Source organism: Homo sapiens, chromosome 1, assembly GCF_000001405.40.
Source record: "Homo sapiens chromosome 1, GRCh38.p14 Primary Assembly".
Classification (NCBI taxonomy): domain Eukaryota; kingdom Metazoa; phylum Chordata; class Mammalia; order Primates; family Hominidae; genus Homo; species Homo sapiens.
Window position 1 is genome coordinate 219,968,379 of NC_000001.11, and position 547,245 is coordinate 220,515,623.

General features: G+C 39.9%; 4 protein-coding genes, 4 long non-coding RNA genes, 6 other non-coding genes and 8 pseudogenes across 33 annotated transcripts, besides 24 other annotated features; 7 read left to right on the forward strand and 15 right to left on the reverse strand.

Annotated features, from left to right (window-relative positions):
• Window positions 1-221: 221 nt before the first annotated feature.
• Window positions 222-78,127, reverse strand: EPRS1 (glutamyl-prolyl-tRNA synthetase 1). The gene is made up of 32 exons (NM_004446.3): window positions 77,965-78,127; window positions 71,807-71,891; window positions 66,536-66,635; window positions 65,124-65,280; window positions 64,009-64,148; window positions 62,008-62,102; window positions 56,754-56,880; window positions 55,886-56,078; window positions 53,969-54,140; window positions 51,610-51,843; window positions 50,617-50,701; window positions 50,071-50,130; window positions 42,568-42,678; window positions 38,824-38,960; window positions 37,728-37,935; window positions 36,870-36,982; window positions 32,760-32,877; window positions 28,605-28,964; window positions 20,212-20,445; window positions 18,764-19,026; window positions 15,828-15,879; window positions 14,811-15,020; window positions 14,394-14,466; window positions 13,000-13,079; window positions 12,378-12,479; window positions 11,707-11,862; window positions 11,040-11,237; window positions 10,168-10,341; window positions 4,860-5,020; window positions 3,691-3,769; window positions 680-744; window positions 222-578 (listed from the first exon to the last, which is right to left on the reverse strand). The coding sequence occupies exons 1-32, from the start codon at window positions 78,008-78,010 to the stop codon at window positions 428-430; spliced, it is 4,539 nt and encodes a 1,512-aa protein (NP_004437.2). The 5' UTR covers window positions 78,011-78,127; the 3' UTR covers window positions 222-427.
• On the reverse strand, window positions 19,133-19,236 carry LOC124904819 (small nucleolar RNA U13). Its single transcript, XR_007067415.1, has one exon. It is a non-coding gene; the product is annotated as a small nucleolar RNA U13 (small nucleolar RNA).
• Window positions 47,886-48,055: an enhancer, noted in NCBI's record as "experimental_4879 CRE fragment used in MPRA reporter constructs". NCBI's record gives its function as "activates a minimal promoter by MPRAs in K562 erythroleukemia cells, with activity observed for the introgressed 1:220189691 variant allele {active_cell/tissue: K562}" and the evidence as "EXISTENCE:reporter gene assay evidence [ECO:0000049][PMID:34662402]".
• Window positions 58,353-58,854: an enhancer, noted in NCBI's record as "H3K4me1 hESC enhancer chr1:220200073-220200574 (GRCh37/hg19 assembly coordinates)". NCBI's record gives its function as "activates a minimal SCP1, AML or CMV promoter by ChIP-STARR-seq in primed H9 embryonic stem cells {active_cell/tissue: H9 hESC(primed)}" and the evidence as "EXISTENCE:reporter gene assay evidence [ECO:0000049][PMID:30033119]".
• Window positions 77,280-77,837: an enhancer, noted in NCBI's record as "H3K27ac hESC enhancer chr1:220219000-220219557 (GRCh37/hg19 assembly coordinates)". NCBI's record gives its function as "activates a minimal SCP1, AML or CMV promoter by ChIP-STARR-seq in primed H9 embryonic stem cells {active_cell/tissue: H9 hESC(primed)}" and the evidence as "EXISTENCE:reporter gene assay evidence [ECO:0000049][PMID:30033119]".
• Window positions 77,879-78,208: an enhancer, noted in NCBI's record as "active region_2551". NCBI's record gives its function as "activates an Ori minimal core promoter by ATAC-STARR-seq in GM12878 lymphoblastoid cells {active_cell/tissue: GM12878}" and the evidence as "EXISTENCE:reporter gene assay evidence [ECO:0000049][PMID:35858748]".
• Window positions 78,269-78,338: an enhancer, noted in NCBI's record as "active region_2552". NCBI's record gives its function as "activates an Ori minimal core promoter by ATAC-STARR-seq in GM12878 lymphoblastoid cells {active_cell/tissue: GM12878}" and the evidence as "EXISTENCE:reporter gene assay evidence [ECO:0000049][PMID:35858748]".
• Window positions 89,104-121,410, reverse strand: BPNT1 (3'(2'), 5'-bisphosphate nucleotidase 1). Of its 18 annotated transcripts, none has more exons than XM_005272998.4 (10): window positions 121,308-121,410; window positions 111,349-111,476; window positions 105,589-105,693; window positions 104,472-104,579; window positions 101,006-101,054; window positions 98,924-99,015; window positions 97,695-97,739; window positions 94,379-94,576; window positions 91,308-91,413; window positions 89,104-90,614 (listed from the first exon to the last, which is right to left on the reverse strand). In XM_005272998.4, the coding sequence occupies exons 2-10, from the start codon at window positions 111,466-111,468 to the stop codon at window positions 90,466-90,468; spliced, it is 972 nt and encodes a 323-aa protein (XP_005273055.1). In that variant the 5' UTR covers window positions 111,469-111,476; window positions 121,308-121,410; the 3' UTR covers window positions 89,104-90,465. The 18 variants fall into 18 exon arrangements, with proteins under 18 accessions (XP_005273055.1, XP_005273056.1, XP_011507365.1 ...); XM_005272999.6 differs by having other exon boundaries at window positions 121,266-121,410; XM_011509063.3 differs by lacking the exon at window positions 111,349-111,476.
• Window positions 91,414-91,583: an enhancer, noted in NCBI's record as "experimental_4904 CRE fragment used in MPRA reporter constructs". NCBI's record gives its function as "activates a minimal promoter by MPRAs in K562 erythroleukemia cells, with activity observed for both the introgressed and non-introgressed 1:220233219 variant alleles {active_cell/tissue: K562}" and the evidence as "EXISTENCE:reporter gene assay evidence [ECO:0000049][PMID:34662402]".
• Window positions 118,059-118,178: an enhancer, noted in NCBI's record as "active region_2553". NCBI's record gives its function as "activates an Ori minimal core promoter by ATAC-STARR-seq in GM12878 lymphoblastoid cells {active_cell/tissue: GM12878}" and the evidence as "EXISTENCE:reporter gene assay evidence [ECO:0000049][PMID:35858748]".
• Window positions 121,521-121,710: an enhancer, noted in NCBI's record as "active region_2554". NCBI's record gives its function as "activates an Ori minimal core promoter by ATAC-STARR-seq in GM12878 lymphoblastoid cells {active_cell/tissue: GM12878}" and the evidence as "EXISTENCE:reporter gene assay evidence [ECO:0000049][PMID:35858748]".
• Window positions 125,544-125,623: a silencer, noted in NCBI's record as "silent region_1822". NCBI's record gives its function as "represses an Ori minimal core promoter by ATAC-STARR-seq in GM12878 lymphoblastoid cells {active_cell/tissue: GM12878}" and the evidence as "EXISTENCE:reporter gene assay evidence [ECO:0000049][PMID:35858748]".
• Window positions 125,644-125,973: a silencer, noted in NCBI's record as "silent region_1823". NCBI's record gives its function as "represses an Ori minimal core promoter by ATAC-STARR-seq in GM12878 lymphoblastoid cells {active_cell/tissue: GM12878}" and the evidence as "EXISTENCE:reporter gene assay evidence [ECO:0000049][PMID:35858748]".
• IARS2 (isoleucyl-tRNA synthetase 2, mitochondrial) lies at window positions 125,754-179,663 on the forward strand. The gene is made up of 23 exons (NM_018060.4): window positions 125,754-126,105; window positions 127,726-127,848; window positions 132,112-132,271; window positions 133,751-133,899; window positions 133,985-134,034; window positions 134,117-134,226; window positions 134,309-134,399; window positions 135,069-135,184; window positions 137,513-137,682; window positions 138,683-138,773; window positions 142,408-142,559; window positions 145,936-146,096; window positions 156,859-156,961; window positions 158,372-158,465; window positions 166,024-166,132; window positions 168,431-168,533; window positions 169,540-169,665; window positions 170,630-170,761; window positions 171,805-171,911; window positions 173,425-173,570; window positions 174,566-174,756; window positions 177,131-177,275; window positions 179,115-179,663. Exons 1-23 carry the CDS (start codon window positions 125,839-125,841, stop codon window positions 179,255-179,257), a joined length of 3,039 nt encoding a protein of 1,012 aa, NP_060530.3. The 5' UTR covers window positions 125,754-125,838; the 3' UTR covers window positions 179,258-179,663.
• Window positions 125,983-126,482: an enhancer, noted in NCBI's record as "H3K27ac hESC enhancer chr1:220267703-220268202 (GRCh37/hg19 assembly coordinates)". NCBI's record gives its function as "activates a minimal SCP1, AML or CMV promoter by ChIP-STARR-seq in naive H9 embryonic stem cells {active_cell/tissue: H9 hESC(naive)}" and the evidence as "EXISTENCE:reporter gene assay evidence [ECO:0000049][PMID:30033119]".
• Window positions 143,199-144,214, reverse strand: LOC105373475 (uncharacterized). Its single transcript, XR_922613.3, has 2 exons — window positions 144,063-144,214; window positions 143,199-143,742 (listed from the first exon to the last, which is right to left on the reverse strand). It is a non-coding gene; the product is annotated as an uncharacterized LOC105373475 (long non-coding RNA).
• Window positions 146,295-146,464: an enhancer, noted in NCBI's record as "experimental_4917 CRE fragment used in MPRA reporter constructs". NCBI's record gives its function as "activates a minimal promoter by MPRAs in K562 erythroleukemia cells, with activity observed for the non-introgressed 1:220288100 variant allele {active_cell/tissue: K562}" and the evidence as "EXISTENCE:reporter gene assay evidence [ECO:0000049][PMID:34662402]".
• On the reverse strand, window positions 149,364-150,735 carry LOC124904515 (uncharacterized). The gene is made up of 2 exons (XR_007066883.1): window positions 150,607-150,735; window positions 149,364-149,505 (listed from the first exon to the last, which is right to left on the reverse strand). It is a non-coding gene; the product is annotated as an uncharacterized LOC124904515 (long non-coding RNA).
• On the reverse strand, window positions 149,475-149,584 carry MIR215 (microRNA 215). The gene has a single exon (NR_029628.1). It is a non-coding gene; the product is annotated as a microRNA 215 (primary transcript).
• On the reverse strand, window positions 149,779-149,863 carry MIR194-1 (microRNA 194-1). The gene has a single exon (NR_029711.1). It is a non-coding gene; the product is annotated as a microRNA 194-1 (primary transcript).
• Window positions 168,786-168,888, forward strand: LOC124904824 (small nucleolar RNA U13). Its single transcript, XR_007067420.1, has one exon. It is a non-coding gene; the product is annotated as a small nucleolar RNA U13 (small nucleolar RNA).
• Window positions 175,540-175,998, reverse strand: RPS15AP12 (ribosomal protein S15a pseudogene 12; annotated as a pseudogene).
• Window positions 179,915-304,075, reverse strand: RAB3GAP2 (RAB3 GTPase activating non-catalytic protein subunit 2). The gene is made up of 35 exons (NM_012414.4): window positions 303,845-304,075; window positions 264,421-264,485; window positions 245,478-245,601; window positions 244,509-244,590; window positions 242,577-242,624; window positions 242,423-242,498; window positions 242,010-242,111; window positions 237,529-237,628; window positions 233,898-233,996; window positions 227,872-228,020; window positions 226,920-226,999; window positions 226,700-226,789; window positions 224,862-225,001; window positions 222,690-222,906; window positions 221,999-222,142; window positions 221,686-221,768; window positions 221,325-221,389; window positions 217,273-217,363; window positions 215,658-215,785; window positions 214,340-214,553; window positions 213,879-213,976; window positions 204,259-204,364; window positions 203,511-203,671; window positions 202,514-202,742; window positions 199,124-199,297; window positions 198,915-199,021; window positions 196,355-196,421; window positions 193,820-193,890; window positions 191,008-191,043; window positions 189,424-189,498; window positions 188,892-189,110; window positions 185,590-185,679; window positions 184,807-185,028; window positions 183,228-183,386; window positions 179,915-183,028 (listed from the first exon to the last, which is right to left on the reverse strand). Exons 1-35 carry the CDS (start codon window positions 303,957-303,959, stop codon window positions 182,873-182,875), a joined length of 4,182 nt encoding a protein of 1,393 aa, NP_036546.2. The 5' UTR covers window positions 303,960-304,075; the 3' UTR covers window positions 179,915-182,872.
• Window positions 185,886-186,086: a silencer, noted in NCBI's record as "peak705 fragment used in MPRA reporter construct". NCBI's record gives its function as "represses an SCP1 promoter by STARR-seq MPRAs in K562 erythroleukemia cells {active_cell/tissue: K562}" and the evidence as "EXISTENCE:reporter gene assay evidence [ECO:0000049][PMID:32103011]".
• Window positions 232,160-232,241, reverse strand: MIR664A (microRNA 664a). The gene has a single exon (NR_031705.1). It is a non-coding gene; the product is annotated as a microRNA 664a (primary transcript).
• Window positions 232,168-232,298, reverse strand: SNORA36B (small nucleolar RNA, H/ACA box 36B). Its single transcript, NR_002994.2, has one exon. It is a non-coding gene; the product is annotated as a small nucleolar RNA, H/ACA box 36B (small nucleolar RNA).
• On the forward strand, window positions 239,270-239,904 carry SNX2P1 (sorting nexin 2 pseudogene 1; annotated as a pseudogene).
• Window positions 251,493-251,572: a silencer, noted in NCBI's record as "silent region_1824". NCBI's record gives its function as "represses an Ori minimal core promoter by ATAC-STARR-seq in GM12878 lymphoblastoid cells {active_cell/tissue: GM12878}" and the evidence as "EXISTENCE:reporter gene assay evidence [ECO:0000049][PMID:35858748]".
• Window positions 251,723-251,772: an enhancer, noted in NCBI's record as "active region_2555". NCBI's record gives its function as "activates an Ori minimal core promoter by ATAC-STARR-seq in GM12878 lymphoblastoid cells {active_cell/tissue: GM12878}" and the evidence as "EXISTENCE:reporter gene assay evidence [ECO:0000049][PMID:35858748]".
• Window positions 252,133-252,202: an enhancer, noted in NCBI's record as "active region_2556". NCBI's record gives its function as "activates an Ori minimal core promoter by ATAC-STARR-seq in GM12878 lymphoblastoid cells {active_cell/tissue: GM12878}" and the evidence as "EXISTENCE:reporter gene assay evidence [ECO:0000049][PMID:35858748]".
• Window positions 281,195-281,395: a silencer, noted in NCBI's record as "peak706 fragment used in MPRA reporter construct". NCBI's record gives its function as "represses an SCP1 promoter by STARR-seq MPRAs in K562 erythroleukemia cells {active_cell/tissue: K562}" and the evidence as "EXISTENCE:reporter gene assay evidence [ECO:0000049][PMID:32103011]".
• Window positions 285,257-286,363, forward strand: MORF4L1P1 (mortality factor 4 like 1 pseudogene 1; annotated as a pseudogene).
• Window positions 297,801-299,337, reverse strand: AURKAP1 (aurora kinase A pseudogene 1; annotated as a pseudogene). The gene has a single exon (NR_001587.1). The product of NR_001587.1 is annotated as an aurora kinase A pseudogene 1 (transcript).
• Window positions 298,888-300,087: an enhancer, noted in NCBI's record as "MED14-independent group 3 enhancer chr1:220440608-220441807 (GRCh37/hg19 assembly coordinates)". NCBI's record gives its function as "activates an origin of replication core promoter dependent on BRD2, BRD4, P300/CBP and CDK7 cofactors, and independent of MED14, by STARR-seq in HCT116 cells {active_cell/tissue: HCT116}" and the evidence as "EXISTENCE:reporter gene assay evidence [ECO:0000049][PMID:35650434]".
• Window positions 302,169-302,670: an enhancer, noted in NCBI's record as "H3K4me1 hESC enhancer chr1:220443889-220444390 (GRCh37/hg19 assembly coordinates)". NCBI's record gives its function as "activates a minimal SCP1, AML or CMV promoter by ChIP-STARR-seq in naive H9 embryonic stem cells {active_cell/tissue: H9 hESC(naive)}" and the evidence as "EXISTENCE:reporter gene assay evidence [ECO:0000049][PMID:30033119]".
• On the reverse strand, window positions 345,331-347,352 carry XRCC6P3 (X-ray repair cross complementing 6 pseudogene 3; annotated as a pseudogene).
• On the reverse strand, window positions 348,217-349,301 carry RPLP0P5 (ribosomal protein lateral stalk subunit P0 pseudogene 5; annotated as a pseudogene).
• Window positions 367,513-368,712: an enhancer, noted in NCBI's record as "MED14-independent group 3 enhancer chr1:220509233-220510432 (GRCh37/hg19 assembly coordinates)". NCBI's record gives its function as "activates an origin of replication core promoter dependent on BRD2, BRD4, P300/CBP and CDK7 cofactors, and independent of MED14, by STARR-seq in HCT116 cells {active_cell/tissue: HCT116}" and the evidence as "EXISTENCE:reporter gene assay evidence [ECO:0000049][PMID:35650434]".
• Window positions 368,115-368,622: an enhancer, noted in NCBI's record as "NANOG-H3K27ac-H3K4me1 hESC enhancer chr1:220509835-220510342 (GRCh37/hg19 assembly coordinates)". NCBI's record gives its function as "activates a minimal SCP1, AML or CMV promoter by ChIP-STARR-seq in primed H9 embryonic stem cells {active_cell/tissue: H9 hESC(primed)}" and the evidence as "EXISTENCE:reporter gene assay evidence [ECO:0000049][PMID:30033119]".
• Window positions 370,146-370,653: an enhancer, noted in NCBI's record as "OCT4-NANOG-H3K27ac-H3K4me1 hESC enhancer chr1:220511866-220512373 (GRCh37/hg19 assembly coordinates)". NCBI's record gives its function as "activates a minimal SCP1, AML or CMV promoter by ChIP-STARR-seq in naive H9 embryonic stem cells {active_cell/tissue: H9 hESC(naive)}" and the evidence as "EXISTENCE:reporter gene assay evidence [ECO:0000049][PMID:30033119]".
• Window positions 370,654-371,160: an enhancer, noted in NCBI's record as "OCT4-NANOG-H3K27ac hESC enhancer chr1:220512374-220512880 (GRCh37/hg19 assembly coordinates)". NCBI's record gives its function as "activates a minimal SCP1, AML or CMV promoter by ChIP-STARR-seq in naive H9 embryonic stem cells {active_cell/tissue: H9 hESC(naive)}" and the evidence as "EXISTENCE:reporter gene assay evidence [ECO:0000049][PMID:30033119]".
• Window positions 376,487-376,536: an enhancer, noted in NCBI's record as "active region_2557". NCBI's record gives its function as "activates an Ori minimal core promoter by ATAC-STARR-seq in GM12878 lymphoblastoid cells {active_cell/tissue: GM12878}" and the evidence as "EXISTENCE:reporter gene assay evidence [ECO:0000049][PMID:35858748]".
• RPL7AP81 (ribosomal protein L7a pseudogene 81) lies at window positions 480,138-480,475 on the forward strand (annotated as a pseudogene).
• PRELID3BP1 (PRELI domain containing 3B pseudogene 1) lies at window positions 499,521-500,084 on the forward strand (annotated as a pseudogene).
• Window positions 514,787-519,180, reverse strand: LINC02779 (long intergenic non-protein coding RNA 2779). The gene is made up of 3 exons (NR_185879.1): window positions 518,897-519,180; window positions 518,613-518,805; window positions 514,787-517,062 (listed from the first exon to the last, which is right to left on the reverse strand). It is a non-coding gene; the product is annotated as a long intergenic non-protein coding RNA 2779 (long non-coding RNA).
• A 179-nt stretch (window positions 519,181-519,359) lies between these two features.
• LOC105372928 (uncharacterized) lies at window positions 519,360-526,128 on the forward strand. 2 transcript variants are annotated; one of them, XR_922615.1, is made up of 4 exons: window positions 519,360-519,557; window positions 519,859-519,915; window positions 523,856-524,260; window positions 526,088-526,128. It is a non-coding gene; the product is annotated as an uncharacterized LOC105372928 (long non-coding RNA). The 2 variants fall into 2 exon arrangements; XR_001737822.1 differs by having other exon boundaries at window positions 519,360-519,915.
• The last annotated feature ends 21,117 nt before the right edge of the window (window positions 526,129-547,245 follow it).

The window sequence follows — 547,245 nt, forward strand, 5'->3', positions numbered from 1 at the left end:
GATTTAGGACAATTTCAGATTCTGTATTAGGAGCTATGGAAAGAAAGTGCTTCGAGACCTATCAGTGTAGGGTATAACTGGCGGTTCAGGGTCTGAGACATGTTGGGAGTGCTTAGATCAATAACAGATATCTGGCTTTCAATTGTCTTCATCTCTTTGTAGAAATTTCCTCATAGTACATAATGCACATTTTTCAGAAACAAATGAATACAAAAACCATATTAGTTCATGATATTTATTACTGGAGTTGTTTACAGAAAAGTCTTTTATCCACTGTTAACTTAGGCATAAGAATAATTGTCCTGTGTGACTTCATTTTAGAACTTTTACTTTTTAAAAAATCATAAAACGGTCTGTATCTGAGAAGATACTAATATCAATGCTTTAAAAAGTGAGAGGAGTTGAAGAGGGGGCTTTCGTTCATCCCTCAGTAGCTGCGACCAAATAAGGTGTAGTACTTGGCAGGGTTCTTGCCACAGACACATTTGGCTCCAGGCTGCAGTTCACAGAGTGGTTTGAAGGGGATGCAAAGGCTTTTAGCTCCCATGGATGGAGCACCAGGTTCAAGATCTTGATCCCTGAAATTAATAACAAATAAGAATTCCACTCATTTATGCTGCAAATTGCTATTCCTTTCCATTGCAATTTTTCAAAAGTTTTGCCAGTTAATTAGGTTTACCTGGCAGTGGTCTTTTTGATCCAGTCCTCACAGTCAATTTCCCCACAGAATGGAATCTGAACAATCTAATTAAGAAAAGGAAAAGTAATCAGTATTTATAACTCCTTCAATTCTATTCTGCAGAAGGAACATTTGAGTTCTATATTAAACTGGCAAGCAAAAAGGATAGGTCTCCCAACCTTTTTTCAGGCTATGATACCTTTGCAAACCTACTAGGAACTTTGCTCAGTTATAAAAGATAGGAAAGAATGTTTTTCCACTATCCAAAACCTACGCTCACAGCACATCAAGACACAACAAAGACATCTTTGCAGTACCCTCAAATCTCCCATAAACTGGCTAAAACACAGTGGCTGAAAAGAAGTTGAACTCCAGTTATATCTCCCTCATTTCAAACCTGGACTACACCTGCTCTACCTATCTAAATAGTTATCAGGAGGAGAAAAGGAACATCAAAAATAGCAAACTGATTTTTAATGTGTTGTTAACAGCAACAATTAACAATCACGCAAATTTCACTTTATGCCACAATGTTCCTAACATGTTATATAGGTAAGTGGATCATTTTTAAAGTCCTAAAATCATTTTGTGTAAGGAAAAAAAAAAAAACCTTTCAATTTTTCATTCTTAGACTACATAAAACAAAGGCCGAATCAAGATACTTAGGATTTTATTTTAATTTTGAAATTTGCCATGTGTTTGAAAATCTCTAGCTCTGGGTTTTCTTTTAATAAATTGTGGATGTCAGACTAGACAAGCATTAAAAAAAAATTTTTTTTTTGAGACACAGTCTTACTCTGTCACCCAGGATGGAGTACAGTGGCACTATCTTGGCTCATTGCAACCTCTGCCTCTTGGGTTCAAGCAATTCTCGTGCCCCAGCCTCCTAGTGTAGCTGGAATTACAGGCGTGTGCCACCATGCCCAGCTAATTTGTGTAATTTTAGTAGAGACGGGGTTTCGCCATGTTGGCCAGGCTGGTCTCAAACTCCTGGCCTCAAGCAGTCCACCCACCTCGGCCTCCCAAAGTGCTGGGATTACAGGTGTGAGCCACCGGGCCCAGCCAACAAGTATTAAAATTTCTCCCAGTTGTGAATGCTAATTTTTAAAGCATGTCTACTTCAAAATGAGGTTTGTCTTCAATAACAATTATGTAGTAGCCCTATAAAATATTCCTGGAGAGTTAATGAGGGGAATAGCAAAGTTGTGAATAATCTCCACATATTAGAAATACAGTGTAAAGCAGCTGAAAATCTAGAGATCTATGAAGGTGGAGACCCAAGAGACATTGGCAGTAACAGCAACATGCTTCCAGCTTCTTCAGCAGCTTCTCATCAACTGCTCTCAGCCACAGAAAATCGTAAATAAAGTGAAAGAAAAAACACAGTGCTACAGATGGCTACCCACTGTCTAGCCTTCTATTAAAAGTAGGAAGTTTAAGGCCAGGTGCAGTGGCTCACGCCTGTAATCCCAGCACTTTGGGAGGCCACGGCAGGTGGGTCACCTGAGGTCAGAGTTTAAGACCAGCCTGGCCAAAATGGCAAAACCCCATCTCTACTAAAAATACAAAAATTAGCTGCGTGTCATGGCAGGCGCCTGTAATCCCAGCCACGTGGAAGGCTGAGGCAGGAGAATCGCTTGAACTCGGGAGGCAGAGGTTGCAGTGAGCCGAGATCACGGCACTGTACTCCAGCCTGGGCAACAAAGCAAGACCCTGTACCAAAAAAAAAAAAAAGCAGGAAGTTTGAGTCAAGTGAAAAACTACAGAAACCAGAAAGGTGAAAAATTACAAAAGCAATAACCCAATAAGGATAGAAGGCTAAACACTGAAGAATTATAGATCTAAAGAGGATTTTGATATTATCTATTTTGTACTCATTTTACAGAATAGTAAAATGAAAGCCAGAGAGATTAATTTTCCCAGCTCAAGAAATAAGAGACATATTAATACGTTATGACCATAAAAATTAAAGCTTTACATAAATTCATGCTCATTCTCAGCATGAATTTAAAACACAAAAAAAGATACAGAGGAAAATGCATTAAACCTAGTCAGAAGAGTGATCTAAATTCTGTATAGTTTGGGGTATTCATTTAAGACACTGGCCCATGGTTTTCTCACTTGTAACCTGAGGACACAGGATTGGTTGTATATTCAAACATGTATACCAGAATACTAAAGTCCATAAGTGATTCATTCCAATAATTAAATAACTTTGCAAATCTGAAATTCTTCTTTATGAAACTTTAAAGTTTCAGCTCGAAACAACTGCATATACCCAATATATAAAATCAATTAAATCTTAAAGAGCCATTAACTACCTAATTAGGAAAGCCTATGGAGTTCTAAGGAGCCAGGTAGCCCCTCATTATGAAAAACAGGCTTAGAATAAGCAACACTTTTCTTCTCATTATTCAGAAAGTTCAATCAATTGAGAGCTGAGTATGTACAGTCAGGGAATGGAAAGAAACTGACTTTTCACCTTGTTTTAGGCAGCCGCATATGACAGCTCTAAAGCTAGAACAATGGTTACTTTAGGAACTTACCAGAAACTGAAATAACACAGATTTTCAATAAAGAAAAAAGGAGACATACAGAATTAATGTTCTTTAGAAAGTAGCATATCAAACATGGGGAAAAAAAAACTTACATAATCAGTTCACAAGTATTACCCCCAAAATGGTATAATGTTGTAATGCTTTAGAAAAGCCAGTAGAAAACAAAGACTATATATATATACATATACACACACACTATATTTATATATGACATATATAAATATAAAACAAAGACTATATATTTAGATTATATATTTATATGACATATAAATGTAAAACAAAGACTATATAATTAGATTATATATTTATACGTACATATAAATGTTGAGTAATGTACTATCTTTTTATGTGATTGGCTTAAAAAGGTATTAATACCATGCATAAATTCAATGAGCCTTAAAATACAATTTACTTAAATATTCTTATACTGAAAAGTTTTCCAAACTCTCTGACCTTTCCAGAATCTAGTATCTTCTGAAAGTCTTCCATTGTATTAGCCACAACCATATGAGTCTTAAGGTCTTCAGAAGCCCTACCAAACAAAATTAGAAAACAATACATAATTGTTCTCACAAATATGACAAAGTTTTATGAAACACATAAGCACAATTTAATGAAAAGACAACCTGGGAGTGAGAAGGACTCAATTTGAATCTCAAGTCTATCACTCATAGTGACCATCAGTATATCAGAGTTACCTTATCATTGCACTATTGTGAGCCTTAAATGCATGGGAAATGTGTTAAGCACACAACAGGTGATCATAACTTTTGTTACTGCTGTTAAATCTCTAATGACCATCATTCTTTTCCTGGCATTAACACATTACCTATGGGAGTCTATGTTATTTTTTAAACCTCCCTGGTCTTAAATATTTCCAGATTCAGAGGAATATATATATATCTTTTATCAATATATAAGTGCCCTTATATAAGATGCAGGCATTACCCTCTCCCAAACTGCACCTCCATCCTCAGTGGTAGTGGGCTTTCCTCTCTGCTTTCTGCTCCAGGTAGGCAGAGAAAGAAAACAGGGTGCCACGCTAAGCCACTAATCTTCTGGTGCCTCTGCCTTGACTACCTTGAGATCTATGATTCTAAATGACTCTCTCCATAGGTGAGGGCGGCCCTAAGGCCTTCCTCTATCCCTCATTCCCAACCCCAGTCAGGAGGTTCTCAGCCTTGGCTATATTATAATCCCCTGGGGGAGCTTTTAACAGTATAGTTTCCAGGCCCTCTCCAGTCCAATTAAATTAGTATCTCTAGGAAGGCACTGGTATTTACTAAAGCTTCCCAGGTGCTGCCAATGTGTACCCAGCAGATGACAGTCAATGCCTGAAGCCCTCACATTTATATCTCATAAAAGCCTAGATTTAAATTAACCCAAATTAGTCCAGGGGACAGAAACTTCATTGTTGCAAACCTAGTAGGAAGCAGGTGGCACTTAGAAAAATAACCATAATACAAGTAAAAAACCCAGAGAGTGGCAAATTAAGTAGCATGGGGGTTCAGAGGGAGGGAACAATTGCTTCCAATTGGGGCAACCCCAAAAATTCCTTGGTAAAGATCTCAAAGGTGGTGGAAGATCTGGAGAGAGAGACATAAGCAATTTTAAGAAACTACCTTGTGAAAAGGGTGACCTGGATGTCTTCCAAAATAGCTTGAAGTTTAGTCTCTGCCTCATTTTCAGCAACTGTCAGCTTTTCTCCAGTATCTCGTCTGACGGCTACAAACTGACAGCTCTTCATATCACGTGGCCCAACTTCAAGTCTAATGGGAACTCCCTATAAGATAAAAAAGGCAGTTAAAATGATATATGAATGTCTCCAGTTGAATATACAGATGTAATTCATGGCTTTAGCTACCATAAATTATAAAAAACCCAAAAAACAAAGGCAAAGCCAAAAAAAACAAGAGAAAAAAAAAAAACAGGTAATACTGCTGAGATACTGTAGAAACCTATTCCAGTAAGAAGGCATAAACCTAAAAAAAAAATCTACTGCCCCAGAAGTTCTTCATGGAGAAACAGAGTAGTTTCTAGACCAGCATTCCCAACTTTTCTCACAAAATAGCATCCAGAAAACGTATTTGCATAGGAATGGGGTTAAACGAAGACTTTTTGAGGCTACAAGCCACTGAGGGGATCAGTAACATGACACATTTTTGACTCATTCCTGATACAGTGGTATTCTCTGGTTGAAAAGTCCTCATTCTGGGTACTCTTATCTTTAGCATGCATTATGATTATAAGGATTGTTAAAGCACAGATTTTGGGGTCCTGCCTCCAGAGTCTTTTATTAGAGTAGGTTGGGGATGCGACCTGAGAATTTGTTTTTTTTTGTTTGTTTGAAGACAGAGTCTCACTGTTGACCAGACTGGAGTGCAGTGGCATGATCTTGGCTCACTACAACCTCCGCCTCCCAAGATCAATTGATTCTCATGCCTCAGCCTCCCGAGTAGCTGGGATTACAGGCACCTACCACCATGCCTGGCTAATTTTTGTATTTTTAGTAGACATGGGGTTTCACCACATTGACCAGGCTGGTGTCGAACACCTGGCCTCAACTGATCTGCCGGCCTCAGCCTCTCAAATTGCTGGGATTATAGACGTGAGCCACCGTACTTGGCCAAGAGTTTGTATTTCTAACAAGTTTCCAAGTGATGCTGACACTGCTGGTCCTAGGACCACAGTTTAAGAACCACTCCCCTATACTCTTTGGTTTTTCCAAAGCAACTTAAGGACAGACTATATGCAAGTTTACGACTTGGGAATGTTCAATCTTGTGAATGTGTATCCCGTAAGGGGATTAAAATCCTTAAGGCTTAGGGAAAAACCACATTTTTAGGGCCCAGAACCTTATCTGATACATAGTAGATTTTAAGTAATTTTTTTGAATGAATAATCCTCTAAAATTAACTTGGGATTTTCCTGAGTTACATGCTTCCATATACAATTTAGATGACAGGTGGTCACCCCAAAAATGCCATAGGAAAAATTTTAAATATTACTCTAGAAGTCCTTATTTACCCCTAGGGAAGACTTATTTTACAAAATGATATTTAAAAAAAAACCACAATGGAACCAACTGTTGTATGCTAAATATTACATTATTTTATTGCTTTAGTTATTTATCCAATGTATTATACTGGATGTATTACATGCATTTGTAAGATACAGTGCTAAGTGCAATGAGATTTACAAGATGAATAAGAAATACATCTTGTCCTCTAGAAGCTTCATGCTTTGTAGGGTAAATAAGGCACACATATAAACAACAAAAATTAATACAGAAAGTTAGCAGTGAGAGAATATTCCTCAGCTGGAAGAGAGAAGAAAAGTTACTGGAGAAGGTAAAAATTAATAAGTAAATTATTCGTCCGAATTAAAAAACATTCTATAAAAAACTGACCTATAGTTACAAAAATGCCTATGTCATAAATGATAATGAAAGTCTGAGGAACTACTTCTGATTAAAGAAAACTAAAAGGCATGATGGCAAAATGCAATAGGACTGGATCCTACACTGAAAAAGGAGAGGGCCACTGGTAGCCCACAGCAGGGTGTCTGAGCCTCAGTTAGGCAAGAGGGCATCTGCACATGAGAACAGCTTTGCATAGAGTGACAGAGCCCACGAGGGATAAGGAGCCCATTCACGCAGAGGAGGGGGTGGCAATGGCAACGAGAGATTGGTGGCATACAGGGTGACTAATCTAATAAATTCATGTACTAAGGATAATTTGAGCTAGGCTTTTCATTGTCAGAAAAGGGAATTACAAGCACAAAATGGAGAAAAACTAGAATGCATCCTGCGGTGGTTTTTGTTGTTGTTGTTTTTCTTGAGATGGAGTTTCGCTCTTGTCACCCAGGCAGGAGTGCAATGGTGCAATCTGGGCTCACTGCAACCTCCGCCTCCCAGGTTCAAGCGATTCTCCTGCCTCAGCCTCCTGAGTAGCTGGGACTACAGGCACCCACCACAAAGCCCATCTAATTTTTCTATTTTTAGCAGAGACAGGGTTTCACCATGTTGGACAGGCTGGTGGCGAAATCCTGACCTCAGACGATCCACCTGCCTCAGCCTCCCAAGGTGCTGGGATTATAGGCATGAGCCACCACGCCAGGTCCACCCTATGGTTTTTTATTGGAATTTAAAGTATAGATATAAACTCTTGGTTTTCAACATACATAAATAGATATGGAAATATGGTGGTAAAAGTGTACACATATCTGTATGTGTGTATGGATATCTACATATATATACATATTCAGTAGCTCCATCTACTGAGAAGGCCCGGGAGAAGTGATAGCTCAAAAGCAATGAGCATACCCAGCACTAAATACCATTCTCCACTCAAAAGAACCAGAGCTTCTTAGAGATATGGCTAATTCCTGGGCCAGGGTAGAAAAAGTACAAGATAAGCCTACAACATCTTGTGCCAAGCAGCAAGGAAGTGCTTAAAGAATGATGGAGAATGCCAAAAGGACACAAAAGCCAGCTTTAAGGGATCCTAATGGTCAAGCCGAAGACACTTTGAGCATCAAAACAAATAACGTCAGTAACAGATTCTATAACCCAGTGCTTAATACTGGAAACCATGGATCCATAAAATATGAATTAGCTAATAGAAAGGCTAATAAAAAATGTGCTGTGTCAAGATCACGATAATCAAAGAAAACCTGAGAAATTACTGCAGACTGAAAGAGACTAAAGATACATAATAACTACATGCAACACATAATTCTGAACTAGGTCATTCTGCTATAAAGAAACACTAGTCAGACAGCTCCTGAAAGCTGAATGGGGGTCTAGAATTAGACTATTGTAATGTATGAACACTACTATACTAACTTGTATTGTATTATGTAGGAGAATATGTTGGTTGTACTATGTTGCTTGTGCTGTGATTATGTAGGAGAGTATGTTTGCAGGGTGATGGAGCATCAGGTTAGCATCTTATTTTCAAATGATTCAAGCAGGAAAATTTAATTATTTGTATTGGACTTGCTTTGTTATAAGTTGGTGACTGTTGCATGATAAAAAAATTTTACAACCCAGGTAGAAGAAATAGCACAAGTAAAGACACAGAGGTGGAAAAACAGGCTGTCTGTGAAGAAGAGAGAAAACGGCATATGAAAGGGGATAATGAAAAGTGAAAGTTGGAAAGGTAATCTGAAGCCAAATCATGGAGGAGGCAAATATTTTGTTGACAGTTTTTTTCTAAAACTAGTTACAAATTTAACTTTAAAAGATTCGTGTTTTGTTTCTATAGCAACACAGAATTATCTTACTCTTTCCACATAGTAAAAAGAAAAGTAGTTAATTCACTCAGATTATTTTCCCCTTTATACTTTCATAATATAGGAAGGGGTACCAAAGAAGAATTACAGGAGTTGCTGGGTTCTGGCCTCACAATCAAACAATATTATAGCTCATTTATTAATCTGAATAAGTTTCAAAATGCGCGTACACATCGCTCACACACTTTGGTCAATCGCTGTCAAATAAATATAAATCCAGATCTCCTAAAATATTTTTTCTTAGAAATTCTTTGACTAAATGGAATTAAAATGGCATTAAAAAGTATAACTAATACCTTCACTAGATAGTGAACTCTCTTTCTCAATGTTCTTTAACTTGAGGCGTCAAGTTTAGAACTTAGGTGCTTTATTTTCTTTCCTGAGGAATACAGACAACGAAGCTGTAGAAGACCCAACTCATACTAAGAATACCTCCCCAGCATAGTATAGGCTCACTAGAGTACTAAAAGAAGAGTGACAAAGACAAAGCCAAGTCAGTCTAAGGATGAGAAATGAATAAAAGAGGAAAGGGTACAAAGAATTCAGGAATGAACGTGGATGGTTTTTTCTTTTTAATCCCGCTAGTAGCCAGCAGTAAATTTCTCCTTTAACATTTTATAGCCCAGGTTAAGTAGAAATTAGTTTAGAGAAACTGCTACTGGCATCACACAATAGCTATTTATAAGTAAGCAAAAAGGAGTGCAATTAAAAAGGAAATGACATGGAAAAAAAATCATGTTTAGAAAAGCATATAAAGAAGCTGGTATATTACATAAAAGGGAAACAATTATCAATATAATTACCATTCCTCAGCACAGGAAATTTACCTCAGGGGCAATGTGAAACAAATAAGATGATAAATATTAGCAACTTTGGGAACCCTAGATGTATAAATACCTAAAAATCCCAATATTGCTGAGCTTCCATAGTTTGAAAGCATGCAGCTGCAATCTCAATACATTCTCTCATACTGTCACCTATAATATCAATTTATATAGTCTCGATTCCTAATTTCTAGATCCAGTAAGATTCCCTCTTTCAGCATAAGAAAAAAATGTTGTAAGTTTATAAATCAGAATTAAGGCCACAGATAATCTATTAATGACAATGTGCAATACATGAAAGTTATATTACAAACAATAAAGCAGAATTTAGACTGGCTTTAATAAACAAAATAAAAATCAACAAACTGGTATGAAACAATGTGGTGTGAAAACTCAAGAATAAAATTAATCTCAGATGTTTCACTATTAGCTATAACAAACACAGCTAAGTGATGTCCATGTACTGTTATTCTGGTGGTCTATGTAAATAACTTATTTATTTTATGAATTCCTGGCATAAACATTTTAGTATACTAGTTACGTGAGGGTAATCATAAACAAGCGCTCGAGATCGTTTTTATTCTAACATAATAAAAATAAGCTTCCACAAAAACTATTTTAAATTTAGGTATCACTATTGCAAAGCTATGAACTGTGTCAGTGCTCAACAGTTTAAGTGAAGAAGAAGAAAACTCACAACTATCAAAATAGAGGAAAGTAATGAGAAACCTCGTTTTATAAAAACATGCAGAGGAAAATCTAAACTCAAATTGCAGATGTTGGGGGTAAAAGATAAAGCTTAGGAATTTACCTTGAGCTCCCAGTGATTGAATTTCCAACCTGGAGAATAATTATCTCGTAAATCAGCTCTAACGCGGATGTTAACACTGAGTAATCGCCTTCGATAATCATTGCATTTTGCAATCAGCGCTTCTTTGTCTTCTTCAGAAAGTGCATTGGTAATGCCACAAGGAATAATCACCACCTAGAATCAGCACAATGTCCCAAATGTATGCAAAGAAACAGATATAGAAGTAATGAGCTCTCAGAAGTCGAAACCTACCAGTGGCTATATTATTAACACGAATCAGCTGTGTGATTTCTAATCTTATATATAATGTCTACTAATTACCTGCAAATCACTTACCCGTGCTAAATGCATTTTCATCTGACCCACTATATTTCACTTAATCTATTTTTCATATGTGTGTGTATATATATATATATATATTTTTTTTTCCCCCCCAGCCTCCCAAGTAGCTGGGACTATCAGTGCATGCCACCACACCTGGCTAATTTTTTGTAGACTAGATTTTGCCATGTTGCCCAGGCTTAGTCTCAAACTCCTGGGCTCAAGCAATCTGCCCGCCTTGGCGTCCCACAGTGCTGGGATTACAGGCGTGAGCCTGCATGCCCAGCTCATTTAACATACTATAAACCGTTTTTAAAAAATGACTTCTAAAAATGTTTATATAAGTAGCTTAAAAATTAAAAGAGTAAGAAACAATAAATAAATAATACACACAGTCACAAAACACTAGGGTCCAGACTGCATTCCACGTTGTTTTTATTATCAGAGAAATCTGCCTGAATGATATTCAGAAAATCACCCTTTCAAATTTCCTTTAGTAAATATGGCTTGTATTTTATAAAATGAGTGATAAACAGGAATATTTTCCTTACCTGAACACATGCTACACGGGGTGGTAATACTAAACCCATGTTGTCCCCATGAACCATGGTCATAACACCAATAGTTCGAGTTGTCAGGCCCCAGGAGTTTTGATAGGCAAATTGCTTCTCTCCTGGTATCTTTGGATCTTCAAAAACGATTTCAAACATTTTGGAAAAATTCTGCCCTAAATGATGTGATGTTCCTCCCTAAAATAGAGAGAGAAAAATAAGCTTCATTTTTAATAACCTATTATGCCCTTGAAAATGATTACTATAAGATCACATGCTTTAAAATGGCACTACACTTTTTTTCTCCCTTTTTTTACATTAAATAAGGTTTTTAATTATAAGCATAATTACCATAATAAGAGATTAAGATTAGTCAAAAAATACTATTTACAAGCATTTTGCTCTGGGCAGCCCCTTTTATAGCAGTAATTTTACCTACAACAGTTAAAAAGGAATTCATATTTTAGTAGTAATTCAGGATACATACTATGACTTAACGAACCATGGAGACAGAGGAATGGGATAGATTTGTTTGAAATTATTATACGAAAGTACATGAAACACTTATTTTTTAAGAGTCTACTTCTGTGATGACAGAAGAAATTATTGGATCTGTCCATGGACTGTGCTTACAGTGACCTACGAATCCTGTGTGGCAGTTTGATACCTGGATAGCTCTTCCACTAGCAGATATAAATGCTTCTATTGTAGTTGTATAGTCTCCTCCTGCAAATTTTTCCTTTTCCGTCTTTCTTCCTTTAACAACAGGAATTGCCAGGAGTTCTTCATATACCTGAGCATATAAGTCAAGTATCTGCAAGACCTGTAACATTTTAAATGTAAATGTGTTCAAATTTAGGGTACATTTATTCATTAAGATCTATAAAACTGCACTACTTAAGACTAATTGTGTGGGAAAAGCAATCTGAACAATAAAAACCTCTTTTTATGAAAAGGTTAAAGCAGCCAGTGTGAACTTATTAAGAAAGATATTCAATGAAGCAATGTAAAAAGAAGTCAAATAACTTTTTAAAATGTATATATGTTTAGAATATAAGAGAAAATAAATGTTAAGAAAGATATACAGTATCAAAATGCAAATTTCCTGAAAAATAATTTTTTCTACACATTAAAGTCCAGAAGTATTTTCACCTAAAAATTTAAAAGAGCCTATTTCCTTAATAATAACATTCCAATAAGCAGTTACTTAAATCCATGAACATTTGAATTAATTTGATTTTGCTTTTAACAGGTGTTACATACATTTTAAATAACAAAATTGCAGAACCTGAACAAAAATAATGGAACATAGTTAATATGGAAAATAACTTTTTATACCTCTTCCGCTGCCTCTTCCATGGTAGCAAAAGCACTGTGCCCTTCCTGCCAAAGAAATTCACGAGTACGTAGGAAAGGCTGAGGATGCTTGAATTCCCAACGCTGGAAGAGGCAAGAAAACAATTTAGTCATTATAAAGAGCTTTTCAATTTTTTTTTTTTGGAGACAGGGTCTTGCTCTGTCCCCCAGGCTGGAGTGCAGTGGTGCAATCATGACTCACTGAAACCTCTGCCTCCCAGGCTCAAATGATCCTTCTACCTTAGCCTCCCAAGTAGCTGGGCTACAGGTGCACGCCAATGCAGCTGGCTAATTTTTGCATTTTTAGTAGAGATGTGGTTTTGCCATGTTGCCCAGGCTGGTCTCAAAATCCTGGGCTCAAGTGATCTGTCGGCTCGACCTCCCAAAGTGCTGGGATTATAAGCATGAGCTGCCACGCCCAGCCACTTTCCAATTTTTATTACCATTTTATATAATAAGTAATCAAAAATTACAATTTATCTTAAATACTTCAAAAACAGTTCCATACTCCCAATCCTTTGAAAATAAAAACAAAATGTGCTTTAAAAAAAAAAAAAAAAAGAACATGAATAATAATAGAATACAAGAGGGGGTGAATACCTACCACCACATTGCACCACTGATTGAGCTTGATGGGCAGGTCTCTGTGTGACTGTACCCATTTTGCATATGCAGGATACATTACTGAAAGACACGGGAAAATAGAGACAGTCATTTAAGGCTTTATTTCTCCTTTAGGGATGTAACAGCTAAACCAGCAAGATAATTAATAGGAATTAAAATGTAATAAATAAATTTGAAAAATAAAATGTATGTTTGTGTAAATATATTTCCAATGTTTATAATAAGTGAATAGTATTATCTATTTCATGAAGTGTATTACTCAAGGATACAAATCTAAACTTGATCATATTTTACATTCTTCACAGATTTTACATTCTTCACATAACAGTTAATGTACTTCGACGGTTTTCACATTTTGTTTTTAAAAACACAAATAAAGGTCATGTTCTATGTTAAGTTCTCTGCATTCATTGACCTGTTCAATTCTCACATTCAACCCACAAGAAGGTATCATAACTCAGTTTTAAAGACGTGGAAAGCTGAGTTTATAGAAGCTAAACAATTTGCTGAATCCAGCAGTTATGTATGAGAAGCAGAATTAATTTATATCTGATGCATCTACTCAGAGTATGAAAGCTCTTGCAATGAAGTGCAAAGTGAAGATACCTGTCTTAGAATAGCCTGCTCATGATCTATAATTAGTAAACCAAAACAAACAAAACTTTGCCAAATAGTCTGAGAGAAAAAAACTGGTATCACAATATTAATAATGTATTATACAAAAGTATCACTAGAAATATCAATAAGAACAGACAATCCTGAACTCTACAGATGAATGATCACTTTGAAAGACACTGTAAAGCCCAAAACCTCAAATTTTCCAACAGCATTTCCATTTACCATACGTAATTTCAGAAAAATCATTTAATCTTTCAGAGACTTTTCTTTACCTGCAAAATGGAAATCACAGTAACTTTCCCTGCCTTCCTCACAACACTGTTGTAAGAATAACACGAGATGACGTAAAAGTACTTAGCAACCTATGAACACCCTACATGAATGCAAACCTAAATGTATTATTAAAATTTAAAAATAATTATGGCATAAAAATTGCATTTGCAATATTATAATCAATTCCAACAATAAAAATTATTCTAAGAATAAAACTCCTTGAAAAGTCCTAAAAATTTACAGCATAAAAATGAGTATTTAAATTAAAAATCCTATAATTTAATGATAAGGAGCTCTACAATGAATATTAGAGAATAAAACTCTAGACAACTTAAGTTTGCATTCAATCTTCATCAACATTCATGAAATGTTATATCGTCAACAGAGATTATAGCTATCACAAAGCAAAAGCTGAGACTCAACTTTAGAGGCTGTCTCTAACGTTCAGTGAGCATTCTCTTGCACTCCAATGCCTATTCTCACCTGTTTCACTAGTAGGACGAATGGCAATTGGTTCTGCCAGCTCGGTTTTGCCAGATCTTGTAACCCAAGCAACCTAGTAAGAAAAAATCATTTTTCATACTTTTTTTTCAATAGCATTTTGGAGCAACAGTACAAATGCAGGCAAATTTCCTCTGTTTTAATTTTTGCTATATCAATTTAGGCAAGTTAAAATAGTCGCTGCTGTTCACTGTGAGGAAAGGTACGCACTTACTGACCTTCTAAATATTAAAAGTCAGTTAATTAATGTAACAAAATCATTACTTGCTATAAAGGTAGAAACAGAACTTTTTAATAAAAATGGCTTTATATTTTTCAAAATTGGTTGTTAAAAGTTGAAAATATATTTTCCAGTTTGTCAGAGAACATTGCAAAAAATAAAAAAGCAAGCTCACTTACCTCTGGGGCAAAGTCAGCAACATGAGTCTTCTCTTTCTCTAATGCACTTTGAGACACAAACATGGGGAAGTAGCAGTTTTCAACACCAAGTTTCTTGATCTCAGCATCAAAAAAGTCCTTGATGGCTTCCCAAATGGCATAGGCCCAGGGACGAAGAATATAACAGCCACTTATGTCATGGTATTCAATCATTTCTGACTTTGTGATGACCTTTTTAAAAGAAAAATAGTCTTTAAAGCTTACATTGAACCAAAATTCTAGTATAAGTGGCAAGAGTATGATAACCAAAATTCAAATCTGGAGGCTTCTACTGTTGATAACATCCCCTTAATGTGGGAGGTCATAATGGAAGTAAAACAGACCTGACTATACTGAAAAACAACATATAACAGGGTTCCAAACTCTCCATAAAACTTGAATTCCACCGGGCATTGTGGCTTAGGCCTGCAATCCCAGGACTTTGGGACGCCGAGGTGGGTGGATTGCTTGAGGTCAGGAGTTCGAGACCAGCCTGACCAATATGGTGAAACCCAGTCTCTACTAAAACTACAAAAATTAGCCGGGCGTGGTAGCGTGTGCCTGTAGTCCCAGGTACTCGGGAGGCTGAGGCAGGAGAATTGCTTGAACCCAGGAGGCGGAGGTTGCAGTGAGCCAAGATCGCACCACTGCACACCAGCCTAGGCAACAGACTGATACTCCCGTCTCAAAAAAAAAAAAAAAAAACTTGAATTCCAATCCTGCCTCTGCTATTGACTATATCTTTGTGGCTTTGAATTAATCCCTTTATCTCACCTAAAAAAAAAAAATCAATCACTATCTCATGGTACTGCTTTTCAATTCAAGACTTTATGTTAACATGTTGAAAAATAATGTCATGTTAAATGACTACACTGTGTATTATTAAAGGCATTATACAACATTATTACTATTGCCTTTGTGCCCATATTTTAGAATCTGAACATAAAAAGCAGCCATTGACAGACTTAAAACATAAAAATCAACTGAATGCATACTCACCTGAGAATACCAATCAGCAAGATTTTCTTCTTTTTTTGCCTCAAGACCCAACCTGCAGATGTGAAAAGTAAAAGATAAATATCTTCATTCAGCAACTGCTTTAGGTTGAATAAAAATAAACCTCTAAAGTTCAAAATAGATTAGTCTTTCTTCAGTATGAGTTATTTCTGTATTTGTAACTCTTCTATATTCATTCCCAAGATAACGTTGTTGTTTTCTTGTTTTGTTTTTGAGACAGGGTCTTACTCTGTCACCCAGGCTGGAGCGCAATGGTGTGATCCTGTCTCACTGCAACCTCGGACTCCTCAGCTCAAGAGATTCTCTCACCTCAGCCTCCCCAGTAGCTAGGACTACAGGTGCATACAACATCTGGCTTATTTTTTTATTTTTATTTTTTGGTAGAGGCAGGGTCTCGCTATGTTGCCCAGGCCAGTCTTGAACTCCTGGCCTCATGCAATCCTCCTGTTCTGGCCTCCCAGAGTGCTGGGATTACAGGCATGAGCCACCATGCCTAGCCCCTAAGATAATGTTTTTAACCTAAAAAAACAGTAGAAATGCTGGGCACAGTGGCTCACGCCTGTAATCCCACCACTTTAGGAGGCCAAGGCAGGCAGATCACCTGAGGTCAGGAGTTTGAGACCAGCCTGACCAACATGGAGAAACCCTGTCTCTACTAAAAACAAAATGAGCCAGGCGTGGTGGCGCATGCTTGTAATCCCAGCTACTCGGGAGGCTGAGGCAGGAGAATGAATCGCTTGAACCTGGGAGGTAAAGGCTGCAGTGAGCCGAGATTGCGCCATTGCACTCCAGCCTGGGCAACAAAAGTGAAACTCCGTCTCAAAAGAAAAAAAAAAAAAAAAGAAAGAAACAAAAACAGCAGAGACATCTCTTAAAAAGTTGAGAGATATTGTCCACAAAATCTAGGAAAGCCAAATGTAACAAAAGCTATGATTCTATGCAGACATCTCTTTTACAAGGTTCTTTTTAAGGCAATGTATTTGTAATAGAGACACAGCCTGTTCACACCTATTCTCCCACTAAAAAAGAAGAATCTTATGCCAGTTAAAATTATAGTAAGATCACTGTTTCACTGAAAGTAACACCTAAAAAGTAATAAAAACAATGGCTATAAATACACACACATATGTGTGTGTACTGATGTGTGCATATTAGCCAAATTTATGTAAGTTTTTCTTTTTCTTTTTTTGAAACAGTCTCACCCCATCGCCCAGGCTGGAGTGCACTGGTGCAATCTAGACTCACTGCAACCTCCACCTCCCAGGTTTAAGCGATTCTCGTGCCTCAGCCCCCCTCCCCCACCCAAGTAGCTGGGATTACAGGTGTGTGCCACCATTCCTGGTTAATTTTTTTGTATTTTTAGTAGAGGCGGAGCTTTGACATGTTGGCCAGGCTGGTCTCAAACTCCTGACCTCAAGCGATCCACCCATCCCAGCCTCCCAAAGTGCTGGCATTACAGGTGTGAACCACCACGCCTGGCCTCAAGTTTTTCTTTTAACTAGAATAAAAGTTGCAGAGATAGATGCTTGTAAAATAAACTAGGTCTCCAATAAAAAAACTATTTCAGACAATAATCATTTTCTTGAAATATCAACAATTATTCAGGATAGAGATGGTCTCTTTTTGGAGTTTAAAAACAAGGTTTTACTGGCTAAAAATTTTAATGTATTTGCATTTGCATTCTCCATTGTTTCACTATGACATACCTCAACAAAATAACTCTGTGAAACCTAGCACTTTCACAGGCACTAAGAAAGTAAAAGGTGAGAAGTTCTACATTCTCTTCTACCCTGCTATAACTCTGGTTATTCAGTTTAATAGTCAAAAGGAAAAATAACTGTTGCATTCTCTTGTTTAAAGAGACATTGTGTATATGACATGAGAGCTAAGAGGCAGCAAAATTTGATACTCAGCTAAACAAATGTAAAACCAAAGTATCTCAGTAACAGCTTTTTCTTCTTATTAAGTAAGCCATTAAGGGAAACCCATCACAAAGTTCACTGTAATTGTGGAAACAGATAAAAAATTACAATTATGCGTCACTTAATGACATGAATACATTTTCAGAAATACGCTGTTAGGTGATTTCATCATTGTGCAAACATCATAGCTTGTACTTACACAAACCTAGATGATATACATATATTTTTATATGGAAAACCAAATATCCCAGCAACATTACTGAATATCAATAATTTCCCCCACTTGATCTGCGATGCCAATATCAAGTGCCATATATCAGGTTTCCATACATGCTCCATTATAATCTTATGGACCAATGTCATATATGTAGTCCACTGTTGACTGACACATCATTATGTGGTGTATGACCGTACATTATTTATACAGATTGGAAGATCCTTAAAGAGCCCTCTATCCAACCATTTTGTCTTTAGTCAGTTTTGTCTTATATTTAAACTATCAATTTTTAAATTGAGAATGAAGCTCTCACTTAGTCCCCACAAAAGATCTTCATCTGAAAAAAATCTGCTTAAGGTGCAAAACAATGTGTATAATTAGGCTACCAATCATGTTTAAAAAGGAGGAGAGAAAATATGTATGTGTGTGTGTGTGTGTGTGTGTATCTGTATTTACTTGAATAATAAATGAAAATCGCTCAACAGATACAGAAGAAACTGTTAACAGTGGCTACTGACTGATTACGGTGGTGGGGAAAACCGGAAAGATGGGAAACATGCACAGGAACTTCTTACATTCTGAGATTCTTGAACCAAACAAACGTGTTACCTATTTTTAAAACTAAATGGAAAATCAATAAATGCTATCTGCTGACATTGTAGCTTTAGCGTTCTCTAACTTAATGTGATGGTTAAACCAGTCAAAATTTGTTTTAAAAACTATTAAGAATTGAATTAATTCACTGCTTTGCTTCAAATGAAGTTTCTGCGATTCATTACCTGGTCTGTTTCTTAGGCCCCTGCCCTTCTCCTGCTCCACTTGATGAGAGCCCACCTCCTTGGTTTTTAGAAGGGTCTTTCCTTTGGCCATCATTTTGTTTCTGAGGCTTATTCTGCTTTTCAGATTTATTTTCTTTTTCTTTCTTCTTCTTATCTTTGTCCTCAGCTCCAGTGGCCGACACAGGCTTATACTCTACTCCTATCAAAGACTTGTACTGTGCCTTTAGCTGAAGGAGTTCTTGAACAGCTATATCTACTTGATCCTTTAGTTTAACAAAAGAGGAAAAAGAGAAGACAGTATTTAACTCAAGTCATTGTCTAAGCACACTTAAACAAATACAATGCTCAAAGCTTTCTTTTTTCCGCCAATATCACACGGGGAATGTGCCCAGGTGGTGATAAGGTTTGAGGGAGGCATATCTCACATATGAGTGTGAAAACCCAACCATCACACTTAGGAACTACAAAAGGATCTGTCCAAAGTTTAAAAGTAGATCTGCAAACACAATTAAAGACAGGGGTTTGGGGACAGAGGGGTTTGGGGTAGGTGTTACACCAACTATTGAAATTATAAAGATTATGATAAACAGGGATAGAATTGTGCAAAACTGTGACTGGAAAACAGCACAGTCTATAACTGCATTATCCAAATAGTAGTCATGTGGCTGAATTTAATTTAAAGTAAATAAAATTAAAAATTCACTTCCTCAGTCACCACAATCACATTTCAAATGCTCAATAGCCACATGTGGCTAATGACTACTGTATTAGACAATATTGTTATAGCATATTTCCATCACTGCAGAAAGTTCTACTAGAAAGCACTGGTATCTAACATGTATTCCATAGGAATCTAAGTTAAGAGCCATTAAATTACATAAGTTGAACATTTCACAATTATAAAGATGAGATAATGGTTATCAAGTTCTAATAAAGTTAAATTTCAAAACTACAACTGTCTTCCACTCATGTGAATCTGTACAGAAAAACCTACTCCTAAAAAGATAACAGAATTCACACTTAAAGAACTAGCACAAACTACTAAGAGCTCAAAATAAAACCTACTATTTCAGTTTGACAGAGCTTTAGGAGAAAGAATGAAAAACAAGGTAAATATTAAGGGCCTTCAATGGGGTGAGCACTGTGCTAGGGTCTAGGTCACTATTCTGGATCTTACAGGTTGGAGGGAAACAAACAATTTAACAATTAAAATACAGTCTGTTTAAGTACTATGTCAGTGATGGGCGGTGTCATATGAAAACATCCAATCAAATCTAGTTGGCGTAAGAAACAATCAACAAAGTTTCTCTAAAAGGCAAGGTAAGAGAATTAAGAACTGAAATATGAGTAGAAGTTAGCCAGATTTGATGGGGCACAAAACACTTGAGGCAAAGACAATACCCTGAAACATAAAAAACAAAAGCATATAAACAAAATAACACACTAACCTTAGGGGCTTTTTCAGTTTTAAGTTTCCGAACTACTTCCCCTTGAGAAGCTACTTTGTCAAAAAGTACTTTCGCTTCTGGTGTTTCTAAACCAGCAGGTTCAGAATTTCTGGTTGGGCTTGAATCCGAACTTTGAGATAATGGGGGCTGACCAGGTATGTACTCCTTCCCAGTTTTTTCTTTATACTGAGCCTTCAGGGACAGTAAGCATTCTACAGCTTCATTTATTTTAGCCTAAAATAAAAGAGAGAAAGAGATATTTATAAAACTTTGGAAATTTCTGGAAATTTCAATGCCATTTAAAAATCTTTAATTATCAGCAAATCATTCCCATAAGTTAATCATGGGGAAACCTATGTTAAATCATCAGCCTACAATAAGTGATAAAGCTAAATTAAAAACATAAATTATATATAAGCTGAATAAACAAAAATACAATTCAACATACAACAGTGTAACTTTCTATTTTACTTAAGTAAACAGACAAATAATAGAACATCTAAGTAAACTGTCAGTGTCAAGACCTAGGTCTATAAATAGTGAAGTCAGAATTTACAAAATCAGAACAAAGATCAGATCAATGGCTTTGCCTATACAAACCTTACTTTCCACAGCTTATTAAACAGAAATTAAATACAACTTTGGGGAAAAAAAGGAAGTTTGGGTCCAACTAATGAATAGTTATATCAATTTTAAAAACTGACAATGAGATGAGAAAGCATGTTGAAGTTTTTAGACACTTACCTATATATTTTAATCTGATACTTCAACATAATAATAAAAAAGAATGATATACTCAGCCCCACCGAGACACTTGTGACTCTCTAGCAGAGAATGATAGCAACACAGGCAAAGGGCCCAAGCTGGACACCTTACCTGAAATGGTGCTACTATCTCACCACAAACCAGTGTACCACTGGGAACTTGGAGGTATCAATCAAAATAGATAGGAAAAGTGTCTCCAAATCACCCTATCCAATTTTTACTGCTACATTCGAATAATGCTCCAGATAGCTAAATGAAACCAGGCAGAAGCCATGAAGAATACTCAAATGGGCATCAGAGGAATGCAGGATACCAATGGTATACCTTCACAAAATTTGCATCTATGAGGCAGCAAAGCACATTTCCTTGTCCAGCTACTTTATAACGTTTTCTGCCTATTAGAGTGTCATACCAGGTACCACACAAAGGTAGTAAAATTAAGAGAAAATGTACAAAGAGAAGATGAGAGTAGATTGTCTGATTTGTACTCCTGTTGTGTCTCTTGTTTATTCTGTTTTTAGGAAAGAGTTTTCACAGCAGAAACTACTTTATCTCAAGAAAAACGGCCAAGTTAATCAGACATATGAGAATCAAGGGGGGAAAAAAGGGAAATTTCCACCAGCTAAAATAAAAATGGAAAAGAAGGAACTTCCCTGCAACTATTTCTAGAAAAATGACTATTTGATGACTATTTGAAAGAAGCTCCATTTTACACTATAAGCAGGTATTCATTAGAGCTTAAAGTCAGATGGCACACTTTTCACACGGAAAAAAAAAAAAAAAACCCCGTTCGCCAAGATTATAATTTGAAACGTTATAAAGGAGAAAATTAAGGTGAGCAAACCACTCTGTTATTCAATGAGATACTCTTAATAAAGCTATGTATTCATATATTTCCCCTCCCATTAGGAAATGGAATATTCTAGATAACTAAGTAAATTACTCAGGTTATTCTTCCAAAAAGAGTAAAATTATACTAATCACCACTATGCAATCTTCCCTGATGATTTAGAAGGTACCTAAAGATTCTTGAGAGAATTTGAATTATAATATGAAAAGTATCATTATCATTTTATGGTATATTTAGTCTGTGCCAGACACTACACTAAGTGCTTTACGTGGTATCTTATTTAACTCTCAAAACAACCCTTAGAGAAGTTGTCAAGTTTAGAAAGATTAAGTTCCTTCCCCAGAGTTACACAATAAGTAGTAGAGCTAGTATTTGAATCCCGAGTTTATTCCAGAGGCTGTGATCTTGACCACTACGGTTTGCTAAGGATTACAGAAAACAAAGATCTAAATGTGCATTTTAATCCTAGTAACATGCTAGGAAAACTGCTTTTCGAAAGAGATGTTTGACTATTACTTTGAATTTATCTCTTAGAATACACAATGAAGAACAAATGGATGGAGAACAAATTATCTCTTAATATACTAGTTTTCTGGATCAAAAGGCATTTACAAAGAGGAATTGGGTGGTATACTATGATTTAGTACAATATCATACAACAGCAGAAGCTGAGAGAGCATTGCTAGTAGATTTTAAGTTGTTAGTGGACAAAGACTGTTTTAAACTTACCTAACATATACCAATACAAACAGAAAAGGTTTTCAGCAAATAATTGCTGATGTGGATTAATGAGAAAAGAAACAACCTATACAAAAGACTTTGGTAAAGGTTTAAGATGGGAATTGGAAATAAGTAAAAGTGATGCTAATGTTATGACTAAAAACTGGAAAGTTAAATAAAATGGAGAAAATGGACAATTTTTTTTTATTACATTCTGATTACATTCAGAATGAGTACTCAAACAGCTATTTTTTCAGCAGCCACTAGATGGAAACATTTCTCCATGGGGAAAGGAGTGACCTTAAAAAAAAAAAAAAAAAAAAACCTGGAACATTATCCATTTGAAATACTAGAACCTTTCAAAATAGCCTGGATATCTCGATTCTAAATGAAAAAACTTTTTTCAAAAAATACTTTTTTCAAACTTGTTTTTTCCAATTTTATTACCACTCACCTTTGCTCCTTACTAGCATATCTAAGAGAACTATATCTACACACGTTGGTAATGATGACTCCTGAAAGCAGAGATTCTCACTTGGTTGGGAGGGGGATGAATGAAAGGTAATCAGAACAGAAAATCCTTCCAACTGAGTGAGGGAAGAGAGTGATGATGCTTGTATTATATTTTTTAAAGTCTGCTAGGAGACTAAGTAAACTAGAAGTTCACAGGTTGCAAAGAGAGGCATTTTAAGAAAATAATTAACCAGTTGTGCATAGCTTAAATACCTACACCTGTAAGGAATAACCGATTACTGAAACCTGATTCTAGGAGCCAATACAGCACAGGGTAGAGCCGAGATCCTGACATCAAACCTAAATTAGAACACAACACCTGTTCTCCTGCTTATCAACTGGGCTGATTCGTTTACCTAAATCACAATTTACCTGCTATTTTTCTCTGATACAAATCAATTAACACAAATTCTGAAGATTTTCCAGAAGATCCCCAAGCTGATGTAAGTCTTGTGAAGTATCCTGAACCATAATCTGATGTAAGATGTATTTATATTTGTTTAGATCAAAATCAATTTTGCATTAAGTACTAAATAGATATAGCTGGAATTCACTACACACATCCCAAATAAGAATTACAAACAACATCAAGAAAAAGATAGGCTTTTTTCTTGTTTCCTTCCCTGCAACATTTATCTTTTGGCCTGAGACATCTTAAAGCTATCTGGGGTGAGAGTGCAGGGTGGCGGCTTCCTAGAACAACCTGCTTAATGGACAAAAGGGTACAGGGATGTATGTCCTTTCCTGATAAACTGTGGTTTGGGTTTTAAAAAACAATAACATTGGTGTAAAAAATAAAAGAGCAAAGATTGGCAAGATGAATTATTGGGGACATAAAATACAAGGTGCCGTGAATTAAAATGCTGCAACTACAGAAGCAAATGGTGATTCAACTCCCCTCCACATAGACTGGGTATGGCATAGAGAGAGAACATTAGTGACAAAACAATTGTGAATTATTTTTATTTAATAATCATTTTATTTTGTTGTTACTTGATTTTTAAACAACTGTTAACTACAATGGTTCTCAAAACTCTTTCTTCCATGGAGGGATCAGCAAACTTTTTCTATAAAGGGCTATATAATAAATATTTTAGACTATGTGAGTCTTGGTTGCAACTATTCAACTCTAACTGTAGCATGAAAGCAGCCATAGACGATATGTACACCATGAGTGTGGCTGTATTCCAATAAAACTTCATTTACAGGCCGGGTGTAGTGGCTCACGCCTGTAATCCCAGCACTTTGGGAGGCCGAGGCGGGTGGATCACCTGAGGTCAGGAGTTCGAGACCAGCCTAACATGGTAAAACCCTGTCTCTACTAAAAACAAAATACAAAATTAGCCAGGTGTCGTGGCACGCGCCTGTAATCCCAGCTACTTGGGAGGCTGAGGCAGGAGAATTGCTTGAACCCAGGAGGCGGAGGCGCCAAGATCTCACCATTGCACTCCAGCCTGGGTGACAGAGCAAGACTCCGTCTCAAAAAAAAAATTCATTTACAAAGAACAGGCGTACGGCCAGGCCCAGCAGCTCACATCAGTAATCCCAACACTTTGAGAGGTCAAGGAGGGCGGACAGCTTGAGTATAGAAGTTCAAGACCAGCCTTGTTAACACAGTGAAACCCCGTCTCTATGAGCAATACAAAAATTAGCCAGGCATACTGGCATGTGCCTGTACTTCCAGCTACTTAGGAGACTGAGATGAGAGGATTGCTTGGGAGGTCGAGGCTGCAGTGAACCATGATCAAGCCACTGCACTCCAGCCTGGGCAACAGAGCAAGACCCTGTCTCAAAAAAAAAAAAATTGTTTTAAAGTGCTTTAGTTTTTAAAGTAACTTAGTATTCAGTGTTATTATATCTTTGGTGTATTCTCTGTTATGCACCTCACACTACACCAACTTGATCCATTATTTTATGCAGCAACCTACTGAGCAGGAGAAAAAGAATAAGAGGAGCAAAAGATGGTAGACTTGATGGACTTCAAGTTTTTATTACTTGCCCGTCTTTTTGCTTATACTTTGCCTTTACACTTAAAAGTTCTTTCATAGAAGCATCTATCTGATCCTGAAGCAGGAAAGAGAAGATTAAAAACAAAACAAAAAACAGAGCAAGAAAAGTCTAGTTGAAGCTGGTAACCTAAAACTTCAGCTGGTCACCTTCCTTACCATTTAACATGACATAGTAAAATAACCACCTTTGTAGAAAACTGAATAGTTAAGAAGCTTAGGCAAATTATTAATGTAAAACAAGCACAGACTTGCTAAATAATGATAAGCTAGTAAAACTATAACTCTCTAGCGCTTTCAATGGAGTACCCCACTGTCACCACCTCTCAAGGTAAATAACATGGGAATCGGTCAATATTTTAATCTAGGCTTTGCAAATTTCAGGAAGTTACTTTCATATTCAGTTTCTCCTCTGTTGCTATAACAAGCAAATAGAAAAAGTAGCATTCTTTGAATATTTTTGTACATGGCTCTTGGGAGGACTAAAAAGTGTATAGTACACAGTGCCAGATGCAGGCTAAATGCGTTCCATTCCTAGTAACTGGGTTCGTTCTTTAGAAGAGAAGAAACATTTACTACTATTAGCATTCGGAGAAAAAATATACGGAGTACAGCAGGTCCTTGAATAACATTGTTTTGTTTGATGTCATTTCATCATAACGTTTTAGAGAAAAAAAACATGATCCCCAGCCGAAGCCACTGTCTGTGTGGAGCATGTGCATTCTCCCCATGTCTGTGTGAGTTTTCTCTGGGAACTCCAGTTTCATTCCACATCCCAAAGCTGCACACATTAGGTGAACTGGTGAGTCTAAATGCTCCCGGTCTGAGTGTCAGTGTGTGTGAGTGTGCCCTGCAATGGAATGATGTCTTATCCAGGGCTGGTTCCTGCCTTGAGCCCTGAGCTACAAGGATGGGCTCTGGCCACCCAAAACCCTGAACTAGAATAAATGGGTAAATAATTATCTTGTCTTTATTCATCTTTCTTAAATGTATATACAGCTCACATTTGTTTCAATTAGAAGTGTTTGGGTCTTTATTAGAGGTCTGTGTAATGCAAAAATAATAATTTTAAAAAGAAAAGACAAAATATTAAAAAAGAAAAAGAAAAAATGAAGACAACAACAACAATAAAAAAACACAAGAAGTTTGTGTAATGCGATGTTTTTGAGATCAGAAATATGCCGTGGTAACTTCTTCTTTTTTTTTTTTTTTTTTTTTTTTTTTTTTGAGATAGAGTCTTGCTGTTGCCCAGGCTGGAGTACAGTGGCACAATATCTCAGCTCACTCCAAGCTTTCCCTCCTGGGTTCATGCCATTCTCCTGCCTCAGCCTCCCAAGTAGCTGGGACTACAGGCACCCGCCACCACACCCAGCTAATTTTTTGCATTTTTAGTAGAGACAGGGTTTCACTGTGTTAGCAAGGATGGTCTCGATCTCCTGACCTTATGATCTGCCCACCTCGGCCTCCCAAAGTGCTGGGATTACAGGCATGAGCCACCGCACCTGGCCTACTTAATTTCTTGTTTATCTCAATTAGCCTATTGTTGTTATGCACCATTTTGCTTAAAGTCTCAGTTTCCAAGAACCTATGAACAATATTAAGACTTACTATATTTTGAAACACAGACATGGTATACAGTAGGCATTCAATAAATGTAAGTCAGACTAAACTGAAGTCAGATTTATTTCAGTATCACATTAGTATTAAAATACCTAATAAAAGTACCTGCCCAATTACCAAAGAAATTTAGATCTTTTTACCTTAAGCTGACTTTTCATAACCTCAACAGTGATATTTTATGAAAGCATGATGTAACCCATTAACCCAAAAGGATGGGTGATGGATTCATAGTTGACTGTCACTCCAAGTACAACGGTTGCTTCTGTTACTATTCCACCCATAATTAAGCTGACCAAAAATTGGCACAGAATCTCAATATATTCTACTTATACAATGAATAAATTTGAAGACCAAAGCCCTTCCCTCCAAATTACACCTAAAAAGGAGTACATATTTAGTGTCCAACAGATACAGTGCAAAATGCTCCCAACCTCCCCATGAGGTAAGAAACATCTGGAATTTATATCCTAAACTCATACATCCAGCAGCATTTATTCCTTGAAGCAAAGCTGTTTTAGATAATCATGGTTCTGCGGGATCTCAACAGGCTATTTAGGCTGCTGCAAAAGTAACTGTGGTTTTTGCCATTAAAAGTAATGGTAAGAACCGCAATTACTTTTGCACTGACCTAATAAAGGATTTCTCAACAGTTCACAATGGAGAGACAGAAAAATATTAACTCCTGGGGCAAGACCTCAAAATATGAGGTCAAATATTCATGAATCAAAGTATCTTAGGTGGCAGTGTTTCATGTCAGATGCCAGCAACTTGTTGATAAGGTGAAGAACTTACTGAATTCTCCAGCCTGAGCCTAGGACCCTGACAGGACAACAGATCTGACATTTTAGAACAAATCCCCTTCCCGCCACACAAGTCAAGCCTAGTGGTGTACCATACCTCTCTGTGTATGTGCCACAGCCTAAATTCTACAATTTCTGGCAGCTCATCAGGGGCTGAATTGTTTTTCGTTGCAGTACTATTTATCTGATCATGTCTTAAACTATGCTGCTGTTTGAGGAGAACTACATACCTTCATTATTAAATACGATCTTTCACAGTCTATACAGATGCCATTCCCTTTGTCTCTTACCTACATCAAGTAAGCCCATTTCACACTAGGTGCCACACCTACTTGGCTAAATGTTTTGCCTAAGGACATACTGAAACAAGAATATAATTTATACTTCAGTCAAAATGTCATATAATTTGAAGGCTCTGCTATGAAAAGCTGGAGATAATCACAGGTCAAAAACCTCTTGACAATCCATTTGTTATTCCTTGAATACACCTTGTACCTGCTGACCTCTACCTCTGCTGGTACTGTCCTCTACACCAGGAGTTCTCAAAGCATGGTCCCTGGGACAGTAGCATCTGCATCACCTGAGAAACATTTTAGAAATGCGTATTCTCCACGTGCTCTGAATCTACTGCAGAAGAAAGTCAAAGGGCAGGGCCTAGCAATCCATGTTTTACCAAGCCAGTAATTCTGGTGCACAGTAAAGCTTGAGAACCATGGTTCCACACTTAAAGAGTGCCTTGTTGTGATCTTTGTTCCCCCATAATGGCTGCTTCTACTTCAGGATGATTTTAAATATCCTTTATAAATGGTTTCCACCTTTGTTGCCACTTAAGAACACAAACCCTTTACATAGCAACTTATACATATCACAAAGGATTACAGTCACATCACATAAGAGTACACTGAGTCTGTATGTTTCCTTCCCCAGTAAGTCACCCCTCCACTAGATTATGAGCTTCTTATATATATTTTCAGAGCTTGGCACATAGCAGGTATCAATCAATGTTGATTATTACATCAAAATATGAGCAGTCGATGTTTTATAAGAAGATGAGACTACTCTAAGCAGTTTGAATTCACACACTGAAAATGTGGTCTTGACTTTCTCTAACATACTGACCTTAGGGGATTTTTCAGCTTTTAGCTTACGAACCACCTCCCCTTGTGCAGCAACTTCATCATACAGAGATTTACTTTCCAGAATACTTGCTGAGGAATTAGAAGAAATATTCTGTCCTATTTCAGCAGGAGGGTTTCCAGGTTTATATTCCTGGCCAGTTTTCTCCTTATATTCAGCTTTCAAAGACAAAAGCTGTTTTACAGCTGCATCTACATCTTCCTTTGGTGCTTTCTTGGCTTTTAATTCACGAACCACATCTCCTTGAACAGCCACTCTATTGTAAAGGACCAAGGAATCCTCAGATGTAGTACAATTATTATTCAGAGAAGGTGTTGGTCTTTCCTTAAAAGGAGCAGAGGTCTACCAAGAGAGAAAACCAAAAGTAAAATAATTAATTCATATTAAATGTTTTCCCACAAAATTATTTCAAACTGATTGTTTTATAATGTTTCCAATTAAAAACAGAAACTTTAAACTTCAATCCCTTAAAAAGCTTAAATGAATAATCTCCTAAGTATTTATCCTAATGAAAAATGACAGGCGTAAACAAAGATAGAGGTACCTACATACTCACTGAAGCATTTTTACTATAGTAAAAACCTGAAAATACCCTAAATCTTTGTCATTAGGGGACTAAAGAAATTATAACATATCCATCAAGTTTGAGAATAAATCACTGCTCTACCACATACTCACTGTGCAACTTTGAGTTATTTTAAGCTGTTTCCTTACTATAAAAGGGGGATAACCATACTTAACCCATCAAGTTGATGGGAAAATAAAAAGTAATCTGTGTAAAGCCCTTAGTCACAAAGGCTGAGAAAAAGTGAATATCAATAAGCATTAGGTATCACTATTAATTTTTTTAGAGATGAAATACATCTAGATTGTTGATAAGGCAAGAGCTCCATCAAACTCTGTGATATAATTGTAACTCATTGTTGTGGAACAGTTTCATTTGTGTAAAATTATAAATTTACAGGTATCTATTTGTGTATAAAATCTAGAGCTATGTTCACTAAAATCAACCCTGAAGAGTGAATAAAGATACTATTTTTATTCATGCTTTCTGCTGCCTAGACTGCATTCTTCCCTACTGAAACCCTTCTAACATTAAAACCCAGCTCACATTATACCTTTCTTTCAGCTTTTTTCTTTTAAATGATCTGCCACTTAATTTTTCAGAATAATCTTATCCATATTCACAGTCTTATGTACAAATTCCAAAAATTTTCATCTCTATTCCAGAATTCTGTCCTGATCCCAGACCCAGCATTTTCAATGTCTTCAAGACATCTTTACCTAGACACTTAACAGGCATCTCAAGCTGTATCAGAGTTGCATTTTACACAGGCGTTAGGCTCTCAAAGTGGGCATGTCAGTAAAAAAAACCCATCGCTCAAAATTCCTTCCCCATAATTCCTTAAATCACTCATATTTATTTTTAGTGAGATTCTATATGTACACTCAAACACTAATATGCATATATAAATGCATATACATTAAATAAATAATACAATTCATGTAGCCACCCTATATCAAAAATATATATTTGTTCAGCTACATTTTTTTTTTTTTTGAGACAGTGTCTTGCTCTGCCGCCAGGCTGGAGTCCAGTGGTGTGATCTCAGCTCACTGAAACCTCCGCCTCCCGGGTTCAAGTGATTACTGTTCCTCAACCTCCCAAGTAGCTGGGATTACAGGCCTGCACCACCACACCCAGCTAATTTTTACATTTTTAGTACAGACAGGGTTTCACCATGTTGGCCAGGATGGTCTCAATCTCCTGGCCTCGTGATCTGTCCACCTCGGCCTCCCAAAGTGCTGGGATTACAAGCTTAAGCCACTGCGCCTGGCCTGTTCTGCTACATTTAATTTGCAACATAAATCATCTCATTCATGGTTAGTAAACAGGGGAACATATGAGTGTAACACCAAAAAAAAAAAAAAAAAAATCACACTGCCTTGTGTGTGATTTTTTCCCTGTGTATTCCAGTTTTATGTCAAATAAAGAAGCATGCAGGAACAAGCTTTTCATAATTAAAGAGAAAACTTTAGAAATACATTGACAATCTGAAGAAAAACCCAAAAACCTTTCATATAAGTGCCTTCCTTTAATGAGGATGATGCTTAAAAAACATTTTTTACCATAACATTAAGCCCTGGATGAGAATTTAATTTTGATAGTATCAGCCTCTATTGGAGAAAAATATCCTCAAAGATCTACACATCACAGGGAAAAGCATTATTATCCTTCAGGTTTAAAGCTGCAAAGGATCTCTGACTGCAAAGTTGGGTATAAGTGGCAGTCAACTGTACCTGAATATTGAATTTCTATTCAAAAGTGTGCAGGTTTCAAAGCATGTCCACAAATTTTTTGACTTTCCTCCCACCAAGAAGGGGGATCTCTGTGCCCTTTCCTGAATCTGAGAAAGCTTGTTACTGATTTGACCAACAGAGTACAGCAGAAATGATGTTATGTGAGACTTACAAGTCTAAATCCTAAAATGCAATGCTACTCCCACCTCATCTACTGGACACTCACTTTTGGAGGCCTTAAATGATAGTTAAGAAGTCTTATTACCCTGCCACTGTCATGCTAGAGAGGCCACTTGCAGCTATTGCAGTCAACTATTCCACCTGAGCTCCCAGCCAACACCAATATCAACTTGGCATCCAGGTGAGGAAACAATTTTAGAATCCAGCCCAGGCCAGGTGCAGTGGATCATGCCTATAATCCCAGTACTTTGGGAGGCCGAGGTGGGCAGATCACCTGAGGTAAGGAGTTCAAGACCAGTCTGGCCAACATGGCGAAACCCCATCTCTACTAAAAATATAAAAAAATTAGCTGGGCATGGTGGTGCGTGACTTTAGTCCCAGCTACTTGGGAGGCTGAGGCAAGAAAATCGCTTGAAGCCAGGAGGTGGAGGTTACACTGAGCCAAGATCATACCACTGCACTCCAGCCTGGGCAACAGAGCAATACTCTGTCTCAAATAAAATAAAATAAAAATAGAATACAGCCCAGTTGAGTCTTTGATGACTGCTACCCAGCCACCATCTGACTGAAACCACATGGGATACATAGGTTTTTAGTGGTTTGCCTCAACTCTGTTTTTCTTGAAAAATCGGCTGTTATTTTCGGTATGTGATTTTGCAGAACATGAAGTTTTTCAAGAACACATACTAACTTATAGCATAACACCAGTTATCTTTCTAGGATATGTAAAAAATGATAGGCACAGATGGGAACTGGAACCAATGAGGGAAAAGCAACCAAATTTCCCATCTCATGCTTACTCCATGAGTTATTGAATAATATATAGTAGCAATTTTCAAGGTGTGGTCCACAGACCCCAAGGGGTATATAAAACCCTTTTAAAGGGGATCTGCAAAGTCACAGCTATTTTCACTATATTACGATGTATTTTGTCTTTTTCGCTCTCATTCTCTCATGACTGTTTGTACAGGTTTTTAGAAGCTATTAAGTCAGATATTAAAGAGATCTGTAAAAATTTAAAACCATACCGCTCTTTTAACTAAAATTTTTATTTTGGAAAATTTTTTTTAATAAAAACTTTTCGTATGTTAACATGTAACTGGATTTATTATTTTTACATGAATTAAATCCTTTTAAAACTTCTCAATTTTTAGTATGATAAATGCTGATAAATATAACCCACATAAGCAAATCATTCTTAAGAGTATAAGGGGTCTGGCCAGGCACGGTGACTCATGCCTATAATCCCAGCACTCTGGGAGGCCGAGGTGGGAGTTTCACCTGAGGTCAGGAGTTCAAGACCAGCCAGGCCAACATGGCAAAAGCCTGTCTCTACTAAAAATACAAAAATTAGCCGGGCGTCATGGTGCACGCTTGTAATCCCAACTGCTCAGGAGGCTGAGGCATGAGAATTGCTTGAACCCGGGAGGCGGAGGTTGCAGTGAGCCCAGATCGCGCCACAGCACTCCAGCCTTGGGTGAGAGTGAGATTTTAAAATCTTACATGAAAGGATAACAACAAAATGCAAAGAGCAAGACTTAACTGTCTTCTTCAGTCTCCACAGTAAGAAAGATAATCATCTGTAAAGAAATATATTCTAAACCCTGGGATAGAAAGACCATTTATTTTTATACACATATCCGTAAAAGTCATTACCTCATTTTTTGTGGCTTCTACTTTGGTCTTTTCCTTTGACCCTGATGTTGGCATTTCCTTTGTGTGCCCATCAGGAATGTATATCAAAACACACGGGGCTTCCTTGCAACTATATGGGCTAAAAAGAAAATAAAGGGACAAAATAGTTTATTTGAACAAAATTATCTGAACAGCAATAAACACTGAATTCCTAGATAAATTCAATGGCACTAAGTTAATGCTTTTCTTTCTTTTTTTCTTTCCTTTTTGAGACAGTCTCACTCTGTCGCCCAGGCTGGAATGTAGTGATGTGATCTAAGCTCACTGCAGCTTCCACCTCCTGCGTTCAAGTGATTCTCCTGCCTCAGCCTGTAAGTAGCTGGGATTACCAGCCACATGCCACCACACTAATTTTTGTATTTTTAGTAGAGCCTGGTCTTGAACTCCTAACCTCAAGTGATCCGGCCACCTCAGCCTCCCAAAGTGCTGGGATAACAGGTGTGAGCCACTGCACCTGTCCAGTTAATGCTTTTTGAAGTATAAAATAGTCCATTGTCTTACTATTCAAATCAGAGGCTCTTCAGAATAGTTTTACAAACAACAAATGCATAAATAAAAATTGACAGTCTTGGCCGGGCGCAGTGGCTCACCCCTATAATACTGGCACTTTGAGAGGCCAAGGCGGGTGGATTGCCTGAGTTCAGGAGTTCAAAACCAGCCTGGGCAACACGGTGAAACCCCATCGCTACTAAAATACAAAAAATTAGCCAGGCGTGGCGGCGGGTGCCTGTAGTCCCAGCTACTCCAGAGGCTGAGGCAGGAGAATCACTTGAACCTGGGAGACAGAAGTTGCAGTGAGCCAAGATCACACCACTGCACTCCAGCCTGCGTGACAGAGTGAGATTCTGTCTCCAAAGAAAAAAAAAAAATTGGTCAGCCGTGGTGGCTCATGACTCTAATCCCAGCACTTTGGGAGGCCAAGGCAGGTGGATTACCTGAGGTCAAGAGTTCGAGACTAGCCTGGCCAACATGGTGAAACCTGTCTCTACTTAAAAAATACAAAAATTTAGCCAGGTATGGTGGCGGGCGCCTGTAATCCCAGCTACTTTGGAGGCTGGGGCAGGAGAATCGCTTGAACCCAGGAGATGGAGATTGCAATGAGCTGAGACTGCATCATTGCACTCCAGCCTGGGCAACAGGAGAGAAACTCTGCCTCAATGGAAAAAAAAAAAGAAAAAAAATTGACAGTCCTTATTACAAACTTCCAATCTATGAACTTTCGTCCATATGAACAAACTATGTCCAGGGCAAAATTATATCTGCTATGCCTGCCACTAGAAAGGGCGTTAGTGAATGTTAATGATACTCTTGACTTCAAGAAAATTTGTCTACATACCACACCTAATCTGCTTATAAGCAGAAAAATTTCTGTAAAACATTTATTTATTTTAAAATATTTAAGGGTGGGTATGGTGGCTCACATCTGTAATCCCAGCACTTCGGGGGGCCATGGCAGGTGGATCTCTTGAGCCGAGGAGTTCAAGACTAGCCTGGGAAACATGGTGAAACCCTGTCTCTACAAAAAATACACAAACTAGATAGGTGTGGTGGCACATATCTGTAGCCCCAGCTACTCAGGAGACTGAGGTGGGAGGATCACCTGAGCCTGGGGAGGTCAAGCCGCTGCACTCAAGTCTGGGTGAGAGTGAGACCCTGTCTCTTAAAAAAATAATAATTTATAAGAATTTCTCAATTTCAAAGGGTATAGTAATTAGCAATAATCTATTGCCACTTTTTGGCAATTATGAATAATGCAGCTGTAAACATTCATGTACACATTTTTGTGTGAACATGTTATTTTTCTTTGGCAAATACGCAGGAATGGAATTGATGGATCAAATGGTAACTCCGTGTTTAATTTTTGGAGGAATCATCCAACTGTTTTTCCAAAGTGGCTGAACCATTCTACAACCCTACCAGCAATACATATGGGTTCCAATTTCTCCACATTTCTAACCCTTGTTATTGTCTTTTTTTATTTCAGCCATCCTAGTGGTATGCAATGATATTTCATTGTCATTTTCATCTGAATTTCCCTAACAACTAATGATGCTGAGCATCTTTTCATGTGCTTACATTTGTACATCTGCTTGAAGAAATGTCTACTTAAATCCATTGTTAATTGGGTTCTCTTCTGGATACAAGTCCTTTAAGAGACATATGTGCAAATATTTTCTCCCATTCTGTGACTTATCTTTTCACTTTCTTTGAAACACAATATATGTTAATCTTGATGAAGTCCAATTTATTTTTTTTCTTTGGTTGATTGTGATTTAGGTGTTATATCCAAAACAGCATTGCCAAGGTTACAAAGATTTACATTCACGTTTTCTTCTAAGAGTTTTATAGTTTTTAGCTCTTACATTTAGGTCTTTGATAAATGTTGAGTTAATTTTTGTATATGATATGAGAAAGTGCCCAACTTCACTCTTTCATGTGTAGCTATTCAGTTCTTCTAGCACTATTTGTTGAAAAGTTCAAAAACTTTCTAAGAATAAAATGAGAACCTACTCTGTTATTTTAGTTGGTGGTACCACCACCATTACTAAATACTTAAGGAGGGCTTAGCAACTATTAGGCACTATGCTACACTGTATGCATGCGTGAGCTTATGTGACTAAAGGAAATGTGATATTAAAATGAATAAGGTTACTCATATGACGAAAAAGCCACAAGGCCATTCCAGGAAAAGGCATCAAGTGCTTTTGAAAAGCCCCAGGCAATTTGGTACATATGTTAAAAAGAAGGGATCAGGGCGAGAAAACTCCAACACCTATGGCTCAAGAGACGCCGTAACATGAAAAATCTTGCATATCAAACTCAAAAGTTTAGCCTTTACTCTGAAACTAACAACAATGTTTGTTTGTTTTTGAGAGAGTCTTGCTCTGTCACCAAGGCTGGAGTGTGGTGGTGCAATTATAGGTCACTGTAACCTTGAACTTGTGGGCTCAAGCAATCCTGCCGCCTCACCTGCTTGAGCAGTGAGGATTACAGGTGTGTACCACCATGCCTGGTTAATTCTTTATTTATAATTTTTTGTAGAGATGGGGTCTCACTATGTTGCCCAGGCTGGTCTTGAACTCCTGGCCTCAAGTAATCCTCTTGCCTCAGCCTTGCAAAGTGCTGGGATTATAGGCATAAGTCATAGTGGCTGCCCTACTAATAGAGATTTTTTAACAGTAGAGAAATGTGATAAAACTGTTACTCTTAAATTTTCAGACTGGTGGGCATGTGAAAACTGAACAGAAAAAGGATGAAATTGGAGGCAAGGAGATACCTGAGAGCCTGTTTTGGCAATCAAGGAAGCAATGTTATAGCCTGAAATAAGGCAGAGCAGTGGATCCACAGAGATGGACCAGATGGGCAACACAAACGACAGAGTTTGCTGAGTGAAAAAAGGGATGAAGGGGAAGCATAAGTCAAAGATGACACCTAGATCCTGGAATTTTGAACACGTTGAGTTTGAAATGCTTGAAAGAATCTATTCACAGATATCTAAAGCAGTTAGATTCACAAGACTAAATCTCAGGAGAGGCGTTTTGACTACACAGTTACAGAGATATCACTTAAAAAAATAGCAGAGACAAACAGAAAAGAAAAAAAAGGGACAAAAATTTACATAGAGTTCTCCTTCTAATAATCCTATTACTTCATGGTTAAAAAAAAAAATACAAATACTGGTTATTTCTTCCCTCTAAATGTATGCTGTTTGTACCATTTATCTAGTGAAAATACACTACAAAGAAAAAGATAATGGTAATAATTTTCACCCAAAGATAGGTAATATACAGACTGAAATTTTGTTCTTTATACTTGGGCTACAGGAAAGTTAATTATAAGAGGTTTAATTTCAGAAATGAATAATTTATTAATGTTCAATGTGCGTGTTGTTTCAAAGATCACTTGTTAAAATAAATTACTTGTCTAAAATGTTAAATATAAAATAAAACTGAGAGACTGAGAAAGAAAACTGTTAGGTACGTTATTTTAGTGAAAGTTCAATTTCTAAAATATTACTCACTATAACAACTTTAAGCATTTTCATTTAGACGTTCAGTTACATTTACTTACCTAACAGGTTCATAAGGTTGATCACATATGAAGAATCCTCTTCTCTGGAGTTGTATAATATCTCCTTTTTTCAAATCCTTAAGGCAGGGATCCCCTAGCATTAGCTCTTCATGCTGTAAAGATGATATAAACCAAAGTACACTTTCTCAAAATCATAGTAGTAAAATAACTCTAAAATGCAAGCAGTTTCCACTAACTAAAATACTCCCATTTTAAACAGATATGTTAAAAAGTTCACTACTTGAGGACACACAATGAAACGGTGAAGTGTTAAATGACAATTCAATTTATCACATTTTTAAAAGTTAACATTCATAAACTGGCCTCAAAAAACCTTTTAAATAACTTGATTAGCATTCCAGAAGAAATAATTTCCCTGCTATAAATATGAAATATGATGCAAGAAGCATGTAATAGACTTAGGTGAAAGGCATGCTGGCGTAAGGCTTAAATACGAGGGTCAGATTTGAATCCCAACTCTACTATTTACTGTTTGTCCTCAGGTAAGTTACTCAACTTCACTGTGTTTCACTTCCTATCATCTATAAAATGGAAACATTACTTACATCGTTTTTTTTTTTGTTTTTTTTTTTGTTTTTTTTTGTAGAGACGGGGTTTCACCATGTTGCCCAGGCTGGTCTTGAACTCCTGAGCTCAAGCGATCCACCCATCTTGGCTTCCCAAAGAGCTAGGATTACAGGCATGAGCCACCATGCTCGGCCAACTTACATCATTTGATTTAAATAAAATTCTACACATCTTATCCATTTTATCTGAGGATCCGAAATATATAAAATTAATTTTTTTAATTCTAAAGGAAAATTTAAAAGGTGAAATATGGTTTCTTTGGAAGGTTACCTTACTGTTCTTGTTGACATACTGCTTAAAGTCCTCGTCTTTTCCTAGCACTGGCTTTGTGATCAAGTGCTCATAAGTGACACAGATTACTGGAATAGGAAGAGCATGTGTAGTCTCTGCAAGCCAAGTGACCTTAGTGGTTTTCTTGTAGTCTTTGTTTTCCAAATTCAACTTTGCATCAAGAGATATGATTTTTCCATCTGCATTTCTAGATATAAGATTAAAAGTATTCAAAGAAATATTAACCACAGCTGCCATAAATTCATTATTTTGTTCTATAATAATTTTATATTATTATAAAATAATTTATTGTTTTATTTTGTAATAAATGGATAAGAAATTTTCTTTGGAAAAATTCCAAATCAAACATTTATTTGAGCTTCTAACATGCCAGACATATATTGGTTAATAAATACAACATAATCACTGACATCGAGATACTAATAATCAACTAGAGAACAGATTCACATACAATTGATGAGGAACATGTATATATTTATTAACTTAAAGTCACCTGCATCAAGCATTATAAAATTTGAATTACTATGTTTAAAAACATTTGGCAGTTACTTGCAATCATATGTAATAACTACGCAATTAAGATTTCAGAGTTTGCATAAATCAGTCTTAAGCATACTATGTTTCATTTATAGAATCTGAAGATCATATTCCTAAGTGTAGCACACTATAGTAACTAGAAAGTCAAATTAATTATTAACCAATCAGTTTTAAAGTAAATTTTAGTAAAAAGATTATGTTATACATATAAATTCTGTCTAAAAGATCCCCATGTCATGCAACTGTATAGAGTCCCTTTTTATCATGTAATTTCTCATTAAAGCATTACAACTATTTTTTATATCCAGATGTAGTAATTTTCAACACCACAAATAAAAGACATCTTGATAGCCTGTTAGTAAACTGAAAGATATATGGAAAAAAATTTAACTTGTGTCCAGAATTTGCAGTAGCTATGTCTGGGCAGATTTACTAGTCAGCAACATGTATGGGTCTGAATTTGGTAATGTTTAATAAGTAAACACAAATAAAATACTTTTCTCCTATGTTTATTTGAAAACAAACAAAAAGTTCTTACTTGTGTATTTTTGTAATGTTGAGGTTGCCCCAATTTATAAATGTAACCATCTCACCCTCCGAAAAAGTCTCTGCATCAGCACCTTCAATGAAAACTTTGGGACTATACCACACAGGCTTCAAGCCAACCTCAGGATTCTGATTGATAAAGAAAAGCAGAGTGTCTGTTGAAACAACAACTTATTGAACCCAGTATGCAAATTTATACATTCATTCTATTCTTTAACCATACAAAAGTCTTCTGTGTTACTAAACTGTTAGCAGTTCATTGCTGTATTAGGAAGAAAATGCTTTACTCTTTCTCCATCTATGTATTTTAACATAAACATATTCCCAATTCTGTTCTTAGCATTTAAACAATACATACTCGGCCTCAATAGAAATCAATAGTTTGAATTCCAGCTCTGTGACATCAGATCAGCAACCTGACCACTAATGTTAATGGAATTAGATGAGGTAGCTTGCCCCTAAGATTACTTCCAGCCTACAAGACTCATTGATTTCACAGCTAAGACAGTATACTTTATCATTTAGTATCTCTTCAACTAGAATCTGTTTCCTATCCTTAGAATCCCACTGCTTCGCCGGGCATGGTGGCTCACACCTGTAATCCCAGCACTTTGGGTGGCCACTGCTTCGCTGGGCATGGTGGCTTACGCCTGTAATCCCAGCTGAGGTGAGCAGATCACGAGGTCAGGAGATCGAGATCATCCTGGCTAACACGGTGAAACCCCGTCTCTACTAAAAATACAGAAAGTTAACTGGGCGTGGTGGCATGCACCTGTAGTCCCAGCTACTTGGGAGGCTGAGGCAGGAGAATCACTTGAACCTGGGAGGCAGAGGCTGCAGTGAGCCGAGATTGCATCACGGCACTCCAGCCTGGGCAACAGAGCGAGACTCCGTCACCAAAAAAAAAAAAAAAAAAAAAAAAAAAAGATAAAAGAATCTCACTGCTTCTGCAGCAAAGGAGAAAATAAGTCATTCTTGAGCAGTGGCTATGGGACATTATAGGACAACAGATGCCACCTTAGCAGGAAATTATGGACCTTTCAGATTTTAGAAGACAAACTTTAAAGAAAGTATTATCTATATAGATATAGATAAGTAAATTTTCTGCCTTTCTAGTGTGTATGATATGGAAAGAAAAAGAGATGCGGAGAATAAAAAGAACGCCATAATTTCAGTTTTTATTTGGCAGAATTAAAAAAAAAAAGTAAGAAGATCTTTTGAAATAAACATTAACCAGCATGTGTTTAACAACTGTTCAATGAACTCACCAATGCATTTCAGAAAAATCAGTATGTTTTAACAACAGATAACATACTAAGCTCAGAATAGAATACTGACAGGCTAAATAAAAAATACTTTGCGACGGAAATGTTATAATGAAAATTCCACAGAGCAAACTGAGTAATCCAGTCACAATTTAAGAGTGTGCTTCCTTAACAATTAGTTCTTATTTTTAACAATGAGCAGTACTTAGTAATTTAATTTTTTAAATTTTATTTGAGGTAGGGCTTTGATCAGTCACCCAGGCTGGAGTGCAGTGGTATAGTCACAGCTCGCTGCAGCCTTGAACTCCTGAGCTCAAGTGATCCACCTACCTCTGAGATTATAAGCATGAACCATAATGCCTGGTTAATTTTTTTATTTTTCGTAGAGACAGAGTCTTGCTATGTTGACCAGGCTGGTCTTGAACTCCTGGCCTCAAATGATCTTCCCACCTCCACCTCTCAAAGTGCTAGGATTACAGGCATAAGCCACCAACCTAGCAATTTAATCTAAACTATCAGACCACAACTGTCATTTTAAAAAATAAGCACCCTTCAAAACTTTTATTCTCAAGATTCAAATTTTAAAATATTCAATATGCTTCAGATTTATACTAACTGTATGGTAGGTGATATGGCAGGTCAGATACTACTACTTACCTGGTCAAAACAATCAGATATAAAGAAAGACAAAGCCAAACCAATCAACTAAACGCGCACCCCAAATCTTATTAGGATTCAAATCTTTAAAATTAAAAAGTAGATAATGACATACATGGGAAGACAATCATATAAAGCTACAATTTAGAATATGTATAGCTCTTTGCAATGCACATCATCTTATATGTGAGTTAGTCTACGAACACAGTTATAAGCTTGGCTACTAGTATATGCGTTAGTCTGTGAACGTAATTTTCAGTATATAATAAAGTTATTTATAGACAACTTGTAAAGCTGAAATAAAACAACTCTTTTACCAGCCTGGGCAACATGGTGAAACCCTGCCTCTATAAATACCAGCCTTGGCAACATGGTCTAAACCTGTCTCTACAAAAAAGTACAAAAATGAGCCAGATATGGTGGCATGAACCTGTAGTCCCAGGTATTCAGGATGCTGAGGTGGAAGGATCACTTGAGACCAAGATAGAGGATGCAGTGAGCTGAGATCAGGCCACTGCACTCCAGCCTGAGCACCAGAGCAAGGCCCATTTCAAAATTAAGAAAAAAAAAAAATCTTGTTTTGCTTCAAAATTGTCAACTAAGCAGTCATAAGGATCTGGGATGACCACAGCTTAACAAAAAAGTACTCTATGGTACTTGTATTTAAGATTTCTATTCAGGGCTGGGCACAGTGGCTCATGCCTATAATCCCAGTATTTTGGGAGGATGAGGCAAGCAGATCATTTGAGGCCAGGAGTTCAAGACCAGCCTGGCCGCCAACATGGCAAAACCCCATCTCTACTAAAAATACAAACATTGCTGGGTGTAGTGGCGCACATCTGTAATCCAAGCTACTCAGGAGGCTAAGGCATGAGAATCACTTGAAGCCGGGAGGCAGAAGTTGCAGTGAGCCAGAATCATGCCACTGCACTCCAACCTGGGCCACAAAGCGCAACTGTCTCAAAAAAAAAAAAAAAAAAAATTCTATTCAGAATTTAGATGGACCCTTCACTTATACTTTCCAAACAGAGGAAATGACAGTGTAAGAGACTCTGAAGTCAAGCTGTGATTCAACAGTAGTAGGTCTAATGTTTTGGCTTAAAGACAAAGGTGACAGGGAATACCCTAGTTAATAGAGAATGCACTTCAGATTCCATATAAAGATAGGAGCTTGAATTATAACTCATCTTTCAGGATTACTCTAGGAAGAGATAAATTCTTATTACACACTAATATGCTAACTCTACACAATAAAAAATAAGCACCAACTGAGCATAACAGTTCTGTGTGATGTACTATGGATTGTTACTAAAATAAACTTTTTTAAGGCAAAAAATCCAAAAAAGATTTACTTCGATTAGTATCAAATCCTGACAATGTTGAATAGAAAATCATCTCAGCCTGGCGCAGTGGCTCACGCCTGTAATTCCAGCACTTTGGGAGGCCGACGCAGGCAGATCACGAGGTCAGGAGATTGAGACCAACCTGGCCAACATGGTGAAACCCCATCTCCACTAAAAATACGAAAATTAGCTAGGCGTAGTGGGGGGCACCTGTAATTCCAGCTACTCAGGAGGCTGAGGCAGGAGAATGGCGTGAACCCGGGAGGCAGGGGTTGCAGTGAGCCGAGATCGCCCCACTGCACTCCAGCCTGGAGACATAGCAAGACTACGTCTCAAAAAAAAAAAAAAAAAGAAAGAAAGAAAGAAAATCATCTCAAAATCATGCCACTGCCATGAAAGCACATTTTCCTTTTTATTTCCTGCTCCTTCTTTTAACAGAGAGAAACACATTGGTGAAACTGTAAGAGTGACCTTTGGGTGTTTGGCTACTTCTTTCATCTCCTCCTGAGCTTCAGGTACATTCACTGGGATCACTTCTTTCTTCAGTAATGCAACATATCGTGGAGCCACTGGGTCAATAACCTGCAACAAATACATCCTCATGTTAAAACACTGCGATATCTTATAGAGCGCCATAAGCAAAATAAATAATAGCACAGGAATACTAACTGGCTTTCTTGTTACTGCATTTACTAATTTTTTTTCAACTGTTAACTCTTTTCTGATATTTACCATTAAGCAGAAAAAAGAGAACAACTGTAAACCAAGACTACATGAAGGATTTAGACTTCTTTCACAAGAATAGCTACTGGCAGGTGAAAAGAAACCAATTAAAGCATAATATTAGAGTTATTTTGAAAATAATTTTAAAATCTGGTATTAGAAGGCAAGGAAAAGTTTTCCAGTGGGGTTATATCTTAATCCTAAAGGTAAATGTGATATTCAATTTTATAGTTTGGACAAGCCCATTTTAAGAGAATATGGATATTTTTGTTTCAGTATTGTTTTCTTTAATCAGTGTTAGGGTAACACATCACCATCAAAAGCAGAATAGCATTCGGTCACTATAATAAGGCAATTCTATAGATTAAAAGTATAAATGACATTTCTACTGGTTTACATGCTATATGTAGAGGCCAGTATATATAGACCAGTATATTCTCAGTATATTCCCAGTACCTAGCTAGGGTCTGTCTCATATAGGTAATCAATAAATATTTGCAGATTGCCTCAATAAATGGTCATACACATTATGCTCTAACCTATTCTACTTCCAAATCATCAGTAGCATCCCCTTCTGGAGCTGATGTATTTTTCTCACTTCACTGTTCAGTGTAAAATTAGTCATGATGACCAATCACAAGAGCAATGTTTAGACACTATATATAAAGCACATGTGAGAAAAATGTAGATGAAAGCAGAGTCAAACAGCTAAGTAATGGAAGTTATTTTTTCTCATTAGAAGAATGCAGAAAACAGTGGTATAATTAAATTTGTTTTTATTTTTCCATTGTTGCCATTATTGGGTTGGTTTTTTTTGTCAGTGTTGAAGGTAGTTTTCAGCTTCTAAAAAGAATGATATCGTGGAAATTCTGAATGAACTCAGAGAGGAAGCCATCCTCAGAGAGGTCATTCACGCAAAGTTTGAAAAGCTATTTAACTTCTCCTCATCTGCTAATCCTCATCTGCTTATATTTCATGCTAATACTAAATCAGTACCAGCCTTTTTCAAGTTTACTGTTTCATTCCTTCCTTGAGGCTTAAAGTTCATTCTTACTAGCTAAGGATTTCTCCTTTCAGCTTCTACTGGGCTGGAATAATCAAAGATTTAATTCGTGACTGACTACTCAGTTCAGTATTTAAGTCAGTAAGACATAATTTCTTTAAAAAAACTAAAACTAGACAACCCCGCCTAAGAAACTTAGTTCATTGCAGCTGTTTCCTCCGCTGCCAAAAGGAGCAGGATGTTTCCTATACTTGACTAATTTTAATCACCACTTGGGGCAGTTGTTAGCACAGATTCTGAGACAACTTGGTCTGAAGTAAATTTCAGAAATCTAATTTTTAACAAGCATTCCATAGGATGGTTAGGATCAGGCATATTTGGGAAACTTGGATTCAAAGACTTAAAAGGTATTTTTAGCTCTAAAAATATGCAATTCTAAAAGTCTCTGGATCAGTGGTTTTCAAATTACTCCAAAGAGTCCTAAATATTTCAAAGAGGTGCCCTGGTAGCACTAAGTGGAGGTGGAAGGACCAGAGGGCCTCCAGATCCCCTTCATATACTTCAACCAGAACAGCTAAGTTTTTGTTTTATTTATTGGGGTTTAATTCTGGTAGCACTAAGTGAAGGGGGAAGGACCAGAGGGCCTCCAGATCCCCTTCACATACTTCAACCAGAACAGCTATGTTTTTGTTTTATTTATTGGGGTTTAATTTTCAAGAAAACTTTCACTGGAAGGAAGTCTCCTGATTTGTGGAGTGGGGAGAGAAGTCTCTACATACTTTATTAGCTGAGAACAGATGCAAGGGGTTGAGATGAGAGTTGGGAAAAATTATATTATACTACTGAAATACATACATTTTAAAACTAAAGCAGTCAATAAGGGTTCATAGAGATTGACAACAGCTCTAAAATGAACATCTTAAACCTGTGACTCTTCTGCCTTGACTGAAAAGTTAAAATCTTAACACTTAAATAAAAGCTAGAAGAAAACTAGTGAGGTTAATGCAAAGTAAGCTCTTGAAATGTCTCCTACCACTATCAAGGAAAAAACTATTTATAGATATATTCCATTTAACTATGATACAGAAAAATAAAGTACTAGTTTCCTATCAAGATGAAAACTCAGGCTGAGAAAACAAGGATCACGGTATTGTCGAAGGGATATTGAGATAACTAATCACCCCACATCTCTTTCCCCTTCATCCATTTCTCCCTTCTTTTCTTTACCACGTACAATTCACTCCTAAAATAAGGCTCTTTCTCCAAAGAATCATGCAAATAAATCTAGCTTATTTTTTTTAAAACAGAACCTGCTTTGAAAAAAAAAATGCTAAGTTAGTGAAGAGTAGGAGAATGTCCAAAGAATGATGATTCAGCTCTGCCAGTAACACTTACTTCACAACTCCACGGCGCTAAATTTAGTTCACTGATGCTTCACTTAAATCTTACCTGCAGAGCTTGAGAAGAAAGACAGAGCAAGCTAGAAAACAACAAAGCAGTAATTAGAGATTGAGAGTGCCATGAACTCTAAATAAGAGGGGTATGTACCTCAAGAGTTGAAGGGAATGGGTTTCAGTGTATGAAGACATCATGAAGGCCAGCAATAGAAACAAAAAGTAATGATCACAATGATTTCCTTTTTACTACCAGTTGACTAAAAACAATGCTATGTTTTAAAGACGGTGTTTAATGATTAAAGATCTCACAGGATTTAGGAGAAAAAAGGCAGACTGAAAATACTCATCAACTTTCACTCTTTCCCAACCCCCAACTTAAAAGAAATGAAAGGTTTTGTTTTGTTTAAAGGAACAAATCCAGAAGGATTAATATAATAAAAGAAGAGAAGGCTGGGCACAGTGGCTCACGCCTGTAATCCCAGCACTTTGGTAGGCCGAAGTGGGCGGATCACCTGAGGTCAGGAGTTCGGGACCAGCCTGGCCAACATGGTGAAACCCTGTCTATACTAAAAATACAAAAATTAGCTGGGCGTGGTGGCAGGCACATGTAATCCCAGCTACTCGGGAGGCTGAAGCAGGAGAATTGCTTGAACCCAGGAGGCAGAGGTTGCAGTGAGCCGAGATCACGCCACTGCACGGTAGCCTGGGTGACAGAGCGAGACTCCATCTCAAAAAAAAACAAAAAAGATAACAGCAACAAAATTCTGGAAGCTGAAAAACATAGAAGCATCCCCTCCCCACTCCATATAACCAGGCAACTGCCTCTCCCCTACCTTGACAAAAGACTGGAAGTTTACTCTGTGAATAAGAGGGTATCTAGATTCTGGCAGATACCAGAAAGAGCCAAAGGAAAGGGTACTGCACGAGAGACAATGGGAATAAGTGAATGTATGATAGTAGATTTATAAAACCCTCAGCAGTCTTCCCCCATTTGGCTCCAAAGCCTGGCAGCCAGGTCTTCACACTTCAGGAAGGCGATTCAATGAAGCCCCTCTGGGAAAACTGCCTAATCCTTGAGAAAAGATATAAAATTACTGACATGGAATTTCTCCAACAAACTAGCCCAGCCAGATCATTGTACAGTGAAGCTCAGTTGAAAGCCCAACTCTCATTCTTCAGGCTTCCAATCACTCTTTATTTCCCCACATTAAACATAAGCAGATAACCAAGGCTCTAACCAGACATCTGAGAAATATCTTTAACGTGAAAGAAACCAAAATAAACAAATTGGGGAGAAGAGACACTACTCTGCAGAAAACCCTACTATTAATACCATGAAACAAGAATAGAGAGTTATTTTGAAAATTCAGAGAACAAGAGAAACACTGGAACTATAGTAGCATAAATAAAATTCAACAGAAAGGTGGGAAGATAAAAATTAAGTAGATCTGTGATAAACTAAAAGACAAGAAGGAAAATAAGACAGAACACGAAACAAGAGTACCAGTCCAAGAGGCCCAACATCTTCCCAAGAAGAGTTCCAGGAGAAGAAATACACAATAGAGAAGAAAGAAAAAGAATTCAAAGCCGGGCACAGTGGCACACACCTGTAATCCCAGCACTTTGGGAGGCTGAGGCGGGTGGATCAAGAGGTCAGGAGTTCAAGACCAGCTTGGCCAAGATGATGAAACCCTGCCTCTACTAAAGCTACAAAACTTAGCCAGGTGCAGTGGCAGAAGCCTGTAATCCCAGCTACTCAGGAGGCTGAGGCAATAGAATTGCTTGAACCCAGGCAGCAGAGGTTGCAGTGAGCCGAGATCGTGCCACTGCATTCCAGCCTGGGCGACAGAGTGAGACTCCGTCTCAGAAAAAAATAAAACAAAACAAAAGAGAAAAGACAAGACAAGAGAAAGAAAATAAAAGATGGAAAGGGAAAGGGAAAGGGAAAGGGAGAGAATTCAAGAAAATTTCCCAGAACTGAAGGAATGAGTTTCTAGACTGGAAGTCACATGTTCTTCCAATGATGCGGATGAAAACAGACCCTCACCATGGCCTATCATCATGAAATTTCAGACTAAAAACACAGGTCAGATACAAGGTTTCAAAATTTTCTTCATCCCATCCTCCCCTTGTCAGGGAGCTGGACTGAGTCTCCAAAGAATGACGTATTACCTTCAGGAAAGCAAGAAGGTAATATAAAAAAAAAAAAAAGAAGATCCAAGAATGGGGCAATGTTCTGTAATGTCCATTACAGAATAAAAGCAAAGGGAATCCCTAGGAAGATGCTGAAGAGACCTAGGAAGATAGCTATGCTTCAGAAACCAATGGGCCATGAATCCAAATCAGGTTACAGAGCAGCACAGAAGGCTCTGGCAAATGTCTCCAAAATGAAACTGAAAGTATACCTAAGGCATCTGAATATCTTGGTGGGAAATTTGCACATCTTGTGGAGACAGAAAAGTATGCAGGGGGGCTTGGTGGCTCACACCTGTAATCCCAGAACTCCGGGAGGCTGAGGTGGGCGGATCACGAGGTCGGGAGTTCGAGACCAGCCTGGCCAACATGGCAAAACCCCGTCTCCACTAAAAATACAAAAATTAGCTGGGTGTGGTGGTGGGTGCCTGTAATCCCAGCTACTCGGGAGGCTAAGGCAGGAGAATCATTTGAACCCGGGAGGTGGAGGTTGCAGTGAGCCCAGATTGTGCCATTGCACTCCAGCCTAAGTAACAGGGTGAGATTCCGCTACAAAAAGAAAAAGAAAAAAGAAAAAAAGAGTACGCAGGGGTGGGGAGAGGAAAAAAAAAAAATTAATTTTCTTTTTTTTTTCTTTTGAGACAGAGTCTCACCCTGTCACCCAGGCTGGATTGCAGTGGTGTGATCAGGACTCACTGCGGCCTTGACCTCCTGGGCTCAAGTGATCCTCCCACCTCAGCCTCCCAAGTAGCTAGAACTACAAGCATGCACGACCAGGCCTAGCTAATTTTTTTTTTTTTTTTTTTTTTGGAGAGATGGGGTATCACTATGTTGTCTAGGCTGGTCTCAAAATCCCAGGCTCAGGCGATCCTCCTACCTTGGCCTTCTGAACTGCTGGGAGTAGAGGCATGAGAACCTGGCTTTTTTTTTTTTTTTTAACAGAAAAACAAAAACAAAAACAAAAAATAAGCAAATGAGAGGGAGAGACAAAGCAAGACAATCAACTACAAGCAAACCAAAAAGTTAGGAGAAAAAGTAAAAGGTCAAATTATTTATCTTCCATCACGGGAAGTCAACTAATATGTCTAAACATAGCTAAAAAAGTAGTAACACATATATTTCATTCAGCAATATAAGCAACAGGCCGGACACAGTGGCTCACGCCTGTAATCACAGCACTTTGGGAGGCAGAGGTGGGCGGATCACAAGTTCAGGGGTTTGAGACCAGCCTGGCGAACACAGTAAAACCCCATCTCTACTAAAAATACAAAAATTAGCCAGGCATGGTGGCACATGCCTGTAGTCCCAGCTACTCAAGAGGCTGAGGCAGGAGAATCGCTTGAACCCGGGAGGCAGAGGTTGCAGTGAGCCTAGACTGTGCCATTGCACTCCACCGTGGGCGACAGCAAGACTCTATCTCAAAAAAAAGAAATATAAGTAATAAATACCAAAAGAACTATCTAGAAGAGATGAAAGTGCTTTCTCCAGGGAGACTATGAAAGTAGATAGAGAGAGGAATGTGTTGTTCATCTTAACAGACCCTACAGAACTATTTGACTATAGTAAAATATATTTCAGATATCTGAAGTGTCCATGTTTAACTTTATTAAAACTTAAAATCAGTAAAAATTGTATTGTTAATGAAAAGTACACCAGTGTTAACTTTGCCAGCAAATTCTACTCATATTTATTATTAGTAACTGCAGCAACAGCAAGAACCAATTAACAATTCCTTTATGTATCAAAAACTAAACACGAAAGACCAAAATAAAACAAATTCAAGACACATGCGAAACAAGCAACTATATCTTGAGGCAAGACATCAGCACCATCAAGCAGCAATCCCAAATAAGAATTTACAGAACACAATCACAGAAACCATAATTTAAAACATGGCATTTGAATGATTTGCCTTATTATAGTGTCCAAGCATCTGCTTTCCAATTAGTAATTAACAATGTCAATAGGCAATGTTCCTCATTTGACTTTCAGTTAAGAAACAGTTAAAAAAAAAAAAGCTGGATTCAGTAAGACAAAGGAACTGTAATTAATGAAACTTTAATACAACTCAATGAAATACATACTTTTAGAATTCTATGTCCTCTCAGCACACAAGGGAATGGGGTAGAATAGAGTTATCCCAATATTCCCCTTGGCACTAAGAAAACCAGAGGACATGGTTTTTAACACTAGGAATAATGCATTTTCAATGCGTTTGTATAAGCAAGTCTTTTATATAAATGTGATTGTGCTTCAAAGCCATATAACATCTCAGGTTTTAACATGTAATATGCTAAAAGCTATGTTTAAGGCAAATAAAAGCATTAAGTAATACCTTCTTACAGAGAGCTCGCAGCTTGAAAGCAGAAAAATGAAATGCAGAGTGTTCATAAAAAATTTAAGGAAAAAAATATTACTGTTCCCCATAATTCCAAGTTTGTTTGTTTCAATCATTGTTACTTATTTGGAATAGTTAATAGGCTTAATTAATGCTCTTCGTGTATTTAAAAAAGGAAAACATTCCATTTTCCTGAAAGTCTGCAAAATGTTAATATTCTTCACAAACTTTTCTCTACCATGAGCACAGTAATGACTTCTACTTGTACATTATTTGGGACTTAAGCATGAGAAAAGAAGGCAGAGAGTTAACATACATACCTTTTTGTTAAACGCCCAGATTTTGTCCCACTCCATGTTCACGACTGAACGTGAGGAGCCCTAAAAAACAATAACAACATGATTTTAAGGGCAAGCAGTATTAATTAGAACTTTGCCTTTATTTCATGCTAAGCATGTTTAGAAAAAAAAAAAAAACTCGATAAATACTTTCAAGTTTACTTCTAGTGAAATATAAAACTCAGTGTATACAAACTAATTTGGTTACCCTTAACAGTTCACTGTAAAGGTTCAGTCTACAGACTGCTCACAGTCAAGTCATATAATTCACTGCTAAAAATACTTCAGCTGCCTTTCTCCAAATCTAGCTTAGGAGTTTAGGACATTTTCAATTTTTCACTATTATAAGCAGTGATAAACTTTAAAAAAAAAAAAGTTTGTTTTAAAAAAAAAAAAAAAATCTGCCCTTGGATCATAAGGCACAAACAAGGAATAGAAAGAACAACAGAGATAATAAAGAGTAAAGGGACAGTAATAGAAGTACCTGAAATTTCAAACAGACAAGCTGGAAAAGAAACTGTAACGCACCTGAGCAGCAATAAACTGTTTCAGTCCTTCAACTGTCATCCCTCTTCTCAGTACACCACGAACCGTAGGAAATCTTGGGTCATCCCTGGAAATATGTAAATTTTAAGTACCAAGGAAATTTTGTAATGTGTAGATGTGGAGAGTAGAAGATACTTAATCAATAATAAATCATATTCAGCTTGTTAAACATTTGTCTAAGAGCTAGTTATACTAATTAGGTAGTATGCAATACTAGTGAGCCCAAATTCAAGGAACAGGATAACTGCTGACCTGTCAAATACTGCAGTAAAATAAATGCACTACTGGAAACAGTAGAAGCACATTTGAAAAAAAAGACACAATGGTGACATTTTCAAATATGGAAATCCCATGCATTCATACATTTTTATTTATCAAACATTTTCAAGGTCCCTATTCCACATAGGACCATGAGAATCAGAAAAAAGATGGTATCCTGTCATTCACATATGAATATACTTTATAAAGCCCTTTGGAATAAAACAAAAATATATGTAGGAAATTAATATTCTGCAGGGATCTGCAAACCTCAGTAAGTATGCAGTAATACCCTTTTCATGGAGCTCAAGATAAACTTTTACATCTTCACTTCGATTCAAGGGTATTTTAACCTTCTTGGGACCTAGCCAAAAAGAAAAACCTCAGCCTCAGCAGAGAGTAGAGATCAGTAACCAAATATACCAAGAACCAGAAAGTCAAAACTGTTCTTCTATTAAATGCTAAGACCTGCAGAGGATGTGCCCTCATGTGTGTTTTTCATTCCATGATCCCCAGTGGGCACTCCATTATTTGTGGCATTAAAACAAGAAGGGGAAGCCCTAATGCACTGGCTGAGAAGAAGATAAGAATCAGGAATTCTATAGGCCTACCCATTCCCCCTCCTCCCAATCACCTTCCCTATCTCTCAAGCAGTTTAAAAATCACTGATCTACTATGTCCTTACTTCTTGTCAATTCTAAGTAACATTAAACATACCATCCATCTACTAGTCCTTCATTGACAAACCATGTGAGTTTTCTTTTGGATAGCACTGTGTTGTTGAGATTTAGCCGACTATATTCCCAAATATATGGTTTTCTTATGCCTAAAGCTTCAATAATCCAGTAAAACTGCTCATCTCTGTCATGGTATTCTGTTGTTCTCAGGGCATGTGTAACACCTTCGATGCTGTCAACTATGGGGCAGGCAAAATCATATGTTGGATAAACACTAGAAAAAAAGAAAATAAAATAAACAAAACATTTTACCCTTTCCCTCTTAGATTAAGCATTATAAACAACAATACTAATTTAAAATGTAATTCTTTACAAGTTAAGAGATTCTTAAAAACCAAAAGGTTTTATGACTTAATACTCAAAGTGTATCAAAACATTATCAGCCTTTGAGAACAATGAGTCAGTTGTCAACTTAGCAGTCAAACAAAAAAGCAAATTTGCAATCTAATACAAAATTAGGTATTGGCTTGGCAAATTGTATAATCATAATATTTCTGTAATGGCCAATGTATAACATAGTAGGAAGCAATAAATAATACATGTAATAATTTTAAGGAAATTTAGCTTTTGAACATCTTTTTTTTTGAGACGGAGTCTCACTCTGTTCTGAGTAATCCCTTACTCAAGTAAATCCCTAAAAGTCTTAAAAGTACTCAAACACACTCAAAAACAGTGCTCCATTCACTGTGTAAAAAAAAAAAACCGACAGAAGACCAGAAAATCATTAGGTCAAAATTACATTTAAGATGAAATAGTCTAAAAAACAGTTTCTGACTAAGATAATGTATACAATTTACATGCAGTATCAATTTGAATTTATATATATATATATATATATATATATATATATATATATATATATATTAGTGCATTATGCTTTCTTTCTTTTTTTTTGGAGACAGTCTCGCTCTTTTACCCAGGCTAGAGTGCACCGGTGCGATCTCAGCTCAGTGCAACCTCCGCCTCCTGGGTTCAAGTGATTCTCAGCCTCCCAGGTATAGATGGGATTACAGGCATGCGCCACCATGCCCCGCTAATTTTTGTATTTGTTTTAAAGTAGAGATGGGGTTTCACTATGTTGGCCAGGCTGGTCTCAAACTCCTGGCCTCAAGTGATCCACCCACCAAGGCCTCCCAAAGTGCTGGTATTACAGGCATGAGCCACTACACCCAACCAATGCTTTCCTTTTTGTTTGTCTAGAGACAGGGTTTCACTCTGTTGCTCAGGCTGGAGTGAAGTGGCATGATCACAACTCACTGTAACCTTGAACTCCTGGACTGAAGCAATCTTCTTGCCTCAGTCTTCCAAGCAGCTAGAACTACTGAAGCGTGCCACCATACCTGGCTAGTTTTTTTTTTTAATTTATTTTTTGGTAGAGACAGGTTCTTGCTATGTTTCCCACGCTGGTTTCAAACTCCTAGCCTCAAGAGAGCTTCCTGCCTCAGACTCCCAAAGTGTTGGCATTACAGGCATGAGCCACTGTGCCCAGCCATTATACATTCTAACTTTTAAGATACAACTTGATTAAGATGCTACTGCATTATGCTTTGCAATTATTTGACACTGAAAATGTGTATCCAAAGTCACTTTTCCAAATGTATTGAAAGGATTTGCTTAGTAAAACAAGGAGTAATCCTGAGAAAAATGATATGTATGCACATATAATCACATGTGTATTTGTCTATATATGGACAGACATGTCAGCACCCATGAGTTTAAAGTAAGTCACATCAGCTAACCAAGTAATCATTTACATTTACCATTCTCTTCAGAAATTTTAATTCAGCATTTATGTGTAGTACGCTTCTTCAAAGTATTAAAAAATATTTTTTATGATTTATTTTATAAAGTAGGGTTTTTTTTTTTGGAAAAGGTCCATTTAAAACAAAGATTCGTTAACCTACAAATCCACATTGAAAACTAATCTAAACACATGTTACTCTCCTGTATTGTTCATATTTCTGGAAGTTTTCAATACTATTACTTTTAGGAATCAATTTGTGCAAAGTAGACTCAAAGTTTATTACAGGAAGCAAAGTATCTTCACCTAAAGATGTACATCACAGTATACCTAATCAATACAAAAAAAGCAACTCTAGGCAGACTCAGGACTTTCATAGATGGAAGTGATCTTAGAAATAATGTGGTAGAACCTTAATTGACAGGTGAGTAAACGGCCCGTGAAAGGCTACATGCCTTTACAGAAGGCCACCAGCCAGTGAACCCATGGATGAACAAAAGGCCAGGTTTCTTGACTATTTTGCTTGTACTCCATGTTTAAAGAAGATCAAAACAAAAGCACAGATGGCTACCTAGCATATTGAAGGAGATATACTTACTTGTATTTATTTCCAGTTCTTGGATGTGGTTGAATTTTGCAGCGATAAAGGGTTGGATCTCTCATGCATCCATTGTTACTACTCATGTCAATTTTTGCTCGCAAACAACAGGACTGACCAAACTGGCTCCCTTTTTTCATTTCTTCCCACATTTGTAGATTCTTCTCAATAGCTATAAAATGATAATTACATTACGGTTCACTAATCTGGTTAAATTCAAATTATTCTCATAGTGCTATAATTTGATATAAATTTTCATGTTCTTGTTTTATAACCACCCTGTGTTAGTTTAAAAACACTGTAATATTTCCAGTATCCAGTACCAAGAGCAAATGCGTCATTTTTTAATTAAAGAAGTTTCACAATACATTTAGCAAATACAAATACGTTTTAGAAAAGGTAACATCAATACATTCCACTCATGTGGTATCAATTAAGCATAAGAAAAAGTACAAGGCCTGAAGGCTCCGCTCACCTAGTGTTTCCCTTCCCATCATGGCACAACGGGCCAGCCCCTTCTCTTCTCATCTCCCTGAAATTTAACATTCTGCCTTTAAAGCAGAAGCATTCTTATTTTGCCACCTCATGCCTAAGGGACAGAATGGTTTGGTCCGGCCCTAAGGTCCCACAGGCATTGGCACTACAGACCGTGCCTATCTAAAGAACACAGCTCAGGTTGAGAGTCTGAGCTCATGGGCTCCCTGAAAGCCCCTTCATCATCCCAATGAGAAGCAGGATACTCTTGGATCCAAGAAAATAAGAGGTGATAGAAAACAGTGACACAGGAAAGAAAAGAGTTTAATACCAGAAAAAAGGACTCTACATTCCAAGTGGCTATGGCTCCCTCTATATCACAATATCTAGCAAAAACCTGCCCTGTATGCATACAAACTGTTAAACAATAATTTTCTGTGGAAGCTACTAGAAATGTAAGACACTTGCCCTCAAATAATCAAGATAGGTCTAAAAGTCCATTGGTTAGCCACCTCTGAAAATGTAGAAAACCTTTTCAAAATAAAAAAGACTCATTATAACTATTTTAATTTACTAATACTTCCCAAATGTGGCACTCCAGGTTTAATTATAGTGAAGTTCTGACAACATAATTACAGAATGAAAATCACCCAATTTAGAAGTTCAGGAGAGAAGCCATGAATAAGAAAGATATGCTCTTCAGTCAAGTGATATTTCAGAGATACAGGTTAGTACTGAGCTTGTACTATATATTATATTCATATTTACCCACATGCCAAAAGGAAGACTTGGGTGACAACATTATCATCAAACATTGTATTATAGAAAGGCTAAGTATTTAAAGTAAGAAAACTGTAAAATGTTGCAGAAGGAATCCTTCAAATTGAATGAATACAATGCAAAAGACTACACATAATAAGTGAGATACTAAGGGCATATTCACATGCAGTTGTGATGTTAATAAAATAACAAGAACATAAAGATAGAGGAAGAAAAAAGATTTCTAAGACAAATGAGTCATATACCCAAATGTATTTAAACTAGCAGCTTTTGCCAGATACGGTGGCTCATGCCTGTAATCCCGGCACTTTGGGAGGCCAAGGCAGGCAGATCACAAGGTCAGGAATTCGAGACCAGCTTGGCCAATATGGTGAAACCCCGTCTCTACTAAAAATACAAAAATTAGCAAGGTGTGGTGGTGCACGCCTGTCATCCCAGCTACTTGGGAGGCTGAGGCAGAAGAATCACTTGAACCTGGGAGGCGGAGGTTGCAGTGAGCCGAGATCGCGCCATTGTACTCCAGCCCAGGCAACAGAGCGAGACTCCTTCTCAAAACAAACAAACAAACAAAAAAACTAGCAGCTTTCACAAAAAAGAAATCACGTTCTACTAAAGAAGCACAATATAAGAATATCAATTAAAATATAAAACAATGTGGCTTACGGTTTTTTCTATGTTTAGAGTCTATCCTCTGCTCACGTTCTGCTTTCATCTGTTCAGCAGGAGTATCATCCACATAAGCCTTCCCTTCTTGAATTAGCTTCTCTGCATACTTCATTATAGTTTCAAAATGATCCGAAGTATAAGTAAATTGATCTGGTTTGATATGCAACATTGCAACATCTTCCAAGATAACCTGTAGTAAGAAACCAAAATAACCATCAGTATATCTTTTGCATTTTTTCGTGCATTTTCAACCCTTGATACTGCATTTAAGCAAATGTAACATAGACCATCAGTCTTATTTAGCCTGAAAATGGTTGTGGAAGTTACATGATATTAGATCAAAAAAGAAAAAACAGATAGATACTCATTATATTAGCCTCCAAATTTCCAGCTGAGAAAGCTGATCTCACGATGGAGTTTTCCATTTACTTTGGAAAAGCTGGTCATTACTGGGAGAACTGACAATCATTTGCCCTCTCTTTGAATACACTGCCATACTTCTGAATAAAGATAAGAGGCTAGGAAACCTTCACATTTTCCAATACCTACTTAGTGTTTATTTCATTCATAAACTTAAGATTATATGACCAAAAAACCTGCCTCCAGTGACCATTTAATAAATTGGTATTATAGGAAAACATATCATTCAGGTAAACTCTATAACTGGGGAAAGGAAAAATAACTCTTAAGTTTTTTGGTATGGGAGCTCGACATTTCTTGGCTTAGGTCTCAGATATGGAATATATAGATAGGGAAAAAAGCAGCTATGAGAACAAAATTTATTTTCATACCATGAAGGTATTAGGTAATCCTGTAACTTTAATTCACTTTTCTGGCAAAGGGTCATCACTACACTTTTAATTACCTTCTCAAAATCTTCCTTTTCTTTTTCAGGATTTGTGTCATCAAATCTCATGATCAGTTTCCCTTTAAAGTTAACCTGGTAGTGCTGGTTCAGAAGAGCAGCTTTTGCATGCCCAATGTGTAAGTAACTAAAACAAAAACATTTCACAAAGAAACTCATTAACATGTTTTAACTAAATACTTAAACTTAACCTTTTTGAGGAGATGAGAACTAAACAAAAGTCCTTCTAATTGGTACCCAAGTCATATTTTATTTTCTAACAAAAAGTACTGTGATAGAAAATCTGACCCTGACAGGAAAAAAAAAAAAGACTATACCATATATAAAACAATTATAAGAAACAACTTCAAATGTAAAATCTCACAGAGGGGACAAGGTATTTACAAACATTGCAACCTTAAGGAGATTCTCCTTTTTCTTTTTATCAAAAAGAATGATCATTTAATTAAAGTAAAGCTGCTTCAAAATTGTTTCCAACGCTACCTTCCACTGTTTGTCTTTAATAAGACCTACTACTACTGAGAACTGGGTGCCCACCTATGCCACTGGAGAGAAGCTCTTCTGAGACTGTCACTGTGATGACTAAATGAAAAGAGCACATGACAATTAGTAAAAGCCGCTTTACTTCTCTAGGCTTTGGTTTTCTCAGATGCCAAAATAAAAGTTTTTTTTTTTTTTTTTGAGACGGAATCTCGCTCTGTCGCCCAGGCTGGAGTGCAGTGGCACGTTCTCAGCTCACTGCAACCTCCACCTCCTGGGTTCAAGCGATTCTCCTGCCTCAGCCCCCCAAATAGCTGGGACTACAGGCACGCGCCACCATGCCCAGCTAATTTTTGTATTTTTAGTAGAAACGAGGTTTCACCATGTTGGCCAGGATGGTCTCGATCTCTTGACCTCGTGATCCGCCTGCCTTGGCCTCCCAAAGTGCTGGGATTACAGGCGTGAGCCACCGCACCCAGCCAAAAGATTATTTTTTAACTTTAATTTTTTAACTTCTATTTTAGGTTCAGGGGTACATGTGAAGTTTTGTTATATAGGTAAACTCATGTCACGGAGATTAAAAATAAAAGAATTTTAACTAAATAATCCCAAAGGTCTCATCAGCACCAACACTCAATGAATCAGAATCTACAAAAACACTGTTCTGCTGTTCCTGTGAGCAGCTGACAATTGTAAGGAAGAATACAGATCAGAGACACTGTTGATAATATCACACATCAACACCCTCCTTCTATCAAGTACATGAGTAAAAGAAAATATGTTACACCACTATGTTGAAATACAGTTGATTGGGCTGACAAGGCATGAAGCAAGGAAGTTTAATCAGCTTTCACCAACTTGTATTAGTTTCAAATTATAATGATGGCAGCAGTGGTACAGTTTTTTTTGTTGTTGTTGTTTTGTTTGTTTTTTTTTTGAGACGGACTCTCGCTCTGTCGCCCAGGCTGGAGTGCAGTGGCGTGATCTCAGCTCACTGCAAGTTCTGCCTCTCAGGTTCACACCATTCTCCTACCTCAGCCTCCCAAGTAGCTGATACTACAGGTGCCTGCCACCATGCCCGGCTAATTTTTTGTATTTTTAGTAGAGACGGGGTTTCACTGTGTTAGCCAGGATGGTCTCGATCTCCTGACCTTGTGACCCGCCTGCCTCGGCCAGCAGTTGTACAGTTTTAAGATAGTTACCTGGTTTCCCACACAGGTTTGATCTCAGTTGATATCCATATGGGAGGGGGAAAAGTTTATGAAATTATATTATTTTATAAAATAAAATAATATAAAAATTCATAAAAGTTTATGAATTTACATTATTTTCAAATCAATCAAGTTTTTAAAAGTCATTAGCATCCCAGATCAATGATTCAACTTTAAGAAGGGCTTGGGCCGGGCACAGTGGCTCATGCCTGTAATCCCAGCACTTTGGGAGGCGGAGGCGGGCAGATCACGAGGTCAGGAGTTCAACACCAGCCTGGCCAACATGGTGAAACCCCGTCTCTACTAAAAATACAAAAATTGGCCAGGCACGGTGGCTCACGTCTGTAATCCCATCACTTTGGGAGGTCGAGGCAGGTGGATCACGAGGTCAGGAGATCAAGACCATCCTGGCTAACACAGTGAAACCCCGTCTCTACTAAAAAAAATACAAAAAAATTAGCCGAGAGTGGTGGCAGGCACCTGTAGTCCCAGCTACCTGGGAGGCTGAGGCAGGAGAATGGCGTGAACCCGGGAGGTGGAGCTTGCAGTGAGCCAAGATCGTGCCACTGCACTCCAGCCCGGGCGACAGAGCAAGACTCCATCTCAAAAAAAAAAAAAAATTATCTGGGCGTGGTGGTGGGCGCCTGTAATCCCAACTACTCGGGAGGATGAGGCAGGAGAATTGCTTGAACCTGGGAGATGGAGGTTGCAGTGAGCCAAGATCGCGCCACTGCACGCCAGCCTGGACAACAGTGCGAGGCTATGTCAAAAAAAAAAAAAAAAAAAAGGAGGGTTTATATACAAAGACTAATGCAAACAACTACAATGCAACATATTTAGGGCTATTCAAAACTTTATACATATAATAAAGGGCTGTACGCCGGGTGCAGTGGCTCATGCCTGTAATCCCGACACTATGGGAGGCCAAGGCAGGCGGATCACCTGAGGTCGCGAGTTCAAGACCAGGCTGACCAACATGGCGGAACTCTGTCTCTACTAAAAATACAAAAAATTAATTAATTAATTAATTAAAAATTTTTTAAAAAAAGGGCTGTATGTGATATCCCAGATGAAATCTTAGATCAGAAAAGAGATACTAGGGAAAAACTAACAAAATCCCAAAAAAGGATGGAGTTTAATAACATATTAATATTAGTTCATTAGTTGTGACAAATGTACCATAATAATGTAAAATGTTAATGTTAGGAAAAACTGGGTGCAGGGTACATGGAAACTTTCTGTACTATTTTTGCAACTTTGTGTAAATCTAAAACTATTCTAAAATTAAAAATTTATTAAAAATAAAACTAAATGAAGGGCCATAAGTTCCCAGGAAGAAAAATATTGTGGTGTACTTTTAACTTGAGGGCGTTGCACCCAATAACATGTTATAACCATTGTCAAGAAAAGATTAACAATTAGTACCTATTATTTTACAGTTAATGTGCTTGGCTTTAAAATACAGAAATTAATTTAAGAAAGGTGATGAGATCAAAACATTATTTCAAAAATGTTATTTCTAAATCTGCAGGTCTAACAATTCCAAACCTCAAGAAAGCTAAGAGGACTATAAGTCACAAGACAACTAAAATCATCAGTTAAAGAGTGACTCTATATCAGAATCGCTAAAACACACACACACGCGCACACACACACACACACAAAAGAATCATGCTGCATGAGTTAGAACTGATGCTGAATTGGGCTTCTGCCATATGTTAACAGATACATGTAGTACAATTTTTAATTATATGGATTCTAGAGCCAGATGGTAGAGGTTTGAGCTTGGCAAGTTACTACAACATATGAATCTGTTTCCGAAACCATTTGTAAAACAGAGATAACAACAGTGCCTCCTCAGAAGGCTGTTGGGATTAATAAGTTACTATAAGTAAAGCATGTGGTAGCACCTGTACATAATAGGTGCTATGTATATGTTAGCTAAGAATAAGAATAAAAGACTAAGCCAAGCCTTCTGGCCTTTCATTTAAGACACAGAAAAGAAAAAATGAAAAAATAGTAATTAAAGAAAAACTCTTTAACAGTACAAGAAGAGATGATGAAAACTATGCATAGTAAAAAAAACTAAATACTGATTTATATTCCTGACCCCAAAACTGTCTCATGAGCGTAGTCTCTGACATAATTTACAACAGGTAAATATATATTATACTGTAAATATACAAACATGGGGAACTCACTATTCCCAGAAGTGACAGTGACGCAAAATATGAAAAGATTTAAAAAAGACAAATGTTCAAGTGGCGCAGCTAAAAATGGCCACTGCCAAAAAAAGGTGGCTTTTAGACGATCAAGGTCACTATCCAACAGGACAATCATGACCTCTCATACCAAGTGCACAGTAGCAGAATACTAGATGGTAGGAACCCAAGATGTCTATAGATATTAAACCATGTAAGGTAAGTATTATTTATGCCTGAATCCACTTAGTCAATTACCAATCAACCATTTAACGATCAAGTCTGTGAATTTTCCACAGTCATCACTTCTGTTTCATCTCCTTCTATCTACCCTTTATTTCACCTCCTGAATCAGCAAACATAGAAAAGCAGAGACAAAATGTGAAATTCTAAAAGCAATTTTACTGTTAATGATGCTTATGAAATAGTTTGTGAAGAAGTATTAAATACATCGCTAAAAGAAAATTGTTTCTGTATCTTCCAGTTTCTACTGTGTACTATAGAAAGGTGAGAACTTCATTATGGTGATAGAATACAAAATCTGAAAAAATTAAATTTGGAAATCTTAAATTTGGAAAAAATAATCACCTCAATTACAAAACATGGCAGAACATTTTCCTAATGGTTAATTTTCTAAGTGAGGCTAACTGCTTTAATAAGAGGTATTTTATTATATTAACATCATTGGAAGGACGCTATTATAAAGCTTGTCCAGTATACTTCAAATAGGATGACAGGTGTGCAAAGACAAAGACTTCCTTCTCAGCCTTGGGGAATGGTGGGCAAGGGCTGAAGCAGCCCCAGCCTGGTGATCACCATACAGAACAGTCTTTTTCTCTAATGAGCTATTCAAATACTACTTTCCATGGGTGCCAAGAGATGAAGGGGTTGGGAAACCTAATGGAAAGAAAGGAATAGGAACAGGCTTTTCAGGACTCCCCTTCACTTGGGGAAAAAAAATAACTTAAAGACCAATACTATTATAACTTCAACTGCTAATTAAAAGGATTGCTCAGGGTACAAATACAAATCCAATTAAATGAAAGCCCAAAAATCTAAAAATAAAAATGAAATTTAAGGTTTCTTATTTTTGGATATTTTGTTAATTACATAATTAAAGTTCTGTCAGGATAAAACTAAAATGTCTCTTTTACTAAGTTGACAAACTAAAACTACAAATTAAATCAACATTAACTATTAATAACATAAAAACTGTTAAAACGTTTAGAATTTTAACTCTCACAATTAAAATCTTATGTTCTTCTATATTATTAACCTATTAATACTTTAAGTATTTAATCACTGTTTTAAAGCTTTCCCACTAAATATATTCAATTATAAATGTGAGTTACATTTTCTTACCCACTGGCCTCTGGAGGAAATCTGACGGTAACCTTTCCCATCTCCGCACCTGGAAGCTCAACAAATTTCCCAACATCTTGCTTTTTCTCAGGTGCCTGAAAAACACAACCACCATCACAACAAAAAGTCTTATGGTTAAATGTCTAAGAACACACTCATTCAACAAATGTGCCAGGCACTACACACACTGGTTATGAAAAATATGATGACTAGAACATCATCCCTACACTTGAGGGTACAAAATCTGGTTAAGAATATAAATAAAACCAAATACCAGTAATACAGATATGTTCAGGGTGCTGTTAGGGCACTCAGTTGAAATTAATCAGCAATACCTAGGTTTATCAGGAAAAGCTTAAAAGCAGTTAAGAACCAAGCTGGACCTCGAAGATAAGTAGAAATGTATCAGATGGAGTATATGGGATGCTAGGCACGGTGGTTCATGCCTGTAATCCCAGCACTTTGGGAGGCCGAGGATGGCAGATCACTTGAGGTCAGAAGTTTGAGACCAGACTGGCTAACATGGTGAAACCCCATCTCTACTAAAAATGCAAAAATTAGCTGGGCCTGGCGGCGTGCACCTGTAGTCCCAGCTACTCAGGAAGCTGAGGCAGGAGAATCGCTTGAACCTGGGAGACGGAGGCTGCAGTGAGCCGAGATCATGCCACTGCACTCCAGCCTGGGTGACGAGCAAAACTCTGTCTCAAAAAAAAAAAAAAAAGTATATGGGGTATTCATTCTAAGTAAATAAATAACAGAGTAGGTAAGGCACAAAGGCAGGAAAAAGTAGTGCAATGTCCATGAAAAGTTAGGAATGCATATTGGGTGGGTAGGGAAGGAAGCCGAAATAGATTAAGTCAAAAACACAGAGGACCTTTTAAGTTTGGCTTTTAAGTTTTAGGCAATGAGGAGTCAGTCCTCAGGGATAATAGGACCGTGGATTTGTGTTTTCTAAAGTGATACCCTGAACTAGAGAAAGATGAGACAAAAGGAAGTTTAGTTATGAGATTATGGTATTAAACCAAGCAAGGAAAAATTAGGCCTCAACAAAGTGCAGTAGCACTGAAGATGGACAGAAAACAAATCTACACACATGAGAAGTCATAACAGGACTCGTTGAGTAAATGTGAAAAACAGTGAAGGATGAGTAAAGATTTGTAGCCAAAACAACTGAGTGGACTGGGCTATCTTTATCCAAGTAGACAGTAGTTTTCAAATTTTACATTAGAAAACCTTAATTAAATCAAAACTTTACAACACATTCCTAAAGTGTAAAACAGATCAAAGTGGAGCAACTCTGGTAGAGAAAAGGAGCTTTTGTACTGTACACTATGTCACATTTTCCTACAGAACCAATGAAAAAGTGCTGCAGAATCCCAGGACTTGATGCTCAATGGTTCAAAAACCAGGAGATTCAGAAGAAAGAAAAAATTGCAAAGGTGTAAAATTAATGAGGTTTTATTTATATGGAGTTTGGATTGCCTAAGGGACATACACTGGATGATCAAAATATTTAGCTATATAATTATAAAGATTAGGGCTTTATATAGATGAACAATTAAATGTGAAACCAAGACTTAAAAATGTCAGATTCTTGCAAGAAGATCCTTTTAAATTTATTAAAAGAAAATAAACTTTATGAGTAGGAATAATTGTCTTTTCAGACCTAGGGCCTCAGACAGACTGAAATGTCATCTTTTTTTTTTTGAGATAGAGTCTCGCTCTGTTGCCCAGGCAGGAGTGCAGTGGCGCGATCTCGGCTCACTGCAAGCTCCGCCTCCCAGGTTCACACCATTCTCCTGCCTCAGCCTCCCGAGTAGCTGGGACTACAGGCGCCCACCATCACGCCCGGCTAATTTTTTTTTTTTTTTTGTATATTTTTAGCAGAGATGCGGTTTCACCGTGTTATTCAGGATGGTCTCAATCTCCTGACCTTGTGATCCGCCCGCCTCAGCCTCCCAAAGTGTTTTTTTTTTTAAAAAAAAAGAAAAAAAGGCTTACCACTCGAGCTTTGGTTGTTGAAACATCCCACTTGGTACCTACTGACTGGAAGGCCTGCTGGGCTTCAAGAAAGCCAAACCAACGTTTTACATGAACTGGAGCTTTCTTCTGTTTCAACTGTTCTTGCCAGGCAGCATTTCCTATGAGCAAAGATAATTTTAAACTATTCAATAAATCTGCAGCTTCAAAAGCAAAGTTCCAGTTGTGACTAATTGAAGTAATTGAGATGGCTTAAAGTTGTGCTTCTAAAGAAAATGAAATGTTAAATATCTGGATATACACTGAACTGTTTTCTAAAACAGTTAGCTCTCTGTGTCCATGGGTTCCATAACCGTAGATACAACCAACTGAAGACGAAAAATATGCAAAGCTGGGCATGCTGGTTTCTTGGGACCTGGTGAGGGTGGATGATTACAAAGCAGCATGAGGAACTTTTGGGGGTGGTGGATATATTTATTATCTTGATTGTAACCATAGTTCCACAGCTGTGTGTGTGTGTGTATGTATATATACACACACATATATATGTCAAAATTTATCAAAATATACATTTTTAAATAAGTGTGATTTTCTGTATGTCAATTATACCTCAAGAAAGTTGTTTTTGAAAAAACTGTCTTTCCAAGTTGGAAAAAGCATATTCTTACTTGTTCCAAACTAGTTGTAGAAGAAGGAAGTGACCTCCAAGAAAAACCACAACTCCACATCATCCCACTACTCCCTAACCTCCCAGTCACACACTCACTGAGCAATAATGGCTTTTTTCAAGTCAGAGACAAGTGTCTGGAGTAAAATAATAGCTGAAGTAGGAGAGGTGCTAACATAAATGGGATGGGGACTTCTTTATCAGGAATAAGATCAGCTCCAAAGGCAAGAAGGAAGTTGGGGTTGTGAGACAGACGACGGGACGGCAGAAAAACACAGGGAATTCCCGTAGCTGGATAGGAATAAAACAGCCAGGGAGGTCATTCCCCTGTAATAAAGTCCTAAGTTACTGTCTAAACATATATATACACACACATATACATACATGCATACACACAGAAATATATATAATTTTTATCCAGCAAAATATTAAACGATTAAAACAGAGGATTATTAAGAATTATTGATACCTTTTAGGGTGGCCCAAACACATAAATCTGCTAAACTCAAGGAGTTTCCAACTAAGTATGTTCTCAGAGACAGGCAATGATTGAGTTCATTAATTGTAGAAGTAAAGGAATCACATGAAGATAATTTTGTAGCACTGAACTCCAACCAGTGATCAATCTGTCAACATAAAAGACAGAAAAGAAATGCATTCCAACATTTCAACTTATAAAAAGAAAGACCATAAAAAAATTCTAGTTAACTAGAGCAACAGTACACTCTTACTATGCTTTTCCTTTCTCAAATTATACAATTTATCATTATGTGGACTAAATTCTGATTGCCTAAAATCTAAAATAGAACTTAAATAAATGCCACATTTATTTTGCTATGCTTTCTGCTTTTTTTTTTTTTTACAGGAGTGTGGCGGGGCACTTCAGGAAAGAACAGGAAAATAAGAATTTGAGAATTGGTGGCAGAAATAAGCCAACCTGAATGAACCGAAGGGATGGTACCTAGCCAAACAGATTCATTTACTTGAAAAATTTAAAAGTTAGTACTTAGAAACCATTCTGTGTACTTTGAATTTTATGAGATTTAGGAAGGTTAGAGCAGAATACAAACAGGAAAAAAAGCAGCATCTAAAAAGCAGTACTGTCATCTACTGCATAATGACATTTCGGTCAATGACAGACTGCATATATGACAATGGTCCCATAAGATTATAGTTTTATCTATGTTGTCTATGTTTAGATACACAAATACGTATTGTGTTACAATTACCTACTGTATTGAGTATTGTAACTTGCCAGTATAGGTTTGTAGTCTAGAAGGAATAGGCTACACTGTATAGCCTAGGTGGGTAGTAGGCTATCCCCTTTAGGTTTTTGTAGGTACACTCTATGATGTTGACAGAATGATGAAACTGCCTAATAACACATTTCTCAGAACGCATCCCATTGTTAAGAGGCACATGATTGTATATAAAGCTAATTTACTACTGAAATAATTAATTAAACAAGGCATACACTTAGAAAGAAAAGAAAATGGGATCCAAACTATGCGTGTTACCCTGTTCAAACTTAACTTTTCTAGGCCTGCTGCCTTATCCGTAAAGTAAGAAAGTTGGATGAGATGATCTATACAGCCCCATCTGGCTATGAAATGCTAGGAATCTGTGAAGGCCAAGATGGCACTAAATGCTCCCAAAAGTACAGCTGGTAGGGGACTAAAGGTTCAAACTTAGGAATTACAAAAAAAGAATTTTTTTGTGACAAAAAAACAAGATGAGCATTCTGTACCTTGGTCTATATAATTAACACTCTGTTAATATCCTTAAGTAGAATAGTTCATAAGCCAACAATAAATGATGAGGTTCCCATAAAAAAACAGAAGCATAAGACAAAACACACACAACAAAATGTTCATTGCTTACCTCAGTATGTTCCATCAGATTAGAGCCATATAACCCAGCTGTAGTTGCAACTCTAGCCAAGTAGCGAAGTATAGAATTCACATCTGTGAATATCACATTTCTAGAATATAAGCACGAGATAAAATATTACTGCTGCTCTAGCAAATCAGTAAGTCATGAGACTTATGAAGAAATGTAAAAATGGAAACTTTATTATATTTACCATGTATTTTCTACTATAGTAAAAAATAGATCTGTTAATTGTTTGTTTGTTTCAGATGCAGTTTCACTCTTGTTGCCCAAGCTGGAGTGCAATGGTGTGATCTTGGTTCACTGCAACCTCTGCCTCCAGGGTTCAAGCAATTCTCCTGCCTCAGCCTCCCAAGTAGCTGTGATTATAGGTGGCTGCCACCACGACAGGCTAATTTTTTGTATTTTTAGTAGAGACGGGGTTTCACAATGTTGGCCAGGCTGGTCTCGAGTTCCTGACCTCAGGTGATCCACCTGCCTCAGCCTCCCAAAGTGCTGGGATTAGAGGCATGAGCCACCACGCCCAGTCTGCTAATTTGTTCTTTACATGTCTATTCAGAGGTGCAAATATGAAAATATAACTGGGATGTTGAGAATAACAGTGATTTAATATAAATCAAGGCTGGCCAAGTGTGGTGACTCACACCTGTAATCCCAGTACTTTGGGAGGCCAAGACGGGCAGATCACTTGAGGTCAGGAGTTTGAGACCAGCCTGGCTAATATGGTAAAACCCCGTCTCTACTAAAAACACAAAAATTAGCTAGGCATAGTGGCATGCACCTGTGCTCCCAGCTACTCAGAAGGCTGAGGCACAAGAATCGCTTGAACTCACAGTGAGCTGAGATCACACCACTGTACTTCAGCTTGGGTGACAGAGAGAGACCCTGTCTCAAAAAAAATAAATAAATAAAATAAATCAAGGCAAAGGAGCCAAGAATCTATTGCTAATAAAGAGGCTACGAAGGCAGATCAAACCTCATCCAAACCCATCACAAGCCAGGTGTGGTGGCTCATGCCTGTAATCCCGGCACTTCGGGAGGCCGAGGTGGACAGATCACTTGAGGTCAGGAGCTTGAGACCAGCCTGGCCAACATGGTGAAACCCCGTCTCTTCTACAAATATAAAAATTAGCCGGGTGTGGTGGTGGGCACTTATAATCCCAGCTACTCAGGAGGCTGAGGCAGGAGAACTGCTTGAACCCGGGAAGTGGAGGTTGCAGTGAGCCAAGATCGTGCCACTGCACTCCAGCCTGGGCAGCGGAGCAAGACTCCACCTCACAACAAAAAACAAAAAACCACACACTGTTGGTGGGAGTGTAAATTAGTCAAACCACTGTAAAAAGCAGTATGGCATTTTCTCAAAGAGCTAAAAACAGAACTACGATTCAACCCAGCAATCCCATTACTGGCTATACACTCAGAGGAATATAGTTCATTCTACCATAAAGACACATGCATGGAAATGTTCACTGCAGCGCTATTCACAATAACAAAGACATGGAATCCACCTAAATGCCCATCAGTGACACACTGGATAAAGAAAATGTGGTACATATATACCACAGAATACTATGCAGCCATAAAAAAAAAAAAAGATCATGTCTTTTGCAGCAACATGGACGGCACTGGAGGCCATTATATTTAGCAAACTGACACAGGAACAGAAAACCAAATACTGCATTCTCTCACTTATAAGTGGGAGCTTAACGACGAGAACACATGAACACAAAAAAGGGAACAACAGACACTGGGGCTTGAGGGTGGATGTTGGGAGGAGGGAGAAGAGCAGAAGAAATAACTATTGGATGGCTTAGTACCTGGGTGACAAAATAATATGTACAGCAAACCCCATGACACAAGTTTATCTACATAACAAACCTGCACATGTACCACTGAACCTAAAATAAAAGTTCATAAAAGAATAAATTCATTTTTAGCAATGAAACAAAAATACTGCAATCATAAAACAAGATACTAAAAAAAGAGTATCCAGAATGTAAAAAAAACAGAACACTCAGATACTAAAAACATAATAGCCAAAATTAAAAACCTCAATAGAAAAATGGGATAATAAAGTTGAGAAGTTGAGGAACTTTCCAGAAAGTAAAGGAAAAAAAAAAAATGGGCCAGGCATGTTGGTACACACCTGTAGTCCCAGCTACTCAGGGGGCTGAAGCAGGTGTATCGCTAAGCCCAGGAGTTGGATGCTGTAGTGTGCTATAATTGCACCTGTGACTATCCATTGCACTCCAGCCTGGACAGCATACTGAGACCTCCATCTCTAAAAATAAAAATAAAGAGGCCAGGCGTGGTGGCTCACGCCTGTGATCCCAGCACTTTGGGAGGCCGAGGTGGGCGGATCACCTGAGGTCAGGAGTTCCAGACCAGCCTGGACAACATAGTGAAATCCCATCTCTACTAAAAATACAAAAATTAGCCAGGCATGGTGGCACATGCCTGTAATCCCAGCTACTTAGGAGGCTGAGGCAGGAGAATCGCTTAAACCTGGGAGGCGGAGGTTGCAGTGAGCCTGGATTGTGCCACTGTACTCCAGCCTGGGCAACACAGCAAGACTCCATCTCCAAAAAAAAAAAAAAAAAAAATAGAAAGATGGAAAATGGAGGTGACAACTTAGAAAAATAAAGGACTAATCCCAACATCCACATAAAGAACCAAAAATAGAGAGAAAAACATTTTTCAAAGAAAAAATGTTTTCAATTTCCAAAAGCAGGATTTCCAAGTTTCCACAATGAAAGAGGCAACCAAATGCCCAGCAGAACAGATGAAAAATAGACCCAAACTAAAGCATATTATTGTAAAATTTGAGAATACTGACTCCTAAGGGAAGATTCCTCCAAACTTCCTGAAGTCACATAGAAAAGTTCAGAAATCAGAAAGTTTCAGAAGAAAATTACAAAGCAAACAAACACCAATTACTCCATGGAAAACTAACAGTTTTACATGAAAAGCAATTATACTATGTGGCTCAGTAGTAAATAAAACTTACACGGTCATTATAATGTAAATACAGAATGGTAATCAAATGACAATTATGGTACAACTACACTGGGAGAAAGGGGGAGATAGAGAGCAGAAGTTTATGAGTATGGGGTGACTGTGTGTATGTAGTGGCAACAGGGGAAAGTGTTTCAGCTTTATCTTTTTTTTTTTTTTTTTGAGATGGAGTTTCACTATTGTTGCCCAGGCTAGAGTGCAATGGCACAATCTCAGCTCACTGCAACCTCCACCTCCCGGGTTCAAGCGATTCTCCTGCCTCAGCCTCCTGAGTAGCTGGGATTACAGGCATGCACAACCATGCCCGGCAAGTTTTGTATTTTTAGTAGAGATGGGGTTTCTCCATGTTGGTCAGGCTGGTCTCGAACTCCTGACCTCAGGTGATCTGTCTGCCTTGGCCTCCCAAAGTGCTGGGATTAAAGGCCTAAGCCACCACACCCAGCTCAGTTTATCTTTTTTTTTTTTTTTTTTGAGACAGGGTCTCCCTCTGTCATCCATGCTGGAGTGCAGTGGTGCGATCCTGGCTCTACTGCAACCTCCGTCTCGTGGGCTCAGGTGATCATCCTGCCTCAGCCTCCCAAGTAGCTGGGAGTACACCCAGCTAATTTTTCCTCTTTTTTTTGTAGAGACAGGATTTTACTATGTTGCCCAGGCTGGTCTCAAACTGCTGAGCTCAAGCAATCCACTCGCCCGGCCTCCCAAAGTGCTAGGATTACAGGCTTGAGCCACTGCGCCTGGCCACATACCCTGTTTCATAGGGGAGCAGAAAGATAGGGAATGCAGATAATTCTTTTGAGCAAAGTAAATCATCAGAATAAATGGACCAGGAAGTGGGCGCAGGGAGGTGAGGGAGCAACATTAAAGGAAGATAAGAAACAGAGCGGCACAGGAACAAAGACTGTCTTATTACACGTGTAAAGTCACCTAGGTAATATCTTGAAGCTGCCCTCAGAAGAGCAGGTGAAGTCTGTCTGAGCTGGGATTGACTGACCTTTCCAGATTATTTGATGAGATCCACAAGGAGGGGACTTAAGTCAACTGCATTTCTTTTGGAAAGATGCTTTCTTGGCCAGATGAGGAAATTCTAGAAAGTCCCTCTCTATATGATGGGGGAAGTGGGCATGTTGGGTTGTGAAAGGAAACAAGGTTACAGGTACCCTGATTCTGAGGTAGCTTCTAAGGCCTCTCAGCATGTCAAAGCGCCAGTCTTTGGGGTATTGCTTTCTGAAGCAACATTCCCCTGTCTGAAACTTCCCTAGAAGTTTCAGTTAAAAGCTGAGTTGGTGGTTGTACAGGAAAAAATCAACAGCTGGGTGCCAAGGGATCCCATTAAACCAGTCACTCATTTCTGGGAGTAGGCCAGTCCAATTAAATAACCCTGCCTCATTTCAGGAGCTGGTGTTGCAGATGGGCTCTCAAAGCTAGACCTCTAGTTCCTTTTAAACAGACTACATGGGGAATCAGTTTGCTGAAAAATTTAAGTCTCTAGATTCAATTCTTTTAGAATAAAGAAAAGTATACTTCTTTCTAGGGACAATCTACTTAATTAGTAAGTAAAACAAGCATACAACATTTAATGCTGATTTTTTTTTTTTTTTTGAGACAGAGTCTAACTCTGTCACCCAGGCTGGAGTGCAGTGGCGCGTTCTCGGTTTACTGCAACCTCCGCCTCCCAGGTTCAAGCAATTCTCCTGCCTCAGCCTCCCAGGTAGCTGGGATTACAAGCATGTGCCACAACACCTGGATAATTTTTTGTATTTTTAGTAGAGACAGGGTTTCACTGTGTTACCCAGGATGGTCTCGATCTCCTGACCTCATGATCCGCCTGCCTCAGCCTCCCAAAGTGCCGGGATTACAGGTGTGAGCCACCGCGCCCGGCGATGCCGAATATTTCTTTAAATGCCATTCAGAGGCCAAACGTGGTGGCTCACGTCTTTAACCCTAGTGCTTTGGGATGCTGAGGCCGGAGGATGGCTTGAGGCCAGGGGTTCGAAACTGGGCTGGGCAACACAGTGATACCCCATCTCTACAAAAAACATTTTTTAATTAGCCAGGTGTGGAGGCATGTGCCTGCAGTCCTAGCTACTCGGGAGGCTGGGATGGCAGGATCCTGAGTCCACGAGTTCTAGGTACAGTGAGCTATGATCATGCCAGCCTGGGCAAAAGAGGGAGACTCTGTCTCTAAAAAAACTCTAAAAAAAAGAAAAAGCCAATCAGTACTGAAAATAAAAAGATGAAAACACTTACTCAGAAACATGAAGAATATTCTCTTTCCCTTCTTCAACGGAAATGCTGACATCGTCTTTCACGTGTTCTACTGCCAGCAAAGCTCCTATAAATAATATGAAAAGATTTTTTATCTTTAAAAGCAATGCAGTATTTATAACTTGAATCATAAAGCAATCAGGATGAGTCAACAAACCAATATTAAGTCCTACAAGGAGTGAACTTTTTTCTCAGTAGTCTGTAGACAGAAAATGTAGTCTTTTGTCTCAGAGCAGCAACAAATCAGAATCCAGAATCCATTCACTAGCATATCCAACTGGTTTTGAATTTGTTCAGCTTTCAGTTAGAGACACTGAAATTAATCTGCTTCTCCCTTCGGAGACAAAAAGAAATTAGTATAGTGCCAGCCAGGCATGGTGGCTCATGCCTATAATCCCAGCACTTTGGGAGGCCAAGGCAGGCGGATCACCTGAGGACAGGAGTTCAAGACCAGCCTGACCGACATGGAGAAACCCCGTCTCTACTAAAAATACAAAATTAGCCGGTCATGGTGGCGCATGCCTGTAACCCCAGCTACTCGGGAGGCTGAGGCAGGAGAATCGCTTGAACCTGGGAGGTGGAGGTTGTGGTGAGCCGAGATTGAGCCATTGCACTCCAGCCTAGGTGACAAGAGCAAAACTGCGTCTTAAAAAAAAAAAAAATAGTATAGTGCCTTATATAAAAGCTTTTGTTAATATGTTGACCTTGGATTTTTAAAAAACTAAAAAAAAAAAAAGAAAAAAGCTATCGTTAATAGTATTTGAGTGACTATTATATCTTAGTCACTATGCCAAATGCTTTACAGTTAGAATTTTTCATCTTTGGGGTAACCTGTAGAGTTAGATTCAAAGGACATGATATCTCAAGCCTATAATCCCAGCACTTTGGGAGGCTGAGGTGGGAGGACTGCTTGAACCCACAAGTTCAAGACCAGCCTGGGCAACATAGTGAGACCCCGTCTCTACAAAAAAATACAAAAATTAGCTAGGCATAGTGGTACACACCTGTGGTCCCAGCTACCCAGGGGGCTGAGGTGGCAGGACTGCTTGAGCCTGGGAAGTCATGGCCGCAGTGAGCCCTGATTGCACCACTGCGTTCCTGCCTGAATGACACAGCGAAACTGTCTCAAAAAAAAAAAAATGAGAGATACTTTCATCCCCATTTTACAGAATAGGAAAGTAACGCTTAAAGGAGTTAAATAACCAGCCTAATGTCCTTGACAAAATATATAGCAGTCAGGATCTGAATGCAAGCCTCATGTAGTCCACAGCTCAAACTCTAAAACAGTGTAAAATGGCCTCTTGACACTTAATTGATTCATTAATCCTCTGTCCCTTAATTTGATTAAGATAGACAGGCCAGGCGCAGTGGTTCACGCCTATAATCCCAGCACTTTGGGAGGCTGAGGTGGGTGGATCACCTGAGGTCGGGAGTTCGAGACCAGCCTGACCAACATGGAGAAACCCCATCTCCACTAAAAATACAAAATTAGCCAGGTGTGGTGGCACATGCCTGTAATCCCAGCTACTCAGGAGGCTGAGGCAGGAGAATCACTTGAACCTGGGAGGCGGAGATTGTGGCAAGCCAAGATTGCACTATTGCACTCCAGCCTGGGCAACAAGAGTGAAATTCTGTCTGAAAAAAAAGATGGACAACTAGCACCCAGATACTGGTTTATAAACACCATGTTCCACTGGAAACAGGGCTGTGGCAAGGAAGGTGCAAAATAAACCTGAAAAATCTTATTGTGTTAGAAAGCAAAGGAGTACTCAAAGATAGAGAACATATATGTCGAAAGGACATAGAGTCTCTACTAAAAATACTAAAAATTAGCTGGGCGTGGCAGCACAGGCCTGTAGTCCCAGCTACTTGGGAGGCTGAGGCAGGAGGACCACTTGAACCTAGGAGGCGGAGGTTGCAGTGAGCCGAGATCACGCCACTGCACTCCAGCCTAGGTGGCAGAGCAAGACTCCGTCCCCAAAAAAAAAAAAAAAAAAAGGCCACATGCAATGGCTCATACCTGTAATCCTAGTACTTTGGGAGACTGAGGCAGGCGGATTGCCTGAGCTCAGGAGTTCGAGACCAGCCTGGACAACATGGTGAAACCCCATCTCTGCTAAAATACAAAAAATTAGCCAGGCGTGGTGGCATGTGCCTGTAGTCCCAGCTACTTGGGAGGCTGAGGCAGGAGAATTGCTCGAACCTGGGAGGTGGAGGTTTGCAGTGAGCCAAGATCGTACCACTGCAGTCCAGCCTGAGCAACAAGAATGAAACCCCATCTCCCAAAAAAAAAAAAAGAAAAAAGAAAGAAAGGACAGAGTCCAGGTTGGAGGGGCTTCCACTGGCAAATCAGGGTAATGACATCGAAATAAATGAGATCAATTTTAGCACACCCATACAATGAAATTTTATCCAGCAAATAAAAAAATGAACTACTGGCCGGGCGTGGTGGCTCATGCCTGTAATCCCAGCACTTTGGGAGGCTGAGGGGGGCGGATCATGAGGTCAAGAGATCGAGACCATCCTGGACAACATGGTGAAACTCCGTCTCTACTAAAAATACAAAAAATTAGCTGGGCGTGGTGGCATGCGCCTATAGTCCCAGCTACTCGGGAGGCTGAGGCAGGAGGATCACATGAAACTGGGAGGCAGAGGTTTCAGTGAGCCAAGATCGCACCACTGCACTCCAGCCTGGTGACAGGGTGAGACTCCATCTCAAAAAACAAACAAACAAAAAACAACATCAACAACAACAAAAGTAAACTACTGTCATAGACAAAAAGATATATGAATTTCAGAAGTATTATCCTAGGCACATATGAGAATATAAGAATATATATAATATGATTCAATGTATATGAAATTATAGAAAAAGCAAAAAAGTGACAAAAAGAAGATGAGTCGCTATTAGGTGCTAGGAGTAGGGAAAGGAATGACTGCAAAGGGGCGTGAGAGGACTTTCTGAAGTAATGGAAATACTCTACATGATGACTGTGGTGTAGATTACACACTTGTCACATTTGTCACATTGTACACATTTGTCAATCACTTAAAATTGGTGAACAATTGTATACAAGTTATAATTCAATAAAACTAATTTTTAAAAACAAAATAATTTTAAATAGAAAATGAAAATAATACAAATTGTAACTTCTTGAGTATTTTTGCTATGATTTTTTTAAATGGGAAAAAGAGAAAGCTCTCCTCACAGAAAAATGCCAACTAATACATACAGAAGGAATGGTAGAATGGGAAAGTCACTATCTCGCAAACATCATAAAATCATAAAAATCAAGTTAGGCAGGAAGTATCAATGGATACTGAAACTAGTGGGTGAAGATCTGATGCAAAGTGGAACATTTACATGATTCCAATGCATCTGCCCATTAAAATTAAGGTTAGAATAATCAGTAATGGGAAAATTAAATTCATGCACCAACTGATGGGCTGCAATGAAGAACAAGGAATAACTACGCTATTCCTGCCAAAAACAAAGAGCCTGAATCTAGACACCAGGAAATATCAGACAACTTAAACAGAGGATATTCTTCAAGTTAAGTGGCCTGTTATCTTCAGAAAGGTCAAAGCTATGAAAGCCAAGGGAAGACTAGGAAACCATTCCAGACTGAAAGAAACTGGAGAGAGGTGACAATCAGATGCAAACAAAGCATAATACGGGATTTTGATCTCAACACTATGGAGGGTCTGGTTGTAACAAATAATGATAGAACAAGGATGGGGTCTGTGCATTAGATGGAAGCATTGTATCCAAGTGTATTTCCTGATTTGGGTGCTTGTGTGAGATCACCTGGAGTTTCCAAGTTTGTTGGGGATGTACACTGGAGTTATGCTGAGATACTGAAGCCTCATATCTACAGTATGCTCTTGGGTGGTATGGGGGAAAAAGGTCTTTATTTTAAGTTTGAAATTAACATTAAATATATAACATGATGAATGCATACAAAATAGGAAAATTCTAGCAATGCAACTATTATTTTAAAATGTTTCATCTAATTATATTACTTAAAGATAAAATGTAATTGAATTAAACTGGGAATAATTAAATCAAAAATTAAAAAGGGAGAGGAGCAATTAGAAAAATGATATATTTGATAACTGGCATACAGTTCAAAATGACAAGAGTTTCACAGAATACTGGCAGAATTCTGAGTTCTGTAATACACTACAGAAACAGGCCACCTTCAGGGTGATTTTCTAAGTAACAAAAAATGTATCAGGAGGCTGGGCATGGTGGCTCACACCTGTGGTCCTGGCACTTTGGGAGGCCAAGGCGGGCGGACTGCTTGAGGTCAGGAGTTTGAGACCAGCCTGGCCAACATGGCAAAATGCTGTGTCTACTAAAAAATACAAAAATTAGGCGGGCATGGTGGTGCGCACCTCTAAGCGCAACTACTCGTGTGGCTGAGAACAAGAATTGCTTGATCCTGGGAGGCAGAGGTTGCAATGAGCTCGGTCTCCAAAAAAAAAAAAAAAAAAAAAAAAAAAAAAAACAGTATCAGGAGCTTTAACTATAGTCTCACTTAACTCTGGCAACCAATCCTATCTGGAAGACATTATTCTCCCTTTCTTAAAACAAGGAAACTATGGGAGAAGCTAAATAAGGAACTTGTCAAGGTTTCACAACTAGTAAGTGGCAGCCAGGATTGGACTCAGGTCTGCAGAAACCAAATGTCTTTGCTCTCAATCATGAAGGCACTCTAATGCCTTTCCAGCTCAGGAATCAAACCCATTCCTTTTAGAGTTCATTGATTTGTTGTGCGGTTAGTCCATTACTGCAACCAATATGCCAAAACATTACCATCTTTTAAATGTTTAAAATGGCTATTAAGTTGTGTTTTTGTTCAACAACCTTAAAACATCACCAAAGTTGAGAATATAATGAATAATTTCATCAGCCCCACGTGGTCAACTGTATATAAAGGTATGGGCTTCTTCAACATTAGAAAGTACTGTGTGTGTATTATCATACATATGCATTAACAAATATTAGGTCAGGCTGGGTACTGTGGCTCACGCCTGTAATCCTAGTACTTTGGGAGGCCAAGTCAGGATGGCTTGAGCCCAGGAGTTTGAGACCTGCCTGGGCAACACAGTGAAACGCCATCTTTCCAAAAAAGACACAAACACAAAATTAGCCAGGCATGGTGGCACGCGCCTGTAGTCCCAGCTACTAAGGAGGCTGAGGTGGGAGGATCATCTGAGCCCGGAAGTTCGATGCTGCAGTGAGCCTTGAAAGCGCCACTGCACTCCAGCCTGGACGATAGAGCAAGACCCTGACTCTCAAAAGAAAAAAAAAAATCGGCAAACTACTTAAATTCTTCTGTGTAATTTCCCAAAGTAATGAAAAAGCAGAAATTCTAAGCAATCTACCAACAATAATCTTGGTCATGTCGAAAAAATAATTCCAAACAGAACTTAAGATGTGTCAGTAAGGTGACAGATCCAATGTTTACTCTGAAATTTACTACACATCCACAGGGTGCAGTAAAAGCAACCGCATCAGTCTACAGTGTACCTGGGTGTTTTCCCCAATTACCCTACCACATTTAATTAAAAATAAATGCAGCCTCAGTTGAAATCCTAAATGCTAATATGCTCGTCTGGGTTATTTCTTCTGAACTCGATAAAACGTAAGGAAAATTTGACTCAAGTGAACTGAGGATTTCTCCTGAGAGGAGGGACAGGACAGGAAAGGAGGTAAGAAAAGGAGTTGGGGGAAAAATGCTAAAAGAGAAGCGACGACTATTGGATTTTAAGTTTTAAAATCTTATTTCCACGAGCAACTCTCGCTCTCCGGGGGAAAAAGGGAGAGGTGAGTTGACTGGGAGTTCATCCCTCTGAGAAAAAGATCCGAAGCGGAGTCTCGTGTTGTCTAGCCCGGGCTCACACTGCGCCTCCCTCCATGCCCGGGAAAACCATCTTCAGGAGCAGATGCACCTGCCGGGGACACGGGGCGAGGGGTGCGGAGCCTCCTCCACGTACAATTCTGGGGCGAGGGGCAGGTCCAACATCCCAGATGGTGACCACCACTGCGCAAAGCCGGGGCGCAGCGACCTTCCACGCCCTGCACCCTCCCTGGCTGATGCAACCCACACAGGTCATTGGTCTCGGCCCCTTACCTAGCGGAGGGTCTCCTGAATTCACGGTCAGAGAGAGCGTCGCCATCTCCACCAGTCCGCTGGTCCACCTGTCAGTACGCCTGGCTCGTGCCAGAACTACGGAGGACCCCGCGAAAGGAAGAAGATGCAACGTGTGCGCGTACCCGACGCCGCCGCAGCCTTCGCTCCGCCCCTGCGCCGCAGCTACTGCCGACACCGCGCACGCCGCGGTGCGACATCGTCGCGCGCCGTCTTCGTCCCCGCCCGCAGGTTCCAGAGCCTGCTACCCCTCCTCTTGGCCGCCAGGGTTAGAACGGCCTGCGTGGCCTTTCGTGCTGCGGTGGGAAAGACGCTGAAGTGGACGGGACTTTACGACACTTCGTCAAGTCAGCAGGTCGTAAAACAGCAGGTTGTAAAACCATCTTTAAGATGGGATAGGCGTTTATGTGAAGCACGAAACAAAAGCATGCACTGTCTTTATGTAAAAAGAAAAGTCCTGGAAGCATACACACGATAGCCATGATTACGTTGGGAATGGGAGAAGTTTTTCTCGTTGTTTATTTTATACATTCCCCCCCGTTTTTTTTTTTCCAAAACAAGAACGTATTTTCAAGAGTTATTTGCGTGTTGAAAATAATGGTTAAAGGAAATATAAAAGACTCTTTAAAAATCACTGCAGGCCGGGCGTGGTGGCTCACGCCTGTAATCTCAGCACTTTAGAAGGTGTAGGCGGGCGGATCACCTGAGGTCAGGAGTTCGAGACCAGTCTGGCCAGCATGGTGAAACCCCATCTCTACTAAAAATACAAAAATTAGCCTGGCATGGTGGTGGGCCCCTGTAATCCCAGCTACTTGGGAGGCTGAGGCAGGAGAATCGCTTGAACCTGGGAGGTGGAGGTTGCAGTGAGCCGAGATCGTGCTACTGCATCCAGCCTGGGCGACAGAGTGAGACTCCTTCTCGAAAAGAAAAAAAAAAAAAATCACAGCAGAGGCCGGGCGCGGTGGCTCAGGCCTGTAATCCCAGCACTTTGGGAGGCCGGAGGCGAGCGGATCTCGAGGTCAGGAGTTGGAGACCAGCTTCACCAACATGGTGAAACTGTAGAGACGGGGGTCTCTACTAAAAGTACAAAAATTAGCCGGGAATGGTAGCGCGCACCTTTAATCCTAGCTACTTGGGGAGCTGAGGCAGGAGAATCGCTTGAACCCGGGAGGAGGAGGTTGCGGTGAGCCGAGATCGCGGCACTGCACTCCAGCCTGGGCGACAGACTGAGACCCCGTTTCAAAACAAACAAAAAATCACTGCAGATAGGCGCAGTGGCGCGCTCCTGTAGTCTCAGCTATTAAGAAGGCTGAGGCAGGATCGCCTGAGCCCAGGAAGATGAGGCTGTAGTGGCCTCGCCGTGGACTTGCCTGTGAGTAGCCACTACCCTCCAGCCTGGCCGACACAGGGAGAGACCTGATCTAAAAAACAAAACAAAAAAACCCTCCGATGCCGCCCCCAATCATGGAGTCCACAGGTGTTTTTTTCAGCGTCTCATCTGATTCTCCCTTTCAAATCCTTTGTGACGGACGTGCATGCATGAGCTCCAGAGATACTCCAAGGTGTATACACACATTCGTGTGTGTGAGCTGCACCCATATTTCAAGGGCTGGTGTTAAAGTACGGGGACCCGGGATGGATTCCAAGAACCATCTCAACCACATCCTCGCCTACACTTTTTCTTAACCTCCCCAAGACATCCTTGTTTTCATTAGGGAGGGCCCCTTAGATTACATCTCCCATGAGACTTGAGGCCAGGCGCGGTGGCTCATGCCTGTAATCCCAGCACTTTGGGAAGCTGAGGCGGGCGGATCACCTAAGGTCGAGAGTTTGAGACCAGCCAAGCCAACATGGAGAAACCCCATCTCTAGTAAAAATACAAAAAAATAGCTGGGTGTGGTGGTGCATGCCTGTAATCCCAGCTACTCGGGAGGCTGACGCCAGAGAATCGCTTGAACCTGGGAGGCAGAGGTTTCGGTGAGCTGACATCACGCCATTGCACTCCAGCCTGGGTAACAGGAGCAAAACTTCATCTCAATAAAAAAAAAAAAAAAAAAAAAGAAGCCTACTTTCAGGATAGTGGGACTTATAGCAGAAAGTCTTAGGTCTTAGAGTTACCATCTTGTTGGATGCTTTTACTAGTTCCAATCATTTTTTAGTTATGTTGGATTTTCTAGGTAAATATCATTTTCTTCCTATCCAAAATTTACATGACCTATATCTTATCTCTTTCATTGGCTAGAACTTCCAGAATGATGTTAAATGGGAGCAATAATAGTGTCGAATAAGAGAGTATTTGCTTTGTTCCTGACTTTAGTGGGAATGCCGCTAATGTTGCATTATCAAGAATAGTGTCTGTGGCCGGGCACGGTGGCTCGCACCCGTAATCCCAGCACTTGGGAGGCCGAGGTGGGTGGATCACCTAAGTAGAGGACTTCGAGACCAGCCTGATCAACATGGTGAAACCCTGTCTCTACTAAAAATACAAAATTAGCTGGGCGTGGTGGTGCATGCCTGTAATCCCAGCTACTCAGGAGGCTGAGGCAGGAGAATCGCATGAACCTGGGAGCTGGAGGTTGCAGTGAGCAGAGATCATGCCACTGTACTCCAGCCCGGGGCAACAAGAGCAAAAAGTCCGTCTCAAAAAAAAAAATGTTAAAGAATAGTGTCTGTAAGCCAGGTGTAATGGCTCATACCTGTAATCCCAACACTTTGGGAGGCTGAGGTAGGCAGAACACCTGAGGTCCGGAGTTCGAGACTAGCCTGGTGAATATGGTGAAACCGCGTCATTTTACTAAAAATACAAAATTAGCCTGGAGTAGTGGTGCATGCCTGTAGTCCCAGCTACTTGGCAGTCTGAGGCAGGAGAATCACTGGAACCCAGGAGGCAGAGGTTGCAGTGAGCCTAGATGGCACCATTGCACTCCAGCCTGGGCAATAAGAGCAAAACTTTGTCTCAAAAAAAAAAAAAAAAGAATAGTGTCTGCTAGGTTGGCTGCAATGGCTCTTGCTGGTAATGTCAGCACTTTGGCAGGCCCAGATGGGAGGATCACCTGAGACCAGGAGTTTGAAGGTACAGTGAGCTATGATCGCGCCACCGCACTATAGCCTGGATGACAGAACAAGACCCTTTCCCTGAAAATAAAAATAAAAAAAGAATAGTGTTTGCCGCTGGTTTCTTATATATTCTTAGGTTAACAGGGTTTTTTTTTTTCTTTTTGAGACAGAGTTTCGCTCTCGTTGCCCAGGCTAGAGTGCAACGGCATGATATTGGCTCACTGTAGCCTCCGACACCTGGGTTCAAGTGATTCTCCTGCCTCAGCCTCCAAAGTAGCTGGGATTACAGGCACCTGCCACCACGCCCAGCTAATTTTTGTATTTTTAGCAGAGATGGGGTTTCATCATGTTGGCTAGGCTTATCTCGAACTCCTGACCTGAGGTGGTCTGCCCGCCTCGGCCTCCAAAGTGCTGGGATTACAGGCCTGAGCCACCGTGCCCAGCCCTGGATTCTTTTTAAAATCAAGAATGGGTATTGGATTTTCACTCCTTATTATTGTGTACATAAACAGGAGATACAGAGATGAAAGGTGAAGTCCCTGTCCTCAAGAAGCCTTTTTTTTTTTTTTGAGATAGAGTCTCATTTTGTTGCCCAGGCTAGAGTGCACTGGCATGATCTGGGCTCACTGCAACCTCCGCCTCCCTGGTTCAAGCAATTCTCTTGCCTTTGCCTCCTGAGTAGCTGGGATTACAGGTGTGTGCCACCATGCCCAGCTAATTTTTGTATTTTTAGTAGAGACGGGATTTCACCATGTTGCCCAGGCTGGTCTCAAACTCCCAACCTCAGGTGTTCTACCTGCCTCAGCCTCCCAAAGTGCTGGGATTCTGTGCTGGGATTACAGGTGTGAACCACCACGCCCAAACTTTTTTTTTTTTTTTTTTAGACAGAGCAGGCTGTAGTCCAGTGGCACGATTATAGCTCACTGCAGTCTCAATCTCCTGGGCTCAAGCGATCTTCCCACCTCAGCCCCCCAAGTAGCTAGAACTACAGGCATGCTCACCATGCCTAGCTAATTTTTTATTTTCTGTAGGTATGGGGTCTGTGTTGCCCAGGTTGGTCTTGAACTCCTGGACTCAAGCAATACTCCTCCCTCAACTGCTCAAAGTAGTGGGATTACAGGCATGAGCCACCGTGCCTGACCAAGAAGGCTACAGACTTTGGGAGGCCGAGGTGGGTGGATCACCTGAGGTTGGGAGTTGGAGACCAGCCTGGCCAACATGGTGAAATCCTGTCTCTACTAAAAATAGAAAAATTAGCCTGGCGGGCATGGTGGCACACACCTGTAATTCCAGCTACTGGGGAGGCTGAGGCAGGAGAATCGCTTGAACTCAGGAGGTGGAGGTTGCAGTGAGCTGAGATTGCGCCACTGCACTCCAGCCTGGGCAACAGAGCAAGACTGTGTCTAAAAAACAAAACAAAACAAAACAAAAACACAAGGTAAATAAAAATTGCTACACAGTGAGATATATGTAGCAATAGAAATATGTTCATATTAAAAACATTTTGGGGCCGGGGTGCAGTAACTCACACCTGTAATCCCAGCACTTTGGAAGGCTGAGGCGGGTGGGTCACTTGAGGTCAGGAGTTTGAGACCAGCCTGGCTAATATGGTGAAACCCCATCTCTACAAAAAATACAAAAATTAGCTGGGCTTGGTGGCACATGCCTGTAATCCCAGCTACTCTGGAGGCTGAGGCAGGAGAATTGCTTGAGCCCAGGAGGCAGAGGTTGCAGTGAGCCGATATCGCATCACTACACTCCAGCCTGGGTGACAGAGTGAGATGTGAGACTCTGTCTAAAAAAAAAAAAAAATTGAAATGAGAGTAAAAATAATAAACTTTGCAGAAAGTACAAAGATAGCTCAGAAGATGGAAGATGATTATCCATGTTGAGTGAGGAAGGAAAGACAGAATGGTAAAGGAAAGCTTTGGCTAAAAGATGGCATATTTGGCTGGGCACAGTAATATACCTGTAATCCTGTATGCCTGTAATTACACCTGTAATCCTAGCACTGTGGGAAACCGAGGTGGGAGGATCACTTGAGGCCAGAAGTTTGAGATCAGCCTAGGTAACATAGCAAGGCCCTGTCTCCACAAAGAAAAAAAAAAAATTAGTTGGGTGTGGTGGTTTATGCCTGTAGTCCCAGCTACGTGGGAGATTGAGGCAGGAGGGTCACTTGAGTCCACTTGAGGAGTTTAAGGTTGCAGTGAGCTATGATCATGCCATTGTATTCAATCCTTGGCAACAGAGCAAGACCCTGTCCCCCCCCTCAAAAAAAGTATATTTAAGGAGTGGGGGAAAAAAGGGGGTAAAAGAAGAATATGAGCTAAAACCTGAAGTCATGAAGCTGTGTGTACTTGGAAAACTCTGACCAGTTCGTTATTGCCAGAATATAAAATCTTTTGGAAGTAAGGGACTAAAAGGCTGGAATGTAGGCAGACTAAATTAGGAAGAGTTCTATATATCATGCTGAGGAGCAAGATTTTATCTTATGATAGAAAGTCGGTGAAAAGTTTTAGGCAGGAGCAGGAGATGTGATTAGGATCATATTTTACAAGGATGACTTCGACAATAATATAGGAGATGACTTGGAGTGCGCAGAACTGGCATTAGGGAAACCAGTTAAGATGTTATTACAACAGTCCATATGAGAGAAAATAAAAGATGATGGCCTGAACTAAGGCAGTGGAATAAGATCTGAGAATAGAGAACAAGTTTCAGATATATTTAGGAGGTAAAATCAGTAATGACAGACGAGATGTTTGGGGAGGTGATGGTGAAAGAAGCAATTTTTTAATTTTTTTTCTTTTTGATACAGTCTCCCTCTGTCACCCAGGCTGAAGTGCAGAGGCACAATCTCAGCTCGCTGCAACCTCCACCTCCCAGGTTCAAGCACTTCTCATCCCTCAGCCTCCCAAGTAGCTGGGAGTACAGGCGTGTGCCACCACATCCAGCTAATTTTTCTGTATTTTTGGTAGAGATGGGGTTTCGCCATGTTGGCCAAGCTGGTCTCAAACTCTTGGCCTCAAGTGATCTGCCATCCTCAGCCTCCCAAATTGCTGGGATTACACTGCACCCGGCCGAGAAGCAAATTTGCCTAGGTTTATTCCTAGATTTCAGCTGGATAAATGGGTGGATGGTTATGTCATTATCAAAGGAGGGAAGACAAGAGAGGAAACAGAGTTGGCAAATTATTTGGTTCTAGACTGATTTTTTGAGATGTCTGTAAGATATGTAGGTGAAAATATCCTTTACAAATTGCAGATTTGTATAATATTTGTATTATATTTGTATAATTTGTATAATATATAATTTGTATATATTTGTATAATATTTGTAATATATTTGTATAATAATATAATAAAATCTGGGGCTCAGTTGAAATGTTTTGCTGAAGGTGTGAGTAGTTATTAAAATGGATGAGATAAGCCTGGAGAAGAAGATACAGAGCTATGCTATACAGTGTGGTAGGCACTAGACACATACGACCATTTTCTTTTTTCTTTTTCTTTTTTTTTGAGATGGAGTCTCACTCTGTCGCCCAGGCTGGAGTGCAGTGGCGCAATCCCAGCACACTGCAACCTCCGCCTCCCGGGTTCAAGCGATTCTCCTGCCTCAGCCTTCTTAGTAGCTGGGATTAAAGGCACATAGCACCACGCCCAGCTAATTTTTGTATTTTAGTAGAGACAGGATTTCACCATGTTGGCCAGGCTGGTCTTGAACTCCTGACCTCAGGTGATCCACCTGCCTTGGCCTCCCAAAGTGCTGGGATTACAGGCGTGAGCCACCATGCCTGGCCTCATTTTATTTTTTCTAACAGCGTCATTGAGATATAATTCACATACCATAAAATTCACCTATTTAAAGTGTATAATTCAGAGTTCAATCATCACCACAATTACTTCTAGAACATTTTATCATCCCCTAAAGAAACTTTGTACCCTTTGGCAGTCACTTCCCATTTCCCCTCAATCCTTGAAATATTTTTTAAAAATGTTTAAGGATGTAGATGACTTGACCCCTACCTGCATCCCCAATCTCATTTCTTTTTTATAATTTTTAATACCCAAGTTCTGCCTCAGGATCTATCCCAACCTCATTTTATAACACTCTGCCCCTTGTTCATTTTACTTCAGCCACTGTGGCTTCCTTTAAGTTCTTTTTCTTTGTCTTCTCAGAGATGTTGTTTGCTTGCTATATACACTAGAAATCTCAGCTCTTAGTGTGCCTGACCAGACATCATCTCCACGGAAAACATACTCCTATTTTTATGTACAGAAGATCCTCTTTCAACCCTCCAACCCTACCCCAGTTGCTTTCTAGCTCATCTTCCTGATTTCATTTATAGCATTTACCACAATCTAAAATTTTATTTACTTATTATCTGTCTTGTTTCACAAGAACACATGCTCAACAAAGGAACAGACTTATGGTCACTGTTACATCCACTGTTGAATGTTCAGTACCTGGCTGGGCAAGGTGGATCACACCTGTAATCCCAGCACTTTGGGAGGCCGAGGCGGGTGGATCACCTGAGGTCAGGAGTTCGAGACCAGCCTGGCCAACATGGTGAAACCCCAACTCTACTAAAAATTCAAAAAATTAGCCAGGCGTTGTGGCGGGCACCTGTAATCCCAGCTACTTGGGAGGCTGAGGCAGGAGAATCGCTTGAACCTGGGAGGCAGAAGTTGCAGTGAGCCTGGGCAACAAGAATGAAACTCTGTCTCAAAAAAAAAAAAAAGAAAGAATGTTCAGTACCTATGTTCAGTGCCTAACACATAGTAGGTGCTCAATAAATATTTGTTCAATGAATGGAGGCCATGCTAAGAGAAAAGATAGTGTTTTAGGGGAACTTTAAATGGTTGAGCATGGCTACAGTATAGGTTAGGGTCAGAGTTGATGCTGGAGAAGGAAGAAGCCATTAAGAGCTTCATATATCATTATAAGGAGTTTGCATTTTATCCTGAAGGCAAAGGAAAGCCATAAAATATTTTGAGTAAGGGGAATGGCATTACATTTGATTTTAAAAAATCACTTTGGGCCCGGTGTGGTAACTCACGCTTGTAAAATCACAGCGTTTTGGGAAGCTGAGGTGGGCGAATCCCTTGAGACCAGGATTTTGAGACCAGCTTGTGCAACATGGTGAAACCCCATCTCTACAAAAAATATACAAAAATGAGTCAGGCGTTTTTTTTTTTTTTTTTTTTTTGAGATGGAGTCTTTCTTTGTCACCCAGGTTGGAGTGCAGTGGCATGATCTTGGCTCACTGCAACCTCCATCTCCTGGGTTCATGCAATTCTCCTGCCTCAGCCTCCCAAGTAGCTGGGATTACAGGCATGTGCCACCATGCCTGGCTAATTTTTGTATTTTTAGGAGAGACAGGGTTTCACCATATTGGTCAGGCTGGTCTTGAACTCCTGACCTCAAGTGATCCACCCACCTCAGCCTCCCAAAGTGCTGGGATTACAGGCGTGAGACACCACGCCCGGCTTAGCCAGGCGTTACTGTGCAAACCTGTAGTCTCAGCTACTTGGGGGGGCTGAGGCAGGAGAATTGCTTAAGCCCAGGAGGTCAAGGCTGCAGTGAGCTATAAGCACACCACTGCACTCCAGCCTGGGTGACAGAGCGAGACCCTGTCTCAAAAACAAAACAAAACAAAAAAATCACTCTGGAGATGACGTGATAAATGGATGAGAGAGAGATAGATGGGTTACAGTGTAGGCAGAAAGATTAGTCAAGACACTGCAGGGATCTAGGGAAGAAATAACGGGGTATAAGGGTATAAACTAATGTAATTAATGTAGAGTCAAGAGTAATGGAGAGAGGATTTAGACTCCTACATATCTCACTTACATAAATTGGGTTTTCGTATAGGAACCTGAAGAAAATACCTTCAAAGTTATTTTCGGCCGGGTGTGGTGGCTCACACCTGTAATCCCAGCACTTTGGGAGGCTGAGGAAGGTGGATCACCTGAGGTCAGGAGTTCAAGACCAGCCTGGCCAACATGGTGAAACCCCTGTCTCTACTAAAGATACAAAAAATTAGCCAGGTGTGGTGGTGTGCCCCTGCTACTCGGGAGGCTGAAGCAGGAGAACCACTTGAACCCGGGAGGCAGAGGTTGTAGTGAGCTGAAATCATGCCATTGCACTCCAGCCTGGGTGACAGAGTGAGACTCCATCTCAAAAAAAAAAAAAAAAAAAAAAAAGTTATTATCTTAGGGCTGGGCGCAGTGGCTCACACCTATAATCCCAACACTTTGGGAGGCCAAGGCAGGCGGATCACCTGAGGTCAGGAGTTCGAGACCAGCCTGGCCAACATGGTGAAACCCCATCTTTACTAAAAATACAAAAATTACCTGGGCGTGGTGGCACATGCCTGTAATCCCAGCTACTCAGGAGGCTGAGGCAGGAGAATCGCTTGAACCCGTGAGGCGGAGGCTGCAGTGAGCCAAGATTGCGCCCCTGCACTCCAGCCTGGCGACAGAGCGAGACTCCGTCTCAAGAAATATATAAATAAATAAAAATAAAGTTATTCTCTTGTTACACTTAGATTTTTTAAAAATTAGGTTTAGTCCACTATTTACAGATAGAGAACTCCATTCGTAGAGGGAAGCAGGTGGATTCAGGTGATGATTTTCTAACTTGGCCAATTATCAAGATCACCTCATGGGTTTGTAAAATAATTTCTGGAGGGGTCGGGGCAAGAGTGAAGAACTGTTTAGACATAATCATTCAGACATCTCTGTAAGGCATCTAGGTAGGTTTTGGGGTATATAGATCTAGAGTTTGAGAGTTCTAAGCTAAAGATTTTGGATTAATGAGCAAAAGCGCCACAAAAGTCACACAGGTGGATTAGATCCTCTGGTGAGAAAGGAGAGAAAGCATAGTCCAGGTGCAGTGGCTCACACCTATAATCCCAGCACATTGGGAGACAGAGGCAGGAGGATTGCTTGAGGCTAGGAGTTCAAGACCAGCCTGGGCTGTATAGCAAGACCCCATCTCTACCAAAAAAAGAAAAAAAAGAAAGGAGAGAGACTAGAACAGAATCTTGGTAAACAGTGACATTTAAGGGAAGGAAGACAAAGAGAAAGCAATAAAGGAGACTGAGTAGGAGTGGCTAGGTGAAAAAAGAAAGCCAGGACAATGAGAAGAGACTTACAGGAGGGAGGGCTCAAAGGTGTCAAGACCACAGAGACCTCTTCCTGCTAGATTATGACACTTCTATAAAATAATACTATATTACCTTATCTAGTGAGTCCTAGAGTTAAATGATTATCAGTCCCTGAATTTCTTAAAATATACAGAAGCAGGCTGAGCGTGGTGGCTCACATTTGTAATCCCAGGACTTTGGGAGGCCAAGGTGGGCAGATTATGAGGTCAGAAGATCGAGACCATCCTGGCTAACACAGCGAAACCCCGTCTCTACTAAAAATACAAAAAATTAGCCAGGGGTGGTGGCATGTGCCTGTAGTCCCAGCTACTCAGGAGGCTGAGGCAGGAGAATCGCTTGAGCCCGGGAGGTGGAGGTTGCAGTGAGCCGAGATTGCACCACTGCACTCTGGCCTGGGTGACAGAGAGTGACTCTGTCTCAAAATAAATAAATAAATAAGTAAATAAACACACACACACACACACACACACACACACACACACAAGCAAAATCGTTGGGATAAACCCTGTGAATTTTTATTTTTATTGTTTGAGACAGAGTCTCGCTTTGTTGCCCAGGCTGGAGTGCAGTGGCACGATCTCAGCTCACTGCAACCTCTGCCTCCCAGGTTCAAGTGATCCTCCTGCCTCAGCCCCCTGGTAGCTGGGATTACAGGCACACACCACCATGCCCGGCTAATTTTCGTATTTTTAGGAGAGACAGGGTTTCGCCATGTTGGCCAGGCTGGTCTCGAACTCCTGACCTCAGGCGATCCACCCGCCTCGGCCTCCCAAAGTGCTGTGATTACAGGCATGAGCCACTGCGCCTGGCCTGTGAATCTGCATTTTAAAAGAATCTTCCTAGGTGATTCTGATATGCAGTTGAGTTTGGGAACTGTTAATTTAAACCACTTGTTGATTTGAAAACAGATAATTTTAATTAAAAGCAATGGACAGAGACCTAAAAATAAAAATCTAGGTATATTAGCAGAATAATTTTAATAGTTTATGTTATAATCTCTCATTGGAAGGAATAGAAGCAAGTACTTAGCTTTCCACAATTAAGCCTTATAATGATGCCACAAGAATAAACTAATCCCCAAAGTCGAGAATGTATAATTTTCAAACACTTTTTTAAAAAGCTGGTGAATAACAAAGAGCTAGGATTAAATAATTTATTTAAAAAAAACTTTTCTCATAAATCTGTTTCATAAGCATATATAATAACATCATATATATTCTTAATTGGAGTAGAAACGTTTTTAAAATTACTGTGAAAAACAAGAGTGAGATTCCAGAAAAAATTGTGCCCTAAAGAAATCTGGTTTAGGCCAGGTGCGGTGGCTCACACCTGTAATCCCAGCACTTTGGGAGTCCGAGGCAGACAGATCACGATGTCAGGAGATCAAGACCATCCTGGCTAACACGGTGAAACACCTTCTCTACTAAAAATACAAAAAATTAGCCAGGCGTGGTGGCGGTGCCTGCAGTCCCAGCTACTCGGGAGGCTGAGGCAGGAGAATGGCATGAACCCGGGAGGCGGAGCTTGCAGTGAGCCGAGATCACGCCACTACATTCTAGCCTAGGCTACAGAGCGAGACTCCGTCTCAGGAAAAAAAAAGAGAAATCTGGTTTAGAAGATAGGAATGTTCATTGAACATTGACCTGAACTGTCAATTGGAACTAAAGCTTTTTCTCATTTCTCCACCTAAATACAGGAAAACAAATATAACATATTGAGTTTATAAGTTCTCCAGACGTCAAAATTGGTCTGGTTGATTAATCAAGTTAAATTATTTAATTCTATTTTCTATTCCTAAATATAATAACTAAATATAAATCACTGCTCAACAATGAATAAAGGTGGAACTCTAATTCTACCCAATTAATCTTAAAATGTATTATTTTGAGAACCAAGTCTTTCTCCTAGCTAAGTAAATGAAACTTTAAGTACTTTTTGGGTTTTTGTTTTTTTTTTTTCTGAGACAGGGCTTAACTCCTGTCACTCAGGCTGGAGTGCAGTGGCACGATCTCAGCTCACTGCAACCTCTGCCTTCCGGGCTCAAGAGATTCTTCTGCTTCAGCCTCTCAAGTAGCTGGGATGACAGGCGCATGACAGGATGCCCAGTTAATTTGTATTTTTGTAGAGATGGGGTCTCACGATATTGCCCAGGCTGGTCTCAAACTCCTGAGCTCAAGTGATCCACCTGCCTCGGCCTCCCAAAGTGCTGGGATTACAGGCATGAGCCACCGCGCCCGGCCAAATGAAACTTTCCTTTAAGGAACAAGTGCATTTTTAATAGATTCTGGAACTCGGCTTGCATAGTAGTCATAATTCCTCAGTGTGGCCAGGACTCCTGCAGAGTTCATATGCTTCACATCCTTGTGGTACTGAAGAACATTCCCATGGATATCGGTTAACTTGCCTATAGAAAAACATCAATCAATCAATCAAGTTAGTGGCTAATTGGATTGTGGTTTTTCTAGTTATTTTTAAGTGCCTTTTGCTTCCTTATCCAATAGTAGCCAATAAATTCTGGATGAAATAATGAGTGTCCATAAAGGTTAAGTTTTAATTCACTTGAAATTTAAGACTACAGAACAATTTTAACTAACTAAAGGATATAAAATTATTTTTTCTCTGATTAATATTAATTTTATTTAGCATTTTCTTTTCTTTTTTTTTTTTTTTTTTTTTTTTGAGATGGAGTCTTGCCCAGGCTGGAGTGCAATGGCACAATCTCAGTTACTACAACCTCGGTTCACTACAAGCCCAGGAGTTCAAGGGTGCAGTGAGCCATGATTGCACCACTGCATTCCAGCCTAGACAATAGCGACCCTGTGTCAAAAAAAAAAAAAGGCTATAAATAAGGGCTAAATTAAATTAACTGTATGCAGATCAAAGTTCAAAAAAAGAGACGATAACTAAAGTAAAACTTGCTGAAAATCTGCTCTCTCATCCATCTATCATATGAGGGGTTTGGACTGGATAATCTCTAAGCTGCCTTCTAGCTTTTATATCGTAACAGTCTAAGTAAAATAATATTACTGAGATATTATGTCTTAGCATGATATAATTGTAGAAAAACTATGAATTTCCTCAAATAAAACAGACTAACCTCCCACAGCATGTAAAATAACTTCTGGAGCACAAGTATCCCACTTCTTACAACCAGGACTTGCAAATACATAAGCAGAGGCTTTGCCTTCAATCAGCTGAATAATCTGTAAGGGTAAAAATAAGAATTATCCTTTGATAATAGAAAGAATAATTGAAAGTCATGAAAAGATTGAGGTACAGATAAGAAAAACTGCTTGTTTCTATCAAGGACATTTAATCAGTTCCTCTGTTAAATTTAGTTAAAGCTTTTAGCAGGTTTAAATTATACCAGTATTATGAAGAAATACATAGAATAAATGCATAATAATATAGTGATATGAAGGAAAAATAATGGTCAAAAAAGCTACAAAGAGGATATCTGAACTGTCTCCATATTCCAAGTTACATAAAGTAACATGTTCCTTTTATTCACGTTGTTTTTCTTTTTTAGTGTAAAAGCAATATACATTTACAGCAGAATTAATTCAAGTTTTTTCAACATCTAAAAAATTGACCATTTATTAGAGGGCTGCGCATGGTGGCTCACTCCTGTAATGCCAGCACTTTGGGAGGCTGAGACAGGTGGATCACTTGCAGCCAGGAGTTTGAGACCAGCGTGGCCAACATAGCAAAACCCATCTCTACTAAAAATACAAAAAATTAGCTGGGTGTTGTGTTGCATGTCTGTAATCCTAGCTACTTGGGAGGCTGAGGCACGAGAATCGTTTGAACCTGGGAGGTGGAGGTTGTAGTGAGCCAAGACTGCACCACTTCACTCCAGCCTGGGCGACAGAGCGAGACTCTGTCTCAAACAAACAAAAGCACTCCCCTCAAAAAAAAACCCTGACCATTATTAAATAAAGGACAGAGAAGTATCAAGCAGTACCATAATGTATAAATTGTAATAGATCCTAACAGATGTGCAATGTGACTAGTCTAACAAATACTTTCATAAGTCTTGGGATCACACGTATTGCCATTTCACTACCAAAATACAAACTTTTTTTTTTAAAAATATTTGAAGAGATTTATTCTAAGCCCAATATGAGTGACCATGGCCCATGACACAGCCCTCAGGAAGTCCTGAGAACATGTGCCCAAGGCAGTGGGGAGCAGCTTGGTTGTATGTATTTTAGAGAGGCATGAGACATCAATCAAATACATTTAAGAAATACATTGATTTGGTCCAGAAAGGTGGAACAACTCAAAGCGGTGGGGGCGGGGAGGCTTCCAGGATATAGGTGAATTTAAGTATTTTCTGATTGACAATTGATTGGGTTTGTCTAAAGACCTGGGATCTATAGAAAGAGAATGTTCAGATTAAGATAAAGATTGTTGAGACCAAAATTCCTTTGAAGTCTTATAGTGGCTGTCCTTAGATACAATAGGTGACAAATGTTTCCTAATCAGATTTTAGTTAATCTGTTTAGGATTTGGAGGGTCTGAAAGAAAAAGAGCTAGCTATGTTAATAGAGATGCTTTACAGATGCAGATTTTTCCCCACAAAGAACAGCTTTGCAGCGCCACAAAATACAAACTTTTATAGAGTCATCCTAACAATTCCTCTAATACTGACACACAACTGAGATCACTGCTAGAACTTGCATGACTCTAAATGGTAACCTGCTATCAAACTTTCATTAGTCAATTGACTTTTTTTGGTTATAGTGTAAAATAATTATTATTATAAAACTCAGACTCTTCTAGAAATACAAAAATTAGCCAGGTGTGGTGGCAGGCGCCTGTAATCCCAGCTACTCAGGAAGCTGAGGCAGGAGAATCGCTTGAACCCGGGAGGTGGAGGTTGCAGTGAGCCGAGATTGTGCCATTGCACTCCAGCCTGGGCAACAGAGTAAGACTCCGTCTCAAAAAAAAAAAAAAAACAAAAAACTATTCAGAAGATACATAAGTAGGACCAGAGTGATAGGCTGTGAGGAAGGAAGGAGTCTAGGATGACTTTCAGGTGTTTGGCTGGATCAGTTAGAAAAATGGTGGTGCCATTAGTGGGATAGTAAAACAGGGAGAGAAACACATCCAGAGGTGGGTAGAAAGAGGATGAACTCAAATTGGACACGCTAAATTTGAGATACCTGAGGGATGTCATCATAATGATATCTAGGGGACAATCAGATGAGAAGAGATCAGGGCTAGGGATGTAGATCAAATTGTGTCCCATTTCATAATTCTCTCAGCAGGTTGGAAACCTGGATGAAAGAATGGGGGAAATAGATAGGAAGTGGGCAGGCAGGCCAGATCTTAGAGTCTGTAGAAGGGCTAGGAAATAATCTAAGAGGGTCCTTGGGAAAATAAGGTCTTTGGCAAGAAGCATGGAGTCATCCTGATGACTTTCATTAACATTGAACTCTCTCAGATAAAAAAAAAAAAAACTTGATTCTTAAATTTATTTTTAAAATTTAAATGCTGCTGAAATGTACAAATTATAGTCTTTACTCCCATCTCTTTAAACGCTTATTTCTTTTTTTTTTATTATTATACTTTAAGTTTTAGGGTACATGTGCACAATGTGCAGGTTAGTTACATATGTATACATGTGCCATGCTGGTGTGCTGCACCCATTAACTCGTCATCTAGCATTAGGTATATCTCCCAATGCTATCCCTCCCCCCTCCCCCCACCCCACAACAGTCCCCAGAGTGTGACATTCCCCTTCCTGTGTCCATGTGTTCTCATTGTTCAATTCCCATTTATGAGTGAGAACATGCGGTGTTTGGTTTTTTGTCCTTGCGATAGTTTACTGAGAATGATGATTTCCAATTTCATCCACGTCCTTACAAAGGACATGAACTCATCATTTTTTATGGCTGCATAGTATTCCATGGTGTATATGTGCCACATTTTCTTAATCCAGTCTATCATTGTTGGACATTTGGGTTGGTTCCAAGTCTTTGCTATTGTGAATAGTGCCACAATAAACATACGTGTGCATGTGTCTTTATAGCAGCATGATTTATAGTCCTTTGGGTATATACCCAGTAATGGGATGGCTAAACTCTTATTTCATGTTTTTAGAAGTTGAGTATTTCAATGATTCACTTGCACTTCAGAGCAGATGACAGACATTTTTCATACCTTATTTCCTGCTCCTCCTACTCGCAGCACAGCATCGGGGTTCATAGCAGCAACACAGTCAGTAACCAACTTGTTGCTATGGGATCGAGTAGTTGTGATAATGTGTTTCCCAGCAGGGACTTCTTTCAGCTGAAACCCAAAGGCGCCTAAACCTAAAACTCCCCAGATTGTCCTCCCCAACACAGCATCTGGTCCTGCCTGTGTAAACGAGTGAAACAACAAGACTTGTGGTTATTTGGAGAAGAACGTTAGCCCATAAATGGAATATTCAGTTATATTAGCATCATGATTTAAAAAATAAAAACATGATAGCCGGGCGCGGTGGCTCATGCCTGTAATCCCAGCACTTTGGGAGGCCGAGGCGGGCGGATCACGAGGTCAGGATATCTAAACCATCCTGGCTAACACGGTGAAACCCCGTCTCTAATAAAAATACAAAAAATTAGCCGGGCATGGTGGTGGGTGCCTGTAGTCCCAGCTACTTGGGAGGCTGAGGCAGGAGAATGGCGTGAACCTGGGAGGTGGAGGTTGCAGTGAGCCAAGATCACGCCACTACACTCCAGTCTGGGCGACAGGGCAAGACTCCGTCTCAAAAAACATGATAATGTTATAAAGTACAAGAACAATATCACTGGCAAAGAACTTCTCCTGAGAGAATCTGCTGATTATTATCATTACTGTTCTGGTTAACAGTTTCAAAGAACTTTTGGTTATTCCCTGGAATCCTTATAAACTGATTTCTGTTTATAATGTGCTGAAACATCATAAACTGATTACTGTTTCTCTGAATTATCTAATGATCTCTTTGTTGTATTTGAAAATGGCCATTTTCAGAAGGTACTAAGATCCCCAGGAAATGAAATACCATGTATTGATAACTACTTTTCATTATCCAAGAAATATTAAAAATCATGTTGCTACAGGAATAGGTAATGATGACAATGTATTTGGCTGCTATGGAGATAGGGCAACTGAATAGGCCAATACAATATTGAAGAGTAGCCATGGATAATGGGATCAGAGTTAAGATTTTGCTGACAATTTTAACAGCAAAATGACAATGATAATGCAATCTTAGAATCTATATTTTCCTTTGCAGAACTCAATTTCAACTACATTGTTATAACTATACACTTGATATAGAAAAAAAATCTGTATTTCATGGAAAGTAAAACTGATACATAAAATGATTGATGCAAAGTCATCAAAATACAATTATATTAATATAGTAGACATATATTATAGAGATATACATATTGTACTGAACACCAAACATGTACCAGGCACCATTCTAAGTGCTTTACATGTATTATCTCTCTTTCAATCCTCAAAGCACCCCCATGAAGTAGGTATTCTCATCCTTAATTTAAAGATTAGAAAAATGAAATGTGGAACCATTAAGTAACCTGACTAAAGGTTCTAAGAAGTTCACAACCAAAGATTGGCTCATCTGTCTTCAAAGATGATATTCTTAAACACTAAATTAGACTGCCTATGTTTACCTGTCAAATGTTTTCACACACATCATCTTATTTGTCCTAGAGCAGTACCCTGGGTGTTGTTATTGTGAAATATACTTAGGTCGCAGGTTGGGTTCCCTGGGAAGCAGACTCTGAGGCAGGTGGTATGTTTGTTAGGAAGTGCGCTTGGTATCAACACCTGTGGAAGGAGGAGGAGGGTGTGGGCAGAGGGAAGAAATAAGCTGTGATGCAGGTACAGCAAGAGCTGACCCTACGGGGAGCTGTTCCTATGCGGGGAGTCTGGAGCTACAATAGCCTTTCAGGGTAGTCCCAAATTGGGATGAGATGTCAGGTCTTTAAACTCCTGCAATAATCAGTCACTGGAAATGGACTGCATTGGGAAGAGGGGTGGTCCTAGGTGAGACAGCTCTCCATTGGTAGGGCAATCCCAGAAGAGTCTGATGGCATATGGGGCAACAAAGGAGCCAAAGAACAAGCACTGGGTACTCAGTATATGTTAATGTGCTTCCTCTGTTCCCATCTGAGTTTACACTACAGGAGAGGCTTGGAATCTAAGGAAGCTATTTATTTTTTTATTTTTATTTTTTTGAGACAGAGTCTTACTGTGTCGCCCAGGCTGGAGTGCAGTGGTGCGATCTCGGCTCACTGCAAACTCTGCCTCCTGGGTTCAAGCAATTCTCTTGCCTCAGCCTCCTGAGTAGCTGGGATTATAGGTGCATGCCACCATGTCCGGCTAATTTTGTATTTTTTTAGTAGAGACAGGGGTTTCACCATGTTGGTCAGGCTGGCCTCGAACTCCTGACCTTGTGATCCACCTGCCTTGGCCTCCCAAAGTGCTGGGATTACAGGCGTGAGCCACCACGCCCAACCAAGAAACCTATTTATTAATGCAGTTCTCCAGTTATTCTGGAAAAAAATAAAGGAAAGAAAACAGTGGACACGAATATTTTGGGCCCTACAAGGTCATATTGCCTCTGTAAATGAACATCTAGGCAAAAAGGATGGGATCAAGGACTCTGGTGTCTTGGTGTGGTAAATGCAATCCCATGATGCAGCTGGCTTGCCTTCTTCTGTGCTCCTGACTCTCAGGCTCTGGCATTGTCTCTCTCTTTCAAAGGCTCCACACCAATTTTGGGAGGGTAATAAAGGCGAAAATTTTCTGACAATTAAGCTTCAATGGTTAAGAAACTGGCTTCAGTATGAAGATAGACTGAGTTTCTTCATGCTATTTCCTTTAAGTGTCTACTAGTTTCAGTATATGTTGGAAGCAATAATAAAGTTTGAATTGCTAAGTCTTTTCTCTGGCTCAGGAGGGCAATATAAAGTAATACAGTAGCAAGGTTTGGATTTGAGTTTGAATCTCAGTTCTGCCATTTACCAGCTGGGTGACCACAGGAAAGTTAATTGCCTCAGTTTCCTCTTTAAAATGGGGATAATAGTTTATTTAAAGGGCTGTGGTTAGTATTCAATGAAAGGATACATTTGAAACCCTTGAACCTGGCAGCATACAGTAAACTCTTAATAAATTTTAGCTATTATGGTGATGATGATTATTATTTAAAATTGAATCTTTAGCCTGAATACCACCAACACAGCTGAGCAACTTTTCTACTTCCATTTGTGGTAATGAATTTTAAGGCATAAGCAAGAGAAGCAAGAGAAAGGATAAACAGAGTGTCCAGAAGGGAAGTGGTACAGAGAGAGGTAATGAAGAGAAGCAGAACTGGAGAAAATGAACTGGTATGTGGGATGTACAATGACCACCTGGGGTACCACAAGTTGCCTGCTTCTTTTCTACCTACTAGTGGAGCCAAAACCCTAGCTATTTTTCTCACCTTTGCTTCATTCCTGTGTTCCCTTAACTGCTGTTTTTCATTGTTCTGTGGAAAATGAATACAATTTTTCTAATCTCAGAAAGAAGTGGTGAAAATTATTAACTCCTAAGCACTTAGATTTTTTCTTGATGAAAGGTACCGTGCATTACAATGCTTTATATGAATTAAATGCCCCTTTTGAAAGTAATAGTATTAACTTAAAGTTTACATAAAAACCACAAACTTATGTCTGTATATAACAGTATCAACATTAAAATCATATTTAAAGAATTAATAGACACAAGCAATTTAACCCCAGAGACTTTCTCAATAACATATAACTCTTTTGGTAAATCCTAAGAAACACGATTCTTAATATAATTTATAATCATACAAACAGCAGGAAAAAACAAATTTATATTAGAAATAAAGCTTAACCTTGCTTTTAACTCAGAGTGGAAATTCAGAAGTAGTATTGCCCACTCTGATTACTTTGTTTCTCTAAAGTTCTATCAAGGTCACATTAATATAAATACCTTAACTACTTTATCTCAACAATTTCCTATACAATTTAATGCAATTTAATGGTAAATTCTTGCTTTGAAATTACACTAGTCCCTTGCTTCTATGGAAGGCAATTTATCTGATGTATAATAGAAAATCAAAGCAGATTAGAAGAGACAAGAAAAAAGAATGCAAGAGCATAGTACGTTCTGTTACCAACACTGACTGTAACTTAGGCGCTACACAGCGTTACCTGGAAAACAACAGGCCTAGCATCTTTTCTTAGTTGAAATGGTTCATTTCTTGAATGTGCTTCAGGAACCAATCATAAATCAGGTGTCTTGATGCCCAAGCTAATCAAGAACCCTATCAGTAATTCTCTCAACATTTATATTTGAATCATAAGGAATAAATTAAAAAATATATAATGCATTTAGTGGGTCTGTGTACATACACATGCATATATATACATACCCAGTACCAATGCCCCCAGCGATTTTGATTCAGTAGGTCTGGGGTATGGCCTGGGAATCCGTATTTTTAAAGGTTTCTCATCAGTTAATAGCATAGCTAAAAAAAAAGTTAAAAATAAATAAATAAATAAATAAAATTTAAAAAATGAAAAGTTCCCCAGATGATTGCATATGCAACCAAGCTAAAAACCACTTGCTTAGGTAACATAAAGAATCAGATAACACTATAATTATTTATCTAATGAAATTACTTTGTATCATTTATAGTAATACCTCATAGTTGTAATATGGCTGGTTAATAACTCCTGCTATGGCTTTTCCTTCATAAGCAATTCCAATAAGAACTGTTACATTGTCAAGAAGACCTGCAAAGAAGAAATAAATATCAGTTATATAACTTGCTCATATTATGACTCATCATTACTACATCAATTGCTCCAAGTTAGTTTTGCAGTTAAGGTATGGAATTTGCAATGATTCATCCGTGATCAATCCTATTTATAGTGAAAGGCATAAATGATAAGCTGGCCAGAAACAGCCATAGGATCTATGGCCACTTAATTGAATTGGCTATCATGGTCTCATTAGTACAATGTGTAAACCAACTAAATAAAGCAGCCATAATTTTGCAGCCATCATCATCAGATTCCTCTGTGCCTCTTCCACCATCATCCAACTCATCCTTACCTGCCGAATCACTTTATATTCCTGGATTACACTCTAGACTTGTATTTCAAGCCTTTAAAACAGAGTTTCTCAAAGGGAGGCCCAAGGACTATCAAGCAGCATTAGAATTAACTGATGTACTTTTTATAATACAGATCTTCTCAGGCTCCTTCCCAGAACTAGTGAATCAAAATCTGAGAGTGGGGGACAAGACCTAAATAAGCTTTCTAGGTGCTTTTATACACATTAAAGTTGTCTAGAGCTTCCTTATTTCACAATGGGTTCTACAGATGTTTTCAGCACACACACATACATACACATGTATACACACACTGTGATTCACCCATTATAGCGATGTCTCATTCAAGAACAGTAAAATAGTTTTTTTCTAGTAATTATGATAAATTTTTTAAGCCATGTCCTGAGAGCCAATACAAGAAAATTTATGTAGACCTTAATTTAATTTTATCATCATCATCATCATTATTATTCTTATTTTCTTTTTTTGAAACAGAGTCTTGCTCTGTCACCCAGGCTGGAGTGCAGTGGCATGATCTCAGCTCACTGCAACCTCTGTCTTCTGGATTCAAGCAATTCTCCTGCCTCAGCCCCACAAGTAGCTGGGATTACAGACGTGTGCCACCAGGCCCAGCTAATTTTTGTATTTTTAGGAGAGAAGGTGTTTCACCATGTTGGCCAGGCTGGTCTTGAACTTCCGACCTAATTATCTGCCCACCTCGGCCTCCCAAAGTGCTGGGATTACAGGCATAAGCCACCACGCCTGGCCTAGATCTTAAGTTTAAAAATAAAACTCTAAGCTTAAAACCTAAAACCTACCAGGTGCGGTGGCTCACACCTGTAATCCCAGCACTTTGGGAGGCCCAGGTGAGTGGATCACCTGAGGTCAGGAGTTCAAGACCAGCCTGACCAACATGGTGAAACCCCATCTCTCCTAAAAATACAAAAATTAGCTGGGCGTGGTGGCAGGTGCCTGTAATCCCCGCTACTTGGGAGGTGAGGCAGGAGAACAGCTTGAACCTGGGAGGCAGAGGTTGCAGTGAGCCGAGATGGTGCCACTGCACTCTAGCCTGGGCAATGAGCAAGACTGTCTAATAGAAAAAACAAAACCTAAAACTCTGGCTCTGAGCTTGTTCATTCCTACATTTATATGGCCAATTTTATTTTAATTTGTTGCTCTCTAATTGTTCTCATCTTAGATAAGGAGAAATATTGTACTGTGTTTCAAAACCCACCTTTAGAAGGTGAGGCTATGAAATGTGAAAGCAGTTCACAGATTAGGGGAGAGTGAATGGGGAGGGCATGGGATGGTGGTGGTGGCAGAGCAAGAGCTACACAGTTGTACTCGTTATCGTTTTTCTACCCCAATAAAGCTGGGTTCAGTATAGTCATTTTGGTAACACTGGTTTAATATGTTATTCTCATCTGGGAGACATTAGAAGTGTGGGGCTGGTGGAGTATGTGGGGGGTGGTATTTGAAGGAGATGAATTTTATTCTCCTGTCTTAACAATCAACGATGTATGATAACCATGAGCACAAATATAGCTTTAGGGGTAAACATAACACATGATAGTAGCTTTCCATACAACATACAAAATATCAAATATTTACAACTAACATCATATCCTTGTCCCACTACTGTCAAATATGAATACAAAAGAGATATCAACCTTCGGTATATTCCTTGGTTCCATCCAGAGGATCAACCCAGACCACGAGCTAAAATTAAAAAGAGAGAAGGAAAATATCTAAATCAAGCACACAAAATTCTAAAAATAGATTTAAATAGATTAAAATTACTCTTTTTTTCCTGTTTGAAATTGTATTATGGATGGCTTAAATTAATGTCATCTGTTTTGAGATAGTACAAAAAGCTTATTCTTTTGTAATCATGGAAAAAGTCCATTTGAATAAGAAAAAAGTCTGATTTAAGAATTTTCAGGCCAAGCACGGTGGCTCACACCTGTAATCCCGCACTTTGAGAGGCCGAGGCGGGTGGATCACCTGAAGTCAGGAGTTCGAGACCAGCCCGGCCAAAGTGGTGAAACCCCATCTCTACTAAAAATACAAAAATTAGCCGGGCGTGGTGGTGGGTGGCTGTAATCCCAGCTACTCAGTAGGCTGAGGCAGGAGAATCACTTGAACTCAGGAGGCGGAGGTAGCAGTGAGCAGAGATCGTGCCATTGCACTCCAGCCTGGATGACAAGAGCAAAACTCCATCTCAAAAAAAAAAAATACAAAAAAATGATTTTCAACATGAAATGCTTAACTGATAAAAGTTTGTTGTCATTTGAACACTAAGCACAATGAATATACTGATCTCTAGATCATGGTACAGGAAAAACTTGTAAAGTGGCAAAAAAATGTTTTGAACAAGCACAGTTGCTACTCATTTTTATATATAAGTGCTGATTTTAAAAAAACAAGTCTGATTATCTTAAGGACACAGTCCATACAATCCAAAGAAAAATGAATAATAAAACTGGCAGCAGATTTAAAAGGAAAATTCCTTCTGTTTAGGACATTTAATATGATTCAGGATATGCTGCCTTTAACCACTACAATGATAACATTATGTGAATTTCTGAGTGAGGGCATGTTTCTGATGGAGAACACCATGTCTCACTTTCTTTTCTTTTTTGCTTTTTTTGAGACAGAGTCTCACTCTGTCACCCAGGCTGGAGTGCAGTGGCGCGATCTCGGCTCACTGCAACCTCTGCCTCCCGGGTTCATGCCATTCTCCTGCCTCAGCCTCCCAAGTAGCTGGGACTACAGGCGCCTGCCACCACACCCAGCTAATTTTTTGTATTTTTAGTAGAGATAGGGTTTCACCGTGTTAGCGGATTCAGGCGATTCTCCTGCCTCAGCCTCCCAAGTAGCTAGGACTACAGGCGCGCACCACCATGCCCAGCTAATTTTTTTGTATTTTTAGTAGAGATGGGGTTTCACCATGTTGGCCAGAATGGTCTTGATCTCTTGACCTCGTGATCCGCCTACCTCAGCCTCCCAAAGTGCTGGGATTACAGGCTTGAGCCACCTTACCTGGCCCCAGCACCATCTCTTAAAGAGATTATTTTTTCCCCAGTTGAATGGCCCTGGCACACTTGTGAAAAATCAGCAGGCCATAGATGTATAGGTTTCACGCTGGTCATGGTGGCTCACGCCTATAATCCCAGCACTTTGGGAGGCTGAGGCGGGCAGATCACCTGAGGTCGAGAGTTCAAGACCAGCCTGACCAACATGGAGAATCCCCGTCTCTTCTAAAAATACAAAATTAGCTGGGCGTGGTGGCACATGCCTGTAATCCCAGTTACTCAGGAGGCTGAGGCAGGAGAATTGCTTGAACCTGGGAGGCGGAGGTTGGTCTCGATCTCCTGACCTCGTGATCCGCCTGCCTCGGCCTCCTAAAGTGCTGAGATTACAGGCGTGAGCCACCATGCCCAGCCCCACCATGTCTCATTTTCTTTGTTTCCTCCATACCACAGAGCAAAGTGTCTTATTCATAGTAAGTCTCCAATGAATATGCCTTAAATAATTAAAAATTGGAAAACTAAAGACATTATGGTGGCTATCTGAAGTCACAGGTTTAACTTAAGCAACTATAAAAAGCAAGCAGGATGACATTTATGTTCTTCTAAAAATATAAGGTAGCAACCTGTTTCATAGCCTTCTATCCCCAATTACCAATGAATGTTTTACTAGCAAATCTACTACATATCTACTAAATAACAAATTAGATTTTCTTCCTAAAAGTATTTATTTATTTATTTAATGAGACAGGGTCTCACTCTGCTGTCCAGGCTGTAAGGTACATGTAAAACTGCACAAGGTAGGAACAAAGTAGGACAACTTACACTTCCCAATTGCAAAACTTAATGCAAAGCAAGAAAGTGTGGTACTGGCATAAGGATAGACATATAGACCAATAGAATATAACTGAGAGTCCATAATGAAACCCATACATCTATTTCTTTTCTTTTTTCTTCTTTTTGAGACTAAGTTTTGCTCTTGTCACCCAGACTGGAGTGCAATGGCGCAATCTCGGCTCACTGTAACCTCCGCCTCCCAGGTTCAAGCAATTCTCCTGCCTCAGCCTCCTGAGTAACTGGGATTACAGGCATGTGCCACCACGCCCAGCTAATTTTGTATTTTTAGAAGAGACGGGGATTCTCCATGTTGGTCAGGCTGGTCTTGAACTCTCGACCTCAGGTGATCTGCCCGCCTCAGCCTCCCAAAGTGCTGGGATTATAGGCGTGAGCCACCATGGCCAGCGTGAAACCTATACATCTATGGCCTGCTGATTTTTCACAAGTGTGCCAGGGCCATTCAACTGGGGAAAAAATAATCTCTTTAAGAGATGGTGCTGGGGCCAGGTAAGGTGGCTCAAGCCTGTAATCCCAGCACTTTGGGAGGCTGAGGTAGGCGGATCACGAGGTCAAGAGATCAAGACCATTCTGGCCAACATGGTGAAACCCCATCTCTACTAAAAATACAAAAAAATTAGCTGGGCATGGTGGTGCGCGCCTGTAGTCCTAGCTACTTGGGAGGCTGAGGCAGGAGAATCGCCTGAACCCAGGAGGTGGAGGTTGTGGTGAGCCAAGATCGCGGCCCTGTACTCCAGCCTGGTGACAGAGCGAGACTCCGTCTCAGAAAAAAAAAAAAGAGATGGTGCTGGTTGCAGCCTCAACCTCCATGGGCTCAGGTGATCCTCCCATCTCAACCTCCCAAGTAGCTGAGACTATAAGTGTGCACCACCATACCTGGCTAATTTTTGTATTTTTTGTTGAGACAGAGTTTCACCATGTTGCCGAGTCTGGTCTCGAACTCCTAGACTCAAGCAATCCAACCACCTCGGCCTCCCAGAGTGCTGGGATTACAGGTGTGAGCCACCATGCCTGTCCCTAAAAGTATTTTAAATAACGGTTTTAGAGTGCAAAGGAAACCCATAGGATGAGAAACTGAACTCTAAATCCATATGGTTGCCTGATACTTCCATGTTGGCTCTGAAAGATATCAAGTTTCTGGTTGCCCCTATTTTATAACTACCAATTTTTCATCTTACATGCAAATATTATTTCCTTTACTATGGCAAAAAGCCCAGGTTAATAGAGAGTTGAGTATAAATATGGGTCATACATCTTCTTCTTTAATAGCACTGTACTGCGATGGGCATGGTTGCTTCAGTATTTCTTCCCACTGACTGTCTTCAATCAGCTCTTGATCCACTTCCTCAGAAGGCAGATCCTAAAGCAGAGATAACCCTAATGGTTACTGAAGCTGTTTAGTGTTTACAGAGTATGCTTTGTCTCATTAACAGAAGAAATGCAGCATCACAGTTTTCACTAGTTCTTCTGGTTTACCATTTATATTTAGAGCTTTTAAAGCAAACCTTAAAAATTTGCAAAAACAACCATATGTGGCTCATCAAAATTGACTAAATGGTTCCAGTGTCATTATACTGAAGAGAGTTTAAAAAGAAAAGAATTTTTAAGTATTATACACTCATTTAAACAAGTGTCTCTGACAGCAGATAGTTCCCTTGTATTACATGAGATGTCAGTTCCCTCACTTTCTTTTTTTATTTTTTTTTTTTGAGACGGAGTCTTGCTCTGTTGCCCAGGCTGGAGTGCAGGGACACCATCTCAGCTCACTGCAACCTCCCCATCCTGGGGTCAAGCAGTTCTCCTTCCTCAGCCTCCTGAGTAGCTGGGATTACAGGCATTCACCACCAAGCCTGGCTAATTTTTGTATTTTTAGTAGAGACAGGGTTCAGTTTCACCATGTTGGTCAGGCTGGTCTTGAACTCCTGACCTCGTGATTCGCCCGCCTCAGCCTCCCAAAGTGCTGGTATTACAGGCGTGAGCCACTGCGCCTGGCCTAATTCCCTCATTTTCAAAGTGTTATAGTCTTTGGATAAGTATGCAAATAAGCCTAATTTTAAAAACAAACAACAACGAAACCCATTTTATTCCAAAGTTCTAGATCTCTGCCCATCTTACAGTTTGTATGCTGGGTATAACAGTAACCATATCTTCTATGGTCAATAATTAAGACAACTGGCTTAGAAATAGACCAAAATGTCTTAAAATCAGATATTTTCCCCAAGTCCAAGGAATACAATAATTACTTTTGTGTTTAAAACAATAAATATAATGCTTAAAATCATAATAGTGGTATATAAATCATTAAAGTGTCAGTTATAAATCCATTTGGTAAACAGAGATTTTAAAAAAATGTCTCTGATGACGCTTACCTCTTCCCCTATAATTGTGAGTTTGGGGAATTTCCGGGCCAATGAAGAACATATGCTCATCTGTGCCAATCGGTCAGCTTTGGTCTGCAGGTCTGTTGCACAGGTCTGTAATAAAGAATGCAAATTTTAGCAGAGCTAATGAAAAATAAGTTGTCCTCTGATTCCTTGTGCATGAGTGCCTACATAATTTAGATTACACTGTCAGTTTTTAGAGTCATAGAACTTAACACCAAATGAGTTAACTGGTTTCTTGCCTTGGTTTTTCTCAAAGGATTAATAGTGGGTAAAGTTTGGAAAGGAGCTTTTAAATAATCCAGAACATTTTCTTCCCTAGTTTAGAAATTCCTTATCTCTAGACATCAACCTTTTGCTTAAATAGGTTAAGAGATAGGAAATGTATAACTTTTCAAGGCAAAGTTAATAGTTATTAGAAAAGTGTTCCGTGGATCTTTCTATAACTTCCACACTAATCCTAATCATAATAATTCAACAGGTCCTCAAGTTGATTCACAGGTACAGAGTAAGAAATCCTATTTGTTTTTTTTTTTGAGACAGAGTCTTGCTCTGTCACTGGGCTGGAGTACGGTGGCACGATCTTAGCTCACTGCAAACTCTGCCTCCTGGGTTCAAGCAATTCCCCTGCCTCAGCCTCCCAAGTAGCTGGGACTACAGGCACGTGCCACCATGCCCGGCTAATTTTTTGTATCTTAGTAGAGACAGGGATTCACCATGTTGGCCAGGATGGTCTTGATCTCCTGATCTTGTGATCCACCCGCCTTGACCTCCCAAAATGCTGAGATTACAGGCATGAGCCACCATGCCCGGCCTAAGAAATCCTGTTTCTAAAAATCTAAAAAACACGAATATGAACTGCTGTAATATTTAACATATAGCTCACCTATGGCACCCTCACTCAATCAATATGTCAGATACTCATGCTAGTGAAAGAGAAAAGTTTTGCAAGTGACAACCACAACCTCCTTTGTTAGTTTGCTTTCAGAGCCTTATGATATGTTGCAATTTATATATGCCTGGTTAAGTAGATTTACAGATTATATCATCTTAGTAGAATTTGTTTGTTTGTTTGTTTGTTTTGAGACGGAGTCTCACTCTGTCGCCTAGGCTGGAGTGCAGTGGCGCGATCTCAGCTCACTGCAACCTTTGCCTCTCTGCTTCAAGCAATTCTCCTGCCTCAGCCTCCTGAGTAGCTGGGACTGCAGGTGTCCCCCACCATGCCTGGCTAATTTTTGTATTTTTAGTAGAGATGGGGTTTCACCATATTGGCCAGGCTGGTCTCAAACTCCTGACCTCATGATCCGCCCACCTCGGGCTCCCAAAGTGCTGGGATTACAGGTGTGAGCCAGTGCACCCAGCCTCATCTTAGTAGAATTTTAACAATACTTTGCAATGAGATAAGAAGTCATTATGAAAAGCAACTGTTTTATGCCTCACTGAGATTTGCTGTATATCTCAATGCAAAGTACTATTCTGCTAGAATGTAAGCTCCACAAAAGGATTTTATTCCCTAAAGAACTGTGCCTAGCACACAGTAGGTGCTCTATAAGTATCTTTTGAATGAACCTACTCAAAAGAATTGTTGAGTTTGAAGATTAGTTAAATACCAATCAAGTTTGTAGACCACTGCGGTAGAGAAAAAAAAGACACATTGAAAGCCATTCCACTATGTGAGGAAATCAATTTTCTTTTCCTCGCTAAGATAAATATTTCCTATTCTATCAACATAGTTCCAGACATCATCATTGGAACCTTGTGTGATAAACTGATTTTGCTGTTTTTTTAAAAATAAGGTATCAACGGAAGGATATAAAGTACTAGAAATGCCTGAGCACTACAGAAGACAATGAGAATGTTACCTTTTTTCCCGACTTAGCATTACATCTCTGTTCCTTTTTAGCTACCTGGGTTTCAAAATTGTATGTCTAATATAACCTCAACATAAGATCAACTTAAAATAAGTGATGTTAAGGAAAAGGATCTGAAAGGAAATAATTCAAAATATTGGCAATGGTGGCATGATGGATGATTTTTGTTTATTTTGGCATTTTTCTCCATTTCCTACTTTTCATAATAAAAAAAACTTTATAAAAAATGAGATTAGGGGCTGGGCGCAGTGGCTCATGCCTGTAATCCGAGCACTTTGGGAGGCCGAGGCAGGTAGATCACAAGGTCAGGAGTTCGAGACCAGCCTGACCAACATGGAGAAACCCTGCCTCTACTAAAAATACAAAATTAGCCCAGGCGTGGTGGCTCATGCCTGTAATCCCAGCATTTTGGGAGGCTGAGGTGGGCGGATGCCGAGGTCAGGAGTTTGAGACCATCTGGCTAACATGGTGGAACCCTATCTCTACTAAAAATACAAAAAAATTAGCTGGGTGTGGTGGCGGGCGCCTGTAGTCCCAGCTACTCGGGAGGCTGAGGCAGGAAAACGGCATGAACCTGGGAGGCAGAGCTTGTAGTGAGCCAAGATCATGCCACTGTACTCCAGCCTGGGTGACAGAGCAAGACTCCATCTCAAAAAAAAAAAAAAAAAAGGCAAAAAAATACAAAATTAGCTGGATGTGGTGGCACATGCCTGTAATCCCAGCTACCCAGGAGGCTGAGGCAGGAGAATCGCTTGAACCTGGGAGGCAGAGGCTGCGGTGAGCTGAGATAACGCCATTGCACTCCAGCCTGGGCAACAAGAGTGAAACTCCTTCTTAAAAAAAAAAATAAATTAATAATAATAATAATAATAATAATAATAATAGTAGTAGCCCTCTGAAAGCAGCAGTATTATTTCGTTGGTTATTACCAAGCATGTCTGTAGTCAACTAAAATCTCTTTTTCAAACAAATTTGAATCAGATTTATCTTACATAACTTGAACATGAATACAGCGCTTTATATTATTCCTGTTATATCCTGTTGGATTTGGTCCACTTTTCTCAGAGGTTGCAACTATTTTGAATACTTATTCTGTGATCAAATGCATGAACTAGCCCGCTCAGCTTTCTCTTATTGACAAATTTGATAAGCATGTTTTCTATATCATCTTCCACTTCAGCTAACACATTCCATATTTTTTAAAACTGTATGTTATTTAATGATTAAAGAGAACAGTACAATGTCAGGAGCAGAGTCCTGTGATCAGCCAACAGTGATCCTTTTCCAGGATGAAAATGACTCATGAATTTAAATTTGTGGATAATGTTATTCATCCAGTTATGAATGCACCTAATCATGGCTCAGGATGGGAGATGTTGTCTATATAACTAAAAATAACTTGAATATTTTCTTAAATAGAAAATGACAGACTATAAAAAATGTTTTGCTTAAATCAAGATACCCTCTATTTCCTCTATGAGCAGGCCCATAAATCTATCAAAAAAGGAAATGAGATTTATTTCATTTGTTCTTATGAATTTTTTTTTTTAATATTATTTATTTATTTTAGAGACAGGGTTTTACTCTGTTGCCCAGGCTGGAGTACAGTGGTGGGATCACAGGTCACTGCAGCCTCAAACTCCTGGGCTCAAGCAATTATCCCACTTCAGCTTCCCAAGCTAGGACTACAAGCATGTCCCACCATGTCAGATGGGGTCTTGCTATGTTGCCCAGGCTGATTTTTACATTAACTTTTTAAAAGCAATTACATTGAATGTTTTACATTCAACTTTTGAACGTGAGTTCAAAAAGTGAACTCACGTCAACTTTTTTCTAAGTTGTTTTTTACTCATATATCTCATTTTTTCTTATGGTAACAACCCTAGATAGATATATCACTCATAAGTGAGTGACTTAACTCACTCTATTTTAAATCGTTAAAGTGCTAATGATAAATCATATCCTATTAATGTTCTCACTTGGAAGAAATTACAATACACTTTTCCTTAAAGGCTATAATAAAGAAAGATTTAGGCGAAGTGTAATGGCTCATACCTGTACTCACACCCATAATCTCAGCACCTTGGGAGTCTAAGGTGGGTGGATCACTTGAAGCCAGGAGTTTGAGACCAGCCTGGGCAATATACTGAAACCCCATCTCCACAAAATAAAAACATTAGCTAGGTGTCGTGGCGCTTGCCTGTAGTCCTAACTACTCAGGAGGCTAAGCCAAGAGGGTCCTTTGAGCCCAGAGCTTGAGGCTGCAACAAGCTATCAGTAGGACTGTGCCACTGCACTCCAGCATTGGGCAACAATGTGAGTGAGACCTTGTCTCTTTAAAAAAAAAAAAAAAAAAAGATTATAATAAAGAATTTAAGGATTAAAAGTCAATATATGAAAACTTACGTGTAAAATTTGTAATGTGAAGTAATTACCAAATCCCAAGGAAGATTTATATATATATAATATATATAACATATAATATATAATTAATAATAATTTATAATAACAAATATAACTATTAATTATATAGAATTATTATAATTATATATAAATAATAATTTATAATAATAAATAATAATTATATATAATAATTATACTTATATATAAATAATAAATAATTTATAATAAATAATAATTTATAATAAATTTTATATAATATAATTATATATAATTATATTACATTATATATATTATAATTATATATAAATATAATATATATTATATATGTATATAATAACACACATATATATATATATTTTTTTGAGATGTAGTCTTGCTTTTGTTGCCCAGGCTGGAGTGCAATGGTGTGATCTCAGCTCACTGCAACCTCGCTCTCCCAGATTCAAGTAATTCTCCTGCCTCAGCCTCCTGAGTAGCTGTGAGTATAGGTGTGCACCACCATGCCCAGCTAATTTTTGTATTTTTAGTGGAGATGGGGTTTCATCATGTTGGTCAGACTGGTCTTGAACTCCTGACCTCGTGATCTGCCCGCCTTGGCCTCCCAAAGTGCTAGGATTAAGGCGTGAGCCACCGCACCCGGTCAGAAGATTGTGCTTTAAACTGGAACACAAACATGGTGGTATTTCTTTTAAGAATTGACTATCACTATAAACTTTCTGATAATCTATTTAAGTTTGTAATTACTATACTGGGAAAAACACGCTTGCTTTGAGTTTCTTTTCCATGAGGAAGAAAAGAATGTATCACTTTGATTATAACAAATATTTATGTAAATGCCAGATTTTACCGAACATGTTGAGTTCACTAAGGATTGCATGGCACTGCATGTAATAGATTACTCTAGGATTTGAAGCTCGGTTACAATGCCTTGGGGATAGATATGGTTCAGAAGACTCAGACATATAAATAAAGATCTTGGACGTAGAAAGTCTGGAGTCTTTTTTTTTTTTCTTTTTTTGAGATGGAGTCTCGCCCTGTTGCCCAGGCTGGAGTGCAATGGCGCAATCTCGGCTCACTGCAACCTCTGCCTCCCGGGTTCAAGCGATTCTCCTGCCTCAGCCTCCCAAGTAGCTGGGATTACAGGCGCTCGCCACCACGCCTGGCTAATTTTTTGTATCTTTAGTAGAGATGGGATTTCACCATGTTGGCCAGGCTGGTCTCAAACTCCTGACCTCATCATCCGCCTGCCTCGGTCTCCCAAAGTACTGGGATTACAGGCATGAGCCACCACGCCCGGCCTTGGAATCATTTTCAAAGCAGAGATGGAACCCTTTAGAACCAAGCGTCTTGCAGTCTCCCTAAGGGAGCCATCAATTATTTTAACTGATAAAGTCTGTCCACATTTTTATATCATTTAGCTAAACCTCAAGAACAAAAATCAAGTTGGTATGAAATGATATGAGAGTTTGAGTACCTTCTCCACAATACCCAGGTCTCCTTCAGCAATAACACGTCTGACTATCATTCCTGCCTTTTGAGCAATAGAATATGCGGAGGCTACCAACCGCATCAACACAGTGTTACTGGAAGCCATGGTACACTCTAAAAAGAGATCAAGAAAAATGTCTTGTTAGTTTCAAAGCCAACTACTGGTTTTATTTATTTAAATCCAACTCAACACATATTAATTGAGTGCTAACTTGGGATTGCTCCCATTAACTGAGTAAATTCTTTAATATATATTTACTAAAAGAGACTTCGAAAAAACTCGATTTGGGCATTAACTCTCTCAATAAATTCTGTATTTTTTATGTCTCTCTGCAGATGAGACATGTCAAAGCATAGGAGAAACTGGCCCAGGATGCTGAGCATGTGAAAAAGTTTGTGTATGAGGTCGTGGGTGATGTGTAAAGTATGTGGAAGGTGCTTTGTAGGCTAAAAATATGAGATGTAAGATTTGTGTTTGAGGAGCTAATATTTTGGTGAGTTGTAGATAAAATAAGGTAACCTAACGTCTATAACATAAAACTAGGCAGCGCCAAAAGAGGTATGAATAGTATAAGGGATGTAGGTGTGTAGGGTGTAATTAAAAAGGGAGGGTGTATTAGTCCATTTTCATACAGCTATAAAGAATGACCCAAGACTGGGTAATTTATTATTTCCAGTGGCAAGAACCGCAATTACTTCTGCACCAACCTAATATAAAGGAAAGAGGTTGAATTGACTCACAGTTCAGCATGGGTGGGGAGGCCTAAGGAAACTTAACAATCATGGCAGAAGACAAAGGGGGAAGCAAGACACCTTCTTCACAAGGTGGCAGGAAGAAGAGCCAAGCGAAGCGGGAGAGTCCCTTAAAAACCATTAGATCTCATGAGAACTTACTCACTATCACTGCCCCCATGATTCAGTTACCTCCACCTGGTCTCTCCCTTGACACATGGGGATTATGAGGATTACAATTTAAGATGAGATTTGGGTGGGGAAACAAAGCCTCACCACATCAGAGGGATTGCATATAACTACAATTATTTTCTGAAAATCAATGAATATTCTCTGCTATTATTTACCTCCATCTTCGTCAGTAGCCAGATAAAGAGAACAAGCAACCTAACAAATTATAATGAAGACCAGTCACTTGGAAAAGTAAGGAGTGTCAGAAGTCTCTAGCGCCAATGAAATAAACGGAAAAAACAGCCTTTAGAATCAAGTACGTTGCCTTTTCCTTTTTTTGAGACGGAGTCTCGCTCTGTCGCCCAGGATGGATTGCAGTGGCGCCATCTTGGCTCACTGCAACCTCTGCCTCAGCCTCCCAAGTAGCTGGGATTACAGGCGCCCACCACCATGCTCGGCTAATTTTTATTTTTAGTGGACACGGGGTTGCATCATCTTGGCCAGGCTGGTTTTGAACTCCTGACCTCGTGATCCCCCCCCTTGGCCTCCCAAGTGCTGGGATTACAGGCGTGAGCCACTGTATCTGGCCTGTACATTCCTTTGAACATATGAATTCAGGCCGGGCACGGTGACTAACGCCTGTAATCCCAGGATTTTGGGAGGCCGAGATGGGCAGCTCACCTGAGGTCAGGAGTTTGAGACCAGCCTGACCAACATGGTGAAACCTCGTCTCTACTAAAAATACAAAAATTAGCTGGGCATGGTGTTGCACACCTGTAATCCCAGCTACTCGGGAGGCTAAGGCAGGAGAATCGCTTGAACCTGGGACGCAGAGGCTGCAGTGAGCAGAGATCGCACCACTGCACTCTAGCCTGGGCGATAGAGCGAGAGTCCGTCTCAAAAAAAAAAAAGAAAATATGAATTCAAATCCCGAAATTTTCGTGACTGTCCTGGATGTACCACCCACATTCCCTTCAGAACTGAAGAGCTTATTTCCCCACTTGCTGAGACAGCTGTCAAAAGATGGCTTTCAGCTGCCATCTTTCTTTGGGAGTATATCTGCTGAGAAGGATCACTTCACCTGAAACGTCACAATAGGGAGATTTAAAGGCCATTTCCTACCCCAAGTGGGCTACCACCCCAGCACTGAAGGGCCATCTAGCTTCCAGAATACCCTATGGGGTCAACTGAGGCCTTAGCTGAGACTGCATCACAGCCCAAGATACCTTCTCCAACTTTCTTCCCTTCCTCCCCTTCCCTTCCACAAATGATTCCGAAAGCACTCCCTAATAAACCTCTTCCACTTTATCTCTGTCTTAGAGTTTTATGGGGAATTAACCTGTGACAAAAACTTCCCACCTCTAAATCAAATCAACATTATTTCATCGCAATAAGGGAACACATGATTGTTCCAAGGACAATATATATATATATATATATATAGAGAGAGAGAGAGAGAGAGAGAGAGAGAGAGAGAGTGTATATATATATAAAATATATATGATATATATGTATTTTATATATATTTTATATTTTTTATATATATATATATTTTGAGACAGAGTCTTGCTCTGTCGCCCAGGCTGGAGTGCAGTGGCGCAATCTCAGCTCACTGCAAACTCTGCCTCCTGGGTTCAAGCAATTCTCCTGCCTCAGCCTCGTGAGTAGCTGGGATTATAGGTGCCTGCTACCACACTCGGCTAATTTTTGTATTTTTAGTAGAGACGGGGTTTCACCATGTTGGCCAGGCTGGTTTCGAATTCCTGACCTCAAGTGATCCACCCACCTTGGCCTCCCAAAGTGCTGGGATTACATGCCTGAGCCACCACGCTCAGCCCTGGGACTATAGAGAACATTATAAACCTCCATTCAGCAATAGTCATTGTTCTACCATGACTTTCTGACTGAATATTTGATTTGATGTTTTAACCCCTTTAACATCTTTTTTCTTTTTTTTTTCTGAGACGTAGTCTCACTCTGTCACCCAGGCTGGAGTGCAGTGGCACAATCTTGGCTCGCTGCAACCTCTGTCTCCCAGGCTCAAGTGATTCTTGTGCTTCAGCCTCCCGAGTAGCTGAGATCACAGGCAACTGACACCACGCCCAGCTAATTTTTGTATTGTTAGTAGAGACGGGGATTCACCATGTTGGCCAGGCTGGTCTTGTACTCCTGACCTCAGAAGATCCACCTGCCCAGCCTCCTTTACATCTTGTTTCTATCATCCACACTCTATTGACAGGAATTATGAACCTAACTGGAACAATAAGTGAAGTGTTTGAAACTCTTCAAAAGGAAGATGGAATTGAAATTTATGGCCGGGCACAGTGGCTCACGCCTGTAATCCCAGCACTTTGGGAGGCCGAGGTGGGCAGATCACTAGGTCAGGAGTTCGAGACCAGCCAGACTAACATGGTGAAACCCCGTGTCTACTAAAAATACAAAAATTAGCCGGGCGTGGTGGCATGCACCTGTAATCCCAGCTACTCAGGAGGCTGAGGCAGGAGAATCACATGAACCCAGGAGGTGTAGATTGCAGTGGGCCGAGATCGTGCCAGTGCACTCCAGCCTGGGCGACAGAGCAAGACTCCATCTCAAAAAAAAAAAAAAGAAATTTATGTAAGGTAATGAATACCGTACTGTGACCAATAGCTGTCTGGAAATTAAGATGAAAATTAAACGGGTTTCTCTTTTTTTTTTTTGAGATGGAGTCTCGCTCTATCGCCCAGGCTGGCGCGATCTCGGCTCACTACAAACTCCGTCTCCCGGGTTCACACCATTATCCTGCTTCAGCCTCCCGAGTAGCTGGGACTACAGGCACCCGCCACTGCGCCCGGCTAATTTTTTGTAGTTTTAGTACAGATGGGGTTTCACCATGTTAGCCAGGATGGTCTCGATCTAACCTCATGATCCACTCGCCTCGGCCTCGCAAAGTGCTGGGATTACAGGTGTGAGCCACCGCGCCCGGCCAATAAAACGGGTTTCTAAGTGCAGCTGACACTTGAACAACACGGCCTCGAACTGCACCGGTCCACTTTGTGGATTTTTTCCAACCAAATGCGGATAGAAAAGGTATGTAAAATCTGTAGACAGGAAAGCCTGACTTTTTAAAATATATTTTTATTTTAGTTTCAAGAGAGTTTGTGATCTGTTAAAACTGAGTTTTCATCTATGAGTGTTTTGCAGGGCCAACTGTGGGACTTGAGTATGTGCAGATTTAAGTATTCTCAGGGGTTCCTGGAATCAACCTCCCTCATATACGGAGGGATAACTATATATAATGTGTTTGTTTTATGATATCATAATCAAGCTAGATTAATTTTCTTGGCATACTAGGAGTTACATGTGGAATAAACCAGTTACAATTACTACTAATTCAGGAGCACTTCAGATAGAAAACAGAGAAATAGGGCGGGGCGCAGTGGCTCACGCATGTAATCCCAGCACTATGGGAGGCCGAGGTGGGTGGATCACGAGGTCAGGAGATCGAGACCATCCTGGCTAACACAGTGAAACCCAGTCTCTACTAAAAATACAAAAAATTAGTCGGGCGTGGTGGTGGGCACCTGTAGTCCCAGCTACTCGGGAGGCTGAGGCAGGAGAATGGCATGAACCCGGGAGGTGGAGGTTGCAGTGAGCTGAGATTGCGGCCACTACACTCCACCCTGGGCAACATAGCGAGGCTCTGTCTCAAAAAAAAAAAGAAAAAGAAAAAGAAAAGGAAACAGAAATAATTTAGTAAACACTTTGTTGGTCTTATTTCTATTCCTTTATATCCATATCCAGACATATATCTGATTTATTATGCACTGGAAATGTGGTCTTTGGGCAACTGATTTGTTCTACCCAGCTGTCTTGACCATATTTTAATTATGTGTTCGTATGCTCCTTCAATTCCCATGTTATATAAGAATTCTTTTGTAATAGGAAGATCACCTTCCCTCACTGTATGGTGTTGTTATAACTTTTCATAGATATCATTTACCTTTGAACCAGTTAAGCAACCATTTGACCCTTGTCAGGCTTCATAAATGACTCAACTACTTCCCCTTGTATTTGCCAAGTCCATGGTGTTTTCTTCCATGGAAAAACTTTCAGGCATTGTCTGTCTACTAATTTCCTCACAAAATGATATTATATTTATTAACCACCAGTTAAAGCTAACATCAGCTTATAAAACATAAGAATGGGAAAAATAAGAAATAGAAGACAATAAAAATGGGAAAAATAGTGTTGATGTAAAGCACACAATGATTTATAAAGAGATTCCACAAATCACTTTTAATTGGCAGATAGGGAAATATTTTTACCATTCTTCTTTGAAGTACTTCTCTGGTCCAAACTGAATTAGTAATGAAATAGTACTATGCCCTAGCCTTAATCGTTTTCTTAACTATTTTTTAAACAGATGAATACAATGTTGGTTCTTGGTTAAAAAAAAAAAAAGAAAAAATACATAGTCATATTATCAAAACAAAAAATCTATACAAGAGGTCCCTTTTAGCCTTTTTCATTATGCTCCCTCCTATACTACAGTGAGATTTACCTTTTGATGATACAGGTAGATTAAGAGCAAGGCCCAAACTAGCTACAGGCAAGTTAACTTTCTTAAAGCAGTTCAAATAACACCATTGTACTTCTTTCTCTACCAGTTTTACATCTTCTGGGCCTTAAAACACTCTTGTGAAGGTGTCTTTCTGAAAGCCTAATCTAAAACAGCACAGTGCTTAAGGGCACAGGCTCTGCAGCCCACTACCTGTGTTCAAATCCTGGCTCAGCTGTGGACCTTGAGAAAACCACTTAAATTCTCTGTGCCCCAATCTGTAAAATGGAGACAATAGTACTCATAGTATAGGGCTGCTGTAATTATTAAATGAGTAACACGTGTAAAGAAAGCGCTTTACCTGGCACAAGGTAAACACCAAATAATACTGGCTAACCATTATTATGATTGTCCTTATTTCGGTTATTTTGCAGGGACATTAGGGCAGTGTTAAGGGCAAAAAGTTCCTGTAGTTTCTCCAACAGTATTCTGACCTTGAGAATACAAAATGATAATCAACATGACCCTCAATCAGAGTATAGTTCAGGCTTTTCTTCATAACATTCTGAGCTTTAGGCTTGGAGAGTAGACAAGAAAAAAAGCTGTATAACACTTAAGGCCATCAACCTAATACCTATCCTTGAGAAGTCTTTACAACTGCCAAAGGGCTAGTTCAGAAGGATGGAAAAAAACAACAGGAATCAAACATTAGTTTCTTCTCATATAACGATTGTGACCATATGAGGATTAGGATCTAAAAATGATGAGTTCCAAGTCAAAATACTAAAATTATTTATATTTTGGAACTTGGCCTGATGATAATGTTCAAGGTCATCTGAAAAAATTAAAATGTAAGCATAATGGAGCAAATTCTGGAAAAAGAACTATGAACAGAGGTACTCCCCTTATCAATTATCAAAATATGATAAAATATGATTTAATCAACATATGATATAAAAGTTTGGCTAGTGAGACAAACTAAGGAAATAAATTGCAGAAATAGAACCGAACACACTAAAGGTAGTGTTTCAAATCATGGGGGAAATTCAATTTTGCATAAATGGCAGGGCAGTCGCTAAACTTTTAAATACTTTTTCTTTTTTTTGATATGTAGTCTCGCTCTGTCGCCCAGGCTAAAGTGCGGTGGCCTGATATCGGCTCACTGCAACTTCCGCCCCCTAGAGTTCAAGCGATTCTCCTGCCTCATATGGCTGAGTAGCTGGAACTACAGGCACGCATCACCACGCCTGGCTAATTTTTTTATATTTTTAGTAGAGATGGGGTTTCACCACATTGGCCAGGCTGGTCTCGAACACCTGACCTCAAGTGATCCACCCTCCTCGGCCTCCCAAGGTGCTGGGATTACAGGCATGAGCCACCATGCCTGGTCTGAGTTGCTAAAGTTTTTCTGAGACAGAGTCTCACTCTGTTGTCCAGGCTGGAGTGCAGTGGCGAGATCACGGCTCACTGCAACCTCCGCCTCCCGGGTTCAGCCGATTCTCCTGCCTCAGCCTCTTGAGTAGCTGGGACTACAGGCACAAGCCACCATGCCAGGCTAATTTTTGTACTGTTAATAGAGATGGGGTTTCACCATGTTGGCCAGGCTAGTCTTGAACTCCTGACCTTGTGATCCGCCTGCCTCCCAAAGTGCTGAGATTACAGGTGTGAGCCACTCCGCCCGGCCTGAGTTGCTAAACTTAAAAAAAAAAAAAAATGAGCCGGGCATATTGGCGGGCGCCTGTAACCCCAACTTCTTGGGAGGCTGAGGCAGGAGAATTGCTCGAACTTGGGAGGCGGAGGTTGCAGTGAGCCGAGATGGTGCCACTGCACTCCAGCCTGGGCGACAGAGCAAGACTCCGTCTCAAAAAAAAAAAAAAAAAAAGTTGAGTCCTTTTTGCATTCTTTTGATATTTTGATATAAATACATTTTGATATAAATACATTTCAATGCATGGTTTATAAAAGTAAAAAAAGAAACCATAAAAGCATGGAAATAAAAATTATAAACTTCATAAGCTTGGTAAATGCCCTTTAAGCATAAAACCAAGAATCCATAAAATATTCTATTGATAAATTTGACTCTATAAAACTAAGAGTTGCTGGGCGCGGTGGCCTGTAATCCCAGCACTTCGGGAGGCCAAGTCGGGCGGATGACGAGGTCAGGAGTTCAAGACCAGCCTGACCAACTTGGTGAAACCCTGTCTCTACTAAAAATACAAAAATTAGCCGGGCTTGGTGGCACGCGCCTGTAATCCCAGCTACTCAGGAGGCTGAGGCAGGAGAATTGCTTGAACCTGGGAGGTAGAAGTTGCAGTGAGCTGAGATCATTTGCACCATTGCACTCCAGCCTGGGTGACAGAGCGAGATTCCGTCTCAAAATCAATCAATCAATAAATAAAAATAAAATTAAAACTTCTACATGGCCAAAATACCATAAACTAAATAAACAGGTACTTGACAAAATGAGAAAAAAATATTGTATCACATACCAGACAAATGACTTAATTTGTAAAAGATCAGTATATAAAAGCTGAATAATCCAATAGAAAAATGAGCAAATAAACAAGAACGGGCAACACCTACAAAGAGAAAAGCACTGGCCATTAAATACATAAATACTCAGCTTCACTAATTATGAAAGAAATGCAAACTAAAACAATGAGAAATGATTATTTTATTTTTAATTAATTAATTAATTTATTTATTTTTTGAGACAGAGTTTTTGCTCTTGTTGCCCAGGCTGGAGTGCAATGGCGAGATCTTGGCTCACCGCAACCTCTGCCTCCCGGGTTTAAGCGATTCTCCTGCCTCAGCCTCCCGAGTAGCTGGGATTACAGGCAAGCATCTCCACACCTGGCTAATTTTGTATTTTTAGTAGAGACAGGGTTTCTCCATGTTGGTCAGGCTGGTCTCGAACTTCCGACCTCATGGCCTGCCTAAGCCTCCCAAAGTGCTAGGATTACAGGCGTGAGCCACCGCGCCGGGCCATGATTGTTTATTTTTAAGATTGGCATAGAAAAGAAAATTTGGCAGGGCACGGTGGCTCACACCTGTAATCCCAGCACTTTGGGAGGCCAAGGCAGGTGAATCACCTGAAGTTAGGAGTTCAAGACTAGCCTGGCCAACATGGTGAAACCCCATCTCTACTAAAAATACAAAAATTAACCAGGCATAGTAATACAAAAATTACTCAGGAGGCTGAGGCAGGAAAATTGCTTGAACATAGGAGGCAGAGGTTGTGGTGAGCCGAGATCGCGCCACTGCAGTCCAGCCTGGGCGACAGAGACTCCGACTCAAAAAAAAAAAAAAAAAAAAAAATTGTCGCTGAATGCAGTGGCTCACACCCGTAATCCTAGAACTTTTTGGGAGGCCAAGGCTGGTGTATTGCTTGAGCTCAGGAGTTCGAGACCAGCCTGGGCAACATGGCAAAACCTCGTCTCTACAAAAAAATGCAAAAATTAGATGGTGTGGTGGCACATGCCTGTAGTCCCAGCTGCTCGGGAGGCTGAGGTGGGAGAATCACCAGACCCTGGGAGGTCAAGGTTGCAGTGAGACATAATGGCACCACTGTACTCCAGCCTGGGGGACAGAGCTAGAACCTGTCTTAAAAAAAAAAAAAAAAGAAAGAAAGAAAGGCTGGGCGCGGTGGCTCACGCCTGTAATCCCAGCACTTTGGGAGGCCGAGACGGGCAGATCACGAGGTCAGGAGATCGAAACCATCCTGACTAACACGGTGAAACCCCGTCTCTACTAAAAATACAAAAAAAATTAGCCAGGCTTGGTGGTGGGCGCCTGTAGTCCCAGCTACTCGGGAGGCTGAGGCAGGAGAATGGCGTGAACCTGGGAGGTGGAGCTTGCAGTGAGCCGAGATTGCACCACTGCACTCAAGCCTGGGCGACAGAGCGAGACTCCGTCTCGAAAAAAAAAAAAAAAAAAAAAAAAGAAGGAGGAGGAAGGAGGAGGAAGAAGAAGAAGAAAAAAGAAGAAAGAAGAAGAGTTTGTCCTTTGTCCAGTTTGCAAGGGTGTGAGGGAACATGTTCCTGAGCATTGTTGGCAAAGCGGTGAACCCTCTTAGGAGAGTTTTGAGAACCTTAATAAAAGTATAAAGTACGTATCTTTTGAACCAACAATTATATTTACAGAGAAATCCAAATAAATCACGCAAACCTATAAATATGTAGAAATGGCAGTTGGAAGAATATTTGCTGTTTAAAGAAATTTAATTTTAGGTACCAAGCAGTTTCTAAATTTGGGTGCATCAACAAACTCAATGTCTAGGTTTGTCTTGTTTCTACAGTATATGGCTATAAAAACCTTCCGGATCACGAAAATAAAAGCACAGATAAACAATTAAAATATCGACACTCAAGAGTCCAAGTCGGAAGTTAGAATATCTGGAGAAGCAATCTGATTCACATAAACCTTTTTCGTTTTATTTTTTTAACATAAATCCTATCTACCTGGCTCTTGCCCTGACCGGCCGGAGAGAAACGGTGACAAACCTGGAACAACGTTGGACCAAAGACACTTCAGGAGGAGCAAAAGCGCGTTATCGTAGACCCAGGTCCCTCGTTGTGTCCAGTACCGAGCTTTGGCACTGTCAATAAGTCTTTTGAGAAGGATGGCATCCCTACCTCAGCTACTGAGCATGCGGGAAACTGCGCGCAAGCGCACAACAGCGATTTCACACTGCCTCTTTAGACTCCTGATCCGCGGGAAAATTCCACTTGTCCGTGTTTTCTCCAAGCTCTCCGTAGGTGCAAGTCACCTGTTGCATTAAATAAAAGCGAAAGATGTGTCAACTTTCAAAGATTGGCTAAAAAAAGAAAAAGAAGAAGGAAAGAACACATTAAGCCAGCAACAGTGTGTTGAAACAAAAAAAAGATTGGTTTTGGTTTCAGCTGTCTTCCAGCCCACTTCGTAGAGTTCACTGTTTTAAAATGTTCTTTGTATTAGTGATACCACTCTGCGGCTATTTAACTTCGAACCCCTAGCGGTCCGTGGACAGGCTTCAGCAGGTCCACCACACACACCTCCACCTCCCACTCCCCACGCAATAACACAGCAACTTTATGCAGAATTGTGTCAAAGATGCTTGCTTACCTTTTTTTTTTTTTTTTTTTTTTTTTTTTTAAGCGATAGATAGCTTGCTCTGTCGCCCAGAGTCGATTACGGCTCACTGCTGCCTTCCCACTTCTAGGCTCAAGCCATCCTCCCGCCTCAGCCTTCCGTGTAGCTGGGACTACTGGTGGAGGTGCGCGCCACCACACCCAGCTAATTAAAATATTTTTTGTGTACAGATGGGATCTTTTACTGGGGGGCGTGGTTGGGGAAGGGGGCAGTGTCTCATCCTGTCGCCCAGGCTGGAGTGCAGTGGCGCAGTCTAGGTTCACTACAACCTCCTCCTCCTGGGTTCAAGCGATCCTTCCTCCTTAGCCTCCCAAGTAGCTAGGACTACAGGCGCGCCACCACGCCGGGCTAATTTTGTTTGTTTTTTAAGTAGAGACGGGGTTTCATCATATTGGCCAGGCTGGTCTTGAACTCCTGACCCCAGGTGATCTGCTCACCTCGGCCTCCCAAAGTGCTGGGATTACAGGTGTGAGCCACTGCGCCCAGCTTAAAAAGGCTTTTACGTCTTCATTTGATTTTCACAATAACTCTGTGAGTTAAGTAGACCCTTTTTGGGAAGTGGAAAAATATACATAACTTAAATTATATTACTTTAACCATATATATATATATATATATATATATATATATATATATACACACACACACACACACACATATATACATATATATATTTTTTGAGACGGCGTCTTACTCTGTCGCCCAGGCTGGAGTGCAATGGCTTGATCTCGGCTCACTGCAACCTCTGCCTCCCAGGGTTCAAGCTATTCTCCTGCTTCAGCCTCCTGAGTAACTGGGACTACAGGCGCACACCACCCAGCCCAGCTAGTTTTTGCATTTTTTTTTTTTTTAGTAAAGACGGGGTTTCACCATGTTGGCCAGGCTGGTCTCGAACTCCTGACCTCATGATCCGCCCGCCTCGGCCTCCCAAAGTGCTGAGATTACAGGCATGAGCCACTGCACCTGGCCATACTTTGGTTTTTATAATTAAATTGTATAATTACATGACAAGTACAAATGGCTTAAATAAAGACAAACATAATGCAAGGTAAGCTCAACAAGTGAGAATAGAAATCTGCAGTCATCCTAAAGAGTAGCCATCTCCCAAGTGTTCATTGTATCCTCTCATAGGTTTTACGAGAAAACGGCATAGTTGAATTCAGCAAGTTATGTAGAGGTTGGTTAGGAGAGTTTCTATGTAAATATATCTTTGTGCTCCTGGAAGACTATAGCTGTGATAGATCCCAGATGTGAAACCGTGGGTCAAAGATGAAGTGCATTTTATTTTATTTTTTGGAGATGGAGTCTCGCTCTGTCGCCCAGGCTGGTGTGCAGTGGCCTGATTTCTCACTGCAACCTGTGCCTCCTGAGTTCAAGCGATTCTTCTGCCTCAGCCTCCAGAGTAGCTGGGATTACAGGCGCCTGCCACCACTCCCGGCTAATTTTTTGTATTTTTAGTAGAGACGGGATTTCACCATGTTGGCCAGGTTGGCCAGGCTGGTCTCGAACTCCTGAACTCAGGTGATCCACTTGCCTCAGCCTCCCAAAGTGCTGTGGTTACAGGCGTGAGCCACCGCGCCCAGCTGAAGCGCATTTTAAATGGTGATGGATATTGCTAAATTGCCATTCGGAAATCTCCTGCCTCAGCTTCCCAAGTAGCTGGGACTACAAGCATGCGCCATCACACCCGGCTAATTTTGTATTTTTAGTAGAGATGGGGTTTCTCCATGTTGGTCAGGCTGGTCTTGAACTCCCGACCTCTGGTGATCCACCCACCTTGGCCTCCCGAAGTGCTGGGATTATAGGCATGAGCCACCGCACCTGGCCGACAGTACCTATTTAACACTACCATCAGCAGTCCACTTTCACACATTCTCCCAAGCCCTGTTATCAAACTTCTTTATTTTTGCTTTAATCTGCTGGAAAGAAAATGGTATTTTAACTGTCTATTCCCATGACTCCTAAAGTTGAGGATCTTTTTATGTTTATTAGCTGTTTCCACTTCTGTGTCTCTGAGTTGACTGTTCATTTCTTTTGCTTTATTATTATTATTTTGAGACAGGCTCTCACTGTGTTGCCCAGGCAGGAGTGTAGTGGTGTAATCATGGCCCACTTGCAGCCTTGACTTCCTGGGCTAAAGCGATCCTCCCACCACAGCCTCCAAAGCAGCTGGGACCACAAGCACATGCCACTACATCCAGCTAATTTTAAAAATTATTTCAGAGATAGGGGTCTCCCTATGTTGCCCAGGGTTGTCTCAAACTCCTGGGCTCAAGTGATATTTCCACTTCAGCCTCCTAAGGTGCTGGGATTATAGGCATGAGCTACTGTGTCCAGCTTCTTTTATCCTTTTTTTTTTTTAAATTGGGTTGTTTACATTTGTTTTTTTGATCTGTAGCAGCTCTTTATGCATTTTGTGTATTATTATTTTTTAATGTGTAGCAAATGTTTTCTTCCACAGTATAGTGTAGGAAAGACAACATAACATGGTGGCTATGCACACACACTGGAATCTAACTGCCTGGGTTTGAATTCCAGCTGTGCTACTTAGTTGTATCATCTTGAGCAAGTTACATAATTCTATGTGCCTCAGTTTCCTTAGCTGTGAAATGGAAATACTCATAGTTCCTATCTCACAGGTTTTTTTGGTATGCTGTGTCTTCACCTCATCTGGTTTTGAAGATTAAGTGAATTAATTCAGGTACAGAGCTGGAGTCATTGATTGGTGAAAGGCTGACATTGAGTGCTTTCTGTTTGTCACTTGGTTTCTCACTTTCCGGTATCTTTTTTTGGTATATATATGTTTTCATACTTGTAGAAAATCTGTCCTTCTTATTTATGTGAACCAAATGTTCTGGATGTTGTGTTTTATGATTAGGAAGGCTATTCCCAAGTTGTATACTCAACAATGAAATGGTAACAATTGTGAACTATTATGAACTGGACAACCAAATAGAGCAGAATCTGTCAGAAACAGGAGCAGAAGTTGCTATATATACCATACTATTCTATGAGTGGGATATAACAGGGATTTCAGAGAATCTTAAAAAAAGGTTAGATTGTTTTATAATATTGTTAAAATCTATGGGAAGTCATTGATTTGGACTGAGCTCCTGCACTAGGCTGTTTACTTGTAAGGTCTGCGTTCCAGGAAATCAGGAGAGATGATAGCCAAATCCATTAAGCCAAATGGCGTCTGCTTTTCGTTCCCTGTTTCTGCCTTCTTCAACCTTTTCTGCCTATAAACCTCACCCTGCCCCCACAGCTCATCAGAGATCCTTTCTATTTTGTAGAAAGGTTTAGGAATATTTAATAATAGCCAATTAGATCTTTAAAACTCGATTTGCTGAAATTTTATTATTTTACAATATTTTCACTGAACTTGTGCTGCCCACAGTCGTAGTCATTACCCAAGTGTGCCTGTTGAGGCCTTGCCATGAGTTTAGCCCAGATTGAGATGTGCAGTATGTGCAAAGTACATGTCAAATTTCAAAGGCTTCGTATGAAGAGAATATGTAAAATATCTTACTTTTTATTGGCTACATGTTAAAGTGATACAATCATAGCTATGTTGTGTTAAAGTAAAAAAAAAAAAATATATATATATATATATTTAAAAAGCAGGGCACAGCGATTGGACTATGAGCCCCACCTTTCCCCGCCCCCGTGAATCTGAGCCCGCCCCCCGGCGGCTGCAGGGAGGACCCGGAGGTGGCTCAGCCTCCGCGGACTCCGGGAAGGCGGTGCCCACCGCCCCGCCCCCACTACCCGCCGCTCCCTCCCCGCCCCTTCCGCTCCCGGAGCGCGTGCGCCCTCTTACTCGGCTCCCCTTGGTTTCCTGGGGTCCTGCCCCTTCAAGCTGGGGCGGGAGCGGAGGACCCCGCTCTCAGGGGTTGCCGGACCATGCGTTGGGGGCTGCGCCCTCGCGGGCCGGGCGCGGCCGCCCTGGCCACTGCCCGAAGTTTGTGGGGGACGCCCCGCCTTCCCTGCAGCCCGGGATGGCAAGGGGCGACGAAGAGGCTTCTGGTGCGGTCGGTCTCCGGGGCCAGTAACCACCAGCCGAACTCGAATAGTGGCAGATACCGGGACACGGTGCTGCTGCCGCAGACGAGCTTCCCCATGAAGCTGCTGGGCCGCCAGCAGCCGGACACGGAGCTGGAGATCCAGCAGGTACGGGCCCCGCCTCGGCGCGGGGCCTCCAGAGAGGCCCGATCCGGCCGCGGGCACCGGGCGCTCGCAGGCGCCACACCTCTAGGCTCCACGCCGGTGCGGGTGGGCGGGGGTGTGACCAGATTGGTGGAATTCGTCTGCTTCGCACAGATTTTGTGGGCTGAAAACCTAAGTGAAGAAATCTCTAGATGAGCCCCTCCTTTGTACCAGGTTCTGGAGCGGGACATTAAGGGGTCACTAGCGATGCCCAGTTACCAGCATGTATCGCACGTATGTCCCATGTCTACCGTAGGCAAAACAGATAGACTTTGGGCACTTTTCCAATGCCTTGTAAAAAGTAAATTCACATGTCCACATGTAAATAAAAACCCAGGCTGGGCGCAGTGGCTCACGCCTGTAATCCCAGAACTTTGAAAGGCCAAGGCGGGAGAATCGCTTGAGCCAAGAGTTCGAGACCATATTGGCTAGTCACCCCCACCCCCCCGTCCTTAAAAAAAACCTTAAAAACCTCAATTATGATGAATGAAGGGGAAGTTGAAGCCCACTTCTTGGATCTTTTAGATCCCTAGTTGGAATTATGACTCGTTTGAAGTCGCCCAGGCTGGAGTGCAATGGCGCGATCTCAGCTCACTACAACTTCCGCCTCCCAGGCTCAGGCAATTCTCCTGCCTTAGCCTCCCCAGTTGCTGGGATTACAGGTGCGCACCACCACGCCCGGCTAATTTTTATATTTTTAGTAGAGATGGAGTTTCACCATGTTGGCCAGGGTGGTCTCTAACTCCTGACCTCAAGTGATCTTCCCGCCTCGGCCTCCCAAAGTGCTGGGATTACAGGCCTGAGCCACTACGCCCAGCCTAGTCTGAACTTTCTAAGAGCAGAGATTCCTCTTTAGCTTCTGTAATTCTAGTCTTTAAAAATCCCTGATATTCTTGGAATATTGGTTAAGTAAATATACTTAGCCTAAATATTCTGACAGTTATAAGAGTTCATCTAATTTTTTAAAGGTTTTTTAGTCAATACCTTCTGTATGCCAGAAAGAGTGACAGTTTCAAATGTTTCCTCGTTTAATCTTCACACCAGCCCTGTAAGATGGATATTAACACTTTTTTTTTTCAGATAAGAAAGCAGGCCCGTAAGTGCACAGTAACCTGGACAAAATCATACAGCAAGTGAGGGAAGGGAAGTGACTTAGACTGCCATGCATGTTGTTCCCAGATTTGGGGAATGGCAAGCATTGCCGCCAAAGAATAGCAAGAATATGTGTGTCGGGAATCTGCAGGTCCTTCAACATGTCGGGGGTGAGGAGTGAAGCATGGGGAGTGATGAAAGAATGCCCGAGAACTTAGTGGCACTAAACCTTTGTAGGGTGCTGCATATCATATAAAGAGTTTAGACTTCAATCTGAGGTGTATGGGGACATTACTGAAAGATTTTAAGAGATGCGTACTTTGACACGCATTTCAGAAACCTCACCTTGTATTTCAGAGTTGAGTAGATTGGAATGGAATAGATTGGAATGTAATTGGAATGGAAATAAGCAAGTGTTGGCTGTTATTTATGGTTAGACTCAGGAGTATGTATTTATATGATGTTTAGATATCTTTTTTTTTTTTAAAACAGAAATGTGGATTTTCAGAACTTTATTCATGGCAAAGAGAAAGAAAAGTAAAGACAGAATTTTGCCTTCATGATGGACCTCCTTATGCAAACGGTGACCCTCATGTTGGACATGCTTTAAATAAGGTAACTATAATTTAGGTTATGACACTTGAAAGAAAGTGTTTATGTAAATACTCTTTATAAATGTGTATTCTAATTATATGATAATTATGTAAATTTAGATTTGCACATAAAACTAAAACATTTTCATAGAAAGCAATATACAATTTTAGTACTGCATAAAAAAAATTGCTGCTATTTGCTTTGAGCTTAACGTTATATTAGTAAACATCATCTTATTCAGTGCATAATTATCGGGCGAGGCATTGTTCTAGAATCTGGGAATAGCAGTGGACAAAAAAAAGGTATGTCTTGGCCGGGCAGTATGGCTCATGCCTGTAATCAGTGCTTGGCCCACAGATATCAATAATTCATTATTTTTAAAATGCTTAGTAGAATTTCATTGAGAGAATATGTTAATACTACAATCTGTTCACTCATTTTTCAGTTCTTTATTTTTTGTAGATTTCAGTGGAAATTTTGGGGAGGAAGTGGGCTTAGGCATCTGTAGTTTCAAAACCAGGAATTTGGTCACTGAATGGGTCAATAGTGCTATTAAAGAGACCAGGCGCAGTGGCTCACGCCTGTAATCCCAGCCCTTTGGGAGGCCGAGGCAAGCGGATCACGAGGTCAGGAGATCGAGACCATCCTGGCTAACACGGTGAAACCCCGTCTCTACTAAAAATACAAAAAATTAGCCACGCATGGTGGCGGGAGCCTATAGTCCCAGCTACTCGGGAGGCTGAGGCAGGAGAATGCCGTGAACCCGGGAGGCGGAGCTTGCAGTGAGCCGAGATCGCGCCACTGCACTCCAGCCTGGGCAACAGAGCAAGATTCCGTCTCAAAAAAAAAAAAAAATCATGTTTTGTGATATAAATACAGAATAAAACTCTATTATTTCAAACCCTTTTGCAAGGAATGGAAGAGCCAACATTAACTGGATTAAGCAAAGAGAGAGAATTTACTGGCTTTTTTACTGTAGAGTCCAGATAGTTTTAGCCACCTGCATAGCTGGATCAGGAATTCACATAAAATTAAGAATTGGTTTCTGTCTCTCACTCTTTGCTACTTTAGTGACTGCCCCACCCCAGACCCCCAGCACATTTCCCAGTAGTTTCAGGCTTACATAATTCCACCTTCTCTTTCCCAACAGTTCTTTTTTCTTTTTTTTTTTTTTTTGAGACAGAGTCTTGTACTGTCGCCCGGACTGGAGTGCAGTGGTGCAATCTTGGCTCACTGCAATCTCCGCTTCCCGGGTTCAAGCGATTCTCCTGCCTCAGCCTCCCAAGTAGATGGGACTACAGGCGCCTGCCACCACGCCCGGCTAATTTTTTGTATTTTTAGTAGAGAGGGGGTTTCACTGTGTTAGCCAGGATGGTCTCGATCTCCTGACCTCGTGATCTGCCCGCCTCTGCCTCCCAAAGTGCTGGGATTACAGGCGTGAGCCACCACGTCTGGCCCCCAATAATTCTTATAAAAGTCCTGGAATTGAATCTCATTGGCCTGATTTGGGTCGCACATCTATTTCTGAATCAGTCATTGCAGACTTGGGGATAGAATATGTTAATGGCTACAGTGGATCACGTGTTCACTCTTGGAGCTGCAGCAGAGGGAGCCAGCTCCATGTGGATTGAGGACAAAGGAATAATTCCATAAAAAACAGTGGCATCTTTTGTTGTTGTTGTTCTTTGAGACAGAGTCTCACGCTGTCACCCAGGCTGGAGTGCAGTGGCGCAGTCTCGGCTCACTGCAAGCTCCGTCTCCCGGGTTCACGCCATTCTCCTGCCTCAGTCTCCCGAGTAGCTGGGACCACAGGTGCCTGCCACCATGCCCAGCTAATTTTTTGTATTATTAGTATTATTTTTTAGTAGAGACGTGGTTTCACCATGTTAGCCAGGATGGTCTCCATCTCCTGACCTCATGATCCACCCGCCTCGGCCTCCCAAAGTGCTGGGATTACAGGCGTGAGCCACTGCACCCGGCCAAAACAGTGGCATCTTACAAAACTATCTCTCACATGAAGAGAAACCTTCTTGAAGCCCTTAGCAAAGAGCATGGGCACTTTGGAACTAGGGAAGGACCAATTCTTGCTCTTCCTCACACATGCTAATTATAGTCTTGCTTGCTTTCTCCTCTTCCTAGAATGCATCACCAGAATATTCACATGGATCACCTCCTCATTTCTTTCAGATTCTGTTCAAATGTCATCTTACCAGGCTCTCTTGACTTCCCTCTAAAATGGTACCACCCCCAGCCCCTAAATGTCATTTTCTAACCCTATAATTTGCTTTTTTCTCCATAGTGTGTGATATGTTGGTATATATTCTGTGTTCCTCCATGAGAAAAAAGACCTTGTCGTTTTTGTTTACTACTATATTCTAGGTTCCTAGAAAAATTCTTGACATACAGTAGGCATTCAGATATTTATCCCTCAAACAAAGCAATGCATGAATATTAGAAAAATGAAAGGAACAGAGATAAATGACTCTTAAAAGTATGGAGGAACTTTTTTTGGGGAGAAGGAGGGTGGTGTTTGATACTGAGGAGTTAGTAAAATATTCCTATGATATTGCTACTATTCTTTTCACTAGAGGCTTCATATATTATATTTTATTATTACATTTAAGAATCCTTATTAGGTACACTGTTAATTATTAGTTCCAGTGATTGATTTCATCCTGTTCATATGACTGAAAGCAACACTATTCAGTAGAAATACAATGCAAGCGGCTGGGCGTGGTGGGTCTGGCCTGTAATCCCAGCACTTTGGGAGGCTGAGGCGGGCAGATCATCAGGTCAGGAGTTCGAGACCAGCCTGACCAACATGGTAAAACCCCCTCTCTACTGAAAATACAAAAAAATTAGCTGGGCATGGTGGCATGTGCCTGTAATCCAGCTACTTAGGAGGCTGAGGCAGGAGAATCACTTGAACCTGGGAGGCAGAGGTTGCAGTGAGCCGAGATTGTACCACTGTTCTCCAGCTTGGGCGACAGAGCGAGACTCCGTCTCAAAAAAAAAAAAAAAAAAAAGAAATAAATATAATGCAAGCTATAAATTTGTGCCACATAGGTAAGTTAAAATTTTTCTAGTGGCCCCAGAAAATAATGAAAAGAAACAAGTGAAATTAATTTTAATATTACATTTAACTCAACATATCTAAAGTATCATTTCAACATACAGTCGATGTAAAACATTTTTGAGATATATCACATTTTCGTAAAACATGTTTGAAATCAGGTATATATTTTATAATTTACATTACATCTGAATTCGGACTAGCACCAAAAATCACATGTGGCCAGTGGCTACTATATAAGATACCATTGTTTAGAGCATATATGCATCCATGTATTCATGTATTTGATAAATATTTATAGACTAGTGCCAGAAACCATTCGAAAGGCTGGAATTCATAGGTGAAGAGGACAGATGGGCTCTCTGATTTCATGGAGTTTATGTTTTACAGGGAAGAGACAAAAAAATAAGTAAACAATTTCCAAAGAGTTAAGTAGAAAGGAGGTTATTTATATGATGATTGATTTAAATAATATACCCAGAGTAAAGTGAACCAATCTTAAGTATGTATAGCTAGATGAATTTTTTTTAATGTGACAACCACTCAGATCACAAGGCTCCTTCCTGTTCATTAGTAAACAGTTTGAAATTAGAGTTTTTAAAGGGGGGAAGGGATGGGAGGAGAATATAATAATATCTTTTCTACTTTTGATAGGCATGGAAAGGAGGAAATTGTTTTCTGGACTACTGGGCTAGTGGTCAGAGCACTGTTTCCTCTTGGGAAGAAGGAAATTGAGCTTGGAGCCAAATCTATCCTTTGCCTTTGATTCCTCCATTCAACTATAGTAATATATTTTTTAAAAGGCTCTGCTGCCCTCTGGTATCTAAAATGAATTTAAAAAGGTAAATTGGTTCTAGAACTATACCTAATGAAGAGGTCTACTGTTTTAGTAAGGGTTTGTCAATGACAGAGTTAACCACAATATTCCATTCTCTGAGTACACTGTAAGTTCTGCAATGGTTTGATGATATTTCTTAGCTCAATATAAATAATATTAGACTATTTGTGTCAATAGTTTTTTTATGAGTTAATTTATACGTTTCCTTTCAAATTGCAGTTTTAAAAATGGTATTAAGTTTAAAAAAAAGAACATAAATTGTAGGCCAAATATTTTATGTATGAATGCTAATTATCATTTTATCTTTGCAGATTTTGAAATACATGGCCAAATATTTTATGTATGAATGATAATTATCATTTTATCTTTGCAGATTTTGAAAGACATAGCCAATCGATTCCATATGATGAATGGCTCCAAAATACATTTTGTGCCCGGCTGGGATTGTCATGGGTTGCCCATTGAAATAAAAGTATTATCAGAACTTGGTAGAGAAGCTCAGAATCTTTCAGCTATGGAAATTAGAAAGAAAGGTAAATAATCTGTATTTCTGTTTTAAAATGATATTTGTAAACACTCAGGTCCTTGAAATAGTCAGAACTTTACCAAAGGAACCTTTTGTTTGGGTTTCGTTTGCTTATAATAAGATCTATTGGAAACGCCTTTCTGTCACAGAAAATTCAGATTTTATTTCATTGATTTTTGTAAGAACTTATGTTTGGATATTGAAGGAAAGACTTTGTGAGCATTTCTGATTGCATTCTCAGTTTCTTAATGTTCATATTTTAAAAAACTATTTTTTGGTAAATTCTTTTTTCTGCTTTCCTCAAGGGGGCTTGTTGACTGATTTTAGGTGTTAAGCCAAAATTCAATTCTAAAATACATATATTTTACATTAATCTTTTATTTGATCCTTTTTCTTCAGTCGACTGGGCCAAGGGAGGATTCTCTTTTTCTTATATGTTATACTATTGTACATTTGGATGTAACTGTGAAGATTTTTTTACTTCCTTGTGAAACCTATTATCATTGGCTTAGATTTGATATTCTGATTAATTTTTTGTGTATAATGAAATGAAAATTGTTATCTGACCTTTTCTTAAATTAAGAAACAATAAGGAATAATTTTTCCAGTTTATTTGTCCTAAATATGAGGTCATTGTATAAAGTCTGGAAAATACAGAAGACAGTAATAAAATTTTAACTTTTGCAATTCCAGTTAATTTTAGAATTTGTTGTAGGTATCTTCTGAACACTGTTGACCTTCAAATTATTTTTCTATTAAAAAATTTTTATAGGCTGGGCACAGTGGCTCATGCCTGTAATCCTAGCACTTTGGGAGGCTGAGGGAGGTGGATCGATCACCTAAGGTCAGGAGTTTGAGACCAGCCTGGCCAACATGGCAAAACCCCGTATCTACTAAAAATACCAAATAATTAGCCAGGTATGGTGGCTCACGCCTGTAGTCCCAGATACTTGGGAGGCTGAGGCACGAGAATTGCTTGAACCTGTGTGGCAGAGGTTACAGTGAGCTGAGATCCGCCACTGCATGCCAACCTGGGCAACAGAGCAAGACTCCATCTCAAAAAAAAAAAATTTTGTGCTCGGGCGCCGTGGCTCACGCCTGTAATCCCAGCACTTTGGGAGGCTGAGGCGGGTAGATCACGAGGTCAGGAGATCCAGACCATCCTGGCTGACACAGTGAAACCCCGTCTCTACTAAAACTACAAAAAAATTAGCCGGGCGTGGTGGCGGGCGCCTGTAGTCCCAGCTACTCAGGAGGCTGAGGCAGGAGAATGGCGTGAACCCGGGAGGCAGAGGCTTGCAGTGAGCCGAGATCATGCCACTCGCGCCACTGCACTCTAGCCTGGGTGACAGCGAGACTGTGTCTCAAAAAAAATTTGCATTCTAAACTGTCTGTAGCATTTGCATTTAGAGAGATACATGCTAAACCATGTTTAAGAATTCGAATTCATTGGTTTTTTAAAATCTTTTTTTCGTCTTTTTTTTAGCTAGATCATTTGCTAAAGCAGCCATTGAGAAACAGAAATCAGCATTTATTCGTTGGGGAATAATGGCAGATTGGAATAATTGCTACTATACATTTGATGGGAAGTATGAAGCCAAACAGTTGAGAACTTTTTACCAAATGTATGATAAGGTAAAGAAGTATTTTTTCTCTTTGAGTAGGTTTTAGTATGCGTTACAAGATTCTACTTTTAACATCATATTTTTGTCTTTTATAGGGCTTGGTTTATCGATCTTACAAACCTGTGTTTTGGTCTCCGTCATCTAGGTATATATGCATTTTTCGGTAATTAAAAGGGAGAAATTTGTGAGGCTTCCAAGTATTTATGTTTAATATTTTTAACCCTTAGGACTGCATTGGCTGAAGCAGAACTTGAATATAATCCTGAGCATGTCAGTCGTTCAATATATGTAAAATTTCCTCTCTTAAAGCCTTCTCCAAAATTGGCATCTCTTATAGGTAAGATTTATTCATAGCTTGAGTGTACCAAAGTTATAGAATTATCCCATTTGCTAACATATTTACAATTGTATTTTCACAGATGGTTCATCTCCTGTTAGTATTTTGGTCTGGACCACACAACCTTGGACGATTCCAGCCAATGAAGCTGTTTGCTATATGCCTGAATCAAAGTGGGTATATTATTGCATTTTTTGTTTTATACACAAATAGAATGTATTCCATTATTAACATTATTTTGAATTTATTTTATCCTGTTTATTATTGTAAAATTTAATGAATTATAACTTAGTTATTATGTTCATATAGATTTTATTAACCTTTAGGTGATCCTTTTTATGACCTTATCCAGCTTTTCGGGAAAATGAAATAGAAGTATAAGTTACAAAGTGTTTTGAAAATAGTACAGTTTGATCTTGAAGTCAGTTTTTTCTTTTTTCTTTTTTTTTTTGGAGACCGAGTTTTGCCTTTTGTTGCCCAGGCTGGAGTACAGTGGCATGATCTTGGCTCACCACAACCTCCACCTCCCGGGTTCAAGCAATTTTCCTGCCTCAGCCTCCCGAGTAGCTGGGATTATGGGATTACAGGCATGCGCCACCACGCCAGGCTAATTTTGTATTTTTAGTAGAGATGGGGTTTCTCTATGTTGGTGAGGCTGGTTGCAAACTCCCAACCTCAGGTGATCCACCTGCCTTGGCCTCCCAAAGTGCTGGGATTATAGACATGAGCCACCGCGCTGGCCTGAAGTCAGTTTTTTCTAAAATGATTATTTAAAAATTAAAATGATATCTGTGGCTTTTCTTGTTTCATTATTAGTAATTTCTCCTAAAATTTTATGTTAGGTATGCTGTTGTGAAATGTTCTAAGTCTGGAGACCTCTACGTACTGGCGGCAGATAAAGTAGCATCTGTTGCTTCTACTTTGGAAACAACATTTGAGACTATTTCAACACTTTCAGGTGAAGATTTTTAGATATCTGACAACATAGTCATCAAAGTATTGGGCTGACTTGAATTTACTACTTTGCTGAACTGCATATTTTGAATTGAAACAGATATGGCCTCTACCTTTCTAGAATACATTTTACATTGATTACACTAAAGGAGAATATACATTAAGCATGATAGGAGTATAGAAAAATATGAATATTGATAAATGTACAACAGGTAAAACTAATTTCTGGCAATATCCAGTAGTTACTTGGTAAAATTTTATGCAAAATTAATTTTTAAAATTGTTTTTATCTGTTTTAATAAAAGTAGCAAGAAAGGAAATGCATATACTTATTTTTCGATACATAATTTTAATAAAGGATTGAATAAGTTCTGAAAATTATTCAGAAAGCAGTTCTTCTATCAAAGGAATTTTATTTTATTTTATTTTTTAAAGAGACAGGGTCTCATGCTGTTGCCCACTGCTGGAATGCAGTGGTCCAGTCAGCTCATTGCAGCCTCAAACTCCCGGGCTCAAGCAATCCTCCTGCCCTGGCCACCCAAGTAGCTGGGACTATAGGCACATGCCACTGCACCCGGCTAATTTTGAAAAAATATTTTACAGAGATGAATTCTTGTTGTGTAGCCCAGACTGGTCTGGAATTCCTGGGCTCAAGTGATCTGCCTGCCTTGGCCTGCCAAAGTGCTGGGATTAAAGGCGTAAGCCACTGTGCCTAGCCCAAAATAATTCTTTGTGAGCTATAATTTGGGACTTTTGAGGTAGTGACTGCTTTGAAATATAATTATGGAAGTCTAGGGAAGTTTAAAATTAGCTTTTTGTTGTTGTTGTTCTTCATTTTGTTTTGAGACGTGGTCTTGCTCTGTTGCCCAGGCTGGAGTGCAGTGGTGCCATCTTGGCTCACTGCAGCCTCTGGATCCTAGGCTCAAGTGATCTTCCTGCCTCAGCCTCTTGAGTAGCTGGGACTACAAGTGTGTGCCACCATGCTGGACTAATTTTTAATTTTTTTGGTAGAGATGAGGTCTTGCTACATTGCCCAGGCTGGTCTTGAACTCCTGGCCTCAAGTGATCCTCCTGCTTTGGTCTTCCAAAGTGCTGGGATTATGGGCATGAGCCACTGTGCCTGGACTAAAATTCTATTTTATTTTATTTTATTTTTAAAGAGATGAGGTCTCACTATGTTGCCCAGGCAGATCTTGAACTCCTGAGCTCAAGTGTTCCTCCTGCCTCTGCCTCCCAAAGTGGTAGGATTATAGACGTGAGCCACCATGCCTGGGCTAAAATTATCTTTGATCCTTAGGTATGATATATCTTTTAATTTCTTGCTAAAAAATCTATCACATGAATAAAGATACAAAAACTGCCTAGAAAGACTGCCTAGCTAAATAGGAAAGCCCTCTAAATTAATCAGTTCAGATACAAGCCAATGAGAAGTTTAAACAACCTTAACAAAAATAAAAAGATTTTTATGTCAGAGGCAGGAAAGGAGCTTAAGAATTTTGAAGACCATTTGGTCCTCTTTGGTGCAATAGGGTAATAAAAATAAAAACCAAGATAATAATTTACTTCACACCCTCTCTCACTGTGTTGCCCAGGCTTGTTTCAAACTCCTGGGCTCAAGCAATCTTCCTGCCACAGCCTCCCAAAGTGCTGCAATTACAGACATGAGCTACTGCACCCAGCCCCCTGCTCTTTTATAAATGCAGAGGATATTAAAGACTTCATTGTCAAGTTATACATTATCATAGAAGCTAAAAATCACAAGATTTTTGAAAGTGTTAAGGTTGAATTTAAAGATCTTTTGTCTAGATAGCATAATTGTTTCAAATTCTTACTATCAGATAATTATTGAGTTGCTATTTGAGTCACCATATTGTGGAGGAGTATATATATTATCCCTGTCAAAATAAGCTGGTGTCACGTAGCTACTACTTATTAAAGTAGTAGGAATGTTGAAGAGCTAAAAATGAAGTAATTTGTATGGGGTAGGTTTTCTTTCCGGAAAAAAATGAATTATTTCTTATCAATTACTTAGAGATCATTTTGGGAGGGTGGTGAGGGAGAATATTAAGTGGTAGATGCAGTAAGTATCAAAACACTTAAACTACATTAACTCTGTTTATTCTCACAGAAACCCTCTGAGGTGGGAACCATAATTATCTGCATTTTATAGATTATAGAAGGTCACAGAACAAGTTAAAGGGGAAGCTGGAATTTAAGCCTAGCCAGTATTGTTCTAGATTCTGCACATTTAACCTGATACTCTATTGCTAAGCTTAAGGAGATAGATTTGCCATATAAAATGATTCTTAATAGTGGTTTTCTTTCCCCACAGGTGTAGATTTGGAAAATGGTACTTGCAGTCATCCATTAATTCCTGATAAAGCCTCTCCTCTTTTACCTGCAAATCATGTGACCATGGCAAAAGGAACGGGATTGGTTCACACAGCCCCAGCTCATGGTATGGAAGACTACGGTGTAGCGTCTCAGCACAACCTGCCCATGGTACTGTTCCTCTTTTATCATTTTTAATTATTCATCTTAATAAAAGGAAATGATAAATTCTAACCAACATCTTCATTTTTTAAAAATGATGACTTTTGTCATCATAATTGTGAAATGCTCAGGTTTGTGTAGTACTCTAAAGTTTCATTAATTCGTACTAATTGAAAAAGATTTCCCAGAATTAATAGAAAATTAGCACTTTAGAATTGAAGAATATATATCATGGGGCACTTTTAAAATACTTTTTTTCTAGTATCAAGTCACATAGACAAATTACTTTTATTCCCTGAAAAAGCCTGTTTGTTTTAGCTAAACAGTCCTTTCTACATTTACTTTACATACTTCAGTTACTTAGCAAGTATTTCCGTTTAGTTAAAAGGTGAGTCAGAAAGGGAACAACTGTGTATATAGGCATAGATTTGGAAACAATAGAGACCACTCAAAGATGTTTTAATATATTTTGTTACTTTTGTTATTAAAGTTTATGGATATGCTTCAATAACACATTTTGGCTTTGGTGATTTAAATGTATAAAATTCACAAATTCCTATTTCCTTTTCTTTTCTTTTCTTTTTTTTTTTTTTTGAGAGGGAGTCTTGCTCTGTCGCCCAGGCTGGAGTGCAGTGGTGTGGTATGATCTCGGCTCACTGCAACCTCTACCTCCAGGGTTCAAGCGATTCTCCTGCCTCAGCCTCCCGAGTAGCTGGGACTACAGGTGCACACCACCATGCCTGGCTAATTTTTGTATTTTTAGTGGAAGTGGGTTTCACCATGTTGGCCAGGCTAGTCTCAAATTCCTGACCTCAAGTGATCTGCCCACCTCGACCTCCCAAAGTGCTGGGATTATAGGCCTGAGTGCCGCGCCCGGCCAAGTACCTAGAATTTCAATGTAGAAAAAGACCAGGCTATACTGAGATGTTTTTATATATATTGTTTTGCCAGATATTGTCATAAGAGAAAATGTCTTGATATTTTAATTGTTCAAAATGATACTTTATAGGATTGTCTAGTGGACGAAGATGGAGTTTTCACAGATGTTGCAGGTCCTGAACTTCAAAACAAGGCTGTCCTTGAAGAGGGAACTGATGTGGGTGAGCATCATATCTGTTGATATCATACATGTTTTCTGAAAAGTAGGTAGCAGTAACCTTTGCTACCTATTTTCCCTCCTTATACTTTAACAGAAACAAAAAAATAAATTATGTCTTGTTTTGCCATATGTTTTAAAATGGAGTTTGGGACTTTTTCATCTTTTGCTTTGAAGCTGCTTTATTTAAGCAAGTCAGGGCAGTCAACAGGGAGTGAAGTTATTTTAGGGCTATGGAGATAATAATCAGCAGTATTACTTTTGTGGAAGGATACAATCAAGATCAGGGCTGGATGTTGACTGTAAATTACACATTCCCTACTCACTTTTTAACCCTTGTAAATAACTGACCTATATGGCATGATTTATGTATTAGAATCTTGGGAATCCTCCAGCCTTGAATTGTCTTTCTGTCTTCCTTTACAGATTCAGAGACCAAGTGCTATGAAAACCTTTCTTTGCCCACACTAAGACTAAGGCTATTTAGACCTGATATATTACTTTTCTAGGGCTACTGTAAAAAATCACCGTAAACTTGGTAGTTTGAAACAACAGAAATTTATTCTCTCAAGTGCTGGAAGCTAGAAGTCTAAATTCATCGTACTGGCAGGACCATGTTTTCCTGAAGGTTTTATGGGAGAATCCTTACTTGCCTCTTTCTAGCTTTTGGTGGCTCCTGGAAATCCTTGGCATTCCTTGGTTTATAACTGCGTTACTCCACTCTCTGCCTGTCTTGTCACATGGCCTTCTTTAGATCTTACTTGTTTTTTCGAGACAATCTCACTTTCTCACTCAGGTTGATGTGCAGTGGCATGCTTTCAGCTCACTGCCACCTCTGTGTCCTGGGTTCAAGTGATTCTTGTGCCTTAGCCTCCTGAGCAGATGGGATTACAGGCATACACCACCACACCCAGCTAATTTTTTTTTTTTTGAGACACAGTCTCACTCTGTTGCCCAGGCTGGAGTGCAGTGGTGTGATCTCAGCTCACTGCAACCTCTGCCTCCTGGGTTCAAGCAATTCTCTTGCCTCAGCCTCCCAAGTAGCTGGGATTACAGGATACACACCACTACTCCTGGCTAATTTTTGTATTTTTAGTAGAGATGGGGTTTCACCATGTTGGCCAGGCTGGTCTTGAACTCCTGACCTCAGGTGATCTGCCCACCTTAGCCTCCCAAAGTGCTGGAATTACAGGCGTGAGCCCTCACTGTGTCAGGCCATAATTTTTTTATTTTTTATTTTATTTTTATTTTTTTTTTAAGACGGAGTCTCGCTCTGTTGCCCAGGCTGGAGTACAGTGGCACGATCTTGGCTCACTGCAAGCTCTGCCTCCTGGGTTCATGGGTTCTCCTGCCTCAGTCTCTCGAGTAGCTGGGACTACAGGCGCCTGCCACCATGCCCAGCTAATTTTTTGTATTTTTAGTAGAGATGGGGTTTCACCATATTAGCCAGGACGGTCTCGATCTCCTGACCTCGTGATCCACCTGCCTTGGCCTCCCAAAATGCTGGGTTTACAGGCATGAGCCACCGCACCCGGCCTATTTTTTATTTTTAATAGAGACAGGGTTTCACCATGTTGGCCAGGCTGGTCTCAAACTCCCAGCCCCAAGTGATCCACCTGCCTAGGCCTCCCAAAGTGTTGGGATTATAGGTGTGAGCCACCGTACCCAGCCACCTTCTTTAGGTCTTAAATGTCTCTCTGTGAATCCTCTTTTTTTTTTTTTTTTTTTTTTTTTTATTGGAGGGACTGGTTCTTTATTTCAAAAAGACACTTGTCAATATTCAGTATCAAAGCAGGTGGACTATTGATTTCTGTTTCTCCCAATCGGCCCCAAAGAGACTATATCAAAGGACAGTACGTTTTAAGCCAGTATGCTGCAGGATGTACACCTGACAGACTTTACAGAAACCTTATCGGAAAGTGGGGATTGGGTAGGGAAAGAAACTTTAAAAGATCAGCAAACTGCCAGCCCGGCCAGGCACGGTGGCTCACCCCTGTAATCCCAGCGCTTTGGGAGGCTGAAGCGGACATATCACGAGGTCAGGAGTTCGAGACCTGCCTGGCCAACATGGTGAAACCCTGTGTCTACTAAAAATACAAAAAATTAGCCAGGTGTGGTGGTAGGTGCCTGTAATCCCAGCTACTCTGGAGGGTGAGGCAGGAGAATCACTTGAACCTGGGAGGCAGAGGTTGCAGTGAGCTGAGACTGCACCACTGCACTCCATCCTGGGCAACAGAGCGAGAGTCCATCTCAAAAAAAAAAAAAAAATCTGCCAGCTCACAGACTGTAGAGGGCTGTCACAGTCAAACTGGGTGGCCAGGGTGCCACCCAAAGAAGCAAAGTTTCAAAATAATACAAAAATTTAAAAAAGTTTTGTACATAAGCTATTTAAGATTTCTCTAGCATTAACTGATATTAAGCACAATGAGATGGCACTTTTAGAGACAGCAGCTTCAAACCCAGAAAAGGGTAATGAGATGAGTTTCACATGGCTGAATCAGTGGCAAAAACATAATCTTCTTTCTATCCTCCTCTAAGAACACCAGTGCTCCCTAATGCAGTGTGACCTCATCTAAACTTGATTACATCTGCAGAGGCCTGATTCCCAAGTAAGGTCACATTCACTAGTGCTGGGGGTTAGATCTTCTTGGGGACACAGTTCAACCCACTACACCTGGTTTCCTCCAGATTACCTGGAGACCATTTTAAGATTCATGGCATGAAAGATTATGGATCTAAACTTCAAATGTAGAATTCTAGATATAATCTGTTCATCTTTTCTTTGACGTGAAAAGAGGTAGAAGTGGCATAATTTGGAGTCTGATTAAGATTTTACAGTCCGTGCTTTTTTTTGCCAGGAGAATCCCAGAGCACGCCTTTGATACCTGGAAGGTGACTACTCTTTTTTATTTTATTTTTTTTTGTGAGACAGAGTCTCGCTTTGTTGCCCAGGCTGGAGTGCAGTGGCACAATCTCGGTTCACTACAGCCTCCGCTTTAGCTTAGGTTCAAATGATTCTCCCACCTCAGCCTCCCAAGTAGCTGGGATTACAGGCTCACACCACTGTGCCCTGCTAATTTTTTTGTATTTTTAATAGAGATGGGGTTTCACCATGCAGGCCAGGCTGGTCTTGAATTCCTGACCTCAAGTGATCCTCTCGTCTCTGCCTCCCAAACTGTTGGGATTACAGGCGTGAGCAACCACGCCCAGCCAAGTTGACTACTCTTTTATTTTTTGAGACGGAGTCTCGCTCTGTCACCCAGGCTGGAGTGCAGTGGCACGATCTCGGCTCACTGCAACCTCTGCCTCCCAGGTTCAAGCGATTCTCCTGCCTCAGCCTCCTGAGTAGCTGGGATTATGGGCACACACCACCATGCCCGGCTGATTTTTGCATTTTTAGTAGAGACGAGGTTTCACCATGTTGGTCAGGCTGGTCTCGAACTCCTGACCTCGTGATTTGCCTGCCTCAGCCTCGCAAAGTGCTGGGATTACAGGTGTGAGCCACTGTGGCTGGCAAGGTGACTACTCTTATTGCCACCTGTTGCTGCAGATTTAGTATTTTCTGGAAGTTTAGAGCATTTTTAGGATTTTCACAGTACTTTTTAATTATGTCTAATTTGGTGTTTTTTTTTTTAAAGTTATAAAGATGCTTCAGACTGCAAAGAATTTGTTGAAAGAGGAGAAATTGGTGCATAGCTATCCGTATGACTGGAGGACCAAGAAACCTGTGGTTATTCGTGCCAGCAAGCAGTGGTTTATAAACATCACGGATATTAAGACTGCAGCCAAGGTATAAAAAGCATCCTGTTTTAACAGGTCGGGCATATCATTCCCTCAGTATAAAGGGGCTGCATGTGAGGTTGAGGTGGGGTTTCAGGAGTAATAGGGATTGCTGCTATTATGATTTAGTTTCATAACATTGTAGAATTTTAGATCTGGAAGGACCTTGGACTTCCATTTTTTCATTATACATGTGTGAGAAATGAGGCATAAAGAGGTTGAGTGATTTGTCCACATCACACTGTTAGTAGATAGACTTTCTTGCCCAGTGTAGTCAAAGTTGCATAGAATTTGGACAGAACTGTGTTACCTAGTTTAACCTCCCACTGCCTCTGTTTCCTCATCTATATAAAGTGGTAATAATGCGTATCTCATGGAGTAAGGAAATTCGAGTTTCCAGAATATGGTCTGATACATAATAAGCAGTCAGTAAAACTTTTTTAAACCCTTTGCTTCCTTAAGATTGAAATTACAATCAATTAAAAAAGTTACTGTTCTGCTTACAAAGGAAGCATATTAAAAAGAAAAACTAACAATATGAAAAATATACAAAGTTGTTGCTTTGGAGCTAACAAATACTTATAATTGGTATTTAAATACTTAATATATATTTGAGCCCTTTCATTTAATATGTATCTTTCTATATGGGTATATATATATATATATATATATGTGTGTGTGTGTGTGTGTGTGTGTGTAAACATCTCTCACAACTTGATTCTATTTAATGAAAGAGCTTAAATATATATGTGTTAACCAGGTTGAATATATAGATATTTTGCTTTACAGTTTGAAAGATACTACTGTATTTAGCTGGTTCATTTATTGGCCTGGCAATTTGGGGTCCTTGCCAAAGCTTTTTATAGCAGTTTATACTTTCTATACTTGTGTAATGTGGACAACTATAATATATAGTGCATTTTGGTTTTTTCTTCATTTAAAGCCTCTCTTCCTTATTTGTCAATGTTAAAATTTGTAAATTGCAGCTCTGCACCGATTTTTGGTTGTAGAACATCTAAGTCTGACGCAATATATTTAAGCCAAGTTTTTTTTTTAACTTTTTTGTAAAGTTAAAAATTGTTCTTTGTAGAAGTAGTGAGAATAGGATAATGTATTGTCGTATTCCCATCACTCAGTTTCAACAATAATCAACTTTTGGTTAATTTTGTTTTTATCTACACCCCTCCGACCACCTACTTTTTTTTTTTTTTTTTTTTTGAGACGGAGTCTCGCTCTGTCGCCCAGGTCGGACTGCGGACTGCAGTGGCGCAATCTCGGCTCACTGCAAGCTCCGCTTCCCGGGTTCACGCCATTCTCCTGCCTCAGCCTCCCGAGTAGCTGGGACTACAGGCGCCCGCCACCGCGCCCGGCTAATTTTTTGTATTTTTAGTAGAGACGGGGTTTCACCTTGTTAGCCAGGATGGTCTCGATCTCCTGACCTCATGATCCACCCGCCTCGGCCTCCCAAAGTGCTGGGATTACAGGCGTGAGCCACCGCGCCCGGCCCGACCACCTACTTTTTACCCCTTAACAATTGGATTATTTTAAAGCAAATTCCAGGCACTATTTCTTCCATATTATATATTGTCCCGGCGATATTTTAGCACATATATTTGAAAGATAAGCTCTTTTTTTTTTTTTTTTTTTTTGAAACAGGGTCTTGCTCTGTCACCCAGGCTGGAGTGCAGTGGTGTGATCTCAGCTCACTGCAACCTCCACCTCCTGGACTCAACCTATCCTCCCACGTCAGCCTCCTGAGTAACTGGGACTACAGGCCTGTGCCACCACATCTGGCTAATTTTTGTATTTTTTCTAGAGATAGGGTTTTGTCAAGTTGCCCCGGTTGGTGTCGAACTCCTGAGCTCAAGCAGTCTGCCTGCTTCGGCCTCTCAGAGTGCTGTAATTACAGGTGTCAGCCAAAGATAAACTCTGTATTTATTTATTTATTTTCTTGAGATGGAGTTTCACTCTTGTTGCCCAGGCTGGAGTGCAGTGATGTGATCTTGGCTCACAGCAGCCTCCACCTCCTGGGTTCAAGCAATTCCCTGCCTAAGCCTTCTGATTAGCTGGAATTATAGGCATGCACCACCATGCCCGGCTAATTTTTTTGTATTTTTGGTAGAGACGGAGTTTCTCCATGTTGGCCAGGCTGGTCTTGAACTCCTGAGCTCGGGTGATCCGCCCTCCTCAGCCTCCCAAAGTGCTGGGATTACAGACGTGAGCCACCATGCTCGGCCAAACTCTTTAAAGCATAATTCCCATGCCATTATCACCACCTTTAAAAAGTAATAGTTATTCCTTAGCAAAATCAAATATCTATTCAATATTCACATTTCTTAGACTTTTAAACCAAGTATGGTATTAATCAAATTGATTTGTAGAGATTTTGCCATTCTGCCAATAGGTGGTGCTACAGAGAGCTTTGTGGGAGGGGACTTCTGGTAGTTACGGTGAGTGAGGAAACCATTTAAACCTTCTTTGAAAATGTAAAAATGCTTTTATTAATGGATAGAAAGATTTTTTAAAATGAAGTTAACATTTTGACCTTTTTGGAGACTATTAGTAAACATTTTTGCTATACAGTTAATCTTTTGCTAGTTGACAAATTAAATCAAATGGTAGCAGTTTTCAACCTTATTTTGGGAATGGAGGAAGGGAGCTTTCTTGAGAGGAAGTAACTGTTAGCCATTTGTCGATAGATATATATATATAGAGAGAGAGAGAGATTTATTTTAGAGACAGGCTCTTGCTCTGTCGCCCAGGTTGGAGTGCACTGCCATGCTCATAGCTCACTGCAACCTTGAACTCTTGGGCTCAAGTGATCCTCCCACCTCAGCCTACCAAAATGCTGGGATTACAGGTTTGAACCACATACTTGGGCTTATTTTGAGAAAGTGTTTTCTGTGTTGTAAACTATATTATGTAAAATTAGGTATATCGCAATCTTTTTTTGGCAGTCTACGATAGTAATTTATTTTTTAAGCATTTTAAAAAATGGTGGAAATCAAGTTTGAATTGATTTTAACTATAGTTTAGTGAAGTATAATAGTTCTATGAAAGCTTTTATTACCAGTTTTGATCTAGGGTTGGTGTAAATTAGAAATTGGTATGAAATCTTTTGTAACATTGTTAAAAAATGCAACAATGCTCCTGATATTATCACTGCTCCCGATATTATTTATTAAGTTCTTCGCGGCTCCATTTTTACTTTGCCTTATTTGCTCTGAAATCTTTTAGTTCTTTAGTTGTTTTTTTGAGGGGAGGGTAAGGGAGGTATGTGAATGGCTACAAACATCCAAAAGAAACAAATGCATTTGGAAAATTGACTGTTCTAGAATACTTGTTCTGCTTTCTCTCACAAGACTTGATTTATGAATTAATTGCAGGAATTGTTAAAAAAGGTGAAATTTATTCCTGGATCAGCACTGAATGGCATGGTTGAAATGATGGACAGGCGGCCATATTGGTGTATATCAAGGCAAAGAGTTTGGGGTGTTCCAATTCCTGTGTTTCATCATAAGACCAAGGATGAATACTTGATCAACAGGTAGAATGCTTTCTAAAATTTTTTAGTGTTTTAAAGTGAAATATTTTTTCTTCAAAAATTGAAAAATAATGTGGATGATTAAGAACCGTTTATATATGTTAAATAAAATATGCTAAAATAGTCTTTTGGGGGACTAAAATATAAGTTCAAAACAATTCTATCATACAGTTAAAATATTAACTAGATTTTCTTAAATATTGATACTTAGAAGTAAAGTCTCTGACTTTTTTTCTATGAGAATTTATTGGGCTGTATTAAGGTATCATGGATCCAAAGATGGACAGTGTTTAGCAGGGGAGCCTGAAATGTATTTTTTCTAAAGGAATGAAGAGAATCACTCTCACATTCTGAGTCTGCTTTCCTTTTCAGTGGAAATGGGATTATGTAATTGTGTAGATACTTAAAATTTAAGAAATTGTAGTTAAATGCACATGATTACACTGATGATTATATTCCCAGTTTTTCCCTTTTTTTTTTTTTGAGTTGGAAAGGTAATAGATGGACATAGTGAACAATTCATAGTAGAAAAGCTTGTACACTGAAAAGTAGGCTTTTTCCTACTCCAGGTATCCAGAACCTTTTTTTGAGGCAGTCATTGTTTACAGCTGTTTCTGAATCTTTCCAGAAAAAATGAATTCTTCTGTCAGCACATACATATGTTTATACAAAAGAGAGTATCTCTATCTTCTGCTCTGTGCCTAGATTTTTTTCACTTTATGTGTTATGATTTATTCCAAATCACTACACATAGATCAGCCTCATTCTTAAGCTTTATTAAAGCATACTTTACATACTATAAAATTCATGGCCAGGTGCGGTGGCTCACGCCTGTAATCCCAGCCCTTTGGGAGGCCGAGGCTGGTGTATCATGAGGTCAGGAGTTCAAGACCAGCCTGGCCAAGATGGTGAAACTCCATCTCTACCGAAAATACAAAAATTAGCCAGGCATGGTGGCGCGGGCCTGTAATCTCAGCTACTCCGAAGGCTCAGGCAGAGAACTGCTTGAACCTGGGAGGCAGAGGTTGCAGTGAGCCAAGATCGTGCCACTGGACTCCAGCCTGGGTGACAGAGTGAGACTCTATCTCAAAAAAATTAAAAAAGAAAAATTCATTTATTATAAGTGATTTATAGTAAATTTGTTAAGTTTTACAGCCACTATCATAATTGTGTCTTAGAATAATTCTTTTATCCCGAACAGCTCCCTTTTGTGCTTTTCGAAAGAGAAGTTGCTTGGAAATCTGTGAGCTTTGGAGAATGGCAACTGAATTTGAACCCAGGCTTTGCCATTCACTGTGTGTGAGACTGAGGAATTTACTTAGCCTCTGGCTCCTCTATAAAATAGGAAAAGCAATGGTTGCAGGTAGACTGTTATGAATACTAAATAATAAATGCAAACTACTTGGTGTAAAGCACAGTATTCCATAGATGATGAGCTATTCATGTATTCACTTAAGAAACATTGTTATGTGGGCACAGTGGCTCATGCCTGTAATCCCAGCACTTTGGGAGGCCAAGGCGGCAGGATTGCTTGAAGCCAGCTGTTCAAGATTACAGTGAGACCCCATCTCTACAGAAAAATTTAAAAATTAGCTGGTGTGGTAGTGTGGGCCTGTAGTCCCAGCGACTTGGGAGGCTAAGGCGAGAGGATCGCTCAAGTCCAGGAGTTTGAGGTTATAGTGAGCTATGATCATGCCAATGCACTCCAGCCTGGATGACAGAGCAAGACACTGTCTCTTCAGAACGAAACAAAACAGAACACATTGTCAAGCACTTAGTACGTGTCAGTGCTAGGAACTGCTAGTTGCTACAGTGAACAAGACTGACATGGCCCCTGTTTTTAATGAGATAATAGTCTAGCTAGTTTATCTTCTAGTAATATTAGGGAGGCTTTGAGTGTTGTTGCTGTTTTTCACAGATGTGGAGAGGGGAATGTTAATTCTTCCTTTTAGGAACACATTCCAGATTTTCATTTTCTTTGAGCAATTTTTTTTAATTTGGTGAATGGAATTTTTTCTAAATTATGCTATTAAGAAGTTTAAACTTTTAAGTAGACTTGAGGAGTAAGAGTATGTTTTAGGAAAAGAAAGTAGAGGCTAGAGACTGGAAAGTCATTGGAAAGCTATTTCAATATTATTATAAGTTGGATCTGAGGTAAGACTTTAGGAATAATCTAAATATTGTTGCTGTGGTGTTCTTACAGAGCTTGGTCAGATGTAAACTACTAATATCTTAATACTTACATTAAGAATTAATGTAAATTCTGTCCAGTTCAGATTATTTTATTTTATTTTTGATACAGTCTCACTCTGTCACCCAGGCTGGAGTGCAGTGATGTGATCTTGGCTCACTACAACCTCCACCTCCCAGGTTCAAGTGATTCTCCCTCCTCAGCCTCCTGAGTAGCTGGGACTACAGGCACGCGCCACTGACTTGGCTAATTCTTGTATTTTTAGTAGAGATGGGCTCTTGCCACGTTGACGAGGCTGGTCTCGAACTCCTGGCCACAAAGGATCCATCCACCTCTGCCTCCCAGAGTGCTGAGATTACAGGCATGAGCTACCATGCCCAGCCTCAGACTTAGTTTAAAAGAAAAAGAATTAAAGTGATTATACCTGAGACGAGTTTCCACAAACATTTGTTTAAAATTTCACACTGGAAAGTTTTTTTTTTTTTTGGAAAGTTTTATAAGCCATGTCATTGTCTCCTCTTCTTTTTTTTTTTTTTTTTTTTTTTTGAGATGGAGTTTCACTCTTGTTTCCTAGGCTGGAGTGTAGTGGCACGATCTCAGCTCACTGCAATCTCCGCCTCCCAGGTTCAAGTGATTCTCCTGCCTCAGCCTCCTGAGTAGTTGGGATTAGAGGCATGTGCCACCACGCCCGGCTAATTTTATATATATATATTTTTTAGTAGAGACGGGGTTTCTCCATGTTGGTCAGGCTGGTCTCAAACTCCCGACCTCAAGTGATCCGCCCGCCTCAGCCTCCCAAAGTGCTGGGATTACAGGCGTGAGCCACTGTGCCCGGCTACTCTTCTTTTCACTATTTAGAGAGCAAGATGTCTAGGGAATTTCACTGAAGTGATTGAGGTGGGTGGGGATTCCTTGGTGGAATAGCCCTCTGGACTCTGAGGTGGATCATATGTATGTATTAGTAAATATAGCAAACTGGTTTAATTGATACATCCTGATAATTAAATGGTACATAGGTTGACTGGTCAGTAAGTTAGGTTAAATAAATATGAGCTTTGTCAGAAAAACACAAGTTTTCATTAGGTATATTTATGTTTTATTTACTCAATACATTTACATGGTAGTGTTACAGATTATCTTCTGTGTACCTGCCATTGCGTTGGTTGCGTGGTGTTAGTCGATTTCTGATATTGAAGTAGCACAGTCATACAGAATATTGGCCTAAAGAAATGACAGACAAACTCAGCTATATTGTCTGTCAATTCATAGGTCATTTTCCTGTATACCATTTCTGAATGATGACTTTAATCCTCTTCCATTATTGGATCTTTTTGGTGTTACAAAACTTGAATTTAAGAAAATTGATATTAATTCTTAATCATTTGTTAATTTTATAAAACAGGCTGAAAATCTTTTTTTCTGCTGGAATCAAATGAGAGTCCAAGTGACCACAATTTTCTGTCTTTCTTTATTATACCTTTATATTGTAGCAAGTTGGTAACCATCAAAAGTAACAGCATCTCCACTGGAAATTGGTACACAGTCCACATGGAGTTGCTGTTACACTTGATAACACCATTAAACATATAAGGAGATTCCTTTTGCTCATCATGGGAGCTGTACGATATCTCTAAGTATACTTGTTTCACAGAAGAAAGTCTCGATTTATTCATGTTCTAAATAAGTTTAGGGACTGGTAGATTTGAAACGCTGATGTTTTATTTTGATTTGAATTAATAGTGTCATTTGCATTTTAGATCATATTTGTATTTTATCAAGAAATAATTCCATTTCTGACTTTACTGTCATTGGTCATTTTTTGAATCTGTGAGATAATGCCATTAGAATTTGGGTTGAAATCTGTTACTAGTCAATAAAAACAGAAGAAATAATTTTTAGCATAAAAAAGATAAAATGTAGAAACACTGGCTACCTGGGAAGGAAAAGAAGTTGGTTAAATTTCTTTCATCATTTCAAACAGTTATAATCACTTTCATGCTATTAATGCTATAGTTAACATAGTGAAACTTAGCCCCTAACTTCTGGAAATTATGAGAAATTTAGTAAAAATAGCCAAGGAATTTCCAATATAATTTGAGTGTTAACTTTAGCTACCTCAAATTTTTTCTCAGTTAACAATAATAAACCTTTTGTTCAAAAAATTTATGTTCATTAAATAAAGAAAAATTTCTTCAAAATGGTTTTCTGTCAGCTTTAAAACATAAATCTAGGATTAAACTAAAAATAGAATTTCCCCTTCCAAATTTCACATTGTTCTAGAATTAAATTTAGTAAACAAATGTGAAACATTTAGCCTCTTACCTCATTCTTCTTCCAGTAAGTTACAGAAGAAAAGTTGTCTTAATAATCTTCAATATTTTTGCTTATAAAGGCAAAACACAGAAGACAGTGGGATGACAGCAGTCGTTTCTTTGTTGCTTTAGTAATCTTAATGCTGCTTAATGTCCATAACACGCTAAATAAGCCTCATTCCGGTTGATATCGAAGTTCAGAATGATTGGCTGATGTCATAGTTGCTCATGCTACCTAGTGGATTTTCACTGATTGAAACCTAAGAAGGGACACGTAATGCATGTGTTGAGATAAGGCCTTTGAGTAAAGTACAAGGTTTTATGATGGATTTATTGCTTTATGAAGTAAAGCATTAAGATGGAAGCATATAGATTACATACTGGTAAGTGGTTTCACCCACTTTTATCAGCAGTCGTTTATACTGATCTTTGGGTTATAGGTTAACTATGAGTTTGTGTTAAGTATACAATGTTAAAGAAATGAAGGTAGAATTCTTAAATTTCAGACAAATTAGGAATTTTCCTGCATTTTTTTCTGAAGAATATTAAATATCACAAGGAAATAGTTAGAAAATTGTTTAAAAATTTTTTTAGGAAACAGAAAATTATTTAAGAAATCTTTTAAGTATTATCTTGGTTTCATTATAAAAAAATTCCACTTCTAAGTATTTACCCAAAGGAAATAGGACTAATACCTCTTGTGTGAGGATATGTATATAAGATGTCCAATACAGTTGTTTATAAAGGAACATAATGATATACAAAAGAAGATGTAATTTAATTAGTTATAGAAGAATGAATATGTACCTGTTAAAAATGTCAGCTTAGCTCTTAATGGTTGCCTAGTTCCTTGTGTATGAAAATCAAATGAACATAACTTATCCAGTGTTTGGATTTTGTTAGATGTTTGTCACATCTCTATAATGAGTGTCTTTTGAGCACTTGTTCACAGTTAACTTTATATACTTTTTTCAAATTATCTTTTTAGATTTTGTTTGAACATTAAGTTTATCTTTGTTTTTATCATCATTATACCTAGCTCAAGTTTGTGGGTTATATGTCTGTTTATTTTTATTGCAATTTTTGTTTTCAAAGCTCTCTGTCACACTTTTTTTTTTTTTTTTGAGTTGGAGTCTTGCTCTTGTTCCCCAGGCTGGAGTGCAATGGTGGGATCTTGGCTAACTGCAACCTCTGCCTCCCAGCTTCAAGCGATTCTCCTTCTTCAGCCTCCCAAGTAGCTGGGATTACAGGCTTGCGCCACTATGCCTGGCTGATTTTTGTATATTTAGTAGAGATGGGGTTTCTTCATGTAGGTCAGGCTGGTCTCGAACTCCCCACCTCAGGTGATCCGCCCGCCTCGGCCTCCCAGAGTGCTGGGATTATAGGCGTGAACCACCGCGCCCGGCCTTTTTTTTTTTTGAGATGGAGTCTCACTCTGTTGCCAGGCTGGAGTGCAGTGGTGCAATCTCGGCTCACTGCATCTTCTGCCTCCTGGGTTCAAGTGATCCTCCTGCCTCAGCACCCCCCAAGTAGCTGAGACTATAGTCACGCACCACCATACCTGGGTAATTTTTGTATTTTTGTAGAGACCGGGTTTTGCCATGTTGCCCAGGCTGGTCTTGAAGTCCTTAGCTCAAATGATCCACCTATCTCAGCCTTCCAAAGTGCTAGGATTACAGGTGTGAGCCACCGTGCCCGCCCAAAATTAATTTATTCAATTGACAAAAATTGCTTATATTATGTACAACATGTTTTGAAATATGTATGCATTGTGGAATGGCTAAATCTAGCTAATTAACATGTATTTGTTGGGTTTTTCTTTACTCTCTTATTTTAAAATTAACTTTATTGTTTTAAAAATACAAATAATTTATCTAGAATCTCATAATAGAACCGAATTATAGAACATAATGCTTACTAAAGTGCATTTAGTAGACTTTATTTAGAACATGATGTTTTCATAATTCACAATATAAAGTAAGGAAGGAAGTCTTGCTCTCTAAATATTAGTGAGACTTGCTCTCTTAATGAGATAAAGCTTCTTCCCTTAAAAATGTTTCATGTTTCTTTTGGATACATTGAACAAATTTTTCTTTTGTTCTGATTCATATACTTATGTAACAAGGAAAAAAATCTGAAGTATGTTGTTTTATTTACAGTAGCCTTTTTGAAATTGGATTTTTAAAAATAATTGCAGGATTGCTTTTCATTGATGTAGCTAATGTGTAGTTACGTTGTTTCTCGTAAGTGTAATTAGGTAAGCTAAAAGAAAAACAAAAAACCTTTCCTCCTCACTAAGAGACTTTTGTCAGTTTTTTTAAAAAGTTTTTTAAATTTGCAAATAAAGTATGTATAAAACACAAAATTACATTTCTTATATTAAAATATGCGCTATATCTAAATTACTAATATTGTTATAAAAATGTAGCAATTAAAATGAATTTTAGACTAGAGGTGTCTGACTAAACTTGGTGGGATTTTACGGTTGCTTTAATAACATGCCAACAGCAAAACTGGAATCTTTCTTTCTTAATGCTTTTAGTTATATGCTCAGTAGGTTACTTGAATGTAGTTAAATAACATTTAAAATGTCATTGAATTTTCTGATATTTAGGAATATGAAAAAGAACTTATTTTTATTTTTTTTAAAATAGATGTGGGGTCTTTACTATGTTGCCCAGGCTGGTCTTGAACTCTTGGGCTCAAGTGATCCTCCTGCCTTGGCCTCCCAAAGTGCTAGGATTATAGTCATGAGCCACCGTGCCAGGCCAAGAATATGAAAAAGAGCTTAGTTTTATTAAAGTTGAATTTAGGATTCTAAAATATGGATGTGGAGCTGAGTGTGGTGGCTCACAACCCATAATCTCAGCATTTTGGGAGGCTAAGGCTGGAGGATTGCATGAGGCCAGGCATTTGAGACCAGCCTGAGCAACAAAGCGAGATTCCCATCTCTAGAGGGGGGGAAAGAAAGCAGGGCATGTTGGCATGGGCCTGTAGTCCCAGCTACTCAGGAGGCTGAGGCGGGAGGATTACTTGACGCAGGAGTTCAAGGCTTCAAGTGAGCTATGATCATGCCACTGCAATCCAGCTTGGGCCACAGAGTAACACCTTGTCTCAAAAAAATTAATTAATTAAAATAAAATAAAATGGATATGTTTCATCTATAGTCATAACGTTACTCACTTTCTTTAGTTATTAGGACTTTTTCTTTTAAGAATAAAAATTTTCGCCTAGTCTTCGTCACTTTTTCCGATGTTTATAGAAACTGAAACTCAAAAAATAGTATGATTTATTCCTGTCATTTTCCAGTTAAGTCCAGTTAGAGTCTGGTCTTTGGACTTAGTGCTTGCTGTGTCAACACACTAATCTCCTGAGACTGCCTAGTTCCTCACTTCATCTCTGATACGTAGTCTTCACTCTATGCCTGGGTAAAAGAGCCTTTCTGCCATTGCTTAGCAAACTCCAGAGAGTAAGAGTGTGAATTCAGTTACAGTGTTGTCTTTATAGATGAGTTAGAGAGGCAGAATAAAGAAGTAAAAACAGCACACCAAACTATGTATGATTTAGGAAACACAAATTCAAGCCCTGGTTTTAACTGTTACTTGCTTAGCTTCATAATTTAAGGAACCCTAAGGTGCAGAACAAATCATTTCTCAAGACCCACTGTGTATTTCTGTGAATCCAATTAGCAAGTGCTTGTAAAGTGCTTCGAAAAAGATATGTGGTGTACGTATATACATAGTTTTGTATACATACAAATACTCTTTATCTTTTATACATACAAATACATAAAATACTCTTTATCCTAACATTTCTACCGTATTTGCTAAATTAATATGAAATTTGAGACATTTACTTTTACTTCGATATTATTTTTATGTCTTTTTCCAATACATTTAAAGCTGTTTTACTGTTTTATTTTACTCTTTACCTAAACTTGCCAGTCTAATGATAACATTGTAAAAAAAAAAAGGCAAAATGACACCCATTTTTAGAATTATTCTTTTTTAATGAGAATTTCATTAGTATGAACAGTGTTATCAATTGTAATTGTGCGTATGTGTCCATGTAAATGTACTTTACTAGTATCTCTCTTTTATGGTTGTAATCTTTTTGTTTTTTTTTTCTTTTGGTCTTTAGATTTATTCAGATTTTTCTATTATACCATATTCATATTTTCTTAACTGAAAATGTTCTGGACAAACTATATAAAATAGTAATATGTAACTAAATACTATTGTCATATAACTAGGTAGTTATTACATAAGGTTTTTATGGTCTGATAACATAAAAGTTTATCTTTACTGTTAAAGTCCATCTAAAATGATTCACTGTCTTAGAAACATGCATTTATGCCCATTTTCCTTTCTCATTATAAGTTCTTCAAAGTACATGATGGTAACATTATACTTTTAAAATCTATCCTTCATAGAATACCAACTTACTGATATCCAGCTTTTATAAGGTATTTCAAATTTAAATTTGTAGAGCATATTTATTTATTTATTATTTTTTTTGAGACGGAGTCTCCCTCTGTCACCCAGGCTGGAGTGCAGTGGCGCGATCTCAGCTCACTGCAAGCTCTGCCTCCCGGGTTCACGCCATTCTCCTGCCTCAGCCTCCCAGGTAGCTGGGACTACAGGCGCCCGCCACCATGCCCGGCTAATTTTTTTGTATTTTTTTTAGTAGAGATGGGGTTTCACCGTGTTAGCCAGGATGGTCTCGATCTCCTGAGCTCGTGATCCGCCCGCCTCAGCCTCCCAAAGTGCTGGGATTACAGGCGTGAGCCACTGCTCCTGGCCTGTAGAGCATATTTAATTTATACTCATTTGATTTTGCTTTCCACAACAATTTTTGGTAAACACTTCATTTATCTGTGAATTATCAGGCCCAGACCTGACGTCAAATAATCAGTTTGAATAATGCTTACATAGTATTTATTCAAATGTGCCAGGTATTGTTCTATGTGTTTTATATTTATTAACTCAGTTAATATTCATAGGAAGTCTCTTCATGATGCTGTTACTATTTGTGTTTTACAAATGAGGAAACAGGCACAGAAATGTTAAGTGCCTTGCCTGGGTTCAAGTGGTGGAGCCAGAAATTAAGCTAAAGCCCCCTGCTGGCAGGATCCATGCTCTTGGCCATTATATGTACTGTGACTAAATGAAAAGCAACTAGAGGAAGCTGTAATAGCAACAAAGCTACAATAATAAATTCAATATTCTAATAAATCAAAAATATTTTATTTTTGTGAGAAACTATAGTATGAATTTTTTTCCCTGAGTTTAATTTTTAAATAATTTATTACTGTATATCTTCCTAAAGATACGACCAGTTCTGTTATTTATTTGATAGGGGTTGATTGGCTTTCTGTCATGTGTTAGGTGCTGTACTAAGTTTTACATGTATAGTCTCATTTAGTTTGTAGTTGTTCTGAGGGAAGTGTCTAGGATTACTACAATGTTAAGTTTCACCAGGGGAGGGATCTTGTGTATTTTGCCAACTGCTGTATCTCTAGTGCCTGTGCCCAGGACACAGGAGGTGTTCAATAGTTTCTGAACAATGAATTAGATTGTTCTTAACAGAAGGGAAAGCTAGGTCTTAAAGAAGTTTTAGTACTTGTGCATGGTCATATAAATACAAAGTGACAGTCAGAATATAAGCCTGGATATCTGTCATCACAGTCTCTGCTCTAATATGGCATTGCATCTTGTGCAGATGCCTGTAAGCAGGGAGGGAGTCCTGGAAAGTTTTCAAGCAGAGAATTCGTGTGATAAAAGCAGTTTAGGAATGCATCTATTTCAAGGTCTGTTTTGTAAAGTAAAGGGATGAGGGTAGGAGGAAGTACTCTCAGACCATTGATTGCATCAGTTTAGTTTTGAGGGAATGAGGTTGGACTGATACAGTGTCAGTGGGAACCACTGTAATCTTTCAAAGGTAGAACTGAGAGAATGTGTTGGTTTAATTTAGGCAGAAATCAGAAGAGGGAAGATAATTAGAAGGCTTTGAGTATAAGTACCTGGATAGAAAATAGATGAGTAAGAAATAGGTAAATCAGTAACGGAAACAGATGTTTTTTCTTTTTAAGGATATGTATAATCAATTTTTTATTTATATTGAATTTAAAATGATAGCAGCTTTTTCTTCAAACTAAGGTTTGAGGAAAAAGGAAAATAAATCACTATTTCTTAATTTTAAAATGTTTGTTATTCATCACAATAGTTAATTGAATAATTCTGCCATGTCCCCCCTGAAATAGCCAAACCACTGAGCATATTGTTAAACTAGTGGAACAACACGGCAGTGATATCTGGTGGACTCTTCCCCCTGAACAACTTCTTCCAAAAGAAGTCTTATCTGAGGTAAATTTCTGTTTGTATTTAACAGCCTTTGTATGTATTACAGGACTTAATGACAACATGAGAAATTCTTGAGAGTTAAAAAATTATCTTATGTAAAGTTAACAAATTTATTTACTGTAAATTAGAAGCTAATGCAGTGTGAAAGTAGACATTTTGTTTAACTATAGAAGTGTAGTATTTAAGGCTGGGCGTGATGGCTCACACCTGTAATCCTAGCACTTTGAAAGGCTGAGGCAGACAGATAGCTTGAGTCCATGAGTTTGAGACCAGCCTGGGCAATATGGCAAAACCCTGTCTCTACAAAAAAATATAAAAATTAGCTGAGCATTGTGGCATGCGCCTGTAGTCCCAGCTACTTGGGAGGTTGAGGGGGGAGGATGGCTTGAGCCTGGAAGACAGGTTGCAGCGAGCCAAGATTGCACCACTACACTGCAGCCTGGGTGACAGAGTGAGAGCCCATCCCTGCAAAACAAAGTGTATTATTAGGTCGGGCGCAGTGGTGCACACCTGTAATCCCAGCACTTTGGGAGGCCGAGGCGGGCAGATCACAAGGTCAGGAGATCGAGACCATCCTGGCTAATACAGTGAAACCCTGCCTCTACTAAAAATACAAAAAAATTAGCTGGGTGCGATGGTGGGCGCCTGTAGTCCCAGCTACTCGGGAGACTGAGGCAGGAGAATGGCCTGAACCCGGGAGGCGGAGCTTGCAGTGAGCCGAGATCGCACCACTGCACTCTAGCCTGGGCAACAGAGTGAAACTCTGTCTCAAAAAAAAAAAAAAAAAGAAAAAGAAAAAGCCACGCAACATACCTTTAGTCCCAGCTACTCAGGAGGCCGAGGCAGGAGAATCACTTGAACCCAGGAGACGGAGGTTGCAGTGAGCCGAGATCGCGCCATTGCACTCCAGGCTGGGCAACAGAGTAAGACTCTGTCTCAAAAACAAAACAAATCAAAAAGTGTAGTATTTAATAAAGTAGTGGAATGTGAGGGTCAATTGTTATCTCATTGAGGGCCAGGATTGATTGATGTTGACTGATTTGGTTGACTAAGCTCATGTAATTTACTGTTAGAGAACAGTGCCTAATGGTACATCAGGCCTTTGTAGGATCTGTAGTAGAGTTAGCTGATTGTATCACACATTAAAATATCCAAATTTAAAGTTAATTTCAAGGAAATAAAAACCAATTCATATTACATTGGTAAATATGTAATTCAGTGGCCACAGATACTTTTAAATGTGAATGGAGGGAGTTGAAGTTAACTGTGAAATGCTTAAAAATACTGTAAATTTCATCTAAAAATGTGAACTTCATGGTTGCATTTCATTTTCTGAAGACTTTTGGGGTACAGTATTTGTTGTCTATATTGTGATCTTTGTGTACCTGACATGCTTTTGCATTATCTTACTAGGTTGGTGGCCCTGATGCCTTGGAATATGTGCCAGGTCAGGATATTTTGGACATCTGGTTTGATAGCGGAACTTCATGGTCTTATGTTCTTCCAGGTAATTCTTAAAAATAGATATATGCCGATCAAGAAGTTTTGAAAATATGGAATTGGTATTTAGAAGGGATCTATAATCAAACTCTTTTTCTGTGTGTGCTTTATTTAGAGATCTGCTATATTTTAGACCTCGAAAGACCCTTAGAGTTTACTTAATCCAATGATTTCTAAACCTTTTTCTGTTTTTCTAGATGAAATTTCATTTAGAATTTATAATACAGAAAATAGTTAAACATGGGAATATTTTTCCTCCTTTCAACCAGTTCATTCTCCTTGGCCACTTGGCAACCCCAAGGCACCCAGTTTTGTAAAACAAAGTTTGGAAGTCACTGAAATAGTCTGACCCCATAATTTTTCAGAAGAGAAAATGAAATTGACTTAGAGCCAAATTAGGTGATGGTCACATAGCTTAGTAGTGTCAAACTAGAACGCAAGTACCCTGATTTTCAGTTCTCATCTTCTATACTACATTGCTTTTTGTGGCTTTTTCTCCTCTCTGTACAAACAGCTGACTAACTTTATACTTACAGATAATTAGCGAATGTTTTTGACTGATTGGATAAAGAGAAAGGAGAGACGTTGGGCAGGAATTAGAAAGGAGTAGTAGGAGAAGGCACATATTAGAGGATGTGTTTAGATGCTTGAGAAGAAATATTTTTAAGGCAACTAAGTGAAAAGATAGAGTTCAAATGAAGAACAAGGCTTGTTATCACTGTGAAGTTGGAGACAGGGATGAGATGTCACGGAGGCAGTGATGGATCACACAGTTCCTCACACTCCTACTAAGGGCCAGCTTTGGCCTGAGAGACCCTGTTTGCTTTCTGGAGTAAGGGTATGTGGGAAAAGTAGCTTGTCTATGAATCACACAATAGGATTCCTAGTAGGTGGATCTATTTCCTTCATTTAAGCCTTTCTTTCAGCTTAGGAAGTTTGAAAAACAAAATGCATATAAATTCATGTTTACTCTCTATTACAAGTAAAATGTGCGTAATAATAATGGCCAAATATAAGTTACATATTTTTATAATTTTTTTGTAGTGATTTTCAGAATTATTATTTCATAATTTTTCTCCCAGCATATTCGAGAGAAAATACTGCAAGTTTAGGTACTTGGTTTCCCTAAATTACAGTCATGTGTTATATAATGACACTCCAGTCAGTAGCAGACTGCATATATGATGATGGCCCCACAAGATGATAATACATCTGACTCCTGAACAACAGGGTTCTGACTGCACAGGTCTACTTATATGCAATTTTTTTCAATGAAATGCAGATGGAAAATATAGTATTCTCAGGATTTGAAACCCACATATAGAAAGGGAGGGCCGACTTTTCATATATGCAGTTTCAGCAGGGCCAACTGTGGGACTTGAGTATTCACAGATTTTGGTACATATGGGGGTGGGGGGCTGGGGGGTTGGTGGGTCCTAGAACCAATCCTCTGCATATATCAAGGGATGACTACTGTATTTTTACTGTACCTTTTCTGTGTTTAGATATGTTCAGATACACAAATACATACCATGTGCTGACATTGCCTGCAGTATTCAGTATAGTAACATGCTGTGCAGGTTTGTAGCCTAGAAGCAAAAACACTATGCCATGTTGGCTAGGTGTAGAGTAGGCTCTCCCATTGAGGTTTGTGTAAGTACACTCTATGATGTTCACACAGTGATGAAATCACCTAAGGACACATTTCTCAGAGCATATCTCTATTAAGCAATGCATGACTATGTATTGAAAATGCAGGTCAATACCACTACTTAAGGTAGTAGGAAGAAGAGTTTCCTGCTGGCACATTTTGGGCAGCATTCTGAATTTCAGAAAAGAGTATGCCAATTGTGAAACAGTGAGGTATAGTGTATTTCAAAGTGTATTCACTGCTTTAGGCTTTGTGAGAATTAATGCTGCTACCATTGTTGCTTTTCAGTTTCTGAAATGGTTTTACAGTGCAGTTAAGTGCACGTTATATTTGGCGCTGTCAAGTGGGTTAAAATCCATGAAAACTGGCATTAAAATCTATCTGATAGAGTTTAGTCATAATATTTCTAGAGTGTGATTTTTTTTTTTTTTCGAGACAGTGTCTCACTCTGTTGCCCAGGATGGAGTGCAGTGGTGCGATCTCAGCTTGAGTTCAAGTGACTCTCCTGCCTCTGCCTCCTGAGTAGCTGGGATTACAGGCATGTGCCACCATGCCCAGCTAATTTTTGTGTTTTTAGTAGAGAAGGGGTTTCACCGTGTTGGCCAGGCTGGTCTCAAACTCCTGGCCTCAAGTGATCCATCTGCCTCAGCTCCCAAAGTGCTGGGATTACAGACGTGAGCCACCGCACCCGTCCAGAGTGTGATATTCTTAACCAAATGATTTTCACTGCAACAGAAAAATTTTAAATTAATTCATAATAATTGTACATATTATTGAGTACGTGTAGTGTTTTGATAGGTGCATTTAATATGTAATGATCAAATGAGGGTATTTAAGATATCTATCATCTCAAACATTTACCATTTCTTTGTGGTGGGAACATTTTATATCTTCTCTTCTAGTTATTTTGAAATATGCAATAAATGGTTACTATATTTACCCTACTGTATTAAACACTAGAATTTATCCCGTATATGTAACTCCTTTTCTATCCTCATTGACCAAACTCTCTTCATCCCTCCCTCTCACCCTTCCCAGCCTCTGGTAACTGTCATTCTACTTTCTACCTCCATAAGATCAACTTTTTTAGCTCCCACATATGAGTGAAAATATGGAGTATTTGTCTTTCTATGCTTGGCTTATTTCATTTACCATCATGACCTCCAGTTCCATCCATGTTGCTGCTGATGACAGAATTTCATTCTTTTTTATGGCTGAATAGTATTCCATTGTGTATATTTATCACATTTTCTTTATCCATTCATCTTTGATGGATAGTTAGACTGGTTCCATATCTTGGCTATTGTGAGTAGTGTTGTAATAAACATGGAGATGCAGGTATCCTGTGGATATGCTGATTTTATTTCCTTTGCATAAATACCTAGTAGTGGGATTGCTGGCTTATATGGTAGTTCTGTTTTTAGTTTTTTGAAAAGAAACCTCCATAATGTTTTTTATAATGACTGTACTAATTTACATTCCCACCAACAGTGTATAATAGTTCCATTCTCTCCACATCCTTGCCATCATTTGTTACTTTCTTTTTGATAATAGCCATTCTGGGCTAACTGGGGTAAGATGATATATCACTGTGGTTTTGATTTGCACTTCCCTGATGATTAGTGATGTTGAACATTTTTTCATATACCTGTTGTCCATTCATATGACATCCTTTGAGAAATGTCTGTTCAGACCCTTTGCCCACTTTGTAATGAGGTTTTTTTTGTTGTTTCTTGTTTTTGCTGTTTCTTTATTTGAATTCCTTTATAATCTGAATATCAGTTTCTTGTCAGACAAATAGTTTGCAAAGATTTTCTTCCATTCCACAGGTTGTCTCTTCACTGTGTTGTTTCCTTTGTGTGCTGCAGCTTTTTCTTAATATAGTTCCATTTGTCTATTTTCGCTCCTTTACTTGTGCTTTTGAAGTCTTAGCCATAACATTTTTGCCTAGACCGATGTCCTGGAGGATTTCTCCTGTGTTTTCCTCTAGTAGTTTCATAGTTGGGGGCCTTAGATTTAAGTCTCTCTTTTGAGTTGATTTTTGTATATGGTGAGAGGTAGGGGTCTATTTTCTTTCTTTCTTTTTTTGAGACAGAGTCTCGCTCTGTCGCCCAGGCTGGAGTGCAGTGGCACGATCTTGGCTCACTGCAAGCTCCGCCTCCTGGGTTCACGCCATTCTCCTGCCCCAGCCTCCCGAGTAGCTGGGACTACAGGCACCTGCCACCACGCCTGGCTAATTTTTTGTATTTTTAGTAGGGACGGGGTTTCACCATGTTAGCCAGGATGGGGTAGGGGTTTATTTTCATTCTTCTGCACATGGATAGCCAGTTTTTCCAGCACCATTTCTTAAAGAGGGTGTCCTTTTCCCACTGTATGTTCCTGGTGCCTTTGTTGGAAATCAGTTGGCAATAAACTGGTAGATTTATTTCTGGGTTCTCTATTCTGTCCCATTGGTCTAAGTGTCTGTTTTTATACCAACACCATGCGTTTTTACTGTAACTTTGCAGTATATTTTGAAGTTGGGCAGTGTGATGCCTCCAGCTTTGTGCTTTTTGCTCAGTATTGCTTTGACTATTTGGGAGGCTTTTGTGTTTCCTTATGAATTTTAGGATGAATTTTCCATATGAATTTTTCTGTTTCTGTGAAGAATATCATTGGTATTTTGCATGGAATTGCATTGAATCTTTATTTATTTATTTATTTATTTGAGACAGAGTCTCGCTGTGTCGCCCAGGCTGGAGTGCAGTGGCACAGTCTCGGCTCACTGCAACCTCCGCCTCCCGAGTTCTAGTGATTCTCCTGCCTGAGCCTCCAGAGTAGCTGGGATTATAGTCATGTGCCACCACACTCGGTTAATTTTAATTAATTAATTAATTTTTTTGAGATGGAGTTTCACTCTTATTGCCCAGGCTGGAGTGCAATGGCGTGACCTGGGCTCACTGCAACCTCCACCTCTCGGGTTCAAGCGATTCTCCTGCCTCAGCTTCCCAAGTAGCTGTGACTACAGGCATGAGCCATCACGCCCAGCAAATTTTGTATTTTTAGTAGAGACGGGGTTTCTCCATGTTGGTCAGGCTGGACTCAGAACTCCCCACCTCAGGCGATCTGTCCGCCTAAGCCTCCCAAAGTGCTGGGATTACAGGCGTGAGCCACTCTGCCCAGCAATTTTTATATTTTTAATAGAGATGGGGTTTCACCATGTTGGCCAGGCTGGTCTCGAACTCCTGACCTCAAGGGATCAGCGCTGCTCAGCCTCCCAAAGTGCTGGGATTACAGGCATGAGCCACGATGCCTGGCCACGTTGAATTTTTTTTTTTTTTTTTTTTTTGAGATGGAGTCTCACTCTGTTGCCTAGGCTGGAGTGCAATGGCACGATCTCAGCTCACTGCAACCCCCGCCTCCTAGGTTCAAGCAATTCTCCTGCCTCAGCCTCCCGAGTAGCTGCGACTACAGGCATCCACCACCATGCCTGGCTAATTTTTTGTATTTTTAGTAGAGACGGGTTTCACCATGTTAGCCAGGATGGTCTCGATCTCCTGACCTCATGATCCACCTGCCTTGGCCTCCCAAAGTGTTGGTATTACAGGCATGAGCTACCGCAAGTGGCCTGTTGAGGATTTTTGTGTCTTTGTTCAACAGAGATACTGGCCTGTAGTTTTCTTTTTTGTTGTGTCTTTGCCTGGTTTTGGTATCAGGGTAATGCTGGCTTTGTACAGTGATTTAAGAAGAGTTTCCTCCTCTTCGATGCTCTGGAGTAGTTTGAGCAGAATTGTTGTTCTTTATATATTTGGTAGAATTCAGCAGTAAAGCCATCTGGTCCTAGACTTTTCTTTGTTGGGAGATTTTTTGTTACTTATTCAGTCCGGTTACTCCTTACTGTTCTATTTCTTCCCGGTTTAATCTTGGTAGGTTGTATGTGTCCAGGGGTTTATCCATTTCCTCCAGGTTTTCCTATGTGTTAGTGTACATTTGTTTATAGTAGTCTGTGATGATCCTTTGTATTTCTCTGTTGTCTGTTGTATGTCACCTTTCTCTCTCTTTTTTTTTTTTTTTTTTGAGATGGAGTCTTGCTCTGTTGCCCAGACTGGAGTGCAGTGGCCTGATCTCATCTCACTGCAAACTCCACCTCCCAGGTTCAAGCAGTTCTCTGCCTCATTCCTCCCAAGTAGCTGGGGTTACAGGTGCCCGCCACCATGCCTGGCTAATGTTTGCGTTTTTAGTAGAGATGGGGTTTCACCATCTTGGCCAGGCTGGTCTTGAACTCCTGACCTCGTGATCCACCCGCCTTTGCCTCCCAAAGTTCTGGGATTTTACAGGCGTGAGCCACCGCACCCAGCCCCATGTCTCCTTTTTCATTTCTGATTTTGTTTATTTGGATCTTCTTTTCTATTTTCTTAGTCTAGCTAAAGATTTGTTTTCACTGCATATGCATTTACCTTCTTACATTATCTCAGACTTTCCTGGCTGCACAGACTAGATTAAACTCTTTATTTTCCCCTTGGTAACACCCATCACAGTTATTTCTTTTCTTTTTTTTTTTTGAGACAGATTCTTACTCTGTCGCCCAGGCTAGAGTGCAGTGGCACAATCTCTGCCCACTGTAACCTCCACCTCCCAGGTTCAAGTGATTCTCCTGCTTCAGCCTCCCAAGTAGCTGGGATTACAGGCGCCCACCACCGTGCCCAGATAATTTTCGTGTTTTTAGAGATGGGGTTTCGCCATGTTGGTCAACCTGGTCTCGAACTCCTGACCTCAGGATTTGCCAGCCTCCACCTCTCAAAGGGCTGGGGTTACAGGCACGAGACACTGCACCCGGCCCCATCACAGTTATTTCTTGCTTAACATAAAATCTACCCTACTAGGTGTCAGCTCCAAGAAGGCAGAGTCCAGATTTCCCCAGGGTCTAACACAATGCCTGCTATATAACAAGTGCTCAGTAATATTGGTGCAATTGAATTGGTTTGATTCAGTTATTTAAATTTTGTTTCCCCACCTCCACTCAGTTAATCTTTCTTACATGAAGATTACAACACTAAATTTTCAGTCTTAGGACATAAGGACAAATCATAATTTTACAAATAAAAGGGATTATGGGGGCTTTGAGAGTTGTGAGTTTAGATTTAAAATATAGATGTAATCTTTATCAACGACCTCATGTTACTTTTTTTTGAAAACCCTTTTATTTTGAAAAGTCATAAAGTATCATGAAGAATTACAGCATGCTCTTCATCTAGATTTCCCAACGTTAACATTAACATTTTGCTACAGTTGCTTTATATATCCTATGTATATATATGTAGAGGAAAAGATGCATCTTTTATCTCAATATTTTAGTATATATTTCCCCAAAACATGGATAGTCTCTTAACATAACCAACACAGATATCAAAATTAGGGAATTAACATTGATTCCATACTGTTAACTGTCTATAGAACTTATTCCTAGGTGGAAAGAGGAAAAAAAAAAAAGGACCCAAGATCTAATCTGAGATCACATGTCACATTTAACTGTCATGTCTCTCTAGTTCTTGTTCTGTGTCTTTCATGACATTTCATGACATTGCTTGACATTCATGCAGTACAGGTTTATTTTGTAGATGGTCTCTCTGGGTTTGTGGGATGCATTGTCATGATTAGATCCACGTTATGCATTTTAGGTAGGAATATCACAGAAAGGATACTGTGTTTATTTCAGTACATCATTTCAGAAGTCACGTGATACATCTCTGTCCCATTACTACTGGTGATGTGTAACTTTGGTCACTTTCTTGGTTAAGGTGGCATCTGTCAGTTTTCTCTATTGTAAAGTTACTTCCCTTCCTCCCCACTAATTGTTATTAATAAGTATCTTCTTTTTCTATTTTAATTAACTTAAATTTCTGGGTTTTTTTTTCTTTTAATACTTAATTTTGAGGTCCTGACCAAAGAGCAGATTTGTACTTGGAAGGAAAAGACCAGCTCGGGGGTTGGTTTCAGTCATCCTTATTAACAAGTGTGGCAGCAAGGAAGAGAGCACCTTATAAGTAAGTATTTATGCCTGAACCAACCTGCTGAGTACCTGCCAGTGTGTGAAGCACTATGCTGAGTACTACAGAGATGATAAGGCACCACTCTTGATTGCTTACAGTGTCCTGTAAGAATTTGAAGTAAAAAAAGAGAAAGGAAAAAGGAGACAACACCAAGGTGTCTTGTGAGTGTGATGCAGATCATAACTCTTTGAAGAAAAAGTCAGCATTGACTGGAGTAGTTGGGGGAACTTATGTAGTTCTTTGTTGTTGTTGTTTTTTTTTTTTTTTTTGAAAAAGGATCGCATTCAGTCACCCAGGCTGGAGTGCAATGGTGTGGTCAGAGCTCGCTGCAGCCTCCGTCTCCTTGGCTCAAGCAATCCTCCTGCTTCAGCCTCCTGAGTAGCTGGGATTACAGACATGCACCACCACACCTGGCTAATTTTTAATTTTTTTTTAGAGGTGCGTTCTCCTCCCATTGCCCATGCTGGTCCCAAACTCCTGGCCTGAAGCAGTCCTCCTGCCTTGGCCTCCCAAAGTGGTAGGATTATAGGCGTGAGCCACCATGCCTGGCCTAGAACTAGATCTTGATCTATGGTAAAACTTGACTAGGAGGAATGTAGGGAAGGATATTCAAGGTTGAGAGAAGACAGCCTGAGTGCAGATGTCCTTTATATTTGTAATATCCACAGTGGCTAGTGAACTGAAACATTGCTTTCATGAATTTTATTAAATTAGGTATTCTCATTTAGTACACATAATTACTTTTTCAAACGTGTGGGTGAAAGTACTAATCAGAAAGATTCCTAAATAGCTTAGCTTAAGATTGTGGCTCTCTTAGGATAAAAACCCATCCCAGAACATTTCACATGTTTCTTTTTTTTTTGAGATGGAGTCTTGTTCTATTGCCTAGGCTGGAGTGCAGTGGTGCGATCTTGGCTCACTGCAGCCTCTGTCTCCCGGGTTCAAGCGATTCTCCTGCCTCAGCCTCTCGAGTAGCTGGAATTACGGAGCATGCCACCATGCCCGGCTAATTTTTGTACTTTTAATAGAGACGGGATTTCACCATGTTGGTGAGGCTGGTCTCAAACTCCTGCTCTCAAGGGATTCACCCTCCTGAGCCTCCCAAAGTGCTGGGATTACAGGCGTGAGCCCCCACGCCTGGCCCTTTTACATGTTTTTGTTTCTTAACATGCGTTTTAAAGACCAGTAAAAGGGCAGATCCTATTTTTTTCAAATTGTCTTTTGAAAATAATTTTGAGATGATAATCTGCTCTTTTTAAGACATACTTTTTCCTGGTTTTATTTTTTCATTTAAAATTTTTTTTTTTTTTTTTTTTTAGTGAGTTATATAGTTTTTCCGCTATCACCACAAGAGGTTTTATAACATTTCCAACACACTAAAAAGTTTTCTCATGCCCATTTGTGACTAATCTCCACTCCCACCCCAGGGCCCCTGGCAACCACTGATCTCCTTGCTGTCTCTGTAGTTTGCTCTTTCTAACCTGGTTAGTTTTAATGATAAAATCAGTACATAGCAGAAGCTCAGAAAATAATCTGTTTAGTGATGAAAATATCTAAAGTTTTCCTTTGTGTAAGTCGAGAGTTAACTGTTTGACTATTGTGATACATGAGCTAAGAATGACTTTTTTTGTTTGAGATGGAGTCTTACTCTGTCTCCCAGGCTGGAGTGCAGTGGAACGATCTCAGCTCACTGCAATCTCCGCCTCTTGGGTTCAAGTGATTCTCATGCCTCAGCCTCCCAAGTATCTGGGACTACTGGCACACACCACTATACCCAGCTAATTTTTGTATTTTTAGTGGAGACAGGGTTTCACCATGTTGGCCAGGCTGGCCTCGAGCTCCTGGCCTCAAGTGATCTGCCTGCCTTGGCCTCCCAGAGTGTTGGGATTACAGGCGTGAGCCACTGCACCCAGCCGAATTTGACTTTTAAGGAAAGGTTTCGGCCGGGCAGGGTGGCTCATACCTGTAATTCCAGCACTTTGGGAGGCCGAGTTAGGTGGATCCCCTGAGGTCAGGCGTAGGTAGGAGAATCCCTTGAACCTGGAAGGCAGAGGTTGCAGTGAGCCGACATCATGCCACTGCACTGCAGCCTGGGCAACAAGAGTGAGACTCCATCTCAAAAAAAAAAAAAAAAAAAAGAGAAGAAAAGAAAAGAAAAGGTTTTATTCATAATCAGTCAAGAAAAATCATATTTTTGTGTCAAACTTAGATACTCTTTTTAAGCTGTACCTAATCTTCAAAAAGATAATTATAATTGTGTTTATCATTAAAATAGCTGATTTGTCCCTTTAGGACAGTGATTGTTCATGGATTTACCCTTGGAGAAAAGGGAGAAAAGATGTCCAAGTCTCTTGGGAATGTCATTCATCCTGATGTTGTCGTTAATGGAGGACAAGTAGGTGATTCTCTAAAATGTATTTTATTTTCGTTTTAAGGATCTTAAATTGGCAGCCAAAGCCCTTAATATAGTTACTTCAATGTAAAAATAAAAACTATCTTTTATACTCTCAAATAACACATGATTGTAATGAAGAAGGCAGAGGCTGGGATTGTGGTCCTTTTAACTTATTTCAGGCCTGACTCTCCAGTTAGGTCCCAAACCACGCTGTTTCTTTTTTAATTGTCTGAGAGCCTTTAAAATGTGTAGATCCTTTTGTGATTCGTAAGCGTGATGATTGGGTTTTCGCACTATTGTGTGAGGTGTGCCTCCCTCAAACCTTGTTACAGTGTTGGCACATTGCTGTCTGAAGTGAAAAAAGAATATGTAAAGTGTGATTGTGTAGTTAAATGGAAATGATGAAAAATGAGATTGCAACTTCAAAATGCGCATTTCATTATTATATTGTTGAAAATTATACACTTTAAAGCAGGTCCTAAATGTACATCAAATCTGAGGTTGCTGATAATTTGGGGGGGTTTTTGGAGCTGCTTTTGTGAATTAAATCATTTGTCTGTTTTTTTCTATTTTTTAACTCCTGTAGCTTTTTACTGCCCGCCTAACATCCTGTAACCGTTCATTGTTTTGTGTACAGAGTTGCTAGGAAATAGTGAAAGGAAAAGCAGTCCTTCCTCTTCCCCTCCCTTATTATAGAGACCTCCCTGGCACTGCTGTGTGTCTAACCACCAGCTGTAATAGAGGAAACAGACATGACCAGGGAAGAGATTAGGTATGAGCATTTGTGCATTGAACAAGATTGCAGAGCACGCTCTTTCTTTTTCCAGTTTTGTTTTTAGATACAGTCTAATTTGAGATTGTTAGCCCGCATTTCATTACAGTGCTAGTATAGTTTGTACTTACATTGTGCTCAAAAATATCTGAATAGGAGCTTTACCTAAAACATTTGTTCGGCTAATTGGAATTGAAAGCCATTGTGTTTATATATTTTTTTCTCAATGAAAAGGATCAAAGCAAAGAGCCTCCGTATGGTGCTGATGTCCTTCGCTGGTGGGTAGCTGATTCCAATGTCTTCACCGAAGTTGCAATTGGCCCATCCGTGCTCAATGCTGCCAGAGATGATATTAGCAAGGTTAGAACTATTATTCTTCCTATTTCTAAAGGACAAGTTTGTCAAATCATTGTTTTAAAAAATGAGACACATTTTGTTTGGAACTGAAAAAAACTGAATGAAAACGAGTTCTTCATTTATTGTGAGATTTTAAGAATCTCCTGTGTTGGCCAGGCATGGTGGCTCATGCCTGTAATCCCAGCACTTTTGGAGGCAGAGGCAGGTGGATCACGAGGTCAGGAGTTCGAGACTAGCCTGGCCAACATAGTGAAACCCTGTCTCTACTAAAAATACAAAAATTAGCTGGGCATGGTGGCATGCACCTGTAGTCCCAGCTGTTCGGGAGGCTGAGGCAGGAGAATCACTTGAACGCAGGAGGCGGAGGTTGCAGTGAGCCGAGATCGCGCCACTGGACTCCAGCCTGGCGACAGAGCAAGACCTTGTCTCAAAAAAAACAAAAAACTCCTGTGTAAATTTATTTGTTTCAAAACATTGGTAGTAATACCAGTAATTTTATATAATTTGTATATAATATCCTTTATATTTTATTAATATATAAAATGTAATATAGCATAGTATAGATTATATTAATTTTGTATACTTTTATGTACTCAATAACCTTTCACATTTTTCCATGTATCTTTATTTCATTGTGAAGCAAGTGAAATAACATTATTCTGACCCACACACATGAATAAACTGGGCTACTGAAAGGTGATTTGCCCCAACGTAATAAAGAAATATAATGAAAATTCAGTCGTTAGGCGTAAAATCCAGTGGTTGTTCCTATAACTGGGCTATTGGAATAAGAGTTTGTTGTGTACTTTTTGTTTTTTATTTTTTTACATTTGTAGTCTTATTTGGAATGATAATAAAAATACCCCACTAAGAAAATGACAAGAGTTAGTAATAAAATAACTTTTCAGTGAAAATTGAAGGCACCATTAGATTTTTTTAACTGCATATTTTTTCTTCCTATGAATAGCTTAGGAATACACTTCGCTTTCTTTTGGGAAATGTGGCTGATTTCAACCCAGAAACAGATTCCATCCCTGTAAACGATATGTATGTCATAGACCAGTACATGCTACACTTACTGCAGGATTTGGCAAACAAGGTAAATGTAAATTAATAAACTTTTGGAAACTAGAAATATCAGCACTATTGTAGGTTAAAATTTTAGTTTTATCTGAGTGGAACAGACCTTGCTGGAAATAGTAACTATAGCACTCTTGAAGAGAAATATGTCCAGACTTCCCCTCGGACCAGATTTTTCTCTCATGATTAGCTCTATTTTTCCAACAAGAAGGAATAAAGTGGAGTTATACTTTATCTGCACATGTGCTCCTCATAATAAAGTACAGAAATAACCAAAATGGACTATCCTATTTGTCTCATAAGATACTTACTCATTTTCATATAGACTTAAATAATTTCTGTTTTCTGGCTGGGTGTGGAAACTCACACCTATAAATCCTACTACTTTGGGAGGCCGAGGTGGGAGGATTGCTTGAGGCCAGGTGTTCAAGACCAGCCTGGGCAACAGAGCAGGAACCTATCTCTAGAAAAATTTTAAAAATTAGCCAGGCGTGTTAGCCAGTGCATGTAGTCCCAGCTCCTTGGGAGGCTGAGGCAGGAGAATCGCTTGAGCCCATGGTTTTGAGGCTGCAGTGAGCTGTGATTGTGCCACTGCACTCCAGCCTGGTTGACAGAGTGAGACCCTGTCTTAAAAAAAAAAAATTGTGTTTTCTCATAATTGGAAATGTGTTTGCATTAGTGTACCCTTAAGTCAGAGGTGTACATACCAATTTTGCCCAAATCAAAAATAAATGAGGCATAAATGAAGGAACACTAATGAATTGTTGGTGACGTCCACTGTTTGCTGTTGTTAAAATGGTGTGATTTTGTTATTTACAATCTCATTCTTTCCTTAATTAATGTCCTTTCGTAGTTCTCAGAGTAAAATAGTATTTTCTGAGTGTAGTCAAATGTGTTATCCAGAAATGACATTTGGAAGATTCCCAGGAGTTCTTGCATATTGCCTGTTTTGTATTTGTCTCATTGAAACATATTTTTGAAAGGAGCATATTTTGCTTGTGATGACTTACATTTTCATTTGCCTGTCTCAGCTTCCAAATTTATTTTGGCTTTGTTCCCTAGATTACCGAATTATACAAACAATATGATTTTGGAAAAGTTGTTCGGCTGTTACGGACGTTTTATACCAGAGAGCTCTCTAACTTTTATTTCAGTATAATCAAAGATAGGTATGTATGACTAAATATTAAAATGCTTAACAATGGCCAGGTGTGGTGACTCACGCCTGTAATCCCAGCACTTTGGGAGGCCGAGGCGGGTGGATGACATGAGGCCAGGAGTTCGAGACCAGTATGGCAAAATACAAAAATTAGCCGGGCATGGTGGCACATGCCTGTAATCCGAGTCACTCAGGAGACTGAGGCACGAGAATCGCTTGAACTTGGGAGGCGGAGGTTGCAATGAGCAGAGATTGTGCTGCTGCACTCCAGCCTGGGTGACAGAGCAAGATCTCGTCTCAAAAAATAACAACAACAAAACCTCAACAAGTATTTTTTGAGTGTCTACTTGTGTTTGGCAACCGTCAGGGATACAGTGATGAGCAAGATGGGCAGTGTTGTGCAGTTATTAAGATTGGGTTCCGGGCCAGGCGTGGTGCCTCACGCCTGTAATCCCAGCACTTTGGGAGGCCGAGGCGGGCGGATCACGAGGTCAGGAGATCGAGACCATCCTGGCTAACACAGTGAAACCCCGTCTCTACTAAAAATACAAAAAATTAGCTGGGCGTGGTGGCGGGTGCCTGTAGTTCCAGCTACTTGGGAGGCTGAGGCAGGAGAATGGCGTGAACCCGGGAGGCAGAGCTTGCAGTGAGCCGAGATCGTGACACTGCACTTCAGCCTGGGCGACAGAGCAAGACTCCGTCTCAAAAAAAAAAAAAAAAAAAGATTGGGTTCCGGAGTCAAGTCTGAGTATAAAGGTTTGACCTCCCGCTTACTAGCTTTCTGATTTGGGGCAACTTATTCTGTAATCTGTTTCTTCATCTGTAAAATGGGTATAATAATACTTACCTCGTGATTGAGAAGGAAAAGCAATAATGTGCTTAAAGCTGTGCTTGATAAAGTGTTCAAAAAATCATCACTACTAATATCAGACGATGAACATAATGCTTGTTCTCAGGAGTTCTCAAATCCTGAGGGGAAGAGAGAGATATATATGTGCAATTATATGGTAACAGTGTATAATATTAGCAGTATCCTTGTAGAAGAGGCCTTGATGCCAAGTCTTCATCTGTTGCTCCAGTGTGCAGGTGACGGTCCTACCTTCATGGTAATGAGTCCAGTCTGAGGCGTTATCCTCAGCCTGTCAGCACCCCAAGGACCTTGCACATAGGGATTATAACTCCTACTCCTTCCCTTAAAACACTAATAACATTGGAGTGGGTGGGAGCCACATGTTAAATACCATCAACTAACTTATTCATAGTCCTTTAATACAGTAGTCTAGACTCTAGTTGTCATCCACCTGAGAAACAGAATGAGATAGCGTAGCCATGAGTGCTTTCAAGGAGGTGGGTACACCTGGACGGAGTAAAATTGTAGGAGAGTGTATTGTATTCTTTAAGTAGAAGATGATTAGAGCCATAGGATTAGCCACTAGGAATAAACTCAACCTGAGGCAGGTCCCATCTAGGTGACCATAATGTATAAAGTATTGTCAACTGCTGAATAAGTTGTTCTTGTTCAGGCTCTATTGTGAAAAGGAAAATGACCCCAAACGACGCTCTTGTCAGACTGCATTAGTTGAAATTTTGGATGTAATAGTTCGTTCTTTTGCTCCCATTCTTCCTCACCTGGCTGAAGAGGTGTTCCAGCACATACCTTATATTAAAGGTAAGGAATACTTCATTTATTCTCTTAATGAGAAATATCCCTGATCAAGGTGCAACTTCTACTTCTATCTGCTTCATAAAAGGGGCACTTATCCATTTACAGTGACTGCTGTGTGACACAGTGTGTCTTGGTCATGTATTTGTTTCTGCACCTATTTGTAGAGGAGTAGGGTAAATTTCAGAATTCTGTGCTTTCTGAAATGTATTAGCAGCTTGACAGTGTCGAGAAATCACCTTTTTTCTTAAATACCTTTATAACTGTTCTGAAATGGCTGGCATGGTGGCTCACACCTGTAATCCCAGCACTTTGGGAGGCCGAGGTGGGCAGATCACTTGAGGTCAGGAGTTCAAAATTAGCCAGGCCAACATGGCGAAACCCCATCTCTACTAAAAATATAAAAATTAGTGGGGCATGGTGGTGGCGGGTGCCTGTAGTCCCAGCTACTTGGGAGGCTAAGGCAGGAGAATTGCTTGAACTCGGGAGGTGGAAGTTGCAGTGAGCCAAGATCATGCCACTGTACTTCAGCCTGGGTGACAGAGCAAGACTGTCAAAAAAAATGTTCTGAAATATATTTTAGGTTGTATTAAAACAAAATATAGTGCTTTTAGTGAGTTTTATGTTAGTTGTTTTCTTCTGATTGTATTAAGTTTATAAAAATTAGAAACTATAGAAGTGTAGGAAGAGGGGGAAGTCACTTATAATGTTACTCCTGATAGCTGTTAATATTGGGATATTTCTATTTATTTTTTTCTAAGCATCCTTTTTTTCTTTGAGATCTTATTATATATTTTCTCTTTTGTTTAAATATAACAAAGATTTTCCAATGCTGATATAAATGTTTTGTAAATAATTAGGATGGATCCATAATATTTCATCACTTGATTACCATAAATAACAATTCTTATTTCCCATTAATGGTAACTATTTAATGGTTAGAGCTTCATATACAGTTTAGGATGTTTGTAAAGCAGTTTACTATTTTTGTTCTTCTGAAGAGCCCAAGAGTGTTTTCCGTACTGGGTGGATTAGTACTAGTTCTATCTGGAAAAAGCCCGGGTTGGAAGAAGCTGTGGAGAGTGCGTGTGCAATGCGAGACTCATTTCTTGGAAGCATCCCTGGCAAAAATGCAGCTGAGTACAAGGTTATCACTGTGATAGAACCTGGACTGCTTTTTGAGATAATAGAGGTATGCAGCAATATGTACCTTTTGAAATGGTGTTAGTATCATAGAGCTTTGCCTGAAATTTGCTTTTAAAATGTGTCTAAATTAATCAAATAACATTGGGTTATGTGTAACTTTACTATGCAATTATTCTATTATGTTCCTTTTCACATACTTTTTCACTTTTAAATATCTTTTAATAAATTAAGCAAAGTCATGCACATTTAAAAAAAAGTGTCTAAATTAAAAAAAAATTAATTTAGAAATTAGGGTTTCCGTCTTCTAATCCTGATATCATCACTGATTCTTTTGTTTCCTATTTCACCATATTCTTTTCCATGTCTTGTAAAACGTGTTCTGTGCATGTAACACATACATATTACTGTGTAGGGATAGGGAAGGAATAGATAAAGTTCTGTTTCAAACAAAAGGCCTCAGGACTATTTAGAAGACAGGGGACATATAAATTGATCGCGATCGTCTTTGAATGTATAAAAAATGGGAGTTTTGTATTAAGGGTCAGGTTTCCTGAGAATTTCATCCATCTGGACCAGATTCAAAACAAACCCAAAAAGAGTTTCCATTTTTATTTTGTGAAATCTGGAGAAAATTCATTTTCTCCAGCAAGTTACCACATATATTTCAAAGCATTTATCCTATTTTTATTTCTAGAAGGGCCATCAGAATTTTATTCTTGGGATTTTTAGGGGTTGATTGGCCAGATTGGCTTATAGCTTAACATAATGATGTGATTTTTCTCCAGTCTAAATGCTTAAGAAGAGAATTGGCAATGAATATAATTTTTTTTCCACGGGGCATTTTATTTGTAAATATATGTATTACATCCCTAGAAAAAGAATCCCAGGATTTTCCCTCCTGTGTGTTTTCATCTTGCTTCTTCATGGTCCATGATGCCAGCTGAGGTTGTCAGTACAATGAAACCAAACTGGCGGGATGGAAGCAGATTATTTTGCCATTTTTCTAGATCTTTGCTTTGCACATCAAATCTGGGGCTGATGTCTCCACACTTGTTTAGCCTGCCTGTGAGGTTCACAACAATTTTCCCAGCTCTGTGACCATCAGTGATTTCAAATTTGCCAATGTAACCATGCTTCATCATCACGGTGAGAAACAGGATGATGACTTTGGAGCACGGCCTAATAAGCACCTGGCTTTTGCCTCTCTTTTTGGCATTGTTGATGCTCTTGAGAGCATCAGCCAGGACATTCATGCGCACCATTGTGGTGGTGCAGAAAGACGGTGGAAGAGCTATTTTTTAAAAGTTTTATTAGTGTCAGTTTTCTAAAAAACATCCATCTTATTTTGTATGGTAAGCTCAATTTAAATTTTTAATGATGTAATTAGCAAGATTAAGATTTGAGCTTGAAATAGCTAGTAGGTATAATAGATGAGATTTTCCCATTTTAAAATTTAAAACTTGGGAAGCTGTTCATTTTACAAGTGAGGAAGTGAGGACTGCTGAAGCTGTGACCTAGACAGGGTAACACAGCCTAGTCCTGGCCTTTTTTCCTACATACTGTGTTTCCTTTGTCTTCAGTCTTTCTAAGTAATGAACTGAAAAGAAGAACAGCTTGTTTGGATCAATTTTATTGGAAAAAATACTTTGGGATTTTCAAAAACATGAATGTATTTTCCTTAGGAATCATACCAAGTAGCTGTAAGATGGAGTCCTGGTTCTATCCATTACTAATTGCATAAACTTGTTAAAACCAAATTAATCTCTTTGAGTCTCTTATTTCTCATGGGCTTTAATTTTTAAAGGAATGTCTATGTTGGTTAGCTTACAAACTCACTTTGAAGATCAAAATTACAGAGAAAAATGTGTTCATCAGACAAATTCAGTCTACTTCATAAGTGTTCTGCGTATTGTTCAGATTGCCACTATCAGTATACATTACTAAAAGCTGGTACCTGTTGAGATAGTATTTTAGCCCCTCACCCAATGATACATGAAAAAAAAAAAAAAAGGCTTTGAGGCTGACAGACCTGGGCTTGACCTGCAGTTCCACCACGTATGGGTTGAGAATCTTGGGCAAGTTAACCTCTCTTTGCTTGTTTCTTCATTTGTAAAGTGAGGATAATAAACACCATATAGGTTTTTTTTGTGTGTATGTATGTGACAATTAGAAGTAAGAGACATCTTAGGATCTAGCAAAGTGAAGTGCCTGGCATTCTCAATAAATACTGTTGATGGAAATATTTAGTTAAAACCTTTTATGCTAATTAGGATTGATACATTTAGTGATGTTTGCTCAGGATGCAATGGTATACCAGAAGGTTCCTCTCTAAACGTGAGATTTTATAGTGTTTCTTTTTATAACCTCAGTTTATGGTACAAATTTAACATAAACTGTAACTTTCACATGCTTCCTTCCAGATGCTGCAGTCTGAAGAGACTTCCAGCACCTCTCAGTTGAATGAATTAATGATGGCTTCTGAGTCAACTTTACTGGCTCAGGAACCACGAGAGATGACTGCAGATGTAATCGAGCTTAAAGGGAAATTCCTCATCAACTTAGAAGGTAAGAAGGAGATGAAAGTAACAAGTAACATCTGGAGAATTGAATAATTATAGGTCATCTCCAACTTTCCAGTGGACTGGGTTTATTCTAAAGGTAGATATATACTTGGAATACATCTTTCTATGGAAATAATAAAAACAATTGCCAAGTTTCTAAGCCCGCTCTTAAAACTATCTTACCTGATGATCTTGGGAACTGAGGGCTAGGGACAGAAGAGGGAGAGAGATTTTCTTTCTGTCCTTTGAATAAATAATGGTCACTGTATATGAAGTTTATGTTAGGCTGACTTGCTCCCATTCCTCTTTTGTGTCCCCCTGCTTTGATACTTAGTACCCCAGTACTGGCCCAGTCCTGCCCACTGTTCCCCAGTATTGATTCTAAAATTTCCTATTATGTATACCCCGGATTAAAATATTTAGCCATTCTTGTGAGGGGTTAAGGAGGAAGTTTTATTGAGCTCATTCTAACAATGGTATCTCATAAGCAAGCATTTTGTCGATATTTGTTTTATAGAAGATTTTAAAAGTCAGTCTGGTTCATCTTCATTGGTAGCGGTAGAGTTGCATTAATAAAGAAAAATAGGCTGGGCACGGTGGCTCATGCCTGTAATCCCAGCATTTTGGGAGGCCGAGGCGGGCGGATCGTGAGGTCAGGAGATTGAGACCATCCTGGCTAACACAGTGAAACCCCGAATCTACTAAAAATACAAAAAAAATTAGCCAGGCGTGGCGGCGTGTGCCTGTAGTCCCATCTGCTGGGGAGGCTGGGGTGGGAGAATGGCGTGAACCCCGGAGGCGGAGCTTGCAGTGAGCTGAGATCACACCACTGCACTCCAGCCTGGGCGACAGAGCGAGACTCCGTCTCAAAAAAAAAAAAAAAAAAAAAAGCAGGTATCTTATGCTGCTTGTGTTTTTCATAGCTTTTGGGTACCAGGAGATGGGAAGCTAACTTACAGGCATCAGTTCAAATTTGGGCTTGGCAGCATAGACCGTGTAGTAAAAGTTCTGGCTTAATTTACTTTGTGTAATTTTTTCTTTCGGACGGAATTTCGCTTGTCACCCAGGCTGGAGTGCAATGGCGCAATCTTGGTTTACCGCAACCTCCGCCTCCCAGATTCAAGCAATTCTCTTGCCTCAGCCTCCCAAGTGGCTGGGATTACAGGCGCCTGCCACCACACCCGGCCAATTTTTGTATTTTTAGTAGAGATGGGGTTTCACCATGTTGGCCAGGCTGGTCTTGAACTCCTGACCTCAGGTGATCCACCCGCCTCGGCATCCCAAAATGCTGGGATTACAGGCTTGAGCCACCATGCCCGGCCATGTAATGTTCACATACTCTTTGTACAATGACTAGAAAATAACTTAGTTTTATATTTTTATCAATCTGAGGTCTAAGAGTATTAATTGTGGAGATATTTTTGGTTCCTTTTGTCCCACGAGATATTTTGAGTGAGGACACTGTAGTTGTCACTATAATTTGACTTTTAAAAATTCTTAGTCAAGTATGTAGCTGGAGAGGCAGTGTCATTCATCAGAACTATACCCAAATTTAACAGCTAGAAAGTCTGCTCTGCCTGAGTAGATGTAGAACTCGGTGACTTGGGAGATGTCAGTTAATCTCAGAGTCACGGGGTCTCTAATTCCTCAGCTCCCTTCAGGTGTTGAGTTGTATGATCCCATTATCTTGGCTATATATGTAATGGGACAAATGGGGAAGTGTCTGACAAGCTTTACCAAGGCAGGACAAAAGACTGAAAAAGAAGCCTCTGCTAAACCAATTAAGAAACAGTGTTACAAGTTGAATGCCTATCAGAAATACTCTTCATGTATTTTTTTATAGGTGGTGATATTCGTGAAGAGTCTTCCTATAAAGTAATTGTCATGCCGACTACGAAAGAAAAATGCCCCCGTTGTTGGAAGTATACAGCGGAGTCTTCAGATACACTGTGTCCTCGATGTGCAGAAGTTGTCAGTGGAAAATAGTATTAACAGCTCACTCGAGCAAGAACCCTCCTGACAGTACTGGCTAGAAGTTTGGATGGATTATTTACAATATAGGAAAGAAAGCCAAGATTTAGGTAATGAGTGGATGAGTAAATGGTGGAGGATGGGAGTCAAAATCAGAATTATAGAAGAAGTATTTCCTGTAACTATAGAAAGAATTATGTATATATACATGCAGAAATATATATGTGTGTGTGTATCTGTGGATGGATATATGTATATCTCTTCCTATATATATCCATAGTGGACTTATTCAGAACATAGATATGTATTCAGCTTGTCTTCAAATACGGCCAAGCAGAAAATGTTTTATATTTTATAAATCATCTTTTGACTCTGTATTTAAATTCTATGATACTGAAAATAAAGGCATTCTGGAAAAATACTGACTGATTTTGGTGCAGAAGTTTTGAGTATCAAGTAAAAGAAGTATAGTTTTGAAAGGGAATGGCGGAGGCCTGTTTCCCTTAAGAGGTGAAGGGTCATTTCATTCTTCCCATTAGTGAACATCAGCCTTTTCAGAATAGCTAGTTTTTGGGGTTGGATCAGAAAGAATATAATCACCAAATTTGTTACTCAAGAAAGGAAGAAATCTCTTAATAGTTAGTTATACTTATGAATGTTTAGGAAACAACATGAAAGCTGAAAATTTATTTCACTAATATACATAAGAAGTTCACAACAATGAACAGACAGAAAATAGCAGTATATACAGAATTTCACTACTTACAGTACATTACAATAGAGAAAGCATTTTATAAACAGTTCAGTATTGGATTAAAATCTTTTAAGGATGGCTAATTCTATTCAGCAGGAATCTAACTTCTAGACACCCAGCAAACCCATTCCTATCAGGGTGAGAGAGGGCTTTTGCTGTTGCTATAGTGTACTGTAAAAATATTTGTTCCTTATAAATGAAGTGGACCACAGCAACTTCTAAATGAACATTATATTCAGTGTAAGTCTCATATTATTAAATTTCAGATTTTTGACTTTTTAGATCGCAATTGTTTTTAAAAAGCAATTTAAATGTAACAGTGTTTACTTTGACCATAGATGAAGTTTTATAATAAAAGTAAAACTTTTTTTTTCTGTTTGCAAAAGTATGAAGCATTAAGAAGCATGGTGCTATATATCTCTTTATCTACATTTACCCTGGCCCCTCTAGTTCTGCATCTAAACAGAACCTGTAATGTAGAAGTTATGATTATTTGAACACTTTTTGTTTTCCTTCAGCATTATACAATATAATTTAATAAGATACAAATGCATATTTAATGTTTGTTAATGAAGAAAGTTGTGTGAGGGTGGGCATATATCTAGGAAAACACTACTGGTTACTGGCTTCTCATCAATAACTACAAAGTACCACATACCTTTGTTTCAGAAACCACCCATTCTACATTAAAATCTAATTCCTTTATCATCTATGGCTCTTTGTTATTATAGAATGTCTACATAGGTATTTATTTGCCTTTCTTCCTATCAATCAGATTTATTTATTTTAAAAGCCCTTGATAAGTAGTAAAATATTTAACTGCTTTTCTTAACCATACAAGTCAGAATTAGATTTTAAAATTCTATGAAAAATTTTAGGATAACAAATCTAACTAGAGACTTAATGATTTGTGTTAGGATTCTGTGAGCCATACTTCAGCTTATTATTGTTCTCAGCAATCCCCAGATTTGATTGTCTGTTCTACCAGAGTAAGCTTAACCAGTTTTATTATCTAAAATGCTTAATAAGTGCCCCCTCCCCGCCAAGTGATGATGGAATTGAGGATTTATTCTTTAAAAATACCTATAACTCCAAGTTTCTTTGACTAGCCTCCTTAAGTTCATACTACTACTTTCAGCGTACTTGGAAAAATCACAGGAAGAACTAATCTCTTAGAAAACATATAACAAGTGACTGTTAACACAGAGCCAGATATGTTTACAAGAATTCTAGGATGTGTGTGGCTGGGGCAGCGGAGACCCAAGCAGAGGCTGGGAGGTTGGACTAGCCCTTTCCAGTGCTGCTACTCTGTAAAATGTATGTCTCAATCAGACTCACAGGCCCCCATCCCAAATACTCAAGACATCTTAACCATTTATCTTGTAAGATTTCAAGTTTGATAGTTACTTAACAGTAATTACTAAATTTTAGCCAGTTAAATTCTTGTTTGGATGTGCTCTTTTAGCTCAAAAAACAGATTTGTTTTTCTTTTTATATCCCTGAAGGACATACTCCTCAACTTTGCATGATTACTATAGTTGGCTTCTTAAGGGGAAGTGAAGAAACAAACTTCTGTATCACAATGACTTACTATGAATAATAATTGTGATCCATGACAGATACCCATAATTACACTGTATGGCTACATTCTAAAAATATACCACAATAAATACTTGGTATTTGTAGAGCTCAAAGCACTCTTTTACAGAGTTTTGGTTAGTTTGGTTTTTTCTTTTTTTTTTTTTTTTCGAGACAGGGTCTTGCTATATTGCCCAGAATGGCCTCAAACTCCTGGGCTCAAGCGATCCTCCTCCAGCCTCCCGAGTAGCTATAGTTTGGTTTTAATCAGTAAATATTTATTTAGCACTTGGACTGCTCTAGGCACTATAGGGTACAAAATTAGTTGTATTTTATCCTCTCATCCCAGCTGTGAGGTAGGTTTGCTAAAGCTGTAATACCACTAAGCAGTTTTTTCAATACTGTTCCCAAGGACAGATAATATTAGCAAATCCCAGAAGCATTTCTAAACACTTGTAGGAAAAATAAAGTCGGACTTAAAATTTTTAGTATCTTTGCCTTTTTTTTTTTTTTTTTTTTACATAAGTTTTACAAGATAATACATTTTTACAGTGACCTGATGTGGATACAACTTTGCAACTTGGCAAAAAGCAAATCTTAACTTACATTATAATTAATTTGCTGCATTTTACACATCTCTGATTCTCAATTTTGGCAAGTACAACAGGTTAAGGGTTCTATTTAGTGTCCCCTTCTGATGAATATGATGATCTTGAACCCATTCTTCCTCCTCAAGCACGGTCATCCTCCTCTGATGGCAACAGCAGAACCTCTGGGAAAGGAACCTTTCGGTATCCAGAACTCCCAGGTGGCAGCCCAGTGTGGGATTTGGAGCATGACAACAAAGGCATTTTCTCAACATTTACTAAAGGAGAGTGGGGTGTTCTATACGCTACTGATGGGGACTGTACATGAACACATTTAAATTGAATTACAACAACATTTTAGATAGGAAATATAGAATCTTATAAGAACATAATCTAAATTATAACCAATTTTAAATAGCAAAGTTTAACAATAAAGCTACTTAAGTGTTTGAATTAGAAATAAACAGTAAAACATCTGTATTAATTATAACAGAGTTGACATTTGTTTATATTTTATCTTCAGTATTAACCAAAGGAGTGGAATTTAGCCAGGGTTGCACTTTTTAAAAGTTGTATATACTTTTATTTATTTTACAAAAGGAAAAAAAAAGACATACTTTTCCCATAAAATTCCAGGTCTTACTATGTAAAATAACCATGCACTACTTCATGTTATAATCATAATTTTAGACTATTTCCAGTAGGTAAGTGTCATAAAGAAGGAAGAGATATGGCTTCCACAGCTTCAATGAGGTGTAAGGCTAGACCATATTGCCCATGTTTTTCTGGTAAAAGCTCAATTACTTTATTTACTAGTTTAGCTGTTGTTGCAATTGGCACTTCAGTGTTTTGAAGGTCCTGGGGGTCCTGCAAATGGGACACAAAAATAACCTATTATAGACAACTAAACAATAATTGTTATTGACTTAAGAGTTATTACATAAAAATGCTTTTCTTTGTAACTAGGTGAATTAAACTTGTCAAATTTTCTTCATAACTGTTATTAACCAGGCACTCAAGAAAACATCCAATGACCTTTTGCCTGATCTCGTTCTATTGTACTGACCATTGCTTTCAGCCAAGTACACAGTGTGGGTGGAAGTCTGGCAAGCAGCTCCATTCCTTCTTTTGTCTGGGTGTGGAGAAGCGCATGAGCCAGCCTTTGCCCCGTGAGCACCAGCAGCTGAGAGGCAAGGACCTCTTTGTCATGAACCTGTAGAATGGCCTGAAGATAGGAACATGGAGAAATAATACAGTCAGAGTGAGCAGATTTGTTTATTCTATAGGAAAGGGGTTGCCAGTGAAGAGATTCTAGTTGATTTTTGAACTGTGGCCATTTATCTTTTGATTGTATACAACCAAAGATAAATCCAAATCAAACTTAGCATTTAAACCCAAATTTCTGTTCCTTGGTTAATTTTTTTTTCTCTCATCACCTAATCTTTCAATTCAATGTGGCTACTCAGTGTGCTGTTTTCAAACTTTTGGCAAATAAAAGGAGTTTCATGTCATGTCTATTTGAAACCCTCTAATGGCTTTTTTTTGTTGTTTTTTGAGATGGAGTCTCACTCTGCCACCCAAGCTGGAGTGCAGTGGTGCAATCTCAGCTTACTGCAGCCTCCACCTCCTGGGTTCAAGCGATTCTCCTGCTTCAGCCTCCCAAGTAGCTGGGATTACAGGCACATGCCACCACGCCCAGCTAATTTTTTGTATTTTCAGTAGAGACAGGGTTTCACCATGTTGCCCAGGCTGGTCTTGAACTCCTGACCTCAAGTGATCCACCCACCTTGGCCTCCCAAAGTGCTAGGATTACAGGCGTGAGCCACCACGCCCAGCCCCTCTAATGGCTTCTGAATACACTTAGAATAACCATGGGCTCCGAGACCTAGGATAGGGCCATGGCCCGGGCCAGCCTCCCTGCCTCATGCCATACTTCTTTATTCCTTGCTTACTATGTTTGGTCAGCCATACTGGCCTTTCTAGTCCTGGACCTAGTCATTCTAGTCCCCACCTCAGGGCCTTTGTAATTCTTGTCTCAAGCACTGTTCCCCCAGTTTCTGAGTAGCTGGCTGCTGCTTCTCCTTGGGGGCTCGGTTCAAATGTCACCTTCTCTGACCACTCTACTGTAGTGGCTCCTGTTTATTCATATGATCCTGTTTCTTTCTTTTTCAATTTAAAAATAAATATTTTTTTCCTTTTTAGAGACGGGGTCTCGCTATATTGCCCAGATTGGTCTCGAGCTTCTGGGCTCAAGTGATCTGCCACCTGAGCCTTCCAAAGTGCTGGGATTACACGTGTGAGCCACGACACCCGGCCCTCTTTATTTTCTTCATAGCACCTATCATTCAATGCAAAATTTAGCATGCTTTTCTGCTCCTACCAGCAGACTATCAAGTCCATGATGAAGGAACCTTGTCTGTTTTGTTTACTGCTATATCCCTGTGCGTAGGGCAGGCCTGGCACACTGTAGGAATTATTTGATTATAATTTTATGTTTTAAAAAATATTCTATTGTTCTATTTTTATACCTAGATGTTCTAATAAAAGGAAGAGCAAAAGGCTTCATTGGAAACTTAACTGATTCTTTATTCCAACTATCAATTTTATAACTTGAGCCCAATTAACATTCAAAGGGTCATGATTACCTCTTCTCCTAAGTGGTCAACTCCATAGTTGTATAGTTCCCCCACATAATGCCTTCTAACAACATCTTCACTAACTTGAAGGTGATGGGCTAAATCCACAGCTAGAGCTGGCCAATCTTGGTCTTTCCCAAAAGGAGTGGGTGTGGCCTCTTCTGTGGGATCTTTGACCTTTGTGGCTGAATGTTGGGCCTGGACAGCTGCACTGACAACTTTCAATAAGAACTTGAAAATGGAGAAAGAGATAGAGCAATGCATTGTTACTGTTTCATTTTAAAATACCTAAACCAAGTATTGTTAGCTTTTCTGTCACTTATAGTGGCTTTTCCATTAAATTGTTTAGTTATCAAAAAAGGAACACATCATTTAAACAACTAGCTCTCAAGAATACTTTGAAATTGGTCTTTTTTAAATATTATTATTATTTTTTATTATTATACTTTAAGTTCTAGGGTACATGTGCACAACGTGTAGGTTTGTTACATATGTATACATGTGCCATGTTGGTGTGCTGCACCCCTTAAGTCATCATTTACATTAGGTATATCTCCTAATGCTATCCCTCCCCCTTCCCCCCACCCCACGACAGGCCCTGGTGTGTGATGTTCCCCACCCTGTGTCCAAGTGTTCTCATTGTTCAACTCCCACCTATGAGTGAGAACATGTGCTGTTTGGTTTTCTGTCCTTGCGATAGAAAGTAGTCATTCTTTTCAAAAGCCAGCTAGATTTTTCCCTTATGTTTTTTTTTCCAAGAAACAAAAACAAAATCCAATAGCTATAATTTACCTGTTGTCGTACAGAAATAAAATTTGGATCCATTTCCCCACTAGGTAATAACTGAATTGAAGTTAGGTCTTTGAAAAATGCATTTTTTCCCTAAAAAGAAAGAGAGCAAGAAAACTGATGAGTGTGGATTATTAAGGGGGGAGAGGGAGAAAGATTTGTTTAAAACTTAATAATAACTTATGGTTGATTTTTATTTCTCCTTGAACAGTAAGATTTTAGAATAATTTTTATAACAATTATCTAGTATATAGTAGACAGCCTTTAAGATGAAACCCAGTGATCCCCTCCTCCTGGTATTCGTGTTTCCTATAGTCTCCTCTCCTTGCATGGAGGCTGATGACTTGCTTCTAGCAACAGAAGCAGGTAGAGGTGATACATGTTACTTCCAAGACCACGTTCCAAAAGACTGCTTCTTCTGCCTTGAGGCACTCATATTCACTCTCACTTGTTCTGCAGGAAGCCAGGTTCCGTGTTGTGAGCTGCTGTATGGAGAGGCACATGTGGCATAACTGAATCTTGCCAACAATTGTGCTTAGAAGTGAATCACCCTGTCCCCATCCCAGTTGAGCTTTCAGATGCAGCACCTTAACTACAGCCTCATGAGAGACTAAGCCAGAGGCACCTAGATAAGGAGAACACAGATTACTGACCCACAACAACTGTGAGATAATAAATATTTGTTATTTTCAGCCAAGTTTTGGGATGATTTACTCCGCAGTAATAGCTAAGTAATACATATATGTACCCTGAATCCTTTTTTTTTTTTTTTTTGAGACAGAGTCTCACTCTGTTGCCTAGGCTGGAGTACAGTGGTGTGATCTCAGCTCACTGCAGCCTCCACCTTCCTGGTTCAAGCGATTCTCCCACCTCAGCCTCCCAAGTAGCTGGGACTACAGGCGTGTACTACCACGCCAAGGCTAATTTTTTTGTATTTTTAGTAGAGACGGGGTTTTCACCATATTGGCCAGGCAGGTCTCAAACTCCTGACCTCAGGTGATCTGCCCGCCTCAGCCTCCCAAAGTGCTGGGATTACAGGCATGAGCCACCGCGCCCAGCCTCTGAATCCTTTTAAAAACACTTGTTGAATTGTTTAAAAACACCTTATTTAAAAGAACAGATGTGTGTCTAAAGAGTAAAAACAGAATATCAGGAAACAGGATTTTAGAAGTTCCTTGGAAGGAAATGTAATACAGAGCAAAGAACATTGGCCTTTAAGTTGAAAGACCTGGGTCTAGTCCAAGGCTCACCACTTCCATCCAGGTTGCCTTGGGTAAATGACCCACAATCTTGGGTTACCGTTTCTTCTTCTGCAAGCAGGTCATCCTAGGTATCTTCCAATGTGCCTTCCATACCTAATCATCTGTGATTCTAGGTCATCTGTTGTGACTGCCAAGTAGATTAAAGCTACTCATCCTTTAGTGATAAGAAAAACCGGACTTACAGGGCAACCCATGACATTTTGGACATCACTGAGAGAAGTATTTAAAGATTTAGCATACACTCACAATCTGTTACTCGATAGTTCCCACCTGGTGGTCCTAGCTATAGCATCTATAATAGCACCACTTATTATTTACTACATTCCAGATGCTGCTAAGTACTTCATGTTGAATACAAGGAACCCTTACAACAACCATGAGGCTGGCACTGCTACTTTCTGAATGAGAAAACTGAGAGTAAGAAAATCTAAATAATTCTAGTTAGCAAATGGTAGCACCGGGATTGTTTTCACTAGCCACTCAACCATACTAGCTCTCTGCAGATGAGTGTCACCCAGCTGTCTCAGGTAGTCTTGGCATGACATGGGTTGAAACTAAACATTATTGTGCTAATCCAATTCTGGATGTGTTCTGGTTTCACAAAGGCCTTTTCTGATGGGAATACTGAGCTAGGCACTTTATTTTGGTATTTCTTTCTCTTTTTTAACTTTTAAGTACTCTTATCGCTTATATTCTCAAAGATATACTAACTCATTCAAAATCTATACTTTTTTTTTTTTTTGAGACAGAGTCTCACTCTGTGGCCCAGGCTGAAGTGCAGTGGTGTGATCTTGGCTCACTGCAACCTCTGCCTCCCAGGTTCAAGCGATTATCCTGCCTCAGCCTCCCAAGTAGCTGGGAGTACAGGCACACACCACCATGCCTGGCTAGTTTTTGTGTTTTTACTAGTGACAGGGTTTCACCATGTTGGCCAGGCTGGTCTCAAACTCCTGACCTCAAGTGATCTGCCCACCTTGTCTTCCCAAAGTGCTGGGATTACAGGTGTGAGCCACCATGACTGTCCGGGAGTCTCTCATTTAAGGGTGAAATAATAAACCCACTTTCCCACAAGCCTAAGCTGTGTTCTCTAACCCAGCTTCTATCAGTAAAAAGCTAAGTAATAATGTTGACGTTTTTGTCTCCAACAGTTTGTCCTGTCTCTCAAAATTTGACACCTGCGTGGGGAAGGAAAGGATTTTACTATCCACTGCAGCTAAACTGTGAAGGTTACAATAGAATATGTAAAAACATATTCTACTCACAAATTTGGACTTGATCCTGCAGAGGAGCCAAAAAAAATCTTAGGTATAGAACTAATACAATTAAACCTGTCTCTTAGGAAGACAGCTCTTGCAGCATGGGACTGGAGAGAGAGAAACTGGAGGCAGCGTGATTAAGAAAGGGCTGTTGTAATAGCCGAGGGAAAGATGATTATGCCTGAACTAGGGTTATAGTCATGGAGAGAAACGGACAGGCATGATCTATGGCAGAATTTACAAGAATGAATTTACAATGAAGAAAATTGGCTTGAAGTAAGGAATTGGTGAGATAACTTCAAAGTTTCTAGTTTTTGCCAGGGCAAAAATGATGACATCGTTAATAAAATAACCAAGTCAGGGAATTCAGAAGGAACAGCAAATTTAGGTTAGGGGCAGGATGTGGGTATTGGTTTGCAGATATATTTTAGATATGAGGTGTCTGAAGTCCTATAAGACACTCAAAGAGAGAAGTTCAAAAGAAATGAATGCCTCAAACTCTAGGGATTGGTCAGGCCTAGAGATATATAAGAGGGAGAAAATGAGTCTGTCCAGGAATAATATGGAGAATGAGAAGAGCAGACAGCTGAGAGGGCAAAACTCCAAGGGGAGCAGTACAGAAGGTAAATAAAAAGAACGGAATCAAGCAGGGAATGAGGGAGTTGGAACCTCACACCAAATTATACCAGTCACAAAAGTACTGGACAGCTTCTATTAAATATGAAAATCCATGTGTCTGCTAAGCCTGCAACTCCAAAATAGCTCTGAAATCCTGTGAGGTACTTACCTTACTGTCAAAAAGTGAAAGTGGCTTCACGGTCTTCAGAGAAAACCTCATGACTGCATACAAGATGGAGCACAGGATGGAGTGGTGCTCCACCAGTGGGTAGTGGATGTGCTTCTGTTCAAGGGCCAGTTCCACTATGGAGATTGGTCCTTCCACGGAGAGCCACGCATCCTCAGTATCCAGCACAGGCACCTGTATTTCATCCCTGCTAACATCTGCCTAAGGGTTTTGAGAATGGAGGACTGTGTTCAGTAATGGAAAAATAATAGCTTACAAATATCCCAATGAGTTTATTAGCAGCAAAGTGCAAATTCATATTGCACACTGTCCCAAATTGTAATAAAAAAACACAAAGTCTAATTTCAATAAGAATTTAATAAGAAAACATCACTACCTTCTGGGCTCAAGTCAAAATTTAGAAATGAATGAATGAAAAACAACCTCATTAAAATAGTCATTTATTAAATGCAATGGTTTGCAGAATATGTAATATCTTAGGAGCAGTTCAGAATGAAAAATACACCTCTTTTACCTCCATTAAGATCTGAAGAAGATCCAAACAGGAGCCGAGGAAAGATGTCATTGCTGTGTCACTCATTCCCACATCCTGTTTTTTAAAAAGGAACGTAATTAGGCCCTGCAGGAAAACTGCTATAGTTACTGTCAGCCAAACAAGAACCAGGATACAATACACTGGTTCAGCTGACTTTCCACACTGAATAGACAGGCAAGAATTTGAAAGTCAAGGCATTAGCATATTTAAGTTCCTTCTTTTAGATTTACTGTCAACCAATTTTAAAGTCAAGCTTTACAAAGTGGTATAAATATTGACTTTTAAAAAGTAGTGTTCTTTGTGTATTGTAAAGAAACAGCCTCATTAGTTACTATAGATGGTGGCACTTCTGAGCTCACTGTTCAGCTTGCTAAGGCATCTGGTAGCCAAATAATCGTGGTAGATGGAAGATACACACATGAGAATCTAACCTGAAAAGCTCCAAGAAAACAGCCTGGTCTGCTTTCAGAGCGTCTTTTAGAGACTGAACCCGACCCTCTGAGCAAAACTAGAATCCTCAAGCTTGAGAACTAAATACCAGATTGATGCTGTGAGCAACAGACGATTCTCAATGACTCCTTTAAAGGGCTTGTCCAAGGGACCACTGCATTTGTGTATAATCTTTTTTTTTTTTTGAGACAGAGTTTCATTCTTGTTGCCCAGGCTGGAGTACAGTGGCACGATCTCGGCTCACTGCAACCTCCACCTCCCAGGTTCAAGCGATTATCCTGCCTCAGCCTCCTGAGTAGCTGGGATTACAGGCGCCCACCACCATGCCTGGCTAGTTTTTCTATTTTTAGTAGAGATGGGGTTTCACCTTGTTGGTCAGGCTGGTCTCAAACTCCTGACCTCAGGTGATCCACCAGCCTCGCCTTTCCAAAGTGCTAGGATTACAGGCGTGAGCCACCGCGCCCTGCCATATAATCTTTTTAAAACCAACAATCTTATAATTTCCTCACATCCCCAAAGCAAATAATTCAGTGTTTGTGGGTACATGCACACACACATGCATGCACACACACGTACACACTCTAGTCATACAACCATTCTCAAGAACACATCAGAAAAAGTCTTCAACAATGGAAGCTAGTACTATTAATTTCTTGGGTCAAATACAAGTCCCATATCCATGGATTAGAATATTAGTTAAGACTAATGTTGTATTTGTATACTTATGTTATTATATATATCATATATATAGGTAGATCAAATTAACTACTTCATTTGAACCTGCTTCAATTTGATGTTGGATGCTTCCATTATAAATGTCTAATCGGAATATGCAGCAATGGTAGCATGTTAACCTGTTCACAGTTCAAAGCTGAACAACATCTTATAAAAACCTAGTTTAATATGCTATCTAACAATCTGGAAAAGTAAATTAAAACTGGCCATAGTTCATGACCAGTTTCCTTAATGCAGTATTCTCTTTTCATTTTTCTTATCTCCTTCTGATACGTCATCACAATGATAAAAGGCAAAGTTCACCTATACAGTTAATAAAGTACTACATAAAAGTGTGGAATTAACAACCATAATTCTAGCTATGGGAGATTCACTTACCCTTCGGCATAACCTATCTTTTGGTGATTTTCCAACCTAAAATAAAAAGATAAAATGTTGTAACATTTAATAATTTAAATAAAAAGACATTACTATGGCACAAATAATAAAAAGTAACCGAATTTAAAAACCGTAAATGGCGCTATAAGTAAATGTGACAGCCTCATTAATTAGCTGTTGGCTCTACCAACAGTAGATGCAATTAAATTGGTGGTGAAACTTAATCTCACACTGGGCTCAAGAATAATCCTTTTCAAATATAAATTACATATTTCTGAACTATTAAATAAGTAAAAACTCTAAAAATCTGTACAGTCAAATAACTGTGTTGCCTAAAAACCCAGAGCCTGGGCCGGGTGTGGTAGTTCATGCCTGTAATCCTAGCACTCGGGAGGCCAAGGTGGGCCGACCACTTGAGGTCAGGAGTTTGAGACCAGCCTCGCCAACATGGTGAAACCCCATCTCTACTAAAAATACAAAAATTAGCTGGGCGTGGTGGCATGCACCTGTAGTCCTAGCTACTCGGGAGGCTGAGGCAGGGGAATCACTTGAACTCAGGAGGTAGAGGTTGCGGTGAGCCAAGATTGTGCCACTGCACTCCAGCCCGGGCAACAGAGTGAGACTCCATCCCACTCCTACCAAAGAAAAACTAAAAAAAAAACCCAGAGCCTAATTCAGGGCTACTAATCAAGAACACCTAAGAATTCAGCTTGTTGATAAAGGCACAATTGTTTGAAATAGAAAGAAAGGAAAACCACTCTAAAGCACATGGGAGTTATATTCCTAGCCCAGAAAAATTTCCTTACGCAATAAGTACTTATTAAGATTTTACTGTATATGTCTACAGTGTAATAAGTGGGAGGCAAAAGTTCTGCCCTCAGAAATACTACTTGATAAGAGAGGAAACTCACAGGAGACATTGGAGAAAAATGTCACCTCACTACCACTTGCTGGGATTACTGCAACAGCCTTGGAACAACCAAGATCAGCTGACCCCAGTCCCAAGATATTTTGTCTGTTGCCAGAATCATCTTTTTAAACACAAATTTGAATATATAATTCCTCTGCTTAAAACTGCCCCAGTGTCTTCAATATAAAATAATAGCTACCATTTACTGAGCCCTTACCACATGTGCCAGACCCTGTGCTAAGCTTACACATACTACTAGAAAATCCAAATTCACAGCCTGCACAGGAATGTCTTCATCTTAGCTTTTCTTTTCTTCTAATATAGCCTATGTTCCAGCCATCCTAAGCTACTTCTAGTTCTCTGAATCCAACAAGTTGCCTCATATCTCCAGGACTGCTGGGATATACTTTCCTCTCACCTACTTTTTACTGGTATATATATAGGCATCCACCAAAATTTAAGTCAGAAGCCTTCCCCTTGTTTTGTTATTTATTTCCTCCTCTTCTGAGCTCCAAACACTCCCTATTGTCTGTTTACCTGGTGTTCAAACTGTGAGCTCTTTGAGGGCCAGGACCATAACTTCCATTGGTTCAACCACAGAACCTAGCATAGTCTTGGCACATGAGAGATAACACATTATAATAAAGACTTATCCAATCACAAATTTCCTACTTCCTGGTTTAGGACTGTTTTTGCCCCAAAGTAGTGAAGATCAAAAGTGATTGTGGATGTGAGAATGCTGTGAAACTACAAATTGTAACACACATAAATTACATTTTACTGTTATTCTCTCGAAAGACGAGGGGGTAAGAGGTGAAGTTGAATAGGAGAACAACATCATAAAGGCCAAAAGATGCAAGTTCCAAGAAAGAAGCTATTCAGTCAAGGAAGATGAGCACAGAGGAAAGAATGGTTAGATTTAACCAGAAAAATGTTATCAATAACATCAAAGAGAGTAATTTCAAGGGGAGCAGTGGCCTAAAGTTGGGTCTTGGCTGTGGTGCTATTCATGATGCAGGAATGACTGTGACTATACATTTAAAAGAATATGTTATCTTTACAGTGGTAATTCTCTTAGCATCCACTCATCTGATGCTACACTAATCTACATTGTTGAGTGGCCTGTAAAACACACTAACTAGTGTCCCTGGCCACTCAGCTGGAGGCTAGGCTGGTACTGTCGGCATGCTAGCAGCTTCTGCTCCCACCAGTTGAGTTCTATGCTTATATGTTATGCTTGTTCCCAAAGCTACTCATGCTGGTTGTAGATGTCACTGTAATTATGTAATTTAATTCCATAACTGATGAAATATGAATGAGAAAAAAGGGGGAGTTATTTCCATGAATGCTATGTTGAATGCTTTGCAAAGATTTATAGAGGAGAATAACTCCTAGGTCTTTTGGATTAGATACAGAGGGAACAACTATAAAAATTATAGAAATCTAAAGGTTTTGGACTCAGATTACACAACAACTTTAAAAAAATAAGATCTAGCCATGATAGGCAATACATTATGGGTGAGGTTTACACAAGAAAACCAAAGGAGAATGCAATCAACTCCATTCAAAGAAAATATCTTGGCCTTACATCAAAGATTGGTAAGTGTAAATTTGTACACTTTAATTTAAAATAAAATGCAAATCCTTGCTTGAATCAACTACCAGTCCTAATCTCTTTAGTTAAGAGGCTTTTATAATATATTAGTCTCTTTATGAGGATTTAGAGTCCTTCTTTATGTCATTAAAATGCCAGTACTGGGCATTACATTTAACTGAGTATGAGTAAAATCTAATTATCAAATTAAAAAATAGTCTAACAAAGCCTAATGTGAACAATCTTTCTAATATTAGTCAAATAAGAGAATCAAATAAATAAGAAGTCAATACATGAAACTACCTTACCTTATCCATTAAGTATGTAGCAGCAGAAAATCTTTTAACTAAGAACGTATTCCACATCATCAGTGCAATGCCTAGATAGCAAGTAAAAGTAGTAAATAGAATGCTTATATAGTCTCACTTTTATTACACATAAATTACTCTTTCTTAAGCTTATTAAACTATATAGACTATTTTGATTTCATTTTTTATATCTCATGTAATATTTATAAAGTTCATGAAATCTTTAATTTCATTTAAAATCTGATTTAATAAAAATCAGAACTAGGCTGTATAAGAGTATGTCTAAATTGCCACTAAGCATGAAGAAAAGAGTCACATCATTAGTTATGAGAGAAATACAATGTCACAGTGAGACAGCATTACATAACCACCAAAAAGGCTAAGAACAATTTTTAAATTATAATACCAAGTATTAGTGAGGATATGGAACAAATGGAACACTCATGCATTACTGGTGGTATAATAATTTGGTAAAACCACAGGGAAAACTGCTGGGTGGTAGCTACTGAAGCTAAACATGTGTCTGCTCTATCACCCGACAATTCTGCTGGGTATATACACTAGAGAAATGAATACAGAACATATGTATGAGATTGTTGGGAACAGTTTTATTCCCAACAGCCAAACACTAGAAACAATCCCAATGTCTGCCAATTGATTTTTTTCACATATAACTGCAAACTAAAGTATGTAGTTATATAAAAAAGTATTAAAAACAAAATATATAAAAAACAAACAAACAAACAAACCAGGCTGGGCAACATGGCCAGAACCCATCCCTATGAAAAAATGTTTAAAAAATTAGGCATGGTGGCACATGGCTATAGTCGCACTCGGAGGCTGAGGTGATAGCATAGCTTGAGCTCAGGAGTTCAAGATTATTGTGAGCTATGTGTGCCACTATACTCCAACTGGGGTAACAAAGCAAGACCCTGTCACTACTCATTGAGCTGTGGCATTAACATTAAATTTCTGAAACAGTTGTCAATTAGGCAATGTAAACATGGCATTTCACATGCTATTATTACTACCCTTGTAGCTGAGTCTGTCTATGAGTAAGGCCCATCACAGGCTATGAGAAGCCAGGAACCCTACTCGATGGGTAAAGGTACAAATATGTAAAGGCCTGACTTGAAGAAATACTAGTCTGAAGTCAGTTAGTAACTTAATTTTTTTTTTTTTTTTTTGAGACGGAGTCTCTCTCTCCCAGGCTGGAGTGCAGTGGAGTGATCTCTGCTCACTGCAAGCTCCGCCTCCTGGGTTCAGGCCATTCTCCTGCCTCAGCCTCCCGAGTAGCTGGGACTACAGGCACCTGCCACCATGCCCGGCTAATTTTTTATATTTTTAGTAGAGACAGGGTTTCACCATGTTAGCCAGGATGGTCTCGATCTCCTGACCTCGTGATCCGCCCGCCTCGGCCTCCCAAAGTGTTGGGATTACAGGTGTGAGCCACTGCGTCCGGCAGTAACTTAATTTTATCAATAAAGATAGAATAATCTAAACATGATATTTTCTAAATCAGTCAAGGTAAATATATAAATACATACATATATATATATATATATATATATATATAGGATGAAGGTAAGATCTAAGAGATGAATAAGTAATTTTCAAGTTCTCTTCAAGTAAAATGGGATATTTTACAATTTCTGCAACTGGATTTCATGTCACCTGCAAGCATGTGATAGAGGTGAAAAATACATAGCTTCTCTAGAATTTATTACAGAGACATAAGGTGATATCTCCTCTTACCCAGCCTAACACCAAGTCTCATCATTTACTAAGGTTACTAACTAGCTTAGTGCTGATATCCTCAATTCCTATAATGAAACCCATCTATCTATTAAATGGAATCTGTTTACAAGTTCAATATTTTTTCAAGGAGGCATCAGTAGTTGCCAAGGCAGCTAATGGAGAATATTCACATCCATTATAAGACGCACAAGATAGTTGCTACAGTCTAATCTTATTAGGCTTTTGGCTACCAAGATTTTTTATTAAGAATTGCAGTCCTGAGAAATCCATCCCTCTTTCCTTCACTATCTGTGAAGGGTGTAATGAAGGCAGCTGTTCTGCATCTATCATTGATTCCCTCTTTCCTTGGAAAGCTAGATACAGAACAGCTGCCTTCATTACACTCAGGGATAGTAGTCAGCTGCTTGGGGAACAGAAGTGGTGATTACTATCAGTTGTTTTGCCCCTTTATAAATAGCACTTTTCCAAGTAGTTAAAATGGCCAGTACTGTTTTTTTTTTGTTTTGTTTTTTGTTTTGTTTTTTTTTTTTTTTTTTTAGAGACAGGGTCTCACTCTGTCACCCAGGCTGGATGCAGTGGTGTGATCATAGCTCACTGCAGCCTTGAACTACTGGGCTCAAGAGACCCTTGCACCTCAGCCAATACACAGTAATATGTTAGGCTGCAGGATAATCAAATAAAAATTTAATAGGTTGTAAATCTTTAAATTCACATCCTGTTAAATCAGGAAGCCTCTTTTAGATCAAACAGTGATGTTTCTAACATCTGTTTACTTACCATTTTGAACATGTGCATTAAATATTTGCTTCAAGTGTTCTATTGACCTAACAAAAAAACGTGCTTCCTTACATACAGGGAGAAAAAAACGAGAAAGAAAAAGAGGTATCATTTAATAGGTTTTACCATTATCAATGGAGACTTCTTACATAAATTTCTGCATAAAACCACCTAAGAATGTTGCAATAATAACATGAAATTATTGGATAAGAAATAACTTTTGATAAACTGTCCCTCTTCAACTCACATTACCTATACAATAATTAATTCCCAGAAGCTCCTCGGTCATATGGGCTAACATCTGGATTCAAATTTGCTGTGGTTTGAACATCATAGCAATATTCTCTCCAATAAATACTTGAATTTCATACAGATTTAAAAACAATAAGCTTACTTTTGTAGATACTATTCATTCATTCATCATTCAACAAATATTTATTGAGTATCTAGTATGCACCAAGCCCTATTTGAAGCACGATGGATTCCATAATGAACAAAACAGACCCCAAGTCTTGCCTTCACTGAGTTTAAATTCTAGTGAGGGACCTATATAATAAACATGATAAGTTAATATATTATATTTAGTATGTTAATGGTAAGTGCCAAAGAGAAAAACATTAAAGCAGGAAGGAAATATGAAATATTAGATGGGATGTTTGAAATTCAACTCTTTCTAATCAAAGAAGTTTACATATTAAAACTCAAATACAGTATACAACACTGATTAAATAATTTAGATATCTGCTAAATAATTTTGTAGCTTGTACATCATCATCAAACATATCATCATTGCCAATACACACTGTGTTGAAATTTCTCTGAAGGTAATTTTATTGTTTTGAGCCTTATAAAATTGTGTGTGTCAAATGGTGGAGCTGAGACTGGTTGGATGGGGCAAGATGAATATTTAATGGGAAAAACAAACAAGTAAAACAACAACTTCTTTTAAATGTAAGCAACATTAATGATACTGATAACACTAGTCAAAATGTTAGGCACTATGCATTCATTTTCTCAAAATATGCAATAACCTTTTGAGATAACTACTATTACAGCCCTCATTTTAGGAGAACATTGAAACGAAGAGTTCAGAAACCGTGTGCTATGAGGATTACAAGCTCTATGCAGCAACCATGGGGCTTGACGTCAGCTTTGTCTATGTCCCCTCTGCAAGCTGCCTTTGGTTTATAAACAAATACTACAAAGCAGAATTTTCTTCTTAAATGCCACTTTTTTAGACTTGAATTTGAAATTAATTCAGATTTTAGAAATTATTATTTTCTCATTCTAGACATAACATTCCTTTTTAATAAAATGGAAAAGTAACACATTTAAGTAGAGAGCCTAAATATGATCGCCATTCAGGCTGTAGTCAACTGAAGAGGGTGATTTGAAGGGCATTAAGAGGATTCCTCTGTCCTAAAATCATTTTTTGGTCAAGGTTTAATTGATCAAAGACTATTCCTTTATTTAAATCACTTACTTTCATAATGTCTTCCTTTAATATATAAGTGATTACACAGTTTTTTGGAGGAAGGAAGAGTATCGTTTCCATTAATATATTAGCATGAATTAGTTCATCTGTGAGAGTTCTCTACAATAGTGCAACCTCATATAAGGAAGATAAAGTTAAGAATTTTGATTTGAGAGGAATAATTTACCAGGGAACTGACTAAGGAGGTCTAAGTGAAGGACTGATTGGCAAAGGGGAATATTTACAATATGTTTTTATATCTTATTTGATCATGGCACCTTCATTTTAAAAAGGAGGTGGAAGGAGGTAGAAAATAACAGGCCAGAGATTCAGTGGCCCTCTTGAGCCAGAAGCTTGTCAGCAATTCAGCTGGGATCCAAATCACTGCCTTCTGCCTCCAGGCTTGGGGTCTTCCCCATATGCTGCTTCCAGACTGTGAATGTCCTGGTAGAAACAGTGGCTACCGAAAGCAATAGAAAATGAAGCCTGAGCAGAGAGCTGAGAGGGCAGCAAGGCTAACCTTGGACTACAGTCAACCCTGGTCACGATCTGCCTCTTTGTTCTTCTGAGGCATACAGAAGTAACAGACAAATACATATTTGAACAATCAGACACTAGGTTGATCTCAGGACCTTCACTCTTGACTTTTATCACGATGACTATAATATTAAGAATATTGTGTTCGGTTGGGGCCATTTCATGCAGGAATTCAGAAGGAAATAAACAATATACTTGTCACAACCTAACTAGGGAGTAGAGCAAAGCACACTGGTTTTAGATAAAGAGAACCATATGCTTAAATCCTGACACTTACTTAGCTGTGTGTCTGCAGGGAAGAAACTTAACTTCTCTGAGCCCTAGTATTTTCTTTAGAGTGGGGATACTGACAGTATCTATACTTCACAGGTTTACTGGGAGGATTGTAAGAGGAAATATGTGAAAAAGGTCTACCCTAGTTAGTACAGAGGCATTACAACGGGGAAAAAGCCAGTGTTTATAATAAGCTATTTAATTAGACGGTCCCCATATATGAATAGCATGAACACAGAAGCAGAAATAACATGAAAGAGGTAACGAGAATCTTACCTCTGGATCTTTATTCCACTGAACAACGTACTCCCAGCAGCAATGTGCATGCAAGACATCGAGCTCAAGGCTACAAGGAAACTGCTCATAGGCTAAATGCAGTAAGTCTGAAAGTCAGAAGAAAGCAGTGATGTTATTTTTTTCCTTAATGAACACTTGGCCACATCTTTCCAATTTGGATTTCATATTTCTCATTATTTGTGTATCACCTGGTATGGCTCCTAAGTCCATCTCCATCTCTGATACCTCAAGGAAACTTCTGTTAACACCTTCTTTGGGTTCATCTGGGTTTTCTGCATCTCTTTCTTCATTAGCCAGTTTTAATACTTCAGGGCTGAAGTCCTGTTTAAATATCCACTTGGCTACACTGTCTGCAATGCCACCTATAGTTTGGAGACAAGAAAGAAAATAAAAATTTACAACACACAGGGCAGTGTTTGCCAATGGGAGCCAATTTCCTTACGAAGAGATCTAAGTGCCACATTCATTTCTCAGCCTGAAGCTGACCCGAAAAAGCCATGAGATTTACAGCAGTGTTCCTACCTACCACGCAACTTGTGAGGGCAACAAGTGGGATATTTACGATGTCAGGGCATCCTTATACTCTCAGAAAATATTAGATAAATATAAATGCACATGCATATGTCTATAAACCATATGCTTTCTAAGTTCAAAATACACTTTACCAGAGACAAAAAAAATTAATATATACTTAAAACACTTTTACTTAAATTATAAATGAAAATAGATTGGTTAGTATGACATTTGTCTAGGCTCCTAAGGCCAATATAATATTACTTTTTTGTTTGTTTGTTTTTGAGACAGAGTCATGCTTTGTTGCTTAGGCTGGAGTGTAGTGGTGCGATCTCAGCTCACTGCAACCTCCGCCTCCCAGGTTCAAGTGATTTTCCTGCCTCAGCCTCCCGAGCAACTGAGATTACAGGCGCCCACCACACCCAGGTAATTTTTTTATATTTTTAGTAGAGATGGGGTTTCGCCATGTTGGCGAGGCTGGTCTCGAACTCCTGACCTCAGGTGATCTGCCTGCCTCAGCCCCCCAAAGTGCTAGGATTACAGGTGTGAGCCACTGTGCCCAGTAAATATTCCTTTTTTTTTTTTTTTGAGACAGAGTTTCGCTCTTGTTGTCCAGGCTGGGGTGCAATGGTGCAATCTTGGCTCACTGCACCCTCTGCCTCCCAGGTACAAGGGATTATCCTGTCTCAGGCTCCCAAGTAGCTTGGATTACATGCATGTGCCACCATGCCCGGCTAAATTTTTGTATTTAGTAGAGACAGGGTTTCACCATGTTAGTCAGGCTGGTCGCAAACTCTTGACATCAGGTGATCCACCTGCCTCAGCGTCCCAAAATGCTGGGATTACAGGCATGTGCCACCATGCCCAGCCCTATTACTTTTAATAATCAACAAATTTGCCTATATGAAATATTTATGGGCCTAATTTAGCTATAGCTAATCAACAGCATTATATCATGTCTCAGTCATCAATATAGTACAAAAAATTGTAAACACGCTGAAAAACGTTCCAGATATTTAACGAGTCCTGTTTATTATCGAAAACAAATTATACTCTATTGTTTACCAAAACTTTCTCAGTCTTTCCTCATCTTTTGATTCAAATAAAAACCTTTCCACAAAAAGAATGCTTCACAGTAAATTCACAATTATCAGTGAAAATAAATGTGAGCAGTGTGCTGGGTGATCTAATTTCTTATGTTTGGCTTCTAAATCATTGGAAAATTCTCATTCCAGAATTAAGCCCCTGATTCCATTGCTTAGGTTAATATTCAAATGGCATCCTTACCCTTTCACTAGGTGGCAACATGAAGTGTGGTGAGTTTACAATAAGAAAAAGTTCACAAGTTTTATAAAGAATGAGAAAAGAAGTAAACTAAAAATCTATAAACATGTGGGTATTTATAAACCTCATATACAGTCCTTCCAGTATCAAATGCCTAAAAGAGCTGCTGATAAAAAGTGTGAGCCCCCAAAGACAACTAAAAATGTAAGATGTTTATGTTCCTGCAAGATATAAGCACAGGAACCCAAATGATTCCAGGACAGTAGAAAGTGATGCTTCACAACAGAGGAATAACGTTCTGTGGATATTAGGAGGAAGAAGAGAAAATTTGCAGTTAGTGAATCATGAAAGGTTTCCTGGAGGAGAAGCATTTGAGCTGGACCTTGAAAGATAAGTAAGATTTCGATATCCATGAGTGAGAGAGGCAGGGAAAGGGAAGAGGATAGGTCCAGATCTAAGACGGGAAGCACACGGATGCTTCATTTTAACTAAAATCTAGGAAGCAAATGAGAAAGAAATAGAAAAATCAGTTGGATTCAAAGTCAAAAGTTATTGGAGAGCAAGCTTAAGAGTTTATGCTTTGTTCAGGCAATTCTTGAACTTACTAGTCTCATGATCCCCTTAAAATTACTGGCAACCCCACAGAACTTTGGTTTATGAGTTATGGCTGTCAATCTTTATGGTACTAAAAATTAAAACTGATAAATTAAAAAATATTTTATTAGTCCATTTTGAAATGAAAATAAACTGATTACATGCTAATATTTTATGAAAATAATTACATTTGACCCAGCAATCCCATTACTGGGTATATACCCGAAGGATTATAAATCATTCTTCTATAAAGACACATGCACACATATGTTTACTGCAGCACTATTCATAATAGCAAAGACTTGGAACCAACCCAAATGCCCATCAATGATAGACTGGATAAAGAAAATGTGGCACAGATACACAAAGGAATACTATGCAGCCATAAAAAAGATGAGTTCATGTCCTTTGCAGAGACATAGATGAAGCTGGAAACCGTCATTCTCAGCAAACTAACACAGGAACAGAAAACCAAACACCGCATGTTCTCACTCATAAGTGGGAGTTGAAAATGAGAACACATGGACACAGGGAGGGGAACATCACATACCAGGGCCTGTGGGGGATTGCGGGGCTAGGGAAGGGATAGCATTAGGAGAAATACCTAATGTCGATGATGGGTTGATGGGTGCAGCAAACCACCATGGCACGTGTATACCTATGTAACAAACCTGCACGTTCTGCATATGTATCCCATAACTTAAAGTATAATAATAAAAAAGTAGTTATATTTCCCAATGCAAAAAAAAAAAGGATATTTGGTGAGAAATATGGCACTACTTTACATATTTGCAAATCTCTGTAATGCCTGGTTTATATCTGGATTCTCCAATCAGTTTTGCCATTCAATCTATTGTGCTCTGTGTTTTGGTTGAAGTATAAGAGGAAAATCTGGTCTCATATAGACATGTAGGTGAAAAAAGGAGGACTCCTGAGGTCCTCTGACCACTCTTTGAGAATCACTGCCAATTTTCTTAGGCAGAGGGAAGCACCTAGCAGTTCCTGAGCGTGGAACTGACCAAATGAGACTTTAGAGAAAATTAATTTAAAGGTAGTATATAGAAGGTTATTGTTATTTTTAAATCTGAGTGTATTTTTCTTTCTCTATTCTTTCCGTCATTTCTATTAAAAGAAACCCTCGTAACATAAAAAAATGGATGCAAATGCTCAAATAAACTTCAGCTTACCTTTTCCTCCTTCTAATAACTTTTTAACAGAAAGCCTTGGAAGTGGCTCAGCCTGCAGTGATGACACTTTGGAGGTCTGAGTGTTCCCTTTGCTGTGAAGCAGAGTCTGAAGTATGAGACAATCCTCCAGCTGTTTCAGAAGGAGTTTCCAGTACTCAGTGTCAAGAGAAAGTGCCTCCCAGGAATCAGTGAGGGCCTCTGAATCAGCACCCAAAACTGTTTGGGAAAACTAATAAAAAATGCACTGGTGATTCTTTGCCAAAGATTCTGAATCAATATTAACTTGAATGAGCTTTTAACTTGAAAGCTGATGGATACTGAGGATACATCACAAAGCAACACATACATGCTATTTCACAAATATTACTACTTGGCTGGATGAAACATGAGGGTCAGGAGTAGATTGGAGACTCATGGGCAAGGATGGTGAGTTCAGATATTTATAAGGAGTCCTGCACTAATGGCCCTGACTCAACCAGTATACATTTCAGAGTTTTCTGGGCCATCTTTGGCAAGGGCCAAGTTTTGTCTATCAGTACCATCAAAATACTTATATTTCTTCAGAATGCACTCTTCAACCTAAAAAACAATCTGAAATTTCATCTCTCTCCATCATAATGAACATTTCAAGCAGGCAATATTAAATTTAGCCTATAAACAACAGTGGCTGACAATGTTAAGTGAATCTCCACAGACCTATTTAGGTGTCTCATCCAAATTAACGTTAACACCCCCTGGAAAAAATTATTTGATCCACCATGAGCTGTAAAGGAAATGTGAGTCCTCAAGAGATGAGAAAAAAACACAGTAGGACACTGCCATGTGACAACTGCTAAATTCAAGTATCCACGGCATCATTCTCAATAAAGAAATTAAGGGGAGCACCTCTCATCCCTCTCCCCGCTCCAAAAAACCCCCCGAAAAACCCCAGAAAAGGAAAGCATCCCCTTAGCCTACTGGATGTGTACAGATCAAAGCCATACCTTTACCCACTTACTTTTTTCTCTGTCATGTTGTTTGATATCTGTGCAGCAACAGAATGCCCAACATGCGCAGACAACAGAGCGGCTCCATTGTTCTCAGACTGAATACAGGCTGTGCGCATCTGCTGCCACCATGGGGACACAGACTGAGAATCCCAGGTCTCATCGATGGCCACTATAGGGATAGGAGAAAACAGAAAAATAAACTCTTACCCTGTCAATTTTTTGGACTAACCATTTATGTTAAACATAATGTTAAAACTAAGTTACCTACTGATGTGTTTTTGTATTTCTCAATGAAGTGGAAGTCTAACAATCTATTTTATTCAGAACATTTATATTCCATTTATTTATGATCTTTTAGTCATCTTTGTTCTGAATCAATATAAATCCTTATTTGGAATATTTCATCATTACTGAAAACTGTTGAATATTTTAACAGATTAATATTCTGATAATCATACAAAAAATAACAAGAAAAACATTGCCTTCCCCGAAGACCATTCCATTTGCCTTACTGAGTTAAGATGTATTGTTCAAATCATGTTATTTTTTTATGATGATACAAAATATAAAATTTCATAAATTAAAGCATAAGTCAAATGCATTAAGAGTATTCTATTAATACATAAAAGAATCTCTACGGTGAAATGTTTTGTACACTACAGACTCCTTTTGTTAAGGGATCCTATCCACTCTCCCATCTTTTTGTGACATTTCAAACACGAAACTTTGTTGACGAGAGCAACAAACTTTGTTTACCTTTCATCTTGCTCAGGAGGGACAGCATGGTATGAAGACAGCAGATTGACTGTGGTTTATCCAAAATATCCTTTTCCTTTGAAAGCCAAACACTCAGGAGCAGAGACTGAAATCAAATTTAAATCTTTTTCAGTCTAAAAAAAAATTTAGCATAGACAAAATCTTACACTTTCCTAGACAGCAGATGCATGCATATGGATGATGCAGCTTCTTGAGGTGAAAAAATTAGTGGTTGCTTGCTGTATCATGTAATCTGAGAGGGAATATGAGGTACCTTGTCTACCTAGGAGATTCTCTATAACCTGTTGTATATTTAAACTTCACTGTTTCCAAACCTTCTTTGGGTTAAGCATTGCCTTCCAATCCAAATCTCTATTAAGGAGCATATTACCAGACAGGAGTTACTACTACGTGAGCATAGATCTGCTGTTGATGAACGAGGTGCCACTTGGCTGTAGGTTTTGACTGGAGAGAGAGGTAGGATCTGTAGCTGTGGATCTTAGCCTTGCCTTGGCTGTACAAAGGTATTGCAGACGTGGCAGTGAGGAGCAAGTACATAAAAGTATCAAACTCCAATTTTTAAATCACTAATAAGTTATGAAAAAACAGACTTTAAACCAAAAAACTTAAGTCAACATAAGTGACTTTTAAAATGGCTGTAAACCAGCATACCTACTTGAAGCTGAAATTTTTTTAAGATTTATAAAATTGGTTCACAGATAATTCTGGGATAATGAAGTTTAATGAAATGGTGTTACATCTGTAAGTACTGGTATCTCTGAAAGGCCTTGATTAATTATAATACTGCAATACTTTTATGTGAAAAATAGCTCTAAGTTAAAAGACTGACTGTTAGTTTAAATGAATTATTTCAAATAGTTTTCAAAAATTAAGGAGGGTAAAGAGTTGAAGGAGAAGAAGCACATGAAAGAAGTGAATTTATGAGGACGACTTAGGGCCAGGAGCTGTGATAAGTACGTGACATGCACATCACCTCCTTTTATCCTAATAACTTCTGTGGCAGGGATGATGATCCAGATTTCAGAAATGATGAAATAAGCTCATACGGGAAAGCTAACATGTCCAGCACTACAGTTAATGAGTTAGAACTAAAATTGACACACCTGTAATCCCAGCACTTTGGGAGGCCGAGGCGGGCGGATCACGAGGTCAGGAGATTGAGACCATCCTGGCTAACGTGGTGAAACCCCATCTCTACTAAAAATACAAAAAATTAGCTGGGCGGGGTGGCAGGTGCCTATAGTCCCAGCTACTTGGGAGGCTGAGGCAGGAGAATCACTTGAACCCAGGAGGCGGAGGTTGCAGTGAGCTGAGATCATGCCACTGAACTCTGGCCTGGGCTACAGAGCGAGACTCTGTCTCAAAAAAAAAAAAAAAAAAAGAAAAGAAAAGAACTAAAATTGGATCCATGTTTATCAGATCTCAAATAAATTTAAAAAAAAGAACTAAAATTTGAAAATAAACCTGCCTGATTCTATTAATAACATGCGTATTTTCTCTTCTCCCCCTTTAAAAATGTTCACATGTGTATGAGGATATATACATGTACATATAAATTTATATATGCACTTAATTTTTACACTTACGAAACCACACATATATACACACACACACATACACGCACACTCTTTAATGCCTTCTATTTTTTTTCCTTTTTTGGTCTAATTTCCCTTCCAAGGGCCTCCTCATACCAGCTCCCTTTTTACCTCATCCCATATAGACACCCTTTAAAAAACTTTTTGTGGGTACATAGTAGGTAGGTGTATATTTGTATGTGGTACTTGATATGTTTTGATACAGGCATGCAACATGAAATAAGCACATCATGAAGAATGGAGTGTCCATCCCATCAAGCATTTACCCATTGAGTTGCAAACAATCCAATTACATTCTTTAAGCTATTTTAAGATGCACAGTTATTATTGACTATAGTCACCCTGTTGTGCTATCAAATAGAAGGTCTTATTCTATTTTTTGTACCCATTAGAAACCTTTTTTAAAAAACAAATATATCTTCCATGCTCATAAATAATGACAATGTTAACAACAATAAATGCTAATGGCTACATAAAGGTTACTATGCTCCAAGCCATTAACAGCTTTATATGTATAGATACATATATCGTACTTTTGAGGGAGGATAAGGGGGAGTCACTGTCACAACAATGGGATCATAATTACACCATGTTCCTTCCACTTGCAACCCAATATCCTGTTTAACCAACAAAATTCAGAATGACCTTAGTTTATTTATCAGGGGAATTTCCTCTCTTCTAGACTTCCCCTTAACCTCCATAACCTGATGCTTTTCACCACTAGGTAGGCTGAAAAAATTGGTTGCCTATACAGTTAACAAAGACATTCTATACTCAATCAAAAATAACTCTGTCTCGCTGTTTTATGTGCATGTATACTGGGAAGCAAATCAAAAAGAAATGTTGGGGGAGAGCAGAATTTATCTTATATTTTAGGCTCACTGTTAAATTGCCACTAGATTCACTTTGATAAATTTTACATACAAAATGTCTGACCTGGGCCTGTTATTAAAGTGCATCAGATTTCTTTTCTTTTCTTTTCTTTTTTTTTTGAGACAGAGTCTCACTCTGTTATTTAGGTTGGAGTGCAGTGGCGCGATCTTGGCTCACGACAGCCTCCGCCTCCCAGGTTCAAAGTGCCTCAGCCTCTCAAGTAGCTTGGACTACAGGCGCGAGCCACCATGCCCGGCTAATTTTTGTATTTTTAGGTAGAGACGGGTTTCACTATGTTGGCCAGGCTGGTCTCGAACTCCTGACCTCGTGATTCGCCCGCCTTGGCCTCCCAAAGTGCTGGGATTACAGGCGTGAGCCACTGCGCCCGGCCGGAATACCAGATTTCTAAACATACCTATAGATTTAATGTCTCTTAAAGCTTGGTTCATTTCCCCATCAACAACAAAGTTTCAAAATGCTCATCAAAATTGGCAGCCAGAAGTTTATTTTATATTAAGGCAGCCAAAAAAATTAAATGCCATGCCTTGGACCTCTCTTCACACTATGAATTCCACTTTTCTCTCCAACCAACCTCTCCTCTACCCACCATCACTTGTAATAAAATTCTGAAACAAACAAAAAACCTGCTCTGCTTAACTTTGCTTCTTATTTCTCCCTAGGTTACCTCCTTCTATTTCCCACCCTACAGGTAGTCTCTGTTTATAACCTAGAGTGTGTTTTTCCTGTTTTCTATAAACATTAAAACTTCCAAACAGTCAAGCTTTTGTTTGTATATAGGAGATCAGTATAAAATAGAGGATGCCAAAGAAACTATCAGAACATAATCATATAATTGTAGAATCACTTATAAGCAATATAGATATTTTAAATTGCAGGAAACATTAAGATGAAAGAAGAAAAATAAAGAAGTGAATACAGAGATAAATTAAGTTACCACATAGAAACACATATATGGACACATATAACAGGAGAAGAGTCTAGTGTATAAAGGTAACTACCTCCATAACTAGTAAATACAAAATAAGATATTCTAACAGTCACAACAAAGAATGCCACATTACATTATTCATAATATATTTATATTATGAATTCACATATTAAAATATTAACTGTTATCTCACATATAAATATGTTATATATTGACATATAACCAGATGATGTCTAAATAATAGATTTTGAGTAACAGAAACCTTGAGGTCACCAAGATGGCGGAATAGAAGGCAACCTACTTATATTCTCTCACAATAAGGTGGTTGATCTGTCCCCCTGAACTGACTTCCAGATTGAAGCCCAGAAACAGCCCAGTCCCCACAAGGGGCTTGGCTACTTCCCTGTTTGCCCATGATCCTGCCACCAAAACCATTTGCCATGGGGTCCAGAAAGAACTGTACACACTAGTGTTTTGGCAGAAAGGCTAGTCTGCCCGCTAGCACTGGTCTCAGCAGTGGGCTGGAAAGTAGCCTTGTGGTGCTGCTCTCACCTTCCTTAGCTGAGGTCCCAGCTCAGAGTTGCTTGCATAAGGACCCAGAGGCAGACTCACCCATATCTCTCAGCCCAGGACTCAGAGCCTCCCTGACAGGCTCACCAACCTCTATCTCACAGCAGATCCCCCTCAGGGCCCCCTCACTGCAGCTGGAGAACTATCCTATCTGTGCAGGAACTTGCTGAAGACACATGCCTCTCTGAGCCAACATGAGACACACCAGCCTCCATTCCCACAGCTGATCCCAAGAGGGCCCAGTCTCAGCTCAAGCCCCTCCTGTTGCAGTTGAGGAATTACCTCACTTGTGCAGGAACCTGCTGGGCGACACATAACCATCTGAGCCAACAAAACAGGCCCCCCAGCCTCCTTTTCACACAGATCCTAAAGAGGTCCAGTCTCACTTCTACCCCCTCTAACTGCAGCTGGGGACCCATCCACCTGTGCAGACACCTGCTGGGATGCATACCTGTCGGGGCCACCAGGACAGACTTCTGGACCCAGGTCCCTGGCCAGTATTCCCAAATAGCCTCAGTACCCTCCTTGGGTCTTCCCCCAGTCCATGAAGGATAGAAAGCCACATAAACTTCAGAGCTCTTGAGAGACCTGCAGCAAGCCTGGGCTTAGAGTGATGTCAAGTGTTGCAGTGGTCACAAGCTCAGGGAACATGAAAGTCAGTCAGCTTAGAATCCCTGGAAGGCCCTCTGAGGAAGGTCAAGTACAAACAAAGCCAGACTGTGAAGACTAAAGTACATACCTAATATATCAATGCACAATACCATCGTACTACCACAAGCATCGAGAACATTCAGGGAAACACGACCTCACCAAATGGACAAAGAAAGGCACCAGAGACAGAATCTAAAGTGAGGGAGATGTGTGATCTCTCAGACAAAGAATTCAAAATGGAAGCTCAACAAACTTTAAGAAAACCCACACAATCTATTCAAAAATTTATCAGAGAAATTTTTAAAAGGTTGAAATACTAATGAAAAAAATCAAATAGAAACCTCGGAGCTGAAAAATAAATAAAATTAAAAATGCAATATAGAGCATCAATAGCAGAATTGATCAAACAGAAGAAAGAATCAGTGAATTCGTTGATAGACTATTTAAAAATACATAGTCAGAGGAGAAGAAAGAAATGAAATGAATGAAAAGGAATGAACAAGGTCTATAGGATCTATAAAACAACATCAAAAGAGCAAATATTGGGGTTACTGGAGTTAAAGAGAGAACTGAGAAAGACAAAGGAGTAGAACGTTTACTCAAATAAGTAATAACAGAAAACTTTCCAAACCAGAATATACAGGTACAGGAAGGTCAAGGGTCACCAATCCGAGTTAACTCAGACAAGAATACTCCAATTTACAAACTCATAAGGGTCAAAGACAAAGAGAGAATTTAGAAAACAGCAGGAGAATAGAAGCAAATAACATATAAGATAGATCCAATATGCTTGGTAGCAGATTTCTCAGCAGAAACCTTACAGGCCAAGAGGGAGTGGGGCAGTATGTTCAGAGTGTTAAAGGAAAAAAACTGCCACCTAAAAATACTGTACGTGGCAAAGTTATTCCTTAGAAATGAAAAAGGGAAATAAAAGATTTCCCGAGACAAACGAAAGCTGAGGGAATTTACTGCTATCAGACCTATCCTATAAGAAATGTGTGATTTCTTAGACACTAAAGGGAGTTCTCCAAACTGAAAGAAAATGATGCTAATGTGATTGTCATACTAATATTCTAATCACGGTGCTTAAACCACATATATCTTTAGTAAGAAGACTAAAAGAAAAAACTATCAAAAAACTGACAATTTGTTAAGAGACAATAACATAAAATGATGACATCAAAAATGCTAAAATGGGGGGAGAAGAGAGTTAATGCGTATAGGTTTTCTTTTTATGGTTTGTTGGTTTTGCTGTTTTGTGATCAAAGTTAAGCTGGTATCAGTTTTAAATACTTGTTGTAACTAGATTTTTTTTGTAAGCCTCATGGTAATCACAGTGCAAAGCCTACAATAGATACACAAAAATCAAAAGTAGCGAATTGAAACATACTACAAGAGAAAATCACTTAACTATAAAAAAAAAGACAGAAAAAAGAGAGGAGTTACACAGCAACTAATAAACAAGTAACAAAATGGCAGTAGTAGGACCTTACCAATCAATAATAACACTGAATGTAAGTGGGCTAAATTCTCCAATTAAAAGACACAGAGTGAGCTGGGCACAGTGATATGCACCTATAGTCCTGGCTGACTGGAAGGCTGAGAGGAGATAATAGCTTAGGCCCAGGAATAATAATAATAAAAAAAAGACATAGAGTGACTCAACAACATAAAAGTGTATACTGCATACAAGAAACTCACTTCACCTATAAAGGCTAACATAGACTGAAAGTGAGGGAATGGAAAAAGATATTCCATAAAAATGAAAACCAAAAAAGAGCAGGAGAAGCTGTACCTATATCAGACAGAATAGACTTTAAGTTGAAAATTATAAAAAGAGACAAAGGGGAGGCTGAGGCAGGAGAATAACTTGAACCTGGGAGGTAGAGGTTGCAGTGAGCCGAGATCATGACACTGCACTCCCGCCTGGGCGACAGTGAGACTGTCTCAAAAAAAAAAAAAAAAAAAAAAAGAAGACAAAGATGGTAATTATACAATGAAAAAAGAGTCAATTCAGCAAGAGGATCTAACAATAGTAAGTATATATGCACCCAACAATGGAGCACTCAAATATATAAAGCAAATATTAATAGATCTAAAGGGAGAGACAGACTTCAATACAGTAATAACAGAGGTCTTCAACCTCACTTTCAGGAATGGACAGATCTTCCAGGTAGAACATCAATAAAGAAAGATCAGAGTTAAACTACATACTAGACCATATGGACCTAATAGACATTTATAGAACATTTCACTTGCTGCTGCAGAATACACATTCTTTTCATCAGCACATAAAACATTCTCCAGGACAGACCATATGTTAGCCACAAAACAATTCTCAACAAATTTTAAAAAGTCAAAATCATGTGAAGTATTTATCTGACAACAGAATAAAAGTAGAGATCAGTAACAAGAGGAACTTTGGAAACTGCACAAATACAGATATTAAACGACATGCTACTGAACAACCAATGAGGCAAGGAAGCAACTAAAAATAAAATTTAAAAATTTCTTGAAAAAATAAAAATGGAAATACAACATACTAGAACAATGGGATGCAGCAAAAGGAGTGCTAAGAGGGAAGTCGGCCGGGTGCGGTGGCTCACGCCTGTAATCCCAGCACTTTGGGAGGCCGAGACAGGCAGATCACGAGGTCAAGAGATCGAGACCATCCTGGCCAACATTGTGAAACCCCGTCTCTACTAAAAATACAAAAATTAGCTGGGTGTGGTGGCGCATGCCTGTAGTCCCAGCTACTCAGGAGGCTGAGGCAGGAGAATCGCTTGAACCCAGGAGGCGGAAGTTGCAGTGAGCCGAGATCGCACCACTGCACTCCAGCCTGGTGACAGAGTGAGACTACGTCTCAAAAAAAAAGAAAAGAGGGAAGTCTATAGTAATAAACACCTCAATAAAAAGACTCCAAATAAACAATCTAACAATGCACCTCAAGAAACTAGAAAAGCAAGAACCAACCTAAAAATTAGTAAAAGAAGTAATAAAGATCAAGCAGAAATAAATGAAATTGAGAATAAAAAAATTACACAAGATCAACAAAAAAAGTTGTTTTTATTAAAAAAGATAAACAAAATCAACAAACCTTTAGTTAGACTAAGAAGCAAAGAGAAAAGACTCAAATAAATAAAATCAGAGACAAAAAAGAAAACATTACAATTGATACCATAGAAATACAAAGGATCATTAGAGACTATTATGAACAGCTTTATGCCAACAGCAGTAGAGAAACAGAAAACCTCAACAAACCAGTAATGGGTAACGAGATGGAAGCAGTCATAAAAAGTCTCCCATCACAGAAAAGCCCAGATCTGATGAATTTCCTGCTGAATTCTTTCAAACATTCAAAGAAGAACTAATATCAATTATACTCAAACTATTTCACAACATTGGAGAGGAGGGAATACTTCCAAACTCATTCTATGAGGCCAACATTACCCAGATACCAAAACCAGACACATACATAATAAAAACAACACATTAAACCATCAACAAGCTCACAGAGGTAGGATGCCCAAATCCTGGCCAAAATATAACATGTAAATGGGGGTGTGTGAAAGAGTATGCAGTTGGCCCTCTGTATCCATGCATTCCACATCTGTGGATTTAATCAACTGTGAGTCAAAAATATTCAGAAAAAAAAAGATGGACGGTTCCATCTATACTGAACATGTACAGGCTTTTTTCTTGTCATTATTCCCTCAACGGTACAGTTTTAACAATTTACACATTTACATTGCAGAAAGTATTATAAGTAACCTAGATATGATTTAAGGTATACAGGAGATGTGCATAGGTTACATGCAAATACCACACCATTTTAACTTTTTTGCTTTTTAGAGACAGGGTCTCACTCTATCACCTAGGCTGGAGTGCAGAGGTGCAATCAGCACATCCTTGATCTCCCTGATTCAAGGGATCCTCATGCCTCAGCCTCTTGAGTAGCTGGGAATACAGGGACATGCCACCATGCCTGGCTAATTTTTTATTACACCATTTTTTATCAGGACCTTCTGTATCCATGGTTTTGGTAATGGAGGGGGAGGTTCCTGGAACCAATCTTCCATGGGTGCTGAGGGACAACTGTGTATGCATGCATGTGTAGGGGATAGGTAATAACAAAGAAGAACAAGGAAGATGGGGTAACTTTCCTTGTTTTTTTCAGAAAGGGTAAAAATTTAGTGTTGTATTTCCTCCTTGGATGATTCTTTTGTTTTATATTTGTTATATTAGAGATTACATTATAATATATATTCAAAGTCTGAAAATGTTTGGTAACAATTCCACATTGCTTTATGGGAAGCTTATTTTGTTTTTAAGATATTTTTCATTGTAACATGACAGTTTTTTACTGATGATCCAATTCCACTGTAAATGCACGCATATAGATGGGTGCACACAGATTCTAAACTTATTTTAGGCCAACTATACGATATGCTTGTTAACATTTACAGAAAATTGGCCAGGCATGGTGGTTCTTGTCTGTAATCCAAAAGCTTTGAGCGGTCATGCGGGGAGGATTGCTTCAGGCCAGGAGTTTGAGACAAGCTGGGCAACATAGCGAGACCCCCATCTCCACAAAAGTAAAAAAAAAAATTGCCCAGTAGTCTCAGCTACTCAGGAGGCTGAGATGGGAGGATGGCTTGAGCCCAGGAGGTTGGGGCCACAGTGAGCGATGATCACACCACTATACTCCAGCCTGGGTGACAGAGCAAGACTCTCTCTCTCTCTCAAAGTAAAAGAAAAAAAAAATTACAGGGTATAAGAAAAATAAATAATATTACTTCTATTAAATATGGTGATTAAAATTTTCTTTGATCATTTTTAGAAAGTTTTCATGGACATTCTGTGATATCCTAAAAGACAATAGTTAAAAAAAAAAAGAAGACTGACACTTCTGGGTGACATTCACAAGGAAGAACAGCATCCAGCAACCAAAAAAACCTTACCAACAACAGCTGAGGGCTAAGACCAGCCGACTCCAAAGTGTGACACATATCCTCAGTGGAGCTTTCTCCATGCAAACACTTCCAAAAAAAGAAACTACCTGGTAGAAGAAAAACAAAGCACATTAATCAATGACTACTTACCATTTGGACTAACAATCTTATTGAATCACAATCTGGAATTCCAGAGAAACAAAACATTATGAAGGAAGAGAAATTAATTGTTCAATTTGCTTGATTTATTAAAGCAGAAAGCAAATCATGATCCAATATTGTCTCTTTAGTATACTCATTAATACAACCTGTTGACCAGAGTATCTTTTGTTGGCCAAAAAATACAGTACATTAAATCCTTTCATTATTTAAATTTCAAAACAAATGGAATCTCTGAGATGCTATATGTTCCTACCATGTTTTCTTCTAAAAGAAGAGGCATACAAAGACCAGTGTATTATTTTACCTACCTAAAGCCACATATTCCTCTTCACTTATTTTCTTTATGTTGAGCACATCCTTTTCATATTCTAAATATTCCAAGAATGTTTTTACAGGCAACACACCATCTTTATCATCAGAAAATCGAACATTTGTCCTGGTGTTCTCTTGCTTATATTTCTCTAGTAATGCCTGGAGCTTAAGCAGTTCTTTTTCATCAAGCCTTAGTAACAGAGCCAAGTCCTTTAAAACAGAAAACAAAACAAAACAACATTCCACATCTATCACCCACATTATCTGAACTGAAATTCAAGGCTGTAAGCAAAAGTCGACTTTTTAATTAATATAATACCTATCATGTATTCTGCTTAAAACTTTACTTACAAATCACGTTTCATGAGTAGGAAGTTATTTAAATAAAGTAAACTATAATTTTGAAACACTGCATGTTTGGTACCAAACCAAACATGGTACTAGAGGTAGGTACTAAAAGAAATGGTATTAAAAGTACCATTTTAGGATATTTCTTGAGGGTACTTTATTATCTTCTAGAATGTTAGCATTTTTTTTTTTTTTTTGAGACAGGGTCTCACTTTGTTACCCAGGCTAGAGTGCCTTGGCACAATCATGGTTCACTGCAGCCTTGACTTCTTGGGCTCAAGCAATCCTCCTGCCTCAGCCACCTGAGTAGCCGGGACCACAAGTGTGCACCACCACATCCAGCTAATTAAAAATTTTTTTTTTTGTAGAGGCAGGGTCCCACTATGTTGCCCAGGCTGCTCTCGAACTCCTGGGCTCAAGTGATCCTCGCACCTCAGCTTCCCAAAGTGTTAAGGTTACAGGTGCAAGCCACTATGCCTTGGCAAATGCTAGAATTTTAATAAACATGTATTACTGTATAATCAGAAAAAAATTTAAAAGGGTGTCAAACGCAACTCTTACTATTCTGAGGAAACTAAATATTGAACTTAAATGCTTAATTATAAAGCAGCGTAAACACTATAAAATAAAAACATAGAAAAATATTCTCATTGTATCTACATATAAGTCCTGTATGTGGCTCTCAGGGATACAACCTGCTAGGCTTTCAAACTATTTTTATATACTATATGTACAAAAACATATCATGGCTGGGCATAGTGGCTTATGCCTATAATCTCAGCACTTGTATAAATAATATAAATATAGCAGCAAAGCACAGAGAGCTAGCAGGGGGCTTGGTAAGGAAAATATACCTTTAAAGCTTTAAAAAAAATTCTTAATTTTCTACTTCTTTACTACTAATTTTAAAAAGTAAAACTAATCAAAGAGATTATTTTATATAATATAAAATGTGGGATTACTCACATTATCAGAGAATGGTGTGTCTAAATGAAAATCAAGGGAATTTAATTGACTGACAGACTCATAGAGTTGCAGCAGTTTTAGTTTATTGGCACAAAACTGTAGCAATCCTTCATCAACAGACTCAAGTTCTAAAAGGCAGAAGGAAAAGTATATATAAGAGATATATTTAACAGACTCATAAACAGGCTTTGCTTTCATTAAATCTCTCAATATTATGTAATTCCCTGATGCTCTGATGTATTAAATACTGAGATGCTTAAGCTATACCAGGTTTTGAAAGCAAAAATAATTTTTCTGTCATGACAAAATGTCTAACTTTTTAAATAAAATAAGATGCTCTAAAAGTAGGGAGATAAAAAAGGAAGCGGAAATATCTTCATCTAATACTTAAAATTTAAAGAAATTATCTGGAAATACCTTTGAAAATATTTTCCCTGACTACATAATTCATATACTGTATGAATATTTATATCTAATATAAAAGAAATATTTATTCTTTAAAAAGGGAGACACTGATAATCCCCTCAAAATCTTATTTGAAATACAGTATCATGGAATATTGTTCAAGTTCTTATAGCCATAATAAAACTGACCACACAAAATGATTAAAGTTTTTAGGAATCTTATGTTTATGTAGAACTTGAAACTGATGATTTTATGGAATTCCAACAATGGTGTTTGGTTTACTACCAGGCCAGTGGAAGATAACTTTTCATTTAATAAATTTTGGGATGTTGTGAATGCCTTGAGGGGTGGGAGGGCTTTGTAAGTATACCACGCTTTTTAAAAGAGGGATTTATTTCTGACAAGTGGTGTATGCTAAAGGAGTTCACTATTTGCCAATGTCAGTTTTATGTATCTGTTAAAAAAAAAAGGTTGAAAAAGAGTCTCAAAATTAGCATGTTTGAAGTCCTGAAAGAACAAATTATAATTTGTGTATTAAGCCACTTTAAGCTGTCTTACACACAACTAAAACACAAAGCTGGTTTTACATAATTAATATGACAAACAAAAGTCACAACTAGATGACATCAGTCCACTGCACACAATTTAACTGATGTTAGGAATTCAGAATAAAGTGAATTTTTACTAGTTCAGTTGGATGGAATATGGTGTTACAACCCCACAGTTTCAAGTTTCAAGTGTAATCCTTTTTCAGACAAATACATTTTGACGGACTGATGGATTTTAAAGAACAATGTGATAGTACAGACAAATTTTGAATATCAAAAAATGACCAGAAAATTCAGAAATAATAATCTGATTGTTGATTGTGATTCTGGAAGTCCTTAACTCTGTTCACGAGGGAAACTGATACACTGATAGAACATTAATACAAAGCTATATCAGAATAACCACTTATCATTCTATCCTGACATCTTTCCTCACAATTAAAAACAACTTCCCAATAACAGTCAATACATTCAAAGACAGCTTAGATGAAGATCAACTACATATATTAAATAGGGAATAAATAAGATTCTTAATTTCTTATATCTATATTACTTCCACATTAAAGTAACATGATGGTATCACAAAGTCAATAGCTTTCTATAATCAGAGTTACAAAATTTGAGTTAAGAACATAACCTCCAATCAGTACAAACCCTATTACCTTGACTTTTTAAAGTGTCCATTAAAGTCTGAGTGATGTTTCTAAGGCAAGAAAATGGTAAACGTTCACTTGCCAAAATGCTTTCCAAAGCCTAGGAGAAAGATATTGAACAGTTCTAGTAATTATAAGGCAGTGATTTTGTTTTTTAAATCTTATATTTATGCCCAAACTTTCACTACCCCAAATTTCAAAGGGAAGCTCTATATTTAAGATGTTTTAGTGTACATATATTAAATCTCAAGTTGCGTTGTTAAGTAATATACAATCAACTTCATGTCATGCCAAATATGACATAAATGACAAAAATCCAGGCTGAGAATAAAACAACTAGAAGGCAACTGCTACTTAACAGAATAGCCAAATCAAAACAGAAACAAAGATAAAGCTATTTACCAATAAGAAGAGTTTGAATATGCCTATACTATATAGGCATAAACGAAAAGCAGAGGTTATTGTCATGTCAATAACAAAAGCTGCCAAAAACTTAGTTATACCTTAATTATTGCATTTGTGCATGGCAGGCAGAATCTATAGGCCCTGCTAGATGAATACAGTACCCACCCTTCCCTACCTCCCTCTCCCCACCCCCATAGATATTTAAGATTCTTCATAACCAGTCCCAAAATATCTCTTCATGCCTAAAGTAGCAACTATCAGAAGTTAAAGGTCATATTTATCCTTTCATATTAGCACATTAAGTTGGGTTTTAATTAATGAGATTAAATAGTTCAAAAAGTAGGCTGAGAATGTGGGATAAGACAAATATCCGATCATAACACAATAACCTCTGCGTGTTTGTGGAGGAGAAATGGGCTTAGAGGGTGGCTCAAGATGTTGGTCAGGCCTATAATGAAGTAACTACCAGGAAACAATAAAGAAAGTGACTGTAAGAGGCCAGAACCCAGGACAAGCATAACCTGCTCCAGTTCTGCCTATGATTACCCAGGCTAGCAGCTAGCTTGTTTTCTTCCCCATTATTCAACAGTCTCCCAAAGCCTGAACTGGTTTCTTCCTTCCCTTTAGTCAGTCCTAGAAGACCTATAACTTTTGTTACTGGGTTTTCTAGCATTCTTTATAAAATTCACAGCTTCATACATGATTCAGAAGTACCATTAAAAAAAAGAAAATCAAGAAGACATTTTGCATTATGCTGGTTTCCCAATTTTGTTGTTCTATGATTTAGGATAAGAAGAAAGATGGCATAAAAATGAGAAGAACCGTGTGGGTTATGACCCTTTCTACTACAGATTTCTCAATATGCCTCTCTAGATGCCCACTTTGTCATCATCATGTCATCTCTAATAACAGAGACTTTACCCTGAGCAAAATGAGAGCCAATTAGCATTGTCAGTAGAATGGAAGACACAATTAAAAGTCACAAAGGCTTTTCTGTTCTACAATAACTCAATAAAGTGTTTTAAAAACGGACTGCAACAGAAATCACTATTCACTAAATTCTCCCATGTATCACTATTCACTGAATTCTCCCATGTATGTAGCTATAAAATAATAAGAAATATACATATTGGTCTATGGCCCCAGTACCTGACACAGAGTTCCTATAATTTCTTGAACAATGGGGGTGCTAGGAGTTTCTTTTGTTCTAGTGTTTGGTCTCTGTCCTAGTTCATCAGTCAGAGCTCTTAATCCCTTTGTAGACAGAGGTGCTAGGAGAACCTTTTGTTCTAACATTTGGTCTTTGACCCCCCATTTCTGATGGGGAGCTTCTAAGACCTCTGTAATTTCCTGGGTGATAGAAGCTTCTTTTTTTCTAATGAGGCCACTCATGGCAGGCTCCTGGAGAGCTTCAGAATAAGGGGGTGGTTACCAGTGGAACCAACCATGTATTTGAGGATTGAAACTTTTAGCCCAACCCCTGACCTCTGGGGAGCCAAGAGGAGCTGGAAGACTGAGTTGATCACCAATGGCCAATGATGTAATCAATCATGCTTATATAATGAAGCTTCCATCAACACCCAAAAGGACAAGGGTTGGAAGAGCTTCTGGATAGCTGAACGTGTAGAGGTTCCTGAATAGTGGCTTGCCAGGAGAGGGAATGGAAGCTCTGCAACCCTTCCCATATGATTTACTCTATGCACCTCTTCCACTTGGCTGTTGATCTCTACCCTCTGTAATATCCTTTATAATAAATGGGTAAACGTTCAAGTAAAACGTTTCCCTGAGTTCTGTGAGCTGGTCTAGCAAATTCATCAACCGCAAAGAGGGGGTCATAGTAACCCTAATTTATAGCTAGACAGTCAGAAATATAGCTGACAACCAACTACTTGTGACTGGTACCTGAAGTAGGTAGAAGTCTTGTGGGACTGAGCTCTTAACCTGTCGTGATGATCTCATGCTATCTCCAGGTAGATGGTGTCAGAATCGAACTGAATTAGAGAATAACCAGCTGGTGTTAGCTGGAGAATCTGCCAAAGAAATTGACTGGTGTGTGGGAAAAAAAAAAAAAACCCTACATCTAGTGGCAGAAGTGTCGAGTGACTGTGTAAGAGAAAAGAAAAAACCTGTGATACAGTTTTTTCTTACATTTTCACAGTAGCATTATTTTAGATGCTGTGAATTATAAAAATCAAGTATTTGGTAAGGTTCCTACTTGAAGGAGCTTAAAAGACCTAAAGAAAAAAAAGTCGGGGAAGCTATGATTAACATACATGAAATAATTAGAAAATAAGTAGTCATTAACTATCCAGTTTTGATTGAAAGTAGAGTAGGAGTTCAGAGTTATCCATGGGGATCGAAGCATTATGTAAGAATTTGTGGAGTTAGGACTTGAATAGCATTATGAGGGGTTTGGATAGGAGGAGTGGGAGTAAAAGAAATCACCAGTGGTGACCATATTATAACCACGAGCCTGGCAAAAAGTAAAGGTCTGGCAATACCATGGAATATTGAGGCTGTGGAGTAACAGGGACTCATACAGAACAGGTGGGAATATAAATTAGTACAACTATTTTGGGAAACAATTTGCCATCAACTAGTACAGTTGAAGAAGCTCACACCCTAGCAATTCCACTCTTAGGTATAAACGCCAGAGAGACTCTTGCATATGTGAATGAGGAAATATGTACATGGATAAGCATAGCATCATTTGTAATGTCAAAAATCTGGAAACAACCTAACCGTTCACTGACAGGAGTGTAAATAAATTCTAGTCAGTGAGCAGAATTTGTATGGCATAGTAAATGAATCAATTATAACTATAACTACATACACCAATATGAATGACACAGAAACATAATCCTGAAGGAAAAACTAAAGTCACAGAAGACATAGGGCATGACTGCATTTATATAAAGTTTGAAAAGGCAGGAAATGCATCAACAGGTTTCAAAGGAGCCACACAGGAATGACGTAACTATAAAGTAAAGAAAAAGAAAGAACCACAAAATTCTAAATTACAGTTACCTTAGGGATGGGAGAAGGGAATGGGACTGAGGGGGGACACTCAGGGCTCTTTAGAGTTCCTGGTAAGATTTTATTTCCTAAGGTAGGTGGTCATACACACATATTTACTATTTTATATATATAATATATATAATGTAGGGATGTGTAGGTATGTGTATATAAAACACACTCAGATGTATGGCAACCCAGGCTGGAGTACAATGGTGCAATCTCAGCTCACTGCAACCTCCGCCTCCCAGGTTCAAATGATTCTCCTGCCTCAGCTCCTGAGTAGCTGGGATTACAGGCGCCCGCCAATACTGACCCAACTAATTTTTTTGTATTTTTAGTAGAGACGGGGTTTCACCATGTTGGCCAGGCTGGTCTCGAACTACTGACCTCATGATCCCCCTGCCTCGGCCTCCCAAAGTGCTAGGATTACAGTTACAGGCATGAATATTAATTTTTTTTTTTTTTTTTAAAGAGACAACAGGAACTTCTATCTGAAAATAAAGAAAGGGATAAACAATAAAAATGTGAAAAGAAGACTTCAGCCTCTCATGTTTGGGGGAAATAGGAAAATAAAGATTTTCTTAAGAAGGATGTATTATAGCTACTAGCAGGAAAGTTCGTGTATTATATACACTTACTTGTTTTTTGGTTGCAGGGTATTTAATATCAAGAATTAATTCCTTTATTTCTGTTTCAACCAAATCTATAAAGAAAAAAATAATCAAAGTAAAATTTTAATTTTTATAACAGTGAAACATTATTCTGAAAGAAAATGAACATATCTGTACTATCAGTGAGTCTAAAGGATTTTTGGGTTCTCTCACATTAATGTTTTCTTGTTATGAATTATAACACCCTCTAGATGGCACACTTCAGCCTTACAGAGCAATTCCAATAAGCTCATCCATGCATTATTTTGATTGCTCCATTCAGAATATTTTATTGATTTAAAAGATGATAGAACAATATGCTTTATTATTTGTATGAGAGAATACCTACCAAGATTGGGAGATTTTGTTTTCAGTAAGGCTGCTAGTTTCTTCACTAGGTGCATATCCTTGGCTCGTTCACTCTTCTTATCACTAAACCAATAAATATAACAAATTATTACAGAATGTGAAATTATTTTCTTTCTAATTCTGACACACTCCAACTTTTTTTTCCTTTATATATTTCCTATTTAACTTTAAAGATATCAGTCTAAAGACAAAGGAAACAACAAAATAGCAACTACAAAAGAGAGTACAACAAACCTAGGAACTAGGAAAAGTTAGCAGAGGAGCGTCAATCAGCAACACTGGACACACCTTACCTCAGTGCTAAATGGAAGGGAACGTTCACTGTTTTCACACTTCCAGACACTGGATCAACCAGACAGATCTGATAAGTCTGTGGCTGCCAACTCTGACTGGTAACATTATTTAAACCCATTATTTTATAGCCAGGATACAGCAGCCTAAAGAAATCACATACCAATATGGTAAAAATATTAGAACAAGGAGAAATGCCAAAAGGTGCTTTTATTATAGCTAGGAAACCCAACATTATTATCAATTTAGGAGCATTAATAAGGCAACTAAATACTGATAGCAAGTACATAAGTAAAGCAGGGCTCAACCAGCAGAGTTCTGCCTTGTTGAAAGATTCTAAAAAATTAAATGAACACAATCAGGCCCCTGTTTCAATGGCAAACAAAGCATTCACCTCACTTATGACTAGGGCAAAAGGAACCTTTCCTTTTGAGCCTTCCCAGCATAAGTAAGGGACAAACATTAGCAACAAGCTAACTTTAATTCAGCAGTCTATCATGGCATTTTTAATTTTTTTTTTTTGTTATTAAATACTTAAGTACATGCCAGGCACTCACAGGAAAAACCACAATAAAGAATATTGTAATTCTCAAACTTGTAATCTAATAAGCAGCTTTAGTAAAGCTTTATTTTAATAAAAGCATTCCTATATTTCATTTTGTAACCAGCACAATGCCAGCATTTGCAGCTTACCTGCAGTGCTTCCCCACATTGAAAGCTCCTACTCTAGGTCCCTGCTGTGTGCTCCACACTTCTAAAATTCCCCTTCTTGGCGCATAGATCACAAGGAATTGAGCTACTCGACTTGGACCCTGAGAATTTCCAAAGGGGGAAAAATCTGCCTTTTCTGGCACTCTTTCATGGAGGTCCTCTACAGTTTGAATCCATCCAATTTGTGCGTCGCGGTACCCTTAGAGACAGAGGTAAAGGGAAGTTAATTACTTAATCTAGGTTCCATAGTAGCCTCCTGAAGTACTCTGGAATAGTGGGGGTGGGGGTGGGGGTGGGGTAAGAAAAGCTATAAAAGTATATTTTTTATTATGGAATATCTTAAATAAAAAATGATAATAAATAATAACCAGTCTATCACCCAGCCTTATCAAATCTTACTATTTTGCTATATTTACTTCTGACCACTTTTTCTCTTTAAAAAGAAAATATTGGCTGGGCACAGTGGGTCATGCCTGTAATTCCAGCACTTTGGGAAGCTGAGGCGGGTGGATCACCTGAGGTCAGGAGTTCGAGACCAGCCTGACCAACGTGGTAAGACCCTGTCTCTACTAAATACAAAAAATTAGCTAGGCATGGCGGCGCATGCCTGTAATCCCAGCTACTTGGGAGGCTGAGGCAGGAGAATCAGTTGAACCCAGGAGGTGGAGGTTGCAGTGAGCCCAGATCGCACCATTGAACTCCAGCCTGGGCAACAAGAGCGAAACTCTCTAAAAAAAAAAAAAAGAGAAAAGATTATAGATATAATTGAAGCCACCTGATTACCCCTCCTGCTCTCATTCCCTTCCCTTCCCACACAAGCCTTTTGGTGACATGCAGATAGAAAATATGGGTTACAGGACGATGGGAGGAAGCTCTTGCATGGGAGACGTAGCTGATGCTATTTTCCATTTTAGGGTGGTCCCTCACATAGGCAATTGATCCTTCTTTCCAAGGACACAATGGAAAGAAAAACTGGCTGTACTAGCTGCAGACAGGCAATGATGCAAGGAATAAGATTGCCATAGTGGATTTGGAGCAGTCAGTACAGCTTCGTCTTCGTATTTTAGAAAAGTCTTGCTGAGAACATACCTTTGATATTGTTTCAGAAGACAAACACCAAGGAGAAATGATGTATCTGCAGTATTAAAACTATTTCTACAGATACTGAGACATGTAGTAGGTAAAGACTGCCTCTGTCTATCACTGCAGGAGTTCTTTGGCAAGAAGGTGATAGTGGCTTCAATCTGGTCCAGAGTAATTGAATGACCTCAATCCATTCATTATTCCTCACATTTTACAGGATAGACAAGATTGCACCATAAATTGTGGTCTATGCTGACATGTTACTATTCCAGATGATTCTAAATAATGTAATCATCCCTTCTTTCTTAGTCAGGGAGATATTATTCACAATGTGCCTAGTTAAAAGATATTTTCAAGTCTCCCTTATAGTTAGATGAGGCCATGTCACTAAGTCCTGGCTAATGTAGATAATGGTTGAAGGGACTTCGGGGAATATCTTCAAAGTAGATTGACTCAGTTGCCAGGAGAAGCCTTCTTCCTTTCTGCTTCCTTCCCGGAATGCAGATAAGAGGGCTGTCTATGAGAACCTTGAGTGGGGAAGCTACAAGGAAGAAGACTGGGTTCCTGAAGATACTGTGGTCTGTTACTCAGGTCTGTTAATAATAGCTGAAGGAAACTCCTAAGTGACATACTTATTGACACACCAGGTGGATTGACCCAAGCATATGGATATAAAAGTCAAGTCAGTGAAGATGGGTTTTGCTATCTTAAATCTGAAAGACTTGGCATTATAGATTTGGGGAGAACATTTGGCTCAAGAATGGCTTTGTGAAGGGGAATAAATGTAGCAGGGGCAAGAAACTGAACTCAGAAATTGACAATAACAGTGAGAATTGAAAGAAAGTGCAAAAGGCAAAGGTTAAACATGGCTATGAGGTGATCAAACCTAAAAGATGTATCAACTGACTACTGGACCAAGTGGTTGCTGATCTGAGTTCATGTCAAAAAAAGAAAATGTAAACATGAAGAATTAAACAGAGTTATCATCCAGAAGCTGAAGGATGATAACATTGCTCAACTATTGGGGTAAAAAGTGAATTAATTGTTTTTCTGGATTTTTGTAAGAAGTACCTTTCCACATGCGTATTGCAATTCCTCTAGCTACATCCAATAAAATAACTCTGCCGAAATCATCTGTTACTGCTGCCAGTGTGTTACATGGAGACAGACATATGCTTTCACCATGGCGTCTAGAATCTGGAAGTCCAAATCTGATATTTAAAAGAAAATAAAATGCTCAAATCACATTCCAGTTCAGAAACATATAACAGAATAACGAAATGCATAAATGAAATAGGCTGAATCTGTTTTTATATAAAGAAATATGAATTTTACCTGGATTAATAGTTAATTTATTAATCACAACTGACATTTGTAATATAAAATACATAAAAGAAATAAAACCACAGTCCTATGTAGGTTTTCAATAGATACCCACAACCCTATACCTTTAGAGAATATAAAGTATAACTATATTTGATTAAAAGGCATGTCACAGAAAACAATGTCCTCACCATCAACTAAATTTTAGAATATGCTCCCACACAGGCATCTTTTGTCTATTTTAAATTCTTCTTCTTAATCTTTCTCTTTTTTGCAAGATATGACATCCTGCTGACACCAATCTGCCTGAAGCAAAAACCTTCCTTTTTCTAAATAGTTATCTCTAAACTTCTGTTGTTCTATAATCAACCTCATTAGAATTGTGAGTAAAATAAAAGTAAAGAAGTACTAAAAGAGAACTAGGAAAGCTCATTTAGAGAAAAGTCCCTGAAACAAAGGTGCCCAACCTTTGTTACATCTATTAGAGACGCACAGGGCCATGTGACTAATTTATTGACTCTTGATATTAGGAAATGTGATATGTTACAATGTATTTTTTAAAAAGATGAAAAAAAACTTAGAAGCTATACTTCGATAAATTTTAATAATTAGTTGGCTCTTCTTAGGTGAAGAACATCCATAAAGAGGAGGTGTTCTATTTCCCTTCATGGTGGTACTTTATATTAGGTAATAAAAAATGATTTTAAAACAAAACCAAACATTAGAAAACATGCTCCTATCTAAAAAATAATAATGAAAAAAAAAAGCAACAAAAATCATGCTCCCTCCACCAAAAAAAACTCACCAATATACTAACACATTCTAAAGCACTACTGAAGTAAACAAGGAAGCACAGGACAGGAGTCTGTTTAAAGAGTGCCTGAATACAGGACTCCTGCTTTTACTTTTTTTTTTTGAGATGGAGTTTTTCGCTCTTGTCCCCCACTCTGGAGTGCAACAGTGCAATATCGGCTCACTGCAACCTCTGCCTCCCGGGTTTGAGCAATTCTCCTGCCTCAGCCACCGGAGTAGCTGGGATTACAGGCACATGCCATCATGCCTGACTAATTTTTGTATTTTTAGTAGAGACAAGGTTTCACCATGTTGAGCAGGCTGGTGTCAAACTCCTGACCTCAAGTGATCCGCCTACCTAGGCCTCCCAAAGTGCTAGGATTACAGGCGTGAGCCACCGCAATCCACTAGGATGACTTTTTTAAAAAGAAATCACTAAGTACTTTTAAAGTTTATACAACTTAGTAACAAACTATCTAAACTTTTAAAAGAAATTTAACAGCTATCACTGAATTAATTCTCCTACAACTAAGCTAAGTTTATTTGTTAAAAAGCACACTCAAGAAATACATCTTGAATACCTAGTATATAACAGGGATAAAGCTGTGAACAAAACAGGTAAGAATCACTCTTCACATGGAGTTTTACATTCTAGTGGGAAAAGAAATTCCACTGTAATGGCTTTCAGAAGTTCCAAAGACAAGATCAGCAAATCAACCAAGCACACGGAAAGACCATACATTTAACAGTACCTTTCTAAAAGGACTAAAATTTGGGAAGCATGACAGACTTGCCTTACAGCTAATGGGGTAGCTGGCTCAACCTTCGGCTTTTGCTTTTGGACAGCTTCTTCTTCGTGCTTACTTTTCCAACCAAGCCAACCACTGAAAAGAAAGAAAACTTAGAATATAAAACTGAGCTTCCAGGGTTTTAAAGTGCAAACTATCAAAATATAAGTTAAAAGCAAGCTAGATACAAATGAGATATTTGTTATTTTAATTGTTAAGTAATTACCTGGCAGCATTAAATAAAGCAGAAGTGAGTTTACTTGCAACTGCTAGTGCAACATGGGATAATAATGGTTGTGTGCTTCCCTGAAAAACAGAACATTTGAAAGAGAAAACTTAGTAGCTTACAAAGAAACAAACATACTTTCTAAATAAAGCTTACTTTAAAATGCTTTGAAAAGTTGTAAAGGCTGGACTAGCAACTCAGCTTCTTTCAGAGTACAGTAAAAAGTTTATTTTAGGCGTAATATGAGAAAAAGTTTTAACTCTATAGTTTAAAAATAAAATCACAATTAGTCTATTTTACCATTAGAATTTCTCTCTTTAAATTGTAATTTCATTCAAATAAATTTTAAACTAGGACATTAAGATTACATTATTCTAGCTGGACTATGGATTTCACACCTACACATAACTGGCTCCTTTCTCTCTTTAAATATATATATATGCACACACATATACACACACACATTTTTATAAAAGTAAAAAGATATTTTGGACAATTCTGAGAAGCATGCTTTTTAAGTGAGAAACAAGAGCTGCCAAATCTAACACTCAACTTTCCACTATTTTAGGAAGCAATTTTCACCACTTATAACAAGTATAGTTGGCAGCTTGTTCTGTCTTTACAACTCCTCATTTACTCAAATCCCTAGTGGGCTGGCATCATTAACAAGCCTGAGCTCCTGACTATTGCACCAATATTTAAAGACATCTCAGCTATCAAAGAACTCAGGGCTTCAGAAACAAAGAATTTCCTTTTATACTGATGGTAGTACCTTTTCAGTTAATCTAAAGAATTTAGAAGAAAGCTAGTTGAGATTAATTTTAGTTTCAATTGAAATTTAGAAATGTAAACTGCTTAATCTTCTAAGGCTAAGCAAGTTACCATATCCAATTTGTAGACAAATTGTAAAATCAAGAGCAGCCTTACTCATGATCATTGATAAAACTCATACCTCTAAAGCATAGAAGAAGCCAGTAAATGGATTGGACCCTACAGTGATATACTGAGACATGGCAGGTGGACTATTTTTAATTGCTGCATTAAATCCACCTATATTGGAGGCAGTCTTCATTTGATCAAAGGGGGACAGAGTCATAATACCTAATAAAAAAAAAAAAGTGATTTGAATGTACAATGTTATTGCGGTCATTACATTTTTACTTCAGTTCCATTCTAAGATGCTAAATGTTTAGTTTTATTTAATAACCAAAAGTCATTTTAAAAGCTACAAAGTCAACATCAGAAAATATTCTGCCAGGCATGGTGGCTCACTCCTATAATCCCAGCACTCCGGAGGCCAAGGCAGTTGGATCACTTGAGGTCAAGAGTTTGAAATCAGCCTGGCCAACATGGTGAAACCCCGCCTCTACTAAATATACAAAAATTAGCCATGCATGGTGGTGGGTGCCTGTAATCTTAGCTACTTGGGAGGCTGGGGCAGGAGAATTGCTTGAACCTGGGAGGTGGAGGTTGCAGTAAGCTGAGGTCACACCAACTGCACTCCAGCCTGGGCAACAGGGCGAGACCCCATCTCAAAAAAATAATAATAATAAATATTAAAATTTCCATCTATAATTTCCATAATCTATAGAATATCATAAAAACAAAATTTAATTTTTTGAACAGATATGAAACTCAGAGGTACCAGAAGTATACAGTCCACTTATATCCCCAAATACCAATTCACTTCTTTTTTTTTTAGTTTTTGAGATGGCGTCTCACCCTGTCGCCCAGGCTGGAGTGCAATGGTGCAATCTCAGCTCACTGCAACCTCTGCCTCCCAGGTTCAAGCGATTCTCTTGCCTCAGCCTCCCCGAATGGCTGGGATTACAGACGCGCACCACCATGCCCAGCTAATTTTTGTATTTTTAGTAGAGACGAAGTTTTGCCATGTTGGCCAGGCTGGTCTCAAACTCCTGACCTCAGGTGATCCTCCAGCCTCAGCCTCCCAAAGTGTTGGGATTACCGGTGTGAGCCACTGTGCCCAGCCAATATAGGCGTGTGCTGCTGTGCCTGACCTTACTAAATTTCATATACATATATTTCAGGCCTCCCCTTTGCCTGAAAACTGTCAAAAAATGCATTCGTCCTTAAGACGTGTCCTAGGAAAGGAAATTCTTTGAGTGAGTTCATACGCAAGCCATTCACTGGCTTTATAGGAATTAAAGTGATCAAACAAATCCTTGGACTATTTTTTAAACTCCCCTCCCACCTCCTAGACCATTATAAAAGATCAGAACACCTATCTCATAGTCATGAATGAATCCATGATTCAGTATACAAAATGTTTTCACTACATTACAAAATTTGCTTAAGTTTTGCCTGACTCCACCAAAACACGATCAAAGGGCAAACTATATGGCACATAAATTGAAATTTAAGTTTTAAAACAGCTTCTTTTTAAACTCCCATGCAATATACATGGGAGTATAAATTACTACACAGTAATCCAGAGGACAATTTTGCAATAGATATGCAATTTTTTTAAAGGATTCTAATTTATTGTAAGGAAATGGCTGATCAATCCTTTCCATCCTTGCTACCAATGATGTTTTCCTTCCTATAACTTAAATCATCTATTTTCAATGTCACACTTTAGATCCTGTCATCAGCAACTGTAGATTCTTTGTATTTTTGATTTCAAGCTTACCACACTTAGACCACCACCTCCTAGCTTTCCATCTCAATTACTCCAGAAACTCCCTGCAGTAATTTCACAATTTCGAGTTTAAACTAATTAATCCTACTATTTTTTCCACTATTTATCAAGTACCTCTTGGGATCACTTCCCTTTCCATCCAGCTTAGCTTTGTGTTCCATCATCATCACTTTCTTGCAAATATCCACAACCTCCCTACACTCGTTTCCCCCTACACACATACTCCTCTGGCTAAATCTTAATCTTGGTTGACCTAAACTTTCTGCATTCTCTGCTCTTGAAGCAAAATAGCTGATCATTGCTAAGAAAAACAATACCTCTGGGTTTCAAAGTAAGAACCACAAACAAATGGACATAAAGCTTGGTCCAAAATCCTTCTGACCTCCTCAACCCTTCCTTCCCATCCTCGATCCTTTGAAATCTATTTGTTGAAGCAACAAGGCTGTTTGAGACTAATTTCCCACAGTCTACAGCTGACCACATTCCTATAGTATTATTTAAAGTGTTTTTCTGCCCTTTATATTGCTACACATTGGTACTGAATTTAGGGGGCTTTTATCTTTCGAGTCACTGATTTTAGCACTATTTTTCATTAACTTAAGGTGGTATGGCTTATTTACATCTCTCTTTCTCGCCCTATATCCTTCCAAAATATTTGTATCTCAACGTTTTATTAAATTCACTGTTTTTATTATTAGGAATGATATAAGCATTACTCACTGCTGAGACATGCTACTTACTGTAATTACATTTCCTTGGCTGTGCATTCTTTTTTTTCTGGAGTTATTATTACCTTGTCATTTAGAATTTTCCCTGAGCGTCTGAGGCCTTCCCACACTTTGAAAGACATCAAAGTCCCTCTCAATATAAGTTTCCATAAAGTCAAACTCATTGGATAATTTTCTAGGCCTAGTAGAGTGACTAATGAAGGCCTCTTTGACAATGTGATATATAAGGAGACCTGAGTGAAGAGAGGGAGAAAGCCATGTGACTAGCTAAAGTTTTCCAGGCAGAGGGAGCAGTAATTCTAAATGCTCTAGAGTAGGAATATGCTTGCTGTGTCTGAGGAACACAAAGGAGATCTACATGATGAAACACAATGAACAGGGAGGGGAACCCTACAGGAGACAGTGTCAGAGGTACCATAAGCCAGATAAAGTTGGGCCTTGTATGTCACGGTAAGGAGCAACCAGAAGAAGAAAGATGATGTAGAAAAAAAAAGGAGGAGCAAGTTTGACAGGAGGAAATTACTCGATTTTGGATATGTTAAGTTTGACATCTAGGTAGAAATTATTCAGTAGGGAGCTGGAGAAATGAGTATGAGGCTTCAGCAAGAGGTCAGGACTCCATAAAAATGGAGATACTGGGAATCTATTTCTTATGCTCCTTGTTTGTGATTTTAGACAGCAGGGGGTGAAAATATTTATTCTTAAGACTATATTAATTTGGCTTTCATCCTCACCATTCTACTGTAACTTTCATATCAAAAGTCAGTAAGTAAATAACTCCATGTTGTCAAATCCAATGGACCTTCTTCTTTTCTTGAACTCTACGAAACATTCCACAGTAAACCACTCCCTCTCAAATTTATATGTACATTCCCAGCTTCCTCCCTGAACTTCTGACTCTCATGTCCAATTCGTATACTTGATACCTCTACTTGAATGTTTAACTGTGTCAGAAGTTAACCTGTAAAAACGTAACTCTTTATTTGACTACCTTAAATCTCTTCCTCTCCTCCTCCTTATTCTCATTTCAGTAAACAGTCTCATCATCCAGCCCGTTGCTCAAACTTAAAAATTAAGAAACCCTTAATTCTTTCCTTCCTCTTGTTTCTCAAAACCATCCCTGAGCAAGTACAAAAGGTATCTCAAATCTGTCTACTTCCTTCCAACTCCACTGCCTCCACCATAAAGCCATCATTCTCTCTTGGGTGAATTATTGCAATAACTGGTCTCCTTGCTTTCTTCTACAAGCATCTCTCTACCCAGCAAACAGGGAGATATGTTTAAATGTAATCCCCTACTTAGAATCCATCAGTGACATCCACTGCATTTAGAATAAAATCGGATCTCCTTATCCCTACGTGATCTAACCCCAGTCTGCATCTCCAACCTAACCTTGTCCTGTTTTCCCCTCACTCTTTACAGTCAAGTCACACCAACCCCCTTTCTGTTTCTTGAACACTCTGAGGTCTTCAAGGCTCCCAGGCCTATATCCCTGATGCTCCTCTACCTAGAATGCTCTTCCTACACCTCTTTCCATAGCTGGCTCCTTCTCATCCTTCAAGTCTCAGTCTGAATGTCATGTCCTTGGAGAGGCCTTTCCTCACTAGTCTACCTAAAGCACCCTCTTCCTTTACTCTCTACCATAACCTACTTATTTTCTTCATGATGCCCACTAAGAGTTTGATATTCATTTAGTTTATTGTTTGTCTCCCCATCACCAAAACGTAAGCTTTATCAGGGTGGGGTCCTATCTTGTATTTCTAGCACAAATATTAATAGGTACTCATTTATTTGTTGAATAAATTAACCAGACCTCTACATAAAGATGTACATACAATAACGTTTATTGTACCTTTTTTCATTTTGTAGGCTGGGGATAAATGAATAGAATAATAGTTTCTATCCAATCATTTTCCCTAGCCAGTTTCAATGTTCCAAAGTTTAATTAACAGAGCAGGGAAGCTACCCTGAACTGAACTTAACACTTTGGAATTTTGCAGCATTTTTATGCTAGCAAAAAAGTAGACACACTGAAATGTTTACCAATAGGTTTTTATTACAGAGTATTCCATGTAAGAGCTATGCAGTAAATAGAAAGATGGCCTGTGTGTCAGATATCCTTAGCCTCTTTAGAGTCACTCTCCTTCCTCTTCTCCTTGCTCTTTCTCTCCCAGTGTCCAGTTTGCATAGAATGAGTAGAACTTGACCAAGTGAACAAACACAGAGGAGGCATTCTAGCCCACATGCACATAGATCTAGGGATAAAAGTGTATGGTGTGCTGGAGAAACAATAAGTGTGTCCTCCTCTGCTCCCACTACAGCTGGTCCCCTTGTCTGTTACAATTACTATGTTGTAGTATTGTAGCCATTCTCATGTGTTTCTTCTAACCAGGCTCCTAGACTCACACTTTCAGACAACAGAGAAGCATGTCTTTACATCTCTATACCCTCAGTACCTAACACAGTAAGCTCTCTTATAGTGGCTGCAAGAAGAAATCTGCTTTTATCTATATTTTACTAGTTTAAAGGTTACTTTTTTTTTTAAGCGATGGGGTCTCGCTATATTGCCCAGGTTGGTCTTGAACTCTTGGGCTCAAGAGATCCTCCTACCTCAGCCTTCTGAGTAGCTGAGATTACAGGTGCAAGCCACCACACTTGACCAAGGTTACATTTTTAAGACTGATTTATATGGTCATTATATAGACCAAATTTGTCTGTAGAAAAATTAGTCAAACAGTGAGTGACTTAAAACTGTACAATACTGTGGCTGAGGGCATAATTAAATCTTTATTAAAACTGCTACCATTTCTTTTTGTTTTTGTTTTGCTTTCTTGAGACAGAGTCTCGCTCTGTCACCCAGGCTGGAGTGCAGTGGCGTGATCTTGGCTCACTGCAACCTCCACCTCCCGGGTTCAGGCAATTCTCCTGCCTCAGCCTCCTAAGTAGCTGGGAATACAGGTGTGCACCACCACACCTGGCTAATTTTTGTATTTTTAGTAGAGACGGGGTTTCACTATGTGGGTCGGGCTAATCTTGAACTTCTGGCCTCATGTGATCCACCCACCTCGGCCTCCCAAAGTGCTGGGATTACAGGTGTTAGCCATCATGCCCAGTTTTAAAGATATATGCCTATGATGATCTGAATCTGAACTAACTTCCAGATGTCTCACTAAAGGCAATGCATTTTTTCACATAAGAATAAATTTTGGCCGGGTGCAGTGGCTCACGCCTGTAATCTCAGCACTTTGGGAGGCTGAGGCGGGTGAGGTCAGGAGTTCAAGACCAACCCAGCCAACATGATGAAATCCCGTCTCTATTAAAAATACAAAAATCAGCCAGGCGGGGTGGCGCATGCTTGTAATCTCAGCTACTTGGGAGGCTGAGGTGGGAGGATCACTTGATCCTGGAAGGTGGAGGTTGCAGTGAGCTGAGATCATGCCACTGCACTCCTGCCTGGGTGACAGAGCAAAGCTCCATCTTAAAAAATAATAATAATAAATAAAGAATAAATGCCCATTTCTAATAAATGAGATACTTCAATAAAAAGTGTAAGAAGTAAATTCCAAGAGAATTTGAATTAGTAATACTTACCAACACTAGCATGATCAATAATAGTGTCAATATCTTGTAGACCCCATTTCTTATAAGCTAATGGTGGTGGTTGTATGTTCTCATTGCCTGATGCTGCAGCTACCAAAGATAAAATAAGACAATCCAAACTTATTATGGATAAAATGAAGTTTTACAAAAAAACATTAAAACCATACTAATTTGTTATTCTAAAATTTCAGCTAATAATGACACAAAGTAATGAAAACAAGGCATAAGGTGAGATTTATTCACACCAAGACAATGCACGTAAAATGCAAACATTTAAAAGACTAAGTTGGCTGTCACAAAAGATTCTGGAACACTCCAGTAATTAAAGAAGACTATTAAAAATCCTAGACTACTACTAAAAATCAAAGGGAATTCAGGCCGGGCATGGTGGCTCATGCCTGTAATCCCAGCACTTTGGGAGGCCGAGGCAGGCAGGTCGCTTGAGGTCAGGAGTTTGAGATCAGCCTGGCCAACATGGTGAAACCCCATTTCTAGTAAAAATACAAAAATGAGCCAGGCGTGGTGGTACATGCCTGCAGTACCAGCTACTCGGGAGGCTGAGGCAGGAAAATCACTTGAACCTGGGAGGTGGAGGTTGCAGTAAGCTGAGATCACGCCACTGCACTCCAGCCCGGGTAAGAGAGGGAGACTCCGTCTCGAAAACAACAAAAGAAAACAAAACAAAAACAAAGTGAATTCAAACTGCATGTGATGCCAAGTAAGCAATTTCTCCCTCTTGACAAAGTAGATAAAATCCTAGGGATAGGAATCAGTGCTTTACTGATAGAAAAACTAAAAACCTGATATACTTGGCAGAGCACACACACAGCAAGGTCTCTAACCTAGGTAACTGAGGCCAGACTTGATAGAAAGATATGTAAAAAGCAACAGCACTGTCAAAAAAATGAATGAAATGCCAATCTTTAACCTCAGTCCCTTCACCTAGTGAGTAAGAAAAGGAAAAGCAACAGTTACATCTCTTGCCATAGATTCATGTACATCCCATGAAATCAGTAAACTCCCATGCTACATATTAGAATATTGCTGAGTTCTGGCTGTTTATTCAGGAAAGTGAAAAATAATAATAAAGAAAAAATATAACCTCTAAATATTGCAGATTGACAGTACGGCCAAGAAAAGATAATTTTCTTATATGCTGAAATAAACATCACAATTTATGGCTAAGTAACCAGAACTCTTTTTATAGCAACTTACAACCCAAGGGCACTAAGTGGCTTAATTCCTTACTTCCCAGGAGACAAATGGCTTTATGGTCTTATATACAACAAACAAACAGAAATTCAAAAATGGTGAAAAATTAAATTGCTGATGATACCAATTATAAAATTATTGTCTATTTCTAGTTTATTAATAAACTTCTTACCCACAGGAAATTGCCTTTTGGCATATATATTAATGGTGAGTATTTTAAATGTTCTCAAGATAGTGAAGCTTATGGTGGGTTAAATTTAAATAATTTAAAAGATTATGAAAATAGGTATAAAAATTTAAACTAATTGTAAAAAAAGAACCACATAGCCAAGACTTCCTTATTTTACCAATCATATCAACCTGCTAACAAAGACAGAAAAAAATTTTTATTGCAATATAAGATGCTGCATTTAGACTAGATTTAGAAATAATTTCAGATCCCAATTTTACAGTTGTTAAAATATGGAAAAGAAAAGTCTTATAATCAGTGAAAATATGAGTAGTGGCGCTGACTTCCCCTTTTCTTCTGGGATTGAGTAGAGGAGACTTAGTGGCCCCAAAACAAAGTTTAACTCCTAAATGGTTGAGACGGCTTCCTGAAAACATAGGCTAATTAGGATATGTTTACTGCTTCATAAAATTGTTTCTAAACCTAGTCTAAATCCAGCATCTCATATTGCAATCAAAAATTTTTCTCTGTCTTTTTTAGCAGGTTGGTATGATTGGCAAAAATTCTGATGTCTTGGCTATGTGGTTCTTTTCTAGTAAATGCTTTTTTACTAGGTCAGAATTTGTTTAAATTTTTATACCTATTTTCAGAATCTTTTAAATTATTTAAATTTAGCCAACCATAAGCTTCATTATCTTGAGAACATTTAAAATACTCATCATTAATCTATATATCAAAAGGCAATTTTCCGTAGGTAAGAAGTCCATTAATTTAATAAACTAGAAATAGACAATTATTTTATATTCGGTATTATCAGCCATTTAATTTTTCACCAAAGTTAAACTTTGTTTTGGGGCCATTAAGGCTCCTCTACTCAATCCCAAAAGAAAAGGGGAAGTTAGTGCTACTAATATTTTCACTGATTTTTTTTTATTATATTTTAAGTTTTAGGGTACATGTGCACAATGTGCAGGATTGTTACATATGTATACATGTGCCATATTGGTGCGCTGCACCCATTAACCTAATCATTTAGCATTAGGTATATCTCCTAATGCTATCCCTCCCCCCTCCCCCCACCCCACAACAGTCCCCGGAGTGTGATGTTCCCCTTCCTGTGTCCATGTGTTCTCATTGTTCAATTCCCACCTATGAGTGAGAACATGCAGTGTTTGGTTTTTTGTCCTTGCGATAGTTTGCTGAGAATGGTTTCCAGTTTCATTCATGTCCCTACAAAGGACATGAACTCATCATTTTTTATGGCTGCATAGTATTCCATGGTGTATATGTGCCATATTTTCTTAATCCAGTCTATCATTGTTGTCTATTGTTGTTGGACATTTGGGTTGGTTCCAAGTCTTTGCTATTGTATTTTCACTGATTTTAAGACTCTTCCATATTTTCACAACTCTGAAATTGAGATCTGAAAATTGATGGTGTGTCTTTCACTGGCAACAGTTTTTCTTCTTAGTGGTACATAAAACAATAGTGTATCTTACAATCAATGGCATGTTGAATTTGATGAAATATCTCTTCCAAAAGATGTAACAACATCAGAATGTAAACTATAGGTAGTAAAAGTAAGAATTCTTGATTATTTGGGCAGTTTTCATCCCTAAGTCACAAAATGTCATTGCCCATATATATATTAAGTTTAGGCCTCTACCTTTTCTCCATTCTGAGTGTTCTGAGTTAGCAAAAAGCAGCTCATGTTGACTCCCTGCTGGGTCCTGCCTACAGTGATATCTGTAGGATCTTGCATCTCCCTTGCACACAGTCATAGCTTTATTCTCAGGGAGGATGGAAGCAATGTAGAGTCATCAGATTTTAGGATGCTGGCCTTGATCAGCTGCTGATCTAGTGAAAATCTGGTACCTCAGCCACATGCAACTAAATTCTTTACCCCATTGTTGGTTGTCAATACTAGGGTTGGTTGTCAATGTTGGTTGCAAATCTAGCTAGCCAAGACATACTGCTGAATTCGTGAAGAAAGCCCGGTGTTCCTGTGCTGACCACACTCTCCAAAGGCAACGTGTGAAGAGTGTTTATGTTTTAGCTCATCTCTACCTTACTAAGCAATCTACTCAACATGCTCCCCTTTCTCTACAGAAGGCAGGTTTTTCCCATAAATCTAGTTCAGAAGGCCTTTTTTATTTAGAAGACATACTTAATTCCATAAGCAGGTGAAATTAAATAAAACAAACATTAACAGAGGTTAAATATTTCTTGCCAAAATATTACCTTTTGCTACCTGATTTCGACAAGCACGAAGAGATTGAAAAAGGCTAAATCCATCAATAGTCACAATGGCAGCTGGATATAAGATACTCAACTCTTCATTCTATTTAAGAAATAAAAAAAAAAAGTTCTTGAATAGATAAATAAGCTTATCTACTTTTTATTATACTGAATTTCACGAATAATGTAACATAACCACCCAACACCCAAAGCAATATCAGGCAGAAGAACAGTAAAAATAGATAAAAAATTAATTTGAGAGTGCCTTTTTGCCAAAGACCTAAAATTCTTTTCAAATATAACCTTTTGTGTATGGTGAATAATTATCTCAAAGATGCTGAGAGTAAATAAAGAATTACAATTTCATAAAAAGTAAATATACTCATTGCACAGATACAAACAGTATGTAAAAACAGAAGAAAACTCACCTGAAATCCCAGACACGTCTCAATACACATCCCCAAATATATTCATACACATTTGCATAAGGCTATAGCACATATAGTATCCTAACATGTTTTTTACTACTCAATAGTATGTCAATGATATTTTTCCATTTCAATAAGTGAACAAATCATTTTTTGTTGTGGCTGCACAGTCTTTCATTATATGTACCCGATTTTACTTAACCAGTTCATATTGACGGACATTCAGTTTGGCCTCCTGCTTCCACTCTTGCTCTCTACAATCCATGCTCCACACAGCCAGTGTGCTCTTGGTGAGACATAGCAGATCAAACCAATCTCCTGATTAAAACTCTTCAATGACTCTCTTCTGCATTTAGAATAAAACCTGAACTCATTAACCATGGCTGCAACATCTGGCAAATATGAGAGGTCATCATTACCCTCAGACCTTTGCATGTGCTTGGATCTTCTCCTCTCAGATCTTCACCTGCCTAATTGTTCCTGTCATTCAGGTTTCAGTTCAAATGTTAGTTACCCAGAGAGGCTGCTCCTGAACCTCCATCTCAAACAACATACATATTCTCTTGGCACATTACTATCTTATCAACATGACTTCCTTAACAGCACCTATCAGAGATTGGAATCACCTTGATATCTCTAGCTGCTTACTGTTGGTTTCCCTCTACCATCCCCAAACTGTAAGCCCCATGAAAGCAGGAACCTTGTATGCCTGTTACACCAATGAATCCTCAGGGATTAGAAATGAACTGGGCAAATAATAGGCAGTAAAGAATATTTATGAATTAACATATTTTCATCATTATAAACATCACTGCAATAAACATTCTTCTGTCTATATCTTTTCATGTTAGTAAGATATTACTTTAGTGTAAATTCCTTCAAGTGGGTCTGTTGGGTCATACAGTATTCACAATTTTCATTCTCATATATATTAAGTTGCCTCAAAGAGTACCTATCAACTTATATTTCCACCAACAATACATGAGAGTGACTGTTTCTCTATATTGTCATCAAAAGTTTGTTAATCTTTATCTTTGCCAATCCAAAAGGTGAAAAGTTATCTCATTATATTTTCTTATAGTTCTTAGATTGTTATTAAGGCTCAAAATTTTCTTATATGCTTTTGGGCCAATTTCTTCTCTTGAAATCTGCTTTGCTCCTTTTTCTACTGGACTGTCAGGCTGTTTCTCTTTTTAAAGAAGACTTCAGGGCCACAGGGGCATAAACCAGTGGGGAAGGGACATGGCATGTGTTCTCACATGACAAGTTCACAAGACTAAGCATGCATGGCCCAGTGATCACAGCAGCAGGGAGAGAGCCTCCTCACTGACTTTGGGGAGCTAGAAAACAGAAAAGACCTAATCACTAGCAAGTTAGTTTCTCCAAAACCAGGTAGTCTTCCTGAAGAAAACACTAATACAAACACCATTGGCCCCAAATCTGTAGACACTGTGCTAGATGACAGAGAAGATCTTTTTACAGAAGCTATTATACAAAAGAAATTTCTTTGAAATTCCAGGAGATTTTTCCTCTCTTTCGAATCCTCTCCTGAAACGAATGACCTGCTGTCACCCGTACTACACTCATTGCTCCTAGAGCTGAATTAGAGGAAATGTGCTTCTGTGATCTCTGACAAATCTGGGAGTATATTAAAAAGAAGCAAATAGAAGATATTTTTGATATATAAATTGACGTGTCAGATCCAGAGCTGTTTAACGTAGCATACAGAGTAACAACAAAGACTTCCTTCTTGATAAAAATTTTGAGATGATTTTCTTGCTTTGTACAGCAAATAGCAAGGAAATATTTAAATGTTAGTTATATTTTTCCACCAGTTCTAAAAAAGAGTATTACAGACATGACCAAATTTAACGTATTTTAAAAAGCTTCGTCATCCAGTCAATTTTTAGAAAAATGAAAAACATCTCTGGAAAGTTATTTTCAGTTCACAGATTATCTTCTTTGATTTCCAGCTGTTCCTTGTTTCCTTTAATAGTTCAATTTCTCCTATCTCCTTACGATGAGTATTATTAGTTACTAAGACTTAAGTCTTCAGCCTGCAGTTTTATTTTCCTACACTCTTTACTTGAAAGAATTCATTCATTATCTATGACTTCAACCATCGTGTCCAATCTAGTCTCTGTGCCTATACAACAGTTTTGTATCATTACATGATATCAGTAACTTGATTTTATTTCCTACCATCGCCTCAAACTCAACATGTGCAAAACCTCATTTAATAACATTTACTGCCAATGTAGTCCCCTATTCCAACTTTGACAATGGCATTCCTCAGGATAAGTATCTTAGAGACATCTTTAGCTCATTTTAAAAAAATTGTACATCTCTACACAATAACCAGGTCCTATTAATTTCTTCTTCAAAACAATTTTTTTTTTTTTTGAGACGGAGTCTCGCTCTGTCGCCCAGGCTGGAGTGTAGTGGCAAGATCTTAGCTCACTGCAACCTCCGCCTCCTGGGTTCAAGCAATTCTCCTGCCTCAGCCTTCCAAGTTGCTGGGACTACAGGCGCATGCCGCCATGCCCGGCTAATTTTTTGTATTTTAGTAGAGACAGGGTTTCACCGTGTTACCCAGGCTGGTCTCAAACTCCTGAGCTCAGGCAATCCGCCCACCTCGGGCTCCCAAAGTGCTGGGATTACAGGTGTCAGCCACCGTGCCCGGCCCCAAAACAATTTTTGTACTAGTCCTTTCTCTCTTCCCATACACCATATTAGTCCTGGCTCCCACCCAGCACTCCACATCTGTTACAGATGACTTAAAAAACCAGATAACTAGCCTCCCTAATTCCAGTTTATCCTGAAGAAAGAAATCTTCAATATTCCTTTGATTATTTCACTTCCTTCTCATAAATCTTTAGGAGTTTCTCTCATTTCCTGAATCAACTCTCATTTTTCACTTGGCTTTTGAATTTATGCAAAATTTGGCCACTCTGCTTATTTGACAGTTTCTCATTACTTTATAACATAAGTTTCTTTGTTGTTGCATATATAGTTCTACATTCGAATCTTCTCTCAAATCTTCTCCTGATTACCTGAAACACTTTCCCCTCTTTTCTATTACCTAATTAAATTCTATACCCATTATTCAAGGTTTAATGCAAATCTCGCCTCATCAATGAAATTTTCTTATTTTCCTGGTCCAAATTGAACTCCTCTTTCTCTAAGCTTGTACAGACTGTATTCTGTCCAAATAAATTACCAATAAATTAGGTATTGCTTTATATTACTGATTAATTCATCCATAGATATTATTAGATTTTAATCCTAGTCTCTCCTACGAGATAGTTAAGATTCTTTCACAGCTCCAGTCCATCTCCCATGCAAATTAAATTAACAAATGCATACAGTATATACATCTGTTCACTTGAAATCTTTTGGAGGCCAAGTAGTACAACAAAGGGAAGGCATATTACATAGTTTTGACTATGCACTCCGCAAAACAAATAAAAGCATATTGGTTTAAATGGCCCTACAATTATTTTTTGACTAAGACAACCAAAATGTTACAAGGCACCTAAGAAGTTAGAGCCTTGGATACTAAACAGCATTATTTTCTCAGTTGAAATCTTCAATGAATATATGTATTTTCCACTATGAACAAAAGCTTAGTAACCCCTTTTCTGAGAAACAGTTAAGTACAAGGTAGTATCACTAGTAACAAGGCCAAATTTTTTTTCTTTTACTCTGGGTAATTTTGGCACCTAAATCCAAATAAAACAAGATATAAGGTTATAAAATATCATATTTTTGCCTTCCCATTATTAAATTCTAAAAATAAGAAATTTTCTTGGCTTCTAACTAAAGGGTTTTACTTTGTTGTAGAATGAAACATATAATATTTCATTAAATAAGTAAAAGCAAGACTGGTATTCTTTACTCAGCTACAAATAGATTATATTTCTAGACTATGATAGCAGAGCTAACTAACTGTGCCACAAGACAAAGATCTCTTTTAAGTTTCTACCTAAAAAAGAGGAGAGAAACTGCTTCAAAATAATGCCACTGTTACTGTTGGAACACAATTTTTTACACTACCTGCTCAGTCACGCCGGGATGTCGTGGTATTTCATAGGTTCTGCATTTAAGTTGAAGTACTGGGTCCTCATTCAAAAGCTGTGCAAGCAAGAGCACACCATTCTAGGAGGAAGCACAGAGAAGGGCCCTGCTTGTTTTCTTACCAATATACCTTAGCAGGTATGGCCAGGCAAAGAGTACCATTTCCCCAACAGTTTTCCAGAGATACCAGGTACACTCTTTTCAGAATACAGCTCCTCTTCTCTGTATCTTCTACCAGAACTTGCCACGGCCTATCCCGGCCTCTACCCCCATAAAGAATCAACTACACATTTTCAGGCAGCAGGTAATAAAGTCACAAACAGTATAAAGGTGATGCATAACCAGATATTGCAGTCAACTAGTGTTTTCCAGCTGTTGAAAACTCAACTCACCTCAGTGTAGAAGCGTACATAACCTGAAGTAAAACCCACCACAATGCAGGTCCAGTCAGGACGCCCAGTGGAACTCCTGTTACAAACAAAATTTATTATCTTAACAACTCATAAATCAAAGCAAAGAAAACAGATGACTCTTATTTATCCTTACCTCTTTTGGCTTGCTAGTGGGATACATAGAGCACTGGTTACACATTCCCTAAAAACAAAAACAAAATCATATGCTTACCCACTGAACTTACCAATTACTTTTATTTCTCTATAATTGGATGTTAAAGGATAATAACTGGAAGATGACTTCTGTGAACCAGTTTTATTTGATGCATAAGTAAAAATACAGTAAAACTCCACCACTGGTAAGGTCCATAAAATTCATTCACACAAAATGTAATGCCACATGCATTTGAGGTTAATAAAAAACAGAATTTTTCACTCTGTATTGTCATGAAAAACATGAAAGTACAGAAAGCAAAACTTTACTTACACAACTGACTGTATACACAACTGAGCAAAGCTCAAATGATCCCCACGCAGCCATTTCCTACTATCTCTCTCTCTCTCCTCTGCTTCAGCTAAGAACTTCAGCCTGCCTCTTGTTTGAGATCAGGAGCTGGGCAAATGGTTGAGGAACTGCCAGTCACGTTACATGCAAACTGTATTTCTGCAGGGTACATTATTTTAGGAACTTATGTATTTCAACTTGCTGGGTTTTCTTTTCTATTTTGCAGAAACTGCTCTGATCATCTATTTCTAAGCACATGTTAGGTGTGATGTTATATAAAAAAGATATATTTTTTTTCTGACATGTAGACTTGAAATATTTGTCAGGAGCTCAGAAACTAAGTCTCAAAATCAAAACAACTCCTACCCACTGACTTTTGTTAAATCTGTCAAACCTGAGGATCATCACCAGCTTATCCAAAAAACTATAAACACTTCCATGCCATACATCATACTAGGTAATCAATGAACAAAATTCATCTTCGTGTTTGTTCACTGTTTTTAAAGTATTATGTTTGCTTTGCATTTCTGACAGAGATCAAATGTCTTTAAAACACTTAGACTAAATGGCGTAAGGAGAAATATTACCATTTATTTTGATGATAGAGAATATTTCAAATATCTACAATGTTCCAGGCATGTTCTAGGCACTTCCACTTGGTTGTCTTTTATCTGAATTCAAAGTATGAAGGATTTTCTTACTCATTCTGATCAGACAGTTTTGAGTCATAAAGATTTAATTGAAAACCAGTTTTGGGCTCAAGTTCTAAGCTAGCAGCTCCATCATGTCACCATACTGGATATCATGGTTACAAAAGCTTTACTGGGTCAGCAGGAAACTAATGTACCAACTTGCATTTCTTAAGTGTTTATGAGTTTTAAGAATTAATGTAGTACTGTACCCTTCAAGTATAAGCCCAATATCAGCAAAGCAGAGAAGACAATGATTGCCCTTGACTTTTTCAATGAATAAAATTAGTAATGGAGAACAGAGGGAAAAGACAAAATGTAAAAAGGATTTTACGAGATTCTTTTTGAATTCTTCCTTAAATCTTCCAACAGAATTTTTTAAAAACATAATTACACGATATATAAAATTTGCTGATTGAATCATTCTCTACAACCTATAAAGTTAGGATACATATACATTTACTAAACATTTCAAATAATGAAATTTCTTTCTTATTCTAAAAAATTTTTTTTTTTAAGAGACAGGGTGTCACTCTGTTGCACTGGCTGGAATGCAGGGCATGATCATAGCTCACTGCAGCCTCAAACTCCTGGGTTCAAGCAATCCTCCTGCCTCAGCCTCCCGAGTAGCTGGGACTACAGGTGTGCGCATCACATCCAGCTAATTTTTAAATTTTTTGTAAAGACAGAGTCTTACTATGTTGCCCAGGGTGGTCTCGAACTCCTGGGCTCAAATGATCTTCCTGCCTTGGCTTCCCAAAGTGCTAGGATTACAGATGTGAACCACTGCACCCAATCAAATAATGAAACTTTTTAATAGATTCACCTACAAGTCAAATAATTTCATACATACATGTAACACACAGAGAAACAAAAATTAACTGGCACCTACCCTTCTTCGACATTTAAGGAACCACTCCAGCCAACAGCAAATTGCATTTCTTCCTTTCCTTTATCACTATATTTCCATTTTGCTGTAAGAATTAAGATATCATATAAAATAATTTTAGCTATAATACACTAAAAGAGTAATTTATAAATTTTGCTCTTTCCCCTTAGAATATGATTACAAAATTTAACAGTTGTGTATTAACTGACTTGGGTCTTTTTTATAGGTAAATATAAGATAAACATGTTTATAAGATTCTTATAATACACCTAGTCTCCTGGCCTTCAGCCTCTCCTTCCCCCAATTCAACCTGTATAATGTTGTCATAGTTCTTGTAGAATAAAGTTATTAACTCCTATGCCCACCCTGCCTAGTTTAAGACTACTTTTATCATCAGATGACGGAGAAAATTTTTCTACTAGATCTTTGCTACTTGAGGGTAACTTTGCTTTGTAAGACCATTCTAGACACATTTTACACACAATCTTACTTTGATCAGTAAGGTTTGGAGATCTATAAGATATGAAAAAAACCTCAATTTTAATCTTCAACAAAAAATTATGAGTTAAAATGCTATGCCCCAAACAGAAATCCATAATATTATGAGTTTTCAAATTAGAGTTGAAAATCACCTCATTCACATTGTTACTAAGAAAAGGTCAATGACCTTTTTAGCTCTGACTGTCCCTTGCAAGAATTGAGCAATGCACAGTACTGCCCCTGAGGTACCATATGGAGAGCACTAAGGTAGCTACAGCCAAGAAAGAAAAAAGGGAGAAAACAAACAGAATGGAAGGGGGAGAAAGAGGGAAATGGAGAGGGAGGGAGGGAGGGGGCGGAGGAGGAGTTGGGGGGGGGGGGAGAGAGAGAGAAATAAATAAATAAAAAGCATTATATTCTTTTCACCTAATCCATTTTCTCTTCTATCCAATGTATCAAAATAAAGGTCGCTGAAAATAATAGGATACTCACGCACTAGAAATACAGCTTTTTGCTCTCGAGCTATCACCATAAGATCATTGGTTGGAGATAAGGATAAAACACAATCTTGGAGCCAGGAAGTTTTTTGTGTTTTGCAAGTATTTCCTTCTTCTTCCTGTGGGTAAAACTACAATTACTGCATATGCAAAAATACCAAGAGTATTCAAACTCAGCTTGCCTGTCTCAAGGGGTGAGAGGGAAGAAAAAAAAGAAAAGGAAATATTTCCAATTCTCATACAGTTTCATAATATTCCTTATCAAAACATGCCAAAGATGGCTGACAAACAAAATACCCACTATAAACAAATCTTCAGTTTTGAATATTAATGCAAAAAATTTAAATATAAACAAATATAAACTAGCAAGGCATTAAAAGAATGTCACATAGTGGCCAGGCATGGTGGCTCACACCTGTAATCCCAGCACTTTGGAGAGCCAAGGACAGGAGGTCAGGAGTTTGAGGCCAGCCTGGCCCACATGGTGAAATCCCATCTCTACTAATAATACAAAAATTAGCCAGGTGTGGCGGCGCGTGCCTGTAATCCCAGCTACTCGGGAGGCTGAGGCAGGAGAATCACTTGAACCCAGGAGGTAGAGGTTACAGTGAGCTGAGATCGCACCACTACAATCCAGCTTGGGCGACAGAGTGAGACTCTGTCTCAGGGAAAAAAAAAAAATGTCACATAGGAATCACTCCAGGAATTCAGCATTAGGAAATTTAGTGAATAATCCTATTTACAAAGAGATAGCTAGACAGCAAAGAAAAAAAATGTGATGTTTATTATGGTTATAGGATCTATAAAAGCATCTGATATAACGTTATGCTTCTTTCTTTTTATTTGGCCTACAGGTGTTTTCTCTTTTTCATTAGACGTTTATGTATTGTATAGGTAAATCCCCATGGTTAAAAATTCAACAGCTATAAAAAGGTGTTCTTTGAAAAATCTCTTATACTCCTGTACTCTAGCCATCTAGTTGTTAACTCTAGAGACAATGCAATCAGTTCTTATGTGTATTTCCAGAGATACTTTATGCACATTTACTACCCTTTTCCTCCCTTTTTCTTACAAGAATAGTAGCATTATATATATATATATATATATATATATATACTTCTATACTTTGCTTTTTTCTCTTAACATATTCATTAGACTTCATTCCACTTCCACATGAAGTTTCTTTATTGTTTTTAATGTCTGCATAGTATTCCATTTTATGGATGCACTATAATTTATTTAACCAGTTCCCGATATGCGTGGACATTTGTATTGCTTACCATCTTTTGCTGTTACCAACTATGCTGCAATAAATAGGTTTATAAATTCCTCAGTTTGTGTGGAAGTGTATCAGTAAGCTAAATTCCCAGAAGTAAAATTGCTGGGTCAAAGGGAATGTGTATTAGTAAATTTGCTGAATATTCCCAAACTGTGCCCCACACATGTTGTATTAATTTGTAATTCCATCAGCAATTTTTGAAAGTGCTTGCTTTTTCACAGGCATTTCAAAAAATATTTTAATGGCGGATCTCTGTCAATTTAATAGGTAAAATGTAGTATCTCAATATGCTTTTAAACTACATTTTTCTTATTAATGAGAATTTAGGCATTTTCTCATATACTTAAGAAAATTTCTCATTTTTATATAAAGGAAAGGAACAAATTGCATAATTTTCTATGAATAGTTTGTTCCCTTCCTTTGTAGATTTCCTGTTGGGTTGATGCTCTTTTTCTAATTGCTTTGTATACACTCTTTACATACAAAAAGAAAAACAAAATTGGCCCTTTGAACATAAGTGATGCAAATAGTTTTTCCTATTTGTGATGGCTTAAGTTTTTCCATGTAGAAATTTTTTATTGTCATGTGGCTAAATTATCCATCTATTCTCTTACAGCTTCTGGGTTTGATGTCATGTAGACTCCTACCTTACTCAGCCCTACCTAATGTCTTTTAGATTCAATTATTGAAAAGGGGAGGGAAAGGGAGGGGAAAGCTATGCAGGTTAATTTCCTTTTATAAAAAAATTATAATTTCATGCTTTTTAAAAACTTGTAATAAGCATGCATTACAAGCATTATAAAATTTAAAAGATTTTAGAAACAGAAAATCATCCTAGTCAGAAATGTTACAGTAGTATCATATTTCCAGGAATAAATTATTTCTTGCTGGGATACCATCAAAGAAATGTTTAAAACACAAAAAAAATATGGGTTACAGGGAATCTTTAGAAATACCCCAAAATGAGCCTGAAACCTCTGGGACAGTCATGCAATTATTTTTCTTTTGCAATGGGATATTAGGAAACAAACAGATTTGGAACTTTTTTCTCAAGCAAAATAAGCTAAGGAGGCTGCACCATCTCCCGAAAGATAGGGAGAACATAACATTGGCAAAATCTCATTTTATTAAAGCTCTACTTTTCTTAAGGAATTCTGTATCTAGCTTGTTGTTTTTAATGTTTGTTTTTCTACAGATAAATTAGAAAATTATCCCCCAAAGATAAAAGTTATGAAGGTAAAACTTAGTTGTAATTAAATTTTTCCCTGGTTCCACAACTTCTGCTGTAGGATAGTCTTTGTTTACCCAACACATCACTCCTCATGATGGCTTGCTGTAAGCTGAGGACAACATTACCCGATGGTTTCCTCCAACAACTGAGACTCCAATTATACCAACTGTGAGGCACAGGACCTTCTAAGTGATTAGAGATCCACTTTCAGGTAGGAGCTTAGAAGAGGACAGCTTATATAGGAATATTATTTAGGCATTGCTTTTGATAAGAAATTAGGAGGGTCCAAAACTCTTTGATTGGTCTCTGACTCTTATCCTAAAATCTCCATCTCAATGCAATAAAAAAGAATCAATATAATGCTTCAGGAAAGGAATACAGCCCTTATTTGGGCATGTTCTCAAAAAAATTTGTTTTAATAATTGAGCATCTATACAAATAGATTCCTTCCTCTTATCACACTTCCAAAACTATGTTTAATCAGTAAATCCTAAAAATATTATAAAAGTTGCTTTTCTTTTTTTTTTCAATAAAGAATATTGTTCCTATGTTTCTGTCCCATGTTTTCAAAATAATGCCACTAACAAGGATTAGATCTGATGTTTATGTGCACAGAAAAGACAAAGAGTCAAAGATGGAAGACATTTAGAGGCCAACTGGTCCAAATTCTAATTTTATAATAAAGAAAATGGAGTCTCGGAGAGGTTAAGGGATGTGCTCCAGCCATAGAATTAGTGTCAGAGCCCAAACTAAAATCTAGGCTTCCTAATTCCTAATTCAGGTGGTCTTTCCACTCTATCACCCTGCTCATCTCTGTGGGTAGCTGTACTAGCTCTTTGGAAGCTTGTCTTTACTTGAGATTTGACTCTAATCTCATATTCAGTGAAAACCCTTTTCTCCAAAAGAACTACTGTATTGTCACTTTATTCCGGCCTAATCTTTCTGTAGTTCTTTGAGTCGATTTACAGCTACAAGATGACCACTGTATTTGAATATGTGAGCCAGAGTATTCTTGAGGTATTTCTTCAAGAACTCCTTTAAAAATACTTTCCCTCTCCTTTCTGTTTTTCCATCAGAAGTTCCAGTTCCTCTGGCAAACCCATCCTATCCTGACTCCTAACCTTCTTTCAAACTTACTGCAATTAAAAGTCTTACTACTCCCTGCTACCTGTTTATTCTGTGACTGCATTTCTCCCACACTAGATGAGACGCCCTCTGTTGGCAAAGCCTATGGCTTATATTATTTTTCACCTCCACATGTAGCACAGTCCACTAATAGAATATAGGAGTAAATAACAGCATTCCCTATCTCTTAAATAATATATTATCTATTCTTACACCTGAAACTGTATAACAATGAACAATCAACCTAAAGCTAGTATATTCAGTCCTTAGTAATGTTTTTTCTTAAGTAATACTAAGATTTAATAGTTCAAGATTCTGGCTGACATATTCATGGTAAGTACAAGTTAAAGAGATATAAGAACAGAATACCACTGTATCATAGTCTTCTTAGTTGGGCCTAAAACTCGGTGTCAGATTATGATCAAGCTGCTGCTACCCCAACAAATGGACTATAAGTGATCTCAGAAGCAAACATGAATTTTGTCCCAAAAGGACTACCCATGACAAAAGCATTGGAAATAGATGTCACTTGCTTGGAAGCAAATTCAGAAAAATGATTCCATAATCAATTATGATATCCCTAACCTGCTTAGCCATCTTATACATGTACATTTTTATTTACATGAAACTTGAGAATAAAACTTGATGTGGATTTTTATTCCGGTTTCATCCACTGAAGACGGGGGAATAAAGAAGCAAAAAGCCAAAATCTTCCATCATTCTTTACTGCAGTTTATTTTCTATGTCCTTTCTACTTCTCCAACTTTCTCTGTTACTGTGGTACTAAAAATATATCCTCCCAGTTTGCCATGGTAAAGTTGGATATGTACAACTGAGCATTACATATTATAAAAATAGGTTAGAAAATACGATAATATTATTATATCATCATTAGAGTTTGAAGTGCCATAAAATTCTAGATCTAAACTTTTAGTTGTGCTTCTCAAGAATGATGCTAACTTGTCACATCATTCTGAGCAAACTATCGCAAGGACAGAAAACCAAACACTGCACATTCTCACTCATAGATGGGAATTGAACAATGAGAACACTTGGACACAGGGTGGGGAACATCACACACCAGGGCCTGTCGTGGGGTGTGGAGTCAGGGGAGGGATAGCATTAGGAGATATATCTAATGTAAATGACGAGTTAATGGGTGCAGCACACCAAAATGGCACATGTATACATATGTAACAAACCTGCACGTTGTGCACATGTACCCTAGAACTTAAAGTATAATTTAAAAAAAAAAAAGAACGATGCTAACTTGTCACAAAATGCAATGGTGTTGTGCTCTTAATACAAGCTCCACAAGCTCTTTGGATCCACAACCACACGGGGGAGCAGCTGTATACCTATTCCAACTGCAAGCTCCTGGTCACATGTAATTCTAAAGTAACTTCTTTGTGACTAAGGCACAGTATTCAACATATCAGATTCAATACAAGGACAAAAAGCCTCTAATGACAATAACCCAAACCAAATAATATCCTTAAAATTATAAAGAGGTAAAAATGTATTGTTTTAAGCTTAGCTATAATATTTTGCCCCCAGCCAGAGTAAATTTTACCATATTATGAAGCAAATTCAAAACAGAAAACTGCTGGAGGTGTGGATGGGAGAAATCCTCAGGTAAATCAAATTTCTTTTAATAAATCTACAAATTAAGAAACTGTAGTACTAAGTGCAAGACAATGTAAGCAAAGATCCTAGAACTGCTTGTCTGTACAGATCAACAATCTCCTTCTTACACATGTCATAATCCTCTTGAAGCCAACTGACAGGATGATTCAATCTTAACAGAAACAGAAGGAACTACAGGGATCATTTGAGTGAAATTCCTCCTTTTCCAGAAAAGAAATCAAGCTCTAAAAAGAATAAGTGGATTTTCACTAACCATGCCAATACTATAGATAATACATTTAAAGCAACATACATTCACACAGTCCCTGGACAATTTACAGAGGAACTCTGGTCCTTCACTTCTAAAATCAGGGGTCTGAGGAAGAATGAGGAAATGGCCTGTGGGTCAGAATCCATGAGAAAGACTAGACCCTCGATGTTCTCATATCTCTCTCTCTCTGCTTTAATGTATCCTGTACAACACTGCCACAGTATTGCTCCAGAAGGGCTGCAGAAATACAAACCAAGAATAAAGAGTGTGAGTCCATCTGAAGTGACTCCAGTGCCAGATTTTTCAGGGAAGTCTCAAGTCTAAGCACAAATAACTTGATGAAAATATTGGTATAGTGGAGATTAGGAAATGCCCTCTCTAGGCTGGATCACAATGAGCTAGTATTAGGTTTTACAACAAAATATGATTTCCAGCGCCAGTTCCAGAAAGCTCAGGCAAGAAATAGGGCTGTAAACAACAATGCTCTGGGAAGCCTAATAGAGCATCAGCACACATTCAGTGGCTGACAAGATGCAAGCTCATCATTTTGTTTTGTGTCATAAGGGCATTTGCCTACTAATTAGCGTTTTGGAAAACTTCCCCAATAATGGGGCCCACAGTCTCTAACACTGCCCCTTTGAAGCTAGTGATCCAAAAATAATATCATTTGACAAGGTAATTTCCCAAGCCACGCCTGAAATGTAAAACAAAAAAAGCACCTCACTGCTTAAAGGTGCTCCACCAGGGACCTTGGGTTTTCCACCAAAACTTGCCTCCCCCACCCTGTTACTAAAGTTGACACTGAATTTGCCTGCAGTCTCCCCCATCATCGTCGTTGTGGTGGCTGCGCTAAGCTCCATGGCTCTGAGAGCCAGCCCGTCCCTTCCCTGCCACTGTGAAGTGGGTGTTCAGAGAGTCTCGCTCCTGGAACGCAGGTGAGTGGAGTCCCCGAAGATCCGCACAAAATAGCCCAGCCAGTTCCAGCAATTATGAAAAAGTCCAGGCTCTCAGACCGCTGACCCTGATAAGTAGAAGTCCTTGGTGCCACCTGGTATTCCAGTGGCTCAGTCCATGTGCATCATCACGAGTAGGATCCAGCTTGCTGCTGAAAAGGCCTCTGTCCCGTTTGTGGATAAGACAGTGCAGCCCAACCATGGGACAGCTTTAGGAGGCAAAAGCTGAAGATGGATTTTTTGTACCTGGCTGATATGGTTTGGCTGTGTCCCCACTCAAATTTCATTTTGAATTGTAATTCCCACAATTCCCACGTGTTGTGGGAAGAAGCCGGTGGGAGGTAACTGAATTATGGAGGTGGGTCTCTCCTGCCCTGTTCTGATAGTGAATGAGTCTCACAAGTTCCGATGGTTTTAAAAAGGGGAGTTTCCCTGCACAAGCTCTCTTCTCTTGTCTGTCGCCATGTGAGACATGGCTTTCACCTTCCACCATGATTGTGAGGCCTCCCCAGCCACGTGGAAGTGTAAGTCCAATAAACCTCTTTCTTTTGTAAATTGCCCAGTCTCAGGTATGTCTTTATCAGCAGCATGAAAATGGACTAACACACTGGCCTACGTGGAGAGAGCACCCTGGCTTCTTCTGAGGGCTGCTGCTGGGCTAGGTGCACCATTACCACTTGAGTATCTTGAAAATAGCTGGCAGTTTTCAGTTATTATACCACAACCGCTTCTCACAGACATATTAGTGCATCTGAGACTGGGTTTATTTCTTCATATACTGGAAACTTTTGTTTTCTTAGAATAGAAAATTATCATACAGGGTTTTATTTCGAGTTTTTCTTTTTATGCACTGTCCTCATGGCTATATTCTCCAGGGAACTTGTTCTTTTGGAAATCATATTTAATGAAGATATTTCCATATTGAAGTGAGGTGGGTGTGGTGTTAAAGTAAAAAGGAAGGAGATGAAATATTTATTCTGCATTACGTTTGAAGTGTTAGATGGCTAAGTATTAAAAGCAACCAAATTAAATCCCCCAAATTAAAGCAATCAGAACACCTGCTTCACTAGATTTTGCCAGCTGCCAATCATGTTGGACTGAGCTAATCTGTTCCTCTTTCTGACACTACTATGGTAAATAACAATAAAACTTGCTTTTATAAAGGCAAAAATGAATGAATGAATGAATGCACCTATAAAACATAATCCTAGTTGTTGAGGGGAGGGAATCTATAATTATATTTTAGTATGGCCTAAACTTCAAGAATTTTTTTTGAATTAAGACCAGTAAAAAAGTTTTCTTAATCTACAAAAATACAGAAGCCACTAATGTGCATTATGGAAAGGAATTCTTTCTAAACAACGCAATATGGGATAGAGCATATACTTTAAAAATTTTCTTTCTTTTGATTTTAAGCACACAATGCAGGCAGACAATAAAATTGTAGTAATTAAATCAGTCTTTCAACTATAGCTGGCATTATAGGGACTGGTAATTACTGGGTAAACACAGTGGCCAGTGTTTTTTGGTTTTTCAGCTATTGTAGTACTTACGTAGTCACTGAAGTAGCCAGGAGTGGTTTTTCAAAGCTTTCAACTTTAGTACGATAAGTCCATCATTTGCAATTTATGTTGTTACTGTCATTTTGCTAACTTTCACAGATATTTACACATTTTAGTGGTACCAGTAAGATCCAGTGTAATCTAAGGGCTGTCAGCACATTCTCTGTAATTCTCAGCAGCTTTCTGCCTAAGCCATAGAAATAAAATATTCATCTATACTTTTAAAGCAAGACACATAGTGCTTCAGCAATTTTGAAACACAAAAAGAAAGTAAACATCACTATATTACTAGTTACTAAGGATTTTTTCTTTTTTTTTCTATTCTGCTACTAACTATAAAATGCTCAATATTTTTCAAACTTTCTTTTTTTAGATAGCAGAACTTTGTACTCCCAAACAAAATTTTTTACAAAAATTCAATATATGAAATAGATAAAAGCACAAATGAGGAAGCTACACAGCACCTCTGTAGAACCCTAGAGCTCTCTCACACATAGCATGAAAAGTACTAGTCTAGGCCACATTTCAGATCAGAGACTAAAATTCTCAAATGAAAGATCCTGAGATCTTTTCAACATAAGGAAAGACATGAACTCTTTCTAAATTTGATTTGAAGGGGCCCAAAGGAATTCTCACAAATAAATTAATCACAAAAAAACTATAACTTCAATCTCAATTTTAAAAATTACCTTTCTTTCTAGCATTAGAGGAACTTAACTCTAACTCAGTAACTCTTATTTACTTCAACTGTCAATTCAAGTAGGATTAATTCTGCCATTTATTCTTCAATTGTATATATAATATGATCTCATTTTCATAAAATGTTCTTTGTGCCCATTCATCTGCCCACTCAACCTTCTATTCATATAGTGCCAAAGAAAAACCCCCAAAAACCCCTTTATTTGTGTAGAGCCATGCAGAACCCCTGAAAGTTAATAATGATGATCATTTTTAGATGTTAGGGATGGGTTATTTTATTATTTTTATTTTTCTGTAATACTTGAATTTTCTATAATAAACATGTGTCAAATGTATTTTATTACTCATACAAAATTCATTTCATAAACAATTACAATGGAACTCCAAAACTAAATGTATACTTCTCTATTGCCTGAACAACTGTTTATTTGCTTTGTTTTGTTTTTGTTTTTTTGAGTCAGCGTCTCGCTCTGACGCCCAGGCTGGAGTGCAGTGCAATGGTGCAATCACAGCTCACTGCAGCCTCTACCTCCTGGGCTCAAGCAATCCTCCCACCTCAGCCCCTGAGTAGGTGGGACTATAGGCAGGCACATGTCACTTTGTCTGACCACAACTGTTTAATACTACATACTAAATCTAGGTGTCATGGAGTAAAAGAAAGTGACAAAAAAATTCCTGCTCAGAAACTATCATCTAGTTGGATAAACAATACTAGTAAATAAGAAATAACTCTCACTCAATATAAATCAGAATAGATTTAATAGCTAAAGTAAGTGCAATGAACCTTAAACTGCTATTGGAGTTTAGAAAAAAAATAAGATAATGGTATGCGTTCCCCAAAAGAATTATAAGTGAAAAACATATGAAAGAATGACAAACTTTACCCATTAATTTAAAATATAGATTAAAACACTGAAATGGCATTTTACGTTGATCTGGTTTAGCAAAGACTAAAGTATGATAACATACTAGGAGTCAACAATTTCAAATACCTGAGAACAGCAAGAGAAAAGCGCATTCATCTCTCACAGTCTTGTTTCCCAATACAATATTTGTTAAAAACATGGGTGGAGAGAAATATTTCACTTAAAAAAAAAAAACAATAGCACACAGCCAATGATAATAAGCAACTGGCTCAGAGCTGTTTTTATTTCTGTAAACAACAAGTAAAGAAAGGTACTCTCATACACTGCTATTTGGAATACAAATTGGCTAGCCCTTTAGAAGCACCATGCAACAATTTCTGTCAAAATGTAAAATCCAGCCTGGGCAACATGGTAAGACCCCATCTGTAAAAAAAAAAAAACTGAAAAATTAGAGGCCTGGGAGGTCGAGGCTGAAGTGAGCCATGATCGTGCCACTGCACTCCAACCTGGGTGACAAAGCAAGACCCTATCTCAAAAAAAAAAAAAAAAAAAAAAGAGGAAAATGTATATATCTTTTGAATTTATTCTGATGGAATAAGGCTAGCTAACATTTATTGAGCACTTACTATGCTCCAGGTACTATTCTAAGCATATATCATTTAATCCTCATGGCAATACTATGAGTTTGGTATTGTTATCAATATCACTTTAGAAATGAGGTAACTGAACTTAGAAAAGTTAAATAACTTGCCCAGGGTTTCATAATTAGTAAGTGGCAGAGTTGGGACAGAAATTCAGGCAGTCGGACTCTCAATTATGACACTATGTGCCAACATGAAACCAAAGATGAATGGCAGACATAAAGGTACTTATTGCAGCATTGCTCATTATAGGAAAAAAGAAAAGAAAAAGGGCAAAGGAAAACTAGATGCCCTTCAGCAGAAGCGTGATTAAATAAATCACAGTACAGCTATACAATAAAATAGTATTCCTTGAAAAGAATGAAATAATTTACATATATGGAAAAACCTCCAAATTACATTAAATAGAAAAAGCAAGGAGTAGAATAATGTGTAAAATTAAAGTCTATTTGGTCTCTAGGTAAACAGGGTAAATTAAACACATGAATTTTACTCTCAGTCTCCCTAGCACCAGTAAGAACAACAGTAAAAGAATTCTTTTTAAAGGCAAAACCAGTAAGGACAAAAAAACTTTCCTCCAAAAAACAAATGAACAAAATCAAGGAGAAAAGGCACAAAATGTGAGAGCTAGAAAACAAAGGAACAGGTGGTCACTGAGTTTACAGTTCCTAGAAAGCTAACTCCTAAACTGATGGAGAAGAAAGCTGAGAAGCTGCCCTAGTTGCATTGCAAAATCACCAGCAGCCTTAGGAATTGGCACCAGGTCCCCCTAGAAGTAAAGGTATGGATGGGGCTAAAAGCAGGAGGCTTGGTTGCAAGTGTGTTTAACCAGTAGTCAGGTCCCAGGCTCCCTTTCCCCACACCACCCAGCCAGATCCCTGGTAGAAGACCAGAGGCCCCAATCACCAAACCAAAACTCACTTAACAGAAGCTACTCTGCAGGAATGCCTAAGGAGCGCAGATTTGAACTAAAATTAACAGTTATAAACAAGAGAAAGGAAAAGGTGCAGCTGACTACATGGAGCTTAAGCATTTAGGCATAAATAATGCCACAGAGACCAAGCCTAGACAACTTGTTGCTCTGGCCAAAGATCCAAGAAGAACTTAAATTAACTTTTGTTTCCTGGCAATTACTTAGCTGCACTTTTCACAACAGCAAATCACTTCACCAAACTCTACTAAAATTAAATTAATGATCTTATAGATCAAATGCTCTGAAGGTCAAGAAGTTTTGGAGAACAAAATGGGGAAAAGGCAAAAAAGACAGACTGGGAGGGTTACATTAAGAGCCATGGGCTAAATAAACCAAGGTCTCTCAATATCAGCGCTATTGACATCTGGGGCCAGAAAATCCTTTGTTCTGTGCATTGAAAGATGCTTAGCAGAATTATTGGCCTCTACTCACTAGATGCACCCCCCTCAAGCTGTGAAAGCCAAAAATGTCTCTAGATGATGCCAAATCATTGCTAAATATCCACTGAGGAGGCAAAAATCACCCATGGTTGAGAATCACTAGGCTAGACTAAGCTTGTATTAATGTAGAGAGGAAGATCTTCAGCAAAATGAGTGTTTCTAACAATCCAAAGTCCAAAGTCCTAATAAGAAACAGCCTAATGAGGAGACCCTTGCCCAGCCTCAGAGGATAACCTAGGGCATATCCTTATGGTGTAAGTGTTCTTCTTCCGCCTCTGGTCAGTCTGATGCTCATGTCTCCTGTGTGGCAGGTGGCATGAGAGTCTACTGAAAATAATGAAATAAGGCAAAACATTTTCCAGTATCATCCCAGATTATTAATGTTCTAGGAATCTCCAATCAGGTCGTGCTATATTCCACTTCTCAGCCTGTAAACAAACAATTCTCTGGGGCCTCCATCTGACCAGCACCCTGTTAATCTGCTAAATCATAATTGCCTCTCTAAACTGTTATAACAGTTTCTGTAAAACAGATGGAGCACATTTCAAAGGCTCTTTTGAATGGAAATTTTCCATGCTGCCTACCTTAACTGAAGACCTTGACCCAGAACCTTCCTGTGATTCCTGATCCAGTAACCACTACCCATTTACCACCTATTAACCACTAGCTGTTTACTATTGAGCAAATCCCCAAGTCTATACTTCCTACCATTGGCCTTAATACACCAATGAAGGAAAGTCCATTAAATCAGTCTTGCCATGAAATTAAATTAAGCCTTTCAAGCTTCTTCCCAAACTGCCTCAATTCCCTTTACAGCATAAGGCTGAACAAAATATTCTCCTCTAATTACTTCTTTCTCATAGCAAAAAAATTGTAATACCAACTAAAAGCCTTTATAATACTCTTAAAAAAAAAAAAACCAGCAAAGCTATTTACTATTTGTTATAGGATCATCAGTCAGCAGATGGCATCTACCTTCTTTTCCAATGTCCCCAAGCCAGCCACTATCTTGTCATCATGTCACTTAAAATCAAGTTAGTATAGAGGAAGATCTTTGTTTTACCTTTTCTTCTATCCCAATCCATCTTTCTTCTATCCCAATCCATTTTAAAAGTTTGTTCTGCTTGCCTTTTCAGTCTCTTATTGTATTTACTTATAGGCAAGTTGAAATTCCTTAACCTTACTTTTGTCACTTGCCCAATTCAGTACACTTGCCAATGTACTGACTTGTGTCCCCTTGCCCCCACCCCAATTCATATGTTGATGCCTTAACCCTAAAGTGACTGTACTTGGTTGGACATAGGGCCTTTAAGGAGGTAATTTAGGTTAAATGCAAATGAGCTCATAAGAGTTGGATAGGACTGGTGTCCTCATAAGAGGAAGAGACACCAGAACTCACTCTTTCCCTCCCAGCATGTGTACATAGAAGAAAGGCCAAATGAGGACACAGCAAGAAAGCAGTTGTCTGCAAGCCAGGAAGAAAGGCCTCACCAGAAATCAGCCCCGATGGCACCTTGATCTTAGACTTCTAGTCTCCAGAACTGCGAAAAAATAAGTTTTTGTTGTTTAAGTCACCTAGCGTGTGGTACACTGTTATGGCAGCCTGAGCAGATGAATACAGACATGAAATAGCTATAGCAGAAAGATGTTGGTCTTCTGTCACAGAAACTATTTAAAGCTCCTAAGCCTACCAGTGTCATAGATGTACACTTCCTTGGACATAGTTGGCTACGGCCGATAGTGTATATTAAAATATGCTTTCTTCACTAAGCCATTATTATAGCTAACACCTATAAATCAGAATCAGAATCAACCTAGAGTCAGAAAAAAAGAGGCTTTCTCCTTTCCTAAAAAAGCCTTGTCCAGATCCCAGTACTGTCACTCTGAACATAAAAGTCATTTTCTGCCATAAAAATAAGAAACTACTCTCAAAGAGCTAACACACTCGTGGAGATAAAAAGCACTGTGGAGTTTTTAGTGTTTTTGCCGAACTCAGTAGCAGCCAGTTGGCCTCCATGTCAGCATTCTGTGGCAGTGGCTGCTGCTCCTTTCCTCTTTGCTTCCCCTCCTGTGGCTTATCTACACACTACTGCAGCACTCCTGAAGAGCAAAACACACCATCTCCGTAACACCCGACTAATGCAGAAGAAAAGTTTACCCTCTTCTGGTTATAATAACCTCAAACCAATGGCAACTGGTGGAGAATCCTATAATTGTTTTTTGTTTGTTTGTCTGTTTGTTTGGAGACAGAGTCTTACTCTGTTGCTCAGGCTGGAGTGCAGTGGTGTAATCTCGGCTCACTGCAACATCCGCCTCCCGGGTTCAAGCAGTTCTCCTCCCTTAGTCTCCAAAGTAGCTGGGATTACAGGCATGTGCCAACACACCTGGCCAATTTTTGTATTTTTAGTTAGAGACAGGGTTTTGCCACGTTGGCCAGACTGGTCTCGTACTCCTGACCTCAAGTGATCTGACCGCCTCAGCCTTCCAAAGTGCTGGGATTACAGGCGTGAGCCACCGCGCCTGGCCTCTATAATTGTTTTTATAATTATAACGCCTTGACACACTGTAAGTTGACTTCAAGACATTCCACTTCTTCCAAACCTGGTTCCTTCTTTAATGTGGATAAGACTCAGACTCTCAGAGGAGGTAGGTTTTGAGCTTGGTATCTGTTCCTAATAAGAGAGAGTAAAAGGTTCTCTTTCCACTCCTTTACATTCTAACTAGGCAACTAGAGCATATACTTTTACATTTCACACATCTGCCAAAATTTATTCTAATTCTTGCCTCTGGAGCTGGTTATAGTTCTGGAGTTGTTCATAATCATAGATGGTAGTAGAAATAAGAGTCTCTTACTTCAGCTGAGTAGATTTCTAATAGTCCTGGTATAAAACATTTTGCTCAGCAAAACTTCATAATAGTGCTATATATGGAAAGTTCTGGTTGATGCTGCTGTTCAAGGGAGAGGTCACAGTCCTTACCCTGACCATAGTGCCGTTTTTGTTCCCACCCACCAGTCTCCTTTAGCAAAGATGTCTTTTAAGGAAAGGATCCAAATTCAAAGAGGCTCTCTTGAACAACCAGGATAACTTGAACAACTAGATAACCTCTGAACTTCATTGTACCTGCCTACCTTTACTGTCACCCAAATGCATTCTCCCTCACCATGTACACATGACCCATGACAAGGTACAGGGGTTCAAAAATGGATAATAAGAACAGCTAGAAATAATTGGTACACCCAAAATGGTTGTGAATGAGGTCTATCAACAATTTTCACTTGCTGTGTTTGTCAAGTCACAGTATGAGCAAATCTATCAAGACAAAGAACACCAAGCTACTCTCATCCATTAGGGCCATTTGTAAATATTCCGATTTTATCCAAATGAAGAAATGTTCTACATGTCAGTATTTTTATGTGTTTTTAGAATGAGTAGAAGCATCTTTCAGCTTTTAACTACATTGTTTAAAAGATCCTTACATTTATCCCTGGAGATCCCTCGATTTAGGTTATCCCTAGATTTAGTATATCCTTGCTGAAAAAAGAAGACATGCTTTACAGGTCAGATATAAAGGAAATGTGTTAACACTTATGCATTCTAACTATGCTATCATTGTCCACGTCACTCAGAATCAGCTGCAATAGTGGCACATCAAAATGAAATACTGCAAAATAAAGAGGCACACGACCCTCATGAGTATGAGAAATACAGCTAATTAAGAAGAAAATAAAAGAATAATATAGCTAATTAAGAAAAAAATACAAGGAAAACTAACTGCATCTATTCCACAGAGCAGCCAAGGTGAGCTTGAAAAACCAGAAATCAGATAATGTGGTTTCTGATCATGTTTAGAATAAATTCCAAATTTATAAAGCCTTATATCAGGCCTACTTGCTTCTCTGACCCCATTGCATAGCACATTTTCCTTCTTTTCTACTCATTAGGTTATAATGCCATAAAGCGGCACACCCTTAGGAAGGCACATTTTAGATGAGCCAAAAAGCAAGTCTGTGGCACATTATGACTAAACTAACCCAATTAATACTATCAGGGAAGAATTAGTAGATATCTTTAAGGACAACTTGCCTCACACACAAATGCCTAACTATGTCATTCACAAATATTAACAAAAATCCATTACAGAAAAAGCCAAGTATGTATCAGTGGGCTCATTAAGATGTGGCCATCTGGGTCTGAAATATTATACTATAGCTCAGCACCAGCACTATTCTATATATGTAATAATAACTGTCACACTGGAACCTCTTCTGAAATTATAAATGCATGTGTCCACTTTAGTATGCAATGCCTGTGAGGTTTATTCCAGAAAACCTCAAACTTACTTGGAAGTCTCTTACGTTATTCATAGTGGTAACTTAGCTACATGATTTCAGAAAGCAAATACTAAAAGTCTACCAAATAGCACATGTAAGGTAAGTGCCATTTACACTATCTCTTTCTGGGAAATTCTCCAAGCACATCCCTTTCTGAAAGGTTACTTTCCTAGAATCATGAAGAATCTCCAAGCTTGTTTACACAAACCCCCTCCTTTCCTTCCCTCCCCTCCTCATTCTTGCCATAGCGAATTAAACTGCTGATGAATGCCTGACCAGGAGGCAGCAATAATATAGCTGCTGATGTCCCATGAAGTGGCCTGGTGTAAACAGTATGTCCCCCTCCCCAAATATCCTATATTAGGTTGTAATCCACAGACTCAGTAAAATCTTCACATGAGCTCTGAATGTGAAACAAAGAAGGAGAAATAATCTAAGACAACCACAAACAAGAGACATAGCAAAAGCCATGCAATAGTTTAAATCCGGAGTAAGCAGCAACCAGTCAGTCTTAGGAAAAGCAGAATAGCTGAGGCTCCATTTTGACATAGCATTAGAAAGAGGACCAGGTGTTGTTCGCGGAGGTGCTGCAGTAACCAAATTCCCTGAGCTGCATTTTATCCTATTCAACACATCCTAATTCTCCTAGAGGTCTTCTGAAATGGTTTCCTGTTCTTAATCTCCTCATGGAGTTTTTCCATACATCTCTATTACATGAGCATATCTCTACTTCTTAGCACATGATGCTCTCTGATTTCTCTGCCAAAGCTGTTCTTTTCCTCATCCTCCCCAACTGGGTATGACACAACATCCCTCCAGTTATTCAAGCCAAATATCTGGCAGGGTTTTTTAAAAACTTCTTATTATGGATATTTAAAAATATTAACAAAAGTAAAGAGAATGGCATCTATTACTCACCTTTTGAGAATATCAACCTTTCAACAATCGTGTTTTATCTATTTCACACCACACCCCAGATCAAAGAATTTATTATTGATTTATCACCTTCCTCTCATCCTTCATAACCAGCTCACTGGAAAGTCTTATCATTACCTCTGAAAATTATCCAGAATTCATCCATTTCTCATCTTCACTAATACCACCTTAATCAAAGCCACAATCATCTCTCAACTAAGCTACTGCAACAGCCTTGTAATTGGTCTTCCTGCTTCTACTTTTGCTCCCTACTTCAACCTATTCCATAGAGCAGCCAAGGTGAGCTGTCAAAGTCAGAAATCAGGTAAGTGTGGTTTTCCATTGCATTTAGAATAAACACCAAATTCACAAAGCTTGACATCTGGCCTGCTTTCTTCTCTGCCCCATCTTGGAACAGTCTCAGTCCTGCTACATCACACTGGCCTTCTTTATGTCCCTTCAAACTCTCAAGCCCATTCCTGCCTTGAGACTTTGCATGAGCTGCTGCCCTGGCCTAGAATCCTGTCAGATTCTCATGTTGTTGACTCCCTGTTGCCTTTTAGATCTCAGTTTAACTGTCACAGCCTCTGAAAAAACTTCCTTAACCACCCAATCTATAGCAGTCACTTGCTATCACATTACCATTTGAATTATTTTTCATCCATCTTTCTTTTTTATGTCTCCCTCTCATAGAGTGTAAGCTCCCAGAAATAGGACTGTAAGAAGACCTATCTAATATTCATTCTTCTTTCTTAAAAAAAAAATCCTGATTTTGTTCAGGTATCAACTCCTTCCGTGTGGCCATGGGCCTCAGGAGAAGCTGACCCTCTTATCCTCTAACTCCAGGGAATAATATGATTCAACAATGAATATCTCATATCCCTTGCCAGTGATTAGTTCAGAAATGAGCATGTGGCCCAATCCTGGCCAAGAAGACATAAGGAAAAGTTTGCTAGAGACGTCTAAGAAAGTAGCTCCCTAACTCCTGAAAGAGTCATGAAAAGCCCAAGTCTTTTTCTCCCTCTACCCATTAATGAAGAAACATGTTGTCCACACTACATCTGTGAATGAAACAGGCATTAGGATGAAGCCAACACTGCATATACAAAGTAGACAGAATGAAATAACTTGACATATTTGAATTGCCTGATCAACCAACCCAGGATTCCATTCTATCTTTGGACTTCCTTCTATGTAAGCGAATAAATTTTCTTCATATTTAAGCCAATTAAAGTTAGATTTTTTTATTACTCATATGTGAAAATATACTAACATATATAGGAACTTTGTCTGCCTTGTTCCTTGCTATACTCCCAGCATCTAGAAAAATGCGTAGAATATGGTAGGTACAGCAAATATTTGAGTGAATAGTGAAAGAATATAAAAGAATAATTTATGAAAGATAAAGAATCCTAAAACAATTATTCTCCATTTAGCCCACTGCTATGGTTTGAATGTGCCCCCAAAAAACATGTGTTGAAAGTTTAATCCCCAATGCAACAGTGTTGGGAAATGGGGCCTAATGAGAGGTAATTAGGTCATGAGAGCAGAGTGAATAGATTAAGGACGTTAATGAGGGAGTAGGTTCCTTATTGTGGGAGTGAATTTGTTATAAAAAGAGGAGTATTGGCCCATGTTTTCTTCCCTCCCACCCTCTCCACCAGCCTCTGGTCCTATCACCTTCACCGTATTATGATGCAGCAAGAAGGCTCTTGCCAGATGCTGGCCCCTGATCCTGGACTTCCCAACATCCAGAACTGTGAGCCAATCAATTTCTGTTCATTATGAACTACCCAGTCTCAGGTATTCTGTTATAGCAACACCAAGTGAACGAAGACACCCGCTTTAGCTACAATGTCATTAAGTTCCTTAAGAAGAGGTATCTAGTTAAGTACTAATAAGTAAGCACAAAAATATTCTTGACATCGAATTTAAAATGTCAGCTTGACAGGGAAATATGTCACCATCATTACAAAAGGAAAATGCCACTATCAAAAAACATGCATATATTTGTAAAGACTTACAGGTTCTTGTGGTTCATTTTCTTCCCATGCTCCCCAACCATCATCTTCCCAGTCTGTTGATTTACCTGTTTTTAAAAAGATGAACAATGCTTGCATGAAATATAGGGCTTTAAATATCTTTAAAGCATTTTTTCTAAACATCATAGAACCAACCCCTGTATAATGCTGATATTAAGAAAGAAAATAAGGGTAAACTGTGTTATACCAGGATTTTGCTATATGTAATAACAATCAGAAAATATTTGACCTACTGAATTTCTAAATTTATATATTAGCAAAATTGTGTGCAAGTTATTAGTGAAATTGTGTGTGAGTTATCTGGATCTTAAGATATTGGACATCAAGTTAATTCACATTCAAATCAAGCTGCAAAGGTGACGTTTTAAAAATCTAAAAATGACAAATGTTTATTACTCAAGATACTGGACAAATATACACGGTGATAAAAAAAACACCTAAAATTTCACAGATGTCTTAAAAAAGTAACTTGCTTTTTGATAAGACTAATCATCAATGGAAAATAAAACTGAATTTTGAAACAAGACAAACCTACTATTCTGCACCCTTTTCTGATATTCTGTGATTTCTTATATGTTGGATCGTCCTCTCAGAGGAAAATAAGACGGTCAACAACAATGCAACAAGGAATGTAAAAGCCCAGATAGGTTTGGACAGTATGTTCCCTTACAAGGTCCAGGTGACTGGTTTTTACATAGTCATCTTTTAATTTATCAGAAGAGAAAAAGCTATCATTTTTGAACAACTACTCTGAGACAAGCATGAGATACTTTGTATGCATTAATAAAGTACAAATAAAACTTTAGGCCCCAGAATCACGCTGCCTAAGTTTTATTTGAACTTTATCATCTTTAAAAATTTAATTTGAGGCAATACATATAAAGTGTATGTGTTTTTTTTTTGAGATGGAGTCTCACTCTGCTGTCCAGGCTAGAGTACAATAGCGCAATCTTGGCTCACTGCAACCTCTGCCTCCCGCGTTCAAGCCATTCTCCTGCCTCAGTCTCTGGAGTAGCTGGGACTACAGGCACCTGCCACCACGCCCGGCTGATTTTTGTATTTTTATTAGAGACAGGGTTTCACCATATTGGCCAGGCTGGTCTTGAACTCCTGACCTCAAGTGATCCACCCACCTTGGCCTCCCAAAGTGTTGGGATTACAGGCGTGGATCACCACGCCCGGCCTTGAGGTAATACATATAAAGTATTGAATGCTTGTTCAAATCCTGATCTAGCACTTACTGTCTCTGTGACCTAGTGCAAATTACCCATCTAAACTTTAGTTTTTAATCATAAAGGCATGGAAAACATGACTACCTCTATCTGGTAGGGTTGTTGTAAGGACTTACACCAGATAGCATACTAAAGTCCTCAGTGCCTGACACATACCAAGTTCTCAATGCTGGTCAAGGTTTAGCTAAATAAAATATTATATTTAAGCAATCAGCTTTAAAATTCTGGGGGGAAAACAATTTAAAAGATGGGACTGATCCTGATGGCTTACAGCAGGAAGCAAATAGATTCACTTATATACGAGGTTTTAAAGGTTGCTGAAATCAATTACATACAGATGATTAAAGAATTTGTTATAGTCTAGTACTTGGAGTCATTGTTCAATTAGCTTTGTAGTAACAGTCTAATCTTCTGTACTTAAATGCCAAATAATTACTTCCTAATAGGTATATATTAAGTCCTAAAATAGCACTATCATTTGATTAACATTGCACAATTTATAGAAGAGTTCCATATACAAGTCAATTAGCAATTTAACAAATACTCTATTAAACACCATGTGGCAAATCCTGTAGTAGGAGCTGAGAAAAGTACAAACATACTCCTTGCCCTTGAAGAATTCATGATCTACTGTAGAAGGCAGACAAACATGGAACCATAATATATGGTGAGTGCAGTAATGGACTACTAATGGGAACTTGGATGAGAAAGTAAGAGATGGGGAAAAAAATACAATGAATAGTTAACTTAAACTCAGTCCTTAAAAAGTAGCTAGAAAGGCTAGGGGAAAAAGTCAACATGAATGAAAGAGGCAGAAAGATGCAATGTATATGACGACTAACATGTATTAAACATTTCTGTATGCCTAAATGCTTTATAGACATTATTAGTTCATTTAAACATCACAGGATCCTTTATTGTCCCTATTTTACAATGAGAAAACAGATTTCTTGGAGAGTTTAAGTAGTTCGACCAAAATCACACAGGAGTAAGTGGCAGAGTACAGTGTGAGTTCAGGTCTGAGTTCCAAAACCCATGCTCCTAAGTATTAGACTACATGTACTCCTACTATGCCTCATGAAGGGTAAGATTAGGGAAAAGTGGAGTTTACAGTTAAGGCCAAAAGTAAGAAGGTTCTTATTTAAAAATAGAAACATTCCCTTGATATTGCAATTTAGAGATATTTTTAACTTGGAAAATTAGCTTGTTTTTTGGCGATTTAATTCAATTAAGCAATCTCTTTATTTTGCTAATTTTTCCATTGCACCAGAAACAATTGTCTTATTGTGAGTTTAAGGCAGGCAACAAGGCTATCCCATTTAAAGTTTCAGAATATGTATTATCTCTTACATTAGAAAGCAAAGAATCTAAAAGAGCTTATTACTATAAAGTTCATGATTCAATTTTTAAATTGCTATAAAAATAATGTATATATCAAATTACCACAATCTCGAAAAGACCATGCAGAATTTAGACTCTTCAGGAAGGCTGTAATCATTCATGCATTCAACAAACACATCTTTTATGTTCTGGGAACTGTGCTAAGTGCTGGAAATATAAAAGCAAATAAGCCTTCAAAGAGCTTAGTTTGTGTACATAACCTCTGTTGAATGTGTATAAAATAAACTATAAAAAGTGTGTTATTTCTCCTCCATATTGGTATAAAAAGTACCTGACTCAATTCACAAATGACTCATATAAGCAAATAGAAGACAGCAGTAATTTGGATTTCCTACCCCTGCAGAGACCCAGTATCTCTCTATGCCACAATTCAGAACCTCCAAGAAAAGAAAGACCTTGAGAAATACTTTATACAAGATATTTAGGTTTATGAAGGTTTACCCATTCTCAATGCCCCTGACTGGAAAGCTTCTTTCAACAAAAAGGAAAGAGAATTTAATTGGGCATCTTCTATTATCATAGGAATACATTTTTCCCAACCAAGTCAAGATAAAGGAAGGTGAAACAGCACTATTATTCAGCTAAGTTTAAGATATTTTTTGTAGGTTGCTCTAGAAGACTAAGCCTATTTATAATACTATGAGAGAATGCATTCCAAATTATAGTCACCTTAAAAATGGGAAATGTTTTGCCAGTGGGGCAATACCCTTGTGGCTATTTATTTTTATTTTTTATTTATTTATTTTGACATGGAGTCTTGTTCTGTCACCAGGCTGGAGTGCAGTGGTGCCATCTCGGTTCACTGCAACCTCCAACTCCCTGGTTCAAGCGAGTCTCCTGCCTCAGCTTCCCGAATAGCTGGGATTACAGACATGTGCCACCACACCCAGCTAATTTTTGTATTTGTAGTAGAGACGGGGGTTTCACCATGTTGGCCAGGATGGTCTCAAACTCCTGAACTCGTGATCCGCCCACCTCGGCCTCCCAAAGTGCTGGGATTATAGGCATGAGACACTGCGCTCCGCCCCTTGTGGCTATTTCTACTCAGTGCCAGTGATTTAATTTTTGTGGCCTCCTATGTCCTATTGAAAATCATTTGAGAATATTTGCAAGGAGGTAGTGGACAGCAATTTTCAGCTATTAAAAAGTGTTAGAAACCCAGCACTTTACCAAAGTTATTTCTTACGCCTTCAGGTTAGGCAAGCAGGTCAAGCACATTCTTTAGAAAAAAAAAAAAAGGTATATATTGAGAAAATAGCTGATGAATGTCTAATAAAATTGCCATTCATGTAAAGAATTCTGTTCAGGCACGGTACTTCCTTCTGGTAACCTTTCCAAGAAGGATGGTATTCTTTAATCAATATCATTAGTATTTTTTAATTGATCATTGGTCAAGAATGTAGGTAGCCAAAGCAATGTTCAACATAACTTTGAGAACTATGTACTGTTTTAGGTTAATATGGAATATTACTATAAGGCCTTGAGGTTCACAAACTCTACGTCATCATGAAGAAATAAGACTGATTTGCCTAATTTATTATCAATTACTTCCAAAAAAGCTAAAAATGGCTCACCATGATTGTTTCTTAGAAGAATAAATAGATCAATATCTTTTATAAGACAGGGTAATTTGAAAGCCCTAAGCTCTGGTATAACTTAAAAAGGCAAATCAATTTAACAAAAGGTATCATGGAATTAAGGACACCAGGACAGCCAACTTCTTTAGGACAGTCTAGATCCAGTGTAAAGATTCCAAACATTCCACCAATCACCAAATCCCATAGCCAGAGCTATGTGGCTCTCATTTCCGTGAAAGACTAGACTACAAATTATACGGCAATTTAAACAGTTACTTTCCCTATTTATTAAATAAGTAGCAACCACCCAATCTCCAAAAAGCAATTCTGTAAATGACACTGTTATCAACTGCCTATGTCTTTCGTTTTACTGTAGTCCAATCTAACAAAATTGGTCAGAAAATTAAGAAAACAGCATTCACATTAATTGTCTTCATAAAACCAGCGTTATAGTTTCTCCTGCAGATCCCCCCTTGATGGGTAGGCCTTAAAACCTTTACAATGAAGAAATTAAAATAATGAGTTAGGGATGACTGAAGTTTTAGAGATGGCTCTACTCTCAGAGATTCTGTTTCAGGAGGTCTGCAATGGATACAGGAATCTCTATTTAACAACTTTTCCCACCCTAAAAATTTGAGGCAGATGGTGCATGCATGGATCACCTAAAGGATAAACCTAAGTGCTGGTCTAATTTAATCCTAAATATTGTTTTCCTTTGCCTGTCATCACTCTTCTATTCTTTCACTCCAGTTGGACTGTTCATTCACTGGTATGCAATCTTGAAGAGCACTGTCTAATAGAAATATATCATGAGCTACCTATGTAATTTTAAATTAACTAATAGCCATATTAAAAAGTAAAAAAAAAAAAAACAACAGGTGAAATTAACCTTAATAATATAGTTGATCAGAATACAACCAGAATATTGTTTCAATGCATAATCAATGCAAAATTATTGGTGAGATATTTTACATTCATTTTTCATATATACTCTTCAAAATCTGATGAGTGTTTTTTTAGTTTAGTTTAGTTTTGAGAAGGGGTCTCTCTGTCACCCAGATTGGAGTGCAGTGGTGCAATTATAGCTCACTGCAGCCTCGATCTCCTAGGCTCAAGTGATCCTCCCACCTTGGCCTCCCAAGTAGCTGGGACTACAGGTGTGCATCACCAAGCCTGGCTAATTTTTTTTCTCTTTTTTTGTAGAGATGAAGCCTTGCCATTTTGCCCAGGCTGGTGATGTGTGTTTTACATGTAGAGCACATCTCAGTTTTTCCTAGTCACATTCCAAGTGCTCAAAACTACATGTGGCTAGTGGCTACAGTATAAGACAGCTCAAGTCTAGAACATCAACTCAATCTCAGGTTTAACTGAGTTGTCAGGTTGCACTGGATTGGTTGCCCAGTTTTACCTTCTAAAGAGTTATATGATCTTGGGCAATTTATTTAATTTCTTACTGCCTCGGCTTCCTCTTCAGCAAAAATGGAGTTAAAAACTGCACCTATCTCACAGAGTTGTTATAGTTAAAATATGCAAAGCACTTTTACAGTGCCTGGCACATAGACACCCTTAATAGCTGTTATAATTACCACTCTCCAAATACAACATTCTCTCTTACTCTCTGCCTTTGCCTATCCTACACCCATTAACTAAATGCCTCCTAAGTGACTCTACCTCTCCAAATCCAACTTCTCCAAACTAAGGTTAATCCTTTATGAAGTTTTCTTGCATCCACCAATGATCTTTCCCTCTTGTGAAACTACAGCATTTGACTGTGTTTCTTATTCAGAACTTAATTATATACTGTTTTGGGTCATTTGCTGCATTGTTAGTTAACATGTACTTATCTAACATAAATGTACACCCTGTCTACACAACTATTAGGCTCTTACAGGGCAGAGAACGTGTATCCTGTGTATGTGCACACACATACACATACATAAAAGTATCATAAGTACTTAATAAATATTTGCTAAACGAATAGTAATTGAAAATGACATTCTTACTCAAATCCTTCCGCATATACCCCCATAAAAGCAGCTGTATTTAAATTAATATTTTATAATATAATGAACAAATCAGTGGTTGTTTCTAAACCTTTTGCATTTCAAAAGAAATACAACAAATACAAAAGATTATGTTTTATAAACTTTATATATACAGACTTATATTCAGGATCCAAACCATCTTTTTCAAACAACTTTTTTTTTGTGGGGCTCAGGGGAGGGACAAGGTCTAGCTCTATTGCCCAGGGTGGACTGCAATGATGTGATCCTGGCCCACTGCAGGCTCTATCTCCCAGGCGCAAGCAGTTCTCTTACCTCAGCCTCCCAAGTAGCTGGGACTACAGGCATATGCCACCATGTCCGGCAAATTTTTGTATTTTTTGCAGAGTCGGGGTTTCACCATGTTGACCAGGTTGGTCTTGAACTTGTAAGCTCAAGCGAACTGCCCATCTCTGCCTCCCAAAGTGCTGGGATTACAGACATGAGCCACTGCACCCGGCCTTCAAATAACTTTTGTATGTAACATTACAATATTAATAATTTTTTTCTATTCCATCCCATTTTAATTAGTGAGAAAAAATAATTAAAAAGCACAATTTCTTAGCTTTAGTTTTGATTATGAAATAATAGGAATAGTATAGTATTTTGTTTGAATTCAAGTCTAAGAGGCAGAATTTGATTAAACCTGAAGATCTTCTAAAAACCTAGTTCAGAGTAGATGGCTTGATATGCATTAAAGGATTTTTATATTTCACACACACACGTGCACACACAATGTATTTTTCAACATTTCAGAACAAAATTTGTATCATTACTAACAAAACATCCTACATCAATAATGGAAAACCAATTTGCTCAATTACATGGGACTTTCAACAACCTGATTTCATGGTAGGGATAGAAGAAATAATTATAAAAGCCATTGAGTTCCCAAATAAACACCATGCCATTTTGAAGATTAAAAAAAAAAAAAAAAAAGAACACCACATCATTCTTGTGTCTGTAGTCTATTATGCAAATATTCTTTTTGCCAACAGTGACTAAAACAGGTTACACTAAAAACAGTTCAAGAATAGCAAATATTGCTTACTGGAGAAATCTAAAAATAGATGATGAGAATGCTTCTCAGGTCTTGTTACTTTCATGCTACGATTCACATCCATAGGAGACGTTTAGGAGATGTTGTTCCTAAAGTGGCCATGTTACAACTGTATTACATCAGGACAGCGTTCCAGCAATAAGGAAAATATTTCAGATTCATGTTTGTAACTGAGCTTTCTCAGCTCATTTGTTGTACAATTTGATAAAATAGCATTTCTGGGAATATAAGATATTTCTACTTTGTTTTAAATCTTTAATCTTTTTTTTCCTCAATCCCTTCTTAAGGGGTGAACTTCCTTTAAAATTTATTCTGTTTACATTCTTATCCATTTTTTTCCTTAAAATTCACAGAAAATCAAAGATTGCATTAAAGATTTCATTTGGGTCTTTCAAGAAATTTGTCATCTTAAAATATTTTGTTTGTCCACCTCAGTTGCTGAAATTTTCTTTCACTCTGGTTTATACCACATCTTGAATCATACCCTTTCTCTAAATAAGATTAATAAGCTGATCTCCAACCAACTTACATGATATGAAGAGAAATAAAGAGGAGCGAGATAAAGTTACAAATAATAGTAACAAAAAAGCAACTGCATCCTCATTGATTAGTAACCTGACTTTTCAATCTTTAACTTTTTTTTTATACCTATCACTGAACAGGACTATTTGAACTATTAATATCTAGAATAATCGGTAACATAACCATAAACTCCTGTTCTTACCCTCACCAAGTTAAATGTTTTGACTGAATAAATAAAACCAATGACTTCAAAATGTAAAATGTAACCACAATTCCCTTCTGAAGAGAATTTTTTCCTTGAAGAGATTAGATTTTACTAGTATGAAAAACCTGTTATGTCTCTCATTTGATAAATGAAACCTTCAAACCATACAGAAAACATATTTTAATCAATCATCAAAAAAATTATAGATGTCTTGTTTAGGGGTATTTCCATTCAATGAATTATTCTAACAACAGAAGCTTAAATAAGAAATTCAACTTCTGCTTTCCACAGCTCTATTTAATTCCCAAAATACATTATCCTAATTTGCTTCTGAACAGTCTGTCCTCATAAACTGAGTGTATGTTTTTTTTCATTTAACAAGAACCTGAAGCTAGAAAGGAAATTGAATTCTAGAAGTGGGCAATTGATTTGACAGTATTTGCTTTTTCCAATATGAGTATGTCAAGTTCAAATACTAAATGAGAAACTGAAAACATTAAATGTTAGGAAAAGGAAAATTTAATTTAGTTTCTGTGGTCTAATAAAAGATCTTAGTACAGAAGTAAATTCATTTCCGTTCTTCTGAGATGAGAAAAAAACAGAGATAATGTACTTGCTTCTATAAAAAGTAAGAACCTCTACAACCTATGACTTGTAAATAATTTAGGGGATTCAGCAAATTTTACTTGGCTCTACTTGGCCAAGGCAAGAAAAGCATCACCCAGCAGTACAAAGCTAAAAGACAAAAGAAAAGTCTAAAGAATAGAGAAGCTGCCTCTTATATTCCTATACATCGGAATTATTAATTTTTTCCATCTCTAGGGAAATGGAAAATAGGAAAATAAATTTCATATTAGCATGAAATTTCATATTAGCAAGAAATACTAATTTGAAAATAAATTTCATATTAGTCACTTAGTCACTTACCAAAGGGTTATATTACAAACATTAAAAATGTACATGTCTATTATAATTCTGTTTTTTTAACAACTTCATATTTATATATTATTTATTTTTTATATCCAAAACAACAGAAAAAGTTAAGCATGTCTAAAAAGGTGAAGAAGGCTGCAACATTATGAAATGTAGGTAAAGGTATGCAAAAATTGCTAACTAAAGGTAATTTCTGCATGTTCTAGAGAAACCAATTCTATATTTTCCTTCCTTAACCTACTCTACTATTTGAGTACTGTCCCTGAGAAATCTCCTTATATTTAAATTAAATCCTTCCTAAACCAGCCTAATTTTGCTATTACTGTTTTTCTTCAAAGTACACACAGAGAAAGTCTGATAATAATTTTAACAATATCACATGATAACATGGAATATTTTGGTTCCATAGTAAAGAAAAAATTGTAGATAGCATATTTATCATTGTTTTATTTCATAGTTAGCATTCCTAAAACAAGGACAAACATCCAACTCAGACACAATCCAACACACAATAGACATTTGTTCGTTATTAAGTTCCTACTACAAATCATCTGTGTACCAATGCTGGGGATATAAGAAATATATTACTCATTCCCTGGCCTAAAGTGGTGTATAATTTAGTGCACAATATAGAGACATCAACAGACAAATGCAACACAAGGCTGATATTACCAAAAAAAAAACTGGAAACTAGGGAAAAAAGTTAGCCACATACATTGAAATGAAGGTTTCCGTGCAATTAATACAGATACAAGCCATTATTCTTTCACAGCTCCGTATTATACCACTGTGTCAATGTAGCATAACTTAATCAACCTTCTAGTATCAGGTATTGTTTTTAACTTTTTTGCAGTTATAAGCACTTCCTTGTAACATGAAACTGTATACTGATTTTTTGACTTTACAAACTGTTTCCAACCTTGCTAAACAACTTTACGAACCATTATTTTTTAAATGAGTAGAGAAAATGTGACTTCAAATATAAGGTAATCATCTATTTTTCCAAACAGAAGATCCAAAAATACAAAGTTTTTTGGGCAATCTGAATACTATACATTGCAAATGCAGGCACTTAGATGACATAATCAAATGCCTACATGTGACATTTAATTGTCACACATCATATAACATTAATTTAGAGATAAAAATGTTCAAAATCCCAATGACAGAAAATACACTGACTTAGAACTCTTGCTTTTATTCATTTTCGTTTTTCAGGAAACAAAACCCTTCCACATGCACCTTCAACATCAGCCTTTATTTTTTTAAAAAAAAGATATAACAGGCTGGGCACGGCGGCTCACGCCTGTAATCCCAGCACTTTGGGAGGCCGAGGGGGGCGGATCACAAGGTCAGGAGATCGAGACCATCCTGGCTAACATGGTGAAATCCCATCTCTACTAAAAATACAAAAAATTAGCCGGGTGTGGTGGCAGGCGCCTGTAGTCCCAGCTGCTTGGGAGGCTGAGGCAGGAGAATGGTGTGAACCTGGGAGGCAGAGCTTGCAGTAAGCCGAGATCGTGCCACTGCACTCCAGCCTGGGTGACAGAGAGAGACTCCATCTCAAAAAAAAAAAAAAAAACATAATAATAAACACATGTATTTACTACACGCAAAGCATTGCTCTAAGCACAACAGCTTTCCCTCTGAGGTATGTACTACTGTTACTTCCATTTCTAAGATGAAATTTCTGAGGCAAATGGAGATTACATAACTCGCTCAAGGTCACACAACTGATAAGTGGCAGAACTGGGATTCGGACCCACGCAGGCTAGCTCAGATGCCATCTTCCATCTACTTTTTCAGTCAACTGTTTTCCAGAGTACATCATCTTCAGTACCATCTCAGTTATTTGAGATAGTCTTTTGAATCTGGTATGATGCTGTCACTGGTCGTTTTGAGTCCACTCACAGTCTCTATTAGCATAACACGTTAAACAGCAATACAACGAGGTGCTGCTATGGAGATCAAAGCTATAGAGCTATACAGAAAATACCTTTGTCCCCTACAGAAAATAGTTTTTTCTTATGCCCAAAGTCTATTTACAAATATTAATTAGGTTACTACCCAGAAAGCAAACTTTGATACAACATCCCAAAAGCAGAAAACACAGGCACAGAAGGGACTACCTTAAAGTAATAAAAGCCATATATGACAAACCCACAGCCAACATCATATTGAATGGGAAAAGTTGAAAGGATTTCCCCTGAGAACTAGAACAAGGCAACTTTTACCACTTCTATTCAACATAGTACTGGAAGTCCTCACAAGACTAATCAGACAAGAGAAAGAAATAAAGGCCATCCAAATTGGAAAAGAGGAAGTAAAAGTGTTGCTGTTCACTGATGATATGATCGTACAAAAAATCCTAAAGATGCATCCAAAAGGCCCCTGGATCTGATAAGTGAATTCAGTAAAGTCTACAGTTACCAAATCAATGTACACAAATCAGTAGCACTACTATACACCAACAATGACCAAGCTGAGAACCAAATCAGCAACTCAATCACTTTTACAACAGCCGCAAAAAAATAAAACACCTAGGAATATACTTAACCAAGAAGGCAGAAGATCTCTACAAGGAAAACTACAAAACGCTGCTGAAAGAAATCACAGATGACACAAACAAATGGAAACACATCCCATGCTCATGGACGGGAAGAATCGATATTGTGAAAATGATCATACTGCCCAAAGCAATCTACACATTCAATGCAATTTCCATCAAAATACCATCATCATTTTTTCACAGAACTAGAAAAAAAATCCTAAAATTCATATGGAACAAAAAAAGAGCCCGCATAGCCAAAGCAAGACTAAGCAAAAAGAACACATCTGGAGGTATCGCATTACAGGACTTCAAATTATACTACAGGGCTATAGTTACCCAAACAGCATGGTACTGATGTAAAAATAGGCACTTAGACCACTGGAACAGAATAAAGAACCCAGAAGTAAAGCCAAATATTTACTGCCAACTGATCTTTGGCAAAGCAGAATGACAATGGATCCCCATCTCTCATAAAAAATCAACTCAAGATAGATGAAAGACTTAAATCTAAAACCTGAAACCATAAAAATCCTGGAAGATAACATTGGAAAAACTCTTCTGGATATTGGCTTAGGCAAAGTATTCCTAAGACCCCAAAAGCAAGTGCAGCAAAAACAAAAATAAATAAATGGGATCTATTTAAATTAAAAAACTTCTGTACAGCAAAAGAAATAATCATCAGAGTAAACAGAAAACCCACAGAGTGGGAGAAAATATTCAAAAACCATGCATCTGTCAAAGGACTAGCATCCAGAATCTACAAGGAACTCAAACAAATCAGCAAGAAAAAAAAAAACTCATTAAAAAGTGGGCAAAGAGGAGGAGCCAAGATGGCCGAATAGGAACAGCTCCGGTCTACAGCTCCCAGCATGAGTGACACAGAAGACGGGTGATTTCTGCATTTCCATCTGAGGTACCGGGTTCATCTCACTAGGGAGTGCCAGACAGTGGGCGCAGGCCAGTGGGTGCGCGCACCATGCGCGAGCCGAAGCAGGGCGAGGCATTGCCTCACTTGGGAAGCGCAAGGGGTCAGGGAGGTCCCTTTGCGAGTCAAAGAAAGTGGTGACGGAAGCACCTGGAAAATCGGGTCACTCCCACCCGAATATTGCGCTTTTCAGACAGGCTTAAAAAACGGCGCACCACGAGATTATATCCCACACCTGGCTCGGAGGGTCCTACGCCCATGGAATCTCGCTGATTGCTAGCACAGCAGTCTGAGATCAAACTGCAAGGAGGCAGCGAGGCTGGGGGAGGGGCGCCCGCCATTGCCCAGGCTTGCTTAGGTAAACAAAGCAGCCGGGAAGCCCCAACTGGGTGGAGCCCACCACAGCTCAAGGAGGCCTGCCTGCCTCTGTAGGCTCCACCTCTGGGGGCAGGGCACAGACAAACAAAAAGACAGCAGTAACCTCTGCAGACTTAAATGTCCCTGTCTGACAGCTTTGAAGAGAGCAGTGGTTCTCCCAGCAAGCAGCTGGAGATCTGAGAACAGGCAGACTGCCTCTTCAAGTGGGTCCCTGGCCCCTGACCCCCGAGCAGCCTAACTGGGAGGCACCCCCCAGCGGGGGCAGACTGACACCTCACACGGCAGGGTATTCCAACAGACCTGCAGCTGAGGGTCCTGTCTCTTAGAAGGAAAACTAACAAACAGAAAGGACATCCACACCGAAAATTTTCGCAACCTACCCATCTGACAAAGGGCTAATATCCAGAATCTACAGTGAACTCAAACAAATTTACAAGAAAAAAACAAACAACCCCATCAAAAAGTGGGCGAAGGACATGAACAGACACTTCTCAAAAGAAGACATCTATGCAGCCAAAAAACACATGAAAAAATGCTCATCATCACTGGCCGTCAGAGAAATGCAAATCAAAACCACAATGAGATACCATTGCAGTTAGAACGGCAATCATTAAAAAGTCAGGAAACAACAGGTGCTGGAGAGGATGTGGAGAAATAGGACACTTTTACACTGTTGGTGGGACTGTAAACTAGTTCAACCATTGTGGAAGTCAGTGTGGCGATTCCTCAGGGATCTAGAACTAGAAATACCATTTGACCCAGCCATCCCATTACTGGGTATATACCCAAAGGACTATAAATCATGCTGCTATAAAGACACATGCACACGTATGTTTATTGTGGCATTATTCACAATAGCAAAGACTTGGAACCAACCCAAATGTCCAACAATGATAGACTGGATTAAGAAAATGTGGCACATATACACCATGGAATACTATGCAGCCATAAAAAATGATGAGTTCATGTCCTTTGTAGGGACATGGATGAAATTGGAAATCATCATTCTCAGTAAACTATCGCAAGAACAAAAAACCAAACACCGCATATTCTCACTCATAGGTGGGAATTGAACAATGAGATCACATGGACACAGGAAGGGGAATATCACACTCTGAGGACTGTCGTGGGGTGGGGGGAGGGGGGAGGGATAGCATTGGGAGATATACCTAATGCTAGATGACGAGTTAGTGGGTGCAGCGCACCAGCATGGCACATGTATACATATGTAACTAACCTGCACGATGTGCACATGTATAATAAAAAATAAATAAATAAAAAGAAGAAAAAAAAAGTGGGCAAAGCACATGAACAGATATTTCTCTAAAGAAGATATACAAACAGCCAACAAATACATAAAAATTGCTCAACATCACTAATAATGAGGGAAATGCAAATTAAAACCACAAAAAAATACCACCTCACTACTGCAAGAATGATCATGATTAAAAAGTCAAAAAACAATAGATGTTGGCATGGATGTGTTGAAAAAGGGACACTCTTACACTGCTGGTGGGAATGTAAATTAGTACAACCTCTATGGAAAACTGTATGAAGAGTCCTCAAAGAACTAAAAGTAGATCTACCAGGTGATCCAGCAGTCCCACTACTGGGTATCTCCCAAAGGAAAAGAAGTCATTTTATGAAAAAGACACATGCACACACGTTTATAGCAGCACAATTCACAACTACAAAGATATGGAACCAACCTAAGTGCCCATCAACCAACAAGTGTATAAAGAAAATGTGGTATATATACACCACAGAATATCACTCAGCTATATTAAGGAATGAAATAATGTCTTTTGCAGCACCTTGGATGGAGCTGGAGGCCAGTTTTCTAAGTGAAGTAACTCAGGAATGGAAAAGCAAAAACCGTATGTCCTCCCTTGTAAGTGGAAGCTAAGGACAAAAAGACATACAGAGTGATATAATGAACTCTGAGGACTCGATGAGGGGAGGTTGGGAGGGAGATGAAGGATAAAAGACTACATATTGGGTACAGTGTACACTGCTCAGGTGATGGGTGCACTAAAAATCTCAGAATTCACCACTAAAGAACTCATCTGTGTAACAAAAAATTCACCTGTACCCCCAAACTGTTGAAATTTTAAGAAGCAGAAAACATACAGACTATACTCCCCAATAACAATAGAGCAAAACAGCAATCAGCAATAAAAAGATAACTAAATGAAAAAATTTTAAAAAGAACCACTTGGAAATTTTTTTAGTATTACTTTTCTACAGATCTTAGACAAATGAAAAAAATGAATAAAGATGAAAATAGAAATTAATTAGAAACTTTGAAAAATTAGACTTGATAAAGAGAAGTAAATGTAAACAAAAACCAATAAAATAATAAATTTTAAATAAAAATATTATGAGATCCAGGTCACAACCATAAATTTAATAAAGTAACTAGACACTCAGATATATATTGAAGTGTAAGATTTATATGAGAAGCAAAAAACTTTGCTAAAAGATGCAAAAAAAATGAATAAAACTATCTAGATAAATACTGTATGATCTCACTTATAAGTGGAATCTAAAAAAGTCAAACTACTAGAAGCAGAGAGTAGAAATAAGATGTCAGTCAAAGGGTAAAAGTTTTCAGTTACAAGATGAAGTTATGAGGACCTAATGTACAGCATGGTAAATATGGCTGATAATACTGTACTGTGTACTTGAAATTAGCTAAGGGAGTAGATCTTAAGTGTTCTCCCAACCAAAAGAAAAAAAAATTAACTATGTAAGGTGATTGTAACAATCATTTCATAACGTATATCAAATCATCATGTTGCACACCTTAAATATGTACCATTTTTATTTGTTGATTATACTTCAATAAAGCTAGGGGTAGGGGTAGGGGTTGGGGAAATAGACCTAGAGTTTGGGAAAATGTCAATCGTTCCCAAATTAATATATAAACTTAAAACAATTCTCATTAAAATCCCAGTATAAATTTGGTTTGGTTTTTTTTTTTTGGATAATTCTAAAGTTCAATGGGAAGAAAAATGTATAAGAATAACCCTAAGACTTTTTTTGAAAGAAAAGTAGTGATATGGCTTGTGTCCCCACCCAAATCTCATCTTGAATCGTAGTTCCCATAATCCCCATGTGCCATGGGAGAGACCCAGTGGGAGGTAATTGAATCATGGGGGAGGTTCTCATCATAGTGAGTTCTCACGAGATCTGATGGTTTTGTAAAGGGCTTTCCCCCACTTTGCTCTCACTCATTCTCCTTCCTGCCACCATGTGAAGAAGGACATGTTTGCTTCCCCTTCTGCCATGACTGTAATTTCCTGAGGCCTCCCCAGCCAGGCTCAACTGAGTCAGTTAAACTTCTTTCCTTTATAAATTATCCAGTCTCAGGTATGTCCTGATGGCAGCATGAGAACAAACTAATACAGTAAATTGGTACTGGAAGTGGGGTGCTGCCATAAGGATACCTGAAAATGTGGAAGCAACTTTGGAACTGGTTAACAGGCAGAGGTTAGAACAGTTTAGAGGGCTCAGAAGAAGACAGGAAAATGTCGGAAAGTTTGGAACTTTCTAGAGACTTGGGGGCTCAGAAGACAGGAAGAGGTGGGAAAGTTTGGAACTCCCTAAAGACTTGTTGAATGGCTTTTACCAAAATGGTGACAGTGATAAGGACAATGAAGTCCAAGCTGAGGTGTTCTCGGAAGGAGATGACAAACTTCTTGGGAACTGGAGAAAAGGTCACTCTTGTTATACTTTAGCAAAAAGACTGGCAGCATTTTGCCCCTGCCCTAGAGGTTGGTGGAATTTTAAACTTGAGAAAGATAGTTTGGAATGGGAACTTGTGTTTAAAAGGGAAGCAGAGCATAAAAGTTTGAAAAATTTGTAGCCCGACAATACAATAGAAAAGAAAAACCCATTCCTGAGGAGAAATTCAAGCAGGCTGCAGAAATTTGCATAAGTAATGAGGATCCAAATGTTAATCACCAAGACAATGGGGAAAATGTCACCAGTGCATGTCAGAGATCTTCATGGCAGCCTCTCCCATCACAGGCCCGGAGGCCTAGGAGGAAATAATGGTTTTGTGGGCCCAGGGCCTTGCAGCTTTGTGCAGTCTTGGGACTTGATGCTCTGTGTCCCAGCCATGGCTAAAAGGGGTCAACATATAGCTTAGGCCATTGCTTCAGAGGGTGCAAGCCCCAAGCCTTGGTGGCTTACATGTGATGTTGGGCCTGTGGGTGCATAGAAATCAAGAACTGAGGTTGAGGAACCTCTGCCTAGATTTCTGAGGATGTATGGAGATGCCTGGATGTCCAAGCAGAAGTTTGCTGCAGGGGCAGAACCCTAATGGAGAACCTTTGCTAGGGCAGTGTGGAAGGGAAATGTGGGGTACAAGCCCCCACACAGAGTCCCCACTAGGGCACTGTGGAGCTGTGAGAAGAGGGCCATTGTTCTCCTGAACCCAGAATAGTACATCCACCGACAGCTTGCACCATGCACCGGGAAAAGCCACAGACACTCAACATCAGCCATGAAGGAGGCCTGGAGGAAGGCTGTACCCTGCAAAGCCACAGGGGGGGAGCTGCTCAAGGCTCTGGGAGCTCACCTCTTGCATGAGTGTGACATGGACGTGAGACATGGAGTCAAAAGAGATCATTTTGGAACTTTAAGGTTTAATGACTGCCCCCATTGAGTTTTGGACTTACAGGGGGCCTGTAGCCCCTTTGTTTTGGTCAATTTCTCCCATTTGGAAAAGGTGTATTTACCCCATGCCTGTACTCACATTGTATATAGGAAGTAACTAACTTGCTTTTGATTCTACAGGCTCATAGGTGGAAGGGACTTGCCTTGTCTGAGATGATACTTTGGACTTGAACATTTGAGTTAATGCTAAAATAAGTTAAGACTCTGGGGGACTGTTGGAAGGACATGATTGTATTTTGAAATGTGAGGACATGAGATTTGGGAGGAGACAGGTAAAATGATATGGTTTGGCCATGTCCCCACCGAAATCTCATCTTGAATTGTACTTCAGATAATCCCCATGTGTTGTGGGAGGGACCTGGTGGTAGGTAATTGAATCATGGGGGTGGTTCATGATAGTGATAGTGCTGTTCTCATGCTGTTCTCATGATAGTGAGTTCTCACAAGAACTGATGGTTTTATAAGGGGCTCTCCCCCAACTTTGCTCTCACTCATTCTCCTTCTTGCCACTATGTGAAGAAGAATGTGTTTGCTTCCCCTTCCTCCACCACTGTGTTTCCTGAGGCCTCCTCAGGCATGCTGAAGAGTGAGTCAATTAAACCTCTTTTTTTAATAAATTACCAGTCTCAGGTTATTTCCTTACAGCAGTGTGAGAATGGAGTAATACAAGTACTTTGGCAGAAACTGTCTCTACTAAGCATTAAAATGGACAGAAATTGACAAATAAGTCAGTGAAACAGAAGAAAAGCCATAAAAGGAGGCAAGTATTTCTGACTAGTTAACATGGTAAAAACAGCATCTCGAATTAGTAGGAAGTTGATGAATTAGTTAATAAATTGTGTTAAAACAATTGCATATCCATTTGCAATAAAATAAGGATAGGTTTCCACCTTAGATTTCACACTTACACACATGCACACAAATGTGATATTTAGATTAAGATATTTAGATTTAGATTAAAATCTAGTAGAATGTTTTACAAGCTTAAGATTGGAAAGATCTTTCAAAGGAGAATATGAAACAGAAGCTAAAAAGGCAAAGGTTAAGAGATATGATTATATAAATATTTGCAAAATATAAACACAGGATATGATAAACTTTTGTAAAACAATAGAAAAAGTTTAAAGATACAATTAAAAAGTCAGCAAAAATTGTGAATAGTTAATTTACAAAGCAAGCTCTACTTGACTGATACACATTGAAAATGCTCAACTTTTCTCAATTTTAAGAGGTATGAATTAAAGCCATGATATACCATTTTTCATTTATCAGAAGAACAAAAGTCAAAGACACTGATCATATTATGATAATAAGTGTATGTGTAGATAGGCACTGATTATCATAGATAGGACTGAACCTGAAAACCAATTTTTAGAGTAATTTGGCAATTGTGACCCACATGTATAAGGATGCTTAGTGGAGCACTGTTCTTACAGCAAAAATATCAGAAATAACCTTAAAAATGTTCACTGATCAGGCAATTATTAAATAGAGCCTAGTGGAGTCTTCAGTGTAATATTATGTAACCATTAAGAACATGCTATAGACTGGGTGCGGTGGCTCATGCCTGTAATCCCAGCACGGAAAGCCGAGGTGGTGGGATTGCTTGAGCCCACAAATTCGAGACCAGCCTAGGCAACATAGTGAGATCCCCATCTCTACAAAGAAATAGAAAAAGTAGCTGGACATGGTGGCACATGTCTGTAGTCCCAGTTATTTGGGGAGGCTAAGGCAGCAGCAGGATCAATTGAGCCCAGATGGTGGAGGCAGCAGTGAGCCATGATGGCACAGCCTAGGTGATAGGCTGAGACCCTCTCTCAAAAAAAGAAAAAAAAAAAAAAAAAAGAGAAAATGAAGAAAAAAAACAAGCTAGAGCTATATATACCTGAAAACTATAAATGACTTGGAAAGATATAGATATTATATAATATATAATTAAACTACAAAGGTTGCAGATATGCATTTTATAAAAATGAGATCACAATATAAAATTACAAATAAATAAAATTCCCAATTAGCTTGTGTGTATGTGTGTGTTGACTGAGCACAGAAAGTCTGAAAGAAGTCTCAGACCTGAAATGGACGATTAGAAGCAGCTGTGGTCTGTGGAGCTTATGGAGAGAAATGAAAAGGGGCAAGTGAATTCAGAACCTTCAACTGAGATACCCAGGTTCTTGCACTGGGACTGACTGGACAAACAGCTTGACCCAAAGAGAACGAAGAAAAGTACGAGGGAGTGGAGGGGGCGACGGCCCACCTGGAAGGGGCACGGAGCCAAAGAAACCGTCACCTCCCGCCAAGAGAAGCAGTGAGTAATTGTGCTACCCTACCTGGGAAACCACACTTCTCCCATGGATCTTTGCATAGATCTTTCCATGGATCAGGAGATCTCCTCATGAGCCCACACCACCAGGGCCTTGGGTCTGATACACAGAGCTGTGTAGAGTCTCGGCAGAGCAGCCACTCAGGCACACACAGAGAACCATGAGTTTTACATACTACAGCTGGGATCGCTGGCAAGGCAGGAAATCTGTCTGTATATATCCCTAAGAAGGGGGCTGATTCCAGGGAGCCAAGCAGCATTGTTTTGTGGGCCCCACTTCCACGGCACCTCACAAGTTAAGACCCACTGGCTTGGAATCCCAGCCAGCCAATGGTGGCAGATTGGAATCTCCCTGAGATGGGTCCAAGTTCCCAGGGGCGGAGGGGTGGCTACCATCTTTGTGGTTCGGTAGACTCAGGCACTCCAGCCTGCTGGCTGTGGAGAATAGACAGTTTACGAGGAAGGTTCCCCAACAATGAAGAACAGCTGCCTTGTCAGATTGTGACCAGACTGCTTCTTGGGGTGGGACCCTGATACCATTCCTCCTCACTGGGTGGGACCTCCCAACAGGGGTCTCCAGCCACCTCCTACAGGTACATGTGGGCCAGCAACAGGTCAGTACTCCACCAGAATGCAGCTTCCAGAGGAAGGGGCTGGCTGCCATCTTTGCTGTTTTGTGGCCTTCACTGGTGATACCTCCAGGTACAGGAGAAACTGAGGCAACTGGGGTCTGGAGCAGATCCCCAGTAAACTGCAGCAACCCTATGGTAGAGTGGCCAGACTGTTAAAAGAAAACCAGAACCCAGGATGTAGAGCTGGCAGTGCCTGACGGCGCGTCTGACGCGGAGTTGGGTGGGGTAGAGAGTAGGGGGCGGTAGTCGGGGGTGGTGGGAGAAGGAGGAGGCGGCAAATCACTTATAAATGGCGCGGAAGCAGGACCCGAAGCCTAAATTCCAGGAGGGTGAGCGAGTGCTGTGCTTTCATGGGCCTCTTCTTTATGAAGCAAAGTGTGTAAAGGTTGCCATAAAGGACAAACAAGTGAAATACTTCATACATTACAGTGGTTGGAATAAAAATTGGGATGAGTGGGTTCCGGAGAGCAGAGTACTCAAATACGTGGACACCAATTTGCAGAAACAGCGAGAACTTCAAAAAGCCAATCAGGAGCAGTATGCAGAGGGGAAGATGAGAGGGGCTGCCCCAGGAAAGAAGACATCTGGTCTGCAACAGAAAAATGTTGAAGTGAAAACGAAAAAGAACAAACAGAAAACACCTGGAAATGGAGATGGTGGCAGTACCAGTGAGACCCCTCAGCCTCCTTGGAAGAAAAGGGCCCGGGTAGATCCTACTGTTGAAAATGAGGAAACATTCATGAACAGAGTTGAAGTTAAAGTAAAGATTCCTGAATAGCTAAAACCGTGGCTTGTTGATGACTGGGACTTAATTACCAGGCAAAAACAGCTCTTTTATCTTCCTGCCAAGAAGAATGTGGATTCCATTCTTGAGGATTATGCAAATTACAAGAAATCTCGTGGAAACACAGATAATAAGGAGTATGCGGTTAATGAAGTTGTGGCAGGGATAAAAGAATACTTCAACGTAATGTTGGGTACCCAGCTACTCTATAAATTTGAGAGACCACAGTATGCCGAAATTCTTGCAGATCATCCCGATGCACCCATGTCCCAGGTGTATGGAGCGCCACATCTCCTGAGATTATTTGTACGAATTGGAGCAATGTTGGCCTATACACCTCTGGATGAGAAGAGCCTTGCTTTATTACTCAATTATCTTCACGATTTCCTAAAGTACCTGGCAAAGAATTCTGCAACTTTGTTTAGTGCCAGCGATTATGAAGTGGCTCCTCCTGAGTACCATCGGAAAGCTGTGTGAGAGGCACTCTCACTCACTTATGTTTGGATCTCCGTAAACACATTTTTGTTCTTAGTCTATCTCTTGTACAAACAATGTGCTTTGAAGATGTTAGTGTATAACAATTGATGTTTGTTTTCTGTTTGATTTTAAACAGAGAAAATAAAAGGGGTAATAGCTCCTTTTTTCTTTTCTTTTTTTTTTTCATTTCAAAGTTGCTGCCAGTGTTTTCAATGATGGACAACAGAGGGATATGCTGTAGAGTGTTTTATTGCCTAGTTGACAAAGCTGCTTTTGAATGCTGGTGGTTCTATTCCTTTGACACTATGCACTTTTATAATACATGTTAATGCTATATGACAAAATGCTCTGATTCCTAGTGCCAAAGGTTCAATTCAGTGTATATAACTGAACACACTCATCCATTTGTGCTTTTTTTTTTTTTTTTATGGTGCTTAAAGTAAAGAGCCCATCCTTTGCAAGGCATCCATGTTGTTACTTAGGCATTTTATCTTGGCTCAAATTGTTGAAGAATGGTGGCTTGTTTCATGGTTTTTGTATTTGTGTCTAATGCACGTTTTAACATGATAGATGCAATGCACTGTGTAGCTAGTTTTCTGGAAAAGTCAATCTTTTAGGAATTGTTTTTCAGATCTTCAATAAATTTTTTCTTTAAATTTCAAAGAAAAAAAAAAGAAAACCAGAAAACAACAACAACAACATGAACAAAAAAGACCCCACAAAAACCTCATTCAGAGGTCAGCAACCTCAAAGACTGAAGATAGATAGCCCCCAAAGATGAGAAAGAATCAATACAAAAGCACTGAAAACTCAAAAAGTCAGAGTTCCTCTTCTCTAAATGACTGCAACACCCCTCCAGCAAGGGCACAGAACCAGGCTGAGGTGGAGATGGCTGAATTGACAGAAGTCGGCTTCAGAAGGTGGATAACAACAAACTTTGGTGAGCTAAAGGAGCATGTTGTAACCCAATGCAAAGAAGCTAAGAATCATGATCAAACAATACAGGAGCTGATAGCCACAACAGCCAGTTTAGAGAGGAAGGTAACTGACCTGATGGAGCTGAAAAATACAACATGAGAAGATCACAATACAATCACAAGTATCAATAGCAGAACAGACCAAGTGGAGGAAAGAATCTCAGACCTTGAAGACTATCTTTCTGAAATAAGACAGTCAGACAAGAATAGAGGGAAAGAAAATGAAAAGGAATGAACAAAACCTCTGGAAAATATGAGATCACATAAAGAGACCAAATCTATGACTGATTGGGGTACCTGAAAGAGATGGAGAGAACAGAACCAAGTTGGAAAACAGTTCAGGATATCATCCAGGAGAACTTCCCCAATCTAGCAAGACAGGCCAACATTCAAACTCAGGAAATGCAAAGAGCCTCAGGAAGATACTCCTCAAGAAGATCAACCCCAAGACACATAATCATCAGATTCTCCAAGGTCAAAATGAAAGAAAAAATGTTAAGGACAGCCAGAGAGAAAGGCCAGGTCACCTACAAAAGGAAACCCATTAGACTAACAGCAAATCTCTCAACTGGGGGTCAATGTTCAACATTCTTAAAGAAAAGAATTTCCAGGCCAGAATTTCATACCTGGCTAAGCTAAGCTTCATAGATGAAGGAGAAATAAGATCCTTTTCCGATAGGCAAATGCTGAAGAAATTTGTTACCACCAGGCCTGCCTTGCAAGAGCTCCTGACGGAAGCACTAAATATGAAAATAAAAAACCATTACCAACAACTACGAAAACACAGTGAAGTACACAGACCAGTAATACTATGAAGCAACCATATAAACAAGTCTGCAAAATAACCAGCTAGCATCATGATGACAGGATCAAATCCACACATAACAATACTAACCTTAAATGTAAATGGGCTAAATGCCCCAATTAAAAGACATAGAATGTCAAGCTGGATAAAGACGCAAAACCTTCAAGGACCCACCTCACATGCAAAGACACATAGGCTCAAAATAAAAGGATGGAGGAAAATTTACCAAGCAAATGGAAAACAGAATAAAAGCAGGGGTTGCAATCCTAGTTTCTGACAAAACAGACTTACAAAACAGACTTTATGCCAACAAAGATTTAAAAAGACAAAGAAGGGCATTACATAATGGTAAAGGGTTCAATTCAAAAAGAAGAGTTAACTATCTTAAATATATATGCACCCAATACAGGAGCAGTGAGATTCACAAAGCAAGTGCTTAGAGACCTACAAAGAGACTTAGACTCCCACACAATAATAGTGGGAGATTTTAACACCAACTGACAACATTAGATCATGGAGACAGAAAATTAACAAAGATATTCAGGACCTGAACTCAGCTCTAAAACAAGTGGACTTGATAGATATCTACAGAAATCTCCACCCAAATTCAACTGCATATGCATTTTTCTCACCACCACATGACACTTACTCTAAAATTGATCACATAATCAGAAGTAAAACACTCCTCAGCAAATGCAAAAGAACTGAAATAACAGTCTCTCAGACCACAGAACAATCGAATTAGAATTCAAGATTAAGAAATTCACTCAAAAGGCTGGGCGTCGTGGCTCATGCCTGTAATCCCAGCATTTTGGGAGGCTGAGGTGGGCGGATCACGAGGTCAGGAGATCAAGACCATCCTGGCTAACATGGTGAAACCATGTCTCTACTAAAAATACAAAAAATTAGCCGGGCGTGGTGGCACGTGCCTGTAGTCCCAGCTACTTGGGAGGCTGAGGCAGGAGACTCACTTGAACCTGGGAGGCGGAGGTTGCAGTGAGTGAAGATCATGCCACTGCACTTCAGCCTGGGTGACAGAGCAAGACTCCATCTCAAAAAAAAACAAAACAAAAAAAAACAAAAAGAAAGAAAGAAATTCACTCAAAACCACACAACCAGAAGCAAATTGAACAACCTGCTCCTGAATGACTTTTGGGTAAACAATGAAATTAAAGCAGACATCAAAAAGATCTTTGAATCTAATGAGAACAAAGAGACACTGTACCAGAATCTCTGAGATGCAGCTAAAACAGTGTTAAGAGGGAAACTTACAGCACTAAATGCTCACATCAAAAAGCTAGAAGGATCTCGACTTAACAACCTAACATCTCAAGTAAAAAGAACTAGAGAACCAAGAGTAAATAAACCCCAAAGCTTGCAGAAGACAAGAAATAACCAAGATCAGAGCTGAACTGAAGGAGATAGAGGCACAAAAAGCCCTTCAAAAAAAATCAATGCATTCAGGAGCTGGTTTTTTAAAAAAATTAATAAAATAGATAGAACTCTAGCTAGACTAATAAAGAAGAAAAGAAAGAAGAATCAAATAAACACAATATGAAATGATAAGGGGAATATCACCACTGACCCCACAGAAATACAAACAACCCTCAGAGAATACTATAAACACCTCTGTGTTTATAAACACAGAGAAATAAGGTAGAAAATCTATAAAAAATGGATAAATTCCTAGACACATACATCTTCCCAAGACTCAACCAGGAAGAAACTGAATCTCTGAACAGACCAGTAATGAATTCTGAAATTGTAATAAATACCCTACCAACCAAAAAGAAAGCCCAGGACAAGATGGATTCACAGTGGAATTCTTCCAGAGGTACAAAGAAGAGCTGGTACCATTTCTACTGAAACTATTCCAAAAAATTGAAAAGGAGGGACTCCTCCCTCATTCTATGAGACCAGCATCATCTTGATACCAAAACCCGGCAGAGATACAACAAAAGAAAAAAACTTCAGGCCAATATTCCTGATGAACATCAGTGTAAAAATTCTCAATAAAATATTGGCAAATTGAATCCAGCATCACCTCAAAATGCTTATCTACCACAATCAAGGTGGCTTCATCCCCAGGATGCAAGGTTGGTTCAACATATTCAAATCAATAAATGTGATTTATCACATAAACAGAACTAAAGACAAAAAACCACATGAATACCTCAATAGATGCAGAAAAGGCCTTTGATAAAATTCAACATCCCTTCATGTTAAAAACTCTCAATAAACTAGGTATTAAAGGAACATACCTCAAAATAGTAAGAGCCTTGTATGACAAACCCACAGCCAATATCATACTGAATGGGCAAAAGCTGGAAGCATTTCCCTTGAAAACCAGCACAAGACAAGGATGCCCTCTCTCACCACTCTTATTCAACATAGTATTGGAAGTTCTGGCTAGGGCAATCAGGCAAGAGAAAGAAATAGAGGGTTCTCAAACAGGAAGAGAGGAGTCAAATTGTCTCTGTTTGCAGAGGATATGATCCTATATCTAGAAAACCCCATCATCTCAGCCCAAAGACTTCTTAAGCTGATAAGCAACTTCAGCAAAGTCTCAGGATACAAAATCAATGTGCAAAAAATCACAAGCATTCCTATACACTACGACAGAAAGGCAGCCAAATTATGAATGAACTCCCATTCATGACTGCTACAAAAAGAATAAAATATCTAGGAACACAGCTAACAAAGGAAGTGAAGGACCTCTTCAAGGAGAACTACAAACCATTGCTCAAAATCAGAGAGGACACAAATAAATGGAAAAACATTCCATGCTCATGGATAGGAAGAATCAATATTGTGAAAATGGTCATACTGCCCAAAGTAATTTATGGATTCAATGCTATTCCCATTAAACTACCACTGACATTCTTCACAGAATTAGAAAAAAAAATTATTTTAAAATTCATATGGAACCAAATAAGAGCCCAAATAGCCAAGACAATTCTAAGCAAAAAGAACATAGCTGGAGGCATCACACTACCTTATTTCAAACTATACTGCAAGCTATAGTAACCAAAACAGTATGGTACTGGTAGAAGAACAGACACATACACCAATGGAACAGAACAGAGAACTCAGAAATAAGGCCCTTACCTACAATCATGTGATCTTTGACAAATTTGACAAAAACAAGTAATGGGGGAAGGACTCCTTATTTAATAAATTTAATAAATTTAATAAATGGGACTACTGCCTAGCCATATGCAGATCATCGAAACTGGACCCCTTCCTTACAACATATACAAAATTTAACCCAAGATGGATTAAAGACTTAAAGGTAAAACCCAAAACTATAAAAACCCTAGAAGAAAATCTAGCAATACCATTCAGGACATAGGCATGGGCAAAGATTTCATGATGAAAATGCCAAAAGCAATTGCAACAAAAGCAAAAATTGACAAATGTGATCTAATTAAACAAAAGAGCTTCTGCACAGCAAAAGAAACTATTGTCAGAGTGAACTGATAATCTACAGGAGAAAATTTTTGCAATCTATCCATCTGACAAAAGTCTAATTATCCAGAGTCTACAAGGAACTTAAACAAATTTACAAGAAAAAACAAGCAACCACATTATAAACTGGGCAAAGGATATGAACAGACACTTCTCAAAAGAAGACATACATGCAGCCAAAAAACATATTGAAAAAAAGCTCAATATCACTAATCATTACAGAAATGCAAATCAAAACCACAATGAGATACCATCTTATGCCAGTCAGAATGACTATTGTTAAAAGGTCAAAAAACAACAGATTCTGACAAGGTTGCAGAGAAAAAGGAATGCTTTTACACTGTTGGTGGGAGTGTAAATTAGTTCAACCACTGTGGAAGACAGTGTGGTGATTCCTCAAAGACGTAGAGGCAGAAATACCTTTTGGCCCAGCAATCCCATTACTGGGTATATACCCAAAGGAATATAAATAATTCTTTTATAAAGATACATGCCCACATATGTTCACTGCAGCACTATTCACAATACAATAGTAAAGACACAAAATCAACGTAAATGCCCATCAATGATAGACTGGATAAGGAAAAATGTGGTATATATACACCATGGAATACTATGCAGCCATAAAAAGAAACAAGATTACGTCCTTTGCAGGGACATGGATGGAGTTGGAGGCCATTATTCTCAGCAAACTAATGCGGGAACAGAAAAACAGACACCACATGTTCTGACTTATAAGTGGGAGCTGAATGATGAGAACACATGGACACATAGGGGAGGACAAAACACACTGGGGCCTGTTGGGGTGGTGGGGGGAGGGAGAACATCAGGAAGAATAGCTAATGGATGCTGGGCTTAATACCTGGGTGATGGGGTGATCTGTGCAGCAAACCACCATGGCACACATTTACATATATAACAAACCTGCACATCCTACACATGCATCCCTGAACTTAAAAGTTGAAGAAGAAGAAGAAAAAAGTCTTACTAAGGCAATACTTCCAATAGAACTTTCTGTAATCATGGAAGTATTCTGTATCTGTGCTGCTCAATATGGTAGCCACTAGCAACATATGGCTTGAACACTTCAAATGTAGCCACTGTGACTGAGGAACTGAATTTTTTAAAATTTAATTACTATTGATTTAAACTTAAATGTAAATAGCCATATGTAGCTAGTGGCTACCATGTTAGACAGCACAGTACTGAGGTTTTAACGTCTGAAAGGTAGAGTATGAGTAGCCAGGTGGTGGTTTTTATGTCTGATTTTACATACTTTAAAAAAAAGGGGGGGCAATGTGGTAAGTAATGTCTACTCTCTTGACCTGATGAGATTCTCTCTTCTGGGGAACTTAAATGTGAGATTTAGACTCACATTGTACAAAGAAAAGTAATCTATGTTCAAGGGACCATTTCTGGTCTCTTTTTTAAAGGCAAGATATGGTCACAGCAGATACCTAGGAGTTTCAAGAATTCTTCTCTATGAGGAAGGTTCAACAACTTACTCTTCATTCAAGGTCTCAATAGTCCCAAATTGTATTAAGCATAGTACTCATTCAAAAATACTTGTCATACTTCCAGGACTGTCACTGTGTATACTATAAAATAACCTCTTATGAAAACCATGCTAAGGAAAAGATAATCTCCTCTTTTGGAATACTGCAATAGCCTCCTAACTGGTCACTCCACTTCCACTTTACCCATCACTCCCATCCATTCTTCTCTTTGCTGACAAAGAAATGTCTCTAAAATATTTGTCTGGCTATCCTATTTCTCAGCTCAAATTCTAATAGTCTCAAACTCCACTGCCATTGCTATCACCTTAGTTCTGCCTTTATGGGCTCTAACTTGGACTTCTACAACTATCTATCTAATGGTCACCTGCCTCTAGCTTTGAACTGCCCAATCTATTCTCTTTACAGCTACCAAATATATCTGTTTAGAACTCAAATCTTAAAATATTTTTGCTACACTTTTACTTAAAACCATCAATGGCTACCCTCTGCCCATAGCAGAGATTCTTAGTATGCTGTAAATGGGTTGCAGGTGAGCCAAGATATTGATCCTTTTAGCAGTAAAAGCAGTCAGGTAGGGCCTGGAACTACTGGAACTTATGTCACTTTCCATCATAAGCAGCTTTGTCGCGTTTTTAAATAATCTATTTATTATTAATCTAATTGATTGACATTTTGTATTTTGGTTAAAAAAAACACACAGGCCAGGCGCGGTGGCTCACACCTGTAATCCCAGCACTTTGGGAGGCCAAGGCGGGCAGATCACGAGGTCAGGAGATCGAGACCATCCTGGCTAACACAGTGAAACCCCATCTCTACTAAAAATACAAAAAAAAAAAAAAAAAATTAGCCAGGCATGGTGGCAGGCACCTGTAGTCCCAGCTACTCGAGAGGCTGAGGGAGGAGAATGGTGTGAACCCGGGAGGTGGAGCTTGCAGTAAGCCAAGATGGCACCACTGCACTCCAGCCTGGGCGACAGAGCAAGACTCTGTCTCAAGAAAAAACAAACAAACAAACAAACAAACAAAAAAACATAAAATTTATCAACTTAACCATTTCTAAGTGGACAGTTCAGTAGTGTTAAGTGTACTCACACTGTTGTGAAAAAAAAAGATCTCCAGAACTTCATCTTGCAAATCTGAAACTCTGTATCATTAAACAATTCCCGTTCTCCCTTTCCTCAGCCTCTGGTAACCGCCATTCTATTTTTTGTTTCTATAAATGACTACTTTAGCTTCCTCATGTAAGTGGAATCATATAGTAGTTGTCTTTTTGTGACTGGAATATTTCACTTAGCATAATTTAACAAGGTTCATTCATGTTATAGCATGTGACATTTCTTTGATTTTAATGGCTAAACAGTATTCCATTGTGTGTATAATACCACATTTTGTTTATCCATTCATCCATCGATGGGCATTTGGGTTGTTTCCACCTCTTGGCTACTGTGAACTGTCTATGAACATGGGTGTGCAAACATCTCTTCAAGACCCTGCTTTCAATTCTGCTGTATATACACCTTGAAGTGATATTGCTGGATCATATAATTTTTTTAAAATTTTTTGAGGAACTCTTATTTTTTCCTTAATGGCTGTACCATCTTATCATCCCACCAACAATGCACAAAAGTTTATAATTCTCCACATCCTCACCATATCCTGATACTTTTTTTTTTTTATAGTAGCCATTTCTAATAGGTGTAACATTTCATTATGCTTTGGTTTGCATCACTCTGATGATTAGTGATGTTAAGCATCTTTTCATGTTCTTTTTGGTCATCTGTATATCATCCTTGAAGAAATGTCTACTTAAGTCCTTTGCTCATTTTAAATAGGGTTGATTTTTTGTTGTTGTTATTGAGTTGCAGGAATTCTTTATATATTCTGGATATTAATCCCATATCAGATACATGATTTGCAAATATTTTCTCCCATTTTGAAAACTGCCTTTTCACACTGTTGATTGTGTCCTTTGATGCACAAAGTTTTTAAGCTTAGTGTAGCCCCATTTGTCCACTTTTGCTTCTGCTGCCTATGCTTTTGGTGTCATATCCAAAAGCATGCAAGTCCAATGTCATGAAGCTTTTCTCCTATGTTTTATTCTAAAGTTTTACAGTGTTAGGTGCTGCATTTAGGTCTTTAATCTATTTAATTTTTGTATATGGTATAAGATAAGGATTCAATTTCATTCTTTTGCATATGGATAGCCATTTCCTCTAACATCATATATTCAAGAAGCTGTCTTTTCCCCCAAAGAATGCTCTTGGCACACTTGCTGAAGATCATCTTGACCATGTATGTGAGGGTTTACTTATCAGCTATCTATTCCATTCCATTGGTTTGTTTGTCTTTATGCCAGTATCATACAGTTTGGGTTATTACAGCTTTGCAATATGCTTTGAAATCAGAAAGTGTGAATCTTCTAACTTGTTTCTTCTTTTCCAAAATTGTTTTAGCTGTTTGGGGTCCATATCTCATTTTTCTTATGTACGCTATTATGCCAACAAAAAAAAGAAAAGACAAGACTGGGAATCACTGAGTCTTACAGGAGAATGACCTTCAAATTTTTTGTTCATATATGCCCCAAAAGAATTTTTTAGTATGTATCTCTTGCAAAAAATATGTAATTTCTGTTATACTATAAACATGTACATTTAAACATAAAACTATTATTACTTTTTAAAACTTAGTGGATTCTAAACACTATAGGGAAATGATACCCACCGACATCCATTAAAAAAAAATGCTGACCTTCTCAACAGTTTTTACAAGTCCTTTATTCTCCTTGAATACTTATTTCTATTCTACTTCCTCCACAGAATGCTATTCTAATAAACACAGATTTTTATTATTATCAGTACAAAACTCTCTCTGCAAAAAAGGATATGAATTAAGAAAACATTTTCCTGTGATAAGACTCTTAAGTATTAACATTTTTCTTCTTGCTTGAGTTATTACAATTATTTTATGTAAATAAGTGAGGAAAACAACATAAATATATCATAAATCTTGATAATTAAACAAAAAGTAAAATTTGGAAAACTAATAATAAAACGAATGGAGGAATTTACAACACTTTGATTAAAGGGGAGGTTTTTTTTACACCTTGAAGCAACTTACTATAATAAGACTACAAACGTGTCAGAGATAAAGTGGGAGAAGGCAGGGTGAGAAAGTAGGCACTTTCACAGGTACATGTGGAAAATGATTTACTTAAAATCATCTGTTCCCAAGCAACCTTTTATAAATTTCCATGATCCCAAGGTACTCTTACTTCAATCTAAAGACCCTGCTACTGAATAAAATCTAAACTCCTTCACCAACCTCTTCAATTTCACCTCTGAACACATCCCACCCTCCCACCACAATTTACTATTTGCAGCTTTCTGAATCCCATACTGTTTCACATCTGTTGTCTATTTTCTCTCCATCTGATGGACATCTTTAAACTATTAATGTGTAAATATCACCTCCTATATGAAGACTTTCTGGGTTTCCTGCATAGACTAGACCAACACTCCTTCATTCTCTCCCATCATGTGCCATATCATAGCATAACACCTCTAACAATCGTTTCACATACGTGTCTTCTTTTATTAGCTGAAAATTGCTTGAGGGACTTATTTTATTTATCTTTAAACTCATTTTGTGCTTAGAACATAGTAGATGCTCAATAAATACTACCTGAATGAAGAAACTGAAGAACACTCAAATCTCAATTTCCTCACTGGTAAAATTTTATCTGTATGATCCTCTTCCAATTTTAAAGAAACCCAGTAACTCTATATATTTTCTGAAATCTCTATAAATGTTCTATTTTCAGATTATTTTCTCTCCTAGTATGATCTCAAACTAGAGAAAATATTTTACTACATATAAAAAATAGAGTATTTTATATCATTTGTGATAGCCCATTATGCAAAGTGATTCTATGATTTTAGGTTATCCTAAATAAAGCACATTTTTCTCAGAGATTGCTTAAAAACATGAATTGATTATTTCAACATAATTCCCTACATGCTTTATATTCTGGTTGGTAAAAGAGGCAAGAAGGAAAACTATTCCACATTTTTAGTATGTCAATAAGAAATTATTTTACTATTAGGTAAATCAAGAAATCCACAATATTATAATACCCAAATTATCTCCAACTATTCTGGCTCTCCCTCTCTATTCATGTATTTATTTATTTATATATTTATTTATATTTTTGCCCAACCCAACTGTAAATTTCAGAAAGTTCTGGTCTAGGCATTGGAAATTATGTCACTATAGGTTAAATGGGGACCCATAAAGTGGGGACCTATACTCCACCCATCCCTGCAACTTCAAAGTAATAAACCAGGGAGAGTGGCTCATGCCTATAATTCTAGCACTTTGAGAGTCCAGGTGGGAGGATCACTTAAGCCCAGGAGTTCAAGACCTGCTTGGGCAACACAGCAAGACCCTATCTCAACAAAAACCAAAAAAATTATCTGGGCATGGTGCTGCATACTTGTAGTCCTAGCAACACAGGAGACTGAGGTGGGAGGATCCCTTGAATCCAGGAGTTTAAGGCTGCAGTGAGCTATGATCATGCCACTGCACTCTGGCCTGGGTGACAGAGTGAGGCCCTGTCTCTAAAAAACAAAAACAAAACAAACAAAAAAGCCACAAAGCAGTAAGACCAGACTTCATGTCTTAAGTAGATAGTATTTACTTTATAAAAACAAAATTTAACAGTTGTCATTAATGTAAACATTGGGAAAGGGTAGGGTTCAGCATCTTTTAAAGCTACAGAGGACAGTCTTCTTTTGTAATTAAATATACAAAGTAACATAAAGTCATACTTTGATAATTCAAATATAGAAGAGAGTGGTATCACTATATCTCTAGCAGCTGTCCACAGTAAAATAAAAGTACTTTTTTTTCTGTACAAATATCTTTATTTTCCTACTTAAAAAGAATCACGTACTCAGTCCAACAGCTTTACCAGGCTTGGCCAACCCAATAAGTTACACACTCACTCAGGTACTTGGAAGGTTATTGGACAGCTCCTTAACCGATCGAGTCAGCACAAAGTGGTCACTTTCCCCATAGCCAGACTCTGGATTTGCCTCCTGGGAGGACACCATGCCTGGCACAGACTGATGGGGTGGCTGCAGTCGAACCTTGCCTCCAGATTATGAACCAGTATAAGTAGCACAATTCTCGTGGCTACTTTCACTTCAGAGTGTCATGTTTATTGATGTGGAGCTTTCTGAGTAGGGAGGTTAAGGCACACCTGCTCAGTAAAACAAATATTTCTTTTAGTGTTCTAGATTGAGGGCAGCAGTCAATGGTAAAATAAATTTTGGTAGCATGTTCCTGAGAGGTTATACAGCAGCCCTGGCTCAAGGATTTCTCCCCCTGCACGATTCCTAAGAATACTTGCTAGTTGATTCTTTGTTTTGGCAATTTGATGGTTTTGATGAATTTGCTGTGATCCAGGGGTATTCAAGTACTTCTCTGAGCATTGGCCTCTGGCTGGGAACATGCTTCAACAGTCTTGAAATGAGGTCCCTGGCTCCCTCTGTTACAAAGTCAGGGAATGTGAATTCTCAACCCGTGATATTCTTTTGTAGGTCTCTTGGTATGTATTTGCCTCAAAAGGAGGCTTCCCAACTAAAAATTCACAGCAAAGAACTCCAAGGCTCCAGAGATCCACCTTCTCATCATGCATCCGACCTTCAATCATTTCGGGGGGCAGGTAGTCCAGGGTGCCACAGAGAGTGGTCCTCCTGGAAGATGGAGCATGTTCTGACCACCCAAAATTTGCAATTTCAAGCTCTCCAGCTGATCCAAGAAGTAAGTTCTCTGGCTTAATGTCTCTATGAATAACTGTTTTTGAATGACAGTAAGACAGGGCACTTGCCAATTCTGTGATATAAGTAGCAGTTCTCTGCTCATCAAACTTTGAAAGTTTCTGAAGTTCTGTATTGACTGTTTCAAGTGGTGTATATTCCAGAATTAGGTAGACTCTGGTGGCATCATGGAAATAACCATACAGTCTGATTATATTAGGATGTTGGAGGTGGGACTGTATTTCTACTTCTCTTCTGAGTTGATGCTCCACTCCTGCTTTCTCCAGCTGAGCTTTAAATAACACCCTAAGAGCCAGAATAAACTTGCTTTGTTTTTCTCTTGCCAAATAAACATTACCAAACTTTCCTTTACCCGGAGGGCGACCAATTTCAAGGTCTTCCAAAGCCCATTGCCTCTTTTTGATTCTTCATTTTTCTGTTTTGATGCCAGTTCCTCCTCAGGATTATTTTCAGGTGCCGACAGCGGGGACTGCTTGCTGTTTTGGGTGTTATTCAGTGGCCTGGAGGCAGGATGAGGTACACTGGTTGCCTGCAATTGCTTCTGCTTCTGATTCTGAACTGGCTTGTGACTGGAGACAAGCTTTTGTGCTTGCAAAGGAACACGCTGCGAAGAATTTGAAGGACACAAGACCCACTGAGCCTGGCCACTATTTGCAGGTAATGGATTCTGACAAGGAAATTGCTGAGTCACGAGAACATGTTCTGGACCTCCAACTGGAGTTTTAGCCTCAACAGGCCCTGAAATGCAGTTTTCTTCAGATTGGTCCGTGATGCCTATGACCCAAGGACCTGAGTCTTCCAAGAGCTCAGCCCAATAAAAGCACTTTTAAACCAACTGATACACCTCTATAATTCACAAGTAATTGAGGTGTTTTATGTTTTTACATATCCTCTAGAGATGAGCTAGGTTAAGAAATTACAACTATATCAGCTAAAAAAATTTAAGATGATCTCATGATTTCTGCTTCCCAATAAACATTTATAACATTAATAAATAAAGTGAAGAAAAGCAAAGGCAAATACCATCAGCAGTTTAAGTCAGGTCCTATTTACCTGCTCTGCTAATGTCATTTTTTCTCTGTAAAATTTCACTGTACAAAAGTTTACGTTCAAAACTCTTTATATTACGGCTTGGCCTAGACTATCTTAAAAGTGCTCAGAACACTTACATTAGCCTATAGTTGGGCAAAATCTTCTAACACAAAGTCTATTTTATCATGAAGGGTTGAAAATATCTCATGTAATTTCTTGAATACAGTACTTCTTGAATACCGTAGAGTACAGTCTCTCATATTTGCTGCTGCTACCCACCATCACAAAAGAGTATCTTACCCATTGTATCACTAGCTCTGGAAAAGATCAAAGTGCAAAATTTGAAGTATGGTTTCTACAAAGTACACATTGCTTTCACATTACTGTAAAGCTAAAAAATTGGAAGCCAAACCATCATAAGTCTGAGATCATCTGTACAGGTTTTACAAAGGGGCTCACTGGTGAAGAGGTCCATTCTGTTCATTTTCTACATGAACTGATCATAGCCACAATAATATCAACATACATAAACTCAAGAATTTGATTTAGAAGAGAAATACATTAAACCATATTTATAAATCTATAGGTATAGTGCAAATTAATCTAGATGTTTGGGGTGTATTTATATCCCCAACTGCCTATGTAACTTGGACAAGTATTCAATCTGTATGTACCTGAGTTTTAGCACCTATAACTGTGCCATACTATATTATAGGCATTAGCCACTTTGGCTACTTAAATTTAAATTAATTAAAATTAACTTGAATTTTAAAAATTCAGTTCCTCAGTTGCACTGGCCACATTTCACAGGCTCAATAACCACATGTGCCTAGAGGTTACCATACTGGACAGTAGAAATATAATGATGAAAATAAACAGGATGATATGATTGAGAACAACAAGTAGGAACAAGGGGGTTGTATTGACTACTTTAGATCTAGATCAGGTGGTCAGAAAAGGCTGCCCTGAGTTGACATTTGAGCTGAGACTTGAATGACAAGATGCAACTAGCATGCAAAGATCTGCAAAAAGCATCCAAGGCATAGACAACAGTGAGGGCAAAAACCTTAGCCACAAATGTGGTTGGCTGGTTTAACAACAAAAAAGAGCGTCTGAAGCATAAGAAATAAGGGGAGAGGTGTATAAGGTCCAAGAAATGGCAGGAAGCAGAGTCTCAAGGGCCTTATACACCATTTAAGAACTTTGGATTTTACGTTAAGTGCAATCAAAAACCATTGAGTGTTATTAAAAGGGCAATGTTAGGCTGGGTGTGGTGGCTCATGACTGTAATCCCAGCACTTTGGGAGGCCAAGGCAGGTGGATCGCAAGGTCAGGAGTTCAAGACCAGCCTGGCCAACATAGTGAAACCCCATCTCTACTAAAAATACAAACATTAGCCGGGCATGGTGGCGCATGCCTGTAGTCCCAGCTACTCAGGAGGCTGAGGCAGAAGAATTACTTGAACCCAGGAGGTGGAGGTTGTAGTAAGCTGAGATCATGCCACTGCACTCCAGCTTGGGCAACAGAGTGAGACTTCATCTCAAAAAAAAAGGCAATGTTGTGATCTAAATTATGCCTTAAAAGCTCACTGTAACTACTGTTGAGAATTATTACAGGAAACCAAGAGCAAAAGCAGGAAGAATTGCTAGAAGAAGACACATATCATATCATAGCCCAGGTTGAGAAAAGATGGTGGCCTGGACCAGGAGAGTGGTAGAAGGATAAAGAAAATCTGTTCCTTTTTTCTACATTCCCTATCTACAATCCTGCATCTGCTATCCTTCACAGCCAAGCTCCTTGAAATAGTATATTTCACTTTTTAACCCCTTATCCTATAACTATGCTTTCTGCCTCCACTATCCTACTGAAACTGTCCTAAGGTCCAAGTTACCTCCACCTTCTCAAAACCAATAAGCATTTTTCTATCCTTTTCTTACCTGACCCCTGCTGCATTTGCAAAACTGCTGACCATTCCTCACCCTCATCAAGTTCTCGCCTTCCTCAGCTCCGAGGGCCTTACTCTCACATGATTTTCCTCTTTCTTTTACTCCTTCTCAGTCTTCTTCCCAGTAACCTCTACTTGACTTTTAAACACCAGTGCTCCTCTAAGCTTACAGCTTTAGTACTCAGTGCATTTCACAACATACATAATCCTTGAGACTGAACTGACACTTTTTGCTGTTAGCTCCCCAATTAACATCTCTGGCCCAGTACTCCCTACTGTTTAGACTATCTATATCTGGTGTTCAACCAGATGTCCTTACTTGGACATACCATAAACATTTAAAATGCAAAAGGTTGAAAATCTGTATCCTTCATTCTCTTATTACATATAGTTGCCCAAACCACAAGCCAAAGACTTCCTAAACTCCCCCTCACTTACTAGTTACAATGCCCATCACCAGACCTTCACAAGGTCCTGCAGATTCTAACTCCTTAACGTCTTTCTAATCTAGTCCTTCATCTTCATCCTACTAAGGTTCTTAATTCAAGCTCACATAATTTCTTGCTTGGATTACTGGAAGAGCTTCCCAATCCATTTCCCTTCTTCCAATCTCTCCTCCACTTTGCTACCAGAGCACATTACAGGTCTTCAACAAATGTTGTTGATTACATTAAGTACAAATCTGACAATGTCATTTCTCTACTTAAACTTTCAGAGAAACGCCACAATTTTCACAAGGCCTCTCATGGTCTAGCTCCTTATTACTACTACTGCCTCATTGCCCCAACTCTTCCTCTCCCATCCTCCTCTCCAGCCATTCAGCTTTTCTTAGTTCTCTAAATACCATGCCATTTCAGGCCTCCCTTCCTCTGCACATGCTATTACTGCTCCTTTACTCCTCTAACTAGTACTTCAAAGGTAGGCTTAAGTATCACCACTTCAAGAAAATGCCTCATGTATATCTCAGTCACACTGAATGGAAGTTAATGATTTGTCTGTAAACCAGAAGTTCCTACAGCAGGGTCCACCAACCTTATTTGGTTTGTAGCACCAATGACTGGCACAAAGTATGCAATCATTCACAGATGGGTTCGATTTGATATCTTCTAAATTTTCTAAAAAAGGGAGAGGAGCTTAGTGGGCTTTATATCACCATTCCGGTATAGCACAAAGTGAGAGCGCTGTACTACAAAGCCAAATGTGCTTCAGGTTGGAAATGCAAAAATAAAATAAAATAAAATAAAATAAAATAAAACACAAGGCACACCCTTTCAAAATGAAATGTACGAAATTCTGAAAGCCTATATAGTATCTAATAAACCAGCCTTGGAACTTTATACTACTTGGGGAAAGGCTTATTAAACACTTTGATGATAAAAATAGGTGGAAGGCTTCAATAAAGCAAATTAACCTTTCTTGGCTATGTCACTGTAATTTTAGTTCCTAATGTAGATTCTCGTTCACTTCCTGACAGGTTATTTTCCTTCTTTGAGAGAGTCTTACCTCAAGAGTCACTCATTTGTCAGCCATTTGTTCTCAAAATCTGAATGGGGGAAATGCAGATGAAAGAAGGGAGAGTGTGGGGGGATGATCAACACTTTCGGAATGGGAGGTAGCAGAAGGCCACAGTCTCCGGGATGGAAGAGAGTGGGAGCTGGGGCAATACCAGAGTGGAGCGCTGACATGTGGCAAGGAACGGGGAGGATGCGATCACGGAGCAGGCAACATGAAACAGGGAACGACCCCAGGCTGAAGATGGGAGACGGAGAAGATACTCAGAGAGAAAGCTAGGAATGTGTGGGGGTGGGGGGAGGGAGGGAGAAAGCGGTGATAGGCAGAGGCGAGAGGAAACAAGACGCAGTTTTTAGCCAGGGGTCAGAGGGCCTAAGGAGAAAAGCTGGGTCGAGAGGAAGACAACACAAATGGGGCTTCAGGACGAGGTGGGCAGGGTGTCATCCCGGAGCGGAGGGGAGGCACGGGGAGAACTGGGGGTCCAGAGGGCAGAGGCAGGAGGCGCAGAGCGAGTAGGAGACTCGAACCCGTGAGCAGAGGCCGCGGGTGACGAGGGAAGGAAGGGCGAGGCCAGAGAGGCACTTACTGGGGTCCCTCCGCAAGGCGCCGCTGAGGATCTCCTCCCGCAGGTGAGGAAAGAGGAAGTCCCGGGCGGCCTGGAGGTCCTGGAAGTAGCAGAACTGGACAATGGAGCAGGCCATGGCTCCAGGGAACCCCACTACGGCACTCACCTTACCTCACCACGCCCTGCCCCCTCCACCCCACTGCGGCCGCCACCGAGCCCCAATAGCTCTAGCCAAGCAGAAGGCGGAGAAACCAAACCGGAAGCTGTCACTGACACGGGTCCGCTGTCTCCGAGTACTGCGCAGGCGCAGGCTGGCCCAGGCGCCTAGGGCGCGGGGGCCCGGGTCACGTGACTACGGCGCCGCCGCTGCAGGTGGAGCCAAAGTCGACGTGGAGGCTTGGGGCAGATTTTTCAGTCCCAGTTGTGTGTCTACGCCGAGGCATGAACCCTTTCATTCATTCTGGCTTTTAGCCAGAGGTGTTCTAATTGGACTTGTCCGCGCAGCCCTTTGACTTATTCAGTCTTATTGGTCCCCTACTATTGGCACGATCCTGATGTTTCACAGAAACTAATTCGTTTTAAACTAGTGGCAGGCCAGTGGGGGACCGTATCCTGCAAGAGTCGGATTTTGAAAAGATTAATTGCTCTTCCGGAGATTAGCCCCGTCAAGGCTGGCTTTAAATGCTCCTACTATAGATTCCCATAGTACTACGCAAGCCCAATATAGTACGTGTTATAGTGTATTATACACTTTTGTTTTCATTATTCATTTGGTTTTTCATTCATGCATTCATCCATCCATTCAACAAATATTTGTTAGTCTTTTAAATGCCAGCCACGCAGGGTGCTGAGCATTAGAGAACAAAAGAGAAGAAGTACCTTTTCCCAGAAAGCTGGAATTCTAGTGACTGATACAGGCAGTAAGCAATTAATTACAGTATTTCCCTTTAATCCAAGGGGATATGTTTTAAGATCCCCAGTGGATGACTCAAACCATGGATAGTACTGAAACCTATGTATGTGTATTATGTTTTTACCTATACATATATATGATAAAGTTAAATTTATAAATTAGGCACAGTGAAAGATTAACAATAACTAATAATTAAATTGAATAATTATGTGGAAAATGAACCCATGGATAAAGGGGGGACTACTGTACTTAACTATTTAACTGAAATTGTGATCATGCTAGTAAGTGCTTCATAAATATTTGCTGAAGAAATAAATGGAATGCATACATAAAGTAAATAGAATAACTTGTTTCTTTGACAAAGCACTATTTTTGAAAGTACTTTACATTGTTCATTTGGATAGTCACAAATGCCATCTAAAAATAGTGTGTCTTATCCCATTTTTAAAATAAAGAAATTGAGCTGTCTCTGAGCAGACTTTAAGTTATTTTTCCAAAAAATAAAAACAAAAAAAATTATTTTAATGTGAGCACAAAGGCCTGTAGGCACTTACACATTTCCTAAAGGAAACCTAAAGAGGCCATCCACTTTGTATGAAAAAAGGGCACAGGAACAAATGAAAGGCAAGTGGATGGGGTCCAGAGCATTCATTTCTGTCAGGCCCGTGGACATACACACTTAGTCCTAATAATATAACAACTATAATTTAGTGCCCAGGTTCCTACTCCATTATTTCCTACTTCTAGAGTAGGATGATTTTCACAAAATAGGATAGGCAATTTCTATGTTATCAGGTTAACAGGAATCAGTTCTTCACCTATAAAAGGCAGTTGAATCAGATGTGCTGTAAGGTCCCTTTAAGCATCAGGGACCTATACTTCTGTAATCAAAGCTTTCAGAAAAAGCAAGCTGCCAGTGCTCCCTTCTTCCATCTGAAGAAATGCAGTGTTTCCTCAGATCATCACTAACTAGAATAATCCAGCCCTGATAAGATTATTCCCTAAAATCCAGCACCAATCCCAAACTAAACCAAAATTTAAATTTAGATTCTTAGTGTTACTGGACGAATAACAAACACATGACACTTTCTGGAAGGAGACTGTCATTCCTTGAAAACCATTCAAGTTCCTATTCAGGTAAATGCATTTTGTGGAAGTAACTGCTGTTGGCTGATTTTGCTGGCCTTTGTTCTTCCCTGAGGCATTCATATGTCTCCTGTGGTGGTCATTGAATTTCATTACTGTGTTGGCTCAGTTTTAATGGTGAAGTCCCTGACTTCCTTCCAAGTACTGTTGAAAAGGATCATTCATGGATGTTTTTAAGGACTTTAGATACCCTTCACAGAAATTACAACACATTCATGAACTGAACTCTTCCCCCAGGAAGTTGTAATGCAACAGGGGGGGATGCCTCTGGAGTTCTGCTACCATGGTTTCTGCGGCATGTGGGAGGATTGCATCAGACAGTGAATATCACTTATTCCACAGTCATAAGAAAGCACATTGCAAAAATGTGCAGGCCTTACATATCCCAGCATTGACAGTGTCTCTCCGAGGTCTGGGTTCAGGAGGTAGGAAAAGCACTGTGACCAAAATAACAACAGGATGAGTCCAGGTACCAATGTGAACTTCCTCCAGTATCCATTAGTGTGAGTCAGAGCACAGATGACTGTTGTTAAGAGAGAGATGTGTTACTGAGGAAGATAAGCAGCAGCCCCTTGCCAATCCTTAGCAGCAGCTTGAAGCGAAGGGGTTGAGTTGCAGGATGGGCACTAAACGCAGATGTGAGAGAAAGAGCAATGGACTTGGAATCATGACTTTGGGGAATTCATGTCACTTTTTTGGGACTTAGTTTCTTGGTTTATAAAATGAAGAGGCTGGGCTCTAAAGTTCATCCCAGGGATATGTAGGTTTTGGTAAGAGACTGGGAATGGCAAGTTCTGGGAGCTGGAATTGCTTAGAAGGAGTGGTCTGTGTAAGCACCCTAGTAAGAAGCTTGGGTCAGCAGGAGAAAATGTGAGGGTACTGGACATCTCTAAGGGAAAGTAAGGGGAGCATAGCAAGGGCGTGGAGAGTCCTTGAAGCCTTACCTCATAGCTGTGCTAAGGGTCATCCTTGAATTGAAGATTGAGCAGAAGCAAGGGCTATTTACAGTTATTATTCAACAAACATTTATGGAGTGCTTTTTACATTAAAGATACTGTAGTAAGCACAGTAAGGCAATAAGGACAAGTGATCCAGAGATTCACTACTTAAAAGCAGACAAACACAAATGCTCTAAGAGCAGAGTGTGATGAGTACCATGGATGGCTTTTGGATAAAGGGCAGTGGGAGAAATAAGGGAGAGATTAATTTAGATCCCTAGGGGTGTCCCTTGGAAAAGAAGTAGTGTGGAAGAGGTAGGAAAGGCATTAAACAAATTGGTTCTTGATTATAGAGAACCTCAAAATCCAAATAGTGAAACCGCCTTTGCAAAATTATGACTGAGATAGTGAAAGAGATGTAACTTAACCGACTCCATCTTGCTTCTAACCTCCAAGCTGTCCTTGTTCATTCTTGGGCGTAAGTTGAACTAACTTTGAGAGAAACTTAGTTTACAGTTTAAACAAAGACGGTAACAGCCTTTTCCCAAAGCAGACCTCCTTCTTACCCGGGGACTAGATTGCCTTCGTAGGACTAACATTAGCCACAAGATTAAAAATTATGGTTTAGGAGTCATGCAGCTGGAGAGTGTGACCCTCCCTAAACTGCTCCTAAGATCAATGCTTGAACTATTTTGTAGACCCTGCACTTGATGGATCAGCTGGCACCACCCAAATCAATAAACTGGCTCATCTGACCTTGTAGCCCCCACCCAGGAACTGACCCAGCACAAGAAGGCAGCTTCGACTCCCTATGATTTCATCCCTGACCAATCAGCACTCCTGGCTCATTGGCTTTCCCCCACCCACCAAGTTATCCTTAAAAATTCTGCTCCCCGAATGCTCAGGGAGACTGATTTAAGTAATAATAAAACTCCGGTCTCCCTCACAACCAGCTCTGCGTGAATTACTCTTTCTCTGGCAATTCCCCTGACTTGATGAATTGGCTCTGTCTAGGTAGCGGGCAAGGTGAACCCCTTGGGCAGTTACCATAGTATGGTCTGGTCTTTTTCTGTGTGCAAGGTATAACCAATTGAAGATATTTTGAAGAAGATGTAGAAGTATGTGGGATGACTGAAGGCAGATAGACCCCTCTAGATGTCACAGCAATATTCTAAACAAGAAGTAATAACATTGGAAAGGCAGTGCCTCTCTGGTGGCTGAATCAATAGAATTTTGGTATACAGTTAGATATAGGTGTGGGAAGGGAAAATATGACCCAAGGTGATGTTCAAGTCTTCAGTCCAAAGAATTGGAAAGGTGGCAATGTCATGTCAGCAACCAAGATAGAGAATGTAAAAGGAGGAATGGCTTTGGGACAAACAAGAATAGGATGAGGCTGGGCACAGTGGTTCATGCCTGTAATCCCTGTGCTTTGGAAGGAAGAGGTGGGAGGAATGCATGAGGCCAAGAGTTCGAGATCAGTCTGGGCAACATAGAGAGACCCCATTTCCACACAAAATTAAAATTAAAATTAAATTGTCTGGGCCTGGTGGTGCATGCCCATAATCCTAGCTACTTGAGAGGCTGAGTCAGGAAGCCTGCTTGAGCCCAGGTTTGAGGTTACAGAGAGCTATGTTTGTGCCACAGCTCTCCAGTCTGGGTGACAGAGCAAGTGAGACTCTGTCTCCAAAAAAAAAAAAAAAAGATAAATGGATAAATTCAGTGTTGGATTTGTTAAATTTGAACTGCCCGTGGAAGAGCTAGGTTTTTTTTTTTTTAAGTTATTTTTATAAACTGAAGTTCCAAATTGGGATTGGAGAGGCCAGAGCTAGAACCTACCTATGGAAGTCTTCCACACAGAAATTATATTGAAGGGAGGGGATGAAAGTGCCAGTGGATTCTAGATGGGGTGAGAGCAGTGAGAGCAGGATTGGATGAGGAAAACAAGGTGGGAGGACTATCTTTTTTTTTTTTTTTTTTTTTTGGTACAGAGTCTTGCTCTGTCACCTGGGCTGGGGTGCAGTGGCATAATCTTGGCTCACTGCAACCTTTGCCTTCCAGGCTCAAGCGATCCTCCCGCCTCAGCCTCCTGAATAGCTGGGACTATAGGCACATGCCACCATGCCTGGTTAATTTTTGTGTTTTTTGAAGAGACAGCATCTCACTATATTGCCCAGGCTGGTCTTGAACTGCTAAGCTCAAGGAATCTACCCTCTTTGGCCTCCCAAAGTGTTGGCATTACAGGCATGAGCCACCATGCCTGACCAACTGTCTATTTTTTTAGAGGTGGATGGAAAAAGAAGCTCTAGTAAAGGAGATAAAAAAGACATAGTCAAAGAAGAAAACTGTACATGGTAGGACCATGCTACAAAAGCCCAGTGAGGAAGAAGACATTTTCACAAAGGGGTAAACCTATTGTATTGAATTCAATAAAGAATTTAAGAAAGGAAAAGCCAAGAAGAGATGATTCCATTTGGTGAATAGGTAGTAACAAGTGATTGTCCAGTGTATAGAGCAGCCAAACTCTGTTTCTTTTGCAGAAAATTTGTAACCTTTCTTCAGAAGTTGATTATTTTTCTGATAGCCAGAGAAGCAATGGTAATCTTTTTCTTTACAACTAAAATAGAGATGGAAAGAAGTCTTTTCTTTTTGCTGGCATTGACCAGTTAGGAAAAGAAGAACTAGCTTCACTAAGCATTGTGTTTTATTGCTTTTTTGAATCCAAGAAAAAATATTTATATTTTCAGCATTTCCCAATATTTATAACTTTATTGGGCCAAAACCTACTTTATTTATGTATTTATGTATTTATTTATTTATTTTTGAGACAGAGTCTCGCTCTGTTGCCCAGGCTGGAGTGCAGTGGCATTATCTCAGCTCACTGCAAGCTCCGCCTCCCGGGTTCACGCCATTCTCCTGTCTCAGCCTCCAAGGAAAGAAGATATTAACACAGTTAGCTAACAAATATAAGTGCCATAGTGCTTTTAAGTCTCCATCTTCTTAATTTTAATGTGTTTAGGACTTGTCAGGTTAAGTGAGCCACCAAATGTCAATGAGATTTGATATTTGTGGAAGAGATTACTAGTTGCTCATTATCCATTTCCCCTTTTGCTTTAGCAGGAGAACCCATATATTATTGGGACACTTATGTGCCCAGATTTGAAGACAAACCACATTTTCCAACCCCTCTTGACTCAACGTATCCATACACTATGTTCAGGCCAATGAAATAGAGCACGAATTGTTGGAATCATTGGGAGGGGTTTCCAGAAGTTTACTTACAAGAGAGACAGCTAAGAAAAAGTCTTTTGGCTTCTCCTTCCCCTTTCCTGTTTCCTACCTAAAATTTACCATGGTTGTAGCCCCAGCATCCTTTTTAGACAATGAATTGACCTAAACTGTGGTGGAGCATGAAGACAGGAGCCTGAGTCTCCTCTGCTTTGTGGAGCTGCCACGCCAAGCTTGGACTGCCACATCTGGACTTCTTTCAGGTGACAAAAGAAATCTGTGTGTGTTCTAGTCACTGCTATTTTGAGTTTTCTGTTATTGTAGGTGAACCTAATCCTGATATAATATGACCTTAGTAACAAGAGAAACTTTTGATCAAGGAAATTTGCTCTATTCTATGTATCTTGTTTAAATAAAAGCATTTTTATTTCTCTGATTGTCTTTTTCTCTAGCATAATTCAGATGAGATTAGACCAATTACCTGGATATTTTAAATTGTTTAAATATTTTTGACTTCATTTGGACATAAAAATATGCCCCAGGTGACCAAGTATTTCTTGTTTTCTTATTTTTAGCACAACTGAAATAGACTCTTAAAAGATTCTTTGAAATAAAAGAATGCCCCCCTTGTTGTTTAGCAGCCGAGTGATAAGTTCCAATCAACAATTTCATAATGGAAAATCGAGGGAAGGTTAGGTGAAGGGGAAACTGCTGGTTGGAGTTGTATATAAACTAAGACCACAAATATGAGAAGCCATTGCCTTGTGGTTTGTGAATAAAATAGCTCCGTCCAGCACCTTCCCTGTGGTTTCCTTACTCTGGACTACACTTTCTTCACAGTTTTCCCAAACCTTAGCTTCAGTGAAGCTGCAACCTCCTGATCCCTTTCTTCCTCTTTGATCTTTTTATTTTCTGAATATGTTACTATCTCCTTGTTATCTTTCTCTATTCCTTCAGTCCCTTCCTCAAAGTACCTTGTTACAGACTCTTTTCTTTCTGTTAATGGTTATCACATTTGGTGGATAAGCTATGAACAGAAAGGATAAATATTCTTTTCCTCTGCTTGTTCACTAGTCAGCCACCAAGTTCTATTGATTTAACTTCCAAAATATCTCTTGGATTGATCCTCTCCTGATATCCTCATTTCCACCTCCTCATTGAGCTGTTTCGATAGCTTCTTCGGTCTTCCTGCCTTTGCGTCTGGGCTTCCCACCTCAACCATCCTACACATTGCTGCCAGATTTGTCTTCCTGAAGCATAATTCTAATCATATTACCTAGTAAATCTCCCCATAACACTTTTGTTTCTTCTTTAATTTATTCACTCATTTAAGAACTATTCTCTGGGTACCCATTAGGTGCTATGAATGGCTGGAGGCCCTAAGAACATCAATATAAGTAAGACCCAGTACTGGTGAAGGTAGGGGTTACCAATACACAAGCAGGAATAATTACCAGAGAACAGAGCAGGAACAAAAACCATGGCCTTGGGATTCAGAAAAGACTTTTAAGAGGTAATATCTGAGCTGAGTCTTGAAAGCCGAATAGATTTTAGCTGGCTGACAAGGGCGTAAGGGAGAAACGAAAAAAATACCCTAGCAGAAGAAACATCATGACAAAAGGCTTGGGGGGCAGCAGTAACTTGTGTGTACAAAGAAACAGAAGCAGCGGTTTCTAAAATGTGAAGTGTGACACTACGGTTGGGGCTGAGTCTAGAGAGGTGGCCTGAGTGATTTTAAATTTTCTCAAATTTCATTTCCTGTAGAATGTAAGGACTAAGCAACATTTCTTAGTTTGCTTAAATATGAGAAATGTTTCCTTGGGTTCATTTTCTTCACTGATACCACTTTTCACGTCTTGCTTGCAGTCTAAGGAGCTGCAGGGTAGGGACAAGGGTTTGTAGGTCCGGAGTCAAGATGTGTTCCCAGCCCAGCTCCCCCTGATGCACTTGATCATTTACACTGGACTCTAGATTTGTGTTGAAGGTTGACTTTCTGTTCCCCCTTGGTGAAACCTTCACAGACTACTAGATGCCATAGCAGGGGAAGTTTCCCTTGAGTGCTTTGCTCAGGGTCTCCCTCTCTTAAGCTCTCCAATTTCCCCTCCTTACATTGCCTGGCATTAGGTGACTGGGTGTTTTATTCTTCTTGATGCCATTTCTTTCCAGCAGATGCGGTCAGTGTTAATTGTCCTGCTAGTAGCCACTAATTTGACTTATATATAATCCTTGCATTTTAAAATCTTTTTTTTCAAATTCAATCCTTTCCACTGTTCTAGTTACTTGGATCCCTCATTTGTGGTCATATTCTATTCTTTTCTATCTTTCTTGCACTGAAAGGCACTTGGAAGATTTGAACCACTCAAGACTATAGACCTACACAAAGGCATGCTGGAACATTCTAACGTGGCTAATTACGGAGGATCTGCTGTCCTCTTTTCCACCGAGCAAACTTTGAAATCCTTCTAAACGCTGTTCGAATATCACCTCCTTTGTGAAAAGCCTGACTCTACCAGGCAAAATTAGCCACTTTGGACCCCCATAGCTTTTTCTTTTTTCCTTATAGAGACAAGGTCTCGCTCTGTTGCCCAGGCTGGAGTGCAGTGGCATGATAGTGGCTCACTGCATTATTGTAGCCTTGAACTCCTGGACTCAAGTCATCCTCCTACCTCAGCCTCCTGAGTAGCTAGGACTACAGGCGAACGTCCCACCCCCCAACCCATAGCTTTTTAATGTATGTGTCTATTCTGAAACTTAACACCTTGACTTCTTGTATTATGGTTTATCTGCATTACTGTCTCCCCCACTAGATGGTGATATCCTCAAGGGGAGGAATTGTGATGTTTACCCTTGTGACATTCATTCATTCAACACATTTTGAAAATATATACTGTGTACCAGGAGCTAAACATACACATGACTCATACTCAGTACAAAAGAGACACATATGTGTACTAATAGATAATACACTCCAATGACAGACAGATAAACAGGCACTTATACTTCATTTTTGAAAATGCGATGCTGGGAACAGTACAGAGGAACAGATAAGAAGGTCAGCTCACTTTGGAGATCAGTGAGGGCTTCCTGTAGGAAGTACCATGTGAGGTAAGAGTAGACCAAAGCCAGAAATAAATGGGATAGAGCGTAGAATGGAAGCAAGGAGGCCAAGCATTCTTAGATACAGAGGAAATAGCTCAAAACTCCAGAAGTGAGAAGACACAGTGTATTTAAGAATTAAATACTGTTAAGCCTGTCTGGAGCTAAAAAAAGACTGTTAACATGAGACTCGAGAATTAAGGAGGGACAAAAATCATCAAATGACTCAAGGGCACAGACTATGGTTTATTTAAATTTCTTCCTCTCTCCTGTGTTTGTACTTATCAAACAGGTGATTGGTTAATAAATGTTCATGGAAGGGAGCAAAGAAAAAAACAAATGGCCCAGCACTCCAGTGGGTAGTATATATTAGAAATAATATGAAATGCAGATTTTGCCTGCCTTCAGTGTCACTGGATAGACAAGACGTTATCTGTCAACATTGGTAAATACTAGGCCCCATTTGATTTAATATCCAAAAAGAGTGGTACACGTAAGTGTGGTTAAGTCTGGAGAGATTGCTGTGACCAGGGATTGCCAAGGGAGCCTGCATCAATGAGATGGAACCTGAACTGCATCTGTAGGGTGAGTATGGTCTAAGAAGAAAAGAATAAAAAGGCATTCTGTGATCTTTTCAGAAGTATTCGAAGCGAATTAGTTAGTTTGTTGGATTAGCATCTAAAGCTATACTTTATTCGGACTTGCCAGTCAGTTTGTATAAAATCACAAGTGGAGTTTATGCTAATAACTTATTTTTTAATAGTCATGGCCTCTCTCTTCTCCCTAGGCGTTTCTGAATTTAAAAGTTTAGGGAAAATAAAAAACATTTCCAAAATTGTGAGAGTCAAGGTAAATTATTTATTGATAACAATACTATCTTAGTCCAGTTTCTGTTACTAGAACAGAATAGCACACACCAGGTAATTTATACAGAAAAGAAGTTTATATCTTACAGTTCTGGAGGCTGGGCAATCAAAGGGCATGGCTTTAGCATCTGGTTAGGGTCTTTGGGATGCATCATCCCATTGTGGAAAGATGGAAGAGCAAGTGATCATGCGCAAAAGAGAAAGCATGAGGGGCTGGGCTCACTTATTAACAACCTACTCTCAAGATAACTAACACTCCCACAATAATGGCATTAATCCATTCATGAGTATAGAGCCTTCATGACCTAATTACTTCTTACAGGCCCCCACCTTTTAATACGGTTAGACTGGCAATTACACTTCAACATGAGTTTCAGAGGACAAACATGTAAACCATAGCAAACAGTAACACAGAACTAAATATTTGGTTCTCTCTCGCCAGTTAGATAATTTATATCTTATTGGAATTACAGCCATTTTAGTAATACATCTACCTGCTATTTAAAGGACAAAATTTAATTGTGACACTTGTGACCAATACTCAGGAATTATGTAAACCATGAATTAACTATGTTCAAAACACAATTGGTCTGCAGATAATTTATGGTAGCTCATGGCCTTAGTCATACTAACAAAGTCTTAAGCAATTGAACAATAATGTACATGGTAAAAAATCTAGGAGGCAATAAATGCTGCTTTTTAAAAGGTGAAAAATCTAAGCAAATTGAATAACCCAATTCACTGTAGAAATAATTTATCCTGAATAAACTTTGTGTTTGAACAGACAATAACATGGACAATCATTTGTAAGCAGCAAAATAAGACATAATTTGTTGTTGCAGAATTTAAAAAGCAAATGCCATAACCTTTAGATTGTCCAGTAATTTCTTTTGAGACCAGTAATTTTAATAATGTATCTCTCAAACAGCTTTGCTACTATGACCAAATGCTTAATGAATGATCATTTACATAGAAGAGGAATAAAAACAAGAAACTTTTATTATTTAGTTTATGCTTTGAGTAACTCTAGGGCTCTCACACACCAGATGTCTCTTAACCTTTGGGATAAGGAAATGATTTGCTATTTAGTCAGATAAAAGACCCTAATTTTGTGGTATACATAACAACTGTCAGTTTTAAAAATTATTATCATTAATGATTATGTGAAATCAGTATAAATTTTATGTATGGAAATAAGCCACCCATATTTTATTTTATTTTTTAAAAAGTGTAACCTTATCTCACATTTTATTAGCTAATTTAGCTGTGTAGTATTAATCCTTTGGCATCCATTTGCATTCTATTTTCATTTATCTATTCTGTTCCTCCTTCCTCCCTCCCCACCATCACATTATCCTCAAACACTCATTGTATACTCTGTGTGTATGACACTGCATTACGATATGCAGGCTTGCTGGATCTCAGCCATTCTAGCTAAATCACACTCCCTAAAAAAACTTACCCTTTGGAGAACAATATTTCTTGTGAGGTATGACATTAAACTCTGTACAGTAGCAAAACCCATTTGAGCTTTTTTTTCCAAAGAAATTAAATTCCAAAAGTGCTGAGATGTTAAGCAATGGATAAAACAAGGGAGTAAATTATTCATAAATGTATTAATAAATATTTCAGTGCTAAATGGAGTCCTGGTTAACGTACATTAATATCTTAGTAAGTGAAATTCTTTGAACGTTTTATATGTTACAATTTAAAGTATTTAGTATTACTGACCATGAATCTATAGATAAAATATTTAACAAAAGTCACTAATAAATATGAAAAGGGCACTTTGGGAAGTTTTAATAAATGAACTCATTCATAGTGCAAGACATTTACAGGCAAACATACTTATTTATCATACCCTAAATCTGATTTTATTGTATGATTAGGATTCTTTCCATTTGAAATAGGTTGTCAAGATGAATTCTGAACACAAATATGAAGAGTATCATTGCTGTTTCATTAAGTGCACAGCCTCTCACCATATTGTGCATATGTCCCTGAAATGTTTTTGAATGCGCTTTATAAACTCAAATTGTAATTTTATTATTTCAACTTTTAGCAAACAGTGCATTTTCAAAAATTTGACATTTTTGCATAGGTGGGATGAAGAATGTATTGGTCCTGTCAACCGCAAAACTGTTACTTTGGTCACTCACTGCACACTAGTGATAACACATAGCTGCTCACATTTAACGGGAACATTAAATAATCTCACTAATTTTTATGTATGCAGCACAGTAGAATAGCCTTTCAGAAAATGTTCTACAGCATGGCACTTTTGACATTTTGGGCCCGATAATTCTTGGTTGTGGGACTGTCCTATCCTGTGCAGCGTACGATGTTCAGGAGTATCCCTGGCCTTTACACACTAGATGCCAGGAGCAGCTTCAACTAGTTGTGACAACCAAAAATATCCCTAAACATTGCCAAATGTCCTCTGGAGGACAAAATCATCCCCTATAAAGAAGTTCTATTTTACCATAACATGTTTTATAGGAGGAATTTAAGCTTAGGAGTCCTAACATAAGGAAGTCTTGAAAATCCTTTATCTTAAATGACAGATATGATCAGCAGTCTGCAGTGATCACTCTTCTATAATCAACTTTACTGAAGTATAATTTATATACAATAACATGCAGATGTTAAGTGCACAGTTTGATGAATTTTAATAGATGTACCCATGTAACTTTAACCCCAACTAAGATATAGAACATTTCCATCACCTTAAAAAGTTCCATTCTGCTACTTTGCGGTCAATCTGGCTTACGCTAATCCAGACCCTGCCCCAGAAATGCGCTGATTTCCATCCCAATAGAGTAGTTTTGGCTGCTGTGGAACTTCATATAAATGGAATAAGAAAGTACAGGTATATACCCTTTTACGTCTGACTTCTTTCACTCAATCTAATCTCTGTGAAATTCATCCATATTGTTGTGTATATCAGAAATTTGTTCATTTTTATTTCTTAGAAATATCCATTTGTTTGATTACGTGACAATTTGTTTATTCATTCACCTGTTGAAGGACTTTGGGTTGTTTCCAGTTTTGGGCTATTACAAAACAGCCATTTTGAACTTTCTCTCACAAGCATTTTTATAAACATGTGTTTTTATATCTCTTGGGTAAATACCTAGAGCTGGAATTACTGTATCATAAGATAGATTTTGTTTATCTTCATAGGTAAATGGATGTACCATTTTACACTCTCACTAATAATGTGCAAGAGTTCCAGTTGTTCCACATTTTCACCCACACACTTGGTATTGTTATGATCTCTAGGGGTATCTCATGGTGATTTTAATTTACTTTTCCCTAATGATGTTGAATATATTTTCATGTGCTAAGTAGCCATTCATGCACCTTCTTTTGTGACGTGTCTGCTTAAGGCTTTTGCCCATTTTTAAGTTGGGTTATTTTCTTGTTGAGTTGTAAGAGCTCATTATATATTCTGGATACAAGTCCCATACTTTTGTGTGTGTGTGTGTGTGTGTGTGTGTGTGTGTGTGTGTGTACATATGTACGGTGAATATTTCATCCCAGTTTATTAATTATCTTTTGGGAACAAAAAAAACAAAACCACTGTCAAGATTGCATTTAGAGGACCTCATTGTTGAAGTAAATCCTTATGAGGTTATTTTTATAAAGCAACCATCTAACCATGAGTTTATTCTATTTTCATGTAATCGGTTTGCTTATAGGAAAGCTTCATAGTTATAAATTGTAGTACCTATACATAGAAAGTACTCATTCTCCAGTACAGTTACCAACAACTCTGCAATCATTGTAATCAATTTTTTTTAAAAAACAACATTTACTTTATCAAAGGTTCTGAAGTGTTTTCCCCTAAGGAGGTGTGCATGTGTATGGCTCAATGTAAACTAACTAAATAAACTGATATTAACGCAGTGTAGAAGACTGATGTTGTTAAATATAATGCAATGCTCTGTTACATTTCTCACACAACATATAAAATTTGAATGAAATTCCTTTGGCTAGATAAAACAGTCATTTAACAAAAGATAATTAAGTAATTATGCACTTTATTAAAATCATAGAAATTAAGAGCTGAAAATATAGAGACCATCATAGTCCAATATTCTCCTCTCACTGTTGTATCAATGGAGACAGAATACCGGGGCTGTTTTAGAGCTAGAGCCACATGGAGGAATTGGTCTTTGTTAAATAAGGCCTGCATGGTGAGTATACAGCAAATGTGATGGAGATAGGATGATTAGGACGAAGAGGAACATTCATACTATTCTTTAGTAGCTCTTTCCCCAGGGACTCCTGTATTTTAACATACCACATCTCCTGGCAAAGAAGGTGCTGCGGTGTATAAATGAATAGGCTATCCGGGTGGGGGTTCCAGGTTAGCCCACTTCCAACTGTGGTATTTCCTAATTAGTCTGTAAAATTTTCAGGAAATTTTTACTGCTTTAGTCCAAAGAAAAAAGGGAATAAGTTGCAGTTAGATCCCTTGGAGGGCCTACAAGGAATGAGAAGTTTGGAGTTAATGTAGACAGTTCTCAGATTTGGGTGGTTCTACCCCCACTGTTTTACATTTCTGGCATTCCATCACTTTCCCAGATATTACCACTTTGTGCCTTGAAATAAAACAAGCAGATACAAATGAACTTATATCATCCTTCCTTCCTTATCTAATGGTGTCACTACCTTGTTTCTGAATGTCCCTCAGTACACAGACAGTGAAGCTCAAACTCCCTTATATTGGATGTGTGTCCCTTCCAAATCTCATGTTGAAATGTAATTCCCAATGCTGGAGGTAGGGCCTAGTGGGAGGTATTGGATCATGGGGCAGATCCCCCATGAATGGCTTGCTTCTGTCCCCGTAATAGTGAGTGAATTCCTGCAGGATCCAGTTAAGATTGCGGCACCTACTTCCTCCCACTCACTGTGCGCTCCCGCTCTGGCCACGTGATGCATGTGCTCCTCCTTCACCTTCCGCCATGATTGGAAGCTTCTTGAGGCCCTCACCAGAAGCAGATGAGAGCACTATGCTTACCCTACAGCTTGCAGAACCGTCAGCCAATGAACCCTCTTTTCTTTATGCATTGCCCAGTGTCAAGTATTCCTTTATGGCAATGCAAGAATAAACTAACACGCTCCTTAAAGGAGAGAATCTATGAAAAGCTTCTAGCAGTGTGTCAGGCTCAATAAATTGTAGTCCCCAACCTATCATGGCACAAAAGGGCCCTTCCAAATTGACTTCTCATTTATAGGACTCTCCCATCCTCCTTCACTTTTCACTGCCTTCTCCAAAATGTTCCAGTGTTCTAGAACACTGGGGTCTTCTCCGTTCTGTGCACTATCCAACTGCTCTATCTTTGTCCATGTCATTACCGCGGTCTAGAATTCACATCCACACACTCTGTCAGCCTGCAGAATCCCCACTGTTCCTTTAGAATCAAATCAAGTGTCAACTCTCTGAAGCCCCCGATTCTCATTTTCCCCACTACCTCTTCCTCAGAAGGAATTGCTGCCTAATTTTGATTTTGTACATAGCTCTTTCATAATACTGGCCACAATATGGCAGTTATTTGTTTATGTATTTGCTTCTTCTGATAACTAACGAGGTCTTGAAAGTAGAGACTGTGTCTTACATAACCAACTTGTAGTTCAGCACCCAAAATATGGTGAGGGTTTGGTGAATGCTTGCTGATTTGAACAGAATTGATATGTGGGCCACATTTGTTTAAAACCACAGCCCTAGGGTCATTGGTCATTTGCCTCAAGTAAGAGAGCTAGAAGAGATGGTGTATAGTGAAGCTGAGCAGAGCAAGGAAAAGTAGGAAAACTTCCTTAAGTAGTAGACCCAGAGATAATTTTTCCCTACAGGTTTCATTTCTCTTAAGTACTTTTAAAAAGAGGAGCTATATAAATCAAGCAATCCACCAGCTTTGGAAAAATTGTGTTGCCTCCAAGGGGTTTATTCTGAGGAGAATATGCATGTTTGCACAAAAGTTATTTTATTTGTCAGAAAATTATTTTCATAATCTTATCCTGCTTAAATATTTGACCATCCCTAAAATGCCTGAGAGAAAAAAAAAACATGATTCTGGTCAGGGCTGCAATTCACTGTAAAAGCAAAATCTGGGACTTAAGATGGGTAGAAAGAGAAGTGATTTGTGTATTTGGATTTAATTCATTATTTAAAAATCAGAAAAAATTATTTAACACTTCAAACATATAGAAATAGTATGGCAGAAACCATTGTTTTTCAGATCCCTCACCTTCCATCTGCATTAAATTTTCTTTTCTTTTTTATCTTGAAACAGAATCTCACTCTGTCACCCAGGCTGGAGTGGAGCAGTGCCATCTCGGCTTACGGCAACCTCTCAGGTTCGAGCAATTCACCTGCCTCAGCCTCCCGAGTATCTGAGGCTATAGGCATGTGCCACCACACCTAGCTAATTTTTTGTATTTTTAGTAGAGACAGGGTTTCACCAAGTTGGCTGGTCTCGAACTCCTGACCTCAATGATCTGCCTGCCTCAGCCTCCCAAAGTACTGGTATTACAGGCATGTGCCACCATGCCCGGCCAATTTTCTGTTTTTCTTCTTTTCTTTTCTTTTTTTTGAATCAGAGTCTCCCTCTGTCACCCAGGCTGGAGTGCAGTGTCACGATCTCGGCTCAGTGCAACCTCCGCCCTCCGGATTCAAGCGATTATCCTCTCTCAGCCTCCCAAGTAGCTGGGAGTACAGGTGCACGCCACTGCATCCGGCTAATTTTTGTATTTTTAGTAGAGATGGGGTTTCGCCATGTTGGCCAGGCTAGTCTCAAACTCCTGACCTCAGGTGATCCGCCTGCCTCGACTTCCCAAAGTGCTCAGATTACAGGTGTGAAAAGTGCATTCCTAGATAGTATTTTTCCTTGGGGATTCATGAATGTAGGTCGTTCAGTGTTTTCTGACAATGTGTAAGTATCATTCTCCTCTTAAAGAGTATATAAAGTTGTTATAGTTTCTTAGGTTAAGAGTTACTTTACTTTATTATTAAAAGGTATTACATTTTCTTCTGTCTCCTGTATTTGATGTTGAGTAGTCTGCCGGAAATATTTCTTCCTTTGAAGATGTTTTTATCTTTTCTCTGTGGTTGCTTTTAGTTTACCTATTTGTTTTTGGTGTTCTGAAAATATTTTTTATGATGTTTCTATGCATAAACTTATTTATATTATACATTTCAAAATTCTCTTGGCTTCTTGAGACTGGGTATTCATGTCTTCTCATTCATCTTAGAAAATTCCTAGTCATTAATTCTTCATTGCTTTTCAAAATTGCCTCTATCTCCTTTTGGAACTTCTATTTAACATATGCTGTGTTTTCACTTTTCATTCTCCTGTCCTTTTTTTTTTTTTAATCTCTTTCTTTAGTTTGAGCTGTAGTTTGGGCAATTTTCTAAGACTTACCTTTTAGTTCACAAATTATCTCTCTAGCTATATTTAACTTACTATTCATCCTATTTATTGTAATTTAAAATTTTGATTACAATGTTTTTAATTTTTAGAAATTCATTTGGTTCTTTCAAAAAATCTTCCGTTTTTAAACAGTATAATTTTATTTTTTACGTTTCAATTTCTTATTTTATATCTTTAATACATTTAAATATACTTATTTTATGATTTCTATTAGATTGTTTCAATATCAAATATTCTTGGGGATCTTATTCTAACTCTTATTCAGGGTGGATTGTTTCTTCATCTGTTTTGTAATTTTGGACTGTTATCTAATTTTTAGGAAAATTTATGTGTGGGAACCCTGTGCAGCCTGGGTTGAGGGTGTGCTCTTCTGGAGTAGGTTTTGGTTTGCCCTGGCCAGATGTAATAAGAGTATCAGAAGCTTGAACCAATTTATATGTTAATTGTTTGGCTTGCTTGCCGGGGTGGTGAGGAGTTAGATTCCCATAGTTAAATTTTCAGGGAGACTTTTTCCCACACAGAGCCAGGACTACTCAGACGAGCTCTTTTATTAACTCCCATTAACTCCCGGGGCTGGAAGGTGAATTGTTTCCTAAACTATTCTTTCACTAATGGAGCAGCCCTTTTAGGATAATGGTTTTATGAAGGAGGTTCTCAGTTCCAAACTCTGTTTTGGGCAAGCTTAAGACATAAGTGCCATTTTCCAAATGGGCATTAAAGCTGCCTGCATTACAAAGGCTGAGACAGCCTGTTGCTCTGACATAGTCTCTGTCAGCCCATAAACTTGCTTCTCTGTTTTTCAGTTTTCCTTTTTCATTTCTATCACCTGTGATGTTCCCTTTGGTTTGGTGCCCTTAGCTATGATTTAAAAGAGTATGTGTTATATTTTATCCAGCATTTCTACGTGCTTGTAGCTGAAAGTTTGTCAGATATTTGTAGTTTTCCTTGTAGCTAGAACCAGAACTCTCTCAAATTTCTTTTTAAGAGCTTTACATTTTGCTTTTATTTAAAATAAACTTTGAGGTTTTTTTTTTCTTTGGAAAAAAATATAATGAAAGAGCAAAGCACAAAAATCTGAATGAAAATTAAATCAGTACATATGTTTAAAAGACATAGCATCCTTGCCTGCTTTTTGTATTAATCAGCTTGTTCTTCTAAGTGCTAAGGAGACACATAATGTGATTGAAGGAAATAGATTTTGCCTTCTGGTTTTAGTATTCACCCTCTCTGTTATTCTCTAACTCTGGATATGTAATTTATCCTCCGGCATCCATAGTTTTCACCTGTAAATAGGAAAAATGATACCTGTTTAATTACTTCTTAGGGTTATTAAGAAGTTCAAATGAAATAACATATAGTCGGTGACAGCTTTCTGTAGACTGTAAAACATGAGGCAAATGATAGTTACTGCTAAGTACTTTCAGGTAGTAATGGGATTGGTAAGTTGCACTTGCTTTTATTCCCTACAGTTGCATGTTTCTGAGAATTGTGGGTCTGGCCCACTCATACGCTTATATTTGAATTCCCGAACTTTTTTTTCTATAAAAGAGAAAGGTGAATTAACCCTTCATAGAACACTAAAACTATAATTAATTAAGTGGAAAAATCTTATTCCCTATATCCATAAAAGATAAATTCCATTGAATTAAAGAAAAAAATGCCCCTTTTTCTCATTCAAGAGCAAAGACTTCTATGATTTCAGCTGTGTGCCACAGTTTTTATCATTTGTCTCTGTACTAAGTGGTTTCACATTCTGTGCAAGATATGTGCCAAGGGAGTTGAAAATCTTGCCCACTGCTGTGTACACCAGGAAAATAGTACTAAGTAGTACTAGTATTTTTTAAAATTATAATAAAATACTCATAACATAAAATATACCATCTTAACAATTTTTAAATGTACAGTTCAGTAGTGTTAAGTACATTCACATTATTGTGCAACCAATATCCAGATCTCTTTTCATCTTGCAAAACTGAAACTGCTTTCCATTGCAGCTGAACCATTAACCATTTTACAACTCTCCATTTCTCTTTACCTACAGCCTCTGGCAGCCAACCACCATTCTACTTTGTGTCTCCATGAATTTCACTATTCTAAGCACCTAATGTAAGTGGAATCATACAGTATTCATTTTTTTGTGACTGGCTTATTTCTCTTAGCATAATGTCCTTGAGGTTCATCCATGTTGTTGCATGTGTCAGAACTTCTTTCCTTTTTAAGGCTGAATAATATTTCATTATATAGGGACATTTGTATTACTTCTACCTTTTGGCTATTGTGAATAATGCTGCTATGAGCATTAGTGTGCAAATATCTGTTCAAGTACCTGCTTTCAATTCTTTTGGGTATATGCCCAGAAGTAGAATTGCTGAATCTTGGGTAATTCTATTTTTTTTTTTTTAAAGATGGAGTCTTGCTCTGTTGCCCAGGCTGGAGTGCAGTGGCACAATCTCCGCTCACTGCAAGCTCTGACTCCCGGGTTCACGCCATTCTCCTGTCTCAGCCTCCCGAGTAGCTGGGACTACAGGCACCTGCCACCAGGCCTGGCTAATTTTTTGTATTTTTAATAGAGACAGGGTTTCACCGTGTTAGCCAGGATGGTCTCGATCTCCTGACCTCGCGATCCGCCCGCCTCGGCCTCCCAAAGTGCTGGGATTATAGGCATGAGCCACTGTACCCGGCTGGGTAATTCTATTTTTAATTCTTTGAGAAACCACCATATTGTTTTCCATAGTGGCTGCATCATTTCACATTCCCACCAACAGTCTACAGGGTCCCACTTTTCCCACATCCTTGCCAACCCTTGCTATTTTCTGTTTTTTTTTTTTTGTTTGTTTGTTTAATAGTAGCTATCCTAATGGGTATGAATTTTGATTTGCATTTCCCTAATAATTAGTGATGCTCAGCATCTTTTCATGTACTTTTCTGTCAATTTGTATATCTTCTCTGGAAAAATGACTACTCAAGTCCATTGCCCATTTTTTAATTAGGCTGTTGATTTTTTTGTGGTTGTTGAGTTGTAGGAGCCCTTTATAGATTCTGAATATTAACCTCTTGTTGGATATATGATTTGCAAATATGTTTTCTCATTCTGCAGGTTCTCTTTTCACTGTTGATTGTGTCCTTTGATGCACAAAGTTTTTAAGTTTAGGAGAATATTATTTGTCTATTTTTGCTTACGTTGCCTATGATTTTGGTGTCATACCTAGGAAACCATTGCCAAAAGTAATATTTTTTGTATAGTTTCACAACGGAATCCCACATGAGGAACAGAACAATCAGTATTGTCTAGAATTATAATTATTTAAGGGTCTATCTAGAATTCAAATAGGCTTGGTGGCAAAAAAGAAAAGGAGTTGTTCATTCTTTTAGGCAACTCGGTACTTCCACCCCCTCTATGTTTGGGCATTTTCATATCTTATGAATATTGTGGCATGTGGAGTCTGTTCCCCACTCTAAATGCTGATTAGGCCAGACACTTCATTTCTCAAACTGCCTTTCCCTGGGCTGTAGGCATATGACCTTTGCCCTGCCAATCACATACACCTATACCGGAGATCCTTGCAGTGCCAAGCATTATAGAAAACCTGAGTTCTTGGGCACCAGCAGGGACAGCTGAGGTAATGGTAGTGCTTTGTGTCTATGCTTGCTATGTGTGGCAGAGGTTGCTGCTTGTCTATTCTTTCCTTCATCCACAGTAATGAAACCTCTTCTTAACTGGGCACATGCCATTCAGGATAAAGACTATATTATCCCGTGTCCTTGGGGGCCAGGTTTGGCTAATTCTGGCTAATGAGCTGTAACTAGAAGTGTTGCTTGACCTCTTCTGAGATCTTCCTTAAAGGACAGCTGGAGTTTCATCCGTTCCTCTTTTCTTTTGGCTTGAATGTGTATCAGGATGGCTGAAGCTGGATTAGTACCATAAACAATGAGAAAACTACAGTAGTGGAGGCCCAGCATAGGGGAGCAAGAAAATAGAAGGTGCCTGCATCTCTGGGGCCTTCAAGCAACAGAATTTACCGATCAGTCCTGGACCTCTAGACTTTCATATGAGAAGGAGAAGTATACATCTGTCTTATTTAAGGTCGGTAATTTGGGGTCTCTGTTACTTGCTGCTGAAGTTAATCTTAATCAATGCATTGTCAGTGGTGCAAGCTGCAGCGTGAAGGTGTGCAGGCTGCAGGGGGCCGGTTCTAGGGTGTGATTTGAGGCTTCACTCCTGATTCATTGCCCTGGTCTGGTTTTTCAACCTTAACTTGTGATTCTATGACACACATATCATTTTAATGAATTCCATTCTCTTTAAATCAGTTGGAGTTGTTTTTGATTATTTATAACAAAAAGTCCTTACTGATATGAGGTGAAAATTTCTTAAGTCTTTTTTAGATAATAAACTGAAGTTTGTTTTTCACCACAAATTTCAGCCTTAAAGCTCAGCCACATTTTCAGAAACTCAGGGTGAAAGTTCACACAGAGCATCAGTTAGAAGAAGTTAATTGTGAAAAAGGGATCATCAATGGCCATCCTTTAAATGATGAGACCTCCCGTATGTTTTGAATGATTTAATTTCCAACATATTCTCTTCTGAGTCTTTGATATACGTGCTGACTCCATGAAATAAAGTCTAAGTGTGAAGGGAAGAGGAATTTTAATGTTTATTCTATCTCAGCACCTTGCTAAGTGGTCCTCAGCCCAGGCATTGCTGAGCTGGGGCTGGATTTCTTCATCTTTACAATAACAGAAGAACGCACTTACCAGTGTCTGAGTTATTGCTTACAGACAGGAAGGTTTCAAGCCTCAGATGCTGAGCAGTGAGAATGGCCAACAAAAAGCATGAAGTTAGTTTTGCCTCAAATAAAAGACTTCTTTTGATTCTTAAAATCCTTTCAGAATCTCATTTGGATCTCTGAGGGACAATTATACTTTCTCATCATCTAGTTGTTCAACACCAGTTTGAGCTATTAGTGTACTCATTCATTCAACCATGCCTTTGGCAAACGCTTTTTAATACCTACTCTGTGCCAGGCATTACTTGGCCATCGCTTTCTCCCTGCCCCTTGTCTCAATATCCATTCCACATTCTGAATGAATTCAGTGGATGAGGCTGAAGAGTCTGAGGGAAGCAATGTGATTAATTTATGCATCATGTATCAAGTATGACATGCAGATGCTGGGACGCGGCACTTGAGAACACAGGCTGCCTCCCTTCCTCAGCTGTTGCAGGCGTGCACTCTGTCAAAATGCATGTCCAGAAAGGTCTAAGTCCCTGAAGTGTGGTGTTTATTAAGAAAAGGTTCACCTTTTATATCCTCCAACATTTCTAGTAAAATCATAACCATCCTCAATTTGCAACCACAGACTTCTGGGAATACAGCTATTATTGGCTCCAAACCCTCTCCTCTGTGATTCATAGATTGCTATCTGTGAGGGCAAGAACTTTGCATTTTATTCATCTTTGCATCCCCAGAGCATAGCATGTAATAATCATTTATTATTTATTTATTTTTTTTTTTATTTTTTTTTGAGACGGAGTCTCACTCTGTTGCCTAGGCTGGAGTGCAGTGGCACTATCTCGGCTCACTGCAACCTCCGCCTCCTGGGTTTAAGCAGTTCTCCCTGCCTCAGCCTCCTGAGCATCTGGGACTACAGGCACCCGCCACCAAACCTAACTAATTTTTGTATTTTTAGTAGAGTCAGGGTGTCACCATGTTGGCCTGGCTGATCTCGAACTCCTGACCTCAAGTGATCTGCCCACCTCGGCCTCCCAAAGTGGGGGGATTACAGGTGTGAGCCACTGCGCCAAGCCTAAATAATGTTTTCAAAAAATTTAAATTATTTCTCACAAACAATGTGCATACAGTTTGTTGTCTTTACTGTCTACCCCACACAACTGACCTGGTACCCCCTAGTACTCACATAATTCAGCTTAGAGATCAGTTCCTCAGGGATACCTTCTCTGATACCGGAGCTAAGGTCTGGGCCCCCTATTATGAGTTCAGAGAACACCTTAGGTTTAGGTTTCCACTTTATAGCACTTACTATACTTTTATTTATGTAATGTTTGTGTTCTGTACTGGAATAAGACCCCCAGGAAGTCTGTAACATCCTCTTATTCTCAGTGCTATTATTTATAATCAATGCCTAGGACACAATAGATGCTCAGTAAACATTTCCAGAATAAATGAGTTTTGATCAATAGCATTTTTGAGGCTAGTCTCCCTCTTTTTCTCATCCTCTACTGTACACAGTGATTTACATCCTTTCCAAACTGGTGTTTTTTTGTTTTGTTTTGTTGTTGTTTTTTTTTTTTCCCTACTGTCACTTTCCAATTCCTACCACCTACTGGTTGAACCCATGATGTCTTGGGGACTAGATGTCAGGGTGGCTACACATTTCCATTTTGGAGAGCAGTTTCCTATTTTTAGCACTTCTCCAGGGCTTGGACTGATAAGGCAGTGGAGTCCTTCTGCCCTCAGAACTTTGCCTTTTAACTTCGTTCCTTGGGAATGTGCCTGTCAGGCTCTGTGGAGAAGTTATTCCTCCTTTTGATGAGAAATTGAGACTACCTGAGCTCCTTCCCTGCTTTAAATGAACCACTAGAGGGGGCAGTGACCTGCTCTGCTGCTGCGCCTGAATTGCACCTGTAGGATATTAGGGTTAGATGGATCTTAATGACTTCCTGGGCCACCTTCTCCCATTTTCTAAACAAGTCCCTAAGGCTACAGACTTGGTCAGTGACAAAACTAGGCCTAGACCCCAGATCTTGTGCTTTCTCCTCCAGCATACTGCCTGCCTCCTGCCCTGCAGTCCTTGGAGGACTCTTGCAGGGTCTGGTCTACGGATATGGATCAAATTTTTTTTTTTTTTGAGACTGAGTCTTGCTCTATTGCCCAGGCTGGAGTGCAGTGGCATGATCTCAGCTCACTGCAGCCTCTGCTTCCCAGGTTCAGGTGATTCTCATGCCTCAGCCTCACAAGTAACTGTGATTACAAGGATCTGCCACCATGCCCGGCTAATTTTTGTATTTTTAGTAAAGACAGGGTTTCACCATGTTGGCCAGGCTGGTCTCCAACTCCTGACCTCAAGTGATCCGCCAGCCTCGACCTCCTAAAGTGCTGGGATTACAGGCATGAGCCACCACACCCAGCCAGCTATGGATCAATTTTGACAAGTCTGATTAACTCACCAAGAATTCCTTGGACCACCAATGCAATTATCCACATTGATTTATGAATGGTCCATAGCCACACATATGTGTGTGGGCTAAAGGGAGGAATAGCAAGAGGTAATGGAAATTATGCTCAATTCCACCACTTGTGGAAAACAAGATGTAATGGACGTTGCTAGCTATTGTCTTTTTGTCATCCAAGCAAGCTTTCTCATCACCCTTTATTCTGGTAACTGCCTTCCCTCCTCCTCACTCCCTTTGCAGAGGCAGGGGCCAGTTTCAGGTCTGGCTAATCACAGCTCTCCATTCCTTCCCACTTAGTAATGGTTCAGGGGAAGGTAAAAACTCAAGCTGACTTTATTAAAGTCCTTCCCTGAGATTTCTGAGTTTAAAAACAAGAGAAGCAGTGGTGTTTTCTCGGGGTCATGGTACCATAAGGATATGAAGTTAGAAGACTGTGACTATCTTTGTAACCAAACAAAGAAGACCTGCTATAGGAGCAGATCAGAGAGTTAAGCAGAGACTCAGAGAGAAAAGCTGGATGTAGAATTGAATCATGATCCCAATTCTTCAGCCCTGGAGCCAACATCTTTTTTCAGGTTCTTCAAGTTACCCTACTTTATTATGCCTGGCTACATGGGCCTATCAATTCCTTTCTTTTGTTTAAAGATAGTTGGAATTAGATTTTTATCATTCACAATGAAGAATTTTGATGAGAAATTCTAGAGGCCAAACATACCAAAAAATACCCCCTGTTTTAGGTTAACAGTTTGTCTGTAGTCACTGTGGGTGTAGGGTAATATCGCCTTTCCTCTGACCCTAAACTAAGGATGGATAAGCCTGAAGTCAGTCTTTCAGTATAAACCTCATGGGTGACTAGTGATCAGCTTTTTGTATTTCCTCACTATTGTCTGTCTTGGTCAGCTCAACCAGGAAGGACAAGTTGCTACTGAGGCCAAGAGCACAGGTCAGGTGGCTTAGTTAGTTCTTTGCTGTCTACAACACAAGACTTATTCCTCAAATATCCAGCTGTTTTGCAACCTGTACCTTTGAGTGATGTGAGCTAGTGTGGCATGTCTACACTGACTCTGGAAGGCAGCATGGGGTGACAGAAAGAGCACCAGACTGAGCCTCGGGAGAGAGGGGTCCAGTCCCAACCCCATTCTTCTCTTATTGGAAGACCCCCAGCTGAGACATTTGACTTCTCTGGGCCTTAGTTTATCAGGTTACAAAAAAAGTGATACTTGGACAACATGATCCTAAGATACCTTCTGGCTCTAAAATTACATTATTATCAAAGAACAGCTCAAATGCATCCCCTATGAATGGCATTGACCTCTCTGTTCTTATATCAAAAATATATCACAATTTAACTCACTGTTTTTTCATTAGTCCTTAGGGCAAGCCATGTGCAGTATCATTAAGTATCTTTCAAATACAAATCTCTGCTTCTGGCACAAAGGAACCCCTGCCCTCCTTAGCAAATTATTTGTTACCCTTAGGCCTATTTCAGCTATGCCAGGGAAAGCGAATCTCTTCTTCTGAAATATTCATTACTGTGAAGCAGCGATTCTGTACTTCAGGGCCTAGAAGGGGAGAGATTTCTTTGCATTCTCACCTCTGCCGCCCAGACTCCCTTTGACACATCCACCTCCCAGACTGCAGAGCGGAGGGTTGCTAGGAGACCAGGGTGGCAGACAGGCAGGATCCAGAGGGGCTCAGCTAGTTGGGAAAGCTGCAAGGGTGAACACAACAGTTGAGTGAAAAAGGAAACAAATACTTCCTGGACTCTTGATCTAGTTTTAAAAGACTAAGGTAAATACACATGGGGGTGGGCTGGGGATGGAAAGGGAGGAAGTTTCGGGGAAGAGCATATAGATGAGAGGTGGGGATGCAACATGAAGTGCTACAGGAGGTGAGCACTGCAGGAGGCTGTGTAGATGGCAGACACCAAAGGCTTATTGCTCAGAGGAGATAAAAACAAAAGTCATTTTGATTGACGACAGTCCCGGTGAACCTGAATGAGATTAATAGTCATCTGCTTTCCTCAGGGCTACCACGATGGCTGGGTGCCTGCAGGACTGCTAAGATCCACTGACTGTCTGATGCCCTCTCTCCTGGGCCTGAGCTTGTCTCCAGGAAGCACTGATGCAAGTGCAGATGCATTTGAGTTGCTCCGAATAGCAAGGGGGTGATCCAGTAGAGCTCAGTGTTACTGCGTGGGGAGCAATGGTCAACTGGACCCTGATGGGACACCCCTAGGACACAAGGTTAAGACCACTCTAAAGCAAAGGGCACTCTACTTAGTCATGCTGTTAGCAAGGCCACGAGGTTGCTTGACGCAGTGTCTGGGCACATGGTAAGAGCTCAAGAAATGGTTGTTTTTTAAATTGTTGTTTTTATAAGGGTCCTTACCGATGGGTATTGAATATTCCTCTACTCCCTTCACCGCTAAGATTTTGCTTGTATAATTATTTTGAAGTGATATGAATTACAAATATCTTTTTCTTTTTTTTTTTTGACAGGGTCTTGTGCTGTCACTCAAGCTGGAATGCAGTGGTGCAATCAAGGCTCACTGCCGCCTCAATCTCCCAGCCTCAAGCAATCCTCCCACCTCAGCCTCCCGAGTAGCTGGGACTACAGGCACACGCCACCATGTCCAGCTAATTTTTAAATTTTTAGTAGAGATGAGGTCTTGCTATGTTGCCCAGGATCGTCTTGAACTCCTGGCCTCAAGCGATCCTCCTGCCTTGGCTTCCCAAAGTGCTGGGCTTATAGGTGTGAGCCACCATGCTCAGCCATAAATGCCTTGTCTTTTTTTTTTTTTTTTTTTTTTTTCCTGACAGTCTTGCTCTGTCGCCCAGGTGGAGTGCAGTGGCACAATTTCAGCTCACTGCCACCTCTGCCTCTCAGGTTCAAGAGATTCTCATGCCTCAGCTTTCTGAGTAGCTGGGATTACCTGTGTGCACCACCACACCCAGCTAATTTTTTTGTATTTTTAGTGGAGACAGGGTTTCACCATGTTGGCCAGGCTGGTCTTGAACTCCTGGCCTCAAGTAATCTGCCCACCTCAGCCTCCCAAAGTGCTGGGATTACAGGCGTGAGCCACTGTGCCCAGCCTGCCTTGTCTTCTTTTAATGGCCCTCTATGGGTTTCATGTCCCATTCATATACCTATGAGAATTACACACTCAGGGTCAGTTTCCTTCAGCCAATCAGCAGGCACCATTCACAGGTACATTTGCCCACATAATGCGAACCTGACATGCCCAAATATCTAACTCAATAAAATTTGAACTACGTGTTACCATGTCTTGCCAGGAAAAAAAATCATCATCTTTATTTTATTTCTGATTTTTAATTATGAAATGTTTTATTCATGTTTAATGTGGCACGTGGCCTGCCCCAGAAGTCATTGCATTTTTTGGGGTACAGCATGATCCTCAGGTGAGTCTATTGCTGTTCTGTACAAAGCAGCCTCTGCTTGAGGTTATGGCTTACTGCTCATAGCAGCAGCAACAACAGCAGCAACAGCAGCAGCACAATAACAGCAAGCTCTGTGTTAAAAGGAATCACATCTTAGAATGATGTAATGTTTCCGGGCGTGCGATGGTTGGGTCACATGAGGTCTGACATCATCTGGAGCAAGGAGCTTCCAGGAATGCTGCCACTAGCAACTTTACCGGGCAGACACTGGAGCACAGCTCTTTCAGGAGACAGAAAAGAAAACAAAGCAGAGGAAAACCAAAGCTACGTGCCAGCTTCAAAAATCTGAGCAGTCAAATCACAAGGGGAGAGAAAGAGAACTGTAATACTTACTCCAGAGACTCTAAACCTTCACTTTTCAGCACTCAGACAAATTTGTAATTGAAAGGAACTTGGGAGGCTTTATCTGGTTCAAACTTCTGCCTCTAAGGAAGAGTCTATCTAAAACTTCAAAGCATATAAAAACCTCTAGGAGAATGATGATGCATAACCTCCTTTGGTAAGTGGCTTCAATGTCACTATCTTTAGGGCAGTGGACTGGCTCTAAAGACTCAGCCGGCCTAGCCCCATGTCTGGAAGGGGTGGCCACAGGGGAGGGTTTGGCCTCCAGCAGAAATTCAAATGCATTCTTGTGAGACGAGAGATGGAATCTTGGGGAGAAAAATGTAAAGGTCAGTAAATAAAGCTTCTATAGCCTCTTGGATGGACTAAATATGTTTTTTAAATTCAAAGATTTTCCTTTATTAATTATGATGATATTTTTAATTGTAAAATTTCAAATTTGTCAAAAAACTGCAAGAAAATGAAAGGAAATACTAATATATATCCTTCACCTAGACTCACCAATTAACATTTTTCCATATTTGCTTTATTTTTCTCTCGTTAGTGTGCATGCATGCATGCATACACACACATACACATACATACATAAATGTCTTTAGGTAATATTGCCTAAACAGACACACACACACACCTTTAGGTAATATTACATATACATTACATAAAAGGAAAAATAAAGCAACCTGCCTATCAATCAATTTTCTGAAACATTGTGATAAAATGTACACATTTTTTACAATCAAGGTCACTTCCTCCTCTCCTTTTCAATCCTCTCACCCGTGTTGAGAATCTCTTCTTTAGAATCAAGAAGTTTGTTCTTGTATTTGGCTTTCTCACACTTAAAGATAAGCTATATAATTTTACCCTCTCAGTATAAAAAAGAAGACAGCTGTCACTACCATAAACATACTGTCTGCCTCTTGATTTTCACCAAAGAAGAAAGGCAGGTGCTGAGCATGTAAAATGGCTTCTCTGGAGTCCTGGCCAAACAGGACAATGGCCAGGATTCAAATACTTTCAGTTTCCATCCATTTTTACCAACCACAGATGAGTAGAGGTTGTTCTGTGACACTGAGTGTTTTTGTTCTGTCTCATATTCAGCAAAGGTTCCTTAAGGAACTTCATGGGCAGAGTACTCAGCTGTTCAACTCTGAATCCTTCAGTCACTACTCTGCCATCTGACTCCTTCGACGTGTGAAGCTTTTCATATAAAAAGATAAGCTGTAAAAAGACCTTTCTGCTGAACCCTTTCTTAAACCCTCACCTTGCCTTCCCATTTCTGCATACTGTGTCTTCAAACACTCAACATACTCCAAATATATATGCATGTGTGCATCACCACTAAAGTTAACAACTCAAACCAACAGTGGCCTATTGAGCATCTACTATGTTTCAGGGTTAGGTCCTGGAGATCTCTGGCATGACTCCTGCTCCCCTGGAGTTTAAAATCTAGCAGAGAAAACAGATATTAAATATTTGCACTTGCGATGCCTGCTATATTGAGAGAAGCAGGCCAGGCATGGTGGCTCTCACCTGTAATCCTAGCACTTTGGGAGGCTGAAGTGGGCAGATCACTTGAGCCCAGGAGTTTGATACCAGCCTGGGCAACACAGCGAGAGCCCATCTCTACACAAAATTTAAAAATTAGCTGGGCATGGTGGTGAGTGCCTGTAGTCCCAGCTATTCAGGAGGCTGAGGTGGGAGGATCACTTGAGCCCGGGGGGTTGAGGCTGCAGTGATTTGCGATTGACCAACTACAGCACAGGTTCTTACGGGACTCAACTGCTGAGAGACTTAAACCTAGTCTATCTAGATCAAAGAAGGTTTCCCTGGAAAAGAGATGTTTGGGTTGAGATCTGAAGACAGAATGGGAGTAAACCAAGAAGGATGAGTTGGGGATGGGAGTTGGAGTGAGGATTTGAGAGGGAAGAATATTTCTGTCAGAGGAAACAGCTTCTATATAACCCTGGGGGCAAGAGAGAGCAAGGCACTGCCAGGACAAGAGCAATCTGGTAGGTGAAGTTGTCTATGGTCAATTGCCTACGTGGAACATAGTGGTTTACTACTCAGTTCAGGCATGAGGCAGGTGCATGTGCAGGAGATCAGTGCCTAGCTCCCTCTTCTAAGAGAAGGAGGTTTTTAGCAGACCCCTGTCACTGGTGCAAGCACTGCCTCTAGATAGTGATGGATCTTTAGTGCCAACAGCTTGGCAGGGCAGAAGCAAATATCTGAAAGAGTGGTGCTTTCTACCATGTGACTGGTGAGGAACCAACGCTTAGACAGGGTAACTTGCTAATGGACACACCACTTATAGGAAGCACCTGGGACCTGAATACTAGTTAGTTTAGGCCCAGCATTCCCGTGCTGAGAGACTATCAAGTGCTAGATTCTCAACACCTGAGAAAGGCAAGACTTGAATCCGTAAGAGTGTGAGGAGTATACTAACAACCTTCAGAACCACAGAAGTGCAGACTCAGGCTCTGCAGCTATTAGAAAAGAAGCCCAGCTGCTGTTTCTGTCCACAGCATGTATTAGAGTATAAATAAATAAACTTTTCTTTGGAACATTGGTTTTCATTGTCTGTTGGTGCTTTCTGGGTCCAGCAAATTGTTTCACTAAGCTAAGTGTCAGAATTACAATAGAAAATACCACTATGTATATATTCTGGCACAATCTTCTCTCCGTTCCTAAGTTGGGAACCACTTTATTTGAAGCTAATGTTAAAAGCCTCTGGGTAGCCAGTGAAGGAAGGAATTTAAGCCTGCCTTGGATTATTCCAATGACAAGTATACTTTTTGACCCATGCCTCACTTTATAGTGAGAACTCAATATGCTGTAAGTGTTTATATCACCTACCCTCAGTTAAAACCTCTCACTTTTTCCTATCCTGATCACTAAATACTGGGGGTGAGGAGTTTTAGAATTGATAACACTACAAAAATTGTCCCTTTAAAAGTGTTGAATTAAATTTTATTATATATGCATTGAAAATATAAAGTCAAAAGTGAAAAATTCAGTTAATCAGACTTTTAGTTCCAATTATAATGAAGTAACTGGTATGGATTTACTTTCCTACAGCTAGTGACTATAAAACTGCACAAAATATATGAAGCGATTTTTCTGTTACTAAACATCAAACACTGCGACATTAAGCTTCTTGAGAAAAGGGGAAAATGCACAGTAACCTCCACATTCACCCTGGATGTCTGCTTGGGAATCATTTCCAAAATATGCCATAAGGAAAGGGAGCCAGAGAGTGATGAAAACAGAAATTGGAATTCAGGGATGAAATAGCTGAAATATGTATGACAAGGTACTGGGAGGGAGAAAGCTGCACGGAGAGGGAGACCTAGAATTCTGCAAGGGAGTCCTCTTCAATCTTTGGTCAAATACTAAGCTGCACATGTAGATAGGAAGACTCCATGAAATCGACTGGAGATCCTGGAGGATACACAGTGCTGGGGAAGCATTTAAATTCTAACCAATCAGAGTGAAGAGACCATTCTATATACTCTGAATATTTAGATGAGATCACAGAAAGGTTACACTTTAAGGGAAGGGCTAAATTAGTCCTCGAGTAAAGGTAACTCTTCACCTGGCCTAATACATAGTGAAACTAAGCTTCAGCAGGATTAAACTAAATCACCAGTTAACTATCTGCAAGAGCAATACTTAACAGTCTTAAAAGAAGACAGTAAAATCCGTTGTGTTATCTATAATGTCCAACTTGCAATAAAAGAAATTATTAATATGTAAAGAGATTAGAAAACAGGAACCATAATAGGGAGAAATGACATTCAGTAGAAGCAAACCCAGATATGGCACAGGTGTTGGAGTTAGCAAAGACTGTAAAATAACTTACAAATATGTTCAAGGGTATAACAGAAAATAAATAAAAAATGAATGATCAGATGGGAAATGTAAATACAGAAATGGAAACTATTTAAAAGAAGCAAGTGGAAGTTCTAAAAAAAAACATGAAATAAAAAATTTATTGACTGAGGTTAACATTAATTTGACCACTGCAGAAGGGAAAAAAATCAATAAACTTTAAAACACATCAATAGGAGCTAGCAAAACAGAAGCACAGAGAAAAAAAAATGACTGCAGAAAAAAAAGAACCAACTTCAGTGACCTTTGGGAAAATATTGAGTGGTCTAACATATTTGTAATTAGAGTCCAAGGCAAAGGAGAGACAGAAAAATGTGTTTGAAGACATTTTGACTAAAAAAAATTGAAATTTGATGGAAAATGTCAACCTAGAGATCCAACAGGCTCAACTTACCTCAATCAGGATAAACACAAAGAAAACCATACCATGCCCATCATAATAAAATTGCTAAATCAAAGATAATCTTGAAAGCAATTGGAGAGGAAGAAAAGATGTATTAAATACAGGACAACAATAATAAATATGGCTGCTGAACTTCTCATCAGAACTAATGCAAGACAGAAGACAACTGAATGACATCAATTGTACTGATGGGAGAAAAGTACTGAGAGAAAAAATAAACTATTAGCCTAGAAAGAAAATATGCTTTAGAAATGAAGGTAATAAAGATATTTTAAGGCTGAGAGTGGTGGCTCAGACCTGTAATCCCAGCACTTTGGGAGGCTGAGGCAGGAGGATTGCTTCAGCCCAGTAGTTCTAGACCAGCCTGGGTAACAAAGAAAGACCTGTCTCAAAAAAAAAAAAAAAAAAAAAAAAAAAAAAAAAAACAAAGAAAAAGAAAAAGAAAAGAAATAAGAAAAAGAAGATATTTAAAAAAAAAAAAAAGCTGACAGAATATGATACCACCAAACTTGTACTACAAGAAATGTTACAGTAAGTTCTTCAGGATGAAGGAAAATGACATAAACTCAAACCTAAATGAAGAACACTGTAAATAGTAAATATGTGAGTAATTATTAAAAAATACTTTTTTCTTGTTCCTTGAGGCCAGGAGCTGTGGCTCATGCCTGTAATCCCAGCACTTTGGGAGGCCGAGGTGGGCGGAACATTTGAGGTCAGGAGTTTGAGACCAGCCAACATGGTGAAACCCTATCTCTATTAACAAAAATATAAAATTAGCCAGGCATGGTGGTACACACCTGTAGTCCCAGCTACTCTAACATTGAGGGGGAAAATTGTTTGAACCCAGGAGGCAGAGGTTGCAGTGAGCTGAGATTGCACCACTGCACTCCAGCCTGGGCAACAGAGAGAGATTCTGTCTCAAAATAATAATAATAATAATAATAATAATAATAATAATACTTTTTCTTGTTCCTTGATATTCTAAAAGACAATAGACTGTTCAAAGTGAATATAATAATAATGTATTGTGAGTTTTATAACATATGTAGAACTAAAATTTTTGACAAAATCAACACAAGGAACACGGAAGTAGGGTTAAGTGACAGCCTTGTGTTGTTAGCTTTTTACATTACATGTGAACTGTAAAATGTTAATTCAAGGTAGAACAAAAAACAAACAAGAAGTATAACTAAAAAGGCAATAGATACAATTAAATATTTTATTAAATATATTGTATTAATATAGTGTATTAAAATGCTGTATGCTTTAATATTGTATTAAAGTATTAACTAATTCAAAAGATATCAGGAAAGGAGGTGTAAAAAGATCAAAGAACACATAGGATGAATAAGAAACAAACAGCAAGACTTAAATCCAACCATATCAATAATTACAATAAATGTAAATGAACTAAACCCATCAAGAGGCAAAGATTGTCAGATTGGATAAAAAGCAAGATCACATTGTATTTGTTTGCAAGAGATGTACATGAAATCAAAAGAAACATGTAGGTTAAAAGTGAAATGATAGAAAAGATATATCATGCAAACACTAATCATGAGAAAGTAGAATAAATAAGAAGAGAGACGGTTAATTAGAGAAAACAAAAACAATAAACTAAAAGGAGCATCCAACAGGTGCAATATTTAATTGTCATTCTAGATAAAGAGAACAGAGGAAATGAAAGTATATGATCAAAGAAGTAATAAGAGAACTTTTCCTAGATTTGAAGGACATAAATCTCCAGATTACAAAGGCCCACAAGTGCCTAATAAATAAGGAATCAAGCCAACTTTTACAACACCAGTGATAGAACACACTGTAAATCTTCAGAGAGAAAAATAGAATATATACATAACTTCTGGAATAACAATGGGACCAGACTTCTCAATCACTGGAATCGTAGGAAAGCAATGCCTTCAAAAGCCAAAGAAAAATTCTTTTCTTTTCTTTTCTTTCTTTTTCTTTTTTTTTTTTTGAGACGGAGTCTCGCTCTGTTGCCCAAGCTGGGGTGCAGTAGCGCGATCTCGGCTCACTGTAACCTCTGCCTCCTGGGTTCAAGTGATTCTCTTGCCTCAGCCTCCCAAGTAGCTGGGATTACAGGCACCCACCACTGCGCCTGGCTAATTTTTGTATTTTTAGTAGAGACAGGGTTTTGCCATGTTGGCCAGGCTGGTCTCAAACTCCTGACCTCAGGGGATCCGCCCACCTCAGCCTCCCAAAGTGCTGGGATTACAGGCATGAGCCACTGCACCTGGCCAGAAACATTATTTTCAATCTAAAATTCTACTCAGCCAAGCTATCAGTCGAGTCTGATACTAGATAGAAGACATTTTCAGACATGCAATGTCTCAAAAATTTACTTCCCCTTTCAAAAAGCTACTGAAGGATGGGCACCACCAAACAAGGGAGTAAACCAAAAACTAAGCAGCAAAGAAACAGAGGATATAACACCCGAATAAGGAGGAGAATTTGTAAGATGGTGGAAATATAAGTGTCCCAAGTTTCTGACTAAGCATCAAGCCTACAGTGTATCCAGCTCAGATTGGAGTAGGATGACAGAGCATACTAGGAGAGATGTCTCTAGGGATGAAAATGGATTTGATAGAGTATCCGATGAACTTGCAGAGAAAAAATGTTTCATGATGATGATTTCCAGGCTCCTTTTGCACTTATGAATCAGCAAGAAACATAATTCTGTCCGGTGAGATGCAAGCTGCATTCTATTGGGTGAAAATACTAGGAAAACTATTATTTTTCATTGAAAAAATCAAAGACTGGCTGGCACACTCGCTCTGTTGTCCTCACTCCTTCCTCCTGCTTGGAATGAGGATGTGGTATCTGAAGGACATAGAGAAACCATCTTGAGACCAGGAGAACAAAAACCACATACCAAAGATTTTGTAGGACAAGGATCAAGAATTCTGCAATATGGATGATATTATAACTAACAGAAGCAGTATTTCCCAAAGCACGGTGGGGAATGAGACCATTTTTTTATGGAACCGTACCCAGACATAGCATTAAATAGCCTTGTATTTTTAGTAGAGATGGGGTTCACACTAAAATTCAGCCAATCATTATCACTGTTTTTTTCCCCTGCTGAAATGACTGGATTGCTTAATACACAAACAGCCCAAGCTTATTATTGCCACCATCTTTGAACTTCCTTTCAGAGGAAGGGTGTATTGTAAATTTTTAAAGCTTCATATATTTCTGGTATCTCAACATGTCCACAAACAGGCTGTGAGCATTTTGCATAAGAAACCAAGTGCACCAGTTTGATGAAGCTGGTCCCTACTACAAGTTCACCTTTTTACCATAACTTGACTGTGACCTAGAGACATTCAAATGCACCGATGAAACCCCCTCATGTTTTTTGCTTGTGTACTTCACCTGGACTCCTAGTAAATCCACTTGCCCAGGGGTCTTTTCTCTTGGCTCCACTCCTGCTTGGTTGAGCCCACTTCTTTGGTACTCTTACCATGAGGCCCCTTCCATGGTGTGGTCCATGTCCCATTCTAGGGCCTGTGAGTATAATAAATCCTTTAATTTCATATGTTTCTCTGAGTGCAAAGGGTATTCAAATCGGAAGAGAGGAAGTCAAATTATCTCTGTTAGCAGATGACATGATTGTATATTTAGAAAACCCCATCGTCTCAGCCCAAAATCTCCTTAAGCTGATAAGCAACTTCAGCAAAGTCTCAGGGTACAAAATCAATGTGCAAAAATCATAAGCATTCCTATACACCAATAATAGACTAACAGAGAGCCAAATTATGAGTGAACTCCCATTCACAATTGCTACAAAGAGAATAAAATACCTAGGAATACAACTTACAAGGGATGTGAAAGACCTCTTCTTTCTTCAAGGAGAACTGCAAACCACTGCTCAAAGAAATAAAAGAGGACACAAACAAATGTAAAACATTCCTTGCTTATGGATAGGAAGAATCAATATCGTGAAAATGGCCACACCGCCCAAGGTAATTTATAGATTCAATGCTATCCCCATCAAGTTACTATTGACTTTCTTCACAGAATTAGAAAAAACTATTTTAGATTTCATATGGAACCAAAAAAGAGCGCATGTAGCCAAGACAATCCTAAACAAAAAGAACAGAGCTGGAGGCATCACGCTATCTGACCTCAAACTATACTACAAGGCTACAGTAACCAAAACATCATGGTACTTGTACCAAAACACATATATAGACCAATGGAACAGAACAGAGGCCTCAGAAATAATGTCACACATCTACAACCATCTGATCTTTGACAAACCTGACAAAAACAAGAAATGAGGAAAGTATTCTCTATTTAATAAATGGTGCTGGGAAAACTGGCTAGCCGTATGCAAACAGAAACTAGACCCCCTTCCTTGCACCTTATGCAAAAATTAACTCAAGATGGATTAAAGTCTTAAATGTAAAACCCCAAACCATAAAATCCCTAGAAGAAAACCTAGGCAATACCATTCAGGACATAGGCATGGGCAAAGATTTTACAACTAAAACACCAAAAGCAATGGCAACAAAAGCCAAAATTGATAAATGGGATCTAATTAAACTAAAGAGCTTCCACAAAGCAAAAGAAACTATCATCAGAGTGAACAAGCAACCTACAGAATGGGAGAAAATTTTTGCAATCTATCCATCTGACAAAGGGCTAATATCCAGAATCTACAAGGAACTTAATCAAATTTACAAGAAAAAAACAAACAGCCCCATCAAAAAGCGGGTGAAGGATATGAACAGACAGTTCTTAAAAGAAAGACATTTATGAGGCCAACAAACTTATGAAAAAAAGCTCATCATCACTGGTCATTAGAAAAATGCAAATCAAAACCACAATGAGATACCATCTCATGCCAGTTAGAATGGCGATCATTAAAAACTTAGGAGACAACAGATGCTGGAGAGGATGTGGAGAAATAGGAACGCTTTTACACTGTTGGTGGGACTGTAAACTAGTTCAACCATTGTGGAAGACAGTGTGGTGATTCCTCAAGGATCTAGAACTAGAACTACCATTTGACCCAGCCATCCCATTACTAGGTATATGCCCAAATGATTATAAATCTTTCTATTATAAAGACACATGCACACGTATGTTTATTGCAGCACTGTTCACAATAGCAAAGACTTGGAACCAACCCAAATGCCCATCAATGATAGACTGGATAAAGAAAATGTGGCACATATACACTACGGAATACAATGCAGCCATAAAAAAGGATGAGTTCCTGTTCTTTGCAGGGACGTGGATAAAGCTGGAAACCATCATGCTCAGCAAACTAACACAGGAACAGAAAACCAAACACTGCATGTTCTGACTCATAAGTGAGAATTGAACAATGAGAACACATGGACACAGGGAGGGGAACATAATACACTGGGGCCTGTCGGAGTTTGGGGGGGCTAGGGGAGGGATAGTATTAGAAGAAATACCTAATGTAGATGAAGGGTTGATGGGTGCAGCAAACCACCATGGCACATGTGTATCTATGTAACAAACCTGCATGTTCTGCACATGTATCTCAGAACTTAAAGTATAATAATAAAAAAATAAATTTTCATATGACCTTATTAAATTCATTATAATATCCTCATACTGTAAGGAAAGAACACAAAAGAAATGTCACTCCATTTCACTCCATTTCTAACTACAGTTCTAAGATAACTATTTTATCAAAGGTAATCTTCCTTCCTACTATTACATCATGAAAGTGATATCTTTTTGCCTCATAAAACTTGTCATTCTTTACAAGTTCCTTCCATTCTCCTTTTCTCCTGCCTAGAGAAGCTATTGAAAATAAATGAGCTGAAACATTTTACTCATCTCTCTGATCTCTATGTGTCTTTTGTATCCAATGTTAACTCTAGTCGCTGGGAAGTTGGATGTCCCTCCTTAATCAGATTTGATATAACAGCAAGAGATTTCCAAGAAAATACCAAAAAATCTAATTTCAGCAAAAAGAAAAAATTTGGCCTCCAGTTTTCCAGATGTAGGTAGATTCTGTCCAAAACAGATATCATTTAAAATTTAATTTTAAATCCTTTGAGTTCTTCAAAAGAAGATATTTAACAAAATGTGGGAGCTGATGACAATTTTAATTATTTACAAAGTAATTTTCTCAGTAAAATGAGCCATGCTTCAAAAGGGAAAATACCAACAATTTGCCAGGCATTGTACCTTCTTTAATTTTCTTCTTTCTTTCTTTCTTTCTTTCTTTCTTTCTTTCTTTCTTTCTTTCTTTCTTTCTTTCTTTCTTTCTTTCTTTTCTTTCTTTCTTTCTTTCTTTCTTTCTTGAGACGTTGTCTCGCTCTGTCACCCAGACTAGAGTGCAGTGGCACCATCTTTGCTCACTGCAAGCTCCGCCTCCTGGGTTCACGCCATTCTCCTGCCACAGCCTCCTGTGAAGCTGGGACTACAGGTGCCTGCCACCACGCCCAGCTAATTTTTTGTATTTTTGGTAGACACGGGGTTTCACCGTGTTAGCCAGGATGGTCTCGATCTCCTGACCTCGTGATCTGCCTGCCTTGGCCTCCCAAAGTGCTGGGATTATAGGTGTGAGCCACTGTGCCCGGCCGCCGCCTTTAATTTTTATAACCACTGTGAGGAGTGGTATTATTATTTGTGCTCAAACGGGCTCACAGAAGTAGGTAACTTGGTTAAAATCACTTAGCCATTAAGTGGTGAAGTTGGAATTGGAACTCAGATGTGTGTGACCCTAATTTTATTGCTATTCCTTTACACTTGGAATTTTGGTATTTTCATTGCTGTAGAAGAATGAAGTTAGCCACCACTCATTTTGTTGACAGATTGACCATATGGCCTTCCTAGAAGTGATCATTGAACTGATGGTATTAGCTATTTCTCCTCAGACTTACTGATTGATTGCCTTTGTGTGCAAAAAGCTCTGTGTTATGACAGAAACACCAAAGAATAGCAAAGATCTTTACTTTCCAGGATATTCAAATCTAACTGGAGGAAGAGAACATGTAAATAAAAACTATATATCACCAGGTAGTAATTAATTAGTCAGAGACAACCTAATGTCTCTTCTTTTTTTTATTCTAAAGATAATAACTACATATTGCAGGAAAATCTCCTCTAATCTCACCATTATTTCCTCAACTCTTTTTTTCAATGCACACATATATTTAGATATTTAATTGGATGATATTTATAAACACTTTTATATCCTATTTTTTATTGAATATTGTATTATGAGCACTCTTTCATGACATATTATTCCAATGTATAATTTTTAATGGCAGAATAATATTCATAGTATTTTAATTTATAATATCTTCTGGACATTTAGATTGTTTCTAATATTTTTAATTTTTTATAAATTATATTGCATTGAACATCCTAGACCACAAATCTTTTCTCATGTCTCTACTTATTGACTTAGGATAAATTTATTCAGGAGAAATCGAGAATAAATTTCTGGAGATTCCTGATATATGTTGAGAAGACATAAGAGAGAATGGAGATCCCTAAACAGATTTCGGGTGCACCACTTCAGTCACCACCATTGTGGGCACCAGGCCCTAGAGGCTAAAGTACCACATTATATCTCCAATTCGTTTGCCAGGTGGTCTGTATTCTTTGCTTCTTTGATTTCTCTGAATAGAGCTTTCCATTCATTTGAAGGGGCACTTTCTGGTGGTGCCTGATGGCATTTTGCATTACATTTTATTTACTGCAAAATAAATTTTATTTAATGCAAAATGCCACCAGGGTGCCATCAGAAAGTGCCCCTTCAAATGAGTAGAAAGTCTCCTTTTATGATTGCAGTATAGTTTGACAGAGTTAGAATTCTTTGCTGTTTTCATATTAGCTACTTAGGATCTATATAAATCTCATTGCAACGGAAATACCAGAGTGTCTTGAGGCTGGCTGACTGGGGCCTTATTTCTAGCATTCTAAGAAGGTGCAAGAGAAAGAAACTAGCACTAGATGAGACTCATGAGCATAAACCCCTTCAAATTGGGAGAGATGTCTGCATTTGCAGCCAAACTTCTATCATCAGCCTTGATTCCTGACATAATGAGTTGTGAGTTGTTATAATCATGGAAGAAAAATGACTTGAGAGGATAACATGGATGATGTGATTTGAAGATGAGTTCAGTATAAACTTTGGTGAAAAATCATTCTGATAAACTGATCTTAAGACATCATGCCATGTTTGATGGCTCATGCCTGTAATCCCAGAACTTTGCAGCAGTTTGGGAGGCTGAGGCAGGCAGGTTGCTTGAGCCCAGGAGTTTGACACCAGCCTGGGCAACATGGCGAAACCCTATCTCTTAAAAAAAAAATACAAAAAGTAGCCAGTCATGGTGGCTCATGCCTGGAGACCCAGCTACCTGGGAGGCTGACAGGGGAGGTTCACCTGAACCGGGGGAAGATCTGAGCCATGATTGTGCCACTACACTCCAGCCTAGGACTCTCTCTGTCTCTTAAAAAACAAAAAAAACAAAAAAAAAAAAACAAAAAAAAACAAAGGCATCACATTGTTTACTCCCTTGTGATGCCGGCTGGAGTGACACTTGGCATCAGGAGGGCAGTATAGTCTCTCTTTTTTCTTACAGTACAAAGTTAGGGCTCCTCATTCAGGCAGTAGAGTAAAGAACAGCAAAGTGGGAGGGCTACACCATTGCCATGGCAACAGAAAGCCTCCTGAAGATAAAGTCCCTCTGCTTCTGTCAGGCAGACTCTTCCTAGATCAGGAGACACCTGTTTTCACTGGCTGAGAACAAGGCCAGGTAGCCTGGTTACAGTGTGGAAGGGCAGCTGGACACATGGCCTCTGGTCAGTTCTGGAAGTGATTGGTGAAGGCTTCCAGTGGCTCCTGCTTCTTCAGCCTGCTCTTCAGCCCATACCCCAGCAGGTCTCTTTCAGCATGGGCACGGCAAACTTGCCCAGCATGCTGTTGCTTATGTGGGTCTTCAGCTCCTCTTCTGAATACTCCACCTTGGGCCTTTTGCTTCTGAAACCTTCATTATTGTGTTTTATGTTGCTAACTTTCCCTTCAGGATTGTAATCTGGTGGGTAGAGAAGTTCCTTAAACTTATCCACCAGTGGGGAGCCCAGTCTTTTATTCATTGCTTCAACCTCAGGCAATGTCAGGTCCACTGCTTGTTCAGGCTCCATCAAATCCAAGGCCAAGGCCTCCAGGTTCCTGGAACACTGCTGCAGCACAGAGTTCTCAAAGCTGTCACTTCTGTATTTGAATCGGAGCTTCTGAACAATAGCCTTCACCTTGTCCCCCTGCTCTGGGGTTGCCATGACTTTTTTAGCAAAGGGCACCTTCCCTTTATTATCAGCATAACATAAAAAGACCAGCTGGAAGCCTGCAGGAGGCACCTGAATTTTCTGATCATCCAACTCCTCTTCCTGTGGCACCAAAGCCACAAAATAAGGGGGGATGTTCCTGCAGGGTGTGTATCTGCACAATGCTGTGACCTCCTTCTCCAGACACTTGATGAGTAGAGCACTGAACAGGGTTGAGCTCTAATTCATCAGTGACTCTTCAGAGTACACAAACAAGGAGGGCCTCAGGTAACGGTGCTTCTTCAGCTTTACCAAGGGCTTAAACCCATGAGAATCAAACCTGGTTCATCAAACTATTTTAGCTCTTCTGTTTCCTCTTTCTCCAGTATAATCTGACGCCTTCCATAGATCTGAGACCTCTTGGTATCTCTAGACAGAAGCCAACTGCCTGTATTTACATTAAATATCCAGGTCTTGGTTTTCACTGATTCATCTATTTCTCGATAGGGCTTTATTGGAGGAGGCTTGAGAGCCTTCTGGATCGGATTATAAATGCCCACAGAGAGCACTATATCTTTATTGAGCTTCAGCTTTAACCTGCTGAGTGTTCACTAACTGATCTCCTTGGCTCAAACCTGCCTCAACAGGTCTTCTAGCTTTCTGGATTCCTCAGTGAGCCCTGGGGTCCTCATCCTCTGCTATGCTGGTGATATCTCTGTAGAAGAAAGGTATATCAAAGCCCTCAGTTTTCTTCAGGTGCATCAAGTCAAGGAAGATGCCTGTATCTCAGTGATTATTGGCTTTGGTCCTGGCCCAGCTGGCTTTGGCATGTCATTGCCATGGGGGTTATCCTCATTGGTGAACAACATGACTCCTCTTGTACAGTACATTGCTAAAGAGGTTGTTGGCACAGACTCACAGCACTTCACTGAGTGAGTAGTCAGATCCATGCCCATCAGGTCTTGGAAACGTTTTTGTCCCTGCTGCTCCTTAAACCGGTCAAGCTCTAGAATTCGTTTTGCCCCTGGATTATCCAACTCCTGGATGCTCATGTCAAAAGGAGTCAACTCATCTTCACTCTGAGATTCAAACATAGCTCTGGAGGCATCAACCAAAAAAATCAAACTATTTCTTCCTGAATATTTATAGACTCCACTTGCTTCACATGATTCTCATGGGTTTCAAGCCCTTGGTAATGCTGAAGTGCTGTGGATCTGTGCCAACCTCTTTAGCGATGTCCAGTTCAAAATGTTCTTCTTCTGCTTCTTCATCACCCCTGGTTTTGTAATAAGACTTTCACCCTGACATGTTGCTTACTGCTCACTTTGGTGCAGGCCAGAGCAGTATGATTTCTTAAAATTCTCTCTGCCAGTCTGGCCTCTGTCCCACTACATTATTTCAGAGACCCAAGAGTGTTCCAAAGGAATGTTCTGATATTGATAACAATACATATCATCAAATTGCTCTCTAGAAATGTATAAATGTACAACTCCATCGTAAGAGTATGTGATAGTGCTCCTTACAGTGTATCCTCACCAACATGGAATATTATCTTTTAAATATCTTTGATGTATTATTAATTGTTTTTGTGGAGTGCTGTGACTCAGGCTTTTAGAAGAAGCCTAGGATAACACAAACATAATTCTGGTTAAAATCGATCAGCACAGATGAGTGGTGCTGGCAATGACTCGTCTTGGCTGACACTGGAGAAAATAAAAGGTTTAGCCAATGGGAAGAGAAAATGATAAGTTTGGTTTGAGATAAGATAAATTTGGATTATCTGTGGGACATCCAAGAGGTGATATGCAGTAGGTCATTGAGTATCTCTGTGTGGGGGTGTGAGATGTAAATAGAAAATGAAAGTATTAATATATGGTAAGTAGGTAAAATCATAAATGTAGGTACTATGGTTCAAGGAGAATTCAGAATGGGAAAGGAGTTGAATATGAAATCTTGGGGAATATCAACATTTAAAGGGTCGCAAAAGACACATAAGCTAAAGGTACTGAATTTTTTTTTTTTTTTTTTTTTTTAGAGATGAGGTCTTGCCCTATTGCACAGGCTGGAGTGCAGCGGTGCAATCATAGCTCACTGAAGCCTTGAATTCCTGGGCTGAAGCAATTCTCCCACATCAGCCTCTGGAGTAGCTAAGACTACAGGCACAAGCCAGCATGCCCAGAGGAAGGCACTTTTTTTTTTCTTTTTAAAGAAGTCTTTATTTCCTTGTTCTGCAAATAAAGCTGGCTGAGTTGGTTGCTTTTTGGTGATTAGTCAGGGACCAAATCCCATATCCTTGTCCAATTCCTCCGACTCTTCCTTGGCTTCAACCTTAGTTGGGGTAGCAGCAGCAGCAGGAGCAGTCATGGCAGCAGTGTCCACAGGGGCAGCAGCCACAAAGGCAGATGGATTAACCAAGAAGGCCTTGACCTTTTCAGCAAGTGGGAAGGTGTAATCAATCTCCACAGACAAAGCCAGGACTCGTTTGTACCCATTGATGATAGAATGGGGTACTGATGCAACAGTTGGGTAGCCAATCTGCAAACAGACCCTGGAAACATCGCAGACACTCTCCAGAAAGTGAGAATGCAGTTTCCTCTGTGATGTCAAGCCCTTCAGGGTTGTAGATGCTGCCATTGTCGAACACCTGCTGAATGACCAGCCCAAAGAAGGGAGAGATGTTCAGCAGTGTGGCTTCGCTGGCTCCCACTTTGTCTCCAGTCTTGATCAGCTGCACATCACTCAGGATTTCAGTGGCGCCCCTGGAGATTTTAGTGGTGATGCCTAAAACCTGGAGAAACGAGGTCTTCTTGGGCCCTAGACCAGTGTTCTGGACTGGCACAGTGACTTCACAGGGGCAATGGAACCAGCATGAGCCACAGCTGGCACCTTGTTGGCCAGCAGCAGGTCCCTGATCTCAGTGAGGTCCTCCTTGATGAACACAAAGCCCACATTCCCCTGAATATGAGGCAACAGTTTCTCTAGAGCTGGGTTGTTTTCCAGGTGCCTTCAGATGGCCTTGACCATCGTGGTGTTCTTGCCTAGCAGCACCATGGCCTTCCTGCAGAGGGATATGCGGATCTGCTGCATCTGCTTAGAGCCCATATTGTCTGCTCCCATGATGAAACATTTCGGATAATCATCCAAAAGTTGGATGATCTTAAGGAAGTAGTTGGGCTTCCAGGTCACCCTGTCTTCCCTGGGCATCACAGCGGTGTGTCAGGGATTTAAAGACACAAGGGTTTAAAGATGATGTCACTTAAACGACGACACCTGGTGAGAGGAGGCACTTTTTATGAAGAGCCACAGAGGTAGAAAGAAAACTCAGAGAGTATTGTCATTGAAAATAAAGACTTTCAGAAAGGAGAGAATAGCATGTCACAGAGAAAGAAAATTGAGTAAATATTAGTGATTGTAAAATGGTGATTTAGTCTGTTTTGTGCTGCTATTACAAAATACCTGAGACTGGATAATTTATAAAGAAAAGAAATTTATTTTCTCACAGTTCTGAGTGCTAGAAAGTCTAAGATTAAGGTGACAGCAGGTTGCATTTTCTGGTGAGTTCTGCATCATCCAGAGGGAAGGAACGCTGTGTCCTCACATGGTGGAAGGCTAAAGAGCAAGCCAGCTGAGTGAGGCAAGAAGATTCTTTAATAAAGGCCTTAATTCCATTCATGAGGGGACCAGCTCTCATGACCTTATCATCTCTAGAAAACTCCACCTCTTCATACTATCACATTGCACTAAGTTTCAACATCTGAATTTTGGAGCGGACACATTCAGACTATAGCAGATGAAGTTTTAATAGAAATAATTAATGTTTAGCAACCAAGAAGTACCCTCATACTTCCCTGCTTGTTAATTTCTACCTTTCAGGTTCCCCAAGGGGTGGTACACAGAGGAATATCAAATAATAACCAAATTGCAATTTTATTAAGGCCCAAGTCAATGTCATTAACACTCAATGCAGCTTTGGCAGGGATAGGTGGACCTCTGGTTTAGGCTCAAGGCATAAATGAGATTTTCTACCCTGTGTTTCCATCCCCGTTCCCCACTATGGGTCAAATCTAAAGCTTAGGATGTTACCTACCTGTGGTTTGCTGCATGATGAAAGGATGTCAACGTAAGATCTGACAGAGCCTCCTGGGGAAGGCCTGAATCCACTTATTTATCACGCCACATGGAGTAGGAAACAGAGCTCAGAGAAAGACTGTGTGCCTGTGTGACCCCAAGAATCCTATCTTTTGGCCATGGAAGCAACTCTGTCTCCTGAGCAGGTGGGGAGGTTCTTGAAAAACTAGGAACAAAGGCTGTCTGCTTCATCTTGTCCCTTTAGTAGGAGAAAGCAGATCCCTTCTGCACTCTAGGAACTTCACATACATACAGCTCGGACAATAGCACTTGAAAAATTACCATCTTCTAAGAATAGACCCCTTCACTCATGAGGATGTCTTCTAGAGCAGTGCCATTCAATAGAATTTTCTGTGATGATGAAGATGCTATTTAAATCTGTCCTGTCCAGTACTGTAGTTACTATGTGAGGTCACTGAAGTTATTATTAGCATTTAAATTTAAATAGCCCCCTGTGGATAGTGGTGATCCTATTATACAGTGAAGCTCTAGGGATTTCAGGGAATTGTGAAATCTGCTGATACTTTCATGATAGTCTTGTTTTCTCTTTTCAGCCTCTCCATCTTTATTTGATTGATTATTCCTGGTTATTCTAGGTCTGCTCTTAAGGTATGGATTAATATTCATGTATAGCTGATACAACTTATGGAGCCTCAGGTTCTCGATCTATGAAATGGGAATGCTAATAACAAGTGTTCCGTTGTGGAGATTAAATGACATAATTAAACCATAAGTTCCAAATATGCAAATGGCTTTCTTACTTAATTGCAAATTGTCAGGGTTTACCCAATGCCTGTACCACCATTGTATCTTAGAGGTAAATAACTTGTTTTTCATCTTACAGGCTCATAGCTGAAAGGAACTTACCTTGAGTCTCTAATGAGACTTTGGACTTTAGACTTTTGAGATGATGCTGGAATGAGTTAAGACTTTTGGGACTATTGGGAAAGGATGATTGTATTTTGCAATGTGAGAAGAACATGAGTTTGCTAGGGGGGGCAGGAGTGGAATGCTATGGTTTGGATATAATTTGTTTGTCCCCACCAAATCACATGTTGAAATTTAATCCCCAGTGTAGCGATGTTGGGTGGTGGGGCCTAGTGGGAAGTATTTGGGTCACAGGAGTGGATCGTTCATGAATATATCAACGCCCTTCCACTCTGGAGTGGTGAGTTCTCACTATGTTAGTTCCCATGTGAGCTGGTTGTTAAAACAATCCTCGCTTCTCCCTGCCCTGCCCTCCTCTCTTAGCGTGCAGCCTCTGCACACACCAGCTCCTCTTCGCCATCCACCACGAGTGGAAGCAGCCTGAAGGTTTTATCAGATGCAGATGCCCAATCTTGAACTTTCCAGCCATCCAGAATCATAAAACAAATAAACCTTCTTTTTCTTTATAAATTACCCAACCTCCAGTATTCCTTTATAGCAAAACAAAACAGACTAAGACAGTCAGTTTTCTGCATTGATTTTTGTGATTCAGGGTTCCAGCCCTCTGGTGCCATCAATAAATCACTATTCCCAAGTTAAAGCAAATCCCCATGAGCACTGGGGATGTGCAGATAGTGAGTGGTGGTGATGGTGAGGTGCAACCACGATCTTTTTTTTTTTTTTTGAGATGAGTTTTACTCCATCACCAAGGCTGGGGCTCAGTGGCATGATCTCAACTCACTGCAACCTCGGCCTCCTGGGTTCAAGCAATTCTTGTGCCTCAGCCTCTTAAATAGCTGGGACTAGGGGTGTGCCACCATGCCTGGCTAATTTTTGCACTTTTATTAGAGATGAGGCTTTGCCATGTTGGTCAGACTGGTCTCTAACTCCTGACCTCAAGTGATCCACCTGCCTGGGCCTCCCAAAGTGCTGGGATTACAGGCATGAGCCACCGCACCCGGCACCATGTTCGATTGAAGGGAGAGATGGGGAGGGAACCTCATTACTGTATTCACATGATAAAGCTCCCATAGAAACTCAGCATCAACTAAGTCAATTCTAGTTTTCATTCTACCAACAGGCCTCCGGGCTCTGGCTTCCTGAAGGGTAGGAGTGATATATACAAAGACGTCAAGTGGGTGAAAAAAAACTCCACCTGTCCCCTCAGAACGTGGAGAACCTCTTTAAAGTTATGGGGCTGAAGACTGATGGCATCCACTTATCAGAGCTCCCCCAGGTATGAAAGGAGTAGAAGATTTTTCAGGGTGGGGCATTAATGAATTTTCAGAAATAAAGAAATAATTGATTAGTAATGGTTCTACTCAACAGGCACTGTTTACTAACACCACAATCCTACATATTCCTAAAGCTGAGGATGAACAAAAGTTCATTACTTTGAGACTCTAATTTAGACAAAACTTGAAGCAAATCAGTGATGAAAGAAATCCTGCTAGCTCAGCAATCTTCCTGTGGTACTTGTGTGTGTGTGTGTTTGTGTGTGTATGCGTGTGTATATTTGTGTGTGTGTGTGTGTGTGTGTGTTTTCACTGTCCCCACGGTGGGACTACCTTGACCTCTGAGAGCTAAATCCTTTTAGCATGGCTAAATGATAGGTCCCTGGATGAGTCCAGTGGCCTTGTTCAAAGCTGGTTTCTTTGCTTCATTGGCCTATAGTGAAGTTCCTGGAGAACACAATGAAGTCTCTGAAGTATTCTTTTGCCTTGAGAAATACACTTATTCACATATTCCAGCTCCATTTAGACCTGGAACAGACTTTAGAAATGATCCAAATCATTTTCTCTCCTATGGAGCTGATGGTTATAGGGATTATTAGTGAAACGTTCAGGGCCAGACCCCAGGGTTCTTGCCACGCAGTAGTCAGTCTTTGGTGACTTGGGGATTGAGTTTCCCCTTCCTGTTTTCTTTTCCCCTTTGCTTTTTCCTGTTTATTCAAACATGAAGTCTTCATTATAGAAAAATTGGAATGTATAGAGAAGCATTAAGAAAAAAAGATAAGTAGGAGGAAGGGGAGGAAAATGGAAAAAAACGAGGAGAGGGAGGAGAAGGAAAGGAGGAGGAAGAGAAGGAGAGAGACATAAGGAAGGAGGAGGAAGAGGAGGGAAAGAGAAAGATGAAGGAGGAGGAGGATGAGAGAGAGGTGGTGGTGGTGATGGAGGAGGAAGAGGAGGAAGGCAAACAGAGTTGGAAATTCCCTGGTGTTTCTTAGCAGATGTGTTACAAAGAAAAAATATTTCCCTTGTGAACCCAAAGGAGGTGGGGGCGATGGTTTCTCTTGATTCTCCTTGCTGGAATGAGATGATTTCCACTTGGCACACTTGTAGGGGTGTCCCACATGGAGGGACTATGCATAAATCTGTGTAGTGCTGGGGTAGAACGTACCATCCCAGGGTGCATGGGTTAAAAGCCTTAGGACAGGCCAGCAGGAGGACCCTACTCTGTCCTGGTGCTGTCATGGGCAGGACCTTTGGTGCTAGGATTGGAGGCAGGTTGCATCGCTGCCTGTGGCCAGCTTGGGACACCCTTATGTTCTCATGCCTCCAAGTGGTCAGGGCAAAATAAGCAGGTCTTGACGCGCAGATTTGTTCACTCAAGTAAGTCACCATGTGGAAACGTCCCTGGAAGCAGAGGAGTTACCTGCGGAGTAGGCTTGTGTTCTGTTCTTAGGTGTGCTGGTGCCTGGAATACTTGGGACAACACGTTTGGTTGGTGTCTAACGTCTAATGCTCTCTTCTCTGCTTGTGATGATCATCTACTAGTGGGAATAGATTTGCACAAAATCACCCACAGTTTCAAATAGCCTCTCTCTTGCCCAGGTTTTTGCAAGCTGGCCATGACATAGAGGAAGACTAGCCAGCTCCAACACTCAGTCTGTCTTTGATCTTGGACCCAATGTCTCAGGGTTCTAGTTAGCTGAATAAAGCATTCACACACTTAACGACAAGTGTGGGTTCACACACCTCACTTTTCTGCTACCCCTCTCTATTATTTATTATGGATGGTTATTCCCTTAGTTGTGAAAAGTAGGATTTATCTCCGCCATTCCCCAAGGTAAACAACTCGGAGATTCATTCCTAGGGGCACTCTCAGTTCCCCCACCATCCTCATTTGCTTACCAGACTCAAGATGCACTGATCTTCTTTCATATCCTCAACACCAGACTCCTTTCTGCCTCTGAGCATTTGCACGTGCTGTTCCCTCTTCCTGGAAGGACTGCTCTCTGTATCCCTCTTCTGTGCATTCTAATCTCTTGCTGCAGTGTAAGTATTAATTACTTTCAGGAAAGTCTTCGCCCACATTCTCAGACTTGGCCAAGTCTTCATTTGCATGCCTCTGTTGATTAGCTTTGTATCACTTCTCACTGAGAAGGAAATAAATGAATATTGTTAATTTTTTGTTTGTCTCAGATATTTTCAACAGTGGTGCCTTTGCAGCACAGATCTGCCTGTCTTCCTCTCTCTTATGCCCAGTGCTTAGCCCTGGGTCTAGCAGGTACTCACAGTCACTGGGATGGAGGTACCTATGGTAGGGGGGCAGGAGGTAGCCACAGCTCTCTGATCTTCCTCTATGACACATCAGTAGGTCTGCTCTACCTTGACAGAAACCATATAACGATGCCACGTGCAAAATTAGCACTCCTTCAGTTACTCTGGAGAAACTAGGTGTAGCTCTAGAGAGGAATTTTTCAAAACCTCTTTTTTTTTTTTTTTTTTTTTTTTGAGATGGAGTCTTGGTCTGTCACCCAGGCTGGAGTGCAGTGGCGTGATCTCGGCTCACTGCAACCTCTGCCTCCTGGGTTCAAGCAATTCTCCTGCCTCAGCCTCTCGAGTAGCTGGCATTACAGGCACACGCCACCACACCCGGCTAATTTTTGTATTTTTAGTAGAGATGGGGTTTCACCATGTTGGTCAACATGGTCTCAAATTCCTGACCTTGTGATCCACCTGCCTCAGCCTCCCAAAGTGCTGGGATTACAGGTGTGAGCCACCGTGCCCTGCCTTAAAACCTCTTAATGCCTAGATGATGTAGCTGAAGAAAACTGTACTTGACACAAGACAGGGATGTCCAGCCTTGTGTTCATTAAGCCTCTTTTTCCTTATAATAATTCTAATGCCTTACTTTGCGTAACAGACTTGATCTGGTTTCTAAAACTATTTCATGAACATTAGTTTATTTTATTTACATAAATATAAGTCTTTCACAAGTGTCGTCTGAATCCCAGAAAGCAATGCTGCTTTTATTGACCAGAAAAGTCTTACAGGGAGAAGGCAGGGGTAGAAAGACTGGAGAGTTGGCAAGGGGCTTAGGCTGTGGTAGCTTCCACCAGAACCTCGGGATGTCCCTTTGGTTCTCTCAACCGTATCTGAACTGACACTGGACTCTGGCGAATTTGTGCCAACAATATGTTCATTCTTAGTTGAATATGCAGGGAATGTGCCTTTGCCAAGGTGTTCCCTGTTACAGAGGTCAGACTGTACATTCTCAATGTTATTCGTGGCAATAGCAACAATAGATACTGTTCCTGGGCACTTCACAGTGATTATTTCACTTAATCTTCACTACAGCTCTGACAGGGGAGTGGTATTATCCCAATTTTCCATATGAGGAAACTGAAACAAAACAAAGCTAAATAATTTGCCCAAAGATCCATGGTTAGTAAGCAGCAGAGGCAGGATCCTAACCCAGGTCTTAAATCCTCTAAACTTACAAACTCCTCCCTGGCCTCACAGCTTCCCACTGGATCTTCTCTTTTTTGCTATTTTCGTCCCATTCCTCAGGAGCTTCCTCCTGGACTATTCCTGGAAAGTCCAAATTCTTCTTTCTTACTTTTCTTTTTTCTTTTTTTTAAATGTGTATACATCTTGTTTCTTTACTAAGCAAAGCTGAGCAGACCCTGCAAGAATCTCAGGAAAACAAGAGGACTCTCCTGTCATAGATCCCTCTGCTTTAGAAAGCAATTGTGGTAGTTTATAGTGTGGTTGTTATTTTTCTCCTTTACACACACATTATCTCAATATTCAGTATAACCCTATGAGAAAAGTATTATTATTGTTCCCTTTTGCAGGTGAGAAAATAGTCACAAAAGAATAATTTAGGCCAGCATGGTGGCTCACACCCGTAATCCCAGCACTTTGGGAGGCCGAGGCAGGCAGACCACTTGAGGTCAGGAGTTCGAGACCAGCCTGGCCAACATGTTCAAACCCTGTCTCTACTAAAAAATCCAGAAATTAGCTGGGCGTAGTGTGGTGCATGCCTGTAATCCCAGGAGGCAGGAGAATTACTTGAACCTGGGAGGTAGAGCTTGCAGTGAGCCAAGATTGCACCACTGCACTCCAGCCTGGTTGACAGAGCAAGACTCTGTCTCCAAAAATAATAATAATAATTGTCCAAGACTGCAGTTTTTAGGTAGCGGAGATGTAATTTCTAAACACATCTATTTGACTCCAAAACAACTGTTCTTCTTTGCTATCCTCTTATGCATAATCTTGAAATGGCCCAGAAATTCTAATATTTATATTTCTAAATCCTGTTCCCCTCAATGGACACCTGCCCTTGGGAGCTATACAAAAATCCTTTTTCAGACCACATGTCTTGAGTTTTGGTTAGAGAAACAAGGTCAAAGACAAGAAGCTTTGTGTCCAGACTCTCCCAGGAATGAGCTGATATTCCTCCCTGTTCTTCTTTAGCGGTGAATTTCTCCATTTGGCAGGTGCCCCAGCAGGAATGATGGCTGGTGGTCTGGAGTGGCCTTCAGCCCCTTGGTGAGCCAGGCTAATTGCAGCTTCAAGGGAGTGCAGCCCTTTCTGAGTGAGCAGATATAAAAGCCACAGAGGCAAACAGGCAGCTGCTACTCTTTATTTTATTTTTATTTTATAGCAGTCTGGAGGCTTTAGTGGAGAGGGCAGGACTCAGGAAAGAGAACACATGATGGGCACTAATGGGACCACTAAGGTGCCTCCAGACTTTGTATTTCCTCTCTTGTGGTTTAGCTTCTGCTGTTGGGTTCTCACAGCCCAGAAGCCACGACTCAGCAGGGGTTACTCTCTCAGCACAGCCCTTTCTTGGTGAGGGTGAGTTCAGCTATGGGGAGACGCTCCTTACATTTTGTGATACTTGTGGACGCTGCCTGACAGATGTTCAATCAGCATTTCCAGCAGGCTGAGTAAGGAGCTTGTGCTGAGAAATGGCTTCAACACACCAAGCACCCAGTCCAGCCCCACACAGCAGGCCATCCTTCCCTGGCCTCTTCTTCCCTCACCTTTTTTCAGATCCAGGGGAGCTGGAGAGCCAGTCAGCCAGGGAAACAGTCATCTGAGTCATGTAATTCCTCTATTTGGCAATTATAGGGATGATATTCCCAGAAAGGCTTGCAGAGACACCAGTCATACATTTACCTTAAACTGCATGGCCATGTGCAAACAGCAGAAAATCCACTGGAAATCATAATTTTATCATGGTTTTGGTTTCTATTTTTAAATGAAGAATAGTTCAATTATTCGAAGGATTTAAATGAAGAATAGTTCAACAGTCATCGTCTCCCTTGCTCTCCTATAACAATACAGGCAGCTTCAATATGTGTCAAAAATGTAACCCAAGTCCCTGGTATGCTTTCTACGCCAGATTATTTACACTGTGGGTGATAGAAAACATCCACTTAAGAGTTAATGCCTGAAAGACAGGTCCATCCAGTGGGTCTTTCTTAGAGTTGAGGGCATTAAGGAGCAAGAGCCCTACTTAGACTAAAACGTGGAGCGTGCAGTAACCTCTCGAAGGTGACATCTTGAAAAAGACATGGCGGCCTTGGAAAGTTATCACAAAGTGATAACTGCCCTCTGGTTTTGATCCCTGCAGTCTAATCATGGATTGGAAATATCTGTGGATGTCAATGCTTGCAGACCAATGGCCTGTGAGAAGAATCAGGCACAGTGGTCACATATTCTGGATTCCCAGAATAGTCCCATTGTGGTAAACTGTTCAGTAAAAGTTGTTCACAAAATATGGAAGTAAGGTTCAATTTGTCCTCATGAGAACTTTCAAACGAGAAAAAATACACCAAAAATATAATGTTCTTAGACCACTGGGTTGTATTTTCAGTTTCAGTAGGTCCAAGTCTGACAGGTGAGGGAACAGCTGTTGCCTGGGCTCTGGATGGAGAGGGGCGATGTGGGTTGCCTGGGAGCCATCCCAGAAATCTTTTTGAATGAAGCAGGTTTAAGATTCATTAGAATGACATTGCGGCAAGCAAGGTGGAGGTCAGGCCCAGCCCAGGGAAAGTATGAGCCACATCCCTGAACTGACTTCCAGCTGGCCCTGCTGATCCTGCTACTTAGAGTTGCTGCTGAAAGCTAACTCTCTCTGTGTGCAGTCAATGAGTCATTCCTTAAAAATATATGTCATTTGCCATTTACTAAAATATATGCATGAGGGAGGGAGGAAGGGAGTGAAGACCAGTCAGACTACTCTCACATCAGCTTTAGGATCTGTTTTATTTTTTATTTTTTATTATTTTTATTTTTCTATTTTTTTGAGATGGAGTCTCGCTCTGTCGCCCAGGCTGGAGTACAAGTGGCATGATCTTGGCTCACTGCAACCTCTGCCTCCTGGGTTCAAGCAATTCTCCTACCTCAGCCTCCAGAGTAGCTGGAATTACAGGCATGTGCCACCACTCCCGGCTAATTTTCGTATTTTTAGTAGAGACAGGGTTTCACCATGTTGGCCAGGCTGGTCTTGAACTCCTGTCCTCAGGTGATCTGCCCGCCCTGGTCTCCTAAAGTGCTGGAATTACAGGTGTGAGCCACCACGCCCGGCCTAGGATCTGTTTTATACATAAGTACAACCCAATATTCTCCTGATCATTCAGCCTTTCCAGGAACATCCAAGGGAGGGAGCCCCTTACATCACAAGTGAACAAACTTCAAAGATTTGATGACAGTATTTGAAGAGGAGTTCAAGCAGACATTCGGAGATGAGGAGGAGTAATAGGAAGCATGGTTAATAAACCTCTGAAAAGAGATTCAAAATATGTATTTTGTAAAGCAGGGTCGTCGCAGTAAACAAGGTAAAATACACATCTGAAAAGAGATTGAGATATATTTGAAAAAAAGAGAGTCACAATATTTGAGCTGAAGGGCACAGGGGATGGAGAGAGTATTTACCAGGTTTGTTCATTGATTGTGGGGGAATGGGGTGCTGCTGTCTCTCATCAGTCCCACCTCTTGGGATGTACAAATCCACACATGTATACCTGCTTATTTATTAAGGTATAGTGACACCTTTCCAAGGATTGTGATTGTTACTTTTGTGATAAGTGACTCTAGAGGGTATGAAAATGGTGACAGGCAGTGAAGGAGGGCTTTGGGTGGGCTGCTGAAGACAAGAACTGTGATGAGGCTCACATTTAGGACCTGAGCTCCCCCCACCCTTTTCTGAAAAGTGGGCTTTTTTTTTTTTTTTTTAAGAGCAGTTTTAGGTTTGCACAAAATTAAGCAGAAAGCACAGGAAGTTCCGGTACACCTTCGGTCCCCCACAAACGCACAGGCTTGTTCATTGTCACAGTGATGCACTGGTTACAGTCCATAAACCTGCATTGACACGTCATTATTACCCAGACTCCATAGTTTTCATTAGAGCTCATTCTAACCTCCTTATTTTTCATAAGGGGTATAAGGGGCAAGCTCAATACCAGGGTCTGCACCAGGTCCCTTTCCTCTTGCATCTTTCCAGTTTCCCTTTTCTAAAGCCCTTATGCTCCCAACAGTTCACTCAGTGCCTATGCCCCATGGTGTCTGAGATCCCCATCTTATGGCCTGCACTGTCAGGGCACGTCAGGGTTTGCTGTTGTTGTTTTCAGCTTCCTCCCCACATCAGAGCTTTTTATTACATCTTCTTTTCCTGGGAAGAAGTTCAGTGCTTTTCAAGGTCACATCTAGTTATTTATACTCAAATATGAGCTAAGGTGATAATGAGGAGTATTGGAGGCAAGAGAAAGGCATGGGAGACAAAGCTCATCCAAAGGAAGCATCCTCAAATTCTGTGAATTTCAAAAAGCAGGCTTGAGCAAGCCAGAGGGGTAGATATGTCTGGGCCGGCTGGCTTCGGAGTACCTTTCAAGTCGTACCAGATAGGAGACCACCTGTTCTACGTGTGCAGAGTGAGCCCTGCATTTTCCATCACTATCATTTTCTTCACTATTTTAGACTTAAAATGCAAGAAGTAGGATTGTCTGGAAGTAATCTCTCTCCCTCCCTCTCTCTTTTCTTCCTTCTTTCCTTCATTTCACAGGTGGGAAGATTAACAAAAAGCTCAATTCAGGTGTCCTGGGTTGTAGCTCTTCAGGCAGTGGTGTTGTGGTGATGTTTAACAACCGGTTTGCTGAAAAAAAAAGTAAGTTTACAAGTTTGTTATGGATTTTACTGATTTAAAGGGTGTGTGGCATACAAGTTATTACTAACAAAATACATAACATAATTCATTATAAATTCCAAGTAGCCGATTGACTCACAAAATGCTTTTGTTACTTTTTGCTGCTTTCATATATCCACAGCCAACCTATGGCTACAATCCCATTGTGATATGACAAATAAAGATGTACTCTTCAATCTTCTAAATCTTTTCCCAATAAAGTCATTGTCATTACATCTGTAATGTAGTCTACAGTTTATTTACTATTTATCACTCTGTTACAAATTACAATCATTAAACTGAGACATCTCTCAGTCCTACTAATATTTATAATGTATTTTCCTAAATAATAATTTGGTTAAGAACTGGCTTGCAAAATTCCTGACAATTTAACAACTGGCTATTGTGAGCAAAGCCAGCTCCAGCACACCTCTGCCTTTGGGGCTGGCAGCCACCTGGCTTGGTTCTCTTCACATCTTCTGCAGAACAGAGCTCGAATGTAGGACTTAGTAGCCAGAAGCAGGAATGATGTTTGCTCTCTGTGGTGCCAGGCCATGGGAAGTCTGCCGACATCTCCATAGCCTTACATTCTGAGACTCCTGGAAAGCACCTAACAGAACACACGGGGGCCTCTGGTTAAGAACTTGAGCCTCTTTATGAAGTGACACCACCTCTCACCTGCCATGTCCTTTATTTCCCAGCTCAGGCAGAGATGCTAAACCCTCTCCTTGAGGAGAAAGCATGGCTGGGAAGGGGAGAAGGTAGGAATTTAAAGCAAGTGCTTTTCGGAGTATTTTCTTCAAGCCTCATGTCTTTCTACACACCTGCTTGGCACAGCGTTAGTCATACGGACAGGGTGACTCTTCATGGATTGGCAGGACAATCACCACCCAGCCCCAGCCCATTTTCTGCCCTTCAGTCATTATTCTTCACCATCTAAATCTGGTTTGCCATGAAAACCAGTTCTGGGAGGTAAGAGTTTTTTTAAAAACCAGCAAGGCCTGTAAATAACATCAACACACACTGGGAAGAGGGAAGGAGAAGGGACCCAGATAGCAGTTTTAACTCTTTGTTTATTAATTTCTCATCTAGGAACTTGTAATTCTATATCTGCTTCAAGCGGAAGAAGCATAGTCTTCCCTGAGACTTCACTAAAGAGCACATGATTTCCACTTTCAGATTTTCTATTGATTTGGCAGAGTCAATTGTCCTAATGCCGAGTTTTGTGTTTTTGCCAGTCGGGTGGCAGTGAGTTGCATTTAATTTCTAGTATTGTTAATACTCTCATTATTATACTACAGCTTGAATAAGAATGAGTAGGAGACAGAGCAGGAATGTGTGTGCCAAGGAAAGCCATTTAAAAAAAATCCAGTTTTTTTTTTAATCGGGATTATTTTTTAAGGTAAAATTCACATATCATATAAGTCACCATTTTAACCATTTTAAATTGTATAAATAAGTGGCATTTAGTACATTTACAATGTTGTGCAAACATCATCACTATCTAGTTCCAGAAACCCTGTACCCATTAAGCAGCAGTCACTCCCCAGCCCCCTCTCTCCCTCCAGGCCCTGGCAACCACTAATCTGCTTTCTGTTTCTACGGATTTGCCTATTGTGGACATTTCATATAAATGGAATTACACAATATGTGGCCTTTTGTGTCTGGGTTCTTTCACTTTCGTAATGCCTCCAAACTTCATCCATGTTATAGCATGTATTGTAAGTTACTTTTTAATTAAAAAAAATTAAAAAAAAATTAAAGAAGGGGAAAATGTCACAGGCCAGCTTCACGTGGCTGAATATCATCCCCTTCTACCCAATTTTACTTGACAGGCTGTGAAATAATTGCCATTGCAAACCTCTGACTGGGTGCCTTATCCAGATCCCAAGGAAATGGGCAAAGGGGACTAAAAAAAATAAAGTCCATCTGTTCCAGGTGAACTATTTCTTAAGTTTTAGTTACATTTTGATTTGTAGCTGCTTGTGGACTTATGTTAGCATTGTGTTAACAAGATCTTGGTTTAGTAATAACTGACCTAGTATAGTGTCTCTTTAATTGCTTTTGTTTTCCCATAGTTTCAGGAAAGTAAAATACAGTCTTGGTAATGCAGAAATAAAGGTTACAAACGAAAACCTATGACCTGATCAGAGATGAAAAAAAATAATGAAGGTTTCTCTTAATTCGAGGGTAGAATTTCAGTGACTTTACCACCTTAGTAAAACAAGCTCTCCATTCTTGACAGTTCTGTCAAGGGAATAATATAATGAGAATGTTTGTCTAAACCTTTTCTGGGTTCTCTGTGCCTCATCACTAAAGTCTACAACAGGAAAAACAAAGTCGTTTATGAGGTTCCTGCCTATCCTTCTATTGTCACTTTTTCTTTAAGCTTCTTACTGGACCGCAAACTCTTTGGGGGAAGGATGTATGTCTGATTCATGTAACCCAAATCTTTGACCATTCAAAGGCCCTCATCTGTGTAATGATAGGACTTCAGATAGAATCTTTTTATGTTGCCGTATTAGAGAAATTAATGTTAGTTGCAGTAACAAACAACCTCAAAATCTCAGTGGTTTAACACAATAAATGTTTATTCTTTGCTCCCATCACAACTCAAAACAGTTCTGGCAGCTCCCCTCTAAGTGATGACTCAGGGATTCAGGCTTCTTCTATCAATGGAGCTTGCTGTCTTCTACAGCCTTTTTGGAGTCCTCTGCATATCATCTGAATTGAGCTGACCAGCAAACAAAGAGAGATTAAGCAGAGGATGCATGCAGATTTTAGGGTCCAGACATTAAAGTGTCTACACCCCTATATTGAAGGGTCTACATCCCTTCCAGTCATGTTCCCTTGGCCAATGCAAGGGAATGGAAGATGTAGTCATCTGTGTGCTCAGCGGAGGAAAAGGATATTGTTGAGCATCTAGCCAATCTCTTCTATAATTTTTCCTTTCCCTCAGGCATGCTCAGCAAGATGTGGGTGGGGGAAAGTTGTCTCATGATGGTTCCCAAGTCAGTCGTGCCACATCTATGACTCTGCTTTGCCTGATTCCAGACTGGCAAACTCCACTCTACCATGGACCATCATTCACTTCTCTGCAGGTCACTTGATGCAGTTCCAGAACATTCTACCTCCCTTCAATCGGTGCTGCCACCATAAAGCTGACCTCAGGATGAGGAAACCTGCGCCCCCTTTACCATTCCATATAACACCTTCTTTTACTTGAAGCTAAGCCAAGATCAGATTGTAATAAAACTTTACTGAAAGCTTCAATTCTGCAAGAGGAAATTACAATCTAGAGAAATGTAAAACTGATATTAGATCTGACTGTTCTCAGGGTAGACTACTGAGGCCTGCATAGTTTCTGGCCTGCCTCACAGTTGTAGAGGTCAGCTTTCTTCTTCCTACCATAGGAGGAAGACCTTCAGTATGTCCCCCCTTCTGCTGAGCCCCAGGCCTCATGTCCCCATATCCCCCAAAAGGTAAAAAGTTCCCTGCCTTCTGTGTCTTTTCTTTCTGATCTGGATCTGTCCATTCAATATGATAGGTTCTGGAAATTTCTATTTCCTTTAGGAAAAAGTGCAACCTTCAACCCATGGAAAGTCCTCTATACTCAAAAGCACAGTCCCTTTAGCGCGTAATAACAGGACATCGGTTGTTTTCTCAACTGAGTTAGAATAACACCACATAAGAGGCATAATCCATCCAGTCTAGGGCAAGCGTTGCTAAACTCAGTCCAGTTTATTTTCAGTTTTATTATCTGTTTGAAGTAACACCCATGCCTGCATATCCTTGCCACCATCTTGAAGTCTCAGCAGCCAACCTCCTTGAGCAATTGCATTTCCAAGAACAAGCAATAATTTGTAGGATGATGTGTGTAAGTTCATCTTTAGCCACCCTCTCCACAATGAAATAGAAGTTTCGGACCATGCAAACCAACTGAACCTTTTGCAGCTGGAGAGTTACAAACCGTACATCCCACAAGAGGGCCTCTGTTCATTTTTTTTTTTTAAGTCTAAGGCTCTTTTGATGACAAATAAGAAGACTCTGCTAAATAACTTAAGCAGAAGAGCAGATGTATGGAGGATTTATTAGAGGGCAACAGGACCCAAGAGCAGGAGCTGAGGCTGTTTCACAGGGACTTAAGCCATTAGCAGCCAGTTTCATTCATGTTCTTTCTCACTGTGCATCAGCTTCCTCTCTCACAAATTGCCCTCTGCTTGTCCGTGCACAAGGTGGAAAGAAGACTGCACAGTATCCAAGTTTATATTGCTTCAATTCAGGCAGCCATCATTAATTTGCAAATGTCTCTTAGCCCCATTTTTAATTCTATAGAGAAATTGGTTCATCTTACATGGCTACTCTTTATCTTATTTACTATAGCCAGGGAGAAAGTATCATGTGGCATAAATATCTGTGCCAGTGTGTACCTTGTAAATTGAGGTGTTATTTCTATGAAAATTGAGGATTCCAGGGCAAATGAATCCTTGTCCAAAGGTAATTTTATAATCTACTGCTGATAATACAGAATATGCTCAAAAGTTTCATCTAGGCTGAGGTGGGAGTATTGCTTGAGGCCGAAAGTTTGAGACCAGCATGGGCAACATAGATCCCTTCTCTACAAAAAATTAAAACATTAGCCAAGCATAGTGACATGCTCCGTAGTCCTAGCTACTTGGGAGGGTAAGGTGGGAGGATTGCTTGAACTCAGGAGTTCGAGACTGCAGTAAGCTATGATTGTGCCATGCTGCACTCCAGCCTGGGTGACCGAGGTAGACCCTGTCTTTTTAAAGAAAAACAACTTTGATTTGAGATTTTTCTGGATTTGATTATCTTCATTAAAGTGTCAGGGATCATCAGGTTCAAGTTTGGTTTGAAGCCCAAATTCCTTGTTTTTCCCCCTCCCTGTGGAATCCCTGTAGAAAGGAAACATCTTCCAAGTGTAGAGCCTCGGAGTTAAAGCTAGTCCTGAGATGACAGCTGGGAAAGGTCTATGTTCCACTCTCACATCTAGCTTCAGGTGTCTTGGTCCTTTTTTGTAATACTTGCATCAACCCCAGGCCTTGGGCAGTTCTTAGCACAAAGTAGGCCCTAAATTAATACTTATAGAATGAATGGATCATTGGTTGATTTGAACCATTCCATTTGCTGGCTTCCAGAAAAACTTCCAGTTAACTGGTGATTTGCTCAATGTCCCAAGCCTTTCTTTTTTTTCCATACTGTAAATCAATAGACTTTTAGTTGAAATTTTTTGTCTTTAGCTTTCTGGAACTTTCTTAACTCTCTTGACAAGCAAAATTGTTACTTCCTCTATGCTATGATACTAACTGGCTTACATCACATCATCAATAAATCTTTCATCATACTGAATTTCAGTTACTCACACTCAGATCTGCTTACCCAACTAGATTATTAACTGCTTAAGGGTAGGCATTCTAGTTCTATATGTCTAGTGCATGTTGAATGCTCAAAATATGTTTTGTGAAAGTATGAATCAATCAATCAATAAGCTATGTTTCCTGGGATATACCAGCCTTCAGGTAAAAACTGAGTCATTGTAACAATAATCAAACAGTTCTTCTCTGGATATGCCTTTTTCTTATTACACATCCCTCAAATTCTAACCAGATATTTTTTATACTGTACTGGAGTGAGTATTGTATATTTTCTCATATATTCATTATTTCACACACACACACACACACACACACACTTTTCTTTTGAGGCAGAGTTTCACTCTTGTTACCCAGGGTGGAGTGCAATGGCATGGTCTCGGCTCACTGCAACCTCCACCTCCTGTGTTCAAGTGATTCTCCTGCCTCAGCCTCCTGAGTAGTTGGGCTTACAGGTGCACACCACCACGTCTGGCTAATTTTTGTATTTTTAGTAGAGATGGGGTTTTGTTTGGCCAGGCTGGTCTCGAACTCTTTACCTCAAGTATTCCACCTGCCTCGGCCTCCCAAAGTGCTGGGATTACAGGTGTGAGCCACTGCGCCTGGACTATTTATTTTTTTGAGATGGAATTTCGCTGAGTGCAGTGGCACAATCTTGGCTTGCCACAACCTCCACCTCCCAACCTCACCCTCAAGTGATTCTCCTGCCTCAGCATCCCGAGTAGCTGGGATTACAGGCACCTGTCACCATGCCTGGCTAATTTTTTGTATTTTTTAAAATAGAGACAGGGTTTTACCATGTTGGCCAGGCTGGTCTCAAACTCTAGGCCTCAGGTGATCGACCTGCCTTGGCCTCCCAAAGTGCTGGGATTAAAAGCATGAGCCACCACGCCTGGCTACATATATATTTAGATGTCTGCTAAAGCCAAATAATATACCGGGGCCTGGGAATGCAGTAATGAGGATTGATGATGTTGATGATGATTATGATGATAACGATGATTCCTTTAGTATTTGAGAGTCTTAATAAAACAGCACTTCTCATTCCTGAGTTATGAATCAATCTAGAAATAAGCCAAAAGAACAGCATATAGAGTCAAAGTTGTAACATTTAAAAAATTACTGATAAAGCTTATATGGGAAAATGAGCCTTATATCTATGGCCAAGGGGTCTTCTGAATACTAACCCCCCAGAACTATTTAGGCTCACCCACTCAATCAAGGCAGTGATTCCTTACATGGTCTGTCCCCATGAGATCAGCCACAGACAAACAGAAAGTGTACTATCTGGGGGAAGGCTAGCCCCCAAGAGAGAGGGCAGGGAAGAATTAATTGATGGAACAAGATCCTCCTGGTTACCCCATGGCTATTGCAGTTTTCCTGCCAGCCTTGGTTTTCATCAGCCATCATTCTTATAACCAATACTGAAAGCCACGTTCCTGTTGCCAATATGCCTGGAAGATGAAGCCGCTGCTGGTGTTGGCCAAAGGCACTTCCACTGCTGTGATTGCCCAGCAACACCTGTGCCAAGGCTACTGATGCCTGGTCAAGGCGATAATGTCTGAGCTGACTCCTGTGGTTGCCAAAGTCAACAAAGTTGCTGAAGAAGTTGTTGGCACCAGAAGGTTTGCATGCTCAGCATCTCTCAGAGCTTAAGAGCTCTTGTGGTTTCTACTTGCTATTTTCCTGCAGCCCCTAGGCATAGATTTCAGGCTGGGTCAGTGAAGGCTGAGCAGGAGGATACTCCGAGGGACAGACACAGGCCAATGACAGAGATGACTCCAAATGAGGTTATTCATCCCATCTCAGAGAGATGCCACCTGAAGTGAAAGAAGACAGCACTCACCACACAGCCCTTTTCTTGTGTCCCTATATTGGACCACATCACTATACTAAATTATCAATTACTAATACTTCTAAATCCATTCATGATCTTGTGAATAATACCATTATTTGCAATGTGTTTTGTGTTAATGTTAAAGACATTAATATGTTAAATGTAAATTTGCGAAATGCCTCTTTATATAACCCAGTTTTGGTATTTCTTAATGTAATATTTCAGGAGTCTCAAAAACAAAAGGAGTTTGGTGCTTCTTCAACCTCCAAGGGGGCTCCCATCTCACTTCTTTTGCCCTTTTACCCCTCCTACTCTGGACCACTGTCCTTGTATCAAACTTGTTTGCCTTAGAAGCTCTCTTTCCTAAGAAAGGTTCTTCTCCGGGAGGTTCTTCTACCTTTCTCATAAGTAAGTCTCTGTTGCTGACCCATGAGTTTTTGCAACAAGCCTTGACATGCCTGAGTCCTAGAGTGAACCCAGCTTAGGCTCATGCTGGGTTCCCTATATGTATAAGGAATGAATCAGGAAGGGCTTACCTGCATTAATCCAGGAGCTTAATTAAACTAACAAGAGCAACCATCACAGGGTGGATATAAAGAGGAGCTTGTTTCTTGGATTTGTTTCCATTCTTCCTCCAACGTTAGCAACTGTTCAATATTTAGCCCTAACTAAATCAGCACATTTCAGTAGTCACACCTAGAAATCTTATGAGTACATGCGGAATTTAAGGAATGTTTAGAAACAAATGTTGTTGGGGACTTGAATTAACAAAGCTTGCTGGGGAGTTCTGGATCTTCCTGCATTTTGTTTCCCTCACAGAAGGTGTTCTTCTGTTTATGTTTAGGACTCAAATGTATTCTTGATTTGTGTTCCTCTGAATTCCCTAACGAAGGTGTTTATTCAAATGCCTGGCTGGGCCCGGTGGCTCACGCCTGTAATCCCAACACTTTGGGAGGCTGAGGTGGGTGGATCATGAGGTCAGGAGATCGAGACCATCCTGGCCAACATGGTGAAACTCCATCTCTACTAAATATACAAAAATTAGCCAGGCGTGATGGCGGGCGCCTGTAGTCCCAGCTACTCTGGAAGCTGAGGCAGGAAAATCGCTTGAACCAGGGAGTTGGAGATTGCAGTGAGCTGAGATCATGCCACTGCACTCCAGCCTGGGCGACAGAGCCTGACAGGCTTGTGGCAGTAAAGAGGAAGTAGATAAAACTTGCGTCCTTGGTTGAAAAACAAACACAAACATGTATCTCTTTATGAATGTGTTGACATAGCACACTTTTGCCTGCTGTCCTGCTGCTGACCAATTAATCTAACCAGCTTCTCTTCCACATGCAGCATCATCCCCCATCTCTGAGTGAAGTCCACAATTAATGAGATTCTTTGGGTGGTTGTTGCCATTGCTGACTCACTGGCTGTTTTAGCTACAATGCCTCACCAGTGTATACCTGCCTCAGGCACAGACGGAATGCTGGGTGGCCTGATGCTATCTTAGGTAACTAGAGCATTGCTTCTGGAAGTGAGAAGCTGCCTTTAAATTATTCAGTGAGCCTTCTTCCAGTTCACAGGCCTTTCACAACAGTAGGGAAAGCAGCAGCAAAGTGCCATGATGGCCTGGAAACAGCAGGATTTACAGGGAAGGCAAAAATAGGGGAGGAGGATTCCACAGCTGGAATACGCCAAGCAGAGACTAGAGTGTTGCAGAGCCTGCACCTGCTCACCTCTTTTCCAGGTGGGAATGTTGGAAGAGAAGTGGAAAGGGCGTAGTGACTCTCAAGCAGGGTTACTGCCACCTTGGCGACATTTGTTAGTTTGCGTGTTAATGTGTGTATTTTTTAATTTTTATTTTTTAGCACTCTCTGATAAGGAGATAATGTGTGTTTTGTTCATTTGTCTGATTCTTGTTAGACTATTTTCTACTTGAGAGTCCTATCTTATTGATGTCATTACAATGTTATACACTCAACTCTGGCACTTAGTTACTCTTAATAAACTTATATGGAATGAAATGTGCTCTGTTTGAACTTCTCCTTTTAGCTCTATTTGTATGCTGAAAAAAAAAATCACAAAATAACTCTAGTTTTTTCACTTTATTACTTAGTTCTCAGTCCTGCATATACTCGAAGTCAGCTTTCTTTTCTCTGGGTTGAACAACCACATCAGATGCCTGGTAGTCTCAAAGGGATTGATTACTTGAGGATAAATCCTTAAATATTCTTGAAACAACAGAGATTAAAGCACACACACGCATATATATGTGTGTGTATATCCATATATATAGATATATATAGATTTTCTTTTTTTTTTTTTTTTTTAGACAGAGTCTCACTCTGTTGCCCAGGCTGGAGTGCAGTGGCACAATCTTGGCTCACTGCAACCTCCTCCTCCCAGGTTCAAGCGATTCTCCTATCTCAGCCTCCCGATTAGCTGGGATTACAGGCACATGCCACCAAGACTGGCTAATTTTTTTATTTTTAGTAGAGACGGGATTTCTCCATGTTGGTCTGGCTGGTCTCGAACTCCTCACCTCAGGCAATCCACCCGCCTCAGCCACCCAAAGTGCTGGGATACAGGCATGAGACACCGTGCCCAGCCAGCACTCCCAAATTGTATTGGCCACCATGTTAAGTGCTTCTGGGCACTACAGATCTACAGATCTGCTACAGACATTCTTTTGTCGGGAAGGGAAAACTTTTCCTCTAGCCTCTTTAGTGACAGAGTAATGAGTGAAAAAAACAGTTTTAGTTACACACATATGCATGGTTCTGGGTAAAGTAAAATGTGGCTCAAGGAGGCAGCCAGAACTTAGTGTTTACATGCCTTCTTAGGCTAGACAAAGAAAAAGAGGTTTGGGGCTTGCTGAGGGGGTAAGTTATGCAAGGTGACCAAGGGCTGTGTGGAAACAAGAGTTGTTTATCAAGGTTTGTTATGCAGATTTCAGGTGGTGCCTTCTCCATTGATAGGAGTTGCAGCAGCCATCCTCCTCCTTCCTGGTTTGGGAGAGGGAGACACTTTTGCAAATGTAAATTTCTTTTATAAAATGTAAGCTTCCTTTAAGAAAGGGAAATTTATGCTCTGCTTCAGAGCTTTTTCTGGGTATGATGTTCCTCAATTGCCTTCAGCTCAGAATAATCCTTATGCCAAAAAGGCCTATTTTGGGGTGGCATATTCTGGTCTCCTTCACTATTATAGTTCATTCTACATCAGGATAGATTTTGAAAAGTAGTTGTGCTTCCCTATACACAATCAGCACACTTTGGAAGCAATAATACTCATTTCTATAGGTCTCTGGGGTTGCTAGGGTGCTTCACTGGGCAGAGTCCAATAACCTCAATTATGGAAGCCTTACTCTATGTCTTAGAGTAAAATCATTTTCACCCTTTCATGATGGGCAAGCAATAGGCTCAGGCTCCATTGCATGTATCTCAGTATGCGGGATAGCACAAACAGGAAAGAGAACACGGCAAGTTAGAGGAATAGAGTTCAATATAACTGGAGTATTGAGTGCAATCTGAGCCCAGGGAGAGCTAAGGGTCAAAACCAGATGTAATGGGTATTTTTTGTGTGCATCCCTGGCATCCAATCCTTCCTTTCCTGTCAATAGCCCCCTTTTTCATTTTGAGATTCATCCCTTATGCATTTCATTCCTTGTGGTCTAGATGGAGCTCTAGGTCTGGGGGTGGAAATTGGATTGAGGCCTGAGTCAACTGGCATACCATGTTTTCTTGGCACAAGAGTGGGATCTAGACTGGTCTTATCTGTGTGAATTTCTGGACATTTCTTTTTCTTTTCTTTTTATTTATATATATATTTTTGAGACGGAGTCTCACTCTGCTACCCAAGCTGGAGTGCAGTGGCACAATCTTGGCTCACTGCAACCTCTGCCTCCCAGGTTCAAGCAATTCTCCTGCCCCAGCATCCCAAGCAGCTGGGATTACAAGCATGCACCACCACGCCTGGCTAATTTTTTGTATTTTTAGCAGAGATGGGGTTTCACCATGTTGGTCAGGCTGGTCTCAAACTCCTGACCTCAGGTGATCCACCTGCCTCTGCCTCCCAAAGTGCTGGGATTACAGGCGTGAGCCACCATGACTGGCCTGGACAGTTCTTAAGAATTCTGAATCAAAGACACCCACTGTTTTCTACCAGATTTAAACCTAGAAATAAGTTGTTTCCAGAGCAGGTGGCAGCCATTCTGAGGCCACAGGGAAAGAGCCCATCTGAGAATGGAATCAATACAGCAGTTGAGTCATGGGACAGAGAGAAAATGGGTCCTGGAAATATCATTTGAACTCCTGCATCATGATGTGCCTGAACTTCTGAAATTTCCAATCACATGAGCCAACACATTACCTTTTTGGTTTAGGCCAGTTTGGGTTGAATACTCTCTTATTTGTAACTGCGAAAGTCCCAGTGTGTATACTGGGTTAGCCAAATGCCTTCATCAAGTCCAAAGAGTGAGCACAGGGTGAAGATTGAGAGAAAAAGCCAAACCAATTGTAAGAGGACACTGGAAAGGTCCATGGAGTATGAGTAATAGCTGCCATGAAGTGAGAAGATCTGTGATGATGGCCATGAGTAGGGACATGCCAGGGGCTGGGTCACCAACTGCTATCCTACTTATCTTCCAATTCTTTTTTTTTTTTTTTTTTTTTTTGAGGTAAAGTCTCACTCTGTCACCCAGGCTGGAATGCAGTGGCGCGATCTCGGCTCACTGCAACATCCGCCTCCTGGGCTCAAGCAATTCGTGTACCTCAGCCTCCTGAGTAGCTGGGAGCAGGCACCCACCACCATGCCTGGCTAATTTTTGTATTTTTAGTAGAGACAGGGTTTCACCATGTTGGTAATCTTGAACTCCTGGCCTCAAGTGATCTGGCCACCTTGGCCTCCCAAAGTGTTGGGATTACAGGAGTGAGCCACCATGCCTGGCCCAATTCATTTTTTAAGTTTAATTTTTTTGATAAGTCCCAAACATTCTTATTTAAAACATAGCTTTAGTCCTCTAAATATGGCATATAAACCTTCCCAAGGCCTACTGACCTTCTGAGAAGTATTTGAACTATATAAACCAAAAATAAACTAAGTCCCTTTTCTAAAAGTTTCAACCATCTGAAAATCAAAAAGAGACATAGAATCCTACATTTCAATTTACTGCAAGTCTTAGTTACCAATAGCAACAGATAGTTATTTTGAACACAGTCTCTAACATTGCTCTCTTTCTTTTTATTCTTGTTGGCAAATGTGTAGAAAATCTATAGTAACCTCCCACAGAATGAATATGGGATGATTTCAGATAGTCACGGACACATGATATATTACCTTTCAACCTCTAACAAATACTCAGCATCTATAACTTCAATTCCATTATTACTTTTCATGCTTGCTGATTAGAACACAGGGTTCTCTCATGGTGAGAGGTTTCATTTAACTTATACATAAATATGGTGCTGATGCTCGAGTGAATAGTTCATGAAGAAAAGAGAGTATACAATGGATTTCCAAAAACCACTGCTGTGAAGGAAGAGATGATTTGGGGCTGGCTGAGAAATTTAACTGTCACATTCAAATGCCTGCAGAGTCTAAACCTTTCTATTGCTGAAGAGTAGTGGTTTATTCTCACAAATCCTTTTCATTCATATCTAGGAAATTTTATGTATCATTTCCAAGCCATAGAATGCATCTGTGACCCATCTTCAATCTAATTATTTGTACCTAAGGACAGGTCAGCTGGTGATAGGTGAATTAATATGCATACTTTTGTGTGGAGGTCATTTTAATGTTGAAAACACTGAAGCTTTCTGTTCTTTGAACATATAGTCCAAGTAACTGAGTAGTTCATTATCCCTCTGAAGGTTTCATGTATATTATTTTTGTCTCTTTATCTAGGTCCCATAAGACAGGAAGAAAAGTCCTTCCTCCGGGTTGGAGAACAGTTTTCCCCATACTTCTAGCCCTGCTGAGCTCCCAGGAATGGGTGACCACCATGTGGTCTCTGCTCACCTACCTGAAAATGTGTACTGCCCTCTTAAACCTGTTAGCTTGTTCCCCTTCACTTGAGTTCCTCTAACTTTAAACATCATGTGTTGAACTCTTCAGCTGCCTCTGCAGCTGAGGCAGGTATCTCCAGCCCTCGCCCCTCTTAATTTTAGCTTCTTGTTCTCAGTATATTCTTCTTCACTGACTCAGGCTGCTGAGCCTTAGGTGTACCCTTAACTAGAATTCACCAAGTTATGACAGACCAGATTAAGAAAATGCAATATTTATTGGAATTACTGTCTACTATGTGACTATATAGTAATTTATGAATATTCCCATTACAAAGTTGAAACTTTGCTGTCCTACATCAAAATATGAGTAAAAAAATAAATAAAATGCAATAGTGTATCTGTTATCTGTTGCTACCTAACAAATCACCCCAACACTGTGGTTTAAAATAACATTTATTGCTGGGCGCAGTGGCTCATGCCTGTAATCACAGCACTTTGGGAGGCCAAGGTGGGCAGATCACCTGAGGTTGGGAGTTCAAGACCAGCCTGACCAATATGGAGAAACCCCTTCTCTACTAAAATTACAAAATTAGCCGGGCGTGGTGGTGCATGCCTGTAATCCCAGCTACTCGGGAGGCTGAGGCACAAGAATTGCTTGAACCCAGGAGGCGGAGGTTGCAGTGAGCTGAGATCACACCATTGCACTTCAGACTGGGCAAGAACAGCAAAACTCTGTCTCAAATAAATAAATAAAATTAAAAATGAATAAGTACATAAAATAACATTTATTCTCATAAATCTATAATTTGGGCAGAGCTTGGCAGGAACAGCTCATCTCTGTTCCTCCTGGCGTCAGCCTAGAGTCACCCAAAGATTGGCGTCATCTGGAGGCTCTCACTCACTCACTCACGTGCCTGCTGGTTGGTGTTGGGCTGACTCAAACAGCTGGGGCTCCTTGAGCATCTTGTTCTATTTCCATGCAGCTTCTCCATGTGTTCTCTCTAGCATGGCAGCTTCTGAATAGGCAGATTTCTTATGTGTCAGCTCAGGGCCCCCAAGGCGTGTGTCACAAGAGAGAGCCTGGTGGACAATGTATTGCTTTTTCTAACCTACCCTCAGAAGTCATGTGGCGTCACTTTTACTGCATTATATTCACTGAAAGCAAGTGACTAAGACCAAGATAATTAAACTCTACCATGTTATGTAAGGTATATCAAAAAGTGTGCAGACTTTTTTTTTTTTTTGAGATGGGGTCTTGCTCTGTCACCTAGGCTGGAAGGCAGTGGTGTGATCTCGGCTCACTGCAACCTCCGCCTCCTGGATTCAAGTGATTCTCCTGCCTCGGCCTCCTGAGTAGCTGGGATTACAGACATGTGCCACCACACCCAGCTAATTTTTTTTTTTTTTTTTTGAGATGGAATCTCGCTCTGTTTCCCAGGCTGGAATGCAGTGGCGCAGTCTCAGCTCACTGCAACCTCTGCCTCCCAGGTTCATGCCATTCTCCTGCCTCAGCCTCCCCAGTAGCTGGGACTACAGGTGCCCACCACCACGCCCAGCTAATTTTTTGTATTTTTAGTAGAGATGGGGTTTCACTGTGTTAGCTAGGATGGTCTCGATCTCCTGACCTCGTGATCCACCCGCCTCGGCCTCCCAAAGTGCTGGGATTACAGGTGTGAGCCACTGTGCCCAGCCAAAAAAATGTGCAGACTTGTTTGAAAACCAAGAGATGTATGACTCATCTCCACTCTGTGGAGTGCGAACCACTCACTCATGTCTGGGTGTCTCTTTCCATGTGGTTTCTCATCTTTAAGATGAAGCAACCCTGGGCTTGTTCACATGGCATCACATTCCAGAGGGGAAAGAGTGGAAGCTGTGAAGCCTAGGCTCAAACTAGCAAAATAACATTTCTGCCACATTCTATTGGCCAAAGCAGGTCACAAGGCCAGTCCAGCTTTAAGGAGTAGGAAATACGCTCTACCTTTTGATGCGAGAAGTTGAAAGAATTCATAGCTAGTTTTGATCTTTCACATGTGGTCATCCAAACTTCTTTCCTTGAACAATAGGAGTTAAAGAACAGAGTCCTATGATTCAAGAAGGGTTAGCTACACGATCTCAAACTTCTCTGATTTGTAGTAAAGTGGCACAGGAAGCTGTGTTGAAAAGAGTTTCTCAGAGTGTTTTCTTTCTAGGTTGCAGAGACTGCCTTTTCCTTTTTCCATAGGGAAAGATTGCCTATGAATCCTTCCTTTGTGCATGACTATGCAGAGAGAGTCATGAATCAACTAACTCTCTACCTGAGAGACAGTAAGGCCTGGAGAAGTGTAAGGAAGGGGAATGCAGTCTTCAGGAGATGACTGAGGGAGTGCTCAATGCTGCCTTTTGCGTCCTCCCTAAAACTCACACGTTGAAATGTGAATGGAGGATGGAAGAAATCAAGTGTCCCATAAAAGCATTATGGAGGGCAGGATGAGGAAATGAGTTTATTTTGGGAACTTGCTTCCTTATGGGGTACAAGGCTGAATGAGGCAGGATGGGCTGAGGGCAGTGCTAGGCCTCACTGAGCTGTCTATCTTTCTCTAACTCCATCTCCCCAGTCTTCCACATGCTCTTCTGACATGAGGAATACTCCAAGTCCCTCTTTCTTCCTGGGGGCACACTGCATCTCTTCACAGGTTAGAAGATCCAAACCCTGTTCCCTCTTGTGTCTTGCGCACTCAGCCATCTCAGGCTTCAGCTGGACATTAGTGGAATCTTCCCCAGGGGCTTCTGCTGGCTCCCAAGAGAGGGGTGGCTGAACTTAGCCTTTGTCTTGGCCCACGTGGATGTGGTGTAGGGTGGGGGAAACTCTGAGTGAGTCAATACTACCCCATCAGCAAAAACCATGGCTAATTTCTCTTCAATTACCTAAAAGCAGTCATACCATGGAAAGCCCCAATTTTGCTCTTTCACTGACCTTCTTTAACATGATCCTGACCCTCCTTCTTATGAAATAATAGCCCTAGCTTTATTACGGCATCTCTCTGTTAACCAGAAGAATGATTCAGAACTAATCAAAATGCCTTACTCTGACAGGTTGTAATACATGTATTCCATTTTTTAAAAATAAGTTAGTTATCATAGTAAGAAGAAAGGATCATTTTCTCTTCAAAATTATTTCATAATGAATTAATTACGAGTGACACTGACCTTAAATGATAGCTTGATAATTTCATGAAGAAGCACATTTTGTTCAGTAAAGAAAATGAGAGGGCTAGTTTCTTTGTGTTTGTAGAAATTCACTAATTTATAAATGTTACAATTAAGGGCACTAATGGTGCTTATTGCTGCAGTTCAAGAGAGAGGCCAGAATAAATGGCAGAATCTTGCCCAAATACCTATTACCTCTTGATCTCATCTTATACATTTTTCTCTGCCTTCTCTGACCATAGTTTTGACCCATTTGATGATTTGAACGTGAAAATGAATCCTACTTTCTGCTTTGAGAAAGATGTAGGGGATCTAGATTTAGTTCATTGATGAAGTGTGTTCAAAGATGTAGACAGAGTCCAAGAAGCAATGGCATGAATCCAATGTGGCTTGATAAGACATCAAGGGGCTTTGGGTCAGAAGCTCTTTTATCTGAAATCTGCCTGATAGTGTGAAATATAAATTGGAATTGAGATCCATGGCACAACATTGCAGTTATTCTTGCAATGGTAACATGGCAAAACATGGGCCAAAACATTCCTTCCTGATCCTGCCCCTCCTGAGTGGTATCACAATTCAACACTGGCCACCCATGGTTTGTGGCAGCCGTCTCACTTGTCTAGCAGCACTTGCTGAGCAGGCATTTCATCTTGCCAGGATTTGCATCTGCGCAAAGCTAAGGAATGGGTAAGGTGTCAGGCTTCCAGGGTTAAGGGAAAGGAAGAAAATGGGTGGCTTAGACTATGTTTTGCCTTTGAGTTCTCAGGAAGATGCTAATGTGGAGTTGGAAATATAAATTAAATCTCCACATCAACAAACCAGAGTTCTCTAAATGTGGAATTCAATTCAGCATGGGGAAAAGCCAAATATTTTGTTTAAAAAATCGGCCCTTAACAACACACATTTTTGTGATTATTTCATATAGAAGACCAAAGGCAAACAATAGAAAAGTGTGCTTTCCTTTCCTCACATAAAATGATCTTCTTGGGCCGGGCGCAGTGGCTCACGCCTGTAATCCCAGCACTTTGGGAGGCTGAGGCGGGTGGATCACAAGGTCAGGAGTTCGAGACCAGCCTGATCAATAATATGGTGGAACCCCATCTCTACTAAAAATACAAAACTTAGTCAGGTGTGGTGGCGAGCTCCTGTAGTCCCAGCTACTTGGGATGCTGAGGCAGGAGAATCACTTGAACCTGGAAGGCAGAGGTTGCAGTGAACCGAGATCACGCCACTGCACTCCAGCCTGGGCAATAGAGTGAGACTCCATCTCAAAAAAAAAAAGATCTTCTTAAGGATGCTGAGGAAGGGTACCTGAGGTCTTCAGGTAATTAGAAAACACCTGTTAGCAAAGCTGCCCCAGAAGCAGAAAGTGTTGCAGCTAGAAAATTGTCAGAGAAGCAGAAGGGTTGGATGGAGGGTCTCATCAAGAGGGAGACTCACCACGTGTTTACCCCCATCTGACAGTCCTTTCTGCTGGCCCTTGGCTCTCTGGCTGTGCTGTACTCTAGCCCAGAGCCTCAAGCATTGTCTTTCCCTTCCATTTCCTAACTCTGACCATTGCTCTGAAACTGATTCTGCAATAGGAGCCTAACCTCTCTTTGTGTCACTGACCTTGCTGCCTGTTTATGGCTCTCTGCATTCTCCCAGCTCTTCTTCTACCTGGCAACCTGATCCTTAGATATCCTTCATGGTCTGGTTTGGATGTTCCTGACCTTGAACAATATTCAGATTTTAATTAGTCATAGCCCTTCTAGCAGAGTTTTAGCTTTTTCCTTTGGCACAAATTTCAGCTTATTCAAAGTTGGGTAAGTTAGGTGAAGAGTCTCTATATCTGTCTGTGGTTCTTTTTCCATTTTTTTTTTTTTTGACTCAACACAGCTCAAGGATTTGCCCAATCCCATGAGAAATAGTATCTCCCGAAAATAGTGACTGCACAGAAGTGGATAGAAGAGAAGATCAAGCAAGCCTTCCTCAGGGTGTATCAAATTTTCCCAGGGTGGGAGGAAATCTTACAGTAAAAAAGATCCATCAGGGCATGATGGCTCATGCCTGTAATCCCAGAATTTTGGGAGGCTGAGGCAGAAGGATTGCTTTAGCCCAGGAGCATTGGAGTTACATTGAGTTATGACCGTGTCACTATACGCCAGCCTGGGTGACAGAGCAAGACCCTGTCTCAAAAATAAAAAAGTTTCCCTCTTTTGCCAGATGCATCTGATGTACCTCCAGAGGGGTAAGCCTTTTTTCCATACCTGTTTGTTCTTTAGAAATCACTGCTAACTAAAGGCCAGAGGAAAGACGCCTTGCAATGGGACTGGCCAGCATTCTGGATTTCTGCAATGGGAGCCAGAAATGAGAGAACCCAAGGTGTTACCAGTGGCAAATATCCGAGTTTCACCACACCAAAATGTTGGCGGTGGCAGGTATCAGAGTTACCCCGGCGGTGTATCCATGTGGGCCTGCAGCAACTTCATTTCTTGTCTCCTCAGAAGAAAGAATTTGATTGAGGGCCATAAAGCAGAAAAAGACCAAGGCAGGTTTCAGAGCAGGAGTGAAAGTTTATTAAAAAGCTTTAGAACAGTAAGGAAAGAAAGGAGGGAAAGGAGAGAAAAGAAGGAAAGTACAACTTGGAAGAGGGCCAAGCGGGTGACTTGAGAAACCAAGTGCACAGCTTGACATCTTGACTTGTGGTTTTATTTGTTGGCATACTTCCGGGATTTTATTGGGAAGCTGCTGATCAGTTTCGGTGTTTTCTATCTATTAGGAGACTACCTTCTAGCGCTGGCTGTGACCACTTATTACTTTAGAGAAACAGCAGCTGCCTGACCATCACTTGATGGTTGCCCAACACTCCTGGTGTGTGGGGGGAAGCCCTCTTCTGCCCTGCTCATACCTGACTAGCTACCTACTGTAACAAACAGCCTATGATTTGGAGCCGAACCAAGTCTCCCTCCCGTCAGCACAGGACATTCAGAGTGTGTGTGTCTGGGTCCCAGGTTTGTTTTTTTTTTCTTTTTTCTTTCTCTCCCCAGAATATATAGAAGCCAGTGAGAGCAAGAGTGAGCATTCACTCCTCTTAAATGCCACTTCGATTTTCGTGAATGAATTTTCCCTGCATCCTCTGAGCCAAGTGAACAATCTGGAAAGAAAATACCATGCGAGAGAGTCTGGCTGTGATGGCAGCACAGCGAATTGGGAGAGGGGCAGGGGAGGGAAGCGAGAGCTTTAGAGAGCGTTCTTCTTGCTATCCATGTCCCTGAGTTGTCCTGTCTCTGGGCAATTCTCTTATTATTTCTGACTTTTCTACTCTAAGATACATTTGTATCACATGGTCAACAGCATAATGAGATCCTTGAACAGTAAGTGGTAGTAGCACTGTTTCCTAATAGCACAACTTCCTAATACTTCACGTGCATAAACATGTTTCTGACTGCTACGGATATTTTATTAAGGTTGCCATCAGCCCTAGCGGTTGGTGGGAAAAGTTATTATTATGCATTGATAGTCCTACTTTTCAAGAGAGAGTAGGTATCCCATAGCAGTGCCATTTCTCAGAGTCAAACCAGTCTTGTGGTATAATACACACTTCCCTACAATAGAAAGAAAGACAGTCAAGCTTTTCATTTATTTATTTTTTATTTATATTATACTTTAAGTTTTAGGGTACATGTGCACAATGTGCAGGTTTGTTAAATATGTATGCATGTGCCACGTTGGTGTGCTGCACCCATTAACTCGTCATTTAGCATTAGGTAGATCTCCTAATACTATCCCTCCCCACTCCCCCCACCCCACAACAGGCCCTGGTGTGTGATGTTCCCCTTCCTGTATCCATGTGTTCTCATTGTTCAATTCCCACCTATGAGTGAAAACATGCAGTGTTTGGTTTTATGTCCTTGCGATAGTTTGCTGAGAATGATGGTTTCCAGCTTCATCCATGTCCCTACAAATTAATGCTCTTTTCATCAGGACATAAATGCATGTAGAAGGAAACCCATGATGCTGCCTTTAGCATTTCATTTTAGCAAAACACAGTCAAGCTCAGTTTTGGTTTCTAAAGCTAATATATAGCCATAGTATTTGGAGAAAGTCATGCCACCAATATATGGCAGGATAACTATGGCATATCAGCCAAGAGTAAGCCTGGCAAAGATGGTCTATTGCAAGGCATGCTATTATCTGGTCTGTTAATTCTAGGAACCAAAATCTTGTCTGCAGTTGTCACAAAAGTCTATTTGCTATAGGTATATGTATTAATATATGTATTTAAAGAGATTTTTTTAAAAACACTAGACTATAAATACAGCACAAAGCACTAATTCAGAATGACTAAATTTACATATAGACATATAGCTTGCTTTATAATGAACTCAAGCATAATAATCTGCAACAAACTATAGATACTCTCTTATGGCTCATATAACTAACCTCAAATTCCTCCACAGTAGGGATTATTGAAATATTTTCATATGTGTCTAGGAGAATTGTCTTTGTTTTGATATCTTTTGATCATTTTGGTCTGGTTCTGCAGATGCTCTTATTTTTGACTCACACTGTTTTTCTATCAAGGTCCTTATTCTGTTGACAGAGAATTTTCAGTCTCTGTTATCTGCAACGGCGCAAAGTTTGGATTCTAAACCACGCAAATTTATCAACTGCAGGTTAGCAAAGTTTCTAGCTTCTAATCTTATTTGAAAAAAATATCTATTACTAGGTACATGTTACTCCCAAGGGGTTTCTCTCTATATTTTAGTCATTTTCCAGTTTTTTTCTCTAAATGCTTTCTAACTGCTGCCTACAAGTTTTGCCACAGGCTGTCAAGCAGGAGGAGGGAAGACAGGGCAGTGGGAGTTGGGGAGACCTGCTTTCTATCCCCTGCATTTTCAGTGGGAAGAAATGTGTGTATCTCCAATCTGAACTGAAAAGGCCTCTGTTACTAGGAAAGAGTCAAAGATGCCGGGAGCAACACTAGTTCAAAAAGAGCTCTGGCAGCCATGACCTGGGATTTTACCTTTTAACCATTTCACACTCAATTTTGGACAGGCTACAGAATTGTCTTTCAAAACAAGCAGAAAGCAGTCTGGAGTTCTGGCTCTTAAAAGAGCCAGCAAACAGAATTTGAAGAGGTAGTTTAAAAACTTAAGTTTTTAAAGAAGTTTTTAAGAATTAGAGTTTAAACAAGAAAGTATTATTCAATCTTGCCAAATTTCAGGATGACCAAATTCTTTTATCTGCTCATTAACTTTTTGCAATGAAGCTTATCTATACAGCTCTTGGGTCAGACAGCTTGGCTTTACACACAGAGCTATTCTCCCTGTAAACCTGTCCACTCTCACCCCCATCTCCTTGCTTCCGCCAAACCTCTCAAAACTATAATTCAGCTGCCTAACCAGGTCTTGTATAAGACACATTTCCCAAATGAAGTCTGCAGAACCCCTTTTCCCAAGCCTTTAACAAGTGTGCTGTGAAGACACTATGCTAGGCTGAAAAACATATGGGAAATGCTGAATTAAATTAAGGAAAAAGGTTCATTTGTTTCAGGACTGCTCAGGATCTTTAATATGTTAATGGACATTGTAACTCAGAAAGAGAGTTTGTGTGATCATGATGGACTATTTCGTGGTATGTGTATGTTAACTGTAAGAGTTTTTTGTGTATCCAAAAGATGGTTTGGGAAATGCTGTCCTAAGAACATTATCCAAACAGTATTCTGAAATATATCCTTATGTTATTCAACCCAGGTATTATAAGATATAAGTAAGGAATATAAAACCAGTTCTATTTTCTGCCTTCATATTATAGCCGAGGGCCTGCACCCAACCTGACATCTCTGAGTCAGTTTTGACACCAGCTCTTTCACCTTCAGATCCAAATCCAGCATTCAGAATTCCCCACACTATGGCTCCAAATTACCTTCTGAGTTTTTCTACCTGACATTTGGGGAGGGACTGTACATAAACAAGGCAATAGTTGCATCTCTCACTATCATCCACATATACATATGGAAGTATTCATCCCTTGAATCAGTCCCTAGAATCTCCCACCTCTGCACTTTTCTCATTCCACCTCTTATCCTTTAAATGTCCCTTCTTCCCATCTCCACTTGTCAAAATCCAACCTGTCCTGTTAGGGCAATCTCAAACTCTTTCAGACGGCCTTTCTCCGTCAACCCTTTCCAGAACAAAAAGTTGTTCCTTCTCTCTTCTTTGAACTGTCATAGTCCTTTGACTGTTTTTGATGGTACTTAACATTCTGCCAGAAATGATTATTTACCATGGGGTTTCTTCTTATCTTCTTTAATAGTACTAACTTCTGTCTGTTGAGCACCTACTGCATATCAGGTACTTTTGTTAGGGGCTTTATGTACCTTTTTCTTACTACCTGAAAAGTTAGCATTCTTACAGCCTTTTACAAATTAGGAAAAAGTTGAGTCACTCAAGCATCCTAGCTGGTAAATTATGGCTGGAATTGTCCTTAGACCTAGACTCTAGTCTGCCTCCCTCTAAAGCCCTTTAGCTGAAAGAAGTGGTCTTTACCTCATTAAGGAAAGAATTCTGTAAAGGGTTCTACTACCCAATTGCACAAACCACAAGCACCAGAAACTTCATTACGATAATGAAGTAGAACCCTAAAGAGGTTTATAAATAAGAGACTTCCCAAAGACTTCAGCAGGATTACTGAGAAGGACTAAACCATTCTCTGTAGTAAAAATCACACCAATTGGTTGTATAACAGATTCTGATTCCCCTCACTAATGCCTTTTCACCATCAAGCAGTGAAATCTTAGGATATTCCCTCCTTGCCAAAATAGGCTCAGTTTTCCTCTGGATTCTCTTTTGGTGCCTATTTTATTTTAGTAATATTATGCCTCCTCAGGAGAATAATAATAGTAACTTCTGTACCAAAATAAAAATAATGATAATTATAATGATAATAAATATATAATAAAACCTATTTATTCAGGGCCTACCACTGTATTAGGTTATGTATTAGTTGCTTTATATATATTACCTTATTTAATTGTCACTATAACTTTATATGTCCCATTATTCTCGTTTTACCCACGAGAATACCCACGAGAAAACTGAGATTCAGGGAGACTAAACAGCTTGCCTAAGGTCACGCAGCTACTAGCAACGACAGCTCTGGGATTCTGGTCTACATACATATCACTTATTTAAAAACCAAACTCTTCTATTCAGTGGTCCTCTAACTGGAGTACACACCCCAAAGGGTGTGTATATCTTCATACATTTTTTGAAGGTATATAGTGTGCACTTCTAAGAAAATCAGTTTCTGGATCTTCAACCCTCCTACTTGAGATATTCTTTCCTAGAGAACAGACCTGTGTTCACAATAGCTCTTCATTTCCCTCACCTATTTTAAATCTTACTATGGGCACATTGCCCTAGGATGTAAAAACCTCAAAGAGCCAGGCAAAGGGAGGGTTTCCTTTGATGGGTAATGAAGGGACCATGAACCCTAGGCTTCCTGCCTTTCCTGGCATTATTCTTCTATCTATTAAAGGTGGAGAGTAGCATTCCCTATGCTGGGAAGTTGTGATTTAGATACATGGTAGAGTGGGGTGGCGGGAGAAGTGATACTTTTTTTTAATAGCCTGGCCTCTTTCATTTCCTGACTATTGAGGGAGAGTCTTATAAAAGAAAGCAGAAACTGTCCATAAGGAATATAGAATGCTAAAAATAGATTCAGTAAGACATTTACATGCAACCTTTTCCCAGTTATTTTCAAAGGAGTATTGCTTACTCCTTTATAGCTATAAAGCAAGTCGTGTCTGAACAACATATATGGGGTGGGGATGATACGGGAGGAGGGCAGAGGAGTGCAGAGAAGTGCTGGGAGAAGGAAGACAGGGTCCCTGGTGAGGGCCCCACCTCCGGGCCTGTGGGCACGGACCTAGGCGAGGACAGGCATTTCTGTTTTTGTGCCCAAATGTTGCATTTTCCAAGACCACCCCCTGTCCTGCCCCGCCCCCGTCCTGTGCCCATGAAAGCCCCGAGACCCTAGTGGGCAGAGACAGAAGTGGGTGGACATGGAGAGGAACACACTGGCCGAAGAGCACACCGACAGGCACCAGCAGACGCTGCCAGGCCATTGACCGACGAAACGACGTGGAGTTTGGTCGGGATGGTGGGAGGAGACCGCAGCCGCTGCCCGCCCCGACTACAGGGGAAAACCACCTTCCCACTGCATGCTCCATACCGCTTGTGGCTCCCCATCCATCTGCTGAGAGCTACTTCCACCACCCAATAAAACCTTGCACTCATTCTCCAAGCCCACGTGTGATCTGATTTTTCTGGTACACTAAGGCAAGAACCCAAAGTCCACTGTCCTTGAGATAGGGCAGAGGGTCTAATTGAGCTGATTCACACAAGCTGCCTACAGACGGCAAAAACTAAAAGAGCACATGGTAACACATGCCCGCCGAGGCTTCAGGAGCTGTAGACATTCACCCCCAGAAGCTGCCTTGGGGTCAGAGCCCACGCTCCCTACAACCTGCCTGTCTGCCTGCTCCCTCTAGGGGGTTTTGAGCAGCGGGGCACTGAAGAAAGGAGCCACACCCTCATCGCACGCCCTGTGAGGGGCACAAGGGAACTTTTCCTGTTTCAGTGACACTAATTCTTTTCATTGTAACAAGAAGCTTTTTCAAGATACATTAGCAAAAACACAGATGAAATTTTATGTGATCTCTTTTTCAGATCTGATAGTTAAAACCTATATTATAAAGTCATATGAAATATTTATTACAGTTACAACCAATCCTTATTTATCCTATAAAATTTTTAAATTATTTAAAACTCATTAACAAACAATAAAGATATGTGCTAGTGACAAATCTATATACAAGAAAAGATCAAAATTGATCATGATTCATATTTATAGGAAACGTATTCCCTATATGATTTTATATATTATTATAATCAATATTTATAAAAATATTTATTTGGTTGTGATCATCATAGTTTCAATGCAATTCAATATTTTAAAAAACATTGAACACTTTAGGTCACTGGAAATAAATCGAACATTTTAATTTCTAAATTTTAATTAATATACTTTTTAAAAATTGTAGCTATCATGAGGTGATCAAAGAAGTTAAACAAAAGACTTTTGACCGTAAAACATATCAGGATAGATTTTTTTTTGTGGGGAAGCAGAAGAGAAACATGAATTTAAATAGGATAAAGAAATATGTTAAATTTCCAAATGTTAAAAAATAAGCTTTCTTATGTTTTTAAAGTGAATGATGGTGGGTATCAAATGGTTGTGATATTACATTTTATTGGATAATGTAACAGTTTTATGTTGAAATGTCATATTTAAATATACCAGCAAATGTATATATGATTTTTATATGTCAACGTTAAAATCTGTGAGAGGGTACGTAGTTTTCAAAATTCTTGGGCATGCAAGCAAGAAATGCAGAAGACCCCTATTCTATATTACACATCTTCATTTTTATAATAAGACTTTGGTTATTAGTTACAGAATGATTTTGCTTAATATTGCTCAAGATATAGTCTTTGCTTACGAAGTTTTTTTTATTTTTTGACCCAAGGTCTCCCTCTGTTGCTCAGGCTGAAGTGCCATGGTGCCATCAAGGCTCACTGGAGCCTTGACTCTTTGGGCTCAAGTAATCCTCCCACCTCAGCCTCCTGAGTAGCTGGGACTACAGGCATATGCTACCACACCCGGCTAATTTTATTTTTATTTTTTATAGAGACAAGGTCTTACTAGGTTACCTAGGCTTATCTCAAACTCCTGAGTTCAAGTGATCCTCCTGCCTTGGCCTCCCAAAGTGCTAGGACCACAGGCATGAGCCACCATGCCTGGTCGATTAAGTTTCAGTTTCCTAAAATGTGCAGCAGGACTCAGTAAGATTTTTAACTTTGTAGGCATGGAAGGAGATATCCTTAGATGTGTGCCTACAGGACAGCTATCACTGGTGCTGGCCATTGAAAATATGTGCTTGATAAGATCAGAAGTATGGGTCAAAGTGAACTTGATTATTCAGTTTATCACTACATAAAGAAGGAAAGAATTTACTAAAGGCCATGGGCAGTCCAGAGAAGGATCATTAGAAAAGGAAACAGTAAAATAGCCTACTATATCTTGGTAGAGAAAGAAACACGTCACTGTTAATTTTTGTTAAATATTGGTAATATCAGTTCAATTAGTCCAATTGTAGTTATGTTCTGTTACGTTAAAAAAAAAGCCTTATATTTATGTATCTTAAGAACACACAATAATATAGCTTATAGTACTTAAGAAGTGGCCAAGTGTGGTGGTTTCTGGCTGTAATCCAAGCATTTTAGAGGGCTGAATTCTTGAGGCCAGGAATTTAAGACCAGCCTGGGCAACATAGTCAGACCCCATCTCTATAAAAAATAATTTTGAAAAATTAGCTGGGTGTGGTGGCACATTCCTGTAGTCCTAGCTACTCAGGAGGCTGAGACAGGGGGACTGCTTGAGGCCAGGAGTTCAAGATTACAGTGAGCTACGATTGTGGCACTGCACTCCAGCCTGGATGACAGAGCAAGTATCTTTCTCTAAAAACAAAACAAAACAAAACAAAAACTGAAGAGTTAAAATACATTGCTGTATTACAGTAGCCCCCAACCTTTTTGGCACCAGGGACCAGTTTTGTGGGAGACAAATTTTCCAGGGACAAATTTGAGAGGAGCAGGGGAGAGGTCAGATGATTTGGGGATGAAACTGATTCTCATAAGGGGCATGTAGCCTAGATCCCTTACATGCACAGTTCACAACATATATGCTCCTATGAAAATCTAACACCCCCGCTGATCTCACCAGAGGCGGAGCTCAGGCAGTAAAGCTCACTGGAAGCTGCTCACCTCCTGCTGTGTGGCCCAGCTCCCAGCGGGCCACAGACCAGTAGTGGTCTGTGGCCGCTACTGTGGGGACCCCTGCTGTATTAGACTAAACACTATAAAAATATTTTTATATTTTTCTCACACATATTTTTTGTTTACTTAGTCCTACTATTAATTGCTGCTAATTCACCCTAGCTAGTTCTGTTATTATTTTGTGTAAGTAATAGCATTTACATGACAGACAAGTGAAAAATGTAGAATAACACATAATTTCATATAAATGCCCATTTTCATAGTTTTATGTTAACTTAGGAATAATTTGTTATATATGTTATATTAAGATTTTTTGGATGTAGTATGCCTGGGTCCTTATTTGTCTCTCTAAAAAACTGATTACCTAGGAGAGACAAGGACTCAAAACATAGCCGGGCCAAAAAAAATGAATGTAACTTACATGGTTGACAAGATTTTTATACTTTTCATACTTCACGTCCCTTGTGGAAAAACACCTCTAGCTTTCTGAGATTAGCAGAGGGAACCTTATTTATTTATTTATTTTTTGAGATGGAGTCTTTTTTTTTGAGATGGAGTCTCGCTGTGTCACCCAGGCTGGAGTGCAGTGGCATGATCTCAGCTCACTGCAACCTCTGCCTCCCGGGTTCAAGTGATTCTCCTGCCTCAGCCTCTCCAGCAGCTGGGATTACAAGTGCCCGTCACCATGCCTGGCTAATTTTTGTATTTTTAGTAGAGACGGGGTTTCGCCGTGTTGGCCAGGCTGGTCTCGAACTCCTGACCTCAGGTGATCCGCCTGCCTCCGTCTCCCAAAGTGCTGGGATTACAGGTGTGAACCACGGCGCCTGGCCTGGGAACCTTATCTTTTAAACAGATATTGATATTTGGATTCTGATATTTTCTTGGCTATGACTAAAAATATATATTTTTAAATTGTTACCCTAAACAAATCTCACTAGTGAGTTAAATGGAAATGTACATGTGGGTATAGCATGCTGTGTTTGTAGGTGGTGAGAAGCTAGGAACCCAATCACTGAGACACACACACACACACACACACACACACACACTTGTCCTGAATCTTGGTCCTTTTCGTACTCTCTAGGACTCTCGGCTCTGACATTTTATTTCAGGTTAATTTTCTAAGGCCTGAATAAAGATAACATCTTGGTTTTAATCACACACACATAGACATTCTAAAATTAGCACTTATGCATGTACTCTGTCAAGAATGGTGACCAGCATATGTGTTTTCTCATTTCTCTTACTCTGTTATAATAAGGTGAGATGTGGGTGCTATTATTATACCTATTTTCCAGATAAAGAAACAGAGGTTTGGTGAGATTATAAAATATGCCCAAGATAACCTAGCTACTAAAGAGTAGAGATAAAATTTGAACCTAGATATTTATAACTCCAAAGACTGTGACTTCATCTTCATGAAGGCCTGGAGTGTGTCTATTTTTGTTCCCCGTTGAATCCTCAGGTTCTAAGCAGTTCCTGGCACATGGTAGACATCCAGCAACTATTTGGTAAATGAAAAGCCATACTGCTGTGTGGTCAGTTGAATCACATGCATAGGGAGCCTAGAGCCCTGTGGCAACCCTTGCTAGGGCACTATCATATCACCCCCTGCATTGGGCTCAAGTGGCATTCATCGACTCCCTAATTAGATGTGTGAATTCCTTGAGTGCAGGATCTTGCTTTATTGCCTCTAGTAAAGCCCCATAACTAGCATAGAGAAATAATGCCTGAATCATGGTAGGTCCTCAGTAAGTATGAATGAATAAAAGCCTGAAAGATATATCAGAATCTTGAAAATGGTGGCAAGATTTCTAGATTCTCTTTTGACTATTGCTTTAACAGTCAGACACCTACATGTGTCAAACCTCGTGGTCTTTACTTAGGTGGCAAAAAGGCAAGAACAGTGTTGCTAAGTCAGGGTATATTTTTGGCACCATTTTGGTGGATTTGTCAGGATAAGCAAAGTCTAAGTCATTGTGAAGAGGGCCAATGACCTTGCCACTCCAATTCCAGAAACCACACCCTTACTCTGTGAATCCAGTGAGACTGAGCCCCTTATTCTCTGACACACACTATCCTGTGCGTTCTTAAGAAGGTACCTAAATGATTGTCATGAATCTTCTATGATTTGGTGTGAAGAGGGACAGCAGAAAACTTGTGAATGATGAACTGGGTAAACCTACAGTGCTCCTCCCGGGATCACATCAGTCAGTGGATGAATGTAGGATTTAAATTCCGTCTGGGAAGTTAATCCTTTCTGGGTCACAGAAACTGGAGGTGGTGTTTTTAGTTAAAGCAGAATGAAAGTGAGCCATATCTCAGCCTTGATCTCCCTCACTTTCTGTGTAATCATGATTGCCACTTTAGGTTGCTCCATTTACTGGGAGGTATCTGCAAGGAAGACACCAGCAATCTCTTTTTTTTTTTTTTTGAGACGGAGTCTTGCTCTGTCACCCAGGCTGGAGTGCAGTGGCGCGATCTCGGCTCACTGCAAGCTCTGCCTCCCAGGTTCATGCCATTCTCCTACCTCAGCCTCCCAAGTAGCTGGGACTACAGTTGCCCGCCACCTCGCCCGGCTAATTTTTTGTATTTTTAGTAGAGATGGGGTTTCACCGTGTTAGCCAGGATGGTCTCGATCTCCTGACCTCGTGATCCGCCCGCCTCGGCCTCCCAAAGTGCTGGGATTACAGGCGTGAGCCATCCCGCCCAGCCGACACCAGCAATCTCTTTCTAGCAGTGCCATGGCAGTTATCCTGCTGCTTGACAAACCCCAGACTCAAATGCTTCTCACCAGTACTTTTTGGTCAGTAATTCTTAGAGGTGAGGGTTGAGGATGTGAAGCCAGAGGTATGTTTGCCCAGCAGTCACACATTTATGTTGATTGATACAATACTACTTTATATAGCACTTATAATTTTATGCAAAGCTCATCACGTTTCTTCAGAAAAATAATTAATATGCACTTCATGTGTTCTTTCCTTTAGTCCTACTACTTTGATATGGTTTGGCTGTGTTCCCACCCAAATGTCATTTTGAATTGTAGTTCCCATAATTCCTACATGTTGTGGGAGGGACCCAGTGAGAGATAATTGAATCATGGGAGTGGTTTCCCCCATACTGTTCTCATGGTAGTAAATAAGTCTCATGAGATCTGATGGCTTTATACGGGGAAACCCCTATCGCTTCATTCTCATTCTCTCTCTTGCCTGCCACCATGTAAGGCATGTCTTTCATCTTCCATCATGCTTGTGAGGCCTCCCCAGCCACGTGGAACTGTGAGTCCATTAAACCTCTTTTTCTTTATAAATTACCCAGTCTCAGGTATGTCTTTATCAGCATCGTGAAAACAGACTAATACACACTCCCTTACTTAGGATTTATATTTGTCTATATCTGTGTTTCCTCTGTAAATGCTGTGGGTCACTTCCATAGTATAGTTCTTCCTGGATAGTTTGAAAGCACAGACGCTTGATATCTATGCTGGTGTATGCAGCAGAAAGAGAAGTAGTAGTGATACTGAGATTTATAAGCAGTTACTATGTGTCAAGGAGTGGTCTAGGCACTTTTTATATATTATTTAATGTAATTTTAACAAATGGAGCTCATCTAGAAGGTTGAAGAGATCATACAAGTTCTCCTGAATAATCCAGCATTTGATGGAGCTGTGACTCAGGTCCAGATCAGCCTGATTTCACTGGTCTTCCAGTATTTCTTATCTCCGTGAATGGCACCAGCATGCCCTGGTGTGGGAAGCCAGGACCTGGGGGACAAGGTTCACCTCTCTCACCTCTTCTAATTCCCGAGCATTGCTGGGTCCTGTCGCTCTTTCATCCTCATAGCCCTCAACACTCTATTTCTGTCCATCTTCTGTGCTCTGCTCCATTGTTCCCATCATTTCTTCCCCGGCCTACTGTACTGCTTCCTACCTAGACTTCTCAGTTGGGCTTTGGTTCCCTCCAATCACTTACCCACATTGCAGCCAGAGCAATCTTTAAAAACAGTGTAAGTCAAACCATGCCACTCCCCTATTCTCATTGTTTTTATAATAACGTAGCTATACCGGTCTTGAGTATCTTTGGATTTTGGAGGCAACACGTACCACTTATGTGTGTGCTGCTCAGCCCTTTGCCAAGCAGCCTAATGGGCTGACAGTTTAGCATGCGGCCACAGTGAGAGATGGCTCTGCAATAGGCCCAGGTTGTGGTGTGAGCCACCTTTCCACTTAGGCCTCATGATCAAAAGATTCAATGGAATTCAGAATGTTAGCGGAAAATAAGAATTCTCTCTTTCTCTCTACAGACTTCTCTTGATAAAGCCTCTGGCCAGTCTAGGATTTGGAAGCAGAGCCATGTGCTCGTTTGTTGATTCTCCTTTTGAAAAGCATCTTCTGCATTGCTTCTGGACCCCAGGAGACACTGAACACATTACCATGGCATAGCAAGTGACCATGCGGCCTAAGCTGTCCATCCTAAAGTGGGCACTGTTTGATTCACCAGACCATAATGTGTGCAGCACAATTAATTGTCAAGTGGAAGTGGGATATATAAGATTGGGTTTGAGCATGTCTGGAAAGCACTAGCAAGTTCCATGAGCCAGTGGCCCAGACACTCACAACATCTGCTGCTATAGATAGGGCTGCTCAGTATGCTGGTCCACCCAGAGTGGACTGTTGCAGCATACAGGCCCAGCAGGGGTGGCCGTGAATTACAGCAGTGAAGATCTTCCCACTAGGTAGGAGTTTTGGCAGTACAGCTGGTTGGGCTCATCGGCATGGAATTCTCTGCTCCAAGGTTGATTTGACTACCTATTACTGCTTAGTGCCCAACTGCCCATATTAGTGGCCAATGGGCATGGACATGGCCTCATTCTTTGGAGAGTGGGATGGGGAAAGTAACCAGCCACCTGAAGGCAAATTAATTACGCTGAAGCCTGTTATGGACTAAGTTGTATCCTCCCTAAATTCATATGTTGAAGTCCTAACCCCAAGTACAAAATAATGTGATTGTATTTGGAAATAGGTTCTACAAAGAGGTAATTAAGTTAAAATGAAGTCATTAAAGTGTGTCCTAATCCAACATGACTGGTGTCTTTATAAGAAGAGGCAATTTGGACACAGACTTATAAAGAGGGAAGACTATGGGAAGACACAGGGAAAAGACGGCCATCTACAAACCAAGAAGAGAGGCCTTAGAAGAATCTGCCACTGCTGACACCTCGATCTGGGACTTCTAGCTTCTGGAACTCTGAGAAAATAAAATTCCTATTGTTTAAGCCACCTGATTTGTGAGACTTTGTTATGGCAGGCCCAGGAAACTAATACAGAGCCTTTCCATTGCGGAGGGCAAAGCAGTTGGTCCTCAGTGGAGTAGACACTCATTCTGGGCATGGGCTTTCCTTCTTTGTCCATAGTGATTCAGCCAGCATCAGGTAAGGAACTCTCTGCCCGGTGTAGGTACCGGCTGATCTTGGGGTCATGGCTGAATGATGGTTTCCTTCTTTCACCACACATTTCATGATATCCTCACCCTCCACAGGAGCTGCATCAGGACCTGATGGAGAAGACTTCATGTCACCTGGAGACTTGAGATGAATACAAAGACTGCTGAGAGTTTCTTCTCTCTTGTAGGGAAGAGGAAGAAGCATCTTGTTTGTATAATGGTTAGTGCCTCACATTAGGAGGAAGCAGGAATTACCATAGGAGCTGGCCTACTACATAGATCCACAAAGGTTTGAGCTTCCACCAGGTGAGTCCAGACCCTGGGCTGCAGAAACACTATCCCTTTTTTTGTGCCCCCCAGACTAAGGCTGAGAATGGCTTCCTGCTGTTGCTAATTTCTAGGTTCCCTCATCATCCTCTTTCTTTTCAGCTCTTTCTTCACCTGTAAAACCAATGCCTTACCTTGTTTTTTCTCTGTTTTAAATGTTCATAGTGGTTTCTATCATTCTGCTTAAACTGCCACTAACATGGTGGCCTAAAGACCATGATCATTTGGTCTCTGCCAACCTGTCTGTCATTCCAGACCACTCTTGCTAATTGCTTTTTGGGTGTCTTCCATATTATTTCCCCCCATTTCCTTGAATGTTTTAGCCTCCTTCTGCCAGAGAATCTTTGCACACGCTGTTCCTCTTAGAAAGAGCAGGAGAGTTCTTCCCTTCCCTGCCAGTTAACTCCTCTCAATCAAAAGATCATGTTGCAAATGTCAACTTCTCAGGGAAGACTTTTCTGACTGCAAATCTACATCAGATACTTCATTATATTTTCTCTTAGAACCACAGTCTTTCCTCCAGAACACTTAGTATATTTTAAATGACATATTCACTATGTGGCTAATTAATCTTCCCTCATTAGATGGAAAATTCCATGAGATCCAAGATCGTGATGTTTTTCAGTCACCATTTTATCTCTAGCATCTAGTGTGGTGCCTGGCATATACTGAAAGTTCAATAAATACTTGTTGAATGAATGAGTGAACAAATGAATATACTCTTTCTGGAGTAGCAGTTCTAAACTTCAGCTGCACGTTGGAATCACCTGGGGAACTTAAAAAAGTACTGATACACGAGTCCCACCCCTAGAGCTTTTAACTTAATTGGTCTGCAGTGCAGACCTAAGCGTCAGGATTTTTGAAAGCTCCCCAGATACTTCTAGTGAGCGTCAAGGTTGTCATAGATGGAGAGTTACAAGAGTCTTAGCATGTGTGTGTATGTGTGTGAAGTGTGTGAACATGTGTGTATGTGTGAACATTTTCACATAGACACATTTTTACTTGTGGAGGGTTTGGAATGTATTCAATAGGTCTTTTTTTTAAATCAGTATTTATACAGAATAGCACTTCATCCTCTTTCACTCAAGTTCAGTTTCTTTGGGGGCTATTGTAGGTGACCTCTTGATTGGTTAGACCAAATCACTTCTGAGGTCACTTTCAACCTTGAGAGCTTAGCTTTAAAAAAAACTTTATATCGCCGCCAAGTAAAGACAGTTGGAATATTAAATGTTTATTTTTTAGGTGGAAGAACTATTTTCAACTCTGGAATCAATGCACTGATTTGCAGCTAACAAGCTTTGACATTCTACAATCCTTGTAGAAAATCTCAATGAATTAAAATTCCAATCACATAGATTCCAGTGTTGTCTCCCCATCAAGATACCGCCTAATGGGAGATTGCAACCAACCCCCTCCGTTTCCTAAATGTTTTCAGCTAATGCATTGCCTGACATCTGTGATGACTCACTAAGCTGCTGTTTGAAGCAAATCTGCTATTTGCTCAGTAATCCTTTCAGGTGGAGATCAGACATCTGTTAGTGAAATAATTTTTATGAGGCAGAGGTAAATCTTTCCAGCACCCAGCTGGTTAATGCAAGCAGATTTTCCTGTGGGCTCAATTGCTTGGAGGTCAGATTTCCTTTTTTTCCCCTCCAAATGCTGAGGCTTATGTGCCGTGGGCAGACGGAGGGCCCTGCAGCATCCTCTGCCTTGCTCTGTCTCTAGTGACCTCACCAAGGATAGGTGCAAACTCAAGCAGCGGTTCTCAATGACTTTTTAAGAGTCATGTCCAAGCAAAGTCTTCTCACTCACTGTGTTGTCTGCTAATGCATATCAATACAGAGATTTCTTTGGAGCTTTGCTCTCAGCAATTTGTATTAGTAAACCAGGAGCACATTGAACATGCTTTTGAAAACCAGATGTTATCTCCCCTCTTGAGATTTTAATACTATCTCCTCCTGTGAAAGCATCATTTGCTTGCTGCAGTGTGTGTGTGTGTGTGTGTGTGTGTGTGTGTGTGTGTGTGTGTGTGTGAGATGAGTGACAGCTGAGACTATCCCAGTGATTCTAAACCACCATGGGGCCGATTAGAACCACGTGACCCATATGTCCCTCCAGACTTAAGCACAACATCTCAGGCCCTGAATAGGACAGACCTCCATCTAGTGCTCTCTGGCTCTGAGAGCCTCCTGGGTGGAACAGTGATGGGAAAGCTTCCAGTTCCCATTAAGTACAGTTGTTGGCTCTGTGACTTTTTTATCTGCTCAATCTCTATTGTAACATTCACTTTGGTTTAGAAAACTCCCTTACGATGACCTTTTAATGGAAGGTCAGATTGACCATTCCATTTGCTTCATTATACTTCCTTAAAGGTGTAGTGAAATGCAGTGTGTGTGTGTGTGTGTGTGTGTGTGTGTGTCCCAGAGTAATCCACCTACACAAACCCTTTTTAGCGGAGTGTGGTTTCAAATGGGGTCAAAACAAAACAGAAAAACAAGAAAAAACAAGCTGGCCAGGTACAGTGGCTCATGTTTGTAATCCCGCCAACGTGGGCGAATCACGAGGTCAAGAGTTCGACACCAGCCTGACCAACATGGTGAAACCCTGTCTCCACTAAAAATACAAAAATTAGCCAGGCGTGGTGGCGCACGCCTGTAATCCCGCCTACTCGGGAGGCTGAAGCAGAAGAATTGCTTGAATCTGGGAGGTGGAGCTTGCAGTGAGCCAAGATCGCACCACTGCACTCCAGACTGGGCAACAGAGCGAGACTCCATCTCAAAAAAAACCAACAACAACAACAACAAAAACCAAGCTAACTTGTAGCAAATAGAAGTCTTTCCTGCTTTCGATACAGTTTAAAGTGCTGTAACTTACAGTTTTTGGAGTTAACTTCCTTACCTCTACCTTTGTTTCTCATATTCATTTTTAACCAGATCATTTCCCCATGATCAGCTTGCTCCAGGGTCATCAGCTACGTCCACTGGAGGCACGCCTCATTTTCCACACAGGATGTTGAGATGAGCATTTGATTTTGTCCCTTTGATGTTCTATCAATTTGTCTTGTTTCCTGGAGCGGTGTGGATGCTCTATGGGGGTGCATTTCCAGGTCCCATTAGTGGAGGACAAAGGAAATAAGAGGAGGCACTGGAAACAAGCCCCAGGAGCAGAGCTGGGCCAGGAAACAGGTGTGAGCCATAATGGAGGAGGGAAGTCAGAGCTTAGAGCCATTGGGGCAAGTTCAAGGTCATAGCCTGACAGCAAGTTTTGGTGGTCTGTGTTAGAAGGAGATTGGGAGCAAGTCTGGTAGAAGAAGTTTACAATTCTCCTGAGCAATGAGGGTGATGTCTTCTAATTTCATAAATTTTGGAGTTCATCATCAGGGAAGAATCCCAGCTGAGCACTGGAGGCAATTCCCTAATGGGCACATTGACCCCAGAAGCCTGTGAGTCATGTCTGGGTAAGAGAGTATTGGTGAGGGTCATAAGCTATAAGCTATTGTCATAAAGTCAGGAGCACCTCTGGAGTCATCTCCCTCTGAAGGGGAAGGCTGCCCTCCACCCCCCGTTCCTCCCTATTTACCTTATAATTTTCTGCCCTCTCACTTGTAGAGGATCTTCCACTGCTCTTTTATTTGGACATAAAAAACATTTATTGAGCACCTACTATGTGTCAGGCACTGTTTATGCACTGATAATACAATGGGGAACGAGACAGACAGCTCTGATTTGTTCAGTTGTGACAATGAGACAGTGATGTGATTTATGGTTATTGATATGATGATACCAAAAGCTACCAGCAAAGAATCTGTTTTCTCTCTTTCACATAAAGGTTGCAACTGACCCCACACAGAAGGACAGCTCTGCAGAGATAGAATATGGTGGGACTCCAGTCAAGGTGGCAGTTTTCCTGGGTTTCTGGTCCTGGGGGGCCTCAGCAGCTGATGATTCTCATATGAATGAATCAGACTGGAAGGTGCTAGGAGTTGGTCCTCCAGGACCCTCCCAACGGTGCTGGAGGCTGGAACTGATGTATGCTTGTCCACCAAGAGCAATGACAGGGAGCCACCTTGGGTGTTTTGGTGCACTTGCTGCAGTACTGGGTGGAGTGAAGTCCAGTTTCTCAAAGCCTGTTTCCTGGGCATCTCATCTCTCCAGCAGACGTACGCTTTAGGGCTGCCTGAAGTAAACAAGGAAACAAATGGATGTATAATTTAAGGTCAGGTGATGAAAAACGCTACTGAAACATAAAGTAGGATAAGGGGATCGTGAGTGAAGATTTGGTGGTTATTTTGGGGTAATGAGAGGAATCCTTTGAGGAGGTGACATTTAAGCAGAGGCTTAAAGGAAGTGAGAATAAGACAAGTGCAAAGGGTTGGGGAAGAGAATTCCAGGCAGCAGGAATGGCAAATGCAAAGGCCTGGAAATAGGAACTGGCTTGATGGGTTCAAAGACAGCAAGAAGTTGGGGGTGGTTGGAGGATTGTGAATGATGGGAGAGGAGGAGTGGGAGGTGAGGTCACAGGGGTGGGAAGGGATCAGATCACAAGAGGCCTCAGAGCTCAGGTAAGGAGTTGTTCTTTCTCCCTTTCCCAATAGCTGGCATGCACGGGAGTGAGGAGAATATGCCGGATCTGAGAGCCAGCTTTGTTGTTTTTAGGGGAGCTGAGGCTAGGTGGGTGAGTGCAGGCAGGAGCACATCCTCTGACAGGGAAAGTCAGTGGAGTCACCCTTGCTGGGCCAGTTGCTGACAAGAGGATGAGCCTCAATTCCACGACTGCCTAGGATGTTTATGGAAGAGTGGTACCTAGTAATATAAAAATTATATTGTTGTCCTACTGAGGCATCTGTCTTTTCTTTCTAATCAGTTTAGCTATGTTTCAGAGAAGAAAGTGCTCTTTCTTAGCCCATCCCTTAACCAGAACCTGACCTTGTGTAACTACACCCTTGTCCTTTGCTTGAAAAGGGTGGGGTCTTTTTCATTCAACCCAGGTGTATCAGATTTTATACTGGGTCCCCCCACCTTTTTTTATTTTTTTGCTAGTTATGCCACTGTACATTATGCTTACAGTAGACGTACAGCTCTTAAGATTATTTTAAAGTTTATATCCCAATTCCCCTTTCTAAAAGTTTAAGATGGTGGTCTTTGTCAGTTTGGGCTGCTATAACTAATTACCATAGACTAGCTGGCTTAAATAACAAGTTTCTTACAGTGCTGGAGGCTAGAAATCCAAGATTGGGATGCCAGTATGGTTGGTTCATCCAGGTTGCAGACTGCTGACTTCTTGTTGTATACTCACATGGTGAAGGGAGAGTTCCATAGCCTTCTGACCTCTTCTTAAAAGGGCACTAATCCTATCCAGGAGGGCTTCACCCTCATGCTCTCATTATCTCCCAAAGCCCCCTCCTCCAGATATCATTACAGTGGGGGTTAGATTTCAAAATATGATTTTTTTGGGGGGGACACAAACTTTCAGTCCATAGCAGATGGAGTTAAGTCATTTTAAAGGTTAGTCATGGATATATCTTAGATAAAAGCAACTCTGCAAGATTTGAAGAATCAGAAGCAGAAAAACACTCCCAGAAATCAACTTGAGATGAACATGAAGGACTCCCGGAAGGTTCTGTAAGTTTGGTAAGGCATTTTGTTGGGGGCAGCACTAGCCCTATAAAACATTACAAACCCACATATACCAAAAACACACTCTTGCTAGGCCTATACAATCTCAGGAGGTGTTACTAGCTGAATATTCTCACATGTGACCGCTATATCATTTTAGGGATCTGTTAAGGTTGAAATTAACTCAGCCTCCTTTGGAAATGTTTGTTTGTGGCACAAATGTCATTAAAGTAGGCAATGGAATCAAGAGTCATCTAATGCAAACTTCTTCTCTATGAAGCAATTTCTTCTACAATCTTTTCTCAGATAGAGTTTGAAGGACACCCGCTCAAATTGGGACAGGTCTCTCACTTTCTTCACAAAGTGACCCATTTCCTTATAGGATGGATGACTTTAGTCTAACATTCTCAAGGGTATTTCACAGAGGACTTGCTTCAGGAGACATTAAGAGATGAGTCATGAAAACTAAATTAATAAATAAAAGAAGAGTTTGATTCTGTGGTCAGTTAAGTTTGGGACAGCTTCTTGGAGAAATTTAAAGCATACTAACACATTAAAGGATTTGACGAATCCAGCAATGAAGAAACCTGCTTACTTTGACTAACTCTAAGATCCCCAGACTTACCCATGGCTATTAGCATTCAGCTGGAGAGTAGCCCGTGGGGAAATAATCTAGGGGAAAGCTGTCTTAATTGTTGGAAATATCCTCATTTATTGCATAAAATTAGTCTCCCTGTAACTGTCACCCACTGGTTCTACTTCCCTCAGGAGTTACTATGAATAAGTCAAATCCTTGCTCCAAAGGTCAGCCCCTTGGCTAGAAGAAGCTAACATGTTCCTCAAAGGTTCTCTGGACCAGAAAACAAAAACAAAACCCAGCTTCAGTCACTACAACTGCACCTTGTCTAAGATCACGCTATCCTCTGTAGTTTGCCCCAGCCCCCTTAATGTGGGCTGTCCAGACCTAGGCACAATTCCCCAGATGTGGTTTTACAAATGCAAAATACGTATTCTTTCCCCTTGATCTGGACACCACACTGGGGCTGGTGCAGATTGTATTTACTTTCGTAGCAGCCCTGTTAGCTGTTGTTTCTTTTTAAGTTAGTGGTCAACCAAAAGCCTCCCAGCCTTTTTCCCTTGACTGATTGCCAAACCAGTTCTCCCTCATTCTCTATTCATAGGGTGGGTGTGAGGACATACTGCTTCCTGCCTTGTCCTTTCTCAAGCTTCACAAACAAACAAGGCCACTTAATTCCTATTGGCTGGCTCAGCCCCTCTCTGTATTCTAAAACCATTTCAGACCCTGCGTGGAGAGACATCTGCAGACCCAAAATCCATCACTTGTCAGCGTTCCTCAGCCTTGTTGCTGACCTCACTCTGATTTGTCCTCTAGGGACCAAGCCTTTGGCTCTTGCTTTTTTGAGACCACATATCAAGTCCCAGAGTCACTGCCTGATTTCTTTCCTGAATACTGTCTTTCCTAGTTACTCTTGGATACCTGACTGGTGACTGCTGAAGAGCAAGCTGGGAGAGCCAGCAGCGTGCATACTTTGCCAATGCCACGTGCAGCCACCTTCTAGGCAGGCACCTTTCATCCTGTTTAGACCTCTCTGTTGCTGGCTACATATCTATCTCAACCTTTGCCTGTTTTCTTGTAGGAATCCTGCTCCCTCTCTCTGACACCTGTGGACTTCTGTTATGAATGGCAAATACATAGCACATCTGCCATCCTTCCCCTCTCCTTCATCCATCACAGATTTTGGTAATCAGCCTCAGCACTCTTTCCAATTCAGCCTGGACACTGTCTCAGATACTTCCGTAACACTGTGCTCCAGGTAGCCTTGCCCCGTCAACTGGAATTGTTATGCATGTTGAAACCTATTTGCTATCCTGGGCTATACCATTTGCCTCCAAAAAGTAGGCCTATCCTTACTGTGTTAGTATTGTTTTGGATATAACTTGTTTAGTATTTTCATAACTTCTAGCTTAATCTAGAAGGCTTTATGCATCCTGGTATTGTTCTGTCAGGACTATGCCTCTCTTTCATGTAGGTAATGGTTAAGAGCACGGGCTCTGGAGTCAGACGGTCTAGCTTCAAATCCAGATTTGGGAAATCTACCAATTGTATGACCTTGGCCAATTAACCTTGTGAACCTCAGTATTCTCATTTGTAAAATGGGTGTAATAAGAGTACCTACTAAATATAGTTGCCTTAAGGATTGAATGTGGAAATGTTTATACAGAGTTTAGCACGGTATCAGGTATACATTAAGAATTTAATGCAGCAAATATCAACTAAACACACACACACACAAATTACTTGTCCCAGCCCCACTTAAATCATCATTGAGATTGTTTGGGATTACATTATTAGAATCATATTTAAATTACTCTGAAAACTTTCACCTTCTATTAACCATGATCCCCTTTAGAACTTCCGGGCTTAGTATTTTCCTTATGTTGTCTCTGAGAGCCTGACTTCCGTTCTCCCTGCTAGGCTATCCCCAGGCGTTTCCTTCCTTGATTCATGAACTCTAAGATGACTAGATCACCAGGTCGGCCCCAAGTATTATCTGCTGTATCAGCAATTTGGCCATGTTTGAGTCCAAATAGTGATTCCTCTCTTCACTCTTTCTGCCTTCTCATTGAAGCCACCCTAAAAATAGAGAGCAGTTCCCTCAGGGCAGATAGATTTGTGCAATGTATGTGTAATGCAAACCAAATGTTAGGATCAGGCCCAGCCACTCTGGAGCCCATTTGTCAAAAACAAGCAAGACTTGAGGCACTTTCTCTAAAGCACAGTAGCCAAATCTTCCACATGGAGTCAGTTTAAGCTGAGCCAGTGGCAAGTGCTAGGAAACTGCATTATCCCAGGCTGGCTAGCTCTGTCTCTCCCTAGGTTATTTTCAGAGGTCCTGGCACTTCCAATTAAGGGGTCATTGCGAGTGCACTCACTGAGTGCATGTGAAAGGGATCATATTCCCAAGATGAGGCTGGGAGAAGGTATTAGTCAGCAGCTGTGAAAGCGGCTAGCAGGCTCACAGGGCCGGGAGCACACATTACTGTAGGATTGATCATGCCACCTACACTCTCACCTCACACCCTCTCAACACACCCACACCAGGCTCTCTTTTTTTGTCTCTGATTCTAAGAAAGGCTCAGGATTAAAGGAACACAAGCTGATTAACCAGAATCCTGGTCATTCCAGGTCCTGGGAGAGGGAGTGACAAGGTTTACTCAGAATGGCATGACATGGGCAAAGATACAGGGAAGACCAGGTCCCAGATATCAGAAACAGGACCCAGAGTGGGCACTGGTCTTTGGAAGTGAGGCAGAATTTTAGGTCCCGAGGTTGGACAAGTGGCGAGTGTGAGTGTGATTGGTTCTGACTCTTGATTAGGCAGAGATACTTTAAATCTCTCCTACTCCAGCATAGGCTCTGCAGATGGAGATAAGCCTGGGCCAGGTAAGAATCAAAAGTCCCCTGCTATGGGAATAAGAGGGGACCCCAGACTAGGAACTGGGCTGGACCTCAACTATGGCACCCTGGCCTATACCAATTCATTTTGCTATGTCTTGTTTGTGTCAGCCCCAGTGACTCTTCGAGGGCAAGGGACATTCTTAATGTTGGCTGACAGGCACCTGTCACTCTATCCCTCTCCACCTCTCCAGGTTACACTGCTGTGATTAAAAGTAGTGTGAGGCCAGGGAGTCTGAGGATTCAGGTGAATTTAACAAAGTCAGGCAGGTAGTTACCTGAGGTGACAGACAAATATGCTGAGAATCCAGGACTCGAAAAACTGAAAAGATAAGACAGATGGGGTAGGTAGAATGTGGCAAGTCCAAGGAGAATAGCAAGGCTCAGTGGTCTTAGCTATGTCTGTAAGGTTACAGTGGCCCGGAGGCTCAGGGTTCCACAGGTAGAGGGGTCTGAGGCAGTGGTCCCAGAGAGCAGGAATACAAGCAAGCCCTGATCGCAGGCAGGATGCAGTGCTCTTCTTTCATGCTCCCTTACGATTAACCACAAGGTGGTGTAGGTGGCCCTGAGTGTAGGTGGGTGTAGGTTGCCCTGGGTCCTTGGGTAAGAAATTGCCAGAAACCTGTGGGTGCACCCTGCTTCTGAAGGAATAAAGACAGAGGTTCCAGTATAGCTGGAAGGTCTCCTACAGTCAGTGTGTGACTGTTGTTGGACTAGATACAGAAGTCCTCTTGGCCATGGAACATTTTGTTTGCCCAGGCGCCAAACTAGTATATGACAGTGGATCAGTCACCTGGGGGCCCAGGGGCTTTGTTCATATTTGTAAGAGGTTGATGGAGAGGCCCTGAAGTGGTAACACAGGCTGGAGACTCTATGGACTTTGGGATTTCATCAGAAGGATCATGGGATATGGAAAGCACTAAGGAGTATCTGTGCAAAGCTTTGAACTCTCCTTTCACTGTCTTTATGTCAAGCATCACTGTTATTTAGGAGCTTTGAGATCCCCATATAAGAGTCTTTTGTCAAGTTAAAAGTTAGAAGAATAGTAATAAACACTGCTTTTGGGGAAAGTTGTGGCAATTTGAAGAGCTGCTGATAAAATAGTTGTCATCTTTCCGTTCTCTGAGCCCTATGTATTAACTGGCTACTTCAGGAAAATTTGCACCAAGTATGGAAGACAGCAATCTGAACATCAACTTCTACAATTTAAAACTTTCTGGAACTTTCTTTTCCTATCCATTTGTTGTTTAGCTAACATTGTTGGTTAGTTCCTTATACATATTTACCAGAAATAAAAGGGATCCAGAAACTTCTGAGAGGGATTATAAAGCAGGTCTGCTATCTCTCCTCTCTCCTGTAAGTTGAGAATCAGCTGAGATTTCCCAGAGGAAAATTAATTCCATTTTTGATGCTTCTGAGCAGCCATAATGCTGGAAGTGTGAGTGTGTTCATCTGAGACGAGGTCAAGCCTTGCCCCTTCTCATTTGCCCTCCTTTAATTCTTCAGCGGAGCCCAGGATTTCAGGTTCTGGCTGACAACAAGTACCCCTACTCTCCCATGCCTTGCCTCTGCTTTGAGCAAATAAACCTAAGCCGAGCTCTGCCCCGACCAAGCTTCCCCATCGGTGGCCACTTTTTCTCACCAATTTCATTTGTATAACCCCTGGCTCTCCGGAGCATGGTATTGTGCATGGGGCTAGTGATGCTTGTAGACCAAGGCTGAGCTGCTTTTGTTATTTACATTCAACTGAACAACCACTTAACAATAATTCATCTCTGGGTTTAGTGAAACGATTAAAATGGGGTCATTGTCCTCATGGAGCTCATGACCTGACCCCTGTTGATAGCATCTGTGGCTCTGGCCACAGGAAGGTGCATAATGGTGCTATCCCTGGGCTGCCACTGGATGTGTTCTGTGACCTCCTTTGCTGGCACTCCTGGAGTCAGAGGTACCATGTGTAACTTTCTGTCAACACAGCCTCACCCATGAGAACACTAACACCACCTGACCTTGCGGTTACTTTGTTCCAGGCTTTCTCCTCCTTCTTCTAGGGTTCGAGCTTTCTCAATCTTTATCCAGGGCCTCAGCTCTTGAATAGCCCCTGTGGGAAGCTCCTTTCTGTGTTAGCAGGCAGCTCACTTTCTCTTGGAATATGTTGGCAGAAGAAGGGTTTAGCAAGTAGGAGGGAACCCTCGTCATGTTACTACATTTCTGTGTCCATGATGTGACTTGAAATATTAATCCAATTTGTTGTGCAGGAACCCTGGATAGCAACTCCTAATCTTGCCTGAATTTCAGTAAAATGTGGGGGAACCCAGTGATCCCATATAGATTGATGGCAAAGAGCTTATCAGGTAATTTCCTAATATCCAGGCACTGGCCCATTGTCACTTAGCATCTAATCTGTTCCTTGCTCCCAGGATTCAAGGAAATATTCCTGATGATATCTCTATTTTCTCTTCCTCCAGATGGGCAGTCCTCTTCAAAAAGCTCATAAGCAGTTCTGGCTCACAGGTGTCTTAAAATTGTAGCATTGCCGAGTTAGCAAAGAGTTAGAAACATTTATATGCCTATCTATAGGAACATCCTTGTCTTAGTCCATTTTGTACTGCTATTACAGAATGCCACAGACAGGGTAATTTATTATGAACAGAAATATATTGGCTTATGGTTCTGGAGGCTGGAAAGTTCAAGATCAAGGGGCCAGTATCTGGAGAGGGCTTCTCTTGCTACATCATCCCATGGTGAAAGGGCAAGAGAGGGCAAGAGAAAGATTGAGAAGAGGGCCAAATTTATTTTTTATAAGGAAACTACTCCAGCAATAGCAACATTAAATTCATTCATAAGAGCAAAGCCCTCATGAACTAATCATGTTTTAAAGGTTCCACCCCTTTATACTTTTACAATGGTGATTGAGTTTTCAACACAAGCTTTTTGGGGTACAGATTCAAACCATTGCAATGGTTAAATTCAAAACAACCTATAAAATGATATGCAGCGATTTCAAAGAGTGAAGTAGATCTATAGACACTGATGTGGAAAGACATTATGGTTATGTTGTTAAAAGTAAACAAAGTTTTATAACAGTTTATAGTATGATCCCATTTTGAGAAAGTTCTGTATATCAAACTGTAATTCAAATATACATCAAACTCTATAATGCAGTGATTATTTCTGTAAGAGAGATGAGTTTACTGGAGACAAGCATTCTGCTTGGCGTATATTGCTGTATTGATTGAGTTTTATAAGCATGTGTTAGCTTTATGATAAAAAACTCAACACATCTGAAATTATGTCAAAATATGGTGTGTTCTCATTTCATTAAATGAATAAATGAATAAGCTATGGTTCATACATAGAAATATTCCTTCCATATACAGAGAAGAGGTCTCTGAAAAACCAGTGAAAACTGGGCATGTTGAGTTGTTGTATCAGTTAGGGTTTTTGGGTGAAAGTAACAAAGACCCACCTTAAATGAGAAACAGGAATGTATTGGGAGAAAACTGAAGGAAGGGTTGAGCAACCTGGCCTCAGGGAGAACTGGACTGAGGTCAGTTGCTGGGATCTCAGTATAGGAGCCCACAGACCATCACTATGTGTCTAGGGTAGTAGGAACCATGGGACACAACCACTGCATGACTCAGCAGCAACAGCATAGAAGTTCTGTGTCTCTGATTAGGATCCAAATTCCCAGGAAAGAGAATCTGCTTGGCCAAGATTGGATATTTCCACCCTGTTAACCCAGGTGGGTGAAGAGGACTGTGATGTGTGGCCCGCCATGGGACTTCACGCATCAGAAAGGGAGTTCCACTGAGGAAAGGGCTGCTGTTTCCTTAAGGTGAGATGAGATGTAGAGCAGATAAAAATCAACAGATTTCTACTGTAATTACTATTTTGAGCAATGGCATAAAGTTGTACTGAATCAGCCATATTCTCTTGCCTGTTGTGACCCATAGCAAGTATTTTTGACAGAAAAATGAATAGAGAATAGTAATAATATCATCCATGACAAAATGATATAACTGATGTCAATTAGCTCATGAGACTTAGAGCCACGACATTGGCATCATTAATGTTGTGCTTGAACTGATCTAGTTAATCATCCATGGATAATATGCCCCACTCACATGCTCCCTGGTGGTCCCTGCTCCCCACAGGTCTAGCGGAACAGGGCAGTGCTCTAACACTGGTGTCAAGCTGGTGAGAGGCTACCTCCCAGGGTTTCCTTCTGACCATTTAATGTCAGGCAGTGCTCAGGAGTATGAAAGAAATCAGGCAATTTTCACAGCTATAAAGTAATGGGGTCAGACCACACGATCTGCAAATTCTTACCCAGCTCTGACGATCATGTTTAATTCCTCAAAAAGTTGTCAGGCTCATGAATCAGAGCTGTATTAAAAGTAAAATGCCATTCAGCATATCAGCCTCAGATTTGTTTTGGAGTTTGATGCAATTTTATATTCACATTTTGCTGACTTTTTAGATCAATTTTCTGAACATTGGTTAGATAGCGTATGTTGAGATAACATATTGCCTAGAGTAGATTTCAATGATGGCTTCCTGAGATGAACCGTCTGAGAAATCTGCATCATTATTTATTGTGTTCTTGTCTTAAAGATGTATTCGTTAAGGTTCTCTGGAGAAGCAGAACCAATAGGAGATATATATGGTGAGAGAAGGTGAGAGAAAGTGAGAGAGAGAAAAGAAGGAACTGACATATGTGATTATGGAGGCAGGCAAGTCCAAATCTGCAGTGTGGGCTGGAAGCCTGGAGACCCAAGAGAGCCAGTGGTGCAAACGAAGTCTGAAGGCAGTCTTCTGAAGAATTCCCTCTTGCTTGGGAGGAGGGGCACTTATTTCATTCTAGTCAGGCCTTCAACTGATTGGATGTGGCCCACCCACTTCATGGAGGGCAAGCTGCTTTACCCAAAGTTCACAGATTTAAATGTTAATCTTACACAAAACACTCTCCAAATTGACACATAAAATTAACTATCAAAAAAGGGCTGGGCGTGGTGGCTCACACCTGTAATCCCAGCAATTTGGGAGGCTGACGAACTGAGGCAGATGAACTGAGGTCAGAAATTCAAGAGCAATCTGGCCAGTGAAACCCTGTCTCTACTAAAAATACGAAAATTAGCTGGGCAAATGGCAGTGCACGCCTATGGTTCCAGCTACTCAGGAGGCTGAGGTAGGAAAATCACTTGAACCTGGGAGGCGGAGGTTACAGTGAGCTGAGATTGCACCACTGCACTCCAGCCTGGGTGACAGAGCGAGACTCCACATAAAACAAAACAAAACACAGAACTAAGTATTGTATTCATCTCAACAGACTGATTCTTCTATGTGTGTGTGTGTGTGTGTGTGTGTGTGTGTGTGTGTGTGTGTGTGTGTTTTGAGACAGGATCTCACTCTGTTGCCCAGGCTGGAGTGCAGTGGCGTAACCATGGCTCACTGCAGCCTTCACCTCTTGGGCTCAATCGATCCTTCCATCTCAGCCATCTGAGTAGCTGGGACTACAGCCATGCACCACCACGCCTGGCTAACTTTTGTATTATTATTGATTTTTTTTTTTTTTTTTTTTGGTAGAGACAGGGTTTCACCATGTTGCCCAGGCTGGTCTTGAAATCCTGGCCTCAAGCAGTGCACCCACCTCAGCCTCTCAAAGTGCTAGAATTACAGGCGTGAGCCACTGGCCCTGGCCTTGATTTTAAAAATTTTGTGTATAGGACTAGCTATGGGCTACCTCATAAATATTTGTTAAGTATTTACCAAGTGCATTCATCTTTTTATATCTCTCCAGATACCACCTTAATCCAGGCTGCTGGCATGTCTCCCTTGGATAGCTGTGACAGCCTCCCAGCTGGCATTCCTGACTCCAGGCTTTTGTCCTTTCCATTTATTATTTAATATTGCAGCAAGAAAAATCCCTCTAAAAGCAAAAATAGGTGGCATTTATCCTGTGAGTAAAATCCTTCATTGGCTTCCTATTGCACTAAGAAAAAAGTTCAAATACTTTAAGGTGGCTTCCCTGTCCTGCTCTTAAACTTTAGCTATAGAAATTTCTTGAACCCACAAAACTGTCTCCCAATTTTCTATTTCTTATGCCTGCAACTCAGCTGCTTCTCTTCTTTGCCTATGTCCTTTCCCTCCTTTACATTCTATCTTTTTTTTTCTTTTTGAGACGGAGTCTCGCTCTGTTGCCTGGGCTGGAGTGCAGTGGCGTGATCTCGTGGCTCACTGCAACCTCCATCTCCCAGGTTCAAGCGCTTCTCCTGCTTCAGCCTCCTGAGTAGCTGGGATTACAGGTGAGCACCACCAGACCTGGCTAATTTTTGTATTTTTAGTAGAGACAGGGTTTCACCTTGTTGGCCAGGCTGGTCTCGAACTCCTGATCTCAGGTGATCTGCCTGCCTAGGTCTCCCAAAGTGCTGGGATTACAGGCATGAGCCACCACGCCCGGCTCATATCCTACCTTAAATGTCACTTCCTGCTGGAAGATTTCCCAGATATGCAGTGCCCAGCTCCTCAGTTAGATGGGCGCTCCTTTTATTTATTTATTTATTCATTCATTCATTCAAAAGATGTTTATTGAGTCCTATTGTGTACCAGATACTGATCTAGGTGGTGGAGATACATCAGTGAGATAAGAAAAGACATAAATCCCTGTCATGCTATGTCTTCCTATACTGTACTTCTCTATGTTTTCGTATGTTATTACTATGGCTTATTAATTGTCTTCTCATGAGATAGGGTGACTTTTTCACACTTGGGAAACTCAGACAATTACTGGGCATAACAGATATTTAATAAGTATTTGATGAGTAAACACATAAACGAGCAAAGTTGTATAGTATTTTCTTGCTGAATTTACCCCAGCATCCTGGGCCAGCATCCTGGTCCTGACCTTCCCTCCCTTTTTGATGATCCACATTTCAGATATCTAGAGCTCTCAGGTCCTCTTCCTTGCTTCCCAAACTACCACTTGCTCCATACTTACTCATACTCCTTATTAATTCTTGGATTCCTCAATGGCAAGAGCCAGTGCTCATCTGTCTTCATATTCCCAAAGCTTTGCTCATTACCTGGCATATAGTAGGTGCTCAATATTGAGATGGGTTGTGAAGCAGCAACTCACACCAAGAGCTTGAAGTCTTTGAAGGTAGCTGACTGGGGAAGGATTTCACCATACATAGGCTACTATCTACTTTGCTTATGGACAAACTTGGACCCTCTAACCAATATATGTTTCGTGAAAACCATTCTGGATCACCCAGAAATTCTTGGGAGATCTAGGTCTCTGGTGGGATTTAGTTATTTGCTACTTAAATAACTTAAATATTCCAGGTCAAAAGCATGTGAAATGAACAGTGGTCCTCAGTAAACATGCTATATTTATTAGCTCGAGAATAAAAAGTTCTGGTAATTAATTTCCTTAGAATCATACTGTTACCAAAAGCAGAGTAGCTGCTGCCTATACATATTGTGTTTAGAGTTAATTTAGTCACTGTAGTTTGATAAGGCGAGATTATTTTATTGGATGAAAAACCAGCCTTGATCTGAGGCCTCTGTGTAGACACACTGCTAAGTATTGCAATAGTTTACCTGTTTTCCTGGCTCTGGGTCTGCACACTCTTTTTGCAGTAGATGGTGTTACCAAAGCAACTCTCTATATAGATTTTGCACTGATTCAAGATCCCTGGGCCAGGCAGTCTGCACTAAGCCAGTCTCGTTGTTAATCCCGCTCTGATTTTGACTTGTGTTCCTCATGACTCATGCTGGACTTCTAGTTTTTTTCCTCTCTATTCCTACATCTAAATGCTGCCCTGATTCCTTGTAACATAATTCCTCTGAGATGGGGTCCTTTCTTGCCTTTCACTCCCCATATAGCTCATTACCTTTAGGAACTGAGATCCTCCCATTTTCCCTAGTTCCCACTGAAACGGGAAAACTTCCCTTGTCCCCTTCACAGGGTGTGTGATGGGGGTGTGGCTAGCTTCTTCAGTGCCCTGCTGCTCAAACCTCTAGCGGGAGCATGCAGACGGGCAGGTTGTGGGACTTCGACCCCACAGCAGTGTCTAAGGGTGAATGTTTACAGCTGAAGCCCCAGTGGGTGTGTGTTACAGGGTGTTCTTTTAGTCTAGCCATCCGTAGGTGGCTTGCGTTAGCTCAATTAGACCCCTGTCTTATCGCAAGGACAGAGGACTTTCTGTATCCCGGGGTTCTTACCTTGGTGTACAGGAAGAATCTGATCATACGTGGGTTTGGAGAATGAGTACAAGGTTTTATTAAGTAGAAGCAGCTCTCAGCAGGTGGGAGAGCCAGAGGGAGATGGTTTTCCCCTGGAGTTGGGCGGCAAACTCCTCAGGGAGTCGGAGGAGACTCCGACTGCCCTGGCCAAACTCCTCTTTGTTCCACCAGTCGATGGCCTGCCAGCATCTGTCGTGTGCTCTTGCACTAGTGTGCTCCCCTCCACGTCCTCTCCACATCCAGCCGCTTGTGTCTTCTTCCGCCGATGTGTTCCTCTCGACGTCCAGCCGCTTATGTGTCTGCCTGGTAGGGTCTCAGGATTTTTTTTTTTTTTTTTTTTTTTTTTTTTTTTTTTGAGATGGAGTCTCGCTCTGTCGCCCAGGCTGGAGTGCACTGGCGCGATCTCAGCTCACTGCAAGCTCCGCCTCCTGGGTTCACGCCACTCTCCCGCCTCAGCCTCCCGAGTAGCTGGGACTACAGGTGCCTGCCACCGTGCCCGACTAATTTTTCTTTGTATTTTTAGTAGAGACGGGATTTCACCATTCACAGGATGGTCTCGATCTCCTGACCTTGTGATCCGACCGTCTCGGCCTCCCAAAGTGCTGGGATTACAGGCATGAGCCACCGCGCCCGGCCGGGTCTCAGGATTTTTATAGGCACAGGATGGGGGCGTGGCAGGCCAGGGTGGTCTTGGAAAACGCAACATTTGGGCGCCAACACAGGAGTGCCTGTCCTGACCTGTCTGTGGGCACAGCCTGGGGGTGGAGCCCTCGCCAGGGATCCGTCCTTCTCCTCCCTGCACTTCCCTGCCACCCTCCTGTATCACTATGGCTCAGTCTTTGCTACTTACTGCTGAACTTCTTGTTGACAACTTACCTACCTATACATCTGCCTTTTAGGTGATGCCTGAATTCTTGCTATCCCTGGTGATATGGTTTGGCTATGTCCCCACTCAACTCTCATCTTGAATTGTAGCTCCCATAATCCCCATGCATCCTGAGAGGGGCCTGGTGGGAGGTAATTGAATCATGGGGGCAGATTTTTCCCATGCTCTTCTCTTGATAGTGAATAAGTCTTAAGAGATCTGATGGTTTTGTAAAGGGCAGTTCCCCTGCACTTGCTCTCTTGCCTGCCACCATGTAAGATGTGCCTTTGCTTCTCCTTTGCTTTCTGCCATGATTGTGAGGCTTCCCCAGCCATGTGGAACTGTGAGTCCATTAAGCCTCTTTTTCTTTATAAATTACCCAGTCTTGAGTATTTCTTCATAGCAGTATGAAAATGGACTAATATACCTGGGGTCTCTAGGATTTGGCTCTCCCCTATGTGGGATATTTTACTGCCAACCTAATCCAGGTAGGAGCATCTCCTTCTCCCTGCTAGTCACCTCTTTGCTAGGCTTGGAGAGAGACTAAGAAAAAGAGAAAGAGAAAGAAATGGGGGAGGGAAAAGGGGAAAAGAGATAAAGAAATTGGTTTGTAAATGGAATCATTTTTACTCCACCTTCTCAGGTGGCTAACAGGAAATAAGCAGAGGAAAGACAAGTATAAAAACAGATGTGGTATCATCATGAACTCTCAAACACTGGCCCTTTTCTTGCAGGAGGTCATCTGGGTCCCTACTGCAGGATAAGATCTATTTCCTGAGATTTGCTGTTCTAGGACGTCTCATCATCTTCTATCCAAGCAAAAGAGCTACATAGCTCAACCCTCAGGCTACTAAAGAAACTTGCGTTTAACATTATCTGAAGGTTGAAACTGCAACTGTCCTCTTCAGAGATACATGTGTCAATTTCTGCCGTCTGAGTCTTATCTTCCAGGCCACCCTTTCATATGAAAGCAAGTTTGTATTTCAGTTGCTGTTTTCTTTTAAAAGGTCTGTGCTGACCAAACTGCTCACTATCTTTCAATCTTTGTGATCACTGGAAACATTAGTGAAGTTACCATTCTGCAACCCCAGCCACCCAGTCAGAGAAAGCTGATTGAATTCACTTACAGGTATTTCTTTCTCCATATTCAGCTTCAAATGGACTAGCTCAGAACTTTGGGTGTTTTAGAAATACAATGGACTGTCATCAACTATAACATAAGTTGCTACTATTGAGCACTTACTGTGAGATAGGCACAGTGGTGTGCTAATAAACTGCTTCAGTGAAACTAAAAACAAAGTCCTGATTTGTATTGTTGCCCAATTTCCATGATGTAAATACTCCCACTGTGGCCAATTTCAAGCTACCAAAGTTGGGAAGAGTTGAGAATTAGAATCTGAAAGAGGCATTCCGAAGAGATATGCTCTCTCAAGCCAGTAACAGCTGTTTGAGCACATTGTAGGCATTTTACAAGTGCCATCTTTTTCAGTTCCCATTACGTTCTCATGAAGTGGCTACTATTGTAGCAGGACAAGCTGCAGACAGAACCACTTAGACACCGAGTTAAAGAAGGAAGGGCTGTATTCGGCCGGGAGCTTCGGCAAGACTCACGTCTCCAACAACCGAGCTCCCTGGGTGAGAAATTCCTGTCCCTTTTAAGGGCTCACAACTCTAAGGCGCTCCAGGTGAGAGGGTCGTGATCGATTGAGCAAGCAGGGGGTACATGACTGGGGGCTGCATACACCGTAATTAAAACAGAACAGAACAGAACAGAACAGGACAGGGATCTTCATAGTGCTTTTTTATGCAAATAACCGATTAGATCAGGGGTTGATCTTTAACTACCAGGCCCAGGGTGTGGCGCCAGGCTGTCTGCTTGTGAATTTCATTTCTGCCTTTTAGTTTTTACTTCTTCTTTCTTTGGAGGCAGAAATTGGGCATAAGACAATATGAGGGGTGGTCTCCTCCCTTACTATTATTATCTCCATTTCACAGATTAGGAAACTGGGATTCAGAGAGATTAAGCAACTTTTTTCCTAAAGCACACACTGAGAAAGGGGAATAGCAGATATTTGTATCTAAATCTGTGTACCCCAAATCTGTGTCCATCAATGGATGTAAAATATCCAAGAATCTATTCACGTCATTCCTTTATTTGCATGGAGCAAAGGAGAATCCTGAATCTACAACATCTATTTTCCTTAACTTTAAACCATTCACAAAAAGATGTTCTACCTTCTTACAGCCAGAGGAAAGCGAAGAGTACTTTCCTTTGTTATGCTTCTCCATGTCTCAGAGAAATGCACTTTATAGACCTTTTCCTATGGAAGGACACAGAGATGATGGAAGGGGTTGAGTGAACACCTCTGTTTGGCTTAGCTGATATTTTGTGATCCAGTCCCTTCCTGAGCTTAAAAAGTATTGTCGAGTTCATTGTATGGCCTACCAATTCAAAGTTAAATTTTCTGGTACCATAAATCCAATGTCTCCATTTACTGTAGAGAGGCTTCTTCTCTCTGGATGAAATGTGTGTTTCATCTTGCACAGAAATACTTATTTGCAGGGGGTGGGGACAGACTTTTACTCACCAATCAGGTATGTTTGTATTGTTTGTTACATACAGAAGAAAGGGCTTATGAGTCTCATTTAGAGACATACAAACACACACACATACACACACACATATATACACACACACACATTTATCCACTAATTAGAGCTTTGTAAAGAGTGAGTATGTTAAAATAAGCTAAACCATTTTCTTGACCATTATAGTGATCAAACCAATCATGTGTGCAGAGAATGTTTCTGTCATTAGATCAAAGTTTAATGTTTTTTCTTTGGGGTAAGTGTGGAGAGGGACCAAAATTTGACTTTTATAAAAATCCGATGGCCTTAGATTTTGTAAAAGTCAAATTTGTTGTGCATGAACAGCCCGGAACAGGATACATAAGTATGGAAAATAAATTCACAAAAGGACAAAAAAGACAAGTGGATTCACTCCTGCTAATGCCTCCAGATGGTGCTGAGCACAGAGCACAGCCCTGTCCTTGACATATCTTGCATATGTATGTCTCATGTTTCAGAGCGCTTATGAATAGCCCTCCTGTGTTCTTGAAAACTTCTGTGTAGTAAAGTAATTCCTAAGACCTTTACATCAAAAAGGGAGTTGGAGCCATTTCCTCTAAGCTGGGCCTCTCTTCGCTATTTGCAGTTACTTTTACTTGTTCTCTTCACCAATGCCAAAGAGAACACTTACGTGCTGAAGATCAGTGACAGGTTGAGAGAGTATCTCTACAATCCCTGGGGATATGTTGTACCTCAAAGAGACTCCTTTTCCAGCTGCTCTTCCAAATTGGTAACCAGATCTGAGCACCACCACTGCTCATCCATTTCCACCCTGTTGCCCGGGTCTTCAACACTAGCTTCTGATGAACAGTTTCCACAGCAACTCGAGTAACACCTCCAGTCTGCCACCTCCTAACTGCAGAAATGAAAAGGGTAAAGGAAACAAAAGATAAGCGAAATCAGTCTTCAACACAAGAGTTTAAAAGGAATGGCAGCTTAATCATCAATAATTATTTAATACCAACATCCAAACTGAATGGTCAAATTTTACTTCAGCTTTGATGGTTAGAATTATTTTATCTTTTGGCATCTATGGCAGATGATCTATCTTCTTTCCTTTGTTAATTGATTCCAATTTCTAGATAATAATAGCCTAAAATAGTGTTTTTCAAGTGGTCATAAGTCCTTCTGATACAGAGAAAGAACAGAGAATAGAAAACTGCAAATTCTCAAACAGAAACAACTAGCAGTCACCAGAATTTCCTTACTCCACTTTCTTCAGCTTTGCTTTTTTCTTTCTTGACTTCTTCACAAGTCAAAATAACATTGAATGGTGGTTGACAGGAGAAAGATGAGCAAGGTAAAAGCTACTGTATAAGAAAGGATCATGGGGAAAAAGGTAGTTTTACACTACCATTTACTACTGCCTTTCAAACTTTACCTAATCACTGAAAGCTTGTCAGTTATCTCTTTGAGAAATCCTGAGCTGTAGACCACATGACCTCTTTAGTGTGTGAGTTTTATTCATTCATTTAGCCAATATTTATTCTAACTTTGTATGCCAGATATACAGAGAGGAATATGACAGACAAGTTCTCCTAGAGATTGTAAAGATATCTTAGCTTTTTCTTCTCCAGCCATTTGCTTACTTAGGGAGTTAAAATAATCTTGGTCAAACCAAGATAAGGGCGATAGCAAAGTGAACAACTTTGCTAAAAGTAACTAAGATTAGGAGTCTAGCTGTTAAGTAGGGTCTCACAGGATAAATTCAGAAGAGTATATTGTCCAGACTAGAGAAGTCTGCTGGGAAAAGTAAAGCAGGTATTCAGTAGAGTTAGAGAGAACATCATGGGTAGACAACAAAGTATGTAAGCTCTGATCCTGGAGAAGAGGTTCTCTGCTTCTTATTGTTTTTACTGTTTGCTACCTCTTGGTCTCACAGGCCATGACTTTGGCAAAAAGGATATCCTAGATCTGCACTGGAACCATGATCCTCCTTGGGGATGGGAATGAGAGGCATTGGGATCATCTTCTTCAGTGTTATAGTTATTATTTTATGCAGACAGTTCTCTTAAAATAAAGAGTAAAAATTTATTTATACTGTGTTTCATATTTTCCTACATAATTACTCCTACTGGTACTCTTAATTTTTTTCATGTGGATTTGAGTTACCATCTTGTGCCATTTCTATTCAGTCTTTACCATTTCTTGTAAGGCAGGTCTGCTGTCCATTAATTCTCTCAATTTTTACTTACCTGGGGAACATTTTTGTTTTTTTGAAATAGGGTCTCATGCTGTCATCTGGGCTGGAGTGCAGTGATGTGATCTTGGCTCACAGCAATTGCTGCCTCCTGGGCTCAAGCAATCTTCCCCCTTTAGTTCTAAGCAGCTGGGACTACAAGTGCACACCACCAAATCCGGCTAATTTTTGTATTTTTTGTAGAGACCAGGTTTTGCCATGTTGCCCAGGCTGGTTGCAAACTCCTAAGCTCAAACAATCCATCGACCTTGACCTCCCAAAGTACTGGGATTACAGATGTGAATCACCATGCCTGGCAGGAAATGTGTTTATCTTGCCTTCATTTTGGAAGTATAGCTCTGCTGGATATAGAATATTTGCTTGACAGTTTTTTGTTCTTTTAGCCCTTTGAATATGTTATCCCACTGCCTTCTGGCCTCCATTGTTTTTGATAAGAAGTCAGTTATTAATCTTATTGAGGATTCCTTGTATGTGATGAGTTATTTTTCTCTCTCTATTTTCAACATTTTCTCTTTGTCTTTTCACAATTTAACCATGATGTTTCTAGGTGTGGATCTCTTTGGTTTTATCCTACTTGGGATTTGTTGAGATTTTTGAATTTGTAGATTAATGTTTTGTTAATCAAATTTGGGACACTTTCAACCATTATTTCCTTGAATATTTTTCTTCTCTCTCTCTCTCCCTCTCTCTGTTCCTCCCTGTATTCCCACCATGTGGATATTGGTTTGATTAATGCTATCTCACAGGTCTCTGAGATTCTGTTCATTTTTCTTCACTTTTTTTTTCTGTTCTTCAGGTTGGACAAACTCTATCTCCAGGCTTGTTAATTTTTTTTTTCTTGCCAGTTTAAACCTGCTTTTGAACACCTCTAATGAAATTTTCATTTTAGTTATTTTACTTTGCAACTCCAGAATTTTCATTTGGCTCTTTTTATAATTTCTATTTTCCTATTTATATTCTCCAATTGGTGAGGCATTGTTGTTATACTTTTATGTAACTATTCAAACATGGAGTCTTTTAGTTCTTTGAACATATTTATAATAGTGATTTGAAGTCTTTGTCTACTAAGTCCTACATCTAGGCTGTCTTGTAGATGGTTTCTGTTGACTGCTTATTTTCCTGTATATGGGCTACATTTTCCTGCTCTTTTATATTTCTGGTAATTAAAAAAACTAGACATTTTAGATCATATTGTGGCCCCTCTGGAATTTGATCTTCCCAAGAAATTTATTTTTACTTTTATTTTTTTTTTTATTTTGAGACTGAGTTTCAATCTTGTTGCCCAGGCTGGAATGCAATGGCACAATCTCGGCTCAATGCAACCTCCACTTCCTGGGTTCAAGCGATTCTCCTCTCTCAGCCTCTCAAGTAGCTGGGATTACAGACATGTGCCACCACGCCTGGCTAATTTTGTATTTTTAATAGAGATGGGGTTTCTCCATGTTGGTCAGGCTGGTCTCAAACTCCCGACCTAAGATGATCCGCCTCCCTCAGCCTCCCAAAGTGCTGGGATTACAGGCATGAGCTACTGCGCCTGGCCAGAATCTTTATTTTTGGTCTTTTCTTTGTTTACCTGTTTAGTGACTTGCCTGAACTGGTAGAAACTCTTCAATGTGTGGCCACTGAAGTCTCTGATTAGGTTTTTAGATTTTTTAAATTATTGTTTTTATTTTTGAGTAGGCTTCCTAATAGTCACACCTGAGTCAGCATAGTTGAACAGTCATCCAATGATTGCTCAGAAGTTTACCTAAAACACCCTGAGTTAACAAGGTTTCCACTCTATGCCATGGGATCTATGTTTGGGATGGTGCATACATTCAAAGTTTAGACAGTTCACAATTCTACTTTGACTTTCACTTTCTGCTTGCACAGAGTCTCATGGTCAGCCAAAGGCCCTGGGGCCCTCTTTAGTCTTTCCTGAGTGTAAATGCAATCCTGTGCATGTGTACAATCTTCCAGATCCCCAGGAATATATCAGAGCTTTTCAAAATCCTCATGGCTGTCTCATTTTCCCCCTTATGCCTCTTAAATTCTGATCGGTCTTTCACTTATCCCTACCAGCACTGCAGGCTTAGGCAGTTGGCTTTCCCAATGTTGGGTTTCCCAATTGTTTGTCACTACTTGCTATCAGATTTGACCATGTCCCAGGCATGGGGCTTTTCTGGGGAGTTTCAAATCAGTTCAACCCCCTCCACGACAGTGAGGCTGCTAGCCTTCATTGACTACTGTATCATTGACCAAGGGGGAAGGATGAGAACAGCTCCAAACTGAAATGTCACAGATCCCATTGTTCCTACCAAGATTCAGTAGTTTTTCTTAAATAAATGTATTTCAATTTATCTATGTGTTTGGTTATTTTCAGAGTTCTGAAATGACTGCTTTTGATAATTTTGCTAGTTTTATCAGTGCTTTCTAAGGTAGGATTTGCCAATGTCCTCACTCCACCATTCAGAAAGTGACTAGCCCTCTTACCACCTTTGTTTGGCACTTGGTGCTATAATTAATTATAAGAAAACTCCAGCCACAAAAACCAGGTGAATGACTGCTTGGTATGGCAGCAAAATAATTGCAATTAAAAGTCTATTTGCATGACCTAAAAACTAATTAATTCAGTGTGAAACATATGTAAGCAAGAAGTTTTCCAGATTTTTCACCAAAAAGTGTTCAATAACTACCCTCCTTTTGGAATTTCTATGCTATTCTTTGCATATCTCAGTCAGTGCAGTCACTAAATTATTTTCTAATAATCTATTTAGGGGTCTGTATTCTCCACTAAGCTATGCACTCCTTGAAATATGAATTGTATTTTAATTATCTAAAGGGTCTTGCAATGTGTGGCCAGTGATTCTAGTAGGTAATCAATACATTTTTGCTCAGTATTGTTCCACATTGTAGATAGAAGTGACCCAAGGCTGAGGACAATGCTAATAGTGTCTAAACTGCAGAACAATCTGGACTTTATTTTCAAAAAGTCAACCTTTGGCATATCAATTTTAGCAATTAATTAGAGTTGTTCTTTTATACACATTCTGCTAGTAATTATCTTTAACCTAATTTAATATCGACTTTTGAGACATCTTCCTTTCAAGTAGCATATTCCCTAAAGAAAAGTGCTAAAAACATTTTGGGCATTCTGTTATGTTTAATGGCACCTCTGTGAGTTGTGTTAACTTCTGATGTATGTTTGTAATCGCTTGAATAAATTACAGTTATCAAACATGTCAAGAATACCTGACATATAAAGTGCCGCACACTTGTTAATTAGAAAGTAATTAATTACAAAGGATTTAATATCACATTCTTTTTAGTACCAAATGGCCAATGTGTATTCTGGCTGACTCCTTCAGCTCCCCAAATCCCCCATGAGATCACCTCTATGCTGAGTTACCATCATTGTGATAATCCTTCTGAATATAGCGACAAGGGTATTGGTCTCCCTCTCTTCTCTTCATCTGAAGTATAAGATTGACTTTCCACCTAATTTTATATGATACAGCAGGCTGCTACAAATAATGAGAGTTTATTAAAATTTGGGTATAATAAAAAGGAAATAACTACATTGCACAAGGCCAGAGTGTGTGGGGTTCCCACCTCACACCTGCTCTCTGTCTCACATGCAACTAGCATTCATGTGTCCAGGGGAGCTCTCCTTCCACCTCTGGAATTGCTATAGGCATCTCCATGTCTCCAAGCCTGAGTCCCACTCATTCCTGGCTCTAAAACACAAAAGGATTTTTCCCTTCATGCCAAACTAAGACCTTCCTTCTGAGTCTTCATTCCCTGACCCTGGATTGTTCTCTTTTCCCACCATTAAGCAACCTGGATATTTATCTCTTTCGAAGGATCGTTCATCTCCACCCACCAGAGTGTGGTCTAATCCTGTGATCTGTAACAGGACCATCCCATAAATATGTAGCATCGTACTATTTTTTCAAAGCCAGGTTCAGTTCTTAAACAAAAGCAGTTATTTTATACAATTGTTTTAGTTCCTTCTCATTAAATATTCATAAAACCTGGAGATCCAGTCCTACATACTATCAGTTTATCACATGCTAAGTGATCCAGGCAAGATGATTTTCTAGGTACCATGATAGTCACAAAGATGGTCTAGTTAAAATCCTTCAAAATATATGATTGCATGTGAAAAATATTTGTTGATAGCTAACAGTTGATAATTGTTAGGCCAAATTTGATGATCACATACATACACAGATATGGCCATAGAGGAAAGAGAGGTCCATTACAATAGAGGATAGAGGTGGAGGATGTAGATCAGGGAAGACTTCATGGATAAGCTGGTATGTGAATTAAATTTTGAGGTATAGGTAGAATTTCAACAGATGGAATTTGAGAGGAAGCACTTCTGATGGAGGGAGGAAGTTGCAAACACAAAGACTTTGGAGTGAGAAAGAAGTGAGCATGCTTGGGGAGAGCTGAGCTACCCTTGTCATAGCTACAGCCCTTGTCATTAGGCAGAGTGGCTGGAAGTGTAAGGAGGCTGGAATGACCATCACAGAGGGCCTTGAATGTCTGCTAAAGGATATGGATAACTTTTCCACAAAGAGGAGAGAGAAGAAAATGATGAGCAAATCTCTTAGATTACCAAAAGAGGATTGTGTGACCCTGTGGCGTTTTCATTTGTTTCATCTGTTAGATTCATGTTCTCCACATCAATGACAAGTTCAATAGTAAAATGTTGTGTTGGTTAAGGTTACAGCACCTGGCAAATGGATTTCCTGGGGTGAGTGAGCAGAAACATCTGCCAAGCTCCTAGAAAGTGTCATTTAATGAAGTGGATGGTGCCAAGTATTGCATTTAAGGGAAGGGGATGGGAGGAGTGAGTTTAAGTAAGAATTTTCTCTGGGAGTTTTCGCAAGAGTCCCGTTCAAGTACTTTGGAGCGTAGGGAGTCGTGAAAAGGTCATTCCAGATTACTCACGTAAGTTATATTTTTTATTGAATGTGCCAATATAGGCAATGCTGAAACTCTGAAGATGTTATTCTTGTTTTAACATTTGCTTTTCTTTATCCCACCCTACCACTCCCATCAATGACCCAACATAGTGCATATTACAATGGTCTCTGCCCAGCAAGCTGATAGCTTCCTATGAGCAAAGGGAAAGGGGAGAGTTTCCAGGAGAGGAAATTCACTCTTCCCTTCTCTCTGTCCATAGCCTGGCCTCCAAGTAGAGGTATGTGGTGTCTTAGTCAGGTTGTGCTGCTGTCAGAAAATATCACACAACAGAAATTTATTTTTACAATTCTGGAGGTCAGAAAATCCAAGATCAAGGTGCTGGCATTTGGTGTCTGGTGAGCGCCTTCTTGCTGCATTCTTACATGGCAGAAAGGGCAAATATTGTGTCCTCACACAGCCGAAGAGGAGAAGAAAATAAGCCCATTCCCTCAAGCCCTGTAGTAAGAACCCAAATCCCATTCATGAGGGTTCCACCGTCATGATTTAATCACCCCCTAAATGCCCCACCTCTTAATAATATCACATTGATCATTAAGTTTCAACATATGAATTTTGGATGACAAATTCAGACCATAGCATATACAGTTGGTGGGTTGTGGTCTGCTATGGACTGAATGTTTGTATCCCCTTCCCCCTAATTTTATATATTGAAGTGCTAATCCCCATTGTGATGGTCCACTTCTTTGGAAGTGGGGTCTTTGAAAAGCAATTAGGTTTAGATGAGGCCTGGAAGGTGGACGCTCCGTGATGGGATTAGTGCTCTTATAAAAAGAGGAAAAGACACACAATCTCTCTCTCTTTCTCTCTCTCTCTCACTCACTCTCCATATGTACACCAAAAGAAGGCCATGTGAGGATTTAACCAGAAGAAGGCTGTCACCAGTAACTCAACCATGTGCACCTATGCTGGAACTCTGACCTTGGACTTCCAGCCTCCAGAACTGTGAGAAATAAGTGTTTGTTGTTTAAGCCACCAAGCCTATGGTAATTTGTTATCACAGCCCAAATGGAATAAGACATGATCCATTTCTAGATGCAGGCAATAGTCTCAAAGATGTAGTTTGGTTTATAAAAAGTTAGAATTTCCTGCAATTTTGGTTGTTTATGGGGCCACAGTAAAGAGTACTGGAAATTAGGACTGACCTAGAAAGTCTGAGTGGTGCCAAGGATGGAGAAGAGTGGACTGGGCAGACTGGGGAGCAAACTCAGCAACTCAGCAGACACTGGCCGGGAATGCAGACACTAGCTGGCAATACTGGTCCAGAATACTGGCAAAGGCTGGGCCAGAATTCTTTATTTTCTAACTCCTCCTCACAACTCTGTCTTCTATACTTCTTCACTGTGTCAAAGACCACAATAGGGAGTCCAGCAGGGAATGGAGCACCAGCCTCTAACAGCTGCTTGTTTTTTCATGGAATAAAGCTCTCTGTTTGGCCTGGAAGATTTCCTTTTCTTTCTCATGTGTCCTAACATATATCAGTCCCTCATATTGACACTGGACCCAGCTTCTCCTCTCTCCTCCCATTGCAGTGGTGTATGATTTCATTAGAGAGAAAATATTTTCTTTAGCACACCTCTGTCACCCAGCTGCTAGGCTCAGTCCTTTAAGGTGTTTCCCTTCCCCCACGCAGAAAGCTTTTGTTATTTTTAGGTGAGTCCTACCTTAAAGAAAGAGCAAGATGCCAGGTTGTGAGAAATGCTGGAGGCAATTCCTTGAGTCCTCTTTGAAAACATGTTTCTGGGAGGGTGCCAACCCCATTTTGCAGGGATGGCAGGGCTGCAGATGGAACTTGGAAATAAATGATTGCCCTGGGCCAACTCCACAGACAAATGATGAGCTAATTTCTGCTCAGTAAGAGTGTTCTGTATTTGCTGGTCAGAATCTGCCAACAAGTTCGAGTTCATATGCTTAGCACTGTATCCCCCCACTTATGTCTCTTTGGCTCCATTGAATGTTTAAATAGCCCATTTCATTGAGCCTTAGGCAGAACAGTGTGGTGTCATTTATTCATAGCTGAGGTGGTAATCAAGCTAATGAAGGAAGACACAGGAAGGAGACAGAGTCAGCTGAATTTAAGGGTAAAACGTGGTGTGGTTTGGTGTGTTGTGCATATGTGTGTTCAACTCTCCATTATTCACATATTGCTCTTCCTCTTTGTGGATTACTTGAAACACATTTTATCCCTAGTTGACTTTCCATTTAGAAAATGTCTTGCCCATCTCTTCTTGTATGTCTTTTATTTTAACTTAAGGATGATACATTTATATTGTCACCTAGGCAAAACATAATTAGAAAGGGGTATCGGCAACCTCAGAATTACTGTAATGTCTTTTCTTTCTTCCTTCCCTTCCTTCCTTCCTTCCTTCCTTCCTTCTTTCTTTCTTTCTGTCTTTCTTTCTTTCTTTTTCTTTCTTTCTTTCTTTCTTTCCTTTCTTTCTTTCTTTCTTTCTTTCTTTCTTTCTTTCTTTCTTTCTTTCTTTCTCTCTCTCTCTCTTTCTCTTTCTTTCTTTCTTTCTTTCTTTCTTTTTCTTTCTTTCTTTCCTTCTTTCCTTTCTTTCACAAAGTTTCCCTCTATTGCCCAGGCTGGACTGCAGTGGTGTGATTTCAGCTCACTACAACCTCTGCCTCCCAGGTTCAAGTGATTCTGCTGCCTCAGCTGCCAAAGTAGCTGGGATTATAGGCGCGGGCCACCATACCCAGCTAATTTTTGTCATTTTTAATAGAGCTGGGGTTTCACCATGTTGGACAGGCCGATCTCGAACTTCTGACCTCAAGTGATTTGCCTGCCTCAGCCTCCCAAAGTGCTGGGATTACAGGTGTGAGCGACGGCACCTGGCCACTGTAATGTTTTCTAGAACCAAATATGAATGTTTCTGAATTGTTGCCTAACATTTTGAAATGTTCTGTTTCTGTCCATTTCCACGCCAAAGGTAACCAGGGATCTAAAGTACAAATCAGCCTACCATTAGAATAAGAGAGACCAAATTGTATTTCCCAACTTGCATGCTGTTACAATTTCTGTTTTAATTTAATTTCTGAGATATAATTTACATAACATGCAATTCACCTATTTAAAGTATACAATTTAGTGGTTTTTAGTAAGTTCACAGACATGGGCAACCATCACCATAGTCAATTTTAGAACATTTTCTTCACCTCAAAAGGAACCTCTGTATCTTGTAACTATCATTCCTCCGAGTTCCCTAATTCCCAGTCACCTAGCTCTAAACAACTACTATGCTACTCTCTGTCTTTATAGATTTAATGTCCTTGTTCTGGACTTTTCCTATAAATGGAATCATGATATTTGGTCTTTGTGATTAGTTTCTTTCACTTACCATGTTTTCAAGGTTTGTCTATGTTGTTATATTATGTACCAGCACTTTATTCCTTTCTGTAGCTGAATAATATTCCATTGAATAGATATAGCACAATTTGTTTATGTATTTATCAGTTGATACACATTTGGGTTGTTTCCACCTTTTGGCTATTATGAATAATATTGCTGGGAACATTTGCATATAAGGTTTTGGGTGGACATATGCTTGCTGTTACCATTTCTATTGTCAACTGTAACTATTGTCATTCATCCAACCACTCTTTCATTCATTGTCTGCATCAGAAATAATGGACACTGTTGGTGTCTTGCCCAGTGCATACTGATATAAATAAATGATTGAATAAATAAATATGTGTGGGGAGTAGATAAATCAATACGGAAGATTTCCAAATAATATTTATAAATATTCCACATATGTCTACATAGAACCATAACTTCCCAATCCTTAAATGTGGGCTGCACATGGTGACTTCCTTCCAAAGCATACAGTATGGAAAGGAGGAATAAAAGAACTTTACAGTGTAGAAATCTGATAAACACTACCTCAGCCAGGGGATCAAGGTTAACATCAACAGTGATAAATTGTATTGATTGTATGTACCCCGATAGGATGTGATGAAATGATATTTGACATATGTGCTCTTCCTCCTAAAGACATATAACCCCATTCTAATCATGAGAAAAACATCAGAGAAGTTCCAGTTGAGGAACATTCTACAAAATACCTAATGAGTACTTCTCAAAACTGTCAAAGTCATCAAAAACAAGGGTGGTGTGAGAAAATGTCATAGCCAAGAGGAGTCTAAGGAGACGTAACGACTGAATATAATGTGATGTCCTAGGTGGGGTCCTGAAATAGAAAAAGGACATTAGGGAAAAACAAAGAAAAACCCAACAAAATATGAACTTTAGTCAATAATAATGTATCAGTATTGGTTTATCAATTATGACAAATGTACCACTAATCTAAGACACTAATACTGGCAAAACTGGGTGTGGGGTATATGAATCTCTGTATTTTTTTGTAAACTGAAAACTATTCTCAAACAAAAATATTTAAACAATAGATGGAGCCATTATTTTTAAAAAACACAGATTCATTGGTTTCCTAATTTTTATTGTCTTTTGTAGATATTACTTTCTCTTCAGCCAGAGCATTAGTGAATACTGCCTGTGACAGCTTCTCCAAGGTAGAGAAATCAACTTGATGATCCCAAAAGAGAGACAGAAAGTGGCAGTGCTCTGGGATTTAGAAAATCTTACTGTGGTCTCTCATTTCCGATGTGATCAGCAGCTGCTACTTCATCTCTCTAGGTCTCAGTGTTCTCACACAACTGTGAATGTATGGGTTGAAATGGATGAATGACAAGACCTCACCTTGCCTAAAGTTCTAAGCTTCCACTTGCTCTGGCTAAAACTCTTGGAGCTGGAATGCTTAACAGCTCTTTCTGTCACATACCCCACATTTTGCCCATCAGTATATCCTGTGGTCTCAACATCACTGCTACTGCTGGGTCCAAGCAACCATCCTCCCCCCTGGGATTACTCTAATAGTCTCCAGACTCTTTTCCTTGCTTCTCTCCTTACCTGCTCCCAATCACTGATACAGGAACCAGAATGTCTTTTTAAAACAAAAGTCAAGGCAAGGCTGGGCATGGTGGCTCATGCCTGTAATCCCAGCACTTTGGGAGGCCAAGGTTGGCAAATCACTTGAGGTCAGGAGTTTGAGACCAGCCTGGGCAACATGGTGAAACTCTGTCTCTACTAAACATACACAAAAATTAGCTGGGCATGGTGGCACGTGCCTGTAATCCCAGCTACTTGGGAGGCTGAGGCAGGAGAATCACTTGAACCTGGGAGGTGGAGGTTGCATTGAGCTGAGATCACGCCACTGCCCTCCAGAGCCTGGGTGACAGAGGGAGGAGATTCTGTCTCAAATAAAATAAATAAAATAAAATAAAATAAAATAAAATAAAATAAAATAAAATAAAATAAGGTCAAATCGTGACCCTTCTCTGCACAAAACACTCTAATGACTTCCCATCTCATTCATTGGAAGGGCTAGCCATTTTTCAGTGGCATCTGAAGTCCTACATAATCTGGACGTCTATGTCCTACTCTGTCCTCTTCAGTTACTCTTTCCACACTGGCCCCCATGAATAACATGAAGTATACTCCTGCCTCAGGGCCTCTGAATTGCTATTCCCCTTGTATGAGATGCTCTTTCCCTGGTAAGCCATGTAGTTTGCTCTCTTACCTCTTCCAGTCACTCAGCTAGAGAGGCTGTTCCTGGACCATTCTCTATAAGACAGCAACCTCCTCCCCATTGCACCTCCAGCAATACCTCTCCCCTCCCCCTCCCCTGCTTTATTTTTATCTACAGCATTTATCATCATCTGATGACTCATATATATTTGTTTGCTTATTTTCAGTCTTTTTTACTTGAGAATACAAGCACCCTGAGGTACAGGGACTTTATTATGTTCACTGCTGTATCTCCAGTGCCTAAAACTGTACCTGGCTCATAGTAGTGACTTAATAAACAAGAGTTGAGTAAAACAGTAAGTGACTGAATGCTGAGTGGATAAGCGAAAAAAATGCTTCCAGCAATCAGCTACTTGTCTTCAATTATATTGCCAATGCTTTAGTACAGGTGGAGCTGGGAAGGCTCCTTCCTTTCTGTTTTCTGCTGTGCCACATCCTTTCTCTGTGACCGTGGGTATGGATTGGCTTCCTTGCCTTAGCAAGGATAAGGCAAAGGAGAGAAATAACAGTGTTTAAAAATGAATCAGTTCCAATTTGGAAATGTTAATATTGCCACCTGCCTCACATACTACATTTAGCTTATGTGTTTTCAGGTTTTCTCCCTTGATAGACTACAAGCAACTCACAGAAAAGGGCTGTGTTATTGGACTCTGTATCCCCAGTCCCTCAAATAGTGCCTTGCACGTAGTAGCTTCTTCAGTCACTATATGTTGGGTCTATTTTAATCAATAAAAGAGAAGTACCAAGGACTTCCACTGGCAGGTTGCTGAAAGTTCTTTTCTCTTTCTTTTTGGTTTTAAATAGAGAGCAAAGAAGTTTGTCTGTGAGGACATGCCAACGGTGCAAATATGACTGCAGGGAGCCGGCGAACACCAACAGCCCCTTTGTAGAATGGAGACATGAAGACAACTCCACCAGGGTTTAAGTTCCAGCTCTCTCACTAGTTGTGGAATCTTGGGAAATATGCGTAAATTTCCTTATCTCCTAATAATCTTATTGGTAAATATTATAGGATCCTCAAATCTTACAGTAGGAAATGGTTCAGCTGAGATTCAAATTGAGGCAGGTGATGCTGCCTCCAGAGTCCACACTCTTAAAGATACTGTGCCCTACCGAAAAATAAGTTCTAAAGGTTGAGTGTTAATTTTTAAAAATGAGGTATCAAAAAATGAGGTATCACTTGAGTCTAAACTCACATACTCAGGGCAAGAAAATTTCAGAAGACAAAATATCAGAAGCATAGGATGTTATTTAGAAACTGCCGTGGAATTGTGATGAGGCTTATATAAATCAGCACACCTAGAGCTCATACAACAGGGACCATGGCACAGGAAGCACTTTCCAAACTGTGGCCAGCATCATCACTGTTTTTTATTTAGTTTAATTAATTTATTTATTTGTTTTCATAGATTTAGGGGCCATAAATGCAGTCTTGTTATATTGGTATATTGCACAGTGATGAAATCTGGGCTTTTAATATAAGTGTCACACAAATAGTGTACCTTGTACCTGTTGGGTGATTTCTCATCCCTCACCCCTCTCCCACCCTCCCACTTTTCTGAGTCTCTAATGTCTATTATTCCACTTTCTCTGTCCATGTGTACTTATTATTTAGCTCCCACATATGAGTGACAGCATGCTGTATTCGATTTTTTGTTTCTGAGTTATCGCACTTAAGATAATGGCCTCCAGTTCCATCCATGTTGCTGCAAAAGACATGATTTCTTTCCTTTTTATGATTCATTCTTTTTTATGGCAGAGTAGTATTTCATGGTGTGTGTGTGTATCATATCTTCTTTTTTTCTGTTTCAACCATTTTAAAATGTATTTATTAAATAGAACATGAAAGAAATACAGACAAAAATTTAATGAAATATGAAACAAAACAAAAAAAAAGTATATTAAAAATAAAATAGTTGGTCTGATAATGAGAGTAAAATGTAAAACCATGTTTTTCAGATCAGACCCAAAACAGAAATTCATTATGTCTGAGAAATAAATTTCGAGCAGAAGCCATGAAAGGCTTTAGAATTATTTGATAATACTAATAACAAAGAGGAGTGTGTCATCTGAACACGTTGCAAAAACCTTGAAAATCTTGCTGATTTTAGATAAAATACTAGCATTAAGTTAACATGAAACACACACTACACCACTAGAAATGGGACATTTTTGACAAACTGGTTAATGAAACTCATGAGTAAATGAAAACTTTTTTTAAATCTTGAAATTCCTTATAATCTTATAATTTATGCATTTTATAACAAATAACGGATATTTTTCATAAAATAGTTTATATTTCTCTTTTTTTTTTTGAGATGGAGTCTCACTCTGTTGCCCAGGCTGGAGTGCAGTGGCACAATCTTGGCTCACTGCAACCTCCACTTCTCAGGTTCAAGCGATTCTCCTGCCTTAGCCTCCTAAGTAGCTGGGACTACAGGCACGTGCCACCACGCCTGGCTAATTTTTTTTTTTTTTTTTGTATTTTTAATAGAGACCGGGTTTCATCGTGTTAGCCAGGATGGTATATTTCTTTTTTATAATTTCAACTTTTATTTTAGATTCAGGGGGTACATGTGCAGGTTTGTTACATGGGTATATTGCATGTTGCTAAGGTTTGGGGTGTGAATAATCCCGTCACCCAGGTACTGAGCATAGTATCCAATAGGTAGTTTTTCAGCCCTTTTCTCCCCTCCCTTTCCCGCTCTAATAGTCCCTAATGTCTATTGTTGACATCTTTAGGTCCATGAGCACCCAATGTTTCACTCCCACTTATAAGTGAGAACATGTGATATTTGGTTTTCCGTTCTTCTCTTAATTCACTTAAGATAATGGCCTCCAGCTGCATCCATGTTGTTGCAAAGGATGTGATTTCATTCTTTTTTATGGCCATATAGTATTCCATGGAGTATATGTACCACATTTTTTTTATCCAGTCCACCATTAATGGGCACTTAGGGTGATTCTATGCCTTTACTACTGTGAATAGTGTTGTGATGAACACACAAGTGCAGGTATCTTTTTGTTAGAAAAATGTATTTTCTTTTGAATAGATAGCCAATATTGGGATTGGTGGGTCAAATGGTAGTTCTGAATCTCCAAATTGCTTTCTACAGTGGTTGAGATAATTTACATTTCCAGTGTATGAGGACTTCCTCTTCTCTGCAGCCTCACCAGCATTTGTTTTTTGTTTTTGTTTTTGTTTTGACTTTTTATTAATAGCCATTCTGCCTAGTATCAGATGGTATCTCATTGTGGTTTTGATTTGCATTTCTCTGATAATTAGTGATGTTGAGCATTTTTTAATATATTTATTGATCATTTGTCTGTCTTCTTGTGAGAAATCTTTTGCCCACTTTTTAATGGATTTATTTGCTTTTTGCTTGTTGAATTAAGTTCCTTATAGATTTTGGATATTAGACCTTTGTTGGATGTATAGTTTGCAAATATTTTCTCCCATTCTATATGTTGTCTGTTTACTCTGTAGATAGTTTCTTTTGGTGTGCAGAACCTCTTTAATTAAGTACTACTTGGTAATTTTTATTTTTGTTGCAATTGCTTTTGAGGACTTAGTCATAAATTATTTCCCAAGGCTGATGTCCACAGTGGTATTTCCTAGATTTTAATTCCAGGATTCTTATAGTTTGAGGGCTTACCTTTAAATCTTTAATCCATCTTGAATAAATGTTTATATATGGGGAAAGGTAGGGGTCCAGTTTCATTCTTCTGCCTTTGGCTAACCAGCTATACCCACACTATTTATTGAATAGGGATTCTTTTCCCCATTGCTTATTTTTGTCAACCTTGTCAAAGATCAAATGGCTGTAGGTGTGCAGCTTTATTCCTGGGTTCTCTGTTCTGTTCCACTGGTCTATGTATCTTTTTTTGTACCAGCAGCATGCTGTTTGATTACTGTAGCCTTATAGTATAGTTTGAAGTTAGGTAATGCAGTCCCTCTGGCTTTGTTCCTTTTGCAAGGATTGTATTGGCTATTTGGGCTCTTTTTTTGGTTCCAAGTGAATTTTAGAATGATTTTTCTAATTCTGTGAAAAATGACATTGGTATCTTGATAGGAATAGCATTAAATCTGTAGAATGCTTTGGGCAGTATGGCCATTTTAATGATGTTGATCCTTCCAATCCACGATCATAGAATGTTTTTCCATTTGTTTGTGTTGTCTATGATTTCTTTCTTCTTTCTTTCTTTTTCTTTTTTATTTTTTTAGATGGAGTTTCATCCTTGTCACCCAAGCTGGAGTGCAGTGGTACAATCTTGGCTCACTGCAACCTCCACTTCCTGGGTTCAAACGATTCTCCTGCGTCAGCCTCCCAAGTAGCTGGGATCACAGGTGCCTGCACCACACCTGGCTAATTTTTGTATTTTTAGTAGAGACGGTGTTTCACCACATTGGCCAGGCTGGCCTCAAATTCCTGACCTCAGGTGATCTGCCCGCCTCGGCCTCCCAAAGTGCTGGGATTACAGGTGTGAGCCACTGCACCAGGCCCTGTGTTGCCTATGCTTTCTTTCAGCAGCGTTTTGCAGCTCTTCTTATGAAGATCTTTCACCTCCTTGGTTAGATGTATTCCTCAGTATTTTATATTGTGTGTGGCTTTTATAAATGGGATTGTGTTCTTGATTTGGCTCTCAGTTTGAATGTTACTGATGTATAGAAATTCTACTAAATTTTGTACATTGATTTTGTATCCTGAAATTTTCCTGGTGTCATGTTCAGTTCTAGGAGCCTTTTGGCAGTCTTTAGGATTTTCTAGGTATAGAGTCATATCATCTAAGAGAGATAGTTTGGCTTCTTCTTTTCCTATTTGGATGCTTTTTATTTCTTTCTCTGGCCTGATTGCTCTGGCAAGGACTTTCGGTACTATGTTGAATAGGAACAGTGAGAGTGGGCATCCTTGTCTTGTTCTAGTTTTCCAGGGGAATGCTTCCAGTTTTTGCCCATTCAGTATGATGTTGTCCGTGGTTTTGTCATAGATGGCTCTTATTATTTTGAGGTATGTTTCTTTGATGCCTAGTTTCTTGAGGGTTTTTTAATCATGAAGGGGTGTTGGATTTTACTGTAAGCCTTTCTGCATCTATTGAGATGATCATATGGTTTTTGTTTTTAATTCTGTTTATGTGGTGAGTGGCATTTATTGATTTGTGTATAGTGAACCAACCTTGCATGCCAGGAATGAAGCCTACTTAATCATGGTGCATTGACTTTTTGATGTGCTGCTGGATTCAGTTTTCTAGTATTTCATCAAGGATTTTCGCATGTATGTTCATCAAGGATATTGGCCTGAAGTTTTCATTTTTCATTGTGTCTTTGCCAGTTTTTGGTATCAGGGTGATGCTGGCTTCACAGAATGAGTTATGGAGGAGTCCCTCAGCCTCAATTTTTTGAAATAGTTTTAGTAGGATTGGTACCAGCTTTTCTTTGTACGTCTGATATAATTGAGCTGTGAGTCCATCTGGTCTGGGGTTTTTCTTGTTGGTAGGTTTTAAATTACTGATTCAATTTCAGAACTCAATATTTGTCTGTTCACGGTTTTAATTTCTTCCTGATTCAACCTTGAGAGATTGTGTATTTCCAGGAATTTATATATTTTCTCTAGATTCTAGCATGTGTGTATAGAGGTATTTCTAGTAGTCTCTGAGGATCTTTGTATTTCTGTGGGATCAGCTGTAATGTCACCTTTGTCATTTCTGATTGTGCTTATTTGGATCTTCTCTCTTTTTTTCTTTTTTAATCTAGCTAGTAGTTTATCAATCTTTTTTTTCCTTTCAGAAAACTAACTTTTGATTTCATTGATTCTTTGTATGGATTTTGGGGTTTCAATTTTGTTCATTTCTGCTCTGATTTTAGTTATTTATTTTATTCTGCTAGCTTTGGGGTTAGTTTGTTCTTCTTTAGTTTCTTTAGGTGTGATGTTAAATCATTAATTTGAAATCTTCTAACTTTCTGAGGTCAGCATTTAGCACTATAAACTTTCCTCTTAACACTGCTTTTGCTGCATCCCAGAGATTTTGGTATGTTCTGTTTCTTTTTTCATTTATTTCAAATAATTTTTTTATTCCTGCCTCAATATTATTGTTTACCCAAAAGTCATTTGAGAGGAAGTTGTTTGATATCCATGCAATTGTGTAGTTTTGAGAGATCTTCTTGGTATTGATTTCTATTTTTATTCCACTGTAGTCCAAGAATAAGGCTGATTTGGTTTTGATTTTTTTGAATTTATTGAGACTTGTTTTGTGGCTGAGCATGTGGTTGATATTGGAATATATTCCATGTTCAGATGAGAGAAACATGCATTTTGTAGTTGATGAATAGAATAATCTGTAGATGTCTATCAGCTTCAGCTGATAAAGAGTTGAATTTAAATCCGGAATTTCTTTGTTAGTTTTCTGCCTTGATGATATATCTAACACTTTCAGTGGGGTGTTGAAGTCCCCTAGTATTATTGTATGGCTGTGTAAGTCTTTTTTTATGTCTAGAATTATTTTTTTTATGAATCTGTGTGCTCAAATATTGGGTGCACATATATTTAGGATAGTTAAGTCTTCCTGTTAAATTGAATCCTTTATCATTATGCAATGCCCTTCTTTGTCCCCCCCCCCCCCCCCACATTTTTTGGTACTGTTTTTTGTTTTAAAATCTGTTTTATCTGATATAAGAATAGTAATACCTGATCTTTTTTGTTTTCTGTTTGCACAATAGATCTTTCTCCAATTCTTTACTTTGAGCCAATGGGTGTCCATTACATATGAGATGAGTCTCTTGAAGACAGCAGATTAATGAGTTTGTTTGTTTTTTTTTTCAATCCAGCTTGCCACTCTGTGCCTTTTAAGTGGGGCATTTAGACCATTTATATTCAAGGTTAATATTGGCATGTGAGGTTTTGATCCTATTATGAAGTTGTTGGCTGGTTGTGTTTTAGTTTCTATTGTGTGATTAGCTTACAGGATTTGTAGGCTATGAACATAAGTGTGTTTTTGTAGTAGCAGGTATCGTTCTTTCATTTCTATGTTTAGAACTCCCTTAAGGATCTCTTGTAAGGCTGCCCTAGTGGTAACAAATTTCCTTAGCCCTTCCTTGTCTGGCAAAAATTTTATTTTCCCTCTGTTTATGAAGTTTAGTTTGGTGGGATATGAAATTCTTGTTTGGAACTTCTTTTCTTTGAGAATGCTGAAAATAGGTCCCCAATCTCTTCTGCTTGTAAGGTTTCTGCTGAGATGTCCACAGTTTACCTGATGGAGTTTCCTTTGTATGTGATCTGACCTTTTTGTCTAGCTGCATTTAAGATTTTTTCTTTAGCGTTGACCTTAGACAGGCTGGTGAATGTATACCTTGGCGATATTTGCTTTGCACCGTGTCTTGCAGGTGTTCTCTGGATTTCTTGTGTCTGGATGTCTACCTCTCTAACAAGATTAGGGAAATTTTCTTGAATTATTCCCTCAAATATGTTTTCCCATTTGTTTACTTTTTCTCCTCCTCTCTAAGGAATGCCAATAATTCATAGGTTTGGTCACTTTACATAATCCTGTATTTCTGGTAGACTTTGTTCATTGTTTAAAATTCTTTTTGCTTCATTTTTGTCTGACTGGAATAGTTCAAAAACCAAGTTTTCAGATCTGAAATTCTTTCTTCTGCTTGGTTCAGTCTATTGGTAAAACTTTCAACTGTATTTTGAAATTCCTTAAATGAGTATTTCAATTCCAGAAGCTCTGATTGATTTCTTTTTAAGATGTTTATCTCTTCCTTCATTTCCTGAATTGCTTTAGAAGTTTCTTTGTGGTGTCTTGGATCTCATTGAGCTTCCTTGAAATCCATGCTTTGAATTCTTTATCTTTTATTTCCATCATCACTACTTAGGAGCCATCTCAGGTACTATTTCTTCAGCTTATTTGTCTGGTCAGCATGTCTACTTGCAGGGGCTTCCCAGCAGTTCTAAACAATAGAGACCATTTCCTTTGAAAATCAGCACTTTATTAATGTGCTGTGCTTGTGTCAGAAGAAAAAGGAAACTTTTTTATGACAGGGAGAGAAAAGTAAAGTTTGCGGGAAAAGAAAATACCAAAAGTCAAGATGCTGAAACTAGAACCTCATCTGCATCAGGGCCACACATCACAGCTTCCTCTAGTTTGGTTCCATGTCCTGGTGTTCATTAGATCACAGAACCTCAGAGTAGGATGAGCTATTGAAGATTTCTCAATGTTGCACCCTTCCCTCTCACACCCTGATGACCTGGTAAATATTTCTAATCCCCTCACTTTTCTCTTACATCGTATGGCAGGAAGCAGAGTGATGTAGTAGAAAGACTATGGGCTTTGGAATCAAATTGATCTGGGATTGAATTCCATTTCTGCTATTCTGAACTCTATAATATTGGGCAAGTTGCCCATTTCTGTCTCAGTTTCTTTATTAGGAAAATAAAGATAGTAATAGCTACATTTTAGGGCTTTTGTCAAGAATAAATGGCAAAATTACCAAGTTTGCTAGTATAATATTTGGCACACAGGTGTTCAATAATGGTTCTTAGTATTTTCTCCATCTTGAGGCTGATTTTCTTTTGGATACTCTACTTTATCAATGCCCTTCTGAAAGTGAGTAAAGCCTAGAATGAAACAGAATTCTGATACCATCTCAAATATGGATAAGCACACAGACACACACACAGGCTTGTTATGCACAAAGAACTGTGCTAAATACTTTGCATGCAATATCTTATCAAAACATTAAAGAAGTCTTTGAAGTGGCATAATGTACCATTTATAAATGAAGAAGTTGAGATTCAGAAAGGGTATATCTCTTGCTCAGGGCCACATGTAGTCAGCTGTGGGGCAGGTAGCTCAGGCTAAGGATTGGCTTCTATGGGTGAGGAGCTGGGGTGAGGTCCTACCTGAAGTACCATTGTGTGGTGGAAGTGGTGCAAGGAGGTAGAGAGCCAGGAACGCAAACCTGGTCAGATTGTTTCCGAAAGAGCTGCATTTTAAACCCTAGCAGCCATGTGCAAAATGCAAGTCCACAGGGCCAAGCAATATTGGCTGTCTTGGGACCTAAACAATAGTATTTGGGGGATAAACAGGGTGGTAGTATTGAAATTGGGATGGAGATAGGGTTTCCTGGGCTAATTGTGTGACTTTCCTGGGCTAGTTGTATGGGCTGGTGAATGCATGAGTAAGTGAGGATGAACTGAAGGATCTGCATCAAGGCAGACATGAAATGGGGCCTCTCACAAATGTCTCTTTATTTATTCTACATATCCTGTGTGAAGTTCGATTTAGATTTTTCAGGGCCTGAAACAGGATGCAGCTGCCATATGGGGAAAGTCTGGTCTCCTTAATGCTCACAAAGCTGTCTACAAGGATGATGATGCTGTCTTTGCCACAATCAGAGATATACTTCTACAGAAGACTTCTTTGCTTCCTCATTTTCCTCTAGTGCTAGGCCTCCCAAGTGAGTGGACAGATGATAGGAAATGCTCCTACTGCAACTTGAAGGCCAATGACCGTTGTAATGCAGGTCTGATGACTCAGTATTGATGACACCCAGGTTCGGTCTTGGAGGCTCTTTCTTTTTTCCTCTCATCTTTTTCTTTGCAGCTCTGTCATTGCTTAATGGCCCTCCACCTCCACCACCACCAAAGTCCTGAGAGACATAAAAGTTAGGTCTAGGATATGGAACTGAGCTGAGGAGCTAATTCAGTTCAGTCCAACAACTGGTTAATTCAAATACATTTGGCTGAGATTCTAATAGCAAATCGAGGCCCCCAACCTCAATGGGGTACTTATTTCACTACTCAGCCTGCTTTTCAGGTAAGCTCTACCCTGATCAAATATGCTTTGGTGGAGACATCTTTACATTTTATTTCTCAATTTTGTTTCTATAAAGAAGACACAAACTATGCTTCTTTCTAAAATGATACTCAAAAAAATTTGGCATGACTTTAAACATTTGGTATCAGTAAGTATATACATATATGTAAGATATGTACACATGTGTGTACAAACACACACACACACACACACACACACACCCCTTGATATTTTATAAGTTCCATGTGAGTACTTAGTTGCTTTGATATTGCTTGGAATTGCTGGCATCAGGGAGAAGCACTCTGTCTTTCATTACAAAGATATAATTATAAGAACTACTGATGATTTGTAACCAAGGAAGGACTGACAGTGACAAGTCTAATTAGGCATTGAAACAGAGTGATGATCCATATTTAGCTGATTTTGACTCTTCCTGAATGAGAATTCTTCTGAACACAAACTATTCATATTTACTTAAATATCAGGGAAAATTAAACTGGATGAAAAAAGCATGGGCTTTGTTGTTCCCATGATAAGAATTATACATTTATATATGTGTGCATGTGTGTGTGTTTTTGTGTGTGTGTGTCTGTGTATGCATCTATCTGTTTTGTTTTTGTTTTTAAGACAAAAGGTGATCGGAAAAATGGAATGAACATATTTTTTGGTATGTCTTACACTAAATGCAACTAAAAATCCTGAACATTATATATAAAACAAACATAAGATGGCTCTGAAAGGTATGCAGAAGGCAGACTGGCTAAGGACCTCAGGACCCAAGGAATGACCGTGTTTTCTTTTTGAATCTGAAGAAGCTGGCAACCCAGAAATGCCAATAGGCACAGATAAAAACCAAAAGCTCTAAGAAAAGCCTACTTTCCCTAACCAAAGGACTAGGAAAAGGACAGCCTGGCAAGACAGACTTTTAGACAAGAATCGCTGTACTCCACCTTAGAAAACACTGTGGCCGCACTCTGCTTATGCCAGCAAAGGCCAAGTAGGGAGCCCAGATTTCCACCCCTAGCAGGCTATAATGAGGTGCCCTAGCTTCTCCCCCATAATGGGGATGCTGCCCAAGAAGGTGTAGTAGGGAACTGAAATCTTGATTTCTGCTTGGCGATACAAAATGCATCCTTCCCCCTCCCTTGGGAAAGTGTCAGAAGAGGCCTAGGGGACAGTCCAGGCTTTTACCACTGCCTCATTTTAAAGAGGTTCCTCCCACCCTCCACCAGTGGAGGCCACATGGGGAGTAGGAAGGAAGCACTCCAGTGCCTCCATCCCTGCCCCATCAGTAACTAGGAGCAACCCCTCGAGTGCCAGCGGAGGCCAGAGGGAGAACCTGGACTTCTATCCCTACCTGGCAGTAACAAGGTGGTATCCCCACTTTCCTGTTGGAGCAGGATCAAAGAAAGCCCACTAGACCAGAAGGTTTAAGTAAGATCTGGAGTCTCATAATAACTGAGATGTCCAGATTTCAACCAAAAATCACCTGTCATACCAAGAACTTAGATGATCTCAAACTGACTGAAAAAAGGCAATTAGTAGGTGCCAATAGAGAGATGACAAAGATGTTAGAATTACTTGACAAAGATTTTAAAGCAACCATTGTAAAAATGCTTCAGTGAGCAATCATGAACACACTTGAAACAAAAAAAAAAAAAAAAAAAAAAGGAGTTAGCCCCAAAAAGACTTGGGTAAAAAACTTTATAAAGAAAGCATTTTAAAAAATTGTTGTGAATTTCTACAGAGGTGACAATAAGCTCAAGGTTTTATTCGAACTTTCTTGGAAATCTCCCCATCACTTACAGACAAGTTTAGAATAAAGAGGAGTGGTCAGTCAGCATCCAGTCTTGGCTCCTGGAAGGCTCATGTGGCCAAGAGGGAGAGAGACTGAGGTGTGCATCAGGCCCAGCAGGTGATGTGGTAAGAGCTTGACAGGTCAGGAGTAGATAGTGCTGTGTTAGTATCAAAGTCCAGAAGGGAAGACAAAAACAGAGTTGGAGAGTTATGTTCATCTGAGGGATACTGGAATGGACATGGCCTCTAATTGAACAGCCTGGGGCTAGTGTTCAAGATAGCCAACCAAATAGGAGGGGATTCTAGATGGAGCAGTGCTGGGAGTGTTTCCTAAAACAGAGACATGGGCAGAGCCAGGGAGGGTGAAGCAGTTAATCTGAACTAAATCATAAAACTATGTAACTCTTGTGCAACTGGGAGTAGGCAAAGGGAAGTTATTTAATGAGAAAGCCACTAATAATCTTCCTTATACAAAGAACCATAGTTTTTTACTCTGTCATCCAGAGATGGCAGAGGACAAAGTCTGATACCTCCCCTGGTGTCTCAACTATCTAATACCATGCCCATTAAGTCCTGGGCATGAAAATTTCCTCTTTGCTTCACATATTTCATTATGTCTTAATGCCATTTTCCCTTAATGGCTTGTGTTTTTACCTCCTAGAAGGGGGTAGTAGGTGGTGGTGGTAGAGGAAAAGGCACAGGGCCAGTGATGGACTGAACAGGCAGCTCACCTCCTGGCGTCTGTGGCTGTTCCATCATTGCACCACACATTGTTGGACCCCCTTTGACATGGTCATTATATATGACCACTCATGCTGATCTGTCTTCATTGTTGTTGGCACAGTTTCTTGCTTTTGCAGAATTATTTGGTGTACTCACAGTTCCTTCTATTGATTCTTCCACACTTATACAGCAAGAAAGAGCTACACAGGTAAGCTTTTTCTTTGTTTGTTTGTTTTTGAGACAGGGTCTGGAGTGCAGTGGTGTGATCATAGCTTACTGAAGCCTTGACCTCCCAGGCTCTGATGATCCTCCCATCTTAGCCTCCTGAGTAGCTGGGACTATAGGCATATGACACCGCATCTGGTTAATTTTCAATTGCTTTGTAGAGACGGGGTTTCGCTATGTTGCCAGGGCTCATTTATAAACTTTTTAGACAGAAATATATTGGGCAGAAGAAAGAGAATTAAAAAGATGCCAAGTTATACTCTTACCTTATACCATACACCAAAACTATTCCAGATAAATTAAACATTTACATATTAATAAAAAGTGAATTTAAAAATGCAGGTGATTGTAAGAAATATATTTCTAAGAATAACAAGAAAGATAAAAACCATAAAAGAAAATATTGAAATGATTTGAATTACATTAACCATAAAAATGTCTGCAAGTCTTAGTTATCTCTGGGTGGTGATATTTAGGTGATTGTGGTTCACTTATCTATCGCTTCTCTGTATTTTACATTTTTTTAGTAAACATATAGAAATTATTTTATATGTTCCATACAATAAAACAATATTGAAAGTCAAACATCAAACTGAGGAAAAATAATGGCAACATATAGATTACCTTTCAGCATATAATATGTAAAGAGTTCTGACACATCAATATGAAAAACACTCAGTTCTCAATAGTCAGTTCCACACATGTTGTTCATCTGAGGACTCTGGGTAAAAATATTCACAAAATAGAGTATTCACAAAAGAGGCACTACAAATGGGCATTCAAAAGCAATAATACTTAGTGTATTATCTATTTAAATAAATGCAAATTAAAGCACTAGGATGCATTCTAGTGGGTGCCTGTCAAAATGCCAGAGGTTAAAAATAATTTCACACATAGCTGGTGGCCTTGTAAATTGATATAATCTTTTTGAAAAGCAATTTGGGGATGAGTAAAAAACATTTTGTTTACTTTTGAATAGCAAATTCTACTGCTAGTAATTGATTTTCAGAAAATTATCATAAATGTGTTAAAAATTCAGATTCTATCCAAAGAAGTTTTTCCAACCACAAAAAATTTAATGTCCTCAAAATAGGGGATTGGTTAAGTAAATTAGGGTCTATTCATAAGGCCAAACAAAAACAATGCTTTATAAGTGAATTTCCAGAAAAATATCTGACATGAGAAACATGCAGAATATTTTTCTTAAAAAGTCTATATAAAACAGTATTTTTAAAAAAAGAAAAATCACATGTAAATAAGAGACGAGATAGACACATCAAGTGTGAATAGTGGTTACGTTAAGTAGGGGAATTAGGTTTGATCCTTTCTGCTCCTTTATTTGGCTTATTTATGTTACATGTATTTTTTCAATTAGCATATATTCTATGGGAAAATATTTAAATTTTTTTTTAGAAAGTTGGCAGCCAGCATGAGGAGATAAAATAGGCCACACTCTTTGTATAGCCTGTCACTGTTTCACAAAGGAGTGATATTATTTTGCTGACAGCCCTGAAGACCACTCAAACTCACATTGCAAATCTGTCCATGATCAGAACCAAATCCAGCTCAAGGACTCAAGGAGAGAATTTCCAAACATAACTAGGGCGAACATTTTCTTCTCCTCCAAGCTCAGGAGGACGAATGCAATTGTCTTCTGTGCAAGAGGGAGGGAAAAGCTAAGGCTCAGAAGCATAAATGCTGCAGTAATATTTTCGTCCACAGATTGAGAGAGAAAAACTCACCCTAGGAAAGACGCTCCCTTGGTTTGTGCATTGTGAATTTCTTAGAAAACTTCAGGGAGGGGAGGGGTTGGGGGTTCCATGTGGTTGGTTTTCACTGAATAGTATCAAGCCAAAAGAAAGTCCATAGCTAATTGGCCCTGTGGGAGGGGGAAATGCTATCAAGACTTTTTTCTTTTCTTTATTTTTTTTAAGTGCAGTAGGCGCAGAGACGTGACACTGCATGTTGTGGGGGTAGTATTGGTGTTCCAGCCAATTCTCTCCTGGACAGAGGAGCAACTAGAATAGCAAGTGAGATTAGCAATGAGCGACCAACATTACATTTGCATCTGAAAGTGCCCACCACAAACAGCTGAGGCAGCATTTGTGCAGGAGAGGAGGTTTGAACAAATCCTTGAGTGCTGCCTGCCCGAGGACTCTAGCCTCAATGAGCGAGCCTTCTGGATTCAGAACTAACATCTCATGTCAAAGGAAATAGTCCCTATCACAGGTTAAATCATCTATTCATGGGATTGCAGTGTCCACATTTTCCATTCCTCCATCCTCTCCGCGTACGTTGTCTTTCCCTCTTCTTTCCTGCTCGGTTTGTTCCACCTCTTTCACCAGACAGGGGATGTGGTCTGACATTCCTTTGTTTCAACATTTGAAAATATGTGAGGAGAGAATAGTCCTTGAAATTAGACAGATTAAATGTCTCTGGCCCTGGGAATCTGATTAATTTTTTTCGCTCCCCGAGGATATAAATGTAGTGTCCAATTATTATCTGAATTTTCTGAATTATTCTTGTACAACACTCTTTCCTCTGTCGGGGGAAAACAGCAAGGACAAAAGAATAGAATTCCACTTTCTTCTAGGGGAACAAGAAAGGATTGAAATTCGAGTTTTCCCAGGCTTCTTGTGGGACGCCAAGGAAGACTGAATTGCATAATTTCACAAAAATGTGAGATGCGACCTCTGCCTCCATGAACTCTAATAATAAATAGTCAAGGGATTAGAGAAACTAAGAAACATATGCACTATTTCCTGACCTGAGCACAGTTAAAGATCTCGATTGTAAAATGTTAAGTGCCTCAAAACCAAATAACTACAGACACAGGAAATGTAATTCACCACGGAGGAATCCTCCTGCCACAGAGGTTTCTTTTAAAATAACTATCGGGGAGAACCTGGAGGTAACACTTTAGTATTTGTTGCATTGCACAATAAATTCAGAAACTCTATATTGGAAACCTTGCCCTTTCCTCCAATAGAGATTGTATCCAAAGGCAAAGATAGATTTTAAGATATTGCTATTTAATAATTTCCTTCTTCCAGGCCTAAGGCTAACTTCTTGATATTCAACTATATGCATCTGTTTGTGCTTAAAATGGATTGATCACTTGCTCTACGGCAAGTTGCTCAGTGAGCCTGGGCTAAGAGCAGAACTGCTGGGCTTGGGACACTAGGCAAGTGAGGCTCTGAAGGTCTCAGTTACACTGTCCCAGTGGTGGCCCAGGCCCTACCAATGGAAAGAAGACTGAGTATCTGGGCTGGCAACTCTGGAAAGAAAGATGCAGAGGAAGCAGGGGCCTATTAAATTAAGCAATTGTTTATTGGGCACTTACTTGTGCTGTGTACTGCGCGAGAGCTATACACTGGGAATGCAAAAATAAATAGGACACTATCGGGGAATCTGCCCCGATATTCACGTAGGTTATTTTTTATTTTTCCTAAGTGTCCACCGGCTTGAGAAATAAAGCGACAGAGTACAAAAGAGAGAAATTTTAAAACTGGGAGTCCGGGGGAGACATCACATGTCAGTAGGTTCCGTGATGCCCCACAAGCCTCAAAAACCAGCAAGTTTTTATTAGGGATTTTCAAAAGGGGAAGGAATGTGCGAATAGGTGTGGGTGACAGACATCAAGTACTTAACAGGGTAATAGAATATCACAAGGCAAGTGGAAGCAGGGCGAGATCACAGGACCACAGGACCGAGGTGAAATTAAAATTGCGAATGAAGTTTCGGGCACCACTGTCATTGATAACATCTTATCAGGAGACAGGGTTTTGAAATCAACTGGTCTGACCAAAATTTATTAGGTGGGAATTTCCTCTTCCTAATAAGCCTGGGAGCGCTATGGGAGACTGGAGTCTATTTCATCTCTGCAGCCTCGATCATAAGAGACAGCTACGCCCAGGGGAGCCAGCTTAGAGACCTACCTGCAGGCACACATTCTCTTTCTCAGGGATGTTCCATGCTGAGAAAAAGAATTCAGTGATATTTCTCCCATTTGCTTTTGAAAGAAGAGAAATATGGCTCTGTTCCACCCAGCTCACTGGCGGTCAGAGTTTAAGGTTATCTCTCTTGTTTCCTAAACATTGCTGTTATCTTGTTCTTTTTTCAAAGTGCCCAGATTTCATATTGAGAGGTGACTGACAGCGTGCTGGCAGTCCTCAGAGCCCTCGCTTGCTCTCGGTGCCTCCTCTGCCTGGGTTCCCACTTTGGCGGCACTTGAGGAGCCCTTCGGCCAGCGGCTGCATTGTGGGAGCCCCTTTCTGGGCTGGCCAAGGCCAGAGCCGGCTCCCTCAGCTTGCAGGGAGGTGTGGAGGGAGAGGTGCAAGCAGGAACTGGGGCTGCACGCAGCGCTTGTGGGCCAGCTGGAGTTCTGGGTGGGTGTGGGCTTGGCGGGCCCCACCCTCGGAGCGGCCGGCTGGCCCTGCTGGCCCTGGGCAATGAGGGACTTAGCACCTGGGCCAGTGGATGCAGAGGGTGTACTGGGTCCCCCAGCAGTGCTGGCCCACCGGCGCTGTGCTCGATTTCTCGCAGGGCCTTAGCTGCCTTCCCGCAGGGCACGGGTCGGGACCTGCAGCCCGCCATGCCTGAGCCTCCCACCTACTCCATGGACTCCTGTGCAGCCCGAGCCTCCCCGATGAGCACCACCCCCTGCTCCACGGCGCCCAGTCCCATCGACCACCCAAGGGCTGAGGAATGCAAGCGCACGGTGCAGGACTGGCAGGCAGCTCCACCTGCAGCCCCGGTGCGGGATACACTAGGTGAAGCCAGCTGGGCTCCTGAGTCTGGTGGGGACGTGGAGAGTCTTTATGTCTAGCTCAGGGATTGTAAATACACCAATCAGCACCCTGTGTTTAGCTCAAGGTTTGTGAGTGCACCAATCGACACTCTGTATCTAGCTGCTCTGGTGGGGCCTTGGAGAACCTGTGTGTGGAAACTCTGTATCTAACTAATCTGATGGGGACGTGGAGAACCTTTGTATCTAGCTCAGGGATTGTAAACGCACCAATCAGCGCCCTGACAAAACAGGCCACTCGGCTCTACCAATCAGCAGGATGTGGGTGGGGCCAGATAAGAGAATAAAAGCAGGCTGCCTGGGCCAGCATTGGGAACCTGCTGGGGTCCCCTTCCATAGTGTGGAAGCTTTGTTCTTTCGCTCTTTGCAATAAGTCTTGCTACTGCTCACTCTTTGGGTCCACGCTGCTTTTATGAGCTGTAACACTCACTGTGAAGATCTGCAGCTTCACTCCTGAGCCCAGCGAGACCAGGAGCCCACTGGGAGGAACGAACAACTCCAGACGCGCCGCCTTAAGAGCTGTAACACTCACCGCAAGGGTCTGCGGCTTCATTCTTGAAGTCAGTGAGACCGAGAACCCACCAATTCCGAACACAATATTGCTCAAACACACATGCTGTATAATTTGTGCAGTTAATGCAATTATTACAGAGTGCTGAGGCGATATACATCCTTCTCAGCTGCCAGGATTAAGAGATTAAAGACAGGCATAGGAAATCACAAGGGTATTGATTGGGGAAGTGATAAGTGTCCGTGAAATCTTTACAATTTATGTTTAGAGATTGCAGTAAAGACAGGCATAAGAAATTATAAAAGTATTAATTTGGGGAACTAATAAGTGTCCATAAAATCTTCACAATCCACATTCTTCTGCCATGGCTTCAGCCGGTCCCTCCGTTTGGGATCCCTGACTTCCAGCAACAGGACACAGCCCTTGCCCATAAGAATGTTACAATCTAATAGGAAAATATACCTAAAATAGTATATGCTACATGCTAAATTAGTAATATAAACACCACTTTTAAAATTAGTAATATGAACACCACTTTTACCTGCAAACTCAGAGATAGAAAAAGTCCTTAAAAAGTCCTTCAGCAAAAATCATGGTCCAAAAGAAATTTGTCAGGAGTTATTTCTTTTTTTTTAATATGTCTTTTTTTTTTCTTTTTGAGACAGGGTCTTACTCTGTCACTCAGGCTGGAGTGCAGTGGTGTGATCTCGGCTCACTGCAACCTCAGTCCACTGAACCTCTGGGCCCAAGAGATCCTCCCACCTCTGCCTCCCAAGTTGTTGGGACTACAGGCATGCATCACCATGCCCAGCTAATTTTTGTGTTTTTAGTAGAGACAGGGTTTCACCATGTTGGACAGGCTGGACTTGAACTCCTGGCCTCAAGTGAACCATCTGCCTCAGCCTCCCAAAGTCCTGGGATTACAGGCATGAGCCACTGTGCCTGGCCCATGGAGTTATTATAGGGATGTTCTCTCTTGATCCCCAGGTCAGTGGTGTCCAAAGTAAGTATGGGTACCTGATATCGTTTGGATGTCCCCTCCAGATCTCATGTTAAGTTGTAATCCTCAATGTTGGAGGTGGAGGCTGGTGGGAGGTGTTTGGATCATGGCGGCAGATCCCTCATGAGCTTGGTGCTGTCCTGGCGATAGTGCCTTGAGTTCTTGTGAGATCTGTTTTTTTAAGTGTGTGGCACTTCCCCCACACTCTCTCTCTTACTCCTGCTTTCACCATGTGAGGTGCCTGCTCCCTCTTCACCTTCCACCATGAGTAAAAGTTCCCTGAGGCCTTCCCAGAAGCCAAGCAGATGCCGGCACCATGCTTGTACAGCCTGCAGAAGCATCAGCCAATCACACCTCTTTTCTTTATAAATTACCCAGTCTCAGTTATTTCTGTATAGCAATGCAAAACAGCCTGGGATAATACTCTAGCAGGTGCACAAAGTAATCATGCTGCTGCAGAAATAAAATATTGTAACAAGTTTATATTTTTAATGTATCCTTTTACATTTTATTTTTGCATATATTTTATAACATATGACAATGATTCCATAGTACATGTTTATATTTACAAAAATAATGTATTTTATTGGGGGTGCATGCTCAAAAAGTTTTAACACATGGATGTGAAAAAAGTTTGAAAACTGTGGAGTTCATTTATCCCCCATCTGTAGGCCCAGGCTCCTGGATGGTCTTTGTTCCATCTTTGGGCAGTTTAGATATGTCTCAGCAACTCTAAGCTCACCCAACTGTCTCACTCCTCATCCCTGTTCAGCAAAGAGAGGACCCTCAAATGACCTGCATCCTTCCTTCTTAAAAGGTAGCCTGCAATTATATGACATTTTTCCCCCTTTTATGTCACAGACGGATGAGGAGGCAGACACATAGGTGAAGTAATTTGTCCAACATTATAGGACTAGTATTACTAAAGTGCTTTGAGAAATAAAACAAAACAAAACAACCATGATATTGGCTGATGTGTTTTACTAGTAAGAAACTGGCCAAAGTTTTTAGTGGAAAAGCAAAAATTGACAAAACCTGTTGTTACAAGAATAATTAAAGCCATGAGATACACATAACAGGGTAAATGAATCAGCATAACCAATGACTACTCATGGAATTTTGTAGTCATGGAGGCCCTAGTTAAAATCCTGACCTGGGACCAGGCATGGTAGCTCATACCTGTGGTCCCAGCACTCTGGTAGGCCAAGGTGAGAAGATTGCTTGAGGCCAGGGGCTCAAGGCCAGCCTGGGAAATATAGCAAGACCCCATCTCTACAAAAAATAAAAAAAATGTAGCTGGGCATAGTGGTGTGTGTCTGTAGTCCCAGGTACTTGGGAGGCTGAGGTGGGGGTTGGCTTGAGCCCAGGAGTTCAAAATTTCAGTGAGCAATGATCATGCCCATGCACTCCAGCCTGGGCAAGAGAAGAAGACCCTGTCTGAAAAAGACAAAAAAAAAAAAAAAAAAAAAAAAATCCTGACCTTGCCACTCCATAGCTCTCAGACCTAAGCAGTTACAAAAACTGTTTAAGCATATCTGGTGCTGTTCTTGAATTGCAAGGAATAGAAACTAGCTCTGGCTAACATAAATACCTCCAAAAGGAATTTGTTGGGAGGGAACAGGGTCATTCACAGAATAAAAGGAAGAGCTGAAACTCAAGCTGTGTAAAGAGACAGAGTCTAGGAAAGTTCCAAGGATCTTGATAGTGACATTAAGCCTCTTATATCTTTAGGATACTCAGCTCTGACAACTCCACTGTAGCCGCTTTTGAGTCCTGGGATGCATCTTCATTCAAATTTAAGTTCTCAGGATAGGGATTCTACTTGGCCTGTTCTGATCATGTGCCTATTCCCGTGGTCCTGTGTCTTGATAAAGCTGAGATGGAAACCCTAGTGGTTTACAGATTAGGGGAAAGGTTGATTCTCAAGGGAAGGAAAGCTAAGCAGACCAAAATAAGTCCTGTCTACAGGTGTAGTTGTTTTATCGCACTTTGCTTTGCAGTGCTTTGCAGATATTGTATCCTTTACAAATTGAAGATTCGTGGCAATCCTGTGTTGAGCAAGTTCTATTGGTGCCATTTTCCAACAGCACATGCTCACTTTGTGTCTTCATGTCATTAAAAAAAATTTGTGTTTGTTTATTTTACTTATTTGTATTATTTTAGAGACAGGGTGTCACTCTGTCAGCCAGGCTGAGGTGCAGTGGCACTACCATAGCTCACTGAAGCCTCGAATTGCTAGGCTCAAGTGATCCTCTTATCTCAGCCTCCCAAGTAGCTAGGACTACAAGTGTGCACCACCATGCCCAGCTAATTAATTTTAATTTTTATTTTTGTAGAGATGGGGTCTTGCTATGTTGCCCAGGCTGGTCTTGAACTCCTGGCCTCAAGCAATCCTCCCACCTTGGCCTCCCAAAGCACTGGGATTATAGGAATGAGCCACCACACCCAGCCTCTGTGCCACATTTTGGTAATTCTAGCAATATTTCAAATTTTATTATTGTCTCTGTTATGGTAATCTGTGATCAGTGATTTTTGATGTTGCGTTGTAATCTTTTTGGTGTGCCACAAACCACATTTACATAAGATGGCAAATTTAATCCATAAATGTGTGTGTTCTGACTTCTCCACCAACTGGCTGTTTCTTTACCTCTTTCCCGTTCCTTGGGCCTCCTTGTTCCCTAAGACCCAACAATATTGAAATTAGGCCAATTAATAATCCTACAATGGCCTCAATGTGTTCAAGGGAAAGGAAGAGTCACATGTCCTTCACTTTAAATCAAAAGCTAGAAATGATTAAGGATTGTAAAGACAGTATGTCAAAAGCTGAATTAGTGAAACTTAGGCCTTGTGCACCAAACAGCCAAGTTGTGAATGCAAAGGAAAAATTCTTGAAGAAAATTAAGGCCAGGTGCAGTGGTTCATGCCTGTAATCCCAGTACTTTGGGAGGCTGAGGGTGACAGATCACTCAAGTCCAGAAGTTTGAGACCAGCCTGGCCAACATGGTGAAACTCATCTCTACTAAAAATACAAAAATTAGCTGGGCATGGTGGCGTGTGCCTGTAATCCCAGCTACTCAGGAGGCTGAGATGGGAGAATCACTTGAATCCAGGAGGTGGAGGTTGCAGTGAGCTGAGATCATGCCACTGTACTCCAGCCTGGGTGACAGAGCAAGACTGTGTCTTAAAAATAATAATAATTATTAAAAGTGCTACTTCAGAACACACGAATTATAAGTGAAACAGCACTACTGCTGATATGGAGAAAGTTTTAGTGGTCTGGATAGAAAATCAAACTAGCCACAACATTCTCTTAAGCAAAAGCCTAATCCAGAGCAAAGCCCTCACTCTCTTTAATTCTATAAAGGCTAAGGGAGGCAAGGAAGCTGCAGAAGAAAGGTTGAAAGGCAGCAGCAATTGGCTTGTGAGGTTTAGGGAATGAAGCTGCCTTCATACCGTAAAAGTGAAAGGTGAAGCAGCAAGTGCTGATGTAGAAGCTACAACACATTATCCAGGAGATCCAGCTAAGATCACTGATGAAGGTGGCTACACTAAACAACTGATTTTCAACATAGACAAAGCCTTCTACTGGAAGAAGATGCCATCTGGCACTTTCATAGCTGCAGAGAAGAAATCAATGTCTGGTTTCAAAGCTTAAAAAAACAGGCAGACACACTTGTTAGGGGCTCATTCAGCTGTTGACTTTAAGTTGAAGCCAGTGCTCACTTACTGTTCTGAAAATTCTAGGGCTCTTAAGAGTTATGCTAAATCTACTCTACCTGTATTCTATAAATGGAACAACAAAGCCTAGATGACAGAATAGCTGCTTATAGCATGGCTTACTGTATGTTTTAAGCTCACTGTTGAGACCTACTGCTCAGAACGAAAAGATTCCTTTCAAAATATTACTGCTTATTGATAATGTACCTGGTCACCCAAGAGCTCTGATGGAAAAGTACAATGAGATGAATGTTATTTTCATGCCTGCTAACACAACATCCATTCTGTAGCTCATAATCAAGGAATAATTTTGACTTTCAAGTCTTATTATTTAAGAAATACATTTTGTAAGGCTGTAGCTGCCATAGATTGTAATTCCTTTGATGGATCTGCACAAAGTAAATAGAAAAGCTTCTGGAAAGAATTCACCATTCTAGATACCATTAAGAATATTCATGATTCATGGGAGCAGGTCAAAATATCAACATTAATGACAGTTTGGAAGAAATTGATTCCAACATTATGGATGATGACTTTGAGGGTTTCAATTCATCAATGGAGGAAGTAATTGAAAATGTAGTAGAAATAACAAGAAAACTAGAATTAGAATCGGAGCTTGAAGATGTGACTGAATTGCTGCAATTTCATGGCAAAACTTGAGCATGTTATTAGTTGCTTCTTATGGATGAGCAAAGAAAGTGGTGTCTTAGATGAAATCTACTGGTGAAGATGCTATGAACGTTGCTGAATTAAAAACAATGGATTTAGAGTATTACATACACAGAGTTGGTAAAGCAGCAGCAGAGTTTGAGAGGATTGACTCCAATTTTTAAAGCTCTACTGTGGGTAAAATGCTATCAAACATCATCTTCTGCTACAAAAAAGTATTTCATGAAAGGAAGAGTCAATCAACGTGGCAAAGTTCATTGTTATCTTATTGTAAGAAATTGCCACAGCCACCCCAGCCTTCTGCAACCACTACCCTGATCCATCAACAGCCATCAACATGGAGGCAAAACCCCTCACCAGCAAAGAGATTACAACTCACTGAAGACTCAGAGGATTGTTAGCATTTTTAGCAATGAATTATTTTTAAATGAAGATATGTACATTATTGTTTTAGACATAATTTTATTGCACACTTAACAGACAAGTATAGTGTAAACATAACTTTAGTATGTACCAGGAAACCAAAAAACATTTGTGTGACTTGCTTTATTGTGATATTTGATTTTTGCAGTGGTCTGGAACTGAACCTGCAATATCTCTGAAGTACGCCTCTACTGTATCACACTTTACTTACTGTCATCAGGAAAATGGGATTAGAAATTCAGATATCATAGGGTTGTTGTGAAGAGTAATTGAACAAGATAATGTTTGCAAAAGTGCTTGATACAAGGCCTGCCACTGATTAAGTATTCTATAATGGTAGCTAGTGTTATGAATTATATAAGATAATATGTTATTATTAAAATATCAGGCTCTCATTCTTATGTAGAAGTGGCTTTAAGTATAGAAATTTTCTATAGGGATCTATTTGATTGAAAGCCAATGATGGAATGAATATTTGGAAAGGAATGTGATAATATAATTAATTCAATTAGAAATTTAGATTATTCGTATCCCTGCTTGGTGCATGGAGACCCACTCCTTTTCAAATTCTTATTATTTTATTTATTTATTTATTTTTGAGATGGCGTCTCACTCTGTCACCCAGACTGGAGTGTGGTGGCACAATCTCAGTTCACTGCAACCTCCGCCTCCCGGGTTCAAGCGATTCTCCTGCCTCAGCCTCCCAAGTAGCTAGGACTATAGGTGCCTGCCACTATGCCTGGCTAATTTTTGTATTTTTAGTAGCGATGGGGTTTCACCATATTGGCCAGGCTGGTCTCGAACTCCTGGCCTTGTGATTAGCCCACGTTGGCCTCCCAAAGTGCTGGGATTACAGGCGTGAGACACCGCGCCTGGCCTCGTATTCTTAAACTCTCTGATTCCAAACACAAATTTGCAAAAAATAAAAACATCAAAAATAAAGCATTCGTTTAAATTACCTCCCTCCCCAGTTACTCTTTCCACAGATCTCGATGTTCTTTTCTTAGTTTTCCTGAACTCTTCAAGGTCTCATGTTTGGTTTGGGAAGGAGGAGTAAATCCTCACTGTGAGGATAAACTACTCACAGGAAGTGTCAATAAGGCACTAAAGAGCCAGTCAATTTTGTGAAAAAAACAGTCAACCCTGGTGACAGAATTTTAGTTAATCAATGGAATTTAGTTAATCAATTCAGTCATTGGACTGAATTAAATGTATTTTTTAAACACCACATCAACATAACCTCGGATTTGGCATTAATTTGTTTCAGGGTTGGTAAACAGTCTCCAGTTGCACAATTATTACCAGCAAAACATCTTTCTCCCTGCAGTTCATAGTTTGTGATGGACAATGAATATGCATGGAGAGGGAAATGGTGGAGATGAGCCTGGAGCTTGTGAACGTGCAGAATCAGTACAGGTAGGATGGGCCGTGGCCCCACTTCTGCTCTGGCAGCATTTTTATTTCCCTTGCAAACTGCTCATCTGTGCTCTGGGAAAAGTTATTCCAGAATAAAAAGTCTTGTGGGAAAGAGCCTTGAGCTCGAACAGTTAAAGGACTTGTTCAGGTTCAAGATGACCAGAAAAATATTCATAGAAGGGCCAGCTGTGCCAGATGCAGAAGAAACAGATGGCTCTTGCATGCGAATGTGGGCGGTGCTTGTATGTATATGGGAAAGGTTCTTGCTGACAAAGCAAAACGGGAAACTGGAGCAATGAGCTGGGTAATTAAAACAAGAGACCCATTTTTGTCGGTTTAGCTGAGCAATTCAGAAAGGTCTAGAAGTAAAACAGTTCTGTGATCTGTGGAGGTCCTCTGAGCTGGATTTAGCAATCTCTTCCTCCCACCAGCAGGTCATTGCCTTGAACAGCCTCTCCCTCCCCTCCCCATTTCACCTGCTCACTGAGTCCTTCAAAACAGACAAACAATACTCCACATAGACCTCCAGAGAACATCCAGGCAGTTCTTTCTCTCCTCCCTCTTATACCCTTAAAAATAAAACACATTTTCACTAGACATTTTACACATCAGGTATCTTGCTGACAGTAGCTTATGTGGGTATGAAGTAGATGACAATGAACTGGTGTCTTCCTGTCTGAAAATATGTCAGATATTCAGGGCAGTGGTTTTTACTGTCTTTGGCATTAAACCCTTGGAGAGGACAGCAAAGCAAGAGTTTAGTAAATGGTAAATTTAGTGAGTGAGTAAACCACAGTTGTATCCAATTTTAAGCCAAGACAAATTTACTATTTACACACATACCCACACTCTCACAGATACATATATTAATACACTAAATACGTGTGTGTGTATTCAGTAGATAAAATGTTTAATAAGGGGTTCTTTAAATAGAAAAGTCCCTGAGTACATTTAAAATATGATTTGATTTACAACATGTGACTGAACACAATCTTTGGGGAATGCATTCTTTGCATAAATTGTGGCAAATGTACAAAGATGATGTTTAAATGATAATAAAATCTTTGGCTGACTAGCAGTTAGCCACATGTACCTTTGGTTTACAAGAAGCTAAACATCCCTAATGGTTTCCAAAATGTATTTCTAAAAGAAAAAACAATGTTCCTCCAAACAGTCCCTTGGCCCGTCATCCTGGGTGTCCATAATTTGGCCCAAATCTTACCTTTCAAACCTTATTTCTCATTCCTCTCCACCAGTTTTCTATTTCTGTTTCTTGCAAGCGAAATGGCTGAGCATTTCAAGGTGCACAAGACATTTACAAAGACCAAGGAGTCAAGGACTGAACCTAAGGATTCTCTGCGGTTCTGAGGCTGTGGGATTGGAGGAACTGCAGAAATTGAGGGCCCCCATGAGAGGCCATTTCTTCTTATCTCTCTGTCTCTGTCTCTGTATCACACAGACACACAGACACACACACACACACACACACACACACACACACACACACACCAGCAGAGATCCCTATACATTTGTAGAACATATCAGTACCACTGGGTACTGGTAGTAAGGGAAGAACCCCACCTAATCTGATGCTGGGGAACTAGAACAGATGTCATATGCAGGTCCTACTTTAAAAGATGTATTAACCAAGCAGATCTCAGGGGTCATTGGCTTGGGTCTTGTGTTAGGGTGGCAGCAACACGGTTTCTGTCTACCTCAGTGGTTGAAGCCTGCCCAGTCTTCTGTTTAGGATCCCCTTTGTTTGCTGATCTTTGTTTGCTGATCTGCATGGTGCCCACACTACCTTTCAAGCTATCTTGAAGATCGTAGCTTGAATTCTATGTTTGACCATGACACAAGCTCATTCTACCTGTCCAACCACACCTTTGTCCTGGGGCAGCGCATCTCCACTGAAATAAACTCTGCCTTACTGACTGAATTCCCATGTTCCTGTTCAAAATCCCAATATCCAGCCATCCTTCTTGAAACAACCACCTCTACCCTGGATTACAACATCTAGCATGATACTCTTCATAGAAGGGAGTCAGGGAATACTGAGGTAAATAAAGTGGCCAATAATTATTTGAGTGAAGAAACAAAACAAAAAAGTATTGTGAAAAATTATCTATGGCCAGGCACGGCAGCTCATGCCTGTAATTCCAGCACTTTGGGAAGCTGAGGTGGGAGGATTGCTTGAGCCTAGGAGTTTGAGACCAGCCTGGACAACATAGTGAGACCCCATATCTACAAAAAAATTTTTTTAGTTAGTTGGGCATGGTGATGCACACCTGTAGTCCCAGCTACTTGGGAGGCTGGGATGGGAGGATTGCTTAAGCTCAAGTGTTTGGGGCTACAGTGAGCTATGACTGCACCACTGCACACCAGCCTGGGCGACAGAGTGAGACCCTGTCTCAAAGAAAACAAAAAACCTATTTGATAAGTGAATTTTTATATTTTAATTCAAATATGTTAAAGCCACACAGACCGGTGGTCTGGGCTGCATCTGTGTTCCGTGTTCCTACCTCCCGGAAGCATGTTGAAGAGATGAAGAGACTTTAGGCCTCTGCTGACTCCTCCTTTGCCTCCCTGGCAAAGTCAATGGGTGTGAGATTAGGGTCAGGAGCTTTGGGTGTGGGTTTAACACTCAGTGGAAGCTTTGTGACCTGGGTCAAGTTAAATTCTGTGAATCTCAATTGCTTCATTTGCTCATAACATGATTTTGAGGATAAAAGGAGATAATTATGTGAATTGGCTTTGGACATTGTCACTTTCTGCATTTTTTTTTTCTGCTGGTAATTCATAAGCACAAAGAGCTGAAGCTATGGACACCTGAGGGGTCAAGGGGTGTAAGTTCTTATGTCAGGCAAGACTAAAATCTAAACTGTTCAAGATGATGGCCCTCTGTATCCATGTGTTCTGCATCCCTGGATTCAACCTACTGTGGCTGGAAAAAAAATAATGGGTGGTTACATCTGTACTGACCATGTACAGGCTTTTTTCTTGTCATTATTCCCTAAACAATATAGTAAAACAACTATTCACATAGCATTTACGTTGTATTAGGTCTTATAAGTAATCTAGGGATGATTTAAAATATACAGGAGGATGTGTGTAGGTTATGTGCAAATAATACACCATTTTTTATCAGGGACTTGAGCATTATGGATTTTGGTATATGCAGGATTCCTGGAACCAATCAATCCCCCATGGATACCAAGGGACAACTGTATTTGAAAGTTTCCATAAGTGGAAAATTCACAAATATCTTTGGTAATGTGTTCAGAGGTTTAGTTACTTGAATTTTGGAAAGGCTTTACCTGTAACATAGTTTGTGCTGCCTTTAGGTCCTATAGCATCTATCAGAAAACTACCAATTAACTCCTAATGTAAAGAAGGCTCTCCCTTTTTGGTCCAAAAGGGTGTGTCTCTAGCTATCCCTTTGGAAGAGCCAGGGCAGTCCTGCGGTAAGGGGGAAGGTGCAGTGCCAGATGACAGGCTATGGATGGTCACTTCTTGCTGCCCCATGGTCCACCATAGGGATTGTACCCATGGAACAGTCACAGGGAACACCTGACTTTCCCTGGGGTAACCCCACACTGGACCTCAATAAGATGCAAGACCTTTTTAATGAAGGTCTTTAAATGGTCATTCCAAAGTTGCATAGAGTGGGAAAGAGGATGGAGGAAGAATTGGCATTTCCCCCAGGTTATTTCTATGGCCTCTCTGGATCACACAAGGTGCCAGGTCTCATCTGCCTAGGCCTACTTTACCTTCATGTTTCCCAGGCAATTTGAGGGTACCTTGCAGATTTCTCTTGTTCCTGAAATCTCTATTTACCTCCTACTTCTAAAGGTCCTTGCCCTTTCACTCCTCCCCACCTGCCTTCAGGATGCCTTCCTTATGGAAAATAAATTCCAGGTCTTCTCTCAGGTATTGTACATTTCACGATCTTTATCACTGAATGTTAATGGTGGTATGGTGGGGCACCATCCCTATGTCTGCCTGTCCCTTATGATCTGACCCATGAATGGAGAGGTGGGAACTAGTGGACTTCTTCTCCAGACTGGCTAGTTTCCTTGAATGTATTGCAAATCAAACACTACCATGAAGATCAATTTCTTTCCCAACTTCCCTCCTTTTAGTCTGCAGGGGAAGTTGTTATTCCTCCTATTGTTGTAGCTTTGACTCTCTTTCTTGTGAAATACTTCTGTCAGCTTTATTATGTTGAGGGAGAGCTGATGGCTCCCTCTCTGCCCTAAGTTATTTCACAAACCATCTTAAATAAACTTAACACTGAAGAGCACCATGTCTAATTACTTCTTAAACCCTCAGAGGAGTCAAAAAACTAAAAATAGAGCTATCATATGATCCAGCAATCCCACTACTGGGAATATACCGAAAAGAAAGGAAATCAGTGTATTGGCGAGATACCTGCACTCCTGTGTTTGTTGCAGCACTGATCACAATAACCAAAATTTGAAAACAACCTAAGTGTCCATCAACAGATGAATGGATAGAGAAAATGTGATATATGTACAAATGGAGCTCTATTCAGCCACAAAAAAGAATGAGATCCTGTCATTTACAACAGCATGGGTGGAACTGGAGATCATTATGTTAAATGAAATAAGCCAGGCACAGAAAGACAAACCTCACATGTTCTCACTTATTTGTGGCATCTAAAAATCACAACAATTGAACTCATGGATCTAGAAAGTAGAAGGATGGTTACCAGAAGCTGTGAAGCATAGTGGGGGTGTTGGGGGGTGGGAAAGGTCAATGGGTACCAAAAAATAGAAAGAATGAATAAGACCTAGTATTTGATAGCACAACAGGGTGATTATAGTCAATACTAATTTAATTGTACATTTAAAAGTAACTAAAAGAGTATACCTGGATTGTTTGTAGCACAAAGGATAAATGCTTGAGGAGATGAATACCCCTTTCTCCATGATGTGATAATTACACATTGCATGCCTATATCAAAAATCTCATGTACCCCATAAATGTAAACACCTAGTATATACCCCCCAAAATTAAAAATAAATAAGGGTGAAATAAAATTTTTTTCAGACAAACAAAAACATCCTCAGAGGTGGATTTGGTGGGTTGTAAGAACAATCTCCATTGGCCCCACCATAGTTATCATTATCATGTGGCTATGTGTCAAATATAATAATGATCATTATTATTTTATTCTAATAGCTGTCACTTTTGATTGCTTACTATGTGCCAGGCAGTGACCTAGGAGCTCTACTTGTATTATGTGTTAAATAAAAAGTAGAGAAGGCCATTGTTTTGGACTAAGCTCCTGCACTAGCCCTTAACATGAACCAGACTAAAAGTGAAAATTGAGTCACTCATGCTAAAGTTTCATGTCATCAAACCTAAACTAAGTTGTTATCTGATCTTGGGAGAAATCAGGAAAGAGATAACAGCCAGTTTCTCAAACAGGCCAGTTTCCACCTTCAGTCAGCTTAAGGAAGTTCTTTCTGTTTTAACCTGAAGTAACCTAATGTTAACCAGCCAGTCATCATCTTTTTGTTGTCCTGTCGCTCTGTGCCCACCTTACATGGAAAGTCACTTTGAAATGACCAATCCACTTTTAGTTCTTTGTTTCTGCTTTCTTCAGTCCTTCTGTGTCTGTAAGCCAACCTCTTTGTTCAGCTCATTGGAACACTTTCTATTTTATGGAATGAGGTGTCACCTGATGCTAGAATTGCAAATAAAGCCAGTTGAGATCTTTCAACTAAATTTGTTGTAATTTTATCTTTTGCCATATGCTACTATAATTCATGATAACCCTGTATGGTAAATACTATTGTTACCACCACTTCACAGAGCAGAGCACTGGAGCACAAGGACTAAGGGGTTGTGTCCATGGTCATGGCCAACAAGAGGTTGAACCTGTGTTCAAACCCACGTCTGATTAACTCCAGTGGTTTATCTGTGACTCTGACTATAGCTGACATTTCCTAAGGATGGTTGATTGATTTTCAAAAGAACTTTTAGATCCTTGATATTGAAAATACAAGGTGTAGTTATGTGCTCTGGTTAGTGTTTGAGCAACTATAGCGGTATATCTGGTTTATCTGTTACTCTGACTATAGTTGGCATTTCCTAAGGATGGTCAATTGACTGATTTTCAAAAGAACTTTTAGATCCTTGATATTGAAAATACAAGGTGTAGTTATGTGCTGTGGTTAGTGTTTGAGCAACCACAGCTGTTTACAATAAAGAGACATGGGCACCGTCAGTTGAAATTTACCCTAACTAAAATGGTGTTATTTTAAAAGCCTCCCTTTCTGACTTGCTAAGTGAATTTAATGTTCCAAATGGGTGCCAAATTGGCAGCCTGCAGGATACATTCCACTATTTATGCAAGAAATGGACACAGTGGCCTTGTGCTTCCACCCTATCCTTGAAGGACCTCCTTTGCAGAACACAAGGTTAATGCGCCCTTCAAGTCTTATTCCATCTTGGCCCCCATGAGCTCTACTGACGTAAGTGTTGGGCCAACAGTTGTAATTGTAGTAGGAGTTTTTGGGCTGTGATTCACCAAATCTGCTTGTATATCAAATGTACCTGGGGACTTTAAAGGTATACAGATTTCTGGGCAATCTACCAAACTTTCTGAGTCAGAACCTGGCCAGGAATCTGTACTTTCCAAATGCCACCCCAGGTTTGAGAACCACTGCCTTGGGGAAAGTACTATCCTCTGTGGACTATTCCCTGCTTTTATCCTGCACTGTCATTAGCCATCTGCTAGCTTATTTACCCTTCCATCTTCACGCATGTACTATGAAGCCAGTGTCTTACTAGTGTCAGAAAAGCTGGAGGAAATGTCAGGCTTTATCGACTGAAGTCAGTATTTACTTGAGAAACCTTTTGGCACATCTGTGTTACTAGCAAATGTCTTTCCAAACTGCTGAAACAACTAAACCTTAACCAGCGGGCTATATTTAATTATAGACTCGACTTCTAAGATGCATTCACATTTTTCTTAACATATTATCCTCATTACCTCTCAGTGTGTTCTATTGTTTATTTCTTAGGAATTGTTTCCAGAGACTAGAAGGCAAAGAAAATGAAGCATGGCTAGAAACAGGTTGGAAAAAAAAATCCCAGTCCCTTTGATAGAGACTCAAATAATAACTTATTGGCAGTCATTTAAAAGAAATATTATTACAGTAGGATAACCTTGCAGTAATTGCTGTAGAATTGTCAATTGTCAGTGTTGCAAATCTGTGGAGATTACAGGCAAGAAGGAAAATGGAAAACAAGTGGCTCAAATTCTTCTTCAGGTATGCTGGGGAGAAGAAAAGGGAGGATATATATAGAAAATGTGCCCACGATCTTGATTTTGGAGGCTCTTAATATCATCTTCTTCCTTATTGCCACAAATTTTTACCAATTGTGTATAATCTATTTGTGAAAGAGTTCCCTAGTTATATTCTGTAGGTTTTTACACTAGCTAGAGCCAAAAATCCGGAAAAATACACTCTACAGAGCAATCAAGTATTTTCTTATAAGGACTTTTAATGTTAGAGAAAGATTTGATGAATAGGAAATTGCATCAACAGACCTGAGTTCTACAATATGCCTCTGTGTTTCCCAGTCTCTCAGAAGTATTACCCTGACATCATTGCTTTATTTGGAGTTTTAAAGAAATGAAATTGTTTTCTTCCCATACAGAAATTTTATTCAGAACGCCAGTATACAGGACAGATATGAGCTATGCTTTTCAGGTGGAAATTGGGGGGCAGAGCACCTGCCATGCAGCCTCCTCCATCTGGGCACCTACTGGAAATTTTGAAACTCCACGAAACAAGATGACTTTGAGTTAAGAGATGACCACTGGGCCCACAGGGCTCTCTCCTGACTGCCAGAGCCCCTGCTCTCCTGCTCTTTTTTCCCTGCCTCAGGTCACCTTGGGGCTGTCCTCCATGAAGGGCCTTAATAAGGTGCTCCTTTATGAGTATGTACTCTGTCATGGCTATCATCCATATGGGGGACCTCCCATGCCAGGCTGTTGATTTCTCAGGATGGCATCCCCTGCCCTCCCTCCCACCTCATTCATCCAGGGCTCTGATCACATATTCTGAGTCCAATTCTGATTATGCAAGGGAACTACCTCCCCTTGCAAGGGGTTTCTTTTTCTTTTTAGTGTGGAGTGCAATACCTAAGAATGCATACAGATTTGGGGGGCTAAATCTTATAACATTGGAGAGGGGATCAATCTTTAAGAAAAATGGTACAAGTGGACAAATAAAAATGGCTAGGGTCCCTCTCAGAAACTTGAAAGCAGCCAAAGCAAGTGACAGGCCCTGAAGCTCAAGTTTGATTCGCTTCACAATAATCTGCTTTTTATAATGCTGTCGTGTCTTTCCAGATCAACTCTACCAACTCCTGTTTTGGCACCTAGTCCCACCTTTGCTCCTGGGATCATGAATGAAAGAGATTCATCTAATTCCTGAAGAGACGGCTCCTCTTCCTATAAAAGCTCACCTGTGGACACAGTCTGCAGAAAAAGAAAACAAAAGATTCAAAATGTACCATGGGTTACATAGATATAAATCTAATTGGATAAGTCCCAGTGTTGATGATGAGGAAACTGCAGAAAACGGATTCTATCCACAGACTATAAACAGTGGAGTGTTGGTCTTCTAAGTTTAAGACCCAAGTAAGGCCTTCTTTAAGCTTTCGATCCCATTAACTTAAAGTTAATCAGATCCTGTCTATTAATAATGTATTGCCATACAATGAAAGTGGAAATTTTGGAGAGGCAGAATAACAATGGCAGTCAGCAATCTTGTGGGGAAGAGAGTGGGGAAGGTTGTCCTCTCAGGATGGGGTGATTTTTGTCAACTAGGAAATTGAAGATGTCGCTGGGTTTTAATTGATCCCAGATGGAGAGAGAATTGTCAATTTATTTAAGATTTTCCAGATATTAATGACTATACATGGCAGAGATCTGGATACATACATCAATTTATTCTTCATATAATAATGTCTTTTATTTAATATTTGCTTAGTAAAGTTTCCTGTTGAAAAGAAAATGCTTTGAAGATGTATTGCAAATGATAATTTTAATAAATTAATCAAGAATGTTTTTAAAAAGAAAGTAGTATGAGGTTCAAAGTCTAAAATAAAGATTTTTGAGGAGGAGTTATAAAATAAAACAACAAAACAACAGCAACTTCTCAGAGATTGTTGGAGGATACCAAGTTGTATTAAGAATTGAAATTAGTAATTATGATGACAAAAAGGTCAGAAAAAACACTGCAGGGGTGTGTGTGAGTGTGTGTGTGTGTGTGTGTGTGTGAGAGAGAGAGAGAGACAGAGAGAGAAACCCTCACCTAGTAATGACCTAAAGGATTTCCTGAAAAACAATGGCATGTTTATATAGGTTAATAGGTGAGGTTCTGGGTCACAGCCTTTTAGACACTGAGGTAGTTAAGGCATGGTCCTCAGTGATTACAGCCAAAAAGGTAGAGAAGTGAACCACAGTGGACTGGTTGAGTGTGGTTATTGGGAAGGACTTGTCCCTGGGATTGGATTGTGCATTGGTCAATAGAAGGCAGGTTCTTCTCCTGGCCTGGGTGGGAGTTGCTTATTTCACATTCCTCAGGCATTCCACTATGAGGCAGGAATGTACATGGTTAGAACAGAGCTCTGAGGGAGCCAACAGCCAGGCTTGACCCAGGCCCTAGCATTTTAGGTAAGTGACTTTGGGCAAGTCTTGGATTCCTTAGCTGTAAAATAAAGTCAAGAACAGTTACTATTTAATTGGATTGTTATAAAGGGTAGTTAAGATACTATATGTAAAGCATTTAGCATAGGGAGTAGGACTTAGTAAGTACTCAGAAAATATTAAATTTTATTATTACAGTGTTATTTTTGGGTGAATGAGGTAGACTCATTCATATCCTATATTATTTAATAGATTTTTTTAAACAAAGGAATGGTTACAAATTTTTAAGTGTAATAATAGTGCTGCAGTGAACATGGGAGTGCTAATATCCCTTCGAGATCCTGCTTTCAGTTCTCTTGGATAAATACCCAGTAGTGGCTGGATAACATGGTAGTCTTATGTTTAATTTTTTGAGGAAGTGCCATACTGTTTTCTCTATTGAGCACTATCATCAGAGACGGTCTGCCCCCTGGCTAGCCTGAGACTCATGAACAGGAAAACCAGAGTGGAACTAGATGATCACAGACCTCTCCAGACTCTGAGCTTCTAGGGTTCTCAAGTCCTGTTTTTCAACTGGTGAAAATAAAAGAAAATCAAGCAGGTGCCTGGGAATCAGCCTGGCCAAGGAAGTATTTCTGTGGATTCTATTGAAAGAAGCCATGGACCCCAAAACTCATATCACATAAAGTTCTGGCCCTAAGTTTCCTCCACTCTCAGCCAAAGACTTTGGGAAATAGATCCTTTAATAGGAAGGGGAGGACATGTGCTCCTAGCATCCCAAGTTGGAAACTTTGATGTATTTTTCCACAGATATGGTTATATGTGGTGGCTAGAGTCTAATAATAGTAACAATTTATATTTCTGGAATATAAGAATATACATTATTAACACATGTTCTGTCTTTTTGTCTTTTTCTTTTTCTTTTTTTTTTTTTTTTGAGACAGAGTCTTGCTCTGTTGCCCAGGCTAGGATGCAGTGGCACAATCTCTCAGCTCACTGCAACCTCCATCTCCTGGGTTCAAGCAATTGTCCTGCCTCAGCCTCCTGAGTAGCTGGGATTACAGGTGCCCACCACCACGCCCAGATAATTTTTTATTTTTATTTTTGGTAAACATAGGGTTTCACCATGTTGGCCAGGCTGGTCTCAAACTCCTGACCTCAAGTGATCTGCCTGCCTTGGCCTCTCAAAGTGCTAGGATTACAGGCGTGAGCCACTGTGCCCAGCCTATTAATTCATTTTCACAAGAATCTTGTGAAGTAAATACTTGTATCAGTTAGAGATACTTGTATTAAGTCAGAGAGGCAGGACCACTAGGAGCCATAAAGAATAAGGAATTTTTATGGGGATTTAGCCTTTTGCAATTGTAGGATCTGGTTAAACAATGTATGTGTGACTGTTTTTTGTTTGTTTTTGTTTTGTTTTGCTTTGTTTGCATCTGGTGCTGGGTCCTGAAGTGAGTAGGGCAAGGGTTAGGGAACTGCAGCTGTCAGCCTCTATGATGGCCCCAGTGATTTCTGCTTCCTGGTATTTACACCCTTGTGTAGTCCCCTCTCATATGGTGCCAGTAGCAATCTGAGTGACTGACAGATACAGCAGAAGTGATGGCATGTCACTTCTGAGATTGGGTTATAAGATAAATTGTGACTTCTGTTTTGGTCACTCTCTTTTGCTCTCTCTCTCTCTCTCTCTCTCGGATCACTCATTCTGGAAGAAGCCACCTGACTCGTTGTAGTAATGCTGTGGAGAGACCCACGTGACAAGGAACCGAAATCTCTGGCCAACAGCCAGCGAGGAACACAAGCCAGCTAGCAAACACTGGGGGAGCTTGGAAGTGGGTTCTCCGGGCCCAAGTAAGTCCGCAGCCCTGTCCAAGAATTTGACCAAGACCTCATGAGAGACCTTGAGCCATAATCACCCACTAGGCCTCTCTCAGATTTCTGGCCCTAAGAAACCATGTGAAATTATAAATTTTGTTGTCTCAAACTTCTTATCTGGGGTCCTTTGTTGTCCAGCAACAGACAGCTAATATAAGAAGAAAAGCAAGACATGAAGTGGAGGAGAACAAAGACAGTCTGAAACCCTTAAGGATAAGCTGGAACCAAAGGACAGACTGGAACTTGCATGGGTCTTACGCTCCTTCTAAGCCTTCATCTTTGATGATGCATGATCTGCAGGAGAAACTGGGACCTTTCATCACAAAGCTAAACAAGCACATGACTCAGTTGCTGGAGAGGCTGAAGGAAGATTCAGCAGGAGCTAGAGTGGCTACAGGCCTGGCTGCCACACTGTGCCATCAAGGTGAGTCATCAGATCAGCTGTCACAAAGTTCATGAGCTACAACAGCACCTGGTGTCTTGCACCAAATCTGAGCCTGAGATAAATATGGCTTCTGCTTCACTTCTGCCTTGCAAATTGTGCACAGAATGTCTCTTATGGCCAAGCTAACCTAGAACTGTGCAGAGAAAGAAATTCTGGGAAACATAGCTCTAATTTAGCTAAATTGACACGATACAAATCCACCACGGCATTATTTCATTTAATAGGTATAAGCTTAGAATCTGAAGGTTAAAATGATTTTTTTTTAAATGCCACACAGTTGGCTGGTAGAAGAACTAAAATGGAAAACCAGGGCTATCAACTCTTATCATTACATCTATTTGAATCCTTCTAAATTCACTAACTAATGGGCAAAATAGCCTTTCATGGGTAGACCTAGGGAAACAAACCATTGTCTTCCAAATACATAACAAATTAATGGTCCAGGTCCCAGGCTCTTTGTACATAGCAATGGTGGTGTGCCTGTTCTCTCATGCCCTCTACTCACATTCCGGGCACACAGCTGGGGGCTCAAGATTAATCTCTTCTCTGAGTGGAATTTCTAGCTCAGAATTTCAGCAGTGTATACCTTTTCTCTTGACATCTATCCTCTTACTCTGGACCACAGTGAAGCCTGCTGTCCTGGCTCTTCCTGTAGAATGACTTTCTGCGGGTTGTTCTCACTGGTGTGACTCTCTCTATTGAAAGAGTTTAATGTCTGTGACTTGTGAACTCCCTAGAATAGCCCTGTCTCTGAGGCAGGAATTCACCTTTGATAGATTTTCTTTCATAATGGAGCAGTTGAGTAGTTGAGAGCTCAACAATTTCAAGCTAGATAGAGACATCTTATGCAGAATGTTTAATTTCAGCCAGCATTGAAAATGTGCATGATAATAACTAAAAATAAGCATATATATTATGCATTTACTGTGAGCCTGATGCTGAACTAAGTTTTTTACATACATTAGTTATTTCATGTAATTCACACAACATCCATTGAGGTAGATATTATTATTATTCCCATTTCACAGATAAAGCATGCAAAGACTGCTTCATTATCAGTTATTTATCAAACCACTTCTCTTTTCTCCCTGGGATACAGACAAATTTCACAACCCAGGCTGTCTTGCAGTTAGATAAGGCTAGGGGATAAGTGGTGTACTCCACTGGCCCATAAAAACCCCTCACCCAATCCTCCAACCTATGTCTCTTTCCTTACCTACTGAATGAAGGCAGACTCCAGTAGAAAACTCCAAAGCCTGGGAACTCCATGGGAAACTTAGAACCACTAGATAGAAGGAGCTTGAGTCCCAGGATGAATGTGTGAAATAGAACACACCTTGGCAATATAAGCAAGAAATAAATATTTATTCTGGTTGTTATATTAGATAGCACACTTATATCGATGCCTTGAAGTATGGGGGTCTTTCAAAACAAAACTCCAAAACATGTGACATTGGCTTAGCAGTTGAGTAATGGACACCAAGAAAACTGACATCAAAGGCTGGAAAGATGGCAACCTACATTATGCAGTGGTGAAACATTTGGTAAAACTGTCACCTCGCTTAATTTGCACAGAGTTTACATGTGCACTGAAGCTGTAGCTCCAGGGGAAATAGTTGGAAAATAACAGAGTGTTAGTGAGAGTATGACTATTATTAGCTCTCCTTGACAAGGTACTACCCGAAGAAGAAAAAAGAAAAAAGGTAAGCTAAACAAACTGGCCAGTTTACGAGCCACAGTGGAAGAGTGTAGAAGGAGTCCAGAAATTTTGGACATCAGGTGTGAAAGAATTAACTGCTTCTTGATCCTAAAAGGTAAAATGTATACAGACCTTGAGTGACAAAGATCTAGTAACATTCCTCAACTGAACAGAGTGACTTAGCCCTTTAAGAAAAAAGTCACTTTAGGTGTGTGTCCTTCCTTCATCTTGTTTTGGACAACTTCAAGGTGGCCACTGTTAAGGAGAGATAGAGAGAATAAATCATGGAGATGAAGAAGGAAAGGAAGAAACCAGGCTTGAGGAGTACATCTAGGAAAGAACTTTGGGTGTTGTTACTGGCCCGTGGGACTGACTGGTAGAAAGTACACTGGAAGCCTAGGAAGTGTTTGAAAGCATTCTATTGCCAAGGAAATCACGAGCCTGGACTTTCCAAGGTACAAAACAACACCTGGACTTCCAGATTTGCCTCACTCCTATAAAAGCTCCAAGCACATAAACTCCATAAGCACATACACTGCGGCTCTCCAGACTTCAGACAGGGACAAAGAAATGATCAACTAGAAAAAACACCACAAAGGGCCAAACCAGGGGCCCTAGAGAATGAAGGACAAAGGAGTTCTTCCCAGAGTGCAGAATTACGTTGTAACTAAATTACTTCTTCTACCCCAGGGGAGGGAGCCTTCTTACTGACTGTCTAGATAAGGGCCAATGTTGCTACATCTCTCTTCTATCCCTTTCTAAATGAGAGTTTCTATTGAGAATACCCTGCCCCTAACCCATCATAGTATATTGGGTTTATATGGGGGAGGGGGAATGGGAAGCAGGTAAATTGGTTTTTTAATCCAAAGTGACAGATCTCTAGACTAGAAGAGGTCACATCTAGACTTGATGGAGGGGACCATGCAGCCCTTGGAGATCCTAGACTTAATCTGGGTGCAGAGACTGGGTGGGGTTTTGAGGGACTTTGGGGTTGTCTCCTTTGGATTGCCTACAAGAGGAAGGTTACACAAATATTTGATGACCAGATTGGGGGTCTACGGCAGAGATTGAATAATTGTTTATTTGATCACTCATTTTCCTCCTAAGCATATAACCAGATGACAATTTTCTATCCTTCCTTGTGGTTATGGGCAACCATGTCACTGAATTTTGTCCAGTGGACTATGGCTGGATGTAATGCATGCCATTCGAGGCCTGACTCATAAAAACTTCTGTACAATGCTCCATGCTCTCTCTTTTCCAGCTTGGCTTAGAAAATCCAGCAGATAACTCTGAGGAGAGCATGGAGCCCGATGGAAGGAGTCTAGACCTGCATATCCATCTGAGATGGAAACCCCTTCCAGCCTGCACTGTTTTGTGATATGACTGAGAAATAAATCTATATTGTGTTAAGCCACCAAGATTCTCAGAGTGCTTTTTACAGCAGTTTGCCTACTCTCACCAATGGAAATAGATTTAGAGCAATTAAGTAATCTGCCCAGGTCACACAGCTATGGAGGGGTAGAGCAGAAATGCAAGTGAGGAGTAGGTCCCAAACTTGGGTCTGTAGAAGAACACAATGAGAATCATCTGGGAACTTTCTCGAACTACAGATTCTTTAGTTCTACTCCAAAAATGCTGCTGTTGTAGTTTTTTGGTGTGAGGGGAGTGACAGGGGCTTTAAATCTATTTTTAACAAGATCCCTGGATAATTCTGCTGCCTAAACCAGTGTTGAGAGGCACCAAATGCCATCAGTTATTCTAAAACATAGGAGCTGAGTTCCTGGGGAGAGATGTCAAATGAGTAGGCTGGTCATCTAATTTATCGTCCAATCTAAGACACTTCCAAGAGTGAAAGAGGGAGCTATTAATAATCACACTTGAGCACCAGGCATAAAATAGGACTTTCCCAGGCAAAGTGGCATGTAAAAGCCTCTGTGTATGACAGCAAAAGATGAGACAGCTGTGTTCTCTGCTAATAGAAAGTGTTATTTCCCATTAAGAGAATTTTCAGTTTTTCTAGAGTGCTATCTGCCATCTGGGTGGGACAAAAGTGGCCTTCAAGCTAGAGGCAAAGCTGCATTCTGGAGAGAAGTTTTGAGGGGTACCCTCAGAGGCTTGGAGTAACAAAACGAAAGTGTCTTATGGAGTTGGAGAAATGATACCTGAGTATTGGCAAAGGCTCACACAGACCCAGGGACCACCAAAGGCTTAAAGAGCAAGCACAAGCATAGAAAAGGATGGGAACAATCCTGATTGAAACCAACAGAAGCTTAGAAACAGGCAAAGTACAGAGCCAGGGTTCAGACTAGGATGGGAGAGGAATTGTCTTGATAGATTTTCCAAGAAAAGATTTTGTGCTCTCCTTTCGAAGGCGCTGGAAACAGGTAGCACCTGGCACAAATGAAGCTAAATTTGGGCCTGGAAAGGTGTACGGTAAAGGCACCTGACAGCAATAACTTAAGCACATCCTAAGCAGATGCACCTGAATGTGTGTTGAGCTAGGGAATCTGGGAGTGGCCAACCTGGAGATTCATTCCTTGTCTATGAGGAACAGCTAAACCCCCATCCCATCCCAGGTAACATGGTTGTACAGGGGATAAAGGCCCTGAGTTTTGGGTTAAATGAAGGTTGTCACATGGAGGTCATTAAGAGGAGGGTGTTAAGTGAAAATGCTGTATAAACTGCAGGTTGTTTGCAAGTTGTTGCAGTTTTCCTGCCCAGCCCACCACCCCTGGGCCATGCAGTTATCTTGTCCAGCCCACTGCCACCGGACAATCTCCCCTGTATTAAGCCCCCAGTAAAGCCCCATGTCTCGTTTGCTGGCTCTGGGTCTCTTCTTTGGCCTCTTGAACCTGTTGCCATCCTGATTGGAGTTAATAGGGGTTTGGCATGACAAAAGGAAGTTCCAGAGTTTGGCTAATATCTACTCTTGGGACCACACAAAAATAATATTGCTGTTCTCAAGTAATTTGTCATCATTCAGCCACTTATTAGCTGATCAGTACCACCTTAATCCGTCTGTTTCTCACCGCCCCAGTGGGGAGACTTATACCTCTCTCAGCCTACCTCATAATGGGTAACTGGGAGGATGAGGCAAGATGATATGTAAGTATTAGGTTGGTGCAAAAGTAATTGTGGTTATACTATGGAAAGTAGTGGCAAAAACTGCAATTACTTTTGCACCAACCTAATAGTAGTGCTTCTGAAATAGCAAAGTCTTTTGAAAGGAAAGATATTACTGTTAGTGACATTAACAATAAAGTATAACAAATAGTATCAGGTAATAGCAAGTTTCCCAGCGTGTGTTAACATTTTCTTCATGAATTGAGTAGGTTCTTAAGTGAGCTAGTGTTCTCCCTTATGTAAGTCAGGTGTGTGTGTGCCTGTGCATTTGCACACTTGTGTGTGTCCCCTACATCTCATATATTAGCATCTCCTGGGGATGCATGCTCAAAATGCAGATTCATTTCAGGTTTGCTGGATCTCTGCTGTTGAGGCCCAAAAGTCTGTAGCTTTAACAGGCTTCCCAGGTGATTCTTATGCACCATTTTCTGAAATTAACTGCTTTGAGCAATGGGGCTCTAAGAATCAGCTTCCTGTGGCTTGGAGGCTAATTGGTTATCAAATTCTATTGCAGTTTGACCCAGGAGCAGAAACTAGCCAATCTATCAATCTATCAATACCGCTCTGAAGCTACAGTCTCCAACAGGTGGACCAGGTAACTGCTGCTTGTGGTGTGATGTGTTTACTTATCTTCTTTGAATTACCTAAGTGAAGCCAACTGTGGATCATGGCACTTAATTGGTCACAGAGAAATAGAAGGATAGAAAAATTTCTTACCTCAATTTGCCAAGAGAAACCTGAAACCAGCCATTTGGAATTTACCATCTATTTCTCTAGGTTTTCCTGGAGATTAAAGAGATAGAGTGAATTTCAGGTCCAGAAACTGACTGTTCCTTAGACAAGGTCTGATTCAATGAAAGAGACAGCAATGAAAGCACTTCTTACATCTTAGATGTCAAAAGGTTTTGATCATTTTGGACCAATATTTATTTCATTCCTTCAACCAGTATTTATTTCTCACTTGTTTTATACTGTGGACCCTACTAGACAATGAGAAAAAGTTAATGAACAAGACAAACACAGCCTTTCAGGATAAGGCAGCTATTGATCTTACTTTTCAGACTCGCTTTCTTACTCCACATTGATCTTGGATGTTCCTGTGATGGTTAATTTCATGTGTCAGCTTGGCAGGGGCATGCAGTGCCCAGATATTTGTTCAAACATTATTCTGAGTGTTTCAATAAGAGTGTTTTGAATGATGCTAACATTTAAATCGGCAGACTTTGAATAAAGCAGGTTGTCCTCCAGGGTGTGAGTGGACCTTATCCAATGAGTTGAAGGCATGAATGACAACAAAAAAGACCGGCTTCCCCCAAGCAAGAGAGACTTCTTCAGCAGACTGCCTTCAGAGTTCATCTGCAGCATCAGCTCTTTCTGGTTCAAAAGATGTCTGCCTTTGGACTGGAACTAGAATCGCAGCTCTCCTGGGTCTCCAGCCTGCTGGCCCACCCTGCAGATTTGGACTTGGCAGTCACCATAATCATGTTAGCCAACTCCTTATAACTCATTTCTTTCTATTCTCAGTTCTTTTTCTCTGGAAAACCCTGACTAATACAGATCCCCAATGCAGTCACTAGATCCAGTAACATCCAAAAATGCTCTTTTACATTCTCCATAGCAGTTACTTGCTTAACTAGGATGGCTGTGAAGGAAATATGGACATAGAACAGGATCAAGGAATCAGGGTACCAGGGTGAGCTGCGATAAGTGAATAAATGCATCTTCTGTTCTTCCCTTGGGAACCCCCAATCTGAATACACAGAACATTAGAGGAGTAAGCAGTAGGGAGACAGTGAACCTGACTCTGTAATAGGGCTGGATAACTACAGAAGGCCTAGTGCTCCACCAGAGTCTTGCCACTCATTGATTACCTCAGGAAGCACAGTTGACCCTCAATGACACCTCTCCAATCCCATGGCATAGCAAGAGGGTGGTGGAGGGAATCCTGTCCTACCTCCTCCATATACTCATTCTTCAAATATTTACTGGAAAGCACAAGTACTGTGGGGATGGGGAGAACCAAAACTGGAGAGTGAGGCATGCTTTGCTCTTTTTTTTTTTTTTTTGAGATGGAGTCTTGCTCTGTCACCCAGGCTGAAGTGCAGTGGCATGATCTTCACTCACTGCAACCTCTGCCTCCTGGGTTCAAGTGATTCTCCTGCCTTAGACTCCCGAGTAGCTGGGATTACCCACGCCTGCCACCACACCTGGCTAATTTTTGTATTTTTAGTAGAGACAGGGTTTCACCATGTTGGCCAGGCTGATCTAGAACTCTTGACCTCAGGTGATCTACCCACCTAGGCCTCCCAAAGTGCTGATATTACAGGTGTGAGCCACCATGCTCAGCCTGCTCTTGATTTGCCTAAAAGCTATTTGAAGAGAGACCAAGCTCTGCATATATTAGAAGGAGTCAACAATTCCATGTCGCAACCTGTAGCTAAATAGCAACATGTAACTAAATGGATGATAACAAACTCTCAGTTTATAAGTTGAGTCCATTAGCTATGGAATCAAGCTGATTTTCAGTATGCCACTTCTAAGCTATGTGACCTTGAGGGAAAACTGCTCAACTATTGAGTCTGTTTCTTCCTCTGAATGGTGAAGGATACCACTACCTACCTGATAGGGTTGTAATGGAGATTAAGTACAAATCCACGTAAAGCCCTCAGCACAGTACCTGTTGGGTTAAGCTGCCTCTAATTGATTCTTGCTGTTGATATCCTCCATGAAGAATTCAATAATAGGAAGTTTCTGTGAGGAAGAGAAATCCTAGCTCGATCTCTGATCTTTATTGTCTTTAAAGATATGACACGGTTGTTTGATTTTTGTCTTCAAGCATTTAGAGCTAGAAAAAAGAAATTCCCTTCTGAAAGTATGAGGAGAGAAAGGGAGATGGATATCTTGAGACCTCTGGAAAGTGGTGGGTTTTGCGGCAGATATGAGATACAGATCCCTAAGCTGTGAAGTATTAAATAATGTATTACATCTTTAAGTTTACAGAAATCATTGCAACTTTTTTAAAACTCAGACCACTATTTGCAGTAAGAGTTTGGACTAGATTTTGCACACTTAGACAATAGCTTTCATACTTAAGGATTTATTAGAATGACCTGGAGAGCTTGTTAAAGCAGACTACTGGACCTTACTCCAGAGCTTATTTCCCAGCAGATCTGGGGTGGGACCCAAGCATTTGCATTTCTAACAAGGAGAAGCTGATGCTGCTGGTCCAGGGACCACACTTTGAGAACCAATGTAATGATTAAGGAGACAACAGGTAAGTATGAGAGTGAGAAGAAGAAATGGTTCATTAGCATGCTCGCAATGTGTCTTCCCTGATATCCTATGGCAATTATTGTCTGCACAATATATCTGGCAATTAATCATGTCTTGCCTTTTCACAGTTCTTCTCTTTGCCTGAATGCTATTTACATCTTTTTGTTGGGTCTATGCTTAAGATCGAGGCAGGACGAGAAGCCAGCAATGGACAACCAGTGGGAGAAAGAGGAGAGGAATTCAGGCCCAGGAGGGAGCAGGAAAGGGATAATTGAGCAGACAGAGGATCTGCCTGTGGGAAAGCGGAGTTGGAGCTACTCTTAATACAGGAGGAAGAAAGCAAGGAAGAAAATTCATGCAGCTTTTGGAAGGTACAGTATGGAAATGACAGGCAGGCACCAGAGAAGCCATAGGCTAACCTCACAGACAAATGACCCAACTGCCAAGACAGATTAAGGGAGAAGGGGTTCATGTGCACTGTGATATCCCCTGAAGAAGGAACCCAAATCTTGTGTGGCATTTTCCTTTATCCTCTGCAGAAGAAAGGAAATTGTGGCGGTGAGGAAGGTGCTGATGTGTGTTGTTTGAGGATGAGGAGGGTGGAGCAGCATTGCTTCCTGCTAGGAGACCCAAGCAATTTGGGTGAGTAAGTTCCAGGAAAATGGATCAGGGCCAAGTTCTTGGGAAAGGCTATTTTAAAGACACCAAACGAAGAGGAATGGAGCTAGTGCCTCAATCAAAGGAAAACACAGAGTGTGGGTTGGTTTAAGATAAACAGAATTGGGTTCTTGAGATGGGGTGGTCAGTTTTTTGTTTACAATTGCTATACTCCTCCTTTTCGGCCATTCAACACCTATTCAAAGAGAAAGGCAGCCTTTCTCTTTTTTTTTTTTGAGATGGAGTCTCACTTTGTCACCCAGGCTGGAGTGCAGTGGTATGATCTTGGCTCACTGCAACCTCCGCCTCCCAGGTTCAAGCAATTCCCCCTGCCTCAGCCTCCTGAGTAGCTGGGATTACAGGCACCTGCCACGAAGCCCAGCTAATTTTTGTATTTTTAGTAGAGACGGGGTTTCTCCATGTTGGCCAGGCTGATCTCGAGCTCCTGACCTCAGGTGATCTGCCCATATGGGCCTCCCAAAATGCTGGGATTACAGGCGTGAACCACTGCACTCAGCCATCTTCATTTTTTTCTGTTATTTTTTTCTCCCTGCTTATTTCATCCTACATTCTAGGCAAATCTTTCTACTTTTACATTGTGTTGAAATTGTTAACATTTACATTTGCTTCTGCAACAAAAATCAAGTCTTCTGTGTTGAGTCGATAGTTGGCTCTAAAAGGTAAAAATCAATACATGTTTTACATTACTTTGATTGTTCTACGCTATGCTGAGGGCTGGGATTACATTCTTTTCTGGGAGTCCAGTGGAAACATCCACAGGCTAAATAGAATGTTCTTAGCTTCAAGGTCAAATGGCTATTCTCTTTTAGGTTGCATCAGTTGCTTAAAATCTCAAGATGTTTTTGTTTGCTTAGTACTTGATCTATGTGTTTCTTGGATAACTTTCTGTTTTTCCTGGAGTTGATAATTTTCTGCTTCATTTTCTTACAATTTATCATATCTTCAAGTGTTTCCAATCTTTAACTCATTTTATCTCCTCTATATGTCTTTTCCAGAGACCAGGACTCCTCTTGGAGTCCTTGATCCAACTTAAGCTAGCTTCACAGCCAGTATCTGAGAATTCTCCTCTTTGCTTTCCTGAGTTGGGTCCTCTGGATTCCATGTCATGTCTTTCTCATTTTACCCTTTATTTGCTGTGTTTATCACCAAGTAATTTCCTAGGGAAAGATTTTTTTGTTGAAAATACTTTTTTCTCCCCTCACACTTGCCTGATAATGTGCCGTATATAGAACTCTAGGTTAAAAACTATTTTGAAGACAAATATTTGAACATCCAGTGTTGCTGGAGAAACTTGATGGCAAACCAATTCTTATTCTTTTCCAGGTGACTTGTTTTATTTTTTCTGAAAGCTTTAATATCTCTCTTTTGTCTTTGGTGTCTTGAAACTTCATATAAAAAGGTTGAAGCATGAGGATTTTTATTGTTTTTGTTAATTATGTTGATGCTCAGTGGGCACTTTCCCTCTAAAAAATTATATCTTTCGGCTGGGAGTGGTGGCTCACACCTGTAATCCTAGCACTTTAGGAGGCCAAGGCAGCCGGATCACCTGAGGTCAGGAGTTCAAGACCAGCCTGGCCAACATTGTGAAACCCCTTCTCTACTAAAAATACAAAAGTTAGCCAGGTGTGGTGATGGGCACCTGTAATCCCAGCTACTTGGGAGGCTGAGGCAGAAGAATCATTTGAACCCGGGAGGCAGAGATTGCAGTGAGCCAAGATCACGCCATTGCATTCCAGCCAGGGGGATGAGTGAAACTCCATCTCAAAAAAAAAAAAAAATTATATCTTTCTTTACCTTTGGAAAATTTAAATTTATTGCTTCCTTAAAGATTTCCTTCCTTTTATTTTCTCTGTTGGTTTCTTCCTAAGATTCATATTCATCTGACCAGATCTTTTAGATTGTCCTTCTATTGTTCTAAGGAGATCTTCTTGATTTTATTTGTAGTTGTTATATTGAAAAAATTATATAGTCTTCTTTTTATTTTGTTTCATTATTTTATAAATATTATATAATATCATTTCAAATCTTCTGAATATATTAAGCAGAAAGGTTTTTTGTTTCTAGTTCTTTTGTGTTTCATGAATTATCTGTGCTATCTCTAGAGTCTACGTTATGTTTCTTTTGGCTATCTGCATCCAGGCTGCTTTTCATATCACATACCTGATCAAGCTACTTGTCTTCGTTTCCTTCTATTTAGGAAAGAAGGACCAGAGCTGATCTGTGCCAAAACACCTTTCAGAAACTTCCCAGGAAAGAGTTTATGGAACATACATTTTTCAAATGTTGGCATGACTAGTGATGTCTTTATTCTACATTCATCTTTGAATGTTAGTTTGATTTGAATGATAAAATGTTATTTTGACGGTCATTTGTTTTTAGAAATTTGAAGGTATTTTCTCATTGAAAATTTTGTTCATTGTGTTAAAATAAACATAACATGAAATCCACCATTTTAACAAAAATGTACAATGTACTGCCACTAAGTATATTCACATTGCTGTGCAACCATTACCACTATCCATTTCCAGAACATTTTCATCATCCCAAACAGAAAGTCTGCCCCTATTATATAACTCTCCACTTCCTCTCTCCCTTTGTCCTGTGGTAACCACCATTCCACTGTGTCCCTATGCATTTACTTATTCTAGATACCTCATGTTGCCAGAAGTCAGGGACCCCGAATGGAGGGACTGGCTGGAGCTGCGGCAGAGGAACATAAATTTTGAAGATTTCATTTTGATATGGACATTTATGAGTTCCCAAATAATACTTTTATAATTTCTTACACCTGTCTTTAATCTCTTAATCCTGTTATCTACGTAAACTGAGGATGTACGTCACCTCAGGACCACTGTGATAATGATGTCAACTGTACAAATTGATCATAAAACATGTGTGTTTGAACAATATGAAATCAGTGCACCTTGAAAAAGAACAGAATAACAGCAATTTTTAGGGAACAAGGGAAGACAACCATAAGGTCTGACTGCCTGCAGGGTCAGGCAAAAAGAGCCATATTTTTCTTCTTGCAGAGAGCCTATAAATGGACCTGCAAGTAGGAGAGATATTACTAAATTATTTTCTTAGCCAGGAATATTAATAACCTGGGAAAGGAATGCATTCCTGGGGGGAAGTCTATAAACAGCTGCTCTGCGAGTGTCTGTCTTATGCAGTTGAGATAAGGACTGAGATACACCCTGGTCTCCTGCAGTACCTTCAGGCTTACTAGGGTGGGGAAAAACTCCACCCTGGTAAATTTGTGGTCAGACCGGTTCTCTGCTCTCCAACCCTGTTTTCTGTTGTTTAAGGGTTTATCAAGACGATAAGTGCATAGACCCTTATCAGTAGTTCTGTTTTTGCCCTTGGCCTTGTGATCTTTGTTGGACCCTTATCAGTAGTTCTGCTTTTGCCCTTTGCCTTGTGATCTTTGTTGGACCCTTATCAGTAGTTCTGCTTTTGTCTTTTGTCCTGTTCCCTCAGAAGCATGTGATCTTTGTTAGACCCTTATTAGTAGTTCTGCTTTTTGCCCTTTGAAGCATGTGATCTTTGTACCTACTCCGTGTTTTACACCTGTGATCTTTGTACCTACTCCCTGTTTTACACCCCCTCCCCTTTTGAAATCCTTAATAAAAAACTTGCTGGTTTGAGGCTCAGGTGGGCATCACGGTCCTACCAATATGTGATGTCACCCCCGGCAGCCCAGATGTAAAATTCTTCTCTTTGTACTCTTTCTCTTTATTTCTCAGCCGGTCGACACTTATGGAAAATAGAAAGAACCTACGATGAAATACTGGGGACAGCTTCCCCCGATAACCTCACATAAATGGAATGGTACAATACTTATCTTTTGGTGCATGACTTATTTCACTTGACATAATGTTTTCAAGGATCATAAATGTTGTAGCATGTATTAAAATTTCATTCCTAAGACAGAACAATATTTTATTGTATGTATATACCACATTTTGTTTATTCATTCATTCACCAGTGGGCACTTGGATTGCTTCACCATTTTGGTTATTGTGAATAATGCTGCTATGAATACTAGAACACAAACATCTGTTTGAGTCCTTGCTTTTAATTATTTTGGGGATATACCTAGAAGTGGAATTGCTGAATCATATAGTAATTTTATGTTTAACTTTTTGAAGAACTTCCATAGCGGCTGTGCCATTTTACATTTCTACCCTCATTCCAATTTCTCCACATCCTCATTGACATTTGTTATTTTCTGTTTTTATAATAGCCATTCTAATAAATCCAAAGAGGTATCTCACTGTGCTTTTGTTTTGCATTTCCCTGGAGAAAAGTGATTCTGATAATTCTTTCTCATATTTATTGCCCATGTGTGTATCTTCTTTGGAAAAATGTCTATTCAAGTCCATTGCCCATTTTTAAATTGAGTTGTCTTTGTTACTGTTTTGTTGTAGAAGTTCTTTATTCTAGACATCAATCCCATATCAGATATATGATCTGCAAAAGTTGTCTCCCATCCTGTGGATTCTCACTCTATTGATAATAACGTTTGATGCACAAAAGTCTTTAATTTGATTAATTTATCTATTTTTTTCTTTTGTTGCCTGTGCTTTTGGTGTCATATTCATGAAATCTTGCCAAATCCAATGTCAGAAATTATTCCCTGTTTTCTTCTAAGAGCTTTATAGCTTCAATTCTTACATTTAGGTCTTTGATCCATTTTGTGTTAATTTTTGCATATGTTATAAAGTAAGGGTCCAAATTCATTGCTTTGTATGTGAACACCTAGTTTTCTCAGTACAATTTATTGAAAATACGTCATCATCATTTTCTCATTGAATGGTCCTGACATCCTTGTCAAAAATCAATTGATCAAGCCTGGCATGGTGGCACATGCCTATAATCCCAGCTACACAGGAGGCTGGGGCAGGAGGATCACATGAGCCCAGGAGTTCAAGGCCAGCTTGGGTAACACATAGGGAGCCCATCTCAAAATAAAGAGAAAACATTTATCATATATACTCTACTGCCTTTTAACTACCAGTGTTGCCATTGTGAAACTTGCTGTCATTCCGATTCCTGCTAATTTAGAAGTGACCTATCTATTAAACTTTTTTGGAAGATTTTAACCTAGTGGTGGGAAATTTTGTGATAATGTGTCTTTGTAGGTCTCTTTTTTTTTTTTCTTTCATTTTGATGGGCATTTGCTAGGGCTTGTTTGGGGAAATTTTTCTTGAGCTATTTCTTAGATAATTTCCTTTCTTCCATTTTTCTCTTTTCTCTCCCTCTGACTTATGGTGTTAGGTTTCTTTTTTCTACTGTTTTTTAAGTTTTTCTCTTTTCTGATCTACTTTATGGAAAACTTATTTGATTTGTAACATACAACCCTTCTATTGTGTTTCAGAAAAATTAGGCTCACAATTTACTTTTCAAGAACCTTTGATAGTGTTCTGATTGTTTCTTTTCATAACATTATATTCCTGTTTTAGGAAAGCAATATACTCTTACCTTTTAAATGGTTTTTGACATTTTCTTCTGTGTTCTTCACAATTTCTGTATGTTTGTTCTACCTATTTGTTTATCTTGGGTTCTTTCTTTGATGTTAGAAATTGTCCTTGAATGGCTTGTGATTGTTGGTATTTACAAGTAAGGTATTAAAATATTGATTGAAAGCACAATGGTGGGGGCAGGGCTTGTCTTTTGGTGGGCTTTGTTAGAGGATGATCAGGTAAGCTGGCTTCTTTGTTGTGGGATCTCAAGAATCAGTATGAGATCTTTTTATTCTCTTTCTCCTTATCCAGACCACAACTTCCTGAATTCTAGAGACCTTATTTTATAATTTTTTATTCCTTTCAAATCCTATTATGTTTCAATAAATGATGACTGTTTATTGATTTGATGCTGCGGTAACAGAAACAGTGGGAACTTCAATTAATCAAACAATTGTTTTGTTTTCTCAAAACACGAAGTTTGGCAGCTCCCCTCCTACTCCAATTGCTTGCTCACTTTTTCAGGTGCAGAAGTGGCCTAATATGTATGTGTGTATGTGTGTATATATATATTTTATATATAAATATACTTTATATATTTATATAAATATATACTTTATATATAAAATACATATAGATAAAGTATATATATATAAATATATTTTAAAATTGTATATATATTTTTGCATTAGAAGCCCACATCTGTATTTCTGAGTTCTACCTTAAGGAGGGTGGGCAAAAGTGAACAGGAGCAGTGGCCTGAGAGAGAGGGCCAGTAGCCACTGACCAAATTCACACAAGGGCATAAAAAAAATTCTTGGTCCAGGAAATTTTAAGAATTCCAAGGAGGTGATGGAGGAGGGAGTGGGTTGGAGATGAGAAGGGTGAGGGTGAGTTGGTCAGAAAATAAAGCAGAGCTTCTGAGTATGTGAAGCAGAACAGGTACACAGAGATCAGGTACACAGTTCTGAATGCAGATATTGGAAAAAGCAGAAATAAGGCCTGGACCCCAGAAAAAGAGAAGACAGAACAAAGGACTGAAGTTAAATAATTAGAGTAGTACCTATCTGTTTATGTTCTGTAGAGATGGATCACTCTCATAAGATGATCTCCAGCAAAACATGGACTATAGAAAAGATGATTCTAAGGTTAGATACTATCTCTATTGGATGTTTGTAAAATTTAAAAGCAGTTTTTGAGCTTAAGAATCTATGTGGTGAACCAATCTTTCTTATTTTGTCTAATCCAGGCTTTTGCCAAATTCATTAACCTCTCTTTATTAGTGGTCTATGGAACACACTTCGGGAAATGCTCAGCCCTCCCTAGGCCAGACCTCTGCAGCATTCTGGTTTCTTTCCTCACTCTCTAAAACGCCTTTAGCTCTGGGTAGAAAAGGGCAATAGTATACACAGCAGAGAGGCTGAATGCCTCTGTGACAGAGAAAAGTCCCTCTGTTATTTGTTCTCACTTTCTGTGGCCACTCTGCTTAAGACCACATTTCCCAGTCTTTCTGAAAGTAGGCAGAGCATGTGACTGGATTCTGACCAATGGGTCAGCAGAAGTCATGTGTGCAACCTCTAGGTTTTGCCCTTAAAATGAAAGGAGCATAATCACGTGTTGACTGCAGACAATGTGGATCCTATCAAGCTGGTTGTCTTTCTGCCTGCCCTGTGTCACAAAACGGGGATCCCTTAACGCATTATCAAGGGGAAGGCAAGACTGAGACATGTAGTCCACAGGAAGACCTGCACCACTGTCGCCTTCACACAGGTTAACTCAGGAGACAAAGGAGCTTTGGTTAAACTGGTGGAAGCTATCAAGACCAATTACAATGACTGATATGATGAGATCCGCTGTCACTGGGGAGGCAATGTCCTGGGTCCCAAGTCTGTGGCTTGCATTGCCAAGCTTGAAAAGGCAAAGGCTGAAGAACTTGCTACCAAACTGGGTAAAATATACACTGTTGAGTTTTCTGCACATAAAAATAGTTAAAATAATACACATTCTCCTTCAAAAGAAAGAAAGAAGGAAGGAAGAAAAAGAAAAGAAAAGAAAAAAAAAGAAAAGAGAGAGAGAGAGGCATACACTCTCTTTTCCTTCTCATGTTCCTGAAGGTTGAATGTGAATTCAGGGCAGGGAACTAGAGCAGCCACCTTTGACCATGAGATAGAAGCTGTATGTTGAGGAGGAAGAGCAACAAAGATGGAAATAGCCTGGGTCCTTGCCACCACGGGACCTCCATGTCCAGACTGGCTGCTTACTCTCAGACTGTTCCTGAGAGAGAGAGAAACCTCTCTCTTATTTTAACTACTTTTTTTTTCTGTCCTTTGTTTCAGCTGCTGAACTAGTATTCAAAGTAATACAATGGTATCCCAGAACTTGATTCCCGATATCATTAAAGAAATGCCAAAAGGATAGTAACCCAAAATGGCGTCTAACAATGGAGACAGCAGAGCAATAATTACTGATGCACAGCTTGGTGCATCCTTTAGGCTCTATGAAGGAGAGGAACACCCTAAAAATGATGCCAGGCTCACTGGGTCCCGCCCTGCAGAGCTGCTTTATGTCACTCACTCCCTTTCCCTCACCACACACTAAGCGCCTCAAAAGCGGGGGCATTCAGCACACCGTTGGGGGCATGGCATTACTTTCTGAATCTTCTTCCTCAGCCAGGTTCTCTCATCCAACCAGATCCTGCTTCTCACCCTCATCCTGCTGGCAACCCCTACTGTTTGTTTTCCTCTCTTGCTTCTTGGAGTTGCAGTTCACACTGAGATCCATTTCTAGAGCTCTGACTTTGGTTCACCTCTAACATAATTTGTCTAATTTATCTTAGTTTCTTCTCCCATCCCAGCTCTGCCTCCTGAAAGGTAACTTTGCTGATTAGCAGAGGTTAACATTTTTTTTTAAAGGCAGAGGTGGATACAAGGGTGTGATTGTTTGCATGCTTTGATTCTTATTAAGGAAAAAATAAAATAATTCATGCTTCATGATTGGAGTTTGAAAACAAAATGGCTTAAAACACCTGTGTGATAAAATAGATTTTAAAAGTTATTATTTTTAGTTAAAAAGAAGTTTTATAGACTAGACATAGTATTAAACACAAACTAAGACATGGAATACTGTAATATTATTGTATATATTTTAAAAACAGATTATTTGTTCCATAAATATTTATTGACCGACAAGCCAAGAAGCTATCACCTGTCAAGCATGTTGCTAATGTGAGAACAGCTACAAAGGTAAATGAATATAATTCCTTTTCTTCAGAAACATGAAACTAAGTCAGGCAGAAACACATGAAGCTAAGACACTATAGGCTATGATAGAATGCAATAAATATGGTAAGCTCATGAACCTGATTTTCCTAAACAGTATCCATTTAAAATACTGTCCCTCATACTTTCCAAAATATATGCACCAACTTCTGACTTGGAAAAGATGGTCTCTTTGGCTGTAAGATTATGTACAAAGCACTTTGTGAACTCAGAGGAGGGAACATCTTTCTGCCAGGGAGAATCAGGCAAAGCTTCAAAGAGAACATTATATTTAAGTCTGGTTTGGAAGGGTAAAAGAGGAGCTTGACAAGGGGCTGAGGGGAGAAGATGTGCGTGATAGAGAGAGGGAAATACAAAGAAAGATTCCTGGAAGGTCATCACTTTCCATTAGTAGTTTTCTCCTCATTCGTAAGTGATGTCAGACATTAATTCATTGGAACCTCACATCTCTATGAGCTGTTTTGGTATATTATTATCCCCAAACCTTAGATAACCATGTAAAGAAGTCTCTGGGAAAATGCTCCAGAACCTTGAAATTTCTCCAGGGTCTGCCTCCTACACACAATATTAAGTAAACTTGTCTGCCTGGGTGACTCTAGTTTCCATGTTTGGCTTCTGTTTCGCTGTGCAGCCTTGTGGCTAGACACATTGGTTGCATTTCGGTTCTGACTTTACTTCCAGTGCTGTGTTTGGCATTCCCTCGGCTCTGTGCTCTGTAACTCTCAAGTCAACCCCATTTCAGTGGGAGTATCTCAGCCTCAAGCCCAGAGCCAGATCAATTCTAAGATTTAGCCTCCTTCATCTCCGCTGCAGTTAATTATGGGTAGGGATTAAAGAGCTAAGAATGGTCAAGGAGGCTGCATTTGGATCTGTGTGTGTGGCCTCATATACCTTGTTGTAGAGTTTACAATGAATAAACATTGTAAAAGTTACATGGTAAGATTGTTTGGTGACTGCAGAGTTAGAACAAGGGGCAATGGTTTTATGATCAGAGGTGATTAGGAGCCTGGGGCTTTGTCTCCACCATAGAGGCATGAACCTCAGGGCAACAGATCCTTGCACCAGTGTGAAGAACCGCTTTCTTCTCTGCTCAGTGCTTGAATAGGAGCTGCTAATTTCTGACCCTAAGTTGCCAATCACCTAACATGGTATGAAGCAAGTGATAGTCACATTTACATTTCAGTATTCCATTCCTAAAATCACTTCACTTGAGAGTTCATTGACGGTCTCTTCAGAACCCATTTATAGTTAATCTGCAACCTTAACCTCTCTTTCCTTCCTTTCCTGACATTTTCCCCTCAAATATTCTGCATTCTGGCCAGACTGGACTGTTACTTGTACCTGGACACTCCCTGGTTTCTACCTGCTCTCTTTGGGTTATGATTTTCTGCGGTCAGAATTCCCTTCTCTCCATCTCTGCTCTCCATCCTCGAGAGTGTAGCTCCAGTTCACTTCTTGCCTTCAGCTTTTTCTGATTCCTGCAGTAATTGTGATCTCATCCTCCACTTAGCCCAGTGACCTTTATCACCCTGTGCCTTGGGCTGTTGTTGCTATTTGCGTGTCTGGATACACATTGAGCAAGGACAAGAAACTTTGCCTTTGATCTCTCCAGCAGTGCCTGGCTCTAGCAGACTCTCTTCTCTCGAAGTATGTGAATCTATTTAAATGTTATCTAACCACTCTCTGTATGCTGATGGGAAATTGTATCTGAAAAAAATAGATGTTGATAGGAACAGTTAACAAAAGACAGAGTTGACAATCAGTTGGAATAGAACATTCCAAACCAAATATAAGGAATAAGATGAATTGGCCAAATCCCTTCAGATGTGAATTAAGGTTATAGAGCTAATAAATATCTATACATAAAATATTTTTTACCAGAGAAATACTCCTCAGCCAGATATGGCAGAGAATCCCTTTGATTTGGAAAAGGCAAGCAATGACTTTAATGTTTGTTAAAAAGAGAAGTAGCAACTGAACTAACTGCTGGATTCTTGCACAAGCCATGAGTGCTAGAATCTGAAGCAGAGACTGAGTTGAAGTTTCGTAGAAAGGGTACAAAAAATGTAGTAGAATTAAGAGAATAAAACAGAAGTTTAATAAATTTATTTCATTAATTTGTTAGCTTCCTGCACTTGGTATTCTCAGTGAGTAACTTAGATAGTGAGTTAGTTTAAGTTTAATTCTGAATATTCCAGTTTGTTTGGTCATGGCTCTTAAATATCTGGACCGTCTAGAACCTGTAGTGAAAAACATTAGCTGAGTTTCACCAACCAGTCAGCATTCTCTCAAATCTTCAAAATACTAAGATATTATGTCAGAGGCTTTCTAGTTGACCTAGCCCCAAATTCCTCTTTAGCTTTCTCTTACCCCTACTTAGAATCCAAAGAAAGGAACTTTTGGCCATTCACACCCCAAACTTCTTGCCTTTCAACACCACCTGGGCAGATGACATCCCTTCCCATAAAAATGGTTGTATTTACCTCTCAAACCTCTTCATTAGCAATTAGAGTCTCCTTTGCTCTAAAGACACATGATATATCCCAGCCCAGTATGCCTATCACACTGGAATACTAAAGAAAGGCAAAATTGTATAATGGTTCTCTCCGCTGGTCCAGCCCAAAAGAAGCACCAACCATTCAGGGAAATTAGAATCACTCACTGTCAGCAGGTTCAAAGTGTACTTGAGGTCAGAACATATTTTTGCTTTGGAAGCAGCAGAAGGGAAGAAGACCTAGAAGAATCGTTTGGATGATTCTTGCAGAAGCATGGGTAAAAGAAGGTGGCATTTTCATGAGTTGGGCTCTGCTTGGCAAGCAGGGCTTCTCACTAGAAGACCAGGTTTAGTTTATGCCACCTCCTTTGCTGCCAGGCCATCCCACCAGCATCTCAGCATTGGAAGCCAAGCGAATTTTTCTAATAGTTAAGTCCAGTGTTTGGTTCACCTCCTTTTACCACAATGAACCCTGTTTATGCTCCATTTTTCAACCAGTCTCCTTAAACATAACACTTGCTCCATTTGTCATAAACCCCAAGGACATCACCATCACAAAATCTTTACAGAGTAGCTGTAAATCTGTTGGGTTTGGTCATCACCCTGTGTTAATTTGAACTGGGGAACGATCATTATAACAGGATTTATCAGGGAGTATTTCTCTGAGCTATCAACATCTTCTGCCTTTTATGGATGAGAGGTGTTTATACTTCCTTGCCAGTACAAGAGAAACATTGGAGGCAGGTATCCTGTGTGCTTGAATTAACATACCCTTTTATTTTTCTGCATTAATTTTTGCCTTTTCCCCTTCTTCCCTGTGGTTCTTCCACCCTTCACATGCTTAACAAAGCTACCATTGTTCCTACCTCCTCTGGGAGCTGAAAAGAATACCATAAATGTTTCCTCTGTGAGGCACACGTCAGGTTACCATCTTCTCTCCTCCACTCCCCTGGAAGAATGGTGTTCCAAGAGTGTTTGGATATTCCAGTAAGATCGCATGAGAAAAGTCAAATCTTCTTCTTTTTCTGTTAAAATTCTTTCATTATTTTTTAATTGTGATAAAATTCACATAACATAAAATTTACCATTTTAACCATTTTTAAGTGTACAATTCCGTGGCATTAAATACATTCACATTGTGCAACCATCACCGACATCTACCTCCAGAACTCTTTCTATCTTGCAAAACAAAAACTCTGAACCAGTTAAATAATAACCCCACAACCCAGCCACAGGGAATCTTTTTACTTTTTGTCTCTTTACTTTCTGACAACTCTATGTACCTCATATAAGTAATCGTACAGTTTTTGTCTACTTGTGACTGGCTTATTTCACTTAGCATGCTATCCTCAAGGTTTATTCATGTTGTAGCATAAGTCAGAATTTCCTTTCTTTTTAAGGCTGAATAATATTCTATTGTGTGCATATTTCATATTTTTATTTATTGATTGATCAGCACTTGGGTTCCTTCCACCTTTTGGATGTTATGAATGATACTTCTATCAATAGGAGCTTGGCTCCCCTTCTTTGGAGAATATGTAAAAAAAGGGATGGGAGAATGGGAAAATGGCAGGAGGGTAGAAGGATTGTTGGGAGGAAAAGTTCAAAATAAAGTAATTTTGTTTTTGAATATATATCATAAAAATTCAAGCAACTCTGAAAATGTCATTCTAAATTCTACCACTAGGAGAAAATCACTGGTAATATGGTGACGATCTTCTTTCTATCTATCTCTTTATATGTCCATGCCAAATATATCTTATATAAATGAATCGTATCTTTCATATTGTTTAATAAACTGATTTTTAAATTCAGCTTTATGATACGAACCTCTTTCCATATAAATAAATGTACTTTTATACCATCATTTTCATGGTTGCATACTTTTATCAATGTATCATAATTTATCCAATCTTCTATTGATGGAGTCTCAACAAATTATCATACTTTTATCAATGTATCATAATCTATTTATCCAATCCTCTATTGATGGAGTCTCTACAAATTATTCTCTTTGTTTTTTAAAAAAGTTATTAACATAAAACAGTGTGGTGACAATTATTATTTTACATGTTATCTTTGTGCTCTTGTTTCCTAAGCCTCTAAAACTGGAAGTGAGTCAAAGGATTTAACTTGACATTTTATTTACCAAGCATAATTCATATGTGTGAAAATCCTAATATCTTAGATCTCTTATTCTTATGTATTTATCTATGCCAAAATACATATTTCACATCATAAAGGACAGAGTGAGAGCTCTCTAGAGCTTTTCTGGGGAATGTTCTATGTGAGGAAGATTAGAGACACTGAGTTATATCAAAATATTACATTGTATATGAATGCATGTCAATGCAAAGTAGTAGAGAAGGTTGGATTTACTATCCTTGTTGGTTCAGTCAAGCAATGTATGTATAGTCATTAGGAAAGGAAAAACAATCTTGAAATGAGCCAAGTAATGGCTATAAATTCACTTATAGCTTGGCAGCTTCAAAGCCAAAGTGGTGGTTGGATGTAAAGTGGAATTTTAATTGGCAGAGGAGGCAGATAGTGAGAAATGTTGATCCAATAATAACGTGAAGTCCAATAATTTGTGTTAATCCAGAATGCAGGTCAAATCCAAAACTGGTAGCCAGAAGCTCAAATCAGTGTCTAAATGGTTTTTTTGGCCAGTTCTGTTACTAAATGTGGTGCAATGGTGGAGTTTCTAGGCAAGTAGAATCTTCTAAATCTTACAGGTGATGGTATATTTAAAAAATGGTTTATCATCCCATTTACTAAGGTCATGGGATATAGGATCTGTTAGCGGTGGTGAATCCATACAGGTCTGCAGCAACCTCAATCCTTGCCTCTTCAGAAGAAAGAATTCAACCAAGGGGAATATGGCAGAATGAGACACTGAGGCAAGTTTTAGAGCAGGAATGAGTTTATTAAAAAGATTACAGCAGGAATAAAAGGAAGTAAAGTACACTTGGAAGAGGACCAAGAAGTGCACCGTTTGACCTTTGACTTGGGGGTTTTATACGTTGGCATGCTTCCAGGGGATTGAATCCCTTCTCCCTTGATGCTTCCCTTGGGGTGGGCTGTCCGCATGCGCAGTGGCTTCACAGCCACTGGGAGGGCTGCATTGGGAGCGTGTTTACTGAAGTTGTACACATGCTCACTTAATGCGTTTTTCCCTTCCCAGTCAAGTGTTCCTATAAGGTCATGCACCAGTTAAACTCCACCATTTTGCCTCTTAGTACACGTACTTAAGCCCACCCACCCAGCTCCTGAGATCTTATTGGAAAGTTGCTGATCAACAGTTTCAGGGTTTTTTTCTATCTAATGGGAGACTGCCTTTCCCTGGCGCTGCCTGCATTCAATTACTATTTTAGAGAGACAGTTTTACAACTGCCTGACCATCATGTGATTGTTGCCTGACATTCCTAGTGGTGGTTGGGGGTAGGTGGGGAAGGCTTTCCTGCCCTGCTCATGTCTGACTAGCTACCTCCTGTAACAGAGTGAACTATTTGTGGGAGAGGACAGGGATGGTCTTCACAGAGATTATCATCAGCCACGTTGGCTAAGATTTGAAGCAAACTCTAGATTCAGGTGGATCATTTGAGTATGGGTAGCACTGTTTTATTGTAGGACAAGTTTCCAGGAAAACAAACTGAGCTGAAATTTTGAATGGAGGTAGTTTATTGGAGAGTGCTCTTGGGAACAATGCTTACAAGAATATGAGGGAAGGATGATTCAGCAGAAGGAAAAGTGAAGTTGTAGTGCCTTTGTAACAGAGGTCTCACTCAATACCATAGTTGCAATCTCATTCAATTCATAGAGCCCTGAAACTTGAATGGCTGTTCAAAGATGTCCAAATGAGGCAAGAAGACTTGGGCTTTTGCTACCATGCTGATTAGCTCTTGGATATGGGCTACCCCCCAAAGAAAGGCTGTAATCTTGGGCAAGGCAGCTCCCTTTGGTTGATGGCCTTCCTGAATGGAGGATCTGGGTGGCACACCATAGCACCTTCTATAGACTATAAGGCAGAAGTTCAGCTATATGAATCAAGCAGACAATATCTTGAATAGATAACCATAGTTCACTCTAATAGTATCAGATGAGAGCATCTAGGCTAATTTTACATCTTCCCTTAACACCCTCACTTCAGTCCATTCCATTCCACTTCAACATACTGTTGGTGAAAAACACCCAAACTCTGAAGTATTTAAAGAGGCTTACTCTGAGCCAATTTGAGTGACCATGGCCTGGGGAACAGTCTCAAGTGTGCCCGAGGTGATTGACTCTTACAGTTTGGTTTTACCTGTTTTAGGGAGACAAAAGTTACAAGCAAAGACATAAATCAACACACCTCAGGTATACATTGGTTGGGCCCAGAAAGGTGGAACATCTTGAAGGAGGGTGGGGGTGTGCTTACAGATCATAAGTAGATTCAAAGATTTTTCTGAGTAGCAATTGATTGATAGAGTTATGTTTTGTCTAAAGACTTTCAGTCAGTAGAAAGAAATGCTTAAGATGAGAGGGGTTGTGGAAACCAAGGTTCTTGTTATGTAGCTGAAGCCTCCAGGTAGCAGCCCTCAGACAGAATAAATGGCAAATGTTTCTTTTTGGACCTTAAAAGTTGTCAAACTTGGCCGGACTTGGTGGCTCACACCTGTAATCCCAGCACTTTGGGAGGCTGAGGCAGGTGGATCACAAAGTCAGGAGTTCAAGACCAGCTGGGCCAACATGGTGAAACCCCATTTCTAATAAAATGCAAAAATTAGCCAGGCATGGTGGCACATGCCTGTAATCCCAGCAGCTCAGGAGGCTGAGGCAGGGAATTGCTTAAACCCAGGAGGCGGAGGTTGCAGTGAGCTGAGATCGCGCCACTGCACTCCAGCCTGGGTGACAGAGCAAGACTCCGTCTCAAAAAAAAAAAAAACAAAAAGGTGTCAAACTCTTAATCTTAATCTCTGCTACATCCAGGAAATGCCTGGCAGCGTTAACGGAGGCTCTCTATAAATGCAAATTTCCCCCACAAAAGATGGCTTTGCAGGGCCATAACAAAATATGTCAAATATATTGTGGGGTAAAATATTTTGATTTCCTTCAAGATCTGCTATCTTTCATGTGATGTTATACTAAAGACAGGATGGAATTTGGTACAGTCTGCTTCGTCAGTCTTTTGATTTCTATTTTAATGTTAGTGCTGGTCAGTTGTGTATAATGAGGTTTGTCCAGCCTCCCTTCCATTCATGGCCTGGGATTCAGTTTTTCAGGTTTCTATGGGATCTCATTGGCCAAGAGGGGGTTTGTTCAGTTGGTTGGAGGAATTAAGATTTTATTTCTTGTTTACAAAACAAACACACATGCTGATGAAAACGGGATTCCAGTATGAGTTAAGTTTGAGTCAGTAACAAGGCAGGGTTAAATGTTGAGGATGCAGGTCTTTCCTGTTGATAGATGCAGGAGGCAGATAAGGGAGAGGGTCCCCAGAGAATCTCTGACCTGCCTGCACACTGGGAGAATGGGGTGGAGCCAGGGCAAGTTCATGCGTGTACAGGGGTGAGGAGCCTAGCCTCTGCAGTTCCTGTGTGTGGCCTGGAATCAGTGGGTGAAGTGGGAGTCCTTGTTAGCAGGATCCCCTCTCGCTTTGCTGGAAGTTTTTTTCTTCTTTTCCTTTTTCACCCAATAAATTTCATTCCCTTCACCCTTCAATGTGTCCGTGTTCTTAATTCTTCCTGGTCATGTGACAAGAACCCAGTTTTCGCTGCACTAAGGAGCAAAGTTCTGCATCACTATCTGCAGCTGAGCAGAAGGGACAAGGCAGTCATGGACTCCAGAGAGCAAAAATATTACCATTAAAAACCAGAGATGTATAGATCTGAAATGTGGAGGCCATATAAATTATGTTTCTATTTAAATAAGAAATTCCAACTCCTTATCAACCCCTTCAATTCTATCACTCATAGAATTAGAACTCATAGAACATTCATTTATTCATTCTTTAAATATTTCTAAATTAATTATTATATGCTAGGCACTGAGCTAGAGTCCAAGAATTCAAAAAATAAAACATAGTTCCTGCTTTTAAGGGCTTTGCAGCTAATGGGGAAAACAGATAAGATAGGACTGTGGCATGAATGCTGGTTACTGGGTTTGCTAGGGTCATGGAGTGCACTTTATTAAATAGACTATAGGGCTTTCCTGTCTGCATTTCTGTCAATGTTGCATTTAACAACAGTTGAAATGGGCCTTTTTGTGCTTGGAGTGGTCTACAATTTAAACTTAAGATCTGGTTAAAATTGTCTGACTTCAATTTGAAGAGAAAAAATTACATTATAGTATAAAAGACAGTAACTGCAGTCAATGATTAAGCAATGTCCCTCTAAAATTATCCAAGGGCTTATTTAAGTGCACTGTTAAAATATTTTGGAACTCTAAGAATTGCTGAAACAGAGCATGTCTTTCCAAGTTTCTATCTTTGTCCTCATGTGTTCTCTTTTATGTATGTTTGCCCTGGGGCTTAAGAATGAAGTAACTTTTTTAATGTGAGTTAAGAATGAAGTAACTTTTTAAATGTGGTTCCAGTTAAAAGGTATGATTCCTGATTCTCCAACATTCTGATTTTTAAAATCTGCATTTGTTTGTATCTTATTTGGGAAGGAATTTACCAGATTTTCCATAGCACACATCATTTTCTAACATGCTATATAATTTACTTATTCATTATATTATTTATTGTCTGTATGACCTTGCTGGAATGTAAACTCTGTAAGAACAAAGATCTTTGTTTTGCTCAGTGTTGTATCCCTCCTTCCTAAAAAATACTTGGCATGTGGCATATATTAATATTTCATAAATATGTGTAGAATAAATGAAATAAAAGATAAAGGAAGACCAGTTCCACAGACCATTGATGATGATGTGCTATGAATGGAAGAGTATAAATAACGCAATTACTTGCAGCCACTAAATAAATTACAGTATGTTAGGAAGCTCACCATTTGTCTTCCCATAGAATGACCCATCAATAGCTCCTGAACTTGGAGTTTTTCCTAATAGTATGTCCTCTTAGTTTTCTAGTTCAGACTTCTCTGGTCAGGCCCATTTCACCATGTGTATCTTAGGCCGGTTAGATATGGTTCATTTCATGTCACATGGACCCACCATAACTCCTTTGAGATGGTACATATAAACCAAACCAAGTTAGAGGCAGAGGGAGGCTTGCTTCATTTCCATGTCTAATACCACAGAAAAACAACAGACTTCTTCTAAAAATGCGTAATTGATAAATGGAAATACTTCAATTTTTCCACCTTACTTGCCAGAATTAAGTTAGTTTATCTTACCTAGTTAGAGTGCAAAGGCAGATTACTTCAAAAGTATATTTCTTTGATAGGACTACCTTGAAATTTTGACCTAAAAGATATGGGATTATTAAGCCTTTTTCTGTTAATTAAATGTTCTTTTTGAATATCCAATATAGTTGAATGAAAGTGATGGTACAATGGCTTTTACTCTCTGAAGTTCAAGTAATGCATGACCATCCTACAAAGAGAACCCACTATTTTCACAAATAGAACCCACTTGAGAATGGAATAATCCATTTGTGTTTAGGGAATAGGACTGTCCCAGTGCAAAGATGTGGCTTGCTTCAGAGCTAAAATTCATCAGATTGATCCCATTAAAATAGAACTTATGTGAGAGTAATGAATTTTAAAGCCCCAAAAATAATTTTTTGAAGTTACAAATACAAGCAAATAGTGAGTTGAATTATTAACTTTAATAAATTTGTCATCATAAAATTATGTTTTAATTTGACTTCAATGGTTTTTTGCTCTGGATTCAAGCCAGGATGCTGTCATCCGAAAAGACGATCCGTGATCAAGAAAGAAACGTGTTGGGGTTTAGAAAACTGGGAGTTCAATACTGTGGAAACAGTTTTGAGACTCTAAATCTGAAAACTGAGAAATGTTTAGGCATGAGGAGGTGGTAGACAGTGCCATCGTATATGCATTATATCAAGGGATACCATTCTGAGTGCCCCAGTCCATGCCGGGCAGAGGCTCTGAGGATAGGGCAGCAGTTGTTGTAAAGTCGCATGGTGTGAGGATGCTGCTGGCTTACTAACACAGGAAAGTTGCTTCCAGTGTCTATGTTCCGTTTTGCTTATATGCCTGCTGGTCTTGGAGCCTCCTGAAGACCTGCAGAAGAAAGCAATTAAAGGTAGGCAATGGAGATATAAAGCACAGATTTTGAAACCAGATGACATCCCTCATTAGAGATGACTTATTTAACCTCTTTCATAGTTATGGAGAGGCAATCTCAGCACCTCTCATGGCAGACTTGAGATTCCCTTTGGTTATGGCCACTTCATATTTCCACTAGTGAATAGAATAGTTCTCACCAACTGTTCTCTTGGCTTCTTCGTGTTTATTCTCCAAAATTACCCAATACCTATCCCACCGCTATCTTAAGTGGCCCAGTGTAGTTATACCATCCTTTAAGATAACTTCCTTTCCTTAGGCCTCAAGCCAGCTAGGTGGACTCTCAGTGTTCTTGTTCCTGAGGACAAGTCTTCTCAGGCTGGTACACAGCCTCAGCCTCACAGTTGAAGCTAATCTTACAGATGACACAGTAGGTAGTCTAAGAAAATGCTTGATATACCAGAAAAAGTAAGGCAATATATTTTTCAAAATATTTGTTAAAACTTTGCTAATTTCTATATTTTACTTGGCTTTGCATTAGTATCATTTTTTATTAGGAATTTCGCATGGGAAGAATGTTGGAGCACCTCCTAATCTTTTTCAGTGCTTAAGGCCTGCAAAAGTCTTTGTTTGGCTCCCACCCCAACCCTAAAGTTTTTATTATCTTTTCTCTGGATCATGCACCCACATTTTCTTAAACTAGTCTCTTTTCTTGTAACTTGAGGCAAATGACCCAACCTCTGCTGCTGTTTTCTCAGATCCTGCTTTTCTCACTGCTCTCAATTTTTGCCTCTTTTTGATGTCACTTCCACTGCCCTATCTATAGAAGCAACAAACACCCCTATAAAATCTGTTGACCCCATGTTCTATTTCCTTCTTGTGACAACCCATTACCTCCCAAACAAATGAATTCATAACCATTGATCTAGACTAGTTCTTTTCTATAGCTAAAGTGGGATGGCTATACTACACATATCTTTGCATAGATCCTTCCTAAACTCTCTCTCACCCTAACACCTGCTTCCTTCACCTCTGCATAAGCAGTTGGAGACTGAGGTGGGTGTGGGGTGAGGAAGAACAGCTCATCTCAAATTTTCTAAAATCATCCGTCATCACCAACAGAAGCAGATCCATGCGGTATTAACAGCTGGCATGGTGACCCAGGAGGTTTGATAAAATGCATATTTTTACCTATACAGGGTGATGAGAAAGTGTTACCACTTCATATGGCAGCATTATAATTAGGTCTATAATCAACAAACACCTGGGGAATAAATGAATATGTGTCTTTGTGTGCATATGTATGTGAGATACAGACAGAGAGGATTTAAATATATTTGTTTCTTACTGAAGGAACTGTTTTGTACTACATAGTGTTTCACTGAAACATGGAAGTGTCTCCTGGTCGAATGACAATGGGTCATATGTAATTGGTCCTCACCAAACCTGCCCTGTATATATATTTATATCCTCTCTAGTTGTCTTTTGTCAAGTAGTATGAAAGAAGAGCTGGAATCACAGGCTCAGCAACCCTGTTGGCAGGGTCATACCATCAGTTGTATTTTTTGTTTATATTTCCTGCCTTTAAAAAATGATACTAGTAATATTTAATACATTCTTACTGTAAATTATTCAAATAATATCAAGTACAAGAAATATATAAACAGAAATGTGAATATCTTCATTCCTCCCACACTGCCTTATTTACCTAGAGGGGAGAATGTCAACGTTTTGCCAAACCTCTGCTATGGTCTAAATGTTTGTATACCCCAAACTTCACATGTTGAAACCTAATCACCAAGGTAATGGTATTGGAAGGTAAGACCTTTGGGAGATGGAACTAGTGCCCTTATAAAAAAGACTTGAGGGAACCTGTTTGCCCCTTTTGTGAAGACACAGCAAGAAGGCGCTACTCATGAGGAACAGGCACTCACAGACACTGAATCCTTTTGATGGCAGTGGCTGCTGCCATCATGCCGGCTGCAGCAGGGAAGTGCAGCTGGGACTGCACGCTCCAGGAAGCAAGTGGGAGCCCCGCCCCTTCTGAGTTGGGATGGGAGCTCCCCGTGCTGCTGCAGCTGCCCAAACCACAGCTGCAGACCCAGGCCTCCTGCTCTATAGAGCAGACAGGAGCCCCGACCGGGGCTGCAGCAGCGCAAACTGCAACTGTGGATCCGAGCCTCCCTGTGCTCTTGGGGGAGCTGGGAACAGGTAGGATCTGCCCTCCCAGGTGTCGCTGCAGCTGCAGCACCTGTGGCTGCAGACTTGGGCCTCCGGCTTCAGGAAGTCGGTAGAAGCAGGGAACAAGCGGGAAACCTGTCCCTTCCAAGTTGGTGGGGCAGGAGCTCCCAGGTGCAGCTGCTGCTGCCCTCCCAAGTACAGGACCTGGGGATCTCTGCAGCCTGCACCCTTGGGAGCCCTTGGGCACCCCAGGAAGGTCCCCCTCATCCCCATCCCTGCAGGCTCAGGGGTGTCTGCTCCCACTGTCTGGCTTCTCTCGGCTCCCAGCACCCTCTCCAACCTCAGAGTGGGGTTGGAGCCAAGCCCTGGGGCCATGAATGGCAGCTGGAGGCAGACAAGAGCCCTAGACAGAAGGGGTGGGGTCCCCAATAAGGCCCCACCCTCAGGCAGTGGAGGGCCTGAAGGCTGGGGACTGGGCTGCTAGTTTCTCCCACCAGAGTGGGAACTCGGGGTGCCTCTTCCAGCCTGCTCATGGCCGCCCATGGACCAGTCAGCACACACTTCCTCCCCTCTGAGGTCCATAAAAGCCCTGGGCTCAGCCAGAGTAGGGCAGAGGATGGCTGGAGGACGAAGAGTGCAGACAGACAGGCCAATCAGCTGCAGACAGGAGTACCCTTTCCACTGACAGCAGCAGAGATGACCTGCTAGCAGAGAGGAGCTGCTCTGTCTGCTGAGAGTTTCAGACACCTACAGAGACATCTGAATGACTTGCCTGCATGGAGGAGCCACCCTCTCCAGGACCTCCTCTCTGCTGGGAGCTGAACATTCGACAGGATGACCTGCCTACGGAGAGGAGCTACCCACTCTTCTGAGCTGTTCTATCACTAAATAAAACTCTTCTTCACCCTTCACTTGTCTGGATGCAGGACAAGAGCTTGGGCAAAGGCACCATGGCCACAGAGGTTTCCAGTCAAAGAAATCAACGCTCCAGAGATCCCGTAACATTTTGGTTCCTTGATCTTGGACTTCCCAGCCTAGAACTGTGAGCAACAAATTTCTGCTGCTTTTAAATTACCTAGCCTAAGGTATTTTGTTATAGCAGCCTAAATGGACTAAGACAACATCTTTTGGTCTTCGGTCTTTTTAAAAAATGCATTTATACATATGCACTACACACCACACAGTTTAGCTATTTGTTTTACACACATGATAATAATATATGGATCATCATTCAACCTGTTTTTTTCATTTAACAATAGGTCTTTAGAGCTTTGCACATCACTGCAGTCAGCTCTAGCTCCTTCTTATAATGACAACCAGTATTTCATATTATGCATATAATATGTATTGTTTGACCATTTCTCTATATAACCAATAATGAATGTTCTTGTATGCATCTTCATGAAGCTATGTAAGTATTTCTTTAGAATGGAGTAATTGCTGAATGAAAGGGTATATACATTTTTCTAAAGTGATCTTTCAGATTCACTCCCTTCTATATTTTATATTTCCTATCCATTTCTGCTTAAACATTTAATATTTTCAATTATTTTAGTTGATACCATTCTGATAGGCAAAACTGGTACACTTGTTCTAATTTGCACTTTTCAGATGACAGTAAATTGGATATCTTTTTATTCTCTGTTTATACTTTTTCTGTAAATTTTCCTTTCCATCCTTTGTCCATTTTTTAAATAGGCTATTTGGCATTTCCTTATTAATTTGCAAGAATTCAATGCATGCTAGATTATTAACTTTTTTCTGTAAATTTTCCTTTCCATCTTTTGTCCGTTTTTTAAATAGGCTATTTGGCATTTCCTTATTAATTTGTAAGAATTCAATGTATGCTAGATTATTAACTATTAGCCCTTTAAATATCTTGCAAAGTTTTCTCCCTGTAATGTAACTTAATTTTACATATGATGTCTTTTACTGCATTGAAGTTTTAATTGATTCAATCTACAATTATTTTTATGGCTTTTTTTGCCTTGTTTAGAAATGATTTCCTTGTTCCAAAGTTAGAAAAATACGCTACTATATTTTCTTCTCACATACATTTCAGGAATAACTTTTAAATTTATTTGGAGTTTATTTCAGTGAGTGCCATTAGGTATGGAGTCAATTTTTTCCCCAAATATATATTAATAGTTATTTCTCTTAACACAATTTGGTAAATTTCTTCAGCTGACTTAAAATGTCACTTTTATCATAAACTAACTTTTAAAATATACCTAGGTCTGTACCTAGACATTGGCTTAGAATTCCAATTTCCAGAAAATTTGGCACATAACATTCAACATTGAGAAATAGCCTAGGAAACTTGAAGAAAAAAACACAGAAAGTAGAGATACACAAAATACAAAATGATAAAGGGGAAATAACCACATTAGAAGAACCATTTAAGATGGCTGAAATCTATGCAAATGAATTTTAAAACCTGGATAGAAATGAATAACTTTCTAGAAATTCACCACATTTATCAAAAGTGACTCCAGAAGAGATGGAAAATCTAAACAGTCTGATTTTTATAGAAGAAATCAAGAAAACTTTCAAAGAGTTACACCCCCATCAAGGCAACAAGACCCATAGTATTACAGATGAATTTGATAAAGGCATTAAAGGGCAAATAATTCCAATGGCTTTTTTTTTTTTTTTAATTGATCATTCCTGGGTGTTTCTCGCAGAGGGGGATTTGGCAGGGTCATATGACAATAGTGGAGGGAAGGTCAGCAGATTAACAAGTGAACAAAAGTCTCTGGTTTTCCTAGGCAGAGGACCCTGCGGCCCTCTGCAGTGTTTGTGTCCCTGGGTACTTGAGATTAGGGAGTGGTGATGACCCTTAACGAGCATGCTGCCTTCAAGCATCTGTTTAACAAAGCACATCTTGCACCACCCTTAATCCATTTAACCCTGAGTGGACACAGCACATGTTTCAGAGAGCACAGGGTTGGGGGCAAGGTCACAGATCAACAGGATCCCAAGGCAGAAGAATCTTTCTTAGTACAGAACAAAATGAAAAGTCTCCCATGTCTACTTCCTTCCACACAGACAGGGCAACCATCCAATTTCTCAATCTTTTCCCCACCCCTCCCCCCTTTCTATTCCACAAAACCGCCATCGTCATCCTGGCCCGTTCTCAATGAGCTGTTGGGTACACCTCCCAGACGGGGTGGTGGCCGGGCAGAGGGGCTCCTCACTTCCCAGAAGGGGCGGCCGGGCAGAGGTGCCCCTCACCTCCTGGACGGGGCGGCTGGCCGGGCAGGGGGCTGACCCCCCCACCTCCCTCCCGGATGGGGCGGCTGGCCGGGCAGAGGGGCTCCTCACTTCCCAGTAGGGGCGGCCGGGCAGAGGCGCCCCTCACCTCCCGGACGGGGCGGCTGGCTGGGCGGGGTGCTGACCCCCCTACCTCCCTCCCGGACGGGGCGGCTGGCCAGGCAGAGGGGCTCCTCACTTCCCAGTAGGGGTGGCCGGGCAGAGGCGCCCCTCACCTCCCGGACGGGGAGGCTGGCCGGGCGGGGGGCTGACGCCCCCACCTCCCTCCCGGATGGGGCGGCTGGCCTGGCGGGGGGCTGACCCCCCCACCTCCCTCCTGGACGGGGTGGCTGGCCGGGCGGAGACGCTCCTCACTTCCCAGACGGGGTGGCTGCCAGGCAGAGAGGCTCCTCACTTCTCAGACAGGGCGGCTGCCGGGCGGAGGGGCTCCTCACTTCTCAGACGGGGTGGTTGCCAGGCAGAGGGTCTCCTCACTTCTCAGATGGGGCGGCCGGGCAGAGACGCTCTTTACCTCCCAGACGGGGTCGCGGCCGGGCAGAGGCGCTCCTCACATCCCAGACGGGGCGGTGGGGCAGAGGCGCTCCCCACATCTCAGATGATGGGCGGCCGGGCAGAGAGCTCCTCACTTCCTAGATGTGATGGCGGCCCGGAAGAGGCGCTCCTCACTTCCTAGATGGGATGGCGGCCGGGCAGAGACGCTCCTCACTTTCCAGACTGGGCAGCCAGGCAGAGGGGCTCCTCACATCCCAGATGATGGGCGGCCAGGCAGAGACGCTCCTCACTTCCCAGACGGGGTGGCGGCCGGGCAGAGGCTGCAATCTCGGCACTTTGGGAGGCCAAGGCAGGCGGCTGGGAGGTGGAGGTTGTAGCGAGCCGAGATCACGCCACTGCACTCCAGCCTGGGCACCATTGAGCACTGAGTGAACAAGACTCCGTCTGCAATCCCGGCACCTTGGGAGGCCGAGGCTGGCGGATCACTCGCGGTTAGGAGCTGGAGACCAGCCCGGCCAACTCAGTGAAACCCCGTCTCCACCAAAAAAATACGAAAGCCAGTCAGGCGTGGTGGCACGCGCCTGCAATCGCAGGCACTTGGCAGGCTGAGGCAGGAGAATCAGGCAGGGAGGTTGCAGTGAGCCGAGATGGCAGCAGTACAGTCCAGCTTTGGCTCGGCATCAGAGGGAGATCGTGGAAAGAGAGGGAGAGGGAGACCGTGGGGAGAGGGAGAGGGAGAGGGAGAGGGAGAGGGAGGGACTTTTTTTTTTTTTTTTTTTTGAGATGGAGTCTTGCTCTGTTGCCCAGGCTGGAGTGCAGTGGGGGTGGAGCCCTAGCCAGGGACCCACCTTTCTCTACCCACCACTTCCCTTCCCCACTTCCCTATCATTTAAAGGGACCACACTGTTCCCTTCTCAGCACTCCTATATCAAAACCTCCATATTCTCTTTATGAGACAGATATAACTGGGCTGCGTGTCAGGAGGTCCCTCATGTTAGGCCTGAGAACAGCTCAGAAGAGTGGGTAGCTCCTCTCTGTGTTCTGAGGGCTGGCTGGGGTGCTGGAGGTGGGCCAGGGCAGGTGTAAACTCTGCGCCTCATTGTTCCCTGGTGCCACCAGACATTGCTCAGGCCACCAGCACCATGAAGATCTGGACTTCGGAGCACGTCTTTGACCACCCATAGGAAACTGTTACAACAGCTGCAATGCAGAAATACTCAAACCCTATGAGCCCAAGTGTGGTTGGAGTTAATGTGTTGGACAGACATATAGATCTGTCTGGAAAGTTGCACAGCCATAGACTTCCCAGCACAGAGTAGGGACTGCTGTCCATTGTGAAGTCTCTTATTGGTGCAGCAAAAACCAAAACATGTGTGTGAGAACATTCTGTTGATCCTGTAGAGAAAGCAATGGAACTTAAATCTACTAATATTTCATTTGCAAATATGGTTTCAGTAGATGAGAGACATATAAAAACCACATCCTCAGGACCCAGAAGGAACCATTTTGACTCAACAAGCCGTAATCACCATGAAAGGAGTTAGCCTTAGTGGTTACCCTGAAGGACTGATGGTAAGTACAATATCCTCAAGTGCTAGTAAAGGTGAAGAAGCAGTGGAATGGGTAATACACAAATTAAATGCTGAGAGTGGGCTGGGCGCGGTGACTCAATGCCTGTAATCCCAGCACTTTGGGAGGCCAAGGCAGGCAGATCACCTGAGGTCAGGAGTTTGAGACCAGCCTGGCCAACATGGTGAAACCCCGTCTCTACTAAAAAATACAAAAATTAGCCGAGCATGGTGGTGGGTGCCTGTAATCCCAGCTACTCAGGAGGCTGAGGCAGGAGAATTGCTTGAATCCGAGAGGCGGAGCTTGCAGTGAGCTGAGATCCTGCCATCGCACTCCAGCCTGGGCGACAAGAGTGAAACTCCGTCTCAAAAAAAAAAAAAAAAAAAAAAGTAGAGATTGAAGAATTGACAGCCTCGGCAAGAGGAAGCAATGGCAGCAGCAGCATTTGCAGAAAGGGGATCCTGAAAGTTGACAGACAACATCGGGTACCCCAGGTCTCTCCCAGCTGACCATATATTTATTTGTCATTTTAAAATTACAACTATACTTTAGGTAGATTTTTTTTGTTAAGCTGATATAAGGCTATGTGACTTTTGATCAAAACAGAAAGGCTTCTAAATAAAAGGGATCATTTGAAATTAATGTTGTTTGAAATTACTGTCTGATTTTGAGGGTTCCAGTATTTATGTGAAAAATTAACAAGAAGTCCTTGGAAATTGGTATTGACATTAAATCTCTCTAAGGTAGAATTTTAAAGCTTTCCATACATTGGAACTCCACCTGCCTTTGGACCGACCCCAGAACAGAGCAGAGCCACTTCCTATTGCCCTGCTGCTGTATACGCTTCAATAGCTTGCATAAGGGAATTCACTGAAAAGGAGAAATTGCATGGTTTTAAACTATATTCTGTGTAAAATAACTTGCTCAGCTATAAACCACCATTAAAAACCAGTGTTTTGATTTGGTACTTAAATATTTTGAGAGTGAAAATTGTCACTAAAGTAACATATGACTCCAACAAAAGTATGGTTTTGCGTTTTGTTTAGTTTTGAAACAATGTCTCGCTCTGTCACCCAAGCTGGAATGCAGTGGAGCAATCTCAGCTCACTGCAACCTCCCCATCCTGGGTTCAAACGATTCTTGTGCCTCAGCCTCCCGAGTAGCTGGGACTACAGGCATGCACCACCACTCCTGGCTACTTCTTGTATTTTCAGTAGACATGAAGTTTTGCCATGTTGGCCAGGCTGCTCTCGAACTCCTGGCCTCAGGTGATCTGTCCACGTTGGCCTCCCAAAGTGCTAGGATTACAGGCATGAGCCACTGTGCCAAGCCAGAAGTATGGTTTCATTATATTAGAATACAGTAGGCCAGGCATGGTGGCTCACGCCTGTAATCCCAGCACTTTGGAAGGCTGAGACGGGCGGATCATGAGGTCAGGAGATCGAGACCATCCTGGCTAACACGGTGAAACCCCCTCTCCACTAAAAATACAAAAAATTAGCCGGGTGTGGTGGTGGGCGCCTGTAGTCCCAGCTACTCAGGAGGCTGAGGCAGGAGAATGGCGTGAACCTGGGAGGCAGAGCTTGCAGTGAACCGAGATCGCACCACTGCCCTCCAGCCTGGGTGACAGAGCGAGACTCCATCTCAAAAAAAAAAAAAAAAAAATACTGTATTGATTTGCCAAAGTTTGTAACTTAGTAAAGGTATTATCTTCCTTGGATTTGTACTTTGTGATTTAGTATGCCGTACCATGGGCTGGTTATGTTAACTGAAAAAATACAGTCATTACCTGAGTTTTGCAGCACTCTAACTTAAACAGAACAGCTGTTCACATCTTTTAGCACTTCACATTTGCCTAACTTAAAAATTGCCATGTGTCAAAATCATGGTTTGTAATTGCTAAGGCATGATATGTCAGGTCATGTGAATATAATTACTTTTTGAAGTAGGTGTGACCACAAAACATGTTTTTTACATGAAGGAACTGTAAATCATTTGAAATTACTCAAATGATGTTTTGTTCTGAAGCATAAATCCCAGGTACTTAATGTTTTTACTAATATGGTGCCACTGCAGAGTTTGGGGGCAGTGGGGAAGAACAAGAATAATGATGGGGAGAGGATTGGTCTGAAACTAACCACTAAGTGAACTGCACTGCAGCTTTTATTTGTGGGAACCCCTTGTTTGGGATCTCAGAGGGCAGCTGCAAACTGAAAAACAATCCAGTAAATATGCTTTGTTTAATATTTCATAGCAGGCAATAATCAACCACTTAATAATAGCTTTGACATTTGCAACTGTTGTATACAAAGTATTTTTGCTAGAAGATGACTAGCTCTCACTTTTATTTTACAGTGCTTAATGTGATAAACTTCTAGTCATGTTTCCTATCAAAGAGATCAGTTAATATATGTACATCAACCACAGAAACAGTATAACAAAATATTTTAAAATTATCATTTTTCTACTTCAAATATGTTTAGCTTAAGACTTCTTAGCACATTTATAAAAGCAGGTTAAATTTAATAAGATTTCTGATTTTTTTTGTAACTGAAGATAGTTTTTACTAGTGAAATAACATTTCAGCTAAATAAAACTTTGCTAAATATTGATATTTGATAAAAAGTTATCTTGTATAATTTCTGCAAATTATCCTTGTTCTGAAAAGGTGTAATGCCCTAATAATAAAAGATTGTTAAACAAATCCTTATCTTTTGATTTTTTAAACTCTGATCTAATGATACAATTTTATAAATTTTCATTTTCCATTTTCCAGTGCAGTTAGTTACTTTTTTTTTTTTTTTTTTTTTTTTTTGGAGAAAGAGTCTCGCTCTGTCGCCCAGGCTGGAGTGCAATGGTGCCATCTCAGCTCACTGCAAGCTCTGCCTCCCGGGTTCACGCCATTCTTCTGCCTCAGCCTCCCAAGTAGCTGGGACTACAGGTGCCCACCACCATGCCCTGCTAATTTTTTTTCTATTTTTAGTAGAGATGGGGTTTCACCGTGTTAGCCAGGATGGTCTTGATCTCCTGACCTCCTGATCCGCCTGCCTTGGCCTCCCAAAGTTAGTTACCTTTTTAAAAAAATAGCTGGTAATTCATAGCTTTTACCTGTTAAATATAAATGCACAGCAAGCAAATGAATTTAAGAGGACTAAACTGGAATAAAGTGTTAATAAATGAAAATCTTGGACTATTTAATATTAAAATTGAAATGTGAATTAAGATAAACTTGTGTTAGTAAAAACTTTCTTCTTTTAAAAAACCAAGCATAACTAAAGATCAAATCCATTTATAAATGTCAATGCAATAATCCTGAATAAAATATTGGAGAATATAATCCATAAAAATATGAAATTAATATTATGGACAAGTAAGATTTAGTTCAGGAGGGCAAAAATGGTTTAGGAAATCTTTTTTTTTTTTTTTTTGATGGGGGGAATGGTCTTTTTTGCCCAGGCTGGAGTGCAATGGCACAGTCTCAGCTCACTGCAACCTCCACCTCTGGGTTAAAGTGATTCTCCTGTCTCAGCCTCCCGAGTAGCTGGGATTATAGGCATGTGCCACCACACTTGGCTAATTTTGTTATTTTTAGTAGAGATAGGGTTTCACCATGTTGGCCAGGCTGGTCTCAAAATCCTGACCTCAGGTGATCTTCCCGCCTCAATCTCCCAAGGTGCTGGGATTACAGGGTGAGCCACCATGCCTGGACCTAGGAAATCTGTTAATATAATTCATCGAATTAATAGTTTTTAGAAGATAAACTATTGATCCTCTCTATAAATGCTGAAAAGGATTTGGCAAAAGTCAACAACCATTATTGACTTAAAACAAAACAAAACTCAGTATGATAGGAAAAGACAGATCCTTAAAATGATAAGATAAAGCTTTTTTGTTTTTTTGCCCCAAAACTGAGATTATTACCTTTGATGTCAGAAACATGACAGGGATACCCACTATCGTCATTTCATACTGTGCAGGAGGTAGTAGTCGGTGCAATTAGCAAAAAGAAAAAAAATGGAAGTATGAAATTGGAAAGGAAGAGGTAATGCTATTACTATTTTTTTATTGATACAAAATATTTTACATATTTACGGGATACACACGAGTACTTGTTACGTGCACAGAATGTGTAGTGATTAGGTCAGGGTGTTTGGGGTATCTATCACCCTGAGGATCATTTCTATATGTTGGTAACATTTAAAGTCCTCTTTTTTAGCTACTTTGAAAAATACTATGCAATGTTGCTAACTATAGTCACCCTACTCTGCTATTGAATATCAGGGCTTATTTGTTCTAACTGTATGCTTATACCCACTAATCAACCTCTCTTTATTCTTCCTCCCACCCAAACACTCTTACCAGCCTCTAGTATCTGTCATTCTATTCTCTATCTCCATGAGGCCAATTATTTTTTAGTTCTCATATATGAATGAGGACATGTGGCATCTGTCTTTCTGTTCCTGATTTATTTCACTTAACATAACCTCCAGTTCCATCCATGTTGCTGCAAATGACATAATTTCATTATTTTTTATGACTGAATTGTATCCATTGTGTATATATACCATATTTTCTGAATCCATTTATATATCGATGGAGCTATTACTATTTTCAGATAACATGAAGACCTAGGTGAATCAACTGCAAAACTATTACAAACAATAAAATAATTCAACAAGAAGGAAGGGCACAAAATTAACATAAAGAAACCAATACATATCAGATACAGAAATCACAATCACCTAGAAGCTATAATGGAAGAAAATCCCCCAATATTACAATATTTTAAAAAAGTAATTAACAATAAATGATAATATTTATATGATGGAAAGCTTAAAACATTTTAATTTGAGTCCCAGAAGGGCAGGAAAGTGAGAATGAGGAATAAACAACATTTGAAGAGATAATGGCTGAGAATACAGTCACGTACCACATAAAAATGTTTCAGTAAACAACAGACCGCAAATACAAAGGTGGTCCAAAAAGATTATAATACCATATTCTTACTGTACTTTTCTATATTTAGATACACAAATACTTACCATTTCGTTACAGTTGCCTACAGTATTCAGTGCAGTAAGATGCCGCACAGGTTTGTAGCCAGCAACAATAGACTCTACCACATAGCCTAGGTGTGTAGTAGGTTATACTATCTAGTTTTGTGTAAGTATGCTCTATGCTGTTCACACAATGACAATGTTTTCTAAGGTCATGTTTCTCAGAATGTATCCCCATCATTCATTGTTACAAGAATGTATTCCAAAACTGATGAAAGGCATCAATCCACAGATTTGAGAAGCACTATGAATCCAAAGCAGAATAAATAGTTACACCTGAGACACGGTGTAAACCAATCAATGTGAAATCTGGGTTTATTGGGAATGGTGAGTCCCTATGTAACCTTGTGGCATTGGAGGAAGAGAAGTTGGTACCTTTTGATTATCCTTGTAACTCCCCTCTCAGACTTCTCTGGTCCCAGGTGATAGATTTCTGGTCTGGTCGGGTCTGTGAGTCTCTTTACACTACTGTCCACTGAGGTGTGGCTAGCAAACTTCTGGTTTGTTCTTTCAGCTGGGTTAAAACCCTGTGGTTCTCATTGTGATCTCAGCCTACCTTGGGTCTCACTGATCCTGTAAGTTCTAATTCTCCATCATGGTCCTCACTAAAAAACCTATCCTGTGGCTTCTGTGGTACAGTCATTATCCTCTGGCTACAGAAGCCTTTGTAAATCTTCTTGCTCTCACTTCAGTTGTCTTTAATCTAGTGGTTAAAGGTATAGACTTCATAACTAGATTGACTTTGTGTTAAAATCCTCATTTCATATTACAGCAGTGTGGTCTTGGACAAGATAGTTAACCTCTCTGTACCTCAGTCTCCACAATTTAAAAAGTGCAAAAAGGACCTATGTCATAGGGCTGTTGAAAAGATGCAGTAAGACCATTTTTGTAAAGTACTTAGACTTCTTCCTGGCACATAGCACTCAATAAATGTTAATTATTATTGTTTATTGAGGTTCATGAAGGCCCAATAAATAGCACTCCATTTCCTCACCTGAGTACTCGTGTAATTAAGAAATATATAGAGAGTAAAGTAGATGGAGATCAAAATTCACCTTTTTTTTACACTGATAATGCATTATTGTAGAATGTGATTTATATCTCTGGGCAAGTGTCTTCTTTACACCAAACCCCAGAAGTAGGTGGACTTACCCAATCACAGGTGACAATGAACTGGGGCAAATCTGTCCCTGTGAAATTTACAGTAAGGCAACCTGAGCAGATGCTTCTGTGATCAGATTTCTTCTTTCTCTCATCTGTTCCAGCGATAATTGCCTATACAGCTAATAATTTGGCAATTGATCATGTCCAGCCTAATACCACCACATTAGAGGTGATCAGATGCTGTCAGAGGTCTGCTTATATCCCATTAGCACATTTGGCCATTTCCAGGCACAGTGATCACACTGATGTTGTGTCCGGAATTGGTGGGTTCTTGGTCTCACTGACTTCCAGAATGAAGCCGAGAACCCTCGTGGTGAGTGGTACAGCTCACAGCACGCCTAAGGTGGCACGTCTGTAGTTTGTCCCTTCTGATGTTCAGATGTGTTCGGAGTTTCTTTGTTTTGGTTGATTCGTGGTCTCACTGGCTCAGGAATGAAGCTGCAAACCTTCCCAGTGTGTGTTACAGCTCGTAAGGCGGCGTGTCTGTAGTTGTTCATTCCTCCCAATAGGCTCGTGGGATCGCTGGTTCAGGAGTGAAGCTACAGACCTTCGCGGTGTTACACCTCATGCAAGCAGCGTGGCCCCAAAAAATGAACAATAGCAACATTTATTGCAAAGAGCAAAAACACAAAGCTTCCACACAGTAGAAAGGAAACCAGAGGGTTGCCTCTGCTCGCTGGGGCAGCCTGCTTTTATTCTCTTATCTGGCCCCACCCACATCCTGCTGATTGGTAGAGCCCAGTGGCCTGTTTTGACAGGGCGCTGATTGGTGCGTTTACAATCCCTGAGCTAGACATAAAGGTTCTCCAAGACCTCACCAGAGTAGCTAGATACAGAGTGTCGATTGGTGCATTCAGAAACCCTGAGCTAGACACAGGGTGCTGATTGGTGTGTTTACAAACCTTGAGCTAGATACAGAGTGCCGATTGGTGTATTTACAATCCCTGAGCTATACATAAAGACTCTCCACATCCCCACCAGACTCAGGAGCCCAGCTGGCTTCACCCAGTGGATCCAGCACGGGGGCTGCAGGTGGAGCTGCCTGCCAGTCCCGGTGCTGTGCGCTCGCACTCCTCAGCCGTTGGGGGGTCGATGGGACTGGGCGCCGTGGAGCAGGGGGCGGCACTCGTCGGGGAGGCTCGGGCGGCACAGGAGCCCACGGAGAGGGTGGGAGGCTCAGGCATGGCGGGCTGCAGGTCCCGAGCCCTGCCCCGTGGGAAGGCAGCTAAGGCCTGGCGAGAAATCGAGCACAGCGGCGGTGGGCCGGCACTGCTGGGGGACCCAGTACACCCCCCGCAGCCGCTGGCCCGGGTGCTAAGCCCCTCACTGCCCGGGGCCGGCAGGGCCGGCCGGCTGCTCCGAGTGCGGGGCCGGCCGGCTGCTCCGAGTGCAGGGCCCGCCAAGCCCACGCCCACCCAGAACTCCAGCTGGCCCGCAAGCTCCGCACGCAGCCCCGGTTCCTGCTCGCGCCTCTCCCTCCACACCTCCCCGCAAGCTGAGGGAGTGAGCTCCGGCCTTGGCCAGCCCAGAAAGGGGCTCCCACAATGCAGCGGTGGGCTGAAGGGCTCTTCAAGTGCCGCCAAAGTGGGAGCTCAGGCAGAGGAGGCGCCAAGAGCAAGTGAGGGCTGTGAGGACTGCCAGCACGCTGTCACCTCTCAGTGTGAGCTTCCACTCCTTAGAGCAAGCACCCACATCTCTCTGTTGTAAGGCTACTTTTAAGCAGTGATGACCCACTTTTCCTGCTAGTGCAGACAGCAGGAAGTGCCTGGAAATTTATTTAATATAAGTGGCCATCACTCTCCCGACCCAGGGTGCCTCATCTTAAGGGCTGATGGACAGGAGGAATAATTACCCCAGCTCCCTGGCCCCGGACCAGAACATGGTCTCCAAAGACTGAAAGACTGAGCGGAAGTTACCCTTTATGGGATTTCCCTTCCTGGTCCTACTTTCCTACTCCCCAAATCACTTTCACACAAATCCTCATCTGGGGATCCCAGCTTAAGTCGGGAAACAAATCTATTATTGTCTAGTGGCATTTATATATATTTTTTACTTTCAATTGTTTTCCTGTGTTGACTCGTTGTAAAGGTTTCTTTGGGGGATATGAGCAGACCTCCAACAGAGTGTAGTACTTGTGTTTCTTCATACTCTCCATCGTATAGTTGTACAAACAGTAGGAACTAGGCTTTTTAAAAAAAAAATGATTTCTCAATTCATTTTCTTTTTAAATTGACATCAGAGAAACTCAAACTATGTGAATAAACAAGGCGTTTGGGGAATATGCATACATATCATGCAAAGGGTGCTATACACAGCCATAGAATTTTAAGGTTATTTTCTGAATACAAAAATATGTTACATAAATTTATAAAGATCGCAGAGAATATTTAGGTTGATATGAATATTGTATAAAATTATTATTTGGGATTGAATAGCTTTATACATGCTCTTAGAGACATTTTAATGTTGAAGTTGCTTTTAAGAATTATTAACTAGTGAATAATTAAAATGTTGTCAGAATGGATTCAAGGCCAATTAGTTTGGTTGCAGATAAAAAGTCCTAAGAAATCCATGACTGCCATCAGTGGCAATTAATATAGTTTTATTTGCATGCTAAAACAATCCAGGGTAGGTCCCAAAATGTACATTTTCTGCAATACAGTAATTTAGCTTTCATGCCCAGACTGGAAGTGTGATACTTAGAATAAATGAATCCAATAATGGAGGTGCAGGAAAATAATAGCATAGTGATAATATTTGACATTTGTATATGCTTTATTACTTTTCAGATGAATTTTGCAGCTCTTTTACCCTGATAGCTAGACCAAAAACCTATTTATAAGTTTGTACAGGCTACAGTTTTCTTCGCTTTGAATACCGACTAATGAATTTCAAACCACCAATCTGACCCTTTTATATCAAATTAACTGGTTATTTGGTCAAACCAATTCACTTGACCTGCTATCCTGGTGACAAGTAGATATTTCCTGAATCAGTGTCCATCAGTCTGTGCCTTGCTTCAGCCATGCCCAGCCCCTGTGTCTCTGACAGCCAGGTCCAGAAGATGTATGTGTGCTGGTACAAGTCTCATCCTACTTGTTCTATGAAGCACTGAGGGCAGGGCCTGAAACTGTGTTGGGGAATTCTCTAGAACCTGTGATTAGGTTTCCATCTTTCTCAATGCCTACTCTTTGTGTCCTTTTGCTTCTAGATCTGCTATACTCCTACTTCTCTGGATGATAATCCCAGCTTGAGTCCTTCCATGCTCCTCTCAGTTCCATTCACCAGTGATAGTGATGAACTCCATTCATGCCTTATAGCGGGAGCACACCATTCTGCATAATATTCAGCTATTTTCTAGGGTTAAATTTACCCCCTGAAAATATATTTGATTGAATACATATAGAGAATTTTCCTACTGATAATATTATTATTAGTGGTAATAATCATAATTTTCATTATTACTCTCAGGCTCAGTCCTTGTACTTAAAAAAAAAAAAAGATAGCCAAATAGTATACAGTGGGACATTTAATAAAACCTGGAGTTGTCTTTTGATTATTAAATTAATCCAAAGCTCGCAAGGGATTTTTAAGTTTCTTTAGCCACCAAGCAAGTTGTGAGTAAATATATAGCAAAAAAAATGGAAATGAATCTAGAAAGTTTTATATTATTTTGGCCAGGTGTGGTGGCTCACACCTGTAATCCCAGCACTTTGGGAGGCTGAGGCAGGTGGACCACGAGGTCAGGAGTTTGAGACCAGCCCGGCCAACATGGCGAAACCCCATCTCTACTAAAAATACAAAAAATTAGCCAGGTGTGGTGGCGGGCACCTGTAGTCCCAGCTACTCAGGAGGCTGAGGCGGGAGAATTGCTTGAACCCAGGAGGCAGAGGTTGCAGTGAGCCAAGATCACACCATTGCACTCCAGCCTGGGTGACAGGGCGAGAGACTCGGTCTCAAAAAAAAAAAAAAAAGAAAGAAAGAAAGAAAAAAGAAAGTTTTATATATATTTTAAAACCAGGCTTTCTCTTAGGAAATTGAAGATGCTAGTTGAGGATACTTTATAGACATCGCAGGCCTCCAAATATTTTGAACTGAAATACATTGATGCCCAAGGAAACATATTCATTTTGCTGAAATTAATAGGTTGTTTTAATTTTTAATTTATACGATAGCATGTACATAACCTTTTATTGTCTACTCAATTTTACTGCTGGACATTTACTCAATTAATGAATCTTTCAATAAGATACTGACTATCATAAACTCTTGGAAAGACTGTGGTGAGCTGAGGGAATAAAAATTTGTTTTCCTTTTTTCTGTGGAAGTAGTGGGGCTGCCAACTCTTCTTCCTGGCATATTTTAATCTTTTTTTTAATTTTTAATTTTAATGGGTACATAGTAGGTATCTATATTTATGGGGTGCCTGGGATATTTTGATACAGACCTACAATGTGTAATAATCACACCAAGAAATTTTCTCCTTTTTTTTTGGCAGGGGCGCTTCAAGGTCATTATTTGGAACTCAGGCTGTGACATTGAAAAAAGATAAATGGGGTTTCCATCACCTCAAGAATTCATCATTTCTTTGTGTTGCAAACATTCCAATTGTACTCCCTTGGTTATTCTAAAATGTCCAACAAATTATTGCTGGCTGTGGTCACTCTGTTGTGCTATCAAATACTAGATCTTACTCATTGTATCGAATTCTATTTTTGTACCCGTTAACTACCCCCATTTCCCATTTCCCCTCTCCACTACCCTTCCCAGCCTCTGGTAGCCATCATTCTACTATCTCCATGAGTTCCAGTGTTTTAATTTTCAGCTCCCACAAATGAGTGAGAACATGCAAAGTTTGTCTTTCTGTGCCTGATCTTTTTTTGGAGCTACAAGAAAGCATGTTGGCCAACTAGGTGTCTACACAGATTTCCATCTGGAAAGGGAAGCTCTTTCTCAGAGGCAAGTGAAGGTTTTGTTTCAGGCCAAAAGCTCAAGGTGAAGGTGCTCAGGAAATTTTTCTTCTTCTTCTTCTTTTTTTTTTTTTTTTTTTTTGGCAGGGGCACATCAAGGTCATTATTTGGGACTCAGGCTGTGACATTTAAAAAATATATATATTCCTTCAACAGCAATCTATTTCCTTCTTTGCCCAGAGGACACCTGTGCTGTTGCCCAAGTACATGTGAAAAGAACCAGTCAGCCTCACAATTTATACCTTGCCCCATTTGTAACAACTAGGAAGTCTCATCGGATTCATCTTTTGGTTTGTGTTCCATTTTAACAAATCACTCAGAAGGCTGCCAGAGATAATAACCTCTCATGAGGAAACAAATATTTCATCTCAGTGCTTTCTTCTCAAGCTGCAACTGGATCGTTGCAATTTGGTGTAATGTCGTTTCTTAACCTAGCCTCTGAAATTTACCCCATATATGAACAGAAAAGGATTCTTAACAGTTATTTTCATGTTGGCACAGAGTTCTGCTCAGTAGCACTTAGTTCTTTTGCTCCTTTTGAAGCATCATGACTGCCTGGTCTGCGCCTTGATGGATGTCAGCACTCTCAGGTCAGGTCTAGATGGGGCAATCAAACCACCCAAAGGAAATTCAGTATTCAGTCATCTGTGTGGATGACTCTGTACACAGTAACCTGAAGGGCTACGTGATAGTTTATTCCGATTTTTTTTGTTGAGATAGACAAAAAAGCTCTGTTAGTTATCTCATGATCTTTCAGACATGCCAGGAAGTTGTTTCTGCATGTCTTCAGCCACCATTGAAGAAAAGGAAATTTCAAATGCTATTAGAGCAAACGAGCTATGTCGGAACGTTTCCCCATTACTCCACTTGGATGCACAATCCTAAATAATAATAACTTCTTTCATATGGAATACTTACTCTGGTGCCAGACATGAATTAACCCAGTGCTTTCACATAAACTCAGTGAACCCTTACAATGCCCTATGAGGTAAATACTATTTTTTTTTTGAGACGGGTTCTCACTCTGTTGCCCAGGCTGGAGTGCAGTGGTGTGATCTCAGCTCACTGCAACCTCCGCCTCCCAGGTTCAAGTGATTCTCCTGCCTTAACCTCCTGAGTAGATGAGACTACAGGTGCATGCCACCATGCCCAGCTAATTTTTGTATTTTTGTTACAGATGGGGTTTCACTGTATTGGCCAGGCTGGTCTCGAACTCCTGACCTCATGATCTGCCTGCCTGGGCCTCCCAAAGTGCTGGGATTACAGGCGTGAGCTACTGCGCCTGGCCGGTAGGTACCATTTTTATCCCTACTTTTTAGATGAGGAAACCGAGACATATAGAAGTTAAGTAGTTTATCCAAAATGACACAACTGCTAAGTGACAGAGTCAGAATTTGAACCACTAGTGGTACCACTTGCTGGTAAACACTCATTACAACAGCCAAAAGTAAAGTGATCATCAAAACAATCGCCTAACATTTTTTGGATCTTTACATGCTCTGGTAAAGTAAAGTTACATGGTCCAGCAGAGGTGTGAGAAAAATTTAATGAATGTTACAAGACATGCTCTTAACTTTGTCTGCCTCAAGCAATAGGAGTGAGGATAAGTGACGCCTGGTGAAGATCCTGCAGAAGTCAGACTTTTCCTCTTAAAGCTATGGCTTCTCCTCTAGAATGAAAAGTTGCGATAACAGGAGTCCTAGAATGTGGGCCACAACTTCACATTCTGGATGCTGAGTCATTTGTCATTTCTATGCTGAGCAGTAGAGAAATACTAGGTGGCCCACTTTCTAGGACTCCTATTATCAGAACTATTCATTCTAGAGGAGAAGCCAGAGCTTTTAAGAGCGGAAGTCTGACTTCTGTAGGATCATCACATAGGTGTTACTTAATGCTCACTCCTATTGCTTGAAGCAGAGAAAGTTAAAAGCATGTGTTGTATAGGCACAGGCAAAGATTTCATGATGAAAACATCAAAAGTAATTGCAACAAAGCAAAAATTGACAAATGGAATCTAATTAAACTGAAGAGCTTCTGCATAGCAAAAGAAACTTATCAGAGCGAACAGACAACCTACAGAATGAGATAAAATGTTTGCAATCTATCCATCTGACAAAGGTCTAATATCCAGAATCTACAAGAAACTTAAACAAATTTACAAGAAAAAAACAAACAACCCTATTAAAAATTGGGCAAAGGACATGAGCAGACACTTATCAAAAGAAGACATATATATGGCCAACAAACATATGAAAAACTCAACATCACTGGTCATTAGAGAAATGCAAATCAAAACCACAATGAGATACCATCTCATGCCAGTCAGAATGGCAATTATTAAAAAGTCAAGAAACAACAGATGCTGGCGAGACTGCAGAAAAATAGGAATGCTTTTACACTGTTGGTGGAAATATAAATTAGTTCAGTCATTCTGAAAGAGTGTGGCCATTCCTCAAAGACCTAGAGCCAGAAATACCATTTGACACAGCAATTCCATTACTGGGTATAGACCCAAAGGAATAGAAATCATTCTATTATAAGGATGCATGCATGCATATGTTCATTGCAGCACTATTCACAGTAGCAAAGACATGGAATTAACCCAAATGCCCATCAATGTTAGACTAGATAAAGAAAATGTGGTACATATATACCATGGAGTACTATGTAGCCATAAAAAGGAATGAGATCATGTCCTTTGCAGGGACATGGTTGGAGCTGGAAACCATTATCCTCACCAAACTAATGCAGGAACAGAAAGCCAAACACCACATGTTCTCACTATAACAATGTGAACACATAGACACATGGAGGAGAACAAGACCCTGGGGTCTGTTGGGGGTCAGGGAGAGGGAGAGCATCGGGATAAATAGCTAATGCATACTGGGCTTAATACTTGGGTGATGGGTTGATAGGTGCAGCAAACCACCACGGCACATGTTTACCTATATAACAAACTGCCCATCCTGCACATGTACCCAGAAACTTAAATGAAATTTCTTTAAAAAGAGCATGTCTTGTAGCATTCATCAAATTTTTCTCACACCTCTGCTGGTAAATCTGTCATTTAATTTTCCACTCAGGACTGCACTTTGCCATTATAGAAATGATCTCTGAGTGACTTTGAGCAATTCATCCCCTGGAGAACTTTTGTCTTTATTTATGAAATATGTGTAGAAACACAAACCTTTGAATGTTATGGCAAGAAATCATCAACTGACAGACACTTCATCCTTTTAAGTGTTTTGGTTTACAAAGCTGACTGATGATACAGAATTTCAACAATTGTCAGCCATCTACTATAGGAATGGAAATCCATTTCTTCACTATTATGGTTTCTTATTTTAATGGCCAAATTTCCTGGATTTGATCATTGTAACCAATTCAGCTTCATTTAGGAATATCGCATTCTTCATGCAGCACTTTTTATAGTGTCTATTTGTGTTTTCAATAGCAATACACATTTTGGAGTTTTAAGCAAAAAGAACCCTGAAATATCTTCCTTCGTTTCTGCTCCCTAGAGGATAACCTTTATGAGGCCAAGAATTTTGTTTAATTTCTTCATTGGTTTATCACAAATATTTGGCACATAGTAGGTGCTTAAGAATTATTTTATTGAATAAATAAATTTATAAAAGTACATATGCCACTTTTAGGGGGAAATTAAATTATTTCAGCTATTAGCCTTTGGAGTTACAAGATTCTAGATTAGATTCCCAGCTCAGTTTACCAATTGTGTGACTTGGGTCAAATTCTTGGGGTCTTGGGAATGGGATTTCCTCATTTGAAAACTGGAGATGACATCTAATTTACAAGGTAGGTATGAGGAATGCCAGTGAAGACCTAGCCCATAGGAGGGCTCTGAAGTGTTAGCTTTTGCCCATCTGTGGATCTCAAAGCGCTTCTCAAATCTTAGTTATATGGACTAGGCAGGTAAAGTATTATTCTCATTTTGCCCATGGGGGAAAATGAGAGAGGAAAGACAGACACAATTGGCCAAAGACTTTTTGGAAATCTAGCTATTTAGCTCCAGTTAACAGTTGGCTTTCCTCCTTCTCTAGGCTGGCTAGTGATGACTTGGAATTTAGCATACTCTTTAGGGGTTTGAGGGAGGTGATTATGTAGAGCTTCTTTAACTGTTCCTTGTGTCTTTGTTGTAACTTTCAGTGGTGAGGAGGGAACCATGGGTTACCAGCCCGGGACTTGAGATTCTACCCATCTGGTAGTGGGTGGGACCGTGGGGATTGAAAGAAATGATATGAGAGCAAATGACGACATGCTCGTTGACTTTAAAATGTTATTAATAGCCCGCTGCCTTGGTCACAGCAATTTCCATTGCAACTTTCCTCTGGAATTCCTTGGATTGGGAAATAGCAGCTTCAAAGTCTCCTTGCTTAAAGAAAACTGAGACTGACCTTTCGCTGACAGTGTGTTTAGGGGTTTGGAGTGGAGACTAAGCCAGTGACTCTGGATAAACATCTCCATATTGTGGTGTGAGCTTGTGTTGCCTTCCCTCTCCATGCTGGAGGGGATTCTGGGCGTAGAGGAGGCTGGAAAGGGAGGATTTGCCCATATGTTTGCAAGGCAGACTTACAGGCCCCAGAGCAAAGCCCCAACCCCAGCAAAAGAGAAACACATATGTGTTGCATATTAAACTCCTACTAGGATGGGGGTGGTGTGGGAGAGAGGAATGCAGAGGGACAGATAACAGAAACTTTGAATTGATATTTCCTAGGGAAGCTGGGTTTGTCTGTCTCCAGCATCATCCTTGCACTGGCAGCATGACTGCAGAGAAAGAGCAAACTGATGAGTCTTGGCAGAACATTTCCCATTACTCAGTTTTTGCAAAATATGGCTCTAGACACTTGTATGTGGTGGGAAACTCTCTCAGATATCACTTAGATGCCATTAATGCTCCATTACTACATCTGTTTAAAAGGCTCCTGTTTTTAATTGTGACACATTTCAAACAAGATGCTTTAAGAACATATTGAATAAAAATGTTCCTAGTTATGAAGGACTGGGGCAGTGAGGGTGACTTGATTCTTCCATCCTGTCATTACTCAGGTGGAATTGGCTACAGCTGACATTTCAAGAACAGAGTGGTGTACTAGTGGAAGAAACCAGGACCAGACAGGGTCCAGGGTGGGGAGATGTCAGTCGACCACATGGATTTGGGGAGGCCCACGCAGAGGATCCAGAAGAAAAGAGAAAGGCGCACTAGTGTGAGATATAGACAGGCGTCCATATCAGCAGGGGTCTAATTGACAAATTAGGAGAGTCAGCCAAAGCCTTGACCATGAGGTTCTAGGCATTCATTCCTCCACAGCAGAATCCCAGCCAACAAAGTGGGCTTTGAGCCCTGCCCAAAGCCCAGGGGTAGGCAGAGCTGGACTGTGGGCTCTGTGAGGCAGGGCCTGCTCTTATGTCTATGTCTGTATCTGGGTGCCAAGAGTAGTGCCTGATATGAACATGCATGCACCTAATGGTTAGTGGATGAACAAATGGAAGAAAACAAAGCAAAAGCCAAGCGAAGCTTTCCAGACTGAGTTAATCCTGAGCAGGGCAGGCAGGTCAGGGGTGGGTAGGTGTGCAGGCACTTAGGATAATGATAGCCCATATATCTGAGGCAGCAGACTCGAATAGGTCCATATCCCACCAGTGAGCAGGCTGAGGTTGAAGGACTATATGCTGTCCATGTCACAACTGACTCACGAACTGCAGAAGGCAAAGCTTTCCACTGCAGAAAGGCATTCATGACCTCATCCCAAAGGACTGGCAGAGGTTGACCTCTATAGGTGAGCTTTGGAGGTATCTCTCTGGAGGGTGTTTCGTTCCCTTATTTGACATCCTTCTTGGGGCTACAACTCTATCAATAAATACACAAACACTCAGGTCAAACACACAGCATTGTAGATTTAGAGAATTTGAAAGCTGGAAGGGGCTTTAAAGACCATTTAATCCAACCTCATTGTCATACAGACGAGGAAATTGGGACCAAAAGATAAATGACTTGTTGAACAGGGTCTAAGTGTTTTCTCTTTTATTCTATTTGTTTTTTCAGCTTTACATGGTTTTTGTTTCATGTCTTGCCCCTAATAGACTGTGAGTTCCTCCAAGGAAACTATTTTTGTAATATCATGATCTCAAATACACATGGCATAATTTTATGGACAAGGAGTCTAAAATACAGCTGTTGGCTGACTGATGGAATGAGTGAGCGCATACATAAAAGAGGACATTTTTTAAAGGGCAAGTGAGTCGTTTTGAAAGTCTGAAACCCCGCGTAATGAACAAGCTACTGAGAGCCCAGAGAGGTGCTCCTCCTCTCAGGCATGTTCAATCTTCAGGATTCAGAAATTGTTCTGAGTAGAAGTTGTATTTCAGGTAACACTGCCTCTGCTGCATGGCCTGGTAATGGAAACTTAATGGAGATGGCCCTGGGGGGTTATTATTTCTCAAGACAAGAGGATTCAAGCCGGGACAGGAAGGGCCTTTCCATCTTAATTTACAGGGCCATGCAGCAGAATAATCATGGGTCATTCTTTTAAAATGGGGCTTCCATGTTTCGAAAGGAAAATGGGAAAATGTAGCATGGTGGCCTAACTAGCTAATTGTGTTAAGCACAGTGGCTGGAAACCAAGAGTGTACATCATCGTCACCTGCAGAGTGCCTTAAAAGCACATGCCCAAGCCCTAAACATATTTTGGGGATGGGGACTAAGCATATTAATTTTAAAAAACTTCTAAGGGGATTTTGATGTGTACACTGCTAAACTAACCAACTGCATTAGAAGAAGAAACCAAATAATCAGAGAGTAATCCTTTGGCATCTGTCTCCGGCAAAGTGATATTTCACCTGTAAGTTTCAATTTTGAATGGTTTCCACCCACTGTCACTCCTCACTCCTCACCAGCATCCAAATAGTCTTCCTCCACTTATTAAAACTGTTCTCCCAAAGGATCTGTTAAACGTATTCATACCACACTGTAGATAACTGACAAGGCTTAATACTTTCATTTTAGGGTTAATTGCATTTTTTTCTTTGAAATAATATTAATATGACTGAAAATGCAGAGGTGACATCCATTGACTAGAGCAGGGTTTCTCAACCTCAGCCGGGCTGGTTAATTCTTTGTTGCAAGGGCTGTCCTGCTTTCTACCTACTAGATGCTAGTACCACCTTCCCAAGCTGTCTCCAGACACTTCCAAATATCTCCTGGAGGTCAAAATTGTCCCAACTAGAGAATCAGTTCAAAATTAATATGCTTGTAGAGTTAATTGAATTTTAACTATGGTCAAAAGACAGTGGTGACTCTAATTATGGAATTTTAAGTCTGAATTAGTTCATGGTCAAACTGTTTGGAGAATTAGAGAAACTTTCCTGGTGTCCCCAAATCTAGGCATATAGAACACTCACCTAGAAGTAAAAGTGGCTGTGAGGAAGTAAACATAACCCTGGTCAGAAGGGGCTCAGGGAAGCTGGAGGGCAGGCGAGGCAGATTCTAGAAGTCCAGTCACTGAAGGGCTGCTCACTTTCTGGGGCTATCACAATACCCCAGAGTCCCAGGACACTGGGCAAAAGATAGCCTTGGCCCTACTACTCAGCCTTTCTGTAGAAACAGCCACAGTTCAGAAATAGTGTTGCTGTTTGCTATGAAAAAATAAAACCATAAAATAATAACTCTATGAAGGGTACAGTACCATCAGGCCAAAGAGGCCTCTGCCAGGAGACATTTCTGAAGTCTGAAGGTGTGCGTAGGGGTAGCATAAATGCCATGGTTAATTTTTAACTTCCCCATTGGTGAGTCCTGAATCAGAGGACAGTGTTTCTATGGTGTCAGGCGATATTCCTGTTCACGCTGAGGTGTCACCTGACAGGCACCAGGTGAGTAATGTACAGGGTGGTGGCACCATTGTAAGCCTCTGCCACATCTCTGAGGGCCCAGCTTTAATTACACCAGGATCCAGTGTTTGACATTTGTACTGGGTGACACTGTTCCTTCCTGCTACCTTTCCATTGTTCCACCCTCTCTTAGTTGCAGCATTCTGGCAACTGTGGTTTCACATTACTAACTCATTGCCATGGTTTCCATTTGATGTGCGATGACGTCACAGCTGATGAGGAATGGAGCTTCCTTTTCACTCTGATTACAGCCTGCTACACTTCTCTTTTCACACTCACTATAATACAGTGAATGCTCACAGTAATCAGCTCTCTTTCATATGGGTTCTGCCTTTCACTGAACATGATTTCCAGTTGATCATAGAACAGGCACTGAACAGAAATAAAAACTGGAGTGTGCAGGATCAGTGGTTGGCATCCAGGGGCAGGTTTGGTTCATTATCACGGGGACAACCTCAGGTATAGGCATTGAGGACAAATGGGGGGAAATTACAAATTCTATATTTTTTAATGTTTTTGATGTTTTGTTGTTAAACAAATACCAGATTTTAAAAACAAAGGGAAGTAAAAATACATCAAAAACTACTTATCATCGCACCACATAGAGATAACCACTGTCAGCATCTTCACTCATTTCCTACACTTTATTCCATACATATGTGTAGCAGAGATGGGGAATTCCTTAATGAAGATTGGGTATGTGGACATCTCCTTACACTCAGCCAGACATATATTTGTGTTTTGTTATCCATGTGCACAGAGACTTTGGCATTCTGGGTGAAGGAAGAAAGAAGAGAATATACATGGAAACCCAGGGGTAAGAGAAAAGGACAACAGAGAATGTGGCATGGGGAATGCTCTGCTGGGTCACATTGAATGGTTCTGAACCACTGTGGAAAAAAAGGAGTTAGAAAGAATCAGATGCCGAAGGAGCCAATTTTCACAATACTCCGAGACTCAGGGCAAAAGCAGCCTTGTTCTAGTAGCCTATGGGTAAAAGAAGACACAGAACTGAGGGGAGGACTTTTCCCCTGAGTCCACCACAAACCGCCATGGAGCTGAGGCAGCCTGAAGTCTCAGGGGCATGGGAGGGATTTGCCTTTTGGATTTCTCCAATGGGATGTCTTACAGGCACTTCATATTTAGCAGATCCAAAACTTAACTCAGATACTCCTCTTGCCATATCTGTTCCTCTTGCTGTGTTCCTGACCATGATTATCACCATCACCTACCAGCTGTATAAGCCACACACCTGGGAGTCCTCCTAGCCTTTTTCCTCCTCCTCTCATCCTCCATATCCCATTGACCGTCAGGGCCTACTGAGTCTACACTCCAATTTTCTTTTAAATCTATCCCCACTGCCACTGTCCTAGTCTAAGGCAATACCATCTGGTCACCCAGATCATTCCATAGCTTCCTAGTAAGTAGACCAGCCTTCAGTCTGAGCCCTCCTCGGTCCTTCCTCCCCAGTGCTGCTGGAGTAATCCTTCTAACACAACAATGAAAGCAGGTCACTGCGGCTCAAATGATGTCAGCGGCTTTATCATCCATGTTGCCTGGCTTTTCACAGGCATGTCTTGCAGTGCAGCCTTATAACTCTCTCAACACAACTCTGTATCCTCCTCATTCTTCATGCTTTTATAATGTCAAGCCATGTGACACTCCCTAAATATACCATGTTTTCTCTTTTTCCTCCTCCCCCTCTCTCATTTGCAGCTTCCCATACTTATCTTCCTAAACACTACTCTTTTTGAAATGTTTATTTCAAGGGTTTCTTATCTTTTAAACCATCTCAGACTCCCCTGGGGATTACCCCTTTTCCTATGTTTTTATTGTAGCATCCTCACAAATTCACTTTAGTTCCTTCGCATTCTGGTGTCGCTATATATTAGTGGGACTATGTCCCCATTAACCTGTTAGATCTCTTGAGAAAAGGGACATGTCTTTTCATCTTGAGTTCCCCAATACTTAGTATTGTGCTTAGCATATGCTAGGTGCTCAGTAAATATTTGATATGTGTGTGAACGAATGAATCAATCAATCAATAACAAATGACAGACAAACTCCAACCCCCAAACCTAAAAAAAAAAAATCCAAACTTTCCCCTTGCTCTTAGTGTAGATACTGCTCATCAACATAAGGCAAATTCTTCCTGCGCGTCTCAATACAGAGGAGGCGAGAACTCACAGAATCACAGAATTAGAGCACTGGCTTTGGCATGAGAACACCCTGAGTTAAAATCTGGCTTCTGCTATTTATTAGCCACATGACAGTGAATCTCCTTGAGCTTCTGTTTTGTACAAACTTAAGTTTGGCTTTGTGATCTTATTCCTCTTTGGTGCATCTGTACAACCCAACTGCTTATTCATATGACACTGCTAAAACATGCCTTGCCTTCTCCCCCACTTTTTTTTTTGGAGACAGAATCTCCCTTTGTCACCCAGGCTGGAATTCAGTGGCGTGATCTCGGCTCACTGCAACCTCCACCTCTCCAGTTCAAGCGATTCTCATGCCTCAGCCTCCCGAGTAGCTGGGATGACAGGTGTGCACCACCATGCCTGGCCAATTTTTTGTACTTTTATTAGAGACAAGGTTTTGCCATGTTGCCCAGGCTGGTGTTGAACTCCTGAGCTCAGGCAATCCACCCACCTTGGCCTCCCAAAGTGCTGGGATTACAGGCGTGAGCCGCCACATGAGGCCTATTACTACATACTTAATAGGGTTGTTACGAGGATGGAATGATGTATTTTAGGTGAAGTATTTAGCATAATACCTCGCACATAGGAATTACCCAATAAATGACAATTGTTGTCATTTCTTTTGTTTTTAGGTTTTATTTCACTATTGTGTCATCCACTCACTGGAAACTTCTTAGTGTCAAACACCCTTTTAAGAGTCTGTACACATATATACAAATTTTACAAACAATTGCAAGAGTTTTACACAACTCCCAAAGCAATTTCATGGAATCCATGTTGATAATCTTCACACTAGGAAGTAGAAGAGGAAAGGAAGACATATCATTCAAACTGTATTTTGCTTTTTGGAAAAAAAATCTGAAATATAATTATAAATTGTAAATCACTAGGTGAAAGATCACAGATGCATCTGAATTTCTTAATACCTCTGGCAAAATGCCATCAAACCAAAATACCTATTTAAGAAAGTTGAGAGGTTTGAAAAATTTAGCCCAATGACTTACTTATCCTAACTTTCTGGTGGATCCAATTTGCCCAACAGTTGTACCCTGGCCAGTGGTTCTAGTGACAAATTTTGGGATAGATAATGTCCATGGGAATTCTTTAACCATAGAGTGACCTGTGCTGGCACTATTGAAAGACATAGCATAGGAAGATTTTTAATATACGTATACCCCGAAACCTCCTAGAAAATCCTAGAGACTTTCTTTCTTACACAAAGAAGAAGTTACACATTGTAAAGTAAGTGTGTTTCTGAGAGTTAACACATTTGTTAGAAAAACTCAAAAAAAAAAAAACACTGGGCATTATCCCCAGTCTTCTCCTGTTAGCTGGGATTAGTGTAGGACTAGTGGCTGGAAATGCCTCTTAGACACTGACAACATGGCAATCACAGCCTTATCAGTGCTTGTATTTCTAATAGAATTTACCAGGCAGCACCAGTTTGTTTTATATCAATACAGGGATGCAGAGTTTTTCTTTTTCAATAAATTAATATTTTAAAATAAATGCACAAGGGGTTCTCATGATTTGATAACTATGGTGTTGAAATATGTAAAAAGTGAAGAGTTCAATTAGGAATTGTCCACTAATTTGAATATTTTATTTATAAGTTTGAATTTTAGCATTTAAGATGTTTAAATAACAAAGTATAGCTATACAAGGTCCAGCTTGTAACAGAGCTTGAGGTCGGTCATCTGTAATGCACTTTTTCTTTCTAGTTTGGGAAAATACCTCACTTGTTTGACCCTCATCAGGACTGGAATTAATATTTTAACCAAGCAGAAAATTGCTCATCTCAGATTGGCAGCCGTGCCTGCCAGTATATAGTATTTTCTAGGTGGCCATGATAGATAAGAAGAGAGCGTCACAGTTGGGACAAAGAAACATCTGTTGCATGACCTGAAAGTAACAAATTAAATGTTTAACTCTCCTGTCATCCTTGGCCACAGTGGTGGAGTCTGCTGATTGTTCCCCATTATCTTCCTTTAATAGGACCCCTTCTGTCAAGTTTTGACAGGGCCCATGGATGACCAGCAAGAGCCTCCTTTTAGTTATAGGTGGTCATGTGCCCAAGTTCTCACCAGTGAGATGCAAGTAGAAGTGACCTGCAAAACTTCCCTGTTGCATTACATCCTTAAAATAAATTTGATTAAGTTCTTATTTTCCTCTTTTTCATTCCCGGGGATTAGAATGAAAATGAGATGGTAAATCAGTTTGCTTCATGGGGATTTAAACAGCATTCTGAGGAAGGGATAAGCCACAGGATAAAAGGAACTACAGCTACCCCTCCACACTGCACTGTTTGCAGATCTCTGGCCTGTTATTAAAGAGAGACAACGAAACTTCTATCCCATTTAAGCCACTGCTTTTGGACTTCTATATCCAAGCAGCTTAGCTTGTATCCTCAATGAGCCACAGTCTCCATTATGATGATACACAGTGGTGTGGATAGCCTCTCAGATGGTCCCCAATGATCCTGCCTCGTGGTATATGTACCTTTGTATAATCCCATTCTCTTGAATGTGGGTTTGTCTGGTGACTCTCTTCTACCAACAGATTGTGGCAAAGATGGATGATGGGATGTCACTTCACTGATTAAGTGCCAAAAGGTTGCAATCTCCTCTTGCTAACAGACTCTCTGCCTTGCTGGCTTTGATGATGCAATTTGCCATGTTGGAGCTGCCTATGTGGCATGAAACTGAAGCAGGCCTCCAGCCAACAGCCAGCAAGAAACTGAGACCCTCAGTCCAACAGTCCACAGGGATCTCAATCTTGCCAACCACCATGTGAGCCTGGAAATAGATCCTTGCCCAGTTGAACCTTAAGATCACTACATCGCAGCTGACACCTTGACTGCAAGTCTGTAAGAGACCCTGAAGTGCAGGAACTTGCTAAGCCTGCCCAGACTCTTGACCCACGGAAACTGTGAGACAATACATGTGGGTTGTTTTAAGTTTGGGGGTAAGTTGTTATGCAGCCAAAGGTAACTAATGCCACAGAGACATCATTTTATTTTCATACAGTGATATGTAACAGAAGTAGTGTGTTGAAGTCAGAAAGTGAATTTTAAAATATCAGAGAAGGGGATGAGCTTGACACTAACTTAGGACTGCATACTGCAAAGGACCTCAGTTCTTTGCTGTGGACACTGAATCCCAGGGTGTGATCCTCTGCTTTGGAGATCCTTAGACTTGATTTATTAGCAAGCCCAGGGTTGTTCAGGCTCAGGGGAGCTTAACCAGCTAAACAAACTCCGAAGAGAGCTATATCTAAATCAGAATGCCAATTTGTTAATTTACTTTTATAAATAAAACTGCCAAGTGGATCAGATAAGTTATATCTTTGTATGTTAGTTCTTCAAGGCTGAGTAAAGTGCCACCTTATTTGTTTTTCTAGTCTCTCTCTCTCTCTCTCTCACACACACACACACACACACACACACACACACACTCTCTCTCTCTCTCTTTCTCTCTCTCTTCCTTATTCAGAACAGACTTCTACGCACTCAAATATTGTATCTCCTGATATATTGATGCCATTGAGTAGGCCACAGCTTGCTTTTCCAAGCAGCCATGCTCTATATCTGGTTAAACACACTTGGGGTAGACACCTGGAAGCCCAAGTGAGCATGGATCTTCCTGTCTAGCCCCCTTCCTTGGAACTGGGTCCTTCTCAGCTGCAAGATGACTTTTCATCCACATTCTTTTGGAGTTCTAGGACAAGGCTCCAGCTGGACTCTGGTCATTAATGCCAACCATCTGCAGTAACTCCATGCCTGTGCCTACACTGGCTTTCTATTTGCTCCTACCTCCTGCTTACAATGACTCCTTTACCCATTGTAACAGACTCTTCTGGTGCCCCATCTCACATTATCTCTGCCTAGCTTTTACTCCAGCCACCGTACTGACAACCAGCTCCAGGCAGGTGTAAACCTGACAGCATGTTGCTTCAGCTGCACCTTGTTATCATCTGATTTTTCTGGGGCTTCTCAGAGGCCTTAGGGTAGAACACCTGTGGAAAGCTGCCTGGCACTCACACTGCTGCAGCCTCACAAGAAAGAGTTCAAGCCCCACTAAGACAATCCTTGACTTCCCCCTTAAGTGGAAGAAGAAGGTGGACAAATTCTGAGGTTCATTTTACATGGCATTTCAGAAGTTTCTGAGGGCAGGATAGAACCCTATTCAATCACAGTAGAGATCACTCAAGAGCATACCTTTTCATTAACTTTTTTGCCTTCCTTGTTTCAATCTCCCCATTTCCCCACTCCTACTCACTAGGATCTTTTCCTCAAATCAACTAACTGCATGCAAGCCATCGCCTCAGGCTCTGCTTTCTGAAAGAACCCTGGTGAAGCTTACCCCTCTCTAATGCTGTCATTCACTGATGGCCCTGCCACTGCTCCATTGAGGTCTCTGGCCTCTGGCTCTTCTCCTCCACGGCTACTCCTGTTGCCATTGTCCTACACAGCAAGGATGACCCCATCTGCCACCCAAGCATTACAGACTGCTTTGATCTTCTCTAATTAAATGGCCTCCACCCCACTTCAGCATCCCCACTGGAAATAAACATTACCCTGAACAGGTCTATTTCTGAAATCTTTAACATCAATATCTTAGCTTTGTACATCAATATTCACCTATGGGTCCTATTTCCTCATTCTTATTCCCACTTTCTAGTATTTGAATTTCACTGAGACCTCTGGTGCTTTGACCACTCTATTTTCACTCCCTTGGAACTTCTTTATTCTCTTGCCTACCCACCTAGATTTTTTTTTCTTTCTTGAGACAGGGTCTCGCTCTGTTACCCAGACTGGAGTGCAGTGGCGCGATCACAGCTCACTGCAACCTCAACCTCACGAGCTCAAGCAATCCTTCCATCTCAGCGTCCTGAGTAGCTGGGACTACAGGTACACACCACCATGTCCAGGTAAATTTTGTATTTGTTGTAGAGATGGGGTCTCCCTATGTTCCCCAGGCTGATGTTGAACTACTGGGCCGAAGCAATCTGCCTGCCTCAGCCTCCCAAAGTGCTGGGATTGATTATAGGTGTGAGCCACAGCTCCCAGTTCTCCTTCCTAGATTTTATGGTTATTTATTTCAGTCACTCTCCAGAAAGGCTCTTGCCTCCCTACGCCTGTATATTTTGCCTTCTGAAACTTATTTTTTATCATCCAAATCATCCAATGATTCCACTTATAATCAAGCAGATGAGCACTGCTGCAGAAAATCACATTATCAGGCAGATGCTGTCACTCTATGTATGAACACAAAGCTCAGCTGAACCTTCCTCACCCACCAACCCTGTCTGATTATGTGTCCTGCTTCCATGCTATATAGCACACTGTGCATTGGACACATAGACACATCATTTAGCACTTATTTAATGAGCACCTATTATATGTCAGGTGTTGCATTAAGTGTTTGGGGTGAAATTCTGAATGGCTAATAGGGAAATACGTCCCTGTTCTTTGGGAGGCCTACATTGTTCTCTGATATACTGCACTCTAGTCATTGTACTATGCTTGTCTGTTCTCATTATTAGACTGATTTTGTCTTATTTATATTTTGGATCCAAAGTATATGGCATGTAGTAGGGGTTCTATTTTTGTTGTATAAGTGAACAAATGAGTGAAAAAGATAACTACTGCTGATTAATAAGCATACCTCTAATATTCAAACATTCCTATTCAACACTCAAAGGGTAATCTGTTCTCAATGTGGGCCCTCAGGTACTGACTGCAGGGTGCATGAGAAGAAAAAAAACGCATTTGATTTGACTTCACTACCCAATGTGTTTATTGTCATTTTCCATTAAGATGCCAAGTTTTGAAAAAAATTAGTGAAGAAGTTTAGAACAAATGATTCTTGACATCGTACATTTCCCCTCGTATAATTTGTGTGGGCTTCCCTTCCCATGTATGCTAAGTTCTGTATCTTTTGGTCTCTGCCTCCATGTGTTTCTGCAGGTCTTTTCTAGTTAGGTGCTCTGTCTGCTCTCAACATTAATTCCTGGGTTGGGGCAGTGAGTACTGGGGTGTCTAGGAACACAAGTTAGCATCCAGCTGCCTATTTATCAGAGAAGACCTCCTTGGCCAAATGGGCCAACAAGTCATGGGAAAGGCATGAATGTGAGGACAGGCTTGAGACAGAGAAGGAGCAAGATCCCTTCCTTCAAACCCCATCCTAATATGTCCAGAACGCTTTCATAATGGAGTCTTTTTATCTAGTTACTACATTGGTGTGGTAATTGGGGATATGGTCCCAGAAAGCCTGGGTGAATAGCAGTAATCATGCAATAAAGGAAAAGAAGGAAAAGGCAAAGAGAAACAGCCTCTCCTTGTATTAGTCCATTTTGCATTGCTATAAAGGAATAGCTGAGACTGAGTAATTTACAAAGAAAAGAGGTGTATTTGACTCACAGTTCTGTAGGCTGAGCAGGAAGCATGGCACCAGCATCTGCTTCTGGTGAGGGACTTAGGAAGCTTATACTCATGCATGGAGGAAGGCAAAGCAGGACCAGGCATCACATGGCAAGAGAGGGAGCAAGAGAGGGATGCCAGGCTCCCTCAAACAACCAGCTCTCATGTGAATTCATTACTGCAGGAAGGGCATCATGCCATTCATGACAGATCCACCCCCAAGACCCAGACATCTCCCACTAGGCCCCACTTTCAACACTGGGGGTCACATTTCAACATGACATATGGAAGGGACAAACTATATCACCCTTGATATGCACCTCCTCGGTGAGTATTACCCAGCCACTCATTGGTTTTTGTTGTTTGCTTGTTTGTTTGTTTTGAGACAAAGTCTCACTGTCACCCAGGCTGGAGTGCAGTGGCGCCATCTCAGCTCACTGCAACATCCGCCCCCCAGGTACAAGCAATTCTCCTGCCTCAGCCTCCCGAGTAGCTGGGACTACAGGCGCACACTACCACGCCTGGCTAATTTTTGTATTTTTTTAGTAGAGACAGGGTTTCACCATATTGACCAGGCTGGTCTCGAAGTCCTGACCTCGAGTCAGGAGAGTGGATCCACCCGCCTTGGCCTCCCAAAGTGCTGGAATTACAGGCGTGAGCCACTGCGTCCAGCCGCCAGTCACTGTTTTAACTCTATGCCTTTGGGTCTGCGTTGTAATAATACCCTTTACATCACTCTTTATCACAGGAATTTATAGAGTTTCCTTGTATGTGTACTAGACTGTGAACACTTTGGAGAGACATTTTCTTATTTATGTAACTCCTAGGACATGGCTATTATTACTCATCCAATGATTTCTGGGTTAATTAATTTTTTTCATCTCCATAATGTATAATATTCAGATCGAGGAAAAGAATTTCAAATCCAATATGTAATATGCCAGCATGTTACTATTATTTTGAAGATTGGTCAAGAAATTCTCAGAGAAGAACTTAAAGTAAAATTAATTTATTTGATATGAATAAAAAACATATTTTGCTAAATTACCCATTTTTTTTTGATAGGCAGCATAAGTAAGGTGAGGGATGTAAAGTTAACCACCCTTTGATTGCATGTCCCAACTTTAGAGAGTTGATGGCTGAGGGGTGCCATTGAGATGCTGCAGGGCAGCCCCCTGACTCAGAAACTCTGGGCTCCTCCAGAGAGAAAGAGATGCTGTCAAACTACAGGCTTAGATTGAGATTAGGTTTCAGCTGAGCATAAGGAAACGGGAATTTGTTGCCGAAGGGTGGAAACCTGAGGATGTGGGACTTTCCTTTCCAGCCTCTTGGCTAAACCTGCCCTTCCCCTCCCACACCCAGACAAAATAAGCTCCTTTCTCAACACTCCTCAAGCTGTCTGTGCTTTCTCTACTTCCTTATCTTTGAATCTGTTGTTACCCCTGCTCAAAAGATCCCCACTCTCACCTTCCCACCTCTTCCCTAGTTATCTTAGATAAACAAATAAATGTGCTAGGGGATTTGGGAATATTGTCCCATTTCGCTCTGTACTTCCCCTGCAATTTATGCACATTCTATTCAAGTTGCTTGTTTAATCGTTTACTTGTTCTCCCACCAGACCACAGACTTCATGAGGGTGGGAACCATGTCCAACTTGTTTCCTATTGTAGGCCTGGCCCTCAGCTTCATGTCTGTCTCATAGTAGGTGTACAGCAAATGCTCAGTGAATGAATGAATATTCAGGCTCTCCCTCTACATATGGCGTATCCTTCATCCTTTTGAAGTGATCACTTTACCCAAGTTTTGCTTGAATCCTCCTGCCTAATTTGGATTTAGAGATGCCACTCCCTGCCATACATTCCACTGCAAAATTTGCCAAACCATTTTGACATCAAAACTCCTTTAAAATTAGAATGTACTGACAGAGCATTGACAAAAGGTCAGGAGATGTAATAGAGGCTTGGTTTCTATTTATGCCAGAAAAGGGACAGACAAAACAATTGCTATCATAAATGATTAAAATTTTATCAGTTTTCTTTTTTTGAACATTATGTGACAGTGAAAAAACATTTCTACATAGTCCTGCATGGATTTCTAGGGAGAGTATTTTGTTTGCCAAGTGGGGAATGGGGTGGGTGGGGGTGGGGGGTTGAATATACTGAAGTAGATCTCAAGGAGCTGGAGGACTGGAAGGCAATACCAGTGAGGGAAGGAGGGAAAGGCAGATGGGGAAACAGGGACACACAGACCTGGCAGCTGGCAGACTAGACCAGTCTTGGAGAGCAATTACCCAAGGGAAATTTTTTAATGAAGTCATCCATGATTCACCATGAAATCTTTGGTGAAATCTGCCTTGCACACTAATACCCTGTGGAGTGGATTTTATATTACGGAAACCGGGAGAAGAACTGTCAGTATTAGCACAGGGCAAACACAGAGGATGCTGTGGAGAGAGACAACTTTCTGAGTGCCCCAAGGAAGGCCCACCTCAGCATTGTGGCACATCTAAAAAAAACACAAGTCCGGCTTTGAAAGTCTTAAAGACTAATAATGATTATTATTGAAGATTATTTTGGTGCTACTGCTTTTCTATGAGCAGAAAAAGAGAGAATTATACTGCAAAGCACAGAGAAAAACCAAGCAGTTTTTCCTCATCCTTCTCAGTACGGAACAACATTATTGACGGATGCTGCTTCCAGTTCCTTTCTCTGCCTGTCTTTCCAGAACTTTGATGCCCTCTCCCTGTCTTTAAGTTTGTGTCATTCTTCGTGATCTTTTTCTATGAGCTCATTGATGTTTGCGTGGTTTCTCTCAACCTTTAATTTGCCTTTTTATCCCATCAGCACCACAAAGGTACAAGGAGCTAAATGTAAAACATAGGATATTCTTTAGAAGGAGTGACAAGAGAAAGGATATAATATTTAAGGTTTCACAGTTGTTGTCTTCCTTCTAAAATTGTCACACAAAAATTAGAAAAGTGGAATATTTTAAGAGAAAACATAAAAATCTTATTTTACATGTTAATGTAAAATGTGACATCAAAAAAAAAAACCCTTTTGACAAAAACAATGTTTTGTGTCTAATTTTGGAAATGATATATTGCTGAATTAAAATCCAAATTTGAAGTGCAGCATCTAATCTCTTCCACATTTTCCTTTCATTTCAAAGAAAAATAAAAAATCCATGGTTTTTTTGTTTTGTTTTCTTTTGTTTTGTTTTTGAGACTGTTTCGCTCTGTCGCCCAGGCTTGAGTGCAGTGGCACAATCTCGGCTCACTGCTGCCTCCACCTCCATGGTTCAAGCGACTCTCCTGCCTCAGCCTCCCAAGTAGCAGGGACTACAAGCACCTGCCACCACTCCTGGCTAATTTTTGTATTTTTAGTAGAGATGGGGTTTTGCCATGTTGGCCAGGCTGGTCTCGAACTCCTGACCTCAGGTGATCCACTCGCCTTTGCCTCCCAAAGTGCTGGGATTACAGGCGTGAGCCCCCATGCCCAGCCAAAAAAATCCCATGTCATAGAGGTGGTGAGTGTTACAGGGAAAGAAAGAGCCCAAATTATATATTTTGCAAAATCTTGGTACCATTGACTTAGATTATTCTGGAATAATTCAGTGTTTCATTTTGGGCATCTTACTCCCAGGCATGTTTAGAAAGCAAAGCTTTAACCTTCATTTTGATGTATTCCAACTTCTGCTTGATTGTGACACAGTTTGAGAATCTCAACACTCTTTTTTGTTGTTTGGAAAGGTCCTTTTTTGAGTCACAGATCTATGGAGCATAAATTTGTGTAGCATAAGTATTTAATATAAAAGAAACATTAAATATTCATTTATGTTGAAATTGTAAGACAAGATAGATAACACACAGCAGCGGACACTGAATAAATGACATAGATCAACCTGTAATCAATGCTATTTATGCATCACTATAGATGGTGAACATTTTGCATGCTCATATTAAGTAATAATCTTTCAAGGAAAGTGTTCTTGGATATGGCAGATTATTGCATATTTGGGGTCATTATATAAGAGCATATTTTGGATTTCCTTGTCTGAGAATATTGAGATGAAAAACAATTACTATCATTGTGTCAATTTGTTTCCTAAAGTGTCAGTTAATGTCTTGAGGCACAGTAGTGCTTTTGGGAAATGCTGCCTGTGGCAGACCAACTCTAAGAGGGACCTCAATGAGCCCTGCTTCCTGGTATTCATGCCCTTGTTTAATCCCTTTTCCTTGAGTGTGCATGGAACTTGTGACTGCTTCTAATGAGCAGAGAAAGCAAAGAGGATGGGATGTCATTTTTATGATTAGGTTACATAACATAGTAACTTCTGACCTGCTAGCAGACTCTCTCATTTGCTGGATTTAATCAGAAAACTGTCATGTCAAAGAGGCCTGCATGGTAAGGAATGGTAAGGAGAGCCAACAAGGAAATGAATCCTGCCAACAACCTCATCAGCTTGGAAGCAGATTCTTCCCCAGTTGAGCCTTCATACAAGACCCCAGATCTGGCAGACACTTTGATTGCAGTCTTAGGAGACATCCTGAAGCGGAGGACCCAGACAGGCTGTGCTTGGATCTCAGTCCACAGAAACTGTGAGATAATAACTGTGTGTTGTTAAAAGCCACTAGCCTTATGGTTATTTGTTACACAGTAATAGGTAACAAATATACCTCCCTAACTTGAATTGTAAGTCAGAGTGTAAGTATTAATCCTGAAAAATTTGCAGTCTTTATAAAGAATGTTCACGAAGCCAGGGGCTTCCAAGTAAAATCTGAATTACTGGTAAAATATTTTCCTTTTCTCTTTTTTTCCTTTTGGCAAATGCTGGAGGTTTTTTGGATGACATAAATGTATGTTATGGATGTTAAATAATCTTGCCTTAAGTTGATCCTTTTAATGTGAATTAACAAACTACTAATCCTTAAAGATTGACCCTAGCAGAATTTCCAGCTCTTCTCTGGACATTTAAAGGAGCTAGAAACCTGGTTTCCTTTGTACTTCACCTTGCCCCTTTTAGACTTGTCCAATTAAACAACCTTGCCTCATTCTCCAACTTCTACTCAGGCAGCTTTGGATCCAAATAAAGACAACAGCATCTAATATTTATTAAGATATAAGTGCCAGGCACTGTACTATGTACTTTACATTGACTGATTGATTTAACATTCATGGCAATTGCCTGAGACAGGTAATATTACTATCTCCATTATACAGATGTGAAGACTGAGGTACACAAGTTAGATAACTGTTACTCCTCCTCCTCCTCCTGTCCCCTGCTCCAGCACCCTGGCGTCTCCAGCAGATGTTGACTCACTTATGGTTCTTGTTGGCTCTGTCCTGGGTCACTCTTACTCAAGACCGATAATGTCTTCCTGGATAGTAGACTGTTCCTAACCTGGGGTGTATGCCATAGTCCCTTAGGTTTTTCAAAGTACATTGAATCAGATCTATGTATTGGGGGCCCCAGGAAATTATATTTTGACAAATCTCCCCAGTGAAATCAAACAATCGTCCTAAGCATCTCTTGTCTAGTAGATGTGGGAGATGCACTGCGAGTCAGAAGTCCAAGGCTTTCTACACATGCAGCAACGATGACCACATGAATTTCAACCAGTCATCAGCTGCAGTTCTCAGGATGAGAATGAGGATACTTCACAGACTTCTCAAATTATGCTACTGTGTAAAAAGAATGTGCTTGATATAGTTTGAATATATGTCCCCTCTAAATCTCATGTTGAATTGTAATCCCCAATGTTAGAGGTGGCCTGGTGGGAGGTGACTTGATCATGGGGTAGATTTCTCATGAATGGGTTAGTGCCATCCTCTTGGTGCTATCCTTACAATAGTGAGTGAGTTCTTGCGAGATCTGGTTGTTTAAAAGTGTGTAGCACCTTCCCCTGCCTCTTGCTCTTGTTCCTGCCATTTAAGACACGTGCTCCTCCTTCACCTTCTGCCATGATTGTTAGTTTCCAGAGGCCTCTGCAGAAGGAAATCTTGGTGCTATGCTTTCTGTACAGCCTGCAGAACCATAAACCAATTAAACTTCTTTTCTTTATACATTACCCAGTCTCATGTATTCTTTTATAGCAATGCAAGAATGGCCTAATACAGTGCAGATCTGCTGCATGGTTATAACCATTTTAGCTACTTCCAGCATAGATGAAGGCCAGCATGGGTATTCATGCTGATTTGGAGAGAGTAGTTTCAGGGTAGGTGCATCTTACCCCTTCCCTTCCCTTTATATCCATCCTGGTGGTAGGTGGCAGAGGTACAGGCTGAAGGTGGGGTGGGGGTGTTTCTGTTCTTTACCCTCATCAACCCAGGCCCTAATACACAGATGGCCAAATGCCACTCATTCATGATGCTGCCCTAAAGTAATGCCAAACAAATTGTTTATCAGTTTATCAGTGTTTTATTGTCATTTTTGAAAGCCCCATCCTTCAAATTATAATAAGTATTAAGAAGTACAACTCCAGGACTTGTTCTGGACTCCTATAAGTCTGTAGGGATGGGGTGGGGGCAGTTTAAAAATACAAAAGGGAAAGCTACTGATGAATTTGATCTTTTTGGCTTGACCCCTGGCTGATCATCCACATTCCCTGGCCACATTAGATGGTTTAGAATTACTGACCAAGGTGGGAAGTCCATCCTCATTAAAGCAAGGAGCATTTTTCCTTCCAAAGCATTTGTACTGTTTGTGTAGAGTGTACCTTTATCCTGTGTGGCATAAGAGAATGCACACAGGAAACATTAGGCCTAATGCTAATCCATTAACAGGCAGGCAGACTCTGTACCCACCTGAGCTATTACCTAGGCATGTGATATATTTAAAATTGTTTTCTTCTTTGGCTATACCTGCCATAAATTCTTCACTTTGAACTCTTTTTTGCCTATGGTATCACAATATCACAATATATGAGGTTTCTCTCTAAAGATTTTTTTTCTGTTTCTCCCAAGAGCATAAGAACTCTCTTACTGAATACCAATAATGCAAATTTTTTATTCTGAGACGAAAATATCCTCACTTTTTCCCTCCTTCCCTCTCTCACTTTACAAAGTGCAGAAGTGAAGGAGAAGGGCAGGCTTCTCTATGTCGTTCTCTCTCCTAAGCAACACCATCATATTAGAAAACTTTGATATGAACAGAAAAACCCAGATAATAATGATGGTGACTTACATTGTAGATCATGTGCAAAGAGAAGATGCTAACTAACCAACTAATGACAAAATGATGTCCTGCATTTCTGCAGCTCATTTCCTTAGTCACGCTACAATGTTGGTAAATATTAGCAGATTTCCTCTACCTTCTCAGGTGACAATTAGTCAGTTGGAGAAACTAACCTGCATTTGTGGTGGAGGCTACGGAAAGAACCCTCCCACTCTGTTAAGTAACTTATTTGCCTTTTTTTTTTTTTTTTTGAGACAGGGTCTCACTTTGTCACTCAGGCTGGAGTGCGGTGGTGCAATCTCGGCTCACTACAACCTTGACCTCCTGGGTTCAAGGTATCCTCCTGCCCCAGCCCCCCAAAGCAGCTGGGACTACTAGGTGTATGCCACCACGCCTGGCTGATTTTTGTATACTTATTTGTCTTTAAAAAGGATGACATTTCGAGAAACTTTTTCTCTTTTATGATCTGGTTCTTTGTTCATCTTTTGATGGGAGAAAAGGAGACCGATACCACAAGCTGGTGATACCACATCTGGGGGACACCTGTAGTCTTTTGATGCCCTGAATATTAATCCTCTCACAAGACAGCCTTCTATTACTGCCCAATAGCTGCAATATACAGCACTTTTCTCTTGCTTCGGTATGATGTAAAATGTGGTTCTATATGATCATAAAATTGGTTTAAATGCAATTATTTCAAGACTAGTTAATGGACATTTATTATTTAAAATATCTTTTAAGGTCATTTGCAACCAGGAAGGAAAAAGCTAAATTCTTTATCTTCTCTTTATTCCACTAAGAAACATATATTTGTTACTGAAAATGCTCACTAATGACTTTAGCTTATTTGTTAATTTAGAAGGTTTGTTTTCTAATAAAACTGGGGTACAGTTATTTGACTACCTGAATTTGTAGCAAAGAATCTTTTAAAGAGAAATACTTGACTCTCATTATAGCACTTGTTTCTGAAAGGCTATAAGCTGCTATTTAGAAGTGGTCCCGGACTTTCTCCCAATATGAATTCATTTTTCAAGCTACTATCTTCAAGGTTATTATCCAGTTCAGGCAGATGCTGCTATTAATGAAAGCCAGAGAGCTTTCTCCTACTCACTAGTGACCTCTAAGACGTCTTCACCAATTATCGTTTCCATTCTAGTCTGTCAAAAGCCACTGCCAGTAAAATCTATAACAGTTGTTTCAGCATCTTCTCCCTGTGATCCCTCATCCCAGGATAGCAGCTGGACTGGTCTTTGAATTGACACGCAGTTCAGCCCTCCTGACTGCTATGAAGTCCCAGGGAGTGTTTATAACATCAGCCTTCAGATGGCTGCTCAGTTCAGTGCAACCCTATTTTCTCTAATGTTGGTTGAGCAGGAAGCAGGGCTTTGCAGGAGGGGGAAAAGAAGATGGCATCGAATAAAATTACTTTTTAGATTTCGGGAGCTGGAAGGGCTCCTAGAGTTTATGTAGGCAACCTTTATCATTACCCTGGATCTTAACATGGTAAACCACACTAAAATCTTTCTCCCTGCTCCCTGTAGCAGTGGGACGTGCAAAAATGGACCTCACGAAAAGCACAAACTATCAAAAAATATTTACTCCTCCCCCTCCCCAACCAGGAAGAAACAGGGAGATAATTAATGTAAGAGTCTGTTTGTGTGGCATGGTTTGAGGCAATGGGATATGAGACGTGCTTTTGGTTCTCTACAGCGAACAGCCTAGTAGAAAACAGACAAGTTAATCAGCCCGTCTTCTGACCAGGGTAATAAGTGCCGCACTAGAAGCACACACAGCGCACTGAGAGCACGGAGGAGGGCATTTAAATGTGACTTGGGGAGCAGGTCACTGAAGGCTTCTTGGAGGAGGTGAGGCTTGACTTCATTCTGATGAAAGAGTTGAAATCAACTGGTAGAAATATAGCCGCCTGGGGGTCAGGAAACCTGAATTCTGCATCCAGCAAAGCCACTCATATGACCGTGGACAAAAATCTATACATTAAAAAAACGTGGCAAGAAAACCTTATGCAAGAGTGTAGAGAAAAACAAGGCCATGCTTGAAAAAAAAAAAGGCCATGCTCCTTTCTTAAACCCTTCTGTCCTCAGACCTCTCCGACAGGTGAAAAGACCCAGAGATGTTCACCATGGTGCTTGTCAACAGCAGCAGCTCTAGGGAATGGTGACTTTAAATATTTGAAATGACAAGTGAGAACAATTGTCTCTGAGGTATTTTACCCTGAAAACCATAAAGGTTTGCAACTGGGGATTTATCTGATTGCCCTGGGCTCTCACACAGGCTGTCACGGTTTGCACATTGGTTGGAAAGGTGTCTTGAGCTGACTTCAGCCAGTAGCTCCCCACAGTAAAGATGAGGGTCCTTTCCTCAGGCTTAGAGGCTCTATATTGTTATGGTATATTACTTTATTACTAGCATATATTAAGTGTCTTTTCAGTGTCATGCACTAGACTGGAAACTGCTATACACAGATGGCATACTTACAATCCCTAAGACACATGCAGTTCAGCAGGAGAGACTAACACGAAAATCCATGATGACGGGACAATGTAATAAAACCTATAACAAGGCAGGGACCCAATGGACATGGATGAGATCCCGCTGAGGGGCGCAGGCAGCGAGGGATTCTTCGAGGAGGAAAACCTTGAGCAGAGATTTTGAAGGAGAAAGTGCAATTAGCTGGACGAATATGCGTGTTTGGGTGTTAGGGATGGGTGGAAAGGGATATGGTTAAAATAGCCTTCTGAACACAGCAATTTGGCCATGTCCTTTCTTCAAATGCTTTGAATAAACTTCTAACTACTTAGCACTCAAAAATTAATCCCAGAGGGATGATATCTATCTTCCCCTCAGTTTTTATTTTATTGTATTTTTTTAGACAGCATCTCTTTCTGTCGCCTAGGCTAGAGTGCAGTGGCATGATCTTGGCTCACTGAAACTTTTGCCTCCGGGTTCAAGTGATTCTCCCACCTCAGCCTCCCGAGTAGCTGGGACTACAGGCAAATGCCACCACGCCCAGCTACTTTTTGTATTTTTAGTGGAGATGGGCTTTTGCCATGTTGGCCAGACTGGTCTTGAACTCCTGGCCTTAAGTGATCTGCCCGCCTCGGCCTCCCAAAGTGCTGGGATTACAGGTGTGAAACACTGCACCCAGCCTTCCCTTCAGTTTTAAAGAGCAATAAAATAAAACTTGCTGTACTCACACAGTAAATTTTTAGGATAAACTTGCGGTTGGAGAAGATGTTAGAGATCATTTCTTCACAGCCCTCTCCAGTGCCCAAATTTTCTATGCAGAAACATTCTTGAGAAGAAACTTTTCAGGTGTTCATAGACATTTTGCTAATGGTAAAGTAGAGATACAGAAAGGGTTCACTAGGCTTAAACTTCCTTTTTATATTCAGAACATTAAGCATTAAGGGTTAAGAATTTGGGTTCTAGAACCAGACCGGCAGCAAACCCTGACACTTCAACTTTCTAGGTGTTGACCTTGGGCAAATTACTTAAATTCTATGATCCTCAGTTTCATCCTCTCTAAAATAGAGAGAATAATAGTCTAACCACCTCATGGGATAATCTTTGTAATGGATTTAACACAGTACCTGGTACAGAGTACATGCTCAATAAATTATGTGTCTGTCCATCTATCTATCGATCTATCTATTTATCTACTATCCATCCTACTTATATAAATCCCACTCCTCAACCCATCCTAACAGGCAGATGGACCATCTGCAGTCCCCCTGCTTCCACTTGAATTCACATTTCCTCTTACTGAAGTTATCGTGAGGCCTCAGGGAAGGGATAAAAATAAATTTCATTAGGAAACAGATACAGCTACTTGCATGTTTTATGACAGTTTATGCTGTGAGAAATGAGAATCCTTTAGAGATATTTTGTAATATGTTACATCTTTGAGGAAACTTGTCGGTGAATGTACATAGAGTGCTACCCTTCCCTTTTCGTGTTCCTGTCTCTGCTTTTTCCTGAGGAACAGATGACTCAGGATACATACATAATATAGTGACACTCCAAGCTGTATTGTGGCAGTGAGATGCACGGGCAGGTTGGTGGGGACACAGCAGCTGTCTAGTCACTCCCTAGATCCCACATAAAAGCATGCTGGCCAGGCTGGTCTCGAACTCCTGAAACCCTGTCTGTACTAAAAATACAAAACTAGCTGGGCATGGTGGTACACGCCTGAAATCCCAGCTACTTGGGAGGCTGAGGCAGGAGAATTGCTTGAAGCCCAGAGGTGGAGGTTGCAGTGAGCCGAGATCACACCGTTGCACTCCAGCCAGAGCAACAAAAGCGAAACTCTGCTTCAAAAAAAAAAATGCTGGCTTTCTAGCTGGCCTTTATCAGACCTGACTTTTCTTCTTTCCACTCCCAACATGTGTATGAGCATGGATTAATATTTACTCCAACCAAACTACGATTTGGTTCCCATTATGCTAGTGCCTGGAAGGATGCAGGAGTCTTGGTGAAATCACTTAATTGCAACATATGCAAGTACTTGATTAGATTAATTTCAATTGTTTTGGTTTGATGTGAATACAGTTGACCCTCCATATCTGCAGTTTCCACATCTGCAGATTCAAACAACTGCAGATCAAAAATATTTGGAAAAAAATTAAAAAGTAACTATACAACAATAAAAAGAATACAAATAAAAACAATACAGTATGGTGACTATTTACATAGCATTTACATAGTATTAGGTATTATAAGTAATCTAGAGATGATTTAAAGTATACAGGAAGATGTGTGTAAGTTATATGCAAATACTATGCCATTTTATACAAAAGACTTGAGCATCTGCGGATTTTGATATTCATGGGAGTGCTAGAATCAATCCCCCTAGTATACTGAGAGATGACTGTACTGTGGTCATTGGGAAAAGGGAAATAATAAAGTGAACTAAAATAGTCAGAGAAGATTTCAGGAAGGAGTTGGATATTTAAGGTTGGTTAGGATGGAAGGTCGAGAAAAGTTATCTTAAATTTGAACAGGGATTAAAATGTAGACTTCTAAATTGAATATTCAATTGCTAGGTCACACTGCTCCTGGCCATGGGGGATTAAAATATTTATCCCAGATTTTTCTATGTTGAGGGGTTTGATATCGACAAAAATGTTTGTTCTCTTATGACCACAGTGAATGACTTCAACTCAGGTTTGAAAGTAAGGAGGAAAACAGGAGATGAGTAAAATTTTAAGAGCAAGCTGAGTATGGAGAGCCATGTAAGATGCAGAATGATACTTGGTTAGGAGTGCAGTGCTTTCTGTTGGGAATGCTGTTGGTATCTATAAATTGTTTTTGGAGGCCAGAAATTCTTTAGGGTGAAAAGGAGGAAGCACCTGGGTATATGAGTCCTGCGGAGAGCAGTCACCCTCCTTTTCCCAGGCTCCATCATGGGCTATGGAAAGCTGGGGAGCTACACAGGAAGATGTAATGAACTGAATCATGTGGAAGGACAAGGTCATATCTTGTAAAGTCTATACCAGCTGGAGATGATGAAGAATGGTCGAGAAAAAAGCAAAAGTAGGATAGAGGGAAGGGCATGACAAAAATGGAAGGGGAAGGAGAAAGGGGCTGAGGAACAGAGGATGGGACACAAGGTGGGAGAGAAGTGGACGAGTGGAATTTTTTGTCTGCTGGCCTTTGTTGTTTCTGGGTAAATTGATGTAAATTCTTAGAGCTGCTGTTAGTTGATAGTTGTGTTTGTTAAGTGATTCCCCGAACATTTATTTCTGTTTGAAATACTTCATTTAATAAAAATATAATTATGCAAAAATATTAGCTCAAGAAGATGGTTCTTGGGTGATTCAAACTCCTCCTAATCTCCACTAAAAAGACTTAATAGATGTTAAAATTTTCCGATATTCCCTTCAGATCTTTTCTTCTTTTAAAGGAAAGTATTCATTATACAGGGTGTCTTGACCGCTTCTCCGAGCTCAGATTCACCTGCAAATTGGATATCTCCATCTGCATGTCCCATAGGTACTTCAGACTCATGTGTTAAGTGAACAATAATTTTCCCCACCCCCCAACATGCTCCAAACCTGTTTCTCTTCCAGTATTTCCTTTATTAAAGAAGGAAGCCATCATCAGTTCTAGTGGTCCATAAGCTTGTTTTGTGTACTCTACCTGCTCCTCCGTCATTAAGCTCATGAGTGCACAGGATGGTGCATCCCTCCTGCCCTTTGCTGTTCCAAGTGAGTCTCTGTAACTAGAGCAATAACCTTGGTATCCAGATGTAAGCTGATAATACGGTATCACCGCATATATTTTTTTAAAAACAGGCACGTCTTGTTCTCCAAAGCCTTATTTGTCTCTCTACATACTTTGAAGTATATCATGCTCTTGTTTCAGCCAGCAGCTGCCTAGAGCAAGGATCTTGATACCTTCCTCCTATGCTTTAAGATTATGTATTTCCAGGAAAAAAAAAAAACAAAAACAGGATACAAACCTGATCAGCTTCCATTATCTTCAAGTCGAAAAGGAAGTCTTTAATCTAAGGCTCTGCCATTTGTCAAGTAGAAATGGTTTGAAGATTGAGAGCTGCCTCTAAGGTATGTGTGTTTTCTGTGTGTATTTTGTTGGGTATGTGACACTTTTTCCCCATTTTATAGCATGCCCAGAGTACTTTTTTTTCTCCAAACCCATCCTCTTATATTACATGTCATTTTATTTAACTATCTTCCCAGACTCTCCACCACTCCCCTTGTCCCTGTAGGTCTGGGAATCATTTTGTATGTGTCCATGGAGAATACACTCACTTGTCCCATCAGAATACCTATGACTCTGTGCTGTAACTCCCTGCTTCTTTCATTGTCTGGCCCCCTCACTAGAAGGCAAATGCTGGCACGTCAGGGGTTTGTGTGTCTTGTTCTCCACTGATTCCCCTAAACATAGCAGAAGCTCTTGCGTTTAGCAAGCACTCAGTGAGTGTTTGTGAACTGAATCAAGACTTTTCAGCAATTCCTAGATTCCTTCCTCTTGTTTCTCCCCTACTCTACTACTTCTATGGCTGTCTGGCTTCTCATAATCTCACATATGGATTATAGCAGAACTTCCATCCCCCTGACTACCCCATAATACTCATCCTCCCAAATAATTTCTTGCACCAATGATAGATTCATATGCCCAAACCTTTTCTGCCACTTTCTTGGAAATAGTTAGCAATTGTTTTCTATTGCCTATCAGATTAAGTTCAAAGTCCTTTTATCACTTCAAGATTAATGTTCTTGGCTTACCTAAATATACAAACTCAGGTACTTGCTATTCCCAAATATAACTCCTGTCTATAAACAAGCCGATTTCCTTCCTATTCTCCCATCCATGGTTAGGTCAGGCTTACCTGGCTTACTACTTGCTCTTTCCCCCAGCTATCTCTTTATGTCCCCCTTCTATCCATCCAAACCCTTCTTATCCCTCAACGCTCAAGCCAGGGAGCTTGAAGCCTTCTTTCAGTCATTCATGCACACATTAATCTTATAATTTTGTATCCATCTCTGAAATTTCCAGCCAATTGTACATTAGTACTCTTTGTATCTAATTTCATAGACAATATCTTAAACTCAATTTTAAGATGCTTGATGTCAAGAATTATACCTTGTAATGCCTAGCGTATCAGAACCTGACCTAGCATGTTAGATTAATTGGTACACTATTCTTAAGCCTGTTGATTGATTGATATTCCAGAGTCATCTAAGGTATTAAGATATCAGGAAAAGTCATATAAAAATGATTCAAGATACTTAAATTTATGTACCTTCAAATTAAGTGTTACCTTATTACTTCATGGAATAAGAGGAAGTCCTATACACCTCAACCCTATCCCAGGCAAATATTTTTTAATGGGAACACAATAATTGCAAATTGTAATATTTGTCATGGGCCCTAAGTGTTGGGAAGCATTGGACATAGCAGTTACCAGATGACTGGAGCTACAGTTGGTAGCCCAATCGGCATTCGAACTGATGCTGATATATACTAAGGCCTGCTGCAAGCCCTCTGTACTGTCTATTGCTAAGCAAATGGAGGATGAGACAGGTCTGGTTGCTGACACAGCATGCATAAAAGACTGAGTCACTGTTCCTGCCCTCTGGGCATTTGAATACAGTAAGGGCAACCGAGGAGCACATAAATAACTATAATCTGAAAGAGTGTCTCTTAGATATGGGAGGTGTATGTATATAGGGATAAACTACAGAAAACTCCAAGGTCTTGGTCTGGGATACTGTAACAAAATGGAATGTCAAGAAGAGAAGCCAATGTGAGAGACAACGATGCCAAATTTGGTTTTGAGCCCATTTGAGGTTAAATTAGAAGTGTGCTTAATTTTGTTAAGGGTAAGTAAAGAATGAATGGCTTTGATGGGAATGTAATTTGGGGAGTTGAGGGCATAGAAGTAATGAACAAGGTATGTAGGTAAGTTGCCCAGAGAGTGAATGAGTTTTCCTACATGTTGTTTTTCCATCTCTGAACTGATGTTAATAATACTTGTTTTCCACTTGACATGAAGTTCTGAGAATTATTCTTAGATCTTGAAAGTGCTTTATTTAACCTCTACTCATTGATAAAGAGACTGGGCTTTCATGAGGCTGCTGAGAAATTCCTGGGAGGCTTTCCGAGATGGAAGCGGGCAGGAGGTTGCTATTGCCTCACACTCAGGTTACTGCTGCTGAAAGGGAGTGGCGGCTTATCCCACTGTGACGGCCCCTGGAGGGCACAGGAGGACATGGCACATTTTGGACCTGCCAGAAACAATTCAGTACTTGGACTTTCACAATGGCTCTTCTTCCTTCAAACAACAAAACTGTAGAACAAAGCATCCCTGATCCTAATTAAGAAAGTTCAGATCAGCTCCTATCAGCATCATCATAGTTATCTTACATCCTGTTAGTAATACCTTGGCCTATTTACAGTTGTGTGCTTTTGTTTGGAACGCTTTTATACAGATTGTCTCGTGTTTTTACTGATATATGGTCTAGCTAGATAGTGCTGCGCTTTTCTTGAGGGCTTTCTACACATTAAGCACTGAATTAGATGCTTTGCGTTCACAGATCTGGCATTATGAGTGTGCACCTGCACAGTGGCACAAGATGCTGGCCTCAGAAAGGCCTGCATTTGATTTAATGCTCTGCTGTTGCCATCTTGAAATTCTGGATAATTTTTGAAAAGGGGGCCCTGCATTTTCATTTTGCACTGGATCTCCGTAACATGTAGCTGGCCCCGTACACGGGCTATTTCCTGTAATATGTACAACTACTCTATGTGTAGGACATACGATGCCATTTCACAGATAAGAAAGTGGGCTCACAGAGTAATTTGCCAAGATCCTTAACACACCAGAATTGGTCTTTTGGTTCTGGTCTGTGCAATTCCCAATCCTATGCTCTCAATCGGTGCTTCCAGGTGAATGTTTATCCTGGTGTGTCCACAGCCTACCTGCGTCAGATTCATCCAAGAAGCTTGTAAACATGCAGATTTCTCATAAGCAGGCTCTACAGACAGGGCCAGGGAATCTGTATTTTAGTTCATTGACCAGGTGACTCTTGTACACCATTCAAGTCTGAGAACTAAAGCCCCACATCAATCGCTTTCAACCATGTTTGGCCCAACCCAGGTAAAAAATTCATTTTACATCAAGATGCAGTATACACACATGACAAAAGTGTCATAAGATAGTACTTACCAGCTGGGCATGGTGGCTCATGCCTGTAATGCCAGCACTTTGGGAGGCCGAGGTAGGCAGATCACCTGAGGTCAGAAGTTTGACACCAGCCTGGCCAACATGGCAAAACCCCGTCTCTACTAAAAATACAAAAATTAGCCAGGCTTGGTGGCATGGACCTGTAATCCCAGCTACTCAGGAGGCTGAGGCAGGAGAATCACTGGAACCTGGGAGGCAGAGGGTGCAGTGAGCCGAGATCATGCCGCTGCACTCCAGCCTGGGTGACAGAGCAAGACTCCATTTCAAAAAAAAAAAAGATAGTACTTACCCTTATTATACACAAGACACTAATGATTATTTTACTCTATTCTAATTCTCTTGTAAATGCCTACAGTGCTTTATAGTACAGATCACAAAGGTAATTTGAAGAACACAGTGGCTAGATGAAGAGGAAATATTAAATAAGGCTTGAGTTTGGCACTATAAAGAATCTAAGTCAAAAACACAGAAAGAAAGCTACTCTTCCATTTAGGATTGTTTAAATGAGAAGTCTTAAACTTTTTTTAAAAAACAGAGCTCTTTAAAAAATCTGACTAAAACTAGGGCCCCATTTTACAGACAACTTCACATATACTCGTGATTTCTTATATCTTTCAGGGGGTCTCTAGATCTCCCTTTTTTTGGGGTGGGGTGGGGATGGAGTCTTGCTTTGTTGCCCAGGCTGTAGTGCAGCGGCGCTATCTCAGCTTACTGCAAAACCTCCACCTCCTGGGTTCAAGTGATTCTCCTGTCTCAGCCCCCTGAGTAGCTGGGATTATAGTCAGGTGCCACCACGCCCGGCTAATTTGTGAATTTTTAGTAGATGGGGTTTCACCATGTTGGCCAGGCTGGTCTTGAACTCCTGACCTCAGATGATCCACCCGCCTCGGCCTCCCAAAGTCTTGGGATTACAGGCATGAACCACCATGCCTGGCCTAGATCTCCTTCTTTTTCAGACTCTAGACAAATGATCCTTAATTTAATTATAGCTCTATACAGAGGCAGAAGTCCAAAGTGGATGACCTCATTGCATCCTCATTACATCATGGCGGGGGAGGGCTTGAAGTTTCAGGAGGTTATTTTCTTTTAGCTTTAAAGTCATAAGGACTGATGCCCTTTGGCCATTCTTCTTTATTTTCTATTTATCTGATATCACGGGAATGCAGTTATTAGAGAAAAATGTTGCCAAAGGATAAGGATGGCTGCTTGGAAGCATTTTTGGAGGCAGCTAATGTCATTTGGTGGCAGAGACCACCAAAACAAAGGCTAGGAAGGAGGACAAATGCACTTCTAGAGTTCCCAACTCTCTTGGGCTCCCCTGTCTCTGGACCAGGGATTGGGGCATGGAGGACCTGGCATTCCATGGCAAATCTCAGGAATCTCCCCTACTTAGCCTAGGAGTGGTGTGCAACTGTGGAGTTGTTTGGACAAGCCTAGACTATTTAGCTTTCTTTACCAGAAGACTATGCCCATTCCCAGTGATTAAGTAACTACTCAGATCATTTCCGGACTTGAGATGAAGACACAAAGCTGAGAAGATGCTCTGGATGCTCAAAGATAAGACGACATTTCTAAATTGCTAGCATTAACCATGCTCTGGTCTTGCATACCCCTCTATGCATAGTCAATGAACTATGAGATCAGTATTAAGAACATTTTGGGGTAAAGTACAGGAGGAAATGATGGAAAGAGAGTTCAGGGAGAGTACATTTGAGCAGAGCTACTCAAAGTATGGTCAGTCCACACGCTGGTGCCAAACTCGGAATTGTTCATTTTTGTTCAATGATGAGCTGAGTACCCATTGAGTGTTTAGAAATGTATAGAATTTTGAGAGTCCCTGGCACATTCGCCAACCTCCTCCCTCCCTTCCTTCCTTTCACCTCCTGGGAAAAAAAAAGGAAAAAGAGAAAAAGAACTGTATAGAACTTGACAGAGTAATTTTAGGTCTGTTGAATCTAGTAATAAATTTAAGCTTTTATTGTGTATGTCTACATTTTTAAATGGTTTTTAAATGAATTCATTCTTATTGTACTTTACAAAGGTATAATTATTTGACAGGTTTGAAATTTGGGAGGAAAACACCTGGCCCCTCAGCATAGATAATGTTAAAAGCAGTATTCTAAAGCAACATACATATATTCAGAAGCCTAGGAAAGGCATTCAAAGATCAGAACTATGAACCTTTCCCTCAGAATTGGGCCACATATAAATTAATGTAATTTTAAGTGGCATTTTTGTCACCATCTAAGAGGTCTGTCAGGAATGATCAATTCTCTATTCTGGCGACTTTTCTTATTACATCACGTAGATATTGTGGTTTTATCAGAAATAGGAGAAAGTGAGTACTTTCAAACCTATATTTATAGTTCGCTGGGCCTTTGAACATATTTTATAAGCATTTACTATGAGGTGAGAATGGCTATCTCCATTTTAATGAAGAAACTGAGGCACAGGGAATTGCCATAATTGACTTGCGTTGAAACCAGGAAGCAGGCCCAGAGTTCCTGTTGTTCCATCATCTGGTATGGCTTAACATCCAGACCCCGCTTCCTCCCCAGAGGAGATTATGGAGGGTTGGGGTTGTGTTCATTTATTGTTTAAAGCTCTTAGTATCACGAATAAATG

Excerpts from the sequence above, each read along its gene's own strand:
- EPRS1 (NM_004446.3), bottom strand. The coding sequence starts at position 78,010 with ATGGCGACGCTCTCTCTGACCGTGAATTCAGGAGACCCTCCGCTAG. Across the intron at positions 50,131-50,616 it reads AACAGTTTATTGCTGCTCAG|GGCTCCTCACGTTCAGTCGT; the intron begins GTGCGTTACAGT and ends ATTGTTTTTTAG. Across the intron at positions 38,961-42,567 it reads AAGTAGCCAAACACCCAAAG|AATCCTGAGGTTGGCTTGAA; the intron begins GTCACTCTTACA and ends TTTATCAATCAG.
- BPNT1 (XM_005272998.4), bottom strand. The coding sequence starts at position 111,468 with ATGGCTTCCAGTAACACTGTGTTGATGCGGTTGGTAGCCTCCGCATAT. Across the intron at positions 99,016-101,005 it reads AACCAAGGAATATACCGAAG|GTCTTCTTGACAATGTAACA; the intron begins GTTGATATCTCT and ends TCTTCTTTGCAG. Across the intron at positions 97,740-98,923 it reads AGCCATATTACAACTATGAG|AACAATGAAAAACAGCAGTT; the intron begins GTATTACTATAA and ends CATTTTCCACAG.
- IARS2 (NM_018060.4), top strand. The coding sequence starts at position 125,839 with ATGCGTTGGGGGCTGCGCCCTCGCGGGCCGGGCGCGGCCGCCCTGGCC. Across the intron at positions 134,227-134,308 it reads AAAATTGGCATCTCTTATAG|ATGGTTCATCTCCTGTTAGT; the intron begins GTAAGATTTATT and ends GTATTTTCACAG. Across the intron at positions 137,683-138,682 it reads CTCAGCACAACCTGCCCATG|GATTGTCTAGTGGACGAAGA; the intron begins GTACTGTTCCTC and ends GATACTTTATAG.
- RAB3GAP2 (NM_012414.4), bottom strand. The coding sequence starts at position 303,959 with ATGGCCTGCTCCATTGTCCAGTTCTGCTACTTCCAGGACCTCCAGGCC. Across the intron at positions 244,591-245,477 it reads AAAAGCTGTATTTCTAGTGC|CAAAATGGAAATATAGTGAT; the intron begins GTGAGTATCCTA and ends TAATTCTTACAG. Across the intron at positions 226,790-226,919 it reads GCTTTATTTAATGCTGCCAG|TGGTTGGCTTGGTTGGAAAA; the intron begins GTAATTACTTAA and ends CTTTCTTTTCAG.